Below are 576,716 nucleotides of genomic sequence, written 5' to 3' on the forward strand. Positions count from 1 at the left end.
TGCAATCACAGATTTTGGTAGATTTTAAATTCAAATCTTTCCATTATTTCTTTGCGCACCCTACAACAATTCCACCAACCACTCACCCAAATCTACCACTGCATCCCCCAAAAATAGCGACTTTTGGGTTGAGTTTAGTCTTTTAAATACGAACTAGAAAATCCACAAGAAATTATGGCTTAACTACATGATGATTGAGGTTGACTTCACCAACCTTTAGTTTGGTGTTATCACAAACTAACCAACTCACCTTTTTCCATTGCAACTTTATAACCAATCATCGCTCCTAGATTTATGGTGACCACCTATCTTCCTTCTGCTTCACTGGCCTATCGGTATACTACTGCGCTCTTCACTAACAATTCATCCTTTGCTACCAGTTTGTAGTATTTCCATCAAGCCTCTTTTCCTATTTGCCAATGAGGTTCTGGTTTGCATATAACCTCAAGCCTTTTTTCCTAAGTCACCTTTCGTGACTACATCATGATCAAAATAGCCAACTTGAAGATCTGACCTTAACACCGATCTTCTTGAATGACAGACCGATTGGTTTATTTTGTCTTCTCTTGAACTGATTGAACCTTGATCATATGTCTTAGATGTTGCTTCCATGTTGTTTGTAAGCCATCACCTTTGCTACTGAGATACACCACTCCACTGGTCAGGGTTAGTCATCAATGATAAATTTTAGCTAATATATTGGTCCATTGGATTAACCGGTTATGTCAATATCATTAATGCCAACACATGTCAGTAGGGTATCTCAAAAGCATGTATGGGTGACCTTCAAAACATCCAACTCTCGTATAAGTAAAACTTGGGAACTGAAGGAATATGCGTCCATACTCATTCACTTTCTTCCAGGATACCTTAGATACTCTCTTGTTCCTAAGTTGTTTATCAAACAAACACATGAAATGACCAAAGAAGGCATATTGCACCCTCCTATAGTGAACCTTTCTAGGTCTCAAGGTGACCTGATAATAATATTTCCACACTAGTACCTGCGACCTCTCACCTTTGGTAGAAAGACCTAGAGATTGTCTTAGCGATGATGCTATGTACACCAAGTAGGAATTCATATAGAAAGTGAGAGTGATTGGAACTTGTGAGAGTTGTTCACATAGGTTGTCACTGATCACTTCACTCCAAAATATATGAGACCGAGCTTTTCTCATGAGCATAATGTATGTGTACATCCAGATCTCAAATACATTAGACCATTTCAACCCCATTATCTTTCTCAAAAGCATGATCATATCATTGATTTCTTCACTGAAATCAAAATGATACAATTTGGGCTATTAAAAAAATAGGACCTAGGAGTCTTAAACCACTTAGATTTAATATTCCTTATGCAATCCAATATTTTCTAGTTGTAGTGATTGAAAACACCTTTCATAGAAATGTCTACATACACCAGAGTGGTAGGAACCTTGAAGATTTCATCAATGCTTTCTACATCCAATCTGATAATAATATTGCCATCATCATCCTTGATTATCCTAGATCCTTTGTCAAAATGAGTAGCACAACCAAGGACAAAAGTTGGTTACAAGGAAGACAATGGGAAAGTGGAAACCAAATGAATATGTCTATTCAAGTGCAACTCCATGCTATGAATTGGTGACCCTTCTTCTCTCTCAAGGAATTTGGATATATCAACATGCCCAATCTCTATGTCTTTAATTTCATGAACAGGAGAGCTCACCTAAGAAGGAGAAATATCATTCTAGTATTTGTCATATTTATGCTTCATCTCCTTATTTGAAGAATATTTAGGTTCTTCTCTCATCGAGCAAGAATCTATAACATTGCTATGGGAAATCCAACGAGTCAAGACATCATCACATGATGATAGAGAAGCCATAACTATTGGCAAAAGACATTGCATTGTTGTTCAAATGTTGTAATTGACGGAGACTTGAGTTAGATATCCAATCCGCAGTTCATGATTCATTCATACCAGAAGAGAGATTTAGGTCTGGTGAGGTTCGGTGAGAAGAACAGGATATTCAACATAGTGTACAACAATTTGGTTGGTGGTTCATTTGTGTTGTGAATCTCAAATATGCATTGTGGACATGTAATATGCCTTACTCCAGGTTTATGGCCTCTGGTGTTGAGTGTTGAGTGAGTTGGAAGATCCGATAGACATATTTTCAAGTAGAACAATGCTTATTTGCAGTAACTTGTGAAGATTCATTGTAACAAGTTTATGGCCTCTTGTTTGAGGATGTTAAGCCGACATTTGGGAAGTGTGTGGATAATTTGTTTTGGTTTGCATGGTTGTTCTGGATCGGATTGATTCGACTTGGGTAACACGTTTCATTTCCATGTTATGCATTTTTGGGCCGACATGAAATAGACCTAAATTGATCTTGTGGATATATATGAGCGATTGACATGATCATTTTTTTAATATTGGTAGAGTGGTGTGAAGTGTGTATGAGCGATTGTGCATAGTTTCACATCCATTGTTGAAGGATTTGTGCTCTGGAATACAATAGAAGAGTAGAACAAAGCAGTGTTGTAGAATAGAGTATTTTATGCTTAACTAAAACTTTTTTGGTATTTATAGATGTTGTTTATCAGTTGAGATATTCTAATTATTATATGAAACCATTTGGTAAGGCAACGAGCCTTCTGGGGTTTTAGCCCTTATTGTAATTTGAGCAATGAGCACTAGATAGTGTGCATGAATGCATGTGCATTCCCCTCATGTAATATTACTATACTTCTAACAAGGTATATTAATATTGTGGGTCTCAATCCCACTATGGTTTTTCCCTTAATCGGGTTTCCATGTAAAAATATTGGTGTTATTGTGTTGTGGTTATTTTCTTTGTGTCTCTGCACTCTAATTTTATTCATTTGCATTAAGTGGTTTAAAGGGCAGATTAAGAATGTTAAAAATTGCAAGATATTGATTCACCCCCCCTCTCAGTGTTCCTTGATTCCAACAATTGGTATCAGAGCCTAGTTCCTTGAAAGAAGCCTAACAACTTCAGGAGGATCCGAGAAAGTGAATCAATGGATTCCGGTAGTCTTAGACATTATCTTTTTATAGTACTTGAGGATCTTGATCAAGCCCAAGCTGAGGTCTGGAAAGTAAAAGAAAACCTTAAGGATTCTTAAAACTTCATTGAATCATTGAAGGATCAGTTGAACAGTTCAAGGGAAAAGAGAAAGGAACTTTTTGATAAGCTGAAGGAGAAAGAAAGTCAAAGCATTGATGAAGAAGCCCTGCAGGAAAATATAGAATAATGTGAGAATTTTTAGAGCTAATGTTGTCTAGAAGAATGAGATGGAAGCCATTGTGATGAGATTGACAAAGGAGATTGAATAAATGAAGAAGAATAAGGAGAAGCTTGCTCAATCCCTAAAAGACAAATCTAAAGAATGATGCAGACTTGAGAATGAGAATGATCAACTGAAATAGGAATTGCATGAAACCATGGAAGATCCCGGAAAGAATGTACTTCTTCTTAAATTTGATCTGAATGCTACAAATAAGTACAAGGAGACATTCCAAATCAGCTCAGCCAGGCTTGATGAAATGCTTGCAATCCAAAAGAATCCAAATGATACTCAAGGTCTTGGATTTGAGAAGGGTGAAAGCTCCAAATTAGCACATTAGAAAAACAATTCAAGAAGGCCTCTGGTAAGGAAACATAATGCTCATAAGTTCAATGGTAACTATTTTGTTTGCAATAAATTTGGCCATATGACAAGTCAATACAAAAATAGGATGAATAATAATGGTCCATCTTTTACCAGTCAATGTTTTAAATGTAATAAGTATGGTCATAACACAAATGAATACAAAAGTGTGATGAACAACTTTCAAAATAGGATAAATGACAAATTTTATGTATGTGGTAGGTTTGGACATGTTGCTAATTAGTGCAGATCAAGAGGAAATCAGATGAAATTCATACCTAGTCATGGAAATGTTGTTTGTTATGCTTGCAAAAAATTCGGTCACATTGCTAAGTATTGCAAAAGCAGAAATGTGAATAGGAGAGGTCCGAAAGACAAGAATAAGAATGTGAAGCCAGATGAGAAAGGGAAAGAAAATTTTGATGAGATCAAAGATCAGATGAAGAAGACTTGGGTGAAGAAGAGTGATGATAATGCAGCGAATGGGTCTGCACCAATTTCTGGTGCTAGAACCTCATCTGGTAACTAAGCTAAGGCATTCGGCCTTAGAGGGAGGTTTTCATGAAAATCTTACAAACCCCTTGTTGGAGATATGTGCCTAATTCCAGCAGGTTACAAATATGTATGTGATGGTCACAGATAGATTTCCAAAAGATTTTGATTGAACTTGATGATTTGTTGATGATCTTATGGGAGAACTCTGTGAATACAGGGTATTTGGAAGATTAGGGTTAAGAGAATTTATTATACCTAAAATTTAGGTATGTGGAGGATAAAAAAAAATTAACATTTTATTTCTCACTTTGTATTTGAAGCGAGAGAGCAAAAGAGTGCACTAAAGCAAAATTTCTAGAGATTCAAAGTGAAAAGAAGATTTGTTGTGCAATCTTACATGCGGTTGAAATGTATTTATCGGTTAACACTTTTTCAATTCGAAGCTTAAATTTTTGGATATTGTATCTTTTGGAATTGCGACCCCATTGGTAGTAGATGTGTCATTGAAAGGGCAAGACCTAATTTTAAGAAGCATCCATATAAGTCAATAGTAGATGATCTGAGTGGTCCTTTTTCATTAATCCCATACAGAGTATTACATGTGGAGGATATTAGGGCTTGCATCCACTATATTATTAAGGAACCTGGGAGTGCTCAAATGATGAAATTATACACACAACACATGATTGATGGAATGGGAAGCTTGAAACCTGAATTTAAGTCGATGGAAGAGAAGGGTTTCATGCAGTTCATCAAATTTTTGGTGTTTGATGAACCTGAGTGGGTCTGGTATATCCTAAGAAGAATACATGATAAGTTGATGTGTCTTGACAAACCCCACAATATTACCAAGAGTTCAATTAAGGCAATGATTTGTTTGAGCTTAGTCAGTGAGATGCCTTCTTTGAGGAATGTTAAGAATCAGATGGTAACAAAAGCTACCAGTTCCCAATTTGACAAAAGGTCGATGACAAACACTTATATTATTGAATATGATGTCAAGTTTGCATCAATGGTGATGGGATACAAAATATATCATTGTATCCAAGGCAATTTAGTATTTGGTACGATCATCTATGTTGCCTATTAGATATTGAAGGAAGATAAGAAGTTTGACTTATGTGAAGTGCTCCAGAGTGAGATATTGAGAAACTTGAAGAAAATCAAATAGGATAGGAAGCATGTATTTAAATTTGGAAATTTGATTATATGTTTATACTTCTATTTTATGAATGAGATTTTGGGAGTGGGGAAAGTTTAGTGGGCCTATGACATGTCGGTGGGAAAATCAAAGAAGTGCTTCAAGGTCTTGGAGATTCTAAAGTCTAGAATGGCATACTATGGGGATACTTTAAGACCTTGTAGAGAATGATGCAAAGCAGGGAGAGAATTCCTAAGGAGATACTAGAGAAATATGAGGACACAATTTGTATTGTGGTTGATATTGACTAGTTCCTTATGGAAGCTACGGAGCCAAGAACTTTAGGGATCATGCCCATGGGGTATGAGGTTGAAGGACATTTTCTTGATGTGTATGCTCAACACTTATTGTGCAAACTAGTGGATAAATATAAAGAAACATTTGGAAATTACAAGGAGAAGAGCTTGGACTTACAGTGTAAGTTCTAGAAGCTTGAGATTCGAAAGAAGGTTAGGAAGAAGGTAGATCAACTAGCGAAGAGCATGGGGGTTACCAAGGAAGCAATCCGAAGAACTAGAAAGAAGAAAATTTTGAAAGAAGATATGGTCAAGCCAAAGAAGGCTAAACCAGAAGACCCTACCCCTAAGCCAAAACAATCAAGTATCTCTACACCCTCCTCTGGTGCTCAAAAACCTATTAGTTCACATAAGCCCCAAGACAACCCATATAGTGATAGAAAGAGGAAGAGAGGGAAAGCCAAAGTATTCATTCTTGTTGATGAAGAAGAGACAGAGTCAAATGAAGCAGTCAAGGAGGTTAAAGCCAAAGCTGTTGAGGCCACCAAGGTCACAAAGGAGAAGCCTTCCGGTGGTGTTTAATCTGATAAGAAATCTAAGCCATCTGAACTTGATGAGTTATTAAAGAAAGGAAAACTTAAATTTAAGCCTCTATGTATTTGAATGAGATTATTAATGAGGTTGTGCAAAATGGTTACTTGAAGCCACTATCAGAGTGGTATGATAATTTTGATGAGAATGGGAAAAGGATATTATAAGAAGCTACTGTAGAATACCTGAATGTATTTAGTAAAGCTCTAATCAAACTAATGTCAACCATACCCAAGAGCTTGTATGAAAATTTGGATGCTAGGAGACAAACTGCAAATAAAGAGGATGAGAGATTGAAAGAGTATGTATTAGTTAATCTTTGGTCAGTAATATCTAAGGAAAAAATAGAAAGATTACTCAAGTTAGGAAAAAATGAATTCAGGAGTAAATATAGAGTGAATAAAATCATGTTCGTAAAACTTGATGAGGTTGCAAAAGAAATAGATAATTTTTTACAAAAGTTTTGTTAGATAACTAGTATGAAGTCAATCAGGTAAAAGGACAAGAAGAATCTCATTCAGAAGCTCAGAACATGCCATCATAGGTTAATCCAAAAGATAAGTAGAGAATGGATGAAACTTATGTCCTCAAAGTTCAGACACCTAAGCAAGAAGAAGTTAAAGCTAAATATGTAGTTGATAAGGATGAAGTGGATGCAGGGAAAGCAGATGAGGGTAAGGACAAGAGTGATAACCCTCCAGTTGATGCAAATATCCCTCCAATTCTTGAGAAGAATGCAAAAAAGAAAAAGGTGGAGGTTAAGCTTGAGGTTGAGGTAAGAGACACTGAGGAATCAATGAAGGGGAAGAAGATTCATGTAGAGGATCTAGAATTCATTCAAGGCCCCATCAACCTAGCTTCTTCGTCCCCCATCTAGGTGCTCAAATTGGTTGCATTTGCTCAAGCCAAAGCTAGTGAGGACTTGCTAAAATCTCACACAAAGGATACTGAGATGCCTACCATGGCATCAGATATTCTGGAGAAACTCATGCTTTCATTTCAGAAGGACTCATCAAACACTCCATCCAGGAAACTAAAAATTTTAATCAACTCTGTGGACAGTCATTTTCAATCTTTTGAAAAATCTACCAAAGAGAAGGTCCACAATGAGTTTAGTGCAAGAAGGCTCTAGACACTAAGGATGATTGCAGATGACAAAGTTCAATTGGATACTTATGTGAAGGGCATTCAGGATTTAGTCTTATGAGCATCTGGTTAATACTGAGAGGGGGGGTGAATCAGTATTAAGACCAAATTAAACTTTAAACTCAAAACCAAACTTATCTCAGATCTGAAACCATTTAACAAATATCTCAACTTATTTAATCAAATCTGCATAACACATTATTCAAATCATTTACCACAACTATCAATACTTTCACCACCAAAGCAATCATATAAACTTGATCATTTACCAACTCATTAACCTTATCAATTAGATCAAAAAATTTCTCAAACAACTCCTTATTACTACCGATAACCTCTAATAAACTTATAACAAAACATCATAACCGGTATCTCAGAAATAATGCATGAAATGAAACATAAACAAGAACATCACATGAAAACATTCCACACATGAACACCATAAGTTTTTGATGTGGAAACCCAAATAGGGAAAAACCATGGTGGGAGTTGGCACCTACAAATATTTGTACTATTTTGAAGTATGCCTTGTTAGGAGCTTACAATACACCCGGTTAGGAGCAGACCCTATTAGGAGTCACCTGGTTAAGGGATTTGCCTAACAGCCTTGTTAGGAGCTTGATGATCTGTTAGGATCGACCTTGTAAGAGGATTTAACACTCTTTCAAGAGATTCCCTGTTAGGGGACTTAAATGTTTAAGGCCTATTAGGACCTACCCGATTAAGGGATTTAACCTGCTGCAACTGTTAGGGAACAACAGTAAGAAAATGATCTGTTACTTGCACTTCTCTTCTTGCTTGATTAGATCTAGTTATACACAACACTCTGCAACTCTCAGGAAGATCTCACAGTTCACTTGGATGACTTAACACATTCTCTAAGACCATCGACATAATAAACATCAACTGTGTCATCCTAAATAGCTATCTCAACTAGGTCGGCCACAAAACCCTAATTACATCATGAATTTACAATTCAAATCATAAGAGATCATCACATATTATTATATAGATCATTACAATAAATTATAATGCAATATCAACCATTGGTTGATTGTAACCCATCACAGAAATCCGATCTGTACCAAAGTCAAAGCTCCAAAACACTCTACTAAGAATTTCGTTGACTCCCAAGAAATTCTTCCTTTAATCATGCCAAAACAACAATTAAATCTTTCAGGTGGGTTGTGTCATTTTACCAACTTCATGTAGACTTGTTATCGATCACTGTCATAACAAAAATCATTACCGGTTTGATGATTTCTTCACCAGTCTTAAACCCTACTAAAACCTTAGCAAAACTTCATCATAAATTTGAAACACACCTTCAGGTAATCTCCACAAGTTCTGGTTCCGATCATATACACCTTTCCATGGTAGAAGTTCACCATCCAAACCACAATTCACCAATCATTGTTGATCATCGGATCCAATCAAAACATCTCTTCTTTACCGATTAAAGTCCTATTTCACAAACTTTAGTTCCCTGCCGATAAACCCTATCTTCTAGTAAACCAAATCACTAAGAACATCAGTTGACATCAGATGAAAAAACAAAACATCAGGAACATCAGTTGACATCAGTTGCCATCAATGACAACACAAATAATTGATCATGTCATCTATTCATAGAATCTCAATCTCTTCATTACAAATAGACTTCTATCCTTTACCGGTGCAATCATCAATCTTCAACTGCATCACCTGCATCTGCATCAATTATGCCAAATGCCAACAATCTCCCCCTTTGGCATTAATGGAAACACCAATCAAATATACAATCAAAGTAACATCATCATCTGCAACTTGCTTTATGATATCACAATATTTGTCATCTCTCCTCCTTTTGTCATCTCCCCCTTAACCAATGCTTCTCTCAATCTGATCATCTGATCTTAAACTTCTCCCATATCTGCTATATCTGGTTTCAATTCTTATCTTCTCCTTCTTTGAAAACAATGCCAAAGATGTAAATGCATCACTTGTGTTCAATTTTGTTGTTGCCTCTTCCAACATCTCCGCTACTCAAATCCAAAAAATTATAACAGAGCATTAAATCAGAACTTTACATCAGACTTGCTCCCCCAAAGGAGTAACTTGCACCTTCATCAACAATCCTTAGTAAAAAATATACATCAAATCCACAGGATTGATGGATCTCCATCATTCTAGTTCTTCTGGTGTAGGGGTCTAACCCCTAGTTTACCTCTAAGAAACTCAAAGGTAGCCTTTGATAAGGGCTTAGTAAAGATATCAGCTAACTGATCTTTACTCTTCACATATTTCATCTTCACCTCCTTTTCTTGATCTCTTTACCTAAGGAAGTGATACTTCAATTCAATGTGCTTGGTTCTGGAATGAAGAAATTGATTCTTAGAAATGTTTATTGCACTTGTATTATCACAATAGATAGTCGCTAGTTCTGACATATCTATCTTGAATCCTTCTAGCACATGTCTCATCCATATTGTCTGTGTGCAATTGATGGATGTAGCTACATACTCTGCTTTAGCTATAGATTGAGAAACAAAAGTTTGTTTCTTGCTTGTCCATGCCACTAATCTTCCTCCAAGTAAAAAATCTCCACAGGTTGTGCTTTTCTGATCATCCACATTACCTGTGAATCAGCATCAAACATCCAAAGTAAAATATCCTTTATAGGGATACCATAAACCATAGTCTACTGTACCTTTGAGATACCAAAAAATTCTCTTCACGGCCACTATGTGACTCTCTTTGAGCTCTTTTTGAAATCTAGCCACTAATCTAACAACATGAGCAATATCCAGTCTACTATGAACAACATAGTGTAGCTTGCCAATCATAGATTTGTACTCTTTTTCACTAAAAACAGGGGAATCATCTTCCTTTGAAAACTTGCAACCTACCACCATTGGTGTTCCTATCGATTTGTAGTCTTCCATGCCGAAAGTCTTCAACACCTCTTTGATATACTTGGTCTAAAAATAAAGATACCACCATCCAGTTTTTGAACTTGTAAGATAATAAAGAACTTAATTTCACTGATTAGAGACATTTCAAATTCCTTTTTCATTATATCAACAAAGTCCATACACATATCATCATTTCCACCAAAACTTATGTCATCAACAAATGCTTCTTCTATCAGCATCTTGTCTCCATCAATCTTCAAATAAATGTTGATGTCCTCATTGGTATGTTGGAATCCAATTTTGATCAAATGTGCATGTAATCTCTCCTACCATGCTCTCAGTGTTTGCTTTAGACCATATAGTGCTTTGTGCAATTTACACACTGTGTCTTTATCATCGATCAAGGAAAATCCATGTGGTTGTTCAATGTATACTTCTTCTTCTGGAATCCCATTTAGAAAGGTTGACTTGAGATCCATTTGGTAAAATTTGAATCCCTTATATGCAGCAAATACCAACAACATTTTTACTCCTTCTAATCTAGCAACAAGTGCAAATGTTTCACCATAATCCTCACCTTCCACTTGAGCATACCCTTTGCACACTAACCTTGCCTTGTTTCTTACAATCTTTCCTTCTTCATCCAATTTTTTCCTAAAGACCCATTTTGTTCCAATTACATTCTTATCCTCTAGTCTAGGAACAAGTGATCATGTCTGATTCTTCTCAATTTGAACTAATTCTTCATTCATTGCATTCACCCAATCATCATCCTTTAGTTCTTCCTTAACAGTCTTGGGTTCAATTGTAGATATCAAACATGAGCTCTCTCGAATCTTTCTCCTAGTTTTGACACCTACATTCTTATCACCAATTATCTGCTCTTTTCAATGATTCAATCTGACATATCTAGGTATTGCTTGTGTCAGTTCTACATCTTCTTCATCAGGTTCTTCATCGTCTTCCTCACGGTCATCACTAACCAGTTGAGCATCCAATTCTACATTGATAACTCAATGATGAACGGTGAGTACCAAACCGGTACTAAGGGGGGGGGGGGGGTGAATCAGTACAGGCACAAAACAAAAACTTCTCTTGAACCAGTTTGATTGCAAACTGTAAACTACTGGCAATCTCTAACACCGGTCCAAACCAGACTACTACCGGTTAAACACAGTGCAACTGTGAAAGACATGAACCGGTCAATCTTCTTATCTTTCCACACAACCTACTCCCTCATTTCCACTTTGTCCTTATGCATAAATAGATAATCCATCATCAGAAATATAATAACTTGCTAGATCAACATGATTCACCGCTTGACAGAAAACAACAAAGCATCACATGAAAAAGACATCACATATGACACACATATTTTTCACGTGGAAACCCGACTGGGAAAAACCACAGGTGGGATGAATACCCACAAGTTGTTTTTGAACTCTTTAGAAGTCCGCTCTGTTAGGAGCCTATTCTGGTTAAAGACTATTACAATAGGTTCTGTTAGGAACTGATCCTGTTAGGGATCACCCGGTTAACGGATGGCTAGAATACCTGGTTAAGGGTTAAACCCTGTTAGAGGTTACCTTGTTAGAGGATTTTATGAACTCAATGGCTTTGAGTCACCCTGTTAAAGGATTTATAGCAAGCTGGTTAAAGCTACCCAGTTAAGGGATTTTCCAACTGTTGAAGTAGTTAAAGATCAACAGGTATTACAATGATCTGGTAATAGCACTCAATGTCAATGTAGATCCGCTTTAGTTCCTTCCTTCTGCACACACACTAGGCAGGTATCAATCCTCTTATCTAGTCTAGCAAGAATCACATATCTCTAGACTTAGATACACACACAACATTTGCCAACAAACTCAACATGAAACATAACATCGACTTTATAGAACACAGATAGGTCGGCAACATAAACCCTAAACCCTAAACACTAAGGTTAATCAATTTGATCAGTTCAATCCTGGCCATTAAGTACTTTGCATTTGAATATAATGGTCTTGAACAGATCTCAAGGCATTCTCCATCATTCATTCTTCACTGCTTCATGGAGGCGATAACCCATCACGTGTTCTCCACCATTTGCAAAGACTTCACACATTCTCGAGGTAGATAGGATCAATCTCCTTCATGCAAGATCCTTAATGTGCACGAGACTGACGTGGCAACACGATCTAATCTCTATTACAATGCTAAGTCATCACACAATGTCATCGGGCTCGGAATACTTCAACCAGAAACCCTGAAGCTAAGACTACCAACCGGTAGTCCTACCACATTCCATGTACCGGTTCTTGTTTCGACATACCGATTCCGGTTCACAACATCATACCAGTTCACTTATTGCATATATACTGGTTTACACCACCATACCGGTTCTTTTTGCCAGTTTCTTAACTTCAATATATCGGTTCACTTCTCAGCATATTAACATCAATGATAACATACAATATCATCATGTCATCATACTCTTGCACATATGCCAACAATCTCCCCCTTTGGCATTGATGGCAATATACAAAGATATCACTCAGCATCACATCTTTTCCCTATTGTTGCAGATATCTTCCCTGCTTCACATCTTCTCCCCCTTTGACAACAATTCCAAAGTGGAGGCACAAGCTTCCCTATTCCACTATGTTGCTTCACCTAAGGATTAGCATCCTTCAACACATCAATCCTAAAAAAGATTAGACACTGCAATACCTGACTGATGTGGAGCACATACTTTTAGTTCACCTCTTGAAGGGGCAGCACCTCTAATTCACCTCTCAAATAGGTAAATGAAGCCTTTGGTAGAGGCTTGGTGAATATGTCTGCTAACTGCTCCTTACTAGAAACATGTTCCAATACAACCTCTTTGTTCTGAACATTTTCCCTTAAGAAATGATACTTGAGTTCAAAGTGCTTGGTTCTAGCATGTAAAACTGGATTCTTGGAAATGTTAATTGCACTTGTATTGTCACAGAATATACTTACTAGTTTAGATACAGGAACTTTGAAGCCATTCAATACATGCTTCATCCAAATAGTTTGAGTACAGTTCATCAAAGCTGCAATATACTCCACTTCTACTGTAGACTGAGAGATACAACTTTGCTTTTTACTCATCCATGAGACTAGTCTACCACGGAGAAAGAATGCACCACCAGTTGTGCTCTTCCGGTCATCTACATTACCAGCCCAATCAGCATCTGTGAACACTTTCAGGTTGAACTCATTATTGTATGGATACCATAACCCATAGTCAATAGTTCCCTTTAGATATCTAAGAATCCGCTTGACTACTACCAAGTGGGATTCTCTTGGGCTTTGCTAAAACCGAGCAGTAATACCCACTGCATGTGCAATGTCTGATCTGCTATGCACTACATAATGCAACTTACCAATCATTGATCGATATTCCTTCTCATTTACCAGTGCCGAGTCATCTTCTTTTGATAGTTTACAACCGGTCACCATTGGTGTACTAACCGGTTTATTATCTTCCATGCCAAAGGTCTTCAACACCTCTTTGACATACTTGGACTGAGTAATAAAGATTCCATCTTTCATTTGTTTAATCTGCAATCCAATGAAGAACTTAATCTCCCCTATGAGTGACATCTCAAATTCCTTCTTCATCTCATCAACAAAATCATGACTCATCTTGTCATCTCCTCCAAAGATGATGTCATCAACAAATACTTCACAGATCAAAATCTGATCTCCTTCTGATTTCAAGTAGATATTGCTATCTTCACAAGATGGGAGTGCAAGCATTCATACCATGCTCTAGGTGCCTTCTTTAGTCCATACAAGGCTTTATGTAGCCTACACACCATGTCACTATCTTCTGATAGGGAAAACCCATCTGGTTGCTCTATATACACCTCCTCTTCAAGTATTCCATTTAGGAATGCAGATTTTACATCCATTTGGCATACCTTGAATCCTTTAAAAGTTGCATATGTAAGAAGCATACAAACTCCTTCCAATCTGGCTACTGGAGCAAAGGTTTCTCCATAGTCTTCTCCTTCTTCTTGAGCATACCCCTTACACACTAGTCTGGCTCTATTTCTTATCAGTGTCCCATCTTCATTCAGCTTATTTCTGAAAACCCATTTGGTACCAATGACATTTTTATGCTCCGGTTTGGGTACCAAGGACCATGTACCATTCTTTTCTATCTGGTCAAGTTCCTCTTCCATTGCCTTGATCCAATCTTCATCTTTATATGCCTCTTTGAATGATTTAGGCTCAAATTCAGAGATCATACATGAGTTTTCTCTGACCTTTCTTCTTGTAAGGATTCCTGCATCCTTGTCTCCTATGATTTTCTTTGGATCATGATTGAGTTTGACATACCTAGGTATATTCTTAACAGCTTCCTCTTTCTTTTCTTCATCATCCTCATCTTCATCAGCATCTACCGATGTAGGAGCATAGTTGCTGGTACTGGGCAAATTTGCAACCGGTTCCCAGAAGGTTACTATTGGTTCATCTCCTACATGCTCTCTACCAGTTTCCTCAGATTTCTCAGAGTTTTCATCAACCGTAACATTCATTCTTTCAATAATTCTCTGAGTCCTATTGTTGAAACATTTGAGAGCTTTGCTCTTAGTGGAATACCCTAGGAATATTCCCTCATCACATTTGGCATCAAACTTTCTCTGATGTTCACTCCTCTTGATGTAACATTTACTACCAAACACTCTAAAGTAGCTTACCACTGGTGTCTTACCAGTCCAGTACTCATAAGGAGTCTTATCCTTTCCTTTCTTAATGAGTAGCCAGTTCATTGTGTAGACTTCAGTGCTCACTGCTTCTCTCCAAAAGGTGTGAGCAACTTTTCCTTGGATCAGCATAGTTCTAGCCGCTTCAACCACAGTCTGGTTGTTCCTCTCTGCTAAGCCATTCTATTATGGAGTCCGAGGGGCCGACAATTGCCTCTTGATGCCATTCTCTTCACAATATTTGTTGAATTCATCGGAAGTGAATTCCCCTCCTTGATCAGTTCTAAGGCATTTGATTTTTCTACCGCTTTCCTTTTCTACTAGTGCTCTGAAGGCTTTGAACTTTCCAAAGGCTTCAGACTTGTCCTTCAAGAATGTGACCCACATCATTCTTGAGCAATCATCTGTAAGAATCATAAAATACCTATCTCCCTGCACACTCCTAGTCTTCATAGGACCACACAAATCAGTATGCACAAGATCAAGTAAATTGTCAGCAGTGAAAAATTTACCTTTGAAGGTTGAGGAAGACATTTTCCCTAGTTGACACTCTCTGCACAAAGGATTTTCTGGTTTGCTCAACAAAGGTAATCCTCTAACTGCCTTGGTCTTATTGGCCTTCACAATGTTATCAAAGTTTACATGGAAGAGTCTTCTATGCCATATCCAACTATCATAAAACTTAGCCTTAAGACATGTACTTATATTTACACTCAGTAGAAATAAGTTAACTTTGGTCTACATATCGGTGGCCATCAGTTCACCATTCTTTCCTTTGATTTTGCAGACTCCATTTTTGAATTCCAAAGTGAGTCCACCATCATTCAACTGGGCAACACTCAATAGATTGTGTCTAAGACCTTCCACCAAATACACATTGTCAGCACTGCTCTTTCCATTTAGAGAGATGGACCCTCTGCCTTTGACCATACATGGTGCATCATTACCAAAATGAACCACACCACCATCATACTCTTCCAGGGATATAAACTTGCTTCGGTCACCAGTCATATGGTGAGAGCAACCACTATCAATAATCCATTCATTGGAATTATCAAATCAAGAGACAAGAGCCTTCTTGTCTAGCACATCCTCCTTGACTGCAACAAACACAATATCTTCATTTTCTTCATCTTCTAATTCCTCATCTGTGACACCTTCATCAACTGCTACAAAATAGTTTCTCTGGTTTCCTCCTTTGAATTTCTTGAACCTTTCCAGTTTGTCCTTGCTATCACCATTAGGACAGTTTATAGTGATGTGTCCTATCCGGTTACAAGAGAAGCATTTCAAAGGAAGCTTACCTTTGTATTTGTCGGTTCCCTTAGGAAGTCTCTTGGCAAGAAGAGCTTCAAATTCCATCAGAATCTGCTCATCATCCATTTCTCTGCTTTGTCTTGGTTCACCACTGGTGCTTGATTCTTTTCCTTTTCTAGATGGTGCAACAAATGCTCTAAAAGCTGATTCAATCTTCTGAACACTGCCATCAAAACTATTTAGCTCATAGGCTTTTAATTTTGCAATGATGGAGTCTAGGGATACCTTAGTCTTGTCTATTGATCTCAACTCCTAAATAGAAGCAACCCTTATTACATAGACCGGTAATAGGGATCTCAAAACTTTGCTAACAATAGTGGAATCTTTCATTTTACCACCTGGACTCTTGATATCTCCAACAACGGTTTTGATCCATATTCCATATTGTTGAATGGTCTCACCTTCAACCATCCACATGTCTTCAAAATTCCCTCTAAGGCTTTCTTCTTTAGCTTGTTTTACATGTTCATCACCTCCATAGATATTCTCAAGAGTATCCCATACTTCTTTGGGATTGTCTTTATCCTAGACATAAATAAACTTAATGTCAGATAAGCTACTGATTAGGGCTTCCATGACTTGCCCATTCTCCTGAATCTCTCTCTTTTGGTCATCGGTGAGAGTATTGGTAGGGATAACATAAACATTCTCAACATAGCTCCAATGTTGAGCACCCATGCTTCTGATGTATATCTTCATTTTGTCCTTCCATATTTTAAATTAAAGTTATCTCTCTTGAACTTTGAACCTTCCCTCTTCATCATTACAATAGGATCTTTCCCTCAAGCAGTTAAGCTTACAACACAGAGGACCTAGAGGATGCTCTGATACCAATTGATAACTCAATGATGAACAGTGAGTACCAAACCGGTACTGAGGGGGGGGGTGAATCAACACTAGCACAAAACAAAAACTTCTCCTGAATTGGTTTGATTGCAAACTGTAAACTACTGGCAATCTCTAACACTGGTTCAAACAAGACTACTACCGGTTAAACACAGTGTAACTATGAAAGACATCAACTGGTCAATCTTCTTGTCTTTCCACACAACCTACTCCCTCATTTCCACTTTGTCCTTATGCATATACAGATAATCTATCATCAGAAATATAATAACTTGCTAGATCAACATGATTCACTGCTTGACAGAAAACAACAAAGCATCACATGAAAAAAAAATCACATATGACACACATATTTTTCACGTGGAAACCTGATTGGGAAAAACCACAGGTGGGATGAATATCCACAAGTTGTTTTTGAACTCTTTAGAAGTCTGCTCTGTTAGGAGCCTAGTCCAGTTAAAGACTGTTACAACAAGTTATGTTAGGAACTGATCCTGTTAGGGATCACCTAGTTAAGGGATGGCTAGAATACCCAGTTAAGGGTTAAACCCTGTTAGAGGTTACCTTGTTAGAGGATTTTATGAACTCAATGGCTTTGAGTCACCCTATTAAAGGATTTACAGCAAGCTGGTTAAAGCTACCCGGTTAAGAGTTTTTCCAACTGTTGAAGTAGTTAAATATCAATAGGTATTACAATGATCTGGTAATAGCACTCAATGTCAATGCAGATCCACTTTAGTTCCTTCCTTTTGCACACACACTAGGCAGGTATCAATCCTCTTATCTGGTCTGGCAAGAATCACGTATCTCTGCACTTAGATACACACACAACATTTGCCAACAAACTCAACATGAAACATAACATCAACCTTATAGAACACAGATAGGTCGGTAGCGTCAACCCTAAACCCTAAACACTTAGGTTAAGCAATTTGATCGGTTCAATCCTGACCATTGAGTACTTTGCATTTGAATACAATGGTCTTGAATAGATCTTAAGGCATTCTCCATCGTCCGTTCTTCACCACTTCATGGAGGTGATAACCCATCACGCGTTCTCCACCATTTTCAAAGACTTCGTACATTCTCGAGGTAGATAGGATCAATCTCCTTCATGCAAGATCCTTCACATGCACGAGACTAACATGGCAACATGATCTGTTCTCCATTATAATGCTAACTCATCACACAATATCATTGGGTTTGGAATACTTCAACTGGAAACCCTGAAGCTAAGACTACCAACTGGTAGTCCTACCACATTCCATGTACCAGTTCTCGTTCCGACATACCGGTTCTAGTTCACAACATCATACCAGTTCACTTATTGCCCATATACCGGTTTACACCACCATACCGGTTCTTTTTCCCAGTTGCGTAACTTCAATATACCAGTTCACTTCTCATCATATTGACATCAATGACAACATAAAATATCATCATGTCATCATACTCTTGCACATATGCCAACATACATTTGCCAATTCTTCATATTTTTTTACCTCTGGTTCAATGATCACAAACTTTTCATCATTATCATTCTTTTCAGGTTCTGATCTGCTTGTACTTTCGGACTTGTCAAATAGATCATCAAATTTTACATTAGCACTTTCAACAATTTTCTTAGTTCTCTTATTGTAACATTTATATGCTTTACTCTTAGAAGAGTAACCAAGAAAAATTTCCTCATCAGATTTTGCATCAGATTTCTCAACGTAGTTATCTCTCTTAATAAAACATTGACTTTCAAAAAATTTAAAATAACTTACACAAGGATTTTTTCCATACCATAGCTCATAAGGTGTCTCTTTGTTACCTCTCTTTACCAGTACCCGGTTTAGAGTGTATGCAGTAGTACTGACCACTTCTCTCCAAAACATTTTGGATACATTACCCTGCAATAACATGGTTCTTGCAGCTTCAACTATTGTTTTGTTCATCCTTTTTTATATGCCATTTTGTTGTGGTGTCCTCAGAGCAGACATCTATCTCTTTATACCCTGTTGATCACAATACTTAACAAATTCATCAAATGTGAATTCACTTCCTCGGTCTGATCTTAAACACTTCAAGTTCTTACCGGTTTCCTTCTCAACCAGAGATTTAAATGATTTTAATTAATTAAATGCTTCTGATTTCTCTCTCAAAAATGTCACCCACATCATTTTAGAATAGTCATCAGTGAAGATCATGAAATACCTATCATCGTAATAACTCTTTGTTCTCATAGGGCCACAAAGATCAGTATGTACCAAATCTAAAACATTCTCAAAAATACAATTCTTTCTCTTGAAAGAAATAGAGGCCATCTTACTGATTTGACAATCTTTGCATATCACACTATCCGGTTTGACAAGTTGGGGTAATCCTCTTACAACACTTGACTTGTTTATCTTAACCAAATTATCAAAATTAACATGACAACATATTTTATGCCACAACCAACTGACTTCCATTCTTACAACCAGACAATTATTAATATTACTATTCAAATGGAATAAGTTGCCTCTAGTTTGCTTCCTGGTAGCAATCAGTTCACCATTACCTCCAAGAATTTTGTAGATCTACTTTTAAAATCAAGCAAATAACCTTTATCATTGAGCTGACCAACACTTAAAAGATTATGCTTAAGACCATCAACCCAAAATACATCATCATCATTACTCTTCCCATTTAGAGAGATTGAACATTTACCTTTCATCATGCAAGGAGAGTTATTTCCAAATCTAACAACACCTCCATCAAATTAATTAAGGGTTATGAACTTACTTTTATCTTCGTTCATGTGGTGTGAGCAACCACTTTCTATAATCCATTCATCACTATTCTCCATGTGAGATACTAGTGCCTTCTCATCTGACAGTTCCTCATTCACGGCTACAAACACAATTTTGTTCATTGTCATCTTCTTCTTCTGACTCCCCATCAGTCACACCTTCATCTACTACAACATAACAATGTTTTTTGCCCTTTCCTTTGAATCTTCTAAACTTTTCTTTTTTATCGATGTTAGGATAGTTAGCAACAATATGACCAATTTTACTACAAGAGAAACACTTCAAAGGTAGCTTTCTTTTATACTTACCAGTGCCTCTTGGAAATCTCTTTGGTAAGAATGCCTCAAGTTCCATCACTTGATCTTCATTGTCTTCATTTCCCCAGTTTGTGCAATATTCTATCCTTCAAGCATTCTCATGTCATCGAACTTTCCTCTCAAGCTTTCCTCTTTGGCTCTTTGAACATGCTCATCTCCTCCATAGATTGTCTCTAACTATTCCCAAACCTCACCTACAGTTTCCAATCCTTGAACATCAATATATTCTGAATCAAATAAACTACTTACAATAGCTTCTATGACTTGCATGTTATCTTGTTGCTCCCTGAGTTCATCCAGTGTCAAGGGAGTAGTGGTAGGAGCAACATATGTTGTTTCAACTTGCTTCCAATATTGTGCACCAAGACCTTTGATGTAGATCTTCCTTTTGTCTTTCCAGATCTTGTAATTATCCTTGTTGAACTTGGGACCCTCTTTCTTCATCATCTTGTCTTCCTCAGAATCTTTTCCTCAAGCGGTTAGCCTTTCTGCACACACAAGACCAAGGCTCTGATACCAATTGTTAATCCTATGAGGATACAGTTAATACTGAGAGGGGCGGTGACTCATTATTAAGACCAATTAAAACTTTAAACACAAAAACAAACTTATCTCAAATCTGAAACCATTTAACAAATAGCTCAACTTCTTTAATTAGATCTGCTTAACACATTAATCAAATCATTTACCACAACTATCAATACTTTCACCTCCAAAGAAATCATATAAACTTGATAATTTACCAACCCATCAACCTTGCTAGTCATATCAAAAAATTTCTCAAACAACTCCTTATCAATACCGGTAACCTCTGATAAACTTCTGATACAACATTATAATTGGTGTCTCAAAAATAATGCATGAAATGAAACATAAACAAGAACATCACATGAAAAAAATTCCACACATGAACACCATAATTTTTTGGCGTGGAAACCCAAATAGGTAAAAACCACGGTGGGATTTGGCACCCATAAATATTTGTACTCTTTTGAAGTATGCCCTGTTAGGAGCTTACAATATGCCCAGTTAGGAGCAAACCCTGTTAGGAGTCACCCAGTTAAGGGATTTGCCTAGCAGTCTGGTTAGGAGCTTGATGATCTGTTAGGATCAACCTCATAAGAGGATTTAACACTCTTTTAAGAGATGACCTTTTAGGGGACTTAAATTTTTAAGGCCTGTTAGGATCTACCTGGTTAAGGGATTTAACATGCTGCAACTGTTAGGGAACAATAGTAAGAAAATGATCTGTTACTTGCACTTCTCTACTTGCTTGATCAGATCCAGTTATACACAACACTATACAACTCTCAGGAATATCTCACACTTTGCTTGGATGGCTTAACATATTCTCTAAGACCACCAACACAATAAACATCAACTTTGTCATCCTAAATAGCCATCTCAACTAGGTCAGCCACAAAACCCTAATTACATCATTAATTTACAATTCAAATAATAAGAGATCATCATAGATCGTTACACAGATCATTACAATAAATTACAATGCAATATATTGATTCGTAACCCATCACAAAAATCCGATCTGTACCAAAGTCAAACCCTCAAAACACTCTACTAATTCTCAATAAATTCTTCCTTGAATCGCGCCAAAATGACAATTAAATCTTTCACGCGGGTTGTGTCGTGTTACCAACTTCATGTAGACTCATCATCGATCACTGTCATAATAGAAATCATTACCGGTTTGATGATTTCTTCACCAGTCTTAAACCCTACTAAAACCTTAGCAAAACTTCAACAGAATTTGAAACACGACTTCTGATAATCTCCACAAGTTCTAGTTCCGATCATATACACCTTTCTATGATACAAGTTCACCATCCAAACCACAAATCACCAATCATTGCCAATCATCAGATCTAGTCAAAACATCTATGCTTTACCAGTCAAAGTCCTATTTCACAGACTTTAGTTCCCTATCAGTAAACCTTGTCTTCTAGTAAACTAAATCACTAAGATGACAAAATAAAACATCAGGAACATTAGTTGACATCAGTTGCCATCAATGACAACACAAATAATTGATCATGTCATCTATTCATAGAATCTCAATCTCTTCATCACAAATAGACTTCTATCCTTTACCGATGCAATTATCAGTCTTCAACTGCATCACCTGCATCTACATCAGTTATGCCAAATGTCAACACATTCCGGATGCACTATCCGAAGGAGGAAACATTTATAAATCATGTTTATCACTATCAAAATTCACCCAGGATATTGAGAAGAAGTCCAAAGAGCATGAGGATCAACTTACTCAGATGTCTCAGTCATTTGATCCTTTATCAGTTTCCATGAGTAGTCACAAAGAGTAATTAATATCTTTACTTGAAAAAATCAAGAGTTTGAGTTATCAAAAAGAAAAAATAATTGGCAAGTCTATGAACTTAGGAGCCACATTACTCCCAAGTTGGATGTCATGCTTAGCTCTTTGCAAGATGCCAAAAGTGCCATGAAATCCAAGGAACCGACAGATCTCAAATTAGCAGAGGCACTTGCATACATGTTCAGTGGGCTTCTAACAATTTTGGTATGCCTTAAGAAGGGCAAGGATAGCCACCTAAATTCTTTGAAAAATTCTTAAGCAGACATGTTCAAATTTTTGTATGTAAGGACACTGTGTACATATGTGTATAGCATTCTTGGCTTGAATTTTTGGTTTTTGGGACCCTACCTTTGCCATTGATGTCAAAGGGGGAGTGTATAGATGTGAAAAATGTTGATCTTAGGGGGAGTCTTGATTTTTGGAGTCTGACAATCAGATTTTTGGTTGCAGTGTATATATTTTGGTTTTGGTCCGACACTTTGTCATTTTTCACTGTGTTGCTATCAATGTAAAAGTTGGCAAGAGACACTACATTGTTGTTTAGATGTTGTCATTGATGGCAAATTGAGTCAAATATCCAATCGGCAGTTCATGATTCATTCATACCGGAATAGAGATTTAGGTTCGGTGAGAAGAAGAGGACATCTGATAGAGTGTACAACAATTTGGTTGGCGACTCATTTGTGTTGAGTATTTTGTTGTGGATCTCAGAGATGCATTGTGGACGTGTAATATGCCCTATTCCAAGTTTATGGCCTTCGATGTTGAGTGTTCAATGAGTTGGAAGATCTGATAGATAGGTTTTCAGGTAGATCAGTGCTTATCTGCAGTAACGTCTGAAGATTCATTGTGCAGATCTTGCAAATTGATTTTGGCAATTGTTTGTGTGTTAGAGGATGTTAAGCCGACATGTGGGAAGTGTATGGACAATTTATTTTGGTCTGCATGGTTGTTTTGGATTGGATTGAGTTGACTTGGGTAACACATTTCATTGTGTGTTATGCGTTTTTGGGCCAACATGAAATAGACCCAAATTGATGTTACATATATATATGAGCAATTGATATGATCCTTTTTTTATATTGGCACAGTGGTGTGAAGTGTGTATGAGTGATTGTGCGCAATTTCACATGCACGGTTGAAGGATTTGTGCTCTGGAATTCAACAGAAGATCATAACATAGCAGTGTTGCATTACAGAGTATTTTGTGCTTAATCCGAACTGTTTTGGGCATTTGTATATGTTGTTTATTAGTTTAGACATTCCAATTATTATCTGTAACCATTTTGTAAGGTAGTGAGTCTTCTAGGGTTGTAGCCCTTATTGTAATTTGAGTAGTGAAATCTAGGTAGTGTGCCCGAATACATGTGCATTCTCCTCATGTAATATTATTATACTTTTAATAAAGTATATTAATATTGTGGGTTTCAATCCCACTGTGGTTTTTCCCTTAACCAGGTTTCCACATAATAATCCAGGTGTTATGGTGTTGTGGTTATTTTCTGTCTCTGCACTCTAGTTTTATTTATTCGCATTAAGTGATTTAAAGGACAGATTAAGAATGTTAAAAATTGCAGAACACTGATTCACCTCCCCTCTCTCAAGGTTCCTTGATTCCAATAATAACACCTTCTTGAAATGAAAGAGATTGGAAAACAATGCCCAAACTTTGACCTATCATGATATTTATTATGGAGAAAGTGAAAAATGAAAGGATAAGCTTGCATGATGCATTATGGATAAGACATTGATGGTGATAAGGAAAGAATTTTGGATCTCAAGGGGTGGAATGCAAGTGGATACTAGCGAGATTAGAAAATTGAAAATGATGAATGTGAGATAGGGAAAAAAAAATTACACTTGCACTTACAAGTGGGTCTTGGAGACCCAAATGCAAGTAAACAAGTCTTGCATGAAAGGTGAAAGATTGCAATCAGGTCTCTAGGACCCAATTGTAAGTGAAAGAGATAACATATCAATGGTATTGTGTAAGCTTGCAATTGGGTCCTGAAGACCCAATTGCAAGTGTACATACTTGCAATTTGAAAATGGTGGAGAAAGCAACTTTAATACTTATAGTTGCAATCAAGTCTTGGAGACCCAAATGCAAGTAAGTATATTTTAAATGAAAGATGCAAGCTTGCAATCGGGTCTCCAAGACCCGATTGCAAGTAGGTGCAAACATGAAAGGCTTTTAGGTATGATAAAGTTTCACCAACATAGTCATTGATTGCAAAAGAAAAGAGTAATAAAGAAAACCTTTCTATCGGGTCTTGAAGACCCGATTGCAAGCGAACAATCTTTTATAGAACCAAGACATGAATGGATAAACAATTGCACTCTAGTAATATGAGAAATGCAACACATAGTTAGTTTGAAGAAACCCTTACCCAAAGCACAGAGATGAGAATGCGGAAAAAGAAAACATAGAATGCTAAGGAAAGAAACAAAAACAAAAAGGAAGGACCACAAGAAACTCACCTAGGCAAGAGGTGAAAATGAAATAAATGCCTAACTCTTCAACGTGATCTCGAAGAACAAAAATGAAACATGAGAAATGCTATCAAAGACTCATATAGATATTGGTGGAAGAATCCTCCTTCTAGAATGCAAACACATCCTACTGAGTCTTCCTTGAAAAACGCAAGGGCAAACAAGAAAAAGAAAGGGTGAATGGGGTTTAAGAGAGCTCAATACAATTGCAAGATACACTTTACCTCATTTTGTAAAAGTACTTGTAATAGGGTCTCAGAGACCCAATTGAAAGTATTTTAACTATTTTTTCTTATGTAAGTGGACTAACTTGTAATCGAGTGTCTAAGACCCGATTACAAGTAAAGTGAATATACTTGAAATCACATTCAAAAATTCCTACTTGCAGTCACCTATTTAAAGCCTTAAATGTCTCAAAAGGAAGAAAAAGAAATAAAATCTAAACAAAACTTAGACTAAGACTACAAAAACACCCACTAGCAATTAGACACAAACAAATACAAGTTTTGAACCTCGTAAAACATGCCTTAGAGACAAAAACTATAAATTTTAGGAAAAAATTTGTAGGGGTTGTTAATTTTAAAAATTCAAAAATTAAGACAACACACCAAGCCTTTGGAAACATACTGACGTGAACTCACAATAATGGTTCCCACTTTTTTACCTACTTGGACACTGAGATCAACATTTTCAACATAATCTTAACTTTCTGACACCTATAAATTTTAAACCATTAAGAATTTGAAGATTATGTAAATTAGTGATTTGTAACATCTCGTCTTTAGATTCTAAATATATTTTTTTTCAAATTTTTTTGAAGAAAATTATTTTTATTTTTCCATCTCCCTCAAAAATTAGTTTCTAAAAGAAAACAACATTTTTTAAGAGTGATGTGCCTCCCGAAACGCATGAATTTTTTTTCTATAAATAATAAAAACTCAGTTCTTTCAAATTTTGGTTTGTAGCACTAATATCTAGGGCATTAAATTGGTTTGATAGTGATATGTTGAATATTTTTCATTTTATTAAGTTTTCAAGTCCAACTAATTATAATTTAGACATAGGTGTACGTTTGAACACATAACACTATATATATCGAAATTAATTTTTTTTGTTAGAAAGAAGACATCAATATGTAGGGCATAGAGTCCAAGGGGTTGAGCTTAACTGGTTAAAACATTGGTTTCTCATTGCGGAGACCCAAGTTCAATTCCCAATTGGGACATCTAAAGTGGAATTCTAAGTTGTGACTCTTGGCCTTCCATAGGATGGGGAAGGTCTTGGGGTCAATCTAATCAACATAATAATAATATTAATAATAATTCAAAGATATGTAATGGGGATGGGACCCCCTACTGTGTCCCCACTAGTTCATAGCTCCAGTCAAAAGCTATTCAGGCTTCGGCCAATTACCGATAAAAAAAAAAATGTAGGGCATAGATATTTTTCATAATTTTTTGGAATTAGTTTACTATTTTTCCCAATGCGTTGAACAGAGAAGTTCATGTTCATTGAAAAACAAATATTTCATAAAATTTAAAAAACAAGATCATAATAAACTCACAATGTAATAAAATTATAGTCATTGGAAAGCTTGCTTCAAGGACTACCATAATGCATTTTGGGTTGTAAAGATCATTCCATTTGAGCCTTCAACTAGACATTTGAAGGCCAAAAATTTGCAGAAATTTGTAGAAAGTTTCAGAGAAGTGTAAAAAAGGGGGTTCGAACGAAGAGGCGGTCGAATGAACCCCCCTAAATACCTTTGAATGAAGGGGGGTTCAAATGAACCCCCCCAGTATAATTAAAAATTGACAAAAATAACCGTTAAAGAGGGTTCTTTTGAAAGAGGGGGTTAGAGAGAACCCCAAAGGGTAGTTCGTTCAAACAACCCCAGTTCGAGCGAACACCCTCCAATTTTTTTTTCCCACCATCGCGTTTTTCCTTCGTGGGTGAAAGTGGGAACCATTATTGTGAACTCACCCACTGACACATCATCATTTGATACCTTCTCATCAACATAATGTGAACCTATAAATAATTTTGTATCATAATATCAAGAGAGAAAACTTCTGGACCACCATCTGAACATCAACTAATCCTTTCCAAAAATATGAATCACCAACAACAACCGAGGCAATATGAGATTAACAAAGGTTTGACATCAATGACAACAATGACATCCATATGCATAACAATCTCCCCCTTTTTCATTTATGGTAAAACAAAATTATATTCTCTCTCTCTCTCCCCCTAACACCATTTCTCCATTTCTCCATTTTTCCCCTTTGACAACAATGACAAAGGGTAAACACCTTTAAAAATTAAAAAAACATACAAAACCATAACTACAACCTTCTTCAACGAAATAATTAAGAAAATAAATAAGAAAGAAGAAATACCAATGAGACGTTTCTAGGCTATATGTCCTCGAATTGATTATTTAGACCAATAAATGATGAGTTCCAAGAATGTATAGTAACAAAAAGAATCATGTTTTGAGTTTGACAATCAACACACAAGTTTATTGCTACATCAAAGTTATTATATTTAAACACACTTTGTTCAACTTTTTCTACATCACCCAACATTCTAGAAAATAGGGACAACCGCAATTCCATAATATCTTTAAGTCCACAAAATAATTTCACATAATCTATCCTTTGCTTCTATCTCGTGACCAATCGGGAATGAAGATCCTGATCCTTGGATCTCATGACTATTGGTATTTTGGTATGGTTTTGTCATTGATGTCAACACCTATAACACTTATCAACTTTGGCACTTTGGAAGATTGGCAATGTTCACCAGCAAGCAAGTAATTTTATGCACAGTCACCGGTATCTAGTTCACCGACAGGATATATTGTTCACCGGCACTTAGAATGACATGGAAATCACTTGGTTATGTTGAAGACATCGTTTGGACACTTTTTCTTGGAGATTTGTTCATTGGCATATTCGTATTTGCATATTTGTTGTTACCGGCAAATAGGTCCAGAATAAGCATCGATAGACTTATCTATTCCAGATCAGCACCACACGCTTTGGAGATGATTTTGTTGTTATTGTAAATGCATTATGCCGACATGTTGAATCAGATATTGCATGGGTTATTGATTTACTTATAATTATTTTATTGTAATATCTTTTAGAGCCGACCTACTAAAATTGGTCTTAGGTTATGGTATATATGTAAGATCTGATTTGTAAGATCGATAGGCAATTGGGAAAAAGAATTATAAGAAGGTATATGCAAGAATAAGTAGAGCTATACACACAGACATCATTTAAGGTGAAGCAAGGTTTTGTAGAGGCAATCTGAATGTACATCGGTACTAAATCCAATATATGAAGATGCTATTTTGAGCAGTACATCATCATTAGATTTAACCATCCAATTGTAGTCAGTGTGACTCCTATTTGTGTTTGAGCAGTGAGCTCTAGGTGCTTGGCCTTTCTGCATGTGCAGACCTCATTTGTATACACATACTATCTGCAGTAGTATCATCTGATTGTGGGTAAGGTTTCCCACCATGGTTTTTCCCCTTACAGGGTTTCCACGTACAAATATTGGTGTTATGTGTTGTGGATGTTATTGTCTTTCTGTTTCATGCATTAATCTTTACCGGTACTGTAATTAACTGATAAACTGTCTATCGGCATAAAGTCTGATTTACCGGTATTAAGCATTAAGGTTGGTTAAGTTGTTTTTGGTTTGAATTTATTTGACAACTGATTCACCCCCCCGGCTCCCAGTTGTCTTCGAGACCTAACAATTGGTATCAGAGCCGAGTCCTCTTTTTGCAGAAGTTTAACAGCTTGAGGAGATCCAATGTCTACTAACTATTTCAGGAAGGACAATCCTAAACTTGATGGAACTAACTATGGTATATGGAAGATCAGAATGGAGACACATCTAAATTGCATTGGAAAGGACATCTGGGATGTTACAAAGAATGGCTGCATTGCTCCTACTCAAAGTCAGCCTAATTCACCTACCTTAGGAAAAGATGAAGAAAATGATTGCAAGGCAAGAGAAGCAATTTTGAGCGCATTATCAGATCAGAAAATCATGGGATTATCAGATAGGTCTACTGCTAAAACTATTTGGGATCATTTGGAAAGATTGAATGGAGGAGATTCGACAGTCAAAATTGCAAAACTTGAAAGCTTCCAGGCCAGGTATGAAAATCTGAAAATGGAAGAAGATGAAAGGATTTCTGGTTTTATGGAAAGAGTAAATGAAATTGTTTTGGGTATTAAATGTTGTAGAGGAACCCTAAGTGAAGATGAAATTGTTTCAAAAGTTTTAAGAGGATTGCCACCGGCATATAAAATGAAAGTTACTGCTATAAATGAGTTGAGAACAATGCCTAATACATACATCAATAACTAAGGATACATTGATTGGAAAAATTTCAGCTTTTGAAATTGAGGAATTTGGTCTTGTTGCTACTATAAAGAAAGATTTATCTTTTAAGGCATCAACATCATCTGCACCATCTTTTGACAAATCTGATTGGAAATCCTTTTATGCAAGAGAACTTGAAGAAACCAGGAGAGAAAATGAAGAATTTGAAGAACTTCAAGCACTATTCGCAAGGAAAATGCCTAAAGGTCTAGTTGGAAGTAAGTATGAAGGTAAAGCACCCTTTAAATGTTTTAACTGTAATAAGATTGGTCATATGGCTGCAAGATGCCCTGATAGACATGCTGGACTAAGAGAAGAAGCTAGAAGAACATACAAGCCTAACCCTGAATATCAGAGATACAAATTTAAGAAGAATAAAGATAAATATTGTTATCTTGCTAATGAAGGAGTCACTGATGATTCTCATGAGGATCCGGCAGACAATGGATGGGTTTTTGTTGCTATAACAGAAGATCAACTGACACCTAATGTTCAACCGATAGAGCAGGCCCTGGCAGCTAAAGTTAAAGTTAAGGATGAATGGATCATTGATTCAGGATGTTCACATCATATGACTGGTGATAAAGATAAATTCTTGAACTTTCAGGAATATAATGGAGGTCTGGTAAGATTTGGAGATGATTTGTTTGATCAAAGGAAAAGGTACTATATCTCTTGATGGTAAGCATAATACTGACAATGTTTACTATGTAGAAGGTTTAAGGCATAATCTTTTGAGTGTTGGTCAATTGGTTGAGAAAGGATTTTAGTTACAATTCAAGAATGGAAAGTGCAAAATTATGAACAAAACTGGTTTGGAAATTGCAACTGGTAATCAAACTAGAGGAAATATACTTCATTTAAATAACAGTGAAAAGACATGCTTGATTGCACACATTGATGAAAGTTGGCTATGGCATAAGAGACACTGTCATATAAATTTTGATTGCATGGTAAAAATCAGTACTACTAAGGCAGTTAGAGATTTACCTAAGATTGTTAAGCCTCACAATCCGGTATGTAAGGAATGTCAATTTCAAAAACAAATTAGAGAATCTTTTAAAAATATTCCAGAAAATTCCACTAATGCTCTTGACTTAATTCACATTGATTTATGTGGTCTGGCTAGAACTAAAAGCTTACAAGGTGATAGATATTTCATGCTAATCATTGATGACTATTCTAGAATGTGTTGGGTTACTTTTCTCAGAGAAAAATCAGAAGCTCTTGGGAAGTTCAAACTATTCAAAGCAATGGTAGAAAATGAAACCGGTAAGAAAATCAAATGTCTGAGATCGGATCAAGGAGGTGAATTCACATCTAAGGAATTTAATACATTCTGTGAAGTGAATGGAATCAGAAGATAGTTATCAGCACCCCAGACACCATAGCAGAATGGAGTTGTAGAAAGGAAAAACAGAACTATCTTGGACGCAGCTAGAAGTATGTTATCTAAAGAAAATCTACCACATGTATATTGGAGAGAGGCAGTAAGCACATTGGTCTATACATTCAACAAAGTTCACATCAAAGGAGAAACCGGTAAGACCCCTCATGAACTATGGTTTGGTATTACTCCTACTCTTAAATATTTTAGAATATTTGGAAGTAAATGCTATATCAGAAGAGATGAGTATATTGGCAAATTTGATCCTAGAAGTGATGAAGGAATATTTCTTGGTTATTCATCTAAGAGAAAAGCATATAGATGCTTTAACAAGAGATTGCAGAAAATTGTTGAGAGTACAAATGTGAAGATTGATGAACAGTTTAGAGGAACTTCAAGGTATATAGACTTTGGACCGGCAATAGAGATACTGACAAATGAACCTATATTGAATCCACCAGTAAAAATGAAGATCCAGTTACATTAGTATCATCTGAAAATTCCACTGTAACTGAGGAACAATAGCAAATGAAGATACCTCGGTATGTAAATTGAACCACTCTGAAAATCAGATAATTGGGAGCAAGTATCAAGGAGTTATGACAAGAGGAAGATTGGCAAATGAAGAGGTATGTCTTATTTCTCAAATTGTCCATCATCAATTAATGAGGCATGTGAAGATAAATAGTGGATTAAAGCTATAGAAGAGGAACTAGAACAAATTGAGAAGAATAACACATGGACATTAGTTCCCCGGCCTAAAGACAAAAATGTGATTGGAACAAAATGGGTATTAAGAAACAAACTTAATGAAGATGGGAAGGTAATCAGAAATAAAGCAAGACTAGTGTGTAAGGGATATTCTCATTAAGAAGGAATTGATTATAATGAAACCTTTGCACTGGTAGCTAGAATTGAGGCAGTCAGATTATTCTTGGCTTTTATAGCACACAAGAACTACAAAGTATATCAAATGGATATTAAATGTGCATTTTTGAATGGAGACCTTGAAGAAGAAGTTTACATTAAGCAAGCTGATGGATTTTCTTTAACAGATAACAAATATATGGTTTGCAGGTTAAGGATAGCTTTGTATGGGTTGAAATAAGCTAGCTCCAAGAGCTTGGTATGCTAGATTGGATAAATACCTTTTGAAGATTGGATTTTCTAAAGGTAATGCTGACAACAACTTATACTATAAAGTGACTAATGATGGCATCTTGGTTATAGAAGTTTTTGTTGATGATATAATCTTTGGAGGAGAAGATGGATTATGTACAGACTTTTCTATTGAAATGCAACATGAATTTGAAATGTCTATGATTGGAGAGATAAAATTCTTTTTAGGATTGTAGATTTCACATACTGATAAAGGTATATTCTTAAGTCAATCCAAGTACTTGAAGGAGTTACTAAAGAAATTTGGGATGGAGAAATCTAAACTGGTAAGCACACCTATGACTACAAATGACAAATTATCACTAAGGGATGAATCTACACTTGTTAATCCGACTAGGTACAAGTCTATGATAAGAGGTCTATTGTATTTGACACAAACAAGGTGTGATATTATGAATGCAGTATGTATTGTTTCAAGATTTCAGAGTAATCCTAAAAAAAATCATGAATCAACAGTAAAACGGATTTTTCGGTACTTACAAGGCACTACAAATCTTGGTTTATGGTATCCTAGAGATGAAAACTTTGAATTATGTGCATACACAAATGCAAATTGGGCAGGAGATGTGGATGACAAAAAAAGGACCACTGGCGGAGCATTTTTTCTTGGAAGCAGATTAATTTCTTGGTTGAGTAAGAAACAAAGTTGTACATCTTTATCAACAACAAAATCAGAATATGTTGCAGCAGCAACTAACTGTACACAAGTATTATGGCTTAAGCAAATGTTGAAGGATATAAATGTAAAATGCAAGGAACCTATAACTATCTATTGTGATAACACTGTAGCAATTGATATATCTAAGAATCCGGTACTACATTCTAAAACTAAACATGTTTCTATCAAATTGAACTTTTTGAAAGAGAATGTTGAAGCAAAAGAAGTAAAACTGGTTTATGTGAATACTAAAGAGCAGATTGCAGATATTTTCACTAAGCATTTGCCTAAGGATACTTTTGAATATATCAAAGACCAACTTGGGGTCATACCCCCACTGGTAGAGACTTAGACAGTTGATGTTTGTCATCAACTAGCAAAACTAACAGAGATATCTTTTATTCCTATTTTGATGAGGAGAGCTACTTCTCAGGAGGAGTAGTTGGCATACTGAATTAGTTGGTATTTTGTATTTGAACGTGGCTTTTGTATTAGCTCTGGCATTTGATGTCAAAGGGGGAGAGATTGATATGGAAAAACACAAGGAGAACACATGTTACTCTCAGGGGGAGAGACTGTTACTTTGGGAGATTGATTACTCTCTGTATTTGAATTTTGATTTCTGGTTATGATCTCTTTTGGGAGATTGTTGGTTTTTGGTAATTGGCATTTATATTTTGGCACTTTGATGGTTTTTCCATCTTGTGTTGCCATCAATGCCAAAGGGGGAGATTGTTGGTATTTTGGTATGGTTTTTTCATTGATGTCAACACCTATAACACTTATCAGCTCTGGCACTTTGGAGGATTGGCAATGTTCATCGGCAAGAAAGTAATTTTATGCACAGTCACCAGTATCTGGTTCACCGGCAAGATATATTGTTCACCGGCACTTGGAATGACATGGAAATCACTTGGTTATGTTGAAGACATTGTTTGGACACTCTGTCTTGGAGATTTGTTCATTGGCATATTCGTATTTGCATATTTGTTGTTACCAACAAATAGGTCCAGAATAAGCACCGATAGGCTTATCTATTCCAGATCAGCACGACACGCTTTGGAGATGATTTTGTTGTTATTTTAAATGCATCAAGCCAACATGTTGAATCGAATATTGAATCAGTTATTGATTTACTTATAATAATTTTATTGTAATATCTTTTAGAGCCGACCTACTAAAATTGGTCTTAAGTTATGGTATATATATAAGATTTTATTTGTAAGATCGATAAGCAATTGGGAAAAATAATTATAAGAAGGTATATGCGAGAATAAGCAGAGCTATACACACAGACATCATTTAAGGTGAAGCAAGGTTTTGTAAAGGCAATCAGAACTACATCAATACTGAATCCAGCATATGAAGATGCTATTTTAAGCAGTACATCATCATTGGATTTAACCATCCAATTGTAGTCAGTGTGACTCCTATTTGTGTTTGAACAGTGAGCTCTAGGCGCTTGGCCTTTCTGCATGTGCAGACCCCATTTGTATACACATACTATCTGCAGTAGTATCATCTGATTGTGGGTAAGGTTTCCCACCATGTTTTTTCCCCTTACAGGGTTTCCACGTACAAATATTGGTGTTATGTGTTGTGGATGTTATTGTCTTTCTGTTTCATGCATTAATCTTTACCGGTACTATAATTAACTGATAAATTGTCTACCAGCATAAAGTCTGATTTATCGGTATTAAGCGTTAAGGTTGGTTAAGTTGTTTTTGGTTTGAATTTATTTAACAACTGATTAATCCCCCCCTCTCAGTTGTCTCTGGGACCTAACAATGACAACATTTGCATCTTTGTAAATATTGAAGGACATGGCCAACTTTGTAAGTTGAGACAATCTCATCTTTTAATTGCTTTGTAGCTACAGGCCATATAAAACAATATCTATATAGCTAAGATACAATATCCAACATTTTCCTAAAATTAATCAAATTCAATTTGAGATCATGGTGTGCCTTCAGGTGCCTTTCGGTCATATTCTCCACTACATTGTCTTTAGTAAAAGGTTCACTAGATTCACTTTCTTCTTCAACGACTGTGGCCATCCTCTTAATCAATAATTCAATTAATACCTTAGGGAGAACGTCTACAACATTCAATGGAACAAGATTGTTCTGGAGCAAATAAGTAGCATAAGTTTACTCAATATTGTCTTGATACAACTCACCGAATCTTTTTAAACCATCAGGCTTTGAGAGCATCTCAAGAATTCTATTTTCATAAAATATGACTTTAGGGGAGACAATCACCATTTTTCTGATTGAAGCAGTCTTCTGAACATTATCCTTCTCTAGACCTTTGTGATCACTCTCTAATATAACAACTTCTTCAGATCTCTTTGAAAAAATTTTACCTTTTGATACTTTGGAGGAAGAAGTGTGTTGTCCTCATTTTCAAGTGTGGCAAAAATTTGAGACAACTTCTACAAGTTTTATCCAATTTGTAACTCGTACAGTCTAAGGTACGTTTAGACTGGTATAAGTCATATATCCTCGAGTGAAGTTCATTTTTTAGTCATTCTCTCGTCAAGTGTCAAGGTTTGGCGTTGATGTCTAAATCAATTTGTTTGAGTCAATTTGATTTAGCGTGTGTAGTCGAGTATTGTAAACGTCTTTGCAAGTGAAATGTTTCTTACTTGTAAGTCAAATCTATAGACCCGATTTGCAAGTTGTGTTCTTTCACACTTATCACCGGGTCTTTAAGATCCGATTACAAGTTGAGTTGCATTTATTGTTCTTGAGTGGTTAAAACAAAGTCAAATAATGACTATTCTCTAAACGTTTTAAACCAACGCCTAGTCTATTAAATTATTCTACATTGTGTATTTCTATTTTATTTTTCAATTCCCCCTTCATGCTTGTTCAATTTGGACATGAGGTGTTTTTAGTAGTTTTTTTCTCCTTCCTAATTCATTCAGGTATGTGTTCTCTTTCTTTCATGGTGGTTTTTGTTATCTTATTTATATAAAAGATTTATGCAAATTCTTTGGGATTGGCAAAATAGTGATGTCTTTTTACATTCCATCTTAATAGATTTTGATTCTGTTTTGTTTTTTTTTGCAACTAGGGCTTTTTATTTGATTTAGGTATCGATTGCACAAGTTATTTTCAATTGGTCTTTCCTTATGTTTTAAATGAAAGTTCAAATGTGGTAGGGTTTGTAAGACCTGATCACATAGTGTTTATTTTCCAAATTCTTTCACACAAAAATATGCAGTCAGGTTTGCAAAACCCAACTACACATTCATTGCAAATACTACCTTTGAAATATAACCAATCATACTTGTGATTGGGTTTTTAAGACCTAATTACAAGATGACCTACAATAACAACTTGTAAAACCCGATCACAAGTCACCGCAAATAATAACCAACTTGTAATTGGGTCTTACAGACTCGACTACGTGATTGAGACTCACCCTTTTGTAATTGGGTTTGCAAGACCTAATTACATCCTATGATTGCAAGACAACTTGTAAACGGGTCTTCCAGACTCGACTACAATTTTTTCCCTCACCATCGATAACAATTATATGAGTGAAAATCCAGTCTTTAAGACCTGATTACAACTCTTCTTTTGCTATCAAAACATACCAAATGATTTGCAATCAGGTTTTTAAGACCCGATTGCAAGCCTTTATTGTTATTTCCAAGATTGTTCATTAGCCTTATGTTTTATTTTCATTCATGATGATGACATAAACCCTACACCTAACCCATGACTTCACTTGTAAACCATTTATGTTTGCACACACGACCTATCAAATTCGATAAGTTGATGCATTGATCTTAATGGTGTGATACCTCATTCCAAAGAGGTCATGGAGCTTTCCATGTCACGTGAAGATGTTGTAACTCTATGGTCTTTTCACCTTAGCCTTTCAAATCTACTTTCAATGTTTGAAGAGCCAACTTCCACCCAAATATGAAGATGAATTACAAGTACTAGAAGTACCAAAAAATAGTCTCACCTCCTTTAGTGGCTTATAACATTGAGGAGATCATGATACAGAGATAGGGCATGTTGATATGCTTGAGTTTATTAAGATAGCTGAAGAGTAGTTGTCATCACCAGACATGCAACATCTTCTCAACAACCACATTCACCTGGTGTCATCTTTACTAGTGGTTACCTTGGAACCAAAATTTGTTCTTGCTTGTGCATCTTGTTTTGATAAAGGAACAAGAACCATCAAGGATGATGATGGTAAAGTGATTATCATGTTGGATCCTGAAACTACTAATAAGATCTTTAAGGCTCTAACTCCTCCTGCACATGCCAACATCACTATAATTAAAATGAGGAATCCTATAAAAAGAACATCAATACCAATTGGATTTTGAATCCAAGAGCTATGACCACAACATGGCCTAAGCTTTACTAGAGTGATTTAAAAGAGGAGATTAATGACATGATTACTATCCTCAGTAGGATCAAAGGATTGAAAAAACCCAGTACATTTAAGACATGGATTTACAAATACACATCCATCATGAAGAAGGGTGTACAATAGATATTTTGGACTGAACATATTAGAGATGCCTTGTGTGAGTAACTTTCATAGGTACCCACCACTCTTACTTTCTATATGAATTCATAGTTGGTCTATATCGCAGCTTCTTTTAGACAGTTTCCTATTTTCCACCACTAAGGGTGTCAAAACAAAAATTTCGATATGGACATACTATGATTAGGTGACTATGAAGATTGGTAAACATCATTATAGAAGGGTTCAAGATGCCTTCTATGGTTCGTATATGTGTTCCTTTGACAAGAAACTCGACAAGAGAAGAGTATCATAAATAGATTGGAAGAAGGTTAATGAGTATGGGTGTCTCTTCTTACAGTTTCCCACATTCACATACATGAGAGTATGTTGATTTGATGATCATTAATATACGCTCCCAAGGTACCCCACAAATAAGATTATCCTTATGGAGCTAAGAAGGCATATAATGGTAATTCATGCAAAACAATCAACTTCTCATACATATCTACTTAGAATCCTTGTGTCATTGCGAGATATTCATTGACAACCTTTGCAAGGGCCACAGATATGGAAACAAAGCTTCAAGAGATCAAATTGAAGAAATTCAAAATCAAAAGAAATTTTGATTACAAGGGTATGAAGGAGAAAATAAAGAGAGCTTTCACTCGTGCATCGCATTGAAGATATCTGGATTGATCTTCACTCATAAGAGGATGTTAGGAGGGTGGATTATAGTAGGCTCACTTTAGAGAAAATTATTGATCTTGATTTGACTGATATCCTAAAAGGCATGGAAGACGATGAAGAGGTAGTTGATCTACTCTATGAATAATAGAAGATTGGAGAAACTCCTCTTCCTCCTATTCACTGGTCTCAAAAGGAATGTATATCCATCAAGGAAATATTAAAATCTATCTTGGCCAATACTAATACCTTGTTGAAAAGAAAGGGTATAAAATTGAATAAATTCAAAGCTAGGTCAAAAGATGATATAGCAGGGCCAATTGGTTGAAAATTTGAAATAAGAACAAAGAATAAGGAAGATGCCTCCTCTTCCAAAGGGACCAAGATCAAGATAAACATTGGGAAGGCTAAGAATAGGTCTCAAGAAGGAACACCTATTAAAGGAAAAGAGAAAATTAAAGAACAAGATGATGATGAGGAGGAACAAAATCAAGAAGAAGAAATACAAGAATCTCCTAAAGCCTTTCATTTAGAACCTTCCGTTGGTAATATGTCCCAAGTGTTTGCTCTTGTAAGTGTTCTTGAGTTTATTGTGGACACCAATGTTGATTCTTTTTTTACGGTTATGGTGACTCTTGTAGCTCTTATGGTATATTCTCAATTTTTTTCTACCCCAGCTACTGAGTCTATTCTAGATGTTCCACATGATAATCTAGATAGTGTGGTTGATTCCTACATTTCATATTCGAACTTGTTTGACATTTCCACCATCATTCACTTTGACAAGTTCATGTCAGGTTCCATGCCTCATGTTTCAACAAAGAATACCCTATCAACAATACAAACTTATGCTCCACCCATAGTGTCAACTATAGTGTAGATACAATTTGTCTCTTCACAAACTATAATTGAGGAAGTTCAAGTTGATACCTCTAACCTTCCTTCATCATTAAGGACAATTACTACAAAGAGAAAGAATTTGGAAATCTCTTCGGATGATTTTGACTTCAAGAAGCTTGTTCCTGCTAAGCCTAAGACAACCAAGAGGGCTAAGACCATTTCAAGGGTAATGGTAAATCCAACTTCTAAAAAACCCGATGAGGAGATGCAACTTATAGATTATAAGATTACGAGAATTGAGCTTGCGAAACAAACACGTGAAAGTACCAAGCATGATGCATAAGAACCTATAGCATGATTGATTCAAAGGTATGATGAGCTCAAAGAGAAGAAAGATCAGCTGAAGCAGTAGAATGAGCAACTTATTTAAGTACTTTTGAAGATCACCAAGCCCACAAACAATTGATCCAACGTCATCTTCTATTGCTGAGGAATATATCAAGAAGGTTGAGATGGTCGGGGATAAAGCAAGTGCAATAGATTCTTGGGCAGACAGGTTGTTACAACAAAGCACTCAACTTGTGAAGGTAGTTCTTCGAATGTTGAAGGGTTTGGAAGAAGTCAAATCCAATTTAAAACACACTCTTGAGGTTTTGTCTCAGGACCTGCAATCCTAGCAGGAGGATTTGAAGACTTAGATCAAGTTTAGAAACTATTAGTTGGATGTGCTATGTGATTACAGTGTGTTATCTTCTAGGAGGAAATATATTGAATTCAAGGAGTTCATGATCAACAAAGATGAGGTTACTGAAGATTTGATGAATGATTTAGAATCAGCCCTTAAGTCATGCACTGAAAATGAGCAAGAGTTCCTTGCCAAATTTGAGAAAATTTATTGTGGGTTGGTGCATGAAGATAAGAAGCTGCTATTTGTAGATACAATGCTTTCAAAATTTAGTTCATTGATTCAAGCGGAAATTGAAGTTGATCATTTCTCCTTGACCTCTATTGATAAGTTGATGAGTCTACAAACATTCCTAAGCAAAATGCAAAATGTTCTAAGTACCAAGCTTCTTTCACCAGTTATGCAGATGTTATCACTAGAACAACAACGATGGCAAGTCACACTTCTGGGCCAAATGATAATGAAGTACAAGCCTCATTACACAATTTTAAAGAATACATGGCCCAAGATGAAGATTGAGAAAAACCACCCCAAAATATTTAGATATTTTTCTCTACTTTCTAGAAAGTAGTTTTGAAAATTTATTTAGACATATTACATGTAAAGTTAGAATATGAAATTACATGTTATCACATTACAAATCAAAATAGCTTAGGACTTGTAACGTTGAATAAGGCAAAGTTAGTTAGAACTATCCCACCTTTTTCTTATAGCCCCTCACCTATATATAGGAGGGAGCTCTTTGTAAACATTTATCTTTAATTTTATGCAACAAAACTCTGTCGAAGTGAAGAGCAAGGTGAAACTTTGAGTTCATATTATTATTTTGCAAATTCAATCAAAGAAGAGAACATCTTTGGCATTCAAACTTTGTGTTCAATTTATTGTAGTCCATGGTGAAAGTGTTCTTACGTTATTCTTATTATAGAATCTTTATTTGATTGAGTAAAAGCAATGTGATGAATTATTCTTTATAGAATAAGATCAAATGAGTTTTGTAAACTTTGTGTTGCTTTTCAAAATTTGAGAATTAGGAATCATGTGTGGATAACAATATAAAGAGTTTAAGTTGTATCTTGATACCTTGAAGAAAAATCAATATTGGGTTATAGAAGTTATTTATAAAAGGTTGATATGATTATAGTGTGTTAAAGACTTTGGGATTTCATTATTATTCTCTCATCCCGAGAAGCAATGGAAGAATTTGTGCTTTTATGAAAATGTTGCTTCTTTGTTATCATAAGTTCATTGGTACGCTTCTAAGTTATTTTTAAATAACTTAGTCATTTATCAATTATTATTTCTCAGTTGGAAAATCCTTTCTAAAATAAGAGAATGATAAGCATCTATTCTAATAAAAAAGAGAATGAGATCATGTAATACCCAAAATTAGATTAGAATAATTAGTCATAGTTTGCTTATAAACTGTTTTAGAGAAATAAGCAGACAACCCCCCCTCTGTGAGGAGAGATATAATTTCACACAATGTGGCTGAAATCGCCATTTTGCAAACCTCACAAGTTTACAAAATTTTCAGCCAACAAAATGGATGCTTCATCAGCTGATCTTTTCATTTTCTTGCCTTTCGGCACCAATACAATTTTGCTAAGTCTTCTTCCACCAAACTTACCCATAATCTCTTCAAAAGTTTCAAATCTTCCTACATTCACATCCTTAAGCATCTTAAGGAAAATTTTCATAATGTCCATACACACGTCTTCTGATACCTCAACAGCTTCAATAAAACAATTGTCTTTATCCACTAGTAAAGTAATATCCTCTTTGTACCACTCGACAATCTTCAAAGGAATCCAATTCTTGAAAATCAATTCTTTTCAAATATCAAACAAGAATTTATGACATACAACATCACAATCATTCAAGTTATCCAAATATCCTTTTATTTTAACACAAATCAAAATCTCTCTTCTCCAAGCTATATTGTTCATTCCAGGAAAAACATTAAGAAAGTAAAATACTAAATACACAATGAGCAATCCATACCGGAAGGGATATAGGTCAGTCTTCATCAATTGAAGATTATCAAGCAATTGACGCCTCAACAATTCACACAAATCATAGTCAACATTCTCCTTTATCATCTTATAAGCTACATACATTGTAGTAGAAGAGGTTGAACCTTTATGATTCCTGTAATACACATTGTATGAAATACCCATGTTTGCATATCTAACAGCCAGGTCATCAATAGTGTCAATTCATAGAGCTCTTTTATTAGACACAACACCAGTTAGCTTGTTCACTTCATCATTCTTGACAGATTTTTAAAGTAGGTACGGTTTCAAACGAACATAAACTAGTTAAGTCACTTAGGGCCATTTTTGAAATTTGATATGGTTGATCTAGCCACAAACAATCATCATGAATCTACTCAAAACTATCCTTATAATCTCCTCATCATGAAAAATAGGAAAAGTCACTCCATACATCCAAACCCTTGTGGCCTAGAATAGCATACTTAACCCTAAATCCTTGAGCGCCATCTTGAAATCCTTAAGCTTGCTATGATCATATTCTTCCAAAGGGACATGAATATAATTGAAAAGATCTTCTTTACATACCACATTGTTGGAAATAGCAAAAAATGGTCCAATTTGATCATGCTAAAATAAATGGTCTGAATTCTGAACTAGACCTAGCCTTTTCGTTGTTACTGATATTTTTTAGGATTTGTCATCTGAGAAAGATACAAACAAGAGAAATACCTTGAACAATTCTTCTTCACTTCTCCTTGCACTCTACTGCTCTTCAATCACATTTGCACAAATGACTGTTGAATAAGCAATATATAATCGTCAATTAGAGTTTTCCCAAAAAGTTGATACATTGTACACTAGCAATTGCCAAAAATGTTCTGAAACACAAAGGTTGCTCAAAATCCATCAGAAAAAACTTCAACACATTCATAGTGTTCAGAGCAACCCAACACCAATCAAAGAGGGGATGAAAGATATGCTTTTAAGATCTCCCCCTCAGACACAACTATCTGAGCTAATTACTGAAAGGATTTGCACCCACAGAAGGTGTTGATCCATCCATAGTTTTTTCTTTGGTCTCAACATCTGACTTCTTCATCCATTTCATCTTCATCATCTCCTTTTCCTTATTGATGCCAATTTTCTTTTCCAGACCATTAGATCTTTTTGTTTTGCTTCTCTAATTTATGGCAATATGACCAATCTTTTTACAATTATGACATATAGAACCTTTCTAAGGTTTTCTACCATTCATCTTGATGTTTCCAAATTTTTTGTTTGTCTTGCACTCAACAACTTTGTGTCCATATGTTTTGCAATCATTGCATATTCCATTAAAAGTATGAACATAGCTCAAATTTCGATATCCATTCCTTATTACTCTACTTTTGCATTTGGTAGACTTATGACCAAACTTGTTGCAAGAAAAACATCTCATGCCAATTGATTGATTTTGATTTATGTTCTAACTTCTACATTCATTAGCTCTATGTCCAAATCCATTACAAGTAAAAAAGTTACCAGTAAAAGAAGAATAGTTGATAAGAGCAGGAGGAGTTGTCTAGTCATTTCTTGAATTCCTAAAGCTTCAATTATTTTGAAATTTATTCTTAACCTTGTCTTTGCCTTTGTCTTTTCCTAAGCATTCACCTTACTTAAAGCCAAGTCCACTCTTATCTTTATTTCGTCTTTGAGATTTCATAACAACATCTATTACTTCACTGCCACCATTGAGATTTAACCCATTATCAACTTGGTTTTTTTGTAATTTTCAGTTCCTCCTTGAGTTTGACAATGAAGAACAACAATATACATGGCCTAGTGATATCAGTCATAATTGATTAATAAAATACATGGAAACCTAAAATAATTAAATTGGTCTTGGGCGAACAAAGGAGTTGAAGGAGATCAAAATAACAAAATATGCTATCATGATGTTGATAGGCATCACGTGCACGAATACATAAAATTAAGCCATGGTGAGGAGGACAAAATTACAATAATAAGTCTAGACAACCTACTTGAATTCCACAATTTATCGACGATGATCGATATAAAACACCAAGTTCCATGACAAAAGAAATGCTAGCAAATCATTTTGATTATTCGAACTTCATTGAAGAAAAATATCCATTTTAATGAGATTCCACGTAATCCTGACTGAATAATGGGCTAGCTAATATTTGATTCCAACGGCCCAAGAATATTAACTAACGAAGTGACCATCAGTGAGTGATTCTAGAAACTCTTTACCAAGATAAGGGAGCAATAAATCTTTAGTCATCTTAAATAGCAGAAAACATCATTGCATGAGAAAACAAAAAAAGTAATTTCTATAAGGCTCTCAATGATCTGAATGATTTGCTAAGAAGAAAAGACCAATCAAGAAATTTTAAATTTTAAATTTTAATTGCATAAAGGGAAAAAGAAAAAACAAGTGGCGTCCACCTGAGGATTTTGCATACTGTATGCTCAGTTTACTTGGATACAATTTACTAGATTAGAAATGAAAATAACTGCCAACATACAAAAAAAATTATTTCATTACTTCCAGTACTTCTTGTCCACTAAACAGTAAATCCACATAGGGAGACGATCCAATGACACAAATTCCCTTCATCGTCATGCTGGATTGCTACCAAAATTAATAAGAGAATACACTGAAAGCTTGATTCATTATACAAAGAAAGAGAATATGTTGATGAATAAATTGGTTAGTGGTCCATGTCTGTTAACTTTGAACTGTTTAAATAAGCAATTTTCAGTTTTACAAAATTTTATAGATTACAGAATTATCATCGCTGGTCTTTGTCACCTTCCAAAGCCAAATTTGAAGATTTTGTACTACAATGATCATTTACACAAGGTTGCAAAAAAGAATCCAATTTTTTCTGCCGTTTATTTAAGTTAAAGTGCTGCTCTGAAGAAGCTTCCAAGGCATTCTCTTGACCATCAAGTACCTACAATAAAAGTAAACTTATAACAGTCAACCTTATCATCTTATATAAATAAAATTGTTGGTAGATTGTGCATTCAGAAGTAACATACGGCAATTTAACCCCTAACTAAAATTTGAAAAACATACGTGAGCAAATTTTTAGAATCTTTAAAGTTTAAAGTGCTTGATATTTTTAAGCTATCCATAGCATATAGCAGTTTCATCTCATTGCTAACACAATGTGCACTACCAAAGGTTAACAATTATTAATATACGGCAATGGAATGGGGATGTGGATGATTCAGGAAATATTGAAAATAGCAGGAAACATGCTAAATAGTGAGTTCAGAAAATAAACCTGTCCTAAATTTTCCAGCTTATGCTGCACACAATCCCTGCATGGAATTCCAGTTCAACATCAGATTATAAAGAGTTACATTATTTCAAGTTGATTTTCAACGTCTGGCAACAAAAAGATCAGAAATAACCATAGGGTGAGTTACCAGATAAGATCATCCACTGTCTCATTTGCATGCAGATAATATACATTAACCGAGGACACCTGACAAAAGTTCCCAAGATAGATAAATATGATAACAAGAAGTTAAAAGAGTACAAAATCTCTATTGTTGCTTTCTACCATAGATACATTGTCATCACTAATTGAAACGCAAGTCTAAAGAAAGGAAACAATAGCAACCCTCGCCTACCATTCGGATTTACATATATTAAGAATCAATTCTTTGTAGATTTTCTTTAGATGTTTCACATTAATTGCACGTCCATGTCTTTGTTAGTAACCCCCTTCTCCCATAATTTAAACAAGAAATGAAGAAATAACCTCCCTCCTAAAAGCCAAATAATTGAAACAAGTCAGAGAGTTCAGTTGCCAGATTTAAATTTAGTGGTAATAACTGAAATCCATAAAATTTCTACGGGTTAGAAAACTAAAGCTTAAATTAGTCAACATATTTAGTTAGTTTTCCTAAATAAGTTATGACTCGTAGCGTTAGTTTTTCACAAGGTAGATTATGATATTGTTGGAAAGTTGGACGGGAAATACAGAATACAATACTTTATAAATATTTGTATAATTATAATACTAAGTATTCCAATGCATTAATATTATATTTACATTTTGGTGCTATCTGTATGAACAAAATGGTTTAATTTTTATAGTATTTATGCCTGTAATTTTTCAACATGATATCAGAACTTATAATTTAATCTTTCCATAATTTCTTTTATGGTCAAGGTATTTCCTAAAATTATTGAGGACCCATTTTCATGAACACACAAAAAAACAGTGCTTACCTTTTAATCTGCCTTCTTGCTGCTGCATAACATTGGAGGCTATGAAGAAGCTGCCATTGTTCGAACAGAACACGAGGGACAATAAGATTTCTTGCGGCCATTTGCATACTTCAGTTCAGAAATTTTCGCTGGCATGTTGGAGGTATTTCCTTTTTCATCACATTTTTTTCCAATCAGGAAGTCTTGATTTTTGCTGGTAATCAGGCTTCGATGAAATAATACACTTTAACACTGAAAGGATGAGTATGGTATAACATGCCCAGCAAGAAGGTTTTGTTAACGCACCACACAAGCAAATACTATTCCCATTCCCTCGTCATATGTTGTTTTTCATTTATGAGAATAAGACATATAAGTACACATAGGGTTGTTTTGGGGAAAATGAAGTTTTAGGACATTTATCTTTCCTATGAAAATGGAAGTGCGAGTTCCTAAGAAATAAGAGACATAAATAAGGGAGATATAATGACCCCCTTCTGAAATTTCCAAGAAATAGCAATTTTTATTGTGTATTTTTATGCATATTTATGGAATATTTATGACAGCAAGAAAATTCACAATATTAACTGAATATTTAATACTTAATATAGCATTCCTACATTAAGGCCATCTTGAAACTGTTAATATTGATACAAGGAATCACTAGAAGCACTCTCTCTCTCTCTCTCTCTCTCTCTCTCTCTCTCTCTATATATATATATATATATATATACCTAAGTTAGGTTCCTCATGTGAGGCCTAGAATCAGAGCCCGATGGGTTTGTACCAGGTCTGGCCCGGGTCTCTCTCTCTCTCTCTCTCTCTCTCTCTCTCTCTCTCTCTCTCTCTCTCTCTATATATATATATATATATATATATACTAAGTTAGGGTTCCTCATGTGAGGCCTAGAATCAGAGCCCGATGGGTTCGTACCAGGTCTGGCCTGAGTGCCATGTAGAGGGGAGTGACGAATGGGAAGGGGAAAAACAGCACACAGAAGCGATGTGCGTTTGGAGCATCCGATTCTTGGCAAACTTAACAAAGATCCGCATGTTCAGGCTAAAGACGGACCTTAGAGAGAGCCTTCCATGAACAAGGGAGAAAAGATTTGATCCGATAAAATAATCCATTTCAAAGAAATGATCAATTGGTGGTTTTTGTTTAATAATTTTATTATTTCTAATTAAGTTTTAACATTTATAAATTTAGATTTCATATTTTAAAACATTTAATTTTGATTTTAAATTAAATTTAAAAAGTATTGCATTGTGTTATTTTAAAAATAAAATATTTAAATATTTATTAAGCATTTAATATTTATTTTTAATTTTTGATAGAATAGCTACTGAGGGGCAGCACCCATTATATTAATTTATAAAAGTCTTAAAATTCAACCACTGTGGCTTCCATATGACCCTATTACCCACCCACCTATGATCTTTAACGATTGTGCCCTGCAATTCATCTAAATCAAAACGTCACTCGAGACAAAATGCTGACCATATATTTGTAGTATCTATTTTAACCCATAACTGATAAAAACTACATACAAGTAACTTAATATTGATATTATCTACATATCACAGCAAACCAGGGCAGCTATGCCATCTTCGCTTTCTTCTTCACTAGACTGTCGAGTCCACAATCTGGGCCTTCAACTCATCCTCCAATAGGGCATCCACCTCATCGTCCTCTACAATCGCCTCCTCCTTAATGACTGTGCCCGAGTCTTCCTCCTCCAAGTCACAATTGAGCCCATAGTTCTTCAGATATTCCTTCACCCACTCCCCACCATCATTTAGCATAATACCCATCGATTTCTTAAAAAACACAATGTTTCTTGCAATGGCTGGTTTCCTACTTTCAAACAGCTCCAACTTTGCAATCATGATCACAGGCAGCTTTGGCAACTCCCTCCCACATATCTGGGCCACATAATAGTCATGAGGAAGAGGGATTCACTTCTTTGCATCCACATTTTCCAGGACATCATCTAATTCCTCCAGATAGTGTTCTTTGAACACCTTCTCACACAAAGTCTTTGTCATTCCCTTCAGCTCACCCATATCCATTAGCGCCGCCAGGAATATAGCCGAAATATCAATGTTTACCCTATACCTATGGCATGTTCTAATGAATTCTTCACCTAATGTGACTTCAACCACATGAATTACCAGACAATGAGACAATTTGAGAAGTGTTTTGAGACGCTTCTCCAAGACATCACCTAAGAGAGACATTTAACAATTTTTTGACACCAACCTAACTAATGGGGGTTTCCATATTTTATGCCTGACAACACTACATCTCAAAGCCAAATGAGTGAGTCAGTCTCGGCTGCCATAGGGTATAAATAGAATTCCTCAACCTGTCTCAACCAAATAAGACATTTCCCTTGTTTGCCTTGTCATGATGCCATTTAAATCACATCGCATCCTCTCTGATCTGCCAAATCTGCAGAGTCTGAATATTAATTGCTCGAACACTTCAACATTCCTCGCACTATCCTTCATAACTTCGATTGTCACATGTTGGGGTAACGTGCACCTCTCGACTGCCAAGCTCTCGTTTACACACCACCAACATGCATTCTTTTATGGATTTGTAATCTTCAAAGTCGTTGTCGTATGATTCCATTTGAGGGAGAGTGACATATCCGTGCATTCCTCTATCTAGCTCTTATTATGATGGGTTGGCAGTGTCCTAAGACCTATCGTCATTCACCTTTGCCATGCCATCACTTCTCCCATGTGGCCTGAACATCAATGCTAACCCAATCTTTCCGTAGCCAGCTTAGCCAAGTTGTTGTCCACCTCATTCACTTCATCGTATACGTGTGTCACTTTGAACTCATTAAATCTATTAATTAGGTCTCTAATCGTTTTCAACCATCAGTCCAACTTCCAAATGGGAGTGAAATTCTGTCTAAGGGCATTGACTGTTATCAGTGAGTCACTTTCGAGATGTATTTGCCTAGCAATACATTCAATATTTATTATACATTTAAATATTTTGAAAATAAAACATTGTATATTTAATGTTTGTTTATACGTTATACAATGTTTGTTTATGCGTTATTAATGTAATTATAATATACATAGTATTATTATATATATTCCCATATCCGTACTCAAGAAATTTTTTGCCATACCTGCATATCCAATTCCATACCTATACCTGTACCAGAATCGGTAACTTACATTTTAATATATATATATATATATTTATATATATATATATATATTCAGAATAACCAAATTAAATACTAGTACAACAGCGAAATCATATAATCTGAATATTATATCAGCTGAAATTACATTCACAAAGAAGCTATAATGCAACACTAGGATCCATTGATTTAGGGCTGGTCTTGAGTTTGGCTAGAGGGTTACTCATCAAATGAAGAAACAATTCTTTAGAGATATCACAGCCCCATCAACTAGGTACTAGGTGTAATAACCAACCTTCCTTTTTTAAAAAAAAATTGTAATAGAAAAAATGTATGTGTAATGTCTTCAACATTTTTCTAATCACCCAAATCTCGGAATGGGTAAGGCAAGAACATATGGTGCTTCCAACAATGCAGTTATTCTAATGAGTGCAATTACAAAATGATATGGCGGCAAGCCGACCAAAATACCTATGCAACAGAATTAATACTAATTCAACAGCAAAATCATATAATCTCAAATTGCATTCATAACGAAGTTGTAGTGCAACCCTAGGATCAAATGATTCAGAGCTGATCTTGAATTTGGCTACAGGGATACTCATGAAATGAAGAAACAATTCTTTACAGATATCACAGCCCCACCAACTAGGTACAATTTGTAACAGCCCACCCTACTTTTTTATTTTTATTTTTGCAATTAAAAAAGATGTATATACAATGTCTTCAACATTTTATAATCACCCAGATCTCAAAATGGTCAAGGTGAGAGCATATGGTGCTTCCGACTACACCTATTATGCAATTACAAATTGATAGAGCGGCAAGCCAACCAAAACACGTAAGCAATAGAGCTAGCTTAAATTCTTAATCAACACCTCTTTGGCAGACTGCATAAAATCACCTGCAAGTGGTAGACCTAACTATAAGCCAAAACCAACATGTAAGCAATAGAGATAGCCTTATCAACACCCATTCAACAGACTACGTGAATGCAATACAAGCCACTAGCAAAATGTCTAAAGCTTGACTCAAATGAAAATGGTCAATAATGCCAACTTGTTCAATGCCAAAACAAAATGAATAATATGGCTATAATGATTGGCAGTACACAAAAATATAATCCTCCGACAATGTTACCATCCGAGGCCTACTAGATGTACATGAGATGCATTACAATATAGCAAATTAACAAGTTCACTATTGAAATAGGCTGATATAATATTCTGATAATAAAATCAGACTGTTGAAACAAAACAAATTAACCTGAAATGTGCATAATAGGAATAGAATATTATTTCCACAACAACCAAACACATAACTAATTGAAATATACCTCTTATAAATGAATAAAAATGTTGATGCAAGTCTGATAACACTTTGATACTGCTGCCTCACTGTTAAATCAAATCTGATACAAACTGAAATATGTTGCAAACACCGCTATATGCTGATATAACCACACCAAAATGAAAGAAACATACTCCGAATTGAAATACAACTGATGTAAGTTACATAAATTCATACCAAACTTAAATACAGCACTGTGAACTCTCTGTGTGACTGATAAACACTAAATAACATCTGACTAGAATTGATAACACACTGAAATCTTGCAAAGGGTATGCCTAGCACACTACTCAAAATGAATAACTGAGAACTACCCCACAACACACCAAAACTGAACCCAAACCACCATGAACACAATGAACATCAAACAAAATGAGAAATTAGTCACTTTGCAGGTTTGAAACTGAACTTATTGCCAGTACAATAGTTACAGTAGAACCAAAATACATAGAAATCACTAAAAACATCAAACACCAACTCCCCAACAAGTGTGAGCATCTATATTGCTCAAAAACAATCATAAACTAACCCCTAAACACATAAAAACCAATGCATATCAAATTGGCATAGTACTCAAATTAATTGCAAGTCTGAAATACAGTATTGATGCTATGGGTACAACAAATACAAGAGGTACAAGTTACAACTACCATATAACTCTTAGAAATCACCAAAGTTCACCTTATTTTTGCTTGGTTTCAAGAAGAAACCTCCTCCAATCACTTCACAAGCCCACAAACTTCTTAAATTTGCATCATAATTCCTTGCATGCCAAAGAGACAAGTCAAAACACATTAAAAGAGTCCGTTAATAATAAAGTGAAAAAATAACATAACCTTTTAGCACAAACTGGAATGTCTTCACTCTCAACATCAAAGAAATATCTATATGAAATTGCTCTAATATTTGTTGAGGGTTTTCATTCCCAAAACACAATATTTTCAACACACAAGTGACTTCTAGGTGAAATCAATTCTTCATGACCAACATGACCAATTTATCATCTAGGTATCTAGGCAGTTTGTAGGGTGCTTATGGTACCCCGCTACTTTGATGTAAGTGAAATTTTTGAATGGGTATGCTAGTTGCCTCAATTCCTTAATTCTATTATAGCCTCCATGGATAATCCCTCTGCAAAATCATTTCCCAACTGCCTAATGATTGCATAGGTAAAGGCATCAATCAATAAGTGGTACTTGTTTTGGGTTTCTTTCAAAACCAACTAAGGGAAGTCATAATATATCCTTATAGTCCTTGACTAGAGAGAACCCACTCTCCTCAAACTTGGAAAGGTGGCCCGATAAGCTAGTAGATACACTAGGTATGAGGTCATATAAAACCAAGAGCTCTCCAATGCATCTTGAAACTAGTCATGCAAGTTGTCACTAAAAATGGTAGCCCAATCCAAATTCTTGTCAAAATCGATCTTCAATATGTAGTAACACATCCAAGGATGGAAATCTCTGGCATGCAGGCACTCATACACCTGATTAAGGAGCACAATTTAAACTTTAGCATCCAATGATGTACTTTGACCATTTTAAGTGCTAACTTCCTTGGATGTCGAAGCAACTAATTATTAATGAAGTTCAAGCATGCCTTGTCCTTCTACTCATAATGAGTCAATGCTTGCCTTATGCTAATGCTTTCATATTTGGCAGATGTTGGAATCCCAAAGAATGTGTCAATCATATCTAGAGTTATGTCCAACACTACTTCTTTCGAAAGTCCGAGGATCTTTTTCTGCTTGAGGTTATAATGTTGTGCACAAGCTGAGATAAATTCTGGTGATTGTAGAGGTACAAGGTAGTAGCTTCCACCAACCTTGAACTTGATAGTGATGTTGTCATAATTGATTGGATTTCTTTATCATGAACCCATAATACGAATTCCTCTATATCAACATGTCCAAGGTCTATGTCTCCAATTTCGTTTTGGGAAGAGAACATCTTAGAGTGAGGATGGTTTCTTTTATATTGGTACTTCATTTTCCCTTCTTCCCCTTGGATTGTACCACCACACACAACACGACATCCATTAGAAATTGGCTTGCAATAATTCATAATTTAAACCCTTAATTAAACTTCTCGATTGGGTTATCGATTTCATACTTGATCTAAGCTAATCATTATGCAAGAGCTTTGAATTCTTATACTTAGCCAATTATTCACCTTAGAGGGGATCGAGGTTCAGGATTGTCATCTATCACTTTCCATGAGAATCAATTACTCCTTGTTGCCCTCATATTTGGCATACTTATTATTTGAATTTCAAATTGTTCCCAAGGTTGGAAAAAGGTCCAATGAGTGTTTAAGCGTAGGTAATGAGCGCGTTATCCAAGGTCCTTACTAGTCAGAATACGAAAAATGACCGAATTTTGAAAATTATCACAAATTGAGGGACTTTTTACAGAGGGGAAAACTCTGCTGGAATTCTAGGAGAAACGTGTAATGACATTTTGATTGTCCCTATGTATAGAAAGGATTTTGGACTTGTATATTTCCAAAAGGATAATGAAGAATACATCTTAGTCCGTATGTTCTAAATGTATTCATGTGTTGATTTCTCGTATGTCAAATTGGTAGTCTTTTTATGCATATGTGATTTGTACAATTGATGTGATGATGTACAAGCTACCTTTGGTATCTCAGTTTGAATGTGTTGAAGTATCTTATCTCCGCGTATGTTGAGATTTGTCATTCTTCTTTATCATCATCTCATGGCTAAGCATATTACCTTATAAACTCCCCTTGTAATTTGTTGCTAATGTTGATAAATCTTAGTTGATGGTCGTATGTCTATTGTTGGGGTTTCTATCTTTATTTCTTTTTAGTTTTATGTTTTCTCCTTTATGTACTTTCAAGTTAAAAGTACACAAAAATCTTAAATACCCCTATCATACGAGGGAGCTGCCCCTCTCAAACGCAGAGGAAGATTGTGTTTCATAGAACGATCTCTCCAACTGTTGGAACATTTATCACTGCTCATCGGGCAAACAGGGTCAGTTTCAAGTAAAGGACTGCAGTGACAAATCTGTTTACCAACAGATTTTTGGCGACTCCGTTGGGGAAGCGAACTACCAATGTGCTTTGTTCCTCAGAAATTTCAAGGTACCTTCTTCAGAATGAAGGTTGGCAACTCTGTCTGAAAGATCGAATTTAGAATAATGGTAAGAGGCCAGTTCCCAATGAGCCCATACAAGTCGACTTCTTGAAGAAATTTTATGGTGGCATGCAGTTTACTCCTGATAAGATTCATCCCTCCTTATGTCGAGTGTTGCAAGACATTGAAGAAAAAGATGGAAAGGAGATTGGTTTTCTTGCTTGTGATCATTTACCTAAATCAACAACAATCAAGAAAGATGAAGACAAAAGTGACCTTTCTCCTGTACAAATTGTTCAACTGAATCAAAGTCATGATGAACCTGAACAAGTCAACTTCTTGAAGAGTTTCAACTGTGGAAAGAAACTTGATCCTCATAAAATTAATCCTTCTCTACTCCAGACTCTGCAAAAGATTGAGGAAAAAGATGGGAGACAGAACCAAATTTTTGCTCGTGATTGTATTCTTGAATCAACAATGGATAATGATGTTGATGCTCATTCTCCTCCACCTATTTCTCAAGAAAACCAGATTCTCAATGATTCACATATCAAATTTTTGAAAAGCTTCTATGGAAATAGGAAACTTGATCATGATAAAGTGCATCCTTCTCTGCTTCAAACATTGCAAAGGATTGAACAAAAAGATGCGAATGAGAATCATTTTCTCACTGATATAAATTCCTATGGGAAAGTAATGAAAGGAGCTCGTTAGAGTGTGTATATGCAGAAGAAGATGAAGTCACATTTACTTGTAAGGATACATGTCAAGAGAAAGATCTAAAGGTGAGTAGGATAGAGAAAGAAGATTGTGTTCCTGTATGCCATGAGCATTATGAAGATTGTCATAGCAAAGAAAAAGTCTTCCATGAACCTGAAAACAAAGAGTTTGAAGGAGGAATAAATGATTTCAAGACTTCCATGCAGCCCAAGCCTCAGGAAAATGGTGAAGAGGAAAGGTATAAACATGAATCTCCTATAGTTATCATTCCAATTTGGTGTATCAATTCTTTTGACGATGACTTTCTATGTGGAGAGGATATTCCCATTCATCCATCACTAACAGTTGAAGATGAAAACTTTTCCTTGGAAAATAAAGGTATGAAACCTAATGGACAATCTTGTATGGATTTGACCAATGGAGAAGCAACCATAGGTAAAATTTTGCAGACATATTCTCTATCTTCAAAAATGGAGACTTTTACTGAACTCCTAGATCAGCCTCGAGTGAAAGAAGATGACTATGAAGTTTTCAAATTTCATGAAGAGTGTGATGAAGAGGAATCATTGGGACAGGAGAACACAAAAAGGAATGCAGATGTCTATGAGCAGGTTGAAATTGAAATCTATGAAGGTTTATCAACAAACGTCCCTATCTCGATGGAATTGCAATCTATGCCTTATGAAGTTTCCAAGGTTCAAAGCAATCCTCCTTTTGAATCCTTAAACCAAGAAAACACCCCTATCAAAGAGGATAGTTTTGGGAACTGTACCAAGACCGCAAAGATAAGTGACAATGGATGATCTAATGAAGGAAGCCCATGAAGTCAATTCTCATAACGATTGTATTCCAAATTGGTGTTTGAAGGCTTCAAATGATGACTTCTCCTATGGTGAAAGTGTGTGTCTGAATCCTTTGTTTTCAAATGAGTGTATTTCTCCAGGTGATTTTCAAGTTGATACTCAAGAACATGATTCGATGGATGTGTCAACTCAAGTTTCTTCACATTACAGATTATATGAAGGTTATCCAATTCGTGTATTAATTTATTGCAAACCAGACTATCAGAGGGATCTTCAGATAGAGGATATAGGTATGCTTGAGAATATTCCACAAATTCCCAATAATGTTCAAAATGGTACCCAAATCTTTCAAGAGAGCCTGCAGATTTATGATGAGAGATGGTTGTTTGGTTCATTGTTCAAAGACATTTCTCATCTTATACATGTTGATCTTGCCAACCTGCTGAGCTTACAGGTGCAACATGGATGCACGCCACTTATCCGCAAAGGTGCCTATTTCTCTCAGCTTGTGAATGGCTTTGTATGACAATCCTGGAGAAGTTTGAGGTGGGCTTTGCCTACCATGTACATACTTTAGTTAGAAGTTTTGTTGTGTTCGTCCCATTTTTGGTTTGTGTCTGGTTTCTCTAGCCATTCCCTATGTTGTTTCCTCTCTGACTCTATTGCCCAATGGATAGTGCACTAGCCTGCGAACCAGAGATTTTGAGTTCATCCTGCGTCCTTTGTAGTCCTTGTCCCCAGTCAGAGCCAGTTGTTGCCCTCATATTTGGCATACTTATTATTTGAATTTCAAATTGTTCCCAAGGTTGGAAAAAGGTCCAATGAGTGTTTACGCGTAGGTAATGAGCGCGTTATCCAAGGTCCTTACTAGTCAGAATATGAAAAATGAACGAATTTTGAAAATTATCACAAATTGAGGGACTTTTTACAGAGGGGAAAACTCTGCTGGAATTCTAGGAGAAACATGTAATGACATTTTGATTGGCACTACGTATAGAAAGGATTTTGGACTTGTATATTTCCAAAAGGATAATGAAGAATACGTCTTAGTCCGTATGTTCTAAATGTATTCATGTGTTATCATTGCCGATTTCTCGTATGTCAAATTGGTAGTCTTTTTATGCATATGTGATTTGTACAATTGATGTGATGATGCACAAGCAACCTTTGGTCTCTCAGTTTGAATGTGTTGAAGTATCTTATCTTTGCATATGTTGAGATTTGTCATTCTTCTTTATCGTCATCTCATGGCTAAGCATATTACCTTATAAACTCCCCTTGTAATTTGTTGCGAATGTTGATAAATCTCAATTGATGGTCATATGTCTATTGTTGGGGTTTCTATCTTTATATCTTTTTACTTTTATGTTTTCTCCTTTATGTACTTTCAGGTTAAAAGTACACAAAAATCCTAAATACTCCTATCATACGAGGGAGCTGCCCCTCTCAAACGCAGAGGAAGATCGTGTTTCACAGAACGATCTCTCCAACTGTTGGAACGTTTGTCACCGCTCATCGGGCAAACAGGGTGAGTTTCAGGTAAACGACCGCAGTGACAAATCTGTTTACCAACACTCCTAAAAAGGAAAAATTGAATACTGATGCCCTAACCATGTTAAAGATACAAGAGAATCATCGACAATAGATCTTCAAGGTTTCCTCATATGATTTACGTCTTTGGAAAGTTTATCATAATAACACATACATGAGAGCTAATAACTGAAATTATCAAAAGGCAAACACAACTATATGTATTGGAGATCAAGTTTTGAGAAGAACTCCTATCAGTTTTCAACAAAAGATATTGTAATGATTCAATGGAAAGCCCGATGACCGAAAAGTGAAGATGACCAAACATTCCTCATCGAGAACTAGGATTCAAGGAAGCTATTTACGACTTTGACTTTTGAAACCATTAGGTGTTAAAAGTAAGTCCTTGTTGACAATTGATATGCATTTTAATGAACTCATGATTGGTGGATGGAAACGAGGAGATGGGATTTGGGGATACTCTAAAAGCTTTAATCTAAAGATGATGTGATAAGATGAAAACCCGATGACTGAACGATAGATTTATGCTTTTGGAATGTGAACTTCGAGCATTAGGATTCAACAATAACCCTTGCCTTTTTTACAAAACTAAGTTTAAACTCTAAGAGGAAAGCCCAATACACTTAGCAACATTGGACATAAGTAAAACCTTTCAGAGATCAAGAAACTGATAGGATCTTTAACTAAATAAAACTCTATGAACCAAAGAGGGCAAACAAAGGCCCAACCAAGGTATGACGACATCATCACAAACCTCGATCAATGCATTAAGGACCTGATTTGACTAAGGGTCAAACCAAAAAACGACTAACATGACACGTGAAGGAACAAAAGGAAAAAAGAAAACAAAAGACAGCAAAGGGAAGAGATATGACAAAACAAAGCACTAAAACACCATTAATGGAAAGAACATGATTTCGAGTATACATTGTATCGTAGTGGTAAGAACACATAACAAAAGAAGCAAACAAGTAACAAACATGCAGAACCACGAACCGAGCACCAACATTAGCATACTGTTGATGTGTTTTTTATGCACATGCGAACACAGAATAAAATACCTAAAGGTACCTTATCCTCGAATAAAGCCTCCGAATGCTGAAGATGTCGCAAAAAGGATCAATCAGGATGACTTCAAGGTTCTTCGTTGTAGGATCTCTACGTGTGGATAAGCTCTCTGTGGTATGATGTGATTTGCTGGAATCACAAGGGGACTTACACTTGATGACTGAACTTCTGATTTGCTTTGAATATTGCTGGAACACAGTATTTTACTGCCTTAGATTTGAAAAAAAAAGGAAAAAAGATGAGGGCGAGGAAAGGATCTAATCCTAACACTAAGAATGTAAGAGCAATGAATGATCTTTGATGAAATTCTAACTAAGTCTTGTCTTGACATCCCAGGACCATCTCCACAAGGTTAGTGCGATCTTCGAAGGAAAACTTTATGATGTTCAAATCATCACTGCAGGCATAGAAACCATCAGGTTGATGCATATCAATGAAGAAGCGACAATTGAAGTTAAGCTTAAGCTGAATGATTCCAGTTGACTACACAAGGCAAGTCTGCAATCAACAAACTGCTAGTAGTATGGATGTACGAATTTCACCATCAATCAAACACATTTCTTCCACTCATCTAATAACATGAAATCAAACATGAGAAGTATAGAGACCATGCAAATTGTCGAATCGACCCATAAATTTCACCATTTCTTCAATGAAGTTTTACAAGTCTTTTACAACAACATCTTGGCAATAATCTTTGCCTTCTCCCTCTACTCTACTCTAATTACTAGACTAATTCGCTATTCTAACTACTCACTATTTGTCTTCTATTAACTTTCTAACTCTCTAACTGCCTTTACAAAATGAAGAGTCGGGGTTTATATAGTGCCCTTAATACAATTCAATGGCTGAGATCAGTTTGAGATCAATGGCCAAGATTCAACAATGAAAACCCTAATTAGGGTTTGTTACAACCATTACATAACATTTAATGCTCGACCAATGAAATAATTGTATTAATTGGACACATGTCTTCTCTGGAAAATTCGACCAATGAAATAATTGTATTAATTGGACACATGTCTTCTCTGGAAAATTCGACCAATGGATAGCTGGGGTAGGTACATCGAAGTTTGTGCCACCTTCCATGAGTTAGGTACATTGAATCTGGACATGCTGAGGTGGACCACACTGACTGGGATGCCACCTCACCTGACACTTGGTTGATGCTAATTTGATGTTGCTGAGAAGCTAGCTTAATTAACTCTTCTGAAACTATCTGCTTCTTCAACGAACCCTTGCTCTAACTCCTTTTGTCTTTGATGTGCAGGATGATTGCTATACCTCACCTTGGAATGCTGGATTGGAGAAGTCGCCCTTGATGACGTTAGTCCAAAGAAGGCCATCCTTGTCGATGCTAGGCTTGGAGGAGGTCGCCCTTATCCTTGCTTGATCTTCTTGGAGGAGACCGCCTTTGATCTGGCTTGATTTTCCAACTCCGGGATCTCCATTTGATGCTTACACAAAATATTAAAGTTAGTAATATATCTTGAAGTCTAGAAATTAAACTTAGAAAGAAGATTTAAGATTTTAATTAGGAAACTTCATGATAAATCTTGAGTTATCATTTCCTAATTAACCCTGCAATACTTAGATTTTCCAAAACAAATGTCCAAAAATCAAACCTTGAACAAGAGCGTTAAGATGATTTTGCCATACCTCCTCTTGAGTATTAAACTCTAAGAAATGATGCAAAAAAAATAGATTTTACTAGGCAAAATGTAGATCAAAGCCTTCTCTTGGATAAAATGCGCCTCCTTTAGCTTGGAAAAGAACTCCACCTTCCACTAGCTTTTTCAAGATCTGGAAATTCGCCTTCAAATGTTTTCAAAAAATCTGGAAATTATCCTCCAAACTAGCAAGAAATTTGCCTCTCCAATAGCCTTCAAGATGAATTTCGCCCTCCTTAGTCTCCACACTTAGTAGAAATTCGCTCCACTCCAGCTAGATTTCGCACCTTCAATTAGCTCTCCAAATTCGCACTTGAAAGGATGATTGAATGATTTGAATTGTGAAAAAACACCTCCAATATATAGAGCGCTCACCCCTTTGCTCCCTCTAGGCCGACTTGGCAAAAAGAGGTTAAAAATAAATAAATTTCCAAAAAAAAGGGGGGCCGACTTGGCAAAAAAAGTGAAAATAAGGCCTTGTGCGCTCCACATTTAATTTTAATTTAATAAAAATTAATTTTAAATGCCTTCACAATAAAAGTTTGATTTTTTAAGGCCTAAAATCAATTTATTAAATGCCAAAATGTCTTTATCTAATGCCAATTTAATTTTAATTTTTTCAAATGCCCCAAAGTTAGCAAATTTTGGTGAATTTCAAGGAATGTCAACGTTCAATTAATGCAAAAAATGAAGGATATCATCAATTTCGCCCTGGACCCTTGGTGAAGGCCAGGAGCGATTTTTCAATCTAGACCTTGCATACCTCCTTTTTTTTCGTCCAAAACTTCATCAAGACATTCCAACTAGACCCTCTCACTGACTTGCAAACTTAGCTTCATCAAATTTTGGAGCAAAGGTGTGATTTTGAGGTTTTTCGCCCTAGACCCTCAGCAAGGGTCAGGAGCAATTTTTTTGTTTTGTGACCAAAATCATCAACTTTCAAAGGCGAAATAATATTCATCATGCTTTAGGGGGTCTCTTCGCCTTATCTTCTTCTTGCCTTAGCACAATTTTGAGGAAAAGTTGTAGTTTTTGCAAAAATCGCTCTGGGCCTTCAGTGAGGGTCAGGAGCGATTTTGCAAGTCCAAGCTTGTCTACGCCTTGTTGTTTCTCCAAATTATCTTCAACGGGTAGAACACACCCTCTTTCATTTATTTCAATCACAAAACTTATTTTGTCCTTGCAAGAAAATTGTGTTTTTGAGAATCTAGCTCCGGACCTTCAAGGAGGGTCAGGAGTGCTTTTGCAAATTTAAACAATTTTCTCTCACCTTTCCCTTTGAACTCACCTTGATAGGGAAGAACTTTCCTTGTTTCACGCTATGAAAATATCTTCATGTCCAACAAGTGATAAAATAATGTATCCTTCAAGAAAATCGCTCTGGACCTTCAGTGAGGGTCAGGAGCACCTTTTGTTTTTTGGGTTGATTTCCTCCTTTGTTGACCACTCAAATTATATTCAACAGATAGAATCATAAAACCTTGATCTCTTCCAATCATAAAATCACTTTGATCCTACAAGAACAGTGCAAATTTGAAAATCAAGCTCCGGACCTTCAGTGAGGGTCAGGAGCGCCTTTTGCCATCATGATCAAATTGTTTCACTTTTCATCTCGAAATTCCTTGGCTAAGGAAGATGTTATCTTGTTTCATGCTATGAATAAATTCTCATGTCCAAAAAAGGTCACAAGATGGTGCATATAAAGAAAATCGCTCTGGTCCTTCAGTGAGGGTCCGGAGCGATTTTTGTCTTTGTTGCCCAAAATTCACCATTTTTCAAACTTTCAAACTTTCAAATGCATCCAGTAACGTCCAATCTTCTGTCCAGGAAACCCTGCACAAAACAAGTTAGCCAAAATTAGCGAGAAATAAACTTGAACCACATTTTCGCCCTGGACCTTCAGCAAGGGTCAGGAGCGAAATTTACAATCTAGGCTAAATTGCTCAATCTTTAAGTTTCAAATCACTTCACAGGGCAAGGTAAGATCATTTTCAAGGCCAGGAACAAGGTTTCAAATTCAAGCGTGTTGGCATATGATGTCTACAATGAATTTCGCTCTGGACCCTCAGAGAGGGTCAGGAGCGAAATTTCTAATCTTGGCCAAAATTCATCATTTTCTTCAAGGTGTTCAATCAATTCCAAAGTCCAAACAAAATGCCTTGCAAATCAAAATTTGGTCGAATAAGACCAAGAATGAGTCCTAGGTTGATTTTCGCCTTGGTCCCTCTGGAAGGGTCAGGGGCGAGATTCGCTTTGGACCTCCTGAGAGGGTCAAGAGCGAAATCCGCTTTGGACCTCCTGAGAGGGTCAGGAGCGAAATTTGACTTTTTGAACTCTCCGTCAGGATAATTTTATGGAATATAACATTTAAGTATAAGTGAATATTCCATATATACTTTCAGGATGTTTGAGAGTGGTTTCAGACCTCCAGGAGTTATATTGCAAAATATAGTTTTTTTGAGGTTTTTCAGTTTCCAGACTTAGTCAAATTTCAGGATTAGAACATTCCAGACTTAGCCAATTTTCAGGATCAGGACTTTCAGACTTAGCCAAATTTCAAGATCAGGACATCACTCAAGCCGGACTTGCTATCCATGTGAACCCCTTGGCGACACTCAAAATGCAAAGGCCAACTAACAAAACCCTAAAGGACCTAGAAAACAAAGCCTAAAAAGCAAAAAGCAGGGGTCCCGATTTGCAATGGGGCGATGTGTGAAATGGTCACAACATCTAGCGCCACATTGAATAAATGTTCCTGAAACATTTCAGAGATAAAGACTCAATCGACACCTAGAACCTCCGGAAAATTCAACCTAGCTCATCAAGAGATTAGAAAATGTACTCAAAGTAGAAGGAGAATCTTTAACCAGATCTAGACACTTAGTCTTTGATTACCCAGGTGTGTGCAAGTGTATTCATTCCTCTCGACAAGACAATTATAACCTTCAGGTTCCCCTGTGATCGGCTACGTAGTTTATCTGAACCTCAAAAGCATCCTGGATAGAGCCCCGCTGCCAGTCAGACGTCTATAGTCCCAACGAGGTTATCGCCGCAAGCTCACAAACATTGCTCCATTGCCAGCCGAGCGTCTATAGCCCCGATGGAGTTACTCGTATGTTCCCTTTAGCCAATTTTGATATTTTATTTCATTTCATTTTTCTTTTTTTTCTTTTTTCTCTTTCATTTTCCCATTTTTTCCTTTTGATATTGCTTTTTCGCTCCGTCAATTCCTTTGGCTCGTAAGCAGTGAAGCTTACTAGGGTTTGAGGATTGCAGTGGCGCTAAAGTCAGATTTTAGATTTTTCACCAATCATAGCTTTGCCTGAAAACCATAATGACTCGGAGTCTATTAATGTGTGAAGATATAGTAATCAACAGATGTCAGCATCAAGACACAGAAAATGATTCCCTTCCAAGTCAAATACAGGTCCTGATCAGATGATAAAGCTGGAGAGGAACAACCTCGGATTCTAAGCACTTCATGAATAGATATCTAAGAAATGAGTCTAACATAAGATCCAGGATATTGCCAATGTGTGAGTAACAACACAAATGCCTTTCTCACAAGATGGAGGCTCCCACTCAAGACACCTAAACTAAAGCAAACGACCAACAGACCGACCCAAAGCAAACTAAGCTAAAACGCACACCAAAAGCAAACTACCTAAAGAAAGCAAACAACTAAACTACCTGAGCCACACTAGATCATGAGTCAAATGACTCAAGGCAAATTAAGAACAAGGCTCAAAAGACCCCTAACTAAAGACACGAAAAGAAAACCTACTCTAAACCTATATACAAGACTCCCAGACTCGACACGACTCAAAGAAGCAAAATATGTACATGACTTCACATGATTTCTTAGGTTGTGCAACAAGAGCATGGCAAACGTGATGGTTCTCAGTTGAGCAAATTCATCCTTAAATACAGAAAAGCAAACTCTCACCATGCAAATCTCATACTCAAGTAGATTTTCACTCAAAATGATCAACTGAGGTAATTCGTTAGGACCATGATCAATCCAGATGCAAGTTGTTTTCCCAAAATCCCCATAATCAAAATCATAATAATTTTCAAGGCTAGGATTAAGGAAAGAAGCAACCTGGCGTATTTCAGGCTCAGACGGAACTGTATTATCGGAAGCGAGGTCACCAGCTGCTTCAGGAGGTCGCCATTGATGATGAATCATTCCACGAGCATTTGTAGTATGTTGATCTTGCTTTGGAAAGTCCTCTTGAAACAAGCTCAGCGCCCCTTTGAATAGCTCAAGATTCTCTATTTTCACTGAGGTATCTTGCATAAACCAGGCATCTTCATGAAATTTTGTTAGCATATCTTCAAAAATGAGAGTCTCCTTGATGGATCGAGCTTCAAACATAATCTCTGGTGGCATTTCTTCCTCAAGCATAGTCTCAGGAGGTCGGAGTTGATGATGGATCATATCACTCACAGTAACTTGCTTATCTTGAAAAAAATTTGGCAGTGATTCCATTTGTACTTCTACAAGATCTTTCAATGCTTCCTCAAATAGCATAATGGTGACGAAATCTTCAAGCGCTCCTTTGAATTGTTCTTCATATCTAGGCTCACTTAACATGTCAACTTGTATCTCTTTGTTCAACATCGCAACTTAATTGTCTTCTTCAATGAGGCCATTTGAAAACTCCTGCAATTCCATCTCAAGGATCTCCCTTTGTAACATAAACGAGAATTCTTCAAGGAATGAGTAATCTTCTCCTTTAATCGCTTGTTCAACTCCTGGATCTTCCTTTATCATTGCTTGAGTATTCTCAACTGATTCTCCAACTTTTGTTTCATGGTATTCCTTTTCAGGTGTAAGGCATGGCAAGCTATCTATACATCGATCATCAGGTGTATCTGTATCGTCAACCTGCAACTGGTCCTTCTCACAACCAGATGTTGGAGCAATGTCCTTTTCATAGGTTCTTCTGAATTCAGCTGCGAGATGTGCACCCCAAGATCTGTTCATGATGCATTCTTCCTCGGACAAAGTTGGCATTCCAAACTGGTTTCTGACTTGATTGATAGCCATTTCACATACTGAGCAAGTAAATTCAGAGTGAGGTGAGTTGTGAATTCTACACCATAATGGTAACAATATGTTCTCTAAACGCATTTCACCATTCAAAATGAGCTGACTCTCGATCATCCACATGAAGCTTAGAAGAGGATCCTTGCTTTCCGGGACACTGAAGCTACCTTCTTCTGTTTCTGGCCTGGGGACATCCCAAAAGAAGATTTTTCCTTGTGCTGCCGATTCCATCCTTGATAAGTACTTCAAGCAATGCATTTCATCATGCTCCTCTGTCTCGTGGACTCGACACTGCCCTGGCCTTGCAAACTCGAACAATCTGCGTGGATAAAGCTGTGTATCTAATCTCCACCAAAGTTCAGGAAAATCAACTTGTTGCTCCTCGTGAAACTGTTGTTGCTCCATTGAGAAATCTTACTTTTTTGATTTTTTTGATTTTTCACTTTTTTTGGATTTTTTGGTTTTTTCTCTTTTTTTGGATTTTCTGGAATAAGAGAGATCTTGAATATCTCAGACTCAACTTGAACGTTCAACTGGTTCCAACTTGCTTCCTTCTTTCATAAGTCCAACTGACGACCCAACGATCACCTTCCTTCTTTGTATCACTTCCGTCGAGTGTTTCACAAGGTCGGAGGTTCAAGCCCCCCTCCTAGCACCAATTCTATTGATGTGTTTTTTACGCACATGCGAACACAGAATAAAATACCTAAAGGTACCTTATCCTCTCTTGAATAAAGCCTCCGAATGCTGAAGATGTCGCAAAAAGGATCAATCGGGATGACTTCAAGGTTCTTCGTTGTAGGATCTCTACGTGTGGATAAGCTCTTTGTGGTATGATGTGATTTGTTGTTCAAACACATGTCGCGGTCATGCCCTCCTTCTAGCGCCAATTCTGTTGATGTGTTTTAGAAAAGGCATTCCACTGATCTTCCTTGGATTCAAGAGTTCGCATTCGCCCACCTTTCTTCTGCTTTAATTCTGTCAAGCGTGGAGGAGGGTAAAAAGCTCTTGAGATTACTCCTTGCAAATATAAATTGATAAAAATTAGAAGTCCAACTGTTCAAGCCCTCCTCCAGTCTAGCATCAACAGAATTGGCGCTAGAAGGAGGGCTTGAACAGTTGGACTTCAAAATTTTATCAATTTATTTTTGCAAGGAGTAATCTCAAGAGCTTTTTACCCTCCTCCACGCTCAACAGAATTAAAGCAAAAGAAAGGTGAGCGAATGCGAACTCTTGAATCCAAGGAAGATCAGTGGAAGGCCTTTTCTAAAACACATCAACAGAATTAGCGCTAGAAGGAGGGCATGACCGCGACATGTGTTTGAACAACAAATCACATCATACCACAAAGAGCTTATCCACACGTAGAGATCCTACAACGAATAACCTTGAAGTCATCCCGATTGATCCTTTTTGCGACATCTTCAGCATTCGGAGGCTTTATTCAAGAGAGGATAAGGTACCTTTAGGTATTTTATTCTATGTTCGCATGTGCGTAAAAAACACATCAACACATACCAAAGACCAAAAACCAACGGATGAGCACGAACAATCAATGAAAGCTAGGGAAGCTAGGGTTTGATAGTAGAGGTTGTAGGTAGCTCAAGTGCATGACATTCACAATCAAATGACACATAGAACAAGGCATTCAACCATTAAAACCCATCATTCCAAGCACATTACAACGTCACCAATGCATTCTAAGTGAAGTAAATGAGTGGTGTTGGGTTCAAGGCCCGAGGTGATAGGATGTCACCGCCATCAAGAGTCAGCGATAGGGATTTCTTCCTTCATCATGACACAACTCGAAATGATGAGACCAACAACATGAAGAGGAAGACACCGAGGATTGGGTTTGATGCATACAACATAACAACATGAAGAGGAAGATGCCGAGGATTCGTGTTACATCCCTCTTTCTTGACTTTAGAATAATGCTTATTATGTTTTTGTGATTAGTTAATCTATGATATTGTTTTTGCTTTCACTATGATTGAAAGATTCTTATTGATTGGAAATTGAATGATGACGTTATTTTGCTATCGATATTTTATGAGATTCGTGAATATGATTAAAATATGACTAACTGGTTTTTCATGCAACCAAGTGCATGCAGGATACGCGACACCTCGGGAGGGAGGGAGAGTATCATCAAGGAGAGGATTGCAGTCGTTGGAAAAGATCAATCCCCATTGAACCCTGAGTCAAGAGATAAGTTGTGTTTCCTAGTTGGTCGCCACCTTGGTTGAGGAATGTTCGTCATGTCCCTTTTGTCAATTGTTGGTCAGTGTTTACCTTGATATCTTGAGTGATTGCTTGAATGGTTATTGTATCTTGTTATGAAAAATTGTTCCCGCTCTATTAAGTTATTCATGAATTATTTATACACACACACACACACACATATATATATATAAGTTCCTTTCCGTTGAATGCTTTATTATTAATAAATACATCTCAATCTATATACATATCTACATATATGCATAGAATGATGCACATATATAAACATGCATATGTGAGACGTAATTATTTTGCCTCGCTTTCTTGCGTATAATTCTAACTTAATGAAACACTGACTAGTAAGTTGGGGGGGTAATAATGTAATTGTTGTTACAAAAGTTTGGACCCTTGTTGACCTATCAACTCAGCAACCTTGTGAAACATGGAAACAACCCTGAAGTGTGGGACCTTGCGCAATGGGGTTGAATCTTCGGAGAAGGCCGACTTCCTTCTCAATCCAAGTGTAGGTGTTAAACCAACTCAACACTCCAAATTCTACTTCTAAACATATCGTAACAACTTGCAAAGGAAAAGGGAAGAAGGAAATGCTAAACGAAAGGAGATGATGCACCAAGATAAGAGGTGTTTCTCTCCACACCCAATAATGACACAAAGAACCAATTGAAACGTCCAGGAGATGCACAAACATTAGTTGCATGGATGACCCCGAATGCATGTATGGAGGTTAGAATTTGCTAAATGTGAAAGGGGAGAATATTTCCCACAAATCACACTTAGAAACAACTTAACACAACATATATGTGACAGAAGAGCCACAAAACATACACCTATGATGAAGGTAAGGAAACATACACAACATGCATAAGTTGAAGGAAGGCAAGAATGATAATTTCAATTCATTCAAAGGCCAATGGCCAAACTTATGGTTGCAGAAATGCAAGAAAATATACAAGTCTTCAAGAGAAGTGAAAGAGCAAAGACTAACTCAAGCAGGCAAGGAAATGTTGATGTGTATTTTGTACACGACCAAACACAGAATAAAATATCTAAAGGTACCTTATCCTCTCTTGAGTAAAGTTTCCCGACTGCTGAAGATCTCGCCGAAGGATCAGTCGAAGCAACTCCAAGGTTCTTGTATGTAGGTTCTCTACTCGTGGATAAGCTCTTTGTGGTATGATCTGATTTTGCTGGAATCACAAGGGGACTTACACTCGATGACCTGAATGTCTGATTTGCTGGAATCACAAGATTTCATTGGCCTAGATTTTGAAAAAAAAGGAAAAAGGATGAGGGCAAGGGAAGGATCTAATTCTGATACTAAGAATGTAGGAGCAATGAATGACCTTTGATGAAATTCTAACTAAGTCTTGTCTTGACATCCCAGGACCATCTCCACAAGGTTAGTGCGATCTTCGGAGGAAAGCTTTATGATGTTCAGATCATCGCTACAGGCATAGACACCATCAGGCGGATGCATATCAATGAAGAAGCGACAATTGAAGTTAAGCTTAAGCTAAATGATTCCAATTGACTACACAAGGCAAGTCTGCAATCAACAAACTGCCAGTAGTATGGATATACAAATTTCACCATCAATCAAAACACATCTCTTCCACTCATCTAATAACATGAAATCAAATATGAGAAGTATAGAGACCATGCAAATTGTTGAATCGACTCATAGATTTCACCATTTTTTCAATAAAGTTTACAAGTCTTTTACAACAACATCTTGGCAACAATCTTTGCCTTCTCTTTCTATTCTACTCTAACTGCTATTCTATTTGCTATTAATCATTAGCTATTCTAACCTCTATGAACTAACTATTAACCTTCTAGCTATTAATGACTAACTATTAGCCTTTACAAATGAGGAGCCAGGGCTTATATAGCACCCTCAATACAATTCAATGGCTCCGATCAATTGAGATCAATGGCCGAGATTTTACAATGAAAACCCTAATTAGGGTTTGTTACAACAACTCGATCCTGGCCAATGAAATAATTGCATTATTTCATTACGTCTTCTTTGGAATATTCGACCAATGGAGAACCGGGGTAGGTACATTGAAGTTTGTGCCATCTCCCATGAGTCAGGTACATTAAATCTAGACACACTGAGGTGGACCAATCCAACTGGAGGAGTGATGACTGGGATGCCACCTTGTCTGACACTTGTAACTTGGTAGATATTCAATTTGATGTTGCTGAGAAGCTAGCTTTAATTAACTCTTCTAAAACTGTCTGCTTCTTCAACGAACCCTTGCTTTAACTTCCTTCGTCTTCGATGTGCAGGATGGATGGTGTACCTTTCCTTCGAATGCTGGACTGGAAGAGGTCGTCCCTGATGATGCTGGACCGAAGAAGGCCGTCCTTGATGATGCTGGGCTGGAGAAGTTCGTCCTTGTTGATGCTGAATTGGAGGAGGTCGTCCTTGATGATGTTGGACTGCAGGAGGTCATCCTTGATGATGTCTGCTCTTCTTTCATCTACAAAACAAATCAAGAGATGATTAAGGACACATAATAAATTCATTTCAACATAGCATTTCCTACCTTAAATCATCAACAAGAAGATATCAAAATGAAGTTTGCTTAAGATTCTTTCCAAGGACAGGCTCCATAAGAATTTTGCCCTGGACCCTTTGGAAGGGTCAGGAGCGGATTTTGCATTCCTGGCTCAAATTCTTCTCACCTTGTGATCATACTTGCTTAGATACATGCCCAAGGACGTCCTCATTCTCAACCAACACCAAGCTTGATGTAGATTTGGGGCAAAAATGGAGGTTTTAAGAATTTCGCTCTAGACCCTTTGGAAAGGTCAGGAGCGAAATTCAAGCTTTAGGTCTTAATTCCTCATCTCCTTCACTTCAATTCATCCTACAGGGCAAAGAAACATCATTTCAACCTCAACTACGCCTTAGGACTCAAAGTCTTGACTTGACACAAGGAGAAAATAGGGATTTTGATGAATTTCGCTCTGGACCTTTTGGAAGGGTCAGGAGCGAAATTCCAATTTTAGCTCAAAATTCACATTTTAACTTCAATCCACCTCACAAGGCAAGGAAACACTTCACTTCTTTCATCCAACCTAAGTTTAACTTGATTTTGCAAGGTAAAATAGGTGATTGAAGGATTTTCGCCCTGGACCCTTTGGAAGGGTCAAGAGCGAAAATCTAATTTTAGGGCTATTTCTCCATCCTTTCAAATTCAAATTACCTCCAAGACTTAGAACACCTTGCCTCACTCCTATCTAGGCCATAAAAACCAAAAGCTTGACTTGATTTGCAAGGAAAAAAGGGTGATCCTAGGAATTTCGCTCTGGACCCTTTGGAAGGGTCACGAGCGAAATCTTTGGTTTGAGCCAATTTCCATCATTTTTTAAAACCAATTAACTTCAAAAGGGCAAGAACATGTCTCCTCGCACCCATCCAAGCCATGAAAACCTAACATTTGACTAGACTTGCAAGGAAAATAAGTGGTTTTAAGATTTTCGCTCTGGACCCTTTGGAAGGGTCAGGAGCGAAATTCTCATTTTGGCTCAATTCTTTCAAACTTGATAATTATTGACCATTCAAGGACATGCCTAAGGACTTCTTTAATCATGATCCACACTACATTTGGCATGAAACTAAGGGAAAAGATAGGTTTTACACAATTTCGCCTTGGACCCTTTGGAAGGGTCAGGAGCGATTTTCCTTTTCTAGCCCAAAATCATCATTTTTTCAATCCCAATCTTCTTTGCAAGGTGAAATTTCATCTCTTTTTGCCTTAGGAACAAGGTTTTAAGCTCAAGCAAAGTTAAAAATATATGCTTGTAAGGAATTTCGCTCTGGACCCTTTGGAAGGGTTAAGAGCGAAACTTCCTTCCTTGGCCAAAACACTCATTCCTTAACTCCTTCAAACGTCCTTAAGGGTTTCAATATGCCCATTCTCTCTTTCAACATGCCTTGGACATCAAAACTTGGCCAAATAAGGAAAGAAATGAGGTCTAGGAGGATTTTCGCTCTGGACCCTTTGGAAGGGTCAGGAGCGAAAATCTCATTCTTGACTTGATCCTTCATCTTTTCAACTCCAATCTTCTCTGGAAGGTAACAAAACATCATTCTTCACCCAGAAGACAAGGTTTGTGGTCTAAGCAAGGTCAAAAAAATAGGCTTGCAAGGAATTTCGCTCTGGACCCTTTGGAAGGGTCAGGAGCGAAATTCATCTTCTTGGCTAGAATCCTTCATTTTTTCAAAGCTTTCAAACATTTCCAACATCCAAACATGTCTACTCTTCCCTTCAAAATGCCTTGCAAATCAAAATTTGGTCAAATAAGGCAAGAAATGAGTCTTAGGTTGATTTTTGCTCTAGACCCTTTGGAAGGGTCAGGAGCGAAAATCTTGATTTAGGCTTTAATTGCTCATTTTTCAAACTTCAATCTTCTCCTGGAGGCAAATATAGATTGTTTTCCACTTGAGGAACCAGGTTTTAAGCCCATTCGAGGTAGCAAATGAGGATTATAATGAATTTCGCTCTGGACCCTTTGGAAGTGTCAAGAGCGAAATTCCTATTCTTGGCTAAAATCTTCATCTCATCCACCTTTACTCACCTCCTAAGGTCAGAACATGTCAAAAATCCCCCAAACATGCCTAAGTAACTATGAAATTGCTCTTGACAAGTGATAAATTGAGGTGCATAAGGATTTTCGCTCTGAACCCTTTGGAAGGGTCAGGAGCGAAATTCCTAATCTTGGCCAAAATCCTTCACATTTCTACGTTCCATCACCTAAGGCAGAGACATGTTATTTCCTTCCCAAATTCGCCCATGGAACAAGGTTGGTATCCAAAACAAGGGAGCAAATGAGGCTTATGAAGAATTTCGCTCTGAAACCTTTGGAAGGGTCAGGAGCGAAATTCCTATTTTTGGACAAGATCCTCACTTTTCAAAACACTTCTCAAGGCAAGAACACATCAAGACTCACACACAATGCCTAATAAACCAACGCCCATCCAAAACAAGGAAGGAAAATGAGGGTTATAAGGATTTTCACTCTGGACCCTTTGGAAGGGTCAGGAGCGAAATTCCTCTCCCAGGCTAGAATCCATCATCCCAAGGTCTAAAATCTCCTCTCCAAGGCTAAGTTGCATCAAACCTTCTCAATTATGCCTCAAAAGTCTACAAACTTGGTAAAGCTAAGGAGAAAAAAAGAGGAAATATGAATTTCACTCTGGACCCTTTGGAAGGGTCAAGAGCGAAATTCCCCTTAGGCCATGATCCTGACTTCATTTTTTCGCATTTCTTCATTCAAACAAGTGCTTTTGCCTTCATTCAAGCCTAGGAATGTGTTAGTTCTAGGTTTTGGTCAAAGTAGAATGTCTTATGGAGAATTTCGCTCTGGACCCTTTGGAAGGGTCAGGAGCGAAATTTGACATTTTGGACTCTCTGTTGGGATCATTTTATGGAATATAACATTTAAGTATAAGTGACATTTATACTTTGTTATATTCCATATATACTTTCAGGATGTTTGAGAGTGGTTTCGGACCTCCAGGAATTATATTGCAAAATCTAGTTTTTGGAGCATCCTTCAGTTTTCCAGACTTAGTCAAATTTCAGGATCAGGACATTCCAGACTCAGCCAAATTTCAAGATCAGGACATTCCAGACAGCCAAATTTCAGGGCATTTGAAGATCAGGATGACATTCGAAACTTCATCACTCACCAACTTGACCTAGCTCAGAGCTTCAAGAATGATACTCACTCACCAAGCAAGACACAATTAGCAACAAGATCAAAACCAGACCCTAAAGAAGACTCTCAAAGAAACCCTAATTCTGGGGCCCCAAAGACTCACCTCGCTCAAGCAAAGCCTACCATCCTATTGATCCCCTGGCGACACTCAAAATGCAAAGGCTAATAGACAAACCCTAAACAACTAGAAAGCGAACCCCAGAAAGCAAAAAAAAGTAGGGGTCCCCATTTGCAATGGGGCGATGTGTGAATACGTCACAACAAGAAATAACCCTTTTCAATGAGGCTTAACAGCCTTTATATAGAAAAATGGTCACAGAGGAGAGACCATTGTGTTGTCCTCATTTTTGTTTCCAAAAATGAAGGATCACTGCATTAAAAAAAATTGTGAAAAAATGAAAAAATTTACTCTATGGCACGCTTCCCGAGGCAAAATTTCGACTAATCCTTGGACTGGCTTAATCCTCAATTCATCCTAGAACTACGTTTCGAATTTCATCGAATTTTGGGTTTGTTTGCTATGTCTTTCCTTCAATTTCGGGTTTTAAAATCCCGCCTGCAGGTGGAGAATTTTCTTCAAACTACAAGTTTTAATGATGTTCATTGTTTTGGTCTTTGTAGGGGAATTTTCAGCTTATTACATATGCACTTTTATTAAAAAATGTTACTTGTAATTTGTTTTAAATTTCCCTTTTATTGTTTTTGTCATTTTTACTGTTTTTGGTCTTTTTTAGTTAAAATAGGGATTTTTTGGCTAAATTACAACTAAACTTGTAGTTCTCTCCAAAAACCCCTACTTTAATGGTTTTTACATGTAATAGGGATTTTAAACCCCCATTACATGTGTGCAAGCAATTCTAACTTGTTGTAGGGATTTTATTTCCCTTTTACAAGTAAGTAAAACTTGCATTTCTCTCCAAAAAACCCGATTTTACACATAAAGTGCATTTTTGACAATTTTAAACATGCAGTTTGTTCCAAAAAACCTGATTTTGACTTTGTAAGTGAAAAAGTTAAAAATAAAACTTGCTATTTGGCTCAAAAAACCCGATTTTGGCTTTGTAAGTGAAAAAGTGAAAATTAGAACTTGTCATATGTTCTAAAAAACCCAATTTTCACATACTTATGCATTTCGAACTTGTTCTTGTCTCCCAAAAACCCGAATTCCAAGGAAAAACGGTTTTTGAAGATTTCAAAGCAGATTTTTGTGGAGATCTTCTAGGAAGGAGAGGCGTTTTGGTTTCTACCCTATTCTTATGCATTTGAAACCACTTGTCACGCCATTTTGGGTTTGCATTTACTGGTTTTTTGCTCCAAATCAGCAACCACGTGTTTCCAAAATGCCACATTTTGGTGGACCAAATCTCCACAAAGTTGCAATCTCCTAGTTCGTTTTTGCCTTTCATGCCAAGGCGTTGAGGGTTAAAGAGGTTCCAAGCATTTTCCAAGCCACACTACACTCATTTGCTGCCACGTTTTTTTGTATAGGGCGTTTTTTGCAAAACGTGGCAAGGGTTTAATATTGCGGTTGGTCTCTATTTATTGTTTTAGCTTCTTCATTCCAAAGATTGTTGCATTTTTGGAGAAGCATTTTCAGTTTGAAGAAAGGTATGTTCTCTTTCCTTTCTTTCCTTCATTTTATTATTTTCTTGTTTTCTTAGTTTTCTTTCTTAGTTGCATTTTTGTAAATGTGTTGTTCTTTCCCAAAAAATCGGTTTTTTGTGAGAGAGATCTTCCCCTTGGAATGCAATTTTTTGGATTGCATTGTTCTTCCCATATTTCCCTCTTTACTTGTATTTGGGATTTTTAATCCCTATTACAAGTTCGCTGGAAATTCTTGTTCTTCCCTTACGGTTAAGGAATTTAACCATTTTCGGTTAAAATTCCAAGTTGAAAAGTGTGAAATACCCCTCCCTTTCAAATTCGGGTTTTAAAAACCGGATTACATGTTGAAGAGTTCTTCCCATTTTCATGAAAATGACATTCCCGGATTTTCCCATTTCTATCCATTCATTTTTCCCATATCCGTACTTTTCATTTCCGTCATTTTCCGCAAGTCAAATTCTCATTTTCCATCCATTTCTCCATTTGCAAATTTACAAGTGTACTTGCATTCGGGTTTTAAAACCCTGATTACATGTATGTTCTTTCCAACTTGTATACTTGCGAAAATTTCCCCAAGATCCAAAATTGGTCAAAGTCAAGATTTTCCCATTTCCATATATTTCCCCTCTTCCTCTCACCAAATCGTGAAATTCAAGAATCGAAGTTTTTCCCATTTGGAGAAGGAAGAATGATATTTGCAGCTGACTATGATGTTGCCTTAACTCTTTTAAGTCTTCATCACAGTATTCCAGGTTCACAATCAATGTCAGATTTGCCGGCATCTCCAGCTTCAAAGAAGATGAAATACAAATATGACAAATATCAGAACGAGGTTGCACCTTCCCAAGTTTCTTCCCCTTTGGATCATATCAGAGATACGAAAACAGGGCACGTGGATATGACAGAATTTGTTAATAGGGTGGAAGATCCACAAGATAATAACATGCAGCGGTTGTTGGACAGCCATATCCACCATGCATCATCTTTCCCGATGGCTGCCCTAGAACCTGAGTTTGTTCTCGCTTGCGCCCATCATTTTGACAAAGAGTCAAGAGTCATCAAAAATGATGATGGCGAAGCTATAATCCATCTTGATGCAGATACGATCGAGAAGGTCTTCAGAATATCTCCTGCACCTATTTACATGGAAATCTCCAAAGAAAGTGCAGCAGAGTATTACATGAAGAGGGAAAAAGATTGCAAGCGACATATCAACAAGTGGATCCAAGAGCCATGAGCCTCCTTCTCCAGGTGGGCGAAGTTGTACCGCTGCGATTTCAAATGGGAAATGGGAGACACCATAACCCTTCTCAGCAGGATGATAGGCCTCGAGTATTCTAATGTCTTTGAGCCATGGATGTATCAGTTCATCATGTTCATAAGGCAGTCTCATCACATTTCATGGGGAGAAGTCATCAGCAATGCCTTGTGTGAACAACTTGCAGCAGTCCCTACCACCATGACTTTCTTCATGAATTCATATTTGGTATACTTGGCAGCATCACTTAGACACTTTCCAGGTCTTTCTACCAAGGGTGATCGCTCACTTGTACCAGTTTAGAAGTATTACGACCAGTTGCCGTTGAGACCCAATAGACTGCATTTCAGAAGAGTCCAAGATGCATTCTTCGGATATTTCATGTGTCAGTTTGACAGAAGTCTTAGAAACAAAAGAGTATCAGATGAGGCATGGGAAAGGGTATGCGAATATGGATGTTTGTTTCTACAGTTTCCCACCTTCACCTATATGAGGATCGGATGCTATGGTGGTCAGCCATATATGCTTCCCAGATACCCAACTGATAAGATCATTCTTATGGAGTTGGGAAGACAGATCATGGCTGTCCACACTTTTCAGTCTGCTAGGCACAAGGTTGGAATGGGGATCTCTACCACAAATCCACTAAAAATTGGCCGGTATTCCCTTGTCACATCTGTGAAAGCTAAGGCCATGGAGACTGAACTGCAGGAAATCAAGCTCAAAAGGTTTAAACCTAGAGCTGATTTTGATTACAGGGGTATGAAGGAGAAGATCAAGAAGTCTTTTGTGCATGTGCATCGCATTGAGGACATCTGGGTAGATCTCCGCACTGAAACTGAAGTTCTGAAGATGGATTACTGCAGTCTCACTGTTGAGCAAATTGTTGATTTGAACATGGTGGATATCCCACAAGGGATGATTGATGATGAGCACATACTTGATCCTGAATACGTTTCTCGGAGGGTTGAGGAAGCTCCACTTCCTTTGATCCAATGGTCGCACAAAGAGTGCATATCCATCCTTGAGAGATTTCAGCCTATCTTGGCTAACACTAACGCATGGTTGAAAAATAATGCTGTTAGACTTATAAAAATCAAGGTTGGTAAAGAAGATGATTCTACGAAGCCTCTTGGACAGAAGTCTGAGATTCAGGTTGACAACAAGGAGGGTGTATCATCTTCGGGCACAAAGATCCAGTTGCGAGTCAGTCGTGCAATAATGCTTCCTCCTGAGGAGACGACAGTTCGTGGGAAAGAAAAATCACTATTTCATGTTCAGGTGATTGATCTAGATAATCCAGAAGAGGGGCAGCAATCTGATGATGCTCCCAAGTCTCCAGTTTCAAACTCACCTCATAAGATCATTCCTCCAGTTTTAGACTCGCCTCATAATATCATTCCTCCAGTTTCCATTGAGATGCCTCTTTCTCCTCCTGATTTGCTTGTGGATGAGTCTCCTCAGAATGCTATTCCCATTTTAGCATACAAGCCATCTCCTGATCCTCAACAAGAGAGTGTGTTGGAAGTTCTTGAGGATACTCCTACTTGCATCCAGTTATCAGAAATTGATACTTCCACTTCTGGTTTTGAAGAATTCATGAGGCAATCTTCATGCCCATTGGTAACTAAGCAAACCGTGGTCGCTATCCAAACAGATATTCCTCCCAGGATGACCACTGTGATTCAAATAGAAACTACTTCTCCTTTGCCTACAGCTGCTACTGGAGGGGAGTTGATGACTTTGCCTCCATGGCTCAGTTCTTTTACTCCGAAAAGGAAAAAGCAAGAAATCTCACCTGATGCCTTCGACTATCAGCAACTGAAACAGTCCAGATCCAAAGTTGCTAAGAAGGCCAAGACTATCTCCAGAGTAACTGTTGACAGCAACAAGATGAAGGTAGCTGAAATTGTGGAACCTATTGCAAATAAGCCACTTGAAGAAATGTCAGCCCCTGATTATAAGGTTACAAGGATAGAGTTGGGCAAACAAATGCATGAGGTCATTAAACATGATGCTCAGTTTTCTGTTGCTTCGCTGGTGCAAAGGTGTGATGAGCTTCTAGCAAAGAAAGACAAGCTAGAAGATGAAAACTAACAACTTATGGCAGCCGGTCATAAAATCACAAAACCTGCTGCTGAAGGGAGTAACTCCATAGGTCCTTCTAGTTCCCAAAAATCACTTCGTGGTGTGGAAAGGGCTGCTCAGAATGTACAAGCATTGGATTCCTGGGTTGATCAACTTCATGATCTATGTGCACAGGTAATGAAAGACATTTTTCAGATGATGTCTAAGTTAGAGACCATTGAGGAGAAACTGGGTCAGACATTTGATACTTTCAAAAAGAATCTGGAAAGTGTTGAAGAAAGTTTGACAATCTGGCGTACCATGCCCCATCAACAGCTGAGTGTTTTGCAGGAGCATGCCATCATCTCTTCCAGGATCATGTACTTGGAATTTGAAGAACTCCTGGAAAACAAGACCCTTGTTCTTAAATCCCTCATTGAGGAGATCGGTGATGCAAAGAGATTCTGGGGTGAAGTTTTCCGAAATATTGTCTCACATTGTGAAAGGGCCTCTTGCAACATAGTAAGTCAGGATGGAGAGCTGATTCCAGAAGAAGAAGTTCTTGCTGATTTACAAATGAGGATTCATAATGAATGGAGGAGCGAACAATTCTCGGCCGCTTCAATTCAGATATTAATGAAACACCAAGCCTTTTTGCATGAAATCCAGTCTATCCTGGATAAAAACAATTCTGCGCTCCTTCGGTGTCATGACACTATTGTGAAGACCATGGTTGTTACCAAGAACACCCATGAACCGAATCTCGAGGAACTACAAACGAGTATCCAGAAATTTCAAGGATTTGTGTCTTCACAAAATGTAACTTAAGTGTTTTTCAACACTTAGTTGTATTTTTCCACTTTTGTAATCTTTAGTTGTATTTTTGTTTTGACAAGTTGCATGTAAAAGTATTTTTTGTAAAAAGCAAGTTACACATTACTTGCACTTTTGTAATTACATGTAAGGCAACTACAAGTTGTGTCCAATTAAGACTATAGTTGGAATAAGTCTTAGTTAGTTATTAAAGTCTTAGTTAGTTATTGACTAAGTTTTGGTGGTTGAGGGAATCTCTCAAGTTAGTTAGGATCCTCCCACCTTTTTCTCAAGGCTCCTCTTCTATAAATGCTTGAGGGGTCTATTGTAATTTTTATCTTTTGGAAAGCAAGCAAAAACTCTGCCAAATTTACAGCAAAGAAATCTTTGAGCTTTCATGTGTAAATTCAAGAATTGAAAGGAATAGAAGGAAATTGCTCGAGCTTTGAGTCTTTGTGCTACATTCTTGACTTAGTGTTCTATATTAACTTACTTGCAAGTGTTCCTAAAGAGCTTAATCACATCTGATTTGTAGTCTTTGTGCTGCAAGTAGTTGAGTTTAATATAGATTAAAATAAATATTTTGTTGAGAGAAGCTACAAGTCTTTGTGCCTTCACTTGTTCTTAAGAGAATTTAGGAATAGATTATGTGAGAAATAGCTATAAGTCTTTGTGCTTATACTACTTCCCATTATTTAAAGTAGAAAATAATAGTGTTTTTCAGTCTTTGAGCTGTCATAACTCGTTCTTTATTGCATTAGAGTAGAAAAAGGGTAGATAGGACTTCACATAATCAAGTCTTTGAGCTTGATATTATCGTCCCGTCTTGAAGGAAGTGACGGAAGTCTTTGCGCTTTCAAGAAACTTTATTTCCTTTCACTAATTTCATTTGAAAGTGGTTACTGTTGTTTATATCCAATCACTATCCTTTTCTGTGAAGAGAAAAGGATATTGTCTTTCTTGAAAGAAGAAGAAAGATTGTTGTCCCATCCTATTTTATTTCCAAAGTTGTAGTTAGAAAGGGGGAGCCTTCCCTTAATTAGGAGAGTTTTTACTCATGTGTTGTGGTTGAAACCACAATTTTGTATATTTCCCCAAGTGTACAAAATTTTCAACCAACACATTGGTCAAGGAAGAGAAGCCTTGACCCTTGTGTGTGCAAAGGAATGTCAGTCAGAGAATGTAGGGAAGTGCATGGACCTAACATGGTGTCCATTCAAGCAACCCGACCATACCTTGACAAGGCAATCCCAAGAAGAAAAGTACTTCTAGAAGGTGGATTGCCTAACATTCCAAAGTCAGAGCATGCAGGCTTGACATGAAGGCCATCAAGTAACCATAAAGAAGCATGGCCCTGAACTCCACTTGATGGCAATCCTGAAAAAACATTAAATGCGCGCCTGTAGCTACATGAATCATAGTGTACAAGTCGCAAGAGTTGGTGGACCGTTGAGAGCTTTGAGTGTTGATCACGCCACTTGTAAGTGTTGCAAGTCGGAAACTTGGGATTCTGGGGTTTGAAAGAATTGGGAAACTTGCGTTTCCAAAGTTGGGAAGACTTGGGAAACTTGGGTTTTTGAGATTTGGGGTTCCGGGGATCATGAAGGAAAGGCTTACGAACTTGGGAATTTCGAGATTCTAGGGTTCTGGGGTCAGTGAAGGCAAAAGCTTAGGAGCTTGGGAATTTCAGGATTCCGAGATTCTGAGGTTAAAGAAGGCAAAAGCTTAGGAACTTAGGAATTTCGGGATTTCGGGGTCAATGAAGGCAAAAGCTTAGGAACTTGGGAATTTCGGGATTTGGGGGTTCTGAGATCAATGGAGACAAAAGCATAGGAATTTGGGAAATTCGGGATTCAAATCAACAGATTGGAAAGTTCTAAAAGGATGCCAAGCTTTATGTTCGAACCTTCCAGCTGACTTGGCCAACTCACAGAGTGAACCCTTTGGATTACTCACTCCCTAGACTTTAGCCTCTCCAGGACCTAGCCGGGTACACCTATTCACCAATTGACTTCCTCAGGCTAATGCTTTTTATAGCAGATTATACTTTACACTGTATTCTAATTCTGATATTTATCTTCAAATGGCAATTGCTTCTGAGATAAAATTATCTATTCTTTAGCTTCTTCTAACTTCTATTTATTCCTACTTCCTACACTTATATCCTACTTAAATCTTCAAACTAAAACTGAAAATGTTGTACTGAGTAATAGTAAGTATGATTTGATAACTGATCAGTGCCTTCCTATCTCTTGGGCTACAGAGTCACTCTTTTCTAGAATCTCACGTATAACCCCTATGAGACAATTTTTAAACCCACCCCTTGGATGGATCTGTCAACATATCCAATTCTCAATACTAACTGAACTACTGTTTCCCACAACAAATAAGTCTGATTGAGTTTAACTTCTCCTTGAAAAGACCAATCAGCAAAATCACAAGGATATGGTCATCACAAATGATTTTGTTTAATCAGGTTATTATGACAATCAACAACTCTTTCATAAGAGAATTTAAGACAACATTCATTTACTGGAAATGAATATCACAGGAGAACTGATATCTAAAACATAAGTACTACACAAATGTACTGGATTACACTCTCGGTGTACTACACCTTCGGCGGGTTTCACTCGCGGCAGATCTACACCTTCGACAGGATAAGTATTTCTTGAGCCTTGTGTAATTTGCCAACCATTGAATGTTACTACTCAAATTATGCAACAGAGTTACACGCAATATACTCTTTGGATATATATATATATATATATATTAGTTTAGTGCACAAAAAAAACTTTGGGGACATGTATTTCATCTAGAACTCGATTACAAATGTATCTTCAAATGAAGGCATTACAGATTCGAACCACCAACAAAATAGGGTGAGGAGGTACTCCCACCAAAACTGCAAATACAGAATAGGGAAGATCTTACCCTTCCAAAACTGCAACAGAACGAAACTCCAATTGGAATTCACAAATACAAATAAAACATCAAATTCACCATACCAACAACTATGCCAAACTCGGCCTTATAAAGAGCTCCAAGAAGTTTCCCGAAGGGTTACAAGCAGGCCGACAATAATTTATTATTTTATTAATTTGGGCCCCTTTATTTAATAATTAAATTAATCAACTAAACAAGTCCTTATGATATTATTTAAAATTTAGGACGACTTAATTATTTAACTTAATTATATCACTTTATTAAAATTGGGGACATTACAAGATCCCCCTCTTTCAAGACCCTATTAGTAGCCTTTTTGTCAAAAATCCTTTTGACCTGTTCTTGATGAGTCTCAAGCATATGCACAGCCTGACCTTTAACCTCTTCCAGCTCCATTAGCTCAGTTAGCCTTACTGTCATGGCATCATTTTCTGTCAATTCTAGCTAATGTGCTAGTTCAAGATAGGGTAACTCCCGAGAAGGTGGAGTCTTGCTCCCTTCCCATACACCAACATGAAAGGGGAGTTACCAATTGCCCTCTTGGGCGTGATCCTGTCAGCCCATAAGGCTGTCCTCAACTTAGTATGCCAAGATCTATGGTTGTCTTCAATTGTCCTTTTGATTATCCTAATGAGGGTTTTGTTAGAAGATTCAACTAGGCCATTACCCTGAGGGTGATAATTTGATGATACTTTAAGTATATACCATACTTAACTACCCAAGAGCTGATTTGGGTTCCAACGAATGCCTTGGCATTATCTAATATGATGGTAGAGGGGTTACCGAAACTTGTCAAAATTCCATCAAGGAATTCCAACATTGAGGCCTTACTGGCATCCCTCAAAGCAACTGCCTCTGTCCACATAGTGAAGTAGTCTGTTGCGGCCAAGATCCACTTGTGGCCAGCACTAGAAGGTGGATTTATCATGCCAATGAAGTCTAAACCCCATTGTGTGAATGGTTGATTTGCTTGAATAGGGTGGAGAGGTAAGGAAGCTAACCTTTTCTTTCTAGAGAAGGAAGCACATTTCTTGCAATTCTTCACCCATCTATGTGAGTCACTGAATAAGGTTGACTAGGTAATAACCAGACCTCATGATTTTGATAGCTATAGTCCTTGCAGAGAAGTGGCCCTCTGAAGAAACATCATCAAATTCTTTTAATAATCTTCTGACTTGATTTTGCCCAATACATCTTAACAAGACTCCATTAGAGTCTCTTCGAAAAAGAGTGCCATCCACTAAGACATAGGAGATGGACTGCAACCTGAAGTGTCTTCTTTTGGTCTTGTCTAGACCTTGAGGATATCTACCTTCTATTAAGAAGGTGGTCAGTGTCGTTGCTAGTTGGTTGATCCACTTGTAACACAAGGGTGACCTCTGAAGTAGTCTCAGAAGATGAGACAAGCTGTTCACATAGGCCCCTGCCTCTTAGAAGCTTGGTGATCTTGATGTTTATGTCATATTCCATGACCTTGGTTATCCACCCTGCCCTCTTCTCATTGATGTCCTTGTTTAGAAGGAAATCATTGACACTTGCATGTGGAACTAAGAGCTAGATCCGGTTGTTAGACAACATGTGTCTAAACATTTCCAATGCTCTTACAATAGTGAGGACTTGCTTCTCTACATACCTATACCTAAGTTCATAGTCCTTTAATCCCTCACTGAAGAAGGCAATAACTTGTTCCAAATTATCATTGTTTAGTTGTGTTAGGACAACTGAGATGTTGGATTCTCCTCCGATGGTATAGAGGACAAAATCCCTTTCATAGTTAGGATTGACAAGAGTAGGGGCTTGAGTAATTGCTTGTTTAATCTCTTCAAAACTGGCCCTTCCTTCCTTAGTCCAACAAAAAGCCAAATTTTTCTTCAGCATGGAGGTGACGGGTTTTACCATAGTGGCAAGGTTGGGAATGAACTGCCTCACAAAGTTGATCCTACCAAGGAAACTTTGTAATCCTTTTTTGTGACTAGGGAGTGGAAGAGAAAGAATAGCCTCCACTTGCTCTGGATCAATGGCTAAGCCATCCTTAAATACAATGTGTCCTAGCAATCTTCCTTGATCAGTAGTAAATACACATTTGCTTGGGTTCAAGGACACCATATTCCCTGCATTTCATGAACACCTGCTCAAGATGACCAAAATCATCAACTGCATGCTTCAAATAAACAGTTATATCATCGAAGTATATAAGCACAAACTTTGCTAATATGCCCCTGAAAGCCATGTCCATTGCTCTTTGAAACGTGGCACCTGCATAGGTTAGCCCAAAAGGTATGTTACAATAAGCATAAGTACCCCACTTAGTAGTAAATGCAGTCTTGTATTGGTCTGATTCTTAGGCTAAAATCTTATTGTTTTCTGAATACCCATCCAAGAATGAAAATCTTTCTGAGCCACTGACCCTTTGTAGAATTTGCTCCATGAAGGAAAGGGGATAATGATCCTTAAGGGAGGCTCTATTGAGGTCCCTAGAGTCTACACACAATCTGATTTCCCTATTCTTCTTGCTTACAAGGAAAAGGTTAGCCACGAAAGAGGAGTGTTTTATAGGGAAGATGATATTGGCTTCTATGAATTTGGTTAACTCCTTCCTCATAAGTGGTTCGATTTTGGGGTTTATTGGCCTTTGCTTTTGTCTAACTGTTTTTGCATCTCGGTTTAGTTCTGTAGTATGCTGGGCTAAGCTAGGGTCAAAACTATTCAAAATCATCATAGGTCCAAGCAACTATGTCATCATATCTTTGACAAAGCTAAACAAAGGCCTCTTGTTTGGTTGAAGAACATACCTTTCCCAAATTTTTTGACCTACCCTCAGCAACAGCAACTCGCTTATAATCACCCAACTTTGCAGCCAAGTTCATCTTCCCCTTCAACTGATCATCCAGGTTGAAAATGTCTTCCAAGGTAACTAGACCTTTAGTAAACTTGTGGGAGTTGAGTTGCATGATCTGATCTCCATATTGGTCTTGCACCATAAACTTATTTTTAGCAGAAAATTCTGCTTCATTTTGCAAGAAATCGACAATCTACTGATCACTTTCAAATACTTGCCAATTTGCATGATTGTCTGGGACAGCAGGCCTCACAACCAGCCCGATGTGTTGTTCCTTCTTGCTTGCAGCATGTGCTTGTATGTCAAACTGAGCACCAACTGTTGCAAGCCTATCAGCATGTTTATTCTGACTCCTAGGAACACTCTGGATATTGAAGGCCTCAAATCCTTCAATCAAGTCCCAAACCTTTTCTTTGTACGATTTGAAAAACTTGTTCTTTGTTATGCTTTGAGCTCTGATATGATTAACAACTAACTCGTTGTCCCCAAATACTTGCAAAGATTTGATCTTTCTTTTTTGCGCAAGTTGGAGGCCTTGGATCTAGGCTTCATAGTCAACAACATTGTTGGTGCAACCAAACTGAAATCTAAAAGAGAAGAAATATTTCTCCTCCTCAGGAGAAACAAGCATCACACCAGCATCTGCACCATTTTTGTTTCTTGAACCATAAAAAAAAATGCTCCATAACCCCTCTGAATCTTCTTATGTCTATCCACCTCATGAATACAATGGGTATCAAGCCCACTCTCTTCAGTCTTAGATGGATCAAACTGAAAAGCATTGGCCCATTCATCTAGCAGACAATCAGGGACCTCCTCTAGAAGAGTAGCAGGCTCACGGAAAATACACTCCTCCCCTTCATCATGCAATGTGCAATTCATGTTGATAGGGTTGGGGGTGTAGGGCTCAATGTGGCTTTGTGCAATGGGCTCTATCTTTATGGTAACCTTAGTACCATACCTTGTTGGAAATAGCATGTGGGACCAATCAGAAGACAAGTATCCACCCATCTTGGCAGTGAAATCTCTAGACAGACAAATTAAAAAGGCAGGGAGGTCAATGACTGATATGTGTTGCAAGACAGTGCAACCAGGGCATGCGTGCAAGGTTAGAATTCAAATTTGTAATAACCCCTACTGTCTTAATATAAGTGCCATCCAATTGGACAACTTTAGTCACAAGTTCATTTCTATACCAAGAAGGTCAACTACCTTCTTAGGCATGACTGATCTGCTAACTCTTGAATCTATCATGCAATTATGAACTAAGTTATCTCCTATGATTAAAGAGAGATAGAATACGGGAGGTTTACTGATTTTGCATTAAACATCTTCTTCCTCCTTGGGTTGTACCAAATTGGTGGAGACTTCTTTCTTGTTGACTACTACCTCATCACTTGACTGGTTGATGTCCTTTAATGCCTCCTTAAGCAAATCCCTTTGAGATGGGATGGAAAGGGCCTCCCACATCATGACATTGAGATTAGCATTCTTCATTTGTTCAACAATATTGAAAGGAACACCAGTTGATTTTGATGGTCCCTTCAAGCTACAAGGTCTACCTTCGTTCTTGGGGTGGCCTAGGCTTCCTCTTGCTTCTTGTTCCCTTGAATGATATTTAGACTTGTATCCTAGATAGCTACTTTGGGCGTTGGAGCTTGGGTTGATGCTAAAGGTGAGATAGCTTCCACCGCTCTCCTCTTTGACCTTGTGTATTGTAGCATAGTCTCACCATTTGTTTGGTCTATACCACAGAATTCTGCCTCTTGCCAATTGACAAAAGTAGAATCTCCTTGCACGTGAGAGTGATTCCCAACACTTGGCTGATTTGGGTGATATTGCTGGTTGGAGGTGGTTGGCTCATTTTGCACTACTAGAGCTTGGGCAAACTCTCCATTTTGGCATGCACCTTGGTTGTGTGGCTAATTGCATGGTTGACACCAATCTTGCTCTTGGGCGAGATTGTTTTGCATTGGAACTATTGCCTTTTAGTTACTTGCAGCTGTGGGGTTCACACTATTCAAGGGCCTAGCATTGGTCCATTGGTTTTGCCCTTGAAAAGGTGGCCTATTCTGATTTTGTGTTTGATAAGGCCTACTATGCTGAGTCTGTTGCCTCTTTAGCGTCACCAACTCATTGCCAAAGTTTTGCAATAGAGTCTTGACCTCATGGAACTCATTTGAGGATGAAGAGGATGTGGATGGCTGACTTGTGGGTGCCATGGGGATAGAAGCCAAGCTAGGCGTTTGGGCAGGAGCTTCTGGGAATAGAGGCATTGGCGGTCTTGGGGCTATCTTCCCAGCCTATATCAAACAATTTTCTGCCCTTATGGCTATGTCATATGCATCTGGTAGAGAGATTCCACCCATTGATTGTATCATGACAGCTATATCACTATTCAAAGCTCTCAAATAATACAAGAAGGCATGATTGGGAGATGGTTTCACTAGAGAAGGGATTCTATTCCATGACTTTTGGAATCTGAAATTGAAGTCTCAATGAATTCATGAGGTGCCCTCTTAATTGTAGTTAATTGTTCAACAAGTGATAGGTGATCACTTTTGTCTTCCAAATGGTTACACAACTTCTCCTCTAATTCATCCCAATTGTGAATGGTGTTAGGCAACAACTCTCTATACCACTACAAAGCTTTTCCTTTAAGCGATGTGGCGAAGAGCCTAACAACAACATCATCCTTGGTGACATTATGGATAGAGAAAATGTTTGCAATCTCCCGAATGTGCTCTATAGGAGTAGTCGTTGTTTCACCAATGAAATATGGTATACTCTTTAACACAGCCACTGGTATATCATTCCATTGGGTCAAAATAAGAGGACTCCCCCCATTGAAGGTAACAAAAACCTGATTTCTGGCCATGTGAAACAATGTTCTATTGATATGAATGGTGGGAGTCCTAGACAGTAATGGTCTTGTAAATGGAGGGGTAGAACAAGACCTGGGTGATGGAGTGTTTACAACCTTCACACCCCTGATTGGTCACAATGAAGGTCTAACTTTTTGCCTTCTAGCACTTGAAAATGAGAGTTCTACACATTGGAAACTACCTCTAGAAGACGCCCTTGTATGAGTTTTGGGCATGAAATCAGCAACAGGTCATGAACAAGAGACTGGACCTGTGAGAAGAGTCGCCAAGTGCTTGAATGATGACTGCCTCCAAAGGCTGAGATACTAAGAACAACACTGAATCCTTAGCGTGTAAGTTGAAAGTCAGTCATGTTGTGAGGTGTTCACACATCGCCCCATTGCAAATGGGGACCCCCCACTTTTTTCTTTCTAGGGTTAGCTCTTTTAGTTTTGTTGTTGGTCATTTTAGTGTCTTGGCCTTTGCATTGAAGGGATTGAGTTTCTCAAAGGTCATCAAGCTAGGTGGATCTCCTCAAGGTGGAGTGAAGGAGGTCAGATCAGTTGAGTGATTAGGGGTTATTTAGATCATTCCTAGGGTTTTTGTGTACTATTCGGTCAAGCTTCAAGGTGCTAAATCAAACCTTGGTTGAATGCATAGTGTCCTCCTAAGTCCCGTCCCTTACATCAAGGATAGAGCGAAATCGCATCAAAAGTCTGAAATGTCATCTTGATCCTGAAATGTCCTGAAATTTGACTAAGTCTAGAAATTTGAAGGATCCTCCAAAAACTAGATTTTGCATTATAACTCCTAGAGGTCCGAAACCACTCTCAACCATCCTGAAAATATATATGGAACATAACTTAAAGTATAAGAAAGAGAAAAGATATAAGGAAATGTCACTAATACTTAAATGTTATATTCCATATATGAATCTTGACAGAGAGACGAACTTGTCAAACAACTTCATGTTGGACCACTTTGGACAGAACTTCATGTTGAAGGAGAGAGGAGCGAACTTCATGTTGAAGGAGAGATGAGCGAACTTAATGTTGAAGGAGAGATGAGCAAACTTCATCTTGGAAGAGATAGGAGCGAACTTCACCTTTGAGCACTTTGGAGCGAACTTCATGTTGGAGATGATAGGAGCGAACTTCATGTTTCACCACCATGGAGTGAAGTTGCTTTCTTCACAAGTTTACATTTTGAAGCGAAATTGACAACTTCATGTTCAAGCACTTTGTAACGAAATTCATGGTCTAGCAAAATGAAGCGATCTTGAGAGTGAAATTGGATCAACTTTGTGCATTGAAGAAGAAGAGCAGAGTGCTTGCTTCGTGAGTTGAAGGGAGTGAGCGAGGTTTTAACTTCGGTAGTTGAGAAAGAAGAGCGAACTTCATGTTTTCACCAAGAGGAGCGAAATAGAGGATTTTACAACTTCAACTTCAAGGAGATAGGAGCGAACTTCAGGTTCAAGCAACTAGGAGCAAAATTCATACTTCATGTATCAAAAGAGATGAGCGAAGTTTCTTACTTCATGAATTGGTGTTTTGAAGCGAGGTTGATAGCTTCATGAGTTTGAGTTTATGAGCAAAGTTGATAACTTCACCTGCTGCAAGCTTCAAGCGGAATTCTTTACTTCATGTTTGACCGAAGAGGAGCGAAATCCTCCACTTCACGAATTGCTGAGGAGCGAAATTGTTACTTCATCCTAGAAGGTTTTAAAGCGAAATCATTCCTTCATGAGTTGCACTTCTCAAGAGAACTTCACAAGTTGATGGATAAGAGTGAGATTCAACATCTTCATGACTTGAGCCTTTGGAGCGACGTTATACTTCATACATTGGGAAATAGGAGCGAAGTCAATAGCTTCATGAGTTGAGAGATAGGAACGAAGTTTGAACCTCATGAATTACCTCCTTGAAACGAAGAGTGCAACTTCATGTTTAAAGGATTAAGAGCGAACTTCATGTCTAGAGGGAATGGAGCGGATTTCACACAAGAAAAATGAACTTCATGAGTTTGAGATCATGAGCGAATTTCATAATTTGGAGAGGAAGAACAAATTTGATGAGAAAGATAAGAGAAACAAACTTCAAGTGCACCCCCTTTTGAGCAGATTTTGCAACTTCGTGTGCTGCTGGTTTGAAGAGATTTTACTACTTCATCAATTATAGGATGAGAGCGAACTTCATAAGTTCAAGGTTTGGGGCGAATTTTCTACAATGGTAAACTTCATGACTTAGAAGATTGGCACGAATTCCATGAATAAGCAAGGTGATTGAAACAAGTTGCAAGTACTCCATCTAGAGCAATCTTCATCTTCAAGACTGCACAAGCAAATCTTGAGTTCATGAACTTCACAAGTTCAACATGCAAGAGTAAAATTCATGATTTGACCTACATGAGCAAACTTCACAATTTAAAGGGTATGAGCGAAGTTCAAGAAAATGAAGAAGATTAAGGCAAGGGAAACTTAATGAACATTAAGGATGGAATATAGTTCAAGAACTCTTCGCGAGCTAAAAAAAAAGGCAAGTTCAAGTGTCCCTTCATGAGGGCGAATTTTCTTTATATGATCTTATTAAGCTTATATATTAAGTGTATTTGATACTTGCTTGTTTGTTTTGCAGGAAATGAAGAACGAAATAAGGGGATCAAACAAGAAGCATTCACTTGCGTGAAGACATGATCTACAACATCAACAACATGAAAGAAGTCACAAGAGAAGGAATTTTGAAGGAGAGATGCAAAGATGACATCAAAAGTTCATTCTAAGACATTCAAGAGCAGATAGTTTCAAAAGAGTTAATCAAAGTTAAAAGATCATCGTCATTATTGCTGAAGCTAGATAATGTTCATTATCAAGAGATATTTCTTCATAATGAATCAAATCAAGTCTACAGAGGGCTAGTTGGAGGTCGCGTCCCAATCATCATCCCAGTCACTATCTCTACCAATCAAGGAACGTCTATCTCAACATGTCTTGATTCAGTGAACCAAGCTCACCCAGTGATGGCGCAAACTCTGAGGCACCTACCCCTAATATCTATTGGACAACACTTTCTGAATGTAATTTTCTCATTGGCTAAAGAGAGTTTGTTGTAACAAACCCTAATTAGGGTTTTCATTTTAAAATCATGGCCATTGATGGAGAATTAATCCTAGCCATTCGTTGTAAATGAGCTTTTTATAAAAGCTCAGGCTCTTCATTTGTAAAGGCTAATAGTTGATAGCTAATAGTGAGAGAATAAATAGAGAATAGCTAATAATTAGAATAGCAATTAGAATAGAAGTAGATTAGGAGAGGGAAGAATTGTTGGTATGACTTGTAAATGAGATACTCTTTTCATTCAAGTTACGGTGAAATTCGTTATTTCAACAAGCCTCATGGTTCTACTTCTCAATTTATTTTCATGTTGATTAGATTGAATGGAAGAAGTTGTTGACTGTATTCATGTGGAATCCACCTAATCCATACCACTAGCCTCTTGTTGCTTGTAAGTGCGCCTTGTGTGGTCAACTAGAATGATATGAGCTTAACTCTGAATCGTCCTACACTCATTGCTTATGCATTAACTTGAATGGTGATCAAGTTTGATGGTATTGATTCGAACATCCTTGAAATGTCCTTAGAAGATTGCACTGAGCTTGTGTCAAATTGTTCAGTTTGATGGTGAGACCTTGCTTAGTAGGATTCCACCTACTCATTCATCTATGTTCTTACGTTCTAGGGCCTAGCGTAGATTTCTCAAACCCTATCTCTTTTGCTCATTTTTTAATCTTCCAATTGAGTATATAGGACCTTAGTTCCAGCAAATCAAGCATTTAGGCATTCGAATGTAAGTCCCGTTGTGATTCCAACATAACCACATCAAACCAATGAGCTTATCCACACGTATTGACCCTACATTCACGAACCTTGGAATCGTCTCGAATGATCCTTAAGCTAATCTTCCGCATCCGAGAGATTTTGTTCAAGAGAGGATAAGATACTTATGGTATTTAATTCTGTGTTCACATGTGCATAAGAAAACACATCAACAAGTCCCACCGGGCATGCCAAAAATTGTTGTCACAAAAGTTTGCACCCTTGTTGAGCTATCAACTCAACAACCTTGTGAAACATGGAAACAACCCCGAAGTGTGGGACCTTGCGCAATGGGGTTGAATCTCCAGAGACGGTCGACTTCCTTCTCAATCCAAGTGCAGGTGTTGAACCAACACAACACTCCAAATTGTACTTCTAAACCTATCCTAACAGCTTGCAGAGGAAAAGGGAAGAAGGAAATGCTAAAACCAAAGGAGGTGATGCACCAACATAAGAGGTGTTTCTCTCTGCACCCAGTAATGACACAAAGAATCAATCGAAACACCTAGGAGATGCACAAACTTTAGTTGCATGAATGACCCCGAACGCATGTATGTAGGTTAGAATTTGTTGAAAGTCAAAGGGGAGAAGATTTCCCACAAATGACACTCAGAAACAAGGTAACACAACATATATGTGAGAGAAGAGCCACAAAACATACACCTATGATGAAGGTAAGGAAACATACACAACATGCATAAGTTAAAGGAAGGCAAGAACAATAATTTCAATTCATTCAAAGGCCAATGGCCAAACTTACAGTTGCAAAAATGCAAGAAACTATACAAGTCTTCAAGCGAAGTGAAAGAGCAAAGAATAACTCAAGCTGGTAGGGAGATAAACCTTTACAATGAGGCTTTTTAGCCTTTATATAGAAAACTAGTAGCAGAGGAGAGACCATTGGTCAAGGAAGAGAAGCCTTGACCCTTGTGTGTGCAAAGGAATGTTAGTTAGGGAATGTAGGGAAGTGCATGGACCTGACATGGTGTACATGCAAGCAACCCAACCATTATAGAAGGTGGATTGCCTGATATTTCAACGTTAGAGCATGTAGGCCCGACATGAAGGCCATCAAGTAACCATAAAGAAGCATGGCCTTGAACTCCACTTAATGGCAATCCAGCAAAAACATTAAATGTGCCCCTGTAGCTCGATGAATGAAAGTGTACAAGTCGCAAGAGTTGGAGTGTTGAGAGCTTTGAGTGTTGATCACGCCATTTGGAAGTGTCGCAAGTCAAAAACTTGGGATTCCGAGGTTCGAAAAACTTGGGAAACTTGGGTTTCCGGAATTGGGAAGACTTGGGAACTTGGGTTTCCGAAGTTGGGAAGACTTGTGAAACTTGGGTTTCCGAGCTTGGAGGTTTTGAGGATCATGAAGGTAAAGGCTTAGGAACTTGGGAATTTCGAGATTCTAGGGTTTCGGGGTCAATGAAGGTAAAAGCTTAGGAACTTGGGAATTTCGGGATTCTGGGATTCCGAGGTCAAAGAAGGCAAAGGCTTAGGAACTTGGGAATTTCGGGATTCCAGGGTTGTGGGGTTAATGAAGGAAAAAGCTTAGGAACTTGGGAATTTCGGGATTTCGGGGTTTCGAGGTCAATGAAGGCAAAAACTTAGGAACTTGGGAATTTTGAGATTCTGGGGTTCCAGCGTCAAAGAAAGCAAAGGCTTAGGAACTTGTGAATTTCGGGATTCCCGGGTTTCAGGGATCATGAAGGCAAAGGCTTAGGAACTTGGGAATTTTGAGATTCCGGGGTTCCAGGGTCAATGAAGGCAAAGGCTTAGGAACTTTCCTTCTGACAAGACAACACTTAAACACTTCATGCCTCTATTGGTTTTGTCCTTGATCAACTGGGGCAGCGTTGGTCCACAAAACATATCTCTGACCGGTTCTCACTAATGGACCAAGGGTGTCATAAAATGACAACAATAATAGTTAACATTGTATTGTGGCATAGATCATCACTTTTGCCTAATGTAAGCATCACCTCCTCAACGCGAGTTGTCATGTTCAGTTTTCTTGCTTCAAGCCTCTCATCTTAGAACGACGATCTTCATGAAGCATTCATTTTCACATAGGGGGTTAGATTTTGCATGAAAGAAACATTTATTAAGAGAAACTTGGAGGAAGAAAGGGGAGAGGGAAGCTTTTTGCACTGTGGGAAATAAAAATCCGTAGTACTCAGTTTCTGGTTTGGGGAAAGGGAAGAAAGGAGAAGAGATTGATCTCAATCTGAGGTGATATCGTGCCATGAGCATTCTCACACTTGGAATGCATCACCAAATTGCTTCTAAAGCACTGCTTCAAGGGTCGTTCTTGTCTGTTATTGTGCAGAGATCTGCGCACAGAGGCTTCTATTTTCAGGCATGATCCAATGCTTATTTTATTTCCACATGGTGTTAGAATACATCAATGCATATCACTGTTGTGTTGCTAATATGCGAAGCTTGAATGAATTTATTGTCTTGTTTATGTATTGGAAATGATGGACTTGCTTTATAAGATATCGCTGGTGTTGCAGAGTACAGAAGATCTGCTCCACGCACCCATACCATGGTACTACGGGTCAGAACATCAGAATCTAGATAGTTAATTTAATGGTTAGAAAATCATGGATTACGTCTGTTTGGTAACTGTGATTGTATTTATGATATGGAATTAATTTGTAGGAAATTAAAAGTGATTAAATTGCCTTATTTGAATTGTTTAGTAGATGTTATGAATCTCTAGTTCAGTAGTCATCCCTTGTTCTTTTTAAAAGGTAGTAAAACTGTGGTGCTATGTTTTGTATATGTTCCTAACTGAAACCTCAACATCATGTTATTTGAATTGATAGTCCTTGTCCATATACATATTTTATTCTATGACAAAGGTCAAGTTATGGATTATATCCAACAGTAAGCTGGTTGAATAAACAAAGTACCTTGTCGGTTACTTATAATGTTTTGTCAATTGCTTTGTGTATAATGAACCAATGGGTTTCCTTGATCAGTTGAACCATGTTACTTAATCTATTAGAGATAAACCATTGTCAATGATAAGAAAGGTGGCAATCAATTATAACCATAATATTGAATAAAACGATGACTGAGTATAGGGACTAAAGGACAGTCCTAAAGACAAAGAACAAAGCAATGATAAGGAGACTTCATTATATGCAGGATCCTTTGAGGGTCGATCATGTTGATGCAACGATCATACAACTCAACAATTGAGATGCAGCGATATATTAAAGAAAACATGGTGGTCGACTTCATAAAAGTGATCAAGGTAATGGACGACCTCCTTAAGAATACCAAACAAATTTTATGGGCAAGTTACTTTTGAAGATGGAGATTATATGCAATCATATGTATAATGCAATGATCAAATCAGAAGATGTGACTTCGATATCCAGCATTAGTGAAGGGGTTGGCGATCATAATACTGGTCAACTCAAGTCTTTCATGATAGCAGTGGCATAAGGCATTGACGTCTGCTAAGAAGAACAGTGACTATGAGCAGCGGCATACCTTGATTGTCACAAGAATTCATATTGTCAACTCTTCCTAAAACAGTGAAAAAGATGGTTGATTTGTTATACACTAATCATGGTCAATTTTAATTGCATTGGTCAATTGTTTATTAAAGAAGGTTACACCAATTACATTATGTGTTAAATAAATTCCTTCTGAAAAGGTGCGACTGTGTTGATAAGTCAAACAAACATAAAATCACTCAAAAACAGCAACTAAGGGGATGCGATTGATAGAAATATAATTATTCCAAAACTGAGGTGTGCTAAGTTGAAAAAGATAATTAGTTTTGAGGGAACATAACTGATTGGGATACATCCATTCATCGTGAAAAGGCATGACATTTCAGTATATATAAATGGTTTGAAAAATGGAAATTGTTGTGTTTTTAGAGTGTAATAAGTACGTTGAGTGGTTTGTATCAGATTTGAGAAGCAAAGTGTATGTGATTTGTGAAGGAAGTTTATTGTTCAAGCTGTAATCAGATTTGTGATGAAGGGAGAACAATATAATCCATTGAAGAGTTTGTAGGTTGGTGCCTATCAAATAAGAGATTGGTGTCTCTCGCTGAGTTGGTGCTTAGTTGTGGGAGATGGTGCTTACAAATTCAGAAGTGGGAGTTGGTGCTTCTGGTGGGTTGGTGCTTACAAACAATCTTAGCGGTTGGTGCCTACAAAACATTGTAAAAGAAGAAATATATAAAAGCAATAATTTGTCGTGGTTTTCTCCTATTTGGGTTTCCACGTAAAACCTTGTGTTATTGTGTTCTTATGTGCATGGTTGTTGGTATTTAGTGAATAATATTATTGTGGATGATAAAAGTTTGAATTGGTAAAATTTGTTGTTATACTGATTCACCCCCCCCCTCTCAGTATAACCTTGTGCTCTTCATCCTTGGCATTATTTTTGGTGGAAGAAAAAACAACCTCCTACTTCGCTATCTCACGTGGGCAGGTTAGAGGAGGGGGGGGATCCCCGTTAGAGAAGATGGGGGACGATGTGCAACGCACAACAAAACCTATAGTGTGTGACCAAATAGTTTGTCTAGGTTTTAAACACTAGGCTAAGATGGCAAAATGGTGATTGATCTTTCTGTAGTTTGCTACCCTCGTGAAGGATCAGGCCCTTCCAGAAGGAAGAGGCACGGGTGACTTTTAAGTCTATGGTTGGGCGGAAAGGCACTTGATGATGCTCTCCCTCTCCCATGTTATGCCGAGATTTCATCTATTATCAGCAAGAAGTTCATTACTATGTAATCTCTAAACTCTTCTCTTCCTTTTCAGTAGAAATAGGATAAATATTTCTTTTGGCAATTAGTTTCTCTTTTTGATGAAGTTAGTTAGTTAGTTAGTTAACTGTTTCCTTTCAGCTAAAATTGAATGTTAGTTGCAATTTCTTTCATTAAAATGTTATAATAGTTTATTTTTTCTTTCTTAAGTAAAGTGTTTGTTACAATTGGGTTCAATGCATACAACATGCCAAAATGAAGAACCCCAATGACTAAAATCAAAAACACAAGACAAGGAAGAAAACAAAGGACCAACAAGACGAACACAAGAACAAGGAAAAGAGAAGACAAGAGGGGCATTTTGTCCTTCTAACAAAATGAGGTGTGAGTGCAAGACATAACATGACCCATGTCACATCTTGAATTGAAAAAAAAATCAATCCACCAACTATTCTATTGTGGTCATGTTCCTCAAAAAAAATTCTCTTTGTCCAAACACAACTTTTGGAACTGATATCAACTTTCCCATATCATCTAAAGGAGGCAACTACTTGAAGATGTGATGATTTGTCCACAATCCCCTTATACAGAACTAAACATGAAACACATTGTTAGTCTTGTTATTTTTTGGCAACTCATGTTCATAAGGAACTTCTCCAAATCTCCTCAATATCCTATAGGGTCCATAAATCTTGGGTTTCAATTTCTCAATTCCATTTTTCTTAATAGAAGATTACCCACATGGTTGCAACTTAAGAAAAATCAAGTCTCTAACCTCAAATGTCCTCTTTGCATGGTTCCAGTTTGCATAAAATTTATGTTGATTTTGAGCTTGTTGGAAGTGATATTTCAATGTTCTCAACACATCTTGGCCATGTTTAGCTAAATCACTAGCTGCTATCACTTTGCTATCATTCAACACTAAGTCAACAAAGTAAAGCATCCCAACCATATAGTGCCATGAATGAGGACATAACAATAGACTTGTGATAAAAAGTGTTACAACAATATAATACAACCATTTCCCCCAGGTTGATTGCCAATTTGAAGCATACTTCCTCAAATACCCCTCAACCCAATTAGTCACTATTTTTATTTAACCATGAGATAGTGGTGATAGCTAGTGCTTGGAGTGAGTTTTGGACTTATAAAATTAAACAATGGTTGCTAAAAAGCACCATGGAATATGTTATCCCTATCACTTACAATATTTTTAGGCAATCCATGTAGCCTAAATACCTAATAAAAAAAACTTTTCCAATTGGTGGGCCTTGAATTTTGACAATATAACAAAGAAATGCACACATATTTTGTTTTCCTATCGGCAACGACATACATGCAATCTTTCCTTTATACCCTCTATAGATGGATATTGAAGTCCATAGATATGCTTTCCCACTTCTGATTAGGAATAGACAAAGGCTATGTGGTTGTTGTTTCTACAAGAATAAGAATGCCATTCGGATTTGCATTTGAATTTGTTTCCCAGACCTCTTCATCCTTGACACTAATCTGATGGTTACTTAATCTCAAATCCATATTTGAGAAATACATAGCTCCATGCAACTCATCAATTAATGCATCAATCCCAAGAATTGGATGCCTATTTTTTAGTCTTATTGTTCAAAGCCTTGTTCAATACACATTTGCATTTTACCATGTTTTTTCTTAACCAAAACCATTGCTGAAGCAATGGGTTTCAAATTAGACCTGGTGTAGCTCATATTTAAAAGTTATATTTTAGCCTTTTCGATTTTGTCTTTCTAACTCCTTGGATGGTGGCAGGGTGTAATCAACATAGGCTTGAAACTCAGTTTCAACTCTATTATATGTTGAAATCCTCTATTAGGAGGTAGTCTTGGAGGTAAACCATTAGATACCTTGATACATTTATCCAGGATAAACTAGATATCAATATGAAAAGAATTCATATCTAAGAATGAGATTATGGTTGTCACTAAACAATGTGTGTGTGTGTGTGTGTGTGTGTGAGAGAGAGAGAGAGAGTCCATATTAAATACTCATGCAACAACAAGATCATATCATCTGAGTACATTACCAATTGAAATTACATTCATAAAAGGACTGCAATACCAACCTAGGATCTAATGATCAAGGGTTAGTCTTAATTTGGCTATATGGCCACTCATCAAACGAAGAAAGAGATATCACGGCCACACCAACTAGGTATGGTGGCCAAAGTAATGAATGCAATCATAATTAGCAACTCCCAGAGTATTCCGCATAAGGATTATAGTGAAATATCCCTCCCTCTTTTGGGCTTTATATTTCTGAATTCTGGGATATTTTCTCTGCTTTTTGCTTTCTGTTTTTTCTGTTTTTTTTTCCAGGATTTTATGATTTTTGGGGGTTTTGATACAAATGAATTGAAAGGGAAAAGATAGGAAATGAAAATAATGAAGTCTACACAATTTAATAATTTAATTACATTCAAGCCCTTAACTCCAAATTGCATTTAATAATTTAACAGAATATACTCCTATCAGCTACAGACAACCATAGAAAATCTGAAAATGCAAATAGATGCACAATTTCCAACCCCTTGTGTCTGCCTGGCAGTCACAGCTCCAAACGCCTCCCTGAATGATGACCAATATTGACTGGGAAGGGGCAGCTAGCAATTAATACCAACTATGGCCTGAATAGAAGCTGTAATTATGTTCAAACAGCAACCTGGAACCTCATGCCCAGACTTGGAAACTATACGCCTTCCTCTAGAAATGATATGAACTGTTTTGAAATCTACGGCCAGCAATAATGGACACAAAAATTCTTCCAATCTGCAAACAACCTGTCTAATCTATCTTCAATCACCCAATCTCTGTAAATTCTGATTAACTCTGGCAAATCTAAAAACGATTATGCACTAGTTAAATCTTTGAATGAGATTATCAATCTGAGTACCCTTGGATGATGTCTCACACGGTACACCTGTAGGCACTATTCTTCTTGAGAGTTTTTGTTCTCAAAAAGCATGGAACTCAGCTGCAAACCCTTGCATTCTTCAATCTTCATCAAAAACAAATGATCAAAAGTGGATTGAAAAAGCAGAAGTATTGAATATATATCCCTCCCAAAAGGTCAAGATTTCATGTGCCCTTTAGTATCAATTAATAATTAAATATAGATAGATAGAAAACAGGTAGATATTCTATGTTGGCTAGAAGTACTCATGATACTTTATTAACAAGAAAGAATAGCAATTTGCTTTTGATGCTATTCACATCCCAAGGTTGGCATTACTTTTGGCTTTAATAAATGATTTTTATATCATTAAATGAATATATGCATTTAATGCCCTTATAACACCATCAATTATAAAGCCGCTTTTAATATTTCATATTATTAAAATCATTACTTTAATAATAAATAAATCATAAACTCCATTTAAAGCAGATATAAGAACAATTAATTGATTTAACAAACACCCTGGGGGTAACAACAGTGTCTTCTGACCATCCAGATGGTTTACTATAAATAGAAAGGTCCAGCCCAACGTCCATGTGACTTAGTAAATATTTGAGTGTAAATAGAGCTTGAATGACCCCTAGAAGGTAAATCTCAAATATGTCAATGCACTAGAAAGGAGAGCACAAGAAAATGACACCCAAATTGTTAGCTAAAGAACCCTGAGTGGCCTTCAAATCAACTCATTAGCCTACAAAGACAAATTAGATAGGCTAATCCCTGAAAAACAAGGCACAAAAATGGGGACATGTTGTGACCTTTTTCACACATCGCCCCATTGCAAATGGCGACCCTCCCTTTTTCCTGCTTTCTAGGGTTTTTGTTAGAGCCTTGCAACCTCCAAGCATCGGTATTGTCAAGTTTGTTAGTTTTGAATGGTTTGAGTCTTATGGATTCAAAGTTAGTTTTTTTGCAAGCCAAGTGATAACACAATGTAGACACCGTCAAAGTGCCTGGGAAGGCCAAAGGATGAAGAACGCAATTGATTTGAACAAATTTGGACAACTTTCTATTTTTGGAAAGTTTTCATTTTTTGCTTTTTCCTATTTTTTAGGAAGTTTCATTTTTGGCATTTTTAGCTTGATCCTCGGGATGGCTATTTTAGAAAGTTTTCCCTATTTTTTTAGGGATGTCTGCTTTTTGCCTTTTCAGAATAGGGACCTAGGGTTTGCACTGGTACCATTGGCCTGCATCGATCGCAATCGAAAATTTTCAAGTTTTGACCCAAAAAGCTAAGTTCCTACATTTTAGGGGTCATGGCGCTTCGGATGGGTTACCTGAGTATGGGTTTCAAATATCATGTTAACATAGCTAAAATTGATGAAGTTATCAAATTTTGAAGTTTTCCGAGTATTTCTCTAAGTCTGGCTAATCACATTTGGTGTCTAATGTTATGTCAAGAACTCCAAAACTTTGCCCCATGATGGAGACTCACAAAGTCCACCCTACTCTTGATAACATTGGAACATGACTCACAAAGTCCGCCCTCCATGGTTCCTAAGTTTGATAAAGTCTGCCCCATGATGGAGACACACAAAGTCCGCCCTCCAAAGTCCGCCCAAGCAATGTGGCATGAAGCTGATGAAGTCCAAAACCTTCTCAAAGTCCGCCCATGAAGAAGGTCCCAAGAGGCAAGGAAGTCCGCCCAAGGTGATGAGTGAGGGTGGCCTAACTCCAAAAAAGTCCGCCTTCCTAAGATCGTGGATCAAAGGTCCGCTTTGCAATGAAAGTTTAAGGTTTCTCAAGTTTCTCAAAGTCTGCCCTAGGGGTGAGTCCAAAGCAAAAGCATAATCATGTTCCTCTTGAAGTCCGCCTTGAGGCAAAGTGTCATCAACCCCTCCAAAGTCCGCCCTAAGGTGAGATAAGGAGCAGGTAAAAAGTGCATAAGCCTCACAAAGTCCGCCTAAGGAGATGGTAAGTGGTGTGTGAACATGAGAAAGTCCGCCCTCCTACAAAGACCAAGTGCATAAGTCAAGGAAAGTCCGCCTAGGACTAGTTTGCAGTGGGGAGTGAAAGGTATGAAGTCCGCCTTCCTACTTGGGAAGATAACAAGTAACACTCAAGCAATGAGCCATAAAGATGATGATGTCCGCCCTTGACAAATGTGAAACGTGCACAACTTTTGGCGCAATCCACCCAACAATGTAAGAAGCAACTTGTGAGAGGTGCAAGGAAATGATGAAATCTGCCTAAGATATGAGCATGAACTTCACCAAATCCGCCCTCCTCGGTGCCTAAGATGGACAAAGTCCGCCCTTGGTTGAATGTAAGGTGCATAAGATCACTGAAGTCTGCCCTGAGTAAGGTACATGCAGTTAGTAAAGTCCGCCTTGGAGGTATTGAGAAAAGAATCAAGTGAAGTTTACCTTGAGGATGAGGAAATATGGCTAAGTGTATGAAGTGGTGCCAAGAATCAGATCAAGTCTGCTCAAGAAGTAAAACATATGGTGCATGAAATAGATAAAGTCTGCCCAACTCATAAGGAATGGTGCACACATCCCTCCAAGTCCGCCCTACCTCAAGTGCAAGAAGAAACACTTCAAGTAAAGTCCGCCCAGCAACATTTTGCAAAACAAAGTCAATCAAGTCCACCCTCATGAGAAACATGCTAAATTTAGAGAGAAGGAATATTCCTATGTGATATCAGCACAATCTCTTGATCAAGTGCGAACTAAGTGCAGATTTGGAAACTTTTTGAAAGAATAATATGGAAGATCAAATTCAATTTGCAGACTAAAAGCCAAAATAGAAACTTCCATTCAGACTGAGATTTATAATTCAGTTCAACTGAGATTTAATTTTGAAACTTGCTCTTGCACTTTAAGGGACTAAACACTAAAGTAGAAACAAAATTCAAGAGGATCTTCTTTGTTTCCAAATAAAGAATTCAAACTCTATACAAATACTTCATTCATCTCTTTCATTTCAACAGTTCGAGTTTGGAGAGCAAGATACTTGAAGAGAAGATTATTTCAGAGCTTCAAGAACAGTTCAAGGATTTTTTTTTTAAAGGCATTTATAAGAGGGAGAAGTGAAGATTTTCACACCAAGCATCCTTTCTACTCATTTTTTGTCTAGATTTTGAAGGTGACAGGGGTATTCGAGGCAGATTGGTTAAGTTTTTCAATCTAATTTTCAAATTTTGATGGAGTTTTCATGGAAAATGGAGTTGCTTTTCACAACTTAGTTTACATTTCAGACATTTCCCTATATCCAAATCTGATTTTGACATTCATTTCACGAATTCTGGGACTGAGTTGTTCGTTTTCAAAGCAATCAAAGACAAATTTCAAGTCAAATTGAGTTTTCAAGGGTTTCTAAAATTTCTAAGTGTTCACAGCTTGTTGAAAGCTAAAAGTGTTGAGGAAGTGGCAAATCAGAGCACACTTTGCCATCAAACCTTCAAAGTTTACGCTCAAAATGAGGATTCTAATTTATTTTCTTATGGTTTTGCAGGTTTTGGATGATGGTTGAACACAATGAATGCCTGAAAAGCTGAATTTTAGATCACATCAATTCATATTTGTGAGGAGTTATCCAAAGGTTTTTACCCTTCTTCCACGCAACATAAATTGGCAGTTGAAGGCAGGATCATCGCAGAAAACACGAACAGAGTTTCGAGCCAAATTCAAAATTGAAGACAAGTCCACGAGCAAGGTTCATCCGAGCATAAAGATGGCCAAAATTTCGCTAAGTATGAGAAATACTTTGCAAAGGGATTTTTCCCCAAATTCAAGGCACTTGAAAGAATCTCAAGGCATCAAGAAAGAAAAGTTCTTAGACTTGGAGAAAATATTGAAAAGAATTTCCAACTTCTTGAAGGATTTCATCTTCTGAAGAATTAAAGACAAGCTCCAAATCAAAATCAGATGGTGACAAGAAGAATCGAATTTCCATACTGGACAATTTCTTCACACAAATTGGAGAATTCAAGGAAGACATCCAACACGCTGAGGTGGTGCCTCGTCATCTTCCAACCAATCAGATTGTTCCAAGCCAGCATGTCTAGGTTCAATGAACCTGACTTATCCAGAAGCTTCTAGAAGGGCACACTTCACAATGCAACGACCTTCTATTTTCATTGTTGGTTCATATTTAGCAAGAAGGACAAGTGTCCCCAAATGTAATTTTCTCATTGATCGAGGGGTAGTTAGTTTTGGGAAACCCTAATTAGGGTTTGTAGCTTTCAATCTGGGCCCTTGATCACTGTTTGATCTCGGTCGTTCATTGTTTTCTGGAAAGCTATGTAAGGCTACCTCCTCTCATTTAGAGTGTGTGAGGTTTTTGTCATATTGTTGCGTGAAGGTCATTTTTCAAATAATAATACATTGCATGTGCGCTTTCTCTTAAGGCTTTGTAATCTTTGTTATTTGAGTAATTAGCATTGTTTGAATTTCCTCAACACATTAGTTAGAAGTTAATTTAGATTTGCTTTCAAGTTGTTAGAGTTGAATAAAGGATTTGATAAGTATTAATTAACGATGTATCTTTGCTCATACTTTTTGTGAATGGATGATTTCCATTTCACTGTGCAAAGTTAGTCTAAGCCTATCCCCTGTGTATGCCAAAACTTCAATCATAAGCACAACCCATTGAAGATTGCACTCGCTTTGTGTAGTTGTCTTTAGTGTGGCAAAGCAAAGTGTGGTTTCCCAAGAACACCAAGTTAATATCATCTCCAGAATTCGTAGGTTTGGAACAGCTTTCTTAACCCTATCCCCTTTTCCTTTTTTTGAAGGTCTAAATCTCAGAAAATCCAAAAAGAAAGAGAGAGCCTGAAATTGACAAATTTATCTATGTCCAAAGCTTGAAAGACATTTGTAAACATAAGTGCCCCTTGAGATTTTCAGCATACACTACCCAAGTAGCTATCCCACTAAAGTCGCTTGTTCGCACATATAGACCTTGGAATTGCCATAAGATAAGCGGTGATTTTTCAGGAGAGGATAGAATACCTTTGGGTATCTTATTCTAATGTTTAGTATATGATAAAACGTACACCAACAGGACATTACATATATTGGCCAATAACCAGTTTCCTACAATATTTTAAGTTCTATCCCCCTTTGTGTCGTACGATGCCAAATTAAATAATGTATATGCTCCAACTTGTACTATAGCCCCCTAAACAAATAGAATGAACAACAGATGATGTTATGGATGATACCAGTAATGGAAAAACTGCAGAAATGGACTGATATAACAAGCAAGGGTACACACAATAACAATATCAATAAAGATTTGACCACTCAATACCAAATAGAAGGATATTATAAAATCAGCCAAATCAAATCTTCAAAATCACTAGAATATTTGATCACCAAATTGAAATTGTGAATGGGAAGCTGAAAGGTTTTTCATCCTCCATATTTCTGCACCAAACAGTTTTCGTCCTTGGGCATGTATATGAACAAAATTCTAAAGCTCTGGAATAGGGTTTAATAACAATACTAATGAATGCATTTTTTGATGCCAAACTCTTCTTTTATATGCACCTTTTTAATTTTTAATTTTCTTTTCCTGCCTAATATTTTCTTTGTTCAAAAACACCTTTTTATAGTATTTTATTATGCTCACTTAAATAAAAAGATTATAATACATAAGTCATCAATTTTACAATATTATTTAATAAAAGTATTGGGACAACTTAAAATATTATTAATAAATCATTTACCTAAATTTATCCCTTAGCCTACCAGAAATAAGAAATAGGCTACGATCTCCCAAATAATTTAATTAATAAAAGATGACATGACGGTAAACATAAGTAGTTAGGTTCTCATGAGGTCAAGAGCATTTAAAATATTTAGAGAACTTACATTTGCTTATATATTGAATTAGGAGAAATAAGGACTTTTGGGATTTTTATATGCATTGGTAAAAGAGTTATAAAACATTTTGTATATGGGTGAATTATCAGTTAAGTCCAACACCTAGAAGTGAATTTTTTTATCATCTCATTCTATGCTTGCACTTTTCAGGGCACCCATGCTACACTTAATGAGGCTTCTAGAAACACATGCGACATCAAGTGAATAAAGTGTAACAAAGATGGAGGCTAGAGACACTAGAGGTTAGAGGTAATCTTATAATCTCAAGCTAGCTTAACACTTAGAGATGCTATTTACATTCAGCTATTCCTAATTCTGATTCTCTTCCTCTATTTCTATAAACTGTTACTGGAAATGATATCCAACTCAGCAACAACTCGCCAATGGGTACTGAATCATTACAAACACCATTGATTCATGTAAACCAAACTTGTCTATCCCATGTTCTTCTTCCAAATTTTGTAGGAAAAAGATTACAAAAATCATCCTTCATAGTAACTTATATTAGAAAGTATTCGATCTCTATCTTTCCCACATGTTTCATGTACTCTTCTTCTATTCCAAGGTTCACATAAAACTCCTGCCTCATTTCCCCCCTCAAACAGAGGACTATGCTCTCCTTTTGCATGCTTTAACACCCCAACATATTTTTGCAATTGATGTCAGCTCAATGCTCCCATTAGCACACATTGAGGTAATTGGCGCAATTACTAATAACCATCAACCTCTAACCCGAGTGCCTTCTTCCAAAGCAAGTACAAAACCATCCAAAACAAAGACTTAATTGACCATTACTAACTCCCTTTACTGGTTCTCAGCTACCATAGAGATCAGGATACAAGAATCAGCATCTCTTCATGCAAATCAACTCTTCTCAACAATAGTTCATCAAACAAATAAATTTCTAGATTTTTTTGAACCATATTTTCATTGACCTCGGAAACCAAGCTCTAATTTCTACTCCACAACTTTCTAATTTTAACAATTGAGAGTTTTTGTAATGCTTTCCTACATTGACATAATAATCCTTTGTCAAAACAATATGGAATTTTATCTCAGAATTATATCTAATTCATACCATAAGATACAAAATCTGCTCACAATATATCATGGCTCCACAATAAATTCATCAAGGCACAACCATTTGGCGTGGAATTACAGATGCCAAGCACTACCAAGATATAAATAAATGAGATTCACATGCCGCTTGGATCATGTGGGTTATAAAACTGGTACAAAGTTAAATAGATTATCAATTTCCATTTTCAAAAAAAATCATTCTAAGAAATTCAACCACGGAGTGAAGACTGTAAAACATACATTGTTAAAATAAAATATGCTCACATTCTCTAAACATCAAATAACTACAGAGAATTCATAGCAAAAATAGGAAATTGACATTTGGAGGAAGCAATGAATAAAGACATCGCATAGGTCAAATTTTGAGGGGGTGACAAAGGAGCGGACATGGAAAGGTATGAAGCGGTGCACATGAGTATGGGGCACATCTACAAGATGTTTCATCTGTGTCCAGAAGACTGACATTATGTAAAAATGTTCTTGTTGAACCACATTTAGTAACCCTTGCATATGGTGCACCTTTGAGTTATGTCATCTTGTAATAATACTGCATACCTTGTATATGGATCCCAAATGTGTTAGTGAGACTCCTATAAAGTGGTCTAACTGCAAAAGGTGAAGTGTAATATTTTATTTGAATATATGCCACTACTAGGTTGCCCAATCCTCATGCAGTGCATAAGAATGGTGTATAAATAAAGACAATCGCTCGTCCAAATTCTATTTTTTATTACAAAGTTGATTATTCTATTTGATGTATTCCCAAACCTCCTCATATGATGTTCTCTCTTTCTTTTACTTGTGCATTTAACATTTATGTTTGACAGGAATCTAGTTGTATATTCTATCATAGTCATCACTGATGATAATTCTAGGTACAAGTCCCCATGAAATCTTGATTCACGCTTCCCTGAAATATTAAAATGATCAATATATTGTACCATACAATTAAACTAGCATACCTATCTTTAGAGAAATATAGATAAAGTACACCAAAAGATATCATATTTGTTCATTATTCCACTTAAAAATCTACTATATTATCATATTGTAATTAATATTAAAATATTTTATTTTTTTTATTGGTGATTGGCCGAAGCCTGAATAGCTTTTGACTGGAGCTATGAACCAATGGGGACACAGTAGGGGGCCCCATCCACATTACATATCTTTGACTTATTATTATTATTATGTTTGATTAGATTGACCCCAAGACCTTCCCATCCTATGGAAGGCCAAGAGTCACGGCTTAGAGTTCCACTAGATTGACCCAAGAGCTTCCCCATCCTATGGAAGGCCAAGAGTCACAGCTTAGAATTCCACTTCAGATGTCCCTATTGGGAATTGAACTTGGGTCTCCACAGTAAGAACCCAGTGTTTTAGCCAGTTAAGTTCAACCCCTTGGACAATATTAAAATATTATTATTATAATATGATATTGTAATTAATATTAAATTATTATTAAAATATGATTATATTATTATCTTTTAATATATTATTTATTTTTATATTACCAAATTATTATTATTATATTTTTGTTTTATATTACTTCTTATCATTATTCTTGAGAAAAAGGTGAACTTTATAAAGGGACACTTTCAATCCCCCATAATTAATAATATTAGGTTGAAATAATTACGAACTTAACAGATTGATGATGGAGATAGACAAATTGATTGATCAATTAAACTTAGAGGGAGTGGCAGTTGACAGGTGGAAGTGAAGATATAATTAGTATTAAATAATTAAAAATTAGTTAATTAACTGCATGGGAGGAGAAAATAAATTAAATTAAATTAAAAAAGTACTAATAAAATGTTTTTGCTTTTCATACATTTAGTGTCACAAAAATGTCAAATTGAATGCTTCTAGTTTTTATTAACAGACATTTTTGCATCCATATGTGAGTATAAGACGCCTTTGGCGTAATTATGGGAGGATAGATCAAAGAACCATTGCCACATCTTCATTAAAATGTGAACTTATTGCATGATAGTTTCAGAAGGTACCATTAATTAAACAAAAAGCAATAAGAAAATGTAATTTCTAATCACAGTAATATTAAGAACCCTTGAATCAATACTCAACACAGTCGTACCAATGAGATTGTGTAAGTAGGCATGCATGAAAGACTAAATGTAGTAAAATGGATGAGAAAGAAAAATATAAAGGTGAAAAGGCAATAAAGTTAATGTGTACTTTGAAATAACAGTCAGTGTTAAGAAACAACTATATCACTAAGGAGACCCATCATGTTAAGTTTTTTTCTCGTTTTAAATCTATTGTACCAATATTTACATATTTGCTAAGCTCTGGGTCCAAAATGTGTAACTTTTAGATTAAACCATTTTCTCTGCAAAACCTTCAAAAGCTCTTGGATTTAGTCATCTTACATTTTCATCAGCTAAAATGGCTTACCTGACCAATTCGATGGGTACGATCTTCTGCCTGAACAATTTCACCAGGCGTCCATGACAACTCTGCAAATATCACTGTGGTTGCTGCAGTCAGTGTCAGACCCACTCCCGCAGCACGTATAGAAAGCTGAACAGGCAAGAAGTTATAACATTTGAAATCAAGTCATACTTCCACATTTCATTGAAAATATAAGAGAAATAATTGCATACTCCCATGAATACAGTTTTGGAGTAGAAACACCAAAGATAGCAATATTACATTGTAAAGCATTAAAAGATTGCAGTGTAGACTGAAAATGTCATACCACGGCCACTTTTACATCATCTCTCTCCTGGAACCGTGTTACTAACATCTGTCTTGATGATGGTGATGTACTTCCATCAATTCGTATACAACTAACTTTCTTTTTCTGAACATAAGTAATGACATTGAATTAATCAGACATTCCACATTAAACACTTAAAATATTTATATATACTGGTAGGAATCAAGAAATAAATAAGCTTACAATCAAATATTGTTCAATAGCATCTAGCATTGACAGATGATGTGCAAACACCAGAAATTTGCAGCCTCCCTGCAATTACATTAGTCAAAGAAAAAACCTTCAATATAACAATATAAAGAAGCATTCATTAATTATCAAAGCTTCATGAGTAATGCCTCTATCTTTCAGAAAGCTAAACAAAATATTTTAGTTCTTGCTTCATTTACTAAATCTGTTAGACAAAACAGAAAATGGATTGAGCCATCGACTTATTGTTAAAAACAACATTCATTATCCCTTGCATGGAAAAATGCAAAGAATAAATAGATGTGGATTAAACCACCTGATTTGAAATTACAACAAAATAATTACAAATTCATTCAACTCCAATGAATACAAATAGCCAATTCTTATTAGAGATTCACAATTCTCAGTAAAATAAAATCCCAAAAGATCACAGATTGATCATTTCATTGGCAATTGAAAGATCAATCACTTGAGACATCATATATGATATCATTCATTGTCATAAATTTAAGTTCATGAAATTCAAACACTAACTTAAAATGGCAAACACAATTCTATCCATCGTCATCCGAAGCCACATCATATTAACCTCTACTCTCAAGCAGTTTTTGGAACAAAAACAAACTGAAAATAGTAATCTGAAAAGGAAACAAATAACTGGAAACTCTGTCAAACCCTCAATGGCTGGTATACAATTTCAAATGCATTGATATTATCAAATCTGAATTATGTAAGCTTGGAATAGTTATGACAACAACAATCCACCCCAAAACATCAACTGGAAAGACTCTAAAACTAGATATTATTGAAATCGCAACTTTTGGGAACAATTACAATGCTGATTTGCAAATTGGCAACATAATTTCGGGATTACAAACAACTATATTGACTTGATAGGTCGTGCAGACATATGGCTAGTAGCTATAAGCAATGAGGGATGCATTTTAAACTTGTATGGCGGCAGCTGTAGATGGCATGGCTGCCGCAGGGTTTGGGACATTTTCGTAGCCGGAAAATCCCAAAAGATGCTGTACAGCAGAAAATACACCCCCAAAACACAATCACTCCACCAAATCCATGATACCAATGATCAACAATAAATCAAATCGGCAACAAGCAATTAATGTTGCATGGATGAGGTGCAATCACCCAAAATTTGTGTGGAACCCTCCCTATGAAGCTGGCGTTTCAATTTGTCAATATGACAACAATGGATCATGATGTAACCTCTGAAAATTCTAAAAATCAGCAATGTCAATGATTTACTTACAAACACCAATCACTAGGAATCTAAAAATAACCAAAAGCAACTCACATACAATCCCGAAATGGAGTTGCCAATGTTGTTGAAGATGAGAGTTTTCATCATCAACTCAAAAAATGAAAATCCAAGAGGTTTTTGTCCTCCAAGATGTCCAATCAACCAAGGGTTTTTTTTTCCTTAGTTGAGAAACTAAACACAACCCTCAAAATTCTTGAAACAATGTTGACTTGCAAAATGATGACAAGATGATGATCAAATTAATTCAAGCAGCCTCCTTATGTAGTGCTCTAAAATGGACACATGAGGAGAGCAAGAAAGTTGGTGATTGATCGAAAGACCAATTCTGGGATGGAAAGATTGGAAACATGATAACTTTTACTTCCATGGCATTGATGCTAAAATATTAGTTAAAAATGTGGTAAGTCATTGGATCTTGTTCTCCACTTAAAATAGTGTAACTCAATACAAGATGAGGATAGACTTTCATCAACAAAAATACATTTTTACATGCACTAGGTAGTGCCTATTCATACTTAAATTAAACAGAGGTTTCTAATAAAAGAAGAGTGGCGGATGACAAAGGACACCAGCTTTTATTTTTTCTATATTTATTGCAATTGAAATAAATGCTTGGAGCTGACCAGAAATTTTCCTATATATTTTTTTGGATTAGATATCATAAAAAAAAACCATTACATAGCATCAGCAAAACCTGAATTCAGTAGTATCAAGGGCACCAAGGGAAGGTGCATGCACAAAAAAATATATAGTTATCGGGCACCTCCACTATAACAGTGATGATTACATTAGATATACATATTTGTAAACGAAAATATCAGCAACAGTTTATGTAAGAAACATATGCATCAGTCTAGGAAATTGAGATTTCAGCATCCAGTGAAGTGTTGTTTCCCAGTGGGGGGATCCAAGCCACCCACCCCAAGTTTCCATCCTGCCACACTTCCACCGACCATCAAGTATGTCCTATTTATGGGGATGGGAGGTGCGCTCACGAATCAGGTCAGCTTCCTCCTGAGTAATCTCCATGTGTATCTGCCTACGCTCCAGGTGCTTCATAAAAGCCATCAGTGCTTGCTCAAATGCAGCCTTGCCCGGTTCATCCCTCTCCCAAGTGAATCCGTGTGATAATTCAAGGATGTAAACAGTAGTAGCCCCCTCCTTGATCCACCTATCAAACTTGTCCGAGTCCAGCTTAAGTATAACAGTGACCTACATAGAAATAGAGTAAACAATGAGTCTCCTAAGAGACTCAGTGAGGTGCCTGGTATTGCTATCAAAGATATCACCATTACGATACTTCCATATAAGCCAAAGAACTTCCAAAGAAAAACAAGACCAAAAGATATTTGCAATTCTCCTACAGCCCTTGATATAGCCTAGAATAACATCTATGTATTCAAAAGAAACAGATTCCAAGTTAAAACCAAACAATCTCCATATTTCTTTTGCAAAATGGCATTCAAAACTATATGTTTCATAGTTTCAGGCACTCTGCATATGTTACAACTTAAGAAAGCACCCTCCTTATCTTTTATGGGGAGTTTATTTAACAGCAGGCTAAGCACCCTCCTTATCTTTTATGGGGAGTTTATTTAACAGCAGGCGCCAGCCAAAGAATTGCTTTTTTGGTTCATTATGAGCCATCCAAAATTTACAAAGGCTATCTTTCCAGGTGTTTGGTTCCCAGTTTAAACCCCAGCATTTGTTAAGGTGCAAAAAAAGGGTATCAGCCTCAGTGAGTGAAGAGTAAATGCATTTGGCTTTAAGGGAAGGGAGAGGTGTGCCATCAATCCAACAAAGTGCAGAAGCGGGGGGGCGGAGGAGAGGGGGGTGAGAAGGGGGGAGAGCAGAGGATAAGGCCATTTTAAGTATGTTATAGTTCTTGCTTTGGGATGTCGGGATAGAGAAGGTAAGTGTCTGTTCCTCCCACAATCTCAATTGGTCATTTTCAAACAAATGCTCAAAGTATTTAATACCCATATTATGCCATTTTAGTGCAGAACAGCCTTGGAGAGTGGCTAAGGGTTTTCCATTATGGAATAGATTCCACCATATTGATCTGTTATCAGCAATATGCCCCTATACAGTGCCATTTACTTTGATATGTACCAAGTGTTTCACATGTTCCCAAGCCTTCCATAGGGACTTAAAGATATCAGATCCAACCAGAGATTCCTCAAACTGTCCAATAAGAAGGTCAAGAATGGGGAGATCTTTCCATTTCTTGGCTTTCTTAGGGACCGAGCATATAATATTATTTCTTATAAGAACTTTTCATGGCTCATTACCTTCCATGGCCTTAAGAATCCACTTGGAGGCGAGGGCAATGCCCTGTAGTTTCAAGTCCTTCAACCCCATCCCACCAAATAGTTTATGCATAGTGCACCATTCCCATCTCACTGCATGTTGCTTCCTAGTACCCTTGCCATCTGACCATAGGAATTCCCTAATCTGCTTTTGAACATGATTAAATTGGTAATTCCTAAAGAGCCAAGCTGATGAAAAATAAATATTATATGAGGCCAATATTTTCTGACACACCTGGAATCTTCCAGCCAAGGAGAGGAAGTTCTTGTTCCACTTGGAAAGTTACTTACCAATCTTATTCCTTACCCATTCCCACATTTCTTTTAGATTTGGAAGAACAGAAAAGGGAATACCTAGATATCTTACAACCTGTGTTGGGCCCAACCATTTGAGAGAGAATTTTGAGAGCCAGCCCGAGGCGCTGTCATCCCAACCAAGGAGATTGGACTTGTGCATAGCAATCTTACTGCCAGAAGCTAGGCAGAAGAGTTCGATATTTTTCAGCAAAGCAGCAAGGTTATCTTTCTCAAGCTTAATTAAAAGTGCAGTGTCATCAACAAATTGAACATTACAGATTTCCTCCTTGTTAGGTAGGGAGATACCCCTGATAGGAGGAGTAATAGAGGAGTCCTTAAGTAGGTAGAACATTGCATCAGCAGCTAGGACAAATAAGGCAGGGGACAGAGGACATCCCTGTCTGATGGATCAAGTTAGTGCAAAATTGGAGGACCTTATCCCATTTACTTCAACAGAAGCATTGGCATCACATAATAGAGTTCTGACCATATTACAAAATCCAGGGGGGAAGCCTAATGACTGAAGCATCTGAATGATATAACCCCATTCTATCCTGTCATAGGCTTTCTCAAAATCTATGAGCAACATGGCTCCATTTTGTCCTAATTCCTTAGCCCAGTGGAGCGACTCCCAATAGGTAATTATGTTTTCCAATATATAACGTCCTTTAACAAACCCTGTTTGAGTAGTACTAACAATCTTAAGCAAGATTTTCTCCAATCTGCATGCAATCAACTTAGCTAAGATTTTGAAAGACACATTCAACAGTGTGTTAGGCCTCCAGTTTTTAAGTAGCGTTTTGTCACCTTCTTTAGGAATAAGCTTGATCAGACCTTAGTTAATATTTTTGCCCAAGGTACCATTGTGTATCGCCTCAGTGTATAGGGAGTGAAGATCATCAATAATACATCCAATATTTTCCTTATAAAATTCTACTAGAAACCCATCAGAGCCAGGGGATTTATCATTACTAAGAGCCAAGATAGCTTTCCTGATTTCTTCTTTTGAGATAGTCATTTCAAGTAGCCTACTATCCTCCTTATCAATAAGTTTGGGGACCAAGGACAGGACAATCTTTCTGGCATTTTCCTGTTCCTCCCTAACTGGTTCAGCAGAGAACAAATCCTTGTAGAACTGAGCAAACCACTCAAGAATCTCAGTTGGTTCAGAGAGGTTCTTATTCTGCTCCCAGATGGTGTCAATTTTCTCTCTGGCTTGTTTCATCTTAAGAAGCTGGAATAAGAATTTAGATCCTCGATCTCCAGTATCCAACCAATTTAATTTAGCCCTAGTTCTCCACCCTTTGATTTTTTGATTCTGGAATCTTCTAAGATCAATCTTGGCCCTAATAAGCTGGTTGGTGAGTGATCCATTCTCAGGATCCCCTTGAAGTTCCAGCTCAGCCACTTGGAGGGCATTATGCAGTTGTAACTTAGAGGCTCTGGCATCCTTAGCCTTCTTTTTACCCACAGCCTAGTAGAGTGAGGTCCAAGTTTTAACAGTCTGGTTCCATCTGTCATTGTTGGACATTTGGCAATTACCATATTTATTAAACATTCTGACAAGACACAGGGCACACTTCACGTCCTCATCCATTAGTAGACTAATGTTCATTCTGAAGTTCGAGCTAGGGTTTGGTGGGGCCAACCTACTATCAATTATCTTTAGCCCAATCATAATAGGATGATGATTTGATAATGTATATGGTATGACAGCATATTGAACACCGTCATCATTTTTAGCAGTTCCGAAGAAATCTTTGTTGAAATAAAATCTATCTAGCCTGCAATAGACTCTTTTATTATACTGTTGATGATTACACAAGGTGTACCATATTGATTTATACTCTCCCTTCTTTCCTGCTAAAGGATCAATCAATTTCATCTTGTTAACCATCCTTTCCCACTACACTCTCTCAGCACCCTTCCATTCAACCTTGTTTACTCCCTGTTTATCTTGAGCACTAACTACCATGTTGAAATCTCCTCCCAAGAACCAGGGGATATCCTCCAAGTTAGCAAGCCATTCCCACATACTCCCTCTTTCTCAATAGTCATTGGAGGCATACATTGAACAAATGCCAAAGGTGGAATTGTCATTCTGAATGATAGCCCATACTGCCCTTGCACATGGGGATTGCCCCCATTTTGTCACCTTATTCCCCCAATTAGGGTTTAATAAAATTGCAGCTCCACCTCTTCCTTTAGGGTGATTGGTATAAAAGGGAGTGGCCTCCCTCCAAATGCATTTTAGACCAACTTCTAAGGTAAATCCCACTGATTTTAGCACCTGGAGCATAAGGCAATCAATATCCTTGTGCATATTTAGAAATCTTTTGACCACATATTTTCTATCAGGGGCCTCAAGGCCCCTGATGTTCCATGAGATGGCTTTCAACATTAGGAAGATTGTTCAGGAGTGTCCATCGGGGACTTAAATCCCTCGAAACACTTAGGCCATTCCTCAGGATTAGAGAGGTAACTAGCATCAAAAGCCACTGTTGAAAGTGGTCTACCTCTTTTCTTCCTAAGTTCAGAGAGCTGCTCTGGTCCCAATGACTCCTTCCTACCTGAAGTCTCCCTAGAAGCCTTAGGAGATCTTTTCCTCCTTTTTTTCTTAGATTTGTTTCCAGATAGGTCTTTTCCCCCATTATTAGATCCAAAATCAAAAACTCTCAAATCTAGGGAAAGTGGATTATCCCCACCATTGTTCATAACCTCAAAGTCGTCAAATTTCAAACAAAGTCCAGAACCATGAACATCCCCTATGGTATGGTCGGAAGGGAGGATGGTAAGCCCCATATCCCCATCAATGTCACCAGATGTCAACTCAAGGGGTTTGGTAGGGCTTTGTGCTCCCTCACCCTCAACCTTGATCTCCAAGGGAGTATTTGAAACAGAAACAATGGAAGGAATGCTCATCTCCCCAGGAATATCACAATTGCCCATACATTCAGACCCCAGAGGGGATTGACTTACAATACAGATGGCATTGGTGGTATCTTGAATTTTCCTATATATTCAAAAATAATATGATTTTTAAAATTCATGTCACATTTTATTTTCTCAGTTCTGTTAGCTCAATAAAACCAACTAAAACTAGGCATCTCAGCCAACAACTTTTCCAGGCCTCGGATCCCCTCACCCTAATTAAGTTTACCAAAAAAATACCGTTCAAAATCAGACTGAAACATTAATGGTGTGAGTTTGACTTGTTCACCCCAATATTTTTCCAGGCATAAGGTTACTCCAGCAAAAAACTACTGTTTAAAATCAGATTAAGTCATACAACTGGTCCCAAGTTAGAAAGTCTAAGTCCCAAACCATTAAGAATCATACACCATCAACTACAACTTAAAACCAAAGGGTGCAAATAGTTACTATAATCTAATAAATAAATCTAAAAAATTAGAAATATTGGTCCAACAAACTTGGATGGGACCGCCTTTCATCTACAATAGAAAAGTTAAAAGGATTTTTGAGCATCACTTTAGATAGTTTATAGATAAATGATATAGATATTAATTTTGCATCAAAAGGTTACATTTGAAAACAATACACAATGAAACCCAGTCTCATGTCTGCTGCCCAAATTTCCAAAAATGAACATTTACGTATAAGCAAATTATATTTTTAGATAGTTAATCTATTCATACCTCAATCATAGTTTGCATATAGTCCAGCACAGCTGGAATCTTTACTTCAGCTGACTCTGTATAAATCTGGACAGAACACATAAACAATACTTTTATTGGCCTCTAAATTGTAAAAAGGCATACTCCCAGAAAATATAGAAAATAAACCATATGCACTCAAATAAACACAAATACGCACCGATAAGATTGAAAATAGATTACATAATCAGATGTAAGATTGGAAAAAAAACATTATTTTGGTATTAATTCAAGAATTTAATAAGCATTATCATGAAAAATAAATATTTTGTAGATATAAATTTCTATCCTAACATTCATAAGCAACATAGGAGATTACCATGTATAACAAAAAGGCAGTATAACAACAGAAATAGATTCTATTTTACCAGTGTTCAATGGGTATGCATACACCCCAAAATCCCACAATCCAATGATGTGAACATCACTGGGGCAGCAGGAAAGCACAAACCCCCACTGCCCCAATGACAACACCTGCAAATAAAACATGCACTCCTCCCTACAACAATACTTTGCAAAGCACCATATAAGAGCCTGTGCTTCAAGATGACCCAATGCTAGAGAGCTATTTGCTTCTCATAGTAGCCACACTCATTCCGTGCTGCCATTTTATAGTGTTAGGGCAATCTAGGAAGCCACATACCTATAAATCTCAACAATCTGTAGAATTCCATCCGCTTTAGCTTTTTTCTCAATGGTAATTCTTTGGGTAATAGGATTCCTTCTGCCGGAAAGGAGCTAGGGGAGTTGATCATATTGCATCTCAATCACAATCAGTAAGAGGGGTCTAGACTGACATACATTTGCAGGCTTATTAGTGCGGCCAAGCTAAACAGAAGCCACGACCATTAGGATGGCTCCATTCCTAATAGAGTAGTGCAATGATAGCTTATACAATTCCTAGACATGAAGCATAACAAGTTGTCTAGTGAGGTTCCCTCATTTTTTTCTCAGTATTAACTAAATTTAAAAATAAATTAGCATTTCTATAATATCGTGATATTATATATACATATTTACTATGTATACTTAACTATTAAAAATATTTATTTCACTATTGATGTATTAATATTTTAATAGTATCAAATATTCATAGTTCCAAAGAGTTTCCTGACAAGGGCACGTAGGGATGCAAGACTGAGTTTTTGAAACAAGCGGACCAAGGGCCTAAATTTGCAGGCGGCGACTAGACAGTGGGGGGCGACAACGGAGTAATGGTCGAGGGGTGGCAATGATGTACAAATTGAAATCTTCAAGGCAAAATATACAATATAACATCTCTACAAGTGTCCCAACAAAAGCAAAATAGTTTTCATTAAATTAACGGTTGCAATCAGTATGTAATGGTGTGTTCAATATAGCAAGCAACCCCACAACATCCCCATCAAAGGTGGCAGAGGTGGCAGTGTTGTGGGGCACATTTCCTCCAAGTCCCCGCATCCCAGAAACATCCCCGTCCCTGAGACGCAAGCTCTTTTGGGGAGGATCCACCACCATAGAACACTACAAAAGTTATATTTACTATTTTATAATGTGAGATGTTAAATTCACTGTTATTGACATTTTTTAACAAAGAGGGATTTGAGTCCCTATTTTTTATTACAGAAAGAAAAGAAGAATTCAAAGTTTCTCGAATACAAAATGCTTTTAGAAATCATTACGAAGGATCTCACACAACTAGTTATTGTCTTTCCCCATAGGACAAGAGAAAGATCGACCTATCTAACTATTACATCTATTACCTACATAGAATTTTAAATGGTAGAAACTGTTTCTTTCTGTGTAAAAACTACATGTTTCAAAAACCAGTTAGACACAAATAAAAGATGTTTATGATTTTAAATTAAACACAAAGATTAAAAATAAAAAAATTTAACAAGATAAGATTTTATCAACGAACACATAAACATAACACATCATGAATTAAAAACTAGGGAGCATGTACAAAACCACAATACTCCTTCCATTGACTTCAACAATACAAAGCTTGTAAAATTATTGTAAACATCTAAATCACAATAGGAACAACTCAAAAGGTACTAATTCTATGAACAACTTCAGCAATACATAGGCTTGAAAATAACAATTTGGAATTAAGCACTTTCTACTATTATGGTTTTGAGCCTTACCAGGGAAGTCGATGGATAATTCGATTCCCGTCTTGGAAGTAGCATCTTACATCCAAGCCTACCAAGGAAGATCGGCATATGATCAATTCTTGCCTTGGATGATACATCTTACCATCCAAGTCTACCAGAGAGGACCAGCAAGATCCGTCTCGTCTTGGTGACGCTTCCTACACCCAAGCCTTTAATATATATGCATATGAGTACTCAGTATATATTGTCTACCAGGGATTATCATAATCCTAAATTAGGCTAAGGGGATTATTCCCATTAGTCTCCATCACATAGCCAAATTATTGTCATCTATTAACACCCAGCATAAGGCATTTCATAACAATTTACATTTCCATTATTATTTAAATTATAATCTATGTCTGCCTTTACATACTTCTTTATTCCTATTATTGATTCTACATGAACAAGTATATTGCAGATATATACATATATATATGTGCGTGTATACACACATGTACACACACACATATATATATAAGACAATATTATAATAACAATATAATTCTATCAGAGAGATTGGTTACATACAACATATGACAGATCTATCCTAAATATATATATATATATGTGTGTGTGTGTGTGTGTGGCACACACGTCCACACACATATACATACCTATGGCATAAGTGCTAACGTCTTACCTTTTCCGTAGTCTGTGTTGGCGCAGCCTCCATTCCTCCTTTTCTCCTGTTTCTTTACCCCCCCCCCCCCCCCCTAAGTGCCGACAGGTAGTCTATTTGTACACATGGCAGGGAGGGGTTGCGTCCCACCACGGGATCCCTTCGGTAGGAAGGGGTGTGACTGTGGCCGCAGCCCCAAGGCTGCAATTCCCGTCCCACCACTTCCCGAGGGGTGGAACATAAACTTGGTTAATACATTAATATTATTTTAATAATTTATTTCTTTATTTAATATATGAACTTACTAATATATAATTATTATTATTAATATATTACTTCTCATTTAATATATTAACATTATTTGATAATTTATTTCTTTATTTAATATATGAACTTACTAATATATCATTACTATTATTAATATATTACTTCTCATTTAAGATATTAACATTATTTAATAATTTACTTCTTTATTCAATATATTACTAATGAACTTATTAATATATACAATTATCATTATTGACGTATTATTTTAACCTTTGCATAGATTTATTTAATTATTATTAATACATTCATACATTTATTGCTGGTAATAATCTTTGTAAGGTTTAACGAATGCAAAAATAAAGAGTAAATTTCTATGCTACCAAGGTAAGATTTACATCATGTGATACAGTAGAGGGTTATCACAAAAGCACAAACCCCCACTGCCCCAATGACATCACCAGCAAATAAAACATGCACTCCTCCCTACAACAATACTTTGCAAAGCACCATATAAGAGCCTGTGCTTCAATATAACCCAATGCTAGAGAGCTATTTGCTTCTCATAGTAGCCACACTCATTCCGTGCTGCCATTTTATAGTGTTAGGGCAATCTAGGAAGCCACATACCTATAAATCTCAACAATCTGTAGAATTCCATCCGCTTTAGCCTTTTTCTCAATGGTAATTCTTTGGGTAATAGGATCCCTTCTGCCGGAAAGAAGCTAGGGGAGTTGATCATATTGCATCTCAATCACAATCAGTAAGAGAGGTCTAGACCGACATACATTTGCAGGCTTATTAGTGCATCCAAGCTAAACAGAAGCCACGACCATTAGGATGGCTCCATTCCTAAGAGAGTAGTGCAATGATAGCTTATACAATTCCTAGACATGAAGCATAACAAGTTGTCTAGTGAGGTTCCCTCATTTTTTTGTCAGTATTAACTAAATTTAAAAATAAATTAGCATTTCTATAATATAGTGATATTATATATACATATTTATTATGTATACTTAACTCTTAAAAATATTTATTTCACTATTGATGTATTAATATTTTAATAGTATCAAATATTCATAGTTCCAAAGAGTTTCCTGACAAGGGCACGTAGGGATGCAAGAATGAGTTTTTGAAACAAGGGGACCAAGGGCCTCAATTTGCAGGTGGCGACTGGACAGTGTGGGGCGACAATGGAGTAATGGTCGAGGGGTGGCGATGATGTACAAATTGAAATCTTCAAGGCGAAATATCCAATATAACATCTCTACAAGTGTCCCAACAAAAGCAAAATAGTTTTCATTAAGTTAAAGGTTGCAATCAGTATGTAATGGCGTGTTCAATATAGCAAGCAACCCCACAACATCCCCATCAAAGGTGGCACAGGTGGCAGTGTTGTGGGGGCATTTCATCCAAGTCCCCGCATCCCAGAAACATCCCCGTCCCCAAGATGCAAGCTCTTATGGGGAGGCTCCACCACCATAGAACACTACAAAAGTTATATTTACTATTTTATAATGTGAGATGTTAAATTCACTATTATTGACATTTTTTAACAAAGAGGGATGTGAGTCCCTATTTTTTATTACAAGAAGAAAAGTAGAATTCAAAGTTTCAGGAAAACAAAATGCTTTTAGAAATCATTACGAAGGATCTCACACAACTAGTTATTGTCTTTCCCCATAGGACAAGAGAAAGATCGACCTATCTAACTGTTACATCTATTGCCTACATAGAATTTGAAATGGTAGAAACTGTTTCTTTCTATGAAAAAACTACATGTTTCAAAAACCAGTTAGACACAAGTAAAAGATGTTTATGATATTAGATTAAACACAAAGATTAAAAATAAACAATTTAACAACATAAGATTTTATCAACGAACACATAAACATAACACATATCATGAATTAAAAACTAAGGAACATGTACAAAACCACAATACTCCTTCCAATGACTTCAACAATACAAAGCTTGTAAAATTATTGTAAACATCTAAATCACAATAGGAACAACTCAAAAGGTACTAATTCTATGAACAACTTCAGCAATACATAGGCTTGAAAATAACAATTTGGAATTAAGCACTTTCTACTATTGTTTCATGGCATTTGCAACATGCGACAATTAGTTCAACTAACAATTAAATTATTACAATTTATGTTTTAATGCTCACATCTTTCATATGATGAGATAGATGATCTAAGCTCTAAATAGATAGTAATGAGAACAGTGAATGTAATGTGCCCTTTTTAGCCTGTTGTTGTTTTTGGATGGTTTAGCGTATTCTTGGCCCTAGTAGGCTAAGGCAGTTGGTTAGAGGGACTCAGTTATTAGAGCAGGAGGCTTATTCCCATCCAACGTTCAGGTTTGGCCTTCGTTGGACTCAATTCTACACACTTACTATTTATAGTAAGTCAGTGGATGATTGAGAGGGACCCTTACTATTTTTAGTAAGGCAGATGGATACACAATGGATGCAGTGGTTGACTCCCTAGTTCAGGCGAGATCATGAAATAATGAGTATTTATGGAGTTATATTATTTTAATTATTAATAAAGTATTAATAATTAATCATTAAAAGCATATTATAGTTATTAAAGTCACTTTATGTGCAATGGGACCCTGACCCTCAATTAAGTGACTTAAAGTGCAATTAATTTTTTTTTAAATTTAAGGCCTATTTATTGATGCATTTGATAAAGTCAAAAGATAAATATAAAATATCATTTTAAATGATATTAATGTGCATCCAATAATTCAAGTTTTGGGCACCCACTTATGAGGATATTAAATAAAGTTATTATGCAAACCCTAAAGTGGATTTGAAAGTGGATTTAAATGCTATTAAGGAGATTGAGGTTATAAAAGGACTCAAAAAGCAAATGCTTTTCATTCTCGGAGATTATAAACTTGTTCTTTTTTATATGAGAGTTGTGTGTAGAAATACACAAGGGTTTCAGTCATTTTCAAGATTGGAGAACGAAAACTCTTCAATGTTTGTGCAATTTTGAGGCTTTGAGATACCAGATTGGATTATTGCCTGATTGTGGGCTTCATCCAGGAGTCCAATTTGTGCTAACAGGTGGGAGATTTCATCTAGGGTTTGAAGGATTGGGAGGTATATCTACAACAGACCTGGAGATTCATATTGGTTGCCATTATACATTAGGAAATCAAGCATTTAATTGGCAAATTATATACAGCTACAGCAAGGACGTGTTTCTTCAGATTCTTCATTGTGGAGGCATCTTCATTGCTGCTAGGTCTCCCTTGGCATCATCGATTTATAACAACATATTACTCCAGGTTCATTAGTAGCATTTTTATTGTCTAAAGGAATAAATCTGATCGCTGCCATCAATAGTGTTATAGGTGCACATTATATATCAAACTTTGTAATGGCATTTGGATTGTGAGGCATAACAACTTGTACTTGGTTTAGCATATAAATGAAGATACAGGGTTGCATGCCATTTGTTTGTCAAAATGCTTAATTGCTTAAGTGACTAATTTGCATAAAAGATTTGCATTTGGGAATTGAAAGATGCATGCTAAGTGTTTGCATTAATACCTAGTTGTAGGTGCATAATGGTTATCCTAAGATGCATGCCAAGTGTTTGATGATATGTCAAGCAGCTGTAGTGATTATTTTTAGTCACTCATTTGCATGTAAAAAGTCAAATTCAGTTTTCATACCATTTCTATGACATTGTTAGTCAATCATTCATGGTTAGAGGCATTCAAAAACATCAATTGTAGCATACAAGACAGAAATAATACAAACAGAAACTCATAACAGCAAATAAAGAGGTTGTATGCAAAGTGTTCGACAATATTCCCTGAGGGTTTAATCAGCAACTTGAGGTCAGATTAGTCAAGGGATACTACAGTGAAAAGCTTAAAAAAGCAAACCCTTCATTTAAAAGTGCCTCTTTTCAAAAATGACGACAACTAAAAATAGCAAGACACTATTTTTAACACAAATTAAAAATGAAACTTTTTCAAAGGCTCTAGATGATTTCAATGAAACTTTCCTGGTAAACCTTCTAAAATCCTAACAATCACTGACATTTTGAAATCAAACATCATATTTATTGGTTTGCTCATTATGTATCCTCTATAACCTCAAGATTTGATTTCATAACCAAGGCACAAAACGTAATAACAACTAGAACAACAATTGACAAGAAATTAATCATAAACACCTCTCTTTCAGCACACCATTTATTGTCTTTTGATGTCATGCTGACTTTAACAAAACCTTTCTTCCTTCTAACGTAATCAACCAGCCTCAAATAGTGTCACAATCCTTCTTTTATAGTTCCAGGCACTAGAAAAATCTCAAACACTTTACACGAAAGGCTGAGGGGAAAACTTTATTGAATGGTTGACTTATACAAAAGACAGAGAACAAAAAAATATATTCTCTCTTCTTATTTCCTTAGCTGCAAATTCACACCTTTCATCACAAATAAGAAAGATCACAAAATCTGTTTTAAGTCTGATTCCTTTTTCTATTTACTTTTAGATTTTCTTTTGGCCTCTAAATTGACTAAGCATACCGAATTCCGTTTGTCGTACTTTGATCACCTTTTCTTGATTAAATGCCATATCACTTTAACTAACATGTGCCTCTTTCAAAGTGTCAAAACATGTCAGTACAATTTATCATTGCTTCTAACTAGACCTGGTTTCCCATTGATAATACAATTCTTTTAAAGTTGATAAATACTTCAAAAAGTGCACCTTTATTCCAAATTTTACAAAGCATGATTTCTCCTTCCTAATGTCACTTTTTTTCAAAAAGACAAGACTTAAAAAAATACATTAACTCCAATCTTTCTTGAGTGCAACTTTCCACTATTTTATTTTTATTTTTTTAAATTATATTGATTTCTTAAAATAAATTATTTATTTATTTTAAATTGTACTATCAATTAATATTATTATAATTTATAATTACTAATTTAAAAGAATTATAACAAGTTGGACAATCACATAGTTGACCAATATGCTAAGGATAGAGAAAAGTTAACTTATGACTTAAGTTACCAAGTATACCCCTCTACAATCTTGGTCTCGTACTAAGAAGGTGCGGGTATAGGTTATGTGATGGGAGTCTTGGGTTCACTCCTAAGAAACCCCAAGGGCCACCCAAACAAAAATAAAATTAAAAAAAAAAATCATTTTTTAAAACTCTTTTATTAAAAAAAAAATGGCAAATACCTAATATTCAAAGGCTCCCTCGCCTCATCAAGCCAAATTCTTCCAAACTCCCACAAGGGGTGTTTCCCTATGTGCCCTCCAACCCAAATAGGGTCTCCACTCCCAGCCCCCACTAGATATTGGGATGTCTTGTCACATCAGAAACTTAATTACAAACAGGGTCTCTAGGAGTGGAGACCATAGCTAACAATTTATACAATTGTCTTTATGACTATCATAATATCATTGATCAATGAAGTATCCTACAATAAAAAATTTAAATGTCATCATTATTATCAAACATAATATTATATGATATATCAAATGTATTCGCAATTCCCCATAATATGCCATATTGGCATACCAAAACCTCACATAGGTACCAGGCCACATACCAAAATTGACAACTTAGCATATGACATAAATGAGTTTTGGACAAGGCACAACAATTGGATCTGCTTGGGAAACCCATTATATACTTGTGGCAAACAAGGACTACAAAATCTATGGTTTGACAATTAGACCAACATTTTATCTCTTGTTAAACATAGTAAGACTATTCTGAAATCTCCTATAGATACAATTTTAGGTCACCTATCAAAACACAACTTTTGATAATAAATGTAGTGATGGGGAAAAGCAATACAAAATGCAAATAAGGGGAAAACCATCCTTCCCTAAGGAATAAAGCACTTTAGATATTGCACACAATAGTGCAATGGCAATGTACCAACCCACCCTACTTTGTTATTTTTTGAAATCTAAATGATGTATATGTAATGTCTTCAATAGATTTTGATCACCCAAATCCTAGAGTGGTCAAGGTGAGAGCGTACGATGATTCAAACCACACAACTATTCTAAATGAATGCAATTACAAAATGATAATCCACTGGTGGTAAAGCTAGCCTAATCAACACCTCTTCGGTGGACAGCAAAAAATGACACAAAAGTGACAGAGCCAACCTCATCAACACATATTCAGTGGACTACATGAATGCAATGCAAACCACTGCCAGAATGTCTAAGCTAAACTGAGACCAAAATGGTTGATAATGCTAGTTTGTTCAATGCCAAAATGGGACGAATCATATATTATACTGATATGTGATAGACAATTCACTCCTACAATATGAAATGTATACAAAAATATGATTCTTTGACAACATTATCATCTAGAGTCTACAGGATATATGTAATGTCCCCATTTTAAGGAAAATTGATTTATGAGCAATTAACCTAGTTTTTTGAGTTTTTCTGTAAGCTACTTGGTGGGTTGGGGAGAACTCCAAAGTTCTTCAAGTGCTCAAGATTCGACTTGCAAATATATTATTGGCAATGAGCTTAATTGGCCTTGGCGAGCTTAGTGATGCTTTCCAAATTAGATTTTGACCTTTTGGGAGCTCTCCAAACTTCTTAGAGTAGCAGGCTATGTATAGCAAGTCACTCAATTGCTTCAGTTCATTATCCTATGACACTAGTATCCCTATGGTATAATCAAAATTGCATTATTATGCAATTTGGATACTTCCTGCAATTTGGGTAAGCTATTGAGTTCTTGTTTAATTAGTTCAATTAACTTGTCAAATGTTGGAAACATTAAAAGGACAACTTGGTATAATAACTCATTTGAAAAATACTAAGATGTGTGTTGTGCCTAGCACACACTCCTTGTCGCCGACATGGGCCCCCCTTTTTAGTTTGTTTGTTGTGTCCTCCCTGAGGTCCCTAGTAGAAAAATTTTGGTAGATCCTGAGAGAGAAGATACAACTTTGAAGAGGTTGGACTGTTAGGGAGATGACCCTACCCAAGATTGAGCTAGGTCTGAGTCCTAAGTCTTAGAGATTCCATAACCTGAGAGTCGATCACGATTATGTTCGCAAAGGGAAGATGAATAAGGAGCCTTAAGGTAAAATCACAAATATTGGCAAGGCAACAAGACTGGTGAGCACATTATTTAAAATTTAGTCTCAAAATTCGGCCTCTAAAGATAAATTCGGCCTAAAAGGCCAAAGTGGGAGACAAAAGGGGAAAATTGGCCTCAAAGGCCAAATTGTGAGATATAAGGACGTTTTTCCTAGGCCGAAAATCCAAGTCAAGTCCCTTCCCAAGCCAAAATCGGCCTAAATGGCCCGAATTGCAAGGTTGTTTCTCTAAAATCGGCCTAAAGGGTCAAAATGATAGAAAGTTCACCAAAATCAGCTTCTTAACCCAAAGTGAGAGACAATAAGGGGCAAATCGGCCTTCCAGCTAGAAATTCGAAATAATGACATTTTTAAAATCGCGCAAAGTGAGTCTTTGAGCCGGAATGTGAAAGAGAAAATCGCGAAAAGTAAGTCTTTTAGCCGAAATGTCAAAGAGAAAATCGCGACAACTGAGCTTATAAACCGACAATAGAGACCACGTAAAATCGCGAAAGGTAAGCTTATTTGCCGAAAATGAGGACATGTTTAAAATCGCGCATTTTCCGTTAGTGAGCCGAAACTCGCAAAAGTTTCTTATCAACCGAAAATTAGACTAAAGCTCAAGGTCACGCAATATCGGCTTTTTAGCCGAAAATAATGACATGTTTAAAATTGCCCAGGTCTCCCCCTGTGAGCCTAAAATCATGAAAAGAACCGACGTTGCGCATTTTAGTTTTCTCAACCGAAATTGAAAGGAGGGAAAATGTCTAAAGAGAGTCGCAGTTTTTTTCCTCCAAGGCACCCGACATGCTAGGAGCATCGCAGACCTCCAGAGTCGACATCCCCCGCAACCTCGAGAAAATGAAATATCAGTACCAGGGAAGAGTAATCAAAGAGTTCAAGGTCCAAAGTGTGTGGGACAATATAGGAGATACAGACCTCGGGCATATCGACATTCAGGATTTCAAGAAGAGGGTGTACTCTACTAACGCCTATGGCAAGCCCAAACGGATGTTGGAGACTGGTATTGCTCAGGCTGCTGGTTTCCCTCCGGCTGTGTAGAATTATGAGCTGGTGGTTGAAGTCGCTAAGCATTATTAGCCGGAAACTAGATTAGTGTACTCTACTAACGCCTATGGCCGCCTCTGCAGTAACCATTGATGAAGCCCAAATTACTTATGACATGAATCCTAGTCAATGCAAAACACTAATAAATGAAGAGTGGTTTAAAGAAAGAAAAGCCCCGAGCACTAGGCTTGGCAAAAAAGACCTGCAGAAGCGAGTTTAACAACGAATATGGGGACATGGTTACCTTGCTTAGCCAAGTCATGGGACTTCCGCATTCCAGCCTATTTGAGGAATGGATGTTTTACTTCACCAAGCAAGTCTTTGGTGGGAAAGCTAAGTTTGACTGGGCTCAAATCATTAGCAATAACATTCATACACAGCTGGTTGAACTCGAGGAGAAAAAGTACTTCACCATGACCTCCTACCTGGTCTATATGTTTTCTCGGCATCAGCCGCTACCAAGATTAATCAACAGACATAAGATTGCGAACGGGCCAAATCAAGTGAAAGTATATGACTGCCACCTCCAACTGCATTACTATGACATAACTCAGAGAGAGAAGAACAACATTACATATGCGATTGGTCAATATGAGCGTGTAAATGAAACTTTTACAATGTGCATGGTCAGGTTAATGCAAGGAGAGTTACATATAAGATAATCAAAGCAGGCTACCACCTTGATTCGGAAATACGGTGCATGGTTCATTCAATTACCTAATTTCTCCTACATCAGAATATCAAGCTTTGAGGGAACGCCGCATCAGCTTCCCCGTTAGCCATCAAACAGATTAGTCCTCATGCAGGTTGCAAGGCAAGCACACCCAACATGCAGTATAATCAGGGACAAAAAACAGTCAGGATTCACCTTCCCTATGATCATAGGCAACCTTGATGTGCACTTCAAAAATTCAGTGCAAGCCGAGGAATCATTCGACGAACTGGCATCCTGCTGCTTACAGGAGCACTTCCCTAGGAAATGCTTTGATCTTGCTGGATAGGGAAAGAAGGCTTGCAGTGGGCATTACAGGGCCAAGGCATCAATTGAGGGCTACAGGAGCAAGTGTTCAGATGACTTTGAAGTCCGCCGGTGGAAATACTCAAGATTGAGTGTTCAACAAATACGACTTTATGAGTACCGCCAAGTCCCAGATCAGGGGACAGACTATGGGAATTACTTGCAAGTCCAAGAGTTTGGGGCAATCAAGGACCTCCCACTAGCCATCGATTGGGCTCAAGACCCAATCACGAACTTTCGAGTCGTGATGAAGGGCCCAAGAAGATATACAGACTACTAGCTATCCCAACAGATACAGAGGCTAACCCATGAGGGAGCTTAATTTACATATAATATGATGGGTAGTCTGGATTCCCAGTCTTCAGAAGACGAAGACACATCAAGCACGCCAAAAGAGGAGGTTGGGAAACCTGAAAAAAAAGAGAAAGAAGGCAAGAGCCAATAGGGGAACTGGGACATCAAAAAGGACAAGAAGAGAAAAGATGTCAATCAGAAGGCCAGAGGTTACTACCTCATCCAAGGACCCCAGTTCAGACGATGATGTGGTTGAACTTGATCACCTACCAACTCCACCTTCACAGGATGATCCTATTGCATCAGAAGCAAATGATCCGCAAATACAAAGTCAACAAGAAATGGAGGCAAAGATCATTGGTTTGGATGGACCTGAAAATCAGATCGAGGATGGAGAGATTGCACCAGATCAAGGAGTTGACAAACAAGAACCCACACAAGCGAGCAGACATGAGTTGCAACAGGAGGAAGGTGGCAACAAGGATGACACCACGTTTGAGGGAGAAAGGGAAGAAGATAGAACCCAAGAACCCAACAGAACTGAAGAGCAGCCACTACTAGAGGATACCCAGCAGTTGCTCAATGAGGTTGGAGAAAACTCAGTCGTGAGTAAAGGATTGGATGCTGCACCCATTCCTCCTTCTGTGTCTGATCAGTTGCAGATAGGAAGTGAATCGGCTGGGGCATCCAAAGAGAAGAGTGGGGATTTGGTAGTCACATCTCGACAGACCATCCCTCAGGACTAGTTAATAGCTCGAGCACAGTGGAAAGTGACTGTCAAGTCACCAATTAACCTGGAGGATATCTTCTCTCGGATAGGAGAAATAAAAGCTGAAGGAAAGAAAAAACCAAAGACTTACTCCAGGATTACCAAGGATGAGCAAAGGAATCGTACGATTCATATTGCTACCCCACCTGCAAATAAACCGGCAAATCAGGTTGCATTGGCTGACTATAGCGTCACATCCATCCCAATAGGCCAAGCAACCAAAGACCACGAGAGGGAAGAATTCAAGGATTTCGTACAAGATATATGCTCAAATAGCTAGATGAAATAACTACTGAAAGGGATATGTACCGAGATCGTACTGAGCAAGCCGAGGGATACATAGATCACCTGTTAAGACCAATGCAACATACCGTTGAGTCCCACATTCCTCCATTGGTGTTGGCACAAAAGACTACTACTTAATTCGAAGGAGTGCGTGACACCGCCAAGGCCGTCAGAAAATGGATCCAACACATTAAAAGAAAAGGAGAGAAAATCGTTAAGGATATGTGGGAAATGGCCAACAACCGAGAGTCCATTCACGTCAAAGTGGTTGAGGTAAAGAAAGAATATTTCAATGTCCAAGAGATGGTTGGCATCAACACTTTCAAGGAGTGGTTCTGGATTGTCAGCATGAAAAATGATATGAGGGACAACATAAGCAAAGTGCAGGAGTGTGAGGATACTTTGGCTGGCATTGAGAGTATTGATGAAAAGATCCTCAACGCGTTGGTTCCTGGTTGGAATAGTGGCATGAAAGATAACGATGTCAGATCACGGTTGGAGGATAAACTGAGAATTAATAAAACCACATACTCTATAGAGGACCTGGAATTTGCTAGTGAGCTGCATGCAGACATACTAGGTTTTGAGGCTCGTCGGTCGGTTTGGAGCGAATAGCTGAAGAATGTGGATCGCCACCGAGAGGGTATGCAATATAAAATAAGTAATCCTCCTCTGCCTCCCAGGAAGGAATTGTTCCAATTGTGCATAAGATTCTAGGATTATGTTCGAGTAGAACGTGCAGCATGTCGAGACATCTGGAACGACTACTTGCAAGGGAAAGTTGAATTTGTGGAGAAAGAGTCTGCCTCCGGGAAAGAAAAAGTGCTTTCTTAAAAAGTAGTTGTTTCTTTTAAACCTTAAATGTGCTTTTTCAAGATAAAGTTTCTTTCCAACTACCCAAAGTCATTGCCGATTTTGAGCTCCGTGCAGGTGCACTTTTTGGGGAGCAACTTTATGTTGGGTAGTTGGTAGTTATTAGTTAGTTGGTAGTTGGTGGGGGATATTTTGTTCCTCATTAATAGGTGTGGGCAGCCATATTTTGTAGGATGAATCTGGGCCACTTGTAAGAATAGATCTTGGCCATTCATCCATTTTTAAAAGTCTATATAAGGGATGGTTTCTCCCTTATTTTGTAAGAAGTTCAAGATTGTTGCTGAGACTGGTGAAATTTATGCAGAATTAATGGATATTAAAGCTGTCTTATTTCCTTGTGAGTGCATGGTCTCCTTCGCCTTTTATTTTTCTTGTTATGTATTTTGATTTCAGATGGTATTTTTAGGATCATATTTGATAGAAACCTTAGTGTTCATACTATTAAGGATTGACTGATTGTCATCTCCTCTTGCATGGTTAGTTTGAACCAGTTTAATGCTCTTCTTCGGTTATTAAACATTAAATGAATGAATATCTGATTTTGTGTTTATGTTTAATAGCATGAAAATCCAACATTGAAGATTGCACTAGATTTTACAGAATTGTGCTTCATTAGCTAATAATGTTTAATCTAGTTTTTTTAAGGTTTCTGTCTATTTTTTTGAACATGTTTTCTTAGGTAGATTAATTAGATATTCTCTCTCTTTCCCTTTCCTTTTTTCCTTTTTTTTATCAAATTGAAGTCTAAACAACATCGTGTTAAAGTAATGTCTGATGGAATCAAAACCGTAGAATCCTAGCGAACCCGTAGGAACAGAACCGATTCTGCCTAACAGTAAGTCCCCTTTGTGTATCCAACAAAGCACATCATACAGTTGAGTTATCCTGCAGTCATGATCTGACAACCGAAACATTGAGGTCACGCCCAAATGATCAATCTAAACAGCATTAGGGATCTCCTTATTTCAAGAGAGGATAGGATACTTAGCTAGTAAATTTTATTCTATGTTGGTCGATAGAGAGTTGTAGTGACATGACTTTAGACATGTCAACAGAATTGGCACTAGGAGGGCCAAGCTGGATAGAATCGGATCCTTCTCTCCGGAAAGGTTCAAAAGGGTTCTAAGATCCACCCCTGACCGAGAAAGGTTTGCAGGATTCCAGTTCTACAAGCGTAAAAACTACCGCAGGGTTGCAGACCCAAACGAATCTGGTTCATCAAACCAGCAATTTCTTGTCTCAGTGATCGCTGTTCACACAGTCCCAGTTGTTACCACTTCGACAACCCCTCTAATTCCACCGATTCAGCCACAAATGGCCGAAAATCAACCTGCTCCAAATGGTGCGACTTGGTTGGTCGACAATCGATCCCCGTTGGTCTTCACGAATTACCATGATATGCCTAAAAGCCCTGATAAGTTTTGCTCTATATTTCATCCAAATGACTTGAACAAAACTGCGGAGGAATATATAAAGATATCTGACAACGCTCTCTGCAACAGGCGGATTGAATATGCAAATGTTGCATGTAGGCTTTTCCCTTACTCCTTGTTGGTGTTGGAAATAAGCCACACCCAAACCGACGATGGACTGCTCCAAGAGGGGCTAGTAGCTCAGTGGTAGAGCACTCCAGCAACGTTGGAAGGTCCTAGGTTCAAGTCCTAGCTGGTCCATGTCTCAACATGTTATCAAAGCCAGGTCCAGGCCAGGAGCCCCAAGCACACGAGAGGTGTGGCTTAAGGGGGGGTGTTGGTGTTGGAAATAAGCCACACTCGAACCAACGATGGACTGGTCTAAGAGGGGCCAGTAGCTCAGTGGTAGAGCACTCCAGCAACGTTGGAAGGTCCTAGGTTCAAGTCCTAGCTAGTTCATGTCTCAAAACTCCTTAGGAGAAGACACTTTCTACTGGTTTATTCATTTACCAATATCTTCTATTGACTACTGGGAAGGGCTGAAAACAGCCTTCAACGACAAATATGGGATCCCCATCACGCCTATGGAGCTATACCGACAGTTCGTAGAAGTAAAAGGCGGGAACATCAACCGATCAGCTCCTTTAACAACAGGTTCCACAAGGCCTTTACCTTTACCCAGTTGCAAGATCCTTATGTAGTAAGTGACACTTCAGCAAGGGAAATTTATTATTTTGCCCTGGATTACCTAACCGCAATGTTTGTCCGACAATCGCAGCCTACCCCAACCACATTGACAGAATCTTATGCGAAGGCCATGGAGATCAGTAAGAATTTGGGCCAGAGTGTTGTGGGACCCTTACTTCAACTAGGACCACCTGCTATGCCCAACCAAATTCAGGGAATCAGTCAAGCTTTAGCTTGCCAAGTTCGTATCATGAATCAAATCCCGCAACCAGCATATTTGCCCCCACAACCCGCAAACCAATTGGTGCTCCACCCTGGACCACCCATATCTCAAACACATCCTTGCAAACCTGTTTATCTGCAAAATACCACAATATCTACCAGAACGCAGGAGGAGAAGGATCAAATGCATGAGTTAACTAACCAGATGAGGAAGCTCTCTTCTGAGGTCACTTATTTGCTCAACTAGAATAATCAGTTGCAGAATAACCAGAGAACCCAGCATCAAAGACAACACCAAAATCAGTACCAAAATCAGAATTATCAGAAGCCAAATAGGACATGGAATACCCGTCCTAACAATGGTGGAGTTCCTACACCCTTAGACAACCCGCCTACATCTAAAAACAGGCCAACAAACAAGGTATTTCTGGCAGAGGCTTCTCTATCCAATTGGTGCAGGCAGCACAACACCAACCAGCACTCGGAATTATAGTGCGATGAATTCCAGGTGGCAGCCAACATATTTCAGCGAGAAGTTGAAAATACTGCATCTCAATCTACGCCTCCCCCTACGGGATATGAGATTGAATCCTACAGCTGCAAACAACTCAAAGGCAATAGTTCCAATGCAAAACAATCTCACCCAAAAGCAAGATTGGCGTCAACCATGCAATTCGCCACACAACCAAGGTGCATGCCAAAATGGATAGTTTGTCCAAGCTCTAGTAGTGCAGAATGAGCCAACCTCCTCTGGCCAGCAAGATGATCAAAATCAGCCAAGTGTTGGCAATCAAGCTCACATAAAAGGAGATTCTACTTTTGTCAATTGGCAAGAGGTAGAATTTTGTGGTATAAACCAAACAAATGGTGACACTATGCTACAACACAAGGTTAGAAAGGAAAGCAGTAGAAGGTGCCTCACCTTCAACATTAGCCCAAGCTCCAACGCCCCAAGTAGCTCTCCAGGATGCAAGTAAAAATACCATTTAAGGGAGCAGGAAGCAAGATGAGCCCCAGGTTGCCCCAAGAACAAGGACGAACCTTATTGCTTCGAAGGGGCCTTCAAAATAAGCTCGTGTTCCTTTCAATATAGTTGCCCAAATGAAGAATGTCAATCTCAATGTTACTATGTGGGAAGCCCTTTCCGTCCTATCTCAAAGGAATTTGCTTAAGGAGGCACTAAAGGACATCAATCAATCAAATGATGTGGCAACAGTCAGCAAGAAGATAGTTTCAACCAGCTTGGTATAGCCTAGGGAGAAAAGAGATTCAAGTAAAATCAATAAGCCTCCCCCCTTCTATCTCTCTTTAATCATGGGAGATAACTTAGTTCACAATTGCATGATAGATTTAGGAGCTAGTAGCTCAATCATGCCTACGAAGTAGTTGACCTTCTTGGTATAGAATATGAACCTATGATTGAGCGAGTTGTCCAGTTCGATGGCACTTCTATTAAGACAGTAGGGGTGGCTAAAAATTTGAAGTTAACCTTGCACACATGCCCTGGTTGCACTAACAAGACATATCAGTCATTGACCTCCTTGCCTTCTTTGGCATCTGTTTGTCTAGACATTTCGCCGCCAAGATAGGTGGATACTTGTCTTTTGATTGGTCCCACATGCTATTTCAAACAAGGTATGGCACCAAGGTTACCATAAAGGTAGAGCCCATTGCACAAAACCACATTGAGCCCTACACACCTAGCCCTATAAACATATATTGCACTTTGTGCGAAGAGGGGGAGGAGTGTATTGTTTGTGAACCTGCTACTCTTTTGGAGGAGGTCCCTGATTGTTTGCTAGATGAGTGAGGCAATGCTTTTCAATTTCATCCATTAGCTAACATTGAGGAGACTGGGCTTGGCACCTATTCTATTCATGAGGAGGATACTCCTATTCCTAACCTCATCAGGACACAAGAAGAACCAGGGGGGTTATGGATAATGTTTTTTTATGGTTCAAGAAACAAGAATGTTGTGGGTTCTGGTGTAATGCTTGTTTCTCCTAAGAAGGAGAAATATTTTTGTTCTTTTAGCCTTCATTTTGGCTGCACCAATAATGTGGTTGAGTATGAAGCCCTGGTTCAAGGTCTCCAACTTGCAGAAAAGAGAAAGATCAAATCTTTACAAGTATGTGGAGATAGTGAGTTGCTTGTTAATCATATCAAATCTCAGAACGTAACAAAGAACAAACTACTCAAATCATACAAACACAGGTTTGGAATTTGATTGAAGGAATTCAGGACTTCAACATCCAGAGCATTCCTAGGAGTCAGACTAGGAATGTTCATAGGCTTACAACAGTTTGTGCTCAGTTTGACATACCAGCACAGGTTGCAAGCAGGAAGGAACACAACATCATGCTCGTCGTGAGGATTACCATCCCAGACAATCAAGCAAATTGACACGTATTCAAAAGTGATCAATAGATTGTCAATTTCTTGCAAAATGAAGCAGAATTTTCTGCTAAATATCAGTCTATGTTGCAAGACCAATATGGAGATCACATCATGCAGCTCAATTCCAACAAGTTGCCTAAAGGTCTAGTTACCTTGAAAGAAATTTTGAACTCGGATGATCAGCTGAAGAAGGATGAACTTGGCTGCAAAGAGGGGTGATTATAAGCCAGTTGTTGTTGCTGAGGGTACGTCACTAAATTTGCGAAAGGTGTGCTCCTCAACCGAAAAAGAAGCCTTTGTTAAGATTTGTAAAGGATACGAGGACATAGCTGTTTGGACTTGTGCATATTTGAAGGGTTCTGACCCTAGCCTAGCCCAGCATACCATAGAACTAAACTTGGGTGCAAAACTAGTTAGACAAAAGAAAAGGCCAATAAACCCCAAAATTGAGCGCTAATGAGAACGGAGTTAACCAAACTCATAGAAGCCAATATCATCTTCCCTATCAAACACTCCTCTTGGGTGGCTAACCTTGTCCCTATAAGGAAGAAGAATGGGGCAATCAGACTATGTGTAGACTTTAGGGACCTCAACAGAGCCTCCCTTAACGATCATTGGCTCAAAAGGATTTTCATTTTTTGGACGTGTATTCAGGCTACAATCAGATTTTGGTCCAAGAGTCAAACCAATACAAGAGTTCATTTACTACTAAGTGGGGTACCTATGCTTATTGTGAGATACCCTTTGGGCTAACCAATGCAAGTGCCACATTTCAAATAGCAATGGACATGTCTTTTAGCAGTCTATTACCAAAGTTTGTGCTTATATACCTTGATGATGATATAACTAATTATTCGAAGCATGCAGCTAATCATTTTGGTCATCTTGAGTATGTGTTCATGAAATGCAGGGAATATAGTGTGTCCTTGCACCCAAGCAAATGTATATTTGCTACTCATCAAGGAAGATTGTTAGGACACATTGTATCTAAAGAAGGCTTAGCCATTGATCAAAAGCAAGTAGAGGCTATTCTTTCCCTTCCACTCCATAGTCACAAGAAAGGATTATAGAGTTTCCTTGGTAGGATCAACTTTGTGAGGAGATTCTTTCCAAACCTTGCCACCATGGTAAAACCCCTCACCTCCATGCTAAAGAAATATTTGGCTTTCAGTTGGACCAAGCAAGGGAGCGTCAGGTTTGAAGAAAACAAGCAAGCAATTGCTCAAGCCCCTACTCTTGTCAATCCTAGCTATGAAAAGGATTTTATCCTCTATACCTTCGGAGGAGAATCGAGCATCTCAACTCTCCTGACACAACTAAACAATGATAAATTGGAGCAACTCATTGCCTTTTTCAGTGAGAGATTAAAGGATTATGAGTTAGGTATAGCTATGTAGAGAAGCAAATCCTCATTGTTGTAAGAGCATAGAAGAAATTTAGGCACATGTTATCTAACAAGAGGATCCAACTCTTAGTTCCACATGCAAGTGTCAAGGATTTCCTTCTAAACAAGGACATCAGTGAGAAGAGGGTTGGGTGGATAACCAAGGTCGTGGAATACGACATCAACATCAAGATCACCAATCATGTCCTAGGCAAGGGCCTATGTGAACAGATTGTCTCATATCTTGAGACTCCTTCAGAGGTCGCCCTCGTGTTACAAGAGGATCAACCACCTAGCAATGACACTCAGGTTAGTTGGGTGAGCGACATGACCACCTTCTTAATGGAAGGTAGATACCCCCAAGGTCTATAGACGACCAAAAGAAGACACTTCAAGTTGCAGTACATCCTCTATGTCTTAGTGGATGGCAACCTTTTCCGAAGAGACTCTAATGGAGTCTTGTTAAGATGTATTGAGCAAAATCAGGTCAGCAAACTATTAGAAGAATTTCATGATGGCTCTTCAAGGGGCCACTTTTCTACAAGGACTGCAGCTATCAAAATAATGAGGCCTGGTTATTACTGGCCAACCTTATTCAGTGACTCACATAGATGGGTGAAGAATTGCAAGAAATATGCTTTCTTCTCTGGTAAGCAAAGGCAAAGGCTAGCTGCCCTTCCTCTCCACCCTATTCAAGCAGATCAACCATTCGCACAATGGGGTTTAGACTTCATTGGCATGATAAATCCACCTTCTAGTGCTGGCCACAAGTGGATCTTGGCCGCAACAGACTCCTTAACCAAGTGGACAGAGGCAGTTGCATTGAAGGGCGCCACTGAGTCCTCATTGTTGGAATTACTTGATGGAATTGTGACAAGATTCGGTGTCCCCTCCACTTGTTGGATCTCAAAATCACTGGTGAGTTGAACCCTAAGAATATGCCAAGTTCTATGTTCAAGCTCAATGCATGACTTTGGCCAACGAATGGTATCTAATGAAATGGTTGTAATTCATTGCACTTTTGCCTCTGCTAGACCAAGGTGGGTATACCTTACCACCAACTTCTCCTTAATTGTGTTATAATTGGCGAGTGGTATTTAGGCAGATTATGTTACAATATTCCTATCTTAGATCACTCTTTAACCAGCATGAAAGTAAGAATGACCTTATTTTTCTATTTGTACTCCTACTTTAATGAAAGAAAACAAATATCTTGATTAAATTTTGAATATATAATTGTGATCAGTGCCTTATCAATTACTCGGTACAAAGTCAAGTGAATTCACTCCCTAACTTCCCCTTATTGGACAATTTTTGTTTTCACACCTGATGTGAAGCTCTCAATTGCTCTTTTCCTTTATACTTTATAATTCAATTACTCACGATGATTATCACGCATGCATTTAATCTTTCCTTGAAAGAAGCAAATACAATAATCATTCAAGAATGTGAAACCTCCTTGATCAATCTACACAATCCTGGATATAGCAGACTGAAATAATGAAATAACCACCAAGCATAAGGAATATCTGAACAATCTTTGATTACTTTAATCAAAACAACAAGTTGAACAGAACAGGAATCCACAGTATTCGATACACCATAAAAGATAACAGCCAACTGATATATTGATTGCATAAGCATAAAAAAGTTTTTTCATGTCTTTCATGAAACAAATGATCTTCCTTTTATAGGGAAAGATCAAACTAACTTGAAACATATATTTGGTCGGTATAACCTTTTACAAGCTTCTTCGATATTGCTTTTTTGGGTATAACATTGATTATCGTTATAGTCCTTTTCACTTCTTGTAGACTCTTACACCAATACCGAAACCTGTAGTTCGTCAAGACAATCGAGCAGATTTGTCGATGACCACCTTTCGGTATATCAAACTGTGACTTTTCTGATGTCCTCTTGGATTATGTAATTGTGGGACCCATCAAGTGTGTCACATTTTTGGCATAATATTTTGTTTCGTCGAGACTCCATCTAATCTTGGTAGACCTTTATTGTTATATTGAAATTGATTCTTTTAGCAGAATAGGTGAGATGTTTCACCGATACCTTTCTTGTCGTCATTAGTCATCCATGACCAAACCGAACTTGAGTTTCGGTAAGACTCCAAGCATGTTTCTCTAAAAAGTTCCCTTTCAGTGTAACCCTTGCCTTCGGCAAGACTCTGTCTTAGCTCTGCAGATTTGTGGTGCTACACCAATCCATGTGTTTCGGTAAGATTTAGAGAGTCACACCGATGAAAAAGATTATCAGTGTAACATGGCCTTTTTGGGGAGAGATAAGTTTTACTTCATCGGCCTTGTCATCCTTGTGACAGACTTGGAATCAAGCTCCTTATGTGTTCACTGGAAACTCAGACATTGGCATTAAATCTGGCTTGATATTTATGTATTTCATTAATGAACTTGTAACAATAATAACCTCATCTGATGATCAAATTAACCATTCTTCTCAAACCAGTATCCACAAATTGGAAAAGTTTGGTGCTAACAAAGAAAACTTTGGTAAAGAGCTTTTTCTCCCTGGCTAATTAAATACAAAAACATGGTGGTGAGACATGCACAAAGTCTCGAGAAGTGACTATTTGAAGGATTTTACATTTTAGGAAACACTAAATTTTGCCAAAAATTAGGGTTCCAACAGTGGCTTTGTCTGGGGATGTATGCCCCTTGTGGGTATAGCAAGAATCCAATTCTCCTTGGGATAGGGACTAGACAATTTAAAAGGAATGGTATAATACATGGGAATGAAACCTAAACTACTACACATGGAAAATGATTAAGAGAAAAATCTCTTCAAGAATTGTCCATGTGCTAGCAATTCCATATTTTCTCCATCCATATTTTGTAAAAAATATGAATCTACTCCATTTCTTCCAGTGATGACAAATGGACCAATCCATAACGACTGAAATTTTCCATGTTTCCATTTGTCTTGAGCCTTGGCATTTCACATCAGAACTAGCTCGCCTTCCTGGAATTTTCTATTCTTAGCACTTTTGTCATACAAGTATTTCACTTTTTAGTGCTCTTTGATATACCCTTTTTGTGCTTCTAGTCTAACTTCATCTAGTTCTGCAAGCTTCTCTATTCTTTCCTCCATTGATTCAGGACTATCTAAATCTTCCTCGATCATGAATTTATCTATGGGCAAGAGGTTATTTATGGGCATCCTTGCTTGTGTACCATAAAGCAACTCAAATGGGGACTTACCAATAACTTTTTTGATTGTGATCCTATCTGTCCAAACTGCAAGACTTAATTTTGAATCCCAAGCTCTTTTGTTCTGACCCAATATCTTCTTAATTATCTTCAAAATGTTTTTGTTGCTAGATTCAGCTTGTCCATTCGCTTGGGGGTGGTATGGTGAAGAATACAAAATTGTGATCGCATAACTACCACAAAATGAAGTAAACTCATCAGAACAGAAACACATACCATTATCAACAGTGATCCTGATGGGTACTCCAAATCTCGTTATGATGTTATCTTCCATGAATTTTATTACCACCTTACTAGTAGCTTGCTTAATGGGGATCACTTCAACCCATTTAGTGAAATAATCGGTGGCAATCAAGATCCATCTGTGTCCTCCACTTGACATTACTGAGATTTCTCCTATAAAGTCTATACCCCATTGGCTCACATCTCCTTACCTAGTCATGGGAATCATTGAAAATGCTAGGCCAATAGTATCCTGATCTGAGTATTTTATGAGCAGTGGTCTTGGTTGAGAAATGTCCCCCACATACACCTGAATGCAACTCCTCCAGGACTTTATTAGATTGACATTCATCCAAGCAAAGCAATAACACTCCATCCCTATTTTTCCAATACAAATCCCCCTGTAGTATGACATATTTATATGCTCGTAATTTCAAGGTCCTTTTTTGGTTTTCATTCATCTCCTTGGAGCACTTCATGTGTTTCAGGTAGTATATTATGTTAGTATACCATGAGGTGTTTCCAAGCCTAAGAGAAGCATCCTCCCACTCCACATTATTCACTTGTACTGCTTCCAAATTCGGTTCTTCCATTAGCTTAGCTAGACCCTGTCCCTTGACTAACTTAGTGACTTGAATGTCTATGTTGAACTCTTGGATCTGGTTTATCCATCTACACCTCCTTCCAGTTACCTATGTTTGTCTGAAAATATCTTTCACTACTGCATTGGGAACATATGCCACCACTTCTGCACCAACTTAATATGGTCTGAAATTCTTCATAGCTTTGATTAGAGAATACGCCTGCTTCTCATTGATGTTGTACTTTAACTCGGCTTCCTGAAGTGACTTACCAAAGAAGGGCTATTCATTGCTCATGTCCCTCATCATTCTTTTGTAACATAACAACAGCAATATTATGAAAAGATGCAAGGGAATGGCTTACTAAAATCCTATGATTTAAAGACCGGTGTCTCATTGATCGCCCTTTTAATGGCTACAAATGCATCTATTGCTTCTGAAGTCCAATCGAGTTTTCCCCCTTCAAAACATTTTAGATATCGGTATAACAATCTCTGCAAAATTTGAAATGAACCTCTATGTTGGTTTAACATTATAGGTCTTGCCATACTAAGTTGAGGATAGCCTTATGGGTTGATAGGACCACACCCAAGAGAGCGATTAACAACTCCCCTTTCATGCTGGTATATGGGAAGGAAACAAGCCTCCCATCTTCCCTAGAGTTACCCTCTTTTGAACTAACACATCAACTAGAATTGACAGAGAATGATGCCATGACAGTAAAGCTAGCTGAGCTAATGGAGCTGAAAGAGTTTAGAAGTCAGGCTATGCATACGCTTGAGGCTCATCAAGAGCAGGTCAAAAGAAGTTTTAACAAAAAGGCTACTAATAGGGTCTTCAAAGAGGGAAATCTAGTTCTCAAGTGGGATGCAAACAGAGCCAAAACCAGATGACACTCCAAATTTGATGCTATCAGGGGTGGTCCATATGTCATCACTAGTTGCAAGGAGGCCAATGCATTTCATCTCTCAAGGCTTGATGGTGAAGTTCTCCCAATCCCAGTGAATGGGATTCATCTCAAGCCTTGCTTCTAAGGAGAGTCTTGATGACAATGTAAATATGAGATCAGAGATTGTTTTTCCTTTATAAGTGCTTTTGCACCTGCTGCATTCTCCTTAACAGAATGTATGCTCTAGTTTCCAGCTTCCCTCAAAGTGTTGGCACACACATGTTTTGGGTCCTTCAAGTGACTCAGTGCACAATGGATGCTTAAGGCTTCTGGATTTCATGGTTAGCAAGCAAGCATCCTGTAGAGGTAGCCGAAATGTTGTCTTTTTATGACATCCTTGGTCCATCAGTGAGAATCGATCAGAGATACGTTCCATTGACCAGTGCTGCTCAAGTTGATCAAGGACAAAACCAATGGAATCATGAAATATTAAGTGTGGTCTTGTCAGGAGGCAGAGTTCCTATTCTGACGTATTCCACACATCGCCCCATCGCAGATGGGGACCCCTTTTTTTGCTTTTTAGGGTTTTGTCCTAGCCCTGCAGTTTCAAAAGTCCATTTTCTTTGAGAGTTTTGAGTTAGAGTTTTGAAGTCATCCTGAGCCAAATAGAGGAACCATGCTAAGAATCACGTTTGAACGTTGTCAAAGTGCTTAGAAGGTCTGGAGGACGAAGATCGCAATTGCTTTAGGTCATTTCTGACAACTTTCTATTTTTAGGAATTTTCGCTTTTTTGAAAGTAGAACCTGGGTTTTGTCCCTCAGGTCATTTGGTCAGGTGCCCATATTGTCAAAATTAGAAAATCTTGTCTCTAACTATAAAAAGCGGGGCTTTATTTTTCTCGCTTTTTCCTTTAATTAGGGTTTTGATCTTCAGGCCAAATCATTACTGCCCATGTCTTCAGATTCGACAAATTTTGCCTCCAAGTACAAAAAGCAAATTTTACTTTTTCTGCTTTTTCCGGAATTAGGGTATTGATCCTCCAGCCATATTATTGCTACCCATGTTCTTAAAATTGAAAAATTTGGTCTTTAAGTATAAAAAGCATAGTGGAAACCCTAATTAGAGGTTTATTCCAAAAGATTAGCCATATGATCAATGCCCATGTCCTCATATTTGAAAAATTATGTCTTTAAGGATAAAAAGCAAAGTAAAACCCTAATTAGGGTTTTTGTTCCAAATGAACGTGGAAGGTCAAAAATGAACGTGGCAGGTCAAAAATGGACATGGCAAATCAGAGACGGATATGATAGTTTAAACAAGTGGGAAAAATGGTTGTCCAGATAAAATTTGCCCAAGGGAAGAATGACAGACATAGCCTGAAGTCTGCCTAAGCATACATGGCAGGAGACCTCTCAAGTCTGCCCAAGGAAAGAAGCAAAGTTGTCTGACACGTGCTAAACTCCTACCTTCAGTTAGCTAACTCATGGCGAGGGTCAAGCAAACTCCTACTTGTGGTTAAGGTCCAGCAAACGAAAATGGAATGACTTCTTCTAAGTCCGCCAAGGGAAGTAAAATTGGCACATGAATGATAAACTCCTACCTTTGGTCAACTAACACATGGCAAGAGTTAGTCAAACTCCTACTCGAGGTTAAGCTAGCAAGACTGAGTTGAAAAGGAAGAAATAAACTAAAGCAAACATGTCCAAGAAGATGTAAATTCCGCCTAGCAAAGGTTGACATGAACATGTCAAAGCATTGTCCAAGTCTGCTAAAGTTGAAGGAAGAAGGATTAAAGCAAATAAGGCAAAATGAATCCAAACTCCTCAAAGAAAGTATAAAAGTAAATTCGCTCAAATTATTAAAGCACAAGCAAGGTTGTCTAGACTTCATCAAGAAATAAAACAAAGTTGTCCAAGCTTCTTCCAAGTCTGCCTAGCTTCGAAGAGATTAAAGCTAAGATAAAGATGGCAAGATGCCTTCCAAGTCCGCCGTATCCAAGACAATTCCAAGTTAGCAATCAAACTTCAAATTCGCCAAGACATGTTGGAATTAAAGCAATATCCAAGGACACATTAAGTTCACCAAACACAAGGAAAGATGTCCAAGGATTGATAAACTCCGATCTGCAGTTAAAGAACATGGCAAGAATTAATTGAACTCTAATCTGCAATTAGGATTAAGGAGGAAGGAAAAACAAACAACGAATAAGACATAGCAAACGGGAAGATGGCAGATTAAAGGTGAATCCAGCCAGCAATAAAGCAAAGGATGTTTAGACTTGTATAAAATCCGCCCTCTCTAGCAAGACATGGCTAAGCAAGCCTAAAGTTTGCGAATAACACAAGGATAAATCAATACAAGAAAAAATGTCCAAGAGAACACGTGGAGTTCGCCTAGATGGAATAAAGCAAACATGTCTAATGCCACCCCAAGTTCGCCCATGGATGAAGAAAGCAAATCCTTGGAAAAGCACAAGATACAAGCAAACATGTCCAACAAGATGTAAACTTCGCCCTGTCCAAAGCTCTTCCAAGTCCACCATGGTGAAGATGAGATAAAGTGTGCCAAGGAATGAAAGAAAAGACAGCATAAACATGGAAGGATAAAGCCAAAGTCAACCATGACCAAGCAAGCCAAACATGCACATGATACTCGTCTAACATGCTTCTAAGTTCGACCAGCTTGAAAAGAACAATACAAGGATAAAAGCAATACAAAGCAAACATGTCTAATGTCATCTCAAAATCGCCCATGATTAATAAAGCAAAGCCCTAGGCAATAAAGACATAAGACGGAGTTGGAAGAAAATTATCCAAACCCTTGAAAGATTGACCAAACACAGACACAAATTGATTTATCCAAACATAAATGGAATATGTGAAGATGCCTGACAAGAGATGAAAATTAACCCATGGATCAAACATGAAGATAATCAATCTGCGATACCAAGAAAAGATAATTTTGACAAAATTTACACATGAAATCAAACAAGTTGGAAAATAAAGTTGACAAAAAGATATTTTTTAATTTTTTTCCAAGAATTAGAATTATTTTCGAAAGGAAAATGATTTCAACAAAAAAAATATTTTCAAAAATTCAAGAATTTTGGAAATTAAAAGTAAGTTCTAGAAGATTCCTTAGCTAAGGATGAAATTTTAACAGAGAAATAAAACTTTCCATTTTCGAAAGATTTATCCCATTGGAACACAAAAAAATTAGAAAAAATTAGAAAAAAAAAACAAAGAGGAAGCTTCCAAGTTTAAAAATCTTAAACTCTATATATTTTCAACCAAACACTTTCAAATTCATTATTCAAGTTGAGAATTTGGAGGGCAATTGAGAAGAATTTTCCTCTCAAATTTTATGAAAATTGATTTCTTGAAGAGAAATTTTGAATAAGTAAAATTCTTCCAAGTGTTGGAAGTCAAGAAATTAAGTGTTTTTTTCTGATTTTAAGACAAATTTTCAGAATTGAAGGTAAATTTCAGTCACAAATATCAATTTCTAAGACAATATCTCAAATTGACTGAATTTTTCTATTATCCTATCTTATTTCTCTCAAATTTTATCAATTTGTTCACTAAATTCTTCACTTTCAGTCTGCTTTTTCACATAAATTTAACCTTTTAATAGGCTGAAAGTGAAAATTCCAAGAAAAAGGATCAAAAATCAGAATTAAAACCTTAGAAATAATATTTTCATGTGTTTTGCAGGTTGATGACCACCAAAGGAGCACCTTCCAGGAAAGCACCAATGAAGTTTACCAGTAAAGGAGTACAGCCAGAATCCAAGATCAAATCTAAATGGAAGAATGTCACAGACACTGATCTTGGGCATGTGGACTTAGAAGAATTCAAAAAGAGAATGTACGGGCATGATGGATACCTACAGACACCCATTGCTTGCCGGATGACAAGAAATGGCATCGTCCAAGCAGTTGGATTTCCTCCGGCTAAGCAATGTGTTGAGCTAATAGTTGATTGTGTTATTCACTACAATGCACAATCAAGAGAGATCATTGCACCTGATGGAGGAGTTTTAGCTAATCTTTCAGAGTTAGCCATTCAAGAGACGTTTGGAATTCCAAACTACAATAAAAACTCCTACAAGACCAAAGAAGATACCCAAAGGATATACGATAACCAATCTGAACTCTATGCAACAAATATTAACGAGTCCTGGTTGGAAAAAAAAAGACCCCAGGGAAAAGTGCCAAAGTATCTATTGCATCCATACTTTAAAGAAGAATATGGTGATATCATGCTACTGCTGAATAGGGTAATGGGCAGTCCTCAGGGTGCACTATTTGAGAAATGGATGTACTACTTCATAGATGAAACTACCTCGAGAGTCAAAATGTTCAATTGGTCCTACATAATCAGCAACAATCTTCATGAACAGTTGATGAATTTGGAGAAGAGAAAGTCATTCTACATGAGCTCCTACATTATCTACTCATTGGCTAGAAATTTTATATATATCGGACTGATCTGCAGAGGCGTAGTTGGCAATGGCGAAAATAAATTAAGTTCTTATGACTGTTATCCTCAGCTACAACTCAAAGAGAAAACCCACTTCAAGCGAGTGAATGATGCATTCCTGATGTACATCACAATGACATTACAAGGAGGAACTCACAAAAGGTTATCTCCTGAAGCCAAAAGTTTAATCTGCAAGTATGGATCCTGGTTTATCCAGTTTCCAAAATTAACATACATAAGAGCTCAAGGGTTTGACAGTCGTCCTTATCGACTTCCGATCTATCCAACCAACAAGATGGTCCTACTTGAAGTTCTCAAACAACTTGAAACATATCCAAGGTTCAAAATAATAAGGCAGAAGGCAGCAATTACCTTTCCATCCTTTATTGGAAATATGGAGGAGCCTTGTCTGACATCACAAGCAACTGAAAGTGTTAGGTTGGAGATGCAATCGTATCCCTTTACATTCTACCGGTCCAGAGTTAACTATGATCCTCACAGCAATATTCGATTAGTGAATGCAGAAAGATTCAGACATAGAGTGGACATAGAGGATTTTTGGGCAAATGTTGCAGATGAATTTGATATCAAGAAAAAACTTTGTTCCAGACTACCAGTAAGCTTGATCAGAACAACTAAACCTTTCCTTCTACCGGATCAGTTGGAAGATAATGCAAAATATACTCAGCCTGGCTTTGATGAGCATGCACCTCTTTCTCCTATCAAATGGTTAGAACGAGAGCATGCAGACTTGACCACCTTGATGCGGCCAGTTATGAAATATTCTAGGTGGTGGGTTGATCAGCAATGTCATAGATTAAGATGGAGAAATATAATCTTGACTTATGACATGATGGGTGAAGCAAAAGGATATTCTTCAAATGTGGAAGCAACTCAAAGTGCCAGACCAATTGAGAGTGCTAAAAAGAAACAAAGGCTAGAACCATTTCGTTATGTCCCATCAGCAAACAAAAATGATATATTGGCCATTGACAAGTCATTGGCAGAGATGGAAATTCCTTCTCTAGTTCATGAAGAAAACGTAGAGTCAATCCATCTAGAAGATGAACAGTCTCCATCTCCCACTAGCACAAAAGTATTAGACTCGGACAATGAAATGGATGTTGAGGAGGATGAATTTCAAGAAGGAATGATTTCTGCCCTTCGGATATCATGTGTGAAAAAGGCAATCAAAAAGTGGAAGGCATTGAGCAACCCACTGTTCCTAATTGGTTGAAGGAAATATTGAAAGTGAAAACACAAGAAATAGAAATTCAAGAAGAGGATGATATGACAAATTTCTTGGCCAGATTAGAACAGGTTGCCACAAACAAGCCAGCCAGAAGGTTTTCCACCATCCATAGAGATGAAGCCGACTGTAGGATAGTGCAAATTGTTGTACCAAAAGTGGACAAGGCAAAGGGAGATATTGGTCCCCATGAATATTAAGTCATTGCAATCCCTTTAGGACCAACTACCAAGAACCAAGAAGCCGAAGACTTGGATAATTCAGTTGTGTTGGTGTCTGTTTTATCATCTACGAAACATTAGGATAGGATACCCGAAGGTATTCTATCCTCTCCTGAAAAATCACTACTAATTCCAAGGTCTATATGTGCGAACAAGCGACTTTAGAGGAATAGCTTCTTGGGTAGTGTATGCTGAAATTTTCAAGGGGGACTTACGTTTGACAAGTATTTTTGAACTGTTGGACTTAGATGGATTTAGCAATTTAGGCTCTTCTTTTTTGGGGGGGGATTTTCTGGGATTTAGACTTTCAAAAGAAAGGGAAAAAGAGATAGGGTTTAGGAAGGCTAATCTAATCCTACGAATTTCGGAGACGGTATCAACTGGGTGCTTTCGAGAAACCAAACCTTGCTTCGCCACACTAGGGACAACTACATAAGGCCGATGCAATCTTCAATGGGTTGTGCTTATGATCGAGATGTTGGATGCACAGGGGATCGGCTCAGACTAACTTTGCACGGTAGAATTGAAATCATCCATTTACCAAAAGTATGAGCGGAAATACACCATCAATTGACACTTATCAAATCCTTCATTCAAATTAACAACAATGAAAGCAAATCTAAATTAATTCTAAATTTCTAACTAAGTGTTGAGGCAATTGAAACGATGCAAATCATTCAAATAATAGAGATTACAAAGCAGCGCACATGCAATATATTATCTAGAAATGACCTTAAGCAACAATACATCAAAAACCTCACCCTTTTCAAATGAGAGGAGGCAACCTTATATAGTTTTTCAAAAATAAATGAATGGCCGAGATCAAACGGTGATCAAGGGCCAAGATTGAAAGTCCTAAACCCTAATTAGGGTTTCCCGAAATACTATCAGTTCAAGCAAATGAAAGAGTGACAATTGGCGTAGCCGCTAATTTTACTGAGGTGAGTGGCCACTTTCCTCTTTCAGAGATTCAACGTATCTAGACACAATGAGCTTGACCTCCTCCATGGTTACACTTGGCAAACTGCCAATCTGGAAGTCGATGAGGTCCACATCGTCGGCGCATGTGGCAAGGATGCCTTCCCACTCCACTGCTTGGGTGAGGAAGTTGTCATCGATGGAGAGGAAGTTTGCAATCTTCGAAAGATTGCCTTTGTTAATCATCCCTGAATCTCGAAAGAAGCTTGCCTGAATCCTGCCTCTCAAGTTTTCTAATTGTAAATGCTTCTCCCTTAGGCTTTCCTTCTTCCAGATCTCTGACGCCACACGGAATACCTTGCCCAGGATCTCTCTAACACTTGCCTCTGTCTCAAAACACTTGGTCTCGGATTTCTTCAGAACCTCAATCCGAGTGACCAGAGCATAGTACCACGTGCCAAAGTCGTACTTGTCTCCTGTTTGTATGATGCCTGCATCCACTAAGCTCCTCTTTGACATGCCTCGGATAACCTTCAGGTGAGGAAGTATTTCATTCTGAATTTCATCCACTTCTTCCAAATTGGATGCTAGATCCTGTATACGATCAATCAACAAAGAAGTTGCCTCATGTGTCGATACTAAGTTTTCTACCAGGGTGTCAACATGTACCAAAGCGTCTGAAATCCACTCCTTCTCTTGAGTGTACGATCCCTTCATATCATCATAGTCCTTCATTGATCCCTGTTGAAGAGGCTGTGGTGGAGTAGCCGAGACTTCATGGTTGAGCGGGCTGGTAAGATGGAGAACATACTTCTTCCACTGTTGGTTCTCTTCTTCCACTTTCTTCCTCTTTTCCTTTTCATGAGCCAGCCTCGTCTTTAGAACGTTGCAGGAGTCATCAAAATATTGGATCTCTTGGTCCTGGGAGGGCTTACCCATCTCTATGATGGCATTGTCCCTAGTCTTCCCTTCTTTGGGCACTGCTATCTGGACTGTCTTGAATCCGGCACTGTCTCTCTGAATCAGGGAAAACTTCCTGGCTGGTTTGGGCGGTTTAGCTATAGCGGGTTCATTCACCTTCTCTAGGAATGCTGTGGTGACCTCCTCGGTTGAGTGGGCCTCCTTGCGAACCTTGGCCTTTATCCTTGCTCTCAACCAATCCGGAATGGTTGATTGTTCTACAGTATTCCAATCAAACTCATCATCTGCCTCTCCTGGGTTCGCTGGTACGCCATCCAAGAAGATTGTAGGGGCCTCAATCTGCCCCCTGTCTGGAGTTCGGAAGACCTTCTCTCCCACTTCCTCAACTGGCTGGGAAAGCACTCTTACTTCATCATCAGTCACACAGATGTTCATCTCTTGCTCCCCAGTTGTACTCTGATCAAGCGCAATGGAAGCAGCACTTAGGATGGAGTGACTTTCGCTGGATTCTCTTCTCTCACCTACAACCCTTTTCCCTATGACCTTTGTGGAGCTTCCACCCAACTCCTTCCTCTTTCTAGACCCAACACTTTCTGGATTCCGAGCATCACCAACGGAGGTACAAGGATTGACGGACAGAGTATCATCTACTCCCATTAATTCATAAGTTAAAGCCACACCTTTGGCCTTCAACTGTTTTGTCTTTTCAGATGCCCACCACCTTGAGTACTCAACCACCGACCTCATGAGGTCTGCTAGATCTGATTTTTCTCCCTATGTCCAATCTATCAAGACTAAGGGTTCATTCTTCATCTTCTCAAAACCTGGCTGCTGAAGTTCTAGGCTTTCTTCTACCTGATCGGCAACTTTGAATACTTCCATTGCTCTCACCATACTCAACGGAATTCTTGACCAGAACCTCTTCCGGATCTCGAAACTATCGGCTGCATTAGCCCAGTAGTCTTCTAGATCCAGTCTGTGCTCAAACGTTGTCCCTTCAATCTTCTTTATCCTATGGAATGGATCGAAATCTTTTCTTGCCTTGTATTGATAGAAGGGATACCAGGCCAATTCTTTCTCAGCGGTGGCTGCAGCCTGTGATGATGGACTTGTTTCCAGCCCATTACCAATTGTAAGTGAGGAAGTCCCTGCCTTCTTCTGCTTATCCCTTTGAATCACTATATACTCCTCTAATTGTCTCACAACCTCGAGCAACACCACTCGGTTAGTAGGGTAAGCTGGAAGCTTGTATGGAGGCCCAGAGAATCCCTAAATTCGGAGGTAAGTGAACTTTGGATATTGGATGTACCAACACCCGAACAGACCGATGAAGTCCATAGACTCTTGAGAGAGCCTCTGGTGCAGGCCACCTTGAAGGGTCCGGGTAATGTGCATCAAGAAGGTATCATTCACCCTTTTGAAATGGAACTTCTCCTCCATGTGGAGCTGGGGATAGCAATCATATACTGGAAATTGGTTCTCCTTGTTCCCAACTTCTCCTCTACAAGTGAGACCTTTGTACCTGTAGGTCCTGACTAAAGAATAGAACAAGTAAGAACTCATGAAGAAAGTCCTATTCGCCTCCAGATTCCTTAGCTGGTTGTCTAGGTTGTGGCTGATTATACGGGCCCAGTCTATCATTTTTACTCCATTGATTATTTCATTAATGAAATAATACATCCAGGGTTCGAATGGAGCTCCCTGAGGATTTCCTATTATTCTATTGAGCAGGACAATCATGTCCCCAATGTCCTCCTTGAAGTATGCTCGCACTAGGCTCTTCCTCCGGAGTTTGGAGGCGCCCTTCCTCGGCTTGTCTAACCAGGAATGGTTAACTATGGCATCATATTCCTCCAGGTGGTCGTGGTACAGACTATCAGCTTCGTCCTTTGTCATATATACTGCGTTGTGGTACTCAGGGATCCTGAAGGCCTCTCTGATGGCCTCATCGCTGACATTCGCCAACACTCTTCCATCAAGTGCAACAATATCCTTATTGATGGGGTTGTAGTGTTTGGCACATTAAACTACTAGTTCATTGCACTGCATGGTGGGGAGGAAGCCGGCAGCATGCACGATACCACTCTTCATCATTTTTCGCGCAATGGTGGTAGGCACAAGGTTGTCCAGACCAAACATTCGCTTCTTAAACTCCCTCAGATTGATGTATCCGAGGTTGGTGTCGCTGATGTTCTTCCACTTTGAAGTCATCCTCGATTCTGGAGGAGCATCTTTGTCTACCTGGAATTTCATAATGTATAAGGCCTGCAAACAAACAATGGAAATTTTAAAGTTAGAAAAAGATTTGCAAAGTTTTGAAAATAATGGGGCTGCAAAATGGCTAAGTGTTGGAAAATTTTCCGCTTTTTATTCTCATACTTAGCCATAAAAATCAAATTTTCACCTTAAAACCCTCAGTCTTAAGGTTGGTTGTGGTTACCACCAAGTGTGAAAACATTCAAAAAAAATCATACTTAGCCAAAAAAAATGATTTTCTTCTTCCAAAATTTTTTGAAAAAAATCATTTATTAAATTCTGGAAAATATTCAGAAAATTCACAATTTTAATTGCACCTCTGACTTGGATAGGAGTAAGGCTAGACTTTTCTCCAAAATATTCAGAAAATTCAGAAAAGTTGCCTTTCTCCATAAATCTGTAAACCTTCTGCCAAAAAATATTATCCCACTTCCAGCAATATCTAGAATTTTCTCCAGATGATCTTCAAACTGACATACTTTACTAAGCTCTCCTTAGTAATTTTGAACTTCTTGGTGTAATAATGAAGTTGATAATGAAGTATTTGTAGACAAGGTTAAGCAAAACCCCTAAAATCATCCAACTCATACTTCTAATTCTAAAAAAAAACTTTCCATTTTAATTTAAGTTTGAAGAAATTCATCAATCCTCCAAAATATTTCCTTTCAAAAAAAAAACTTTCCATTTTGAATTAAGTTTGAAGATATTCATCAATTCTCCAATATTCCCTTTCGAAAAAACTTTCCATTTTGAATTAATATCTCAATAATTTTCCAATATTCCTTCAATATTCTTTTCCTCAAAATAAAAACTTTCTACTTTGGATTTATTTTGAAGATATTCAATAATCCCTAGATATTTTCTTCATTTTGGATTTAATTTTAAAATCTCCGTGGATTTTGTGACATCATGTTGACTTTGTTTGACCTTCCATGTGTAGGTTGATTTTTCGAATTTTATCTCCATCTTCTTCAAATTTTGGCAGACTTTGGATACCTCTCCAAGGTATGGCGGACTTTGGTGACCTCTCTCCCACCTTGGGCGGACTTTAGTGACCTCTCCTCAAGACCCTCCTAGCCTATGGCGGACTTTAGGCATCTCTCCTAGTCTATGGCGGACTTTGGAGGTTGCTCCCAACACTTGGCAAGCTTGGGCGGACTTTGTTGTTAGCTCCCACATGACCTCTCTAGGGTGTGGCGGACTTTAGGCAAGGCTCCTCTTGCTTGACTTAGCATCTTGGGCAGACTTCTAGCAAGGTTTCCACATGACTATGGCGGACTTTGGTGTCTTCTCCATCTTGGGCGGACTTCTAGTGCTTCTCCTGACTGGGCGGACTTTGATCACTCCTCCTCCTTAGCCTCCCAACCTTGGGCGGACTTTGAAGAGTGCTCCCACATGGCCTCCAAATGCATGGCATACTTTAGCTAAGGCACCTTAATGGCCTCCATCATTGATGTTATTTGGCTAAGGCATTGGGGCGGACTTTAGCCTTTGCTCCAACATGGCCTCCTTCAAACTCATGGCGGACTTTGGTGAGAGCTCCTTCATGGCCCCCCTGAGGTGTGGCGGACTTTAAGGATAGCTTCTCCATCACTTGGGCGGACTTTAGCCTTCCCTCCTCTTGCTTGGGCGGACTTTGGAAGGCTCTCCACATTGACCTCTTAGACCTTGGCGGACTTTAGAGTGAGGACCTTCATGGCCCTTTTACCCTTGGCAGACTTCAGAGTGTGCTCCCATGTGACCTCCCCAAACATGGTGGACTTCAGGGTGAGCACCCACACAGCCCCCTAAGGCATGGCGGACATCAGGCAAGGCTCCTTCATGGCCTCTCTTCCATCGTGGTGGGGTTTGAACCTGCAAAAATACTTCAAAAACCCTTGTTAGCCAGACTTAGAATAATTTTCAGAGAAATTTCAAAATTTCACAGTTTAGTCTAATTTAATCAGATTAACTTGAAATTTGAAATCCATGCCTAGGTGGATCATCCAAAGTAGCAAAAAGCCTAAAATCTAGGGATTTAGCTTTTTAAGTCGAAACTTGGAATTTTCGAGTTCCGGTCGAAGCTGGTCAGTGGTGCAAGTGTAAACCCTAGGTTTGCACCCCGAAAAAGCAAAAAGCCTAAAATCTAGGGATTTAGCTTTTTTAGGTCAAAACTTGGAATTTTCGAGTTCCGGTCAAAGCTGGTCAGTGGTGCAAGTGTAAACCCTAGGTTTGCACCTCGAAAAAGCAAAAAGCCTAAAATCTAGGGATTTAGCTTTTTTAGGTCAAAACTTGGAATTTTCGAGTTCTGGTCGAAGCTGGTCAGTGGTACAAGTGTAAACCTTAGGTTTGCATCCCGAAAAAGAAAAAATCCTAAAATCTAGGGATTCAACTTTTTTAGGTCAAAACTTGGAATTTTCGAGTTTCGGTCGAAGCTGGTCAATGGTACAAGTGTAAACCCTAGGTTTGCACCCCGAAAAAGCAAAAAGCAAACGTCCCTAAAAAATAGGAAAAACTTTCTAAAAATAGCCATACCGGGGATCGGGCTGAAAATGCCAAAAACAAAACTTCCTAAAAAATAGGAAAAAGCAAAAAAAGCAAACTTTCTAAAAATAGAAAGTTGTCCAAATTCGTCCAAATCGATTGCGATCTTCGTCCTTTGGCCTTTCTAAGCACTCTGGTGGTGTTCACACTTCGGAATCACATAACTTGCAAAAACTAAATTTCAACCGTCAGGGCCTAAAATGCTCTGAACTGGACAAGGCTTGGTGAAACTGCAGCAAAAGGTCACAGGACGCTAACAAAACCCTAGAAAGCAGGAAAATCAGAGGGTCCCCACTAGCAATGGGGCGATGTGTGGAAAAAGGTCACAACAAGTTGCTTCCATGAAGGCAAGAGTAGACAAAGAAGTAGAAAAGAAGAAGGAATATAAAAAAGAAGCTGAACGCCTGAGAGAATACATTCAGCACTTGACCAAGCCACTTAACCAAGCCAATCCAGAGGCTCCTCCGCAAGAAACAGTCAAAAGTTCTAACAACGAAGTAGTAACAGCCAGAGAGACCAAGTCATGGATGGAAAGCACAAGTAAAGAGGCAGCCACAATTTTGGAAAGGTTAGCATTAACATATGGACAAACCTCCTAGTTACTCTCCAGGATTGCATCCATGGCAAAAGCATCAGCTAATCTCCAGGATATTCAAGACACAATCATTCTATGCCTTAGAGAATTGAAAGGAGTTTTGAAGCAAGAACTAATTGATGGAAATGTAATAGAAACAAGAGATGCATATGACTTCAGCAGTTGGCACTGGACATCGGTTGCACGCAGTGAAGTCTTGGAGAAAGTGAAGGCAGATACTAACACAGCAGAAGAGCAGATAAAAGAAATTCAAGACAACGTTTAACTTGTAGCTACTTGAAAAAGAAACTATCCAAGAAAAGGATATGAAGTCAGAAAATCTAAAAGCCAAGACACAGAAAATCTTCTCCACCGAACCAGTCTTGAGGTAGAATTTGTTTAACGCATCGAACCTCTTGTCAATCAGAGATGCTTTCCAAAAACAGGAATTAGATTGGGAAATCACGTTTGTTGTATGTGCAGATGACTTGGAAGGATTAGAATTCAAAGTCAGTATGTGCCACATGTCACAATGGAGGAGGTTGATCAGATTGTGTCCAAGTTCATTGAAAATTCTGCCTCTCAACGGGAGAAGGGGGTGCAATCCTAAAAGATAGCACCTTGGGCCACTTGTCTTACATGCACTGGATATTTTTATTTTGAGAAACTCTAATTAGGGTTAGGTTGTCTTGATCTTGACTGTTGATCTTAGATTTATCTCGGCCATTCATTTGTTTTCAAAAACTCTATATAAACTCATTCTCTCATTTCATTTCAATGTAAAGAGATTTATGAAATTGTTGCGTAGAGCAACTTGGATAATAAAAACTTCATTATCAATACTGTTTTGAAGTCTTATTTGTTATCAATTGGTTGCATGGTTGCATATTTTCTTCAACACTTAGAATAAATTTGCTTAAGTAATTTGCTTTGTAGTTGTTAGATTAATAAAGGATTGATAGTTTAAATTGGTGAAATTTTGTTCATGCTTTGGTTGGATGGATGATTTTCATTCAATGTGTAAAGTTAGTTTGAGCTTTTGATGTGGATACTTAACTTCTACTTCGAGTAATATCGTTCAATTGTTGGTATTATTCATAAGTGTGAAAATCTTAAGCGCAATCCTAGAATATTGCACCCGCTTTGCGTATTTGTCCAAGTGTGGCGAAACAAAGTGTCGTTACCAGTTTCACATAGTCTTTTCTATCTCTTGAGTTCATACGAATAGCTTAAAAGTAGTTGGAATCCCTAAACTCTTACCCTTTTTATCCTTTTTTGAAATCCCAAATCAGAAAATCCAAAAACAAAGAGCAGTTATTGATAAATTTGCCTAAGTCTAGCTTGTGGATGATACCAATTGTCAAGCGTAAGTCCCCCTTGTCTTTCAACACACACTACCCAAGAAGCTATCCACATAAAGTCACTCGTTCGAACATATAGACCTTGGAGTCACCTTGTGGTCTTTCTCGCAATCTTGGCACAAGTACTAATTTTATTCATGAGAGGATAGAGTATCCTTTGATATTTTACTCTAATCTTCGGTATATGATAAAACGTACACCAACAGTTCCCAAGCCTTTTCCTCCTCAAACCCAAAACCTCGAAATTCCCAATTCCCAAGCCTTTTCCTCCTTGAACTCGGAATCACAAAATTCCCAATTTCCAAGCCTTTTCCTCCTTGAACCCTAAATCCTAAAATTCCTAATTCCAAAGCCTTTTCCTCCTTAAATCTAGAATCCCAAAATTCCCAATTCCAAGCCTTTTCCTTCTTGAACCCGAAATTCCCTGTTTCCAACCCTTTTGCTTCTTGAACCTGGAATCTCAAAATTCCCAATTTCCAAACCTTTTCCTTCTTGAACCCAAAATCCCAGAAATCTCAATTTCCAAGCCCTTTCCTTGTTGAACCCGGAATTCCTGGTTTCTAAGCCTTCTACTTCTTGAACCCAAAATCTCGAAATTCCCGATTTTCAAGCCGTTTCCTTCTTGAACCCAGATTCTCGGAACTCCCAGTTTCCAAGCCTTTTCCTTCTTGAATTTGAAATCCCGAAATCCCGAAATTCCAGATTTCCAAGAATTTTCCTTCTTGAACTCGGAATTCTCAGTTTCCAAGCCTTTTCCATCTTCAACCTGGAATCCCAAAATTCCCAATTTCCAAGCCTTTTCCTTCTTGAACCCAGAATCCCAGAACTTTGGGGTTCCCGACTCCTCTCCCCTTGCAGCAAGGTGCGACGTCTGATTTCCAATGACTTGCGACACTTCCAGATGACGTGATCAACTCTCAAGGCTCTTACTGCTCCACCAACCCCTGTGACTTATCTACTTTCACTCACAGAGCTACAGGGGCACATTTAACGCGTTTTGAAGGATTGTCATCAAGTGGAGTCCAAGGCCATGCTTATTCATGGTTACTTGATGGTCTTCATGTCAAGTCTGCACGCTCTGACTTTGGAATGTCAGGCAATCCACCTTCTAGAAGCACTTTTCTTCTTGGGATTGCCTTGTCAGGGTATCATCAGGTTGCTTGCACGCACACCTTGTCAAGTCTATGCACTTCCTTGCCTTCCTTGACCATTCGTCTCTCCTCTGTGACCAGTTTGCTATATATAGGTTGTTAAGCCTCATTGTAAACATTTCTCTCCCCGCTAGCTTGAGCTACTCTCTGCTCTTTCACTTCTTTTGAAGATTTGTATATTTTCTTGCATTTCTACAACTGTAAGTTTGGCCACTAGCTTGAGAATGAATTGAAATTATCGTTCTTGCCTCTCTTCAACTTATGCGTGTTGTGTATGTTTCCTTACCTTCATTACAAGTGTATGTTTTGTGGCTTTATCTTATGTATATGCTATGTTGTTTCTGAATGTGACTTATGGGAAACCTTCTCCCCTTTAACATTCAGCAAATTCTAACCTCCATAGATGCGTTTGGGGTCATTCATGCAACTAAAGTTTGTGCATCTCCAGGGTATTTCAATTGATTCTTTTTGTCATTTTGGGGTGAAGAGAGGAATATTTCTTGTTTTGGTGCATCACCTCCTTTCATTTTAGCATTTCCTTCTTCCCTTTTTTCTCTGCAAGTTGTTAGAATAAGTTTAGAATTGGAATTTGGAGTATTGAGTTGGTTCAACACCTATACCTGGATTAAGAAGGAAGTCGGCCTTCTTCGGAGATTCAACCCCTTTGCATCAAGGTACCACACTTCGGGGTTGTTTCCATGTTTCACAAGGTTGTTGAGTTGATGACTCAACAAGGGTGCAAACTTTTGTGACAACAATATCTCATATTGGCAAAGCACTATCCACTTTGAGTATCTGAATCAGACCTTTAGGTAAACGAAGTATCACTATTCCATGTAAGTGTTGTAATTTTTATTCGGTGAAAATTGAAAAACAAAAATCTAGGGTGGTTATTACATTTAAATTTGTAATATATATGCATTAAATTGAATAAGTGGTATCGGTTGGCTTACTACCTAGTGTTTTTCTTTTACTTGCTACATTTCAGTTAATTGTAATCCTAAGCACCGTATGCTCTCACCTTGCCCATTCCAAGATCTAGGTGATTATATAGTAGAAAGAATCACCTGTAAGTAATGTCCCTATTTTTCCTGTGATCACTCAGTTGCATAGTTTTGCCTGTTAGCCATCTCCGCAGGCAATTACAGAGGCTAGGGGATGATTGGCTTTACTAAGAGGAGTCTATAGTTGGTCAATTTTTGGGCTTGGCGAGCTTAAGTTACATAGACTTTATAATAATTCAATATAAAGTTACTTTTTCTATAATTAGAAAAATTATAAAGTAACTTTATTAAAAAGGAGATTAATAAAAGTTAATGATGAATTATAAAATCGCCCCTTCACACATTTCCCTAGAAGTTATAACTTAAAGGTTATAACTTAATAATATGGCCACTTTTAATGAGGAATTAGACCCTCAATGGGTCAAACCACTTAGGGGAAGTTATTTTTTAGTAAAAAGAAACATTTTAACATGTTTTTTGATGCAAAAAGTACAACCCTGACCCCAAATTCGAAATAGGGTTTGAGGAATTTTAAAAGACATTGGGGGCAGCATTTTATTTATTATTCATTGGATATTTGACAATTTCTTCCCTGGAGAGCTCTGTAGCAGCAAACTTGATTGGAGTTTCAGGTTGAGAATGAAAACTCTCACCCTTATTCAGTGTGTGGACGAAAACCCATTCACCTTTGCATTGAAGGAATCCTCTTTCACGGTATTTGGGACCAATATTTGGAGGAAAATCCATACTTCCAGCAAGAATAAATCATCTACAGAACATTTGAGCAAATTGGAACAGATTGGGAACATTTTCCAGCAGTTATATCATTCCCAGGCTGGCCATATCATTCCCAGGCTGGCCATACCCTCTTTGCTTCTCCTGTGAAGCCAATAAAATAAATTAGGGGGTTTTGATTCAGAAATTTGTGTGTATATTCATTGTTGGCAGCAAATAAAGACAGATCAGTGGTTCTTTCAGGGAAATTTTAACACATTTGGGCTACATCAACATTTTAGTGGGGAAAAAGGGTCAATTCTTGAGGTTTCTCCTGGCAAGAATTTGGAATAAGCACCTGATCTGCTATTTCTTCCTTAAATTGTATTTGATAATTATATATAAGGAGAATAAAACACATTAGAACAATTTGCAGCACCTGGAGGCTCCTGTATTGCTTTGTGCACCACATCCAGCATCAAAATAAGCTCATCCAGGCAGGGCGTTGGACACCTGGTAGGCCAGTTTTGGCTCTAGTTGTCTTAAATAGCCATTCTCTTGAATTTAAAATTTGCTGCAATAAAATCTGAGTTCTGAAATTTTAGTTCAGTCAATTGTTTCTTTTATGTATTGCATTTTTTTGGCAAATTTTCATTGGCATAAGCAAGCAAAACCCCAAAAACGAAAAAAAAACATTAAAATTCACTTCAAATCAATAAAACAAATCACTGGTCAAAGATTTGAAAGCAAACAAAAAAACTTCGAACTGGATCAGATTCTCAGTTGGCATCTTTCACTGTATCTCATTTCCTATTGCAGTATTTAAAAAAAAATCTAGCGTGGTTATTACAATTTACATGAGATGCATTACAACATAGCAAACTAACAAGTACACTATTGAAACAAGCTGATATAATATTTTGATAAGGTTAGACAGTTGTAAGAACACAAATTAGCCTGAAAAATGCATAATAGGAATAGAATATCATTCCTTAACAACTAAACACATAACTAACTGAAATATACCTCTTGTAAATGATAAAAGGTGTTGATGCAAGGCTGATAACACTCTAATATTTTTGCCAAATTGTCAAATCGGGTTTGATACAAACTGAAACACACTGCAAACACCACTATATGCTAGGAAAAGCTAGGTTGATGTGCTAGTAGCCCAAAGGAGAAGGTGACCTCTCGGCTGAGTGTAGGAGGTAGTTAAGGGAAATGGAGCCACTACTAGTGATAGGCCAAGGAAAACTAAGCCTCCATGACAAGTTTTTGCAGGAGACCGACATCCCAACAACACTACTCTTCTATAAATAGCACTCAAAGCTTTTTGTAAAACTCTTTTAATTTAATCTTTGACTATGATGAATATTTCAAAAAAACTTTACAAATCAAAAGAATAATTTTAAAAACTTTACACAATTTGTATCTACACCTAGATTACAACCTTGTCAGCAAAGATAAATAGATTTTGCCTTTTCTTACGATTTGCAAAAACCAAACCAATGTATAGTTGATCCATAGATTTTTACACCTTCTGAATGCAATGGTGCTATCTGTTTAGCAAAAAACTATCTCGAAAAACAAGTCATTCACAAAGGCAAAAAAGATGGATGCAACCAAAAATTCAAAAAAATCACTTTCCATTTCCAAATTGAACAAAATAAAAAGTCAAATCTTAGATCCTCAATTTTCTAGATAGGATAGTTGACTAGAATTTATCCTAGCAATCACCAACATGAATCTTTCAACTCAAAGATCTCAATGAAACCCTTACTCTTCAATGGAAATGAACAAGGAACAAATCTAAATAGTGCTCTCGTACCATGTAAGAGTTAGTGGGAATTCAATCACATGAGCCAAGATCTACTGTGAGAGGATACAGCTAACAAAAGCTATATGTAGCTAAATAAATGATGTGGAATGCAAATAACACTTATTAATATAGGGAATATGGAAAAAATACAGTAAAATGTATTGCTTGCAAATAGATTGCTTGTGTATACTTATTACCAACATAGCAGAGAAAAAGTTGTCATAAGTGTAATGACTAATCATGGCAGTCACAGTGGGATATGACTAAGTAACACATGGGTCAAATCCTGAAAAATTAAAGATTTTATGATAAACTTGTGAATGAATTGTAGACCCTTGACAAATGTTGATTGATAACAGCAGATGACCTTATTAATAATTTATTCAAGTGTGCACAATGGTTTTGGATTTTTTAATGTTCTATTACATAACACGATTGGCCAGTTGATCAGCTTTAGGTGCATTGCGTATCGGTTCAACAATTGAGCTATTATCTTCAGCAAAAATCTAAGATTTTGTATTTATTTTTCCATCTCCTTTCATAGATTAACTTTGATCAATTCCAAAACTATATTCATCAAATGGAGCTGCAAAGCCATCCATACAAGAATTGTTATCCCTAGAAAATGAAAACAATTTACCTCTTCTAACTCACTCTCTTTGATTGGCTTTTATATACTCTTATTTTAAGATTAAAAAATGAGACCAGGGATATTACCAAGGAATAATGGAACTTGCCTATAATTCTTGAAAAATTATTTTCAGATACACAAATACAAAGATCATGTAACTACGCTCCACACACTAGAATCTATTGATATTTAGGAGAGAAGAAATATATTTCCAATTACCATTCAATTTTCACACCACTACAAACCTAGAACCTTAGTCAACAAACAAAAAGCATAAAAAAAACAAAGTCAATTAAAAGTTGAGGTAGCTAAACAGAAGATGCGCATTAATTTATAACAGTTTACTGCACCTTAAAATGAATACACTTTTACAATTCTATACAACAGATGTTCTATGCTTATTTCAAGCAGTTATGATGGAAACAGAACCCTAACCTTACTGATAAGTTGCTGCTGAGACAACCTTAACATTTGGACTTCTTCATCAAGATTGCAGAGTTCCATTTTCTTTTTTATGCTTCCCAGCTGCAAAGCTCAACCAGTATTACAATGAAATAAAATTATCCAAATAGTCCAATAGATATAAATGGTTGCAAGTAAATGACTCAAATAAAGTGATTAACCTGTAGGTGCTGATGAATGCAAACATCACCACACATTCAAAGCAAAAACCTTGAAAACAAAGAATCAACTGCAATATGTGCTTTTTATAATAATCAGATTGAGAAACATCAATACGTGGGCTTAAGATCCTTCAGTTATTGAAATACCTAATTTTATATTACAAAGAAATCAAAGCAATCCCTCCTCTCTGTGTACTACTATCGAGCAGCTGGGGGATGCTTACAAAAGTTCTGCTCCAGCACATTCATAAAACAAAATTGTATTAGAAACATTTCTCAGCTATTTTTTGTGTGAGTTTCAACTTGGGAAAGATATTGACATAAATTATTGATGTTCCCTTAGGTCCACCAAAATAACTTTCCTAAAATGGGCAAAATATTTCAAATGTGTTTAGGCTAACCTATAGGTATATCTTAACAGTTTCTCATGGGCTCACCATAACTGCTTGTAGGTTGAAAATAGTTCAGACCCTAAAAGCATATATATATCACCAATGTGCCCAAGAACTGACCAATAGAAATGCAATCAAACATGACATAAAGGCTGACTCAAAGACCCTTTTCAAAAGCATGGTAGGGAGTGCTAAAAACCTGACCCAATAAACATTCCCCAAATGAGTACAAATTGTATACAGAAGAAAACACTCAATATAGTGTATATTTTATATTATTCACATTGTAACAAAAACTGTAAAAAGACAATTTAGAAAGATACTTCTGACCTTAAAACAAAGTTCAATTGACACTCAAATCATTTATCTGCTTGCAGAATGAAATGATAGCTGAAAGACACTACTACATAGCATAAGAAATCCATTTGCGAACATCAAACATGAATAGAATATACCTGGAACACATAAATAATTAATTCATGATTCATATTTGTAACCACCACAGACAAACAATATACACAGACTCCATGCATTGACAATGAAAGACAGACAGCTATACACAAAAGGACCCTTCTGTTGTTGCTTTCCCATTGACAACGCAAGGCAGACATCTATGCACAAAAAAGCCCTCTATTGTTTCTTTTCCATCGATAATGTAAGGCACGCACCAATGTGCAAAATTGCACTTCTATGATTGTTCTCCATTACTGAGTCAGTCATGTTGCCTGATGATAATAAATGGGCTTCTTGGTCATTTGTGAATGAATATTATTGATGTTTTTATCAAGCAAATGTTACTCATTCCTACCTAATGTGAATATTCTTAATTTGAACGTGGAAGATGAATTGTCATCTTCTTCAAGAACTTCTCCAAGTTTTAACTCAACCTGACCAATTCATTGCATTTGTTATTTTCATTCAAATTTCATCAAAAAAAATAAGCCTCTGTTGCAAGGTTGAATCATAACACTATTATTATTTTTACTCTTATGTGTTTTTGATTTCTACATTAGTGTACCTGTGCTTTTACTTGTCACTAAAAATTGTGCCATAGAAGGCTCTTAGGGAGAGAGGAAATGATATTAGACTTTGCTTATAAATTTTATTGCTTGATTTTATTTTGACAGATAGACAATCCCAATTGGAGATTAAAAAAAGAATGTCTAACTTATTAGTAATGGCTTGAAATAAAGTTAAGATTGTTCATACAAACAATTGTGGAAATTCTATCGGAAAGGTTGAATATTTAGAAAACCCTAAGCCCTCATTAAAGCAAGCCTTGCTAGCAAAGGAGATATGCTTATCTTTCAAGGGCTGTGTTTTGTTGTAATTGATGATCATGGAAGCAAACAGAATTACACAAAGGAAGAGCAAGGGCACCAAGCCATGGATAAAAAAAAATTAAGTACCTCCCATTTCCAACAAACATGGTTATTTTTCCTACTAAGGAGATGAAATTTGTTGTTCAAAGCTGTTAATGCATAATAGCTTCTGCAAGATAAGACATCTCTAACCATTGCAATTGACCTCCTTAATTCTGTTATTGTTTATTCTTCTTTGCTATGCTTTCCGATTTGAATATGATAATCGGGTTTTAACAGATGATTGTCAAATTATAAATATTGTCACTGTTATTAGCAATTGTTAACACTGCACATATATGATAAGCATTGATCTATATGCTATCGGGCTAATAAACCCGATAGCATATTAATGGTGATTCATTTTATGAATCGACATTAATATGTTATCAGGGTATTAACCCGATAACATATAATGTTATGTTATAAAACCCGCAATGTAATGGTATCAGGTAAACATAAAATTAAACCTCGCTTTGTTATCAAACACCGATTCATTATCGGGCTGCATAATTAATGATAATTGCTAAATGCCAAATAATAACCGATATCGGGCATGAAGAGGCACCAATCAATAAGTGCCTTGATCGGTCATGCCTCGACATCTATTGATCGATTGCCTAAACATATAAAGGCCGATAAGAATCATTTGGAGAAGACATAGAAAACGATAAATGATCTCTCTCCTTCAGCCTGCATTATAAATCAGAATTATTAGACATTGAATTTAGAAATAATAATCACATAGCATTATTAGTAATATAACTTGTTCTTCAATTGAAATTGAATAAACTTTACAAAGGCTAAAAGGATAGGTTACAAAGTGTTAGCATCTTTCCTGTTTTCCTTGATCAAGATGCGTAGAAAAGGAGTCAAAGGAGTGAAGGAACGAAGGACCAAAACTGTTAAAAATGGCAGTAGATTTGCAAACTCATGTTTCCACAAAACTGATTGAACTAATTTAAAAGGATCCACTCATCAGGAGCAGCAATGACAAATGAGTTTCAAATGATAGTAGTGGTTTCAACCTAAGTCACCAAGTTCGAACTCGTATTCGTGTTCGGTAACAATAAAATTCGGAAGAAGTTCAGCAAGGGAAAAAATTCGGAAAACCAATTCGACATTAAATTCAATTAATATATAATATAAATTTAATATTTTATATAATAATAATTAGAAATCTAAAAAATATACTTTAAAATATTAAATTTCAATGTATAACATTAATATATTAAAGAAGATAAAAACAAAATAAAACAATATTAATACTTTTTAATATATTAAATTTTATAAAAAAAATTACATTCCAATATGCAAAATTAAAAAAATATTAAGTTTTATAAAAACTAGAAAATAGGGGCCCTCTCTTAAGTACGTTTTAATATATTAAATTTTATAAACAGTATTAGTACATTTTAATATATTAAAATTTATAAAAAATATTAATTCCTACTTACATGTTTTATTTAGTGAACGGGAATAATAAAATCAACGACTTCACGTTTTATTCAGAATGGCTTTTATTGTATGAATGGGAATACAAAATCGACGCTTAATGGAAAGCCCTACTTGGAATTGTGGCTGATCAGGAATCGCTCCCCTAGGTTTCAAGTATTTGCATCATTAAACAAATTGCAGGCCCTTTTCCGTGCAAACTTAGGGCAAATTTAAACGAATTTTTAAGATTTTCATGAAGTTCGCCAAAGTTTGAATTTCATCCTTGAAATTCGGCGAATGCGGTGACATAGGTTTCAACCATAAAGTTCAAGATGAGATCAAGGGAGATAAACTCATCTGAGTCATCCAAAGGTTCCATGCTTCTTTGAAATCAGATTTATTGTTTCTAATGGAATGTGAAGGAACTGAAACTATATCCCCAATGTCATTGTCTAGATCTAATTCACAAAAGAAAGGTACTATACTAATTATGCAAATGACATCGACAAGTAACTCAACTGTTTGGGCCTTATTTGAAACTGAAAAAAAGTGCACTAGAAACTATATGTGGATTGTGTAAACATGATTTGTAATTAATTTGACAAACAAAAGTCATTTGATAATAAGTATATGTAGGTAATAATAATATATTATACGTTGCTTGATGATCAATTACAAGATTGGGATCAACCAAAGGTTGGGCCATCCAACAAGTGATAATACAAACTGTTTGATTAAAAGGTGAAAAATACTTTATACTATATACCAATGAAGCATTAATCGTTTGGGGAATTAATCGGCAAACCAGAAGTATAAGATTTTTTGAAAAAATCGGATTTACAAAAAAACGTTAAAAATTGAAGAAAAACAATCAAAAACTATTTTTTTAAATAACATTGTTAAAGAACTAAGTTTAAACGTTTTTTATTATATATATTATATATAATTTATTTATTTTATACAATCTAAATATATAATTTATATAATGATATTGATATTTATTATTTTTAAATATATTTATATCAATAAAATAATATACATATAAATAAAAAATAATATTAAAAATATATAAACATATAGTATAATGAAATAATATTTAATATATAAAGAAAAATAAAAAAATATGACATATTATATAAATTAAAAAATGTAAAATATATTTATTACGACACAAATGTAAAATTTTATTTATATATTTACATTAATAAAATGAAATAATAATTATTATTTTTAATTATATTTATATATTTATTCTAACTGTTTTGAAAATCAGTTTATTCTCTATAATCAATACAAAAAAAAAAGATACATATAGATAAAAAATAATACTGTATAAAATAATATTAAAAATATATATGGCATAACCTCAGATCCTGGATTGACTCTCACCCCATAATAGAAAGCGCTATAATTATTCTTATTATTTAAGGCGAGATAGCTGGCACTAAACCTCCTTGTCAACTAAGCATAAATAATACTCGAGTCCATAAATAGGACTTTTTTAATATTAACATATAGTACAATGAAATAATATTAAATATATAAATAAAAAATAACAAATATTATATAAATTTAAAAATGTAAATATAATATTTTTTTACAACACATGTAAAATTTTATTTAAATATTTGCATTAATAAAATGAAATAATAAATAATAAATATATTTATATATTATATCAATAAAATAAAAGATAAATATAAATAAAAAATAATATTGTATAAAATAATATTTAAAATATATATACAAAGGTATCAAAGGAGCTAGCAGGGAGATGTCGAGCTAGATAGCTAGGTGTTTGTCTCAGGTTTAACCTATCGCCACCTTTTGACTCTTAAGGATTTATAGTCAAACTTTCAGACTTATCTTTTAAAGACTTGTGGATGTTTAGCTAATATATGCTCTAGCTTTAGTTATGATTTTCTCTCTTTAGTTCGCCGGTTCCCCTTTTTTCATTCCACACTATAAGGTCTCGTCTTTGTATAATTTTATGGATCCTGCTTATGGGTTTAGCTGACTATGTTTGTCATCTTGGCTTCCTGAAGTTCTTTTAGTTCTTGGTTAGATATGATGAATAATTGCTCTCTTCTTTTATACTCTTAATTTTATGCTTATATATATATATATATATATATATATATATATATATAGAGAGAGAGAGAGAGACAGTCATCTTCTTGTATGCGTATATCTATTGTCAGGCTTTTTATTTCATAAGCATAGATGTTATTTTCTTCTGAAAAGGTAGGTTGACAGAATTAGGGAGGACGATCACTTCTGGTATCATTTTTCTGAAAGAGATCTATGGTATGGGAAGGATTCTCTCTGTTAATTCTCTTTTGGAATGGGATTTCTTCCCTTTATCTTCTTTCCTGCTTTCAGTGCTTGTCTCTGTTTTTGAAGGGGTCGTCATTTTGAAATCTCTCTTTAGTGTTTCAAATTAGCGGAATGTCTGGAAGGAATTGTCTGATTTAGTCTTCTTGAAAGGTTTTGTCTTTGATTTTCAAATTCATCGGATTCTCTGTAAGGAGTGAGGTGACTTTTAGATCCTTTTGGCGAAAGATTCCCTATCTCCCAGAGTAGTGCTAAGGTATTTCTATATTATGATATAGATGCAAGCAGTGTTTTGGATTTGAATTTTTCCTTCAATTCTTTTTCAATTCTAAAGCTCTGTGACTGTAGATGTTGTATTGGTATAGGCTTGGCATCATGGACGGATGTTTATTTATTGGCTAAGATTTCTTGAAGCGATCTGTTGTAGGGCAGGTCTGAAGGTTTCGGGCAGGTATTGTCACGACAAGATTAAGGGTTCAATACTCTACGAGGGAAGTTGACATTAATAATCAAAAAGGAAGTTTTGCTTCAAGTTGTTGTCAATGTTATTTATGATATGTAATGCTTTTAAACATTCTAACATCAAACTTGGCTGTAAGGAGTGATAAGGTTCTTTGCAGAACTGTAGAATGGTTTGTTTCAAATCTTGCAAGATAAGAGTATAAGAATACAGGATAGAGCTGTTTTTGGGCATCATTAACAAGGAAGGGTCGAATTTTAGTGCATAGGAAACCTTGGACGATTTTTAAGTAATCATTCAAATAGATTAACCTGGATGTGAATTATCCAAGCATTCATGTATCTTGTACTTTATTATTAGCTATCTGTAGCATAAGTTTTCTGATCCATTAATGTATTTGAGCTACACCAGAGGTTTTCTTCCCTCCATTCTTTCCTACCGGTGCCCACACTGAATGGAGTTGTAATTATCATTTTTTATTTAATAAAATTTCTCTAGCTTCGGCCTTTTACCCATCAAAATAAAAAATAAAAAATTGTATAAAATAATATTAAAAATATATATACAAATGGTATAGTGAAATAATATTAAATATAAAAAAAAAATATAACAAATATTATATAAATTTAAAAATGGAAACATATTATATTTTTTACAACACAAATGTAAAATTTTATACAGTACTATATACATGTAAAATGATATGCAAACTCGATCAAAGAAAAACCCAAACCCTAAAATCACGAAAAAACCTTAAATGTGACCATTAAAATTTATTTTATAGAAAAAAATGTGCTCATTATACATACGAACGACAGGCGGACTGTAGGGTTTTTTTTTCCATCAATTTCGCAGGAAATGGAAAATGGGTTTTTTTGTAGGTTTCCATCGTGATTTACAACGCGATTAATAGTGATTAATCCGCCAAAACGTCGTTGACCTAAGTAAATGATTTTTACCCGATTATTGGGGAATTGATCGGCAACACCTGCGATTTTTCCGAATCGCGATTTTTTCCGAAGTATTGCTTCTTTGCTATATACCATATCCCTAAGGACTAAGTTATTGGTTTATAATAATCTATTTGTATGCATCAGCAATAGTAGTTAGGACCTAATAGGAGACTACATAGGAAATGTACCGTGTTCTCACCAACCACCCCCCTTAAGGGCAACATAGGGAGTATGAAAGATGGATATCGCAAATTGCCATATCAAATATCCTTGTAGAAAAAAATCTCTTGCAAGAATTAAGGAGAAAAAACCCATAGGAATAAACCACTCTCTAAAGAATAAAGATGCAAACAAAAGTGCACAAGTGAAAGAAGGAAGGGGGACTCAATGCGACACACCAAAAACTATTTTTGTCACCTATATACAATAGATGTTCCCCATATAGTAGACAACGAAAGAGAGACAATATAGCCTCCCACAATGTGTAATCTCCCACAATGATTGAGTATGTTACACAAAAGAATGAATATCCATGAATGCTGAAAGCTTTCCTCCCCTTGGGAAGAAACAAAACCAAGTAGAGATACTAGATGTCATTCCATGAAAGAAAAAAGATCATAAAGGACAATATATTAAGATCTTTGAACTCTTCTCACATGTTGCCATGCCTATATGGAATGATTGCACAATCAAGTCAAGTACAAGCCCAATTTTTAAAGAATATGACAAACTAGGGCCATACAAATGAACGAATAACAAGATCCAAAGACAAAGATGGTAAAATCACAATTATGGACTATCATCAAAGAGGAGATGGATGTACTCAAGTGTGTCCTCCAAGTCTACAAAATGGAAATCACGAAACAACAATACAATATTTGTCAAGTACTTACGAATCTACCAAATCTAAAAAACTATGATGTACTCGCTACAAAGAATCACTTTAAGCAAAAAGTGATGGACATGATGTGATTTTAATGTACGTCATCCAACTATACTAACCATTTCACAATGATCTGTCCACAAGATGTTTGAATATGAACACCTAGAGATGAATTTGTCAATGTTGGAAAGAAAGAATACTTAGCCTTTGAATATTAATTCATAGATAAAGAAGACAAAGCCTTTGAATTTGGATTAGAAGTCATAGAAACCAAACACTCGACTTACGTCTCTATAAGAAGACAAGAAGCACCAAGACAATTATCCATGTCATCACAACTACCAAGACCTACTAAATAATAATATTCCTCTTCTATATTATCATCATATGCTACGTCATCACAATAATGAAGGGGTGGTACTATCCATGACAGGATCATTTGGGAGTGGAGAGTGTTGTGGGTCTCCAAAGATCTAAAAAAAATTGGTCCAAAGATTTCATGGGGACTCAATATATGCGATGGAACATAGTGTCAAAATCAACAACGTTACCAATCAATCCAATAACATGATGATTTTTATTTCCCCATGCTATCTTCCAATTAGTGTACGAAATTAAAAGACGAGTCCACAGAGATGGGGCATGAGATGAAGCCACCTAAAATGTTTTAGAATGTTGTCTAGCCAAGAATTATACTTCCAATTATTCAAGATAACTACGGAAGGATGAACTAAAAGATACATGATTTTATAATGATCTTCCAAATATATCGATTAGAGATCAAAACATGTAAAACTGAAACAATTATAGCATAAAAAATGGCCCCATAATTTGCAAAATCTTTAAAGTAAAAGCCAAATATATTCCTCCAAAGTACACGAAACCAACTTTCCAACTCCAATTTGTTTCAAAACTGATATTGTATGCCCAAGTCATGGCTATTGAAAAAAAATGGCAACTTTGTGGCTAAAAAAAAATCCCTAGCACTATTCCAGCAACCACACTGCAACAACACCAAGATCAACTGCGTGGAGATGGTGCATAGGCAACTCTTAGGTGGCGCTCAACAACAAATGTTCTAGAACGAATGCAAACTATCATATATAATTTCATAGCACTAATAGAGGTGGCATCACTATGGTAGCAAACCCCATGTTGCCATAGTCTTGCCAAATTCAATTACAATTCCATAGAGATGGGGCAAGAGATCAAGCCACCTAAAATGTTTTAGAATGTCGCCTAGCCAAAATTTATAATTCGCTTTATTCAAGATGATTATAGAAGGATGAATTCAAAAACCTGTGATTTTACAATGATATATTCATCATATAGATTAGAGATCAAAACATGTTAAATCAAAACAATTCCACATAAACAATAGTCCCATATTTTGCAAAATACCTAATGTAAAAACCAAATATATTACTCCAAAGTATACAAAACCAACTTTTCACCTCTGAAATTTGATATCAAATGCCCAATTCATGACTCTTGAAATTTTTTAAAAAGCACCTTTATCGCTCAAAAAACAATCCTAGCACTATTCTAGAAACCACAAGTGGGGCTTAGCAACAAAGATTCTAGAACGAGTGCAAGCGATCATTTAAATCAATCGATAAAAGCGGCAACATTATACCAGTAGACATGGCATCACCCACTAGGTTTAAGCAACCCCCATGCTAGCACCTTTAGACATGACCCCTAGTTGTCTATATGATCTAGGGTTTAAATCATTCAAAAAATTGTACTCTATACTAATTGATGATATCAAACCTATGCTTGTATCAGCGATCTCAACACTTTTAACACTCAAAGACTATCACAAGTATGATACAAGTCAAAGTACAATGACTAGAATATTTCAAATTGTGTAATAATGGCAATCAAATGTATAGTGATAGTATGACAGCTATATAGCCATACAAAATCATATGGATCCATACAATGGTAAGAAAAAATTTTGGAAGACTTTTCAAACCCCAAAAAGATGTCCAAATTTTTTTATTTCAAACCCTATCTTATATTATATGAATTTATAAGTTTTGAGGCCTTCTGAGCTACACTGTGAGGTCCTTTTCACACCAAGATTCGTTGTATCAAAGATCTTGACTGAAACTCTTTAAGAAAAGCCAAAGCTTTGATACCATGTAAGAGTTGTTGATCAACGCCACAACAACCAAGGATCACTTGCAAACGAAACAACCTTCCACCCAAGAAGCAATGGAAATGCTACAAAGCCAGACAATTGAGTACATCCAAAAATAAAATTGATACAATATACAATCAGGAAACCCTTGTTATGAAGACAAGGATGGAATTGTAGAACATACAAAGATCTTGATAAGTGTCTCATTTTTATAAAACCAAACACAAAAAGTAAATAACTTAAATAAGCTCAACATGTAACTATGAACTAGGAAATAAGTTAGGTAGCATAGCATGTTCACACCAATATTCCATGGATATAGCTGTTATCTCTCAAAGTTGCACCCTCACCAAGTTGCAGAAACTTGGTACTTTAGAGGAACATGGAAAAACTCCTAGGCTGTGGATCACCTAAAACTTGGAGTGAATCTCCAGATAAGGCTGGTTCCTAGCTGGTTATCACCTAATCTTAACTATTCTAGTGATTTTGCTGAGTAAAAGGTAGGCAAAACTGCATTAACTGAAACTATAATCTAAAGGGTGATACACCAAAATGTTCTGCCCAAATATGTAAAATCAGAAATAACAATTACTTAATTTCAACTAAGCAATAACCAAACTTGCACAAACTCCAATTGTAAACCTTCCATAGACAGTCTACAAGAAGGTTATTTCTGCACCTTAATTTAGAAGGAAGAAATAAGCTTCACAGCCCTAATAGCTACAACACAACACAACTTGTAAAAATCTGCAACACGGCATAATCTTTGAGCAAAAGATACTTAAATAATAAAACGGGAACTACAAGGAAGTGATAAACTTCACAAAATATTAGTGTTAGATCACCAAAGTGCATACAATATGACAGAAATAAGAGAAGGCAAACACTTATGTATTAATCTCAAAAGGTAGTCTGATATACAAATCTGGAAAAATGAGTTACAAATCTCTCTAAGGAGTAAAGAACTCTGAAAAAATGAGTTACAATAATCCAGTGGATGAAAAGAACTCCTTTACAAATGAAGACTGGAAGTATATATGTTTTTTCTAACAGTTGTACCCTATCAAGAAAACCCTAACCATCCTAGTCGAATTCACCCTAAAATCCTACTTTTTAGGGTCAAAACAAGTGTAGAAGGCAATGGGCTTCAGAAAAAGGTCAAGCCATCCCCTTCCCTACCATAAAAGCTCTTAAATGCCCAGTAAATGACCCTAAAATATCTTTGAACAGAAGGCAACTCCTCATTAATGCAAAAACAAATCATTCACTTCCTAATAAATGCAAATAAAATAAATATCTAATAAAGTGATATTTTTATTTATTAACACTTTATCAAATATCCATTTTATTCCATTTGTACATTTAAGTCAATATTAATAAATCTAAATAATAAAGCTACTTAATAAAGTGGTAATAATTAAAACACTTTAAAGAATGATTTATTATTTCAATTATTAAAGCCAATGTTATAAAATCATAAAATAATATTTATTAAATGATTTATAAATTATCACAATAAATTTTAAATACATGAAAATATTTATTAAGTGATAATTGGAAAATCACTTAATAAATATTATTTAGATTACAAAGGGATGCAAAAGAAAAAAATCATTTTTGATAACCCCATAGAGCTCACAAGAGATATTAAAAATGAAGGCAAAAAAAAAATGCCTAAGACTATCGATGATAAAGGGAATGAAACCCTAAATCATTTCATTTTCCTCCTCATTTGGCATTCGATAGTTTTCATTTTGCACAAAACCTCTGCCTAGGCACCACCATGGGGTTTGGAAGGAATTAAACTACAGATTTGTTGTGATGGGTAGTCTCCTTTGTCGATTTTGCTCCCTAATTATGTATAACTTGTTTAATGCTCTATCGTGATGGATTATACATTTATTGATGTATAAGATGAGTATAGTGATCCCGAGCTCTAACATATCTCTTATATTTACTTGCAGGTATCCAAGGACAGCGGACCAACACACAAGAGAATCCGACCAGATTCAACAAGCGACCTTCGGAGTTCGTCATTCCAGGCAATGATGGATCCCTATCCACTTTTTATACATTTTTCTTTCTCTTTCAACAAATGTATAGTCTATTTTGATGTAGCATAGAATAAGTTAATCCCACGACTTGTGTGGGAAGCTATACACTTGTAATATTTTGGTCAATTTTCAATATAAATATAAAGCTTTATGAAACTTGCTCTATTTTACAAACTTGCACAACAATCTTTAATCAATCTGATAAATGTATGTATGAGAATGAACCAATGCCAAAAATAAAATGTGTACCTCCTCTTTTCCTCGTAATAACTACTCAGCTCTTCCTGATTCAGCTGGAAGTAAAATCGGGTAACAATAGAATATGCAATTTCCCTAAAACGAATCTCACATTGATTACTTTGTTGATTGCTAATTCTATGCTACAATTTATAAAATATCAACAAAAAGGCTGAAAACAATAGCGATATCCACATAAAAAAATTCCAAGCCACTTGTGTCTTGGTTGTTGAGACTTGCACAAACATGGAAGAAACGAGTAATTCAAAAACATTAAACAAAACCAAAATAATATCTCAATATTTGCTACAAAAGAAAGAAATTATCAATGTCCACAAGTGACCAAAAACTAGATCAAAGTGACTAGAATGTTTAGCATCTACAATAGTAAAGAAAATAGGCAATGTGAGCCCTAAGCACCAAAATAATATAAAAAACAAGAAAGGACTAAAAATATGCACACACAGGTTAACCTAGAAAGAGGATTTCCAAACAAGTATAATTATAAATAGAAAACAAGGGGAAAACACTACAGATAAAGACAACCTAAGTAGAGATCCAAGATCCCGATTGCTTCTTATGCCCTGTGTTATTTTGTAGAGTTAGTAATATTGGGGAAAAGATAAAAGGGCATATTCATCGAAATAATGACAGTTATATTGCTCTTTCTATGAAGTTGAAATAGAACAATTTTGATAATATGATGAATAGGCTTTAGACATGTTGAGAAAGGGAGTCTCAAACTTACTGGTTGAAATCTCGATCAGATGGTTTTGGTTTCTGAAGTGACCAGTTCGGTGCGAAAAAATTTTGTGTTGTTGACCAGCTCCAAAGGCAATTGAATACCATTTGTGTTTTACACACAATGGGAGAAGTCTTTTCAATGTAACATTCGAATTTTGTAAGACAGTCTAAGTCATTAGTCAAAGTCTTATTGCTTCCCCGATAAAAAGACAACTTTGATATAAGTGTTGGCAGGTCTTGGCAAAAAGCAAAGTGTAATCGGTATAACTCTAGATTTCAGTACAAGGATTAAGAATATCGAAGCGATACCCTTTGCCGATAAAGATTGTTTCGCTGTAGCAAGTGTTCGGTCTTGCGAAAATGGTTTTTTCGGTGTGACTTAAGGGTTCGATAAGATATTTCCAGCAACTAGCCGAAGCTATATGACTTTGCCGATAAGACCATGTCATTGACACATTGTCGAGTCTTGGTCATAAGCTGTTGTTTTCGGAGTGACTTAAGTGTTCGATAAGACTCTTCAAGATGGATGCGGAGGCCATAGTTTTGATCAATAAAGATCACATCGATAAGACATTGAATTTGTTGGATATTGCTAATAAGTTTGGTGGAACGATGTGTTGTCATTGATGTCAGCATATTCTTCTGTGTCTTCCAGCGTTGCAATCAGATTGGATGAGTTGGTTTGGCCAGTGTGTTGTCGATGAGTTGTTGCGGTTTAATGGGTTTTGAGATAAGTATCTCTAGTTGATTCACCAGAAGTTTCAGTGATTCGCGTGATTATTTGATAAGTTGTGAGATCCGGTATTGAAGTTGGTTATTCAGTTGTTCGTGTTATTCAGTATTCTCGATTCTGCTCAGCATTGCTCCGGAATTCATATGTGTCCTCAATTCTGATGGTTTGTGATTTGGACATCTGCAAGTGAATCTTTCAGTTTGACAGTCATTTCAGTGTGTGTTCATGAGGTTCGGTATAATGATGATGAAGATTCTAGTAAGTGGTGTTGTTGCAGTTGATGATGTGGTGACTCACGTTGTTTGTGGATGTTTCTAAATCGTGTTCTCTCCATGCTGATGGTCCGCAATGATCATTGTGCGCATTATTGATCATTTTCTTGATCCAGTGGTGTTCCTCGTGTTATGCAACATTCATGATGATTTGTATAAATATATGTACTATTTATATGAGAGATGTATCTGCGTGTGCGAACATTAATTTGATCTTTCAATAGCAGAGGAGAAGTAAGGATAAGTGTTTAGAAGTGTGAAAGAGTAGAGTTTCAATTTGTGCTTAACCGGAACTGTAACCAGGCATGAGAAGATGCTATTTTTTAAGTTCATGATCCTCCGGATGTAATCCGAATATTTCTGTAAAGCAGTGAGCCTTCCTCTAGGTTGTAGCCCTTCTTGTTTTGTGATTTGAGCAGTGAGCTCTAGGCAATGTGCCTGAATGCATGTGCATTCCCCATTGTAATATTTTCACTTACTCCTAACAAGGTATTATCTCATTGTGGGTAGGTTCCTGCCATGGTTTTTCTCTTAACCGGGTTTGCCACGTCAAAAATCTTGGTGTTATGAGTGTTATTGATGTGGTGTCGATTTATGCTTTCATTGTTTATTATCAGATCTAAATTTAAGGTTGAGTTGTGTAGAGTTTGAGAGCAAACTGATTCACCCCCACCTCTCAATTTTCTGCATTGTTGCGAACAATTGGCATCAGACCTAGATCCTCCGGAAGAAGGATAGTCTAAGATTTGATGTAACGAATTACACTCTTTGGAAGAACCGGATGGAATATCATTTGAGATGCATAGGTGAAGACTATTGGAAGATTACTAAGAATGTGTATAATGCTCCTCCGAATGGTCCTACTACTCTGGATGAGATTAAGGAAGTTGAATTCAATATTTAGAGCCAAGGAAGCCTTGTTGAGTGCCTTGTCTGATTATGAGATTACTAATGTGATGGATTTGAAGACTGCTCATGAGATCTGGAAGAAGCTAGAGACTTTGTGCGAAGGTGACAGCCACCTAAAAGTTGCTAAGTTGCAGAGCTTGAAAGGAAAGTATGAGATGCTGAAGATGAGCGAAGATGAGAACATTACCTCCTTTATGCACAAAGTGAATGAGCTTGTGTTGAACATCAGACGTGTCGGTAGAGTGTTGGAAGAATCTGAGATTGTTGCTAAAGTGCTGAAATTGTTGCCTCCTGCTTACAAGCACAAGGTTGTTGCTATTGAGGAAATCCGGACTGTGACAGATGTGACTAGAGACATGCTTATTGGAAAGCTTCTTGCTTTTGAGTTGAGCAAATTTGGTGAAGCTCTTCCTAAATCTGAATCTGCATTCAAAGCTACTATATCCGGGAAGAAGAAATATGATCCAGAAGAAAGTTCTACAAGGGTATCCAGATATGAGAAGGAGATGAGAGAGCTTGAAGAAGGATAGATTGAAGAGCTTGAAGCCCTAATTGCCAGAAAATCACCTAAGGATGTCGGTAAATATGAAGGAAAGTTGCCTCTTAAATATTTTTCATGCAATAAGATAGGACATTTTGCCTCAAGGTGTCCGAAAAGAGTTTCTAAGAAGCCATTGAAGCCATATAAGCCTAAATATCAGAAGAAGTGTAATTTTTCTGCTCATGAGGGTGTGACGGATGATGAGTCGGAGAAGGTAAATTCAACAGATGAATGGGTGTTCATAGCTATCAAAGAAGATGATCTAGTGACTGCTGATTCTACTAGCTGCATTATTCAAGAGAAAGCTTTGCCTGCTAAGATTGAAGAAAAATATGAATGGGTTATTGACAGTGATTGCTCTCATCATATGACAAGTGATACAAGTAAGTTTGTGAATATGGAAAAGTATGATGGTAGTGTAGTATGATTCGGACATGATAAAGCTGGTATAATCCATGGTAGAGATTCTATTTCTCTCGATGGTAAGCATAACACTCATGATGTCTTGTATGTTGAAGGTCTAAAGCATAATCTTTTGAGTGTTGGACAGATGGTTGATAAGCGATATGATTTGCAATTCCAGAATGGCAAATGTAAGATCTTGAGTAGCTACGGAATTGAGATTGCATTAGACACAAAGACTAAAGGTAATATCTTTCACTTGAATGCTGGTGGTAAAAGTTGTTTGATTGCTCAGGTTGATGAAAGTTGATTATGGCATAGAAGGAAAGATAAGTTCTACTCAAGCAGTGAGAGATCTTCCTAAGATTGTAAAGCCTTCTAATCCGGTATGTAAGGAATGTCAATTAGAGAAGCAGACAAGAGTTTCTTTCAAAAGCAAAAAGTATACATCTAATGGGATATTGGATCTTGTGCATACTGATTTGTGTGGTCCTTCTAGAGTGAGAAGCTTGCAGGGTGACAAGTATTTCATGTTGCTGATTGATGACTATTCAAGAATGATGTAAGTTACTTTGTTAAGGGAGAAGTCTGAAGCAATGAAAAAGTTCAAGATTTTCAAAGCTATGGTTGAGACGGAGATTGGCCTGAAGCTGAAATGTCTAAGATCTAACAGAGGTGGTGAATTTACTTCCGGTGAGTTCAATTTCTTTTGTGAAGTGCATGGGGTGAAGAGACAGTAATCTGCTCCGCAGACCCCTCAGCAGAATGGTTAGATCTCAGACATTAAAGTTTAAAGTTTAGGTTTGTTTTATTTCCATTATAGCTAACACTGAATAGTCCTTGCAAGAAACCATTTGTGTTTACCAAGAAATTGTGCAATGAGGACAATATTACTATTGGTGATAAAAACACATCTATTTTTGGCTCTCTTTTATAAGGTAGAGACTTACTACATTCATTAGAAAACAATGTATATGATTCTAAATTTTTTTCTTCACTTAGATTTTATATGTTTTTTCATCAACAGTGATGTCAACAACTTTGAGAGGAATTGTATGTAGCATATACAAGTAAATAACAAATATTATGGTCAACAAATCAGTATAAATCTCTGCTAATTATTAATTATGCTACATGCTGCAATTGCAGATGATGGAGGGAATCAATTCAATGATATTTACTGATGTATCAAAAGTGGTTTAGTAAAACTCACTCCAAAAAGGCAATGGCTTCATCAAAAATTAAATTTCTTAACAAAAAATATTTATTTTATAAATCAAAACTGAGCATCGCTCACCTCAAAGAAAAGTGCTCGCATTTGCTGCAATCCTTTGTCATCCAAAGATAATAATACCTAGAAAATGTTTCAACTTGAAAATATAAGAACTCGCAAAAATAGCACAAATAAAAAACGAAATGAAACCCCATTCAAAATTTGACATCATTATTTATTATAGCAAACCAATCGTCAACTAACCTTTAATTATTAGATTGGTTAATGAGCTCTACATTATTACAAAACTTGTAAAGCACAATGTTTGTTTCAATTTTGCATATTTTTAAAGGAAATCTAGATAACATATAAAGAAAATCTATGCTAACTGGATATAGAGTCCAAACTCTTACAGAAAAATGTAAACCAACACAACATACAAATAAATCGAAAATATATCATGGGAAACCCATTCAAGAAAAAACAAATTAACAACACAGCACCACTCAATATGATATTAAGGAGAATGATTACAATAAAGAGAAACTTCAATTGTAATAATTTGATTCCCTACATCATCAATCTTGTGATAATCCCAATGCCATGTAGCTGAAAGCCTATCACACAACCATGTCCAAATACAATGCCAAGCACTTGATTTACGAGCAACCAAGAAATCATCAAAGTAAGATAACCAACCCCTAGCTTTCCAAACTTGCCCAAAATTCCACAACCGAATCAATGCACCCCACCTCGTGAATGCAATTTCAATGCTCCAAATGAATTCCTATGAATCCTACAAACAAGGAGACCACCTAGTAAAACGAAACACTCAAATTTGGTAAACTCAATTCACCTTAAAAGTTGCCCTTGCACATGGCTAAATTTAGCTGATCAAAGATGCATTTCTTCAAAGTCCGTGTGACCCAAATCACTAGTGCTCTTACAATCTAACTCCCATATCATAGATGCTCTCACACACACTATGTGTCATAGGTGCTCTTACAAAATGTTACTCCCACCCCATAAATGACATTTCAAGTGGCAAGATCAATCTCACAGTGTGAATCTCAAGATTCCTCTCCAATGTAGCAACCCAATCCATGAGAGCCCAATATAACAACAAATGTAAAATGTTACTCTCCAAGGTGTCCAACATTCCTGTAATATCCCCACAATTTTTTTTTGAAAATTTGCAGTTTACAACACAACAAGGACCTGTTAGGGTTAGCAATGAAAATATAATAATTCTGAAAAATGCAACCCTTCCAATTTTTGATCACCAAGTGCCCAATCTAGGAAGGTGAGAGCATATAGTGTTAAGGGGATCATTAGTTGCAAAATACTGAAAATTATTACAATGCTTGGCAGCAAGCCAGCCCCTTCCACTTATACAGTAGGATATTGAAAACACTGAAAATCACTTGGCGATAAACCAACCAAGGACAAGCCAAGAAATTGAAAATAGCAATCACTCAACCACTTATCCAGCGGAAGGACTAGGAATGAAATGAACAATCACTCTACCGCTTGTGCAGCGGGAGGACAGTATTACAAAAATCCAAATGTAGGCGGCAAGCCAACCTTTTCCACTTTTCAACGGGATTTGCTTCACAATCTAGAAATGGATGATAGTACTACTATCCAGCCTAACAATGATGAGATATGAATCTTCGAATAGAGAGATGATACTGTCCACTACAGATGAATACTTCCAAGCTTAACACACTTAACAAACTCAAACACACCCATAGAAAAATACCACACTACTGAATCCTATTCTGAAAAAGTAATTTCCACTACGCATAACACGCAAAAAACAGCCACCACATAAATCACTGAGATGCTCATAACTCAACCAAAACACCACTCAATGACACAAGAACAGAAGCAAATGAAAGATACGATAGACGCAACAAGACTAGAACCTCAAACCTGCAACATAGACACCAAAACTTTCATCATGCATCCCAAGGCAGCAATGAAGTGGTACAACACAGCAAGAAGGTTCGATTTGCATTATTAAATTCAAGGGTGCAAATTAAGATCTGCAAATTGGTAGACTCCATCACCTACGGGGTAGAAATAATCAGAGCCAATACCCAAAATGATTTCGCAAACACATCGAGACCAACGAACAGATTTCTACTTCAGCACACACACAAACCAGCAACATGAATGCTCAGAAAACAATCCAAACATCTGAAATTGATACATAAATCCGCAACATTGTTCTTCAATCCACTCCTCTAAATGAAGAGAGGTCACAAGCTCAACTAGTTGCTGTATTGCGAGCAAGAAATCAAGCGGTAGCTAGGAGGTATGCATTCCCCGAAGCTTCACTCCAAATTTTGGCAACACTTCGTTATAATTTTTTCATGGATGACAAATGAGAAGCCCAGCACTCATATTTATAGGCTCAAGAGGCTCATTCAAATTCACATGGCGCCCAAATCCTCTTTTTTTCATTTGAATTTCATTTCATGGCACTCCAAGACTTGGCGTCCCCTCCCTAAGTCCTCTAGTCGAACTTTTCCTTGGTCAACATGTTACAACATAAAAACATTATAAACATAAAATACTTTTCATCCTTGGCGCCACCTGACTTAGGAGAAATAATAAGAATTTTAAATAAAAATATGCTTTTCCCCCTAAGTCGTCCACCATAACAATTAGATATTAAAACCCTAGGATGCGATATTAATATATTATAAATCACTTTCAATTCAAAAACTGATTAATGCCAAATTGGGTCGGAAGTTTAAGTGTTGAAAATCATCAAGACTGAACTAGGTTGGAGCTCTGCACTAAACTGCTAAAAATACTACTACATGAAATAGCACTTACTAAAAATAGTAAGTCCTTAAAACAACTCCAAAAAGTTTGCTCTTCGAACCTCGTGGATGAGCTCAGAAAACCAAAAAAAACCTAGAAACCCTGACGGTTGCCATCAACTTACTAACAATAGTAAGTTCTGAAAACTTCCCAGAACTGAATGCATGTCACACCTTTACGAAGCTCTTAGAAAACCCAGAAGGAATCCATAGTCTAAATCGTAGAATTCCAACTAGTCAATCATCAAACGGCTCACACAGACCTCCACAAAAGTTGGAAATCCTAATTTCCGCTTACAGAAGTTGGAAATCCTAATTTCTGCTTCCAGTTAGCCTACGGGTCTCCGGAATAGGCTAATGGCCAACTGAACTTCTCACCACTGAGAAGGAGTCATTACAACTCCTTCCTTATAATTGCCTACTTCTTCACATTGCATAATGAGGTCAATAAAACAAACATGTATTAGTAGTTAGTGTTAGCAATCCCCATATCTTCTTTGCACCAAGCAAATTTCCAGCAATCATTACCTCCTTCATGTATGTTATCACAACTCCCACTTCATGGGCATTATCTAGCCCGATATACACCATGGCAACATGGCTCACATCTTCAACATCTTGAAGATGGCAGCATTTGAACTTCATCAGAGACGTTCAGTTGAAATCAACAAATTTTATTTCAACAAGAAGCTAACAATTGACCTTAAGTAACATGGAACATCCACCATTTATACCAATAGCACCAACTTGTACAAAATCCTAGTGCAAACTACTAATGCCAACACCAATGCTCCTCTGATCATCTTCTAGGTATTCATACACAAGACTACTTGCAAATTTGTATCATTCATCTTAATTACATTCACTTATATTAATGTTTTTATAATAATTTACAATTTTTAGTTGGTTCACATATCAGTTTAGAATAGGGAGAAGCCCACAATGGGTTACATAAATGAGGGTATGGATAGGGTGAAGGAGCCCATTAGATCCATTTATGTTAAATTAAGCAAAAGTATTTCCCCATATAGGATATTATCTATCAATGGCACCTTCAACTTTGAAAGCCCTTACATGCAACTACCTATTTCTTCAAAGTGGCATTTCAATTCTGTCCAAATCTCAAGGCTAATGAGGAGGTCCTGAGTGGGCTCTACATAATCATTAAATACATGGCACCTGATCCTTGAGTTGGAGTACAGATAACCACCAAGATTGAGATATTTAGACTTGTGCAAGGAGATCTCTTTGCACGAGACATATGCAAGACAACTCAAACACATTTCAATCAAGTAGAAATTTATCAAGGGCATACTTTAAGTTATAAAATTTAAACATTTCCCTTTTATATGTTAAATTTAATATTGAAAATCAAAATTAGATGAGGAAATTAACTTTTTCTTCTCGTTTTAAATACATGGTGGAAAAAGTTTAGTACTAAGGTGTAAAATCTTAAATGGTATGCAATCTTTGTTTTGAGCCAACAATGCAGCATTTCAAAATTTGACTTCAATTCAATGTTTGAACACATGAAATCTATGAAGAACAAATTGTCAATGCAAAGGGTTGAATGATCTCGCTTATGTTCATTACAACCTTCGCCATCATCACAAACAAATCATGGGCATTAACTTCTCTCCCCTCACTCCAAAGGAGGTTGATCCACACTCAAATTGGATTATGGAGGTTGTGGATCCCATCTCCAACAATGACAACCTTGGATGGCTTAATCAAGTGGATTAAGAGTCAAAAGTGGCAGCCATGTCAGAGGAGGCAAAAACAGCACAAGCAAACCCCGTGGATGTTATTTTTGCTAAAGACTCAAGCAGATATCATGGTTGCATCATCATCAAGGACCTATCTTAGATATCAACACAAAGCTTACTATGATGTTGGGATGACTGATGTAGGCTCCTTTGAGCCATAGACTTATAGTTTTAGTTTTGATATTACTTTCATGCCACAAATTTCATAACCCATGTGCTTTGTATACATTTGATATAATTCGTATATCTAACAATTGTGTATCCTCTAGCTATATTACACTTTTATATTCATGTGAAAAAAGTATACGTGTGTATGTGATCAAAGTAGCTTCTATTTGAATAGTTTTATTGTGTCTTTTAAAGTCTATTTATTAACGTGTGTATGAAACAGGGGCCTAAATACTAAAAAAATTCTATATTTCATTGTGTTTTCAATTTGCAAAGTCTTCACCAAGTCGAAGTCGAAAATCAACTTGCACAGCTCGAGGTGAGTATGAGTATTGTAACACTAGTTTAGTCAAATATATTAGAGGGGAAGTCAATTTAGGGTATGGTACGACTATAGATTAATTGAATGAGTAATGATCTTGTATTCCACATCTACTAGATATTGTTAGGTCAATTGTGTCCAAGGGTGAGTAGTTTGCTGAATTCCTAGCCATTAAAGTTCGCATTGTTTTGATTTGATTTTGCATGGTGCAAAGAAGTGCTTCTTTGGATTGTTCCTCCTGATTGAAAATTATGTTATGTTCCTTCAAGAGACACCAAAATTATAAAGCCCGGAACTAATTGCTGTACAAATGCTTGGAGTCGCACCTGACCTCCATATTTAAACCCCTTTCTAATTGTCCGATATATTATCATTATTTAGTTTTATCTGGAATAAACTTTTGCAATAGATCCAAGCTTCTTCGGAAAAAGGCCATATAGAAAAAGGTGTTTTACTGTTTCTTCTCCTTTTTCTCAATCGAAGCATATTCCTGGCCTAGTAAAATCTCACCACTTTATTGATAATGTTATAGAATTTTGATGTCCAAGCACATCCAAAGGGAAAATTTAATCATTGATCAGCCTGGTGTTGTCATTAGATTACCCGGTATCTTTTTAATCATTGCTCTTGTTTGATTTTGTTTCTATTTTATTATTGTTTTTCTATTTTGTTAATTTACTTCTGTACATAACTGTTAAGAACAGAATAGATATTATTATTGGTAAATTCAATATAGCAGCATAAGTGAATTTTCTCATCTGCAAATTTTTCAATTTGAGCCAGGTTCAAAGTGTTTGTTTTTCTGTTATAGAAGGAACTGTCATTTTACACTTAAAAGATAAAAACTATCTAGAAATGTTACAGCCTCAAGTTTCATTAAAAATAGAATATTATAAACACTAGGTTTAGCATGACCATTCTTCTATCCCTCAAACAATATAATCAATCACCACGTATCTTCAAATGATAATGCATACCTGTTGTCGACGCTTGACTGGAAGTTCTGAAAGGACATCTTTCTTCAATCTTCGAATCATAACTGTTTTCTTCATTAAAGCATGGAGCTCATCAAGATTACTAGCTCCTTGATATGTGCCAAAATATCCCTAATATCAAGCGATCCAAACAAATTGTTTGCTCAGACATACACTCCAACATAAGAATAAAATTACTCCAAAATTTCTCTGAATCTAGTCATTGTAAAATAGCTTACACCCTTGCAATATCGCTGTCCATAATGGTGAACATTCTTATATGCACTAGGATGCAACGCTTGCAGCTGTAGATGTTAATCCCCACAATTTACAAATCAGCAATATCCATCAGCATTATAGAATTAGAGACACTTGCAATAGGCAAGCATTCCTTCAATATTAAGTATGCACCGTTTATCTATATTTTTAAACAGGCTTCACCTGTGTGAAAAGCTCAATGGGCCGTGATAATGCAGGAGTCCCAGTGAGTAAGATACAGTGCTGTGCTTTCTGTAGGACAGAAACAGATTTTAGTAACTTGTGTCCCCAAAGAGAAAAATCGTGCACATTCTCTAAAGAGCACAAAAATGTGTCTACAAATCTCTAAAAGGAATACTTTTGAAATAAAAATAACTACATGCAAAAGAGGAATGCAAGCATCTGTCCTTTTTGCTTGACCATTCTTCAAGTAGTGTGATTCGTCTGCAATAACAATCTGCCGAAATAGAAACCCTCCATAAGTACAAATAAGAATCATAAGGAAATGTCTATTGTAATATCAAATACAGAAGGACAAAAGAAGTTCAATTCTACACATTATCTAGGCAACATAACATACGAAGGACACAGTATATAACCAGAAGTATGTAATCAAAACAATTCTACAACAAATGCTAAATAAATACACAAATATCTAGCCTCATAAAGTCTCATCAATGGCAAACCCATTAAAATCTACACAAATAAAATATCAGGACCATAGACAAAAAGATAAAACACAACAAATACAAAACTGTTTTACCTATAACAACAAAAGAGAAAAGGGAAACCTAATAGATTGGAACAAAACGGAATTTTTTCCGCACTGAGAGAACACGAAATTTGTGTATGCAGCCTGGAAACAAGAATAAAATCCTGGAAAGAATTCGAAGCAAACCAAGATGCACACTGAGCTGCTGAGGGTAGAATAGGACACATACTCCAAGAAAAGAATGCTAATGAATATTTGTGAATTCTGAAATAACTATTTACAACTCTAAACATTCTCCTCTAGCACACTTGCCTTAAAATCACTGTCCATGAGAGTTTCTTGCAGCTTTGGTACAAGATCATAAGATACTATGTTGAATAGACCATCAAGTTGAATACCCTTTTTTCCAGATGAGTACACGACTTTGAAACAATCTCTGATTGATCCAGTCCACTGTGACATTACAATCTACACTCCAGTGCACCCCATGCAATCAAGATATTAAAACATTGACTTTAGATGATAGGCCACATTAAATATTAAATAATACTGCATTTATAACATAAATATTTTCATTCAACACTATTAACATGCACAGATAAAATCAATAGCAAATCTAATTAGAATGTACTACAATTACATTCCTCATCATAACAATTTTGGAAGCTTGTTGTAGCATTAAGAAGCTGCAAAATGGGAAAGAATCATGTCGCTCTGCCTAAATGATCAAATTACAATGGCAATGTTTAGAAACCAGCACACTCTCCAACCAATGGTTTCAGGAAGGGCTGAATCAAAAGGTAATTTTGACTGAAATTAACCATTTCCAAGAGCATCCTGTCTAAAACTGTGGCCTTCAAAAAAAAAATGAAGGGAAAAAAGACGATTAAATGTTTTCCACAAATGCATATAATGTCAAACAAATTTGAGAGATGCCTATTAGCTTAAAGGAAAGGGACCTTAGCAATAGCAAAGATTAATAGTACAGGCAGAGAACAAAATGTGTATTCTTTTATGTGGGACAGCACTTCCTGAAATTTATAGCCTCCTCACTGCCAAGAAATATAAACTCTTCCATCAAACGATCTTTGAGATTTACAGATGCTTAAAACCATAGTTCGCAGACTCGGACTCAGAGAGTATTCGGCAAGCCTAATTTTTTTGACTTGGCAAAAACTCCGCAACTTAAAATAATGTAAAATAATATTAAATTTCATATTTTAATGTAAAATAATATTAAATTATATATTTTAATGTGAAATCATATTAAATTTTTAAGTTCTAATGTAAAATAACATTTTAAATTTTAATCTAAAATAACATTTTAAATTTTAATTTAAAATAATGAAAAAACGAGGAGATGACGAGAAGATGATAAGTTCATCTCCACGTTTTTCCATTATTTTAAACATTGATAAAAAAGCAAAAAAATACAAAAATAAATAAATAAAAGTTTCTACATCCACGATTTTTCACTATTTTGAACATTGATAAAAAAATAAAAAATAAAAAACAAAAATAAATAATTAAATTTTTTTAAATCGAAATCCTTACCTGGGTGTTCTTCTGCAAAACACGTCACTGAAACCATCATGTCCTCTACAAATTGCAGTGCAAAACCCCTCATGTCCTTTGCAAATCGCATCTAGGGCTCACGATTTTCGTTTTCAGTGTTTTTTTTGTGGCAAATGGAATTGTTTTTCTGACCCGCGTTTTATTGTTTGATCGCTTTTCCGTGACACGACATTCTTATTTTTTAAACCCACATGTTTGGTCCCCTATGAGCACTCGGCACAACCTATGTGAGTCAAATGAGCCGAGCCGGATAGTACTTGTAGTTTTTTCGGCAACTGCAAGTTGCGAGTAAACATGCCAATCACTCGCAGTGCCAAAAAAACTGCGAGTACTATCTGTCTCGGCGAGTACTCGCAGAGTAGTTGATCTATGCTTAAAGAAAATACTTCCCATAAGAACAAGTCAAACATTCTAATCACTGAAATTTATTAATAGATGCCACACATTATAAGACGGGTAAGCATACAATCCCAAAAACACATCCCCCATAAAAATCGTTGGCAAACGAATTTCATTACCAAAGTCCTATTCTGAAAGAAAACCTAACAAACAAGGAAGTGTTCAAGGACAATAATTATCATGAATCTGCCCGAACCTCCTAGTTATATGGAAAGAAATTAAGAAGAATATGTGAGATTATAAGAGTACTAGTAGTAGTTACCATTTCTAAAGATGAGAAGAAAAAAATACACTTGAAAGAGAAAACTCGTTTACCAAGATAATTCTATGTCAAGGCTAGCAAAAAGTTATTTTTGACAGGCAAATGACTATAAGACTTGATTCAAGATAAAAGATGGATCAGATAGACGCAACATTGTAATGTCCCCTTTTCTAGCATGTGTTGTATGATGTTGTCGTTAGCCTATTTCTCCATGGTCCGGTAGGCTAACCAAGACTTTTAAGGGATCTTGATGATATTTAGCCTAGGTAATTTCAGTTACAAGTGATTCTGAGATCTTTTGATGTGTTTTTGGGACACTTTCTATTTATAGTAAGTCAGCTAGGCCAGGTCGCGATCATCAGTGGTTCATGAATAATATCATATTAATGGTTATTGATGATATTGAGTTAAGATTTTAATAATCATTTGCAATTATTAATTAATTTATCAATAAAGTTAAGTTATCAAGTTAAATTTAAATATTTAACTTTATTGATGTGGGAACTTAAGTTAAAAGGGAAAGTAATTTAAATATTAAAAGTTGCCTTTATTAAAGTATGCGGAGACATGAATGTTAAGGGGAAAAATTATATCTTTTATCCCACATTGGCTGGAAAAGTGTGTGAGCTCTCCTAGGAAAGTTATAAAAGGTTCTTAAGGGCTCATTTGTGCATATGATTGGTTGATTATTTTCTCTTGCAGATTTTGGGAGCTTTGGCTTTTAGCAAGTTTGAGGATGGAAACCCTTGAGCTTGGAGGCAGTGGATGAAACCCAATGTCAGTTGGAGATATCATTTAGGTATCTCACTTGCGTTTCACATTTCTGGAAATGAAGGTACCGCTGTTGTAAGGTACCTTTTATGTTTCTACTGTTCATTTTTCTAGGGTTTCAATATTGTGGAGTTTGGATGCCAAACTCGTTGAGCTACATGTTAGACATTGCTGGGTGCTACAGTGCATGAATAGTGCCATGAACAGTATCATGAACAGTGATGTGAACAGCATGTGAACAGTGATGTGAACAGCATGTGAACAGTGTTGATACAGTTACAAATCAGTTTGATGTCCACAAGATTTTGATAATCTACTTGGCACTTCATTGACACATTTTCCATATAAGATTTCAGCACCCTATTCCTGGCTTGGACACATATCTTTGGAGGAGTTTGGAATCATTTTTAGCTGTCATAATCTTCAGACAAAGGGCAGAAAATATCAGACCTACATAAGAAGTTTCAGACATTATCCTCAGCCATTCATGTCATTAAATTGTGCCTAAAGGACACATTGAACTTCGGACCATATCCCTATTGCCATCCATTGGAGCTGAAACCCATGACTAAAGGGAACTGCAGGGACGTAGGATAGGTTAACACAGCAGCAGTTCAAAGTATTAGTGACTGGTTTTTTACCAGCTGGGCTGAGCATTGTTAGCTGCAATCCTTCATTTGGAGTCTACTTCTGGCATGTAAACTTGTGCATTAGTTGGGCACACCATTGTAGAAGAAACTTGAGATTTACAGATTGTAATAGGACTGAAATTTGAGGAGATATTTCTGTTTCCAGTTTGAATCAGATTTGAAATCAGAATAAGCTTATGATTATTATCTTTATTATCTTGTCATTGTTATCTATTAGTCATTGTTTTCAACTCTTTTTCAAAGCAAACATTGCACAAACTAAAACCTCTGAAACAAAGGAAAACTCAGAAATCAGTCCTGTTATGCGTGTCGCACACACACCCCATTTTCTCAAAATAGAGACCCCCGTTGCTCTGTGTGAGAGAGGAGTGTCCCGTTGCTGTTTCCAAAACCCCTGAGTTTGGTGTTTAAGAGCAGAGCCATTAGAAATTGGAAAACACCCAAACTCGCAATTCACCTTCATAGGCCGAAGTTGGATTTCAAAGTTCTTATCTAAACCGAAAATCCAAAAAAACCAAAATGCCGAAAATCATTCAAAGTCGCACATTTGCAAACCTAGTTTCTAGGCCGAAAAAGTATATGGTCGTGCATTTTAATCTTTTAGGCCTGAAACTTGAAGACTAAGGGCGAAAACTTAAGTCACGTAAGAAACTCTCAAAATCACCCTTTAGCCCAAAAAGAGGAAAGAAAGTTCAAGTTCGCGATGACAACCAGTTCGCGCAGAAGAGTCTTTCGGCCCGAAAATAACAAAGTTCACGTAAATGATCTAAGGGCCGAAAAATCGCGTGAGAAAGCAAAAATGCAAACCAAAAATCGTGCCACATAGCCAACAATACCAAAAATGATAGAAGCTCCATAATCTCACAAAGGAGGTTTGTAGGCCGCAAATGGCTAGTATGGGTAAGATCGTGCTTAAGGACCTCCTGGGCCGATAAACCAAGGACTCTACTATCATGCCAAATTGTTCTGACAAGACGAAAAAGTAAAACTCGCAAAACCCTCCAAATGCCCGAAAAACAACTTAACGTTTGAAAATCGGCTTATAGCCCAAAAATGGAAGTAAATGGAAGATCGCAAAAAGGGAGCTTTTAGGGCCGAAAGTGTTTTAAGTCAAAATCACGCCATTTTAACCCTTTAGAGCCGAGAAGATGAGAGAAGAACAAAATCGCATTATTCCCCAAGTAGGCCGAAAACTCACAAATCAGCCCATAAGCCGAAAATGTGAAGGAACTTCAAATCGCCCCAAATAAATTCATAAGCCGAAAAAGAGTTACAAGTTCGCCAAACACTTATAGGCCGAAATTCAGAAATGCAAGCAAAGTTCACAAAATCGGCCAGTATGCCGAAATAACAAAAGTCTTAAAATCTTGCAAATCCCCTCCAGAGGCCGAAAAAGTTAATGAGGGAGGTGTTTGAGACTAAATCGCGCATTCTAGTTTTCCAACCCGAAATTGAGAAAGGAGAAAATAAGGCGCATAAATCAAACTCTCAAAATCTCTAACAAGGTCGAAAATGGAGAATAAGTGAAATTCGTCCAAGGAAATAATCGCCTAAAACACGAAGACCTCTCAAATCACCCAATAGACCCGAAAATCATTAAAGAACAGGGGGAAACAAGGGCAGATTATTGTGTTGAATGGTATGTCAGGTGTAAAGGTTTAGGTTATGATCAATGTACGTGGGAACTAGAAAGTACAGACATCCTAACTTAAAATTCAACTAAGGATCTAATGAAGGCATTTGAAATTCGCTCAGCGGAAACACAACATCTCTCAGCTTGCCTAAAGGTCCCGAAATCCGAAAGAGAAGGCAAAATACATTTAAAAGATACATCTCACAAAGAGCTTCTCAAACCCGAGCTTCACCGAGACGAAGCCAGATGTTATAAGATTTAATATTTGTCAAATTAATTTAAATTAGTTTTTGAAATGATTGATTCATAATTGAATTGATTGTTTGCAAGGCATCGTCCAGAAGAACCAGGAGAAAGCCTGAAATGTCAAGGAGCCTTGATCGCGAGCGAAGCTAGAAAAGAAGATGCAGGAGCGCGAGATCAAAACCATGCATTGGGAAACATATCGTTGCACCACCAGACCACAGAGTTGAAATCCACTAGCGAGATCAAGGACCAAAGAATATTCAGAATGCATCAAGTATGTGCATTCCCAGAAGGATACACTGTTGGAATATATTCCAGAAATTCAATTTGAGAGACTGAAATTGTTTTATTGTAAAGAGTTGCCTGAAGGTCCTGCTCAAGATATTTTCAAACAAAGGGACACAAGTCAGTTATGTTCAACTATCGGATATACCCAAATTGAAGCCAAACAATTGTAGGTAGTTGGAATTGTGGTTGAAGGGATAAGTATGAATTAAGTGGGTATGGGCAGCCTTATTTTGTGGAATAAATCAGGGCCCTTGGATGCAGTCAATCCTACCCATCGATTCATATTGTAAATTCTATAAAAGGCAGAGGCCTTTCTTTTGTAAAGGGTTAGATTTTTGAGTTAGATAGTTAGACTCTAGTTAGGCTGTTAGATTTCGGTTTTCAGATTAGGAGTAGAGTAGAACTGCTGCAGAAATTGTTGTAATAGGTAGCTGAAATCAATATATGGACATTGATTTGGTGTTTATCATTTTGGTTTTAGTTTGTTTGCATGGTTTCCTTCAGCTGGTTAATATTAGAGTGTAGCGATTTTAATGGTAAAGTGTGGAGGGCTATTTGATGCATTTCAAGTTCATACCATTGGTGCCCTACTGATTGTAGGTCACCGTGCATGGTTAGTCTAAACCCAAACTGTGCTTAGTTCAACTGCAAGTGTTCGTCTTAGGCTACGTCAGAATTGGGTGCCTAAATGAATGTCTCCGATCTGAAAATCCTTCATCCCTTGGAGATTGCACAGTTCTTGTGTAGTTGTGAGTGTATCTCTAGCAAAAACAAAATCTGTTTATCGAAATCTGTCTACCCACTGCATCAACTGCTATCATCACTATCCTTAGGTTTCCTAAACCCTTCCCTTTTGATTTTATTTCGTCGTCCGAGAATCGCAGCAGACCATCTTGTTGCAAAATCGTAACACCCCTTGTGCTCCCAGCAAATCACATCAATCACTGAGTTATACTACAGTCAAGAACTGACATTTGGAACCTTGAGGTTGTCCCCTTTGATCGATTAGAAGCAGCATTAGGGCTTCCTTATACAAGAGAGGATAGGATACCCAGCGAGATCATTATATTATGCGTTGGCCGGATAGAGTTGCAGCGATGCGACTTTAGACACTTCATTAGAATTGGCGCTAAAAGGAGGACTTGAACCTCCGTGTCGAGATCCTTGCAGCAAGTTGAGTCTAATAGACCTTTTGAATGTTATATTCAAGATACGCTAGATGCCTATTAAACCAGAAAAAAAAAATCTCAAAATCTGAAAAATATCAAATATTTCTAAGTCAATATGTCGAGTCAGCCATTTCATGAGGACAGTCGACACTCCGACATTTTCCAAATCCAGCAAACGTTGAGTCTGCACTTGTATCCGAACCAGTTATCCGAGTTCACATCTGCTGGTCACTACAGGATTCACAACACAGCAGAGCATGATGAGATGAATTGCTTGACATTTCTTTCAAGAGTCGAGCTAGCATTACACGGACAGATATTCTTTTGCGATATCCCCAAACCGAAGGAGTTCATAGAGTCGGATATCCTCAGTCCTCTATCCAGCATCGAGGAGTTTACACGATTTAAAGACCGGATTGAGAACCAATTTGGTCTCGAAGAAGAACTATGCTTGGAGAGCGTGTTGTCACCTTGGTGGTGCAGAATTCACCGCACCCCATATTTGGAATTTACTTGCTCATTATGCATGGAGGCAGTTAGTCAAGTTAAAGCCCAGTTTGGACTACCAGAAGAGCCAGAGGAGAGCATCACCAACAAGGTATGGAGTGCCTACCTTGCTGCAAACAAGTATAGACGGAACCAAAATCAATACAACGTTGCACTCCCCGATGATGAAAGGACGGAGTTGCCAATTGTTGAGCAAGATGAACCAGTCAATTAGACCGTGGCAGCAGATCAGTTTGTTGTCCTTGCTCCTAAGGCAGATGTAACTGAGGGTGACTGTGTTGTCCCTGCATATGATGAGGACAATGTTCAGCAGGATAACCAAGGGAGCTCCGTGGAGCAGCCTCAAGCTGAAGAGCAGTTTGCAGCAGCCCCGCCAATGGAGGATACGGTCCAAGAGCTAGTTGAAGACACTTTTGAGGACCAATCAATGAAAGAGTCCTTGCTGTTTGAAGACGTGCTGACAGAAGTGCATAAGGCCGCATTGTTCATGCAATCCGAGGATGCACCGACAGATGATGCACCCCTCTTTCCTGAGTTCGAGTTCGGTTTTGAGACTATTTTTTAACCTGCGCAACCCGATGAAGAATTTGATGCTGATTTGCGTGAACCGGATGTGAGCAAGATGTTGCACCACCAGTGGCGACCTCCTGATACAACTGCTAAAGATCTCCCGCCACATGACTCAAGAACACACCAGGTTGTTTCTTTCCCTCCTACTGTTAATTCTGAAAATTTTCAATTTAATTTTGAATATTCTGGGAAAACAACCTATGAATGGATTAACCACAGACCTAATGAACTCCCTCAACTGATAATTTTGCCCAATGTCTTGGTTAAACCTAAGAGTGGCCACCTGAAAATTTTCTTTTTTCAGAATACAAAGACAAACAAGCCAAACTGAGAATTGTTCCCACTGCCCTATTACTGTTGCACATACTGAGAAATCGCCCTGGGTCAGGAACACATGCATATAGTCCACATTTTGTACAGTCGGTCTCTTCTTGTACATAGCTAGTTTAGGTTTTTATTTCCTGTTTTAGAGTAGTTTTTTTTTATGTTCTAGCTTAGATTTCTTGTTTTTATGCTTTAGCTTCATTTCCTTTCCGTAGTGTAGGTGTCCTTTCGGAAGGGGTTGTCTCCTTGACAATTTTTGCAAGGGGTATGTTTGCTTTTCCCAGCATTGGTGTGTGAAGTCAAGAAGTTTTTCCGGCTCATTTCTTAGATGTCGACTTTGGTAGGGCACCTAATTGGCGGTTGCCCCCGTAGTTATCTCATTTGGTTTAACGCTTAGTCATCCTAAAAATTTAGTTGCTTACTGCATCTTGTCACCAACATTGTGATCGTTGTATGTTAAACGCTTAGTATCACTTAAGTCTGTTGTTTTATCAAAGGGAAGTCATATCGCTTAATATCGCTTATAAATTAATATTATGAAATGTCACTTTATTTTATAAAGTCGTCCAGCTTATTCTAGAAGCTACATCATGAGGTAGAAATTGGAAAGTTCTAGAAGGCTTGTCAATTGTTATAAATAGAGAGAAAAAAAATAAGCCTAAGTCAATTCCCATTTACTTGGCCAATTAATTATTATGCGTCCAAGCTAGACATTAATAATAAAATTAAATTGATAAAGAGGGGCGATTTATTAATAAAGAAATATTATCAATTTTGGGTGAATGTCGACTAAGGAAGGAAAAGGCAGAAATTTATAAGGAATCGGGGGGCTCCATTCACAGCAATAATTTGGGGTTTCATTCACGGTAAGGATTGTGGATTGCACAATGGAGGGAAAAAGGCAGAGATTAAGAAAGGATCAGGCCTTTTGGAAAAATTCATTCACGCATATGTTATTTTTTGGTAATCCGAATAAGGAATTTCCTACTTACCTGCAATTCGATTCAGCTATTGGATTCAAGGACGGAAACCCTTGCTATCCCTTGTGGCTTGGACGATAATCTAGCTCACTGTGAGAGGAGTCTACTTCAGGGCTTCATTTGTGCTGCATTGTTCCTTTTGCTACATTCTGGGTGTCAAGAATACATCTTTTTGCAGGTTAAATTTCAGACTTGGATCAAGTAGTGTTTGAAGACCAAATTGATAGCGATTTGATCAAATATCAATTCGGGATTTTGGAGATATTGAGGATTTGATCAAGTGGGTGTTGCTGATTTTAATTTGTATCTCTGGGCACTAGGGTTTCAGACCCTTATTTGGAGGAATTTGAAGAAAGTGATCAAATGAATTCATAAATTAATTCATGGATGGAGCGATCAGCATTGGGGAATCCCAGTTTAATTTATTGTAGATGATTTTTCGTTCATTTTCTCTAGATCAAGGCATAGACTTTGATGAGGAAAATAATTCACATCTGGTTGTCTTGTTTGGATGCTACCTAGAGATTGATTTGGGTACACGTAAAATGTTACCTTGCTTGAGTATGAATGTATGAAAGAATGCAAATTAATTTGTCAATGATACAATTCAGATTTGATAAGTTCGACCCTATTGGAAATTACCAATTTGATTCCAAATAATAGCTCCAGGTAGGGGAATAGTTGCATTGGGGAATCCCAGTTTAATTTATTGTAGATGATTTTTCGTTCATTTTCTCTAGATCAAGGCATAGAGTTTGATGAGGAAAATAATTCACATCTGGTTGTCTTGTTTGGATGCTACCTAGAGATTGATTTGGGTACAAGTAAAATGTTACCTTGCTTGAGTATGAATGTATGAAAGAATGCAAATTAATTTGTCAATGATACAATTCAGATTTGATAAGTTCGACCATATTGGAAACTACCAATTTGATTCCAAATAATAGCTCCAGGTAGGGGAATAGTTGTGGACAGGTGTCGGCACCATTAAGCAAGGGCTGATTAACAAGAATCAAAGTTCAGACTGACAGTAGCATTGCAGGTCCAGGAATTGGGGATTTGTCAATTGGGCGACCAGCTGTTCACAGCAAATAAGGCGATCACCTTGGAGCAGCAAATCGCACCTATACAGCAAAGGTTGAATGGTAATTGCAATAAGCAATCTGGAAACGCTTTTAATAAGAATCTGTTAAGTAGTCTGGAATCAATATTTCTTTGTAATTTCATTGGACATCTTCAATATAATAATCCAATGAGCTGGGCACTGTCTTCCGGGTATGTTCTTCCTGTGTAGGGTGTTTCCAAATCATGATTTGAGATTTATTATTGTTGTCTTCAGAATCAGAATTCATATTTTATATCACACATCTGTATTCTTGTCTGTGGGCTCAAGGTGTTCTTTATTTGTATATGTTTCATGATTAAACCTTGAACTATTTTGGCATTGGAAACCTAAACCAAAACAAATTGTAAACAAGCATAATAACCCAAATCAGCAGTCATCATTAAATCAGAAAAAAGAAAAAAATTCGACCAGAATTGGCAGGGATCTTACAGAATACGGTGTCAGGACACATTGCAATCCAAATGCAAGTCAAAGATTGATCCTTCCTTTTCAAAAGGAAGTCATGTCATCGCACTTGTCAAAGCCTTGAACACCAAAATGGTCCTATCATTAAACGTTTTAAATGGAAAAATAATGAAGTTCGGACGTTTTTAAAAGAAAGAGTGAAAATGTTTTATTTTCCCTTGTCAGAACCAATAAAATACCGAAAGTAAGTTTTGAAGCACTGGCATTTATAAGAGCACAAAGCAAACTTCATGTAAGTTGTTTTCGCCAATGTTAGAACCGAGAAAAATACCAAACTAAGTGTCATCGCTTTTTTAAAAAAAGATCAAAACATAAAGCAAAGCAAAGTTCGGTCTTCTTTTATTGCAAAGGGAAGGATCGTAAAAAGTTTTTTTGCCTAACTTCGCAAATAATAACCCTGAACTTGGGGTTGAAACTTTAAATCAACTCATTAAAACACCGAAAAATCCAAGAACTTCACACTAAAGTTGAGAAAGGGTGCATTTTTTTAAAGAAACCAAGGATCAATGATATTTCATGCTTCTTTGACTTGGCATTAGTATTCCCCGATAAAAATACGAAAAGAATAAGCACATAACATTTTAAACGGTGTTTACAAACCTCAGCAGTTTTGAGGATTCGATATACAATTGTTTTGCCTTTGCATTCACTCTTAGTATTGCCAGAGTAAATCCCAAAAATCCTTGTAGCATCTGAAACACTTTAAATGATCCCGTGTGCTTCCTTCTTCTCTTCCCCGACTATTACACCGAAGTTCAATTGTCATTCACAAAGTACGATTAAGAAAAGAATTGTATTCTCTACGCAAGGCGTGAAAGGTGAAGGACAAATCATTTTTTCCTAGCAAGCAACAAGAAGCGCTCTGAAGGGAGAAAATCGCTGAAGAAAAGAAGGAAGAGGGAAGCCATCCAAAACAAAGAAGGGAAGCAACATTTCTAATGGTCTTTATGGCCTCCTCCAAAGGCCAAAGTTTGGGCCAATCAAACCTTCCAATCAATCCAAGTTGTCAATGGAGCAGTGAATTAGTTTCTTGAGCTTCGAGGGGGGCAATAACTAAATAGGGTGTTGTTGATCTGATGATAATGCACTAAGGCATGGTTCTATGGATACTAGAACTACCAACAAGCTTTCAAACAATAGAGGTGAACAAGACCACACTTGGAAGCCATTCTAATGCTAACAGCGCCTTTGTCATGCTCCTTGTAAAAGGGGATGCGACTGCCCAAAAAAGGACAATTGCTGCACTATATAGGCTTTGTTTCTGTAATAGGAGAACTGCATCTGGAAGGGGACTGTGGGTCTTGGTTTCTTATTACCCTCCATGCGCCTAGGTAGAATCCTAGCCTCCTCATTGAACATTAGGATTCAACAATGACTTTTGCGGTCCTTCAAGTTCAACTGATGAGTCTTCACTCCTAAAGAATTCATTTCAAACCAATGCAGCTCATCACTTCATCAAATCCTAAGACCTACTCAGACATAGTAGTGTTCACATCCTTCGGTGAACAAATGAAATATGAGATCATGATTAATCCCTAACCTATGTGATCATGCAAGATGGAGGATACGACGAAAGAGACTATTTGGGGAGATGCTTGGGATTGAGCATTACCATCCAAAACACCAACTAAGCCGGAGAATCCCCGGGACAAAGCCAGAGAAAGAATTCCATAGTTAGCATCCTGAGGACGCCCACGAATGGAGCCCATGAGGAAAGTGACAAAATGGGACAGGCAAGGACCCTCAACACCACCACCGGCAACAAGTTGAACACAAGGACATGAAATTGAAGGCAAGTGCTTGCATAGAATGCTACAGAAGTATGCAAAATCAAAAAATACACAGCTGGAAATGACACAAGATGAATTTGTTTGTAAAGGTAATTGCTCCATTATAAGATGACTACTTGTGGGCCTCGCTTAATGTAATTCAAAAAGGGGACAAATGTTAGTTATTTCCCAACTACCAGGATTCACCTTTTTGTGCCTCGAGCTTAGTGATATCTTCTCTTCTAGTGAGATTAATGAAAACAATTACAGGTAGTCGGAGGTCGCTGAAATCATTAGCCAAAAAGTTGTCAAAGCTTCTAGAAGGCAGATCAGAGCCATTGGATGGGTTAAATCATGGCCATTGATCCAGAATGTAAAATCTATAAAAGACCAGTGCCTCTCTCATAGTGAAGGGGTTAGATATTTTAGAGGTTAGAAGGTTAGAAGTAGCTGTAGTTAGGATAGAGTAGGATTGTTGGACAGAAAACGTTGTAATGGCAGTTGAAGCAAGTGAGTAAACATTGAAGCATGGTGTTTTTCCATTTGTTTTCTTATGTTAACAAGGTTTCTTTTCATCAGATTAGCGAATGTTTAGTAATTTTAATGATGAAATGTGAGGGTATTTAATTTGATCTCAAGTTCATACCATCGGAGGCATGCTCATTGTAGGTCGCCGTGCATGGTTAGTTTGAACTCGTTATTGTTCTTAATTCAAGTATGAGTGTTTGTCTCAGGTTGCGCCAGAATTGGGTGTCCAAATGAATATCCATAGTCTGAAAATCCTTTATTCCCTTGGAGCTTACACTATTCCTGTGGAGTTGTGAGTATATATCTGCCTAAACAGCAACTAGTTTATTTGAAGTCTATCTACCCACAGCACCAACTGATACCATCATTGTCCTTAGGATCTCTAAACCCTAATCCTTTTGCATTTATTTCCCCCAGTTTGAGAATCAAAGCATCGCCAAATGCAGGCCAGATTGCCAAATGCATAAATCCCCTTGTGTTTACCAGCAATGCACATCAACCGTTACGTTATCCTAAGCATTCAAGACCTAACAATTAGAATCTTAAGGTTATCCCTTTTGATTATTCCAAACACCTCTAGAGATTTCCTTATCCAAGAGAGAATAGGATACACTCAGCATTCTATTTTGTGTTGACCGAAAGAGCGTACTTATTAAGGATGGAATCAGCAGTACAAGGAAAGATCTTCTTTTGGGATGTCCCCAAGCTAGAGGCAGAAGAAGGAAATTTTAGTGCCCTGGTGAGCAATGATCCTCTTTCACGATTCATATGAATGATCAAAAGTCATCTTTTTTGTGAAAGGTAAAGTAGGCTTGGAGAAGATATTGCTTCCGTCATGGTGTAGAATTCACAATGCTTCCCACTCCGAATTCACTTGCCTCCTATAACAAGAGGTTATCAATGGAATTAGATGCCAGTTCAGATTGTCGATCCTATCTTGGGACGCGTATATCAGGGATAGAGCTTGGTATGCGTACCTTGCAACTGTTGATTGTATAAGACTACAAGAACAAGGCATTGCAACATCATTCGATACTGAATGAAGCCAGTTGCAAGTCAATGACACAAGTCCACATGTGATCAATGTATTGCAGTGGATAGCCTTTCACACCTTGCACCTAAAGAGGAATATGCTACAGCTCCATCCCAAGAGGAAGAATCACAAGAAGATAGTGGAAGTGAGCCGGTTGAAACAAAAGTAGTGACGGATAATGATCAAAGTGTCAGTCCAGCAATCAAGGAAGACAATGATTCATATCCATTGCAAAAGGAAGAATTCCTGGAAGAATCGTCGCTCATGCTACAAAAGGAGATTTTTCAAAAAGAATCACAAGAGGTTTCAAGTAGAAGCCTTGAAAGAAAAGACAATCATATGGCGATGTTGAATTTAAACTGCAGAGTGAGCCCAAATATGAACAACAGTTTCAAGGGGTGCTCAAGGATATTATCACCACAATGCCATTAGAGGTTGTGCTGAAAGACCTCATGGAAGAAGCACAAGAGAAGTCACTACTGACATTGTTCCAAGACAAGCGAGTTGCTACGAGCAGCATGATTCATCATCAACTCCAACCTCCAGAACGATTATTGGAAGAGTGGCCAGCCGATAGCATGGTTCAACTTAATGATCAATGTGTTACAGTGAGTGCTAACTTTGCCTACCTTGTATTCAAGGAAGTCAAAGAAGTAGTGGAAGATGTTCAACCAGCAAGTTAATGTTAAGTGAAGGTCAATGTGTGGAGGCACTAAGGCATAAAGTTCTGCAAAATAGGGATACTTGTGAAGATCGTCCAGAGATTGAGAAGGAAATTGTAGCAAAGAGCATAGATGACTTAGAGAAGCATAAGGACTCACTAACGCTTGACACTTCACCATTTCAAGAACAAGGAAGTGAGCAATCATCCATGCTACAAGAAGAAGAATCAAATGATGAATTTCAAGCCAGCCCGAAGGAAGACAATTCAAGCATTATTGAAGTAAATGATGAACAGTTCGAAGGGGCACTATCACTTAACATTGTATATCAAAAGCCACTAGAAGAAAATTTTGAAGATTAATCACTTAAGGAGACTCTCATTTTTGAAGATATGCTTATGGAATGTCATAAGGATGTGTGCTTTATGCAACATATTGAACTTGTTGTCACCATGGAAGCAAATAACAAAGAGCAATTTGAGGTTGCACTACTTTCATTCCTAAGAATCCAGGAAGAACCAGCAAGTGAAAATTTGCATATCAAGGAAAATAGTGGAATGATCCATCACTAGTGGCGACCTCTTGAAGCAACTAACGGTCTCTCTTCCTGTGATGCATTAGTGAATGTCGACGAAACACTTACATTCGAGCACGAACTGTGTCATGTTGTCTGTTTCCTTAATCCTAGTCTTGAAAGTTATTCTGATTTTGATTATGAGGATTTTGGGGAAGCAACTTGCATTTGGATTGACCATGGACCCGATGAGCTGCCCCAATTGATCATTGTGTGTGAATGTTTTATTGAATATGAGAAATGCATTGAGAGAGCCTACCTTTTTGAGTTTACGGATGAGTTTGCTCATTTTCGAACCATCACCGTTGCCATGCTCTTGCTGCATAGCTTAAGAAGTCATGCAAAGTCATGTACATAAGTCACCTCTTTCAGTCATGTCCACTCTAGGAGTCTTGTATATAGCTTGGAGTAGGTTTTCATTCTGTGTGCTTTAGTTTAGACGTTTTGTTGAGCCAGGTTGTTAAATTGCCTTGACTTATTTGACTCATGATCCTTCAGTGGTTCAAGAAGTTAAAACTTAGTTTGCTTTCTTTAGCTTAAGTTTGTTTGATTTAGTTTTAGTTTGCTTTAGGGTTAATCGTTTTGCTTAGTTTAGGTGTCCTAAGTGGGAGTCTTTGTTTGTGAGACAAGCGTTGGTGTTGTTTTCTCACACACTAGCAAAATTTTGGATCTTATGTTCAATTCATTTTCTTGGATATATTCATGAAGTGCTTTACGGTCCGAGGTTGTTCCTCCCCAACTTCATTATTTGGGTAGGGATTTGTACTTGACTTGGAAGAGAATCGCTTATTGTGTCTTGATACCGATGTCTTTCTATCTCTATAGTTTAAATGCTTAATCAATTGCTCTGAGTCATTGTGGTTTCTTAGGTGAGGTCGTGGCTAGTGAAAAATCTTAAATCCAGCTTCAACATGACTGTAATTCTCAAACCCAAGTGAGCTTCATTGCTTACGAGCCAAAGTGTGAAAAATACTTGAAAGGAAAGCAATATATGAGAAAGAAGAAAAGAGAAAATAGAGAAAAGAGAAAAAATGAAATGAAAACGAAAAATCAAAGTGTTTGGCTTTGGGAATATGCAAGTAACTCCATCAAGGCTATAGACGCCTGGCTAGCAATGGAGCAATATGAAATTACAGCGATATCTTCGTCAGGGCTATAAACGCTCACTGGCAACAACGCTCTAGCCAAGATGCTTATGAAGTATGGACAAACTATGTAGCTATTCACAACAAATCCTAGTCGTCACATTGTTCTTGTGAGCCAGAATGAATACATTTGCACACACATGTAATCAAAGAATAAGTGCCTTGACCCGGTTCGGGATTCTTCTTCCACTTTGAGTATGCTTTCTAAGTGTGGATCGATTCTTGTCTTCAAAATGTTCAAGAACATTTATTCGAGGTGGCGCTAGATGTTGTGGCGTTTTCACACATCGCCCCATTGCAAATACGGACCCCCACTTCTTTCTACTTTCTAGGTTAGTTGTAGTCCTTAATTTGGCTGAGGCAAGTTGCTTTTGGAGGATCGGCATTCTAGGTTTGCACTTTGGAGCTCAGTCATTGACCCCCTAAATGTGGATCTTAAGCATCCACGTTCGGTCATTCACCCCCCAAATGTGCACCTTACGCATCCAAGCTCAATCATTGACCCCCCAAATGTGCACCTTAAGCATCCAAGCTCGGTGATTGCCACCTTGAAAGTGCGCCTTAAGCACTTTAGTCACTTCCTTGCCCTAGTCTTGCACAACATTACTTTTTATTGAAAATCATCATTGTTTGACAAGGATGTTGCTAGGATCAAGTGATATCAAGTGAAGGAGGAGATCGGCTACTTCAAGTATATAATCAAATCCACGAACTTAAGGTCTTTTTGCCACTTCCTTTGTCCTCCCCAATCAGCGACTTAAGGATTTTATTTGCTGAACAAGATCAGCTAGCTGGGCGATTGCATTTCAAATCAATGAAGAGGCACTTCCGTTGACACCTTCAAAGTGCGCCTTAAGGATTGCTATTTCCTTTGCTATACTGAAAGTGCACCTTATGAAATAGAGTAATTTCTTTTGCTACCCTGGATGTGTGCCTTACGATTTTAACTACTTCCTTTGACCCCTTGAAAGTGCAACATAAGAACGAAGGTGATTTCCTTTGCCACCCTAAAAGTGCACCTAAAGGATTGAGTGATTTCCTTTGACCCCCTAGAAGTGCGCCTTAAGGATTATGTGATTTCCATTGACCCCCAGAAAGTGCGACTTAAGAGATTGATCACTTCCTTTGCTATGCTAAAAGTGTGAATTAAGGGTTGAGTGATTGCCATTGACACCTCCAGTCATTGAACTAAGGTTTTTGCAATGTATTGTTTGAAATGAGATCACGATCATACTAGGTGCACTGCTCAGAAGGTGATTGCAAGATCGATGACAAGTTAGGAAAGAAATCAATCACTTCCAATGAAGGATCAAATCCACAAGACAAGGAATTGACAGCATTTCCTTTGCTCAGCCAAAGCATTGACAGCTCTTGCTTTGCCCTATGAGATCCACACACTTCCTTTGCCACCTAAAACCAATGCAAATCAGATATAAATCAGGCCTGAGACAAAATCAGACTCAAGATGCTGAAGAATTAAGTCAAAACGAGAGAAATCAGAACTAAAATCAGATTTTTCCATGATCAGAAAATTCATTTCCAGAATTAGAGAAGGTAGTAGGAAGCTTGATTAAGTACTTTTGCAATGTCTTGATTCAAGTTATGTTTGTTTCCAGGTTTGATGCAAGTAGGATGAACATGCAAAGGAAGGTGATGAGGATCAGCTCCAAGATGAGGACTTATCAGCTCACATACAACATCAAGATTTCATCACATAAGCAAAGACAAGAGCCCAAGGATGACATTGTAGCACTTCAAGCCTCAAGCTCGTGCAAGGTAGCTGATGGGATCATCATCACAGATTATAAGGCAAGAGTGGGAGTCATCTACATCAAGGGGAGAAAACAGAATAGGAAGGCTCTAAGCTTGGAAACAAGGATTTCCACCGCATGAAGAACATAACATTGTACAGGAAAGACTTCAAGATCAACATGAGGATGGCAGCGAATGCAAAGAACATGATCAGCATAATGATACGTTAGAGCACTTCAATTGCGATATGTGACAGGACATACATAGAAGGCTTTACCAGCGGGTAGAAGGATACAAGGAAGCTGCTCGAAGGAAAGGATTTCACAGGATCACACAACAAGATAGGAAGGATCAAACATAAGCATCACAAGCAGCACTAAGGCGGAATTCCCAAACCAGAAGATGAAGGGTAAAATGATCAAGAAGAGATATGCCTCATTCATTTACAACTTGTGATGAATTACAAAGGTTAATCAAGGTAAGGTGGCGCCTAGTCATCATTTATCCAATCACATCATTTCAAGCTAAGGCATCCAAATTCAATGCACCTAGCTTATCCAACAAAGATGATAACTACCACTTGGGGACACAAAGTTCAATGCACCTACCATCATCATCTATTGGTCGAATTTCAAGTAGGGACATGTGTCCCATCAAATGTAATATTGTCATTGGTCAAACATTAGCTGTTTTGCAATGGGTGTAACTAAGCCTAATTACAGTTTCTATCTTTCAATCTTGGCCACTGATTGTGAATCAATCTGAGCCACTCAATTGTAATAACAGCACTATATAAGGCTCCACTCTTTCATTTGTAAAGGTTAATATAGTAATAGAAAGTCAAATAGCAAGCAGATAGTTAGAGTAGAGTAGGAAGAGAAGGCAAGGATTGTTGCCAAGACATTGTTTTTAAGAAGCATGTAAACTTCATTGAAGATATAGTGAGATTCATATGTTGATTCAGCAATTTGTATGGTCTCTGCTTCTTCTTTAATTTTCAAGTTGTTTAAATGAATCGAAGAACTTTGTGTATGATCAATGGTGAAATTCATACATCCATACTACTAACACCTTGCTGATGGTAAAGTGCGTTGTGTAGTCAACTGGATCCATCTTAGCCAAGATTAACTTCCATTTCTACTTCTTCATTGATATGCTTCACCTTGAAGGGATCTATGCTTGTAGTGGTGATTTGAAAATCACAAGTTGTCCCTAGAAGATCATCGTAGCCTTGTGGAGATGTCCGCTGCATGTCAAAGCAAAGCTAAGTTGAGTTTCATCAAAGATTGTCCATTGCTCTTACATTCCTAGGATTAGATTAGATCTTTCTCAACCCTCATCCTTTTTCCATTTTTTTTTCCAAATCAAGTTAATTCCCACGTTCGAGCAACATTCAAGCATTCAACGTAAGTCCACTTTGTGATTCCAGCAATATCACATCACAAATGAGTCTATCCAAGAGCACGTTAAGACCTGACGCCTGGAACCTTGGAGTCGCCCCATTTGATCACACAGCTTAGCATTTGCGGAGTCATTGTTCAAAAGAGGATAGAATACTTAGTATTTTATTCTGTGTTGCATAGAGCGTAAAAACACCATCAACAGGGTTGATGTTTCCCAGCTTCATGGGAGACTTGGTGCACAGTTGTATCCCAAGCCGTTATCTGATTTTGCCTCCACGAGGCACTACAAAATCCACAACGCAGCTAAGCATGAGGAGCTGAACTGCCTGACCTTTCTGTCAAGAGTTGAGTTAGCGCTGCAAGGAAAGATATTTTTCTGAGATATCCCCAAACCAGAGCTGTCCATCAACAAGATAGTCCCAACTCTCCATCAAGCACTGATGAATTTACCCAATTTAGGGGTCTAATTGAGAACCAGTTTGGTCCCAAAGAAGAGATATGCTTGGAAAGTGTGCTATTACCTTGGTGGTGTAGAATTCATAATGCTCCTCATTCTGAGTTCACCTGTTCATTATACTTAGAGGCAGTCAACCAGGTCAGATATCAGTATGGACTATCAGAATTACTAGAGGAATGCATCATAGATAAAGTGTGGAGTGCATACCTCGTTGCATACGAGTACAGAAGGATGTAAAACCACTATAGCGCCACACTCTCTGAGTATGAAAAGGAGTTGTCAAGCGCTAGCTAGGACGAACCTACCACTCAAACTACAGCAGGGAATGACTTTGTATGCCTTGTACCTGAGGGGGAAAGTGCTGAAGAGGACGATTAAGTGAGCCTCGTGGATCAGCCAGACGTCGAAGAACAGTTTGTAGAAGCCCCACAAATGGAGGATGCATTCCATGAACCCGTTGGGGACATTTTTAGAGGTGAAGCTATTGGAAGGTCCTTGCTATTTAAGAACATGCTGACAAAAATGCATAAGGTTGCATGGTTTATGCAACCTGAAAATATATCAATAAATGAAGCACCCCACTATCCTAAGTTTGAGTTCAGGAATGATTTCCAACCTGTGCAGCCCGCTGCTGAATTCGATGCTGATTTGGACACACCGAACACGAGCGGGATCATACACCACCAGTTGTGACCTCCTGAATTTGTTGAAGCTCTTCCCCTATACAACACACTATACGACTCAAAAACACACCAAGTTGTTTCTTTCCTTTTTGTTGTTAGTTTTGAATGTTATCAGTTTGATGATGAATGCTTTGGGAAAACAACCTGTATATGGATCAACCTGTATATTGCTCGATGTCCTAGTTGAACCCGAGAGTAGCCTACTGAAAAATTTTCTTTCAGAATACAAAGACAAATTGGCCAAACTAAAGACTATACCCTTCACCCCGGTGTTGTTGCATGCACTGAGAAGTCATCCTGGCAAAGGGATTCATGCAAATAGTCCACATTTTGTACAATCGATCTTTCCTTGTAAATAGTTGGTTTAGTTTTCTTTTTTGTTTCTAACTTAGATTTCCAGTTTTCCGATTTAGGTAGGTTTGCTTTGTTTGCTCTAGTGTAGGTTTGCTTTCGAAGGGGTTATCTCCCTGTCATTTTTGTAGGGGTATGTATGTTTTCCTTAGCTTTGGTGTATGAAGTCAGGGTATTTTCCAGTCTATTTCTTGGTTGTCAACTTTGGTAGAGCACTTAATTGACAGTTGCCCCCATAGTCAGATCATTTGGTTCAAAGTTTATTAATTTTAAAACTTTAGTTGCCTCTTGTGTCTTGTCACCAACATTGCGATCATCGCACATCTAACACTTAAAATTGCTTAACCCTGTTGTTTTGTCAAAGGGAAGTCATTGCAAGTGAAAAATTTGAAGCTCTGCTTCAACGACAAGTGTAATGCTCAATTCCACGTAGGCTTCATTGCATACAAGCCAAAAAACAATGTGAAAAATAAGAAGAAAAAGAGAAAATCAGAAGGTAAGAAATTGAACAAGAAAGAAATATCAAAAATGCTTGGCTTTGGGAGTGCAGACATCGCTACCAATATTCAAAAGAAAATTTACGGGAAATTGAGCAATCTTTGTGAGCTTACGGGCGATTAACCTTGCAGGGGCTATAAATTCTTGCTGGCAGCGAGCCAATATCCAAGTTGCTTTTCAAGTTACAGTCACCCTACGTAGCTTGACATGACTGAACAATGATGTTTCAACTTTCTTTAAAGCTGGAATGAACTTCACTGCACACACTTGATTCCAAAGATCGATCACTTGACTTAGTTTGCAACCTCATTTTTACCTTGAATTTGTCTTTTGTCATTTGGTCTGGTCTGTGGGGTCTTAACCACAGATTCTGAGTTCGATCCAGATGGTTTTCCTTGAAATGTTCAAGAACATTTCCCAGCCAAGTCGCCATTTGTTGTGCTCTTCTAACATACTCGTCTCTGATAGGGATCCCTATTGCCTCCAAATTGATCTGGGTATCCAAATTGCAAAATTAAATTGTTTTGCCTTCCAATCACCTTCAAACATGCCGAAAGTAATACCGAGTTTGTGTTTCAAGGCAAAGAAATGAAAAATCAAATTTTTATATGAGGCATAAAACAAAGCCTAAAGTCACATCCAAAGCCAAGAATAACCCCAAAGTTGCACTTAGAGCAAACAAGGGACAATTCGTTTTTTTTTGTTTGGTGTTGTTTGCTCAGGCCTCTTAACATCGCCGAAGATAGTCCCAATACAAACACCGAATATGACGTCAGGACATATTGCAATCCAAATGCAAGTCAAAGATCAATCCTTCCTTTTCAACATGAAGTCATATGTCATCACACTTGTCAAAGCCTTGAAAAACACCGAAATGGTGTTCTCATTAAACGTTTTAAATGGAAAAATAATGAAGTTCGGGCGTTTTTAAAAGAAAAAGTGAAAATGTTTTATTTTCCCTTGTCAAAGCCGATAAAATACCGAAAGTGAGTTTTGAAGCCTTAGCCTTTATAAGACCACAAAGCAAACTTCATGCCAGTTATTTTCACCGATGTTAGCACCGAGAAAAATACCGAACTAAGTGTCATCACTTTTTAAGAAAAGATCAAAACATAAAGCGAAGCGAAGTTCGGTCTTCTTTTATTGCAAAGGGGTGAATCATTTTGCCGATAATAACCCTGAACTTGGGGTTGAAAGTTTAAATCAACTCGTTAAAAAGCCGAAAAATCCCAAAACTTCATGCTAAAGTTAGAAAAGGTTGTATTTTTTAAAGAAACCAAGGATCGATAGTATTTCATGCTTGTTTGACTTGGCCTTAGTATTCCTCAATAAAAATACTAAAAGGAATAAGCACTTAACATTTTAAATGGTGTTACAAAGCGCGGTTGTTTTGAGGACTCAATATACAATTGTTTCGCCTTTGCTTTCACTCTTAGTATTGCCAAAGTAAATCCCAGAAATCCTTCTAGCATCTGAACCACATTAAATGATCATGTGTGCTTCCTTCTTGTCTTGCCCAACTATTATACCAAAGTTGCATGTCATTCACAAACTATGATTAAGAAGAGAATCGTATTCTCAACGCAAGGCGTGAAAGGTGAAGGGAAAATCGTTTTTTCTAGCAAGCCAAAAGAAGTGCTTCGTTGAAGTAGAGAAGGAAGAGCGAAGCCATCCAAAACGAAGAACGGAAACAACGTTTAAATTGGTCTTTATGGCCACCTCCAAAGGCCGAAGTTTGGGCCAATCAACCCTTCCAATCAGTCCAATTTTTGAATGGAGCAGTGAATTAGTTTCTTTAGCATGGGGAGGGCAATAACTAAATAGGGTGTTGGAGATCTGATGATGATGCACTAAGGCATGGTTCTATGGATACTAGAACTACCAACAAGCTTGGCTACAATAGAGGTGAACAAGACCACACTTGGAAGCCACTCTAACGCTAACGGTGCCTTTGTAATGCTCCTTCTAAAAGGGGATGCTCATGCCCAAAAAAGGGCAACTTCTGAACGATATACGCTTTGTCTCTGTAATAGGAGAACTCCATCTGGAAGGGGGTTGTGGATCTTGGTTTCTTGATACCCTCCATGCACCTAGGTAAGAGCCTAGCCTCCTCATTGAACATTAGTATTCAACGATGACTTTTGCAATCCTTAAAGTTCAAATGATAAGTCTTCACTACTAATGTATTCATCCCAAACCAATGCAGCTCATCACTTCCTCAAAGCCCCAAGACCTTCTCTAACATAGCAATGTTCACAACCTTTGGTGAACAAATGAAATATGAGACAATGATTAATCCCTGACCTATGTGATCATGCAGGATGGAGGATACGATGAAAGAGACTATTTGGAGAGATGCTTGGGATTGAGCGCTACCATCCAAAACACCGACTAAGCCAAAGGATCCCCAGGACAAAGCTAGAGAAGGAATTCCACAACTAACATCTTGACGATGCCCGCGAATGGAGCCCATGAACAAAGTGACATTTTTGGACAGCCAAGGAACCTCACCACCACCATGGGAAACAAGTTGAAGACCAGGGCATGAAATTGAAGGCAAGTGCTTGCACAGAATGATACAGGAGTATGCAAAATCAGAAAATAGACAATTGGAAATAACAGAAGATGAATTGGTTTCTAAAGGTAATTGCTCCATTGTAATATGATTACTTGTGGGCCCTGATTAATGTAATTAACAAAGGGGACACAAGTTATTTATTTCCCAACTACTAGGATTCACCTTTTTGTGCCTCGAGCTTAGTGAAATCTTCTCTTCTAGTGATAATAATGAAAACAATTACAGGTAACTGAAAAGGTAGTTGAGGGTGGTTGAAATTATTAACCAGAAAGTTGTCAAAGCTTCTAGAAGGCAAATCAGAGCAATTGGATGGGTTAAATCCTAGGCATTGATCCGTAATGTAAAAACTATAAAAGCCCAGCGCCCCTCTCGATGTAAAGGGGTTAGATTTTTTAGAGGTTAGAAGGTTACAAATAGTTGTAATTAGGATAGACTAGGATTGTTGGAGAGAAATTGTTGTAATGACAGTTGAAGCAAGTGAATAAACATTTAAGCATAATGTTTTGCCATTTGTTTTCTTATGTTAACATGTTCTTTTCATCAAATTAGCTAATGTTTAGTGATTTTAATGGTGAACTCTGAGGGTATTTGATTTCATTTCATGTTCATACCATTGCAAGCATGTTGACTGTAGGTCTTCGTGCATGGTTAGTCCGAACACGTTATTGTTCTTAGTTCAACTATGAGTGTTTGTCGCAAGCTGAGCTGGAATTTGGTGTCTGAATGAATATCCATAGTCTGAAAAATCCTTTATTCCCTTGGAGCTACCACAATTCCTGTGGATTTGTGAGTATATCCCTCGCTAAGCAGGAACTAATTTATTTGAAGTCTCTCTACCCACAACACCAACTATTACCATCATTGTACTTAGGATCTCTAAAACCTAATACTTTTGCTTTTATTTCCCCAATTTGAGAATCAAAGCGTCGCCAGATGCAGGCCAGCTTCCCAAGTGCATAAGTCCCCTCGTGTTTACCAGCAATAAACATCAATCACTGAGTTATGTTGAGCAGTCAAGACCTAACAGTCGGAACCTTGAGGTTATACCCTTTGATCATTCTGAAGAGCACTAGGGATTTCCTTATCCAACAGAGAATAGGATACACTCGGCATTCTATTCTGTGTTGACTAAAAGAGCGTACTTTTCACATGTCAACAAGACCCTTGTAAAGGTGTACCTCCTTATTTGAATTTCTAAGTTCCCGGATTACCACCTCCCTAAACTTTTGAATCAGAGATTGTCCAGCCATTGGACAACAATCCACGCTAAACCACACTCACTAAGCTCCAACATGTTGTCTCATTACCCTCATAAGAGTATGATTCCCAAGATCAGACTCCCAAGCTAGCTAGGCAACCATTCATTTTGAGTTTTATCTACAATGCCTTCCTACTTGTCTTCAAAGCATGGAATTCTTAGAATATGTGCAATTCATCATTCATCTTTCCAAGCTCTCGTAGCAATACATCTGGAGGATCTTCAACATGGCAACAAAGTGTGTCAGTATTAGCTTGAAGTACCTTACCATATTTTACTTCAAGATACCCATAGACAATGTGCATGGTTGTCGAACCTTTTGAGTCTATTTCATCTTCATCGTGTTGACCATTTAGAGAAACTCCAATGAAAAGAACATTGCATGCAATTATTAGAGTCAATCCTACTACTACCTTCATTGCAAAAGTAAGACTGACATTGGAAACTCGACACCCATAACTTGAAAAATATTTGGATCATTCCAGTACATCATCATTGTAGTGGACCTCCAATCTCATCCATCGCAGCGACCATGGATCAGAACCCAACTCATTCACTTCCATGTGAGGCACTAAATGGCTCACAAAAACCCTTGCTAAACAATTCTCACTATAGCCTAGGAAAACAAATGGTCAAACTGTTGAGACATGGACCAGCTAGGACTCGAACCTAGGACCTTCCATACCCTGCTGGAGTGCTCTACCACTGAGCTCTTGGCCACTCTTGGACCAGTCCATCATCGGTCTGGGTGTGGCTTATTTCCAACACCAACACCCCCCCTTAAGCCACACCTCTCGTGCGCTTGGGGCTCCTAGCCTGGACCTGGCTCTGATACCATGTTGAGACATGGACCAGCTAGGACTCGAACCCAGGACCTTCCATACGCTGCTGAAGTGCTCTACCACTGAGCTACTGGCCCCTCTTGGACCAGTCCATCACCGGTCCGAGTGTGGCTTATTTCCAACACCAACACAAACCTTATGCCCTAGCCATTGTAAAGTAGAAACCAAGGACACGGATTTAACCTCGCATAAAATCTCCCCACAATTTTCAGCCACTAAAAAATCAATCTAAAATATTGGCATAAAAAAAAAACTTGACTAATGGACACCAAAATAACCAAAATTACACACCACTTTAACTTGAAAAGAGTCATAACCCAAGGTGCAGCACAATTTCTCTCAAGGTAACACAACAATGAAAAAAATGACCTCACATTTTTTGGTAAATCTGCAAGACCATTGCATAGACGCAATTTTTATAAATAAATCTACTTGGGAATCCTAGTCGTTAGAGAGAAAAAATGACATGATTTTTGACATGAAAACTACATGATTTTCATAAAAAACCCCTATGATTTTCCTTTAAAAATAGGCATGATTTTTTTATTAAAAAATGGTGTGATTCTCGTAGAAGAAAAGATCCAATTTCAAGCAAATAGTCTTGCTATTTTAGAAAAATCGTCCAAAACAGCTTTGTACAGAACTATACAATTCCTTACAGAAATCCTGGGACTTGTGAATTGAGAAATAAAAATGTAAAAATGCCTCACATAATTCCCTAGTCACAAATCTAGAGCAAAAATCCAAAAAATTAATCATAAAAAACACTAAAAATAGCGAACTAAAAAAAAATTCAAAAAAAACTTGTCAATAAGATGACTTTATTAACCTTATCTTCTAATAATTATTTAAAATTATTCGAACACTGCAAAATATGAATCAAGAAAACAAAAAAAATGATAAAAGACCTAACAAACAAGATAAAAATGACTTAAGGTATGGTAAATACACATTATTGTCATATGAAATTGTTCACATGATTTATATATTCACTTAGAAGCACCTTGATTTCACATGTACATTGAAAAAGGTTACCCAAATAAAAAGTGAGATCCTTTAATGCAGCATGGATAGACTTCTTATATGAGGATAAATCATTGTTTGAGTTGTTTCCAAGGACTCAAGGATTATACTATCAAATAGCTTTTTCATTACCTCATGGATCTATTCACATATTTTATAATTTAACTAAGGTGTTCTTGAAATAATTTAATGTCAACATGGGCCTAAGAGTTACTATTTTGAACTTATTTGAGTGTGCCCAAGCACCAAATAAATGCATTAATGATTATGTCATAAAATTCAAGTAAGTTGTGTTCTAGAATATAAATTGCTTAGCCCCCTGCATGATTTTGAATTGCAAAATAACTGTATTAAGGAAATACTTAAGCCAATTCTGGATAATGTGTATCTCAATAGCTTTGCATCTTCCATAGATCTATGTCCAAATGTCAAAACAATTGAATCCAATTTATTTGCAAGAAATGTCTTTAAATTTGGTTCATCAACTCTAAATGCTTATGCATATCCTTCCAAATATCAAAATTCAAACGACTTTTCAAAGGGAAATGATCAAGAGAAAAATGTTAATCAAATGGTTATTGCTTCTACTTTTTGATCATCTAATTTAATGCTCCTGCAGGTTTAGAAAGTTATAAGAATCTTTGGATGATGTACTACAAAGTTTATCAAGTGCTAAGTAATTACTCTTCTTTCTACCTGTCCATTGGGTCCAAATAACCCACTTCCTCGATGTTATAAGGAGCAAACCTGATAATGCGTAGGTCTAAAGCATATAATACTCTCAAAGATAACAATATGATCCATGTAGATGGTGTTAATGATAATAGAAATCCTTCAACTCTGCCTGCAAATAGAGTCTAGACATTTGGGCATTTATACTAATCCACTTCCCCATCATAACAAAAATATTAAGGCACATGATATCATCATTATAGATGATATAACTGAAGCTAATGTTATAACAAGTCATTGTTATGATGAATCTCAAGAGGCATCTTAGAAACTATGGCTACATCTTATCCTCTGACTCCATTGATTACATTTTCTAATGAGATTCCACGAAATGATAATTATGGTCCATAGTACATTGTAGGGAAGATAAAGAATACATTCATTAATGATACCGATCCCAAATCAATAAAACATATTTACATCAGAATTTTTTGGTAACTAATCATACGGAACCAACATTCAAGAGTATCATTGATAATGACAAAGTAGGATAGCATTTATCACGCATTTATCATTAACAGCTGATACTTAATAATCTAGGTTAACTTGAAGTAGATTTGCGTGCATTTACTTAATTTGCCTAGACTAATATTACAAAAGAGAATTTTCTCATACACTTGCAAACGACGTTTTAAAATAACAATTTAGAGTAGATAAGGAATAAAATAAATAGTACCGATATTTCCGACGAGCATATATGGAGCCACTGATTAATCATCTGCCAATACACATTCCAAAATTACAAAAGATTGAGAGTAATCCCTGACAAATATATTTAATGATAAAAGGATTTCACATCTTTGGGTGGTGCACAAAAATGAATCATGAAAAAGTTAATTTCAAACAATACATAAGCCCATTGTAGACGCAATGCAGAGGGTGTGACAACAAGTACTGGCCAGGAATCTTTGAGACATGAGGCAACAGCAATTGCCTGCAATATGAAAAACAGACAGATACTAAATAAGAAAAAGAAACAGAAGTCCCACAATGTAAAACAGTAGCAAGAAAAGAATAAATTAGAGATATTAGTATTCCTTTAGCTCAATATTGATCTTTACACCTAATATGCTAATCTACCTAGTGCAAGCACTATAGAGTGAATTTAACTATAACTCCTGCTTGTTTTTACAGTTCCCATAGTTTTCATTGATCGAAAGACATCAATGTGCAATGCATTCTTAACCAAATACAGAAACCACAAGGTGTAAGGACATTATGCAGGACATAAAATTGGCATCACTACCTTTAGATATTCTGACAATAATACTAGTCATGATAAGAACATTTCTGTGCATTGCATAAATTATAAAATAATTCTTTTGATAAATAATAATAGCATAAAATTATGAATGACTCAAAAAAAAATACAAATTTGAACGACCAATTCAAAGGAAAAAATGCCATATATTGCTGCTGTTTTATCTAGCTTTCAAAATAAGTTATTTTCCACTAATTATTCTACATTTACAACATCTCATCAGATGCAGAGAATTTAGCTTTCAATTTTGAAGTTTATGTTGCAATCTAAGAAAGTGTTATGCATCTAAATATCTTATTTTGTAAAAAATCAGTTCTACTAAGTTCATTTCATCTCTCAGTTATCAATCAGTAATGCTTATTTTTTTTTCGTATAGGACCAATGATATGGTGCTAGAACATAACGTGTTATATCTATTGGTCTGAACTTCTGAACAGAGGTATTAAACATAAATATATACACTTTATATTCAAAGCATCATTATTAAATACAAACGATCATAAAATCTTTTACTAGTTATTATATACACACATATGTATGTATTTATATATGCATATAAGTATATATACAATAATTTATGTATATGTGTGTGTTTGTACCAAAAATTCTTGTCCCTCTTGCAAACAAAATATTCTTGACATAGTAATGAAAATTATGTTCACTTTCAGTAATTTCATTTTTCTCCTAGAAAAGCATCGATATGACATTAATAGAAGAACAATGCCCATAATGTAAGAAATCATGAAAACATGTCAAAAGCTATTAGGTTGTGTTCTTACCAGTGGTAATGGAGGTAGTATTTTCTTTGGTAACATAAGTAGCTATTCTTAGTTTTATATGTGACATCTTATTATTATTGTAGATGTTTTCTTGCTATTTCTTAAAGACTCATATATATGTGGCTTTTCTAAGTTTTAAAACAGCCAACTTGAGGTAGTTTTATAAAAAAAATGTGATTTTATCTTCATTTAACTCTCTCAATCACTAAAAGACAGCCTCTTGGCTCTTGAAACCTTTCCAATTCATTGGCTTTTCTTGTATGATCCCCGTGAACAACTTAGAGCTTCCATTGCTTTTTGGCAATCAACATATGACCTCTTTCTTCATGACCTTCCTATAACTCATTACTACCATCATGATTACTCTTAAAGAGATTCCATTATTTACTTTTGCATTCTATCGACAATACCTGCAACCTTGCATTGTTTCATTACCCTCTCACATCCCTAGTGATTCACTTCCTTGAACCCTCGGTAGACAAAGCACAAGACACAACTGAAGAGAACTCTAGCAATTTTGAATCCTTGAACCCTCGGCAGACAAAAGCAAAAGACACAACTGAAGAGAACTCTATCAATTTTGAATCCTAAAGCATTTACATCATTTCACATTCTATTACACGAGGAATACACACTCTAAAACATTCAATCTACATAATTGAGATTGAAATATGCCACCTACGAGACTAACTAAGGCAATCTCCTAGCCAAAAGAAACCATTTTTTCTTTCCATTAAATACCTCATCTAGATAGTTCACTTTAATGAGGGATGAAATGGGATGGAGTCTCAACATCAAATTTGCAAGCAATCGAACATGCACTTGAAAAAAATAAAATCAGATTACTTACAATTGCTTGCAGGTAGAAACCGTGCCTTCATGTTTGCAAAGCAAGCTAGAAAGAGCATTTGCAAGGAACAAGGTGCAAGAAGCTACTTCAAGGGCTATAAAGATTGTACAAATCAATGATGGACTTAATGATGTCTGCAGTAATGAAATATCCAATGGCAGTAGTGGTTCCATTATCACTGGGGGTATGCATGATGATAACACAATGGTAGAGCAGGATGAGTGTGATTCAGCTGGGCTTAGTAGGTAGATTGTGCATGATGATCAATCTTTTCGCTCCATGGTCAGATTCCTAACTTACACAATGAGGTCTAGAGTCTTAGTATTGATTCAAGACTTCCATCAAAGCCTATCAGTGCATTTCACTATGATTACACCATGAGACATACATATTTTTTTTCATTCAGCCCACCTACCGATGATTTTACGTTCCGAATGACACATAAGAGTGGTGTGGATGACTGGTATGAGGTGCTTCCCTCTGCAAAGGAAGGAACCAAATCCTATAGGCCTTCTCGTTTGCTTCTCAGGGATGGTCTCTAATGTTGGGTGAAAATTTTGTACACCTGGAAAATGTACAAAATTATGGTTTCAGCTACAGTGTGCAAGTATAAAACTCTCCTAATTTAGGGAAGGCTCCCCCTATCTAAAAACTAAACTAATCTAATATGGGTGATACAACAGTCTTTCTTCTTCTTTCAAGAAAAAACATATTCGTTTCTCTTTACAGAAAAGTAACAGCAATTGTAAATGAATAATCAACAACACTTTATAAAGTAAAATGAGAGAGGAAATAAAGTTTCCTGAAAGCACAAAGACTTCCATTACTTCCTCCAAGACGAGAAAACGATATCAAACGCAAAGTTTTGAGCATCTGAAATCCTATCTACCTTTTTATGACAATAAGAACAAGTGCAAGGTACAGCAGCACAAAGTCTGAAGTATATTGCCACTTTTAGCACAAAACAACAAGAATTAGTGTGAACTCAAAGTCTCGCAGTTGTTTCTTAACACAAATCAATTTCTACTCTAATTTCTTTCAAGAACAAGTGTAGACACAAAGTCCTACAACCTTCCTTGATAAGAACTCTACTTTAATCTATATTAACCTCCAATATTTGCAGCACAAAGTCTGCAAAACAAATTTGATTAAGCTCTCAAGAATCAGATGCAAGAAGTGCAATAATGAACACAACACTTAAGGGATTCAGCACAAAGTCTAAATCCTTGAATGATTCTCTTCTATTCCTTTCAACTTCAACTTACACAAAAAAACCACAAAGTCTTTCTTGCTGTAAATTTTGGCAGAGTTTACTTGCTTGCTTTCTAAAAAATATATCGATTAAAATAGACCCCCTCAAGTATTTATAGGAGAGGGGCCTTGAGAAAAAGGTGGGAGGATCCCAACTAACTTGAGAAATTCTCGCAACCACCATGACTTATTCCAACTACAGTCCTAATCTAACTCAACTTGTAGTTGCTTTACATGTAATTACATTTTACAAAAGTGCAAGTGAAAGTGACACTTGCAATTACAAAACTTGTTTTTAAATGTAACTTGTCAAAACAAAATTACAAATACACAATTGAAACTATTTTGTGTCCGAAGACACGACTCTAACTTCATCATCCTCTGTTTTGAAAATCTTCATGCTGCTACAAGACACTCTGTGATTGAGGTAAATGACATCTTGAACTGGAACAAGAACTTGCACCCTTGATAGTCTTTGTGTCTTTAACCGGTGAACTCCAACCTTTCACATGCTTGGGGTAGTACCATTTCTTCGTGAGGGAAAGGGTTGCCTTCCTCTCTTCATGTTATGACCATCTCTGCCTTGAAAGCATTCTATAATTTGCATCCCTGAATTGCTGTTGTATCTCTTCTTTTGTTCACCGATGAAGAACCCATAACACCTTATTCAAGATGATATTCTAATAAAACAATACCCATGCCTTGATTTGTTGGTTTGATAGATCGTGTGTGCAAACAAGATTGACAAGGGAAGGGATAATTTGATGCAAAAATAAATGGGCTCACAAGTGAATTTCGGGTTTTCAGGACTGCATTACATGTGTGGAAAAATAAGAGCACTAACTTGCAATTGTGGAGAACAAACATGCAACTTCATCTGTGTAATGCGTAACTACAAGTTTGCACTTGCAATTGGACCTTTAAGACTCATTTTTCAAGTGTTTTTTAGTGCATTTTGGACCAATTTCGGGTTCTGGAAGGCTGACTGCAAGTGCAGTGAAGGGAAAAACTTTTTTGAAGACGTAACTACGTTCGGGTTTTAAAATTCCGATTGCAAGTAGACTGAGTTGAACACTCAACATAAAAAGAATATTAACTCCTTTTACCAAGGGGAAAATCAATGTTATCACTGTTACTTGTAATTGGGTTTCAAAATCCCGAATACAAGTAAATAGGAAAAATTTGCAAGAGGGGAAAATCATACAAATTTACAAATTGCATTCAAAGAACCAATCAATTTGGGAAGATCTTTTAGAAACCCAAAATTAGAACAAGAGCAAGATTATTTACAAAACTTGGTCAAACAAGAAAACTTAAAACAACAAAAAGAAAGCAAAATAAAACTGAAAATTACATACCTTGCTTGATCAAATGCCCTAGACAAAAACAAATGAACTTGGGAAGAACCGAAATGCTCTATAAATAGATGAAGGAGCCACCATGTCACATTTCTTGCAATAAGTAAAACGGTTTTGCATTCAACCCAAAGCACAAAAAACAGCCTGGAAGAAGAAACCCATTTGGCACCAAACACTTCACATTGAAGGTTGGATGCAAAACGCATCACACAAAGGTGTAATACGCGGTCAAACGCCAAGAAACGCGGAGCTTAAAACAGCAAAAATGGAAGCAAAAGGCCCCCATGTCGGCATACATTCATGGCGCCACTCCCATGAGAATCGGATTCAAGTTGCAAAGCACCACAAGTTCACTGCTTCTTGGGGAAAAAACGTGGTCGGGTTTTTTGAATCCGACAGCAAGCAATGAGAATAACTTTAAAACTTGGAGCAAAAAAAGATGCAATCGAGTTATAAAAACCCTATTACAAGTTTTATTAAAAACTCTCCTTCCTTCAATCTTTCAAAATCGGGTTTTAAAGAAGCAAAACCATAAAACATAAAAAGCACTTAAATACTTGCAATCAGGATATAAAATCTCTATTACAAGTTTAAAATAAGGAAAGTAGGAACTTTTAAGAGAGCTTACAAGTTCTCATAAAATTGTATTTTTAAATTTACTTGAAATTTGGCTAAAAAGTTCCTACAAAACAACTTAAAAGACAAAAGCGGAAAATGGAAAGGAAAAAGCGAACTACAAGTTACACATCTTTTATAAACTTTCACTTGTAATTGCTTGAAAAAAACCCTACAACTTAAAAACACAAAGGTCTCTTAACTTGCAAACGAAGGAAAATTTCTCACTTGCAGTCTAGAGGAAAAAACCCGATTTTGAAGAAAAGACCAAGCAAACGAACTCAGAATGCGATGAAATTAAAAACGTGGATCAAGGATGAACCGAAGATTAGTCCAGTTCAGGAAGAAGCCAAAATTTTGTCTCGAAAAGCGTCCCTTAAGAGGAAAATCCCCAACTTGCAGTAACTGCTTTGAAACCCGACATTCCACAGAAAGCTAGGAAAATGAAGGCCAAAACTCACCAAAACTTGGACAACGATGCCAAAGACAACCCCTAATGATTTGACATTAACAAATGTGAATTTTGCACCTCATAAAACGTGCCTTAGAGACAAAATGACACATTTTAAGCAAAAATTTGTAGGGGTTGTCACATTTTTGAAAATTCAAATATGAGGACAACATCTAATACTCTATTTTGGGATACAAGATAGGGACACAATGGTAGTTTGGCATTCCACCTATAGCTAGTGTAGAGTAGCAGGAAATTTTCAGATTTCGAGGAAGGTGGATGGCCATTTTGCCTGTGGGATCCAAGTGGAGCACTCCCATGGGTAATTAAGTTATAGGGAGTTGTCAACAACTTGAGGATACTCTCTTTAATGGATTTATGCGAGCATACTAATCCGGCCACTCTCCAAATATATTATGATTCTTAGACCTAGGATCCAAGAATTTACATGATAGATGGACTGCTTCTCAGGTTGCTACAAATTTATGACAGTTATGTTAGAGTGGCGCAACAGATTGATGGAGCCATATCTCTATGATTTATATGGGATCCTAATATTCAGACTGGCATACATGTGCAAATAGCAATTTGTTTGGTATGCAGATGCAAATTGCTTGAGGGCAAGCAATCTTTGGGAAGGGCAGAATATAATGTCCCCTATTTAGGCATCAGCTATTTCTAGAAATTAGCCTATGACTCTGGTCCCCATAGGCTAACATGGTGATTAGGGGACCCTTCTAAGGGTGTTCCATGGCTCTTCAACTGACCTTTTGGTGCTTATTCCAGCATTCTTTAGATCAGTGTCCTAGTTATTTGTGGTGTGCCTTCTGGAGTTCTTTTAGGACACTTTGATTCAAACTTACTATTTTTAGTAAGTCACTTGGATGTTTTTCTCATACTATTTATATTAAGTCACTAGGGTGGCCAATTGACATCATATCTATATCTAGAAAGTCGATGGATTATTCCCATGAGTTAAGATTAGCAATTATCAGGTGTTATAATGATTTAACTTAAATTATTGTAGTTAAAACAAGTTTAACTTTAATAATATTAAATATATTAAATGACTTTATGATATGAGGACATGAAGGGGGTTAGAGTTATTTTTAAGTCGTTTTCATAAAGTGACTTTATTTTGGCACCTAGGGAGTTATAAGGTCTTTTTAAATAATTTAATATAAAGTGTTTTATGGAGATAGGTGCCAATATTAGGAGATATAAGGTGAATAAAATTAATTCATAAAGTGACTTTATGTTAACTAAAACTATATAAGGGTTCACTTTATTATTATTCTGAATTGCAAGTAAATATGAATATTTTAAAGAGAAAGAAAATTACATGGGTTTTCCGAAAGCTTTCTTGGAGAATTATAAAACGGCTCATTTGGAGCTCATTTGCATATACTTAGTTATATTATTTCTCTATGAGAAGCTTCAGAGCTTTGGCTTTCAATTATAGGAAATCTGACGAAAAAAACCCTTGGAGTTTCTCGGTGGTTTGGACGGAACACAAATCCATCTTTGCTGTGGATTCATTCAAAATTCACCATTGCACTTCATTATTAGATTGTTAAAGGTTTCAACTGGAAACCTCTCTGGAGGGTGTGACAACAGCAAATTTGCAGGTTATTTGGGTATTTCGCAAGATTTGGCTTGGAAGGTAAATGCTATAATTCTCTTATTAGCTGGACATAAGGGATTTGTGCTCTAGACATTGGGCTTTCCAGCTTATTAATTTATATGCAGTTTTATGTTTTCATGAATCATGGACGTGGGTTTTATTTGAAGCTGTGCACTTAGTCAAGCACTGGCATGTGACTAAAAACTCTAATTTATGGGATTTTATGACAGTATTAAAAGAATTCTTGAGCAGCTGTTCACTTCCAGCTGGAGCGTATGATAATCTACAATCTGATTTGTGCATCTAATCTGGACGTGGGAAAGAGCATGAGCAAGTATTGGAGTTTTTTACATTCACTATCGTGGCAAAAAGAAGTCTGCTCTTTGTTGGGTATATTCTAAGTGCTGGAATATCAATCTTATTATGAGAAATATATGAAAGGTCAGAAAATAAATTATGCTCACTGTATTTCTGATTTGAGTACTATTCTGAATTTACTGCAGTAATCTGTTAAGTTAAATGCATGGAAAAGAATGTATCTTTAACTTGGAAATCTTGGCAACTCTTGCAACACCAATCTGCAATAATAATGGTCATACCTTGCAAAAAAACATTTAAAACATCCATAAATGCAAGCAAACTGTTTGTTTAAATGTCTGAGTACTGAATTCAGGGAGCATAAAAAATATCCAGAACGGAGTGGAATATTTCAGGTCACCACCACAAGAAAAAGGATGATACCACCTATTTTCCATCCATAATCTAGAATATGCTTCAAAACACTTGGACCTTACTTTTCTAGCCTCCGAGCACTTTTATAAACTTTTTTTTCAAATACAACCATTGAACCAAGGATGCATCTTCTGTCCTCTTTTCATTTCAATATTGTGGCTCATAGCACTTTCAATCCCCAATTCTTCATTGATTGGTTAGAATAATTTTTCATTTAAAATATTGCTTTACTTAAACTTACTTCTACTTGCATGTGGCAAATGAAACTTCCTACTAAATGGCATACTAGCTAGCAAAAAAGTACACTATAAATCTAGATAGTTTATAAATCATCCTACACTTAGCACAAAAGATGAATGCAAGACAAACAAAAATGCAAATACTAAGCAATTTTCTTTATTCTATTATTTCCTCCATCTTTGGGTGTTGTTCTAAATGAAAGGACAACTAGAATAGTGAGATCTTTAGGCACTTCTTGGTTCATCTACCTCATCTTGGGTGAATATGTAGCTGATTGAAGCCAAAATTGGCTAAAGCACAAGTTGATACTATCTGAATCTACATCTACACTGATTAGATTACTAATAAGACTAGATGATGTATAATATGCATGAATTCTTTAGAGACTTTGCTATTCTTTGACTTTGTCAATAATGAAATAAAAAAAGAAGCAATAATCTACAAAAAGTCGCAATGATACCCGATTAATCAAGAATCGTGGAGCCAGCCAATTTATTCCCTAAAAAAATCCCAATTCACAAAAAAATCGATGACCAATCACTAACCAAATTTTCAACAATTTTACAGTTTAAATAGCGTTAAAACCATGTTAAAACCCCCAAAAAAGGCCAGACAATGTGAAAAAAAATCGTTGCAAAAACCTAGGAAACCCTAGAAAATCTCGTGAAATTACCGAATTGCCCAAAAATAGGGCCAATCTCAAGACAGAATGAAACTCAATGCAGAATCAACGTCAAAATAGTTTGTTATTTTATCCATTTGTTTTCTTTCAAAAACCCTAAATAGAGGAGCAGGAGGACCAATGGCAATCATCAACTGAATTTGAAAGGGCCTCAATCATCTTAAATTGTGTGGCCATATGAGATAATGTCAAAGTAGCTGGCAAATCTGCTCTAAAACGCAACTTCAATATGACTCGTGCTCTCTACACACCCCGCCCCATGGATTCTGATGCGAACAACTATATAATCAATACTATACACTAACTTTAAAATTACAACCATTATGCACTATTATAGATGGCACTTTGACGGGGAAGGAGCAAACCCCTATAGTTTATAATTAATACTATAAAATATAAATTAAAAATAATGTATTATTAATATATATTAATATTAATAAACAATAAATTAAAAATAATGTAAATTTATAATGTAAATATTTAACTTTTAAAAATATATAATATATTTTTTTATTGAAGAAACTCGGGTTTTTAGTCTGGTCTAAGCCCAAAGAGACTACTTATGGAGGATCTCTTCTCACGAGGTCATTTCTAGGGGGCCATCATTCCACACACTTCACTTGTTCAAACCCATGAGCTCAACGACCAAGCGAAAGCACAAGTCTTGTGAGCTCAGGGGCCTAGCAGGGGTTTGAAACTTTGTGGCCACCTCACCAATGAAGTGTTTCTACCACAACATTAAACATCCAAAGACATATATATAATATATATACATAGATATAGATATAGATAGAGATATACGATTTTTAATTTATAATTGATATATTTAATTTTTGCTTAAATAAAGACGTACAATTCATTATATGAGCAATATAGCTATTATCACTTGAACCTGCACCCCTATTTGCTAAGCTATCAACTCAGCAGGCTTGTGACACATGGGAACTCTCCTAGGCCTGTGGGTTGCCTAAAAATGGAGTGAACCTCCAGCGAAAGCTGGTTCTTAACTGGTTATCACCTAATTCTGACTACCTTGATGATTTTTTGTTGAGAAAAGAGAAGGAAAACATGAAAATGAACCTACTGCCTAACAGGTGATGCACCAAACTGAATATCTTGAGAAAGAACAGCAAATAATAAACAATACGACAGTAACAATACTCACCTACACAACCCAGTAGATCATAACTGTAGGATTTTGCCAAGATCAAGGGCACAATGAAAAGCATAAAAGAGAGACAATAAAATGATAAGAACAAACTGTATTCTCATCAATATGCAAAATGATCAACTGGATTAACCGATACAATGAATATAGGCTTGCTTATATAGGCAAGGCCATATGGATGTACGAGCACACAATTATGACATGTGGCTCAATGAGAAACAAGGGTAGGTAAGAAATACTAGGGGTAGGTAGGAGAAATAATATAATATTCCACAAGAGGTGGATGACCCACCGAATGTGAAGTGTAACAGCAAAATAAGACCACAAAAGGTGGCACACTTCCCTAAGTGTCTCAAATCCAAACTACGAAGAGATGCATTATCCTAAGTTAACTTAAGTAAAGTGTAATAATATCCAAAATGAATATTTATTTACACCAACACCCCCCCTTAAGTGCAACTCAGGGGAATGAAGACTCAAGTCAACAATGCAAGATAGGTCCCGGCTACTAGGCAATGATAGGTACCCATGTACAATATGCAAATGCAAGCAAAACCATGCAATGCAATCTCTCACAAACGGAGAAAGGGAGAAAACCCAGTGGGAAAAAACTCCCCCCCAAAAGAGAGATGAATGTACAAAAGACTCTCAAAGAAGAAGGACAAAACCTCAAAGAGGAAAAAGTCCCCCCCATAAGAGAGGAAGGAGAAGTCAGCTGACCCCCCCTAATGACACATCCCGCACCCCCAAGAGAGTTCGCAACTGCTGGAACTTACTCTCGGTGAAAAGTTTGGTGAATATGTCAGCAACCTGCTCTGCTGTAGGACAATACTGCAAATCAATGACCTGCTCCTGAATGAGCTCTCGGATATAGTGCATATGAATCTCTATGTGTTTGGTCCACTGGTGCTGGACCGAGTTCTTCGAGATTGCAATGGCACTCTGATTGTCACAATGTAGAACTCTCGGCCGTGGAGTGGTGAAACCAAACTCTGTGAGAATCTGCTGGAGCCAAATGGTCGCAGTCGCTGCGTTAACAGCGCCTCGATACTCAGCCTCAGTCAAAGAGAGAGCAATAGCATGTTGTTTCTTGCTCTGCCAACAAATGGGACCCGAACCAAGGTGAAAACTGTAACCAGAAGTAGACTTACGATCATCAAGCTCGCCAGCCGAATCGGAGTCTGTGTAACCAACCAAGCAAAGTCCTGTGCCAGCTGCATAGTGAATCCCATAGTGATGTGTACCCTGGATGTAATGAAGGATGCATTTGGCGGCTTTCCAATGAAGCTCATGTGGTTCCTGAATGAAGCGGGAAACCATGCCAACTGCAAATGAAATATCAGGGCGTGTACGAGTCAAGTAGATGAGACTACCCACAAGCTGACGATACAAGGTGGCATCAACTGGTGGAGAAGAACACTGAGCCTCAAGCTCGACTCTGGAAAGAAAGGGAGTCGGAGCAGGCTTACAATCAGCCATATGAAAGCGTGCAAGTAGATCAAGAGCATACTTGGGCTGCGATAGTGTAATCCCGGAAGGTGACTGTGAAATCTCTATCCCGAGAAAGTAGTGCAGAAGACCCAAGTCAGTCATAGCAAATTTGTCATGCAAAGCAGATTTGACCCTGCTAATGATGGATGTAGTACTCCTTGTAATGATCAAGTCATCAACATAGAGCACAAGTATCAAGTGAGAGTCATCCTGTCACAAAATGTAGACATTCGGATCGGAATGACACCTGGTGAACCCTGCGGAGAGAAGAAAGGAATCGATCTTGGCGTACCAAGCCCTGGGGGCCTGCTTAAGGCCATAGAGAGATTTCCTTAGTCTGCAAACCAAGGAAGTATCCTGGATGAAACCCTGTGGTTGCTCCATATAAATCTCCTCATCAAGATCACCATGAAGAAAAGCACTCTTCACATCCATTTGATGTACAGCCCAACCATGGGCTGCAGCAATAGCAAGTGTCAAACGAATGGAGTTCATCTTGGCTACGGGTGCAAAGGTCTCAGTATAGTCAACACCTGCAACCTGAGAGAAACCTTTCGCAACAAGCCGAGCCTTATACTTATCCACACTACCATCCGCTGCAAACTTGGTTCGATAGATCCACTTACATCGAACCATCTTTCTCCCCTCAGGGAGATGGACTAAATCCCATGTGTTGTTCATCATCAAGGAACTATACTCTTCCTCCATAGCTTGGTCCCACTCAGGAACCCCTGATGCTTCCCTAAATGTCTGTGGATCGGAAGCGGTAGCAATGAATGTATGTGGTAGATCCTGATGTTGTGATCGAGTTCTCCGTGTATCTGAAGGATCCCCAACAAGAGAACCTACAGACTCAAGTGTCTGTCGAGCCCAACGAGGTCTAGGCGGAGGTGGAGAACGAAGCTCCTCAACTGCAAGTGGACCCTGCGGAGGTGTAACCCTGCGAGTCAGAGTTGAAGGAGTCTCATCATCTGAATCACTAACATCACTATCCACAATGGAGGAAGGTGGAGGAGGTAGAGAGGCTAAGCTAGGAGAGCTTTCCTCAAAGTGAACACTCCTCTCAATGAACACCTCATGTGTCTCAGGATCCATCAATATATATGCCTTAACACCCTGAGGATATCCAACAAATATGCAAGGCCGACTCTGAGGTTCCAATGCCTTGCGTTTCTGTGGAGGTATGCGAGCCCATGCTGGACACCCAAAGACTCTGAAATGTCTCACAATCAGTTTCCTACCAGCCCAAGCTTCAAAAGGAGTAATACCTTGCAAAGCTTTGTGAGGAACCCAAATCTGGATGTGTGTGGCACAACTGATAGCCTCTGCCCAAAAGGCGGGATCAAGAGAACGTGCATGTATCATACAGCTAGCCATTTCTTTGAGAGTTCTATTCTTGCGTTCTGCAACCCCGTTCTGCAACCCCGTTCTGCTGTGGAGTGTATGCGACAGAATGCTGAAGATCAATCCCCTCAAATGTACAAAAATCCTCAAGGCTTTTGGTCACATATTCCCTTCCATTATCTGTGCGAAGAATCTTGACCACTTTCCCTAATTGCTTCTCCACACGAGTCTTGAAGTCCTGAAATCTGTCAAATACTTCACTCTTATGAATGACAAAAGTAGACCCAAGTGAAGCGGGAGTAGTCATCAATGAAGGTGAGGACATAGTGGGCCTTACTAAATGAAGGTGCTGGAAATGGACCTGCTACATCGCTGTGAACAAGTTGAAGAACTTCCAAAGCTCTCCAAGCTCTCCCCTTTTCAAACTTCTCCTCGGGATGCTTGCCCATGGAACAACCTGAACATACACCCTCTGAAAAACTGATTCGAGGTAGACCTGTGACCATGTCTTTAGTGCTGAGCTGCTGAAGATAGCGATAGTTGAGGTGACCAAACCGCTCATGCCATAGCTTACTTTCTGAATTTGAATGAGTAAGCAAGGCCCTAGAAGGTGAACTTGGCACAAAGTGGGAGAATGAATACAGCCTTGAGTTGTCATTGACTTGTCCCACTGCCACCAAGGCATCATCATCAAGTTCCTTTACCACAACTGAATCTGGTGTAAACTCAACCTTTTTCCCATTCCCATAGTGAGTGATTTGGTAGATAGAGAGAAGGTTGGTAGACAAGTTAGGAACATAGAGAACATTCTCAAAGGTTCCATCATCCATGTCAACTGAACCTTTCCCTTCAACCTCTACTTGAGTATCATCACCTATGTAAATGTGAGGTACCTTAGATGGCTCCAATGAAGAAAACTGCTCCTTTGTAGAACCCATGTGATATGAGGCACCCGAGTCAAGTATCCATTGCTGTGAAGAACCTGTTGTAGCCACAAATGCTTGCCCTTTTCCCTTAGACTGTGAGGAAGAGGAAGGAGATGAATCCTTCTTTGTGTAGGTGGATGGCAAGTTGATGTTGTTTTTCTTAAGAAGATTAGTTAACTCATCAACTTGCTTTGCGTGGCATCGATGCTCATCATGACCATACTTCTTGCAATATGCACAAGTTGGTTTATCCTTCTTAGGTGGTATCCCCTTCTTGGAAGAGGATGAAAAATTGCCTTGTGATGGAGAGGATGATTGTCCTTTTTCTTGTTGTGGCTTAGACTTAGAGTGCTTCTTCTTCTTGTTGGAATCTTTGCCTTGACTTCCTTGATTCCCTTGATTTGCCACCAAAGCCTTGGACTTTGAAGACTTGAGAAGTCCCATGTTCAACAACTTAGATTGTTCCAATATTAACATTTCTATGAAAGCATCAAATGAAGGCATAACATAGGAACTCCCCACTGTCAAACAATGAGTTTGGAAGCTAGACACAAATGCTGCATATTCTAGTGCAAGCTTGTCCAACAAGTTGAATATCAACTGAGCATCCTTTTTGTCAATTCCACAATCCTTAAGCTTTGCTCTTAGCTCATTTGCTTTGGTGACATAATCTTGGATTGTATCAAAACTCTTGGGATCCAAGTTGGTGAGCTCGTTGTCAATTTTGTAGCCTCTGATTTCATCAACTTCCCAAGCCTCGTTGATTGTTGTACACTTCTCAATGTGAAAAATGAGGTCATCTGATACATACTTGCGCAAAGTTCCAAAAGCCATGCAATTCTTGTGAGCCATTCTAACTGAGCATTAGGATCAGCCTTAAGATCAGGTGGTGCTGTTATTGTTCCATCTATGTAATGCGTGAGACCGTTTTCCATTAATTTACTCCATACTTTAATTTTCCATGATGCATAATTATGTGGAGTTAAAGGTGGAAATTTATGAGGACTCATTGCAACAAAAATGGAAAGAGCACGAACAGAGGCACAATCACACAAGACACCCCCCCAAATTCACTCAATCAAAGAACCCCCCCAAAAGTGATGATTTGGCACTTTATAATTAGTACGTATACAATGGGCCACTTGCAAAAAATGGCAAAGTGGACTTCTGATTACAATTTTACAACTGCCTCAATAAGGCCAAAAGAGACTCAAACTGATAATGCAAAAGATCTAAACTAAGATCCAAGCACATTACGAGTACCTAATAGGCCAAATAAGACCAATATCTGAAAGTACAATTTCCACTCAAAATCTCTAAAATCTGATCATAGATTATGAAAGTAGAAAAAACATGCACTTTCAAAAAAAAAGGGCAGCTAAAAAGGAGGTCGTATGAGCTCAAACGAGGCCTTTGAAGTTGCAGAATTGAGGATTGGACAGGTACAGCTGAGAGAATCCGAAAATTCCGAAAAACCTGTGCACCAAAATCAGAAAATAACCACACCACTGCGAAGATCACGAAATTTTAGCCCATTTCAAAAAAAATGGCACCAAAAAAAGAGCAAAAATGAGCAAGATATGGCCTTTCAAAGTTGGACTGCAAAACTGAAAAGCTCAATGAAGAGGGGGTCAAAAAATTTCAAAAGTCTGCTGATGTACTGCTGACGTCAGCAATTTACGAGCTTAAATTTGACGGCCGTATGACTGTCGCGAAAACTTCACCTCCCTGCTGACTGGGCGTCCGTACCGTACGGTTTGCTGACGTGGCGCAGTGACTGTGCAACTGACTGGACTGTCGTACCGTACGGACTGCTGACGTGCGTGGTCTACGTCAGCTCTGCGTGGCGGGTGACGTGGCAGCTGACTGAGCTGCGTGTATGCCGCGTGGCGGGGTCCCGGCAGCTGACCGGGCTCCGCGTGGCGAGTTGGAGGCACAGCGGCCGGCGGTGACTGGGCGACCGGCAGGTGGTCTAAGTGGCCAGCAGGAGGAGGTCTGGGTGGGAGCTGGTAGTCCTGGTCAGCAAGAGGCGTCAATGCCGGAGGGCCGGCGGCGTGCGGAGCGAGGCGACGGCGGGAGCTCCGATAGTGCAGGTACAGCCTGCAACACGCGCAGGGTACTGCGAAGTACGGGGGGGTCTGCGGACCCCCAAAAAACAAACAAAAATTTTTATTTTTATTTTTTTTATCGCTTTTTTTTTCAAAACTTCTCTTTTTTTTTTGGAAAATAATAAAAAAAATTTCGAAATCCGTACGATAATAGCCAAAATGGAGAAAAAAAAATTCTCACCAAAATAGGTAGACTTTATAGTCGAAATTCATGGAAACGGCCTCCCGGATTCAACGGTGATGTCCAAATCGCTGTATGACGCCCCCAAAAAATGAAGATCCCCAAATCCGAAAATAGAAGCCTCCAAAATGTCTCCAAAAAACTAATCAATGAAGCCCCAATGGCTCTCATACCATGTAGGATTTTGCCAAGATCAAGGGCACAATGAAAAGAATAAAAGAGAGACAATAAAATGATAAGAACAAACTATATTCTCATCAATATGCAAAATGATCAACTGGATTAACCAATACAATGAATATAGACCTGCTTATATAGGCAAGGCCATATGGATGTACGAGCACACAATTATGACATGTGGCTCAATGAGAAACAAGGGTAGGTAAGAAATACTAGGGGTAGGTAGGAGAAATAATATAATATTCTACAAGAGGTGGATGACACACCGAATGTGGAGTGTAATAGCAAAATAAGACTACAAAAGGTGGCACACTTCTCTAAGTGTCTCAAATCCAAACTACGAAGAGATGCATAAACACCAAGTACACATCATCGCAAAAGAATATGGGAAGGCCTGGACTTCTTGTTACTGCTCAAAGTTATTACAATGGTCTGTTATTCCTAAAAAAGTGTTACAAAAACATTACCCCTTGCAGAAAGAAACTCAAAAATTACAGTCTGCCAAAAAGATGAATGAAGAAGAACCCCTACAATGAATAAGGAAGGTAGTCTATATGCTTTCCAAAAAGCAGATAATGAATAATAAATTCCACCTCTTGGGCGAGCAGAAACAAAAACCCACCCTTAAAAGACCTGAAACAGGTCTGAAAAGGGAAAAGCTAGGCCAAAAGTCAAGCCAACCCATGCTGCAACCATAAAAGCCACAAAATGTATCATAAATGGTCCTAAAATATCTCCTGACAGGCCTGCAAGCCTTCATAAATGCAAAAAATATCTTCTTTGACCTCCTAATAAAGGTAAATAAATACCAAATAAAGTGATCTTTTATTATTATTATCACTTCATTAAATATTTATTCATTCCATTTTTACAACAAGGTCAAGATATTGATTTAATATAGTCATGATTTGTCTCACTTTAATAAACATTTTCGCACATTTAAATATTAGAATCCAAGTAATTCAAAGGTAATTCAATAAAGTGACAAAATTAATTCCACTTTGATGAATATTTACCTATTACATTTTTTATTTTATTTATCAATTTGTAATTTTCACATATAACATTTACTAAGTAATTTATAAACTTTCACTTAATACATATTTATTTTAATTACATTAATAAATATTTATTCAATGATAGTTTAATAAATTACTTAATAGATAGTGTATGTGAAATTATAAAATGATAAAATAAAATAAGAAACTTGTCCCTCCCCTGGGCATTTTACGGGGGTATTAGAGAGGAGAAAAAATAAACATCAAAGGCAAAAAGATGCCTTAGCAAATTCGATGGATAAAGGTAATGAAACCCTAAAGCGTTTCATTTCTTCTCCTTGACATTCGATATTTTCATTTTTCTGCTGCTGGGAACTCCACACCATGCTAGGGTTTGAATTGGGCACGAAAAGGAGGAATTTTGGGCAATTTGTTGTGTGCTGGGCATGATTCTGAGTGTTGGGCATGAAACATACGAACCTCTTCGTATTCTCTTTGGCATTTGATGTCTTCATTTCTTGCTGTAGCGTGATTTTTGCGAGCTGGGTGTATTGTGGCCGCCATGAGCTCTCACAGGGTTTGCGTTGAGGCTGCCTTCGTGTTTTGAAACTGCCGCTACAAGTAAGATTTTCCTGCTTCCATGCCTGGCAATCTGACTTTAAACAGTTTTAAGGACAGAAAAAAGTGGAAAAAGCTGTAAATTCCTCCCTTTTTTTTTCTTTTTTTTTTTTCAGACTGCACGAAATGCTCCTAGATATGAACGTGCTCTTGAGTTTGTAACTGTTTACATGGACGTATATTGCTATTGTACACCTCCTGCAGGTCGTGGGCTTTATTTTATTTTATTTCCATGTCTGATAGTATAAACTAGGCATTTTACTTGGAAAATGACTGCTGTTGGTTTCTCTTCTCTGGTTCGAAATCTGGAAATGGTAATGGTCCTTTACCACATGTAGGCTGCTTCATATGTGTATTTTCGAGGCATTTCATTTTGATTTTCCTGGCATATAGCAATAAACATGGGTAAAACTGTTGATTTCTTTTCTTTGGCATTTTCACCTTCCACATTCGCAAATAAAACCCATCCTCTAGTTTATCAAACTCCTTTACACTGCTTCTTGCACAATAAAATTGATGGCTGACCTTGAATTTGACAAATGATCTGTTGGAAGTTGACAAAATGTATTCTCGAATCTTGTAAAATCTGTGCCATACACATGCCCCTAACCCTGTAAATCCTAGCTATTTTGAATAGCAAATATTGCTGCGGCATTATTGTTGTTGATAACCTCAAGACTGCTCATAACATGGGCTCTGTCAGATCCTCTTATAGCTGCTATATGACTTTTTGACAGTGATACTTGTGAATGAAATCATGTATTTGCTGATGGTTCACACATTAATAACTGTCCTGCTACTCTCTTGGACTGTAACCTTGCCCTTTTCACTATACTATCGCCTTCTATAGGCTGCAATTCCTAACAGGGACTGCACTATCAGGCTGTTATATTCATACGGAGTATGAATCATTTTCTTGAAGTGATGACTGCGTACTCCCTTGACACTGCTTGTCATTACACAGTGAACCTGTAAGCACACTTGGTCTTTGCTACTATACTCCTTGTCTAGGCATAGGTCACTATGTTTTAACTATGATAATCATTGTCACTTGTACCTACTATCAATATCAGTTCGTTGTCCAAGTTTTGATGCTTGATTTGTTAAAGTTTTGTGACCATCTTGCCTTTTCTGTAACAGACATTAGGACTGCTCTTTATATCTTTTGTATAGCATTTGTCTGAACATTATTTGATGTTTGAAAGTGCCTTTTGACAAGATCTTTCTATGCCCTTTTGCTACTGTCTTTTAAAAACTTCCAAAAGACCTATGCATCCCTACCTTATGTGTTGTATTATCTTTTGTAGTGCAATCTTCTATAATTCTCCTGTACGATGGTCTCCGTGAATGAGTGCCCCTCGCTTATGACAGCATGTTGGTGATGACATTTAGGATTCTCATGTTCCTATCAGCCTAATGCCATGAGCGACATGTACTCCTTTATTGTGACCACCGTAGGAGACGGGTAAGGATTGTTTCACTGATGTCATAATAATCTGTCCCTAATGTCGTACATGCTGAGCTCAACCCCCGTGGGAGCCCATTTTTCCCACATGCACATATTTAATTGAAGTAATCAGCGATAAAATTTTACCTGTATCTGCACATTGGACAAATTGTTAGACAAAAACTATGTATTATCAGATATGTTTCTTGCTGCTTCTGATACGTACAATGATTGGGCTGGTATAATGCATTATAGGAGTAGATTGTGCATGCATTGATGATGTATATGCAAGGATATGGTATCCCGAGCTCTAATGCAATTCTCTTATCTTCTTGTAGACACTTGGAGCGGCACGGGACCTCTGCAAAGGAGCAGGATATGAAGCTACTCAACTGTGGGGGGTTCGTCATTATGAGGCAATGACGGATCCCTTATCTTTGTTTATATTTTATTTTTACATGCATCATTTTCTTGTATAATGCATCATAGGTAGTCACTCCCACGGCTTGTGTGGGAACATCTCATTTAACATTTATGAATAAAGAAAAATGCTTTTTTCAAATATGCAATGTTGTCTGGTTCTTGATTGGTTGTGAACACTTGCATCTACTTGGAACTCTTTTTAGCATTCTATAGTATCTCTTGGCAAAACACAAACAACAAACATGTTCCCTTAAAACTATGAAACTTGACCAGCTCCACTTGATTGAGCTGGAGAATGAAAATGGGTAAAAATAACCAAAGTGCTCCATGAAATAAATCTAAAGGACAACAGACAACCTCCAACACAACATTTGTCTCCACGTAAAATAGTAGTTGCAAGCTAGGTATTGCCAAAGCCAATGGCTTGCTAATCTTTTACTTGAATTAAACAAATGACTTTTGTTCAATTCTACCCCATATAAAAGACTTACCAATTGTGATTAGGGAATATAAAGCATTGCAATTGAGGAATATGATTTGAGAAGCTTTCTCAAATATTGAACTACCCCTAGCAAACTCCTTGCCTCAATCACAATGAAAGTCTTGGATCACTTCATAGATTTGCCGATTTTTGCCCAAATGATTTTTGCTGCTACGGAATTAAGCACTAGCCTTTAAGAGCAAATACATCAAATTGATATAAAAATGCAAACATTGAGTCGCAGTTTAGCATTAGATTTAGGCATTCTTCTATTGAAGTGCAAGTGTTCCTTAGCTCGAGTACTTTTGATATATCCATAGACAACAATTCCAAGAGAATGTAATGAAAGTTAGGAATTACATCTTTTATGCATTTATTTGCCATTTGGAGATCCTAGTTCTACAAGATTAGTAAGCTAACATGAGAGAAAGTTAGAGAGCTAGTCCTTATGAAAGGATGTAGCTTTCACTTCTCTTTAATTGTTTTATAGGATCTCTAGGAAGCCCCCCTTGATTTTGTAGAGAAAAAAGTGAAGATTGTTACCCAATTTCAACAAGGGCCCAAAACCACTAGTAGATTGACCATCAACCCTGCTTAATGAGTATTTCAACATTGCCCAAGAATTACTCAAAGGTGATCATCTAGGGTCACAAGCAAACCAATTTGCATCACCAACAATACTTTCATGTTAAGAAGACTCTTCTTTTATGCCATCACCATTGTTAAACCCATATAAGAAAATATCCACAAAAAAATTGTGATTAATTCATGCACGGGATGGACAGCAATCCAATCTAAACATCATGCCAGAGTTAATACTTGCGTTGGTACAATCCTACATCACCCAAAAAGTATATATTTCTTAGGCATTTTTGTTCTTGGCATGCAAGCCTAAATTGTGCACACTTGTGTTGTAGTAATTTTTCCATGCACCAGCTTATCACATCCATGTTATTGTGTTGCTTACACCAACTTTGACCTAGGTCTCATGTCTGCATCCAACACAGACCAATCCTCACCACACAAACTTTAATGTGTGTGCACTTTGGAAAAGTCAACAGATGTCAAAATGTCAAAGTAGTTGATCATTCATCAACACATTTATATCAAACAACAATAACCGATGAATAAAACAACAATAACCGGGAACGAGGGTACCTCATTCATCGGTTATATCATTGTCATTCATCTTTGATATCAAACAACAATAACCGGGAACGAGGGTACCTCGCCAGGGGATGCGTCCTCTTGGAGCAGAATTGCTCACTTCATATGGTTTGCACCTAGAAATACAATTGTGAATACGAGTAGTAACACAATGGGGAATCTCCGTATTCTATTAATAACATAAGATTGAAAGAGACATATTTAGGAGTTTCCTTCGCTATTAAAGATCTTAGATCTTTAATAACATAAGATTGAAAGAGACATAGTTTTTATTCATCAACACATGTGAAATTCCCCATTGTGTTAGTACTCATATTCACAATTGTATTTCTAGGTGCAAACAATGTGAAGTGAGCAATTCTGCTCCAAGAGGACGCATCCCCTAGCGAAGTACCCTCGTTCCCGTACTGTGGACAGTCCACGGACAGCCAGGAAACCTGCCATCCCCATCCCCTTTTGCCTACAAGAATCGGAAATGTTCGTGGCACTTGGAAAAATTTGATAGGGGACATAGGGGACGGCTAGTCGTCCCCAAGATGGCTAGGGGACGTCCAAATGTCCCCCATCTGTCGTGGGGACTATTGGTCATCCCCTAACATACATAGGCACAATTTTATGTAATTTTTTAAAAAAATTACAAGCTTTCAATGCTTGTTTGTTTTATGACATGCCCATTGGGATTTACAAAAAAATATGAAAATGGTGTTCATCATGAAGGTCTGTGTGGTCTTGAAGGTGTTAATTCGGGCTTGATGGCAGGGGGCTCCACCCCTCAATCCCACACTATATTGTGACAAGGCGCATGCCAAGGGCGCTACCCCCGCAACCTGTAAGGTGTGCTGTCCCTCGACACCATTCCGACACTACCCCTTGACCCCACTGGGGCCATTGCTTCCAAACATCCATCAAAATATAAGTCTAACCAAGTATTAGACCAATGATAATTAAAATCACAAACTTTGCAAAATACATAATCCCTATTACGAATCTCTGCATCTTAATAGTCAAAGCCACAATCAAGGAATATGAATTATCTAGTTTCATACAATGTCCAGCTTGTTTAGTATACAAGGACTGCCATAGACAAAGTTGGCATGCTATATTCAATGTACATTATAGTGTTGAATGCAAGTTAAGTCATAGTTGGCAAGAAATGGCATTTTCATAATACAAAAATGGTAAAATAGTAAAACCCATGATTCCTATTCAATTACCGATGGTCACAAAGGTTCTATAATGTCTATGATGAATGCTTTATCAATGTTATGATATTAACACTTGAAATTTCTCTATATTTTTTGAAAATTTCACTATTTTTAACAGTCGTCCCCTACCATCCTTGTCCCTGAAGCCCCACGGAACATAGGTGAGCAGGTGTCCCCATGATCATACATGTGTTTTTGCAATTCAATATTTACTACATTTGTTTTCATGAATAGATTGGGAATGCAGAATGTTCCTCTATCATTTAGTATCATATCCTAATATCCATAAAATTTCATTTTGGCATCTCATTGTTTCAGACCATCACTATAGATAACATGTCTGAACAAGTTTGGTTAGATGTAACAAACAATGTATTCAATGAAATCATAAAATCTACAGACCTGCAAAGTCTTTCCCAATCCCATTTCATCTGCAATCAGAGCACGTCCACCATGCTCCAAAACAAATCTGTTACACACAATCTTCTTAGATACACAAAGCACCAAAATCAAAATGTGAGATCAAAATTCAATAAGGGCATGGCAGTCAATGGGTTAAAAAGTATATTATCTCCTTACAGAAAATTTACTTCTAACACATGAAGTTCAAATTCGTAAAAAAATGGCTACTAATGAATTGGAAAATACAAAATTCAACCAATTAACATAAAATATGAGGTAGAAAGTCAACCAAAAAGTAGACTAATGCAGATTAAAAATCTGCCTAAACCTCCATTGAATCAATTTCTCCTTTTCTTTGAGAAACGATAAAAACAAAAAACAAAAAACTTTATTAATGTAGAATACGATAATTACCTATTTATGGTATTCAAAATAAGAACCCATCCAAATTCAATAGTCTAGAAAATATGGAGAATCGGATCACCTTACACCATCTCTTTGAAACGGCAATAGTACATTCTCCAAGAAAGCAGGTATATTGCTGTATGTTCCTGCATATCAAAAAATTTACTTTCAGTTAAAATTATATATAGCTTTTCTTCAGGAATAGGCACCACGTATGTCTAGTCAACTTTAATGACCCACACTACACTTATCTGTGTAATTAAAACAATCATTAACCCAAGCTTGGAGCATGAACCACCAAGATTCACAACCATAAATGGAAATAAAACTATTAGTTACTAAACATACTTTTCAACCATATAACAAACAGCAATTATTTAAACTAAAAAACGTTACAATGTGCTTCTATACCTATACTGCTGCACAAAACTCACTCTAAAATCACGTTAACAACTAGTTGGAGACAAATAATCTCTCTTGATATCATTTCCATGTACAGGAAACAATTATTTGGAATAAAAATTTGTTGTGAAATTGTAAACATATACATTATTAAAACATAATTCCCACTTCTGGCTGTTAAATGCAGGTAAAGAAACGTTACCTTCTAGCAAGCATAAAATTAAAAAGAAAAAAGAACGTATGACTTCGTAACTTTAGGTAATTGAAGGAAACCCTCATTAGTTTTTGGATATAAAACATACTTTTTATTCTCTCTGGTATATCTTAAAATGGTAATGAGAACTTGTTGCGACGTTTTCACACATCACCCCATTGCAAATGGGGACCCCCACTTTTTGCTTAGATTAGGTGTCTTAGTTTGCTTAGCTTGGTAACAGTTTCTTTAGTAGTTAACCTTTGCTAGTGAGTAAGAGATGTCAGGTTGAGGTCATGTTGCAAAATTGCTAGAGGTTGTAGGAAGTTGTCAATAATGTCAAAATGTTGTAGAATTGTCAAGGTTGGCAGGAAGGAGTTGATGATGTGTGTTTTAGGCACATAACATTACAGAATAAATTACCAAGATAATTTACCCTCTCTTGAACAAAATCACCTCAGATGCTAAGAATGAGATCAACTAAAATGATTCCAAGGTTTCTACATGTCAGGTCTTGACGAGTGGGTAACTCAATGGTCGATGTGAATTGTTGTGTTCACTTGGGGACTTACACAAATGTTTGGATTATCATGAATGATGCGGAGTAGGTGTGCTAACAAGTTAAGATTTATCAATATGGCTCTAGATTTACTTCTTACTAAAAAATGGGCAAAAGGAATAAGGTTCATGACGTCTATTCTAAGCCTAGGAATGTAGGAAATGATGAATGGATCTAGTGGAATCAAACCAGGAAAGGTCTCACAATCAGGTATTGACACAAGCTTAGTGCAATCGTCTAAGGTATACTTAAAGATTTTCAGGCTATCACCATCAAACATTGACACCATCCAAGTTGATGCTTGTTAAGGGACCCGTAATAGTTGAAGTTAAACTTACTTAAAATTCCAGTTGACAACATAAGGCGCACTTACCAGCGGCAAGAGGCTAGTGGTATGGATTAAGGATTCCACACAAATGAATTCAACAAATCTTTCACTCAATCTAACATACATGAAAATAAATTATAATCTAACTTGGAGGAATTGAGAACCATGAATGCAAATACAACACTTGAACAGCAAAATCACCAACAATTGAACGATGATTATGATTCAAATAGCTGCAGCATATACCAACAATTCTACAAAAACTCTCTCTTACAAATGAGCAAATGAGAGACAAGGAGGCATATATAGAGTCTCCTACAAAATGGATGGCCAAAATTGATCCAAAATCAACGACCGAGATCATGCCAACAAAACCCTAGAATTGCCCTAATTAGGGTTTACATCAAAAATGGTGCCACCAACATATGACCCAATGAAAAGATACCTAGTCATCAAATAGGGAATCTTCTAGAAGATTCCTCCCTGCATCTCTCTCTCTCCTAGCATACTCCAAGAATCTAGCCAATACTGAATCTAACTCCTCCATGGAAATGCTAGGTAAGGTATCCTGATGTAAATCAATCACGTCCAGTGAATTGGAGCAAGCATACAAAGTGTTCTCCCATTCTGGCATGAGCTTCTGTGAACTATGAACATGAATCAACAAAGAGACCAAGTCGTCTATCTGACTCTTCTTCAAAGAGTCCAACTGGCAAAAATACATAAATTTCATCTTGTCGCTTAATTTAGCTAAGTGTAAACCACTAGCATCACTAACATCGACACCCAATAATTCCTTAATCGAGGCAAAGATCTTCATCTGAATGTCCTGGATTAATCCTTCTATCTCCATACAACTCGACTGGGCGTTCTCATAAGTTGATTTCTTCACGGCTAATGAACAATACCAGCCATAGAAATCATATCTCTCTCCATTGTGCACAATGTTCTTGCTGACCAACGTGGAATTAGGAATCTTCTTCAAAGCCTGGAGGCATGGAATAGTCTTGTCTTGAATAGGCCGGAATTCTTCCCAAACTCCCTCCAAATACTGGATTCTGAATGTGAGCCCTGTTGTCCTATCATATGCATGGATAGACTGAGTAAGGAAATCATTTGCCTGCTTTCTTGTATTCTCAATCCACTTTTCCACCTCTGAGAGTGTACATCTCGCTGCCTCATAGTGTGAATGCATTTCATGGTCAACTGCAATAGGGGAAATAAGGGTGGGATCTTCACGCCCTATCCCTACAATATACTCTCTAAGTCTAATATTCTCTTCTTTGTACCTTTCTTTCTCTGCAATCTCTCTGTCTAACCTTGCATCGATTGCCTTGAGGTTTTCACCAACCTCCTGAAATTCTTGCTTTCTAGATGTATGACCAAGGGCGACTGAAGTGATCTGGAAATCCATAGGAGTAGCAGTGTTCGTTGTCACGCCTACAATAGGAACAGCAATCTGCGCAATCCACATTCCTGTCTCATCTCTAGCTATGTGCAACAAAATCTCCGCTCTCTTGGGCTCTTTCTCCTTAGCACTCCTAGCTAGGTAGTCATCAATGTCGTCAATAGACTGTACATCTATCATTTTCTTACTTTTCTCCATACTTCTCATCAGCCATTCAGGAATAGCGACCATCACCATACCATCATCGAGACATATTTCTCGATCAAGTCCTCTCAATGTCGAGATAACATCATCATTATCATAAAGATTATTCCTGGTCCAATCATATACCTCATTTCCCAAACTAACTTCCAAAAGGATAGTAGGGGATCCCGACTGATCATCATTCTCATTCGGAGGTGCAGATGTTGCTATGGCATGAAATTCTTGAGTATTCCCTGGTAGTATCACTATGTTGGAACACTGTTGAGTCTCCTTGTTATGTTCTGTTACTTCAATCACTTCGATTGATGAGACGCTGAGAGGGAGTGAAGGAATGATAAGTGGAGGAATGATAGTCTTTTGTTTCTTCTTCACCTCCTCAATCTTCTTCCCTCTGGCCTTGACTTCTCTTGGCGTGTTCTTCCTTCTCTTGGGAGCTTGACTCTCTTCGTCTGCATGAATCTTGACATCACTGATGGTCCTCTGACCATCCTCGAAAGTAGACTCTTCCAGCTTCATCCTTTCATAAGTGAAGGGAACACCCATATCAACTAACTTATTCATCTGTATATCTACCCATGCACAGGAGAAACTCAAGACCTCTCTCATCAATACATTCAGGTCAATCTCTTCTGACTCTGACCAATTAGGCAATAGGATTGCCTTCTTCATTTCACTCTCATACTATGGATATGTATGATCTCTGTCATCTAACACTTGATCAGGAATGAGGAAAAGTCCACACTTCCTCATAAAATCCACTGACATTCTGGACCACACTATTCTCTTCACGGCTTGCTTGTCCATCAAGTTAGCCCAATAATCTTCTATGTCAACTTTGTGAATGAACTTCTCTCCCCTAATCCTTCCTACTTTCTTGTCTAGATCGAATCTTTCTCTTTTCTTGTATGTAGCAAATCGATAGAATGCAAGCTCCTCACTCGCAGTGCTGGCGGCTGTAACAGACTGGCAAACCTTTGATGTCTTCCCAACTGAAATAGGGAATGTCATGCATGTCCTCTGCTTCTCTCTTTGAATAACATCGAACTCTAGAAGTTGTCTCACCACTTCCAACAAGATCATTCTGTCAGTCGGATTCCTAGGAAGTCTGTAGGGTTCAGATTGAAACCCATGAATCCTAAGGTACGTGAAAGTGGGAAACTGTATATACCACGATCCATATTTTTCTATTAACTCTGTTGCCTCCTTGGACAATCTTCTGTGGATTCTGCCTTGCAGCATCCATGTGATGTACATAGTGAATGCATCATTCACTCTCTTATAGTCTTCAATTCAATACATGCTCAATTGGGGGTAGCATTCATGACTCCTGAATTGTCCTTGCCCATTCTCGACTTCACCTTTGCATATTAATCCTCTGTATGAAACAAACCGTGCAAGCAGGTATACCAGGTAAGAAGTCATGGCGAATGACTTGGACCGCTCCACATTCCTCAGCTGAAAATCCGGATTGTCACTTATAATCTTAGACCAATTTACTAACGTTCTTCTAAGACAATCCTGGATGAAGTAGAACATCCATCCATTGAATAATGCTCCCTACGGCATCCCATCACTCTGTTGAGTAGGAATATCAGATCACTAGACTCCTCCTTGAAGTCTACGCACATGAGTGTCTTGGGAGCCTTGGAATGATGAGACCTAGGCTCAATCATCCACTCTTTGTTTATCAAATTCTTGCATACACGCATCTTCTTCGTGTATCTTTCTTCATATTCATCCTTGGTCACATCCTTCATGTCTGTTCCACGTGGAATTCCGAACACCTCTGCAATAGCATCCTCAACAAGGTAGGCAATGACAACGCCCTTAGGAGTCTTGATCATTCTCGTGAGCGGATCGTAACATCGTGCACACTCCAGGATAAGCTCACTACACTGTATGGACTGTGGGAATCCAACGGCATGAAAAAAACCACTGTTCATAATGTTCACATATGCTGGGTAAGGAACTTGATCTCCGACTCCGAACATCCGCTGCTGCATCTGGTCGAAGTCTAGGAAATGCATATTTGTATCTATGATCTCCTTCCATCTAGATGAAATCTTAAGCTCTGGATAAAATCCAGTCTCCAACATCTTCAATAGTTCTTTCCTTTCCTTATATCCAGACTTCGACATCGCACTTGTACAAAGCTTGAAGTTAGACTTAGGAAAATAAATAATGCTTTTAATCAAATTCCTGACTTTCTAAAGATTTTAGCTAAAAGAGCATGGAGTCAAAAAAATAATCCATACACTTAGTAAATTTTAACAATTAGATTCAAAGTGTGACAACGCTAGGGTATGGAAACCCTATATAAAATTCATTTGGTATGGAAACCCTATATAAAATTCTTTAATACCTCCTTATGCTTAAAAAATATGCAAGCTAAAATGCAAAGGAGTATACTGGATCAATGATAACTAAGGAAAGGTGTGAAAGGTTGTGTTTTCACACAAAGTATGTCTGAAAACACCTTCTGCGGTCAACAATGGAGGTCAACAATTCTGAAGACAACCTGAATATCAGACTTTTAAAACATGTTGTAATCCTTCAAAAATGTGCATAAACTCGATAAAAATCAGTTTTAATGATGAAAACAATCATATTCAGGAATGTAAGTGGGGCTGGTAAAAAATAAATTTCTGAGGACAAGTCTGAAAATTGATTACTTCAGACTTACCAGCACCTTGCAAAGTACTTAAAAATCCCTGAAAATGATGGAAAATAGCTAAGAAATCAGCTCCAAGCAAAATCGCCAAAGTGGTCAGGTGGCTGGAAATGAAAATTTCTGAGGACAATCGCCTAACAATGGAGTTTTCAGACCTGCAACAGCGATAATGGTCTGAAAATGCACAGAAAACTCCATAAAACGCCTCCAAATGCAAATCGCCTGAGTTGGAATTGGCTGGGCAATAAAAATTAAAGTCTGAAAATTAATGGGCAGCCATTAATGCAGGTCAAATCTGAAGAAAAACCTCAGATCTGAAGCGAATCAGCAAGCTGGGAATGATGGCAGCCACCAAATATGCATGAAAACCACCAAAATGTGGCACCAAACCCCTCCAAAACCAAAATCGAAATTTCTCCAACTATAGCGCCATTTTTTAAATTCTGAAAATGTCATTAATGGCAGCTTGGATCTGCAACAATGGAGGTCGAACAGCAAGGAAAAAATGGAGAAGAAAATCGCCAACTTTCCAAATACAAAAATCACCACCTTTCAACAAAAATCGCCAAGTTTGAAAAAATCGCCATACTTGGAAAAATCGAAAATCTGGAAATGGTCTTCAACGGCAGCAAAGGAATGGATCAGCAAGCTGGAAAAAATGGAGGAAAGAATCCTCTACCCAACACTTCACTTCAGCACTTTGCCAAAATTCGCCAATAAGGGAGAAAAATCGCCTTTCATGGAGACACCTAGCAGATTTAATAATAAAATAATGTTGGAAAACTCCTCTCTTATACTTGCTTTTACCTCTCACTTTCACCACACAAGCAATGTGGGATAAAACACTTGCTTAAATACTTGTTTGGTAAAAAACTAACTTGCTTCTAGAAGGTTAAAATATTAAATGTTTATTGCAAGTTATTTTTTTTTGCTTTTAAAATTTTAAATAATCATTAATCATCATTTAAAAACAATTAAAAAATGGGGCTCACTTATTAAATATTTCGATTTAAGTCCAAATTGAGCCTCCAGGAGAAAATCGACTTAAGTTGGGATTAAAAAATCCCTTTAAAAATCATTAAAGTGTCAAAAATTTCCCCACAAGGGAAAATATACCTTAGCTTGGATAAAAATCCATGCTCTAATTTCATCAAAATGCACATAAAACACTCCAGGGAAAAATCGATGGCAGTCTAGACTGAAAATCCACACTCCAAACTCATTTTACTTGCAAAAAATACTCCCTGGTGGAAAATCGACCTCTGTCTGGATGAAAATCCGGACTTAAAACTCATCAAAATGCTCTCAGTGGAAAATCGACTTGGGTTTGGACCTTAGTTACCGGTTCTTTGGGTTTTGGCTTGGGTCTGGGTCCAAGTCCCTGTTCGTGCCCGGTCCTGGTCCGGCCCGGGTTCCACCTGGGTCCACCTGGGTCCTTCCCAGGTGGCCAAGTTCCCTATGGGACAAGGAACTCGCCCACCTGGGAAGGACTCGGGTGGAACCCAAGTCGAACCCAGGAGGACCCGGGTGAACCCAGGCCCGTGGGTTCCCAAAAACAGGGCCCACATGTCAAAAAACAATAAAAACCAATTAAAAAGTACTTTAAAAAATAGTTAATTAATAATTAAACCCTAATTCGCCCCTTTATGATGCATTTTATGCATCAAAACATTCATTCAACTCATTCTATTTGCATTTTTGAAGATTTTTTCTCTAAAGCCGGGTTTCTTGGTTTTTGAATTTTTCTTCGAAGGTAGAGACTATGAAGATGTGAGACACGCATAAAAGGCATAGGAATCACTGGAGAAGGAAGATTTAGCCATCAAAGGTGAGTGAATCTGAACTTTTTACAAGTTTTCAAGAATTTTTTTAAGAATTTTTTAATTTTTTTTAAAGTTTTTCTAAAAAATTTTAAATAAGTTTTGTATATTTTTTTACACTTTGTATGCAGAGTATGGGGTTATAATGCCGAAATTTTATCAATTTTTTTCAATAATGTTGTGTTTTCTCTTTTTATTTTAGGTGCATTATTCATATAATCATACATAATGGCTGAAATTGGAAGTGCAAGTGCAAGCTCTAGTTCAATTGCCCATGCCCGAACTGAGAATAACGCCATTAAAATTGATCAAGATTCACCACTTTGGTATTATACAACAATGATCAAGCAAGTGTCTGGACGTGGGGGTTTTGTTTGGAAGTGTGGCACTGAGTATACCAGCTCATACTATCAAGTGAAAGGCCACCTTTGTTTCATCCCCGGGTGTGGAATAAAATTTTGTAAGGGATTAGATGGCAAGGGACTGCCAAAAGCTCTAGTTTTGGAATATATTAGAGAATAAGACAAAGTTGATAGGAGAAGTGGCAAAGCAAAGACGGATCATCCTCTTGTCCAGTCAAGCTCGAAGACTACGAGGCCTTCTAGTAGTATTGGCTCCACAAGACCAGCCGGATCGCATCCTTTCATGCCAAAACCAACAATTGCTCCACTAGAGAATCAAAATGTTGTGGCTTCACGGAAAAGAGGCCCATTGGATACTGCCTTCAAAAATGAAATGAGAGAGATTGCAAATCAGAGCATTGGGCGTTGCATTTATGGCAATGGGCTTCCTTTCAACCTTGTTAGATCACCTTACTTTCGGGACATGGTAGATACCCTTTGCAACACACCTTCTGATTATGTTTGTCCAGGGTATGAAAAGGTGAGAACCACCTTATTGGCAAAGGAGAAAGCATCCGTAGAGTCACAGTTGAAAGTCATCGAAGATACATGGCCGGAAACAGGTTTGACCATCGTTTCTAATGGATGGAAAGATTGTAAAAATAGGCCATTGATCAATGTTATAGCAGTGTGCCCTAAAGGGGCAATGTTTTTGAAAGCGGTGGATTGTGAGGGACAAGTGAAAGATGCAAGTTTCATTGCCAATATCGTCATAGAATGCATTGACATGGTGGGGCCTCAAAATGTTGTCCAAGTCATAACGGACAATGCTAAAAATTGTAGGGCAGCGGGGACTATAGTGGAGGCTACATACGGTCACATCTTTTCGACACCATGTGCAATCCACTCACTCAATTTAATCATGCAAAAGATTGGCACACAAATTGATTGGGTGAAAAAACTATACGAGGGTGAGGAGATTCAAATGTTTGTGACTAATCATCATATGTCACAAGCCATTTTTTATAATTGATATATGTTTTGTATTTTTTTATGTCATGTTAGGTAGCTGAAACACGATTTGCATCTCACACACTCGTCTTAAGACGACTTGTGAAGGTGCGAGAGGCCTTGAGTTCTATGGTCATCAACGGATTGTGGAGTGTATGGAAGCAGTCCCAGACAGAAAGAGCTCTAAAAGTAAGAGCATTGATCCTCGATAAGAAATGGTGGGATACTGTGGAATATGTTTTGAATTTCACTGAGCTCATCATGAGCATGATTAGGTATGTTGATATTGATTGCCCATGTTTGGGTGAGATTTATGATGGCATGGATTGCATGGTGGAGAAAATAAGAGAAGTAATAAAAAGAAAAGTAAATAACCCAACGGAAACATTTTTCAAGGTTGTGCAGAATATTATTGTTGACCGTTGGAACAAGATGACCAATCCCTTACATCTCTTAGCATTTGCTTTGACACCAAAATTTTATAGTGCAGAGATGCTTGCAACACCAAGGAGGGTCCCACCAAATAGAGATGCAGAGGTTGCTTCTGGCTATAGAGCTGCCTTTACAAAGATATATCAAGATGAGGAGACAAGAAATGTTGTCATGAAAGAGTTTGGCCAATTTGTATCCACAAAAAATCATGATGTTGTAGCTCTCAATGCTAGATATGTGATGGATGCTGATGAGTGGTGGTATGTACATGGTCAAGGCTCCATTTACTTGCAGCCTCTTGCAATTAAACTTCTCTCCCAAGTATGTATCTTTTTATTTTTTATAGTTTTCCAATTCCATTTGATGCTATCATATTTTTATTTTATAATTTATAAATTTCTAATAATGTTTTAACTTTTAACAGGTTGCAAGTTCTTCTTCAACTGAGCGGAATTGGAGTACATACTCCTTCATCCACTCAGTCAAACGTAATCGTTTGGGTGCAAAAAGAGTTGAGGATTTGGTCTACGAACACTCCAACCTTCGTTTGTTGTCACATAAGGACCTTGAATATAATGTGGGTGCAACAAGGAATTGGAATATGCCCCTAAGTGTGCTGATTTAGATGCTACAGTTGCACAACTTGCCCAAGTCTAGATAGACGAGGCAGCTATGGAACTTGAGAGAGACTTGGCTAGTGGGTGTGACATTCCGTTCGATAGTGGTTCAATTGATGCTGGATTTGAACCACTTGATGACCTTGGGCTTGGGTTGGATGGTTTAGATGAAGATGAATATGGAATTTAAATCCCATAGATGGCTTGTAATTTGAATTTTTATTGTGTCATGACATATTCACATTTTGAAACTTGAAACTTAAATATTATCTTTTTTGCAAATTATGAATATGATATTAGACTTTAGTTATTAGTTTACTGATAACATTTGCGATATATGGATATTTATTGGCATTGACCGCTTGGGTTGGATGGTTTAGATGAAGATGAATATGGAATTTAAATCCCATAGATGGCTTGTAGTTTGAATTTTTATTGTGTCATGACATATTCACATTTTGAAACTTGAATATTATCTTTTTTGCAAATTATGAATATGATATTAGACTTTAGTTATTAGTTTACTGATAACATTTGCGAAATATGGATATTTATTGGCATTGGCAATTATGGATTTATCATTTATCATTTATCATTTATGTATGGAAAGTCACATTGTATATTTTATTTTTGTATGGATATATATAATATATATGTATATATATAAATTTATAATTCATATATGTATATATGTACGGACGAACCCGTACCCGTACCCAAGAAAAAAAAAATTGCCGAACCCGCAAATCCGTACCCGAACCTGAACCCGAACCCGAATCCGAACCTAAACCCGAATCCGAACCCGAACCCGAACCAGTAACTTAGGTTTGGACTGAGAGTCTACACAAAAATCCGCACTAACTTGTCACAAAACATCCTAGTGGAAAATCGACCCAGGCATGGAATCATCCTCAACATTGTCCGCACTATAGTCTGCACTCCAATCCGCACTCCTAGTGGAAAATCGCTCGCAGTCTGGAAAAATCCTGACACTTAGCCAAATTTTAGCACGTCCAAGGGAAAATCAATCCAGGTATGGATAAACAATAGTGGAAAATAATAGCCAGTATGGATTTCAGCGGAAACCCATGTGTAGTGCGGATTTTGAGTGGGGGAAAAGGGTGGGTAGTCTGGAATATGAAGGGAAAAGCACCTTTAGCATGGAATTTGACCTTCTAACCCTTGGAGTATGAATTTCCCTTAGGAATTTGACATTTTAACCACTCAAAATCACTTAGAAACTTCAAATTTAGGCAAATTTTCCAAAATATTGAGCGAAACGCTAAGAAAATATTGGGATAAAGTGCGAAGTCAACTTAAATAATACCTTAGGAACGAGAAAACAACTCCAAAAGGTCGAGGAACATCATGGCACTTTAAAATCACTAATGCGCGTGTTTAAAAACACGTTAACGCTCAAAAGGTCAACACTTAGACAAAATTTAGGATCATTAAAATATCAACGTTTGCAACTTGATCCTAACACCTCAAAAACCCTAGACGGCACTAGGCATGATCAAAACTCTGAGACTTGGGCACAGGAAACACAAAATTGTCCACTAAGCAGCCAAAACCCTAACCTAACAACGCAGAAAGCAGGAAAAGAGGGGGTCCCCGTTAGCAATGGGGCAATGTGTGAAAAGGTCACAACAAGAGTCAAGGTGAATGAACTAGGAAATTCCCTTCTAGGCTTTGATTTTGGAAAAAATAATGATTTTGAAGGACATAAAACCTTCCTTGTATAATGCAGTCCCTCTCTTGTGCATTTCAATTTTCATCTTTAGGAGAGAAGAAAAAAAATTCTAAGGCAATAGAAGGTGAAAATTTAGCTCCATAAACAAGGGAGGGTGGGTGCACACTAGCCTCCTCAAACAAAGAAGTCGATCAACTTTAGACGGCGATAAAAAATATTAGGTTTGAAGGATCAATCAACCATCAAGGTAATAAAAATAAAATAAAATAATAAAATAATAAATAATAAAAAAAAAAATTTAAAAATCAACCTCCAACATCAAGCAAGAGCCTGCACATCAACATAAATAAATAAGGGCCTGTGCGTCAATTTAAGTTGATAGGAAGTAAAATTTTCCAAGTGAAGGCCTACGGATCAACTTAGGTTGGTGAGAAGGTAAAAATTGCTTAAGTAAAATATCAACCCTCAAAGATAAGAAGGGGCCTGCGGATCAACCTAGGTTGATGGCAAAGCAAAATTGCTTAAGTAAACTGTTCAACCTCGAACTCATGAAGGAGATGCGAATCAACCTAGGTTAATAAGAAGAAGAAATCGCCTAATTCAAATTTTAACCTCCTAAAACAAGGAAAAGCCTGCGCATCAACTTAAGTCGATAGGAAGTAAAATTTTCTAACTAGTAAGCCTAGGGATCGACTTAGGTTGATGGGAAAGTGAGAAGGGTAAGTAAAGGGAAATAAAATGTAACTTCCAATCATCAAGGGTAAGATCCAACCATGTTTCAAAAGGAAGAGAACTAGACGTTAGAAGAGAGAAAGTTGATTTGCATCTAACTTAAACACTAGCGAATTTCAAGAGGCAAAAGTAAATCGGTCCTTTAGGAAGATGGAGGATGAAACGTTTTAAGTTGCAAAGATGAGGATAGAGAATCATTAAATATCAAATTCAAACCTCTAAGGATGCAAGTTGGTAAAATTATCAAGTGAAGGAAAGTGCGAATTTATACCAACACAAGAAATTTCTACAAGGCAGATCGCTGGAAGGTGGAAGTTCGAAGTGTAGAGGTTGATGAGCGCTCCAAGGTAAGATGGCATTTCATCTATATCAAGTCGGCTGAATGTGAAGAGGTGCAATTCCTTATGGGAATTAAAAAATAAATAACACACAAAATAATAAAGGTTTTAAGTTGCAAGTCAGCTAGCATAAGAAGGTGAGGTGCGACTTCTAACTCCCAGTCATATAAGTAAAGGGAGAAAGACATCTTAGATGATACAAATGCAATTCGAATAACCTCTGCCATTGTAAATTTGCCCAGCAACAAATTCGCCCATTACAAGTTTGCACTGCAAGTAAAATGAGGAAATTCGTCCCAAGTTGATAAACATTGCACGAGGAAGGAGGCTCACTGGCTTTGGGTAAACAAACTCGCCTTGTATTAACATCACAAACTCATCTAAGGAACTAAAGAAATCAGAAAGTCAAGTGCCACGAAACTGCCTTGAAGAAGTAACAGTTGGAAAGAATATTTTTGGGAAGAATCAAAGGGGCTGGTCAAAGACCAAAGCCCAAAGAGTTTTAACTCTGATTTCTGACTGCCAATTAAAAATCATTCATCCCTTACTCAGAAATTAAATTGCAGAATTTGATCATTAGTAAAGAAGGAAAGATATGACTCAGATTTTCTGAGTAATAATCAGATCTCAAGGTTACAACATTCAAATTTTGAAATAAAAAATTACATGCACTATCATGACATTTTCAGAATTTAACATAGATGACTCTAAGTTCTGATTTTGTACATTTGAAAGCATATATATTACTTAATAAAATATCAGAACTTAGGAACAGTTTTTAAATTAAGTTTTAAATCGTCCTTCAAATGTTCTAACTTCTAGCTTTGTACAGTTTCTTGTCAAGGAAGATACCACGGCAAATCAAGGCAACTTGGAGAAGGCGAATTGGCATCATAGAGGAAGGCTAAAAGCTTGAAAGTGTAGAGATAAAGAGTATCACAACATCAACACGTTTGAGCTAAGTCAACAAGGAGATCCACACATTGAGGTGTATCTCAAGCACATGCTTCACATTTCAACATCAAGGTCATCAACATGATAGAAGATACCTCAAGGATGCATGAAGTATATATGTGACACATATTCCAAAGGATCAGACTCTACTTTTCAAGACAACATGTTCCAAATCCAAGACAAGGAATTCCAAGATCAAGGAAGGTTAAGGAAGAAACTACTTCATAATTCAAAGGTTGAGATTGTGAATGCATCACAAGGAGGAAACTTTTCAAGTTAGAGTAAAGAAGAGTGAGCGTGATCGAGGAATGGAGATAGTTTCAGAAGATATTGATGTGGCATCCTATTCGCATTCAAGCCAATCAAGTTACTTCCACATCAGCAAGTCCAAGTTCAACGAACCTGATTCATCTCATGGTGGAGCACGTGACACAAGGCGCCTCTTCAAATACTATTTTATGTACCTAGCCTATTCTCTCATTGGTTAGAAATCAAGATGGACATGTGTCCAATTCATTGTAATGATCTTATTGGTCAAGAGGAAGTTTGTTGTAACAAACCCTAATTAGGGTTTCAATCTCGACCATTGATCTCAAATCGATCTAAGCCTTTGAATTGTAATGAACTCTCTATATAAGGCTCGGTCTTCTCATTGTAAAGGTTGATAGTTAGTATTTGATCAATAGACATTAGATAGCAAGTAGCTAGAATAAAGTAGGAGAAAAGGAGATTGTTGCCAGGAATTTGTTGTAAAGAGCATATGATTTCATTGAAGCTATGGTGAATTTGATGTTTTATTTCAACAAGTTGCATGGTCTCTACTTCTCAATTCATTTTCATGTTGTTTAGATGAATGGAAGATCTTTGTGCATGATCAATGGTGAAGTTCATATATCCATACCACTAGCAAATTGCTGATTGTAAGTTTGCCTTGTGTGGTCAACTGGAATCCTTAAATAAGCTTAATTTCAATTGCTGTTCATACTTTGATATGCATTGCCTTGATGGTATCCTTGTTGTAAATAGTCATTTGACCATCATTATGCTTTCCTTAGAAGATTGCATTAAGCTTTGTGGAGTTGTTGCTTTGCATGTCAAAGCAAGGCTTAGTCAAGTTTCACCAAAGATTGTCCATCGTTCCTACATGCTCAGGATTAGAATAGACTCTTCGAACTTTATGTCTTTTGCGCTTTTTATTTCCAAGCAAGTAGCTAGAATCTAAGTTCCAGCAACATCTAAACGTTCAACATTCAAGTATTCAACGTAAGTCTGCTTGGACTACCAGCAATCACATTAACCAATTGAGTTATCCACATGTCATGACCTGACTATAGAAACCTTGGAGTTGTCTTGGTTGATCACATCATTTAGCATCCAAGAAGATTTTGATCAAGAGAGGATAGAATACATTTGATATTTTATTCTATGTTTGAGGTGCATAAAAAACACATCAACAGAACTATGCTTTGTTTCGACTCCTTATGTACAAACTGTTTAACTTTCTTTTTTTGGTCATTTGGTCATGAAAACTACATATTAAGCAGTTCTGATTTAGTCATTCTAGATTCACTATGTTGAGTTCTCATTACTGATTACTTAAAATAATAATGTACCCTATATCTAGATCTTTTCAATATCTTGAAAGCCATGTCCCCTAAAAGGACCAATTCCTCCTGAAATCTCATAGAATTTGGAAGATATACTCATTCCTCAATCCCCATATCCCACCACCCCTGAAATTGTTGATTTTAGGCAATCAAATGTTAATCTAGTTACTTCAATTATAAACAGACTGAGAATAAGCAGAAATAATAATAAAAGCACACAACACAAGACACAAGTACCCTCGGAAAACCTCCCTGTTGGAGGAAAAACCCAGCATCAAAGATTCAAATCAGTTCCTTTATTCATAAGCAGATTACATGAATCAGATTACTTATCTGATTGAGTGCCAATCTAGGGCAGACTGAACCTAGTATATGCAGCTGTAGTATGTCTTCAGAGAGAGCAGAATATCGACACCACTTGAAGAAGGAGATCATTGAAGTATAGAGCACCCTGTTAAATTTAGTCTCAGTCATAACTCTAAAATCGTAATCTGTTTTAGCGCCCAGAAAATTCGATTTTATACTTGCTATTTAATTTAGTATTAAACTAACATACTAGTTTGTTATTGTTATGTTTGGTTTAAGTAATCCCACCGGTGTAGAAGGATCGTGGCTCCACACAAGGGTCACGACCCTATGTGGAACCACGTGGTTCCACATAGGATCGCGACCCCCTGTGGAGGCACGATCCAAGGAAGACAAATGATATATATCTGCCACCCTTGTTGAATAAAATTACATACGATACATGTGGTGAACGTAGAAGATATAATTGCTTGGTCTTCACATCTGCAAAGGCAAACTGATAAGAGCTTGTGGATAGAATCGCCGACTGAGGCAATCCACATGAGAGCTCATGGATAGAATCGCCGACTGAGGCAATCCACATAAGAGCTTGCGGATAGAACTGCCGACTGAGGCAATCCACATGAGAGCTCATGGATAGAATCGCCGACTGAGGCAATCCACGTAAGAGCTTGTGGATAGAATCGCCGACTGAGGCAATTCACGTGAGAGCTCATGGATAGAATCACCAACTGAGGCAAACCACACAAGAGCTTATGGATAGAATTGCCGACAGAGGCAATCCACGCAAGATCTTGTGAATAGAATCGCCGACGGAGGCAAATTCACACCTTGAGACTATGGTCCCCTGTGATGAGCATCATATGGTTGATGGAAATACTCCCAATATCATGAGATGATATTTTTGAGTTATGGTGAATATCATGTGCCTTGATATTCTTGTTTATACCATACTTCCTGATATCATAGTGAGATAATATTTTCTCTATTCCATAATTAATCTAGACTTAATGCATTTGCATTGATTTTATCTTCCCTAGCTAAGAGGGAGTGTTAATTATGTTTTGTGTAGCTATGGTGAGGGCCATAAGTGTTGACATGGGAGATCACTACACATTATGTCTGATCATCCTCCCTAGCTAAGAGGGAGTGTTAATGTTTGTAGCTTCAGTCGAATGATCATTTAGAATACATATAATATATGTTGATTAATAATAATATATTATTATGTTATATTATTATATTATTATTAATCATACAAAATTTAATATTCAATATTAATCTATTATATCATTCTAAATTAATAATTGATTGATGAAACATTATAATATTGATTAAATTATTATAATTAAAGGAGAGACATGTCCGTTCAAGGACATGCCTCTCCAAAGGAATATATATAGTATAATGTTATTCAATTTGAGAAAAAATAGAATTCCAAGAATGCAAGTATCAGATTGAATCAGATATATACATTAAAATACATCCAATAAAACCTGGGAAAATCAACACACCACCTTGCCCAGCAAGTTGTCCAATGGATTCGCTCAAGGATCAGATAGACTTGCAGCAGCATGAAGATATGGATAGCTCTCTACCCCCTAGTTCGCTGACTGAATTTGCATAAGGCTAATGGCACTTGATAAAGATGTTTGTTGTGTAGAATGAATCTTGTTTATATATAAGATTCATGTTCAAGTTTTCCAAGTTGGCTTTAACCAAATTTCCTTTATTTTGCATATTTTAATTTGCACTTTTGGCGCCCAATTTGGGGCCTACATAACTTGCAAGTTGTGACACGTTTCCTTTTGGGCCCAGCCCTATTAGACATGAATTGCTTAACCACACGTTACATTTGGGCCCAGTCCTATTAGACATAAATCGCTTAACCTTATTACAATAAGATAATATTTTAATTGCCACAAGGCAACATTAAAATATGATCCGAACTAGCTAACCATTTCAACACTCCCTCTTAGCTAGAGAGGATTCTATGAATAATCAAGTCTCAAAGTGGCTACTCCCATGGATGAAACAAATGATACGTTCACCATAGCTACTCCCAGAGGGTGAATGAACTCATCATGGAATTTCTTCCATGATACCCACCATACCTACTCACAGAGGGTGGGACCACCATGCCTACTCACAGAGGGTGGAATTTCTTCCATGATACCCACCATACCTACTCGCAGCAAAGGGTGGGACCACCATGCCTACTCGCAGATGGTGGAATTTTGTCAATGATGCCCACCATACCTACTTGCAAAGTGTGGAACGAGGGCTTTCACCTCAAACTTCTCCCAGAGAAGAATGCATCACCACCATGCCTACTCGCAGAGGGTGGAACCACCATACCTACTCGCAGAGGGTGGAACGAAAACTATTACACAAAAGATGAGGCTTCCTCTGAAGCTGAAAGAAACTGGCTCCCTTTGAGCTTGACAAGCTCCCTCTAAAGCTAAAGATGTCAAGCTACCTCTAACATTTCCTCTTTTTAGAAAAGCAGGTCTTCATTTGACCTTTGCTCCTTCTGAGATGTCCCTATGCCAACTTTTGCAGAGGAAGCAAGAGGAGTGGACCTGAATTTGCAATCCCGAGCAAAATGACCATACTTGTCACACTTAAAGCATTGGATGTGAGATAAGTCCTTCTTCCTTTTTGATTTAGGGGCAGGATCTGAATCTCTGTCTCTATCCCACTTCCTTCCTTTGCCTTTAACCATATGCGAAGCAAGGACTTCATTGTCTACATCATAATGATCACGCTCAATTCCTCTTGCTATCAATCATGACTCTTCTTGTATGCAATCTGCTCTGAAACGATCGAACTTGGGAAGATCTAGTCTTGCACTAATTCCTTGAATGTAAGTCTCCCAAGATGTCGGAAGACCATTGAGAGCAAGCATGGTCAAGTCACTGTCATCAACAACCTTCCCAATGGATGAGAGTTGATCTCTCAAATCAGAAATCCTCATGAAGTATGCTATGACGGATTCACCTTTCATCATCTTGATGTGATGAAGTTGCTGCTTCAAAGCTAGGGCACGGCTGGTGTTGTTGATTTCGTACATCTCTTCCAATGTCTTGAACATTTCGCTAGCAGTCTTCAGCTTAGAGATGATAGGTACAATATGATCCTTCACGGAGTCAACTAGCATTCTCTGAGCTTGAAAATCTTTATTCCTCCATGACGTCTTCCTCTTCTACCTCAAGTTCAATGGAAGATCTCTCCACAAAGTCTGCAAGATCACTTCCATTTAATGCAAGCATGATTCGGAATCTCCATGACGTGAAGTTGGATGCACCATCCAATCTATCTTCAACCCTGAGACAGTTCAACATTTCGAATGAAGTAATAAGAGCAAATTGAGAAGAGGAGGAACAACTACAATCAATCTGATTACCCCTAATTCGAACTTGGCTTTGATACCATGTTGATTTTAGGCAATCAGATGTTAATCTAGTTACTTAAATTATAAACAGACTGAGAATAAGCAGAAATAATAATAAAAGCACACAACACAAGACACAAAACACAAGACACAAGTACCTTGGGAAAACCTCCCTCTTGGAGGAAAAACCTAGCATCAAAGATTCAGATCAGTTCCTTTATTCATAAGCAGATTACATGAATCAGATTACTTATCTGATTGAGTGTCCATCTAGGGCAGACTGAACCTAGTATATGCAGCTGTAGTATGTCTTCAGAGAGAGCAGAATATCGACACCACTTGAAGAAGGAGATCAATGAAGTAAAGAGCACCACCTTGCCCAGCAAGTTGTCCAATGGATTCGCTCAAGGATCAGATAGACTTGCAGCAGCATGAAGATATGGATCGCTCTCTACCCCCAAGTTCGCTGACTGAATTTGCATAAGGCTAACGGCACTTGATAAAGATGTTTGTTGTGTAGAATGAATCTTGTTTATATACAAGATTCATGTTCAAGTTTTCCAAGTCGGCTTTAACCAAATTTCCTTTATTTTACATATTTTAATTTGCACTTTTGGCGCCCAATTTGGGGCCTACATAACTTGCAAGTTGTGACACGTTTCCTTTTGGGCCCAGCCCTATTAGACATGAATTGCTTAACCACACATTACATTTAGGCCCAGCCCTATTAGACATAAATCGCTTAAACTTATTACAATAAGATAATATTTTAATTGCCACAAGACAACATTAAAATATGATCTGAACTAGCTAAACATTTCAACAGAAATTTGATGAGGTAACATTGACAAATCAAAAATCACAGTCAAACTCTGCACAGAATATCAATATAGCACACCTCTAAGGTCAGGAAATTTAGAAGAAGCATCAAGAGCATGTCGCACAAAAGGATCCAATGATTCCACCTGATAAAACCAAAAGTAGATATTAAACAACATATGGATGAGGTTGCATCTGGCACATCACTTCATTAGCATTTTAGCAGTATATAAATTTTGATTGTAACAGTAACTATGGTTGCATCCACTCTTATACTTACAACAACTTCCAAGCCGTCTATTTGAGCAAGAGCTCTTTCTGCATCTGGTAGGGATGATATAGGGAGAATCCATAGCCTATGGAAATGATTGCAAAATGAAAAAAATTGGAAAGTGATTCAAAATTCAATACAATTATATTATTTACATAGAAATTTGAAACACTAAATTGTTTGTTACATGCATATTAAATGTTGTATCTAAAGAGATATACAACAATATGATAGCATAAATAATAACCTTTCTTTGGCACTCCATTCAGCTTTTGGAACTGCACGAAAAGCTGCTATCACTTGCTTCATAATACAAACAACACCATCACAATTAGATTGAGAAATGCTACGAGGAAAAATGCCAGCCAAAGTTCAATGATATGCTACAAATACAAAAATATTTACCTCCTGGAATGGGAATCTTGCTGCAATATTCCCACTGCTATGTATAGAAAGGTTAACATAACACTTTCCATATTTTCCTTTTATTTGATCAGCATTCTGGAATAATTTTGTTCTTGTGGATGGAGTTATCCCTGACTTACCCTCAGGCTCCATAACTTTACCAAGCTCTGGAACACAATATGAAGAAAGTATTTTATATTTTAGAAATCAGCACAAAATTTAAAAAACAAAAACTTGTCTTTTCAAACATAAAAACAAGATAATATAACTCGGTATCATAAGAAAAATTGCTGCATTGAAACCAAGAGTCAACAGTCGATAAAAATAAGCACGCACAGTAGAGTTTGCTCCTATTAATGGCCTTAAAAATGAGGAAGCTATATATAAACAGTTCAACAAGTACAGAAATTTAAAGAAGCAGAGACTATGAAGACTATAAAAATTAGATGGAACATTCCATCATACAATAACTCAATGTGAAGCCTATAAAATTAGATCCAATGTTGCAATGTTAAATGAAAACACCTGAGGCCAGCACAATTTGAATGTACACATAGACAATCAGGTTTGCACTCACCAAGAGGCACAGAAGATTATGGTTATCAAAAAATAAAAGTGGCCCTTGATTCAGTACTGGTGTACATTTACTACTAGCATTTGAAAAAAGTTGCTTAAAATTAAAAAAAAATCCTCCAATTCAGCAGGTGTGTACATGTGCCATTTAAACAAGGTCACAAGAAGCTGTGTCTTCTATTGGTTTTAGTTTAGCTATCCAACAATTTTAAATTCAAACCAAGCAGCAAGCTGTCTGAGCACAGTAGAGATCTATTTAAGAACTCAAAGTATATAACCTCCATATTTGGTACACAGCACGCCATTGAGCTGTTTGAGAGGAACTTGAACATTTCTATGGCTAAAATTATGCACTAGTTGTCTGATTTAAAGGAGTTAACCAAGGTTGTAAGCCATGATTCCAGAAATTTGATTTTCATATTAAGGATTCTGTTATGGAAAAGAATCAGACCCCAAGATAATCCAGTTATAACATTTTGCTATTAAAAATTCAGGATATGAGAATAATAGTTTAATGGATAAAATTCTGGGCTGAAGACTTGAGGAAAAGACATTAAGGGGAAAGCAGAAGTTAGAGCCAATGAGCCATCCAACTACCCAAAGAATCATACTCCTATATAGAAAATTATCAAGTACATGACACAAGGAATTGTAGTGGGCATTAGTAAAGAATAACAAAATTATAGCACTAGCAAGATGACTTGACCAAGCTTTTCTTTGCCATGCCTTGAAGATTAATGAGACATCAGTTTTGATTATTTTGAAGGGAAAGACTAGCATTTTGTACATGCTAGAAGATTTCCACACGGTAAGGGGATTACCTCATGACAAGACAAAAAGTGGAGATCTGAAAGGATATCAGAATGGACAAAAATAACTTCACTGATGAACTATATCCCTCATCACAACCAGATGCAGTTATTGCTCCAACATGGGAAACATGGATTTGAGATCCAATATAGGTGTACCCCAGAGTTGCAGTATATTCATGACATGGTTTTAAGCAAGTCTATAAGTGAATACAATGTATAATCAATGATGTATCAAATTTACCAACGCACATGGTGCTATAACTGAACTAGATAATCAAAGGCACTATATTGAATTGGACAGAGTTTCTCTTTGTGAAGATCAGGACTCTTCTTGCCAGACCATGCAAGAGAATTTACATCTCCATATTTTAGCTTTGTGTTATGAAGCCATTCCGACAACATGAAGGCACAAACAAAGATACTGAGAGGCCCCCAGGGGGTGAATCAGTATCTTAAATACTTTTGAACCAAATTAAAGACATAAGAAGCCTGAAAACAAATCTGAAGATAGACACCAGTTTTATCTCGTGGAAAACCCGTCTGGGTAAAAAACCAAAGGTACAAAAGATATTTTTATTAATAACAACTGGGCTCCAACCCATTACAAAATGAGCACCAACTCAGTACAAGGACAACAATCTTACTAAGCACCAACTCAGGAGAGCAGATCAGAATTTTAAAAGAAAATGAAGCTCTTTGTTTTATTCTGAAATGAGTAAAACTCTTGTCTTACCATACATTAACATACACACTGATATAGTGATTCAGTACAATTCACTTTGCAAAAAGAAATTTCTGTGTGTGCAATCTGATAACAACCTGTCACTGTACTCGCAATATTCAGCACATAACATAATATTTCTTCAAATGCACTAGGCTGTAACCACAGACTCAAAACACACACTATTGAACAAGGTTCTTCCAGCAGTAGAAGAACACTCAGAAGATCTATCGTACTCCCAGAAAAAACTCAAAGTCACACCATTTTTTTTTCAAAAACGGCATGTTGTGACCTAATCACACATCACCCCATTCAAAATGGGGACGCCCTTCTTTTTAGGCCTTCTCTGTCTTTTGGTTTGGGTTTTGGGGTCTTTTCGCGACAGTCTCTGCAGTCTCTCTCTGTTTTGCAAGTGAGTGGGCTCAGTTTGATCAAGCCTGCTTTTTGTTTGAGCAATTTTGGCTGAGTCTAGGGCTTGTATTGTCAATTTTAGAGTTTTTTTACTTCAATCCTTGAGTTTAGGGGTTTCCTTTTAGAGTTTTGGAAAACTGACAGTTGCAATGGAGTCAGGACCTTCTAAAGAACCTCCCAGTGAAATTTGAGTGAATTCTGAGCAACTTTCTATTTTTTGAAAGTTCCTATTTTTTAGGGATTTTACTGTCTCCCGAAATGTCTTCATTTCACCAAAAATCAAACTTACTATTTTTAGTAATTTCTATTTTTAGTAAGTTTATATTTATAGTAAGTGTCTCTGCATCCCGTTTTGATCTAACTGAGACAATTTGAAGCACTTTCTATTTTTGGAAAGTTTATTTGTGGCAGGCTCCTCGCAGGCAAACACTAGAGACTGAGCATTCACGATCATTTCTAAATCCGGAAGTCAAGAAGCAAGCTAAATTGATCAAAAAATGGCAGAGTATAGGCATCTATTCCAAAAGTGGAAACTAGTGTTGAAATCTTCTAAAGTCTGGAAAAGTTCTTCAATTCCTCAAAATGGCACTTCAATTTGGAAATATTTGAAATTGGCTGAGTCAAGGAAGATGGATAAGTGTCAAATTCCTTGACAAGGTGATTTTGGCGCCCAAGATTAGGTATGGGCACCAAATTCAAGGCGTGATAAGATGGAAAATCATGAGATTCCTTGGCATGTGTGTTTTGGCGCCCAAGGATGGAGTAGGGCGCTAAAACAAGGTCCTCATGGAAAACTTAAAATTCAAGATTTCCTTCCTCAAAACATTTTAGTGCCCAAGTGGAGTAGTGGGGCGCAAAAATGGGTTGCTCATGGAAAAACGACAAAATGAAGATTTCCTTGCCCAGGTGAAACCAGTGCCCAAGTGGAGGGGTAAAGCGTCAAATTGAAGTGGTCATGGAAAATGTCCAAAACACCAAATTCCTTCCCTAAGAAGAAATGGCGCTCATGTCAAGGAGAGGGCGCCAAATTGGTCAAGGCGTGGAAAGTGTGAAAATGCCAAATTGCATGGCACAAAAGAAATAGCGCCCAAGTATCAAGAAGGGTGCTGAAGTGATAGGATCAAGGAAAACTCCCAAATTGACAAATTCCTTGTCCAGGTGGAAATGGCACCCAAGACATCACCAGGGCACCAAAACTAGGTGGTCATGAAAAACTTCAAAATCACAAAATTTGTCCCCAGTGCGGAATCAATGCCCAAGTGTTGAGGAGGGCTCCAAAATGACTAAGGCATGGAAATGATGAATTCCATCACAAAGTGGAATTAGCGCCTAAGTCAAGGAATTCAAGATTTTCCAAGGCAAAGGGGAAATTGAAGATCAGGTATGGGTTGAAAAAGCAGAGAATTCTCCTTGGGAAAAAATTTTTAAAATCCTTTTTCAGGTTGCCAAATCTCATCAAAATTTGAAAATTTTTGCAGATTTGGATTCGTGAATGAATTGTCTCTCCCCTAGACTCAGGACCTAAGTTTTAGGAAAGTTCCTAAAAATAGGAGATGGTGAAAAAACGTTGAAAATCTCCTCCAAAGCAAGGAAAGTTGAAAAAATTTCAAGAAGGGTCTTCCCGAGTCAAAGATTCTCTCTCCTAAAGTTATCCACCAAGTGGATGGATAAGGTGAAGAATCTTGAGTGAATCTTCCAAAATCCAAAAAATGGAAGGTTGGAGAGTTGGCAAAGAATATTCCAAATCATGGTGCATGACTTAATTTCATTTTCAAACTCAACTACAAGGATGGGGCCCATTCGCATGGCGTCATGGAGAGGAAAGTATGACGCATAATTAAAACAACTGCCTAAAATGATCTTTGCTAACTTAGCAGCATGTTGAAAAGAATTCTATATAAACGCACAAGCACAATTCATTCTTCACGTGCAAATTTGGAGAAAGAAAAGTTGGAGAGCAAGTGAAAAGAAGTCAGACTTCAAGAATATTTTATTCTTTTCAGGAAGCGTTGTTCGCAAAAAATGCTAATTTATTCCTGAAATGGCAGATTCAAGCAAGGTGGCAACCATCACCAGGAAGACGCAGATAAAGGCTGAGATGAAGGGATTCCTTCTAGAATCCAAGATGGTGTCCAGGTGGAAGGAGATCAGTGATACAAATTTAGTAAATTTCAACATGGCTGCCTTCAAAATCAGGATGTTTGGGACAGCAAGGCATAGTCCATCTCCTACCACTCCCAGAATTGTCAGAAGTGGAATTGTTGCGGTAGCTAGTTTTCCCCCTTCTATTCAATGTCCAGACTTGATCCTGGGATGTGTGAAACATTACAATCCGGAGAGAAGGACAATTTCAACATCAGATGGCAAGCTTTTGGCCACCTTGACTCCGGAAACAATCGGGGAAGCCTTTGGAATTCCCTCTCATTATTCCATGACCTACAGGACCATGAATGGAGCTAAGGCAGTGTACGAAGCGGGTCCTGACAGATGTGCAGATATGGTCAACAAGCATTGGTTGCAAAAGCCTAGACCGCACATCTCTAAAATGCCTAAGACACTCACCATTTTCGAATTCAAGCAGGAGTATGTGGACCTGATAATGATGTTGAGCAAGATAATGGGGTGTCCACATGCCATAAATTTTGAGCCATGGATGTTTTTCTACATTGGTGAAATCATGAATGCCAATGGGTTGGTGGACTGTGCAAGATTAATCAGCCACTACGTGCATGAACAGCTAAAAGAATTAAAAGAAACAAGGTCCCAATCCTTCTACATGAGCTCCTATGTAATTTATAAGCTTGCAAGGATGGGTGGTTTCAATGGTTTGCCGAGAAAAGGAGTCATGGGTCGCGGACTAGCACAGCTGAAAGTTCATGACTGTTATCCTCAACTGCACCTCTATAATACTAATTCTTTCAAGTCGGCAAATGATACTTTTACCATGTACCTGACCAGACTTATGCAAAATCAACTTCATACAAGAGTGTCACCTGAAGCCAAGGAAGTTTGGGGCCACATTCCTGCAATTTCAAAAGTTCACCTATAATAGGACGCAAGGATTTTCATACCAGTCATAAATTGCCAAGGTATCCCTCCAACAAACTGGTGCTGCTGGAACTCATGAGACAATTGACGGCCTATGATCAAATGCAAAAAAGGAAAAGAAAGCTATCCATCGAGTTCCTCGTCGTCCTCGACGATTATGTGGAAGTGTGCCCGAACCTGGCAACAGCTAAGAAGGCAACAGAAGAATTGGCATTCTGCCGCTTGTCGTTTTACACATCCAGATCACACTATGACCCATATCGTAAGATTAGAAAGGTTGTTGGAGTCAAATTTTTGCACAAATTTCACCTAGAAGACAATTGGACAGGTGACAAGGATGACCTTGAAGTCAGGAAGAAAATGTTTTCCCAACTGCCCCTTGATACAATCAAGATAGGTGAAACAATGCAGGTGTCGAATCAAGTAAAAGAGGAGTCGGACTTAGTGCAACCAAAATTCGAAAAGGTGAAAGATCAGTCCATTCAGCTTCCAGAGTGGTCAGAGCCTAAAATTGATGATCTGGACATCTTAGCCAAACCTGTTTTAAATTCACCAAACATTGGGTTGATCGGCATGTCAAGAAATTGAAGGAAGGAAATGTTCGCCTGAGTTACCAGTTAATGGGAAGTCTAGATTCCCATAGTGAAGCCACTGAAGGATCTTCACAAGCCCAGGTTGAAGAGGGAGAAGTTCAACAGAAAGGAGTTGATCTCGATAAAGGAAAGAGTATTCCAAAGAGGCCGAGAACCATCAAAGAAGAAGGAAGATCTGCAAGAAGTCCAACCAGAAATCTAGCAGGAAGTTCAACAAGAAGAACCACTGCAGAAAAGAGCAAGGGTGGAAAGCATGCAATCCTCAGATAACTCTTCTAGCGTGCGGGAGCTAGAAGTGTTTACGCAAGAAGATCCATTAAATCTACCTCAAGGCAATGTTCGTTACAGCGCTCCGGCACAGGATGTTCTTAGCATCAGCGCTTCACACAGGCCAAATCCGCCAAGGACGCAAAGACGAGAACTTTCCTCTCATCCCGAAGAGCCACGCCAAGATAATTTCATAGAAGCCATCCTTGGCGAAATGGAAGAAGTTTCACAAGAGCATGAGCAGATGGAGATTCAAAATAAACCAATTTCCGCTCCTGATTGGCTGAAGGATAGATTGAGGAAGGAACCAGAAAAAGAAATAGATCCACCACGAGAGTTAGAAGAACTCCTGAAGAGGATGGATAAACCAGCAAAGAAGAAGGCACCTCGGAAGTTCTCCAAGGTTGTGAGAGATGAGTCTGGATTCCGAACTTTGCATATAGTTGAGCCTGCAGCAGATAAGGACAGGAATGAAATCACGCCAGATGACTATGTAATCAGACAAGTTGATCTAGGGCATGCTTCCACAGGGCAAGTGATAGAAGACTTTGAAGGATCTTCTCTGGCTATGAGAGAAAATATGCAGAAAACAAAGGCAAAATGTAAAAGGTTGAAAGAAGAAAACAGGGCCTTGTGTGAATATATTAGAGGTCTCAAGTGGTCGCTTAGGGAGGTAGATCCACCCTTTATTCCTCCTTCCTCTCTCCCTAAGGAAGTCGATGTCACGGAGACAATCAAAGAAATGGCTCGATGTTCCAAGGAATGAGTGGAAGACGTCTTTACTACAGCTGGAAAGTTCGTTAAAGACTTGGATCATCTTCATTCCAGATTTGGTGCCTTTCTGAACAGATTGGAAGTAGCGGAAGGTCTATGGGAGGATGTTCACATCTATCACGCCTTAGCCATTCCACGACTCAAAGCTCTAATGAAAGTTCCAAAGCAAGCATTAATTGATGGGAAAGTGATTCAGGAGAATGAGATATGATTTCCCCCAATGGTTCTACGTCATTTTCTCCGGAAAGAATATCTTTGAAAGGTTTAACATGGAGTCTTTGACTTTAAAAGACTCGGTTAGAAGGGAAATCATGAGCATGATTGAAGCATTGTTCGGGAAGAAGCTGAATGAAGGAGTAACAGTGAACTTCCTGAGAGCCCAATTGCATGAATTCTTCTTTGTGGGGTCATTTTCTAAGCAACATTTTGAGAATGTTTCTTCATTTTCCAGCACGATGAAGAAGGCGCAGGAAATGATGGCAGAATGGGAGAACTTCTTCTCCAAGAACGAAGAGGAAATCACATTGATGGAATTCAATATTGAGAGTGTGCCAAGTGTCTCCATAGGAGAACTGGAAGCCATCATCGCCAAATTCATCACTTATGCAATTAATGAGCAGGACAACGGTCGTCCATTCCTAGACAAGAATCTTTTGACTAAGTAGTGGTGGCACACTTATTGCTGGAATATTTTGACCAAGCGGCGGCCTAGTCAATGCATGTTGAATGCATGAAGAATCTTTTGCATGCAACCGCCATGTTTATGATTTTATGACAAATTCCCTCCGCATGTCGTCATCGCATGGAGGAATGATGGGCATTTATTTCTGCATGGGGAACATTCATTGTATGTTGGGTGAACTTGACGTAAGTGGTGCATTTAATGCACAAATGAATGCCATTTTGGGCATGTTTGAATTAATTGTATATGGGTTTCATGGGTATTAATTGCTGATTCCCACCTTGTTGCATCATGTTTGGGGAATCTTTTGGGTCAAACCCTAATTAGGGTTTGCATGTCCTCATGGTCTGAGGCCTATATAAAGGAATGACCCCCCTCATTTGAAAAGAGAAGAGAGATTGTATTCTGAGATTGTTGCTTTAAGTTTTAAAGCAGTCCACTTAATACATTATTCGAATTGTTGGTGTGTTCTTGTGTTGTTTTAAGACTTGCATGGTCTCACTCTCTTCATTTAGATTAAATTTGCTTTCAAGTATTTAGATGAACGGGATTTGATAAGGGTGCTTGTTGTGAACTCCGTGCTCATACCTTTGGTTTGCAACTGATTGTTGCCAACTGTGCAAGGTTAATCTAAGCCTCTTATATGTGTGAACTTAACTTCAATCATCTAGTTAATGATGTTCAAATTGATGGCTTTCATTGGTGATGTGAAAAACTATAACACAATCGTTGAAGATTGCACTGCCTTCGTGTAGTTGTGCTATGTTGGCAAAGAAAAGTGTGGTTTGATTTCACGCAAGTGGTCCTTGTCTCTTTGTTCATGGGGTTAGATTAGATTTAGCATAGTTCTCTCAACCCTTTCCTCTTTACTTTCCGCATGTTTAATCCAAAATTCAAAAAACAAAAGAGAACTTTTACTACAAATCATTCGCAAAGTTGTCCTTGAATCCGCAAATTCGTCAGAATCTTCTTTGAGAATACGTAAGGCCACTTGGGTTACCAGTAAAACACATCAGTCGACTAAGTCACGTCTGTGCATGAAGGAACCTTGGAGTTAGGCATTTGATCTTATCGCAATCTTAGCATACGGTTTAACTTTGTTCAAGAGAGAGTAAGATGGCCGTTGGTAACTGTATTCTGTGTTAGACGTTGTCATAAAAAACACATCAACACGGCACTCTCCTAAAATTCGACCAACAACTGCAGATGTACATGAATCCTTCTTTTCAAATAATACGCTGTCTCTATCTAACTCTCAGACTGATCACCTCCATTTTTTCCACTCTTCTCTTAAAAAAACTTCTAAAACTCAACTCTACGACTTCATTCCCCACACACAAGAACATCAATGATGTAATGAATACTTCTGTTACAACTGATAATAATTGACCATTCTTACTTAGCAAGGATGCCAGACTGGAAATATTTAGAAACCGCTGACTCAACAGAGACCAACCTTCCCGTCTAGTAATATTCGGCCGAAAAGAAAAGAAGTTATGGCAAAAAAAAAAAAGTTTGTATCATCTTTGATAACCAAAAAAAATGCCCAACTTCTACGGCAAAAAAAATGTGTCGATACTCATTTCATTTCCACGTGACAAGTTGAGTGGAAAAATGTCCAGTTAGTGAGTCGGAACCAACATACATGATCGGAGAATATAAATTAATGCCCAGAGCTAGAATAAATCTAACAATTTAAAAAAAACGCCCAGACTGCAACTTGCGATAAGAGAATATATTTTTTGAACTGCATACTATACTGAAACCATATAAAACGAAGTCGCTCACAGATGAGACACGTAAGTCTTCAGTTAAAACAAAAACTGAAACATCCTCTGTAAATAACATCATATTAAGTAAAAGCATTATTCAGAAGGAGAAACGCATCCTCTTCTCAAATACTCTGATGAACAAAGGAAGCTGCAGCCCAAACATGTCTAAAAAAAAACCACGTAATTTCTGGAGTTGGCACAAAAAGTAAAGAAAGGTTCGGAGAGAACAAGACAGCTACTGCAGACATGACTCATACAGCTGTCAAGATGAACTTCGATTACCAGACAAAGATGATCACACAAAAAAAAATCCCAAAAAGTACAGCAGCATATACAACAAGTGTACCATTTGACCATCAGCAAAATGAAGTAAATTGAACCACGTATAACACAAAGAGCACCTTTGACATCAACGATAAAACACTACTACGCAAAGGGTGTCTAAGCTTGCAAGTCACAATGTACATTACCTAATTTGACTGAATGAACAGCTATATATTCAAAATGAATTCAATCATAAAAAAAAGTGACCAAAATTGCCAATAAAGTCAAAAAATATAAATATTCATTTGTCTATACCAATAAATCCTATAAAACAAATTGATAACAAATTTTGATTCAAGAATAATGGAAACACCTATAGAATGAACAGGTTAGAAAATAAATATACATTAAAAAAACCTTTTTGCCCATGTCCATGTTGATCCAAGGGATATTTTTCACTTAAAATTTAAGTATCTTCAATGCTCCAAAAATCAGCTCAACCAATCAGTGGTTGACACGTGGCGTGTTGAAATTAGAGCATTTCAAACTATTTGACAAAATTGTTATCCATGGGTTTTGATCCCGTAACCTCCTCCTTACAAATCGGCACTTCCACCGCTAGCCACATGTCCTCTTTACTGTTTTAAGCGGTAAAGTTTGTTTTATGCAATGCGGATAGGGACAAAACTAGTGTGTGCCCCGTGTGGGGGTTGAGCCTGTGACCCCACGTGGCCCAAAATAGGTTGTGACCGATGCGCCATTGAGGCCCTTGGAGTTAATTGCGGAGGTCACTTTATTTAAACAATCTTCATCAGCCAATCCTTATGTAAATAGGGGTCTTGGTATAAACAAACCCCTAAAATATGAAGATTGATTGAACCCCTAAAATGGTAACGGGGTTAATTCGTACTTTATTGTTAGGGGAGAAGATTATTTTTGTAGTTATTTGTTTTAGTCTATTTTAGACTTATTTTATGTATAAAAGGGGGGTAGTAGACCTTTTTGAGGTATCCAGGTGATGGGAAGGAGATGCTATGTTGAAGAGTTTGTTGTTATTTCTGCATGTTGGAGGTTAAATACTGATGTGCTTGAAGGGAATAATTTTTGTAAACATTTGTAATTGATTTCTTGGAGTGATCAGATCGGTCCCCCTATTGGAGCAAGACCCGGAGACGTAGTTCATCTGGATGAACTCCGTTATCAATTGTGTTTGCTCTTCTATCTATTTTGCTCTCTTTTCTTTCTATCATCATCTTTAATATGCTTTGTTGATTTAAACATTTTAATCATGTTAATTCGCTTATGTATGCTTTAAATTAACTTATGTAATTGCTATAAGCATTCTTATGCAATAGTCATAGATCCTAATCAGATCACATGTGGAGATGGATCTTTCAAATGAGTTTTTGGAAGAGATCGTTCAGAGGGTTGGTTACAAGATTTCCAAACAACCAATTGATTATGCAAAATTCAAATTTCTATGCAAAAGTTGTTTTCCTCAAGGGCATTTAAACTCTCAATGTGACAGGAAAGTGCTCAAATCTTTTCCAAAAATAGTTCTTGTTTAAACCTATCTAAACCATTAATTAAAGATGATGTAAATGTGTGACATAAATTATCCTTAAACAAATTTACCACCATTTCACATCCTAGTGGATCTTTTCCCTCAATTTTAGCTGGCAGACAATCAAGGGAATCCTCAAATTCAATATGCGTAGTAAAGTCCTTTGATCCTAAAGATGACATGGATTTTGATATTTTTTTGTATTTTGAGATACAAGCTTTTTTTTAGCAAAGTATCTAGTACGAGTTGTAATCATAAATTTTTAAAATGTAAGCTATAACTAGATTTGATGTTCGCCTTTTAACCAAACTTTGACCACTAAATTAGGTAAACTAATATTTTCTCTCTAATAATAATTTATAAAGAACTAACTCTATGTAATTATTCAAGAACTTTCCAAAAATGAAAAAAAAAAAAATTAAAGAATCCAGAATGTGGCCTATAGAATATAATATTAAAATATTTCGACCGAAGGCCAGTTACGGAATTGTATTTTGCCTCCACAATTACAATGAATTGACTATGCCAAATTTTTTACAAGCTTTCAAAAAATGTAAAATATTCAAAATTTAAAATTTGCAGCATAGAGGGCTAATTAAGCAAAAAACATAAAATTGTAATAACTTTTGTTAAAGTGATCTTAAAAAGCTAATTTTTTACCTAAACCTTCCTTGATTATTTACCTCAAAACCCCCCCAAATAAATAGGTCCAAATTTTCAAACGATTTATAAGTTATGGTGAAAAATAAGATCTTGGCCCAAATCATAGCTCTAATACATTGTTATGGTATTTCTTAAAAACAAGTACAGAAAATCAATAAAATAGAAAACCACTTTGAGGGGATAACCTCCAATAACCAAAAAATAATATATGGATTCAATATTGAAATTTATGATGATTTCATAGAGTCTCTCTTCCTTATTTATATGCATAGCTAGATAGAGACATACCCCTTCCTTATAACTATATCATCTTAATGAATAAATAAAATTAATAAATGAAAATATAAGGTTAAAGCATGCCACAAGTGTTTATCTTTATTATAGATAAGCATATATAATACTAGAGTCTAGGATATTAATGCTTACTATAATCAATTAAATGCACTAGCAATGTGAAAAATGCATAAAATAAAAGGGTAATTTCTGTATTCAAGTCAGAGTGATAAGATTAATATGCGTTATAAATGAAGAAATAAAAAACTTTAGGATTTCAATGGATTCTTTGTATTCAGATTATTTGGACACATTGTAAATAGATGCATTATCAATGGAAACCAACATCGAAGGAGATTTTCCACTAAGAGGGAGAGGACCAAGGGGAGGTGGCAATGGCAAATATGAAACAAGTGAACCATAACAACAGCCCACAAGATAGGGGCAATGAACGACCAAGGCATCAATGCAGCTCCACAATAAGGTTCGCCACTCCATGAGCACTAATGGGGGGAAAATTAGGAATTAGTCCTCACATGAATGTGTGTACAATAGGTTTCTAGAGATTAGTGGGTTGTAAATTATTGGGTAGTTATAGTATAAGCGCCATATATTTTTGCATAGAATGTTGAAGATGATTGATTGATTAATGTGTTTAAGTCTTTGTATCTCCTTAAAGTCTTAAGCACATCGTAATAGAAATTCAACCCTGGTTTGAAAATTTGCAAAATGCAGATTATCAATGCATGGTGAAATTGGGAAGTTTTCTTTCTTGGGAAGTTTGTAAGAAGAAACGGTGGGCATTTTGTCTTAGAAAACTGTTCTCATACTTCCCATTATAAACTATTTTAAACTAAAAATGGGAAGTTTTCTTTCTTCTGGAAGTTTGTAAGAAGAAACGGTGAGCATTTTATCTTAGAAAACTGTTCTCAAACTTATTAGTTTCAAAACAAACAGAAAAAGATAAAATGCTCAGGCAGTGGGGTGTCATATCCTGCAAAAATAGTTTCAACATTTGCAAAAAGTAGATTATAATTTCCAAGTTGTTTTAATGAACTATTTTAAATTGAAAATAGGAAGTTTTCTTCCATGTTAAAGATTGAAAAAAGAAAGGGTGAGCATTTTGTCTTAGAAATTGTCCTTGTACTTAAATCCATAAAAAGGAGAAAAGCGCAAAATGCTGAAGCAAACACAATTTGTTCCAGCATGATTGGAGGATCTTCTCCCTTGATAATCAAAAAAGAAAAAGCCCCTATAATGACAATTATGCAAATGCACGTCTTTGCCTTTTCCCTCTCAGAAAACTTATTCTCAAGTCTTTCTACAAGTACATAAAAACTAAAATATGATAACCTGACAATGAAGAATTTTTTACTCTAGACAACTCTCAAGTGCTACTGTTCATTTAATTCTTAATCATTGATCACAAAAGTGTGATAGAATTTCTTAACTGCTGACCAAACATTAGGATATCACTCAAAACTTTATCCAAATTTGTTGATAGCTTAGAATTTCTTTAATCAAAAGTCCCAAAATTGCTAGATAATTGACGATGATTGGTTTCAACTCACTATTCAGTTTCAAACTCAAAATGTAAACATGTACATAATAGAGAAATATTTAAAATGTAAAATATTCCTAATAAGAACTTTACATGAAGTCTAACAATAGATATTAAGGAAATAGTAAACATACTCAAATTTCTCGAACACCAAGTGTCTGGCAAAACCAATGGTGGAAGAGCTTCAACCTGCATAAAACAATTCATCCTGTAAAAGCATTGAAGATCCCTTACATTGACTTTCCTTATAATAACAATAAGCATAAAAACAAACACAATAACTGATCATAACATCTGTTTATAGAAATTTTGAGTGTCTTTTGTGTAAACCCTGTAGCTATTGTGTCTATATCTCCCTGATTTCCTTTTCGAAGAGTTATTTCAACACATCCCCTTGCTGGTTCTATCTTCATTTTACCTACTGTCCTATTGACTGACATTACACTCCTCAGCATCAATATAATTCCATTCCTTCTTTTCTATTTTCTCCAAAACTCATATACTCTTTCAGTCCATGGTCCACAAACATCGTAAAGAATAATTACCACCTATAAATAAAGGTCAGAGAGCCTATTCACTAGTAAATATGAATATTTAATATAGGTCCATCTGGGTCCACAGGCAATCTTGTAGCTCCCAAAAATATACACTAATAAATTTATTTTATTTTATTTAGTTTGTTTGGCAGGTAAGTGGTTCTGGTCAAAAACAAAAAAATCAATACATTTTTTTTACAATTACCAATTTATTATTGGAGTCAGACAATGAAATGGATGTTGAGGAAGGTGAATTTCAAGAAGGAATGATTTCCGCCCTTCAGGATATCATTTGTGAAAAAGGCAATCAAGAAGTGGAAGGCATTGAGCAGCCCACAGTTCCTGATTGGCTGAAAGAGAGGTTGAAAATAAAGACACTAGTAGTAGAAGAACAAGAAGAAGATGACATGGCTGATTTCTTAGCTAGGTTAGAGCAAACTGCAATAAAAAAGCCAGCCAAAAGATTTTCCACCATCCAGAGAGATGAAACAGGATGCAGGACAGTACAGATTGTCGTACCAAAAGTAGATAAGGCAAAAGGAGATATTGCTTCTCATGAATATGAAATCACTACATTCAATTTGGGACCAACTACCAAGAAGCAGGAAGTCGAAGATTTGGACAATTCAGTTGCTTCCATGAAGGCAAGACTGGATAAGAAAGTAGGAAAGAAGAAAGAATATAAGAGAGAAGTTGAACGCCTGAGGGAGTACATTCAGCACTTGACTAAACCACTTAACCAAGCCAATACAGAAGCTCCTCCACTCTTGAATCCACAAGAAACAGTCAGAAGTTCTGAAGAAGCAGTAACAGCCAGAGAGACCAAGGCATGGATGAAAAGCACAAATAGAGAGGTAGCCACATTTGTGGAAAGGTTAGCATTAACATATGAACAAACCTCTTCTTTACTCTCCAGGATTGCAAATATGGCAGAAGCATGGGCCGACCTTCAGTACATCCAAGAAAGAATCCGTCCCTGCCTTAGAGAATTGAAAGGAGTTTCAAAGCAAGAACTAATTGATGGAAATATAATTGAAGCAAGAGCTGCATATGACTTCAGCAGTTGGCACTGGACATTGGTTACACGCAGTGAAGTCTTGGAGAAAGTGAAGGCAGATGCTGACAAAGCAAAAGAGCGGATAAAAGAAATTCAAGACAAGGTTAACTTGTAGCTACAGAGGTACTTGAAAAAGAAACTATCCGAGAAAAGGATTAAAGTCAAATAATCTAAAAGCTAAGACACAGAAAATCCTCTCCACTAAACCAGTCCTGACGTAGAATTTGTCTAAGGCATCGAACCTCCTATCCATCAAAGATGCTTTCCAAAAACAGGAATTAGATGGGGAAATCACTTTTGTTGTATGTGCAGATGATTTGGAAGGATTAGCATTCAGAGTCAACGTGCTGCCACATGTCACGATGGAAAAGGTTGATCAGATTGTGTCCAAGTTCATTGAATTTTCTGCCTCTCAACAGGAGAAGGGGTGCAATCCTAAAAAAATAGCACGTTGTGCTATTTGTCTTGCGTGCATTGGATATTGACTTTATTTTGGGAGACTCTAATTAGGGTTAGGTTGTCCTAATCTCGACCGTTGATCTTAGATTGATCTCTGTCATTCATTTTTTTTTCAAAGACTCTATATAAACTCATTCTCTCATTTCATTTCAGTGTGGAGAGATTTATGAAATTGTTGCATAGAGCTACTTGGATAATAAAAAGTTCATTATCAGTATTGTTTTGAAGTCTTTTTTGTTATCAAGTGGTTGCATGGTTGCATATTTTCTTCAACACTTCGAATAGATTTGCTTTAAGTAATTTGCTTTGAAGTTGTTAGATCAATGAAGGATTGATAGTTTAGATTGGTGAAATTTTGCTCATACTTGTGTTGGATGGATGATTTTCATTCGATGTGTAAAGTTAGCTTGAGCTTTGATGTGGATGCTTAACTTCTACTTAGACTAATATTGTTCATTTGTTGGTATTATTCATAAGTGTGAAAATCTTAAGCACAACCCTAGAAGATTACACCCGCTTTGCGTAGTTGTCCAAGTGTGGCGCAAAGTGTCGTTACCAGTTTCACCCAGTCTTTACCATCTCTTGAGATCATAGGAATAGCTTAGAAGTAGCATAGAATTCCTAAACCCTCATCCTTTTTTTTTTTGAAATCCCGAATCAGAAAATCCAAAAACAAAGAGCATTTATTGATAAATTCGCCTAAGGCCAGCTTGTGAATGATACCAGTTGTTAAGTGTAAGTCCCCCTTGTATTTCAGCACACACTACCCAAGAAGCTATCCATATAAAGCCACTCGTTCACACATATAGACCTTGGAGTCGCCTTATGGTCTTTCTCGCAAACTTGGCACAAGTAGTGATTTTGTTCAAGAGAGGATAGAGTATCCTTGGATATTTTATTCTAATGTTTGGTATATGATAAAAAGTACACCAACAGATACCACTGACAGCTGATGTCAAGGCAGGTCGGAGATTAGGAGGCCAACTGGAAGTCCCTCATAACTGATCGGCCATTTTATCATGAAGTACAAGTAACAACTTTTGTCTTTTCATTATCTTTGAAATTGCTCTTACCTTTGCACTCTAGGTCGGACTTTTCAAGGCCAAGTGGAAATCATCTAAGCATGGCTAGGGTTTTGATAAGGCATTGGAAGTGACTTGGAAGAATCTTTGACAATCTGATCACCTTCTTGCCTTCTTATTGAAATCATTCCTCGCCTTTAGCAGTATAAACATCATTATCATGTCTTGGAGCAAGGTTCTAAGGGCTGATTAGGACTCTCCAAGATAGGTCGGACTTTTTGGTACCCACTGACAGTTCGGACTTTTCACGGGTCACTGACAGTGGTCGGACCTTTGATGCTTCACTAAGCGATTCAAACTTTTGGTTTCAAACTTGAAGTTCGGGTTTTGAAGGGGCAGAGGAAGTGATCGGGGTTTTGTCCCCTCACTGACAGTGACATCAACAAGTTCGTCAATCTAAGGGTCTACTAGCAGTCAATCAAAGATGTCAACTTCACTTGCCCAATCACCTTGTTTAAAACCTTTCAAGTCACTGCTAGAAGATTTCATCCATGTCAATCATTACTACCTCTTAAAACATCAAGCATTCTCCTAGATCAATGTTCATTATGCCAAGTAAAAAGACTTCCTCACCCTGGACAGATTTTTGGACACCAACTAGAAGTCAACTAGAGCTGGTCGGTCTTTTTTGAGGTCCATTGATAGTGGTTATGGATTTTGCTCCCAAGTGGAACCATGCGTGGATTTAGGGGTCCACTAGAATTTCACTCCAAAGCATCAATGTTACATGCTCAATTAGCATTTCAAGGCATTTCCACCCGCTCCTAGCTGATTCTACCAATCCCATACATCATTATCACTCAAAACCCTTAAGTATGGACATCATCAACATCCAACTCACCAAACATGCAAGCTTTTCAAGCTGATCGAACTTTGGGTAGACAACTGGAAATGATCTGAAGCAAGGTTGGAGATCTTACCACCTCTTGGCAGTGCTAGAAGAGGCAGGTCGGACCTTTAGGGGTAAAATGGAAGTGATGTCAGCATGTCAAAGATTAAAGCACTCACTAACAATGAAAGCAAAGGCAGGTCGGGGTTTCTGCCTTGAAGTGACAATGATATCAAGAAGGTCGGACTTTTTAAGGGTCACTGGCAGTGAGTGAAGGCAAGTTGAGGTTTAGAGCGGTCACAAGAAGTGACCTCTCTTGTTCAATTTTGTGAGTTGTGGCATTTAGCTTACCCATTTCAAGGGTCCTTCATCATCACCCAAGCCTCCTCATAATTGGCATCCATCAAACATCTCAATCCTTGTTGTCCTCATTTTTGTTTCCAAAAATGAAGGACCATTACATAATTTTTTTGTGAAAAAATGAAAAAAAATTACTCTGTGGCACACTTCCCAAGGCAGAATTTCGACTAATCCATGGACTGGCTTGATCCTCAATCCATCCTCGAACTATGTATCAAATTTCATCGCATACTGAATTTGTTTACTATGTCTTTCCTTCAATTTCGGGTTTTTTCTCTCTGACTGCAGGTGGAGAATTTTCCTTGAACTGCAAGTTTTAATAATTTCCATTGTTTTGGTCTTTGTAGGGAAATTTTTAGCTTATTACATGTGCATTTTATTAAAAAATGAAAACTTGTAATTTGTTTTAAATTTCCCCTTTATTGCTTTTATTGTTTTTTGGCTTTTTCAGTTAAAATAGGGATTTTTTGGTTAAGTTACAAGTAAACTTGTAGTTCTTTCCAAAAAACCCTACTTTAATGGTTTTTACATGTTATACAGATTTTAAACCCCTATTACATGTGTGCAAGTAAATTATAACTTGTTATAGGGATTTTATTTCCCCTTTACAAGTGATTTTAAACTTGCATCTATCTCAAAAGATCCCGATTTTGCCTTGTAAATGAAAAAGTGACAATTTAAAACTTGCACTTTGTCTCCAAAAACCCGATTTTGCTCATAAAGTTCATTTTTGACAATTTTAAACTTGCAATTTGGTCCAAAAAACCCGATTTTGCTTTGTTGTCGTAAAAGTGACAATTAAAACTTGTTATATGGAAAATAAAACCCGATTTCCTTTATGACATGTGAATACATGAATAAAACTTGTATTTTCTTCCAAAAAACCCGATTTTCTTCCCCTTGGTCAATTTTTCCACAAATTCTTCCTAACTTTTTGTGGAGAAATCCAAGGAGTAAGAAGGCGATTTTATAGCAAGGCGATTTGTGTAGATTGAAGAACACGTTGCTGCTGTTTTGTGATGATTTACCCTCATTCTTTGCTAAAAACGGTTTACCACGTGGTCCTTTGAATCCGCATTTTGGAGGATATTTTCTTTGCAAAACAGCAAACTCCTAAATCGTTTTTACTTGTCTTGCCTAGGCGTGGAGGTTGGGGGCTTTTAATGGACATTTTGATACATATGGTGTTTTTTCAAAAATGTGGCTAGGGTTTTGGAATGTGGTTGATTTATTTTTAAGAGTTCTCCTTCCTTCTTTCAAAGATCGATCATCTTTTTGAAGAGGCATTTTCAGTTTGAAGCAAGGTTTGATTTCTTTTCTTTCTTTATTTCATTTTCTTGTTTTTCCTTTCTAGTTGTAAATGGTTGTTTCTTCCCCAAAAATCGGTTTTGTGAGAGAGATTTTCCCCTTTGTAAAGCAATTTTAGAATTGCATTGTTCTTCCCCATTTTCCCTCTTTACTTGTAATCGGGATTTTAAATCCCGATTACAAGTTGGATGAAATCATTATTCTTCCCTTACGGATAAAAGATTTAACCATCTTTTGTTTAAATTCCAAGTTTCAAAGATGAAAAATATCCATTCTTTCAATTTCGGGTTTTTAGAACCGGATTACATGTTGAAAGTTCTTCCCATTTTCTTGAAGATGATCTTCCCAAAATCTTTGCATTTTCACTCATATTCATTTCCATCATTCGTACATACCATCTTATCCACTCATTTCACACCTTCATCCATTTTCTCCATTTAAAGTCTACTTGCGGTCAGCCATCCAGAACCCGAAATTGGTCCAAAATGCACTCAAAAAACACTTGAAAATGAGTTCTAAAGGTCCAATTACAAGTGCAAACTTGTAGTTACCCATTACACATATGAAGTTGCATGTTTGTTCCCCACAATTGTAAGTTAATGCTCTTATTTTGCAAGAAGATTTCAAGAATGAAGGATGATACAAAGAAGAGATACAACAACAATTCATGGTTGAGAGCATAGAATGCTTTCAAGACAAAGATGGTCATTACATGAAAAGAGGAAGGCGACCCTTTCCCTCCTAAAAAGATAGTACTACCCCGGTTCAAGATGTCTTTACCAATCCAAAATACTTCAAGTTCTAGCATCCTGAAGCAACATGAAGATCATCACTGACAAAGGATGATGCAGTTAGAGTCGTGTCTTTAGACACATGGAATAGTTTTAGTTATGCATTTGTAATTTTGTTTTGACAAGTTACATGTAAAAAAGATAACTTCGTAATTGCAAGTTAACTCATTACTTGCACTTTTGTAATTACATGTAAAGCAACTACAAGTTGTGTTCAATTAGGACTGTAGTTGGAATAAGTCAAAGTTAGTTATTGAATAAGTCTTGGTGGTTGAGAAAATTTCTCAAGTTAGTTGGGATCCTCCCACCTTTTTCTCATGACTCCTCTCCTATAAATTCTTGAGGGGGTCTATTGTAATTTTATCTTTTTGAAAGAGAGCAAAAACTCTGTCAAATTTGTAGCAAAGAAGTCTTTGAGCTTTCATGTGTGAATTCAAGAATTGAAAGGAATAGAAGAAAATTGTTCAAGCTTTGAGTCTTTGTGCTACATACTTGAGTTTATGTTCTATATTATCTTTCTTGCAAGTGTTTCTTAAAAAGCTTAATCACATCTGATTTGCAATCTTTGTGCTACAAGTAGTTGAGGTTAATATAGATTTAAATAAATATTTTGTTGAGAGAAGCTCCAAGTCTTTGTGCTTTCACTTGTTCTTAGGAGAATTTAGGAGTAGATTTTGTGACAAATAGTTGTAAGTCTTTGAGCTTATACTAATTCCCATTCTTTTAAGTAGAGAAGAATAAGATATTTCAGTCTTTGAGCTGTTATAATTTGTTCTTTATAGCATTAGTATAGAAAAGGGTAGATAGGACTTCACATAATCAAGTCTTTGAGCTTGATATTGCTGTCTCGTCCCGAAAGAAGTGACGGAAGTCTTTGCGCTTTCAGAAAACTTCATATCCTTTCTCATTTCATTTTGAAAGTGGTTACTGCTGTTTATATCAAATCACTATCCTTTTATGTGAAGAGAAAAGAATATTGTCTTTTTTGAAGGAAGAAGAAAGATTGCTGTCCCATCCTAATTTATTTTCAAAGTTGTAGTTAGATAGAGGGAGCCTTCCCTTAATTAGGAGAGTTTTACTCACACGCTGTGGTTGAAACCACAATTTTGTATATTTCCCCAAGTGTACAAAATTTTCAACCAACAATCCTTATGACTGACCTCCACACTCACACTTATCATTTCTTCCATCTCTAATGATGATGATCAAATGAAATGACCATCACAAATCGTTCATTTCTAAGATGTTGAGGACTAACTAACTCATTTCTTCCAAAAGAGAAAGACAAGTCCTGCTCATTTCCTAGCAACCTGGGGCACTGCATCCCCTCAAGCAAAAGCTTACTAGCTAACGACACTACTAGACGACTAAACTAAGACAACTATCCTAGAAAGCGTGAAAAAGTAGGGGTCCCCATTTACAGTGGGGCGATGTGTGAAAACGTCACAAGAAGTTTCTTTCCCAAGTTCTCAATTTAAGATTTTAACTTGAGTTTTTAATTAATTTCTAGTGTCTCATTAATACCTTTTCCTCTCTCCTCAAAGGGTGTTCACTCTCTCTGTAGACTTAAGTGAACTTTTGAGGATTATAACTTGGGTCTTAATAAAGTTTTAACTTGGCAACATCGAGATTTGGTAAATGATAATTGATGCCTCTCGCTCCACTCGAGAAAACCATTTGAACCCAAATTAAATTAACCCAATCATGTGTCCTTTATTCAATACGTTAGCCTACAAGGAACTGGTTATAGACAAACCCTAATACCAATGTAATGTCCCACCCCAATCTAGAACACTGAACAACTGTAGAACTAATAAGAACCTGCTTGTTCCCTGTATTATTATTTGTTTGATTGATTTTATCTTTCAGAACTAGACAAAAGTTGCACAAGGGTTTAATGTATTATGTTTGGAATGTTTTTTGGATTAATAATAGTAAACAACACAATTCCTGCAATAAATGAAAATTCTGAAAATAGCATAAAAATCTATGAAACCTGGGAACTTAATTTCTAGATTTCTTTATAGTTTCAACATTACAAGATTTGTTGCAAAAGAGAATGACCTCATACAGAAAATAGGTCTTACAAATCAAATTGAAGCATGTACAATATTTGCCTCCGAAACTTGATGAAGGTAGGCTCCAAACAATTGTCTTGTACGTCTGATTCACCAAGCTTGCAGCCACATAGGATACTCAGAAAACGCCAAGTTGGTAGCCACTTAGGTCACTCAGAAAATTACTTGTAACTCTTTCAAAACTGCCCTTTTCAACTCAAAAAACCTCTTATCAAGGTAGTCTGATCTAGGCACTCAAGAAGTGCAAAAAGAGTTATCAAAACCTAGGCAACTTAGCCTAGAAATCACCACTTTTCTATGGAGCTGGTATGGCTTGGCAGAAACTGATTTTTGCTTGAAATTACCGTTTGAACCTTTGCAAACTGTTGTAAAGCTGCTCCAAACTGCTGCCCATTACGTAACTGATGTAGCCCAATACCAAACAGCAATTGGGAAGCTGATTTCAACTCCAAAATGGCTAGGAAAGGGTGAGGCTAGACAGGCAGGCTGCTCACTCGGATAATCCGCATCAAATGCTCTTGGGTCTTCTCCTTTCTCAAAACAAGCCAAAGAAGGGATTGGCCTCACAAGAAAGCACCTCGCTCAGACACAACCAGCAAAATGTCTTCAAAACTGATTTTCTTTTGATGCACCAATGAGATCCCCGAAGTGGAATCTCCCTAGACACCTTGAGATGATCTTCTTCAGCTGCAGGTGTGATGACTTGTGAAAGGTTTCGTCGTCACAAGCTGCTCCAAACCCTAAGGTTCAACCAAGCTCCTCTCAAGAGGCCACAGAGAAAAAATATTAGCGAAGACATCCCCAAAATGAACTCCAAGTTGCTTTTTATAAGACTCCAAATCCAAACACCCTAATTAGGGTTTATTTTCCAAGTTCTCACTTTAAGATTTTAACTTGAGTTTTTAATTAGTTTCTAAAGTCTCATTAATACCTTTTATCTCTCCATCCTAGCACCCACCTTTTCTTTAACTTAAGTTTTATTTAATCTTCACTAATACTTTGGAGTGTAGCTTGGGCTTTAATAAAGTTTTAACCTGGCAACTTTAAGATTTGGTAAATAATAACTGATACCTCTCATTCCACTTGAGCAAACCATCTAAACCTAGAGAAAACTAACCCAATCATGTGTCCTCTATCCAATACGTTAGTCTACAAGGACTTGGTGATAGACTAGATTGGTTAACACTGGTTAGAAGAGGACATTACATAAAACTTTTAAATGTTGTACAAGGCTGCCCCAAAAGCTGAAAACAAACAATTTAAGGAGTTTATGCTTGTTTTTCACAGCTCAAGCCTATTTCCACAAGCTCTATACCCCATATTTTGCACTCCACAAATCAACAAAGAATACTAGATCAGCTAGTTACACATTGGCAAAGTATTGAAAGATGGAGAGACAAGAATATGAGTAGAGATCAAAAGTACTTGACAAATTCTATACTTTGTTGACTTGTGGTAAGAGAAATTTTAGAGCTTAAGTAAACTATGATGAGTAGTGTTTTTAACTATGACAGTTTCATTGAAAAACTTCAACTCATTATTGCTTTCGGACCCTTGAGGTTGGTTGAGATGGGTATGGTCCTTAAGTTGAGAGCAAATAAAAATTTACTTGGTTCTATCAATACAAGTTCTTGGCTTCATTCCTTGATGAAGTGGTTGCCATATTAGCAAATCGGAGCAATTAACTAGATGAGCTTTACACGGAAGGCAACCTCATTAGTATCATCTTTCCCATGTACTTTTGTTGATGATAGCTTCATTCAAATCAATCAAGATGAGATACAACCTATGTTCCAAACATTGATAAAAAATACCTTGGATAGAGCGCAATAGGATGAAAATGTACGTTGATTATCTTCTATTGCCATAAATATTGATGATACTAACGAGGAGGTAATCGAGACTCATATACTAGTCACTCAAAGTAGTATTTCACTCAATGTATAGATGATTTGTATGGATTCTAGACCATAACCTATCCTTGATTCGCCCCAACTGAAGACCATTAAACATTTGGAGGATTCCTTGGATTATGCAATTACGAACAGAGATTTCTAAAGGGGTTTTCATAGCTAACCGCACCCATTACAAATCTAACTAAGATGTAATCATTCTCTCGGTCAAATACAACTCAGCAAGTATTTGATTGCCTTGACGAGGTAATGAGCGCTTGTCATGTACTAGTACTTCCTAATTTCTCTCAACCCTTTCATACTCATCTATTAAAGAAAGAAGTGTGGAGTGCTCCCATAATGTCAGATTTGCATATGGACAGTAACATTATACTCATCTAGGGTCCAAGAACTCTATGCCACTACCAAAATACCTACCCCCTTAATGCTGGTGTTCTCCAAGAAAGTTTGAGGTTTCCAAGGACCTTGGAATGGACCAAAAGAAACATTATAAAATTCTATGCAATCAAATTTATAAAACCTCGTCTTTAGAACTATGTTTATCTTATAACGATTATTGTGACCATGACTCTCAAAACAGAAATTGATATGATGCTAATCCATGTATAAACCAAAAGCATTAAGGAATGTCAACATAATTTATTGTGTTATGTTAATGTCATCTAGACCATAAAATGAATCTTTCAAATAGAGATATAGATGAGGTTAACTTTATCGTAATCTATTAGAGATAGAGTAAATTTTATACTATTTGAAAGACTCGTGTTCCATTGGATGATCTCATCATCCCTAAAAAGATTGTAATATCCACTTCAATAAGATACTTCTAGGAATCTTGATCAATAGCATACTACAAGCAACCAAGAATAGATTAGGGTCAATCTTACATCATAATTATATCTAACATGTGCCAACTAGGATTAATCAATTCAATTGCAATATGCATAATTATCATTCATATTAACTACAATAGGAACCATTGGACCCTATTCAAAATCTAGAACCTCATATTGGACTGATATCCAACCATACAATATTGTATAAGGTTGCAGAGATAAGGCATGTCATTAGATTCCAAAGTTGTTTAGTTCTAGTAAATACCAATGAGTTCCCTTGCACACTACAAAGCACATCTTAAACACTAATTCAACATAAGAAATCTTTGTTGTAGTTCATAGTGCTAAGTTAATTGATTGTACAACAATACCCAAGGAAATCTTAACCTTGACTAATATATAAATAACAGAAGCGAGTTTTTTCTTTATCAACATGGAATTTGCCTGATTTTTATCATAATTTTCATATAAGCAACCTTCGACAAACATTTGCTATCCAATTACTTAGCTTTAAGAAGAGAAAGTTAGCTTTATTATCTTACACAAGTCAACTCCTATGAATTGAATATCTTGAAGATATAATTGAAATTCTAACTACTGGAATATAATGTGGAAATTGAGATAGAACAAGAAAAATATGTAAGAGGTTACTGCCATTAAAATCATATTATCACGTACAAATTTCTCAATATGCAAAGAGTTCACATAATTTAAAAGCATGCCATCTGAACGTTAAAATAATAATTTTTCCTTGATTAGCAGGATACAACTCTAAATATAATAGTTGCATATTTATATTACCCACGAAAATCATTAAAGAATAACTCACAGTTATTGAAGGTGAAGATATTTTATCTAAAGAATCCAGAAGTTCACCCAATGTAGTATTTGGAAATGTCCAAACTCTGGAAAAGAAAAACAATGTTTGCACAGTGGTTAATGACAGAGACAGATACACTATCCTAGTACGGCAAAAATAAATTAAGAATAATTCATAACGCATTCAAGAATAACCACAAAGACATGAAATAAGACTCAAATATGAGTACAAGTTAATGTCAATTACCTTTGACCCAAAAGAAGCAAAAACACATGTAACATTGAGTATATAGATTAATATCATCGCATATTTAGTGGAAAATTTTGTGGAAACAATGAAACTATGCCTATTAACCAAATTTGGGTTAAAACTTACCCCAAGTCTTTCACCAAGCGTGTAGCTCTGAGAGGTTGCATCAGAAATTTAAAAAACAAATGAACATTCAACATGAGCGATTGAATTAGGAAAGTAAATTTTATGAATAGTCTATGAAAAAACAAGTGGACAAACATTAATCATGATTACACGTGACCAAATGGAAAAATGCTCCTTCACTTGTCTAATTGGTTGTCAAAAAAAAAATCTAAGAGAACTCAATAAGTCTAACCACAATGTCCATGGCCTTCTAAAGTACGTTGATTCCCTACAAAGCAGCAATGCCCTTTGCATGATCTTTGGACATAAAATACATCCCTTGTTCTCAAATCATGATACATTGAGGAAAAATTGTGTGATATTAAAGCTAAAAAAAAATATTCCCTTGCCAACAAAATTTATCCAGATGTGAACGTCAAATGACGCTAAGTGGAAGAGTTTTGAAAAGCTCGCATTGAGGTCCTAGCTGCAAGGAAAATTAACAAATGGGCTGTCATCCATGTTAATGCATTAGTAGCTTCTGCAAGATAAGACTCTCCTAACTCATTAATCTCCTCTATTCTGTTATTAGTTTAGTCATTCATGCTTTATGTTTATCAGACTATAACATTGATCATAATTATGATATTGATATTGGATAATGATGGATTAGATTGACGACCTGCTTAACTATGTTAAGCGTCAATCTAAATGCTATCGGGCTATTAACCCGATAGCATATTAATGTCGATTCATATCGGCATTAATATGCTATCGGGGTATTAACCCAATAGTATATAATGCTAACAGCTATTGTTATTGTTTACTTTATATTGATCCATTATCATATGCTTTGATACCGATTCATTATCGGGTATGTTTATAAGCACTGTTACAATTAACAATGATACCGATTCATTATCGGGTATGTTTATAAGCACTGTTACCATTAACAATGATACCGATTCATTATCGGGTATGTTTATAAGCAATGTTACCATTAACAATGATACCAATTCATTATCAGGTATGTTTATAGCATCAATTCGTTATGGATCGGTTGATGGTTGTAAGAGTCACGACCAAGTGACATCTTGGTCAGACATGTCTAAAAGACATGTCCGATCAAGGTGCCACTTGATCGTGGCCATCTTACTATTTATACTTCATTCAAATTAAAGGAGATGACATTGAAATCGATACATGTTCATCCTCCTTACCTGCAGTAAAAGACAGATAACAATATTAGTGTCATAGTCATAATATAAAATAAAAAAGATACCATCCTGCATATAACTTGTCCATTAAATTGGAAATTACAATACTTTTACAGTCCAGGACTGTAAAGCTGCAATCTATGACTACCTCCAGGTTGGTTACTTCATTTGGCATCTATATGATTGAACTCCTAAGTATTAATTGGTGATGGTGGCATGTCTATTGCCAACTAGACTTGTAATGGTGCAGCATGATCTTTTCTTAATTCCTTGCTCTTACTCAAATCCATGAGACCATGAACAGGCTCTCCCACACTTCAAACTATTGTTGGGTCTCAGGCTTCCATTGTGAGACTCGTGAACCAATTAATTTGTGAATTGAGGTATGTGGCTTATTTAATTTATACATGTAGCTTCATCATGTCCCCTTCGTAATTGAGTCAGCGACAATCTAATTTAAGGCCCAATTACTGTTCTATTTGGGTGCTCCAATAAAGTACTTTTTTAATTATAAAGTTAACTTTAATTTTGGGAGGGAACACTAATTTAATTATGGGCGCAAAACTGTAATGCCTATAAACGCAAATCTAATGCCCTCATTTTGTATTCAAATTATTATTTTCAAACTGTGTTTTCTATCGAAGCTTTCAAGGACAGAAACCCTCAGGAGTGTGTTCTAGAGGCTGAAACCCCTCTGGAATTTGTTGTGCAATTGAGAACAGAAACCCTCAATCTTATAGACTGTTGGATGAAATCTTTATATAACATTGTGATGCAAATTATTGTCATTTGAAGTGCCTTCATCTGCTACACCAAATTGGATTGAATTCATATTTTTTATCTACTGAATTCCTGGTGAGAATCTCTGTGTTAATGTCAGTTATCAAATGTTTATGTGGGTGAATTAGTTCTGATCTGAGCAATGCACAAAATCAATATTAACTGTCAATGTCATCAAATGTGCCTAATTTCATTTTGTGCCTGGTTTAAATCATTATGATGCTGCACTGGTTGTCTTTGTCCATTGTCTCATCCTTGCGGCAGGAACTAATATCGTTGGTTTCAATTTAATTCTGTTTGAGGCATCGTCGTTTACCATTGGTCATAATTTTGTATGAGTCACAAACTGCCGCTACTCATTACATTGTTTAAAGTTTGCATATTGGCAATTTAGGGTTGTTTGAAGTCATTTTGATATTTTCATGCTTTCTTTACAGCCACCATGTTCGGATGCTGTTTCCTTAAAGGGAAAATTTAATATAAGGCTAAATAAAAAATAATACAATTGATCACTGCTGATCGCTACATTCATTAGTTCTGTAATGAGATGCTATTGATTCACATTTTGTGTGGTATTGCTAGAAATCCCTGAGTAAAATAAATAGTTTACATGGAGTTTGAAATCTACCTTTATTCTGCTTTAGATAATTAGTATTCAATTCATAAATCTGATTTTAACTTTCTGCTGTAATTTATATTCAAAAACCAAAAAAAAATACAAAAATATAAAATTCAAGAGTACACAAAATTTATATTCTGTCCTCCAGTTAAATTAGTTTACTTTCTTCTCATTTTATGTTAGCTGCTCAATAAAGTGCTGATTTTTCTATTTCATAGTTTAGCATAGGTATCAAATCAATCATCAAGCCCACAAAAAATTATAAAAACTAAAACTACCCAACAAGGATCATTACAGAATTCCCGGTACATGTTTCTTCAAATTTAGAGCATGTGCTTACTCTTTGAGCTTTCTTCCTTACATTGTGTTATTTTTCCCCTCTTTCCTCATCATTTTTGAAAGGCTTGATGCATCTCCTATTTTGACCTCTACCTAGAGATATCCATTATTTCTCATTCAATTATATCATATTTATAGAAAACTTAAATGGCTGCACTAAGACCTGTCAGAAACCAATACAAGATCATAAGAAAGGATAAGCTCTATTATCAAATGTTGGCTAACAAACAAATGGGGATGACCAGATGACCTTATCACAACCTATGGGAGTCATTAGTTCGATTTTCTGAGTCCTATGCCCTTCTCATTTTAATGTGTTATCTTGATCTGAAATTGTAGCATATTCACTTCCTTCCCTTGTAGTAGGGGTGAGAGCATGGTGGACTGTAGTCCCCAATGTCCCTAATTCCTCACTCTTAAGATGTTCTTGTCTACAATTCGCTATCCCATTTGACCATGTGATTTTACTTAATCTCTCCATATCCTGTCAGCCTTTTTCCACTTCCAACCATAAATCCTATAATATCCACTACATCACAATTTCCTATGATGCTTGATATAACATTCAATCTTTCATCATCCTTTCCCACCTTATGTATGTTGACGTGGCTAAAATCATATTGCTACAACTCTATCCAGCCAACGCAGAATAGAATGTTCTCGCTGAGTATCCTATCCTCTCTTGTGTAAAGAATCCCTAATGTTGTTTTAGTTGATCAAAGGGGACAACCTCAAAGTTCCAAATGTCAAGTCATGGCTGCGGGATAACTCAACGGTTGATGTGTTTTGCTAGGAGCACAAGGGGCCTTACGTTTGCAACAAGTTGGTCTGCATCTAAGATGCTGCATTTCTCAAACTGGGAAATAAAAGCAAAGGAAAAGGGTTTAGGAGACCTAAAATCAACAAGACTAGTGTGCGAGTAGACGGGTTCGACATAACCAATCCCTGCTTGGCCAGAATAACTCACCACCTCGCAATAACGGTGCAATCTTCAAGGGAGACTTAGAAAATTTTCAGACTGCAAGTGCATGCCTAAACACCCAATTTTGGCGTAGCTCAAACGAACACCAGCAATTGAACTAAGCATGATTTTAAAGGCTCAAGCTAACCATACAAAAGGATACACAATTAGCATATCCCCAATGGTATGAACCCAAATCCATCAAATACCTGCATACCAGAAAGATCTATCTAAACCTGCTAAAGGAAACCATGCAAACAAAAGAAAACCAAGATAACAAACACCATACTTCAATGTTCATATATTGATTTTGACTGTCATTACAACAATTTCTGCAACAATTCTACTCTATTCCTAATTACTAAATTCTAACCTTCTAACAATCTAACTAGAATCTAACTTTCTACAAAAACTCTAACCCTTTACAATGAGAAGCATCCTCCCTTTTATAGGTTTTACAGATTGAACCAGAGGCCCAAGATCGACTACATCCAGCAGTCCTGATTAGCCTTCTAGAAACTTAACAGCTTTAACCCATGCCCAATTAATCCTCAGTTATCCCCCCAACCACTTTCTCAACTGCCGACCACTATTTGACATCAATTTGGGTCAATATGGTAGTTGGAAATAACTATCTTGTGTTCCTTTGTTTTAAAATATCTTGAAAAGGTCCCACAGGCAGTCATGTACAATAAAGCATTTCAAATTTTAAACTGATTTTTTGGAATTACTTCCAGCCTGTGTATTTCTGAGCTTGTACATTTTGAATGTTCTTTCATCTTTGGTCTTCAGGATAGACTTCAACTTTGTGGTCCGTGGTGGCGCTCCCCATGCTTGGTTTTGATCCTTTGCAACACGCTCTTCATTGGCAGCACTTTTCGCTTTAATCGCGATCTGGTCCTCAATTTGCGTTTCAAGCTTTCTCCTGGCTCTTTCAGCGATGTCGTCGACCTGCAAACAATTAATTTCAAACTGGATTAATTATTTTGAAAAATTAAATAAATTAATTTAACAAATATTAAATTTTTTAAACATCCCCTATGAAATTAGGGTTTTAACGCCAAGACTTAAAAGGCGCGAGCTTTGACGTCTCCTTTCAACATGTGCTAACAAGTTTGGACCCTTTTTGACGTTTTGAGAGTTTTAAATTTAAAATACCCCCCTTTTAACCATTTTCAACTGTTAGACCCCTTTTGCGCGAACTTAGGTTCTTTTTGAAGCTTTTCCTTTTTGGCTCGTTGGTTCAATTTGAGTGAACCTTGGTCTTCTACTTCATTTTCGGCCTATGAAGTGACTTTGTGATTTTTAGTCTTGCTTTGGGCTCAAGAAACCTAATCGCGCAAATCTTACTCTTGAATGATTTTTCGGCCTACGAGTTTATTTGGGCGAATTAGACTCTATCATTCTCGGTCATATGAAGCCTTTGGCAAACTTAATGTCTTTTGGTTTTTCAATGAGGTAACTTTGCGAACTTGGTTTCATTTTCGACTAATAGGGGCTTTTGCACGAATTTAGACTCTTACTCCATTTTCGGCCTAAATGATGGTTTTGCGCGAATTGAGCTTTTGAGCCAAAAAGGGAAAGTGCCTTTGAATGAAATTAGGGCATTTTCTCTCTTTTGAGCGAATTTATTGCTTTAAAATTTAAACACATTCTTAGAAAATTCAAACCTTTTGATACAGATGAGCAATTTTGTGTTTTTGCAAACTTTGGCATTTCTCTTGCAAATTGCGCAACTTCTGCATTTTGAGTTGAAAGGTGAGCTTTTTAACCTACAAACTTGCAAAAAGAACCAAAATCCGGGCTTTAAGGCAAGAACACATGATTTTGGTTTTTCGGCCTATATGGTCATTTTGCGCGAATTTTAGATGGTCTCTAATTTCGGCTCGATGAGGCCTTATGAAAATTTTGGCTCATATGATGATATCACGCGATTTGAATCTATTGATCATTTTCGGCTCTTTAAGCCGATTTGTAAGCTTTTGAACTTCGTTCTTTTTCGGCCATTTTGAGGCATAATAGCACGATTTGGACCTTTTGTGCCTACGCGATTCCTATTTCCTCATTTCATCTTAGTGATTTTCAGGCCTACTGGTTGCCTTGCGCGAAGTTTTGGGTTTAGTTTATTTTGCAACTTCGGGTATTTTGGACAAAATGCAAACTTCGCCTTCCTTCACCCTTCATCGCAACCTGATTAAGGGACGCAATTTAGCTCCTAAAGCCGAATTTCATCCCTATTCGCAAGAGTTTTCAAATGCCTTACCCTCTCTTTAGTAATTTCAGGATTTTGAGAGACATTGTGCGAATATGGACTTTTCAATCTCGGCATTTGAAGCTTGATTGTGCGAATTTGCTTGATTTTGACTCAGGCTCTTTAAGCTGATTCTCTCACTCTTCACGGACAAGCAGATTGCAACAAAAAACCTTGGGGTTCCCTGTGAAGCAGGGCGATGTGTGCTTAACGCACAAAGATGTCCACATTACATTCCCTCACTAGTATGACAATCAATAACAATTTAGTGTCCTATATCATTTGGGAAGCATCCTTGACTCATTTTAAACCCCACCCCCATGGATTTTGTATTATGAATCATTGGTACAATAATGATTGTAACACTAAATTCTCCATCTTCCCTTCCCACCGGATGTCCAGTTATTATTCCCTCCCTACTAGGACAATAGATAACATTTTCTTATCCCAAATTTATTGGGAGAGAAACCTTGCCTCATTCCACTACAAGAGCTATCATTTTAAACCTAATCCACATGGCTTTTGTGTTACGGATCATTAGTAGAATAAAGATTGTAAACCCCTGCATGAGAGGCTATCTTTTTCTTCAACCCATGGCCCTACTTCAATACCCACCAGGCCTAGACAGTATCCTTGTAATGTCCCTTTTCTAAAGTAGGATATAAAATTAAAATATAAATAAATAATTATAATATAATATAATTACTAGTTAAGTTAACTAAGTTTAATGAAAAGTCAAGAGGCATGCTATGAAGGGTCAGAGGAGCTAGTAGATTGGTTAAATAGTATGGTGAAATTCTTTGAGTGGAAGTATAAGACAAAGGAAACGAAGGTTAAATTTGCATGCACCAAGTTGAAGGGTCATGCAATGATCTGGTGGGATCATTTATAAAAGGAACGAACTAGGAAAGGAAAAGATAAGATCAAGACCTAGAACAAGATGGAGAAGAAGTTGAAAGAAAAATTCTTGCCCATAGATTATGCACAAACCCTTTTTTGTAGGTTTCAAAATTTAAAACAGAATTTATCTACTATACAAGATTATACAGATGAGTTTTACAAGTTGTCCATTTGTGTGGAGCATAAAGAAAATGATAAGCAAATGGCTGCTAGGTATGTAAACGGCCTTAAATTTTCTATTCAAGATGAACTGTGCATGCATCAAGTTAGCAGTATGGAAGAGGCTTACTAGTTGACTCTGAAGGTAGAGAAAAAACAAAGCAAGCAGTATTTTCAAAGGAATAGAGGAGGAAAAAGAGGTATTGAATATCCATTGCAGGGTGATTTAAATTACAATCAAGGAGAACCATCTAAGGGAGGAGAAAAATTAGATGATACCCAACATGAAATGCACACTCAACAACGAGGGAGAGGGTTTCAAAGGGGTAGAGGTTATAATGGTGGTACAGGATAGGAAAATCCACATAAGTCTTTTGTTTGCTTTAATTGTGGAGAAAGCCACAAAGCATTTGAATGTTCAAATTATAGCATGCAAGAAAGAACTCAAGGAGGATCACCCAGGTTGAACCTAGCTCAAGCTAAGAATGTAGAAGAAGGAATTAGATCTCAAGTTTCACTAGATGTAGGAGAAAACCTCATGATGAGAAGAACCATGGTAGTTCCAAAGAGGGAGAAAGTACAAACTAAAAGTTTTGATGACTCATGTCTTCGAACCAATATCTTTCAAACTAGATGCACTTTGGGAGGAAAATTATGTTAAGTAATTGTTGATGGAGGTAGTTGTGAGAATATGGTTTCTAGGGAAATGGTACATAAATTAAACTTGCAGTGTAATATCCCCTATTTATAGGTTGTCAATTCCCAAAGCAAAAGATACATTACTACCTAGTATATTACATTAATTAGGAGTAGATAATTAAAGTTGTCCATAATTCAACTTAATATTGTCATTACTCCAATCCTAATTCCCAATCCCTTCTCTTTCTTAATCCCAGAAGACGTCATTGGCTTGTCTAGGGCGCTATGACACCACCTCCCTAATTCAGCCATACGTGAAGAACATTAGTCCTTTCATCCTTAGGATTCTTTCATCTTGGAGTGGATTTACTCTGCGTCTCCCTAAGAGTACTTGTCTCCCTTGGGAAATAGAATTAGAATTGATTAAGTACTTAGACTGCGAATATACTTGTCTTTCAATTATTATGAATATATATGAAATTAAATATGACTGTCATACATATTGCAGTCTATAATAATATTATTAATATTACTTCTAGATTCTGCATAGGAACATCATTAGGCTTCATATATTAAGCATACATATTAAGCACATCCCATGCATACCACCAAGAACAAAGATGTTACTGCCTGTAACTTAGTAACAGTTCTGATCTGATCGATGGTGTTCTCTTGGATGCTTTTGAATCCTTTCCTTTATATCTCTCCATGTGAGGGAGGCCACACCTCTTCATCACGTATGGCCTTTGGCAAGAGACACACCCTTTCACCATTAGCACCCTTTGAAAGAGTGCAACTTTTTAATATTTTGGATTCAAACCAACATCTTTCGAACTAGATGCACTTGACAATGTCAAGTAATTGTTGATGGAGGTAGTTGTGAGAATATGGTTTCTTGAGAAATGGTAGATAAATTAAACTTGCAATGTGAAAACATCGTCATCCCTATCATATTGCATGGTTCAAAAAAGGAAATGAAGTCACTGTTTATAAGAGATGCCTAATTAAATTTTCCATAGGAAAGATCTATAAGGATGAAGTATGGTGTGTTAATGCATGATAGCCTCGGTAAGATAAATGATTGAATGAGAGATAAATGAAGTCTCTCATTCAATCATCTATCCTATCGATAGACTATGATGAAGACTTCAAGCTATCGTTCCTTCATTTGATGATTATTCTTAGATTTATATACATTCAATCCTACTTGCAAATTCTGATCAATATTGGTTTCTTAATCAATACTTAAACTACCGATAATTATCGGTTATAAATATCATAGCACAGAATACCGATTGGTATCGGTTCATATTGAATCGTATGAATACCGATTGTTATCGGGTTTAGTTTATAACTATATACACCGATTGTGAACACCGATTGTTATCAGTTGACTTGCTTATAGTATACACACCGATTAGTATCGGGTGACTTACTTATGGTATACACGCCGATTAGTATCGGGTGACTTGTTAAATACACCGATCAATAAATACAATGATAATTGAAAGGTGCGATCAAGTAATATCTTGATCGGTCATGTCTAATAGACATGACTGGTCAAGGTATTGCTTGATCTCCCTTGCATACATATATATATCAATCGGCATTTGTGAGAAGGATATTGAAATCGATATATGCTCTTCCTCTATCTGCATCATACCAGATAATAATCAGATCCATTATTTAAGAAATAACATATACATCAAAGAAGATAACTAATCTTGAATATAACTTGCATTTTGGAAATTGAAAATCGAATAACATTTACATGGTGTGATGTCATTCCCATGGATGCATGTCATATATTGTTGGGAGGCCATGGCAATATGATAGGAAAATTATTCATGATTGTGAGAAAAGCACATACACCTTTTGGAAGAATGTATCTAAAGTAGTTTTGTTGCCTCTTAAGGATGACGGAAAAGGTGACACTATGTTGTCTAAAACACAACTTGTCCAAGAAATGAAGGTAACAGGTTTTTGTTATGCCTTGATGATGCAAAGAGAAGAAGGTGAAGGAATACTAGAAGCAGTTCCTTTCAAGGATGTTCGAGATTTGAAATATCACAGTGCAGCTAGAAATGAAGATGAGGATGTTGCAATAGCAATGAAAGAGAATGAGGTAAAATTTAAGTTTTCCAATTTCCTTTAAGATGAAATGCATGTGGAAGAAGAGCCAAAAGTAAAAATAGTGGACAAGAAGGCAGTTTACATTCTGCAAGGTCGATATAATAGATATTTGGTACAATGGGAAGGATTATCACTAGCAGATAGCACCTACATTACAGAGTGGGAGTTGAAGAAGTTGGATCTAGGCGAGTGGCAATAGTTTCAAGACAACTTGTAGGAGAAGCATTCTTTTCAACTAGAGGAGAATGATGCAGGGGCTTCAAAAAGAGGATTTTCTGTTTTTTCCTAGATTTTAGAAAGTTGATATTTCAGTTATTTTAGATTTTAGAATATTGATTTTTTAGTTATTTTTGAACTCATGTTTGTTATTAGTTTAGAAAGTTGGCAATTTGTGTCGAAGTTATAATTTTTACATATTTAGAAGTTTCTCATTATTTTCTGGATAAGTTTGGAAATTACCAAAAAAATGGCAAGTTCTGAAAGTTGTCAAAAACTGCCAAAAAGGGTAATTTTGGATTACAATAGATTGTTATTTCTTTGGGTTGTGGAAACAGTTTTAGAGAAGAATAGTGAAGGAAAAAATTGATCCATTCTAGTGTATCTTTGTGTTTTCATTAATGGTTTCATTTATGTTCTAAATTGGCTACATCGCCCTTCCAAGCGCTTCCAAATGAATCATCGCTCACTGCTACCCAGCCCCAAATAATCTTTGCAGCATGGCTCTCTGCCTTCCAATAGACATTGGTGTGTGCTTGCTCTTTCCTCCACATAAGGTCCAAAATTAAACTATAACAAAATCCTAAAACTCCAAGGACTTCGTGCTCCACATATCTTCAAACTAATGATTTCCACAACATGTGCCCACAAAGCATATTGAATTTGTCACAAATATTGCTCCCAAGAGCACCACATAAACCCTCGTGAAGAAAAGACTAACTCAATATCAGACCCAACCATAGAATTACATCAGAAACACATTCCTTTTTCCCTCCTTCCTCCTAAGCCCCTTCACGCCCCTGCCCCTGCCCCCCTCTCTATTTTGTGATGTGTGTGTATGTGTCTATCTATGTGTCTGTGTTTGTCTATGTCTGTGTGCCTATTGATGTGTCATGTGTCTATGTGTAATGTCCCCACTTTGAAATAGAATTTAATAATAAATAATAATAATAAAATTAAAATATAAAAGAATTAAATTTAAAAATTAAATTAAAATATAATTAAAAATATTAAAATTTAATTAAGTTAATGAATGGACAAAAGATACGAAATGAAAAGTTGTGAGTCCCTCAAACATGAGATATAAAGAGGAGAGTAGCCTTCCAGCAGTTGGAACTTCTGAAAGAGATTCAATATCCCTAGCAGATTACAGCATAAAAAGGAAGTATCTTTCTATAGGACAGGTACAGCGACCCCAAGAAGGATCGGTCCCATTTGTCACAGCAGAACTATACTTATTCCAGAATTACTACTAACAGTTATTGAGACTGGTAAATTAGATATCACTGTCATTTATTGCATTACATGTCTACATGTTATTTCTGCATATGTGAGAATGCATGAATTTATGATAAAATATGAAACATGATAAGTGACTGAAAACCACCTTGTAGGAAGGGGCCTGGGGTGTAAGCAAAAAAGGATGTACTAGGCTGGTAAGAAGCTGTTCTAAAGTGGATCAAGAGGGTCCCTAGAACCAGAGGGCACTTACCTAGAGGGCCAAGTATTCCACTTATGACCCCTGCCCAATCCCACAAGGTGGCAAGCGTATTTAGGAAGATGAGATGTCTATGAGGAATGCTGATACAAACCACCAAGGGAGAGGGCTGTGGTAGACAATCCTCTTAGGCTTGGTATAGAAAAGTGCTTCAGGCGGACCCTTCATGTACCTTCTCTTAACTTCAATATGCTTACATGTTTATGAATATGAGAAATTATCTAAATATTAAATATATCTAAGCGTATATCTGCATATGTTGTTTCAATTATGATTGCAGGTTTCAGACCTTGGACTGCACCATTTAAAGATATTTATTTGGTAAGATGTCATCCTGACATTAATTGGTTGCAAATGTGATCTTAGGGTGAATTCGATGGCAATATAGTAAGGGGACATTACACAGTGTCTGTGTCTGTATGTGTCTATATGTAAGTTTATAGGACAACCTTGCATTTCAAACAACATTTGTCAAGAATGATGTCTTGTCCTTAAATGTGAGGCTTATGTGTCTGTGTCTGTATGCATATTTATGTGTCTTGTGTCTGTGTGTCTGTGTGCCTATTTATGTGTCTTGTGTCTGTGTCTCCGAGTCTATGCGTCTGTGTCTGTGTGTGTCTATTACATAAGTTTATAGGACAACCTTGCATTTCAAACATATGTCAAGCATTATGTCTGCTCCCTAAATGTACTGCCTTCCAGATCAGAATACGAACTTTCTTTCCAAGATCTGTATGTCTGCTTACATGTGTTTAGTGTGTGTGTGTCTGTCTGTGTCTGTGTCTTTGTGTGTGTTTGTCTATGTCTATGTTTCTGTGCCTTTCTGTATATTATGTTTCTGTGCCAGATCTTTCTCAACATGTGCCACCTTCCCCAACCTAAGTCATGTAGGTGATAGTGTCAAGGAATGTATGCTTCCTATCCTAGGTTAGAAAGAAGTTGAAACCAAGAGTAGGAAATTCAAGTAAATCCCCTGAATCCTGGTTAAACAAAAAAATTGTGGAGCAGGGTTTGGACGCTATTGCACACTGATTATGATTCTGCATTGTAATGACTTACAGGTGTAACTTACTCTACGGATTGATACATTCTTTGGAAAAGATTATCTTTAAAAAATTATCAACACGTGCTATATGGCTGCTGGATTTTCTGGATATCTTAAAGGTTTGTATAGCAGGTACATCTAGAGAAAGGAAGGGGATTTTTGAATCTAGCTTAGTGGATAATTTGGCTTGTATGTCTGTCATTGAAAGCCATGACTATGGATAGTCAGAAAACAATAGGAAGGACAGAAAAAAAAAAATCTAAAACTAGTGAAGAGTGCTGGTAAAGGAATCAAGAAATCCTTTTGTATGAAAAGCTGCCCTCAATTGGATATTAGGAGTTGCATGGAACAGCTTCAATGAAGTGAATATGTATTGACACCAATAGGGTTGGTTACAAGCAGAGAAATACCTGTTTGAAAACCTAAATTGGAGAAGCAAAAAGATGGTACCATGCATGCTGCTTTAGTTTCAAATAAATCAACATGCAAACATGGCCCTACCAGAATGCACAAGAGAAGAGTACATATCTTTCGTGTATAAGGTTTAATAGAGAATGAATAAAGTTCCAAAGAGACATATTGAGAATCACAAAGATCCAAACAAAAATGAGAAACTACCATGGTCCCATATCATGCTGATAAAGAATAATTTATAACAGTGAACAGTAATACCTAAGTAAACCAGAAAGAAATTTCTGGAAAGGCAGAAAGTGTGAGGTGTCAATAAAAAATCTGCCAGGATAAGAAAATTAACTCATTTAGAGAGGGCTTCCTTTATTTTATAATAACCAAATGTGCATAGAAATGGGTTGACTTAGCTGTTTTTTGGTGAATCAAAAAACTTTGGCTATAATCTTCTATTTCCGAAGCATGCAAAGGTTACACGAAAAGCATTCAATACAAAGAGCCACAAAATTGACAATATTAAGGATAATGACTTACCGTTTGATGGTATGAACTAATCACGATTTAAAGGCTCAGGCTAACCATACACAAGGATACACAATCAACATATCCTCAATGGTATGAGTCTGAATCCATCAAATACTTGCAAACCAAAAAGATCTATCTAAATTGTTGAAGAAAACCATGCAAACAGACTAAAACCAAGATGATAAACACCAAATCAATGTCCATTATATTGATTCTAGCTTCCTATTACAATAATTTCTGCAGCATTTCTATGCTACTACTATAATTTAACCTTCTACAAAACTCTAACCTATTCTAACTGAAATCTAACAATCTAACTGCCTAAAAATATAACCCTTTACAAAAGAAAGGCCTTTGCCTTTTCTAGATTTTACAATTCAAACCGGTGGCCAGGATTGACTGCATCCAAGGGACCTGATCTGTGTCCCCTTACTTTGAATTCATTAGACGGGGCCCACAGGCAGCTCTCTTTTTACAATAAACAATTTCAGTTCTTTAAACTGAATTTCAGGAATTAAACCCAGTTGTGCATCCTTCTGAGAATGCACATTTTGAGTGTTCCTGCTTGTTCTTTGTCTTCGGTCTTGAGGGTGGATTTCGTCTTGAGGTTTGGTGATGGCACGCTTCCCCATGCTTTGTCGCTTCGACCTTGCGCCTTGCAGCACGTTCCTCATTCTTGCTTCCTAGCGTCGCTCGCGATCGCGTCTCCAATTTGCACTTCAGGTTGCCATCAATCTGCGAACAATGAATTCCACTTTTAATAATCATTTTGAAAGATTAAATAAATTAATTTAACAATAATATTATTTTTAAACGATGTAGGGACCGGGTTTGTGAGCCTTTGTCTAATGTTTCGGGCTTAGAGGCCGATTTTAGCCTTTTTAATTTCGGCCTAAAAGAAACTTTTGAGAATTTTGACTCACTATTCGCGATTTTTACATGGTCTCCATTTCGGCTTACAAGCAACTTTTGTGAGCTTATATGCTTTCGACACAAAAGGCAATTTTGTGAGTTCGAATTGATGACTTTGAAAATCGGCCTCTAAGCGCTTTTTGCACGATTTTCACCTTCATTGTTTTGAATTTCGATCTTGCCGACTGATTTGCCCCTTATTGTCTCTCATTTTGGGTTAAGAAGCCGATTTTGGTGAACTTTCTATCATTTTGACCCTTTAGGCCAATTTTAGAGAAACAACCTTGCAATTTGGGTCATTAGGCCGATTTTCGAGATTTATGACTTTGCATTATGGCCATTTAAGCCGATTTTGGTAAATGGAGCTCTCATTTTGGCCATTTAGGCCGATTTTGGCTTGGAAAGGGACTTGACTTGGATTTTCGGCCTAGGAGAAACGTCCTTATATCTCGCAATTTGGCCTTTTAGGTCAAATTTATAGACTTAATTTTAAATAATTTACTCCCAAGTTTTCTTGCTCTGCCAATATTCGCGATTTTACCTTAAGGCTCCTTATTCATCTTCCCTTTGCGAATAGAATCGCGATCGACTCTCAGGTTATGGAATCTCCAGGACTTAGGTCTCAAACCTAGCTCAATCACAAGTAGGATCATCCCCCTAACGCTCCAACCTCATCAATGTTGCATCTTCTCTCTGCGAATCTACCAAAATTTTGCTACTAGGGACTGTTAGGGTTTCAAGCAGATCCGAAGCAAATATGAACTAACAATTATATGCAGATTTAAATACAAAAGATAAAGGAATAAAATAGAACACAGATAACACAGAGATTTAACGTGGTTCACCCAGAATGGGTTACGTCCACCATACACAGCCGTCCAATCTTTCTTATTATCCAACAAAAATAGTACATCAACATTACAATGCCTTAAGCATCCCAGCCGCTTATAACATGCATTTTTAGGGCAACAAACAAAGTCGGCCTTTTTAGGGTTTTATTACAATGTCGGTTTTCATCAACAAAAAAACGGCAAGGATACGTGCTGAGTGTACAGTACTTTGCGGATCAGTCGCCACATATCAACAATCTCCCACTTGGAGACTGATCAGGCTCCACACCGAACAATCTCCCACTTGGAGACTGAAACTACACGACACCACTATACATGCAACATCCGCTGGAAAAAAAAACACTAAGACTCGACTGGTATACATTCCACAATTATCAATCAAGAAGACCAACAGAAACTGATGAAGAAATCAGCTTCTCCTGTGGAACTGCCTTCGTGAACATATCGGCAGGACTCTCGCTTGTGTGAATCTTCTCAAGCCGTAACTGACCCTCCTCCAAAACAGTCCGGATTAAGTGGTACCTGAGCTGAATGTGCTTTGTCCTTGAATGAAAAGCAGAGTTCTTCGCAAGATGAATGGCACTCTGGCTATCAGTATACAATAGGCGATCCTCCTGTGTCCGACCCAATTCCTCCAGAAAACATTGTAACCAAATCATCTCCTTGCTGGCTTCTATAGTAGCAACATACTCAGCTTCAGTGGTTGAAAGTGCAAAAACCTTTTGCAGCCTAGAAATCCAACTGACTGCAGTTCCCCCTATAGTAAAAACATACCCTGTAGTGCTCCTTAGTGAATCAATATCACCTGCCAGATCAAAGTCAACAAATCCACTCAGAGCAGCATTAGATCCTTTGAAACATAATGCCTTCGTAGTGGTTCCTTTCAAATACCGAAAGATCCATTTCACAGCATTCCAATGTTCCATACCCGAATTACTCATAAACCTGCTCACAACTCCCACTGCATGTGCAATATCTGGCCTTGTGCATACCATTGCATACATCAGACTGCCAACAGCTGATGAATACGGGATGTTAGACATTTTATTTACCTCTTCCTGTGCCTTTGGGCACATCTCCTTAGTCAATTTGAAATGACTAGCCAAAAGTGTACTAACTGCTTTTGCATCCTGCATGTTAAATCTTTTCAACACCTTCTTTATATACTCACTTTGGGACAAATTCAAGGTTCTATTTTTTCTGTCTCATGTAATCCTCATACCCAGAATTTGCTTAGATGCACCCAAATCCTTCATAGCAAATGACTTGGCTAATTTATGTTTAAGATCATTTATGTGTTCCATGTTAGACCCAGCAACAAGCATGTCATCAACATAAAGCAACAGGATAATATAACTGCCATTATCCAATCTCTTAAAATATACACAATGATCAGAATGACATCTATGATAACCGTGTTCAGCCATGAAGCTATCAAATTTTAAATACCATTGTCGGGGTGCTTGCTTTAGGCCATACAAACTTTTCTTCAACCTGCACACCAAGTTCTCCTTACCTTTGACCTCATATCCCTGTGGTTGCAACATGTAAATTTCCTCCTCCAAATTTCCACGGAAAAAAGTTGTTTTCACATCTAATTGTTCAAGATGTAAATCATCTGCAGCCACAAGACTAAGTACAGTTCTAATTGAAGTCATTTTTACAACTGGAGAAAATATTTCATCATAATCTATACCCTTTTTCTGTGCAAAACCTTTTACCACAAGTCTAGCCTTATATCTTTTCTGACCTCCTTCCTCCTCCTTTAGCCGATAAACCCATTTGTTAGGCAAGGCTTTTTTTTCTGCAGGTAAAGGGACTAAGTCCCAAGTCTTATTTTTCATCAAGGAGTCCATCTCCTCTTTCATGCCTAGCTCCCACTGTTGTTTGGCATCCACTTGCATTGCTTCTTCATATTCTTCTGGTTCACCAGAATCAGTTAATAATATAGAATACAAAGACGAAGAAAATCTTTCAGGGGGTCTACTTGACCTCGTAGAACGTCTAACACTTGCAGGAGTTTGTGGGACATTCTATTGTTGCTGAGCATCCAGTACCTATGGCATTTCATTTTCAAGAATCTCATCCAACACCACATATTCTTGTTTTTCCTGTTCATGCTTCTTTTCTTGCATTTGTTTTTTATACATAACCTTCTCATTGAATATAACATCTCTATTTCTAGTTATTTTCTTATTTTCAAAATCCCATAACCGATAGCCATATTCATCTATCCCATATCCAATGAAGGTACATTTATAAGATTTAGCATCAAGCTTGGTTCTATTTTCTTTATCAACATGGACAAAAGCTTCACAACCAAAGGTTTTCAAAAAAGAATAATTTACCTTTTTACCAATCCATGCCTCCTCTGGAATACCACCATCCAAAGGGGTTGAAGGTCCTCTATTTATCAAATAGACAGCAGCATATACAGCATCTACCCAAAAATGTAAGGGCAATCCAGCATGCAATCTCATGCTCCTCACGCGTTCCATGATAGTCCTATTCATTCTCTCTGACACACCATTTTCCTGTGGAGTTCCTGGAACTGTCTTCTACTTTCGAATCCCATTTAAGGAGCAGTAATCTTCAAATGCTTTGCTGCAATACTCACCTCCATTATCCGATCTGAGACACTTCAACTTATTTCCTGTCTCATTCTCAACCAAAGCTTTCCATTTCTTAAAAGTTTCAAAAACATCTGATTTTTGTTTCAGGATATATACCCATGTTTTTCTGGTTGAGTCATCAATAAAAATAACATAATAACAAGAGCCACCAAGAGATGATACCTGAGCCGATCCCCATACATCTAAATGCACAAGCTCTGACTTCTCACTCTTGTTCTCTTTCCCAAACTTGAGAAATCTGACTCTTTTCTGTTTGCCATAAACACAGCTTTCACAGAACTCTAAATCAATCTTCTTTAGTCCTGGCAATAGATTTTTGGAGTGAAGGATTTTCATCCCTTTTTCACTCATGTGCCCAAGCCTATGGTGCCACATTATCGAATCTGTTCTTGCAACATCTATTGTTGTTGTCCCTGCAATAACTTTATCTGTAGCAGCTAAGGTAGAGTAAGTGTTACCAGTACACAGATATAATGTGCCTACCTTCGCACCTTTAGCTACTACTAATGATCCTTTAGTGACCTTCCAGATACTGTCTGAGAAGGTAACTATGCAACCTTCACTACCTAGTTGCCCTGCAGAAATTAAATTTCTTCTTAAGTTAGGAACATGTCTTACCTCCTACAAAAACCAGTCATTACCATTCTGCAACTTGATCTTTATCTTTCCTTTTCCAACAATTTGACAGGGCTCGTCATCACCCAAATATACCTGTCCAAAATCACTTTGAACATAATCTAGAAAATATTTTCTATGGGGTGTAGCATGAAATGAAGCCCCAGAATCTATTACCCAGGAATCATTAACATTATCCAAACATAAGATTAAAGCATCTTGTAAAGTATTACTTGCAATATTAGCTTCCTTACTGTCGTTTTCATTTTTATCTCCTTCTTTGTTTTTCCGAGACCAACAGTCTTTCTTTAGATGACCAGGCTTTCCGCAGTACCAGCAATCTTTTTTTCCTCTAGATTGAGAGCGTCATTTCTTTGACTTCCCTCGTGACTTCTCATTCCAAGGGCCTTTTCCTCTTTCCTTTGATCTTCCTCTATTCTCCACATTCAAAACACTACTTGATGATGTTGGAGTCTCACCTGTGCTTTTCCTCCGCATTTCCTCGCTTAGGATAACACCAACAATATCATCAAATACCAAAGTATTTTTTCCGGAGACAGAGTTACTTACAGCCATAACCAAGCTATTCCAGCTTTCTGGCAAAGAACATAAAATCAAGAGAGCCCTAACCTCTTCTGCAAAAGTAATTTTTATCGAAGACAATTGACTGGTAATTGTATTAAATTCATTTAAGTGCTCTGCTACAGATCCTCCCTCACTCATTTTCAAATTAAACAAACGCTTCATAAGAAATACCTTATTCGAAGCCAAGGGTTTCTCATACAACTTAGCCAATGTCGCCATCAAATCTACAGCCATTTTTGCTTCTGTTATATTGAAAGCTACAAACGGTGCAAGGCACAATAGAATGGATCCCAGTGCCTTTCTATCTAAAATGTCCCATTCTTCATCTGACATTGTGGTCGCTTTCTTTGCTTTTCCTTCTAATGGCCGCCACAAATCCTTTTGATACAGGTAATCCTCCATCTGCATTTTCCATAACTGATAATTCTAACCGTTAAACTTTTTGACCTTGAATTTGGAATCCTCCATTGCTCCCACTCAAATCTAAAAGTCCTGCCAATTTACAGAAAACCTCGCTCTGATACCAATTGTTAGGGTTTCAAGCAGATCTGAAGCAAATATGAATTAACAATTATATGCAGATTTAAATACAAAAGATAAAGGAATAAAATAGGACATAGATAACACAGAGATTTAACGTGGTTCACCCAGAATGGGTTACGTCCACCATACACAGCCGTCCAATCTTTCTTATTATCCAGCAAAAATAGTACATCAACATTACAATGCCTTAAGCATCCCAGCCGCTTATAACATGCATTTTTAGGGCAACAAACAAAGTTGGCCTTTTTAGGGTTTTATTACAATGTCGGTTTTCATCAACAAAAAAAGGCAAAGAATATGTGCTGAGTGTACAGTACTTTGCTGATCAATTGCCACATATCAACAATCTCCCACTTGGAGACTAATCAGGCTCCACACCGAACCTCATCAATGTTGCATCTTCTCTCTGCGAATCTACCAAAATTTTGCTACTAGGGACCTCAGCGAGGACACGACCAACAAAATCAAAATGGTGGTCCCTGTCAAAAGGACGGGGATGTGGTGTGTATAACGCACAACAGAAAGGAAAGCTCAAGTCAATCTTTAACCGAACTTTATACTATTCTGGCTTATGATATCAGGCAAGAAAAAGTGACTGGCAACTAAATGACTAGATTTATTATAGCTAGTTTAATAGAGAGTTTCAATGGTCAGTATAAATAATAAGATAAATAAAAGAAAATCTCAGATGTACTCCCATCCAGGCTAATAGTGAATTAAGCTTCTATTGATCTAACAAAGACTAAATGTACAAATGTGATAACTGAAAGGCATCTATGTAAAGCGTATTGCAAATTTATCTTATACAATTCATCTCTATTCTAGTGATCTGTTTTTTATGACTGCTACTTCTTGTCCCTCAAGAACCATGTCTTGCATATTCACTGCAGTTATTTATATTCTAAGGAAAATGCAACTGATCATCACGATATTATAATGCAGATTATTAAACTTAGAGGGGCAAATCATTTACTTCTCTTCTGCATTCCAGAGTCTCCCCTGAACAGATTGGCAAGCTTCCTTAATTCTCTGCAAAAGGATCATCAGAAATCAAATACTTTTACCCTTCATAAATGTAAGAAGTAAATTTCATCCTATGTAGTGATTTAAAAACATTATCAAACAAAAATCCAATAAATTGGATTAAATAAATGAAAACATTTTTACAACTAGTTATGTTTAGCCACAATGGAGAGCAAATTTCAGAACAAACCTCATTATAAATACTTCGAGCAGCAATCCGATCCTGATCTATAAAATACAGTTGCACAGCAACAGTATTCTTCTGTGCCTGTGGACTTCCACCAATATGACCACCTGAATTTGCAAACAATTTGCAAGGGCTTGATTTGCTTGAACCATAGTGTTGTGACAACTGAAAGTTTACAGGATTTCTTTGCTCGGAAATGTTTTTTCCTGTTTACGACAACAATATAATAACTTTTTTCCAGGAGCATCTCCACAAACAAAACCACTCCTCTAAGATGCCTAATGTGATAAATAGTAGATGCATAAGAACATTACAAAAATACAGCAAAAGAATACAAAGTTGCTTATCAATTCACATGACCTTGTGCCTGCCTATTTTTAAAATATGAATATTATGATTTATCGATAATTTAAATTTAAACATGAATTTCAGTTTACTCTAAACACAAAACTTGAAACATCTTCTCTGACATGTAACTCCTAGGCTTGATTCAAGTACATTCTATAATCCGAAACTCAATTCCATTCCATCTGATTTCTTGCAGTTGGACATTACATGTACAATGCAAAATCACAACACAAAATTGTAACAGTTAACACTATAGTTACCAGGGAACTATTGAAATTTTGCCTAGTAATGGATCATAATTGTGCAAATCAATACTGAGACCTCCACTTCGTTAAAAATCTAGTGAGTTGAAATCAAGATGCTTGTAGACATTATGCATCAATAGAGGATTTAGTTTGCTAAATATTTGTTATTATTGGGGTTTTATTTAAAGCTTGCAAAAGGATTTGCTTAAGTTTGTGAAAGGGAAGAAATACTATATGGATATACTCTAAATCTAAGTTACCGGGTTCGCCCCTGGGTCCGGGTTCGACCGGGTCCGTGGTACGGGTCCGGGTTCGACCGGGTCCGTGGTATGGGTCCGGTTCGACCTGGGTTCGACCAGGGTTTGAAAAACCCAGGGTGGGTTCGACCCTGGTCGAACCAAGTCGAACCCGGGGTCGAACCCAGTCAAACCCGAGCGGCTGGGCGGCCCATAAAGTTAAAAAACAAAGCAAATTTTAAATTTTTTTCAGTTCCGCCTTTTAAAAAGTGAAAATTATAACCTAAAAAACACTTCTAAAACACTTTATTGACACATTTCACCTCATTTGTGTTGCAAACAAATTTTTTATGAGAGCAGGTTGAAGAAAGGTTGAACAAAATTTGGCTTCCAAGATCAAAGAGGAGGAGTTGAAGACTGATTTTAGAAGCTTCAACAAGTGTTGCAGCATCATTTCCATACATTTTCAAGCTTCCATTGGCTGCAAGAGGTAGGTTTTTAAACATTTTTTTCCAACTATTTTTGTTTCACAAATTGTCAAACATGAAACTTGAATTTTTTTTCATTATTTAGTTTTTGTTTTTGAATATGTTTATTTTATTTCTTGCCATAGGAACTAGAATGGCATCTACATCTTCCTCCATTGGCAATGAACAAATAATTGCAAAACAAAGAAATGATCCAAATTCTCCCTTATGGAAATATGTGGACATTATAAAACAACTTCCGGGAGGTGGGGGATTCCGTTGGAAATGCCATGGATGTGATATTGAACGTAATAGTTCATATTATCGAGTGGTAGGCCATTTGTGTGGAATAAAAGGAAGAGGCATCAAAAAATGCCCTGGAAAAAATGGTAAACCTATACCAGATGAGATAGTGATGAAATATATTAGGGAGCATGAGGCGGCAGAAGAGAGGGAAGCCCGTAGATTGAACCAAACCGCATCAAAGAAAACAAGGGGAATGCAAGGCCCTTCTAATCCCAGTATTGTAGTAGAAGACCACCCCTTCTTTGCCACAAATGAACCTCAAAGTGAACCACCCTTGACACGTAAAAGAACAAAGGGGCCTTTAGAAACCGCATTCCAAAATGAGAGTAGAGACAATGCTGATCAAGATATAGTAAGGTGCATTTATGCAAATGGGTTGTCATTCAATGTTGTTCGCTCCCCATATTGGAAGCAAATGATAAAAAGTGTTAATGAGGCACCAAGAGGGTATAAGGGCCCCAGTTATGAGAAGGTACGTGGAACATTATTGGAAAAAGAGGTGAAGAGGGTTGAAGATGCATTGAAACCCATAAGGGATTCATGGGTTGAGACAGGTGTAACAATTGTTTCAGATGGGTGGAAAGATGCTAAAAACCGTCCCTTGATCAATGTCATAGCGGTGTCCCCTAAAGGGGCAATGTTTTTGAGAGCTGTGGATTGTGAGGGCCAAATAAAAGATGGCCAATTTATTGCAGAAATTCTCATCTCTGCCATTGAGTCTGTGGGACCTCGCAATGTTGTCCAAGTCATAACGGACAATGCAAAAAATTGTAGAGCTGCTGGTTTGTTGGTTGAGCAACGCTATGATCACATCTTTTGGACACTTTGTGCGGTACATTCACTCAATCTTATGCTACAAAGGATTGGGCAAAAAATAAAATGGATCAAAGATGTGTATGCAAAGGCTGAGGACATCCAGATGTTCATCACAAACCACCACATGTCTCAAGGGATTTTTAGAACCTATTCGAATTTGGAGCTATTGAAGGTAAGTGAAATAGTAATTTAATTTTACATTTTCTGATTTTTTTGAATTTTCAATGTTAATAATATCATTGTGTAAGCTATATTGTGTATTTTTCTTTAAAGTTTGGCTTTATTTTTTAATCATTTGGCATTAATTTGTGTTATAGGTTGCTGAGACCTGTTTTGCATCAAACACAATCGTCTTAAGACGACTTGTGAAAGTTAGAGTGGCACTATGCAATATGGTGATCAGCACCAATTGGACTGTATGGAAGCAAAGTAGCACTGAGAGGGCAGAAAAAATTAGGGATAGAATATTGAATGAGAAATGGTGGGATCTTGTTACATATCTCCTAAGTATCACTGAGCCCATCATGAGCATGATTCGCTATACAGACATGGATAGGCCTTGCATAGGTGAGATTTATGATGACATTGATTCAATGCTTGAAAAAATAAAGGTCACTATAAATGAAAAAGAGAATGATCCTCAGGAGAAATTCTTCAAAGAACTGGAAGTAATTATTGTAGAGAGGTGGAATAAGATGACCACTCCTTTGCACCTTCTTGCCTATGCCTTGACACCTAAGTACTATAGCAATCAGTTTCTTGATAAACCGGGAAGGATTCCACCATGGAGAGATCTAGAAGTATCTGATGGGTATAAGGCAGCATTTCTTAGACTATATCCCAATGATGATTTGCGAGATGTTGTTACAAATGAGTTCATAGAATTCGCAAATGGGAATGGTCTAAGTGTTGATGCACTTCGTCATAGATCCAAGAAAGATGCTCATAGCTGGTGGTACTTCCATGGCACATGCTTCCAACACCTACAACCCCTCGCTATAAAAGTTTTATCACAAGTAAGTTTAATTAATTAAAATTTTAAATTTACAAGTTTTAGTTTATTTATAGTTTACTTTGTCTTCATAGGTTGCTAGTAATTTTATTTATATTAATGTATAACTTTAATTGTTTACTTTGTCTTCATAGGTTGCTAGTTCATCTGCTTCAGAAAGAAATTGGAGCACATACTCTTTCATCCACTCAGTAAAGCGCAATAGGCTGCTATCAAAAAGAGCGGAGAATTTAGTATATGTGCATTCCAACCTACGTCTTCTTTCACACAAACAACATGACTACACACAAGGGGAAACAAAGATGTGGGATATAGAGCCAGAGCATACTGATTTGGATGCTCCTGCTTCTCAGCTTCTTGCATTGACACTTGATGACTCGGAAATTGAGCCAACTTATAGTGCAAGTGCAAGTGGCATTGGCTCATGTAATGTCAATGTCAATGAGGAGGAGGAGGATGAAGAATTAGACGATCCATTTGATGATTAAACTTTAAGTTTATATTGTTGAAAGTTGAAACAATGATACTTGAATATTTTGTCATTTTGATATTAAACTTGATGTATATGATGCTATTATCAATTATGGTATGATCATGATGCTATGATTACAAGTTTATGTTTGTTTTGTTGTTCATATGATGCTATGTGACATGCATATTTTAATTCATGCTTATAGGCTTCACAAATATCAAAATATATATATATATATAAAAAAAATTTATATGTTTTTGTACTAACAAACCCAAACGAACCCAAACCCCTTTTCAAAATTTTGCCGTACCGGCGTACTGGGTTCTTCGAACCCGAACCCGAACCGGCAACTTAGCTCTAAATGAATGGAGAGCTCGTTTGGTCAAGAATCAATCTAGCATGCTCTTAATTATGCTAGCAATGGAAATTTGAAACCTAAAGCCTGATTGGAGAAATAATTTTTTATCCCTTGTAAAAAACAATTCTTTACAGAGTTGCCAAGCTTAATTCTTGATTAGTTATTTATTGCCAAGATCATGTAAGAAATCTTGGGAAAAATTATTCTTGGTTGATAGAAAGATTGCCAATATTGCACAACAATTATGTATCTAATTATATATCTTACTTTGCCCAACAATCGATTTTACAAAAATTGTCAACGTTTACTCAACCCTATCCACTTTTACAAACATTTTATTCTTTGTATTATGACTCATGTATGGAGCTGATCATTTATGGTGTTTAGATCTACTAGCAATGTACATAATTAATGAATTTTCAAAAAAAATATAAAAATCATGTGTACTTTGCATATGAAAGTCTTTTTCTTACACCTCAACCTCCCCAACCATGTTTCTCATTGTCTTTGTAGTCACATTTCTCATTCCTAGCAACATAGATGAAGAGCATCCAACCATGAACAATACGAAAGATTGCCAATTAATAGAGTATAAACATTAAAGAATAACAATATGCCATTAATGGCAAAATATCAAAGACAGATGTCCAAATATGTTGTCCACTCAATGTGATCAATGTTGTGTTATTGTGTAAAATGACCTAGAGATGGTTCCTTAAGTTGCATGCCCTAGACACATAACTCAAGGCCTTTTAGATGCCAGTCCCACTTAAAAGCATAAACACGTGAGTAAATAGGGTAATCATATAAGGGACCCTTAAGAAAATAAACATGTGTTGGCATGGTGTAAAATGAAAGGGGAAAAGTGCAAGGTATGTATTTGTCTCCTCTACTACTAGGAACTTGTGGTTGTGCTTGGCAATTCATGAATTGTTGTATTCGAAATATTAAACGATTGGAAAAAAACTTTTCATAAAATGTATAGTCTTCATATTGAATTAATTTTGTCTTTAACATTGATCACATGATTCTCCAACAAGAAATTGGACCAAAACTAGCTATGTTCCAAACCATCAAAGCTATCTTGGCATGCTGCCATGAATTTATGTTCAACATGGCACTGCTTATGCAAAAATCATTTACTTGATGAAACAAAGAAGAGCAATTCACTTTCTTTGAGTAATAGATAAGAAAGAAAACAAGAGACATCATAAGATATTCTTAAGTGGAACTATGATATTGATATTGAATCCTATGTGCCAACTAATATGGGCAATATAAGAGAACACCAAAGAGAAAGTGTTCAATTACGAAAAACAGTACAAAGATTGAAATCATGAAATTTCCACAGTCCATATTAATGGTTGCTAGTGTTTTCTGGATTTGACTGTGAATATTTTTATTACCAACGTTTCGGACCAAACTCCATGATCCATCATCAAGTTAAGATAGCAAGAGAAGAGAGAAAAATTGTTGCAATATACACATTTGTACACTATTCATTTAAAATCAATAAATAGTTTATAAACATACAAGACTAGCAATATGGCTCAAATGCATGCATGCAAAACAATATAGAAATGAGGCACATAATACAAAATGAAAAAACAAAGAGGATCATTCCAAGATTCTAAACTAGAATATATTCACATATGGAGTTGGAAAGATATTTACAAAGCAATAATGGGCATATGTACATTCAAAACTTCACTTATATTTGAGTTGACTTCCAATTCACATCATCTTTCAAAATCATGACTTATGTAGAACCTTACAGAATAAACCATTTTATATTCATCTAGATACATTTGACTCCCAATGAAAGAATATTCTCAATATTTTTCTTCAGAGAGAGCCATAAAGGTAACAAGTGGTCCTAGTGTAGAATAATCCATACAAATTGTCTTTTCGAGTCATTTGAGATCAATGTAAATAAGGGATAATTTTTTGTTACTAATCAAATTTTCCTTGGGTGTGACATTCACCTTAGCAGCATAGCTTACATAAATTTCAACCCAGAATAGCTTATAAGGTGCATATGGTATTTTAACAAGGTTGAACATTTATCATGTCATGGGGATTTCAACTTGGGAATTTGATTTGGAATCCCTGACACTTTTATTCCTTGAGCTTGTCTATTTTGACAGGACTTGAGACTATTAGATAATCTATTTAATTTTTTAAAATCTAAAAATCAATCTGGTTTTCCAACAATTTATGTTCTCCACGGCATAGAGACTGTTTTCCTCCTCAGAGGCAATCCAAAATAAGTTTACTGTGATGGCACTCATCTACTCGAATGTACATTACTGCTTTACTATGATGGCAACTTCTTACATGTGCAACTGCAGATCCAACCAAGAAGTGGCTGAAGCAGAAGAGAAACAGGCATTCATGTTTAGTCTCTTTCTTTTCCTCATTATTTAAGAAACTAAACCCTTTTAATTCCGATCTTAAAGTGAAAGTGTTAGTAAAAGAGAACTTGTGCTTTAACAGCATCATTATATTACATAACAGCATTATTATATTACATAACTTGTGCTAGTTTATCTGCCAAGTCTTAGGAATTTTAATATTTACTGCAGTTGTTTAGAAAGACATCAGATGGAAGAAATGTAGCCTGAACTAGGGTATTATTTTTGAAATGTCCCCATACAATTTTGTATTATTTTTTGTGTCCAGCCTCAGTACTATTCTGTCATTCTAATGTTTTTTTGTTTCTTTTCATACTTACATACTATGCAATGATAACACCATTTGCCTAGCCTAAACTCAAAACGTAAGCTACAACTTTGAAGATTTTTAGAATTAACCTATTCCTTGAATACCAGCAGAAACCACCTATTAAGCCTCTTTATCCTCATTGGTGCTCTCAATAACTGTTGATTACAAATTCCTAATCTGCTCCCATGCATTTATGATACACCTCTCTAGTATATTAGTTATAATACAAGCTTTGTTAAAGTAAGGCTATGAGCACCTGCATTATAATCAGCTTCTCTGGACTTCAAAGGCAAGTTAAGTGGAGGAACTGCATAAATCTGTAAAACAAGGAATAAATTGGAGTCAAGAATTCTCTGCATTATTTAACTTGACGCTTAAAGCAAGAACCGACTAGGGATCTAAAAGAAGTCAATAAGATCAATTAGCTGAGAGAATATACACTTGCTACAATATGGGGAAGTGAACTAAGAGCCTTTTCAACATTCTCAAGTTCACCCTCAGGATATGTCCAAACCCTGTCATAAAACAACCAAAGAACACATAATCCTTTCAACAATTAAATGAAAAAAAAAAAAAAATTGATGAAACTTAATTTTTGTTACATAATCACTGATGAAACTTATTTTTTGTCCCAAGTAATTAGTTTATTCAATATATCAAGAAAAGCTTCGGACCATCATTATTTACTTGAAGTGACATTATTCACACAGATTGGAAACAGCAAGTTCTAGATAAGTTTTGTTACCTAGATTCTTATCGTTACTAGAATCTTATAGAAAAATAAAAACATTTTTTCTTCAGTCAACTGAATGTGGACACTACATCAGAGACATTCTTAAGAAGTCATCAAATCCATGAAAAACATGTGCTTTGGATATGTTATGGATAAAGAACAACATTTCTGTTACAGAGTTTGATGCAGTAGCTTCAAGGGCTCATGCAGTGTAGTCGACATAAAATGCCTATGGTTATATTTGATAATATTTGTTATCCGACAATGTCTTAATTAATTGTATTAAGTGGGTTGTCACTCTTGGGTAGTTAGGTGTCGGTTGGTTGACGGTTGTGTACCTCTTGGCAACTGTCGGGTCCTTTAAATATGTTGTGTACAGCCAACGAAGGTGGTATGGTATAGTCGGGTCTATTAATCCTTGGCCGACCATCTCTAGTCTTCTTCTCTATAATAATTGCATGTGCGAATAAAGATATATTTTACTGTCGTGTCTAGTATGCATTGTCATGTACATTATTATTTCATGCACTTAATTTATCAGTTGTAGCAGTAAACATTTTGGCAATGTTGCCTTAAAAGAAATCGGGTCAGCCTTGAGTGATTCATGCCCATAGACCCCATTAAAAGTGAGAAGAGGCCACAAGGTGGTCAAGACCAAGCGATTAGGTGAGCCGCCAACCCTCGGCTGAAGGGAGCACAAGGATGGGTCAGAGCTTGAAGGTACTCGGAGTGTTGGGACGTTGGAGGTGGACGTGTAGAGGATACACGTGGCCGAGAGTGCAAGGAAAGCACCAAAATGTAGCGGTCAGAACAATCCACCCAAGTTCGGCACACCTTCAAGTACTCGGAGTGTTGGGGATGCTGAAGGTGGACGTGTAGAGGACGTCTGCGTGGTTGAGAATGCAGGGAAAATACCAAAATGTAGCAGTCGAAACAATCCACCCAAGTCTGACACACAAGGCAAATACACACGATACCTTCCGAGTGAAAGAAATGATGAAAACCCAAGAGAAGTAGAAACTCTCGAAGTTTACAGGGGATGGATCGAAGGATCCCGTATACCATTGCAAGACATGTATAACGATATGGGAGGCAAATGACCAAGATGACAAGGACTACTAGCTGAAGGCATTTCCCGCCACCCTTTGGGGGATTGCCATTGACTGGTACACAGACCTTGACACTAAGCACAAGGCAGGATGGACTATTCTAAAGAAGGAGTTCAAGGAGGAGTTCAAACTCTTTAGGGATGACAACGAGATTGTAGCAGAAATCTATAATACCAAGCAAAGTAAAAATGAGAGTGTATGCGCTTACAATTGTAGGCTCAAAGAACTACTGAACAAGATGGAGAACCAGCCAGTCAACGGGTTGAAGAAGAGGTGGTTCGTTGAGGGATTGATTGCTTCGTTGCGCAAGAAGATGAAAGTAGTGCCTCCATCCTCATACACTGATGCTTACAATCGGGCGATGGACATCGAGAGTGAAAACAAAACCTCCTCCCGAAGGAAGGGGAAGACCGACAATGACAAGAGCACCAAAGGTAGCAGTGATGAAGAATCCAAAATCGTAACCCTTCGACAGAATATGTTGAGAATGATGAAAGAATTGAAGGCTGAGAAAGGAACCAATAAAGAAAGCAATAGGCTATGGTGTATTGAATGCAAAAGCGAGGGGCACACGAAAGATAATCGTCCTAGAAAAATTTGCCAAGTGTTGGGGCATTCCATCAAGGAGTGCCCGTACAATTTGAAGATGAGAAGTACACAAGTACTCCACACAGGGAGAGCCTAGCCCATCGAAACCACAAAATGTATCGGCTGGCAGCAATGGAAATCAACGAGGGTGAAACCAAATACAGTAAGACTTCAGAGGACGTCCTATCATATAGTGCTGACTATGTAGTGAATAGGAACACTTTGCGACAGACTGCCAGAATAAGAAAGACAACATACAACTATTGTGCAAATGGTGTGGACCCGAGAATCATGAAGACACCGACTACCCAAAGCAAAAGGGTATTAACATGCTAGATATAGGGGAACAAGATGAGGCAGTTTTGGCAATCACAAGAGCACAGATGAGGAAGGCGATGTACCCGGACATTGGCACGGGGAAGGAACGACTTCAAGAAGCTAGAGCCGAAGTAGAACAAGTGTTGGCAAAGGAACGAGTAACCTCCAATGGAACTGCAAGTACGTCATTGCCAAAGTCAAAGAATAACATAGTTCGACAAGTGCTACAGACAACCATACCCATCAAGGTGGCAGACCTTCTTCAAACTATGTCGCAGCTAAGAATGGCAATTGCCAACACAGACGACACAATCATCCAGAAACAATGTAAGCCACAAGAGGAGGAACTAACGGGAAAACCACCACCTAAAGGGAATGAGGCCAGTGATCCAATGTTGCTAACGGTGAGCATCGAGAGGAAGCCAATTGTTGTCGAGATGGAAATAATGGGGCAAAAGTTGGCAAACACCATCATCGACGGGGGTTCAGGAGTTAATGTGTGTCAAAAGTTGACACTATGGTCATCGACCTTCCACTTGGTAGGTGTCGACTAGCACAACATCAACCCCTTGGGAATATTGAGGGCACAAAAAGTAATGATTGGGACACAACAATTTTTCTTGGACTTTGTAGTCATCCCACTCCAAAAGAAGGCGTACGACGTACTCCTTGGGAGAGGATGGTTGATTACGGCCAAGGCGAATTATAATTGGAAGAGGAACACACTCTCGATCGAGAGTGATGGGAGGAAGTACGTCATCGACTTGAGGAAACAGACAATGAGTGCAGAATTGGCAGCCCTCAACTCAAAGTCTGAGGGTGGAGATTTTGCGATGAAGGGAGGGCGGGAAACGATGGAACCTAATGACGAAGGGGTGCTCGAATATGAAGATTGCTCGAAGGATGAGACGAGTTCGCTGAATGGATTATTTCACTGGCAGATGGAGGGTTACGAAGTCTTCCACCCCGACTGTAACATGCTACTGATTGGCGAAATTGAGGAAGTGCAAAGTCCGTACACAGGCCAAGTCCGAACATTACGTATAGGAATAGGCTTGAGGAAATTGTATGGGGTTAGGCCGTATGAGAAGGAGAAGAGAAGTTGCAGGAACAATGAAGGAAACTGGGAAGCACGTCATCCATACACCATATAGGGGTTGTATGAGAAAGGGTCGTACAAGTAAAAAGCACATCATCCGTACAACAAATTGGTACGGAATTTGGAAGCACACCATCTACCTGAGAAGGGTTTGTACATTGTACGGAATACTAGCCGAACAAGGAGTGAAGATTTGGGGTCCAAAGGGTTTTGTACCACGAATCCGTATAGAGGCGGAATTCAGAAAAGCCACGCAGACAAACCTTACGTTGGCAGAGTCAAGGGCTGGACAAAGGGAATAAGGCTCAATCCGTACGGAAGGAGACACGAAGGCAAGCAAAGACCAAGACGTCATCGTACGGGCAGGGAACATTCCGTACATCAGTGACCAAGACGACACCACATCAAACTGCCAAGAAGAAATTGCCACCATATGGACAAGAAATTGCCAAAAGGAAATTGCCACTGTACGGATATCAAACTACCAGGTGGAAATTCAGTACAAAAAAATTTATTGCCAAGAAGTTGTCGTATAGACACTAAGCTACCAAGAATTTTCGTACAACTGACTAGTTGAAGGAAAAAATTTGTACAGATAGGATCAAAGGAATTCGCTGGGTGAAGGAAAAATTCCATATGGAAAGGACCAAAGGAATTTGTTGGGTAAAGGAAAATTTATGTACGGGCAGGATCGAAGGGATTGGCTATCTGAAGGAAAAAATCCATACAGGCAAGATCGAAGGGAATTGCTGACTGAAGGAAAAAAATTGTACAGACGAGGACGAGTTAAGACTAGACCATACCCTGAAGGGATTGAGCAACTTGCCAAACCTGCCAACCCGTACAAAGGGATACAAAAGTTGAGCACCATCAACCCGTACATGAACATAGTTGTATGGACACGAGCACGGGTGGAAGGTGATCCATACGTCAAAGGGATCAAGTCGTGCAGAACCGTACATGAGGAGCATCAAACCCTGCGAAGGGTGCATCTAAATTTGGTCGTACGTAAGGACAAGCCTAGGTCGTACGGGTCAGCTATTGAACCGTACATGCACATAGGTGTGCAGGTCGTACATGGCGAAGGGCAGACCGTATGTGTTATGTTCCAGATCGTACATAATTTGTATCAGACCGTACTTGATGCATATGAGGTCGTACTTGAGGTGAAGGGAATCGTACGTGGTCAAAAGCATGTGGAAGGAGTGAAATCTCTATTTTTTGGCTTCATCAACAATGTTTTTGGTGTCTTAATAAATCATGTACGCCATGGACCCCGCGAGGGGCGCTACCCCTTGACCCCGCAAGGGGCACTGCCCCTTAACGTTGTTGGGGGCATTGCCCCCAAACCCCCATTTGATTTGGCAGGTACACTACAAGTTGGGGTTGTCCAGTACAAGTCATTGCCTACACTCTTGTCATTAGTCTTTCCAGATATTACTTGACGTTTACTTGTCGTATGGAAAATGACCTTTTTCTTTTGGGGGGGATGATGCAGTCGACATAAAATGCCTATGGTTATATTTGGTATTATTTGTTATCCAACAATGTATTAATTAATTGTATTAAGTGGGTTGTCACTCTCGGGTAGTTAGGTGTCAGTTGGTAGACGATTGCGTACCTCTAGGCAACCGTCAGTTCCTTTAAATATGTTGTGTATAGCCAAGGAAGGTGATATGGTATAGTCGGGTCTATTGTAATCCTTGGCCATGTTAATTTAGAGAACAGATTTATGATTACTAACAGATATAGTTGCAGAAATCAGAGAACAACACATAACACAGGATACCCTGGGAAAACCTCCGTCTTGGAGGAAAAAAACCCAGCAATGATAGATCCTCAGATCTGATTAGATTAGGTTAAAGTAGCAGAGTTACAAAGTTCCCAGCTGGGGTAGAATAATCAACAACAAGTGATGATAGATAAGAACAGACTTATCTTAGTTTAATACAGCAACTGTGAACATCAGTCTGCAACCTTTTCTTTGCACTCCAACACACTGAACTTGAACAACTTTGTGGTTCAGATCTGACTTTTGTTTCTGCACATTCTGTAGCACAAGTTGCACTAATCAGCACTGTAAGAGCACACCAAGTTCACTCCAGATCTACACCTTGCTTTGGATGAGTTCACACACAGCTGGAGTGTTAACTTCGCTTGACTTGAAGAAGGGCTTCGCATTAATGGTTGAATAGATGACTGAAAGGTACTTCACTTCACAACTGAAGATTTCACACTTATACTGATTTTCGCACAGCAGAGGTAATTCGTATGTGTTTATTGTGTGTAATAAAATCTTTGTGGCTTGTAATATATATGGATAGGTGCCTTATTGGGTCGGCCCAATAAGGCACTTTTGGCGCTAAAGACTTTTGTCTTTTCCACGTTACATGAGCAAGATAGGAATAGGGTCGGCCCTATATCTCAACACCACGTTTCATTTAGTGCAGCCCTATTCTAGGGCGCTAATATAATACACCATACCTTTGGAAAGGAAGAGGGCCCAGCCCTATTTGTTGGTTACACTCCACGCAACCTAAAAGGTGCGATTACAAAGGGAAAGGGCCCGGCCCTTTTTGGGATGGGTTCTAATGTTGCCTTGCGGCAATTAGAACCCATCTCCTATTTATTTTACAACCTAGTTACATAAAACTAACAGGCCAGCCATCTCTGGTCTTCTTCTCTGTAATAATTGCATGTGCGAATAAAGATATATTTTACTGTCATGTCTGGTATGCATTGTCATGTAAATGATTATTTCCTACATTTAATTTAGCAGTTGTAGTGGTAAACATGCAGTCGTGCACAACAAAGAAAAAGAGAATACTCTCATAGTTTTGTATTTTCTTCCAGATTTTTGGTGTTACTTACATCTTTGCTCAGGATGTTTTTGCTGTTCCATCACCTGAATCTTCCCAAAAAATTGAGCATACCTGTACCTAGCTATTTTTTTTTCAATTCCTCCACTACCTGTTCATTGGAAGAGGCTCCTCAATGCTGTAATTATTACGAAAAATATAACACGACATGATTACCAAGATATTTGATATTCAACAAAGGAGTGAAACTCTCCTTAAATAAGACTTACAAAAGCTTTATCCATAAAGGATAAGAGCAACGACTAATTAAGCAAAGGATAAGAACTAAACTAGGAGAATAAAATGCTATTCCTAAAGTCTATTAAAGACTTAATCAACCATTATATACTAAATATTACAATATTACTTCAATAAATGCCCTTAATGGTCAATCTACTAACTACACCAAATCTATCCCAAAATTTTACAAATTCGTCAATACCCAAAGACTTGGTAAGATCATAAGAATGGCTGCAGTTTGATCCTCAAAAGGACAATAGTGTAACATCACCAATCCATCTTCTAAAAGTTGCCTAATGAAATGAGAATAAAGCTCCACATGTTTGGTACGCTTGTGGAACACTTGATTCTTGGCAAGATTTAGCAACCCTTGTTTGTCACAAAACAAGGGTTAAAACCCTACCTAAGACATTTTCATATCTGAAAGCATCCTTCTAAGCCATACTGCCTCACATGTTGCTTTTATTGTTCCTCAATACTCTACTTCTCTCGAGGAAAGAGCTACTACCTACTACTTGTTGGTCCATGTGACTGTACTTGTGCCAAGATTGAAAACATATCCAAAAATGGATTTCCTATCTGTTGTGACGTAATGACACATCGCCCCATTGCAAATGGGGACCCCCTCTTTTTGTTATGCTTTTAGTTTAGGGTTTTGGTCTCCAGTCTTTGAGACTCAAAAATGAGTCAAGTTTTGTGAAATTTGGGGGAGTCATCAGACTCAAAAAATGAAGCGATCGTCAAAAGGACATTTTGATGTTATGGATGGCCTCGGATGGATCGAAGGAGTGAAATCGAAATTCCTCGGGGTCAATTCTAACAACTTGCTTTTTTAGGAATTTTGTTTTTTTCAAATTTAGAAAGTTTTTTTTTGGCATTTTGGGACCAATCCGGGAACCTGCTTTTTCCGCCTGCTTTTTTTCTAAAAATAGAAAGCTACTTTTTTTTTTGCTTTTTTGGGTTTTTGTGGTTCCAGGTCCAGAAGGGGTGTCCAGAAGAGGTGGTTTCCAATGGCAAGAAAGCCCCTTTTTGATTCCTTTTGCTGACATAATTCATGATACAATATCTTCCAATTAAATGGCTATAGGAGGGGAAGGAAGATGCAGCACCAGTCTAGTATCATGTATGTGCCCTATATAGTGTCCAGTAGTTGAGAAAAAAACTATGAATGAGCTTTCTCACGAGTAAAGAAATTTCCAAACCTCCGATGTTGATCCCATTCATGTCCAGCAACAGATTTTAGCATGGCCACCAGGTGCTGTTCTGTATGAAATTAATGATTAGAAATGTATATATCTAAAAGAAACAAATCAAAGAAAAAGTCCACTTCAATGATTCACCAAGCTCAAAATTAAACATACCAAAAACCAAAAAGTAAATTAATAGCTGCATAGTAAGAATAGAATTATTAACTGCACTTCAAGATGAGTGAAAATTTTCTCTAAATTCAAAAGCTAATAGAAAAATTCTCATGTAGAAATTTCACATTAACAGTAGAATTAAAATGTATATTAACTCATTAACTGCACTTCAAGTTGAGTGAAAATTTTCTCTAAATTCAAAAGCTAATAGATAATTCTCACGTAGAAATTTCACATTAACTGTAGAAGTAGAATGTATATTAACTCATTTTCTATTGCATGTAATGTTTAGTAACCAAAAAGCTACAAAATTGAAACCTTCTTATGCATCCAATTAAGTCCAAAGAATGATGTTTTCGTTAGAATAAAATAATCTAACCACAACTCACATAGATGAGTTGACTCTCCCAGGCAGTTTTGGGAGTTATATGTTACTTATGTATACCTTTTGACATTGATTGTGTGAATTAATCAAGCATGAATGCCATTGTTTTTAATGTATATGTTCAGTACCTACGCAATGGCTCTAATAAGTGGTATAAGAGCCATTCCATTGCTTTTTCTATGTCCTCCTAGTTGTAGTAGTCAACACTGACATATTCATGTTGGCAGCCATTAGTAGGATTTTTTGCTAATCGATTCATTGTTAGGAATCACTTGTGGAACCATCTCCTCAGCTTTACAGTTCTGCCTTCTCAAAATGACACAGGTTTTGCACTTCTGTTATCAACATTTTCGGCCTCCCACCATCACTTAAATAGCCAAGGACTAATATATGCTGCAATAAGAAAGCACCTTCTAACAAACTTGAATTCTACTAAAGAGAGAAATAAATTAGCTTTGCCAGTTGATATTTTTATTTTCAATTTTCTTAAAAATCCACTTCCACATTTCTTTCAAAGAGAGACCAATAAGGAATGGCAAGTGTTTAACAATCTTATTAGTCAACTCCATTGCCAATTTCAAATGTTTAACCACTCAAGAGGAGAATCTATCCAACTAACCCAATTGAATTTTTTTTTAAATCTTAGCCCAAAAAGCATTAGAATATATGTTAAGTCTATCAACCACATTATCAACATTTACCTTGAGATGATTCAAAAATAATAGTGTCATCAAAAAACTATATATTAATCAAATTATCTTTCTTTGGAAAACAATTCCTTTCACTAGAGGACCAATTGAATTAGATCACAAAATATACTAAAGGCATTAGAGGCAAATTGTAATGTCCCCTTCCTAACCAGTTTAGTATGGTGGACCATTAACCTATTCAATTTGGTTCTTGTTGGCTAATGATTCAAGATTAGGAAACTTTGGAGGCAGATTATCTAGCAGGTTGGTAGTATCAGATATTTATTTGAGCTCCAACGGTTATGATGAGCATAACGCTTTTTTTTAGAATGGTTTCGGATGAGTTCTGTCATACTATTTTCAGTAAGTCAGGTGTCGACACCGACTAAGCTAGTTGTCAATGTTTCTATATTTAGATATGTCAATGGGAGCGTGGACATCATTGTCTCAATATTTGGTATAGTCTAGTGATTTAAATTTAAATAACGATAAATTAACATTTTATAAAGTTAAAATTAAATATTTAACTCTATTGTTATTTAAGTCAACGGGATTGTGTTGTAAAGGCAAGGCCATATGGTTCTCAAGATGGAGATCCATGTTCGAATCCCCAAAGCGACATCTAGTGTTGGAATTCCAAGTGGTGGCTCTTGGACTGCAATTGTGGCTTCTAAGTTGATAAGAGTTGAATAAGTGGCTTCTTAGTTGAATATGTTGATTGGGGAAGAGGTCCCCCTTGTGACCTCCCCTAGATTCGAGCCCTGCAAAAAAACTCGAAGCTCACCGATCAAAAAAAATACCTTATCATTATTTAATATATTTTAAATAAAAGACTATTTGGACAACAAGATTAAAGTAAAGTGCAAATTAATAAGGGGGCCTTTTTGGAGACATGGGCACACTTTATGAAGATATAGATCTTCTTTTAATGTTTTAAAAGGCAAACTAGAAGAGACCAAACCCTCCTTGTAGGCTATAAAAGAGAGACTAGGAGCTCATTTGTGTTATGCTGAGTTTGATATTTTGATATTGCTACTTGTCCTTGAAGGAGATTGTTCTTCTCAAGGTTTGTGAGGACGAAATCTCTTGCAGGCGACATTCTTCACGTTGTCAAAAGACACAATTTAGAGGATTCTTGATGTTTTCATTTAGGAAACACAATTGAACTGTTTGGTGATACAAACATTCAATCTTGTTGGAGTTTACACTAAATATTTGTTTTTGGTGGGCTGATTGAGAAATTTTTTGAGGAGTTTGTTATGGTTTATACTTCCATTGGCTGGCTGTTCCAATTCCTTTGCTGGCCATACTTCTTGCAGCAGGCCGTACACTTCTTCTTGGGATGTGAGCCTTCTTGGAGAGACGTTTGAGAGTTTTGTTGTGTGTATTTGCACATTTGGTGCAATTTTGGGTTATCATACTCAAAGCTACATCTTTCTTGGTCAATAGAGAAGGTTCTTGGGAGTGGCATCCATTTCCAAATAAGCCAGAATCCATATTTATTATTTTATGAACAACTCAAGCCATTTCACTGCTGCATTTTTTGGGTATGTTCGAAATAGATATATAATGCTATTTAATGATCCGGGTTGCTCTTACATTTGGGAAAAAGTGTACTTTCAGATCAGAAATAAAATCTGCAATTTTCAGCCTTATGTATTTCTAAATTTTGTCAATTTTTTTAGTTATTAGTTTGCTGCAAATATTTCTATTATTCTGCACTTCATTTATCATGGGAAAACCTTTGCAAACACAAATAAAACTAAGGCAAACAGGGCAGCATATTAGAGCAATAAATAACAATGCAAGTGCTAAAGAACACCCTTGTCTAATAAATCTTTGCAGAGAGAATGGCTCAATTAATGAACCATTGGTATCCATCTATGCTTGAACATTATTAAAGGGCATCTTGACCATAATACAAAATTTGGAACACTAAAAGATTCCACCACTAAAAGGATGAACGACCATTCCACTCTATCACATGCTTTTTCAAAATCAAGGATTGTCATACATATATCCTAATTATAATTTTTTGCTCATTCAATCAATTCCTAATTAGTGATCAAAATTTCAAGGATGAAGAAATCAATTTGAGTATCAAAGATTCTTTTTGGGAGGATATCAATCAATGCAAGGTCCAATAATGTGGTAATAAGTTTAAATGATGCATTAAGAAGAGTTATTGATCTCCAATGTTTTATAGGACAACGCAAGGTCCAATAATGTGGTAATAAGTTTAAATGACACATTAAGAAGAGTTATTGATCTCCAATGTTTTATAGGACATTTGTCCCCCCTTTTGGAAGCAAATTAATGATACCCATGTTTATCTCTTTTCCACAGAAGCATGCTCAATAAATCATCTCTGATCCAATTAAAATTAGTTTTGTAGATTCAATTGGAAACAATATGCACCTAGAGATTTTACATTTTCAAAAGACCTTATTGTTCTTTCCAATTCATCCCATAGCATCTTCTTTACTAAGTTTATTGGGGCTAATCTTTGCACAAAGGTCTCTAGCTTCTTTGCTTTTGTAGTTACCACCCTCCACAAAGAAAAGCTTTTCATAAAATTCCCTAAACATATCTTTCAATTCATTATTATTCTCATTTAATGTCTCATCAATCAAGATGGACCCAATAGCCTCCCTATTCTATTTAGGTTTCAGACTGTTGAAAAAATGTTTTGTTCCCTTATTCCCACCTTTAAGCCAATTCATATTTGGCCTAATTTTTACACCATGAGCTTTGTAACTTTGCAAACATCTTAAATTATGTTTTACATCCATAAGATTTCTTTGGAAGGTCTAATTTCCGTGATCTTTTTGTAATTGGAATTACAAACCAAAAGGGCTTTCTTCTAAATATTTTCTTGCCTTCTTCTAGTCCTATCTAATGTACCTTTTTCTAGTGGTTCTCACGAAATTTCTCCAACCCATCATAATATTGTTTTAAATTTTAAAATTTATAGCAGAACTATCATGAAAAATAGATTTATTCATGTTTCTAAGAGTGTGAGTGCCATTAATCACTCCTTGTCCCCCACATGCTAACATTTAATTCGGAATATTTTTCATTTCTACTCTTATAAGAAAATTTTATTTCCTTGATGTCATGTCCCCTTTCCAAGCATAGCTCATAAGGAGATCCTTAGCCTATTATTTAATTTCTCGTAGGCTATTAAAGTGGTGCAAGAGAAAAATTTAATTAGAGTTAAGTTGTCCAAAAAGTAACTTTATGATGTATTCATAACAAGGCAAATTTTGTTTTAATAAAGAGGAACAAAAAGTGTTGTTGAGAAAGGTATCCAAAAGTAATATTAATTAAAATACTTTCTAGACACTTTTCAAATATAAAGTTTTGGAGAAAAAAGAGAAAAAAAAAAGAAAATAATATTATTTTTCTTCAAAACGCCTGTATAAGGAGTTGAGCATTTTAGTGTAAATAGTGAAATTGTCTATCTATCTAGCTTTTAGCCTACTTGGGAGAAGTCTATTCACACTAGTTAAGTCTCCACTCTCTTGAGAACACGGTTATACTGAGAACACGGTTGAATCAGTATAACAAACTTTTACTTTGTCTACTTAATTCACAAGCATATAAATTAATCTCAAAACATATTCATTGCATACTAACTTTCACATGAGATCTAACTATCGTGAACACAAATAGAACACAAGGTATATACGTGGAAACCCTTATGGGAGAAAACCACAGCAAAATAGCTTCCTTATATACCAGAAACTCTTTTAAAAATTTATAGGTATCAGCCCACTAGAGGCACCAACCCCTCATTCTGTTTGTGAGACACTTTCCCACTAGAGACGCCAACCCTTCATTCTATTTGTGAGTCTTTACCCACTAGAGGCACCAACCCCTCATTCTATTTTCTACCTTCTCAAAGTTGCTTCTACAACAGATGATGGACAACCTTTTTCTCCACAAACTCTTCTTCAAACTGCTTCTATGGTAACAATAAATCTGCCACAAAACTGATCACAATTTCCTCTTCAAAATCTGCACCTAATCTCCTCAATCTGTTACAAATCTGACTACAATCACTTTCACAACCTATGTTGTACTCCTGCTCTATATTTCCCTTAAATTTGCCACAGATCAGACTACAATCTCCTCATAAATCTGTCATCAATTCTTCACTATACATCTAAGATAAAATTCTTTATTTAGTCTGCAGTCTATCTCCTTATCACGGATTCCTGGTGCAATGGTTTTATGTTCTTGAACCATGCATCACCACTTTTTACACACACCACACTCGCCAAACTCCCACTCTCAATATATTCTTATATCTGCCCCAAGAGAGGCGATTCTCTTAATGGTCATTACCCTTCAACCGAACAGACACATCCTTTGTTATTTTGGTTTACACATTTTACTAATTGCACCTCTTGATACAGATGTACCAATAGTCATGTTTTCTCTTAATTCTCTGGCACAACACTTTGTTTCATCGTGCCTTCTCTTACATTCATTTCTCTTTGTCTTAACAAATCAGCTAGCATCAATTCAAATTGCACTATTTCATTAAGTCTTCATTTGATTCGTTCTGAACGCTGTCTTAATTACTTATTCACATTCTTTAATTAGATCATGGCTCTTTTAGTAATATCGCACTCATTTGCTAGTGAAAGTTCTTCCTTAACAAATCACATTGTATTATTTCTGCCTTTACATTGGCCAACATATTAATCGCATCCTTTGCAAATCTTTGATTGGTCTTTAGTCCATCTATGTCATGTCTGCACATAGCATATTGCTGCATCTATTGTCTTCAAGCACAGCCTTTATAAAATACAATTGTTGCATATCTTCATTGTTGTATTAATATTATAATCGTTGCTTCTTATGATCACTGTAGCTGGAAGCAAAATAATTGTTATTTCCAACATCAAATAAAGAATCACCAAATACGAAAGGATGCTCTTACTCTCCTCTCCACTTACACAGATAATCACCACTGTTAAAGCTACCAAACAAACTCTAGAATCCATTGCTATGGAACTTTCTAAATTGTGTATTCAATGCCTTTTTCATGACTGCTGTAATCTGTCCAACTGTCTTTGACAAAGCCAACATACATATACTCCAGAGAGTTTAGATCATCTTCAAGCACACAATACCCATTGTAAGGAGTATTTCCTTCAGCTGTTAATATACTTTCTTTTAGCACTATCATTGGAGACTTATCAATTGCTGCCTTAGAGACTTGTTAATCGCTGCCTTAGAGACATGTTAATCACTTATTCATTTTCTTGTTCTAGACGCCATTTATATATAAACATCTTTACAATAAAGTTGGCCCATAACAAAATACTCATTAATTCTGGTCTTGCATATAGTGAAGTCGGTTGTCTGCTGCTATCATAATGTGGTCGATAAATACACTGGTTTCATCTTGCAAAGTCGGCCAACAATCTTATGCTTATGTCCTTCAATCACAGCTTTTGAATTTCTTTCAAAAGCAATTTCTGTCGGGCTTGATTCTTAACATTAAGCGCTTCCTTATTGATTTGCTGCATTATATAACCTCATTAACATCTGAGATAAATCACCACAATATGTTATCGTTGCATCCTCTAATTTGCTGCATCAACTTCTCTTTAAAAAGTTGCTTTGCCTTTAACATATATTGTGTTTTGCATCCTTTATTTGATTGCTTGGTTAGAATGATGAGCCACAAGTTGGATACAACTAAATCTATTTTGCAGTTATCCTTTATCATAGATATCCTTCACTGTCAAACCATTTGGTTCCAATTGTATCAACTTCATTATAAATATAATACAAGGAGCTTTCTCAAAGTATCAACAGAACTATTTTGTCTTATAAATTTATCACTGCATATCGACACCAATAACAATATTTCCACTCTTGACATCAATGACAACATTTCCAACACACTCAAGGACTTTTACCTTTTTGTCTCACTTCATGTGGTTGAGACGAATGTACTCACCTATTGGGACATCTATTGCATGCACACTTTACACATGCTCACACACTCGCCATATGAGGATACAAGTGATGCATCTTTGAAAGGATAGTCAATCGTTCAGTCATACCTTTCTACCCCCTCTACCTTGCATGTATATGCAAGGCTCTCATTGTACATTTTCACACTCTCATTCTGTATATGATAGATATCCTATTGTTGTCACATCTCATCTTTTTGGCTTGTTTAATTATTGAAATGAACTGGATTTTAATATTAGTTAATTATCTCTTGATTATTTGATTATGAATATATATGATCGAATTAGGGTTATAACTATAAATGCAAATGAAAAGATGATGTTTTAATTGTGATATTATTAAGATTCCTTACCATATACAGGCTTCGGCTATGGTTTTGAGAGCTAACCTATTGACATGTAACTGAGTGCAGGTATGAGTCGAAGGTGAGAACATGGTTGAGGAGAAGTGATCTATCCACTTGATAAAGAATGATCATGATGGAAACCTATTTCACACACCACGTAGTCTCATTTAGATCTGCCTTTTGAATGACTTGATGATTTCATTTTGAATGACTTAATGGTGTCTATCAATACTATTTTCATCATGATGCTTCAAATGGTTGATAGGAAAATAAAACTGCATACCTTGTTTATATATATATATATATATGCAAAGTTGAACTACTCGCCAAAAGCAAAAACTCACCAAGGCCCAAATAAAAAATTCGACGACAACTCAGCAACTTAAAAATTTGCTTAAATTTGATTAGAAATGCATTTGATGAGGAGGTGCATCCAATGAGTAATTAAATGAGTACATAAAAGAAACAAGCTGAATCTAGATATATTTGATTGATTTAAATGAAAAATAGGTACAAAATGCCATCCTCATGTGGAATGTTGATAGCTGATAGTGTGAAACAAAATGAAATAGCAAATACTCGTCGAGCAGAAAAACTTGTGAGTTTTTCAAGACTCGGCAAGTACTCTGCAAGTCTTCCATGTATATGTATATGTATATGTATATGTATATGTATATGTATATGTATATGTATATGTATATGTATATGTATATGTACATATATGTATATGTATATGTATATGTATTTATGTAGATATGTAGATATGATATACCTATACATACATATACGTAAACATGAAGAACTTCGAGGAAGCATAGCTTCAAGTTTAGGCAAAAAAGCACCTGAGCCATGTTCCTATCCTTCGGCTTGCAAATGAACATGTGGGTTGGTGGCGACCAAGGACATTGTTTACGAACTTGTATTTATCATTATTTGTAATTAGATTGATCGTTGATGTTTACATGGCATGATAGCCAATATTGGAACAATGTATTTCAAATGTAAATATGCTATTACCTGGAATAAGCACTTAAACTTGAAATTGTAATTTTGGCATTTTAAAAACATTGAAGTTAATTCTTTTATTTTCAATGATTATATGGAAAATCGATAATTATTTAATTAGTGAGATAATTAGGGTTTGGAAATATACAATTGTGCTCATTTTGTTTCACTAGTGGAAGGTTATCTTGTTCGATTCAAATCCTAGGTTTGAGTGTGTGCTTGTTCGTCTTGCATGGCTCAATCTGATATTGAAAATCATATAAAGATACTAGCAAACCCAACATGGTATCAAAGCAAGATTTGGTCGAAGGTGTTGGTTAAAATTTTGAGTGAGATTGCTTGTCTTTCTTGGCCTACCAAATACCAGTGTTCTATACATGTTTACACATTCCTTATAGCATCAAGGTGACTCCAACATTTAGCACTATCACCAAAGTGTCATGGAGCCAAAGAGACATCACCATTGAGTTAAGAATACCCAAGAACGAAAAACAGCTTTTCGTTAGGAAAAATCAGTAACTTTCAATTTTTTGCAATTTTCTATTCTTTGTACCTTGTTATATTGTACAAACCCGTACAATAGGAAAATTTGCAACAAAATGAAAAAAATTGGTAGAGAACCAAAATTGCCCTCTACCCATTTCCATTCTAGTCAAATTTTTGCAAGATTTTGACCTATTTTGGCATGTTTGGGAGTTAAAATCAATTTTTGGAGGCTCTCATGATATATTAGGGTTTATTGGTTTGTGGTCAACGGTTTGCCTAGTGTTTGGCCTACACAATCATTTGTCAAAGTTTTGAAAGGTGTTTTGAAGCACTCGCCCTTCTCTATCAGTGTTTGGCCTTTTGCAAACCCCATCCACATCTCCACGGATTCACAATTGTTGAGGAGGCATGTTGTTTTATTTCCTAATTTTCAGCTTCAAACCATGTCTTAGGGCTTTAGTCGCCCTTTGTGGACATGTAGTTCGAAGGAGATCGAAGACAAAACATCAACCTGTTCATAAGTTCACAACCTATGAAACACCACACCTCAAACCTACACTTGTCGCGACACATTTCACATGTGCTACAATTAGTATTTCACCAAAACGAATTCATTTGTTTGGCCACTTGTGAGTAGTGGATTGTTGATCCGCTATTTGTAATGTCCCCTTCCTAGGCACTTTCTATTTTTAGCAGAGTTAGCCTATCAGCAACGGTTCCAGTAGGGTAATACAGTGGATAGGGAACCCATCCGAAGACTAGTAGACCTTGCAGGAGCTCATTTGTGGCGTTTCAGGGGCTCAGAGCCAACTTCCTATATTTTAGGAGGTACTACTATTTTTAGGCATCACCAGTGGGCCACAGGTGCAATGTCCGTTGATAGTCTTTAGTGGCCAAGAGTTGATTTTCAATAAATATTTAAATATTAAAGTTAATATAATCTTAACTTTAATGTTTTATTTAAATAAATTAAAGTTACTATAATATAAAGTGACTTTTTAAATAAATTATAAAGTTACTTTATTAAATATTAATAAAGTGACTTTATAAAGTCACATGAAATCATTAATAAAGTGGACGCACATGTGATAATAATTTCATTAAATAATAATAAAGGCAATGGAAACAAAGTAAAATAAATTGCAAATTACAAGTTTGCGTGTGGGTTTTAGAGAGAAGTAAAAAAGGCATTTGGGCTCCCATTTTGAGGCATTCAGGAGATTATTCATTGGAGAATTTTGGCTGAGGCTGAAAGGGTTTTTTTGATCAGATTGTGAAGACGAAATCCTTCACAGTTGTTGATGCCTGCAGGAGTGAAACACCTTCCAAACGCTGATTATTTGGCAACAATTCACAGTTGCAGGAGAGCTGGATATCTACAGTTTGAAGGAGAATCTGAATTCTTCAGAGATCAGCAAACAATTTGAGGGCAGATTGGGAAGATCAGATTGCAAACTGAAGCATTTGATGGCCCCAAGAAACAGGTCATACATCTCCAAAAAGCCAAGCCCTACAAGGATAGAGGGCTGCATGGTGGTTTGTGAGGATCGTTTCAGATCCTTGTGACTCAAATTCAGGCTGTTCCAGACTGTCATAGCTAGCCGCCTTCATCACATTCATTTCAGCTTTCATAGGTGGGCATTGGAGTTATAGTGCAAGCAGACTTGAGGCGTGAGGTTATGCATTGGATCTGCAATTTTAGAATCATTATTCTTGCCTGTCGCAGATCTAGTATGTACATTGAATTCGTTGAAATAAATTTGAAGTTTAGGGTTTAAAGCTTTCATGAATTATCTGGAATCATTATTCAATTTGTAGCATTATTTCCAAGCATCTATTTTTCAGCATATATTTTTTTTTAAATAGAAAAACAGAAAAAAAATAGAAAATAAAATAGTAAAGGAAAGATTTAGAAGTCATACCCTCAGAACAAGGTGGACCATTTCAGTGGTATCAAAGCCCAGTTTTTTTTAAGTGTGACAAAGAGTTTCAGACTTACACTACGGAAGAACATCACGTCCAGTGGCAATCACCTCAGGTTCCAAAGGGAGAAACAATTTCTGGAATTCTTGGTATTAACAGGACTCTATCTAGTGATGGTGAGAGCATCACAGGTGCCATGGCAGAGAAGAGCAAAGGGTGTACTGGGTCCCTTAGTCCAATCTCCCGAGTAGAGCGTAAGTTTGACACCGTGATGGACATGATGTCACAATTGCTGGGGTAAATGAGACAGCAGATTGCTATGCAGCATACCTCTCAACACACCACACATAATAGTAAGTTCAGTGGGACTCAAAGTGGTGATTAGAATACTACTCCAATATGGAGTACCCAATCTACAAGTTCAATTTACTTGTAGGGAGACACCACCAGTAACATCAGTGCAGACACCAGAGCCACAAGGATCATTGCTAGATGAGATCAAGCTTCACTATGCGAAATACATGACCCTTCCGCCTGAGATCAGGGACATGCTATCATTGGAGCAATTCCTAAATCAGAAGAGACCAAGTACAGCAGCTAGAACAGAGCACAATGCACCACAGGGTCAGAGGGACTTACAGCAAGTTCTGAGTAAGCTTAGCTTGCCACATTTTGATGGCAGTGACAGGTGTACTACGAGATCATGGATCTAAAAGTTGGACAATTATTCATCACTGAGACCTATGCTCGAAGAAGATGAAATTAAGTTCACCACACTTTACCTTGATGGCATGGCACATGAGTGGTGGTATCATGGTCTGGTGACATTGGGTCATCATCTCATTACAACCTATGATGAGTTCACAGACTCATCGACCGTTTTGACAAGGACCCAGAGGAATATTTCAAAGAACTCGCATGGCTTAAGTCGTATGGGTCCTTGGAGATTTACATAGCAGATTTTCAGAGGTTGTCTGTGATGGTTCCCAGCACTTCTGAGAGGAGATTGGTAGTACTCTTAATAGAGGGGCTCACAGAGCCTTTACGTGTGTGGCTTAAGGCCTTTGATCCACTGACCTTACAGGAAGCCATGAAGAAGGCCAGGAGTATGGAACTTGCTGCTCCAAAGAGCAAGTTCTCGTCTAAACCTTTTTCTAGCAATAAGGACAAGAAACATTTCGACAAAGGGTCGGACCAGCAGAGGAAATCTTTCTAAAAAACTGATGATGAGCCACTAAATGACTTGAGACAAAAAATTATGTTTCGAGTGCAAGGGGCCATGGGATTCTAGTCATAAGTGTCGTCTAAAAGGGAAAGCAAACAAGATGGAATACTATTCTGCCGATGAAACTAATTCTGAAAATTCAGATCAGCGAACTAAAACATGTGATAGCGAAGCAGAAAGTGCATCCGAGGAGTCAGGAAAGGAACGGGAGGATGATAAACCTATTGCATGACTCTCTAGCATCTAGTGAAAGGGTTCTTTCAGGATACGGGGAATTCTTGGTGGCCAGTGTGTCATCACTTTGTTAGATACAGGTGCTACATATAATTTCATCAATGAGGGGTTAGTGGCCAAGAGAGGACTAAGGCTGACGAGTTTGAGGGTTTTAGAGTGAGAGTTACAAATGGTTTCACTCTCACATGCAACAGGATGATTCCCAACTTGACCCTATAGTTAAGTGATTGTGTTTCAAGCTAACAATTATGTGGTGAGTATGGGAGAGATGGGTATTGTGTTGGGCATGAAGTGGCTTCACATGATTGAGGAGTTTTACCTCAACGTACGCACTATGGAGATGAGGTTTGAGGTAAACGGCAGGAAACTTGTGTTGAGAGGGATGTCAAATGGGAATCTTCGCATGGTTTCCTTGAGGAGGATGGACTATGGAGAGATTGATCAGACATAATCAGGTAGAGTGGGTTGTAGAGTGTGTTGTGATACCTACAGCAATAGAGCAGCAAAAGTGGGATTATCCTCCAGACATCCAGGGACTCTTGACTAAACACAATAAGGTGTTTAGTGATATACCACATGGGAGACCTCTAGACAGGAACATAAAGCACATTATTGAGTTGGAGGAGGGTACAAAACCCGTTATTATCACCCCATATAGGCACCCTAAGCGTCTTAAGGATGAGATAGAGAAAACTATTAAGGAGCTACTCGAGATGGGACACATCTGGCCTAGCAAGAGCCCTTTTGCATCAGTTGTTGTTTTGGTCAAGAAAAAAGATGGGACACTACATATGTGCATTGATTATCGTGCTTTGAACAAGAAGACTATCAAAAATTGGTATCCCATTCCTTGCATTGATGAGTTGATAGACGAGCTAAATGGGGCATGTTTCTTCTACAAAATTGATTTGAGATCTGAATATCATCAAATTCAGATGAGGGAGGAGGATGTGGAGAAGACGGCGTTTCAATGTCATTGTGGACACTATGAGTTCTTGGTTATGCCTTTTGGCTTAACCAATGCACCTGCTACTTTCCAGTCCAATATGAACAGGGTTTTTTAGCATCAATTGAGGAAGTTTGTCCTCATTTTCTTTGATGATATAATGATTTTTAGTTGTACTCGGGATGAGCACTTGAGGGACCTTGGGGAGGTGTTGAGCATAGTAGAGAGGGAGTCCTTGTATGCCAAGGAATCCAAATGTGAGTTTAGTATGACAGAGTTGCTATATTTGGGGCATATCATTAGTTCAAAGGGTGTCAGAGTTGATCCAGATAAATTTTGAGCTATTGTGGATTGGCCTCAACCCAAGAATCTTACTCAACTTAAGGGATTCTTTGGGCTTTGTGGTTTCTACCAATGCTTCATCAAGGGGTTCTCACATCAGGCAGCACCACTTACCAACTTGACAAAGGAGGCAATCCTTTGGACAAATCAGGCACAACAGTGTTTCAAGAAGTTTAAGCAATTGATGAGTTTGTGTCCCATTCTTGCCATACTGAATTTCATCAAACCTTTTGAGTTGGAGTGTGATGCTTTAGGAGAGGGCATTGGTGCAGTGTTAATGTTGGATAAGCATCCAATAGCATTTGAGAGTAAGAAATTGAGGGGTGCAGAGCGGAGCTACAATATATATGATAAAGAAATGTTAGCCATAATGCACGCTTTGGCCAAATTCAAGCAGTATTTGGTGGTCAGCAAATTTGTGGTTAAGACAGACCATAATAGCTTGAAACATTTCCTGAATCAACAAGACCTCAATGACCGATAGCAGAAGTGGGTAAGTAAGCTATAGGCTTACGACTTTGACATTGTCTATATGTCAAAGGTAAGAAGAATGTAGTTGCAGATGCATTATCGAGAAGACCTCATTTGTGCTCCATTGGAGAGATTACAGCTGATTGGAGAGAGTGGATTTCAGCTTAGTATGCCAAGGACCAATGGGCCTCAAGCATTATTGATGGTATAGTGCATGACGACAGGTACACCATTGTAAATGAGTTCATCATTTACAAGGGGAGAATTTTTCTAGTAGAAGGATCAGAGATAAAGAAGATATTAAGAGCCTTTCACAATGTTCCCATGGCAGGACATCCAAGATACTTTAAAACTTACAGGCAAATTTGAGAACCATTCACATGGAATGGGCTCAAATCCACAATAGCTAATTTATCCATGGACTAGTGGACCTTGCAGGATGTCATTTGTGGTTTTTCAAGGGCTCAAAACCAACTTCCTATTTTTCAAGAGGTACTACTATTTTTAGGCGTCACCAATGGGCCACAGGTGTGGCGTCCGTTAACAGTCAAATTGATGAAATATGCAACTCCTCAATCGTGGTGTTACCTTACCTAATCATCCATTTCCAACACATACCAAAATATCATATGGTCTCACTCAAACATCTTGTGAAACATCGCCATCATTTGTGGATAAACAATGTAGCCCCATGACTTGCATTGAGATCTCATTACCTAATGCTACTTCAGGTTTCGTGTTGCTTCCTTGAGGGGCTTTTAGAGATTCCTTGCAAAAGGATATTGATATCAATTTTCTATATCATTGGGACACATTTCTACCTAACATCTCTTGCTTGCTTGTAGAGTTCCACATTTTGGATCTTGATGATAGTATTGAGGATGTCTTCTCTTTGAGGACAATTCTTGCACTACTACAATGTTCAAAGACGCTTCACTAAGGGCTTCAAGAGATTCTTTCCAACAGGACTTCACATGCGATTTGGATTACAGCCGTATGGCACGTATTGACATTCCACATATCACATTTTTGGATAATGTGCTGAATTAAAAGACATTCATCTTACTTAGTACATATTCCTATCTGGAATGAGAAGGCATCTTGCACATATTTGTGGTGTTGTTTCTTCCCAAAGAGAGAAAATGTTGTTCAATGTTAGTGGATCATCTTCAGTATCCAATGCCAAGCATCTACTAGCACTTGAAGAGGCATTTGGAGGGGAGTATTAGAATAATATCTTTATCATTTCTTATTAATGGTTAACAATGTAATTTATTGTACATATTAGATAGTTTCTATTTTTCTTCAGTTTACGATTGTTTCTTAATAGAAATATCGTCTTCATGAATGCTATATGCACATCTCTATTCTTTTAATAAAATCATTGCATTCCATGAACATGGTATCAGAGCCGAAATAAAAAATTTGAAATTTTTCGAAGTTCTTTTGAGATTTTCGGCCCTATTAATTTATTTTTTTTAAAAAGAGGGGGTTTCGTGTCTATAGATCGAATCTTTCCTTCTGTAATTTTTGTGGCTACATTTATGTTATTCCCTGCCCACATGATCTGATTTCCGCGCCATCCTATCTAATTCCCGGGTTTCATCGACCGGTTTCTGCATTCTTTGTCGCCCGCGTTCATTCTTCTGCAGCCTTGCAACGGATTTTATTGTGTGTTTTTTACGATCTCCTGTGTTCTACTCTACCCGTGTTTGGTCTCTTTTTTTTTGGCGCACGTGTTCGTGTTTTACTACAATTTAAAATCGCAACGGCTTTTTTTGCGATCATGTTTTCGGCTTCCCTCTACTCACGAAGTGCGTTCTTCCCATGCGATAGCTTGTTTTTGGAGATCTTCAGAGTTTCACAACGAGTTTTTCTGTTGTGTTTTCCGACCTATTTTTTTTCTTGTCTCAGAAAATCGTGGTTTGTTCCTGCGGGCCAACTCTTCTCTATTCCATGGCTAGGGCATGATTTTTTTTGTGCCTTTACAAATCCAACTAGGGTTTTCTCTAACGGGATTTCTACAAAAAGAAATTTAGAAAAACATGATCTGCTTTTTGTCGGCTAGGGTTTCGCAAAAAATCCTCTGATTTTTTTGTCAGAATTAATTTTCAATAGTAGATTCCTTGTGGGTTTTTCTCATACTTTTTTGGGTCTTCATTGAAATTTTCTGGGCCTATCAAAATCTGTCCCTTGGGATTTGTGTCAATTGTACTTCTTTTAGTCTCGAAATCTGTACTTGAATCTTCCTCATTTTTTGCATTGGGATCCGTGCCTTGGGTTCGGTACTCTTCAGGAATCAGTTTTTCGCCTCTTCAATGAATCTCGTTTTCCATGCCTCAGAAAGCATGTAAGATGGCGTCTTTGACCAACATAATGTTGGAAGGCAGTCAATAATTTAACGACAAAAATTACAACACATGGAACCAGCGGATGATGATGATCTTTGAATGTCGTCGCCTAGACGATCTCATTCTGGGTAAAGAGACTTTCAAAATCATTTGGCTTCCGAACAACGGAAGCAGGGAGGGTCTCAACCTAAGGCCAATGTTGCAGAGCACTCAAAGCAAAAGGAATCTGCCTTTTATGCTTTCATGGCGAAAAGACCTATAAATCAAGTGAAGTCTTTTGCTTGGTACATAGACTTTGGTGCATCTTGACACTTCACTCATCGGCGTGATTGGTTCACAAACTTCTTACCTTTCACTGATTCAGTCATTTTTGGAGGAGGTGAAGAGTATACTGTTGTCAGCAAGGGCAACATTCAAATTCAGTCTGGTGGGAGGAATCTCATATTCCTCAATGAATACTATGTTCCAGGCATGGAACTAAATCTTCTCTCCGTGAGCCAGATTATGCAACACTCTCCTCAACTTGATGTGGTATTCAGTTCACACAAGTGTTCTATTGTTGATCATGCGACTCACACTACTGTGGCTCACATACATACAAACATACGTATATATATATATATATACTCAAATTGTCAAACTTTGTATATATTTCAACTTCTTTTTACAAATATTGTTTACATAAAGCACCTTCCATTATGTCCCTTGTAATTAGTTTCTTGGATGTTAATTTTATAAATATTATTAATAGCCGTCCCATCATGGCCTATTAATGGGCCTAGGCGGGGGCTAATCCTCTTCGAGGACAAGGTGGAATGAAAAGCTCCCAAAAGTGATTGGATCAAGATCAACTTCGACAGGGCTTCAAAAGGGAATCCCAGTCCCTCTGGGGCTGGTTGTGTCGCTAGAGATATGCAGGGCTGTACTTTAGCATGGTGTAAGCAACAACTTGGCTCAGTTACTAACAATGTTGCAGAGGCTAGGGCAGCCCTTCTTGCGGTCAACTTGGCTAAAAAACTCACGGCCCTATTGGTTCATTTGGAAGGTGATTCATAGATTATCACTAATGCGATAATTAATGGTAGGTTAGATAATTGGAAGATTGAGAAGGTGGTGAAGGCAATTAAGGAACTTTTATTTTCTTTAAGGGAGTTTGAAGTCACACACATCCATCGACTGGGCAATATGGAGGCAGACGTACTCTCAAAGAAGGTGGAGGATTTAAATGCGGAGCATTCCCGAGACGATAGAGTGGATGTTGGGTTGGCTCCGTTGGGTGGTACGTAGGGCGTACAGACAGTCATTAATGATTTGTGGTTGATTGCGGCCGTTATTTGCTTCGCGCAGAGTGTGTAGTTAAGTTCAATGGTTAGGTTTATGTTGTGCTTGTTTGGCTTGTTGGAGAAGCTTGTTCTGTCTTCTTTGTTGCTGCTTGATCGTTGGGTGTTGTGCGAAAGGTGGTGAGGCACAATGCAAGCCAATTTCTCTTTGCAAACACTTAAGCCCATGGTGGCTTTCTGGGGCAAGATTACTGTGGACTAGCTTAAGAGGGTGTTTAAGTTTAAAGATGAAAGATTCATTCATTGGGTGACTATGGTGCTTGGGGAGTCGTTTTTGGAGGCGGTTCATAGATACCGTACTAATGTTGGCATTGCCTCCATGTTCATGGCATGATGCTTGGAGTTGTATTCTAAGGATGAGGTATTTTGGATTGTCTCGCTCTTTGTCTGGGAGGAATGGTGTTTGGGATTAGCGTCGCTCTTGACGCTTGCTCAGCCTAGCAAAAGTTTCGTGGCTCCTAGTGGCAATTGGCTGCATGTTGGGGAGGCTATTCCCCTTTTGCGGCCCTTCTTATGGGGAGCAGATCAGGATAAGGAGGTTTGCAAAGCTAAGGCCCAAATTGGTTTGGGGGAGATTAAAATTATTTGCACATGGTGGAGAATCATGCTCGTCGGGAAGAGATGGAAGCAGCATCACGGAGTGAAGAGGACTCGCAGGAGGTGCCAAGAAGGAAGCATGGTCAACCACCAGGTTCGAAGAGTGTAAAGCAGTGCGTCTTCTAGCGGTGGTGACAAGGTGGTAGCTTCCTCTTCGACGATTTGGGATGCTTGAGTCTGTTTTGGGCTCTCTCTGTTTTGGTATGGCCGTTTCGAGCAGGTGTTGTCAATTTTTTGTCAATGTTTCCCAGGGGGTTTCTCTTTTGCAGCATAGTGTTTGGGGTTCAGGGGGCTTTCCTGTGTTTTGTATTCTGGTTCATCGTATGGGTCAGGGATGGTGCTGCGATCTGTTCTTTCCTCCCCTGTGGGTGGCTGGCCTGTTTTGTGTTATTGTTGTTGGATCGAGACTGTTTTGGTGGTTTAGATGTACTCTTTTTGTTATTATGCTAAATTATTAATAAAATAGCTTTTGCCTATCAAAAAAAAAATTGCCGGCCCATCACCGTCCCCAAAATTCGGAAAAAAAAAATTGCCCTAAAACTATAACTATTCATAGGATTTCCAAAGTAAAGTCTATTTACCAAATGAAAACTTTCTGAAATACAACTCCTTACATTTGCAAGTTAGGGATAATTTTAAAAATCCATACTGTTCTACAAGTTCAGAATTTTTGGTGAGTCCGTTTAGTACTAGATTATTATAGATAAATCATTAGATGAATTTCTATTTCCTTAAGATTTAATATGTTTTCTACTAAGAATTGAATGTTTATCAAACTTAATATTGCTTCGTGGAACTTAAGGGCTGAGCTAAAGCGGTAAACGCAATAAGGCTCTTTGAAGACAGAAACCTGAATTCAACTCCCAAAGATATATGATAAAGTGTTGAAATTGGCTACAATACCCTAAGAAAAGAGACCACTAGACACGCAAAGGGGAGTTACAAAAGTCACAAAAGAAAAAATAAATCGGTTCACAGTAATTAAGGTAATTAACAAAATTGGTAGAAAAACGAACCGGGTTATACTGCGTTTCCAAGGCAATTTTTCCGTGGCAATCCTTGAAAATCTTGACGCTCAGTTGACTTCTGCCGGACATTCCAGGAGGAGATGAGATAAGTGGAGAAGAGGTGGCTGTGGATGATTGTTGGCGCTGGGCAAGGCGTCGAATAGCATCTTGCTCTAGGCAATCGAGCTCCTCCGCGCTCAAATCCCATTCTTCATCCATGTACTTTGTTGCTGATATGTTTCTCCTTGCTTTCCACCACCTCTCGTTAATCACTCCCTTCACGCAGTGTGCAGCGAAATTTGCATTTGCTCGCATCCCCGTTTTGAACATCCCCTGCGCGGGCTATCAAATTTTATGTCCGCCGTCGTCTCTTTAATCAACAATTTTCAGTAACGTCCACTAGACCATGGGACCAGGAGTTCCTCAAAAGACCACCGCGTTAGCTTATATAACTAGCGTACTCAAACATAAATTATTTTTCATCAATCTTCTTTTTCTTTGTCTTGAGCTAATTTTTTATTGCTATTTCTCTTATGTTTTTTCATTAGTATTAGTATTAGTACTTACTATTACATTCACTTAAAGCTTAATCGATCGATTATTTTGATGGATCAAAAAAGATTATTAGTACTTGTCATAATCATAAAACTTTGGCAAGGGTTGTTCTTTAACTAGTTATTAATAAACATCAAATTAACAAATTAAAATTGAAAAAAAAATTCTACCAAAAAAACTTTTAATCTTTATGAAAGTATAGATGCAAAAATTTTAATTAAGAATATTAATAAAATTAATTATCTTCAATTTAATTGGTTCTTAAATTTTAGGCGATATGGGAGAACTTTTTGAATCTTTTTTAAAAATTGAAGAATCGTTTTATGCTTTCTTCTCTTAAAATATTGGCTCTAATGACTAAATTGAATAATTTCTAATTTTAATCAAGAAAGTTGATTTTTTCAAAAGAATACTAAAATAATGAGTTTTAAGTGTTTGAAAAATAATAATAAATTGTTTCCACTTATTTTTAATGTTTGAATACTTTTTTTATATATTTAATAATAAATTATTTTCTAATGGCTTTTTAGATATCATTTTTTATTAGGTATATAGTATCATAAAATTGCGACCCTAGCAATTTTCGACTGCATTAGGGTCCTCACGCACGCAAGTTTGAATCCTCTAGCCTGATCGAAGAACGGAGAATGCTCAGCGCTCAAAAACAGCTTCTTACTTGGCCTCTGCACCACCCCATCCGCACCCTGCCCTAGAGAAAGGGGTAGGACAAGGGCGTGGCGCCATTGTCCCCCCTTGAACAAGGGTGTGGCGCCACTGTCCCCCCTTGGACAAGGGTGTGGCGCCCCTGTCCCTGCCCTATTTTGGGGCAGGACCCTTCCTAGGGTTGCATTGTTGGTTGTGCATCGGGCAGGAAACTCCCCCAATGTTCGCCCGTGACGAAAATCAAATCCGCTAACATGTATTTAAGGGGCATTCGCCCTCCCATTTGCATGAGTTGGATAGGTTGAAGTTGGAAAAATTCAAGTTACATAAGCGATCAACCATTCAAGAGCATTCAAGCATTCTTTTCCAACATTGAGCATTCTCAAGTCTCCCTTCAAGACTAGGTGTTGCATTCAAGTCAAGGATTCAACCATTGAAGAGGAGATTGATTTCAACATACAATTCCACACAAACATTTCTATCAACATTGCTACTACAACCTCCCTTGAGGTGATTTACAATTCAGTCTTTCATTTACATCTACTTGCAAGTACTTTCTTTCATTACTTGGTTAATTCTAAAACTGGGGTTTGACCTAAAGGCAAACCCCCAATCCCAACCCATTTTCCTCTTTTCTATGTGTAGGTTGCAAGTGCGCAACTGTACTTTCAGACTCAGGCTCCATTTGCAGAGGCAGAAAAACCCTTTTCGTTTCGCAGATTTTTTGGAGGACTGTGTACATTCTCACCACAGTCCGAGCAACTTTTCCTCAAATTCGCAGGGCACCTTCGTCTTGACATATTGTTGTCAGATCCAGGTGCACAACTCCATCCCATATTCCAATCTCAAGTTATAATCAGTTCTTTGTCACTTTTGCACTACATAAATCAATCAATTCCTTTCTATCTCAAACAAGGAAGAGGTGATCAACTTATCATTCCCATTTCATTCAGAATTCAATCTACCATCTTCTTGTGGAGAGATTGAATCAAGTGAATTATCCTCTCCTCTTCCAAATGTAACATGGTGAAAAGTGTTTGAAGGGTAATCAATAGTGAGACTCTCATCTCTCTTTGAGAGAAAGGGTAGTTTTCCTCTTGATCTATCATTCACCATTTTTCCACCATTACATTTTGGTGAACCCGACATCTTGCATGCTTTCCTTTGAACAAAACTGCATATTTTTAATTTACAAGTTTCAAATTTCTGCAAACTTAGTGGTTAAATAATTAAAACCCCTAGTTTTTTATTAAAATTGAACTTGTAATTTGTAAAAATTGCTTGTGGTTATCTTAGATCTGAAAATTGTTTTGTTTGTCAAATTCAATTTCCTTCTTGTCTTGTTCAATTTGCAAATAAAATTTACAAAATTAAAAGGTTACTTGTTAAAACCCTAATTTTCAAAAATCATATTGAACTTGTACAAAAATTGGATTTTAATTTAATTTTCAGATTATTGTTCTCAGATTTGTCTTCAATCCTACACTCCAAATTTTCAATTTCCCCCCTTTTTCCCAAAATTCAAATTTTAAAATTAAGTGGTTAGGTCATAAAACCCTAATTTTCAAAATTAATTGTTTGTGCGAATTTCAAATCAATTTCATTTCAATTCGGATTTCTAAACATTTTCCAAGGTGTCCCTATCCATTAGGTTTGACCTTTTTCAAATTTGCAATTGAATTCCTCTTTTTCTTCAAAACCCTAATATGGTCCTATCTTTACATTTGCGCCTTCATTTCGCCCATCTAGAGATCGTAAAATTTGCCAATTTTGGGGGGTTAGCTTTAAAATCATAGTAATATCCATCCCTGAAAAAAATTTTAAAAGTTGGTCAAACCATGTGCGTTCCTACCATGGTCCTAGGTTTTTTTTCTGAAATTTCGAGAAACCGTTATGACTGTATTTACTAGCCTGAATCCATAGGATTGGCTGATTTTATCGATTTTTTATCCCTCTAGAATCGGAAATACCTTCAAAATTCAACATTTCAATTTTCAAGAAATTTTTAAAATTAAGAGGATAATCATAGTCTGCCCTGATTTTAAAATTAAGTGGTCTTCTCTTTGCCCTAATTTTAAAATTCCAATTTCCTTTCATTTTTGGTAATTGTGTCATTCCCTTCCTCCAACAAAGTTCAAGTTGTGTAATCATTATTTTCTTAAATTTTTCATTACTCAATTTTATAAGCTTTCTTCCACAATTCAAAATTCAAATTTTCCCTCTGGTGCATGAGTTTTTCCACTATTAGTCCTACCTATCCTATCCCTGTTAGACAAAGCATTAGAATTAAGGCTTCCCAAGGTTTAATTACCGAGGAGATGGAGCCTAACTTGGGTGATTTGTTTAATGAGGATCATGCTTCCCATCCTAATCATGTGCCTATTCACACCATTGATGGATCCCATGATGAAGAAGAAGCTTTAACTAGGGTTTTTTTAGATCACATTTCTACATTGGACAATCAATTTGATAGCTTTGATCAATGGATGTCCCAAGAGTACCCTAATAGTGAACCTCTTCCATTAATTGAAGGCCTTAAGCGCATGATTCAAAGTGATAAGAATGGAATTGATATATTGTGTGGCATTGCACATATTGTTGATTCTAATGTCATGCCTATCAAGAGTTGTGCCAAAACCCTAGGTTATTCACAACCTTCAATACAAGTCAATCCTTCAATTCCTTTGACTACTCCTATGACTAGTATTCCTACTTTCACATCCAACATCATGGCTACTTCAACTCAAAATGTCATTCCTACAACCATGGGTCATGGGGGCAATCCCTCTTCTTCATTTAATCCTCCATCTTTACCTATGTCTTCCATAAGTATTTCTACTATTCCTCAACCAATCAATGCGACACAAGGGGGAAATTTCTTAACAACTTTATTCCTCCTTTAAGTGTCCCTTTTCCTACCCAATCATCACCCATGCCTACTTACCATAATGTCCCACCACCTTATTCTCAGTCCATGCCTTCTTTCAATAACATCACACCACCTTCCCAATCACCTATGTCTAACATCAATTCTTCTACCAAAGCGACAATTAACATTTATTCTCGAACCGTGTCTTCCTTACAACAACAAATAGCTTCCATGAGTCAATCCAAGTTTAGTGTGCCCACCTTTGATATTGCAAGACCACTTTCTCTTGATATTGTTAAAGTCAGGCCACCTAAACATGTTGAGATCCCTTCATTGGAACTCTATAATGAAAAAGGTGATCCTCTTACGCATGTCAAAACATTTCAAACCTTGTGCACTGATTTTGCTTATGATCAAAGATTGCTTGCAAAATTGTTTACAAGAACACTAAGAGATAAGGCTTTTCAGTGGTATTGCTCTTTGCCTTCTTATTATATCGCTTCCTTTCAAAAATTGGCAAATGCTTTCATTCAACAATTTCAAAACAACATTGGCCCTAAGACCACTTTGACTAATTTAATGCATTGTAAACAAGGTATTAAAGAAAAAGTGACTGATTTCATTGGTAGATATAAGCATTTTTGTGCTCAAATTTTTTTTAATGTACCTAATAATGATATTCAAAGAATTTTCATTTCTAATTTAAAAAAAGATATTAGGGAAAAACTTCTTTTGTCTGAGTTTACTTCCTTTGTGCAATTGTGCGCAAAACTCCACAATTATCAACTAGTTGTGAGTCAAATGGAGCAATCCACTCCTATGGCTCCAAGTGATAAGGGGGAGAGTGTTCAACAACCATTTGCAAAGTTCAAACCAAGAAAAAGTTTCATCAAGTTCAATGGTCCAATCAACAACAACCATGTGAATGCTACAACAAGAGTGCCTTCTATTTCTAAATTTTTCCAAAGAGAAAGACAGTTTACTTCCTTGAATGAATCTCTACATAGTATTATGTCTTAGTTGTTGCACAAAAATGTTATCAAACTTCTTCCTATAAAAAAAATGATCTTTCTAAACTTGCATCCCCCTGTTTTGATAACATTTTTTTTTTGGCCAATTCCATCGTCAACCTGGTCATGATACTGAGAAATGTTTTGTATTGAAGAATAAGATTCAAGACTTGATTGATAATAATACTATATTTGTGGCAGGCGTGAATGATAAAGGGAATAAATCAATAGCTCCTCCTAATCAAAATCTTAAGATTTTCACTAATCCCTTGCCTTCTCATACCTCTGACGTTATTGAGATTTTGCCTAATTCTCTCTCTTCTAAAGAATTCACTTCTATGGCTCCAAACTTGGTTAATATGGTAGAAACACAAGATACGCTTAAGGATCCTTGTATTACATTTGACCCTAGTGAGACCATTAGAGCACCCGATGGCCCTTTATACATAGTTGTGAAGGTTAAGGATATCCCTTGTCGTGGTGCCCTGATTGATCCCTCTTGCATGGTTAATGTCATAACTAAAAAGTATCTTTTCACTTTACGATTGCATAAACCAATATATGATGCTTCTAATGTGGTTGTATAATTATTTGATGGCTTCTCTTGTTCTACCATTGGCTCTATCACTCTTCCTATTGAAGTTCATACTAAAGCCATGGATGTTGACTTTGTTATCATACCTTCTTCTGAGCAATTCCGTGTGAAGTTGGGCTATGCTTGGCTATCTTCCATGAAGGCTATTGCTTCTCCAATCCACAAGTGTCTTAAATTTACTCACAATGGAGAAATCATAACCATGAACCATATCTTATTTCATCCATATGAAAGAAGCCCTGGTGTTCTTATTGATCTCTTTTGGCCTAAACAATTTCAATCTCTTCCATCAAGGAGCAATGCTCTTTTTCAATATTATCAACAATGGAATAACGATATGATCTTATCCTTAATTCAACCTAGATCCCCAACACTTGACATTCCTATTATTCTTCAAGATGAGGTTTTTCCCCTCATAGATAGAGCTAATCTCCCTCCTAAGGAAGATTGTCAACCTATACCTATGGATGTGACTTTACCTTCTCTTCAAGAAAACAATAATATTCCTCCTAAGGTTAGACCTATACCTCCTCCTCATGATGGACTTGGTCTCCTTCCTACACCTAATATTCCTCCTTTCTATGGCACAATTCCACCTCTTTCCTCTTATCAAGAGAAGAGGCCTACTTCTCCTCTTGTTCAACCTAAAAGACCTCAATCTAAAACTTCAAATATCAAGAAGCGAAACGTTCCTACTTTTTCAAGTGTTCTTCCTCCTTCTCAGGCTTCCACTAAAACTCAATGGAATAGTTATGCACAGGAACGCTGATGAAGACATCGTGTTCGACCTCGTGAAGCTATCCCTCAAAATATTCAATCTCCTCAGACTCTAATAGTTGACATGATTCCTTTTTCTCCTAAGCAATATGTTCAACCTACATCTCCAAATCATAAGTTGCATGAAACATGTGATGGTTTTACTCCTATTCATGTTCTTTCTCCTCTTTCTCTAAACTTTGATGAAGAAATGGGTGAAAATGTTATTCATAATGGCAATGCAACTCCTAATGCTTCTGATAGTGAGTATGAATATGTTGACGTGGACAAGCATTTATCGGATGAGTTTTCACAAACCCTAATCCTAGCTCCTAGAATCGAACAAAGTGACTTACAAAATGAGCATTGTCCTTATTTGGATCTTGTGATAGCTCCATCTGTTGTACTTGATGTCGCTCCTCTAGCGTGTTGCTCGCCTTCCCTAAATAGTGATCAACAAGATCGGGAGGCAGATGTCATGCTAGATTAGTAGTATTAGCACTGCAAATCTTTCTCCCTCTCCTTTCTTTCTCTTTTGTGACCATTCTTCTATCTCTATCCTTGTTCTTCTATTTGTTCCCTTAATGTCTACTTGGGGATGATGCAAAGCATTGAGATCTTTTTGTGGTCTCTTTCATGTTGACTCAAAAGACATCCTTTGTTCCCTTTCTTCTAAGGTAGTTTCCTTCTTTGGGGAATGACGATTATTATATGCATATACATACATGATATACATGAGTTATCATACAACATACTAACCTTGAGGAAAGTGACACTACCTTGTATTTTGTGTCCATTATCCTTGGGTTTATTCCTCAATTGGGGGTTAAATCCTTGCTATCCCCTTTCTTCTCTCTCTCTTGGGTGTATCCTACCTTAAAGCAATCGCTCTTGATAAGGTGCGCACGATCGCTTTAATGTGGGGGCATACCCTCCACTCATATTTTTCTTCTTGTGATACTTAGAATTACTTAGTGAACTTTGTTTTGCTTTGTAATCTTTGGTATCCTAGCTTTCATGACTCACAGTGAAGGAACCTTTGCTACTTGCAGTCATGGTTCTCTCCTTATCGATCTTCCCTTTTACTTTGTCAATCGAAGTCGTAAGATCCTAAGTCCACTGGGGGCTTGGCGCATCTTGCCTCCTTGACGTGGTAAAAGTCTTTCAATCTTGTTTCCTTGTACTTTACCAATAGTATTGGTGTACGCTTATACTCCTGCTAAAGTGGGGGCTAAATGTAGTATCAAAAAATTGCAACCCTAGCAATTTTTTGACTGCATTAGGGTCCTCACGCACGCGAGTTCAAATCCTCTAGCCTGATCAGAGACTAGAGATTGCTCAGCCCTCAAAAACAGTTTCTTCCTTGGCCTCTGCATCACCCCCTCCCCACTTTGCCTTGGAGAAAGGGGTAGGATAGGGGCGTGGTGCCACTGTCCCCCCTTGGACAGGGACGTGTCACCCTTGTCCTCCCAAGACAAGGATGTGGCACCACTGTCCCTACCCTATTTTGGGGCAGGACCCTTCCTAGGGTTGCATTGTTGGTTGTGCATCGGGCGGGAAACTCCCTTGATATCGGCCCGTGACAAAAATCAAATCCACTAGTTCATGTATTTAAGGGGAATCCATCCTCTCATTTGCATAAGTTGGATAGGTCTAAGTTGGAAAAATTCAAGTTGCATGAGCGATCAAGCATTCAAGAGCATTCAAGCATTCTTTTCCAGCATTGAGCATTCTCAAGTCTCCCTCAAGGCTAGGTGTTGCATTCAAGTCAAGGATTCAACCATTGAAGAGGAGATTGATTCCAACTTACAATTCCACACAAGCATTTCTATCAACATTTCTACTACAACCTCCTTGAGGTTATTTGCAATTCAGTCTTTCATTTACATCTACTTGCAAGTACTTTCTTTCATTACTTGGTTAATTCTAAAACTGGGGTTTGACCTAAAGGCAAACCCCCAATCCCAACCCATTTTCCTCTCTTTTCTATGTGTAGGTTGCAGGTGCGCAACAACTTTGAAGATAGGATAGACACTCTATCTCCCACCTCTAAGTAGTTTCCAATTTCTAGCACTCCTAAAGAAAATACTTCCACACCCAAACAGAACTACAAAAATGTAGATGGAAATATAATTAAAACTCCTTTCTTCACACATTCTTACTTCGTACAAACTAACTAACAAGCTGAACACCTAACTTGCTCCTACCATTGTATCACATTACTTCTATCTCCCAACCGTATCTCTCATGCCTTAAACTGCAAATTTTGGAAATCTGGCCACCACAATTCATCATTAGCTTCATTTAATGAAATTTCCCATTTTGATAAGGTGTTCGCCACCTTATTTTCTGTAGATGCTTAAATTAATTAATTAATTATATTTTATAATTATAATTTTGTATAATTTTTTTGAAATCATTCTATCTTTTAATAATTTTTAAAAATCATAATTTCCTTTTTCAATCATTTTAATCTATACAATATAATTTTATAACAGTTAATCATAAATTTAAATACTTTTCATTTAGTCATTAAAAAAATATCTATTTTCACTCTATTGTTTATATTATATAGTTTTATGACTATTAACAGTTACATAAATATAATGACAGTTCCTGGCTTCGTGAAGTTGGTTTGAGGTTTATGAATCCAATTTTACTAGGGGGTGTTGTGTTTATGTGTGTTCAATGTCATTCAACAATCCGTGTTTACAGATGCCTCTTTATCGAAAGACTATTTACTTATGTTTTTTAGCTCTACACATTGTTTCTTCTTCTAGATAATCTCTATGTATCATGGGTGCCTCTTATGTATGATTTATTTAGATTATTATATTGTCTGACTAATATTTGGTCTCAAGATCTTGGTAGGTGATGGTCATGTTGCAGGATCTATTATGTTGAGGCTGGCACAGTTGCTCAGGTTGGATCTCTGGGGTCTCATTTTATCCATTTTCGGCCTCTATCTTTAGGATCGACTACAGTTGTTTCCCCTTCTTTCAATTGAATGTATTTACGTGGTTTTATCATGCTATTGTGATAGAGCATTGTTCAAAAGCATCCTTATTGGGCTTGTATATTGATATGGCTTGGCATATAGCCAAGTAATCTTACTTGTATAGATTTGATTTTTCACGAGATACGATCGAAGGTTTTCCTCCTGGTTCTTTCATGTCAGTATGTTCACATGAACTAGGCTTTTGTAAACTTTTTTGAGTAATAAATTATTCGATTACGACCCATTATCTATCCAAAAAAAAAATAGTAACATAAATATAATTAAAAATATCTAATTTTAAACTAATAATTAATAATCAAGTTTAAAATTAATTTTATTATTATAAATTCTTTTATCAATAGAGATATATTTATATTATATTATTTATCAAAAATCAATATATATCTTCAAATCCAGTTCCAACTACACTATCAAAACCTTCCATTTTACCCATTTACCATACTAAACTACTATCTATTAGACAAACACCACCTTGCTAATATCACCCACTAACCTAGAATTAAGAGAGTCTTATAGTATAATGTGAACATTACAATTCGTTATGAAGTCCAACAAATTTCAAACTAAAAACCTAATAAATTGAAAATTCAAACCTTATCTAGTTGTGAAACCCAAGAATCTTCCTTCGTAAATTTGGTCTTCTTGCCCTTCTTCTTTGGGCCTCCTTCTTCCTTATCTCATATCACCTTATCCCTCTCCTGAATATATTCAAGTTGATAAACCTAACACCGATTTTCACCTCATATTTTTTGTCATCTTTATTATCTTCAAAGATCCATATCATAAATGGCCAAAGAGGAGAGGAAAACCTACAGCCTGCACCCATGTGCATGCTCAAGCTATAAAGCCTTTGTATAGTTTTGCCGTAGCTACGAATGCTCTGAAACCCAAACACCAATCCATTTTTACATGAGAGTCCATCACTCACTAAGTTTCCTCTTTCGTTCCTAGCTCCAGACACCAAGCGAGCATCGTGGACATGCTATCCACATTAGAGTGATATTTCTGCTTTGCCTTCATAAAATCATCTCCCAAAAGAATTCTTATGTATTGAACAAACATAGGGTCCTCATATTTGAAATAATTCTTTAAGTGCAAATCAGTGATCACCCCCATGAAGGAGATTTGTCTTATCCTTGATCTGAGATTGAAAGTGGCCTCCATTTTTCCTACTATAAAAGCAACCCAAGCTACAACAAAGCAACTTTGAAGAGAGGATAGACACTCTATCTCCCACCTCTATGTAGTTTCCAATTTCTAGCACTCCTGAAGAAAATACTTCCACAACCAAACAAAACTACAAAAATGTAGATGGAAATATAATTAAAACTCCTTTCTTCACACATTCTTACTTCGCACAAATTAACTAACATAATGCTCAAGGATGACAAATCCTTAAGTGATCCTCAATCTAATTAAAGCATGAGATGGGTAGAACACACAATAACAAACATGAATTGAAAGGTATTATGATATTCAACAAATTATAACAAGTTGTTGGTGAGTTTGAACACAAAACTAACATTAAAGATAGTTACAAGTGTGATCAATGCCTTACTGCATTGGGTACCTGAATTTAGAAGATGTAAAATAAAAATATGACATAATTTTATCTAATAGCATAGGACCTAAGATAATATTGTCTTACAATATATCTCATCTACAATCCCACCCAAATTACTTATCAAAATCCCTGCATAAACCCTACCAATCTGCAATTCCACTCAAGCATTTAATCGACCCCTTAGATCGAAGCATGAACAGAAAATACATACACCACAACAATGCAATGAATGAAAAAACCCTTGATTCTACTCATTCAAAATATGATAGAATTATAGACTGGAGAAATGGATTTAAAATATATTTTATAGACTTGAACAACTATCGTCTGTCACAAAACAATTTACATATAACTCCTTCAAGAACCTGCACAAATCTTGACACTAAATGCTTTTCATTGCTTTGTAAATGACTTTACAGATTGCTCATTTCATCTAGACTCACTACTGGAACCAGAAAAGGAACCCTAAATGAACCAAAATCCGAACCCTGTCTCATGGCCTTGAAATCCCTTTTATGGAAAGAAGGGAGAAAACAAGCTACGTGCTAGAGGACACACTTGTCATCAAGATGTTGGCATTGAGTTGTCATTAATGTCAACCAGTATAGAAGGGCTACTAGTATAAGAGATGTATGGGCAACAGTGTCATGGATGCATAAAGGATGTGATATCTTTGATATCACCTTGTGTTGCAGATCACTGGTAAGGAAAGAATGTCAACTGGTAAGAGTTGTGTTGACAATGAGTAGTTGCCAACCGACAAGATTATGACCAGTGTACAAGCATGATGAGCGAGGTGCTTGAGCTGTTGTTTTTTATGAAGAGGTGGAATGTTACCATAATCACATAAACACAAGAGGAGAAGAATGTACAGGTCACCGGTATACTGTGTGGATGCAGAACAACGGGACTCCCACTAGATAGAGATGTAGTCACCATGTGTAGAGATGACTAACAATGAATGTGCCCACACCATATCACATGTTCTTGTTTGAAGATATGTTGCACAAACAAGGAAGCCACATGAGTGCATTGAAGGATGTAGATGTCAAGGATCCACTACCACCGGTAAGGGGACCTTATCTCCTATTATGCATGGAATGCATCACTGTCCTTCGAGATAAGACAAGAGGTAAAGGCAGGTGTTTCAAGGCTCACACCTGATCTACTGGTGAATCAAAGGAATGCTCGAAGTTCATGAAATCAGGGATATGCACTGGATCGACAGAGAAGGCATGTTGAGCTGCCGGGATAGATGAACTGTGATGGGTTTGTCACTTTCAGAAATCGGTTGAGATGTGGTATGTGCTGATGAAGAAGAAGGCAAGGCTGAGTAGCTAGAGACAAAGGACAATGGCCAGAGTGAAGATGGTGTCAATTGAAGGTTGATGACATGGTGTTTACCGATAAGTATGTCCACCGGTAATGCTGACAAAATGCAGATGCAGAAGGCTCCCATTTGATGAAGGTGATCATGAGGTAGGTTGGCATATGTGCTAACCAATTTTGGTGCTTCACTGGAAGAGAAGTAGAGTGCAAGTTTGAAGGTAGACCAGTTGGGGTATAACCGATAGGGTCTGTGAACCGGTAGATGAACTCGGTTGTGTGGTTGGCCAATGATCTTCTCTGGACTGACATAGAAGACTTAGCAAAGGTGAATTTAGACAAAGGGGCCACATGGAGGTGATGCGACATGCATGCATAGGTCGGTGTGATGTGTCGATGAGGTCGTTGACGACTCATCCAACATTTATGACGACTGCGAGGCTCGAGGAAGAAAAGCAGAGGATTGCGGCTTGAGATGAAGGAAACAACAAAGATTTAGAAAAGACTGATCTTGCATATTGAAGATGGTGAAGGAAACCACATCACACGTGATTGATCAGACAAAAGGCCGAAAAACATGCTACAAATGGCTAAAGAGAGAAGACGTGTTTCGCAGCGTAGATAGATGGGCAATTCTCATTAATTGAGTGTTGAACATCGATCAAGGACATGATACCAGATTGGATTTGATATGTCACGGTGATCAGAGGTTAGATCAGATTTAGATTCAGTGTATGGTGGAAACCCTAACCGTACCAATGTTCAAACTCATGTCTTGACGGGAAAATCTAGATATATGTATGCGAGCCAAAGATATTGATTGTACTGCTGATTGAGAGAGTGTTGTTGCATGTGAGAAGAAATCGGTCAAGTACTCAATGGGTATCAGAAGAGAGACAATGTGAGAGAGATTAGGGTTGAAGAGTTCAACCAACAACAGTGAGGTAACCGCTGGTGACCAAACTGGCAGTGAAGGGTTGCATAAGAGTGCAAAGTAGGCAAGCGGAGAACCAACAAAAGATAGTACCGACAGAGAGCAATAGAGCAGTTGAGAGAAGAGAGAACTGACAAGGAGTAGAATCGGTAAACAAAGAACCCACAGTGAACTATTTAGAAGATCTAGTAGAGAGATTTGAAGAAGAGTTACAAAATCCATTTGTAACAAGAAGATAACTTTGGTATCAAAATATGTCTTTGTAATCACTGAGTTGTAGCTCGGTGCAGGGGATGTAGCTCCTTGGGTTGGTGCCCTAAACATTGTAATAAGAGATTCATTGTGAGACTGGATTAGAGTAGTAGTCTCCAACAACATTTCTCACTGAGGTTTTTTCCATCTTGGGTTTTCCTTATATATGCTGGTGTTATGTGATGTCCCTTTATTTGTGAATGCATTTGAGATTAGTCTCCCCTCTAACCAGTAAGTCTGGATTGAGTTAGATCTGATAACCAGTATACACACATAGGATAGTTAAAGGGAAAAAGATTGAAAACCACTGATTTAGCCCCCTCTCAATGGTGCATTGTGTCTAACAATTGGTATCAGAGCCTTAGGTTCCCGGTTAATAAGCTTTCTCTAGCTTGGGTAGAATCTGGATTAAGGACACAAATATTTGTTTAGTGTCAATCCCTCCTCCAATTTTTGATAGTTCAAACTATTCTATTTGGAGTTGTAGAATGGAATTCTACCTATCCTATCTAGGGTTTGATGTGTGGATGTTTGTTGTAAATGGTTGTCTTAGTAAAGTCAGTTCTCCCACTGATTCTGATACAGAAAGAAGAAACCATTGCAATGAAGCTGCAATGAAGGCTATACTTTGTGGGTTATCAGATGATGTCTCCTCGCAGGTGGACAGATGTAGATCGACAAAAATCTTATGGGACAGATTGAAGAAGCTCTATGGAAATGATCCCACTACCACAAAATCGACTTGTGATGATAGGATGAGAAATGTAACTCATGCATCTGCAGATGATGAAGGCAGATCTGTGAGCAGCCACAACAATGATGAAGAAGGAACCCATCTCTTCATGGCTCAAGAATTTGAAGATAAGAGGCACACATCTGAGAATGATCATGCAGATCACTCCTACAGGAAATATGTGTTTGGCAGTGATAGTGAAGGTGAAGAAGAAGAGGAAGTAGAAGTTGATCTTGAAGGTGAGCTTGTAAATGCACTTGAAGAACTCAGAAGAGTCGGAAATGAATACAATCTATTCAAGAATGCTACTATTATGGAGCAGAACTGGTTGATTGGATGCCTTAAAGAGTCTAAGAAGTGTGTCTTAGAGTTAAAGACTCAACAGGTAAGCACTAAGGAGTGTCGGTGTAATGATCTAGCATCTGAGCTAGAAGTAAAAGATAAAGAATATCATAAGCTATTTGGAGAAATGGAGATTCTTCGAAAAGACCTTGAGAAATGTCAAGATGATCTTAAGGTAAGAATCTGGTTTGATGGCAACAATGATGCGTTGGATAAGATGCTAAAGAAACATAAGTATGTCAAGGAGATCGAAGGTTTAGGTAGTGGTGCAGGTGAATGCTCCATCAACAAAAATGTCCCCCATAATGACATTATGTTTGTCTCATCAAATAGAGAGAACAAGGGACAAACCTTCAAAGTTAGAGATACTCCCTGAAAGAAGGTCGATCTAACCACAACCGGTGAAGACATGTAGACAAGAATGAAGATCAGTGCTGCAAGAAGGATGAACAAAGCAAATCCTAAAGGGAAAGGGAAGATGGGAGAAGACAGCTTCACCGGATGTAGGAACATGAGAAGACAACAAAGAGGACCTCCTACCAGTAGAGGACAAAGAAATGCTATCGCCCACATGTCAAGACAAGAGTGGAAGATGAAAGGACCAGATGGAGGAAATGCAAAGAATGGACAACCCAGGATCCATCCTAAGAGAAGGAGAAATGGAGATGCCAGACCGGTAAGATCTCCTCATGCATGGTAGAATAAATTTGTAAGTCATATACCATCCTTTACTGGTTATTGCTTTGCATGTAATGGCAATGGCCACAGGGCAGAAGAATGTAGAAAGGGATCTAGAAGGAACAATCTAGCATCTCATAAATATCATGCAAATGAGAAAAATGTATCAAGGAGTAGATACATGCATACCCCCTATCCCGATTATGCAAATAATGTTTGTTACAACTGCAATGGAATTGGCCATAGAAGCTATGAATGTAGGAAGAAGGACTTGTAGTCATATGGAAGCCGATATGGCAGCTATGCTCAACATAGAAATGAATACAGAGCATATTGAAGTTAGAGACCATCATGGAACCAAAGGAGAAATGTCCTTGCGGGATCAAGGGGTCCACCGGTTTCAGTTGCCAGTAATAACAACATGACCAAAAAAAGATAGTCAAATTGATATGTTAAGAGATTCCCCAATCATGAAGCTGGGATGGATACTGTGTGCTACTATAGCACTACTTTTGGTTATGTAGCAGAGTCTGGAAATGAAAGGATCCATCAACAGAAGAAGGTAAGACCTACTCCCATGACTGAAAATGGGAAGAAGAATGAGACCAAGCAGGTTTGGAGGAAGAAGCAAGAAGATGCAACCATGGACCGACACTATGCATTCAATGCACAAGCGATATCTCCTAAGGCTTAAAGGAGACGCAGGACCTTAGGGGGAGTAGTATATTGAACTTATCATTCACCCCCTCAGTGAAGAAGGACACATGTAAGAACAAGATGTTGTTGGTATGAAGGATGGAAATGGGAAGATAAGTGCGTGTAGAGGCTGCATTGGCTACACACCTACATATCAGAGTTAGATCACTATTGCATGTGTCTACAGGTGAATATTAACAATTGGAATCAAATGCAAAGTGACACATAATGTTAGGAGCTGCAGGGAGGTGCTCCGGTAGTGACAATGGACTGGTACAAGAAACCGGTATGTGCAGGATGTTATTGGTATGGATGCTAGTAGGTACTTGCAGGTTATGTAAGATAATAAGGTTAAAGATCATTGCATTAGCCATGGTAGCATCGAGTGTGGTGGTTATTGTGTGTGTGAAAGTTGAAATGTATCTGTATCTGAATACAAAACACTTCAATTAAGTCATTAGATGCATGGTTAGTAAATCAATAATCAATGAATAATAAACCATTACAAAGTGACCCATTGCCTTCTAGTAGATGTGAGTTTAGATTGCTCTCAGATTGCTAAGCTATCTAGTGACTAGACAACACCTAAACGAAGGATTTTTAAATCTATATGAGCATGAATATGAGCTAAATGGATGCAAGATTTAAGCTAGATATGCAAGATTAATCTAACATGATTTAAGCAATATATGAGTATTTAAGCTAAATGATTTAAGCAATATGAAATAACTAATATGCAATATCTCAATGCAAATTCTCAATGAACCTAGAGCAAAAACAACATAATAACAATATATTCTCCAGGATTTTTGAATGAGAGATGAGAGCCTGAATTTATAGAAAATTCAGAAAGAAACCAAAGGCTGAGATCAAATGATGATGAGCGGTCAAGATTTTCCAAGAGGAAGCACAATCCAGGTGAATTGATGTGATTGGATGCTTTTCTCAGTTTTAAAAGAAATTGAACTAAAATTAAGATAAAATCAGGAAAAAACTGATTTATTCTCTATTTTATTCAATTTTAATATTTAATTGTTTTAATTGCTTTCTTTGAGATTATCTATCAATTTTTAATTTGTTTTTTTCAAGATTATCTCCAATTGATTTCTTTTCTCAAATTTTAATTTTTTTTTTGTCAATTAATTCTTTTTTTGATTTATTTCCTTTTTTGAAGATTTGTGCTCATAATTTCCAATTCCTCTTTCTTGATTTGTTTCTTTTTTTTAAGATTTATGATAATTTTTATTTATTTTTCAAATTAATTCTTCTTTTTGATGATTTAATGGCAAATTGATTTATTTAATTAAATATGCTAGGATATTTAATAAAATAAATAAGATAATTGTTTAAAATGATTTACTTGGAATGTTTAATTAATTAAATAAATATTTAATTAATATTGAGTGATTAATTTTGCCATGTGACATTTGATGATTAAAAAATTGATTGTGTGCTCAAGATTTATTTAATTGCATTTGGTTAGGACCTTGGTGACGTTGTCGAGATTAGGGGCTCATGGTTTAGATGACTATTTTTAGGGTATTACAGTTATGTCTCAGGTGGTATTGGAAAAGAGCTGAATGGCATATGTTGGCCCGACTGATTGATCATGCATGCATGCATGTCTCTGTGCTAATCGGTTTTATTTATGGCATGATGATGACATTGCATGGCATTGTGTACATCTGGATCATGTCATATGTTGTGGTGAATATAATGGAGCTGAAAGATCATCAGATGATCACATTTGCAGAGCACAACTGGTATGAGGAGAATATTGAAGCCCCAGTATTGAACCTGATAGGCATTGTGGACCTGAGATGTATGACTCAGGGGGAGTTCAAGTGCTCATGAAGTTGAGTCAACATGCTTGAACTTGTGGGTGTACTAATTGCCTAACTACAAATGATGAAAATTGTTTTAGGAATACCCAAGAGAATTTCATGATTAAGGGTATCTACTCTTCATCTGGTTGGTTGTATTCATAGTACAATCACACTTGATGCTAAAGAAATTTGGGATCAAATGGGTGGTGATGCAGTCTGATCGACAAGTAAGTAGTATTCATTGACACACCCTTCAGCAAATTGAGAGCTTTAACAACTAGTATCAGTTTTGCATGCTCAATTGGTGTCAATTGATGGTTGAGTCCTCCATCTCAAGAGTTGTAACTTGAGAAATTGTACCAATCGGTATCAAAAGAGGAGATACATCCAGTAAAGAGAAAAAGGTGAGAAAAATATCTGACAGTGACCAAAAAATACAAGGAGGTGAGAGATCCTGACAGTGCCCTTTGCCATTATTGTCAAAGGGGGAGAAGTATTATGTAGTATACCACATACTACATTTGTAAGAATCCATGGATTATACGAAGGAGAAGATTTGGATCACACAAAGGGGGAGAGAGACTATGTAGTATGTCGGATACTACATGTATTGACATCAATGCCAAAGGGGGATATTGTTGGCATTGAGTTGTCATTTATGTCAACCAGTATGGAAGGGCTATCGGTATAAGAGACATATGGGAAACACTGTCATGGATGCATAAAGGTTCTGATATCTTTTATATCACCTTGTGTTGCAGATCACTAGTAAGGAAAGAATGTCATCTGGTAAGAGTTGTGTTGAAAGTGAGTAGCTGCCAACCGATAAGCTTAAGACCAGTGTACAAGTAGGATGAGCGAGGTACTTGAGTTGTTGTTTGCGATGAATAGGCAAAATGTTACCTTAATCACATCAACACAGGAGGAGAAGAATGTGTAGGTCACCGATATACTATGTGGATGCAGAACAACATGACTCCCACTAGATAGAGATGTAGTCACCATGTGAAGAGATGACTAACAGTGAATGTACCCACACTACATCACATGTGCCTATTTGAAGATATTTTGCACAAACAAGGAAGCCACATGAGTGCATTGAAGGATGTAGATGGCAAGGATCCACTACCACCGGTAAGGTGATCTTATCTCCTATTATGCATGGAATGCATCATAGTCCTTCGAGATAAGACAAGAGGTAAAGGCAAGTGTTTGAAGGCTCACACATTGTGAATCAAAGGAATGCCTTAAGTGCATAAAATCAGGGATATGCAATGGACCAACAAAGAAGACATGTTGAGCTGCCGAGACAGATGAAGTGTGATGGATTTGGCACTTTGACAAACTAGTTGAGATGTGGTATGTGCTGATGAAGAAGAAGGCAAGGATGAGCAACTGCAGATAGAGGACAATGGCCAGAGTGAAGATGGTGTCAGTTGAAGGTTGATGACATGGTGTCATCAAGGTGTTTACCGATAAGTATGTCCACCGGTAATGCTAACAAATTGCAAATGCAAAAGGCTCCCATTTGATGAAGGTGATCATGAGGTAGGTTGGCATATGTGCTAACCGGTTTTGGTGCTTCACTGGAAGAGAAGTAGAGTGAAAGTTTGAAGGCAAACCGATTGGGGTATAACTGATAGGGTCTATGAAGAAGTAGATGAACTTGGTTGTGTGGTTGGTCGGTGATCTTGCCAGGAGTGACATGGAAGACTTAGCAAAGGTGAATGCCGACAAAGGGGCCATGTGGAGGTGATGTGGCATGCATGCACAGGTCAATGTGATGTGTCAGTGAGATCCTTGGCGACTGGTCCAACATTTATGATGACTACGAGGCTCAATGAAGAAAATCAAGGATTGCTGCTCGAGATGAAGGAAACAACAAAGATCCGAAAAAGAATGATCTTGTAAATCGAACAGGGTGAAGGAAACTGCATCACGCATGTGATTGATTAGACAAAAGGCCAAAAACATGCTACAAATGGCTAAAGAGAGAGGACGTGTTTTGTAGGGTAGACAAATGGGTGATGCTCATTGATTGAGTGCTGAACATCGATCAAGGACATGATATCATATTGGATTTGATATGTCATGATGATCAGAGATCAGATCGGATGTAGATTTAGTGTATGGCGTAAATCCTAACCGTGCCAATGTTCAAACTCACGTCTTGGCGGGAAAATATGAATATATGTAGGCGAGCCAAATATATTGATTGTGTTGTTGAATGAGAGGGTGTTGTTGCATGTGAGAATAAATCAGTCAAGTACTCAATGAGTATTAGAAGAGAGATTGAGTGTGAGAGAGACTAGGGTTGAAGAGTTCAACCAACAATAGTGAGGTAACCGGTGGTGACCAAACCTACAATGAAGGGTTGCATAAGAGTATAGAGTAGGCAAGCAGAGAATCGACAAAAGATAGTACCATTGGAGAGAAACATAGTAGTTGAGAGAAGAGAGAACTGACACAGAGTAGAATCGATAGACAAAGAACCAATAGTGAACTAGATAGAAGATCCAGTAGAGAGATTTGAAGAAGAGTTAAAAAATTCATTTGTAACAAGAAGATAACTTTGGTATCAAAATACGTCTTTGTAATCACTCAGTTGTATCTTGGTGCAGGGGTTTTAACTCCTTGGGTTGGTACCCTAAATTAGGGGTTGGTGCCCTAAACATTGTAATAAGAGATTCATTGTGAGACTGGATTGGAGCAGTAGTCTCCAACAACATTTCTCATCGAGGTTTTTCCCATCTTGGGTTTTCCTCGTATATGTTGGTGTTATGTGATGTCCCTTTATGTGTGAATGCATTTGTGATTAGTTTCCCCTCTAACCGGTATGTTTGCATTGAATTAGATTTGATAATCGATATACACACATAGGATAGTTAGAGGGAAAAAGATTAAAAACCACCGATTCACCCCCCTCTCAGTGGTGCATTGTGTCTAATACAAGATGACGAAACACATCTGACTATGTTACAAAATATTCATCTGCTGCAAAATATCCTAACTCCATCCAAATATCGGCAACTGTTTCTCTGATACTTCATGCATTTTACCATCCTTGGTGTTGTCGTCGATGAAAATCTCATATGAGCCCACCTTATTGTTGCTCATGACACACTAGTGTTGCTCCCCGAGGAAACAACTACTGCAAGAATATAAAACTGCTTGCCAAATGGTTCAATTGCACCAAAAAAACCTAAATCTGTTGCGAGAGCCCGAACAATCTCTGTTGGTTCTTAAAATTTCTCTACTCATGCTTGAAATGCCTCTAGAACTATAGTTCTTACTTGTCTAATCAACCTCAACTCAGTAGGAACCTTAAAAAAAAAGGTCCCTCAGGAATGAGTTGACATCCAAGTGTCCTGACTTGTCGCTATCTGTTCCATGTCAATAAGCCTGCACTATGTTTGTTCTAATTTTCTCGCATGGGTGACAAACAATACCTTCAATTACCCTTTTTAAAATTTGGTTTGAAACTCCGCCATAGATCTTTCCCAACCTGGCGAATCATACGATCACCAATGGTCAATCTGACATTGACTTTCCATCGTGGTGTGCGAACCCATTAAAATATGTGACGTAGCAATGCCATCTCATCTTCTAACCTAACGTTGTCAACAACCCCACCATTGGTCTGCTTGGTCAGCTCAGGACACTTGGCATCATCTTATGATGTCGCGGTCCAAAACCTTGTTTCATCTTCCTTCACAGGGCTGCGAGGACCGTTGGATCTGTTCGTTCTTTACCTTGCGGCCATGGTGCCTGCCAACCTTTGTAAATTAAACATCAAGCACCTTTTCGCTTAGATAAGCATGCATAGTGTGAGGCCCTACCCCGACCCATCCTATCTCTTCAGTTATTTTTATTTTGGAACTATTTTGGATGCTAGTTTTGACACACTATGGATATAGAACTTTTCATGGTCCCGCGATTTTGGTAACATTGATATATGTGGATGCTTCATTTCTATGCCTTGTGGATTATAAAGTATTATATGATGCTAGATTAGGGTAATATTGTGATGATGCAGATTATTATCTGAATTTCAGGAATTGTTATAATGTTAGAAAAATATTTGCATATCTTGTAGATGGATCAAATTTTGAGGATTATGATAATTGCTTTGATTTGTGATAAATCATATTTTATAATGACAAGCCTTTGTGGAATGAATGTATTGCATTCTGATTTTGTGTTGTATATTATATGAGGTTATTTGGAAAGTACTAATGTTTAAATTGAGATGTGCAGGAAATTATCCATGTGACCATGGAAATATTATGGAGAATCAAGCCTAGGCCAATGTGCGTTAGTAAAACCAGGGGTTGTCTATTTGGAGAGACAACACCCCGTATGTACTGTATTTTATTCGTAAATGTAAAATGTTGCATGAGTGTAATTTGTATTTATTGGATTATTTAAATTGTTTAAGGGACAATTGCCATGTGTTTATTGTGATGTGGAATTATGTTGTAGTGTCACTTGACACCTATGTAGTATGTTGTGTTGGCAATTTGTCATGTCACCTTTTTGAAAGTTTTATTTTTGTTAATAGTTATATCCCCTAATTATCCTTGAAGGAACCAAGAAATCTAGGTTAGAGAGCCACAAGGAAGGTCAACTCAGAGTTGACCCGTAGGTTAACTTCAGGTGGACTTTCTGAAGGTCAAATCAACTCCTAGAGTCAATTTTAGAGCTTTTCTATTAGGCCTCATGGGGTACCTATGGGTGAAGGCCAAAATTGGCCATGTGTCTTTCCCTTAGGACTTGTTTAACCACCCAAAAAAGTGGTTTTCCCAAGATGGACGAATTCCATCTATAGGAGTGCCATCCTTGGAAGGAGAACCTTCTTGGAGATAGTAATCCCTCTTCCCCATTCCATTTCCCTTCTCTAGGCACCTAGGTTAGGGAGTGTGTAAGACCTAGGGAAGACCAACCCAATGGGAGATCACTCACTCTATCCAAGAGGTTGGAAGGAGTGAGAGAGGCCTTCTTAGGCTAAGAATGGAAGCTTAGTGAGCTAATCACCCACTCTCCATTCTTGGAGATTTTTGGAAAAACTTGGAAAAAAAAAACAAAAAAAAACCAGTTTTAGGAATTAGAGGAATTTGGGGGCCAAGGATTGCAGAAAGTTGTGTGGATTGGGCAGCTCATCTCCAACTAAGTTTAGCATACCTATTGGCAGAATAAGGTTGGTTGTTATCTCCTCTTGGTTTTGTTGTTTATGTTAGTTATGTTGTTTTGTTGAAGGAAAGAAATGCTTGTAAAGAAAGTGTGTATGTAAATTGTTGTTGAAGAAAATAATGTGTAGTTTCATTTCTATGTTTTTCTCTTTTGTGTTCTTGTTTTGGGAGTGTCCAAGATCTTCTACTCTTGGGAGAGTAGGATGATCTTGGGGTGGAAGAAGCATGACAGCCTTGGGTGAGGCTCTCCTTAAGGAGAGTGATCTCAAGGGTGTCCTTGTGACCCTTGCTGCATAGCCTTGTGTATGCATTTGGGGGTCATAAGGGGAGAGAAATGGCTTTGAGCCTTTGGGGGGCATAAGGTGGTTGGGATGAATTCTGTTGAGTATTTTGTGTTGCCATGAGGTGGCTTGTGTTATATTTTTGGCTGCAGTCTCCCCAACGGTACTTGGTCCACTTCCACCCATAGATTGATCTCCACAAATGTGGTGATAGTGTAGCTTGGGATGGGAAAGTGTATGTGTTGTGTGTTTGCCCTATTGTTGTGTTGTATTGCCTGACTGTAACCCGTCTAGGTCTTGATTCTCCTAGCTCGGGGGTGGCTTCTAGTAAGCCTAGGCTGGGAGGTGAGCATCCCATGGTCACAGTCCTAAAACTTTACTTGCAGGTGGCTTGGGGAAAAAGACTAGGAGTTGCAGATTTTGTGTTGCAGACTTCTATTCAGATTTCTTATTTTTATTTAAATGCTGAAAGGAAGAAAGAAATGTAAACTTATGCTTTGTAGCAAAAGAAAAAGAAGAGAAAGTGCATATGTAGATATAGGGCTTAAAATGATTCTGTTTCTGTTTAAATAAATGTAATTATTATTTTCTGTGTAAAGATTAGAAAAAAAAAAAAGGGGACTGTTAGATTATCTACCCATTTTCTTATTTGGGCTATTGTAACTAGCATTCTGGAAAAACAATGTAAATGTAATTCTTTTTATTATATTTTTATGTCTATTGTGTTTGCTGTAGTCTACATTTAAATCTGGTCTGTAACATGTTTATTTACTGCATTAGTAAGGAAAAGAAAAAGAAATGCAGTAGGGTTATTATTTACTTGCATAGCTTAAATTCTGTTAATTTTATGTCTGTTTTAAAAAAAGAGTGAACTAGTATTGTTTTTTTTATTTCTCACTATTTACTTGCATAGTCTAGATTTTGTTATTTTATGACTGTAAAAAGAAAACCAGAACTATTTTATTTCTGTAGCAAGTTTTAATGAAAGGAAGAAGAAGAAAATAGATCTATTCTAAATGCTGTTAGAAAACAAAAAAACAAACAAACAGAATGTAGATGTTTGAAATCTCAAAACGATATAAGGGTTTTTAACCCTATTACTTCAACATTTAGTCATATATACATTTCTATATGTATATAAGTATATATATTGAAAATATATACCTATATATATAGAGAATATATATATGTATAAGCTCCCTGTATGTGCATACCCCTGTAACAACAAAATAAAGGATGCATTTTGGACTTGTGCATCTCTGTTTCAAACATACAAAAGAATTGCAGAATAAACTTCGTATATATATATATATATATATATATATATATATATATATATATATATATATATCTGCATCTGAAAAAACATACCCTGTAGATGTCTGTAGAACAAAACCAACAAACACATTTATGTTATGATCTGATCATAACAATGGATATATGTGTATTTAAACATCTGAAAAAACATACCCTGTAGATGTCTGTAGAACAAAACCAACAAACACATTTATGTTATGATCTGATCATAACAATGGATATATGTGTATTTAAACATATATATACAAATATATATATATATATATATATATATATATATATATATATTCGATATATTCAAAAAAATCACATCTTATAACATGTTTTTATCAACCCACGAATATATTTAAATGAATAACAAAAAAAATCTTGTAATAACATTGTTGGCCGAACCACTGTGTGTAAACACAGTGGACGGCTCTCGGGCCGCGCCACTGTGTTTACCCTCAGTGGACGGCACGGCAAGGCCGAGCCACTGTGTGTAAACACAGTGGGCGGCGCTCGGGCCGCGCCACTGTGCTTACCCACAGTGGACGGCACAGAGGGTGCCGCCACTGCGTGTAAGCACAGTGGACGGTCTGCGGCCGCCACTGTGCTTATACACAGTGGACGACACTGCCGTCACTGTGTATAAACACAGTGGCGACCGGGAGAGCCCCGCGCCGCCTCCTCTCTGCGAAACCCTCCGCCGTGCCCTAGCTTGCCGTACCTGCAACCTCCAAAACCACAAAAAAAAAAGGGACACTCAATAAAATATAGACGTTTAATAAACCCTAACCCATTTCGGGTTAGGGTATAAAAGGATGAAAAAATAAAATAGGTCAAGTGTAAATTATAAAAATGCAACCCTAACCCAATTTCGGGTTAGGGTTAGCATTATAAGAATTATATATATATATATATATATATATATATATATACAAATAAATGTATTTATATATATATGTATATATATATATAAGTAAGAGAATTAAAGTAGAGCATCATAATTAATTTTGAAATTATAATGAGGGTTAGTATTTAAAAATATATATATATGATTTTATATATATATATATATATAAGGAATTTAAATGGGGATTTTTAAACATTGATTTTAATATATATATATATATATTTTGGGGGCAATTCAATAATGGGATTTTCTTTTATATGACCATTTAGATTGGAGTTTTAAACTTGGTTTTAATATATGAAATGGGGTTAATTAATGATAGGATTATTATACGTCCATTTACTCCTTAGGAGATTTGAAATTTTAAAAAGGGATTTAAGAATGAAGGGGTTATCAAAATCGGAAACACCATACATTAACTCGATTAATTTAATTAATTAATCAATAGACTTCCCTCATTATATTTGGGGTATTAGGAAAATTTAAAAAGGGGAATTTGTAGAACCAATTTTATGGACCATAAACCCTTGGGGGTAAGCTTGGGCCAAATTTAATTTAATCGACAAATTAAGAAGTTAGGGAAAATTAGAATTGGCCTTAGCTTATTGTCGGTTTTAGTGGACAAACGACATTGTAGTAATTCGAACCCTCATCAGTTGGATGTATATAATAATTTCGCAGGTGTATCAATTAATCAATAGCATTATCCTTATATGGATTGGGAATGATTTAATACCTTAAGGTAACCAATTATTCCTTGATTTAATTAGCGACAACTTGTCTTAGGTAATTGAGCTAGCTAACTAATCGGCCATGCAAATTAATCTTCACCAATCAAGTCACTCGCTCGAGTTGGTTATTTAACTTAACCTTAGTAAGTAAGTTAATTACATCCTAGATAAGACAAAACTTTAAATACAGTCGTTATGTATTAGGATTTATAGCGAGTTCATAACGTCAAAAAAATTTTGTTGTTCCGTTTTTGTGCCCTAAAGTTTGGGCACGACATTTTGGTATCAGAGCAAGGTTTCCAACACTAGGAACCTTTCTCCATTACGTTTCGCTTTAATTATCTAAATTAATCAAATATTTTCTTAAACGGAAAAATAAAAATAAAAATATATGAAAATTAAATTATTTAATTAATTGTTTATTTATTTTATTTCTTGTTTCCTCATAGGATGCCTCCGACTACGCGACAAGCTCGCAAGCGCGGAAGGGGTCCTAGGCGTACACGTATGGCACGCGAGGATGTTGCTAGGGAGGAACCGGTTCCAGAAGGGAACCCGGAAGCACCTCCCGAACCACCGGTTGACCCTAACCAAGACATCTTGCTAGCTCTTCGGAACTTGATTGGGATAGTACAGGACAGGCTTCCAGCAGTGGACCGTCATGCAGACAATCAGAACTCAGGGAGTCATAGATCAGTTGATAGGGAACGGAGTAGGAGTCCACCTCCTAACTCCGTAGAGGGTGAGGCAGAGCATGAGCCAGAGTCCGTTCACCTGCCTGAACCCCCTCCAGTAGCAGCACCTGTGTACTTTGAGAGAGCACGTCAGGAACCAGGAGACCTGATTAGAGAGGTTTTACGCCTCCAGCCGCCATCTTTTGGAGGAACTACTGACGGAGTAGAGGCTGAGGCATGGCTTTTAAGCCTAGATCGGTGCTTCGCATTGCGATCTTATGAAAGCAATCTGAAGGCACGCGTTGCAGTCCACCTTCTGAGATCGACAGCCTCCACATGGTGGAAGCAAGAGGAATTCAAGTGCGGACTCACTGCAGATACCATCACATGGGAAATCTTCACAGAGAGGTTCAGAGAGAGGTACTTGTCAGAGCACTTCCGGCAGCGTAGGATCGATGAGTTCCATGACCTCCAGCAGAAGGGTCTCACAGTGACCCAGTACGAGAGTAAGTTTATAGAGCTCCTACCCTATGTAGATTACCTGAAGGACGAGAAGCTACTCGTCAACCGTTTTGTTAGGGGGCTTAATGCTGGGATAGCAGGACCAGTGAGGATGGCCGCTCCAGGGAGCCTTCGGGTTGCCGTAGAGAAGGCCCTTATAGCCGAGGAGATTCAGATCAGGCCACAGGACACGAGGGATCGGTTCCAGAACCGAAACCCAGCTCCCCAGCCTTTCGGGTTTCAGAAACCCCATTGGAAAGGCAACCACAGAAATGTTTCGGGGTCCCATAAACCCCCTCCTCCACAGCAGTCACAGCAGAATCAGAGACAGAGGCCACCTCAGGGACAGCAGGGCTCCAGGCCCAAACAGTGGCAGTCACAGGGTCCTAGGCGTGACCAGAGAGTACAGGGTACATACACACCCCCGGCACGGGCTCAGCAGTCCTCCAGGGGTGGGTACAGTGGTTCTAGCCGGACAGGTGGGCATCCTTTTACTAGGCCTCAGGGTGCACAGTTTCAGGCACGCGGTGCTTGCTTCACGTGTGGAGCCATGGGGCACATGGCGAGAGAGTGTCCACAGGGACAGATGGCAGGGAATCAGAGGATGGCAACATCAGAGCCTACAGTTGGGGACATGGGCAAGTCCCATAGAGTCTTCGCAGCGGTTGATAACCGCCAGGCAGAGCACTAGGCCACAGTCATCGAGGCTGCAGGTAAGGTCAGAGGTAATAGTATTTCTATATTATTTGACTCAGGAGCGACTGACTCCTTTATATCTCCATTGGTTGTGGAGCGTTGCGGGCTAGTGGCAGTAAGGCAAAGTGTCAGCTGGGAAGTGGAGTTAGCTTCAGGGGCTAGAGTGTCAGTGGATTCAGAGGTTAGGGGATGTCCGCTCCAGATTGGTAATACCACCACCTTAGTAGACCTTAGAGTTACACCACTCGGATCTTATGGCGTCGTACTTGGCATGGATTGGCTTTACGCCCACAGAGCCAAGATGGATTGTCGCTTGAAAAAGGTTGAGTGTGAGGATGATCATGGTGCTCCCATAGTAATCACTGGGATTCAAAGACCCGTGTCTCTTCGTATGATATCCGCTATGCAGCTTAAGCGGAGCATGCGAAAGGGATGCCAGTTGTTTGCTATCACAATCAGTGACCGAGAGGAAGAAAATGAGAAGGAGCCGTCCATAGATGATCACCCCATCCTTGAGGCATTTGCAGATGTGTTTCCTGATGAGCTACCTGGTATGCCGCCCAGCAGGGAGATTGACTTCCACATAGATTTGGTACCAGGAGCCGAGCCAGTTTCGAGAGCACCTTATAGGATGACCACTCATGAGCTTAATGAGCTCAAGATGCAGCTAGAGGAACTCTTAGAGAAGGGTCACATCCATCCTAGCGTCTCTCCTTGGGGTGCACCAGTCATCTTCGTGAAGAAGAAAGATGGATCCCTTCGGTTATGCATGGATTACAGGCAACTGAATAAAGTAACCATCAAGAACCGCTACCCCTTACCGAGGATCGATGATTTGTTTGATCAGCTTCAGGGTGCCAAAGTGTTTTCCAAAATAGACCTGAAGTCAGGATACCATCAGTTGAGAATTGTGGAAAGTGATATCCACAAGACCGCGTTTCGCACCAGATATGGCCACTATGAGTTCACTGTGGTCCCATTCGGTCTTACGAATGCTCCAGCTGTATTCATGAGTCTCATGAATGGGGTATTCCGCACCTTCCTTGATCGATTTGTGATAGTGTTCCTCGATGACATATTGATCTATTCCGGAAATGAGCAGGAGCATGAGGAGCATTTGAGACAGGTTTTACAGTGTTTGAGGGACAACCAGTTGTTCGGCAGTTTGTCGAAGTGTGCTTTCTTTAGATCAGAGGTCAAGTACCTAGGGCATGTTATATCCGGTGATGGGATCTCAGTTGACCCATCAAAGATTAGAGCCATCATGGATTGGCCGGCACCTACCAGCGTGACAGAAGTCAGGAGCTTCATGGGTTTAGCAGGATACTATAGACGTTTTGTGGAGGGATTTTCCAGAGTTGCACACCCCATCACATCCCTCCAGCGAAAAGGGAAGAAATTCGAGTGGACAGAGAAGTGTGAGAGGGCTTTTCAGGATCTAAAAAGGGCACTTACTAGTGCACCTATTCTTATTGTGCCAGACCCCACGGCCAACTTCATGGTATGCACAGATGCTTCCTTTTATGGATTGGGAGCAGTTCTTATGCAGGAGGGTAGGGTTATAGCATACGAGTCTAGGAAACTTAAGACTCACGAGCTTAACTACCCTACGCATGACCTAGAGCTTGCGGCAGTTGTACATGCACTTGTGAGGTGGAGACACTTCCTTTTAGGTCATCACTTCGCGCTTCATTCGGACCATCAGAGTTTGCAGTATATCTTCACCCAGCCTAACCTTAATGCACGTCAGAGGAGATGGATGGAGTTCCTTTGTGAGTATGATTTTGATGTTCATTACATCAAAGGAAAGGAGAATGTGGTCGCAGATGCCCTAAGTAGGAGACGACATGAGGTTTACACCATATCCATGAGCACTGATTTGAGAGACCGTATTTTGCAGCGATTGCCAGAGGATGATTGGTATCTAGAGGTTTGTCAGAGGATCCGTAATCAGGAGACCCTGGAAGGGAAGTTTGTGGACTACTCTTTGGAGTTCGATGGTTTATTACGCCATAGAGGGCGCATTTATGTACCCTCTCCTGGGGGTTTGCGAGATTTCATTATCATGGAGGCTCATAGAGCTCCTTATGCAGCGCATCCCGGGGTTAAGAGGATGCATGCTGACTTGAGGCAGTTATATCATTGGCCAAGAATGCGGCAGCTTATCGCCGAGTTAGTAGCCCGATGCCTTGAGTGTTAGAGAGTCAAGGCAGAGCACCGCCATCCAGGTGGGTTACTCCAGTCCCATGCTATACCAGAGTGGAAGTGGGATACTATATCCATGGACTTCATTATTGGTCTTCCTATGTCATCGCGTCGCCATGATGCTATCTTGGTGACAGTTGAAAAATTGACCAAAGTAGCCCACTTCTCACCAGTTCGGACTACCTTCACAGCTCCAGCAGTGGCACAGGTGTTCTTACGAGACATTGTTAGGCTTCATGGTGTCCCATGCAAGATTATCTCTGATAGGGATTCTCTCTTTACATCTTCCTTTTGGAAGGCATTATAGGCAGCGTTGGGCACCAAGCTCAACTTTAGCACAGCCTATCATCCAGAGACAGATGGCCAGACAGAGCGGGTTAACCAGGTGTTAGAGGATATGCTCCGCATGTACGTCATGGATCATCAGACCCGATGGGAGGAGTACCTGCATTTAGTAGAATTTGCCTATAATAATGGGCATCACACTTCTTTGGGGATGCCACCCTTTCAGGATTTGTACGACAGACCATGCAGGACACCTTTGAGTTGGGATCGTATTGAGGACAGAGTGGCCATAGGCCCTGAGTTGGTCCGTGATATGGAGCAACAGGTAACTTTGATTAGACAGCGCCTTAGAGAGGCACAAGATAGGCAGAAGAAATATGCAGATGCAAAGAGGATAGACCGGAGTTACATGGTTGGGGACAGAGTTTTCCTGAGAGTGCGACCGCATAAGAGTCCAATCCGCTATGGAAAGGGTTCTAAGCTCGCACCTCGCTTTGTTGGACCCTTCGAGATCCTTGAGAGGATAGGACCAGTTGCTTATCGCCTAGCTTTGCCACCTAGCCTGTCACGCATCCACGATGTGTTTCATGTGTCAGTTTTGAGAAAATATATCTATTATGAGTCTCATATTTTAGATTGGGATGCCTTGCAGGTGGAGTCGGACGGGCAGTTAGCCTTGGAGCCCATTCGCATTTTGGCTCGCCAGACGTTGGCCCTTCGAGGTCGAGAGCTGGACCAGGTTAGGGTCCAGTGGGATTGCTATGATGAGGTTACAGCTTCATGGGAGGATGCAACACGTATGAGATCACAGTACCCTCATCTTTTTGATGAACTCCAGGAGGACGTTCATGCCTAGAGGGGGAGGGTGTGAGGCCCTACCCCGACCCATCCTATCTCTTCAGTTATTTTTATTTTGGAACTATTTTGGATGCTAGTTTTGACACACTATGGATATAGAACTTTTCATGGTCCCGCGATTTTGGTAACATTGATATATGTGGATGCTTCATTTCTATGCCTTGTGGATTATAAAGTATTATATGATGCTAGATTAGAGTAATATTGTGATGATGCAGATTATTATCTGAATTTCAGGAATTGTTATAATGTTAGAAAAATATTTGCATATCTTGTAGATGGATCAAATTTTGAGGATTATGATAATTGCTTTGATTTGTGATAAATCATATTTTATAATGACAAGCCTTTGTGGAATGAATGTATTGCATTCTGATTTTGTGTTGTATATTATATGAGGTTATTTGGAAAGTACTAATGTTTAAATTGAGATGTGCAGGAAATTATCCATGTGACCATGGAAATATTATGGAGAATCAAGCCTAGGCCAATGTGCGTTAGTAAAACCAGGGGTTGTCTATTTGGAGAGACAACACCCCGTATGTACTGTATTTTATTCGTAAATGTAAAATGTTGCATGAGTGTAATTTGTATTTATTGGATTATTTAAATTGTTTAAGGGACAATTGCCATGTGTTTATTGTGATGTGGAATTATGTTGTAGTGTCACTTGACACCTATGTAGTATGTTGTGTTGGCAATTTGTCATGTCACCTTTTTGAAAGTTTTATTTTTGTTAATAGTTATATCCCCTAATTATCCTTGAAGGAACCAAGAAATCTAGGTTAGAGAGCCACAAGGAAGGTCAACTCAGAGTTGACCCGTAGGTTAACTTCAGGTGGACTTTCTGAAGGTCAAATCAACTCCTAGAGTCAATTTTAGAGCTTTTCTATTAGGCCTCATGGGGTACCTATGGGTGAAGGCCAAAATTGGCCATGTGTCTTTCCCTTAGGACTTGTTTAACCACCCAAAAAAGTGGTTTTCCCAAGATGGACGAATTCCATCTATAGGAGTGCCATCCTTGGAAGGAGAACCTTCTTGGAGATAGTAATCCCTCTTCCCCATTCCATTTCCCTTCTCTAGGCACCTAGGTTAGGGAGTGTGTAAGACCTAGGGAAGACCAACCCAATGGGAGATCACTCACTCTATCCAAGAGGTTGGAAGGAGTGAGAGAGGCCTTCTTAGGCTAAGAATGGAAGCTTAGTGAGCTAATCACCCACTCTCCATTCTTGGAGATTTTTGGAAAAACTTGGAAAAAAAAAACAAAAAAAAACCAGTTTTAGGAATTAGAGGAATTTGGGGGCCAAGGATTGCAGAAAGTTGTGTGGATTGGGCAGCTCATCTCCAACTAAGTTTAGCATACCTATTGGCAGAATAAGGTTGGTTGTTATCTCCTCTTGGTTTTGTTGTTTATGTTAGTTATGTTGTTTTGTTGAAGGAAAGAAATGCTTGTAAAGAAAGTGTGTATGTAAATTGTTGTTGAAGAAAATAATGTGTAGTTTCATTTCTATGTTTTTCTCTTTTGTGTTCTTGTTTTGGGAGTGTCCAAGATCTTCTACTCTTGGGAGAGTAGGATGATCTTGGGGTGGAAGAAGCATGACAGCCTTGGGTGAGAGGCTCTCCTTAAGGAGAGTGATCTCAAGGGTGTCCTTGTGACCCTTACTGCATAGCCTTGTGTATGCATTTGGGGGTCATAAGGGGAGAGAAATGGCTTTGAGCCTTTGGGGGGCATAAGGTGGTTGGGATGAATTCTGTTGAGTATTTTGTGTTGCCATGAGGTGGCTTGTGTTATATTTTTGGCTGCAGTCTCCCCAACGGTACTTGGTCCACTTCCACCCATAGATTGATCTCCACAAATGTGGTGATAGTGTAGCTTGGGATGGGAAAGTGTATGTGTTGTGTGTTTGCCCTATTGTTGTGTTGTATTGCCTGATTGTAACCCGTCTAGGTCTTGATTCTCCTAGCTCGGGGGTGGCTTCTGGTAAGCCTAGGCTGGGAGGTGAGCATCCCATGGTCACAGTCCTAAAACTTTACTTACAGGTGGCTTGGGGAAAAAGACTAGGAGTTGCAGATTTTGTGTTGCAGACTTCTATTCAGATTTCTTATTTTTATTTAAATGCTGAAAGGAAGAAAGAAATGTAAACTTATGCTTTGTAGCAAAAGAAAAAGAAGAGAAAGTGCATATGTAGATATAGGGCTTAAAATGATTCTGTTTCTGTTTAAATAAATGTAATTATTATTTTCTGTGTAAAGATTAGAAAAAAAAAAAAGGGGACTGTTAGATTATCTACCCATTTTCTTATTTGGGCTATTGTAACTAGCATTCTGGAAAAACAATGTAAATGTAATTCTTTTTATTATATTTTTATGTCTATTGTGTTTGCTGTAGTCTACATTTAAATCTGGTCTGTAACATGTTTATTTACTGCATTAGTAAGGAAAAGAAAAAGAAATGCAGTAGGGTTATTATTTACTTGCATAGCTTAAATTCTGTTAATTTTATGTCTGTTTTAAAAAAAGAGTGAACTAGTATTGTTTTTTTTATTTCTCACTATTTACTTGCATAGTCTAGATTCTGTTATTTTATGACTGTAAAAAGAAAACCAGAACTATTTTATTTCTGTAGCAAGTTTTAATGAAAGGAAGAAGAAGAAAATAGATCTATTCTAAATGCTGTTAGAAAACAAAAAAAAAAAAAAACAGAATGTAGATGTTTGAAATCTCAAAACGATATAAGGGTTTTTAACCCTATTACTTCAACATTTAGTCATATATACATTTCTATATGTATATAAGTATATATATTGAAAATATATTCCTATATATATAGAGAATATATATATGTATAAGCTCCCTGTATGTGCATACCCCTGTAACAACAAAATAAAGGATGCATTTTGGACTTGTGCATCTCTGTTTCAAACATACAAAAGAATTGCAGAATAAACTTCGTATATATATATATATATATATATATATATATATATATATATATATATATATATATATATATATATATATATATATATATATATATATATATATCTGCATCTGAAAAAACATACCCTGTAGATGTCTGTAGAACAAAACCAACAAACACATTTATGTTATGATCTGATCATAACAATGGATATATGTGTATTTAAACATATATATACAAATATATATATATATATATATATATATATATATATATATATATATATTCGATATATTCAAAAAAATCACATCTTATAACATGTTTTTATCAACCCACGAATATATTTAAATGAATAACAAAAAAAATCTTGTAATAACATTGTTGGCCGAACCACTGTGTGTAAACACAGTGGACGGCTCTCGGGCCGCGCCACTGTGTTTACCCACAGTGGACGGCACGGCAAGGCCGAGCCACTGTGTGTAAACACAGTGGGCGGCGCTCGGGCCGCGCCACTGTGCTTACCCACAGTGGACGACACAGAGGGTGCCGCCACTGTGTGTAAGCACAGTGGACGGTCTGCGGCCGCCACTGTGCTTATACACAGTGGACGGCACTGCCGTCACTGTGTATAAACACAGTGGCGACCGGGAGAGCCCCGCGCCGCCTCCTCTCTGCGAAACCCTCCGCCGTGCCCTAGCTTGCCGTACCTGCAACCTCCAAAACCACAAAAAAAAAAAGGGACACTCAATAAAATATAGACGTTTAATAAACCCTAACCCATTTCGGGTTAGGGTATAAAAGGATGAAAAAATAAAATAGGTCAAGTGTAAATTATAAAAATGCAACCCTAACCCAATTTCGGGTTAGGGTTAGCATTATAAGAATTATATATATATATATATATATATATATATATATATATATATATATATATATATATATATATATATATATATATATATACAAATAAATGTATTTATATATATATGTATATATATATAAGTAAGAGAATTAAAGTAGAGCATCATAATTAATTTTGAAATTATAATGAGGGTTAGTATTTAAAAATATATATATATGATTTTATATATATATATATATATATAAGGAATTTAAATGGGGATTTTTAAACATTGATTTTAATATATATATATTTTGGGGGCAATTCAATAATGGGATTTTCTTTTATATGACCATTTAAATTGGAGTTTTAAACTTGGTTTTAATATATGAAATGGGGTTAATTAATGATAGGATTATTATACGTCCATTTACTCCTTAGGAGATTTGAAATTTTAAAAAGGGATTTAAGAATGAAGGGGTTATCAAAATCGGAAACACCATACATTAACTCGATTAATTTAATTAATTAATCAATAGACTTCCCTCATTATATTTGGGGTATTAGGAAAATTTAAAAAGGGGAATTTGTAGAACCAATTTTATGGACCATAAACCCTTGGGGGTAAGCTTGGGCCAAATTTAATTTAATCGACAAATTAAGAAGTTAGGGAAAATTAGAATTGGCCTTAGCTTATTGTCGGTTTTAGTGGACAAACGACATTGTAGTAATTCGAACCCTCATCAGTTGGATGTATATAATAATTTCACAGGTGTATCAATTAATCAATAGCATTATCCTTATATGGATTGGGAATGATTTAATACCTTAAGGTAACCAATTATTCCTTGACTTAATTAGCGACAACTTGTCTTAGGTAATTGAGCTAGCTAACTAATCGGCAATGCAAATTAATCTTCACCAATCAAGTCACTCGCTCGAGTTGGTTATTTAACTTAACCTTAGTAAGTAAGTTAATTACATCCTAGATAAGACAAAACTTTAAATACAGTCGTTATGTATTAGGATTTATAGCGAGTTCATGACGTCAAAAAAATTTTGTTGTTCCGTTTTTGTGCCCTAAAGTTTGGGCACGACACATAGATTGATGAACCATTAGTAACTCAGACCTTATCTGCAGGAAATGATAACATATCCGACGGTTCGAAAGGACCGTGGGGTAGTGCGGGCCGTCAGATATTCCCTACCTTTATTCGTTGGTCGAAATATTAAACTTTAGACTTTGGAAAAATTAAATAGGCGCTGGCATAAATAATAAAAGGGGGACCCGACCACAAGGCCAAAATAAAATATTTCACGCTAGACTTAGGAAAATATAAGGGACCGATAAAAGAAATAATTGCTAGGAAAACAACATGGCCCCCTTGACGATAAGCTAACCCTCAGTCTTAAGTGAAAAAAGGTAATGAGGAATTATAACAAGCTCAAGGTTTTTAATAAAAGACAATTAAAACACATAAACCCTAACCCCTGAACCCTAAACCCTGTGACATAGAATAGAGGGCAAAAATAGTCCAAAATGACCAATATTTTGACTAAGGCATGAAGATTTTTGCAGTCATTTTTAGGACTATCACATATTATGGAGTGTGGAGACAAGAAATGCCTTTATGGAAAATCTCTTGGTCTCCACACCATGTCCTTTCAATCCACCTCATCCATCTCTTTCAATCTTGGCCCTCCATTTCAAATCAATCTCAACTATACATTCCTCCTCTCTCAAATATATAAATTGGGGTCTCCTCCCCTTCATTCCATATCACATATCCATGCAACATTATGTCGCTATTATATCTTTTGAAATCATCCTTTGTGCATCCATTATAGTCAATCATAGGCATCCATATCCTCCATCCCTTTGCAATCATCTATTATCCCTTCATCCATTTGATCATTGTTGTTGTGTGTGGAGAGCAATCCACAACTTATCTTGGAGCTAATCCAAACAAGTTGGAGAAGGAGGTGCATCTTCAACTTAATCAAGAGCTCAATCTGAGGGAGACAACAAGATTTAAAGGTATAATGGTTTATATTTCGAGTGTTTGAATGTTTTATACTTTTGTTTATTAACTATTGTATCTCCTTGTAGTTTTTGTCCATCTCCATTTTGGCACGCCCGATGGGACCCACGTCCCTTATTACTAATTTCAACTTTGAGTTTTACGTGAGTTTCTAAGTTGTAGGTTCTAGAATAATGCCTGTGCTTGCAAATCAACATTTGTGATTTGTTGTTTCAACTTTGTGATTAGGATTGACGTTTGTGTGTAGAATTTGAATTTTGTAACCCACCATTATTCAAGTTCAAGGTGTTGCACCCCCAAATGCTCAAAAGGACTACAATGTGACCTCTCACAAGGAAAGAGTAACCATCCAGGGAGCTCCTTCCCCTCCCCCGCAACCTCCCATATCATCCACCCACCAATATGATATCCTTGATCATCTCAAGAAAAATCCTGGACAAATCTCCATACTTGAGCTCCTCAAGACATCCCCCATCCACAAAGAGGTCCTTGAGCAAGCTCTCCTAGAGTCCCGCATTCCCGACAATATCAATGCAGCCCAGTTCCAAGCCCTCATTGGCAACCTTGTTGTGCAACACCACCTTGTTTTCACATCTAAGGATGCACCTGCTAATGACCCATCTCACAATAAGCCCCTTCACATTGAGGCTATCATAGAAAAACACACAGTTAAGTGAGTCCTTATAGACGGTGGATTTGGTTTAAACTTGTGTACATATAAGTTAATCAAACAACTAGGAATCTCTGAAGACTTGGTTGACCCATTTAGAAAGATCACAATCAAGGCCTATGATGATGCATAAAGGGTTTCAAAAGGTACAATCACACTACCTCTTCAAGTGGGCCCTACTATTGTGGAAACAACATGTCAGGTCTTGGACCTTGACCTCCCATATAACATCCTTGTTGGACGACCGTGGATCCATTCTATTCAAGATATCCATTCCACATATTACCAATGCCTTAAATTTCCATTCAATGGTAGAGAGATCACCATTCACACTGACCCACAACCCTTCCAATATTGCAAGCTTTTTGAAGGGAAGCACCCCTATCACTCTCCGCTCAATTCACCTGCTCCACCACCCCTATCCGATCCTTGAAATGTCACCTCCACTTCATCTCAACCCAACGTCAAGGTTAAAATTATTGGTAATGGTTGTGGAGAGTATACCCTTCAAAATTCTTTCTACGTGGGTCAATTTTTGCCTTCTTTTAAGACATATGGTAAGCCAAACAAAAACAAGAAGCAAAAAAAACCCACTATAAAATGAAAGAAAACTACCTTTCAGCAGTGAGACCCACTTGATGAATAAAGCTTGGAAACTAATGTCACCTAGATTGGTTGTATCGGGAAGAAGATGAAGCACCAACTGACATCCCCAAGTAGATGTATCTAAAGGCATCTTCCATGGTAGACAAGATGGGTTATAAAGGACATGGTCTTGGACCAAAAGAAAAAGGTAGAAACGTACCCATCTCTCTAATCTCCTACAAGTACAATAGGGGCTTGGGCTACTCTCTCGTACCTAAGATCACTATCACTGGTGCTCAACTAGATCCTCCTACTGAAGTCAAAGATTCTTATGAAGAGGAATCTCACGAAATGCCTTTTAAATACCTTGACGATATATTTCATGATGCCCATGTGAATGCTATTACCCTTGTTACCCCTCCCAATCTATTTGAGCTTAAACTTGTACACCCCAAACTTATTGACCGGGGCTAACAAGGATAACCCGCCTTGGATATTTGTGTTGATGATGATGCCCTCTTGGCATTGCTAAGCATATAAGACCTTGAGAACCACACATTTGTCAATGCGATTCAACTTCATCCAGAAGCTTACTTTGGCAGCTTGATCTACTCCCTTAGTTGCAAAAATGAAAATAAAAATCAAAAGTCCCTTGGTAAAAACCTCTCCGAGGCACCTTTGGACACATAAAAAGTAAAAATAAAGGACACATCTTCTAGTGAAAACTTGGATTAGGTGCTACAAGATGAGGGACTTGACCTCCCTCCATGGTTCCCCTAAACCAGGAAAAATTACCTTTACTCATTGAGGAGACATAAATAATAAATTTGGGTACAAAAGACACTCCGAAGAATGTTCTCATAGCCAATTTGTTAATGGAGCAAGAAAGACAGAACTTTATGAGTTTTTTAGACGAGACAAAAAACAATTTCACTGTCATATGCTGATATGTCGGGCCTTGATCCCGACTTGGTAGTACATAATCTTGTTGTCCATCCGGATGCCAAACCAGTCAAACGGAAGCTACTCAAGATGCATCCTCAAATTGCTCTCCTAGTCAAAGATGAATTACAAAAGATGTTGGATGTCGGCTTCATCAAACCTATTGATTATCTTGAGTGGGTTTCAAATATTGTACTTGTTAGTAAGCTTGTTGGGGGCATTAGAATTTGTATTGACTTCAGAGATCTCAACAAAGCATGACCAAAAGATTACTGCCTAATATAGACATGATTGTAGATCTCATGACTAGACATGAGATGCTTTCCCTGATGGATGGTTTTTCTGGATACAATCAAATATAGATCGTTGAAGAAGATCAACACAAGACAACATTCACAACACCTTGGGGAACATTTTGCTATAAGTCATTCCCTTTGGTCTCAATAATGTAGGAGCAACCTACCAACGCACAATGACAACTATCTTCCATGACCTCTTGCACAAAATAATGGAAGACTATGTAGATGGTCTCTTAGGAAAGTAAAAAAAAAAGAGATGAGCATATTTCAATCCTAAGACGGATCTTCAAGATACTTGAGAAATATAAGTTGCATCTAAAACCAAATAAATTTGTCTTTGGAGTTACATCAGGAAAAATACTAGGGTTTATAGTTTCTTGAAGAGGCGTTGAGGTAGATCCCACAAAAGTGAAAGCTATAATGGAAATACCTCCTCCTAAGACACTCAGACAATTGTGCAGCCTATAAGGGAAACTCCAGTCTATCTGTAAGTTCATTGCACAGTTGGCAAATAAGTGTTACCCATTTACACATCTCCTAAGGAAAGATACTAAATTCAAGTGGGATTTTCTCTGTCAAAAGACCTTTGATATGCTAAAAGAGTATCTAGCTTCTCCTCCAGTTTCAATGCCTCCTATTCTAGGACAACCATTTTTTTTGTACATATCAGCAACTACAGTGGTACTGGGGGCACTACTTGCACATACATACAACCAAGGCAAAGAGCACGCAATATACTACATTAGTTGTACACTTGTAGGGTATGAGCTCAATTATACCCCCATAGAAAGAGCTCAATTATATGCTCAATAACAAAACAAAGATAAAAGCAAAGATTTATCCTCTTAAATATTTGCTATCCAAAGAAGGTTTCATAGGTCGCATAATTAAATGGGTCATGCTTCTCAATGAATTCAATATTGAGTACATAGACCAAAAAGCAATCAAAAGACAAGTAATTGCAGATAAAGTGGTTGATGCTGCACTGCAAGGTGACCATCCACTTATTACAGAGTTCCCTGATGACTCCATAATGACTGTCACAACATCATCCAACTGGTAGTTGTATTTCAATGGCCCGTGCACATAGAATGGACTAGGGGTAGGAATTTTTCTAGTCACTTCTCAAGGGGATTGTATCCCTAAGTCATACAAAATATCCTTCTCTTGCACTAACAACATAGCAAAGTATGAAGCCCTAATTATTGGACTTCGATTGGCTATTCAATGGAAGATAACAAAATTACATGTCTACGACGACTCCCAACTTGTCATAAACACAAGTAAAATATGAATATCAAACAAAAGATGACAAGTTACTCCCTTATCGCAACATGGTAGAAGACCTCAAGCAACATTTCACTCTTATTCAGTTTGATCAGATTCCTAGAACAAACAATTGTGTTGTCGATGCTATGGGTACAATTGGTTCCCTCCTCCAGATGCCAACAAATAGTCAAAAGTGTGAGTTCTTGGTTGAGAAACTCATAATTCTAGCATATGATATCCTCAAATCTGAAATGGTGTGTGTCCTCGTTGGTTCTAACTCCCCTTGGTATCAAGAAATCTTTGCCTACCTTTGAGACAACAACATCCCCCCGCACCTCACTAAAACCCAACAACAAAACTTCATCCGTCATTCCACCTGCTACACTATCCTTGGAGACACCCTCTTTCCAAGGCATTTTGACAAATCCCTCCTATGTGTTTAGACAAAGAGGAGGCTGAATGGGCACTACACAAAGTGCACAAAGATATTTGTGGAGCACACTCAAGTGGCCTTACATTGGCTAAGAATCTCTTGCACACGGGATACTATTGGCCTACAATGGATGAAGATGCATGCCATTATGTGAAGAAATGTGTCCCTTGTAAGAAACATGATGACAAAATTCATTCACCTTTGTAGAATTTGCAGTTGTTCATCACACCATGGCCCTTCTCACAATGGGCTCTTGATCTCATAAGGAAAAATCTCATAGGGAATATCCATCCCGCCTCATCCAATGGCCACAAATTCATAACAACAACCACTAAGTACTTCACTAAGTAGATGGAGGTAATACCCCTCACTTTCACCACTGGAAAACAAATTTCCAAGTTTATCCTGAACTACCTTATCACCCGCTATGGAATTCCTAAAGTAATCGTCACAAATAATGGAAGACCTTTCAAAAATCAGGATGTTAAGGAATCATGCCAAAAATCCTCCATCCAACACTGATTTTCCACTCCATATTACCTACAAGGTAACAGTCAAGCTGAGGCTTCAAATAAAACCCTCATCAAAATCCTTAAAAATATAGTCAATGAAGCTGGCCATGATTGGCACTTACAACTCCATCCCGCCCCCTAGGCCTACTGCACAAGCATTTGCACACCCATAGATGCCACCCCATATTCCTTAGTCTTCGGTTTCAAATTTGTCCCCCCCCTTGAGATCGAAATCCCTTCCCTTTGGGTCTCCCTAGAAAACATTCTCCTTGAGGAAGAATACAAAGTTGCTAGATTGCAAGAGCTTTAACTGCTAGATGAAAGGTGCCTCAAGGCCTTAAATCACTCCAGACATATTGAAATCGTCTATGGTTGAGCTATAACAAGAAGGTTCGAACTTGGGAATTTGATGTTGGTGATCTTGTGCTTATGGAAAATCAGAGAAACCTACATGAATATGAAAAGAAAGGCAAGTTTGAGCCTAATTGTCTTAGACCATATGTGATCACAACAAAATGTGGATCAAGTGCCTATCAATTGGCCACTCCTGAAGGAGATCATTTGGATGAGCATGTCGGTTCCCCAAAATGCACTTGGCAGGGTTATTACACTACCCCAAGGACAAAAACCAAGTTGGGCTCTCAAATCATGTGTGGAAAGGCCAACCTCTAGACTGTTCAGAATACTCAGGGACTTGGACCAACAATATAACAAGGATTTTGTTTTTGATTATCCTTCTACACTTCGGGCTCTGCAAAACCTACAAGGGTGTTCCCTTAATGTTTCTGCAATCTCTTCACCACACTTGCAGGTGACATTAAAACAAAGTAGATGGTCTCACTCCTAAAAGGGGGCTCAAACAAAGAGGGAGAATTCTACAGAGTGGCTAGCTCTCAGTGATCCTCAACCTGCTTTGGAGTGTGAGATGACTTTTTGACAAACAACATCATACATAGAAAATGAAAAGATATTATGATATCATCAAAGCTATAGCAAGGTGTCGGTGAGTTATGAGTAAAGAAATGTCATAAAAAAATGATTGTAAGCAACGATCAACGTCTTATCCATTGGGCAACTAAAATTGCACAATGCAAGATAAAAATGCAACAAAACCTTAATCTAATAGCTAAAGATCTCAAGATAATATTGCCTTACAATGTATCTCATCTGTCTATCCCAACCCAAAATACTTACCAGAATCCCTATATAAGCCCCATTAGTATGCAAATCCTATCTAAACAGTTTAACTGACCCCTTAGGTCAGAGCATATGATAGAAGAAATATGCATCACAACAATGCAACAAACGAGAAAAACCCTTGATCTTACTCATTCAAAAACATAACAGAGTCATACATTGGATAAAATGAATTCCGACAATACTTTCATTCATTTCATAAGCTATTTTCTATTACAAATTATATTACATATAACTCTTTCAAGAACCTACAAGAAACTAAGATGCAAAAACCATGTTATTTGCTTTGCAAATTCCTATTATAGCCTACTCATTTCACCTAAACCTACTATACATGACCAAGGATTTGGATCCAAACTTCTGGACCAAATTTCTTGACCCTTGTCTCATTGCCCTAATTTTCCTTTTATAGAAACAAGGGAGCAACAAGCTTTAGGCCAGAGGAGACACTTGTCACAAGCTTATAAGATCACTCGTTACTTTATTACAAAATATTCCTCACAATCTCCCAAAAGACTATTCATGCTGGTGGTCGTGATGAATTAGAACCAAAATTCCTAACTGTATTTTGGTAGAAACAAAAACCTTTGAGTTGTGCCACTATCACCCCTGATGCTTCTAGATTGAACTGTTAGATGCACCTTGATGTTTAATAGAGTATTTCCCCCTACTCAAAGAGGGTTTAGATCCTGACAAGAAGTAAAATCGACCCTCCACTAAAAGAGGAGTTCAAGCCTTTATGCCCAAGATCAGAGAAAGTGGAAAGAGAAGCTTGTAGAGGAACATAGAAGGAGAAGAAGGGGTTGCAACTTGCATGTTGTTGCAGAAATGACTGGCTGCCAACTCCTTCCCAACCATATTCTTCTCCCATTCCTTCATGAGGCTTTTTATTTAATTCTTTGCCAACGAGTCACATAGAAGAAACAGAGGATGTGCTATGCAGGGCTTGTTCTGGAAAGAAATAGATTACAAGCCTCCATCGACTATCCTCCCCACTTTGAAGACTCCATCAACTATAAGCATACTCATTTCCAAAGGAAATCCATCTGGTATCACAGAGCTCAATGTAACTCCTGGCATGATATTGCTTGAAGATCATTTTCATCTTGTTCAAAACCTTCTGAGAAGATAATGAATTCTCTGTTCTTTCTACCAATTGAAGACACCACACAACCATATTTATAATGAAAATACCTCTCTTGGAGGTGTTCATGCATGGGAAAAATCATCATTCCAATTCTTTTCTACTCAACCTTCCAACAAATGGATTCAAAAAATCATATTCAATGAATCAAGAACATCGTCAAACTCAAACTGCCAATTCACTGTCTTCTAACCAAGTTCACCTTACGTGAATGATTTTGTTCCCGATTTCTTGATTTTCTGCCTCACTGTGAGAATCTCTAACAATACACATACTATGGTTTTGTTGACAGGTCCTTGATCATCTCGCTTCCAGCTCATAAATCATCCTTATCCCTTTCATCTCTCTGAGGATCTTGATTTCTTTCCATGGTGACAATGAAAACTTGCAGATGTTGCCACCTCAAGTACTGCTAACTATGTCATGCTAATACAACTCAACCTAAGAAAACACCTCTCAAATTGGCATTTTGAGAGTTGGTCGACATCCATTTGTCTCGAATTGTCTTTGTTTATTCCATGTCGATAGACCTATTTCCTCCTGCCTTTACTTTCCCGCGTGAACGACAATGAAACAGTTTGAATCACTCCTTTTGAATTTTTTTGTTTTTTCCACCATTGACTTGACCAACATGACATATCACATGATCACCATAAGTCAATACTGATATTGACCTTCCATCGTAGCAAGTGGGCCCATTAAACGTTGGCAAAGCACTGCCAAATCATCCTTGAGTATCCGTTCTATCAGCTGCCCTGTTATTGGACTTGTTCAACCCTTCTAGGAAAGGTAGCATGATCTCATAATGCCATGGTACTTAATCTCCCTGTATCTTTCATTGTAGGACTGTGAGGGTTGTCCGATCTACTTGTTTATTAGGTGCATCTTACAAAGTCCGCCCAATACTTGTCGTTATCCTTCGAGCATCTTTTTTCGCTTGGGTCATAACATCTTCGTCTATTCAAAATACGTGAGAATTCATGGGACCTTTAGTTGCTCGGTATTTAATCATAGAAATATAAGCCAAAATATCAAAGTCGGACTTAGGGAAAATGAAAACCCGCTAAAACATAAAATGGGGCCCGACCATAATACAAAAGGCATAGAAAGGCCGGTAGAAGATAACACCTAGGAAAAGAATGCGCCCCCCTCTTGACGATGGAATAGACCCTCATGCTTAAAATAAAAAAAGGTAACACAATTTTATTACAGGTTTGGGTTTTTTTTTAAAACAAATCTCTCACCTAGGAACATAAAAACCTGAAAACCCTAAACCTTGAGGGCAAAAACAAAGAGCAACAATGATTTAGAATGACCAAAATCATGTCAAGAACACCACATTTTTGCATAGTCATTTTTAGGATTATCAGATCCTATGAACATCATGCATCTGAAATGATTCTATGCCTAGTCTTCAAAGGTTACCAGTTTTTCAAAAATCAGAAAAAATAACAAAAATAAAAAAACAAGAAAAAAACAAAAAAAAATGAAAAAAGCAAAAAAGTAAAGAAAATCAATTCGTCCATTAGTGAAAACCACTTTGTGGCGCTATGGGCAAGTACCTTGGTGAAAAGCTAGTTCCAAGAACCAAGGTAAATAAGCTAGATCCATCGGGTAAAAGCACAAAATTGTGTCACAGTTCAGGCCAACTTATCAGCACAAGTGAATTTAAGTAATTCTAACTAAAAAATAATTTTAGTCAAACATATGGTCTGTATAGATTCATAATAACTAATTTATATACGGGCCACAATGCTTCCAATTGGAAGTGTCTACTAAATGTATATTTTATACCACTTTGGGTCTAATTACCAAAAAAAAAAAAAAATTTTAAAAAACTCTATGTTTCAACAACTCCTACTCTTATAAATAATATTTTTTTGAAATGTAAAAATACCCTTTTATAGATCTATGAGTGAATTTTTTAAAATATATATCTCTTCATATTTTAATTAGTTTTTTATATTTTATATTTTATTTTTATTGAAAGTAGGTCATCGACACTAAAATATAAGGTTGATTATCTTGTCAAGGAAAAATAGTACAATTTTGAAATATTTTTGAAAAAAATATGATGCAATAGAGAAAAGAATCTATGTTAAGATGATATAATTCTTTTCTAATTTGGATAAATAATTAAGAAAAAAGGTGGTGGGAATTGGAAAGAGTTATATTTCAGCACACACAACTTTTCAAATTTATTGAAAATATACATGTTTATAAAAAATAGTAAAAAATATATCCATGCACTAAAGTTTCAAGTTATCAATATATATAAAAACATTGAAGAAAAAAGGTAAAATTTACTAAATAAAGTGGGGTGGCTTGTGTAACTTCAATTTCAACATTTTATCAGCAACTAATTTATAGTGTTTACAAACATAAAATAGACAAAGAATATAATTTTTATTAGTTTACATCATTTCAAAATTCAAGACATATATTTCACTTCCTATTGATTTAATTTAAAAAGTTGAATCAACATTGACCATTTCCTTTATAAAAGTGTGACACAACTTTGTATTTTTACCCCATCATCTATCCAGACAAATCTGGCGTTTTAGGGTTGAGACAAACAAATTTCCATCTTCCCTCCAGCAGCCTTGCAATTTTCCATAGTGTTCGCGAGAAATTTCTTCTTCATACCATCACATACCCCGTTCCTTCCACCCCCCCACCATTCATATTCCATCATAAAAATCGAATATTCTGACATCTTCTACACTTCCCTAGCGTTGCAATGAGGAGGATTGTATAACTTTGCTTACCAGATAAGGGCATCTGTGGAAGATGATTCCCCATCTTGATAACCCACTCCATTTACCTAGTGCCTTCTTGTACACTATGAAAGACATTAGCTTACTCCAAGGTGCAAACCCCCCCTCCCCCCTACTTGCTTGAAACTATTTGTCTCCTTCATTCTTCAATCCACACCACTGTATAAGCCTTCCAACACCTCACTGACAGATATCAAGGTTAATTGCATCTTCATTAAGAAAATTAATTCGTTGACCCTGCAAATCCCCCACCTTCATGAGATGATGAGTCTTTTTTCGAACTGTGAATAAGGATCATCCCATCACATTGAGCTTTTATCCCATCAAACTGAGTTTCACTCCCGATTTCTAAGCTTATCCTAGTAAACTGAGCTTCTTCTTGACTTGTGTGTTGTCCAAACACCCATCTACATGAGTCTAAATAAATTTTTGTATTTAGTACCACATCCGCATATTTGTGTCCATACCATCTGGTCTATTTCCTACTCTGTCCTATTAGTTACTCCTACCCAGTAGGATGCATCTTTCCTGTGTCTGACAATTTATCCATAGTCCCAAGTCCTACTCTTGGTGTAGCATCATAAAATTGCAACCCTACAATTTTCGATCGCATTTGGGTCTTCGCATTGGCAAACAAATGCCTAAGCCTAACTGGAGAGTGGAGACATGCTCATACCATTAGAAACTTGCATTTTCTTTCACCCTGCACTGCCTATCCTAGCTTAGGGCAAGATAAGGGCGTGGCACCCCTATCCTCCTAGGACATGGGTGTGGCGCCCTTGTTCCTGCCCTATTTTGGGCCCCACTTGGTCCTATCTTGCATTGGGCTTGTCAATTACGACTGGGAAAAGGTTTTCCTATGTCGACCTAAGACAAAAAAATAGTTAAAAACCCTAATTGGCAAGTATATAAGGAGCATTTTCGCCTCCTATTTGCATGGGTTCAATAAGTTTGATAAGTGAAATCAAGTGCAATCGTTCAAGCATTCAAGCATCCATTGAGCATTTCAAGTCTCCTTTCAAGGCTATGTGTTTCATTCAAGTCAAGGATTCAACCATTGAAGAAGAGATCCCTATGAACATTCAAGTAATTCAATTCCATATATCCTTTCAAACAACTCTATCTACATTTCAATTACATCCTCTCTTGAGGTTAATTCTACTTCAGAAATTTCCTTTCACTTAATTGCAAGCATTTTTCATCATTTGGTAAATTCCAAAATGGGGTTTGACCTGAAGGCAAACCCCCAATCCCAACAACATTTCTTCTCTAATCTATGTGTAGGTTGTAGGTGCACAACTATAATTGCAGGTTTGGACTTCATTTTCAGAGATGAAAAAACCCTTTTCGGTGCATGGATTTTTCGGAGGACCAAGTACACTTTCAACCCGACCCAACAACTTTTGCTCAAATTTACAAGGGAGCTTTGTCTCGACATTTTACTGCTAATTCCAGGTGCATGCCTTCATCCCACATCTCTATCTCACGTTATAATAATTGTTTTGTCATCTTCATGCTTAGCTTCAATTCATTTTATTCAACTTGTCTATTTTAAAAGAGGGTTATTTTAGTTTCCAAATCATTGTCAATTCATTTAGCATTCAAACTCTTCCCATTTGAGATTGGATCTAGTGAATTCAACCCCACTCTTTTAAATGTAATGTGCGTGAGAATTTAAAGGGAATCCTTTGTGAAAATTTTCATCTCTCACTTGAGGGGAGTAAAGCTTTCCACTTGATCTCCCCTCATCACCTTTTTTTCCACATTACACTTGGAAAGAGATGTCAGTTGGCCTTGTGCATTTTGTTTGCATGATTTGGTCTGTTGCTTTGATTTGCATCATTATATCATACAACTACTCCTATCTACAACTACCAGGATCATTCTATATCTTGGTATGTTTTGGGTGGGTGTATACTAGGGCATGTTTTTGTGTTATGGTGTGTTTGATGGTTTCCCTTGTATGAATCCACAACCCTGTACCTACATCTTTATGGTGTTTACATGGTTGTGTGCAAGGGATACCTATTGTCTAAGAGTCTAGTCCATGCCTTGGATTCTCACAATATTTCTATTTCTATAATTGGCGATGTAGATCATCCTTGGCAATATCAAAACTATGTTTGGTCTCCACATATACACAACAACAAAATCCCCCCATTTCATCTATATCACTTGCATTTTATCCTATCTCCCTCATCATTTTTCATTTTGGAAATCTCAATTTATTCACCTTTTCTATTTCTTCTATCTATTCATGTATCATGGTTGGCACATTCTAAAAAAAATAAAAAATGTCTCAGTTGCATATAGCTGCATCATCATTTTCATTATCATATAGTGGCATTTTCATATGGTTGCATTTTCACTTAAAATTGCATGTTCATTTTAGGTTCATATCTCACATGAAGGGTAAGGTGAGCCATTAATTGGCCTCCTTTATTTTTGCAATCATTAATAATCACACTATTCGATATAAAACATTTGAAAATAATCACATTTTGGTAAGTTGGTTGCGAACAAGTTTAACACACTTTTAGTCTGTTGTGTCTATGATACTAGTGGCTGAATAAGGGTTCTTATTACAGGGCATTGTATTTACATTCATTCATATAGGTGCATTATATTATTAATTATATCTTATTTGCATTATAGTAATCACATTTATTTTGAATTCATTGGATTGTCATCCATCATTTTAGTTGCATTTATTATCATGTTTTAGGTGTGTTTTATTATTAGGTACATTAATTCCATTTTTGCATGTTCATATGTAGCATCATTTCATTACATTACATTTGCATAATACATCCATCACATCACATGCATAGTACATGCATTACATACATATAGGACATCCATTTTCATTACATACATCATCAAGAACCATATTGCACAATCATCGGATCATAATCATACATCATAAGATAAGTAGTCCCCTGTAGTGATCCATATATGAATATCTCTGTCACCGATCCTGGACTCCCACTGGCCTAGTGACCGTGATGTGCTCCCATGCCCATATATGGAGAAGAGTCACACCTATGCCAAGGTTCCTGTAACCCTGGTATACACACATATGCATGTCATGATATAGTTATCCCAACATCACTGCTCCCCATGCGTAAACCATGTAGTCCTCAAGCATGTAATAGACACAACGACCCCATCTGATAGAGAATCCATGACTGATCAAATCAGGCATCATGCGCTCACTGATAAATCTATAGATGAACAAAACTAATCAAGGAATATGTTTAATCCACATGGCCTACCCGAGGTGCATCCTTGTCTTGTCCATCAACAGGTCATCATACTCACAAACCATCCAAAGGTAGTGGTCACCTCCATCCAACTTGTACTCAGGAATGACTCCTCTGATGTGGATCTTCAATATCTTCTAGACATCTAGTAGGGTGATGCTAGCCTCCCCCATCGACAAGTGGAATGTACATGTTTCACTATCTCAGCACTCTACGAGCGTTGTCATCATCATGGTATGTGCCTTGATATGCGACCACCTCCCCATGAATCCTAGTCCAACCACACTCCATATTTCCTGCTCGTCTCTTCTGAGTTGTCTGTAGAGAGCCATGGTTGGAGGCCAGTGTTCCCAAAATGTAAGAGGACCCTCGTATGCCTGCATCCAACAAATTCACCTTATTGACCCTCTTATTCAAGTTTGTTCTAGCCTATTTATACCCTACGCTATCCTTGGGGCATCCATGTGATCCCCCGACCCCTTCTCTCTCTTTCCTTTATCCCTTCATTTCCCTTTTCCTGCCTACCTGGTAGAGATGTCATTCCCCCTTGGCAGAGACATCAAGGCCATGGTAGAGACATTGTGCCATAGGCACAGATGTTAATCGATAGTCTCCACCCCCCTCTAACCCCCCTTCCCCACAGAACATCATTTGCATAGATGTTATTCATCTGCGTGGGTGGGGATCTGCTATCGAATCCATTTCAATGTCTATGTAGGTGTCGATCCCCCATGTAGATGCCAAAATGGTGATCGACGTCTGCACCCCAACCCCTTTTTGCCCTCATTAATTACCCTACTAATTACCCTAACCTACTAAATGACAAAGTGGGTTTGCGGTACATACCGGTGGGCCATACTTGTTTGGTCACTAGAATCATCTGACCCTCTTCGCATAGTACTCATGGTGTGGGATGCATGCCATCTCACTCCTAGGGCTTTGTGCTCTCCAATGGTGTATGTGACAATGACCCTTCCTTGGGCCTCGTGTGGCTTATATAGGGCCCTCCTTGGCCCCGTTTCTTTGCCCTTCTTCCATCCTGCTCCTTTTTTGTTCTCCTCATTATTTCTTTTTCTTCTTTTCTTCCTCTGTTCCATTCCCATTTATTTCTTCTTTTTTTCGAGAATTTTCCCATAAAATTTTAAAAAAAATCGGTTTAATTCTCGAGGGGGCATATACCACCCACGCCTTCACACTGGGGCATCGTTCTTTTTTCTTTTAACCACCACCAATTTTACCACTGCGTAAAAAAGGGGCAAAATGTAGACAGTTTAATTAATTAATTAATTTAACATTGCTACATAATTAATTAATTTAATTATGTTATCCTTATTCTTCTTAGTATTAATTAAAGTTAATTTAATTGATCTTGTCACTATAGTCCAAATAATTAATTTATCAAATAAATTAATTATTCTCTTTCTTTTAAAATCAGTCAATTAATTAATTCCTCTAAATTCCCTTTAGTTAATTAATCCAAATTAACTAACTAAATCATGTGATTCCTACAAATCACTTTCTTCTTATCCTCACTTAAGCTAATTAATTCTTCTAGAAGTCTGCTTATCATTATTTCCTAATTTTTTAATTCCTCGACTCATTCTCTCTCCTCTTGTCAAATCCTCCTAACCTATCTACTTGTCTTCTAATCTCTCACTATCCCACTTAATCACCCTCTCTAATCATTTGCTAGCACCTAATCCTTATGATTAGCCACAAGTCAACTAATTACCATAAATGGCTTGTCGCCCTCTCAACCCCCAACCTTAAATGTACCAACTTTGGTCATTTCAAGGATTTAAAATTTCCTCTCTTTTCTATGCACTCTCATCTTCCCAAGGAATTTTTAATTCATTTTCCCTTTTCATTTTCGCATGCACATCATTATTTGGGAATTTTAATTCCCTTGTCCTCCCCCAAGAAATTTTTAATTTCTTTTTGTCTTCCCAATGTACTTGACGATATCTTCCCCATTTACATTGTGGAGTGTGGAGACAAGAAATGCCTTTATGGCAAATCTCTTGGTCTCCACACCATGTTCTCTCACTCCACTTCATCCATCTCTTTCAATCTTGGCCCTCCATTTCAAATCAATCTCAACTGTCCATTCGTCCTCTCTCAAATCTATAAATTGGGGTCTCCTCCCCTTCATTCCATATCTCATATACATGCAATCTTATGCTGCTAGTATAGCTTTTCAAATCATCCTTTGTGCATCCATTATAGTCAATCTTAGAAATCCATATCCTCCATCCCTTTGCAATCATCTATTATCCCTCCATCCATTTTATCATTGTTTATGTGTGTGGAGAGCAATCTACAACCTATCTTGGAGCTAATCCAAACAAGTTGGAGAAGGAGGCACATCTGCAACTTCATCAAGAGCTCAATCCAAGGGAGAAGACAAGGTTTCAAGGTATAATAGTTTATATCTGAGTGTTTGAATGTTTTATACTTTTATTTATTAACCATTGCATCTCCTTGTAGTTTTTGTCCTTCTCCATTTTCATCCTTCCTAATATGAGTTATTTTAAAATTTTAAAATTGATCTAATTTGGCTATTAAAATTTTGATACTTTTTATTAATTTTTGAATGCGGTGTCTCTCTCCCTTAGCTATACCATTGACTATAATTTCAGAGTCACCCTCCAAATATAGATTAGATATTGACAACTTGCTTGCCAAAGTGACAACCATTAATGTCACATTAACTTTAGCTTCATTATTGGTCCCATCCTTGGGTTTTTTCGTCCCTATTGCCAGTGGATAACCCTACTCGTCCTTGACCACACAACCTGCTCTAGATGGCCCTGATTTTCCCTTGGAAGCCCCATCAAAATTAACTTGAATCCATCCTACATTTGGTCTAGTCCATTCAACCTCTTTTACCTTAAACGAAGATGGATTAGCCCATAAAGACCCATTGACAGGCCAAATTTATTAATATAATTATATAAAAATGTATTTTTTTATTATAAAGTTTATATTATTTTATTGAAGTGAGAGTTATAGTTAATATTACAAAATATAACTAAAATCATATAATTTTAAAATAACACTAATACAAAATCATAATTAAGAATTACAACAAATATTTTTATTACAATACTATGAATGCAAGTACTTGCCACTACGTGGCACTTGTTTTTCTTGCTTTCTTTCTGTTGGTTCTGTTAGTCTCAAATTCTGATTTCGCTCTTATCCCCTGTAAGAAAATGAATAACTTTGTCTACATATGAAGAGATCAGGGAAAAAAGAACCTTAAGAGTAACATATAACAAGGTTTTGAGACCTTCTACACTTTGAACTTATCTAAAGTTCAGGTGGGTATACCTTCCGTGAATATCTTCACACTTTAAAACTGAGATCCACAGTAAACCAGTGCTAAAAAACCTATGGACTTCATCACCTCAATGAAATTGAAACACTAAAGGAAAAACTTGCGTTCATTTTCAATATTGATCTTCAAGAAAAGATAGAAAGAGATCCTACAATCTGATACCAATGCCTTATCTGGGCTACAGGGTCACCTAAATCAATCATTAATTCTCAAAACAGAACACTCATATACATCTCATCATTTTGGCTTTTATGAATCCCATGCATGCCTAACATATATATAGATCCTCTCCCATTCAACTAAAACAATTCATCAGATTCATAGCAACAAACAATAGACTTGCCGACAGAAGTATTTCATGCACATTTAATCCCTCTCCCAAAGAGAAAAGCCAGAAATAACATCTACAAGATTGCCTTACAATCCATGTTCATTCAAACAACCTTAGATTATCCAAATGAAACCAACAAACTAAAGAATGCACACAAGAAGACAAAGGAATTTTAGGCCTAAAATTTTGATCTATATATTCATATTCATTCCTGAAAATATTACATAACTTAGAGAAATCTCCTTAAAACTAGAAAAATCTAAGTATATTTTGCAAGAGTTTCTTTACAAAATTCTTGTGATCCTCTTTTATACGAGTCCTGGTATCCATTTATAACATTATGGATGCATACAAGCTTTGGACATTCCTAAAAAAGTTTGTTACAAACTGCAATACTCTCCAAGAAACAGTTACAAGTCTTTTTCAATATCAACGACCTCTTTCGTTTGTTGTTCTGCTGCAACCTTTTCTATCTGCTTTGGAGTATCTTCTTGTTGTCCGATATATTTATCCTTCCACTCCTGGAACACGACATCACTTGGCCAAGAAAAGTTGATAATCTTTTGTTTCATTCCTTCTAGCCTTTTCCAAGTGACCCTTAACTGCCCAATTTCTGTTTCTATGAAACCATAATGTGATTTCACCTTTCAATCTCTTCAATTGTTTGGACAAATAAGGATGTGCCATCAGTGTTAATGAATTCATTAACCCTTTGGGACAATTTGTGGTCCAGCTCTTCTAGCCATACCTTCTCCTCTTTTAACTAAATTGGACTGACAAAACCACCTGGAAACAATTCATATTTGTGATCTGAATATTCTTTTCTATATAGTTGGGCTTTTCTTTTTACACCTGCCCTTTCCTCTAAGAGTATATTCATTTCTTTTATAAAATCACTAGTGGACCTAAGATTGTCATTTTCCTCTGCATCTGCATGGGATGAACACATGAGCTCTAATTCCTTACCTCTAGGCATCCACTTATTAAGGATTGGTTCCAAGGTGGTTTCATCCTCTCTTAATTTAATCGGGATATTCAGGATCCTTTTCATAGAAATGTGTACAACAGAGGCCTTGACAGAATCAACAAACTTCAAAATTGTGGCTTTTACCTTTTCTTCATACTTGTTTGCAAACAAGACTTGAGCTTGTTTCAACTTTTCCAACTCATGTTGGACAATTTCAGTCGATTGGAAACCAGAAGGCATAGGAGAAGGGGGATATTCTATAATAGGACTGGTAGGAGGAGGTCTTGCTGGAGAGGAGGCTATCATGAGAGTAGAGTGTTCACTTGGATGGTGCTGACCTGCCAACTGACTCTGAAGTTTAACAATAATACTGTCCCTATTGGCTATTCCTTCTTTGGCCTCATTGCAAGCCTTTACGATGCTTTCCAATTTTAATGGGAGATTGGCCTTCTCTTTTGCCTCCTTTTCTGCTACTGCCACACTGAACTTTGCAGTTTCCAAGACCGTGCTTGCAGCTTCCACCACCCCTGTATCTTGGACTCTTCTTACAATCATGCCTCCTAGGAGACTAGAATATGATACACCTTTCCTCCTTTTATTCTCATTCTTCTTCAGTTACCACATGACTAGAGCAACATTATCCTTGCTGAAGGTCACTCCTTCCATGGGTTTTGTTTCCTTCCTTACTATTTCAATGACCAGAGCATCAACTATATCCCATTCAGGGAGGATTAAAACACCAGCCTTAGAAACCATCTCTCTTCCCTTCTCGGGAGTAATAGTTTTAAACTCTTCAATCATTTCTTGCTTTACCTCTTCTTCCACCTGAGTGACATCATCGTGAGGCTGTTCACTCTTCCTTTGCTCACATCTGGCTTTGAATTGTTCCATATTTTGCTTCCACACAAATTGCATGAAAGCCCCTGTTGTAACAAAATTACTGTCAGCCAGGAATTCCTCATTGGCTTGCTTAACAGTAAGGTCTAACTCTTGGCCCTTTAGCTCACCATCAGTCAAGTTCATTTCAGCACTAGGTGGCTCTTCTGGCATCCCCTCTTGGGTCTCCTCATATGTGTAGGCAATCTCCCCAAGACTCCCTAACTGTAACAACTATTCAACCACCGCTTGCTCATCTCCTATGTGGATAGGAGATTGAGATGGAGAATATAAAGGCTCATTGGTTTGCACTTCCTTCCCCACTCTTTGCCTTTTAGGGGAATCTTGGATGTCAATGACATCTTCAATTGCTCTTTTCCCTCTTGAAGTGGAAGGCTTACTTGTCACTCGCATCATCACACTATACTTTGATTTCTTATGCATCACATAATGACCAAGTGGGATAGCCTTAGCAAAGGCAGGCTTAACTAGGACCAATTTAACCTTGTCAGGATCATTTTGCATTATAGCCTCCCTTTTTTCTTTCAAGGTTTGCATGAGGTCTTCAAAATAAAGAACCAAGAATTTGATTTTTTCCTCAAAGGGATTGAAACTAGAGAGAGGGTCATAACTGCTATCAAATTGATGAATGAAATCAAAAGCCCTCTTATATGCAACCCACTTCTCTATCCTCGGTTCTTGCTCATCCAAACTAAATTTATTTCTAATTAAATCTTCAGGGAATTGAAATTGGTGAGGCGTACCTTTACACACTGCCCTCTTTCTAAACATGCTGTTGAAAAAGTCCTCAGGATCTGTACATCTTGAAACTGCAGTTGACAACCTATATGGCTTAAAGAATTCTTCAAAATATTTCTAGCCACCTTTAGTGATGACAAAATGATGGGGCACGGTAATGGTTGGGAAAATGGTCCCTTTACCCCTATTTGTCAGCTCTGCCTCTTGTACACCTCCAATTTGCCTCAAGACTTCTGCAATCCCTATCTTCAATGGGACCTATTAAAGCAATAGATAGGGAGTACCTCTGAAACCATACACTCTGAAAAATGGTAGAAACAGGGTACAAATACATATCTCCCCAATTGTGAACAATCTTAATACCCTCAACAAACTCTTTAGGCCTGAGGAATTCCAAGAGAGCCTTAGGAATCCTAGGGTTTTCTGTGCACAAAAGAAATCTAATCTTAGATGCAAAGCATGTATCAAACTTTAAATAGCTCTCATCCTCTCTATCTCAGGATAAAATAGTGCTCTAAAGTTGAATAGGCATCTCTTCCTTATCTTTTACCTTAACCAAATCCTTTTCGTTTGCAAAATAATCAACACCTTTGAACAAAAACATGTGCATTAGAAGGGAATACCATCCAAATGGTTTGTCCACCTTACCATTTTTTATCCTTGCTAGTCCTGCATGAATTGCATTAGTAAGGTATGGTGCATAATCAAATGTTATTGCAAGAGAGGGGTTTAGAATTTGTGCAATCATCAGCATGTAATGGGTTGGCATGTTTTCTCAGCATCTTCTTCAAAAATCTGACACAGTGCCCAATACATACCCTTAGCTCTTAGAGTAAACAGATTAAGGGAGAAAGGTTCCATTGTACTGGGGCCTACAACTATTAACCCTCCTATCTTAACAAAGAACTATTTCAATGGGCCACTCCTAAGATGATCCCTTTGAGCATTATAGACCTGGGCTAATGACTCAAAATCAATAGGCTCTAACAAATTTGAAGCTTCATTGAGCTTAAATACATTTCTGAATTCATCATCATTTATTTCAATCAAGGCTGATCCCTTCACATGCCTGATACATATAGCTGTAGGGTCATAATTTTGTGCAATCAGAGTCAACAAATCTACATCCATGAATACACCAAGAACAATAAGCTTCCCCACATCCAATTCCCATATGCTATTTAAAGGGGCAAGGGAATGTCTCTAACCAAAACCAACTTTGAACAATCCTAAACCTGATAGCCCTATTTGTGGATCCTTTAACCAATTACCTTTATCATATAAGCCATCACCAATTATAAGACGATGGTTCTTTGGTACTAATTCTTTAGCTTTAGCCCTGACATTGGTTGACATAGTTAACTGTTCCAAAAAATCATCACAAATGTTTCTATCCTGGTAATTCACTTTTCCTATCAACTCCCTTCTTGGTGTCATCTTGATAATGCTACTATTTCAATTAAGACTCGCACAGACCTCTAATGAAACAATTCACACAACAATCACCAAATTCAGACTAGAATTAGCAAGAGAAAGCACAAAAACCTGTTATTCGCCTGAAGAAAAACCGCTCCGCACCAATTGCTCTGCAATAGACTTCGTTGAAATGATGCCAACATTCAAGTTGATGTGAACTCTAATACGACAAGTTGCCATTGAATTATAGAAATTAATCCCGCATGCTTCAGCCATCATTTCAGACTTGAATTCACAAATCAAATTCTTAAACGGGTTCCAACGGATCATAGATTCTTTGAGTATTTCCTCTATTTCGTTGTTTCACAAATCTTAAAACCTCCGCACCTTTCTTTCACGAAACAACGACAACCGTTGGATCACGGGAACTTGCACTACTTTTATTCCATCCGATCTTTCTGTGTTAGTGACGGGCCCTACCTTCTTTTTGCTATTTCGTGGGCCTTAAACCTTGTGCAATTTTCTTTCACGAAGAAACGCCAGCCATTAGATCATAATCTACCTGGCTGATCTTTATCTCCAACAACGACCATCAGTCTTATTAACTAACTGCGCATCACCTTGACGACTAACGGTTTTCGCCATTTTGCAGAGACTAAGCTGTAGGCATCTTCGGGCCACGAGACAACGACAACCGTTGGATTGACCACGAGATGAACACCTTTTAACATGCTTTAGACCCTTCAAGTGGGCCCTTTATCTTGGAGATCACTTGCTTTATCCCATCACCGGTTAACAAATGCCATGTGTCAGTCTACCATTTTCTCAGGAAGTTCCATCGAGTTCCATTCTAAAACGGCCACGTGTTTTACTTCACTATTCTCCACATAACTACCGGTTGACCCAAGGCGGGCCCTCATTCTACCCTTCAGAGCCACGCGCACTTGACATGTCACCCTTACACTCCACAGAACAAACCATCTGTCCTGCCATGTCATGCCTTCGTGTCCGCCACCTTAGCAGTTTGGTCTTAGTCTTTCGTTGGAATTTCTTCTTCGGCGAGCAGTCTATAGGTCTCATCGAACATGCATTTTCATCGAAACCGTTGGGCCCACCACCTTTTCGCTACTTTGTGAAAGGTAGAACACATGCATCTTCTGGCCGTAAATCAACGCGAGCCGTTGATCTTTTCTAAACCGATCATCCTTTAACCAGAGAAGACGCTCGCCTCTGGGACTCGCCAAGTCTTTCGTTGTTTCGCAGAACTTATATCACGTGCATCTCGGGCTAGCGAATCAACGTGAGACGTTAGATTTAAAACAAGATGCAGTCCTTTTATCTGACGGTCGGGCCTGCCTAGCCTTTTTGCTACTTCGTGAAACTTAACTTGCCGACATCTCTGCTTAACAAAACAACAACAACCGTAGGATTAACAATGAGTTGCATACTAATTTAGGAGCTCGACAAAATATTAGAACAGGACATAGGCGAAGGCGTAGATTTTGAAAATATTAAGGGACCGCCTAGGGAAAGAACTAAAGGGGGGGACACTTTTCACGATAGACTGACCCTTCTTTAAGTGGTAAAAGCAACACATAAATAGAACATGAGGGTTTTTTGCAAACATAGGAAGGGTTAAAACTCAAAAACCTTAAACCCTCTTCTGACCCAAGAAAATCAGAGGCAACAAGGACATACTAGACACATTTTTTGTAGACTTCTAGCCAATTGTGGAACAAGAATATCCAATTTTAAATAGTGATAACAACGACTCTGACTGGGGATGGTTGATTGCAAGATCAACACAAGAATTCAAAAACTCTCTGGAGAATAGACCAAACACAAGCCCAAAAAACAACAACAAAAGCATACCTAAATATGTACAGACTAAGACCTACTGTGCATGGACATTAAGAGAAGTAATGTTTCAGGAATTGTCCATGCACTGGAAATTCTTGTACCTCATCATTCATATTCTGCAAAAAATATGAATCCTTTCCATTAAGATCAGAGGGGCCTATCCATAGTGAGTCAATTTTTTTGTGTTTTCCCTTATCTTGTCCTTTCGCATTCCATTGAAGAACCACATCACCAATTTGAAACTTTCTCAACGAGGTCCTTTTGTCAAATAGATATTCTGACTGCAATTGGATCTTCAAATTCCTCTTGTGAGCCAAAGTTCTAATTTCTTCTATCTCCACCATCTGAATCATCTGGTCTTCCATAGGTTTAGATAACTCCATGTCTTCAGCTTGCAGGAACTTATACACTAGAAGAAGATTATTGATTGGCACCCTAGACTGCATACCATAGACCAACTCAAAAGGTGAGACACCAATTGCTCTCTTAACAGTAACCCTATCTGCCCAAAGGGCTAATTTCAACTTCTGGTCCCAAGACCTTTTATTTTCCTCCAGGATTTTCTTAATAATGTTCAAGAGGCTCTTATTACTTGATTTAACTTGCCCATTACCCCGAGGATTATAAGGTGAAGAGTAGGACATAACTATTCCATGGCTGGTGCAAAATTCAACAAACTCTTCTGACCTGAAGCTCATGGCATTGTCCATCACTAGTTTTACAGGGACTCTGAATCTAGTTATGACATTATCCATCTGGAAGTCAATAAAAACCTTACTTGTGGCTCTCCTAGTGGGTATAGCTTCAATCCATTTGGTAAAATAATCAGTAGCTACTATAATCCACCTATGACCTCTTCTTGATTTCTCAACGATTTCTCCAATAAAATCAATGCCCCGTTGGACAGAAGGGGCTTCCACTGTGACTGGGTTGAGGGGTAAAGCTCCCTCATACTTCAATTTTGATGAAAAATTCTAGCTTGGGTCACATCTCTGGACATGCTTATGGTCATCTTTAAACAAAGTAGGCCAATAATATCCAGCCCAAACTATCTTACCAGCAGTTGTCTTGGCAGAGTAATGACCTCCACACACTCCATCATGCATTTCAGTTAACAATCTCTTAGCCAGGGATTTATCCAAACACATTAGCAATGCCCCATCTCTATTTCGCCAAAATAGATCACACCGAATGAGGACATATTTCTGTGACTTCAACTTCAGAGTACTTCTCTGGTTATGGGTCATTCCTTCTGAAAATGTTGCATCTCTTAAAAAATGTACTATTTCTGAGTACCAGGGTTGTGCCTCAATACTGGTGATCAGGATGTTCTCAACTTCAACATCAAGAAGGTTTGATTCAACCATAAGCTTAGCAAGGCCTAAACCTCTCACCAATTTAGTGATCTTAATTTCTAAATCAAATTCCTGGATTCTGGTTATCCATCTGCATCTTTTACCTGTGACCTCAGATTGGGATAGAATATCTTTGACAGCCGCATGTGGGACATAATCAATTACTCGTGCATTTACAAGATATGGCCTAAAAGCTTTAACAACCTTGACCAAAGCATATGCTTGCTTCTCCATAATTTCATACTTTAACTCTGTAGCCTATAAAGATTTTCTATAAAAAGCTATAGGATGTTCATATCCTTCATTATCCTTTTGTAAAAGAACTGCAACCACTGTGTGATATGAAGCAAAAGAAAACAAAGAGAAAGGCTTACTGTAGTCACGGGACTTCAACACTGGTGCCTCCTGAATAGCCCTTTTGATTTCATCAAAAGCCTTTGAAGCTTCTTGATCCCAGTAGAACTTTGTATCCCTTTTAAGCAGTTTAACAATGGGCTTGACTATCTCTGCAAAATTTGCAATAAATCTTCTAACAAAATTTACTTTGCCCAAGAAAGATTGGATACCTCTAACATTCTTCGGCTCAGGCACATTTTTTATAGCCTCAATTCTTTCAAGGTCTATTTTTACCCCTTCTTAGGAGACAATATGCCCTAGCAGCTTCCCTTCAGTAACAACAAAATGACACTTTTTAGGATTTAAGGATACTCCAAATTCCAGAGCTTTATTGAAAACCTATTCTAAGTGTCCATAGTGGTCATCCACCTTTTTGGAGAAGCATGTCAAATCATCTTGATATACTACCATGATAATATTGATGAATTCCTTGAAAGCTACATCCATTGCCCTCTGAAAAGTAGCTCCAACATTCTTCAAACCAAAAGGCATTTTGACATACACGTATGTTCCCCAAGGGGTGGTGAAAGTAGTTTTGAATTGTTTAGATTCTTTTTCTAACACCTGGTTATACCCTAAGAACCCATCCATCATAGACAATAGGTCACAACCAGTTACTCTTTGCAACATCGCCTCCATATTAGGAGAAGAGTAATTATCTTTCAAGGAAGCAACATTTAGGTTCCTAAATTCCACACAGAGTCTAATGTCCCCATTCTTCTTTCTGACCGGAACCAAATTTGAGACCCATGATGAATGCCTTATAGGCTTAATAATTCCCCCTTCCCTTAACTTGGTTAATTCTTGCTGCATTTTAGATTCCAACAGGGGGTTGATAGGTCTTTGTTTTTGTCTAAAAGGCTTAGCATCTGGAAGCAAAGGGAGTTCATGCTGAAACAGATCCTGTCTATACGCCTTTAGATCTTCATAAGACCAAGCAAAGACATGCTTATACTTCTTTAATAAATTAATAAGATTTATTCTGACATGAGGAGGCAAATTTTTTCCAATATACACCAACTTAGGGGATGATTTTGTCCCCAAGTTTACTTCCTCTAGTTCATCTAACTTAGTGGTTGATTGCTGGTGCAGATGACTGTCACTGTAACTAAACATACCTTCCAGTTCCACCAACCCTTTAGGTATTTCATTAATTTCTAACTGAACTAGGTCATTTCCAAGCACAATTTCTCTATTTTCAACCACTTCCACCAAGGCATTGCAATCAATTTTTTGTCCATCATAGTCATCAATGCATTGTATAAACTTGAGAATATCTTCGTCATTAGCAAACACTTGCCAATTATATACATTGTCAGGAATGGCAAGCCTAGCTTTTACCTCGACTGTGGATATACCAGTTAGTGTTGCATCATCATTCTTTAATGCAACATTTGCTAAAAAATCTGCCATGATATTCTTAGATCTTTCTATCCAATTTATAGAGAATGCACTAAAATGCTCAATCACATCCCATACTACATGCTTGTATCTTTTCAATCTATCATTCTTAGATGCATACTTAGCTCTAACTTGAGAAACAACCAATTATGAGTCTCCTAACACTTTTAACAACTGAATACCATGCCTTTTTGCAACTTCAAGTCCCAATAACAAGGCTTCATATTTAGCAGTGTTATTTGTACACTGAAAGGCTAACATAAAGGAATATTTGAAGGTTATACCTGAAGGGGACACAAAAAGAACTCCTGCTCCAGATCCTTGTTTAGAGCAAGCTCCATCAAAATACATGTGCCACAAACTATGTTGTTGAGATTCCAATTCAGTCACAATAGAGTCAGTATTCTTCAATTGAGGTAAAATTGGCTGTAATCTAAAATTGTCAAGATCCACATCAATCATACAGTTGAGCATACTAGGATCTACTTTCTCAATTACCCTAGGAGCCATGGTTCTCTATACAATTTGACTTGGTTTCCATTAATTGGGATAGTAGCATATGACAGATGCAACTGAACATTTCCACCTACTGCTATAGCCCACTGTCTAGACAACAACATGCCATAGTGAGGTTTGGTGTCAGTTACAATGACATCCATCTTGTATGTTGCTTCAGGGAATGCTGCCATTTTTACTTCAACATCTTTCATTGTACCTATCACTGGCACTTCTATGTTATCCATAGCATAACATTTCCCATACACTATACTCATTGACAATCCTAATTCTTTCATGACACCATAAGGCATTACATTTGCAGCTGCACCAGAATCTATCATACAGGTTTTAATTAACCACTTATTTACTAACAAAGTAACATAGAAAGGATCAACCTATGAGGGTTCTTGTGTAATAGTTGTTCCAACATATACCTCTGGGGTTTGCAGCTCCTGATCCTTTTCATCCTTAGTTGAACTGGAAGGTGAAGCTGTATTACTGTCAGATATCTTAGAAAACAAAGATAGAGTAGCTTCTCTATGTTCCTTTATTTTCAATAATTCTATCAATGGGACAATGACCTTCATTTGGGTAAGAGCCTGAGTCATATCAAATGTGGAATTATTAATCAACTCAGTATTAGCCTTAATTTTCTCTGTCTTAGGCTGACTTGTCTTCTTCATTGTGGCAGTTCCTTGTATATCACTAGTAGCTTTATCATCCATACCCTTGGCTACCTCTTTAACTTGGTTCTTCTTTTCTTGACCATCTTGAGGTAGGGTGGTATTACTTGCTGCTTTCTTCTGGGATACTTCTTTTATAAACATCGAGCCAGGTTCACCTTGATACCCATCCTTCTTAGTACTTCTCAAATTGTAGTTGTGCTTGGCTTTGGCTATGACAGCCTTAGTGAGATTTCTTACTTCTTCATCACTGGGTCTTCTGAGATGAAATTCTTCATCTTCAATTATTACCACATTCAAAGTGGGATGCCAATCAAGTGACAACTATCCTTGGTAAGACCTTTTACTATTCAGCACATCACATTCACTAAGTTCACTTTGTAATGACTCATCATCACTTTCTATGATAGTTTCAAACATATTTATGTCAGGCTTAGCCTCTTGTCTCATGGATTCTTCAAGGGCTTGAGCTACAACACATTGATGAGGAGAATGTGGTCCATCACAAGCCATGCACGAAGGAGTATTCTCCATATTATGAACATTTCCTCCTTTTAAAGGATCTGGGGTATCCTAGTTCTGAGTATTCTTTGGCTTCTCATTTTGAGGCTTGCCATCCTTCCAAGTAGTGATGTAAGGCATGTCATGCAACCTAGGAGGCCTGTCTTGCCAATTGTAATGAGGCTTATCATTTTTACTCACCTTGGCAGTAAGATCTTTCGTAACAGTAACTAATTTCTCTATTTTGTCTTCTTCTTTAGCAACTTTATTAGGTTGCTGTTTTGATTCTTGCCATAGCCTACCATCAGTTCTTCTCCCTATTTTCCCAGATGCTTTTGTATTGCTCTCTACATTGATGGCAATTCTAAATGCATCTCTCAGACTATGCAGATTTTTATCCCTAGAATATAAGCCATTTTGGAATCAAAGGCATTGTAATAAGTATTAGGCACATATTGTCATCTAACCTCATTACCTGGTATAGCCTATGCATTGCTTTCTGAAATCTGGTATTAAAATTTGTGACAATTTCATTATCAGACTTTTTGATATTGTTGAACTCATTGAGCATGAAGCTCACATTAGTCTTGTCACCATATTGTTCCTGAAAGCAATTCTTAAAATATTCCCAAGACCCAATTTTATTCACAAGGAGACCTCTGTACCAGTCCCTTGCATCATCTACAAAAGATTGTACAAGCAATTTCATGATGACATCTTCATCTATAATTTCATAATCATTGATCAAGTCACCAAAAGATTTTAAGTGCTCTTCTGCACTGATTGCATTATTCCCAACAAATTTGTGAAGTATATCCCTCAATTTCGTAGGAACATGGTTAGGGTACCCTGGGATTCCATCAAAAAAGAGCTGCCTATAAAGTTCTAGATTAATAGGTCTTCTCTGGAATTGGTTAGTAGCAAGGTTATTTCCCATGTTCATTCTTACATTGGGGCTTTGAGTCAGAGAGATATGGTTACCTTGGTTAGTAACATGGGCTTGATTTGCTGTGGCAATGCTAATAGGCAAGGTTGGCTGAATTTTAACTGGGGGGAGTGAAGCTTGCTGAGGAACATGTTTATTTAGGTCTACTGAGGGAAACATGATAGGAGGAGCCTTCAGATAGCTAATATTTCTCTTAACTTCTTGGTTGGCTGCTTCCAATTCAACTTTCTCTAACTCCATTTGCAAATCCTCTTTCTCTTTCGTCATCCTTTCCATCTCTCCTTCATGTGCAGATAACATGTGAGAGATCTCCTCTATAGTCTTAGATCTAGACCCACCTTCAATGCATTTCTGCTTTCCTTTGTCAACATTATCTCTAACAGGTTGTGGGTCACTAAGGACTTCCCTATTTGGTTGCACTACTAACTTGTATGCAGGTTTGGTCTTAGGAACTAGGATTTCCCTAATCACTCGACCTTTGTCCTCACTCTTGGCTTTTTCTTGGGTAAATAGCTCAAGGTCAGCAATTTGTCTTAGAAGCCTGTCTCTCTCCATCAATTTTGCTTTCACCTCTCTCTCTTTACCTGCTTACTTTTGTGTTCTTAAGGAAATTAAATGATGGACTCTTCTATTCAAGACTTCAATTTCTTGGGATACCTTATCATCCTCAGGGAAGATTTCTTCAGAGTCTGACATATTGACTTGGTCAATATCAATTAAAGTGATGTTTCCATCAATTGTCCTAGGTACAAAATCTCTCTTAATGTTTGAAATACTTCTCTTTCCCAGAAAAACTAGCATGGGAGATCCCCTGATTTGAAACTTGGACATCTTCAATATTCCCAAACAAACCAGAATAGTTTGCATAGACGGGTCTCTCAGATGACTTACCCATATTGATGCTCTTCTATACCCAAGCAACATTAGATGGCTCATGTACAACTGATCTTTTCTAGCCTCTGTGACTATTTAGGTAATCCCTCTTGCAATGTCTAATGAGGATGCTTCTTCATGAAAGACCTGATGTTCCTTCCTCTCTGCATTATGCTTGTTTTCTTATAAGAATTTCACTTATTTAAAAGGATTGGTTATACTTGTCAGAGTCGCCACCCACAAAGACAGTGGGAAATAACAAAACAAGCTTAATACAAATTACTTGCCAATTTTTTTAAAAAAAAATCATGAAGATTTTCAAAGAGACAGATAAAACAAATAAGAGATCAGGGAATTTCCACAACACAGATATCCGAACAACTTCTGAACTAATTCAGGCGCCAATCTGCAACATAGATACATACTATGACTCTCCCCAGCAGAGTTGCCACTTTTGTTAGTCTCAAATTCTGATTTCCCTCTTATCCCATGTAAGAAAATGAATAACTCTGCCTGCATATGAAGAGATCAGGGAAAAAAGAACCTTAAGAGTAACATATAACAAGGTTTTGAGACCTTCTACACTTTGAACTTATCTAAAGTTCAGGTGGGTATACCTTCTGTGAATATCTTCACACTTTAAAACTAAGATCCATAGTAAACCAGTGCTAAAAAACCTATGGATTTCATCACCTCAATGAAACTAAAACACGAAAGGAAAAACTTGCATTCATTTTTTGTATTGATCTTCAAGAAAAGATAGAAAGAGATCCTACAATCTGATACCAGTGTCTTATCTGGGCTACAAAGTCACCTAAATCAATCAATAATTCTCAAAACAGAACACTCATATACATCTCATCATTTTGGCTTTTATGAATCCCATACATGGCTAACATATATATAGATCCTCTCCCATTCAACTAAAACAATTCATCAGATTCATAGCAACAAACAATAGACTTGCTGACAGAAGTGTTTCATGCACATTTAATCCCTCTCTTGAAGAGAAAAGCCAGAAATAACATCTACAAGATTGCCTTACAATCCATGTTCATTCAAACAACCCTAGATTATCCAAATGAAACCAGCAAACTAAATAATGCACACCAGAAGACCAAGGAATTTTAGGCCTAAAACTTTGATCTGTATATTCATATTCATTTCTGAAAATATTACATAACTCAGAGCAATCTCCTTAAAACCAGAAAAAGCTAAGTATATTTTGCCAGAGTTTCTTTACAAAATTCTTGTGATCCTCTTTTACACTAGTCTTGGTATCCATTTATAACATTATGGATGCATACAAGCTTCAGACATTCCTAAAAAAGTTTGTTACAAATTGCAATACTCTCCAAGAAACAGTTACAAGTCTTTTTTAATATCAACGGCCTCTTCCGTTTGTTGTTCTGTTGCAACCTTTTCTATTTTCTCTAGAGTATCTGTTTGTTGTCTGATATATTTATCCTTCCACTCCTAGAACACGTCATCACTTGGCCAAGCAAAGCTGATAATCTTCTGTTTCATTCCTTCTAGCCTTTTCCAAGTGACTCTTAACTGCCCAATTTTTGTTTCTATGAAACCATAATGTGATTTCACCTTTTCAATCTCTTCAATTGTTTGGACAAATAAGGATGTGTCATCAGTGTTAATGATTTCATTAACCCTTTGGGACAATTTGTGGTCCAGCTCTTCTAGCCATACCTTCTCCTCTTTTAACTGAATTGGACCAACAAAACCACCTGGAAACAATTCATATTTGTGATTTGAATATTCTTTTCTATATATTTGGGCTTTTCTTTTTACACCTGCCCTTTCCTCTGAGAGTATATTCATTTCTTTTATAAACTCACTAGTGGACCTAAGATTATCATTTTCCTCTGCATCTCCATGGGATGAACACATGAGCTCTAACTCCTTACCTCTAGGCATCCACTTATTAAGGATTGGTTCCAAGGTGGTTTCATCCTCTCTTAATTTAATCAGGATATTCAGGATCCTTTTCATAGAAATGTATACAACAGAGGCCTTGACAAAATCAACAAACTTCAAAATTGTGGCTTTTACCTTTTCTTCATACTTGTTTGCAAACAAGACTTGAGCTTGTTTCAACTTTTCCAACTCATGTTGGACAGTTTCAGCTGTCTGGAAACCAGAAGGCATAAGAGAATGGGGATATTCTATAATAGGACTGGTAGGAGGAGGTCTTGCTGGAGAGGAGGCTATCATGAGAGTAGAGGATTCACCTGGATGGTGCTGACCTGCCAACTAACTCTGAAGTTTAGCAATAATACTATCTCTATTGGCTATTCCTTCTTTGGCCTCATTGTAAGCCTTTAAGATGGTTTCCAATTTTAACTCGAGATTAGCCTTCTCTTTTGCCTCCTTTTCTACTACTGCCACACTGAACTTTGCAATTTCCAAGACCGTGCTTGTAGCTTCCACCACCCCTGTATCTTGGACTCTTCTTACAATCATGCCTCCCATGAGACTAGAATATGATACACCTTTCCTCCTTTTATTCCCATCCTTCTTCAGTGACCACATGACTAGAGCAACATTGTCCTTGTTGAAGGTCACTCCTTCCATGGGTTTTGTTTCCTTCCTTACTACTTCAAGGACCAGAGCATCAACTATATCCCATTCAGGGAGGATTAAAACACCAGCCTTAGACACCATCTCTCTTCCCTTCTCAGGAGTAATAGTTTTAAACTCTTCAATCATTTCTTGCTTTACCTCTTCTTCCACCTGAGTTACATCCCTGTTAGGCAGTTCACTCTTGCTTCGCTCACATTTGGCTTTGAATTGTTCCATATTTTGCTTCCACACAAATTGCATGAAAGCCCCTGTTGTAAAAAAATTACTGTCAGCTAGGAATTCCTCACTGGCTTGCTTAACAGTAAGGTCTAACTCTTGGCCCTTTAGCTCACCATCAGTCAAGTTCATTTCAGCACTAGGTGGCTCTTCTGGCATCCCCTCTTGTGTCTCCTCATATGTGTAGGCAATCCCCCCGAGACTCCCTAACTGTAACAACTGTTCAGCCACCGCTTGCTCATCTGCTATTTGGATAGGGGACTGAGATGGAGAATACAAAGGCTCATTGGTTTGCACTTCCTTCCCCACTCTTTGCCTTTTAGGGGAATCTTGGATGTCAATGACATCTTCAACTGCTCTTTTCCCTCTTGAAGTGGAAGGCTCACCTGTCACTGGTATCATCACACTGTACTTCTATTTCTTATGCATCACATAATCACCAGGTGGGATAGCCTTAGCAAAGGTGGGCTTAGCTAGGACCAATTTAACCTTGTCAGGATCATTTTTCATTATAGCCTCCCTTTTTTCTTTCAAGGTTTGCATGAGGTCTTCAAAATAAAGAACCAAGAATTTGATTTTCTCCTCAAAGGGATTGAAACTAAAGAGAGGGTCATAACTGCTGTCAAATTGATGAATGAAATCAAAAGCCCTCTTATATGCAACCCACTTCTCTTTCCTCAGTTCTTTCTCATCCAAACTGAATTCATTTCTAATTAAATCTTCAAGGAATTGAAATTGGCGAGGCCTACCTTTACACATTGCCCTCTTTGTAAACATGTTGTTGAAAAAGTCCTCAGGGTCTAGACATCTTGAAACTGCAATTGACAACCTATATGGCTTAAATAATTCTTCAAATTATTTCTAGCCACCTTTAGTGATCACAAAATGATGGGCCACGGTAATGGTTGGGAAAATGGTCCCTTTACCCCTATTTGTCAGCTCTACCTCTTGTACACCTCCAATCTGCCTCAAGACTTCTGCAATCCATATCTTCAATGGGACCTGATAGGGCAATAGATAGGAAGTACCTCTGAAACCATACACTCTGAAAATGTTAGAAACACAATACAAATACATATCTCCCCAATTGTGAACAATCTTAATACCCTCAGCAAACGCTTTAGGCCTGAGGAATTCCAAGAGAGCCTTAGGAATCCTAGGGTTTTCTGTGCACAAAAGAAATCTAATCTTAGATGCAAAGCATGTATCAAACTTTAAATAGCTATCATCCTCTCTATCCTAGGATAAAACAGTGCTCCAAAGTTGAACAGGCATCTCTTCCTTATCTTTTACCTTAACCAAATCCATTTCCTTTGCAAAATAATCAACACCTTTGAACAAAAACATGTGCATCAGAAGGAAATACCATCCAAACGGTTTTTCCACCTTACCATTTTTTATCCCTACTAGTCCTGCATGAATTGCATCAATAAGGTATGGCGCATAATCAAATGTTATTGCAAGAGGGGGGTTTAGAATTTGTGCAATAATCAGCATGTAATGGGTTGGCATGTTTTTCTCAGCATCTTCTCCAAAATCTAACATAGTGCCCAATACATACCCTTAGCTCTTAGAGTAAACAAATTCAGGGAGAAAGGTTCCATTGTACTGTGGCCTACAACTATTAACCCTCCTATCTTAACAAAGAACTCTTTCAATTGGCCACTCCTAAGATGATCCCTTTGAGCATTATAGACCTAGGCTAATGACTCAAAATCAATAGGCTCTAACAAATTTGAAGCTTGACTGAGCTTAAATACATTTATGAATTATTCATCATTTATTTCAATCAGGGCTGATCCCTTCACATTCCTGATACATCTAGCTATAGGGTCATAATTTTGTGCAATCAGAGTCAACAAATCTACACCCATGAATACACGAGGAACAATAAGCTTCCCCACATCAAATTCCCATATACTATTTAAAGGGGCAAGGTAATGTCTCTAATCAAAACCAACTTTGAACAATCCTAAACCTGAGAGCCCTATTTGTGGATCCCTTAACCAATTACCTTTATCATATAAGCCATCCCCATTTCTAAGACGAGGGTTCTTTGGTACTAATTCTTTAGCTTTAGCCCCGACATTGGTTGAAATAGTTAACTATTCCAAAAAATCATCACAAATGTTTCTATCCTGGTGATTCACTTTTGCTGTTAACTCCCTTCTTGGTGCCATCTTGATAATGCTACTATATCAATTGAGACTCGCACAAACCTCTAATGAAACAGTTCACACAACAATCACCAAATTTAGACCAAAATTAGCAAGAGAAAGCACAAAAACCTGTTATTCGCCTGAAGAAAAATCGCTAAGCACCAATTGCTCTGCAATAGACTTTGTTGAAATGATGCCAACATTCAAGTTGATGTGAACTCTAATACAAAAAGTTGGCATTAAATTATAGAAATTAATCCCGCATGCTTCGGCCATCACCTCAGACTTGAATTCACAAATCAAATTCAAAAACGAGCTCCAACGGATCATAAATTCTTTGAGTATTTCCTCTGTTTCGTTGTTTCACAAAGCTTAAAACCTCCGCACCTTTCTTTCATGAAACAACGACAACCGTTGGATCATGGGAACTTGCACTGCTTTTATTCTGTCCGGTCTTTCTGTATTAGTGACGAGCCCTATCGTCTTTTCGCTATTTCGCGCGCCTTAAACCTTGTGCAATTTTCTTTCACGAAGCAACGCTGACCATTAGATCATAATCTACCTGCTTGGTCTTTATCTCCAACAACAACCGTCAATCTTATTAACTAACCACGCATCACCTTGACGACTAATGGTTTTTGTCATTTCGTAGAGACTAAGCTGCAGGTATCTTTGGGCCACGAAACAATGACAACCATTGCATTGACCACGAGATGAACACCTTTTAACATGCTTTAGACCCTTCAAGTGGGCCCTTTATCTCGGAGATCACTTGCTTTATCCCGTCACCGGTTAACAAATGCCACATGGCAGTCTGCCATTTGCTTAGGAAGTTCCATTGGGTTCCATTCTGAAATCACCACGTGTTTTACTTCACTATTCTCCACATAACTGTCGGTTGACCCAAGGCGGGCCCTCATTGTACCCTTCAGAGGCACGCACACTTGACAGGTCACCCTTACACTCCACGGAAGAAACCATCTATCCTGTCATGTCATGCCTTCGTGTCTGCCACCTCAGCAGTCTGGTCTCAGTCTTTTGTTGGAATTTCTTCTTTGGCGGGTGGTCTATAGGTCTCATCGAATAGGCATTTTCATCGAAACCGTTAGGCCCACTGCCTTTTCGCTACTTCGCGAAAGGTAGAACACATGCATCTTCTGGTTGCGAATCAATGCGAGCTATTGATCTTTTCTAAACTGATCATCCTTTAACCAAAGAAGCCACTCACCTCTAGGACCCGCCAAGTCTTTCGTTGTTTCGTAGAACTTATATCATGTGCATCTTGGGCTAGCGAATCAGCGTGAGCCGTTAGATTTAAAATAAGATGCAGTCCTTTTATCTGACGGTCAATCCATCTGGTCAGGCCCACCTAGCCTTTTTCTACTTTGTGAAACTTAACTTGCCGACATCTTTGCTTAACGAAACAAGGACAATCGTATGAGTAACAATGAGTTTCATACTAATTAAGGAGCATGACAAAACATTAGAACAGGACATAGGCGAAGGCATAAATTTTGAAAATATTAAGGGACCGCCTAGGGAAAGAACTAAGGGGGGGGGACACTTTCCACGATAGATCGACCCTTCTTTAAGTGGTAAAAGCAACGCAAAAATAGAACATGAGGGTTTTTTGCAAACATAGGAAGGGTTAAAACTCAAAAACCTTAAACCCTCTCCTGACCCAAGAAAATCAGAGGCAATGAACATGGACAGTCAAGGACTAGATCCCTCTGCACTTTAGGCTCCATTGAACCTAGGTGGGTGTGCCTCTTCCTCTCAAGCACAAAAGAGGTTATTTATAGTGGATTTAAACCTTTTAGCAAGTTTACACAACTGGCAAATTATTGTTTTGCAACTATGCTTTATTACGTGCTTTAACTGAATGCTTTGAAAATAAATGATTGTAAATGTATATTGAAAATGAGCTCGCTTTCAGGACTTTTAAATAAAATCTGCATAGATCAGTTCTTATAGGATTTGGGAAGAATGTTTCTCTATCAAGGATCTTGAATGCATACAGATCAAAACCTTAAAATATCAATAACAGAGCAGTGCCTCTATCTAGGAATATATATGACACTTTGTGGACAAATATCTTATCAACTCGAGAGACGATTTCTCATCAACTATGAAGGTTCATTATGCGTTACACAAACAATAAGAACTCAATCTTTCACTTAATGCAATGACATATGACTCACATCATAGCGAGTCTATAAACATATTTATCAAGAGGACAAAGATAACTCATCAACACAAAAGTGTACACAATATTTGGAAAAGAGACAATGAACCTTGGATATTATTCTTTAGGAACTAATTGCATACATAAGCTGCACTTGTAAATATTTCATTACAGATTGCTTGCACAAAATGATACTTCTTCTTCCTATAGACTTCTTTGATATAGAATGATATTCAATCCCTATAGCATGTCGTCCTTATGACTTCCCCCTCTTTTACATAAAAAATGACTACCTCTAAGTATGTGAATCAAAAGGCTTATATGAAAGGACACACCCTTTCATACACAAAAGGGAGTTACAGATAGTTTCCCTCCAAAGGACACACCCTTTGGTTTAATAAAAAAATATAAATGAGAACCCTTAAAAAATACTAAATGATGCTTTAATAATGTGCCTTCTAATCTTCGTCTCGATAAAATTCTTCAGCAAATATTCTTCATCCTCTCATTATTTTATGCACACAAAGATAAGCCAATCAAATTCCTTGGTTTGAAAATTAAAATATCTCACCTTCAATTAGGTCTTAATTGGAAGGATCAACAATCTTTATTCCCTTATACAAATACTTTTTAAAATAATTCATTTAAATCAAAGTATTAAACACTTGTAATTATTTATTTAAATAAAATAATTAACCCAAATGATAGTTTTTTCATAATCTAAGGTAAAAGATTTTATATGATAAGTAAAATAAAATACTTCCCTTTTAAAGATGACATATGTGAATCAATATTCCAGCCACATTTTCACCCTACAGTCTGAACTATACATTTAACTTTAATTTTTTCCTTTGCTGCACATCTATTCGTGCCACGTATATGCTTTTGATTGGCTCCGGGGTCTTTATCCTGCCACCTTAGTACGACCTGGACTCGCCCTCGAAATGAGGCTTTTTGAATTGCTTCCTTAGCAGGCCCCACCACTCAGTTGCCATGTCACGACGAATATACATCAAGCACCTTCTGATCATGGTATAGCAACCACCATTGGATCAATTTGTCAGACCATCCGATCGTCCTCATCTGCTCGGCCTTTAACCCTATTTGAGTAGCTCTCTCTTTTCTTTGTCTATCTGTGTCGCATGTCACTTTTTGGTTCGCCTACGGATCCACCTTGACTGCCATTGGACCCGATCTATCTTGCCATTTCATCCTCCTCTGGACTTGGGTTCTTCTTCTGTGCTCCACCACATGGCACATCTTGATTCGCTTGTAGATCTACCAGGATGACACCTCATCTGCCACCTTGGTAGTTGCTATATCACAGGTGATATAGGTCATGCATCTCTATCTTGTGACATAGCAACGATCGTCAGATCCTCTATGATCATCGTCCGATCAATCAAACTTGCTCGATCTTTAGCCTCCACTTTTTCGCACGTGCTTAGTCGGCAAGTCATGGGTTTAAACCAATGTGCATCTTTATCCTACGACATAGAGATGACCGTTAGATCCTCCGCGATTGCCGTCCGATTGATCAAACTTGCTCGAGCTTTAGCCTCCATCCTCGCTAGTCTGTTGTAAAACTTTGGTTTCCTTGGGATATGCGCATGCGTGGGGTCCACCAGCTTCAACCTTCTTCACACCAAAAAGCCTTTTGTCTTTCGACAGTTATCATACGAGCCATTTTGAACTTAAACGTTAAACAAGCTTATTTCACAAACAATGGGCGATAAAGGCTTTCCCTTTGCTAGTGCAACACACTTGAAAGTTTCCAAAGCCTTTTCCACCATTCTGTATGTGCAGGTTTGGGGGTCTTGGCGATGTTAGTTAATCTTTGGACAACTCCATTCTATTCAGTATGCTCTTGCATATAAAACACCCACAGTAAATGTTCGAATGATAAGAAAAAGGGCATCTAATATAGCACAAAGTATTTTGTAAAATATGTGCTAAGAGTGGCTCTTTCTTGGGATGCATGTTCTCTTTAAGGACATAGAAAGATCCTAGTTATCTCTAGAAAGTAGACCAAAATGAAAATTGAAAACATATAACAGAAAACAAGAGAAAAAACTGTATTACTATAATATAAGAAATACTCCTTGATCATCAAGAGAAGAAGTGTTTGAGATATTGAGCATGAACTGGAAACTCCAGCACTTCTCCACCAGTATCTTGCAAGTAATATGATCTTTCTCCACCTTTTGCAAAGACAATATAAGGTCCTAGCTAGAGTGCATCAAATTTTCCATGTTTTCCTTTGTCTTGGTCTTTGGCATTTCATTTTAGTACCCATTCTCCCTCCTCAAAAGTTATGTCACAAGCCCTTTTATCATGTAAAGAGTTAACCATCTGTTGTTTTTGAATATTTCTTTCTTGAGCCTCTTTTCTACATTCATCCAACTCAGCCAAAGCCATGAATCTACCCCCCATAAAGTTTACTTCTTCTGAAAATGCCTCTGTAACAAATTTATAAAGTAGGAGCAAATTACTAAAAGGTAATCTTTTATCTTTGCCATACACAAGCTCATAAGGAGCAAATCCTGTGGACTTCTTAATTGTCACTCTATCAGCCCATATTGCTAATATCAATTTCAAATCCCAAGCTCTTTTATTGTCACCCAACATCCTTTTTATAATCTTCGACAAGTTTTTATTGCTGGATTCTGCTTGCCCATTTCCTTGGGGATGGTAAGGTGATGAATAGGACAAAGTGATGCCATAGTTTTCATAGAAATCATAGAACTCATTGGATTTGAAACACATCCCATTATCCACCACAATTTTCTGAGGTACCCCAAATCTAGTAAGAATGTTTTCCAAAAGAAACTTTATCACAACTTTGCTGCTAGCTCGTCTTGTAGGAATGACTTCAACCCACTTAGTAAAATAGTCAGTAGCCACCAAAATCCATTTATGCCCACCACTAGATTTGTTTGCTATTTCCCCTATGAAGTCAATACCCCACATCTCGAATGGTTCCTCTGTATGCATGGGTATGAGAGGAATGGCTCCATTATATTTAAGTTTTCCTGAAAACTTTTCACATGCTTCACATTTTCTGATATAAGCATGACTATCTCTGAAAATTTGGGGCCAATAATAACTAGCATTTAGAATTTTATGGGTAGTGGTTTTAGCTAAGAAATGACCTCCACATACGCCTTCATGCAAGTCTCTCAAAACAATAAATGCTTGACACTCATCTAGACACAATAAAAAAATACCATCTCTATTTTTCCAATATAGATCTCCATTAAGTAACACATACTTAGATGTTTGAAGCTTTAAAGTCCTCTTCTGACTATCATTTAAACTATCCAGACATTTCATGTATCTTAAGTAATATACATATTTGTATACCAAGGACATCTCTCAAGGCTAATTTGTACATTTTCCAACTCTACCTGATTTACCTGTGCTGCTTCAAAATTTGATTCTGCCATTAACTTTGCCAAACCCTAACCCCTTACCAATTTTGTGATTTGTAGATCAATATTGAATTCTTGGATTTGATTTATCCATCTGCATCTCCTCCCAGTAGTTTCTGACTGTCTGAAGATGTCTTTAACAACAGTATTTGGTATATAGGTGTGAGGCCCTACCCCGACCCATCCTAGTATTTCAGTGATTTTCATGTTGGAACTATTATGGATGCTCTATTTTATTGTATTATGGATGTAGGACTTTATATGATCACAGGAATTTGATAACATTGATATATTGATGATTCATTTCTATGCTTTGTGGATATAGAATTTTATATGATTCTAGAATAGGATAACATTGAGACGTTGTATGTCATTATTTGATTTGTAGGACTTTATTATGACGCTAGAAATATGGTTGCATATCTTATGAATGGATTAAATTATGAGGATTATGATGAATTTCTTATGTGAATTGCCTTGATATGTGGTAAATTGTATTGTATAATGTCAATTCTATGCAGAGTGATTGAATTGTATTCTTAATTATGTGTTTAATATTATATGAGGCTATTGGAAAGTACTAATGTTTAAATTGAGATGCGTAGGAAATTATCCATGTGACCATGGAAATATTATGGAGAATCAAGCCTAGTCCTATGTACATTCGTAAAACCAGGGGTTGTCTATTTGGAGAGACAACACTCCATATGTATCACATTTTATTCGTAAACGTAATTGTTTGCATGTGTATAAATTGTATTCATTAAATTTGTTTAAATCATTCAAGGGATAATTGCCATGTGTATAATTGTGATGTGGAATTATTTTTGTAGTGTCACTTGACACATATGTTGTATGTTGTGTTGGAAATTGTCATGACATTTTTGGAGAGATTTATTTTTGTTTAATTGTTATAGCTCCTAATTATCCTTGAAGGTTCCAATAAATCTAGGATAGTGAGCCATAAGGAGTGTCAACTCAGAGTTGACCCATAGGTTAACTTTAGGTGGACTTTCAAAGGGTTAATTCAACTCCTAGAGTAAGTTTTGGAGCATTTTTATTGGGCCTCATGGGGTACCTATGGGTGAAGGCCAAATTTGGCCATGTGTCTTTCCCCTAGGGCTTGTTTAACCACCCAAAAAAGTGGGTTTTCCTAGATGGTCGAATTTCATCTTTAGGAGTGCCATCCTTGATTAGATAACCTTCTTGGTAGGTGTTATTCCTCTTCCCCATTTCATTCCTCTTCTTGAGGTGCCTTGGTTAGGGAGTGTGTAAGACCTAGGGAAGACCAACCAATGGGAGTCCCTCACTCTATCCAAGAGGTTGGAAGGAGTGAGAGAAGCCTTCTTAGGCTAGAGATTGAGGCTTCATGAGCTAATCATCCACTCTCCATCTTTGGAGATTTTGGACAATTTTTGGAGGAAAAACCAGTTTGAGAATATGAAATTTGGCTAAGTGTTGCAGAAAAGTTTTGTGGATTGGGCTGCTCTTCTCCAAGCTATCCCTAGAAAACCCCTTGGTAGATTCAAGGTAGGTGCATTATCTTACTTGTATGTTAAAATCTGTTTGTAGATATGTTGAATGTAAATATTGTATCTTTCTTTGTAATGTATTTGTGAAGGTTTTTATGTGGTTCTTTCCTTTTCTTTTGTTATGCATTTTACTGTGTTTTGGGAGTATCCAAGGCCATCTTACCCTTGGGAGGGAAAAATGGTCTTGGAGGTGGAAGGAGTTTGACAGCCTTAGAGTGAGAGGCTCTCATCATGAGAGTGATCTCAAGGGTTTGTCCACGTGACCCTTGCTGCATAGTTTTGTTTATGCATTCGGGGGTCATAAGGGGAGAAAAATGACATGTTTGCCTTTGGGGGCCATAAGGGTATGGGGGTTAAGAATATTTTTGTTGTGTTATTGGATGCCATGAGTTGGCTGTGAGTTACTATCTAGCAGATCTCCTCAAAGGTACTCGGTCCACTTCCACCCTAGTAAAACATCACATTTTGTGATGAAGTTTCAGCTTGGGATGGGAATGTGTTTGTGGTGTTTTTCTCCTTGTTTGTTTGTGTTTGCTTGAGTGTAACCGTCTAGGACTTAGTTCTCCAAGCTCGGGGTGGCTTCTAGTAAGCCTAGGCTGGGAGGTGAGCACCCCATGGTCGCAACCTTATGTTTTGTACGCAGGTTGCTTGGAAAGAGGAAAGAAAAAAGAAAGAAAGCTAGGATGTTGCTAATTTGTTTTTAGTTGCTGAAAGAAATACAAATGTAATTATTGTAAGTATTTTGAAAGATAAAAATGTGTTATTTAGTTAAGTCCTCATCTATTAAGGATGAGAGACTAATTGGGTATTTTACCCATTTGTAAAAGTTGACAACTTGAGTTCATACATTTTTATCAGAAAAGCATTTTTATTTAAATTCTATAATGTATTATGCTGCTGTTAATTTTATTTAAATCTGCCTTAAACTGAAATCTGTTATTTATTTATCTTTGCAAATTATATAGAAAAAAAAAGAAGGGAAATGCAGAAAATGTTATGTTAATGTTATAAGTATTTTCTGTGCTATTTATATGTTGCTGCAAATGTATTTACTATTGTCATTTTCTTAAATAAAAAAGAAAGAAAGGAGAAAATAGAAAGCTAAAGTAGATAGTTTTATTTTCTTCCTACAGATGACCTTATGACATAGAAAGTAAATTTGAAATGCATTTATCCCACTATGCAATTAGACATATGCATTCCTTACATCTATAAATAAAATAAAAATAATAAAACCTATTTATAGTTTTTTTAGCTTGCTGCTATCATTACTATCATAAAATGTATTGCTGTTTAAAAAAGAAAATATTTGCAGATTTAGTCTTAGACAATGAGGGTATAAGTTAATCTATTCATGTTAAATAAATCATTTCAAAAAAAACAAAAAAACTATATCTATCTAAGGGCTGCCTGTACATTTCTAACATTCCTGCATGTTAATGTCTAAATTTATTCTTTGGAAAAGAGAAAAAAAAAGAATCCTAACCCTAAGAGATTAATATGCATATATATATATATATATATATATATCTAAAAATGCACATAAATATAAACAAAGATATATGTTTGAATCTATATATATATATTTACATCTTAAATATTGCAAATAGAAAAAAAAAAAAAAAGGGGCTCACGGGCCGAACCACTGTGTGTTAACACAGTGGACGGCTCACGGGCCAAACCACTGTGTTTACACACAGTGGATGGTGCGGGAGGTGCCGCCACTATGTGTAGATACAGTGGATGGCCCGGGCTGCCACTGTGCTTACACACAGTGGACGACACCGACCGCCACTGTGGGAACGCACCGTGCCTCCGCCCCTCCACTCGGCCTTTTCCCTTTCACTCAGTCGCTGCCATGCCCCATTTCGATCGTAGCCTCATGGCCTTCGAACCTACATAACACACACAACATACACACGCACACACTCAAAATAATAAAACATATTATAAACCCTAACCCCATTTCGGGTTAGAGTAAAAACAATAAAAAAAGACAGTAGAATACTTGATGCAAAGAAATGCAACCCTAACCCAATTTTGGGTTAGGGTTAGCATTTAAATAACAAAGTAAAATAAAAATGCAACCCTAGCCCATATTCGGGTTAGGGTTTGCATGTAAAAATATATGAGAGGGAATTTGAATTAAGTTTTTAAATTATAACTTAAAATTTAAGGTTATTTATGAGTTGCATTTTAATATTTAATGGGCATAGTTGGTTCATTTTATTAAAGACATATACATGTATAAATAAGTTTAAATATAGATTTGTTCATCCAAATTGTTTATATATATATATGAGGGTAAGTGAAAACCTATTTAATTTAATTTTATTAATTTTTATATAGTTCTCATATCACATAATGACGTAATTTTATCAAGTGTTTTTAATAAGGATATTTCATAGGTAATTTTTGTATTTAATTAAATAGGGACGTCAAGATAAAATTAATTTGGGGAAAATTTGTAAATGAGAAATGTTAATTATTCTAAATGAATTTTTAACCTATGAGGCCAATGTTGGCCAGATTATTTAATCGTCAAAATTTGAAGGATTTAGGGGGAAGTTAAACTTGGCTATAGTATAAATTAGATTTATTTGGAAAATAACATTATTGGTTAAATTTAAATAACAAATTTGCATGCGCCCAATTAATTAAATTTTAAATTTAAGATAGCATATCCTTGTTTTGGCCTGGGATGTCTTAAATGCAATTGAGATATTTAAATACCCCTCGACTTTAATTAGTGGCAATTTATTTAAGATAATTAAATTAACTAATTAAATTTGTGACAACCCTCTTGGGAATAATTAATCTTCATTAATTAATGTCGCTTAATTGAGTTAGTTAATTAATCCAACTTTAGAAAACAATTCTATTACATCTTAGTTAAGACAAAACTTATTTGATTCCACTTTAAATGTAGATTATTTTGTGAGTTTATGTTGTTAAAAAAAAAAATGTTGTTCCGTTTTTTGCCCAAAAGTTTGGGCACGACAATAGGCAATGATAGTGGCACCAAGTAGGTAGGGTCTAAAAGATTTCATAGCTTTCACAAGAGCATAAACTTGTTTTTCATTTAAATCATAATTCAATTTGGATGCTTGCAATGTTTTGCTAAAAAATGCCACTGGTTGTTCATGACCTTCATCATTCTTTTGTAATATGACAGCAACAATAGCATGGAATGAAGCAAATGAAAACACTTGGAAGGGTTTAGAGAAATCAGGTGATTTTAATACGGGGGCTTCTTTGATGGCTCTTTTGATATTTACAAAAGATTCAAGAGCCTCATTAGTCCATTTTATTTCAGCACCCTTTTTCAACATTTTAGCAATAGGATTTATGATTTCAAAGAAGTTTGAAACAAATCTTCTTACAAAGTTAATCTGACCAAAAAAAGATTGAATTGCTTTAATTGTTTTTGGGATTTGAATTTTATCAATAGCAACAATCCTTTATGGATCAATTCTTACACCATCTTTTGAAACAATATGGCCTAACAACTTTCCTTCAGTAACCCCAAAGTGACATTTTTTAGGATTCAAAGATATGCCATATTCTAATGCTCCAATAATTTTTTTTTCTAAGTCGTTACAATGGTTTTCTGCATTTTTAGAATAAGCAGTCATATCATCTTGGTACACTACTAAAATATGATCAGTTAACCCTTCAAAGGCTACATCCATGGCCCTCTGGAATGTAGCTCCTGCATTTCTCAACCCGAAAGGCATTCTTGCATATACATAGGTCCCCCATGGTGTAGTAAAGGTTGTCTTATATTTCTCTAACTCCTTGATCTTAACTTGTTTATAGCCTGAAAACCCATCCATCATAGACAACAATTAATTTCGTGTAACCTTCTGCAACAGAGCTTCCATGTTAGGAAAAGCATAGTTATCCTTCAAAGATGAAACATTTAGATTTCTAAAATCTACACATAACCTAATATCACCATTTTTCTTTCGTACTGGTACTAAGTTTGACACCCATGTTGAGTGTCTTATAGGCTCAATAATCCCTGCATTTCTCATTTTCATTAACTCCTCCTTCATCTTAGGAGCCAAGGTAGGGTTTATAGGCCTTTGTTTTTGCCTGAAAGGTTTAGCATCTAGTTTTAATGGTACCTCATGCTGAAAAAGGTCTTCTCTATATGCTTTAAGGTCATCATATGACCAGGCAAAGACATGACTATACTTCCTCAATAAATTTATAAATGCTGTTCTAATCTTTGGTGTGAGTTTTTTTCCAATATACACTTCTCTTGGATTGCTCTCACTTTCCAAGTTTAATTTTTCAACACCTTCACACCCTCCTGAACTAGGTCTAAAACTACTCATGTCTTTATCATCAAACATTCTTTCCAACTCTACCAATCCCTTTGGGATTTTATTTGTCTTCAGCTGCAACACCTCCTGCCCAAGTACCATTTCTATCCCATCCTTATCTTCTACAAGTCTATTCCAATCAATTTGTTGGTCTACATACTGATCTTCACAAAAGAGAAATCTTAGCAGATCCCTGTCATCATCAAACACTTTCCAACTCTTAACATTATCAGGAACAAATGGTCTTGTTTTAATTTCAACTTGTGTAATATCATCAAAAGGGATATCATTATGTTTAACTGCTAGGTTAGCCACAAAGTCCGCCAAAATATTATTGGACCTTTCAGTCCAATTAATAGAAAAAGCATCAAAAAGTTCAATATAATCCCAAACCTCATTCCTATAACTTTTTAATTTTGTATTTTTTGCAGCAAATTTGCCTCTAGCTTAAGAAACAACTAATTCTGAATCACCATAAACTGTTAGTAACTTAATGCCATGCCTATTTGCTAATTTAAGTCCTAATAAGAGAGCTTCATATTCGGCAATATTATTAGTACATTCAAAAGCCAATGAGAAAGAGTATTTAAAAGATTTTCCATTAGGTGAAATAAACACAACTCCTACTCCATTTCCATCCGTACTGCAGGCACCATCAAAATACAATTTCCAAATTAAACTTTCATTGTGTTTAATAGCCTCTGCAATTTTTTTAACTTCTAAAGGTTTATAAATACTTACCTGAAAGTTGTCCATGTCAGAATGGCAAAAGCAAGTTACTTGATTTGGATCAACTTCTTCTATGAGGTAGGGAGATCTTGGTTCTCTGTTGATTCTTACCTTTGCTCCTTTGACCAATATGGTAGCATATGATAGATATAATTGCACATATCCACCTACTAAGTTTGACCATTGTCTGGATAGCAGCATTCCATAGTTTGCAGACACTTGTACAACTGTTACATCTATTTTATAAGTAGTGTCTGGACAAGTTGGAAACCTGAACTCAACATCCTTCATGATCCTGACCACTGGGACTGACCTATTATCCATTGCATAATATTTTCCATAAGGGGTATCTACCTTCATTCCTAGCTCTTTCATGACATCCTCTGACATAATATTCACTGCTGCTCCTGAGTCTATCATGCAATTTTTTACCATCTTATTGTTTATAAGCAGTGTTAAATAAAAAGGATCCACTTGTGTGAAGTTTTTGGTAATGGATGTGCCTAAATATACCACATGAGGATCTTCTTTTGATTTTGGATTTTCTTTATTGGCATCACCCACATTTGATATGATTTTCAAAGTCTCATTCTTGTAATCTAGAAATTTCATCACTTCAAGAAGAGGCATATAAATTTTTACCTGAGACAATGCTTGAGACATAAAAGTTCCACAGTTTGAAAAAGGCTTATTGATTTGTTTTTTCTCCATAGGCTTGAGCAACTTCAGAGCATTAATCTTCTTTGCTAGTTCATTTGGATCCTGTTTTCCTTTCTTGTCATTTGCCTCCTTGTTCATACTTTGTTTTGAGACTTTTGTGAATATTCCTGCAGGCCTCCCCTGTTCAGGATTCACTGTTTTGTTTCTCAGCTGGTAATTACTCTTGGCTTGGGCAACAACAACCACTATGAATTATCTCTTCTCCTCCTCAGTCAAGTTCCTCAAAGAGGGCATTGCTTCCTCTTGAAACAATTTTCTCAAGGCAGGGGTATCTTGATCATCATAAAAAAAAACCTGCTGTATGCTATACTGCTAATGGTTTCTCATCCTTTGCATATCTGAATGTGTCTCTTCCTCAAATGAATCCTCATCTCTACCCCACATAGGATCTGATGACAAAACATTAATTGTAGGCTCACATTCCTCTTCTTGATGCCAATCCTCTGTCAGACCCCATGCAATCATGCATTGATTTTCATCATGGGGAAGATTGCAGACCTCACACCATGGAAAATCTCCCACAAAGTTATTTGCTCTCTTCAGTGGATCTGGAGTTTCTTTACTCGGACTTTGTTTTATTGGCTTCCCATCTTTCCAGTTGGTGTTATAAGGCATATCATGGAGTCTGGGCCTATTGAAATTCATTTGCTTATTATTCCTATGCATCTTCATTCTAAGGTTATGTAATCCAAACAATCAACATCTTCACCTTCTTGTTAATGTCTACTTCTATCTAATTTTTTCACAGTGATCAAGGTGGGGTTAAATGCTTTGATGGTGCAGGAGCACTCTAAGGGATTGGTGATCAACACCAACCAAAATATTCCTAATTTTGGCTTGATTTGCTTTGTCTTGGTTTGATTAGCATCTCTCTTTTCAACTTTTGCATATTGAAGAGGCATCCACATCCCTGAAGTTAGAAATTAATCTCCATAATGAAAAGTTCCTTTTGAAGAGTGAAGAATGCATTTTTTTCCCCTAGAAGGGTTATTGTTCCTTGGTTGGATGACATCTTCATATGTCACTAATTGCAAGAAAAAGAAACTTTTCATGATTACGTGAGCATTGTGATGTCCATGAAAAGTCCATGGGATCATTCAAAAACTCTCAAGCCTTAGGAGTTTGGGTCTACATAAATTGGGATGTTATTCTCGGGGTATGGCAGGTGGAAATTTATATTCAACCTACACCAAGGGAAATGGTGATCTTGGAAAAACTGAAAAAGAATATGTCACCAACTTGTCTAAATCAAGGGTAGTAACATTTGAAAGTCTTCATGGTTCAATTGCTCTAGTACTGTTGGCAACTAGTTGGAGAAAAAGAAGCAAATGAGAAGTATTAATATTTTTACATTATTGAAAATTTTCATTTTTCATTCATTTGCAGTGGTTTGCATTGGTGGTTACAACTAATCTCATTCAAATAAAACTCCACAAGAATGTGAATCAATGTAAAAAGAGGCAGATTAGGAATGTGAATTGATGCAGGTTATTAAATGTGATAAGAATAGAGAGGTGGCAAGTGTGGGCTGCGTAGTAGAAGAGTAGGACTATAATGAAGAAGAGGGAATCATGTGTGTGGCCAGGTGAGGAGAGATAAGAAAGACAATGAGGAAGGTAGGAAGGGACACATGGGTTAAATTAAACCTGATTAAAATATAGATGAAGCGGTGGAATGAATGAACGATTTTACTGACGTCCATAAGACCGATTAGTCTAGGGGACCAAGAAATCTAGCCTAAACTATCTTCACATTTCTTTTGATGTCATATCTCCTACTATGTATCTTGACTAGAAAGCTACCAGTCTAGTTGATCTTATCCTCGTCAAATAAATGGTGCATGTTATCGGTCTTCAAGATGATCTCATATTGAGCACGAATATCATCATAGGTTGTGTTCAAACTATTAATTTATGTGAAATTTGGCATTTCCTATGAATGAAAAAACATCAAAAATCTTACAAATGACTACTTTCCAAGATATTGTGCACAAATAATCACCAAGCTTTTGTATTTGATCTCCACAAAGGTTGAAGCTACAAAAGTTTTCTAAAAAAGATCTCTAGAAGTAGTCCCATAAACTATTCTTGTGTCATCTGAGAACCATAAATTTAGTAGACACACTTTCCATTTTAATCCTTTATATAAATAGCTCTCCATCGGCAAGACATTACATAAGTCCCCTCGATATTGAACATGACATGTGATAGTTAACAACTCGACATTTTGAAATATTTGACAAACCGAATCATAGAGACATTACTCTGCGGGTTGTGATGATATTAGTGGAAGTTTTTAGAGTCTTGAAGATGAAACAGGCTATGGTGATCCTTTAGTTTTAGATGATTTATAATATGGAAGTGTTATGTGCAGATCCTATTCCTAGAAACAGTTATTTCAAACACAAAATGTTAACATTTAAATCTTTATTGAAAAATCCTTGTTCTGTATCAATTAGTTTCTAAGGGGGTTTAATTAGTTAGTTATGGGTGACTAATTGGTTGAATGGTCACATTGTTCTGTAAAGAGTTGTAACCAATCTAACGGAGATTTTCTTGTGTTTATAAAAGGGGAGAGATGGAAGATCTCAGAAAGGGAAAAATCTGTAATATACGAGTAACATTTAATTTACCTTTTTATCAAAATTTATAATACAATATAATCAATTCTTTTGTTCAAATGTGTCCTTGAAAACTTATGTTTTAGATATCAGTTCTCCTACGATATTCATTTCCAGTAAATGAATGTTGTCTTAAATTTTCTTATGAAAAAATTGCTGATTATCATAATAATTTGTTAAAACAAAATCATTTGTGATGACCATATCCTTGTGATTTTGCTAATTGGTCTTTTCAAGGAGAAGTTAAACTCAAACATACTTATTTGTTGTGGGAAATAGTAGTTCAATTAGTATTAAGAATTTGATATGTTGACAGATCCATCCAAGGGGTTGGTTTAAAAATTATCTCACAGGGGTTATACATGAGATTCTAGAAAAGAGTGACTATGTAGCCCAAGAGATAGGAAGACACTGATCAATTATCAAATCTTACTTACTATTACTCAAAACATTTACATTTTATGTTTCAGTTTGAAGATAAAAGTAAGATATAAGTGTAGGAAGTAGGAATAAAGAGAAGTTAGAAGAAGGTATAGAATAGATAATTTTATTTCAAAAGCAATTGCCATTCAAAGATAAATATCAGAATCAAAATACAATATAAAGTATAATCTACTATAAAAAGCATCAGCCTAAGGAAGTCAATTAGTGAATAGGTATACCCACCTAGGTCCTCCATAGCCTAAAGTGTAGGGAGTGAGTAATCCAAAGGGTTCACTCTGATAGTTTTCCAAGTCAGTTGGAAGGTTTGAACATAAAGCTTGGCATCCTTTTAGAAATTTCCAATTTTTTGATTTGGGAACCAATAGCTTGGCGACTCTGTTAGGGAGACAGTTGATAATTCCATTTGGAAGAAGAGTCAAAATATTAGAAGAATTTGAGATCACCTTAGAGGAATGATTACAAATTGAAGAGAGGACTTTGCTATGGGAAGGAATTCAAAATAAAATGATTTTTTTTTTCCTCTTTGAGAGAGGTGGCGACTCTATAAAAGGAACTTGATGAACAAAAGAAGAAGTAGTTGCAATAATCCCAATGTATCAGTACACATATCCTCATGAGATTTCAAGTTCAGGAATGCAATACCCACAACAACAATGGTAGTCATGTACACAGAGAAAAGTATGTCTTCTTGAAGTATATAAGCCATTGGATTTTGATAATATCCCTGGTGGTCAGAATGATTTTCCTCTTGAGCTTAAAAAGCATGTGTTAAATTCTAGGGAAGGGAAGGTGAGTCCGCAGTCACACATTTGCAAACATTTTATGAATTTATTATAAATCATCAAATTTATGCCGAAGATGTGATTATGAAATTGTTTGTAATATCTTTGATGGGTGATGCATATCAGTATTTCATTGTGTTACCTTCATAGAGTATTTCATCATGGAAAGAACTGGAAAAATGGTTTCTAATTTTTTTCCATAATCCAAAAGAGATTTCATGTGATATATTTCATACAGATGAAAGATTGCAAGATGAGATCATGGTGTTAGAAGAGACAAGGAACATGTTGCTACAGAAAAGGGATATGCTAACCCAATTATTTTCTAACCTAAAATCATAATACATGCAATACTATTCCCATCACCAAATGTCTCTTGAAATACAACAAAACATGCCCATGGTATATACTCACTCATCCCAAATTCCTTTGATTAATATAAGTCATGGTGAAACAAGTACACCTATTTTTTAAAATACAAATTCACAACCCCTCAAAACTAATACATCCTCCACCCCAATGGAACACCAATATCTTAGATATCATCCTTACAATAAAGCTAAGAAATATTGCAATCAAAAGAGGCATAACTAAAATCTACAAAGATTTCAAAATGCTCAGCCTCAGGGACCTGATACATTTATGAGGGGATCAATGAATGCAGATAAATATCAACAAATGAAATTCATAGGAACACAAGGATATCCAAATACCATGTCCAATCCTAACATTGAAGAAGTGCCAGATAGTGAGTATGATAGTTAGATTTCATTACCAGTTGAAAACCCTATAATGATGGAAGAATCTATTGAGGATCCGTCTAATGAAGAATTTACTGATCATGATGATAGTGAGGAAACATGCCCGCTTGAGAATGAAAAAATAATCGATTCATTCATACAGGAATATTATGATGACATAACAGGTAAAGTGGAAGCATGTGAGACAAATGAGGAAGCATTTTCACTAAGTAGTGAACAAATTTCAAATCTACTAGACATAGAATATTAGAAATATGCTCATAGGAGTAATTCATGTTTTACATAACCTAGACAGATAAATTTTGATGGTGAAGAGCCTACAAAGAAGAAAGAATTTTCAAATAAAATTTTGGAGGGCCTGTCTAATGTAGAAATGAATGATCATGATCATTTTTGTCCAATGGATAGTAATGATGTTCCTAATAGGGAGCCAGATCCTGAAGAAAGTACAACTAATTTAAATAATGAAGAATGGTTTCAATTATCTGACGCTCACAGTGAAAATAAAGAATATATTGAAAGAGAAGATATAAGTTCACTTGATAGTGAACAAATGATTAATTCTTTCATAAACCAGGATGACAATACTGATGAAATAGAGACATATACCAATGAAAAAGAAGATGAGAAGGTATGTATGTTTGAAACAAAAATAGAGGAAAATCAAACCACATCTCGATAGGGTGTCTTTAAGGATGATTTTTGTATATTCCTGAATCCATTGTATAAAAATGAAGAAATATGTTTAGATGATCAGGAAATCACATTGAGAAATGACATAAATGACAATGAGGATGGAATTGAGACATCAGATAACCTAGAGTGTTATTGTGAATCAAAAAAGTTACTTTCTCTAGAGCAAACTTTGAATGCTAAAATTGATAATATATATGTTTCAAAAATAGAAGAAAGGAGGCATGAGAAAAATTTAGGGTTAGAAAATGAATTTTCTCTCTAGTATAAAGTACAATTTCAAAATAAGCCTGGATATAAGTTTTTAACTTTTGGCTTACATAAAATACATGAGGGAATAGAAAAAGAAGAGGACAATTATTTTTTGGTTCCTGATGTGGATATTACAAAGATAATTTCACTTAGGGATGGAATAAAATGCAGAGGTAAATGTATCTCAGATGATGTGGAGCATGATTGTAAAACAAGGAAAGGTGATATGAGACCCTCTCAAAAGGTAAGACTTTATAAATTAAAAAATATAATGATTCATAAAAGTTTGATGTCCTGTGTAGTGAAAACAAAAGGATAAATTTATTACCCCAGTAGTTACCTTAAAAGTCATTACCTAAATTATAGGACCAAATATGGAGTAGGTAATGAGGGACACTATAATACATATGGAAAGTATGATAAATATTTTCAGTGGGTATTTGATCTTGGAAATAATCATGATGGAACAAACACAATCAATGGCATCTGCAAATCTGAGATATTGTTAAATGATGCGAATCAAGTATTTGATAGAGGAAAGAATTAGTGCTCTTTTTGGGGGGCCTGGGGCCAACAAATGAATTTTTAACCCAATGTGTAGAGGAAAATAATTAGCACATGGTCTACTCATACCATAAATTTTCTGGATTCTTGCCATGCCCGTAGGGGGCATAAGTCCCCAAAAAGAGCCACTGTTGGAACTATAAATTTATGCGAAATTTGGCATTTCCTACTGTAAAGCGGAAAATCGCGATCGAACCCTAGTTGCTCTCCCCTCTTCCAACTCCAAGGAGAGAGAAGGGAGATTCACTAGGGTTGATGGTTTTCACTTAGGGGAGAGACTTTACATTCAAAAGAGGGGTTGAAACCCACAAGATCCAATCCCACACAATGCAAGATTGGATGCTAAATGTGTTTCAAGGGGTTAAGAAAGCAAGGCTACCCTCTTTTGTAAAGAATGTGCATAGAAGAATTAAGCTAGGAATGCATAGAAAGTGAGAAAGATTCGCTTATAAACTGAGATAGGAATACAGTATGAAGCTGCGGACCTAGAATTAGCAGTAAAATGTCGATACGGCGTTGTCCTGCAAATTTGAGCAAAAGTTGTCGAGACGATGGCGCCCGGCGCCACGGTCCTCCGAAAAATCCGCGAAACGAAGGGGGATCTGTTCGTCTCTGCACAAGGATTCCAGATCTTCAATTTCAGCCGCATACCTGCAACCTACACACAGAAAAGCGAAGACGATTGGGGGGTTAGGGATTAGGGGTTTGCCTTTAGGTCAAACCCCGGTTTGGAATTAACCAAGAAATGAGCAAGTGCTGTAAATGTAAATGTCTGTAATGTAAAACAAGTACTAATACCTTGTTGTAAGGATGTTTGTATCCTTATGTGCGAAGGTATAGATGTTGTATGTTGTATGTTGTAGTAGTATGTAGTAAGTGATCTCCTCTTCAATGGTTGAATCCTTGTCTTGAATGCAACACTTAGCCTTGAATGGAGACTTAGAAGGAATGCTTGAATGCTTGAATGCTTGAGTATAGTTTCCACGCTTGTACACATATGTCCTTCTTACCCAAATGGGAGAGGCAAATTTAGTTTATATACTTGTCATTTAGGGTTGATAGACTGATTTTCCCGACCTTAGGCCAACCAGGAAAGATAATTTTCCAATTTGCAAACATAAAGACCCGAAGTCCAAAAGAGACCGGGCCCAAAATAGGACCCAGGGACCAGGGCGCTGGGCGCCATGGTCCTGGGGCACCCTGGTCTTGAAGGACCAGGGCGCTGGGCGCTCTGGTCCCACCTCCCGGGACAGCAGGGTGCAAAGGAGGTTCAGGCCAGGGTGCAAGAAAATGCAGTTTTCAGTGTCATAATCAGGTTTCGGGGTCTCCATTCAGGTTGCGTGTTGCGTCGCCATCGTGAAGACCCAAATGCAGTCAAAATTGCAAGTGTCGCAATTTTAGGACGCTACACCTACGAATGAAAAAATATTGAAAATACTACAAAGGTTGAAGCTACAAAAGTTTTCTAAAAAGATCTCTAGAAGTAGTCCCGTAAACTGTTCTTGTGTCATCCAAGAACCATAAATTGACTAGAGACACTTTCCATTTTAATCCTTTATATAAATATCTCTCCATCGGCAGGACATTGCATAAGTCCCCTGTGATGAAACCTTGCTGGTTCAATTCTTCAATCTGCTATAATTTAATATTTTTTTGTTTTTTAATTATTAGAGATGGTCTTTTAGAAATAGACATAAGTTGCAGAAGGGGGTTTCTTTAATTTTCAATACATATGGAAAGAATACATGAAATTAATCAACTGCAACAATAAATTGGAGAATTTAGAAGCATACCCATAGGTCCTTAGCCAATTTATTGAAATTAAAAGATTCAAACCATCAACTTACAAAGTTCTGATTTTTATTCTAAAAACAATTCAGATCTACTCTTATTTCATAATAAGACACTGAAACCAGTAAGAAGATGGTACCAATAAATGAGCAAGCTGTGTGTTTGGGAAAGAGACTTCTAAACCACATATAATTATCAACAATAACAACAAATAGAAATCCTACAACAAATTTGCCTTGTAAGAAGCCAAATCTGCCCCAATTTGATTCAATTTGACTTCTGAATGAAGCCAACCTAGCTGCAAAAATTCGATTAATCTTTCACAATCTCAAAGCTACTGAAATAGGAAAAATGCACACTCTCCAAAATAGGTCCAAACCCTAGCCGCCATAGCCAAGTGCTCAGAAGAAATGTCAAATGCTCAATATCTAATTAATAAGGTCTAATTTCATCTTGGCTGCCTAAATACCCAAAATGTGCGATTTTTTAGCATTTAGGGTTTTAAAAATCATAACTTACTTTTAGGGTTCCCAACTTAACCCTAAAAGGGTCACCCAACTTAGGAGATATAAAAATTTCACTTAAATAAATTTAAGTGATGCACTTTAGGATTTTATTTTAATATTTCATTAAAACATTAATAGCCTCTGAGAACCACTTAAAAATTCATATCTCCCTTGTTATTGCTCATAAACTGAATCCATTAGAAGCTGGGGCCACAATTCGCCATGCCAGCGAAAATAGGACCATGTCTATTTTTAGCAGTTTTTCCCTAAAAAATAGGAAATCCTCAGATGATGTTACAAACTGATGAAATGAAGACCAAAACTGAACTCAACACTGAACTATAACAAATAGACTAATCACTCCTCAAGATAATGCATCACTGAGCCCCTTATCCATACCCTATTAGCCTAAAAGGGTCCAAAAATAGGCTAACTCCTCAAACCACTGCCTGTGACTAGGATGGGGACATTACATCCCCTTGATCCCATTTTACCATTTACCAAAGGTTCATACATATCGGGGTAGGAACAACCTATTTTCTTGATCATAAAATCTCAAAATAAGTAGTCATATAGCTCGTGGTAATAATCGAAAGAAGACAACATATGTTATCCCGATGAGAAGATCTACACATGGTGCAATGTAAATCGCATATCAACATAGGCCCTAGAAGGTTTCACTAATGTAATATTCATCAACAAGCTATAACCATCGAAACATAAGAAAGAGCCAAACCCGATGGCACATCTTACCCCGATGTGCATAAGAAGATTGTATCGATGTCATATCTCAAAGGTTATTCCAATGAGACAAGTGTCAAGGACTTCATGCTTACTTGATGAGAGAGTTGCTCATCGGGTGGACAATGGATAAGTCTCATTGAAGTAAAAAGCATCATGAAGACAAATACCCTTGGTGAGATATTAGAAACTCACCCCTAACCACCATGTCTCCCTGATGGATTAAGGTGAAGTATGTGAAATATCATGAGTAGGACATTATGCTTGTTTCATCGGTGACAGTCATCGACATGATTTAAACCAATGGAAGCCCAGATTATGTGCCTCCCGATAGAGCATCTTTCCTCGATGAGGGCAGGAATAGCTTCATTAGTAGGAAAATTAAGAATCTTCTCAATGAATAGTGAAAAGGCTCATCGACAAAACTTAGATAGTCGGGAGGGACTTAAAAAAACTTTTCGAAATGGCATACTGTGCCGATGAGATCTAAATGATTGCAGAGGAAAACCATTTTTCAGGAGAATATGATTATGCTAGCGATGTTAAAAATAATGAAATGCTGAGGAGGATGGACAAGATAAGGGAGTCCCCAAGCGATGTGAACCCATATACGGAGAAAACCTCGTCTGTGAACTGTTTGACACAATGTTGTGGGTGTGGAAATGGCATAGACATGACCCGATGTCTACAAAAAATGAATATGCCGGTGGCACATGAAATATGCTTGTAGTAATAGTACCTACTGGGAGAGCAAGGAATTTTTAAGGAAACGTTTGCAAGCATCTGATGAGAATGAAATATCTATTGCTAAACCCCATACATGTGATAGTGAACAACTCAACATTTTGAAATGTTTGACAAACTAATTCATAGAGACATTACTTTGTGGGTTGCGAAGATATTGGCAGAAGTTTTCAAAGTCTTGAAGATGAAACAGGCTATGGTGATCTTTCAATTTTATATGATTTATAATATGGAAGGCTTCTATCAGATCCTATTACTAAAAGTAGTTATTTCAAACACAAAATGTTTATATTTAAATCTTTATTGAAAAATGCTTGTTCTGTATGAATTAGTTTCTAAGGGGGTTTAATTAGTTAGTTACAAGTGACTAATTGGTTGAATGGTCACACCATTTTGTAAAGAGTTGTTTGTAACCAATCTGAGGGGGCTTTTCTTTTGTTTATAAAAGGAAAGAGATGGAAGATCTTAGAAAGGGAAAAATCTGTAATATACCAGTAACATTTAGTGTACCTTTTATCAAAAATTTTAATACAATATAATCAATGCTTTTTGTTCAAATGTGTCGTTGAAAAAATATGTTTTAGATATTAGTTCTCTTGTGATATTTATTTCCAATAAATGAATGTTGTCTTAAATTCTCTTCTAAAAGAATTGTTGATTGTCATAATAATCTGATAAAACAAAATCATTTGTGATGACCATATCCTTGTGATTTTGCTGATTGGTCTTTTCAAGGACAAGTTAAACTTAATCAGACTTATTTGTTGTGGGAAACAATAGTTAAATTAGTATTGATAATTGGATATGTTGACAGATCCATCCAAGGGGTGGGTTAAAGAATTGTCTCACAGGGGTTATATGTGAGATTCTAGAAAAGAGTGACTGTGTGTAGCACAAGAGATAGGAAGACACTGATCAAATATCGAATCATACTTACTATTACTCAAAACATTTACATTTTCAGTTTCAGTTTGAAGATATAAGTAGGATATAAGTGTAGGAAGTAGGAATAAATAGAAGTTAGAAGAAGCTAAAGAATAAATAATTTTATCTCATAAGCAATTGCTATTTGAAGATAACTATCAGAATCATAATATAGTGTAAAGTATAATCTACTATAAAAAGCATCAGCCTGAGGAAGTCAGTTGGTGAATAGGTATACCCGCCTAGATCCTGTAGAGCCTAAAGTGTAGGGAGTGAGTAATCCAAAGGGTTCACTCTGTCAGTTGGCCAAGTCAGTTGGAAGGTTTGAACATAAAGCTTGGCATCCTTTTAGAACTTTCCAATTTGTTGATTTGGGAACCAACACGCCATGCACTCAATGAGAAAGTGTCATTCTATCTCAATTTCACCCATCCTGCAGAACAAGCAAGTTCTCTCCTCATACTTCTTTGGGCCTTTTCCGCCTACCCATTTCACACTTGAGATGATGTGAACCTATCCTCAATTGTGTCACTAACAACCTAGACTTCCCTTTATTAACCCTAAATATGCTTTCTCTTAGTATTCCCAAGTTGGGTTAAACTCTTTGATGCAATATGCCTTTTTACGTCCAATGTTGTTAGTCCACATAGCAGTTCAAAAAATTTCTATGACAAACTTTTTTATTTCCTCATTGGTATTAGGACATTCATGTAGCTTGACGCTCCACTTGTTCAACCACTTTTTGTTTTGTTTCATCCAAGTTTTCTTCCTACAGTAAAGACCTTCTTCCATCTCAATTTTGGGCCACTGGAGGTTATCCATGTTTTCAACCTTCTTTAGATAACTTCTTGATTAGGTTATCGCTAACGCTTCCAATGGAAAATTACCTACTTCTGCTAAAAGGATTTCATATGTTAGTTAAGCTTTTAACTTTGGTATTGATTGTGATTATGTGTTTTTGAATTCTCTCTAACTATCTCCATCCACAATTTAACATGTTGCCTCGCCAAACTTCACAACCATAGAGAACAACTAGAGTGACCAGGAAACCAAAAAAAGTTTTCTTGGTTTTCCAATTGCACAATTCAGCTTTTCTGCACCTATTTTGAAGTAGATATGATGCTTTCCATCCCCTCTATATCCTTTTTTATCTACAAGTCTCCCAGCTAAGCTTATAGTGGAAGTCAATCCCAAGATATTTGTATTCGTTCATAATTTTCAACGAGTTGTCATTAAAAAGGAATGTGATATGTTTTTATTTCCTCTTTAAAGAGAAGATCATGATCTTGGTTTTGGCGATGTTCACCTGCATCCCAACCTCCTGACAAAAGTTCTCTAGGGCCCTTAAGTGATCTCTTAGTCCATGAGCTGTTTTAGGAATCAGGATAAGATCATTGGTGTATAAAAGTAAATTTACCCTATAGCCTCCTAGTTGGACACCTTCTCCATCCGTTTTGTTTAGCCATGTTTCTAATTTATCAACATATAAACCAAAGAAAGTGGTGGATAGAAGGCATCTCTACTTAATGCCAATGTCACTACCAAAACATCCATACATTCCTTCACTAGTTCTAATTTTAGCTCTAACTCTCTCATAAAGTCTATGCATTACAACTCTACACATGTCAGAAATACCCAATTATTTCATTTTGTTCCATATCTTGTTTCTAGGCATTGTGTCAAAGGCTTTCTTAAAGTCCATAAAACAACAATATACTTTTTCCCCTTGATTATCCCGTTGGTTGAAAATTTTGTCAACTTAAGAAGAGTTTACAAAATTATGGTTTCAACCACAACAACACAAGATTAAATCTCTCCTAATTATTAAGGGAAGGCTCCCCCTATGATTCACTACTCTATTCTAGTAAAATAAGATATAAATTTATACTTCCTATTCTAACATGGGCAGTACATCATCCTATCCTCTTTTTTCAAGATAGATGTTATTCTCTTCCTCTATTTTCAGGAAAAAATTTACAATATAGAGCAACCTTATTTCTTACAATTTATTTGTTACAAATTAACTTGGAAAGAAAGAACAATATAATATAGATAAGAAAAGAAGCAAAGTGTCCATAAAGGCACAAATTTCTCCATTGCTTCTCCGGGATTGGAAAGAGTGCTTAAGCTCAAAGTCTTAATTTCACTGTTGTCCTATCAAAATTTTTAAAAATTATTTTGTAACCTAGAGAGTTAACCAAGAAAATAAAAAAAAGCTCAAATTCTTTAAAATGATTCTTAGCTTCACCTTTGATAATGCTTTTGTGAAATAATAATATGAAGCTCAAACTCTTCATGTTATTGTTTCCTTTTCCAAGATTACACAGTCAAGCACAAAGTCTTGTAAGTGAAAAAATATATAACTCAAGTCTTTTTAACTTGAAAATACCAAAATGAAGCACAAAATATTCAAAATGATATTACGATCATCAATTCCTTATTCTAAAAACAATAGTCAAGATATGACACAAAGTTCACAAGTTAACAATTGCCTCTACACTTTAATGATATTCTCTCAACACACCTTTACTTGAGTACATAATAATTTACAATAAAAAATGACATAAGAACACTCTCACTATATACACAAATGAATCCAACACAAAGTCTGGATGCCAAAGCTTTCTTCTTATTTCATCAAATTTGCAAAATCAGAAGAAGAACACAAAGTTTCACTTTTGCTCTTCACTTTGGCAGAGTTTCAAGATATAGATTAAAGATAATAGATTAAATTACAATGATAAACCTTATATATATAGGAGAGAGGTGCAACATAAAACTAGGAAAACAACAACTAATTTGTGACCAAGTCAAAGGTAGAGTTTGATTTGACTTAGGACACGTGCATTGCCTAAGTGCAAAAACTAAATACAGAATTGACACTTAAGGTGTCAATATCTTATTAAAAACTGTATCTACTATGAAAATTACTAAGTGTCACCAGACGCTCCCTTTTGAGCCTGTTTCATGAATTCCTTGAACTTTTGGAAAGTTACTTTCATCTATTCCTGATCAGGTCCTTTAGTGTGACTTGTGATGACCTTGACCCGGGTGATAGAATCTCTGAGGCTCATGTATCATTTATTGTGTTTCTTAAAAAGCGAGGCTACATCATCCAGATTCACTTGGATATCCACCAACTTATCAATAGAGGATAATTATAAAGCATGCTTATCAACCTCTTCACCAATTAGCAAACTAAAATCTTTGATGATGACATCTTTGTGAAGAGGCTTCTTGTTCTCATTAAGGAAAATGCAAGGAAGATATGACATCTTTTTGATGATGTATTTGCCTTTATCATTACATTCTTTCTATGTTTTCCTCAAATCTTTGATAAGCACCTCAAGTGTGTTCATTTGATGTTCTAGTATTTCCCGTTGTTCAATGTATATATCCCTTGATGTGATCACTCTATTGTCAACTAGAACATCCAATTGGAAATCCTCTAACTTCAACCAAGAATTGAAGTCCTTTTCATGCATTTCTAATTTATTTGAAAATAAATTCTCAGTCATCAATTTCAACCTTTATCTCCTCCAAGTTGTTGAGAAGAGTAACTGTTGAACATAGAAGGTGAGTTCCTTGACTCAACAATCTATGCATCCATTTTCCCATTGTTCTCCCTCAATAATTTACCTATTCAACTTGTTTAACAACTTGTTCATCCATGAAAGAAGTGACTAACTCAATTACCTCTGATGATTTGGTAATTTTGATCAAAAAATTTGCGAGTTGATCAACTTGTTTCTTTAACTTGTCTTTCTTTACCTTTTATTCATTGAACATGGCCACAAGATTCTAGAAAGAAGCTTGAGAATCTTCAAATGTTCCATCATGTGTTTGTTATCTCAAATCAATTCTTCTGATGACATAATCAGTAGACTATACTTTATCAAGATTTGTATCTAGAGGAGGAATAAGCATCTCCACGTACTTGTTCTTTGATTCATCCATCTTCAATCTAGATAAGTTTTAGGCTTTTTCTTACCTTTGGGCTTAAAATCCACCAATTGATTAAAATTAAAATCAACTGGAGATACAACTTGCTTCTTCCTCTTGGGAGTTTTATACACTAGCCAAGGTGACAATGATGAATCTTCATCTACTCTAGCAGTCAAAACTTGTGTAGCTAACTCATGTGACTGAACACTAGTAGTAGCAATGGGTGAAGAGAAAGTAACAATGGTAAGTGTATTTGAGATGGTCGAAACCTTTGGAGGAACTTCAGTTTCTGACATAAAACTTTCAAAATATTCCAACATTGAAAAAGTAACCTTAGACAAATTAAGAAGGAACACGGTATCAAGATTGTGTTGTCACCAAGATTGCACCCATGATGCTTAAGCTGAAAGATTAGAAATCTTGTGAAACATTGGAAGATTTCCAAGCCTATGGGTTGCCTATGGTGGAAATCAACCTCCAGAGTGAGCTGGTTCTCTTTGATGAAATACCCTGCAAAGTTGGCTTGATGGGAAAAGGGATAGGAAAAGTTGCTTGAATGGAAACCTATCCTAAGAGGTGATGCACCAAAAATTTGGGAAGGCTAATCAACTATATTGACTCACAATAAATCTCAATAAAAGAAATATTTTTCATCACAACTCAACTAAGCTTGCAATACATCAATATTTTATAGAAAAGTGCTAATATCAGAGCTTGCTTGAAGGAAAATAAAGTATTCTCGCAACTTCAAACTACCAATACTAGTTGAACACAATCTATAACTTGTATTACTATGCATCTTCTTGCATATGTTGTTTAAAAGAGACAACATGAAAGGATTCTAAGAAAGAATCACAAAAAAAAACATCATCAAATCAATTAATCAACACAAAAACACAAAGTATTGAGAAGGAAAACTGCTTGCTATTATTGAAATATAAAAGAATTTTATAGCTGAGAATGCTTCTATGAGCTTCAATCTTCATGACCAGCTGAAAAGCAAAAGCGGAGAAAAAAGGAACTGTCGAATAATGAAGAAGAAAAGAAGTTTTATACAAAAGGAACTCCATTTCTAATTGAAAGATATGACCGAGGTTGAACTCTAGCTCCAACCGATGGTCTTCTTCTTGGAATCTTATTCATCTTGCATGAAATATCACTTTGGGGTCAAATTTGAGATAATACCATGCAAAAAGGACTTTGTAACTGCTAGAAAGTGAAGTCTAATTGCTTGAAAATCCAAATGAAGTGATAACCAATAATTGAGGAGTTTAAACTGATCATGAACTATTGTAAACTCACCAAAAAACTCCTCTTTCTTAGCCTTTAACTTAGATGTCTTTGACATCCCTACTAACTGATTGTGAATTGGTGGTTTTGCTTTTCAAACTCCTTCAAATCTCTTGAACTAATCATAGATTACTACTACAATTTCTACTTTTGACATTGACAAGAGTTTCTTAAGAGCTTGTTGTGCTCACTGCCCTATCAAATCTTTCAAATCTTTATAGGACTGTTCATACATAGTAATCTGGAGAGTATGCCTTCACAACAAAACCTCTATTTAGAGAGCCTTCACAACAAGACCTCTGGATGTTGATTTATCAATTATTGTTGATGGTTAATATCAAAAGACCACTGTGTTTTGTGTTCACTATGATAGTTATAATCACTGCTCTTATTGATGCCCCTTTCACTATCATCAGTCTACTAAAATTGTCTTTTGTCATGATTACTGAGTATGCATTTAAATGAAAGCTCTCCTTGATTCTTTTTTTTACTGCAACATTGATGACTCTTGGTTGCAATACCTATAATCCAATGAATTTCATTGACTATTATGACAGATTTAAGAGCCATTTTATCACTGCACCGTGGCATTCTTCTCACTATTTTTAAAGGAATATTTCTGAAAAGGACTTCATAGGGTTGTCAACAATATGTTTAAAGTATGAAACAAGGTTTTGATCTTTTAATGTCACAAATAACTTCCCATGAATGTCATCCTTTCATCTTGTATGCTTCATGAACCTGTTGCTATGTCCTAGACCTGTCATTTATGTGATACTCTTAATGTCTATACTATGGGTATACCCTTGCTCATAGTGTGCATGTAAAGATTATTAGGTCTAATTTATTATCAAAAAATCTTATCAAAATCCTGATACTCATTTGTAAATGTTGTAATTAGTGTCACCAAGATTGCACCTGAATGCTAAAGCTAAAAAAGCTCAGCAATCTTGTGAAACATTGGAAGATTTCTAGGCCTCTGGGTACAATAAGCTCTTAAGCAACCTCTTGTCAATGTGAAAATTAGAAATCACAGTAGTAATCTATGATCAATTCAAGAGATTTGAAGGAGTTTGAAAAGTAAAACCACCAGTTCACAATCAGTTAGCAGGGATACCAAAGACACCTCAGTTAAAGCCTAAGAAAGAGGAGTTTTTTGGTGAGTTTACAATAGTTCATGATCAGTTTAGACTCCTCAAGTATTGGTTATCACTTGAGTTGTCTTTTCAAGCAGTTAGACTTCACTTTCTAGCAGTTACAAAGCCTTTTTTGCATGGTATTATCTCAAATTCGACCCCAAAGTGACATTTCATGCAAGATGAAGAATAGTCCAAGAAGAAGACCATAAGTTGGAGCTAGAGTTCAACCTCAGTCATATCTTTTAGTCAGGAATGCAACTCCTTTTGTATAAAACTTCTTTTCTTCTTTATTATTCGACAGTTCCTTTCTTTTTGCCCTTAACTTTCAATAGGGCATAAAGTATATCTGCTCAATAGAAGTATTTTTAGCTTGCAACAACAATTCCTTTTAGTTTTAATAAAGAGCAGCAGTTCCTTTTCAATATTTTCTTGATTTTGTGTTGTAATTGAATGATTGGATGTATTTACTGTGATTTATTATTAAATCCTTTGTTTATGTCTCATTCAAACAATGGTGAAACAAGGAAATTCATGTTCAATTCAGGTCATAGATTGTGATAGGGAATCCTAAGGCATTGAGGTTGTGAAAATTGACATTTTCCTTCATACAAGCATAGATCTAATCTTTTCTGTGAAATATTTATGGATTGCATGTCCTTATTTGAGTTGTGAATTTAAAACACTCTTTGATCAAAGTTGGTTGTGAGTTATTACAACTTATTAGTTTTCTTAGATATTTGGTGCATCACCTCTTAGGATAGGTTTCAATTCAAGTTTTCTTCCTATCCCTTTTCCCATCAAGTCAAGATTGCAGGAGATTCATCATACAGCAAGCTGACCTATAATCCAGAGGTCTACTTTCAATCAACTTAAGCATCACAGGTGCAATCTTGGTGACACCAATAATCTTTATGCACTATCTCCAAGCTTTAAGATTCCGTCATTTGTTTGTCTTTTCCATTGAGGATAAGCTTTTCCTCTATCTCATTGTGTTCTCTCATGACTGGTTTAGTTGCTTGGCATATGTATCCTTTTAATCACAACATGAGTGATAATCCTTGTGATGGTGACTGTCTCCTTAGGCATGGAGTAACTGTTCTTCTCTATTTTGATGGAGGATGATATCTTTTGCTGCATTTTCAAATTTTATTGTTACTCATCAACACACCTTGATTCATCAATGCACCTTAATGACTACTCTGGGACTGCATTGTCTAGGGCTATTATTACCGTGATTTTCTTTTGTTGTTGTGTGATAGTCACAAATGATTGTCTTTAAGATGTTCACTACAAATTATAACTCCAAACTTTAATGCTCACTATCAAAGGTTCTTTACCTTGGATGGGAGATTGCTATTATTTTCCTTGATTGCTATATTGCTCCACTATTACCAATAATTCCCTTTTGGAGTTGCACCTTGTGCCGGTTGCATTCTTATTGGGAGTTGTGACTTGGGAGTCTTTATGACCTTATTTCAACCCAATGTTGGATACTAATACTACTTGTTATGGTATTTGAAACCTTTTGACAATTACTCGTGGTCACTGTTGTAAGGATATCCATTTTGCTTTATCACTATGGTATGTCTGTTATGACTGTAGTTGCTCCTAAAAACTATCTTTTGGAGACATTCCCCTTTGCTTTGAAAGCCATATTTGAATTTGAAGATATTCATTGGTTTATGTTGACTGTGATCTCCTATTATGACATTAATCTTGTCATTTAATTGGCATAGTCTTTTGAGATTTCAAATGTGATTTTCTTGCCTTCTATGTTGATCTTTGTCTCAGACCTTTTGTGCAATTCTCTTCATTCATGGCTGTGTAAACGCTTTTGCATTGGATTTATCTTGGTAATATTATCCTTTGTCTACATGGTGTGGTTAAGCAAAGAATCTTTGTGACTACATGGTATCTTTTGAACACTGTCTACTCCTCATTTACTCTCTCCTCATTATTGACCACAGTCTTAAATCCCTCTATACTCATATAACTGTATTTTCCAGTGATATCATTTTTTGGCTACTTAAAAGATGTGTTGTCTTTTTGATTTGGATGTCCTCCATTCATGACTGCTAAAAGATTGCTCTTAGATCAAATTGACCACTAAGACTTTAAATACAATGATTTCCTTGTTGCCTTGAATATTAATGCTTTCTCTTCTTTTTGGTCATGATTAGGTGCTTGTGTACACATTATTGATAGTGCATACATTTTAATTAGGTATGGATTGTCATACACTCTTTATTTGTTATTAACAGTCAATATTATATCATATTTTCTTGGTCATATATCTATGTTAATAGCTCTTATCTTGAATTTGACATTATACTGGTGGAACTCTATCCCTTATTCTTTCCTTTGACTGAGACAAACCCATATTAATCATATTTCTATCATCACATTTGATGGGATTGTCTTTCTTACTAATTTGATAGCTTGTACAGTCTTTTCTTCACATATTCAACCTTGATACTCTCACTTGACTATGTAATTACTTTGGTTGATCTTAATATCTATATGACATTGCTCTTTTTGAGTGTATATTCCTGACTGCACCAATGGGTTCGAAGTCCTCTTTTTCATGATACTGCTATGAGATCTTCGATTTAGACAATGATCTCATTGCTAATTGTATTAGCCCATTTCTTGTGTATTGCTTCCTAAGTGCACTTGGGTTGCTTCTTTGACTGTTTTAATAACCATTTCTTCATATGTAAAGGTTTAGCAATCATGCCTCACTGTCTTTTTAGCTGATATCTTGGTGTGTGCCACCATATTGATTACTGTCTTAAACCTTTGGCCACTTGAATCTTGGGCTGCTATACTTCCTTTATCCTCTTGGCTCTATGCTTTCATTCTTTAAGGGTTGTTTTATGATATAGGGCACTTGGATAGCAACAATGATTGCTTCTCTTTATTGCCCATATACTACTCTAGCATTAAAGTCTTGTGCTCTTTGTATGAGGCTATTGTGCTTAATGATTGTGTATCTTCCCTAATGGGCTGCTTTAATAGCTTCTTGAACTTCCAAATCTGCAAACCTGTATTCTCCCTTTGCTTCATGGTCTTCATAGAGTGTTATGTCATGAGGTGCTTCCAAAAGATAAAAACCTCCATGGATCTAAATGAAAAATACAATAATTGCATCACATAATAAGTCTCCTTTTCTATTTTGCACTATACAAAAGTCTATTTTTATCTTTAGAATGGAGAGAGAGGGTTTGTGTACCACTATTACTATATCTTCAAAAATGTTGACTGTATAAGATTTTCAAAGAAAAGTCTACCAAAATATAATAATATCAAAAACCCATTAGCCTTTATCAGGGCTGTCACAACTTATAAAAATAAATCATAGATCTTCTGTGTACAACATAGAAATATCCATCAAGCTTCTTCAAGTAACATGCAAATGACCTTGGTTTTTTATGACAAACAATCAGAAGAAGATTGGGAACAAGGCTGACCTAAACTATCAGTATGCATCGGTTTTGCATGTTCCTCTCACTGTCATAATGCTAATTTCATGCCCAAGACTCTAAATGCTGTAAATGCATTAAAATAACTCTTCCTTCCTCTCAAAACTAAAGATATAAATAGATGCATGTCTGAAAACCATTCTCTCCCTGCGTATTACTCCTCTTACACAGAGAACTTCATTTCTTATGGTGAAAAGGGGAAGATAGAAGGGGAACTTTAATAAGAACACATAGAAAACCTAAGAGCCACACATTATTCTTTTGAGTTTTTTCCCTTTTGACTTCCATAAAATCTTGGGTTGGACTTGGGTACGTGGAAAAAATTTAAAAGTATTCCCTCCAAGCATTTCTTTAAAGATTAAGCCTTATTTTTCCTCATGACTTAGTTTGGAAAGGCTTCATTTGTACACCATGTAGGCTCAACCAAGCAGTGGTATTATCAAGGACCTTTTGAAACCTGGCCCTTGTAGAAGTGTTCTCCTTTTGAGACCATTGTATGAGAGAAAGAGGTAATCCAACAACTTTGTTTCTTTCATATGTAGGATCAAGGATATCACCATCTTCTTCAAGATCTTCAAGAACATCAACAAGATCAAATTTTTTAATTTGTTCTACTATCAAACGACAAAAATCCATTATTCAAACATCTTCTTCTATCCTGCAATCTACCCACACATCTTCAATTCAATGGATATGAGTATGGTTCTTCTTAATCTTATTCTTGATGCCCCTATACTCAAAGAACTTTCTGGCTTTGAAGAATGTCATAGTCATTCTCATCATCTCCTTCTCCATAGCATAGGACTTGTAGATGGAATTGATGGAATATCTCCCTATAGTGATGGAGAACTTGAGACCTATCTTATGAGCTTCAGATTGACGCTAATGGCTTGAAATCATTTGGTGAGCCATATCCATAAGTATGATCTTATCAGATGGATATCTTGAGATCATGAAGGGTTCTCTATCAAAACATCCAATTCTAATATATGTTAAGGTAGGAAATTGAAGGAAAATGCAACCATATTCACTCACCACCTTCCATGCTTCATTTGACACTCTTTTGTTATGAAGTTCCTTGTCAAATAAACACATGTAATGAGAAAATAAAACATCATTTACCCTCATGAAATGATATAAACTCTCTGAGAGACTTAGCTAAGAGAAATACTTGTAAATAGGAACCCGACTTCTGTCACCTATAGTTGATAGACCTGGAAAATGCCTCATCGAGGCAACTGCATAGACAAGATAAGAAGTCATATATAATTTCAAGGTGGTAGGCACCTTGGTCAATTGTTCACATAGAGCATTTGCAATTTGCTTGCTGTATAAGATCTTCTTCTTATTCTGCATGATGATATGAATGTATTGATACATCCATTTGTGATAAGTATTTGAAGTTGGAAGGCCTTTTACTCCACTGAGAAGAGTAATGAGATCATTGAATTCTTCAATGAATTCACTACGGGGAAGAGTTTCTGACCATCTAGAAATTGTAGGCCTAGGCGTTTTTAGCCAATTATCATTCATATTTCTCTTGCATTTCTCTGAATTCTTATCAAAATATACCACTACTGATTGCATATCAATATCTGTATATTGATCTATAGGAGAACACTTGAAAATTGTATCAAATAAATCCTCATCAAGCTTAATGAGTGTTTTCTATCCATCAACATCATTTATTGATTTAGTTATAGGATCATATCTATTGGTGAGAGCCAACACAAATTCTGGATTTTGAGCTGACATGGGAAAGGCGGCCACCAATTTCACTGTTTATGGTGGGCTTCATCTTGTAAGACACTTGTGGTGACTTTACCCTCTTCAAGAACTAATTGAGATTCACATGACCAATCTCGATGTCTCTAATATTGTCAATATTTGATGTCACAGAAGAAGAAGGAAACACTAGATGTATTTCTTGCTTCTTGAACTTCATTATTTTTTTGCTTGGCATCAACTCTGACATTTGCAATGGATGCACTACGACATGAAAAGATCATTTTTTGAAATTATTAGCCTTCATAAAAATCTTCATTTGATAGGAAAAGTCTATCGATCGATCACAAATTGATCAAAAATCATCAATTTGTATGTGTGTGCATTGGGTGCAACTTGGACTTAAAAGTCCGATTTGCTTTTAATCATAAGTGTAAAATCAAGACCAAGTGCATATCAGACTTAGAAGTCTGATTTGCACTTCATATAAATCAATATAAAAAAGTAAAGTATATGAGAATTATAACTCTGATTTAAATCATGGAAAAACTCACAAAGAAGTGCAAATCGAAGTTGTAAGTCTGATATACACTAGTTTAATGTAACTGAGTTAAGTGTATATCAGACTTAAAAGTCCAATCTACACTTGATATATAGGGAAAGTCATGGATGAGTGTCGGGTAGGGTTATAACTTGGATCAACACTTCAAAAAGGAAAGGCAAACTAAATCATATCGGGCGGGGTTATAACCCCGACCAACACTTATACAAAGAAAATAAAAAACAATGTCAAATGGGGTTGTAAACCTGTCTGAGACTTAGAAAATAGCTTAGACAAAAATATCGTGGTGGTCAGGTTTGTAACCCAACCACCATCACTGCAAAGATAGTGGTGGGTGTTGGGGATATGGACCCGACCACCATCATTGCAATGAAAGGTAGAACAAAGGGGTGGGACAAGGATATGGCCTCGACCGCCAATGCCCCCACCCAAGCATTATCACTGCAAACAATAATGAAAGGTAAAGATGGCAAGGGTGTGTGCCCGCCACACACCATGAAGCATGCCATGGTGTGTGACGGACATACAGTCCCATCTCCACCGTGAAATAAAACTTGGAATATAAGAATCGAATCAGATTTGTAACCCGATACATGTTAAGATAATTCTTGATATGTATCGGGTTTCAAATCTGATCTCTACTAATGCAAAAAACTAGGGTGCGACAAGATAAAAATCAGAAGCTTAAAGCCTTAAGAAATGGATACATACCACAATTTCTATGCATGAATCTTGAGAAAAATTGAGCTCTTCAATCCTCCAAGAAAATGATAATGAAAAATTAAGGCTATAATCAAAGAATAAATGGGTAAAGAAACTTGATTTGAAATCGATACCTCAAACATTAATTGCAAAATCGTGCATAATAAACGTGTAAATTGGACCTATGGGTCTGATTTGCACTTGATAGAGAAAAAATGTGTATGTCAGACCTATAGGTCTGATTTCCATCTAAGATTGATTACCAAGTGAATAATTGGGGTTAAAACTCAATTTTACACTTAATGACCAAAAAATGATGTGGAATCGGAGATAAAACTCGATTCTGCAACAAAACAGGAAAGTTCAGTTTTTAAGTTAATATTTTAATATTTTAACTGAATGAAGGAATTTCAACATCAAATAACACATATCTGGGGATGAATGAGATGACAAAAATGTCTCATTTTCTTGACTTTAAAAGAAAAGAGGACGAATTATGAAAAATTCTTAGGGGTTCTTTTGTTTTCACACAAAACGAAAACGAGGACAACATGTCCCATATTTTATCTATCAAATGTTGAAAAGTGATGTAATGATCAATGGTGGATTTTTTAGGTTTGAAACTAGCTTAAACCTTGGCTCTTTTTCCTTCACCTTCTACCCAACTATTGATTCTACGTTCTACCATGCTCCCAAAAAGTTTGCCAAGAAGGGGGTTGACCATAATAGTGTGATAGATGGATTATTGATATCATCACTTTTAAAGAGGGGAATAACCATACTAGTTGTCCAATCTACTTGAAAACCATCTCGAATGACACTATTGAAGATTTCCTTTATGTGAGGAGCAAGAAGTTCAACTCCCCACTTTAAAAAGTCATCTTGAAGCCCATCAATATTACTTGCCTTACCATTTGCTAACTTCTTTATTCCTTGTTTGATATTGTCCACCGTGAATAGCTCTACCGATGTGTTCACTATGGGAGGGAAGTTCTTCTTGTGTAACTTCTCATAAAGAAGCTTTGCATATTCTAGCCATTGAGCATCTATAATACTATTCTTAGTTTGTTTTCTCCTTTGTTGTAGTTCCTTTCAAAAATACTTGGGGTTGTGTTTACCAAGATAGATTAACTCCTTCCTTCTTGCATTTACATATTCTTCTAGTTTTGTTTGAATCAATTTTGTATACGTCTTCTTGTTTTCCCTGATTAGATCTTTCCCCTTTAAAGATCTCTTGGCTTCCTTACACTCTTCATCATACCAAGGGTTTCCTGGAAAAGTATTTGCGATCCTCTTCCTACTGCAAGTCCTTTTACATGCACTCAAAGCCTTGTGGATTATAGGGATCAAAAAACTACTATGAGCATTGTCACTCTCCTTATTGACCCTTTCATCAGCTAAAGAATGATTTATTTCATGAAATTGTTGCTTAATAACAATAGTGAAGATGTCCTTGTTTTCTTGATTTATGAGGATTTTGCCTTTAGTAGTTGTTTTCTTTTGCATGTGAAGAACTTGTTTATTTTGTGGATTGCTTGGGGCAACGTCCAACTTAACAAAAAGAGCATATGATTAGATTTAATTTCTATAGGGAATTCTCCAATGTCAAACTCCAACACTCTAGATGTAAGGTTTTGAGAGTAAATAACGTAATCTACCATACTTTGACCATTATAGGTTTTACAATTAATACCCCCTGAATTTTTCCGGCCACTCATTCCATTGTATATAACCATACCAAAAAAAGTACACATCCCCAATAATTATACCTCAAAGTGCAACACCTCCCCATTATTATCTTGTGAAGCTCTTTCCAAAAATTGACCCCCACCTTCTTCCAACCATAGAGGATTATTTTCTCCATTTTCACCACTACTCAAATGTAAATATTTATTATTAGTTGTCCTTACATTAAAGTCACCTATTAGCATTATTTCTCCTAATATGGTAAATATGAAGATATCTTTTTTTGAAAGATGCATACGAGTCTTCATTGTCTAAATTCCATCTCTTGTTGAACTTAGAGTTTTTAGGAGCGAAGTAACAAGCAACCATATTGAAAACTATCTCATTCATTGTTGTTTTTAGCCAAATGTATTGTTTATTTGGGTCCTCTTTTTCAACTTTTACAATTCCATACCACTTCTCATTTATAAGCATTGTGACTCCACCATGTCCTTTACTTTGTCTTATTCCCTTTATTCCAAACTGAAAATTTCTTGTAACCTTCAAAATCTAGGACCTTGTAATTGTCATGCTCATGTGTTTCAACAAAAATGATAATATCTTTCCCCTCTGCTATGGGCCCCACCTTAGGGCCTCTTCTCCATGGATAGCCTCTACAGTTCCAACTCACTACACTTAAGCAGTCCCATGGGACCCCTATTTCCTATTTATTATTCGAGAGATGCTCCCTAATTTGAGCTTTCCCATTCTACAACCATGCTCACTTTCCCTCATTTCTTATTGTCTTTAGTTTATCCCACTCCTTCCTTTGTTCATCTTGCTGAGAAAAATTCACATCTTCATCTAGATAGAATTGTGAACCTCTAAGTAGTCTTCTATTTCGAAGGATCATATACTTATCCTTTGTATTTCCCATGATAACTATTATATGCCTATCTCTTCCTCTGTCTATCTTCTTTCCTATCTATTTTCTTGTTGAATTTCCCCTGTCCAGTCCATCTTATCTCTAAGAAATTCCCTCATTTGAATGTCGGTTCTCTTTTTTATCCTAATTGTTTCAACCCTTCAATAATGATATTTGCAGCCTTGACACATTTTTCTTGTTCTTCCCTTATTTGTATTTTGATTTACTACTCAATGATTCCCTTTTGTTTGTTTGTTGACCCGTTTACAACTTGTGACCAAGATTTAGCCTCTTCTATTTGCTCCCTTAATTTAGACTCTTTATTTTCCAAGTCAGCAAAGGCTAATTGAATTTCCTTTACTTGTGTAGTGTCATCTCCTTCTATCAATACCGATCCCTTATCCTTATTTGATTTCCATTGTTCTAGTTCATGTTTGATGGCATCCAACTCTTGTTGTCCTATTTCCATTTTGATTTGCATGTTTGAGATTTTCTCTTTAAGATTTTTGCTCTCTCTCTCTCTCTCTCTCTCTCTATTTTGCTTGTATACTCTATTGCTCTGTATACTTTGTTCTCCTCTTCCCAATTCCTTGCTTCTAGGGTCTCTAGCCCCTTTCTTACATCCATGAGCTCCTCCAGTATAACTCAGAGGACCACAATAGTGGTGTTGTTGTTGGACTATAATTTTTTTTGCCTTATTTATCGTCCATGTCATCATCTTTTCATGATGTGCATACTTCTACTTGGAACAAATTTGACTTGGGGTTCTCATTAATTTTTGCATGTTCTTGTTACCCCTCATTTTTGTTTCCTTTATGCACTGCTTGCTCCACATCGGTTTGGTAAGTTTTGCTAGAGCTATTGCTCACTCTCATCAAAATCATTGAAAATTGTTTCTTATGTGTTTGCTTTAGTTTTTGAATTTGTCTATATCTTAAAATATCTTTGTATTGTTTCACATTTACCAGTATCAGTCTTTCATCAACATAAATACATAATATATATATATATATATATATATATACACACACACACACACACACACATAGATATATACATATATATACATATATACATACATACATATATATACATATATACATATATACATATATATATATATATACACATATATATGTATATCTATGTATATATATGTATGTATGTATATATGTACATACATATACATACATACATATATATATATATATACATATATACATGCACAGATACACACATATATACACATATATACATATATGTAGATATACATATAGACATATATATATATATACATATATACATATATACATATATGTATATATGTATATATGTATATATGTATATATATGTCTATATGTATATCTACATATATGTATATATATATGTATATATATATGTATATATATATATGTATATATATATGTATATATATACATCTATATATTCATATATGTATATATGTATATATGTATATATACATATATACAGATATATATGTATATGTATAGATATATTATGTATATATATATATCTGTGTTGCCTGCCTATCTTTGGAGAAAATCTACCATGACAGATTCCTAGGACCCTGTTAAACCCTCAAAATTTGCCATAGGATGAGGTGCTTCAGGTTGAGTTGCAGAATGTTTCCAATCCTCTTGGAATAAAAGGTTTAAAATTGAGCCCATCAACTGAGCTTGGAGATTACTATTGAAACTTTTCCCCACCATTACCCTCGGGTGACAAAAAAATATTTCCTATTGAAAAATGGGGCCCCTTCATACTGAATTCCTGACATACCACTGCTAAGTTTCCCTCTGACTCACCATGGTCAAACCCCATGTTGTTTTGTGTTTGTTATTGTATCATTTTGTGCCAGTTTTTATTTATCCCATTTTGAAAGAAAATGCAAAATAGATGATTGGAGATAGAAGAAAAGAAAGCAGGGAGATAATTATTGGCACACCTTGTCTACGTCTAGGCCCAACCAAGACATTGAAAGTTGAAAAACCTTTAACTTACGAGGTGGATTTGGGTCCCCTTCCTCTAACCTTTGGTCTGCATTTCCCTTGAAATATTTACCTAAAAGTTAATAATGTAAGGGTTGCACAGGATAGTGAGTAGCAAGGTGTGTAGGAAGTGGTTAACGTATGTAGAAAGTGGCTAGGTGTTGCACAAAGAATGAGCCAAGTTTAAAGAATGAGGAATGATAAAATAAGGTGTGTGGATAGAAAGATATGTTACGCAACTCAGATAACTAGCAGACAACTGAGAGGGGGGGTGAACCAGTTGTAAACAAATTATATAACTTTAAGCATTAAAACATTATTATCGGAATAACAGATATAACAATTAAGCACAAATATAAACCACATAACATTTACCAACCATCCACAAAAGATAACACCAAGATTTGTACATGGAAAACTCGGTAAAGGGAAAAACCACGGTGGGAAGCCTACCCACAGTTAGATAATACTTTTGCAGTAAGTATGTGATTATAAAAAGAGGGACATGCACATGTAGGAAGGCCAATGACCTAGAGCACACTTCTCATCACAAAAGGAGCCTCATTGACTACAAAATAAATCCAGACTACAATCTGGAAAGAAGAGTGAACTACAAGAATAACATCTCCTATACTTGAATATAGTTCTAGTTAAGCTCAATACCAGAGGTCTTAAACCTCTTTTACCAACCCAATTCGATCACCTATGATCAACCAAAACCTCTTCATATGATTACAACCTTATTCACACATAGATAATCCTATAACCCAAAAACCCACGAATATGCCCATGATCTACAAAGAGATCTTACATCATATTTATACCAACCTGAGACCTAAACAATTAGGTCGGCCACCTAAAAGATAATATAATAAATTCATAACATAAACCCACAATCCAATGATCAAACAACTTGGCCAAAGAACAAAACAACATAATCCAATCAATAGATCCAACCGGAAACACATCGGGATCATCCACCAAAATGTTACATAAACTAGTCCATAACATAGCCGAATAAGATAGCATTAGGTCCAGACCCAAATCCAAAACCATTGATCAACAGAAACATGAACAAGATAACCAACAACATCTTGAAAGCCATCTAGAAGCCATGCCAACACCACTTATGAAGTGCATCAAAAGATCTTCAACAAAGCTCTGCTAGTAAAACCCTTACCAGTGACCAAAAGGCTTACTAGAACAAATGATAGTTCCTAAGTCATTAAATCCTATACAAACTAATTGTGGTACACATTTGAATAGCATGAATAAAAAATCCAAACCAATTCCACAAACCGAAGCATACCAGAGCATACCGGATCAATATCATAATCCAACCGCTCTACCAGAAACCGGTAAACAACCAAAACAGCTGGTGTTTCCATCAATGACAAAACATCAATGCAACACATAATCAATTCCTCCAATTTTCCAACAATCTCCCCCTTTTGCATTGATGGCATTACTAGATGTGAAAAACATCCAAGTGCCAAGAAATGCCAAACAATTGTTGGCAAATTGAAGGAATTGATTATGTGTTGCATTGACATTTTGTCATTGATGGCAACACCGACTATTTTGGTTTGTGGAATTGGTTTGGATCTGTCATTCATGATATTCAGATGTGTATCATGATCAGTTGGTTCAATATTTGATGACTCAAGAGGTATCATTTGTTCTAGTAAGCCTTTTGGTCACCAATAAAGGTTTTACTGACAAAGCTTTGTTGAAGATATTTTGATGCACTTGATATGTGGTGTTGGCATGACTTCTAGATGGCTTAGAGGATGTTGTTGGTTATCTTGTTCATGTTCTTGTTGATCAGTGGTGTTGGATTTGGGCCCGAACCTAATGTTATCTTATTCGGCTAGGTTATGGACCGGTTTATGTAACGTGTTGGTGGGTGATCCCGATGCGTTTCCTGTTGGATCTATTGATTGGATTATGTTGTTTCGATCTTAGGCCAACTTGGTTTATCATTGGATTGCGAGTTTATGTTATGAATTTATTATATTATCTTTTAGGTGTCTGACCTAATTGTTTAGGTCCCGGGTTGGTATAAATATGATGTAAGATATCTTTGTAGATCATGGGCATATTCATGGGTTTTTGGGATATAGGATTATCTATGTGTGAATAAGGTTGTAATCATATGTAGAGGTTTTGGTCGATCATAGGTGATCGAATTGTGTTGGTGAAAGAGGTTTAAGACCTCCAATACTGAGCTTAACCAGAATAGTATTCAAGCATACAAGATGCTATTCTTGCAATTCACTCTTCTTTCTGAATTGTAGTCTGGATTTATTTTGTAGTCAGTGAGGTTCCTTTTGTGATGAGCAGTGCGCTCTAGGCTGTTGGCCTTCCTGCATGTCCAAGCCCCTCTTTTTGTAATCACATACTTACTACATAAGTATTATCTAGCTGTGGGTAGGCTTCCCACTGTGGTTTTTTCCTTTACCAGGTTTTCCACGTACAAATCTTGGTATTATCTTTTGTGGATGGTTGGTAAATGTTCTGTGGTTTATATCTGTGCTTAATTGTTATATTTGCTATTTCGGTAATAAGGTTTTAATGCTTAAAGTTCTATAATTTGCTGACAACAAATTCACACCCCCTCTCAGTTGTCCTCTGGTTATCTGAGCTGTCTAACAATTGGTATCAGAGCCTAGTCCTCTCTATAGAAGCTTAACTAGTTGACGAAGATCCTATGGCATCTAATAGTTCAAGTTCATCAAGTTCATCTGCAGTTGTTTTTCATAGAGAAATTCCTAGACTTGATGGAACAAATTACAAAGAGTGGAAGATTCAGATGGAGACTCATATGAGATGTCTTGGTAAGGAGATTTGGGAGATCAATGAGAAAGGATATATACCTCATAGTCCGACATCTAGGAATCCTCCTCTGGCAGGTCTGGATAAGGACATTGAAAATGATTGTAGAGCTAGAGAAGCCCTTTTGTGTGCACTTTCTGATTAGCAAGTTATGAGACTAACTGATAAATCAACTCCAAAGGATATATGGGATAAATTGGAGATTCTGAATGAAGGTGACCCTACTGTTAAAATTGATAAACTTGATGGTTACCGAGTGATGTATGAGAACTTGAAGATGGAAGAAGATGAAAGGATTACTACTTTTATGGAGAGAGTTAATGAAATTGTTCTAGGAATTCAGTGTTATGGTGGATCTCTGAGCGAAGATGAAATTGTTTCTAAAGTATTGAGAGCTTTGCCATCGACTTATAAGATGAAGGCTACTACAATTAATGAGTTGAGAACAATGGAAAACACCTCTGTTAATAAAGATACCTTGGTTGGGAAGTTATGTTCTTTTGAGCTTGAGGAATTTGGTCCTTCTGGTGTTGCAAAATCTGAACCTGCTTTTCATGCATCTACATCATCTACAGGCAAGAGTGATTGGAAAGCCTTATATGCTAAGGAACTGGAGGAAATGAAGAAAGAAGATGAAGAATTTGAGAAACTTGAAGCCCTATTTTCTAGAAGAGTACCTAAAGGTTCGATAGGAAGTAAGTATGAAGGAAAATCACCTTTTAAATGTTTCACATGTATTAAGATAGGTCATTTTGCATCTAGATGTCCTGAAAGGAATTCAAGATTTGAGGAAAGAGCTAGAAGATCTTTTAAGCCTAGCCTTGATTATCAGAAAAAGCACAAGTACAAGAGGAACAAAGACAAATCAAGCTACTATGTAGACGAGGAAGGTGTGAGTGATTTTGATGATGAACCGACACAAGATTCGGCTAGTGGATCCGACAATGGAAAGGAATGGATATTCTTGGCTATCAAGGAAAATGATATGGTACCTGAAGAAAAGGCCCTTGCTGATAAAGTTGAAGACAAGGATGAATGGGTGATAGACAGTGGATGTTCACATCATATGACCGGAGATAAAAGGAAGTTTCTATCTTTGTAAGAATTTGATGGCGGTTTGGTTAGATTTGGAGACGACAAAGCATGAATGATCAAGGGAAGAGGAACTATATCATTGGATGGTAAGCATGATACTGATAATGTTTATTATGTTAAATATTTAAGGCATAATATTTTGAGTGTAAGATAGTTGGTGGATAAGGGATTTCAGTTACAATTCAAGGATGAAAAATGCAAGATTATCAACAAATCTAGATTGGAGATTACAATCGGTACTTAGACTAAAGGTAACATCTTTCATTTGAAATCCGGTGAAAAGACATGTTTGATTGCACAAATTGATGAGAGTTGGCTATGGCATAAGAGGTTGTGTCATGTGAATTTTGATTGCATTGTAAAGATCAATTCTACTAAGGCAGTTAGAGATATACCTAAGATTGTGAAGCCCTATAATCCTGTCTGAAAGGAATGTCAAATGGTAAAGCAAGTCAGAACTTCTTTTAAGAGTATACAAGACAAATGTAATGACGTCCTTGATCTTATTCATACTGATTTGTGTGGTCCTGCTAGAATCAATTTTTTTTAGGGTGATAGATATTTTATGCTAATCATTGATGACTTTTCTAGAACGACGTGGGTTACTTTTCTAAGGGAGAAATCTGAAGCATTCAAAAAGTTTAAAATATTTAAAGCTAAAGTTGAGACATAGATAGGATTAAAGATTAAATACTTAAGGTTTGATCAGGGTGGAGAATTCACATCCGGTGAATTTAACAGTTATTGTGAAAAGAATGGGATAAGGAGACAATTATCTGCACCCCAGACACCTTAGCAGAATGGAGTTGTGGAAAGGAAGAACAAAACTATCTTGGATAAGGCTAGAACTATGATGATGGAAACTAATCTGCCTCATATCTACTGGAGAGAAGCTGTGAGCACGATGATATACACATTCAACAAAGTTCATATAAAAGGAGACATCGGTTAGACACCTTATGAGTTATGGTTTGGTCATACACCTACAGTTAAGTATTTTAGAATCTTTGGTAGTAAATGCTATATCAAAAGAGATGATTCCATTGGAAAGCTTGATCCTAGATGTGATGAAGGGATATTTATTGGTTATTCTAATTAAATAAAAACATATAGATGTTATAACAAAAGATTGCAGAGAATTGTGGAGAGCACTAATGTCAATGTGAATGAACTGAACATAAGTCAAATCAGAACTTATGAGAGAGAACCGATAGTGGAAATGATCATAACTGAACCGGTAGCACCTACACGGGAATAGAATGTTGAACCAGTTACTCCGATAGTATCAAAAAATTCAACAGTAACTGCTAATCAGAGCAAAGGAACATAAAATTAGAAGACTCCTAAGAATGTTAGGTTAAATCATTCAGAAGATTAGATCATTGGAGACAAGAATAAAGGAGTGATGACAAGAAGAAGGTTGGCAGCTGATGAGGTATGCTTAATTTCTGAAATTGAATTGGCATCAGTAATTGAAGCATGTAAAGATGAATGTTGGATAAAAGCTATAGAAGAGGAATTAGATCAGATAAAAAATAATAATACATGGACTTTAGTTCCTTGGCCTAAAAATAAGAATGCTATTGGGACTAAATGGGTTTTTAGGAATAAATTTAATGAAGATGGACAAGTTTTTAGGAATAAGGCTAGATTGGTTTGTAAAGGATATTCTCAGAAGCAAGGAATTGATTATGATGAGACTTTTGCTCCGGTAGCTAGGATTGAAGCTGTGAGATTATTTCTTGCTTATGCTGGCCATAAGAACTACAAGGTTTATCGGATGGATGTTAGTGTGCATTTCTGAATGGATATCTTGAAGAGGAAGTTTATATTGAGCAACCTGATGGATTTTCACTTTCAGATGACAAAAACATGGTTTGCAGGTTAAGGAAAGCTTTATATGGATTGAAACAAGTCCCTAGAGCTTGGTATGCAAGATTGGATAAATATCTTTTGAAGCTTGGTTTCACTAAAGGTAATGCTGATAGTAATTTATATTATAAGATCACTGATGATGATATATTGATTGTTGAAGTCTTTGTTGATGATATCATTTTTGGAGGTGAGGATAAGTTATGTATGGAATTCTCTAGTAATATGAAGAATGAATTTGAGATGTCTATGATTGGAGAGATGAAATTTTTCTTAGGTTGCAGATTACTCAGATTGATAAAGGTATTTTCATCTGTCAAACTAAGTATGCTAGGGAGTTGTTGAAGAAATTTGGTATGGAAAATTCTAAACTGGTTGGTACTCCTATGTTTACAAGTGATAAATTGACTAAGATAGATGCATCAGCACCGGTAAATCCTATAAGGTACAAGTCTATGATTAGAGGTTTGTTATATCTAACTCAGACTAGACCGGAAATAATGAATGCAGTTTGTATTGCATCAAGATATCAGAGTGATCCTAGAGAGAATCATGAGAGTGCGGTGAAAAGGATTTTTGGGTATTTGCAAGGAATAACTGAATATGGTTTGTGGTATCCTAAAAATGATGATTTTACACTATGTGCATATACAGATGTAGATTGGGTTGGAGATGATAATTGGAAGAACACATCTGGTGGAGCTTTCTTTCTTGGAAAGAAACTTGTTTCATGGATCAACAAGAAATAGTCATGTACCTCTTTATCTACTGCTGAATGATAAGTATGTTGTTGGTGCTACTAATTGTACACAAGTTCTATGGATGAAACAATTGTTGAAGGATGTAAGGGTGGATTGTATTTAACCAGTAGTTATTCACTATGATAACTCTACTGCTATTGACATATCAAAGGATTCGGTATTTCATTCTAAGACAAAACACATATCTATCATGTATAACTTTTTAAAGGAGAAGGTGGAAGAAAATGAAGTCAGACCGGTTTATGTGAACACTAAAGAGAAGATTGCAGATATCTTCACTAAACCTTTGCCTAAGGAATCATTTGAGTACTTCAGAAATAGATTGGGGGTTTGTGCCCCTTTAGTAGAGACCTGAGTAATGTTGATTGGCATTAGTCCGGTATGCATTTAAAGAACTACTATGCATTCCAGATTGATGTGGTTGTGCTACTACTCAGGTGGAGTAGTTAGCTATTGTTACTATTTACTAAGTTGTCATTAGTTTTATGTCCAAAGTCATTCTATATACTCTAGTCGGTTATTACTACCAAAATATTTAGTCGGTAAGCACAGAGCAGTCGGTTACAGAAGTTACAAGTCATAGAGTTTAGTATACATCGAGCTGTCTACCGAGTAACATTTTATGACTACCGAGCAGCAAAGATGGTATACTGAGTTGATACACACCGAGTGAAACGTGTTACCAGATTCATTGAACCTAGACACATATGGGAAATGTGTTACAAAGATCGAGGAACAAGAAACCGTTAACACATTGGAAATTGCACATTAAGATTTTGTATGATTTTGAGGACATCTATCCAATGAAATAATTTGTATGGTTATTCATTTAATGAATCATGTTTGTAAGATCAAAGCATGAACAAGACCACCGCTACAAGAGATCTATTTATACAACATGAATTGAGGATCAAATATGTGTGCGAAGCAAGACATATGTGAAAAGCAAAATCATGGGAAAGCACTGAGTGTTATGACTGTTACAGATACACGGAGGTCATCGAGAAGGATTTCAGAGAACAGTCAAGGAACAAAGTAAACAGAAAGGTTTACCGAGTTAATTTATGATTTACCGAGGTATGCTATAAGCAAGGTAATTTCATTTTGAGCATATAGAATCTGCTATAACTGAGCAACCTTTATTATTGCAGTAGTAAAGTTGTGGGTGCCATCCCCACCACAATTTTTCTCTCTAACAAGGAGTTTTTGTGTAACCAAAATATATGTGTTATGGAGTGAATCATGTATGATTGTTATCTATTTGTTTTAGCATTATTTTATGTTTCATCAATATTCAGTTTATGCTTAACAGTAAAGTTATTGTTGAAGAAAAGATTTGAAGTACTGATTCACCCCTCCCCTCTTAGTACATTAGCTTTCCATATTGGACCTAACAATTGGTATCAGAGCCTGAATCTTGGAAAAGGGTTTAATTGCCTAAAGAGAAAGATCTTATCAATGGAAGGCTACAAACAATCTCAGAGAATTGTGAATCTTCAAAATGAATTGGATCATGCTAATCAAGTGATTGATGACATGCATAAACAAATGAAAAGATCACTAAAAGTTAGAAGAAGATTGTCTGATGATTTGCAGGACTCTCAAGAGCTGGTGGAACAAATTGAGACATCATCTGAGAACAATATATCTGAAGAGACTGAAGAAATGATTGGAGTATCGAAAGAAAAGAATAAAGCACTGACTGATCAACTAAAAGAAATGAAAAGAGAACATGAACATTTCAGCACACAGATGACTGAAAATCTTGATGCATTGAGGATAGCCGAGGATAACATAAGAGATATGGAAAGGGAAAAACAATAGCTAGAATCATTAGTGTTTGAAAAGAATGATGAAATCACAAGGATGACTGGAATTCAAAGTAATCTGTCAGATCAACTGGGTTATGCACATCATGAAGAAAATCTAAAGGAAAATGAGAATCAAGCATTGAAACTTGAAGTATCAAAGTTGACCGATGAAGTTGAAATAGAGAAGAAATCCAAAGAAACACTAAAGAAGAGTTATGATGCATCAAATATGTTGGATGAGCAACTGAATACAAGAAGACCCAACAAAGATGCAGGACTCGGTTACAAAGGAAAAGACTCTACCGAGAAAGGAATCCACACTACCAATAGAGGAGAATCATCAAAACAAGCTGGAAATAAGAAGAACATCAAAGGAAAGAAGCCTATTTGCAACTATTGTGGAAAACAAGGACATACAGCCAACTTGTGCCAAATTAGAAAAGGTAAGCAACCGAATGTCACTAGGTCTAATGGTTATTGCTACAATTGCAATAAGTATGGTTACACATCTTATCAATGTAGGACAAAGTCTGTTAGCAATTATCAGAAGGAAAAATTCAAAGGGTTTTGTAAAAACTGCAATAGATATGGACACAGTACCGAGAAGTGTTGGTTTAAGTAGAAGAACTATATGTGGTCTGCACACCGAGCAAATACTAGAGGTTATCGAACTCACGCAGATCTTAACCGACAGTATACTATAGTACCATGGGATTACAATACAAGGATATGGTGTGAATGTTGTGGAAGATATGGACATATAAGTGCCAACTACTTTATAAGGTTTGGAATGAACAACAGATCATGGAGAAATCCTGGTACGACATGTTTTCATTGTCACAAAGTTGGACACTTGGCTAGAGATTGCAGAGATCAACTTAGAGGAGATATTGAAGAAATAAAAAGCAAATACCCAATGATTTGGAAAAAGAAGGAAATTGTGTCAAATGAAGAAAGCACCTTACCTACTGAGTTAGGTGCATCTATTCCAAATTAATCGGTAAAGGTATGAAGGGACTGCATTCTCTCAAGGTTAAATCTTAACAATTCCTATTTTATGATGTACTTAATTTAAAATCTGCATAACTAAGATGCATTAGCAAGTTTGAAATTTTATCAAGTCTTTTGGAGCAATAGTCAAGTCAGTAAAGGAAGCCTGTCAAGTCGGTAAATACAAGAAGTCTGGGTACTCAGTAAAAGCACAAAAATAAAGGTAAATTGGTTTAGTGGAACCGAGTGCATTTAATGTTTTCTGATCTAACTGCATGGATCCCGATAAGGTAAAATGTGTACTTAAAGCTTATGCGTGGTCATTTTTACACTTACCAAGTTTTTCAGAAAGCAGAGCGATTCGATTCAAAGGCGATCAAATATCTTCCGAAGCGAAATTCAAGGTATTTATATCAATCACAATGCATTGTCAAGCAAGTTAACCGATCATATCAGTTGTGTTATATTTACTAAGTGGAAAGCGTCTATTGGTTAAAAGATTTCAAACCCTAAGGCTCATTCGTTAGTGATTATCCAAAGTTTGAAATGGCTCCTAAGATTTAGAAACCCGTTGTTGTTGAGAACATTGAGAAGCCCGTACTAAAATACTCACTACCTCCCAAAGTAGCATCTTAACTAGATGATAAAACCGCATTCACTCATTCCAAATAGGGTTTTATTAGTTGAGGATGTCAGATTCTTCACTAAGTGTCATGTTGAGGAACTAGATCACATAGAGATCAAGGACACATATGATGAATTGTGTACCGATGGAAAACTGGATAGCAAGTTTGAACATATTAAAATCAAGGGATTGACCGAAGCCCTAGCCTACCCACGAGTCTTCAAACCCCAATGGGTCAAATTTGTTTTGAGCAGAGTTCATGATGACTTTATGTGGTTAGAGGAGAAACCATTCAAGATCACCAAGGAAATCATCCACTTGATCACCAGTTACCCTATTTTCGACCATGCCCAAGCTTAGAAAATGATTTCACAGAAAGAATTGATCACTTTAACCGGAGTTGAATTTGATTGCAGAGGTCTGAAATTGAACAATGTCACAGATTCAGAGTTGAAGTTTGCAATTAGAGTCATATGTTATTGTTTCTTTCAATCGGCAGGGGAAAACAATGTACCCTGTGCTGCTATTGATTTAGCCTATAAAATTGTGAAGAAAGGTATGAAGATTGATCTATGTGAAGTGTTGAAAAATCTATTTGAAAATCTCAACACCATAAGGAAGCCGAAGAAGAACAACTCGACAAACACACTGAAGTTTGGATCACTTTTGGTATGCATTTTTTTCTATTTTGAGAAATTCTTTCGATTAGTCGGTAATGTAGTTTGGGAGCTACATCGACCAATCACCCATCAAATCAATGACTTCATCAAACAGCTAGGTGATAACTTCAATGAGATTATGGATGATTATTTTAGCAAGTTTCAGGAAAAGATGCATAACAGGCACATAATACCACCCCAGTTAGTTGAGAAATACAAGGATAGTATATGTTTGAAGTGGATATTGACTACTGCTATGTCAATGCCGTAGAATCGAGAACTCAATCTTTGCCACCTATGGGTTATGAGATTGATTTTGACATTACACAGTAGCAGATAGATGCTTTTCTTGCACTGTCAAGGCATGCTACCGAGATCATATACGGTACATATGAAGAAGTTAAAGAAAATTTCAAAATGAGCATTGTAGTACCAAAGGCTACAAGGAAAGCAACAAAAATGATTAAAGCATTAACAGAGAAATTTGGAGAAGGTTCTTCCTCCACTCCTGTCAAGAGCGTTCAAGTCATCACCGAGGAGGAATCTGAAGCCCAAGAAGCAACTATTACATTGAGCACCGAGTTTCTAGAAGGGAAAATTTTGAAAATGAAGAAACATGATACATCACAGGTATCACCGACTCCTCCAGTGAAGCGCCCAAACACTAGATCATCTGCAGTGTCACCGAGCAAGAAACAGAAAAATGTTGCAGTTCCGAAGGTAACAAAAACTTATAAGAAATCTACTCGGAGACTCATTTTGAATAAAGAGTCCAGTGACACCGAATCTAAAGACGTAAGTAAATTTCAGATTGTTAAGAGCAAAAAGGAAGATGTACATAGTGTTGATAATTTTTGTGCAAATCTGAAGCAATATGGTGGATTTGGAGCATTTAGATATGCAAAATATGACTCCAGGTCTGATGTAGAAAAGAGACAAATTGAAGAAGCTGCCATCTGCACTCTTCTGAAATTCTGATTGGTCCCATTGGAGTTAACTAATTCTCTTCCAAAAGCATTGTATTTACATATTGATAACATGTGGAAATATGTCATGGACTCGGAAAAGAAGATGAGAGAAAGAAGTCTGGTACATCTCTTTCCAGACATGTTGGTAGATGAGATAATTGAACATCTGAAAAACTACCACACAAACTTCCTAGTCAAGCAAAGAGCCTTGAAACTGATGAATGACCTTTATTTTGATATAGAGAACGAGACAAAAGAAAAATGGCAAGAAATATTTTGAATCAAGAGTACTGATGAGCAAGGTGAAGTTGAAATAGTGGATATCATCGAGCAAGATCCCACTAAAACTATACAACATGATGAGGATATCATGGATATTGAGGTACACGAACAAGAAATGATAGAAGGGAATGCTTATGCCAAACTGGTATCAAGTGAATTAGTTTTGGAACAAGTCAAGTCCTATCCTCCGATAAGTCAACATGTTTCAACTGAGACACCTCAGGATATTGAACAAGGCAAAGAGGGTCAAAAGTCTACCAAAGGAGAAGCTACTTCTCATACCATCGAGGAACACACTTCTCAAGCCCCTTCAAGTATTGAAAATGTTACAACTGAGACCCCGAGCAAGGATTCACCAAGGCTACATCTGAGGCTAAAGAAATTGACAACAGTGTTTCCTCTACCGAGCAAGCTACTAAGGGTAAACAAGCCTCCCAAGCCATTGTATTAGTTCAACTGGTGAAAGCCTCCTCCTCTAAAGAAAAGAAAATGAAAAAGCATAGTTTCAAGTTAGATTTGTCAAAACCAATCGTGTTGCCGAATGTAGACATATCCAAATTAAAAGGGAAAGCACTTATTGAATTCAGTGAACTATGCAAAGCCAAAGCTGAACAAGAGAGACAAATGGCTATACAAAAGAAAAATAGAGTACTTCAGAAGGTCAAAGCACTATTAATAGATATGCTACCTGAAGCTACAGTAACAAAAGATGCAGCCATCCATATTCAACTGGATGAACTCCTCAATCAGATCGAGACAATTTTGGAGTAGACGCATCTGAATACTTGAGAAAATTGAAGGACAAAGAGCTCACTACAAAAATGATTGAAGAGGTACATAAAGCCATCGCTATCGGTAAAGTAAAACTTGTCAAATTTATTACTGAGTTGTCCCCTCAAATCAAGCACATTCTTTATTTATTTCAGAAACTCTGTACATTTTCTTTATTCCTTAAAGATATCAAGGATAAAACATAAGTAATTGAGAACGAGATCACTGATCTCTCCAATAAATTAACCACCAAGCCAAATTCTATTCAGAATTTCTATACCGAGTTACAAATGCTCATGGCTCAACAATTAGAACTTAGGAATGAAGAGCACAAAATAAGGATGGACATTATGACTCTTCAAACCTTATTCATTCCACACTTGTCCTCCGTCCAAGAACAGATCAACAAAGCTACCTCCTTATCCACTCAGCCAGAGGGAAGCACTTTAGATGGACTGATTTCACTATTAGTTGATATTACAGCTCAGAATTCACTCATGGATAGTGTCAAGGATGCACTCTCTGCCGCTCTCACTGATGCAAGAACAAAGTATAAATCCATTTTTGACCACTTGCCTCCACCGAATGGTAACTAGTTTTGATGTTTTTCAAAAAGGGGGAGTATAGTGTATACAAGAGAAGTATATCGAGCAGATCAACATATTCAAGTATACAGATAATTTTGACAGGGGGAGCAGTGATCACCGAGCAGTGAACTGAGCAGTGAATACTGAATATTGATCACAATGCATGCATAATCAGAGTTATGTACAGTATATTGATAAGGGGAGTATATCCGAGTATACTATTTTATTGACAATTGTATATACTATCAGTTTAGTCAAAATTTTGTAAGTATATAGATTTTTTGAGTTATGAATTTGAAAGAAGTTTTGTCAAACATTTCAAAACTAATGTCAAAAGGGGAGATTGTTACTATTTACTAAGTTGTCATTAGTTTTATGTCCAAAGTCATTCTATATACTCTAGTCGGTTATTACTATTGAAATATTTAGTCGGTAAGCACAAAGCAGTCGGTTACAGAAGTTACAAGTCACATACTTTAGTATACACCGAGCTGTCTACCGAGTAACGTTCTATGACTACCGAGCAGCAAAGATGGTATACCGAGCTGATACACACCAAGTGAAACGTGTTACCAGATTCATTGAACCTAGACACATATGGGAAACATGTTACAAAGATCGAGGAACAAGAAACCGTTAACACATTGAAAATTGCACCTTAAGATTTTGTATGATTTTGAGGACATCTATCCAATGAAATAATTTTTATGGTTATTCATTTAATGAATCATGTTTGTAAGATCGAAGCATGAACAAGATCACCGCTACAAGAGATCTATTTATACAACATGAATTGAGGATCAAATATGTGTGTGAAGCAAGACATATGTGAAAAGCAAAATCATGGGAAAGCACTGAGTGTTATGACTGTTACAGATACAGAGAGGTCACCAAGAAGGATTTCAGAGAACAGTCAAGGAACAGAGTAAATAGAAAGGTTTACCGAGTTAATTTATGATTTACCGAGGTATGTTATAAGCAAGGTAATTTCATTTTGAGCACATAGAATCTGCTATAACATTTCAGATGTGAAGTTGCAGATATTTTGTAAGATTTTGAATGTAATATTTTGAGTTGTAAGAGAAACCTTTAATAGGGTAAAAGACTCTAACAAAGTCTATAAATTGTAAAGCCTTTAACTAGGTGCAACATTTTAGGATAAGTGTTGTAAAATCCTTTAGCAAGGTAGATCTAAAGATCTTGATACTCCTAACAGGGTGAGTTATCAGAAATAGCTAAACATGTAGCTCTAACCGAGCAACCTTTATTATTGTAGTAGTGAAGTTGTGGGTGCCATCCCCACCACAGTTTTTCTCTCTAACAAGGAGTTTCTGCGTAACCAAAATATATGTGTTATGGAGTGAATCATGTATGATTGTTATCTATTTGTTTTAGCATTATATTATGTTTCAGCAATATTCAGTTTATGCTTAATAGTAAAGTTATTGTTGAAGAAAAGATTTGAAGTATTGATTCACCCCTCCCCTCTCAGTACATTAGCTTTCCATATTGGGCCTAACAACTGTGTGGTTCAGTGGATTTATGATTTTTCTTTGATGTTTATGTCAGATTTTTGGCATTGATGTCAAAGGGGGAGAGATATATGTGAAAAACAGAGCTTAACAGTGAAATCATTCACAGGGGGAGTTTGTTAACTACATTGTAATATCATCTTATGGGAGATTGTTGGCTGTCTTCCTTTGGGGGAGACTTGTTTGGTATTTCTTGGTACTTGGATGTTTTTCACAACTAGTGTTGCCATCAATGCCAAAGGGGGAGATTGTTGGCAAATTGGAGGAATTTCAATTATGTGTTGTATTGATGTTTTGTCATTGATGGCAACACCGACTGTTTTGGTCGTTTATCGGTTTCCAGTAGGTTCTGGTAGAGCAGTTGGATCATGATATTAATCTGTTATGCTTCGGTATGCTTCGGTTTGTGGAATTGGTTTGGATCTGTCATTCATGCTATTCAAATGTGTATTATGATCATTTGGTTCAGGATTTGATGACTCAGGAGCTATCATTTGGTAAGCCTTTTGGTCAATGATAAGGGTTTTATCGACATAGCTTTGTTGAAGATATTTTGATGCACTTGATAAGTGGTGTTGGTGCGGCTTCTAGATGGCTTTCTGGATGTTGTTGGTTATCTTGTTTGTGTTCTTGTTGATCAGTGGTGTTGGTGCGGCTTCTAGATGGCTTTCGGGATGTTGTTGGTTATCTTGTTTGTGTTCCTATTGACCAGTGGTGTTGGATTTGGATATAGACCTAATGCTATCTTATTTGGCTAGGTTATGGACCAGTTTATGTAACGTGTTGGTGGACAATCCCGATGCATTTCCGTTTGTATCTATTGATTGGATTATGTTGTTTCAGTCTTAGGATGACTTGGTTGATCATTGGATTGCAGGTTTATGTTATGAATTTTTGTCTTATGTTTTAGGTGGCCAACCTAATTGTTTAGGTCCCGGGTTGGTATAAATATGATGTAAGATCTCTTTGTAGATCATGGGCATATTCGTGGGTTTTTGGGTTATAGGATTATCTATGTGCGAATAAGGTTGTAATCATATGCAGAGGTTTTGGTTGATAATAGGTGATCGAATTGGGTTGGTGAAAGAGGTTTAAGACCTCTGGTACTGAGCTTAATCGAAACTGTATTCAAGCATAGGAGATGCTATTCTTGCAGTTCACTCTTCTTTTCAAATTGTAGTTTGGATTTATTTTGTAGTCAGTGAGGCTCCTTTTGTGATGAGTAGTGCGCTCTAGGCTATTGGCCTTCCTGCATGTGCATGCCCCTCTTTTTGTAATCACATACTTATTGCAGAAGTATTATCTGACTGTGGGTAGGCTTCCCACCGTGGTTTTTCCCTTTATCAGTTTTCCACGTACAAATCTCGGTGTTATCTTTTGTGGATGGTTGGTAAATGTTCTATGGTTTATATTTGTGCTTAACTGTTATATCTGCTATTCCAATAATAAGGTTTTAATGCTTAAAGTTCTATAATATGTTGACAACTAATTCACCCCCCTCTCAGTTGTCCTCTAGTTATCTGAGCTGTCTAACAAGATATACAATAGCATGAGTGAGAACAAAGTGATGGAAATATTAGTAAATATGGGAAACATTAGAATATATGAGTTTTTCAATGTGGTAGATGTTGGGATTAAGGTGTTTCAACCTTTGAAAACTATAACATTAATTTTGTTATATTTATTTATTATTTTAATTTATTTATTTCCTACAAATGTCTAGTCATCTAGTGAGATCCACACTTGGTGGCATCCTATTTGGTGATGACTATATGACACATATGTTGCATATGTTGAGGTAGGCATCCCACTTTGAGGATGTTGACAAGTATTAGCTTATGATAGAATGGACAAGTGGCAAGAGATACCTTTTGCATGGAGAAGGTGGGAGTCCAAGTTGGGTTATGACAAGTTGTAAGAGAATAAGCTGGTAGTAGCCATTTATGACAAATTCTCTTATAGTTATAAGTGTTGTAAGTTATGATAGTTGTAAGATGCATAAGAGCATCTGTCATACCTCCAAATAGTAAATTTTGGGTGGCCAACTTAGGAGGTTTGAATGGGGAGTCATTTGGAGGTGTACATGTGTCATTTGCATATTTTTCAATGGCCAAAACATAGGGTTAAATGCTTTTCATAACCCCATCTTCTTGATTCATCTAGAAACTTCCTTTGTTGTTGTATTTCTCTATAAAAGGTAACCTTGGAGAGTATTAGTCATGTTGTGTATTGTAGGTGAAAGTGGTATGTTGCTAGAATTAATCCAAATTGTGGGTTGTTGTAGACTCTTATTGAAGAAGCTAAGAGTTAATATTATATTGTAAGAATTTGTTTACTAGAATACAAAGTACTGTTCTTTTGGAGTGTGGGGGTTTTCACCCAAAAGGGTTTTCCATGATATATCTTGTGTTCATTATGTTTATCTTTATGCATGTTCATTATCTCCTTGTAAATGTGTTTATTATTCTATAATAGTTAAGACTTGTAAAGAAAGTTTGCATTATAATAGTCAAGACTTGTAAAGAAAATTTGCATTATCTCCCCCATTAGATTAGTGTTAGGAAGCATTTTTCGCACTTTAGCTTCCTTTTAGTAGTAAGAATAGATGAGCGAGGAATAAAAAGGAGTGTATAGAGCTTAGAATTTGTAAAGAAAGTTATCATGTAGAAATGAAGGACAATGAAGACAAATATTGTAATAGTGTAATCACTTATTTTTATTGGAATAAAGTTATTTTCTTTTAATTTTACAAGCAATGAGTTGAGGTGAGAAACAAAGAGACTTTGTTTCTAAATTGCAAATAAGAGAGTATGTCCTACATCATTTGACACAATACACTTTATTTTGACCAATTTATTTTGTCCCGATGGTGTAGTGTCATAAAATTGCGACCCTAGCAATTTTTGATTCCATTAGGGTCCTCACATACATGAGTTTGAATCCTCTAGCTTGATCGGAGACCAGAGATTGCTCAACCTTCAGAAACAACTTCTTCCTTGGCCTCTGCATCACCCCATCCGCACTCTGCCCTAGAGAAAGGGGTAGGATAGGGGTGTGGCACCACTATCCCCCCTTGGACAAGGGCGTGGAGCAAAGAGAAAACACAAAATGAAGCTGGAGGTGGACATTATTAGCTTGAGGATGAAAGACAAAAAATTCACCCATGACTTAGCTAGAACAAACAATCAAATCAGGAAATGTTTGTTTGCAATTTAACATTTAGAGAGCGGTCATGTGCGAAGTGATTAAAGGAATAAAAAAACACACTGCCAATCCAAAACTGAACAACGCATGGAGAAGAAGAGGTGGCCAAAAATATTGGAAGCAGTACAAGACCATGACTACTTCATCAACCAACTTAATATGTGTCCAAAAGAAAACAATTCATTTGCACAAGCCAATATACGAACCCATGCACCGACTTCCATAAGATGTAAAAGGAGGCATCTAACTTGACAAAAAAATTGATGAAAAATGGAATAACTTCCCTTTCAAGGCTCTTTCAAAAGAATCAACACACAAATACATGTACCGAAGAAAGATTAGAATAAAAAATGGATATGATGTGATTTTACCACCTGTCGCCACATCACGTTAGCTGGAAGATGATATAACCAAGCTCAAATAAAACTCAAATCCAGCCTAATAATCTGGAGTGAAAGAGAAATCTTTCAACTGACAATGAACACTTAATACTCTCATTTTACTAACTCCACATGCATAAGTTTTTTAAGATCTGCCTTCTGCAACACATCCGAGGGAGATATAATATGTACCCCATCTTTCATCCTTTTATATTACCACTTCATCTACAACTAGTTTGTTAAGGTCTGCAATCTCCTTGACTTCAATGGGAGATAAGATCTATTCACCTTCCTAAAGGCTGCAACCTTGATATATCCAGACAATTTGCAACATGGTTAGCTTCTCTAAAACAATGCATAATAGAATAATGCTTAATTTTTTTGAAGATTGAGACGGCTTCTTGAATAATGTAGTTTATTTTCCAGCTTGGCAACTCAAATTCCTTAAGAGCCAAAAAACATTCATGGAGTTCCCCTCAATCACCAGGTTCTGAATATGGTACCCTAGGGCAGTTTGACACCCAACAATAATGCTTTAGCCTTTGGTAAATCATTAGTTCCATTTTGAATTCTTGCTTTCCCTATTGTGATGACATATCTTTTGTGGTCTCTAATAACACACCCAATTCTTGAGACAGTTGGGTTGCCTTTAGAAGCACCGTCAAGTTTAGTTTGCAGAACTCAATTGGAGGGGGAGTCCATCTAATCTCCTTCCTATTTATCCTCATTTTTGAGTTGTTCATGAAACTTCCTTTGAAAGGGAGTTTTACCAACTTCCATTTTGAAAGAATCTCACTATCTCAAGAAGTAAATTGTGAGTCTAGATTCTTATTATTCATTGTATGAGCATTTACAACCTCTGAGATGTTATTCTCAATTCTGGAAGTTACCTCCTCAAAGCTACCTTTTCCCTTCCGAATGATCTGCTTGTTTCTTTCCCACCAAACATTTCAAATGATGAGAGTAGGAGAAGCTTCCCAAATTACTGAGAAGAAAGACTCTCTAAACAACTATGGCCAAGACTTGAATACATCTTTCAGATTCAATTGCAATGGGGATTCCCAGTGAAGCTTTCTCATAACCCATTTCCAACAACCTTGAACATAGTCATAATTAAGAAGAGGGTGGTTCATTGTCTCAATAATTTAATCACACAAAATAAATTTAAAGGGATGGGTGGGGCCAAGCAATGAAAGTCTATCACTAGTTAAAATTTTGCCTTTTAGATCCAACCATGCAAAGGCCCTCGCTTTTTGAAGGTTGGCCCCATTCCAACAAAAGGAAAAACTTCTAGATACAACGTCAATGTCAGAGGTCATTAGAGACTTATAACCCTATTTAACTAAATATGCACCCATGTTGGAGGTTAACCAAATAGGTTCATCTTTATAATTATTGAAGTGAATCACTCTCTTTTTGAGTTCCTACCATAAGAGCTTCTTTTTAATACTAGGAGCCGTAGCAAGGTCCAAAATTTTCCAATGTACTAACCAATACCCATCCATCCAATAACTAAGAAAATAATCCTTAACTAGACAACATCAAGAAGACTTCAACTGAGCTTTGAGATCCCCAATATCTTGTAATTGTTCCAAAGTGGGGAGACCATTCCAAGAGTCCTCCAAAAATATTTTTTACTTACAATCATCTACAATCCAAGATAGGTTTGGTAAAAAAATTGTTCTACATTTCACCAAAAAATTCCACATCTGGCTTCTAGAAGGAGGATCAAATATAGAGAAAATAATTTTTGGGTCCTATAAGTCTATATACTTTTCTCTTATAATTGATGACCAGAACGAATCACCTTCCTTATACAATTTCTAAACAAGCTTACCGGCCAAGGATAGATTTCTCTCATCAAAATTGTGGATCCCTGCTCCCCCCAAGTCCTTTGAGAAACAAACAAAATCACAAGCCAACAAGTGGATTTTATTTTTACTTTCCCTATTCCAATTCTATAGATTTTTTTTCAGAATAGATTCTAAATCTGACTTAACCTTCTTAGGCATAGGAAGGACAGACATGACATATTTTGGTATAGCTAGCACTTTTTTGATTAGAATAATTAAACCTGCTAAAGAAACCCAGGTATTCTTCCAGGATACAATTCTACTCTTAATTGAGTCTACAATGGGAGACCAGGATCTTGATTTATTGGTCCCTAAAAATAAAGGGATACCAAGATACTTACAAGGCAAAGTTCCCTGTTTGAAGCCAAGGATATCAGTTAATCTATTCATCAATGTGGAGGAGCAATTGAAGAAAAAAACATTTAACTTAGAAGCATTCACATTATGACTAGAACGATCCAAAATTAGAAGTTTACAAAACAATTGCACTCAACTCCTAATTGTAGATTTTTCCTGATCCAACATAATTGCGTGATTATGTATTTTAACCGTTGAAATTACAGAAAATTAGAGTTCACTTATTCTTTATCCAGATTAAAAAGACATAAAAAAAAACTTAAATATTGTAATTAGAAAACTCAAAGAATCAAAATACTGAAAAGAATTATGAGACATAAAAGAAGAAGAGAGATCATGCTTGATAATGGAGTTTTATCATTTAGAGCTATGTCTCTGAGTCCGCTTCTCAATGAGGAACCACTTTATTAATGATGCCAAGCAATTACGACTTCTGTACATCACTCAAGCTTTAGTCCTGCACCAGAATCTCTCACAGTCTCTATTTTGCACCTAAAGTCACCTTCTTACTCTTCTGCTTAGGTTAGGCTTCAATTTTGCCTCATAACCCAGTTACAAAGGAAAATATTACAAAATGACAATGTCTTTTTGCTTGGAAAAATCCTCCCAATTGACTAATTCTCTTCAAGAGAATTTCTTGTCAAAAATCACTTCAATGAAAAATCAAACACATACACCCCCCTTTTATACATAAACAATATGCCATATGGGGTTAAACCACCATAAGTAATAAAAATAACCCCCTTACAACAAAATAACCTTCATATCCCATTTACAACCCTTATTGTTTTTATGGTTTTTGGCCTTATTCAAATTAGGGGTTGGTTTAAACCATGGGAGGTTTATTTGTTTAGAAATTAGTTTAATATGGGAATGAATGTTTAAATATAAAAAAATCTTTGTCCTTTTTAAATCCAAAAACCACAAGTAGCTCAACGGTTAGGCACACGATCTGGGATATTGGTGATTGACTGTTCAAACCGTCAGGCCCCACTTTTTACCTTAAATAGGCTTTTACTTAACTTCAAATAATTAAATGTGCCTCCACATAGCTGAAGCAGTCACCGGTAAGGAGGGACCTCAAAGAGATCAATCCGGACCGGTCAGCAAGAGTAAACACAACGAAAACACACATATATGATGGAGACAATGCAGAACAGGTTATTTTATTGCATGAAATTTGATTACATCCAACTGGTAACAATTGGGTTACAACATACCGACACACAAGCCTGGTAGAATAGGTCTCACTGGGACCTTGAATCAAAAGATCTATCTTCTATGTACAGTCTAGCTATTTGATTCTTTGATTGATTCTAATTTCCCATTGATTGCATTCTAATTTCCCATTGATTGCATTCTAGAGCATAATTATAAATATATATATCGATCCAAAGGATTCAGTCGGCCCAAAATGGATCAAAACCCGAAGAATAAGACCTAACATGAAAATAACAAAGGTCGGCCTCCGCCAAGAGATTCATCTGGAAAATCTAAAGGATGAAACATAGAAGGTCGGCCATATGCCAAGGAACAACGAGATCAATGTCCAAGACTCCACAAGCTACGAAATGGGTTCCGGTAGATCACCACAATAGGTTTCAGGAAACTAGTAACAAAGGAACAACCAGTAACAAGAAACTGTCATGGTAACCGGTAGTGGTATCTTGCTGGAAAGTGTTCCAAATGTGATGCGGTCTGAAAGCAAGAAAGATGATCAAGTCTTCAAGTAGAATCCAACTCCATAGGATCCAGTGAGCCAAAAATGAAACACACAGAAAGGAAAAATGAAACTACAAATAGAAAACAAAACATAAAGGAAAATGTTTTTGGTTGATGCAAGATTGCTGTGAATCGGGGATGCTATTGCATTAGACATCTGGGATTATTGAAAAAGTGAGCCTCTCACTTTGCTGGGTCAGAGGAAAACCAAGGCGGCTTGCCTCTGCTTGATAAATCCAAGATAAATCTTCAACTGGTCTATCCTTCCACTTCACAAGATATTCCTTATACTCACTGCTTCGGGTATTACACCCAATTATACTGTCCAAAATCTCTTCAATCTGATCTGGTTCATTCCGGGGCAATTGTTTCTCTAAGTCTGCAACACTGTCCTTACTGAATTATGGTTCATGGTACTTATGAAAATTTGCAATATTGAATATAGGTGACATACTTAGACTATCCAGTAGCTCCACTTCATATGCATTTCTAGAATTGAACTTCCTCAAAATCTTACAAGGTCCAAACTTCTTCATTTGCAACTTATTATAAGTTCCAACTGAGAATCTCTCTTTTCTCAGATATACCATTACTTCGTTGCCAACTTCAAATTGCTTATGTCTCCTCTTCTCATCTACCTTCTCCTTATATTTGTTGTTCATGTCTGCCAAATGCTGTTTAACCTGAATGTGCAATGCTGCCATGTGATCTACAAAATCTTCTGCTTCTGAACTCTTCTTGTCTTCACTGCTAATGTCTCTTAATTATGCTATACCTCTAGGGTTCTCTCTGGTAACAATCTCAAAAAGTGTTTTTCTAGTACTTCTATTCACTGAATTCTTGTAGGAAAACTTTGCTTGTGCAATGGTCAAATCCCAACTTACAGTTTTATCTCCCACTAAACATCTCAACAAGTTTCCCAAACTCCGGTTAACAAATTCTATCTATCCATCAGTCTATGGATGAAAAGTAGAACCGAACTTCAAATCTATCTTCATCTTCTTCCAAAGTGTTCTAAAAAAATAGCCAATAAACTTAGTGTCTCGGTTTGAAACTATTCTCTTAGGTAATCCATGCAATCTCACCACTTCCTTGAAAAATATGCCTGGTACATTTAATGCATCTGATGTCTTCTTACAAGGTATGAAATGAGCCATCTTCGAAAATCTATCGATTACCATAAATATAAAATCATTCCATCTTGCTGTCTTAGGCAATCCAAGTACAAAATCCATGCTTATATCCTCCCAAGGTCTTACTGGTACTATCAAAGGTTTATACAATCCCATATTCTGACTACTACCTTTTGCAACTTGTCAAACTCTACAACTCTACACATATCTCTTAACATCCTTATGAATCTAGGGCCAAAAGTATTGCTCACTCACCAATGCAACTATTTTGTCAATGCCAAAATGTCTGGATAAACCTCCACTATGTTTCTTTTTTATTAGATTCTCTCTCATGGAACTCTTAGGTATGCACAACTAAACTCCCTTGAATAGCATCCCATCCTGAATGAAATAATCCAACCATTTGCTTCTATCTACCACAATCGGTTCTCTACATGGTTTCCAAGGTTCTACAAAATTTGTGTCTTCATCATACAAGGTCTTCAAATCTTCAAAACCTAATACTGTCACTCTCTTCTCAGTCAGCAAATTTCTTTTCCTACTCAATGCATCAACAATTTTATTAGATTTCTCACTTCTATGCTTCAACACAAAGATGTAACTCTGCAAGAATTCTACCCATCTCATATGTCTCTGATTCAACTTACTTTGACTTTTCAAATATTGCAAATCTTGATGAACTATATAGAACACAAACTCCTCAGGCAACAAGTAATGTCTCCATTTATTCAAGGCTTAAACTCTGGCATAAAATTCCTGATCATACACTAAATATCTCCTCCGGGCATCATTAAATTTCTCACTGAAATAGGCTACTGCTCTCCCTTCTTGACTCAAAACTGCTCCTATTGTTGTTCCACTTGCATCACAATCCACTTGAAATAATTTATTGAAATTCGGTAAAGCTAACACAGGCTGCTCAATCACTTTTTGCTGTAACAGTTCAAAACTTTTGTTTGCTTTGGTGGTCCACTTGAATTCCTTCCGATCTCCTCTCATGGTCTCAGTCATAGGGTTACAAACCGAACTGAAATTCCTGATAAACAACTGGTAAAAACTAGCCAATCCATAAAATGATCTTACCTCTACAATGCTTTCCAGTGTAGGCCACTCAACAATGGATTTCACTTTCTTAGGGTCCATCTTCAAACCATCCTCAGATATCACAAAGCCCAAATAGACTAACTCATCCTTCATGAAAGTACACTTCTTGATATTGATCAACAACTTTTCTTCTCTCAACTTCTGCAAAACTTGTCTTAACTGCAACAAATATTCCTCTTTTGTCTTATTGAAAATCAAAATTTTATCTAAATACACAATAACAAACTTACCCAATAATTTCTTCAATACGTCATTCATCAACCTCATGAAAGTACTCATTAAATTAGTCAATCCAAAAGGCATCACCAACCATTCCTATAGTCCTTCATTTGTCTTAAACGTTGTCTTCCACTCATCACCTTCTTTGATCCCGATATGATGATATTCACTCTTCAAATCTATCTTTGTAAAGTATTTTGCTCCACTCAAATAGTCTATTATGTCATCCATCCTAGGAAAAGGAAACCAATATTTCATTGCGATCTTGTTTATTGCTCTTGAATCGGTACACATCCTCCATTCTCCATTCTTCTTAGGTGCTAATACTGCTGGTACTGCACAAGGGCTCAAACTCTCCCTGATCAAACCTTTCTTCAACAACTCTTTCACTTGTCTATTCAGTTCTTCATTCTCTGCCAGTGTCAACCAGTGTGCAACTTTATTAGGCAAACTAGCTCCGGGAACCAAGTCCATGCAATGACTAATACTTCTAATAGGTGGCAATCCATCAGGTACATTATCTAAAATGATATCCTCATATTCTGTTAGCAAATGTCTTATCTCTTCTGGGTGTTCTCGTTCCGGTTTCGGTCTCTCAGTCTTCTTAGGAATTAAGGCAAAACACACATTCTCATGTCTCAGTCGATCCATGAATTTCCTTCCATCTACTAAATAGATTTTGGCATTTGTACAAACTTCATTCTTCAAAGGCTCCTCCAAAGGTAACAAGGTTTTCTTCATCCCATTGACCATAATAGTGTATGTATTCTTCTTTCCATTACGTATTGTCTATCTATCAAACTACCAAGGTGTACCCAACAAAAGATGACAAATATCCATAGGCATAATATCACACAAAACTTCATCATGATAATTCCCAATTTTCAATTTCACCAAACATTATTCACTTACTAACAACTTATGTTCATCCTGAATCCATGCTATCTGGTAAGGCTTAGGGTGTTTCAATCTCTCCAATTTCAACTTATTCACCATCTCTTCTGAAACAAGATTATCTGAACTATCACTCTCAATAAGAACTTTACAACACTTACTAGATACCTTACATCTGTCCTTGGACAAATTCTTCCTCTGCAAGGGCTCTTCATCTCCTCCAGTATGACACAAAGCAGATCCTCATCATCAATAGTAGATCTTCTGGTTTATTGTCTGATCCAGTGGGATTTTCTTCCACCATTGTTGCTCTTCGGATAGTCTCTGTCTTCTTACACTCAAATGCACGATGTGCTTCTCCTCCACACTTAAAGAAAGTTCCTCTAAATGCCCTATTGTCTTGTCTTCCAAAGTTCTCATTCCAGTAACCATCCGGTACGAATTACCTTATTTTCTCACTTCTTTGTCCTTGTTTTGATCTGTCGTGGTTCCTCTTCCTCCGGTAAACCTTCCACCTCTACCTCTCTGTCTCTTCTCATGTCTTTTGTTCAATTTCTCTTCAACCTTAAGGGCATACTGGTAAGCCTCTTCAACATTTTCCAATCCGATCATAATGAGTTCATCCTGTATAGATATCTGCAATCCATTCAAATATCTTGCAATTTGTTCAACTTCATCATCGACATGTCTGGATCTGATGTTCAGCTTGTAAAATGCTTCGGTGTACTCCTTCACACTAGATTCCTTCTATCTTAGATTCTACAACTTCCAGAACAAATCCATTTGATAATTTGCCAGCACAAATTTTGATTTCAACTTAGCAATCATCCTATCCCATGTTTTAATCTTTTCTTCACCTCTTCTCTATCTATCAACCTACAAATGCTCCCACCAAAGAGACGCATGACCTTTCAACTGGGTACAAGCATATTTCACCTTCCTCTCTTCTATAGTGTTTTCAAAATTGAAATACTTCTCCATCTCCGAGATCCAATCCATCAATTCATCCGAATCTAACTTCCCATCATATTCCAGTGGGGTAAAATGATGGTTAGTGTTCACCCTACTCAAAACCCTTAAAAACCTTTCTTCATCCAGATCAACTGCCGATAGGTTTACTTGTTCTGCTGCGGCTTCTTCTCCTTCATCTTCACTTACATATTCAATATGTTAGCCTCTTCTCTGGGCTATCTCCACGGCTTCTAGCTAGGCTGCTATTCCTCACAACATCTCCATCACAATAGGGTCTGCATTCCCATGCGCTCCACCATTCCTAGTTCCTCTTTGTGCCATCAATTCATGCTAGTCCTCTGCAATTGCAGCGATTGTAGGCCGGATCCGTAATCTGCTACCCTACAACAAAATTCAGGACACACAACCTCTGAAATGAAACTTCGCTCTGATACCACTTGAAGCAGTCACTGTCAAGGAGGGACCTCATAGAGATCAATCTGGACTTGTCAGCAAGAGTCAACACAACATAAACACACATATATGATGGAGGCAATGTAGAAGAGGTTATTTTATTGCATGAAATTTTATTACATCCAACCGGTAACAACCAGGTTACAACATATCGACACACAGGCTTGGTAGAATAGGTCTCATCGGGACCTTGAATCAAAAGATTTATCTTCTATGTACAGTCTAGCTATCTTATTCTCTGATTGATTCTAATTTCCCATTGATTACATAATAAAGCATAATTACAAATATATATATCGGTCCAAAAGGGATCAAAACTCGAAGAACAAGACCTAACATGAAAATAACAAAGGCCGACTTCCGCTAAGAGATTCCTCTAGAAAATACAAAGGATGAAACATAGAAGTTCGTCCACACGCGAAGGAACAACGAGATCAATATCCAAGACTCCGCAAGCTACGAAATGGGTTCCGATAGATTACCAGAATAGGTCTCATGCAACCAGTAACAAAGGAACAACTGGTAACAAGAAACTATCATGGAAACTGGTAGCGATATCTTGCCAGAAAGTGTTCCAAATGCAATATGGTCTGAAAGAAAGAAAAATGATCAAGTCTTCAAGTAGAATCCAACTCCATAGGATCCGGTGAGTCAAAACTGACACACATAGAAAGGAAAACTAAAACTGCAAACAAAAAACAAAACATAAAGGAAACTGTTTTTGGTTGATGCAAGATTGCTATGAACTGGGGATGCTGCTGGATCAATAAGAAAGTAGAGCATGTCGTGCAATAGTGAGGGGAGATTGTAGTTTAAGGGAGGTTAGTGGTTTGACTCCCACTATCATCTATTTTTGTTGAAGGCCGATTCAACCTTGCTACCACACAGGTACCACGTGGTGCCCAACCATTGGGTACGTGGCACAATATAATTTGTTTTCAGATGATACATGTCATTCCTAGATTGGGCCAATTGTGTCTCTTGCCACATTACCCTATCTTCCATGTTAGCGCCACGTCACTTTCCATGTCATGTTGATGTCCTCATTTGACCTGGTCAACTCATTCTTTTTGACAACTTTGACCGGCCATAACTCACTCATACGGACTCCATTTTGTGCAATTCAAGTGGCATCAGAATCGTCTTGATGAGCACTTTCAATTTGATGCTGATTTTGACCAACTTGGAGATGACCAATTTTTCACCTTTTGAACACCTAATTCACCTATTTGACCGAACCTTTGACTGCACATAACTTCTGCATACAAACTCCTTTTGAGCCCGTTCAAGTTGCATCAGGATTGTGTCAATGACCTCTTTCCAATGATGTTGATTTTGATGATTTTTGAGTGTGAATTTTTTAGGTTCTCTGGATCAACCTGGATCATTCCTCCCCATTGAGAATCTTTTGGACCACCAAAAGTCTGTTTTTACAAATAATTGAAGTGAGGGCATTTTTGCCTCACTTTCCCGATATCATTTGTCCTTCCTTATTGGAACATGTGCATCTGACTCATCACAACAACGATAAAAAATGTACTGACATTGTTAAGTACATTGATCATATTTTCATCCACATTCATTGCTACTGCTACCAACCATACACTGCCGAACAATAGAAAGATGAATAACAAAACTGAATATGCAGACGAGAAAAATATTTTACCAACATCATGCTTGTCTTTCACAATTGGAACAACCTTAGAATTATATATGCTTTTATGCAATGACACTTCTTGTGGTACAAACATAAGTGGCAGATTATTGCTTGCATTAACTACCCTTTTCAATTGCCCTGTTGTCACAAAAGATTTATCAGTCTTAATTGGATAAGAATGCACAATGTATTTAATTCTTTCCTTAAACAAGTGATACTAATTATGTTCCCTATAGAAGATTTATTTTATATCATATAAGTATGGGCTACCTAACACAATCCCACATATATCAAGTGGAACTACATCAAATTCAACCTCACTGACTTCATTCAATTTGTTCTTGAATACCTATTTAGTACCAATAACATTCTTATCCTTGGGTCTAGGCACAAGCTCCCATGTGTTATTCTTTTCAATCTGATCTAATTCTTCTTCCATAGATCTTATCCAATTTTTATCTTTACAAGCTTCAATAACATCTTTAGGTTCAATTTTGGAAATCAAACATACCTCTTCAGAAACTAGCCTTCTTCTAGTCTCACACCTTTATTTTTATCACCAATAATCTGATTTTTAGAATGATTCAATCTTACATACCTCGGGGTCTTCTGATTTTCAGGTTTCTGCACCTCTCCACCGACAACAACAATATTTGGATTAATAGTCTCTACCGGATCAGTCTGCTTCAATTCCTAAGTCTGAATAGGAGTTATAACAACATGCTGACCATCATCATATCCACATGCTCTGATATCTTTTCCAAGGTTCTCATCAATCTTCACATTTGCACTCTCTACTATCTTTGTTAGTCTCTTATTGTAGCACCAGTAGGCTTTTCTCTTTGTTGAGTATCCCAAGAAAATTCCTTTATCACTTCTTGCATCAAACTTTCCTATATTGTCATCTCTCTTGATATAACACTTGCTACCAAAAATTCTGAAGTATCTCACAGTAGGAACATGACCAAACCATAGCTCATAAGGAGTCTTACCGATATCACCTTTTATATGAACTTGGTTAAATGTGTAAACAAAAATGCTAATATCTTTTCTTCAGTAGATCTTTGGAACATTACCTTCAATCAACATAGTCCTTAAAGAATCCAAGATAGTTATGTTCTTTCTTTCAACAACTCCACTCTAGTGAGGGGTTCTAGGAGCAGATAATTGTCTTCTAATCCCATGCTTCTCACGGAAAGAATCAAACTCACCAGAACAAAATTCTCCTCCTTTGTCAGATCTCAGACATTTCACCTTCAATCCTATCTCAGTCTCAACCTTTTCTTTGAATATATTGAACTTGTCTAATGCTTCATATTTCTCCTTCAAAAAGACAACCCACATCATCCAAGAATAATCATCAGTTATCAACACAAAATATTTGTCTCCTTGCACACTTCTAACATTTGTAGGTCCACATAGGTTAGTATGCACAAGATCTAGCAGTCCATTAGATGTATATTTCTTTCTCTTGAAAGAAATTCTTGTTTGCTTACCCACTTGACATTCTTTACATACAAGATTAGCAGGCTTAGCAATTTTAGGCAAATCTCTAACAGCTTGAGTAAAACTGATCTTAATCATTGAACCAAAATTAACATTGCACATTCTCCTATGCCACAACCAACTTTCATCAATCTGAGAAATCAAGCAACTTTTCTCACCATCATTCAAATGAAAGATATTACCTTCAGTCTTAGTTGCTAATGCAATCTCTATACCAGAGGCATTTAAGATCTTGCATTTACCATTCTTGAATTGTAAATCATAACCTTTGTCAACCATTTGACCAACACTCAAAATATTATGCTTCAAACCTTCAACATACAAGACATCATCAATATTATGCTTACCATCAAAGGAAATGGAACCTCTACCATGGATCACACAGGCTTTGTCATCTCCAAATCTTACTATTCCACCATCATACCTTTCCATAATCACAAATTTACTTTTATCACCGGTCATATGATGTGAACAACTGCTATCAATCACCCATTCATCTTTCTCTTCAATTTTAGCAGCTAAAGATTTCTCGTCAATAGTACAACTTATGGAATCAACAGTTACTGGTCCATCTTCTTTGATAGCAATAAATACAACTTCATCTCCTTCTGATTCTTCATCTGTAACACCTTCATCAATAATATAATAGCAGTTCTTTTGATGCTTATACTTCTAGTTAGACTTGTAAGGCTTGTCATACTTCTCATGCTTCTCATATCTATTATTTCTATCATGCTTATCAAATTTATGATGCCTATCATACTTAGCCATTCTCTCTGGGCATCTAGAAGAAAAATGTCGTATTTTATTGCAAGAGAAACATTTCAGAGGTAATTTTCCATCATACTTACCAGCTCCCTTAGGCAATCTTTAGACAATCAATGCTTCAAGCTCATCCAATTCTCTTTATTGCTCCTCCATCTCTCTTATCTCTCTTTCATATCTGGATATTTTGCACTCTTCAGGATCATACTTCTGCTTTTTGGATATAGATGCTCAATGTTGTTTCAGACTTTCCATGTGATTCACCAAACTCACTCATCTCAAAAGCAACAATCTTTCCAACCAGCACATCTCTTGTCATAATAGTCACACTTCGGATTTCATCAATAGAAGCTACCTTATGTTTGCAAGCAGGAGGCAAAGATCTCAACACCTTAGCAACAATTTCAACTTCTTCAAGGGTTTCGCTGACACATCTGATACCTAGGACAAGATCATTCACCTTAGCCATGAAAGTGTTTATGTTCTCATCTTCTCCCATTCTCAACATCTCATATTTCCTTTTCAAGATTTGCAACATAACAACTTTGACATTTTTATCTCCTTCATACAAGGTTTCAAGCTTCTCCCAGATCTCATATGCAATTTGAAGTCCCATTAGATTAGTCATCTCTGAATCAGTCATGGCACTCAACAATGCTTCCTTTGCTGTAATGTTATTTCCAACTTCCTTGATCTCATCAGTAGTAATCGGTCTACTCTTAGGAACAAAATAGGAATTCTTTGTAATCTTCCAGTAATCTTCTCCAAGACATCTCATGTGCACATCCATCTAGTTCTTCCATATAGCATAGTTACTACCATGAAATCTCATACTCTCCTTCTTAAAGATAACACTTCCACTTCTAGTTGCTATCCTGGATCACCTCAAGTGATTAAGATTCTTCTAGAGGATCTAGCTCTGATACTAATTATTGGCAACAATAATGAAGAAAAACTGAGAGGGGGGGTGAATCAGTTTTCATTGGATCTACAAACTTAACCACAAAAATAGATTAGATAAACTACAACAATAACAAAGATAAGAAAGTTGATAGCACAACACACAACACCAATATTTTGATGTGGAAAACCCAGTTAAGGGAAAAACTACGATAGGAACCTACCCACAATAAGATGACACTCTTTAGTAGAATGTGAATATATTATAATGGGGAATGTACATGCATTCAGGAACACTACCTAGAGCTTACAACTGAAGAAACAATAACCTGGAAGGCTACAGCCCTCAGGGAAGGTTCACTACCTTACAAGGAAGTCTAACTGACTTACAAAATGATCAGACTACAATCTAGAAGAAATGAACTGAAACAATAACATCTCCAAATGCCTAATGACAGTTTCAATTAAGCTCAATTGTCTTCTCTGCAACACTAATCTCTGCTCAATCACAATGACGAAGGATGAATCACTTGTTCGCATATACACTAGTTTCTAATAATGCAGATACCACCTCTACATCTAAATTACATAACAATATCACCTATTTATACAATTCATCTACCTTGAAAAGAAGGTTGGCTAAACCCTCAACTCACAATTACAAAATTACATCACACAATATAAAGATCGACCACCAGACCAATATAATGATATACATGACTTAACATGGAACTAATTCAAATATCCAAATGCTCATCACCACCGATAATCATGCCAAGATCAACCGCAACATGCTAGACCACCAAGAATACTGCATAACACGAAGAACATCATCGGTTCGACAAAATCACCAAGAACATGCACAACGATCAATGTGGATAATCCAAACAAATAGGACACAATTAGGGAACACCAACAAGCAGGTTAGAATCATTAGTAACAACTGCACCAACACCACTTATCAAATCTTCATCGATCAACATCTAAAACTCAAGAACACTCAAACAACAACAACTATCATGAAAAAAAGATAACTTTTGGAGCACCAAATCACAAACCATATGCAATAAAGATACACAAGACCATACAAAACAATATCTTAAAATATCAGCTCAAGATCCGATCACACCAAAATATACCGAGGGAAATACTGAACTCTGTAAAGCACTGATTAGATAAACAAACTGCAAAACTGGCTCATTTGATATGATCAATTAAGCTTTCCATATCAGCAAAACCAATATAAAATAATATAATGATACTATAAATATTCCATACATCAAACCATGATCCCAATAAAACAATTCACAATCATGGGAGCAGGAATATGTTGATATCAATGACAATAACATATCCTAGTAGCAATAATGCCCAACAAAACCATCTTAGGGATGGTGAATTACAGGCCCTAAAGCATGAGGTTTAGGAGTTGTTGAGTTGCCTAGATAGACACAAGATGAATGTTGAAATTTAGGTCCTAGAGAAAGAGATAAAGGATATGAATAGCAGATGGGATGTTAGAGACAAACAACTAGCCAACATTAATAAATTTTGCAGTAGAGTTATGCACAGTTTGGTTACGACTTTATGTCTACTGCAGGACAAGGTTGCGGATGAGGATGCAGACAAATAGTCTTGCAAGGAACTCTACAAGTTCCTTACTAAATATTGGGATAATGTTCCTGGTTTGGCTAGGCTTCATAAACTAGCTTCTGAGTTTTAGGCTTAGTCTAGTTTTTAATGTTTATTTTCGTTCTCTTTAGCTCTTTGGACTTATGGGGTGCTCCCCTGGTTGCTTTATTTCTAGATTTCTATTAAAATCTCTCTCATTTTGATCTTGCTATTAATTTTATACTAATGACCTTTTGGATATGTTAAGGGTCAATGCCCTCGTTAACGCTTCTTTTATAATAAAGAAACATTATTCATTCTTTCATATATAGATTCCAAATATTACCTTAAGACTAAGTTTTACAATGACACTTCGATTAAAAATTTCTCTTTCTCCCCCTTTTTGAATATTCAAAGAATCCCTTTGTTTATACATGAAAATAATTATAAGAATAATCATTGAGTTCTCTTTGAACTAGGGTTGTGTCTCCCGATTTTGCTCTAGTAAATCTTAATTCATAGAGTTGAAAGTGTTCAAGGATCATGATTGTTTTCTTGTATTTTGAGAATACCTTTTTGAATTGAAAGTTAAAATATCAATAGAATGAAAACTTTACCTATAAAAAAAAAATAGAATGAAAACTTTAACAATGAAATGGCTCTAAAGAAATCTAAGTATGTTGGACCTCAAAAGAATTCGACCAACAAAAAAGGAAGAAAATATTAAATTTGTTAGCTCTCCTTAAGAGCACATTTTCACGAACTATTATTGGGAAGAATGATCATTTATCTTCATGGTGTAACCACCGAGAAAGCTAAACTGGATCCCACATTTAATGGTGAGATGATATAAAGTTTTCAAACTAACAACATTTATATATTACATGTGTCATGGATCTAAGAAGTTGATCAACGAATCCACTTTTTTGGCTCTCATTTAGATGACTTGGAAGATAACAATACACCCTTAACAACTAAACACATCTTAGCCAATTTATAATTCTCAAAACCTACCAAAATGAAAACTTCAAAACTTTGTTCAATGACACCATATAGCATTTATAACCTCACCACCCTTTTTTGTTTAAATTTCATAAAAGATATTGGGACTCACTATAGATACCAACTCATAATGCTCCAATCAATAGAGAAATAACATTAAGTTATCACACTAACACATTTTTATGTGATTCCTTTATAATTAGATTAATGACAACGAGATGATCTTCAAATGTGTTTTATTTTCTTATGGGGCACGACCCACTATTTGATAAGCTAAAAACTTCATCCAATGGCATGAAATTGTAGTCCAATTACTTTAACAATGTATAAAACCTTGTGCAAATCTTTGATGGCCAATATAAAATCATCTTTTCTCAATTAAAAATGGATTCTTATAAAAAATCAAAAGTATATTCTAGTCTAAAATTTTGTTAGAATTAGCCAAGGAAAAACTAGAATTTGTAAAATAAAGGAGTGTACCACAAAGAAATATATATATGAAGCTAAGCCAAAAAAAAATAAAAAATTGAGCTTGCGAAAAGGGTGAACAAAGAGAAAAACTATATAGCTTTGGGAGCCTACGGAGGGATCTTTACCAACATAGGTGAATCTAAAATTCTTACCCATTGGAAACTTAATAGTCTTCTTGAAAATTGTTTAGTTAACAAAATCAAGAGAACCAGCTCCTTATATCTTTTCTAGATCAACTTGAAGGAACACTCAACATCAAAAGTACAAACAAAGATATTTTAGGCTTCTTAAGTATTTTCCAAATCAATGATAGCCTTATTAGGTACTCTTGAGATTTTCATTAGTAACCTTAACCTAAAAGTCTAATTAAGCTAACTCAACCCTACTAAATGTATAGTCTTCTTTCTTTCTCACAAGATTTATTTTAAACTCTTCAACTTTTCTAGAACCTTATTTCCATCTTGAAATTAGAAGATGAGTCATTTTTGCACCAGTGAGACAATGTGTCCCTTCATTATTTGTGTGAAATGACATAATATAGTGATTAACTAGGTATTACAAGTTAGAATGACCTATTTTCTTCTCAAAAAATTCATTCACTTTGATTGCAACTTCCTTTCTATCGTTAAAACCTACAACTTGTATAGCCTTAACGAATAAACTATAAAATTTGCCAGCTAGTGATAAAACATAGGAGAACTTGGGAGATAGTAAGATAAGGGTCCCATTAATCATGTATTTATCTTAAACTCATTCAAATCTTGGGAAAAAGCGATAAACTTGAAATAAATTTTGAGTTCTATGTCACTTGATGTGATCTTTGCCCAATAATAAGTATACAACTATTTCACTATAGGAATCACTTCAAGCATTTTCTTTGGCACTTGCACTGATGCTTATAATTGTTGAAATGATACCCTTTATATTTAAATTCCACCTTCATTGAATCAATTAAATTTATTAGCTCAATCATTTTGGTGTGTAACTATATTGCTTATATTATCATAACATTTTCTTGCTCCTCTACCTTTTGTAAATCCATGTTGTGCCCCTTTTGAGTGATTTTCAACTTGTCTAACTCAAACTACTTTCAATCTATTTAGACTGTTCTACTTGTAATTATCTATTGAGAACCAAGCAAAATATTCCCTATTCAATTAGATGATCTCTTGGTATTAATCATTTATCCATGCTCAAAGATAATTTATAGTAGCTTTTGTGCATTTCAGTAGAGCTTAAGTTTTTCAATCTTCTTATTGAGCTTTAAGTAGTTTGTAGTAACTATTTTTTTGTGTACCTTCCATTAGCTCCACCAGATCTTTTAAATGTGCTTGTATCAAGATCATACATAATACATGCATTAAACATTTTATAAAGTTTGTCTTACCCATGGTTTATCTATATTTGTTGTAACGTGGACGATCATGAGTACCTATACTTATCACTAGAACATGCACGCTGTGAACCTGTTTCAACCATTCAGTGAAACATGAGATCACCTATTAGAGTGTGGGCTCTAATTTTAGAGGTCAACCTCTAGAAAAGGTTGGTCCCTATTGATACTTCACCTAAAGCCTATTCTAAACTATTATTTTCTTGGTGGAAAAGGAGAAGAAAACTTTGGAAATGACTTTGATATTCTTAAAAGATGAACCTACATTTATAATGGTGATGCATTAGATTTGCATCAGACCTGTACTTTATTGTTTTAGAATCATAATAACTCAGAAAAAAAGTCTTTTGATTCCACAACTTCTAGTTTTACATCACATACATCAATATTATGTAAAAAGGATACTAGTATATTGTTGTTTTGAATGAAAATAGTAGATTATACATAAGTGGATAGCCCTACATGAGCATTTCATAGTTTACAAACCATATGTAGATGTATTTGTTTGACTACATGTGTTTGTTTGAGACATATTTCAAAGGTTTTATGCTTAAAACACAAGGAAATAACTCATTGGACACACAATAGTAAGGCTTTGGAAAATATGTTTTCCTTACTTTGAAAGATGAAACTTAAAATGAAAATCAATCATTAGGTGATTGAAACTGAGTTACAAATAATTATTCTACTTTAAATAGCTCTAAATCTATAATATTTTGAAAAAATGGAAAGCAAGAACTAACTCAAAATTTAGTCCTAAGTGTTCTTTTGTAGTCTACATTCCTGTCATAAAAGCTTGCAACATGTGCAATAAAGAGAGGAAGGCATGCGTCTTACCTTATTGGTTATAGTTGTCATTTGATGTTTGAAAAAGTCTTCAACTACTACCCTGGGTCAAATAGAACTGATTTTGGCTATTAAAGTCCTCTTAAAGTGCTCATGTGTCATGTGTTATAAAAGAACGATTTGATTGTGTCTATACCCTTGATAGACTTTTGCACATATCAAGATATCACTTAAGGGTGATAATATTTCTCCTAAATGCTTGCATTATGTTGTCCAACTAGCTCCTAAATCCTTGGAATAAACTTCAAACTAGGTCAACAACCTTCAAGCTACCCCTTATATTTGCTCATTTGTTTGAATGATTCAACAATCATCTCTAGGATCAGGTAGAACTGAAATAGGCCATTAAAGCCCTTTTTAATTGCTCCAAAATGAGTAATAAAGGCTTGAAACTGCCTTTTGAATGCATATCTATCTTATGGGAAATCTTTCATCATGATAAAATGACTCCAAGAGTCATAAAACTTTTCTTTTATGTAGACTTTGTGCACTTGTCTTCAATTGGCTTCAACCTTCAATATTCATTGTATTCTCTTATCTTTTCATCATATCATGCCCCAAAATTATCCATGAGTTTGTTGTAATATGGCGTCCTTCATGCTTACTATCTTCTAGGACTACTAATATCTCTCTATAACTATTTTCCTTCTCATCATGAGGCTATCCCTTTTGTAGCTCTCTTATATTCTCCTTGTTGTAAGTAGTCTTCATGGTCCTTTGTGGATCAATATTCTCCCAATCTTCTATGAAGGCATTGATCAACTTTTCGTTGTCTTTTGCTTTCATGAGGACTAACTTTAGGTACTTGGGATCTTCTTTTATTTTCCTTATTGATGTAAACTTTGATGGTTATCATCAACATATTTTAAAGTTTGAAAGATGAAGTAAAATTTTAAGACCATCTCCTTGACATGCCTCCATAGTTATCTTATGGGTAACAATATGCTTCATATATAATAACTTGAAAGCTACTCTTCTAAATTTTCTCTTGATGGTATGTAATGACTATCCTTTTTGGACTATTTAAATTTCCCGTTTAAAGATTTTGATACTTCTATTCACTTGTTGTAGCAAACCCTAATAGAGTACATTTTCCCTTAATATCTCCTTACCCCATATTTATAATGCCTTAAAATATTTTTCTCCATGCTAGTCATACATATGACCTAGTTTCTTTTCCTCATGACATGTGAATAGATTACAAATTGTAATTTATCATATTAGTTTTAAAAACTTGTCTTCTATCCATTATTATTAATAAATCTATACCTTTGTACCATCGAAGCTACACCTTTAATCATAAAGTATACATATGGTTATGAGTAGTTAGATTGTGGCTACCTGAACTTTTAATTAAGTCATATTATCATTATTAAATTGATATTTATCTATTTAGGTCAGCCTTAGGCATATATATTCATATTTAGGTCGACCAAGGTGGTATACTAGGCATATATAGGGTCTATATAAGAGATAGTGAGTTTTATTTTAGCACCATATTATGAAGTGTGTTCTCATTAGAGATATTTGGAGGTCTACCCCGTCTAAGTGGCTTATTTTTTTCTTTCTATTATATATAATTCTCAACATATTTCATATTGAATTCCTCATTTGTGCAAGTTATTTCATTACAAGTGGTATCCTGGAGCATGATCTTCGCATCGTGAAGGCAAAGAATTCTTCTTCAAAATTAGAGATCATTTTGGAAATCACATATCTTTCAAATATGTGCAAATTTTTTTCTTATTTTTAAAGGTTTTTTTTAAGAAAATATTGAAGCACCTTCAATCCAATTTTTTAGACAAGTTGAAGCTGAATTGGGCGAATTATTTCAGAATTAGGGTTTTTTTTGCTAATTTTTTGTAGACACCCTATCTCATAGATTCAAGACAATTTATTCTTAATTTTTAAAGGATTTTTGGGGATGTCATTGAAGATTCTAAAGTCTAAGTTTCAAATACATTAGAGCAGAAATAAGAGATTTATTGAGAAATTATGGTTTATGATAATTTTACTCTCAAGCCTGCAAGTATAGCTATTTCATGGAGATATATCTAGGTAAGTGTTATTTTTAACCTATAAAGTTACAGTAAAATTTTAAGATCATTTAAATTTTATTTGTGTGATTTATTGCAAGATTATTATATTCTATCATGATGGGGCCTTCTACAAGAGATAAAAAGAATTTTTCCACACTGGGAAAAACTCCTAATAAGGATGATGGAATAAGTGAGGACATAATCCATAACGAACAAACAAGAAAGGTTGATGAAGAAATATTATCAATGATGATCGATATATATTGACTGCAAGGAGATATGCAAAACCTAGGAGCATATTTATCCGATATAAAGAGCACATTTTATATGAATGGGTTAAGAAGGGATGTCTCAAACAACCTAGGTGAACCATACATGTTAGTGAATTTTGATTCAAATTATAATACTCATTTGGTATCTAGGAATTAGATACTAAAAGTTGATATGCATAAGTTTGATGGCAATGATCCACTAACATGGATAAATCAAATGTAATTTTTTTATTATGTGCATCAAATACCAAGTGAACAAAAGGTGACTATGGCATCCTTATATCTAGAGAAAGATAAATTCATTTGGTCTCGATGGCTATGTACTCAATGATAGAAAAAGAGTCTCATAGTCTCATGGTCATTTTTTATAGAGGAGCTACAAGCATAGTATAGAAATAGTGTGACCAACAACCTCTTTAACCAACTAGCTAAAGTTCAACAATCAAGATCTGTAAAGGATTATATTCAAAAATTTTAACATCTATCCATGATAGTTGATACAATTACGAAGGAGAATTTGAATGACTTATTTTTGGGAGGTCTGAAAGACCACATTCAATATGAGGTACACAAGTTTAATCCTACCTCTACAAATGAGCCTTTTCTCTTAGCACCACAAGGTAGAAGAGAAATATTTAATTTCTAAAAAGAAAGGGGTTAGTGGGATAAGAGATAAAGGGTTATCAATGCCTCATTATTAACCCACTAGATTAACACAACAAAAAATTGAGGAAAAGAGAGAAAAAGGTTTATGTTTTAATTGTGATAGAAAATATAGTTGAGGACACAAATGCAATGAGTTGTTTTATATTAAAAGTCCAAGTGAGGGAGACGAGGAATAACCAATATTGTAAAGTGATAAGCAATTAGATGAGGAATAAATTGATTCTCAAATAATCATTTCTTTCCATGCACTTATTGGTTTTACTACCCCACAAACACTCAAAATAATGGGTTTTTAAAGAAGGAGAAAGTAACAATGTTGATACACTTGGGTAGTATTTATAACTTCATCAACAAAAAGTTGGCTATGCACCTATTAATTAACTCTGAAGTTTTAGGTTTTGATTGTGGATGGTTGTATGGTTAGTTATTCTGGAAAATGCCAAAACATTAAGTTATCCATGGGAGATTATAATATTGATACTAAAATGTATGCTATCTCCATGGGTGCAACAAAAAATATTTTTGGAGTACAACGTCTTACTATCTTGGGAAAAATTGAGATGAACTTTCAAGAACTATTCATGAGATTTCAATCAAAAGGAAGGAAAGTGGAGCTAATAGGGTTGTGTGCAAAATCCTGAGAAATGGTGAGTTCCAATCAAATGCAAAATTTTCTTAAGAAGGGAGCTAATGGATTTGTGGCCCAATTATGTTCATTAGAAGCCTATCAACTAAATGCCCCTATCAATCTAGATTTGCAAGAAATTATAGATCATCACTTAGTGGTTTTTCGGGAGATTTCTAAAGGAATTCCACCTAAGAGGGATCATGATCATGCCATACAAATAGTGCCAAGAATCCAATCACCCAACATTAGGCCTTACTAGTTCCCATATATACAAAAAAGTGAAATTGAAAATATTGTTAAAGAAATGTTAGAAGTAGGAGTTATCAGGTATAGCCAAAGTGCTTACTCCTTGTGAGTTATAATAAAGCATAAGAAGGATGACACATGACACATATGCCATGAATATAGAGTGATCAACATGTACACTATTAAGGAAAGGTTTCCTATACTAGTCATTAATGATAATTTATTAGATGAATTGAATGGAGCTACATTTTTTACAAAATTAGATCTTAGATTTGGTTTCACCAAATTCAAATTAATGAAGAAATTCCCAATGCAACATTTAGGACCCATGAGGGTCATTATGAGTTTTTGGTAGTGAATTTTGGGCTTACTAATGCATCATCTACATTTCAAAGTTTGATGAACTCCATATTTAAGAAATTTTTGAGGAAGTTTATATTGGTGTTCTTTGATGATATATTAATTTATAGCAAAACATGGGAGGAACATTTACATCATGTTGATATAATGCTATAAGTTCTTCAAGATCACCAAATACACATAATTTCACATGAAGGAATAAAGGTGGATCTTAACAAAATTAAGGCTATTATGGAATGGCCTTTTCCCAAAACCATTAAGAAGCTAAGGGGTTTTTTGGGGTTGTAGGAGATTTGTGTAGAACTATGGTCATATAGCACATCACTCTTGACTTTATTAAAGAAGGATTCATTTCAATAGGATGAGTTAGCTAATGCAACCTTTGAGATATTGAAGGAGGCTATTGCACTACTCTAGTTCTTGCTATATCATATTTCACCAAATATTTTATTATGGAATGTGATGTTTTAGGTAATGGTATTGGAGCAGTTCTCTTGCAAGATGATTGGCCCATTGCTTTTGAGAGTCATCAATTAAAGGGTAATAATAAACTCAAGCCTATTTATGAGAAGAAGATGTTACATATTCTTCATGCAGTCAAACAATGGAGGCCATATCTAATGGGAAGACACTTCAAAGTTAAGACAAATAATGATAGCCTAAATTATTTTTTGAAACAGATATTATCATTAAAAGAGCAACAAAAATGGGTTAGTAAGATGTTCGATTATAACTTTGAGATCATATGCAAGAAAGGTAAGGAAAATATTGTGGCGAATGCATTATCCAAGTAGGAAAAAAAGATGAGGCTCTAGTGTGTGGCATTTCAATATTACAAGAAAATTGGATAGAAGAAGATAAAGAAAAGTGGAAAAATGATGTTGCTACAAGTAATCTCATTCAAAAATTATAGAGTGATCCAATTAGTTCAGATAAGTTTTATTGGAAGAAGATGCTTTTTGGTATAAAGAGCGATTATACCTATGTAATAACTCCAATATCAAATAAAATATTCCCACATAACTTCATGAGTCTCCAATAGGTGGTAATTCATGATTTTTGAAGACATATTATCGATTCAAGCAAGACTTGTTTTGGGAAGGACTATGTTAGGAATTTCATAATTTAGCTAAAATTTGTTGAAATTGCCTCTGAGTATCCCTAAGGTTGCAAAAAATTGTTTGTGTAAAAACCCCTTAGGCCCTAATTGGCTATTTGTTGCCCTTTTGTTCTATTTCTTCAATGACTGGATCAGTAAATCACCATATTTGTAAGTTACAACTTGAGCCCATTTAAACATTTTGATAATCGACCTCTTCTACTAGATTCATGTTTTTTTACCATATGTCCAAGTTATGTCATGTAAAATCTATATCGCTTCATATTTAGCTAAGTCCTAACTCCATGATCCCTTTCCCCTTTGTTAATTTGTTAATTTATGCACGTGCCCAATCATTCGTTTAAGTAATTACCTACCCCATTTCCCTGTGGGGGTAAAGACTTTAATGTTGATGCAGCTGCGAGTATGTGGGATATGAAAAGTGCTATTTTTTTCTTTCACCCTGTTACAAACCTCAAACCTCAAAAATCCTTGAAAAATCATAAAATTTTGAGTCTATATTATTTCCTTTATACTTTTCAAGCTCTAAATTACCCTTGTGCAATGCTTCATGTTTCAAGTTTCCTACTATTGTGCCCCATAAACTTCATAAGTTTCCTTTCTGGTCATCACCATCTCATTATATTGGCTCAAAATTGCCCCAACATGAGTTACCATATTCCCCCAAATATTATATTTCAAAGTAGCTAGCAAGATGTGGGACTGCGGTAAGAAGAAAGATGCAAATCCTGTAAGGTCCTTTACACTGTTTTATTAGTATTTGGAAGTGTAGCAGTAAAGGAGGTAGGCTATTGGCTTACCGTGATACTGCAGATCCTTACTCATAGTTCTTTAGGTGGATTGTGAGATAACGGTAATGGATAGAAGCAGTGTAAAAGTTATCGCATGTATATCATAAATCTATACACCTCGCGGTAGAGCGATAACAATATAAGTTACCGCAAAACTACATGATATTGGTCACTGGGAAAAAGTGGTTTAGTGGGGGAGCGATAAGTGAAAACATTAATATCGCATTAGTACAATATAAAAGAATATTGTGGTAATGCGGTAACCATGGTTACCAAATTATCATAGAGGTTTAAAGTAATGCTTGGGTAAGGTCTGAGATATAGCGGTAAGAAGAGAAATAGAAAAAGGCTAGGTAGGGATGACATAAGCATATCATAGCTGTATTTTTTGAAAAGGGTGGTGGAGTTATAAGGTGGTAAATCAACATGAAGGAATTAAATGATGAAATGGCACTCATAGACTTTCATAAAATTTATAATTCTCACTTGAGAAATTTATTCTGCATCTGAGGAGTTGATAGTTGGAGCTTTGCGATGGTGAAGCAAAGCACAAAATCAATTGTGAATTCAACAAGTACTAAAATTTACCAAGGCTTTGTGAGTTGCAAATAATTTAGAAAGTAGCTCAATTGAATTTAACCTAGGATAGGATAAGCAACAATGCCTAGGAAGGAAAAGAGCTGTAAGAAAAAGGGAGAGTCTTCAAACCCTAAGGAAGAAAAAAGGCCACTTCAAAAGTCTCTGCTAGACATTTTACCCCAATTAGAAGACACTGGGACTAGGAAGGTTTCCAAGGATAGTTTGTAGGGTTATAGAGATACTCTAATTCCCATTGTCGGGTGGGACTTGTTTTGGTATTTTTATAAAAACCAGGATGGGAAGGTACCAGTGTCGCACCCATGGACATTGGACTTGGCCAACTTAATTGTGCCCAATTTATTTGTTAATGTTGAGTTGATTCAAGTGTTAGCTAAAAATTATCACCCTGTCACTAGAACAGTGAGAATGCCTATTGGGAACCCTTTATTTGTGATAACTAGGTCTGCAATTGTAACTGTTTTATGTTGAACAAGCAAGCCATGGCTAAAATTGAATTGGGGAAGTTTGAGGAGGACTACATGAGGTTGAGAAAAACATATAGGAAAGATGAGCTCCCACTCTACAAAAAAGGGAGCCATAATAACAAAATTGTGGAGGTCATGGGGAATGAACCCTTTGCTGTGGATGAATTTCAACTTTATTTCCAGAGAACATATTTTTCTTTGTGTCAGATCTTAGGTGAGGATGCAAAAGACAAGATGTCAGTTGCCATGATGTATATGGCTATGAGAATTCAAAATTATGAATTGAATCTAGAATTTGATTTTGCTTTGGAGATTGAGAGAAGGATCCATGTGCATCTTGTTGCTTTAAAAGAAAAGAAGGGATCATGTAACTTCCATCATTACTCATTGTTGTTTTATTTGATATTATATCAAAATAGACAACCACTGAAAAAGAAGATGGAATTAGGCATTGTTGATAACATGGGAAATAGGATGCCAGTGCAACTATGGTGTTACATGTGGAACAAGAGACACACAAATAGTGATTACAAAACTTTTCTTGAGCTATGCGCTCTTTAAATCATCTTGTTGATAGATTATCACTCAAAACTCAAGAATTGATAAGACCTATGGCTATGAAGCCAGAAGTAGGAAATACTCATAACTTTGGAGATTGGTTCTACACGGTTGATCACACTTTGATGAGGGTGTATTGATGTCTGTAGACTCCCCATCAATTTCCAATGTTTATTTCAAACATAGTTGCTTTCTTGGAATTTATGTGGTAGATAATGTGGATGAAAAAACAAGTAATGGAGAGATAGAAGGGGACATTTCTACCCCATGTTGCTAGATATGCACGATTCTATTGGAATCAATGAACACTGGAGAGGGGGTTGAATTAGTGTTTTACAATTTACAAACTTATTAAGCTAATTCTTAAACCACTAGATGCATAAGAATAAAAGTGAAGTGCATAAACATAAAGAAAAGAACCACACAACCATAACACCAATATTTTTATGTGGAAACTCGAAAAGGGAAAAACCATGGTGGGATTTGAACCCACAATATTATTATACTATGACTAGAAGTATGATAATATTACATAAGGGGAATGCACTTGCATTTAGGCACACTGCCTAGATATCACTGCTCAAATACAAAAGGGCTACAACCCGGAGGAAGGCTCACTGCCTTACATGATATTACAATTGATTACAATAATGAATGAACTGAAGTGTAGAATCTACATATGCCAAACAGTGGTTCCGGTTAGGCTCAACTTGACTTCTGCAACTGCTCTTCTTATCTGCTCTTTTTTCCTACTTTGTCTTACATCAAAGCACCTAAACCTTCAATAACACTTACCAACCTTCACAAATTCACTCATACAAACTTCTCACACTAATCTCATCGATCAAAATGCTCAAATGAATTGATCTTATATATCCACATCAACAAAATGAATCATTTACCATGTCGGGTTCCAAAAACCGCATAACATGCAACATGAAATGTGTAACCTTAAGTCGACTCAATCCATCCACAAATCCATATGAGGACCTAAACAAAATGATAACAATCTTAATTCAAGTCGGTCCACTCACCTCAAACATGAAACCAATCACCGAAATCAACCCAACAATTCTGAATCACACGTTACACCAAAATATCTCTGCTCTAACTAAATTACCAGATATCGGACCTTCAATCTTGCTCATGAATCAACAACAGATATCGGGATCATAAGATAAGCAACCTTGGACCTTGAATCATCTGCCTTAATCACCACAACCAAAATTACATAATCAAAATCAAGATATGCACACTATTGTTCTACTAGTTACTATGTTCCGCCTTCTAGACTTATGCCTTATAAATAATATGACTTCCGATACATCAAATCTATGTACACCGAATGAGATTTATGAATTGGGTTGACATGAATGACAACTCCTAAGCATCTCTCATGCATCGATCTTCACCAGAATAATGTCTCTTGCCAACAATCCCCCCCTTTGGCATCGATGGCAACACTGTGAAAAATGAATTGTACACTCAAGATTGCAAAACTTCAAAATTTCAAACTCTTCCAAAATTCTCCAAGACTCTACAAGCTCCCCCTGAGGATTTGCATCATTTTTCACTCCGCTCTCTCCCCCTTTGACAACAATGCCAAAGATAGGAATCCACCAAAAATTATATAGGGGGATATGTTTAGCTGCTTACAAAAATTTGAAAATATCTGCAAAAATTATTCTTAAACTCAACAAGTGGTTATCCCATGCCTTCTTCAAACTCTCCAAAATGTTGATCATCCCACTGAATAGATAGGCATGCATCTTTTCTCCTCTTCTATCTACCAAAACACTCTTATTTAGAGCATCCTTAGAATCTTGCATGCTACTCATTAGAGAGTCTATCCAGGGAGTAATAAGACTCCTTGCTTGTCCTACTCTAGCCAAAATTCCATCCTTCTCCTAGTTTAGACTCTTAATCTTATCCAATATGCTCACAAATTATGGTTCAAAACTGCTAGGCTGGAATGACTGAGGTGCATATGACTGAGATATGCTAGCAAGATGGCCTTCACATTCTTTTATTTTCTTGTCAATATCTATAGTAAACTTAAGCAAAATTAGGCATGACATATATTTGGCCGCCTTCATCTAGAGCATCTTGAATACCCTTCATAGTGGTAATTAAACTGACCCTATCATTCTCAATCATCTTCAAAAATGTTATCAATCTCATAGCATTAAATTAATTCAAAAATATAGTATCAGCCGCCTTCTCCAAGGACTCAAAATGAGAATCTACGACATTCAACATACTCTTAAGCTTACCAGAGGGGTTATGAACTATGTCCAGTTTAAATGATGGCAAAATTTTCTCAAATACCTCTGCTGCCAAAGTTATCAACTCTTTATCTACAGTATGGGACTTGAGTAAGTCCTCACTGGCTTTAGATTGTGCAAGAGTTGCTAGCTTTAATGCCTGAATAGGAGATAAAGAACTCAGATCAATAGGTCCTTGAGAAAAATCATCTGAATCAGTAACAACCTATTTTCCCTTGTCAATAGTGTCTCTTTTCACTGTCACTGGAGCTTGATCATCCTTCTCCTCTCCTGCCACCTCTGCACTTTCATCTTTCTCACCCTTCTCACCATCATCTATCTCCTCAGCTGCCTTCTTTGAAACAAATTCTATCACTGGAGGATCCTATACAACTTCACCAGAGTTACCATCTTTAGCATTATTAGGATCATCTGCTACCATGGTTTGTTCATTTGATTGCCCTTTCAGAATGACCTTCTCAAATGTTTTATCTTTCTGCTTATCAAGAATGACTACATGCACTTCTAAAATATATGTATCCTATGGTTTCTCTTCCGGTTGAGTGTCATCATGTGCCGAGTTTACATCATACCTCCGCTCTATCAAAAATTGTCTCAAAAATACTTCAGTCTCTTTAGTTACTTCATTTATTTTGCCGAGCATAAGTTTATTGACTCTCTTCTTGCTTCGAAATCTCTCCTTTGCAAGCTTTAACAATCTAACAACTTCAATTTTAGAAATGACAGAGGATAAATTTACTAATACGTACTCCTTTATTCTTTCATCTTCTAAACTTGCAACATGCCTCCTTGCATCCAAAATGTCATACATGCTTTTGGGTATCATGGATGATAATTCTATTAATGCTTTGCTATAAACATCCATGAACTAAAAAACTGCTTCCTCTATAGCTCTTTGATATTTATCATCAAAATTTTCATAGTATACAAACATATTTTTCAAGTTACCATCCTTAAGCACTTCATCAATTATTTCCTTCAAGGTTATTAGGGGCACAACTTCATATGTACTTTCAACTTTGTCAGATTTCAGAGCTCATCCAATTCAGATTTCTGTTTCTTGCTTACTCTGGCTCTACCAGATGGCTTAGCTTCTGATTTTGATTTCTTGGCAGGTTGGGCCCCACTGGATTGAGACTTCTTCACTACTCTGGCATAAGTAGCTGTATTCTTTACCTCTTTCACCGCTTCATCAGACTCAATATCAATAGCCTCAGCAGTGACTGCAACACATTCTCTTTGAGGCTTCTCCTTCTTCCTTTTCTCTGCTCCACCAGTTGACTTGGCTTAAGGCTTGGGTGGAGGATTAGGCTTCTGAACACTAGAGGTAGGTGCATACTGAGACTGCCTTGGCTTTGATTTCTCAGGATGAGTGGAGACTAGTTTTTTTATTTCTTAGGCTTTTCCATATCTTCCTCCTTTAGTATAATTTTTTCCCTTGCCCTTTGCACAACTTCTTTTGAAATACCCATTTGTTCAACAAGCTCCTCAACTTCCTTTCTGACTTTCCTCTTTCTTGCCGGTTTAGTAAATTTCTTATACAAGTCAAGATCCTTCTTTTTATATGTACTGAACCTTTCTTCTTTCTCATCCACCGACTTACTCAACAAGTGTTGAGCATATACATCAAGTGTATTTCCATCTACCTCATACCCCATGGGCATGATCCAAACTATTCTATGTTCAACTACCTCCATGTGACATTGGTCTTTATCTATCATAAAGCATATTGTATTCTCATATTTCTCAACAATCTATTTAGGAATCCTTTCTCTGCTCTCCATCATTGCTTGGAATGATTTAAAGTAATCCCATAAAACAAATTTATGAGCTACAGTCCCAATCCTTGAAAACCTTCCTTGATTTGGACTACCACCATTGTATCATAAGCCCACCGAACCTTTCCTATACCAATGATTTCATTCAAGAAATAAAGTGCTAAACAGATAATCAAAGAGCCAAATTTAAAAACATGTTTCTTATCTTGCTTTATCTTCTTCAGGTTGCTCATTAGCTCACTGAGAAGAACTCCACAAAGATCATACCTTTTGTCTTCCTTAAGAATTTGATAAGATGCAAAAATAGCAGTACCAGATACTGAATTCTACCTGCTATATTGGTACACCTCGTATCCCATTACCATTGAAGAAAATATCATATCATGCTCTATGATATCACTGATTGTCATCGATCGGTTGTCATATTGGGATCTGGTAATAGATATCACTATTGTGTTCTAAAATTTCCTCAGACTGGGGATCACCGATTGCATTCAAAATGGTTACAACTTCAATGACTTTCTTTGTTATCTTGTGAGGTTGATCCAGCTATAGGAACTCATCTTGGATTCAACTCAAGATATATCTGACCCATTCGGGTTCATCAAGCACTAGAAAATGAACAAACTGGATAAAACCCTTATCTTGCAATGATTTGTATTCAAGATTCAGATTTCCCATTCTATCCATCATATGCTTAGTGTATAGTGATATCATGTCTGCATTACCAAGCTCCTTAATGTTGCAGTGAATATATGCCCTAATATTTCATTATGTAGCATGCCATACAAGACAAAGGAAAAAATGCCTTCCAAATCATCTTCAATGAATTTGAATGGATGTCTCTTGAACACAGGCCTTTCTCTCTCAGTAATCTCAACTACCAATGGAGTTGCAACACTAGATGCAGATGCCATTTTGAATTTAGGGTATAAAAATAGTTCGAGCATGAATAAATACCTTCTTAAATTCAACTGGATGCTAGGAATCACTGATTGATTGCTTCAAGCTCTGTTATCAGTGTTCAATCTCATTCACCTCACTCTTTTTCTCTTTCTCTTTGTTCACAATGTGAAGAATGAATGATTGAATGCCTTATTATCCACTGAAAACCTAACTTTAAGTTTTAATAAATGCACAACCCTAAAGGCTTTCCAAATACCCTTCTTCTTCAAGAATTCATCACCGGATACTCTGATAGGCATGAAATCTTCTGGATATCAATTGCACAACTAATCTCCATCTTCTACAACCATCCTTGACCGATTACAGATCTCTGAAAGAGGGTTTTAAGTATCTGCATGAAAAGATTCCCCTGAAGGCATTTGGCCTTAGTTACTGGATGAGGTTCCAACACTGAAATCAGGTGTGGAGCCATTCTGAACATTTGAATCTTCCTTCTTAACCCATATCTTCTTATGCTTCTCTCTAACTTCTACAACCTTTGCTTTTCCCTTTTCATTTGATCTGTTCTTGTCTACCAGAGCTTTCTTGCTTACATTTTTATTTCTAGAATATTTTGCAATGTGACTGGATTTGTTGCATGCATGGCAAACAATATTTCCTTGCATACACTTGAAGTTCATCTGATTTGGTCTCATCTTGCATTGGTTAGAAATGTGTCTAAACATTCCATATGCATAACATCTCTTATTTTGGAAATTATTCATCATTGTTTTGCACATGTTTGACTTATGACCAAAATTGTTGCATATGAAACATTGACCAGTAAAGTTAGGACCATATTCATCACATTATTCATCATCTCATTATTCATCTTATTTTTGCACTGACTTGCCATATGACCGAATTTACCACAAAAAAAATATTTACCTTTGAATTTATAGGCATTAGGCTATCTTACTAGAGGTTTCTTGTTTCTTCTGATGATTTCTTTGTCCGTAACTGGAGGATTCTCCTTTCTTGTATCCAAGTCCTTGCATGTCTTTCCCATGTCTTTGACTTTCCAGCATCTCATCTAACCAGGTTGATCTAGCTTTGAATTTTTCTTTGTACTCATTAGCAGTAGAAAGCTCATCTCTCAGAATTATGATCTGCCTTTCAAGTTCTTGTACATCATTATTGCATTGTAACAATTCAAGTTTCAAGTGATCATTCTCATAATTCAATCTGCAACATTCATTAGATTTATCCTTCAATGACCTCATCAAATTTTCTTCTTTCTTCTTCTTGTCTTCAATCTCCTTTGTTAGCTATATCACAATGGATTGCATCTCATTCTTCAGGACTGCATTCTCTCTAGCAATATTCTCACACTCATCTGTCTTGCCTTGTAGTGCTTGATTGTCAATGCTTTGTTCTTCTTTCTCCTTTAGTTTATCCATCAGTTCCTTTCTCTTCTCTCTTGATGTGTTGACTTGTTGCTTCAGAGATTCGATAAAATTTTCAGCTTCTTTCAAACTTCTCCTTAGGTTAGTCTTCTCTTTCATAGCTGCATCAAGATCTTCAAGTGCCACAGTAAGCTACTTCTACAAACCGGGGTCCATTGATTCAATCTTCTAGATCTTCCTCAAGATTTTAGGCTTATTCCAAGGAACTAAGCTCTGATACCAATCGTTGGAATCAATGAACACTGAGAGGGGGGGGAGAATCAATGTTTTACAATTATAAACTTATTAAGCTGATTCTTAAACCACCACATGCATAAGAATGAAAGTAATATGCAAAAACATAAATAAAATAACCACACAACCATAACACCAATATTTTTATGTGGAAACATAGAAAGGGAAAAACCACGGTGGGATTTGACCTGACAATCTTATTATATTATGGCCAGAAGTATGATAATATTACATAAGGGGTATGCACTTGCATTCATGCACACTGCTTAGAGGTCACTGCTCAAATATAAAGGGGCTACAACTTGGAGGAAGGATCACTTCCTTATAGGCTATTAAAATTTATTATAATAATGAATGAACTAAAGTATAGCATCCACATATGCCAAAAATTAATTTCGGCTAGGCTCAAATTGACTTCTGCAACTATTCTACTTATCTGCTTTGTCTTACACCGTGCCACCTAAACCTTAAAATAACATTCACCAACCTTCACAAATGCACTCATACAAACTTCTCAACCTCTTCTCATCCATCAAAATGCTCAAATGAATTGGTCTTATATATCCACATCAACAAAATGAATCATTTATCATGTCGGGTTCCAAAAACTGCATAACATGCAACATGCAACATGTAACCTTAAGTCAGCTCAATCCGTCCACAAATCCATATGTAGACCTAAAAAAAATGATAAAAAGCTTCATGCAAGTTGGCCCAATTACCTCGAACATGAAACCAATCACCGAAATCAACCCAACAATTCCGTATCACATGTTACACAAAAAATATCTCTTCTCTAACTGAATTACCGGATACCAGACCTTCAATATTGCTCACGAATAAACACTGGATATTGGGATCACAAGATAAGCTACCTAAAACCTTGAATTATCTTCCTTAATCAACACAACCAAAATTACACAATCAAAATCAAGATATGCACACTGTACACATGTTCTATCGGTTACTGTGTTCCACCTTCCAGACTTATGCCTTATAAACAATATGACTTCCGGTATATGAAATTTGTGTCCAATGAATGTGATTTATGAAATGGGTTGCCATCAACAAAAACACCTAAGAATCTCTCATGCATTGATCTTCACTGGAAAAGTGTCTCTTACCAACAAATTCTTCATTGGGTCAGATGTGCTTGAAGAATTGTAGAGTTATATCAAAACAAATTATTCTTTGGAAATGGGCCAAGAGAGATTCTTTGACCCAGAGGGCCACATTAATAATGTCAAAAGGAAAGTACTTACCAACAGAGGGGTTACTCATGAAGTTCTCTTGGATGAGGATGTAATGGGAAACTATCACTTTTGATGAAATTTTCTAAAGAAAAAGAAAATGGAAATTTTTTGATACAATTGGAAGAAGAGAAAAGAAAGAGGGACCCAAGCTTCGTTGTATTTTTTAATGAGGAACCTAATATCCTCAAAAGAATTATTTTGTAAATAAATAATTTTGAAAGGTTATATGGGAAATCAATTGGGGGTGATACCTCACCCAAGAAGGCAAAATTGCTATGAAGAAACCCAAAGGGGTTATGATTGCTGATGCTCTAGATGTTGTTTCTGTTTAAGAATCTTCACCAAGTCCACCTCCACCAAAAAGACAAAAGAAAGATGATCCTATGCCCTTAGTGCCATATGATGACATTGAAGGTGTAGGTGACATTCATGAAGCTATTAGTGCTTTGAAGTCTTTGAAGGATGATGAGGGAGGTTATCAACCACAAGGCTCACCCCCTAGGTATGAAGAAGAAGCACATGGGAATGAGGCTAGGATTAAGGAGGATGCATTGCCATAAGATCCTGAAGATGAGAGAGTTGTATTTTCTTTGAGATTTATTGAAGCTGATGAATCCATTAAGACACAGGTGAATTTAAAGACATTTGGATAAAAATAAAGATGAAATAATTTGAAGAAAATAATCAAATGAATATTATGAGTGTCAATGAATCACAACATGATGAAACTGCAATGAGGACCTTCAAGGAATTGAGATTTGATGAAATAGATGTCACCCCTAATGAGGCTAGAGATATGGTGCTAAAGAGTAACATGTTGATTATTCTTGGGATGATTGTTGAGCAAATATTTCTATTGGAACAAGTCACACATCAAGAAGACCCATTGCTAGTGGCAAAATTTGACTTTTAACAAGGGGTAATTGGGATAGGTTACAACCCCAGGATTGAGACTTTAACCATATGGGTAAGATTTAAAAGTACTGATAAGCCCAAAATAGTTGATATGGTCAAAGAAACAAAATGGGATGCAATATTGAAAACACTTAAAGATACCTCCCCCTTGGAGGCGGCCACTATGATAATGCATTCTGCAATGTTCACCAGAGATGCTATAAAAAATATGCAACATAAATTAATTGAATATGAAAAAGTTCAAATTGATATGAATGAGGAGATAAACAAATTGTTGTGTCGACTTGAATTTCAGCTTCAGAAAACTACCTACAACATATTAGCTTCACAAAATACAAAGGAAATAATACAAGAAATCCAAACTCAACCAATGAAATTACATGAAATGAATATAAAATAAAAACATTATTACCTTCATGGTTTAAGTCTCATTGTGTCCTAACTCCACTGTTCCTGGTTGTAGATAATTTGCTCTCAGACAAGCACTGGTAGCTTCCAAGATGGCATATGAAAAATTGACTGATAGTTAACTGATACTATGATATGCACATGCAAACGATTTAAGTTAACATGATATTAAGCTATGATAAGAATTATAAAAATGCTAATTGCTTCAAACTCAAACTCACAGATGCAAGATGAAGACTCCTAAAATGACTATATGATTATCTATTAGTCTATTAGTTTCAAAATGGCTTAGGACACCTCTTTTTTATATATTTTTGAGTGCATGAGCTTAGGTGGAAGAGATCAACGACCATGATTGAATCTTGCAAATTGGATGGCTATGAGCAAGAAGTTGAAGGTTGAGAGAAAGGGGGAAGGAGAAGACAAGTGTCACTCATCTCACCTTGACTGAGCTGAAGACTTGAGAGGATATAGGATAGTTGGAGAAGATGTAGGAATGAGAGGACAAGTGGACTCAAGTCCTCCTAAGATATAGGGATGTTGGAGAGAATATAAAAGAAGGTTAGGAAATATGTGTACATACACAATATTTCATTTATTTTGGAAGTTAGAGATAAGTGGCAAATAAATGATTTAATTTAATTTAATTTAATTTTGTTGAATTAATTTAGCCACATGATGGATGAGTTGCAAAGGAAAGATGAAGTGGAGATGAAAATGAATTAAATAATTAAGAAATTATTTATTGTTTGAGACTATATGATAGAAGAATAATTAAATATTAGATATTTAATTAATTGATTAGAAGAAAAGGATATCACGAATTAATTAATAAAATGTTTTAATTAAATTAATTACTAGAAGGACATAAAATGAATTAAATAAATTAATATTTTCAAATTAACTATTTAATAGAAGAATAATTATTAAATAAATATAAAATATTTATTTAATTTCTCATAGCCAATTTTATGTGTATACATTTTGCCCCTCTTTGAAATGATGTTGATACAACATTGTTTCAAAGATTAAATCAAGTCTCGATAATGCACCTGATGGAGATAAAAATCTTGATTGTGTGCCCCCTCAGGAGATTGATCGTGAAATTATTGAAAAACTTGGATAAGGGATTAATCTCACGATAATTAAAAAGGTCCCTCAATTAAATTAATTTGTGAAAAATAAATAAAATCGCCCCACTGAAAAGCATTAATTACCCTTTCAAATGGTAATTATAAAATTAGCCTAGGTTAATTTTATCCTCTTTTGCATCCTTGTCAGCTTGTGGAGTGAAAAGAATTTTCTTGCTGAGCTGGCAAAATGGTTATCCCATTCGCGAACCATCGATTTGAGCGTGTATGACGTTATCAGGGACCTCCTAAGTATGGTTATTCGGTGTGTACCTTATCTTGAGCTTGTTTGCAACTTTCCGTACAAATTTCCTTGTTTTTCGACACGTGTGAGGTTATTTTTATTTTTATTTATTTTCAGTATTTCGTTTTAGCACTTTTGTCTTCAATGTCATCGCATATGCATTTTATGTTAGAAATTTTGATAGTCTAACATTTTTTATTTGTATGTTCACTCTTTCGTTAGAAATGTTCAGGCTTATGCATGCGTATCACTTTTGTTTGGTTTGTTCACTCTTTTGTGTGTTATGTTAGGGCAAATGATTATTTTCACACTTTTTCTTTGTTTGTTAGCGCTTTCATTATGTGGGTTCACACATTTGTGTGTTTCAATGCCTGTGCTTAATAGAATAACGCTTTTGTTTTGACGAATAGCGCATTTGGTGAAAAAATTAAATTTGTTTGATTTTGACTATGTTAAAATTCATTTAGACGACTTGAATTGATATTTTGATGCGTGGATTTGATAGATAGGTATGTTGATTGATGTTTGATTGATAGAGAATTTGATAAATTTGATTGATAGGATAAATTATTAATTGATTTGATTAGGAGATTAATAGATTATCTCTAAGAGATTGATCCAGTCTCTGATAAAGAGCTTGATAGAGTTAATTGAACTTAGTGATTTATAGAAAATCATTGGCGATGATCTAAAAGTTGATTTGATAGCCTGATTTTCTTTGTAGAAAAGATTTAATCAATTATTGATGTGATTGATGGATTAGCGATCTCTTTGGATTTGATAGATAGATAATTGATAGAGATCAAATTCTCTTGTTAAACAGGAGAAGCCTGACGTTCTCTAGTGTCGAGAGAAATTCCTGGCCATGCACCATTTAGTGCCAAAGCTTAACAGGCCGAGATTAGACACATAGATGCCTGTGAATTACGTCATTTGTTGTAGATGTATGATATTACCCATAATATGGGTTTGTTGACTTCCTTAGCAAAGAGATGGCATAGCAAGCATAACACTTTCCACCTATCCACTGGTGAGATTAGTGTGACACTCGAGGATGTCTACAGGATTATACACATCCCCATGACTGGTGAGTTAGTCCAGTATGATTTTCAGGATCTTGGAGGGACAGAGGCTTGCAAAGCCGTATTTGGTGATGAGAGAAATTCTAGAGGAGAGATCTGATGGGAGGATATGATCATGTACTATGAGACTCTCCTAGTTATTCTTGCAGGATTGATTGGCGGATTCATTTGTCTAGATAGGAGATCTTGAGGTTTCGCTGTTAGTTGGGGTGAGATTCTATAGAACATGATGCAACATCAGACTTGATATGCGTGGGGTGTTTGCATGCTTTCTTATTTGTATCATGATCTTCACCAGGTTGTCTTTGATGACAGTGCTAGTATGTCTACAGGATGTACACTTTTACAGATTTGGTGCTGGGAGCACATTGCTGTTACTTGGCCTATCCATCATAGAGTTCGTGGTGATGGGAAGCAATATGTCTATTTATATGCAAGTATCCTTACTCAGCATAAGCTGGGTAAGATGGAGTATTGGCGTTGGGTTCTAGATTCACTAGATAGCATCATTTGGAGACCCTATATCGATTGTGAGCCGTGGATGGATGATGCACAAACATTACCATATATTTTATAGAGTAGATATCTGATTGGTCGTACTCCATACATTGTTGAGTGACAGTTGACTAGTCACATTTTGAGAGAGTTTGGTATCATTCAACACATGCCTATTGGTGTCACCATGTATGCACATCGGTACAAGGATGGGCGAGATTGGGGACCTTATTTGTCTTTTGAGATAGCACTCACAAAATTTTTGGCTACTCCTATGGTAGCTAATGATTTGAGATTACACATTTTGGATCCTAGTGTGATTATGGATTATTCTTAGTACATGCTTGCACACCCTTTTCCTCGTATTACTGATTCAACAGACCCTTCTCCCATCTCAGAAGATGAGGAGGATGATTCAGATGATCCCATCATTAGGAGACATAGACAAAGACGAGAGCTTAGAGCTACTCGAGAGGCCAAAGATGAGGGAGATGAGGGAGGAGATGGAGGCAAAGGCGGTAGGAGACCTAGACGAAGAGGAGGTTGATTGAGAGTCCATGGAGGACCTTTTAGACCAGTTGGGAGGGTTGGGAGACCACTCTCTATGGGAGGGAGAGATGCAAGATGGATTGGGAGGGATACAAGAAGGATGCGTATGCGATTAGTGAGAGGATTACCCTCTACAGGAGGAGACATGAGCACTAGATTGGATAGGGGCCGTGGGAGAGGCATTGATTTTGGTCAGATTCAGCCAGATCTTATGGTTATTGCAGCTCATGGAAGAGAGGAGGAGGATTTAGAGGATCATGTTCCTCTCTTTAGATGATGGGTCTTGAGGGCTACTCGGGTTGAGATTCCAGCAGGTGGAGAGGGAGGCAGAGGTGAGGAGATTCAGGATGCACCTCAACAGGATGTACCAAAGCAGGATACCTTGGACGATCTCAGAGCACATATAGATCAACTTAGGGTATAGGTGCAAACACTTATGACAGAGAGAGACATGGCTATTAGGATACAACATGATACTCAAGCCCTTCTTGATAACATTCAGTAGGTTGGATCTGGCACTCTCTCAGCTGATATTGTCAGAGCACTATTTCGGGTTGGGAAGAAGACAACACACTGGCGATGATTATATGAGGATTTAGTCGCAGAGAGTCAGAGAGCAAGTAGCTATCACACTACTATGAGGATGGATACTAGTAGTGGTGGGGTCATGGGACCTCCTCAGAGGAGTGGTGATCAAGGGGGACAATCATCTGGAGGATCTTCTTGCCCATAGCCACAGAGATGGATAGAGTCAAGTGTTAGTGGCATAAGATAGCCTTGACTTGTAGACGTGATTGATATTGATGAGGCATTTTGTATTTTATTATTGATCTGATATCATTGTATACTTGAACTTTTTATTGTTTTATGGTGATCTATATGCAGACATGGAATCTATATGATGATGATCTATGGTTCATTATGCATGCTACTCTATATGATGATGATCTATATGCTTCATGATTACTTAGATTATTTTTTGATGATGTATATGAAGTGATGAGATGGTTGATGTTATGATAATGTTTTTTTTCCTTTATTTTAAGATGATGATGTTCTATATGATGCAATGATGATGAAATGAAATGCAATTGATCATGGATGCAATTTAATAGTACTAACTCAAATGCCATTCTTTACTTAAATGATGTAAATGCAATGATCTATATGGGAATGCAAATGAATGTTAATTTTTTAGTTTAAAAGTATACATATAATGATTTTAAATGCAAATGATCTACATGAAATGTTTTCAATTTTGATGATTTAAAAATAAAAACGATGATTATGAAATGCAACTTATGGATGTTTATATGTAATGCTTATAATGATAAATGAATCAAAGTGCAAAGATGCAACTAAATGACTTTAATGAAGTAAAATGAACTAAAATGATAATGAACCTAATGCAAATAATAATGATGATATGCTACATGATTAATGAAATACACTTAATGAAATTCAAACTAATGCAATGCAAATGATTATGATCAAAATGCAAACCTAATGAAATGAATGAACCTAAATGCAAATTGTTTTGGTTTTTTCAAGTATACTCAATCTTTATTTATAATAATTGATCTCTAAATGGAAGGAAATGCTTATAATGCAACTGATAATGAATGCTTATAATGCAGATGAATAATGAGATAATCTAAAAATAATCTAACTAAAATGATACTTCTATTCTTCATATGCTGTCTTATAAAAGTGTTTGATTTCATCATTGAGCTTTTGAATGTTGTAAGAAAATACAAGCAACTTGACATAATGATTCAAGATGACCTGAGTATTTCTTACATGGATTTTGATATAGAAAGTTTATACAAGCAACTTGATATAATGAATCAAGTTGACTTGAGTATTTCTTGCAGAACAGACAAGGATTATCTCCTTTCATGCATGATTCAGAATGTCCTCCTTGATCTTTTGCTGATCATATCCTTAGACAAGTACATACCTTAATAAGAGGTAAACCACATACAACAAACATAGAAAATAATCATGCCCCATCATAGCTTCTCTAGTCATGGACATCCTTGAGTCGCATAGATTACATGATTAGCAATAAAATCAAGATATAAACACTAAATCGTGTATGTCATGCACATGTTCTCATGGTCATTAACTGATATAATAATCTTGATGAATGATCATTGATAATCCTTTATTACTTGCTGGTTGATTCTTCATTTTCTGAGTTTCATGATTCAGTTGTTACAAAATGCCTTGATCTTTGTTGCTTTGTTGCTCGTTATTTGTTTCAAAATCCTAGGTGTTTTGGTTTTTTCCTAAGTTTTCTAAATGTTTTGGATTTTCAAAGATTTAAAAGATCACCTTAGCAAAAGGAATTGGGATTTTCCCCCAGTGGAAACAAAACTTTATAATGGATGTATGAATTGATCAAGATCCAAACCATGGGAGGATATAATGCAGATATGACTGACTCTGATAAAATCCAAGACAGTGACTATGATAAGTATGTCAAAGATTGATAACTATTGGTAAGCTGCATATTTCCCACTAAATGGTTCAAAGAAATCGATGTGAAAGATGAAATGGATGAGCTAGGATAGATGGAAGTGATAGATGCAAATAGGATGGAGTGGATAGGTGCGCAAAGCAATCTCATAAATGGAAGAACCCACTTTTAGATAGCACCTGTTTACCAGGTTTTCACTATATAAATTTATTGCACTTTTTTAATGTTTGATTTTTTTCTTCTGTTTTCGCTTTTTTATGCTTTTTAAGGATTTTTTGCTTTTTTGATTTTTACTGATTTCCTTAGGACTTTATATGCTTTTTACTAATTTCTTCAGGACTTTATATTTCAAGCATAAAACTTCTTGATATGGATGGAATTGATGGGCTCATAAAACCAATCACCTTCAAGGGTAGATAACTTGTATGCTCCTGAGCCATATGCTACTACTATGACAAAAGTACCTAACCAATTTGGTTCAAATTTTCCCTTCTTTTCTCGGTCTTGCTGATTTCTCGGATTCTCCCTTAGAACTAGATCTCCAATTAAAAAAATGTGTGGCTTGACTCTGTGATTATAACTTCTTGCCATTCTATATTGATATGCCTTCAAATGATCCATTGCATTTTGGCGACATTCCTAAATCAACTCAAGTTCTTGAAGTCTAGAGAATCATTTTTCTTCTTCTGGTATAAGACCATTCAAGGAAACTCGTAGAGAAGGTATCTCCACTTCTACTAGTAATATGGCTTTTGATCCATAGACTAAGCAATATCAAGTTTCCCCCATTGGTGTGCGAATGTTGGTTCAGTATGCCCAAAGAGAAGAATTTAGATGAATGTGGCAGTCTTTACCAACTTCATTGACTATTTTCTTCAGGATTTTCAAGATTGTTTTATTTGATGCCTCAACTTGACCATTTCCCTGTGGATAATATGGTGTAGAAAACCTATGTTGGATATGGAATCGCTCACATAGTTCCTTCACATCTTGATTCTTAAATGGTCGTCCATTATCAGTGATAATGGTCATAGGGACTCCAGAGTGACATATTACATAATTCAAGATGAATGATGATATTTGTTTTCCTGTCACTTTCGTCAAAGGTACTGCTTCAATCCATTTAGTGAAATACTTAGTAGCAGTCAGAATGAACTTGTGTCTATTAGAGGATGAAGGATTTATCTTACCTACCAAATCAAGACCTGATTGAGAGAATGACCATGATCCTTCCATAGGATGCAATTATTGTGCTGGTGCGTGGATGAGATTCCCATGGATCTAGCATTATTTGTATTTCTTGGCATATATAAATGAATCTCTCTCTATAGTAGGCCAATAGTAACCCAAATGAATAAGTTTATTAGCCAGTGCTAATCCACTTGAGTGTGTGCCACAAATACTTGCGTGAACTTCGTTAAGAGCTTTCTCAGATTCTTCTTGTTCAAGACATCTCAATAAAGTGCTATCTAGAGCTTGCCTATATAAGGTATCAACAATGATAGTATAGTGGGATGAATGAGAGATAAAATTTCTTCTCTGATTACAGGATAGGTCAGGAGGAAGGATAATCTCTTTTAATTATTGATAAGTTTGGCCGTATATAAGGATTGATCAGTTCTAGATATATGGCAAATTATGTGTGTATTTTGGAATTCAATGGTAGAATTCAAGATATCTTCCACCAGAAATTCATAACATTGTTGATTCTCCTAATTTTGCAAAAGAGATGCTATTGTAGTCATTGTATCTGCTGCTTTATTCTTATTTCTTGGGATCTGAGTAAATGACATTTCTTCAAAATGTTCTTTAAACCCTTCTACCAACTATTTGTAAGGCATGATCTTGTCATCCTTAGTTTGATAATCATCATTTATTTGGTTGATTATAAGTTGTGAATCACCATAAACATATAATTCCTTAATGTTCCATTCAATAGCCATTTTGAGCCCAATAGTGAATGCTTCATATTCTGCAGTATTGTTTATGCATGGAAACTGCAGTCTATATGATTTTGGAATTGTGTGTCCCTGAGGTGTAATGAACAAAATTCTAGCGCCTGATCCATATTGTGTATAGGAACCATCAAAGTACAACTCCCAAAACTTTGAGCTTATTGTCAGAATGTCTGCATTAGGAAATTCAATGTGTAATGGTGTGTCATCTTGTAAGGTTGATTCAACTAATTGATCAACAATGACTTGTCCTTTGATAGCTTTTTGATCAACATATTCTATATCAAACTCACTTAGTACCATAACCCATTTTTCTAGTCCGCCTATCAAAGTTGGCTTGTTCAAGAAATACTTTAGTGGATCTATTTTTACTATCAGTTTCATAGAATGAGTCAGCATATAATGTCGCAGTTTCTGAGTTGCAAATACAACTTCTAGGCATGTCTTCTCAACTGATGTATAATTCAATTCATAGCCTACAAGTGTTCTACTGATGTAACATCATGTTGTACTAAAAGAGCTCCTAGTGATACATTTGTTGCTGAGATGCAAAGCAAAAATGGTTTCCCTTTGATTCTTGATACAAGTATTAGAGGATTCATCAAATATTCTTTGATTTGCATAAAAGCTTCTTCGCACTTCTGATCCCATTTGAATGAAACATTCTTATGTAAAAGATGAGTGAATGTATGACATCTATCTGCTAATTGAGAGATAAATCTTCTGATTGATTGCAATTTCCCTTGTAGAGAACACAATTGACTTATGTTCCTAGGCGACTCCATTTCCATGATAGCTTTGACCTTTTCTGGATCTACTTCAATTCCACGAGCTGATATAATGTACCCAAGAATTTCTCCAAAGGTTACTCCAAATGCACATTTCTTTGGATTCAATTTCAATTGATATTGTTCAAGCCTGTCAAAGATCTTGCCCAAGATGTTCAAATATTCTTTCCTTGTATGAGATTTTGCAATTATATCATCCACATAATCTTCCATAAATGTATGCATCATATCATGGAAAATTGTTGTCATGGCTCTTTGATAAGTTGCTCTTGCATTCTTAAGCCCAAATGGCATAACATTCTAGCAGTAAGTACCCCATGCATAGGTGAATATTGTCTTTTCTTGATCTTCAAGGGTGATTCTTATTTGATCATACCCCAAGAATCCATCCATTAATGAAAACATTTCATGGCGTGCTGATAAATGTACACTTATATCAATGTTGGGTAGTGGGAAATCATCTTTGGGACATACCTTGTTCAAATATCTGAAATCAGTGTAGACTCTTATGCTTTTATTTGGCTTTGACACTGGCACAATGCTGGAAACCCATTCTAGATAGGCAATAGGTCTTATGAAACCCACATCCAAATAGTTTCTTTAACTCTTCTTTTACAAGGAGAGGGATGTGTGGATGCATCTTCCTTAACTTTTGTTTAACTAGTTTTGCTTTAAGATCCACTTTGAGATGATGCATGATAAGATCTGGAACAAGTCCTGACATGTCTGCATAGGACCAAGAAAAAAATATCTATCTTTGTTTGAAGAATTCTATGTATTCCTTCCTTTCTTCATCTGATAATGATGCAACAAGATGAAATACCTTGGGATCCTTTGCTGTGCCAATGTTTATTGCTTCTGTTGGCTCTATTAGAATAACAAATCTCTCCTAAAAATATGCAGGGAGGATGTCAAAATTTCCATTTTTTGGCACCTCAAAGAGGTTTTCACCGCCAGATGCGTCCTTTATTTTTCCTCTTGATTGATCTAGTGTTGCCATGAAAAGGTTTTCAGCACTAGGTCTTTTTCCTTGTTTTATTTAAATTTTGGACTGGAAAGTTTGGCATTCCCCTGACTGCAAGAAGCATTACTTGATTCCATGATGGAAGATATCTTAGATGTTATGGGTTCGACAATATTAAGATATACAACTAAGTCATGATCATTGGAAAAAGACATCCAATTCATGATTTTCTAGGTTATCCCAATCAATTAGTTCTGGATGAAGAAGGGGAAAGTCATAGTCATCATCATTGTTAGGTGCTTCAAGGTTCATGACGTAATAATCATAATTTGGTGTAGAGTAGGTAATTTCATAGATAGAACTCTCTTAAGGATAGTCTCTCCCAAGTGCTCTCCAATCAACTCTAACAAAATCAGGATTGGTATTTTGTGATTCACAATCAAGTGACTCTTCATCTGATGTTTGTCCCTCAAATGAATGGATTATATAAACACATAAATATTTAATACTGCAAGTTCCTTCTTGATTAATTTCAATAGATTCATTTATATTTTGAAGTTGACATACTTGTGTACATGACATAGAGGATTCTTTTTCTATCTCATGTCTTCTCTTAAACTTAGCTTCTTCTAGACTAATAGTCAATCTTGCTTGACTATCTATTAGTTCTTCCATACCTTATTATGTCTTGCTCAACATTTGATAGAAATATGATATTTTGTTGATCTTCTGATATTTGATTAAAACTGTTTATGTTTCTTGTGGTGTTACTTCTTGTTCTTTTTCTTCCTCTTTCTTTTATTGTTTTGTATAGGCCTCTTTCCTCTAAATTATGATTTCTTCTTGTCTTCTTTTCAATTCTATTCTTTGTTTTGTGAAAGATGAGTCTTCATTTGTAATAGCTGCTTGCTCTTCATCCTTTTCTTGACTTGATACACCAGATGATAAATCTAGACCCCATTCATATTCATTTGAATCTATCTCTGAACCATTATCTAGAATTACACCACTATATCTAACGAGAATATTATATGGTGAGAAAAGTTCTCTGATTTTGGCCATTTGTTCTTTCACTGCTTTTGGAATATCTTGATCAGATTCAACACTTGTTTGTATTCCTTGAACTTGTTTGCAAGATTCTTCTTTTCTTTTGATTGCAAGTTCTTCCTGTTGTTTATCATATTCTTCTTGTTTTTGTTTGTTGGCTACTATTTCTGCTGCTTGGTGTAGCTTTTCTTGCCATGATTGTTGTTTAGGGACTGCTTTCTTTCTCCGCCTTAGATGTTGATAATTTTGTTGTTTTTGCTTTGATTTTGGATATCCAAGTCTTGATTTATCTTCTTTAGATTGTGTGTGAGGACAAATAGGTTCTGAAATACCTTCTTGTCACTTACCAATTGGTCCTTTTCCTTCATATCCCATTTTTTGCATGATCTTATAACCATTGACATATTGCTCTATGGGAATATTGACTTCTGCAGTTGTTGCTATAGTTTCATTTTCATCTTTGTACAACTAATTAAGAATGTCTTTGTCTTCGGTTTATTTTGCAAGTGTTCTAGCTTTAACAAATGCTTCATCAATATTGATTTTTTATGAGATCCGTGGTTGGACATTTGTAGGATTTTCATATGATTTAGGTGAAAGTGGCAAGCTATGTAAATAATATTTTCCCATTCCTTCATCATTTAATTTGAGCTTCTTCTCAAAGGTTTCCCATAATCTTTCTTGAATTTTTTTTGGTGGGATAAACTAATTCTTTGTTATGTGGAACTCTTGTATCTTGTGTTGGTTTCAGATTATTGCAATATTGGCTAAAGTCTGTGACTATAGTGACTTCTTGTCCCTCACGAAGAAACTTTACACACTGGTGATATGTAGAAGGATATGCTTACATGTTGTGAATCCATGGTCTTCCCAAAAGAATTTTATAGGGTAGATTCAAATCTAAAACCTGGCATAATGTATTCCTTTCCACAGGTCCTATTTTGATTGGTAACACCATAGTTCCTTTATAAGAACACTCTTCTTCATCATAAGCCTTAATAGTTATTTTCTTCTTTGGATCTATTGCATTTTCTAAATATCCCTAAGCCTTTATTAAAATTAATGCACAAATGTTTAATCCATCTCCACCATCTATGAGTATGCATTTGATACGAGTTTTATGAATGGTAACTTCAACATGTAAGGGAGAATTGTGAGGATATTGCAAGGATGCATCATCATTTTCAGAAAATGGTAAGCAATGAGGGGCTATAAGATGTCCTACTATGTTTTGGAACTGATCCACATCTAGGTATTTTGAAACTGTTGTTTCTGTTAGAGATTTTCCCAAAATTTCCTTATACATAGGTGAAATTTGAGGAGCTCTAAAATTGATATTTGAGAGGGTATCCTTTGCAATTGTTCCACTAAGTTGTATTGTCTTGAAGTGGATGTTGATTCATTTTTTATACCTGAAAATGTAACCTTCTCTTTGCTTCTCATAATGACGTTGATTGGTTTTGAAGGTATATAATCTTTAACGATGATGGCATTTACCACATCATCATACGTATAAGTGTAATTCACTTTATCTTTTCCTTTGTCATCTTTTGATTTATATTGTTCACCTTTTTAAGAGTTTGGAAGTGGAGTTTTGAAGGTTAGATGTGATTTGTTTGTCGTATGACTATCCACTATGATAGTTCCATTATCGATAAATCTTGAATAAGGTGCTTCAATCTTTGACAATCATTAGTTTGGTGTCTTTGTTTCGATGGTAATTGCAAAAATGATTGTCATTCCACCAATTAGGTTTGACTGGAGGTTCATAATTTCTTGCGTCTGGTAAAGTAATCAATTTATTTACAAGAAGAGTTTTCAAAGATGATTCCAAGGGTTCTCCAATGTTTGTGAATTTCCTACGAGGATTGGAGAAGAAAGACTTGGATTTACTGTTCTCCTGATTGTTATTGCTTGGGATTTGACTTGATAAGTTTAAGATTGGTTGTTGTTTTGTAGCATTACTATCATCATTTCCTCCATGGGTAACATTCCTATTCTTTACCAGAATTTAGGTTTGTCATTGTTATTGTTGTTGTTGTTGTTATGATTGTTATTGTAGGAATTGTTGTAAAGCTTTAGATCTCCTTTGTTACCATTGCATCTTCTATCTTTAGACCATTTTCAATCTTCTTAGAAAATGAAGGAGGATATTGCATTTTAAGATGGTAACTCATTTCATTGATAAGGTTGTCAATGAATATGTCCATTTTCTCTTGATCAGGTACATCGCTTGGATACCTATTGAACATTCGTTTCCATTGCTGTAAAAAGACCATGAAAGATTCACCATTCTTTTGATTAACATTACATAAATCTAGTATTGTTATCTCATTTCTTACATTGTAGGAGTATTGTGAGATAAATCTGTTTACAAGTTCTTCAAAAGATTTAATTCCAGATGGTAGTCTTGAGAACCATTCCATTGATTGTCCATTTAAACTCCTAGGGAATAGATGCATTGGGTAAGTTTCATCATGTGCAAAATCCCTAATGTGATCTTGACGATCAAATTTTCCATCATATTTATCGTATTTATGGATTTCACAATGCTGTGGGAATGGTATCGTGTTTAAACTTTTGTCAAAAGGATATGGACAAATGTCCTCCAATGAATATTTCTTGGAACTCCTTCCATTCTGCATATCTTGTATTTGTTGTTGTAAGGTTTTCATTTGTTGAGTGAGAGTTAGCAAAGGATTATCAACATGGGTTCTCCTTGCATCCTTATAAGTTCTTCTATCACCACGCTCTCTTCTTGTATCATCATGGTCTTTTCTTGTTTTTATCTCTTCTTGTTTCCTCATGATTTACTTTATTTACATCCTCGTTATTTGGATCATTTGTATTTTGATTGTTACTTGTCTCCGCATCTTGTTTCAAACTTCCTACGATAAAGTCTTGTGGCAATTTAGCTCCCAAGTTTGCCAACATTAGAAGGTATTTTTCCTTTTGTTTCTCCAATAACTTTTTCATTAGTTTGTCAAATTTAAAATTTTGTTCAAGGTCTCTAATGGTGTTATTGACCACTTCTTCATCAACATCTATGTATCTAATGTTTGTAACATTGAATTATCTTCTTCCATTTGTTTTTGTTGTTTTTTGAATTGCTTGTACTGAGTTCTAGTCCAAACTGGCATATGATTGATGCGGAAAAATTCTCAAGTTTTGACCTTCTAAATACAACTCAATAGGTGATTATTGGTTTAGGAAGATAAGCTTTGTTGATTTTACCACTATTATTGGTGCGTTGTGATAAAGCGTCTTGTTGTTGAAAGGCACATCCTTGCAAAATTTCTCTATCAAATTCTATCCCGTAACCATGTAAATAGTGATGAAAACGGTGTAGGAATGTCCTGTGTTTTAACAAGATCTTGTGATTGATATACAAGAATCTTATCCTCTTTTGAGTAGCCTTATAACTGGGTTATCTTTTCTCAAGGTGATATTTAAAAGTCATATAAGCATATGATGGTTTACAAATTTGCTTGATTCCAATGTGAGTGCAATTATGATTTTGATATAACCTAGGTTCAAAATAGGAATGATATATCCAAGATAATGAACAAAAGGTGGGTATGATCAAGTTTTGTGGTAAAGGATTCGATATATCCTGATGAGAAACTGATAACGATGTTGATTTTTGCACTTGAGATGGTTGAATCACTAACTTGTTGAATGTTTTATGCTCATGAAAAACCTTTGGAAATAGCCTGTTGGATTGGTAATCTGATTATCATACTAGTTTGAAGGTCTATGATAGTTTAAAGACAACTCTACTTAAAAAGGGTATCTGACACTAATTTTGAAATCTTGGTCTGATATACAAAAATGCCCTCTGTCTCAGGTGTGAGAAAATGTTTGCGCTAACCTTTTTGTCAAAATCACTAATTTATGGGACAAATGCACTATTCTATTGCTTGAAAGTGCTATTCTTTGACACTAAAAGCGGAAAATTGTATTACAAAAGCGCGGTTTTATGCTTAAAAGCACTAATCTGCTGATCAAATGTGTGAAACTATGACATAAAAGCGTTGCACTATTTTTTAAATTCACTATTTTGCATAATAAATGCGTGGTTATGCGCAACAAAAGCGCTGTTTTGACTATGTTACAAGGATTTTTTAATTTTTCTTGCAAGTTGTTAGATTTTTGTTCATTTCTAGATGATGGTTTTTTTCAAGTTTTTGACCATGTTGAGCACATTATAGACATAAAAGACACAATGTTTAAAAAACAAAATGCACAAGCAAGCACGAATCCTATGGTAGGCCGAGACAATAATTGCTGAATCTCACATGCGGCTTCTCCCGAGGCTACGCTATTCAAAGCAAATATTTAGATGCTTGACCCCACTGGCTCCACCCTTGACACTCACTTCTTTGGGATAGCCAAGCACCAGTTTCCATGAAAACTCCCCATGGAAAAATTCATATCTCTACTAAGAACCATATGTGTGTGAGTCGCTCCAGAGGTCCGACCTGTTGTGCCAACAATTAGAAGGATTTTGGCAACTAGTACAAGTGGTTTTTTAGTAAAGGATTCTGGTCATGTGGCCATACATGCAACACTCTACACTCTATAAATACAGAAGGTTCCCAACCTATAGAGGTTATGCTCCATAGGGTTTATGGGGAAACATAGTGTCAGTATGAACTAATCAACATATGTTGTTTATGAATTTTGTCACAAACACAGTTTATTTAGAGTGGATCAGAAGGACTCAGTATTAGCCCATTTCCACTTGGGTCATTCCCATCTCATTGGCCCCCTCATGGTAGCTCACAAAGGCAGGCCCTCTGAAGATTACACATAAAAGAAAGTACGTCTGGTTTTTTGATCACCATATGAGGGTGAGAGCATACTTGCTTACTACTTCATCAAGCACATAACACACAAGTTTATTTTTAGCCTTCTACAACCTATGTGCAACTAATTTAAAGAAGTCACTCAAATTGCAAGTTGCATGTTGTTGATTGTCCCCCTAGTTAAGATAAATGAGAAAGGTATGATATATTACTCTCCAAAATAAAACTCCTAATTAACTATGTGAGGAAATGCATGAAATTTACTTCAAAATAACCCTACACATAGATATATTAGTAGTTTGAAAATTTTCAGTTCTTGGACATTCTGACCTGCAGAAGAGCTTGTTAGCTAAGAACAAAAGCGCTATCCTAGAAAATGTGCTGTCTTCTACCTCAAAAGCGCTAACCTAGGTGAAAAATGCTTGAACCGGAGAAACAAAAATGCTGCTCTGTGGACTAGATGCATGAATTTGTAGACACAAGTGCTATCCTAAATGCCAAGTGTGTTAACCTGTGAAACAAAAGTGCTAATCTGAGGACTAAATGCATTGATTTGCAGACAAAAGCACTAACCTAAATGTCAAATGCGTTAATGAAAGTGCTAATTTATTAGATGACTGTTCTATTAGAATTCACATAGGCATGAATCTAGATTACAAATGCATTAAATTTATGTTTATGAGAACTAGACATGATGTTAGAAAGATATATGTGAGGCCCGAGCCCCACGGTGGGAGCCAAAATGTGTCGACTTGAATTTCATCTTCAGAATACTACCTGCAACATATTAGCTTCACAAAATACAGAGGAAATACTACAGGAAATCAAAAATCAACCAATGAAACTACATGGAATGAATATAAAATAAAAACATTATTATCTTCATGATTTAAGTCTCATTGTGTCCTAACTCCACTATTCCTGGTTGCAAATAATTTGCTCTCAGACAAGCATTGGTAGCTTCCAAGATGGCATATGAAGAATGGACTGATACTTAACTGATACTATGATATGCATATGCAAATGATTTAAGCTAACATGATATTAAGCTATGATAAAAATTCTAAAAATGCTAATTGCTTCAAACTCAAACTCACGGATGCAAGATGAAGACTCCTAAAATGACTATATGATTAGCTATTAGTCTATTAGTTTAAAAATGGCTTAGGATACCTCTTTTTATAGATTTTTGAGTGCATAAGCTTAGGTGGCAGAGATCAACGGTCATGATTGAATCTTGCAAATTGGATGACTATGAGCAAGAAGTTGAAGGTTGAGAGAAAGGGGGAAGGAGAAGACAAGTGCACTCATCTCACCTTGACTAAGTTGAAGACTTGAGAGGATATAGGATAGTTGGAGAAGATGTAGGAATGAGAGGACAAGCAGACTCAAGTCTTCCTAATATATAGGGATGTTGGAGAGGATATAGAAGAAGGTTAGGAAATATGTGTACATACACAATATTTCATTTACTTTGGAAGTTGGAGATAAGTGGCTAATACATGATTTAATTTAATTTAATTTTGTTGAATTAATTTAGCCACATAATGGATGAGTTGGCAAAGGAAAGACGAAGTGGAGATGGAAAGATGAGTTGGAAATGAATTAAATAATTAAGAAATTATTTATTATTTGAGACTATAGGATAGAAGAATAATTAAATATTAAATATTTAATTAATTGATTAGAAGAAAAGGATATAACGGATTAATTAATAAAATGTTTCAATTAAATTAATTAATAGAAGGACATGAAATGAATTAAATAAATTAATCTTTTCAAATTGACTATTTAATAGAAGAATAATTATTAAATAAATATAAAATATTTATTTAATTGCTCATAGCCAATTTTATGTGTATACAATTATATATTGAAAATGTCTGATTGAAGGAACAAGTGAGGGGTGGAGTGGCTAGTCAGAGTAAGACACTTGTCCTTCATAGGCATGCACCACCTGTTGGGTGAAAATTTTGTAAACTGATGAAGGTTTACAAAATGTGTGTTTGACGACAACACACGTAACGATATCTCTTAGAAGGCAAGATATAATTCCTTCTAATTATTACGGAAGGCTCCCCCTTGCTACTGCAACTATTTTCTATTTTTCCTACCTGCTAACTTTACAGTAATCCAGGGTACAACAACAACTTGGTTCTCTTCTTTCAAAACCAGTTATATCCAATTCTCTTTTAAGAATAGACTTTCCCTTAACTTAAATAACTTTAAAAACTTGTAGTAATATTAGACTAACTAATTTGGAAAGTAAAGTGTCCGTGAAACAACAAAGTCTTCCATTACTTTTCTTTTCTGAAAATTATCTAGGGATGGGAATTTGCACACTTAAGAACTCAAAGATTCTTTCTATGTACGAAGATTCCTATCAACCACTGTAACCCAAATATATTGTCAGCTCAAAGGCTCACAAATATATTAAAAGATATTCTACCCTAGCCAGATAGTTCGTATAGCACAAAGACTCTACTTTCTATCCTTCAAATACAACTTCCAAAGATGGCTTGTATAAGCTCAAAGACATAAAGTAATTTCTTCTCAGCTAATTCCCAATTTTTGAATTTCTAAAGTAACTCAAATATTACTTGTAAACACTCAAAATTTATTCGATATTCAACACTAATAACTATAACCAACTTTAATCATTCAAGAAAATATGATATCAATGATATAAGAACATTCATACCACATAAAATATTGAACTCAAAAAAAAGTTTGAATGCCAAGCTCTTCTGTTTCATGATTAAATTGTAAATTTACAAAATGAACACCAAGTCTCAATTTTCTCTTCACTTTGGGTAGAGTTTTGTTGCATAAACAAAGATGTTAAAATGATCCTGATTACAATAATAAACCTTATATATATGGGAGAGGGGTGTAGCATGAAAATAGGAAATTATAACTAATTCTATGACTAAGTCAAAAGAAGAGTTCAGTTTGACTTTGGAATTGTGCACTCAACAGGTGCACATGCACAGTTAGAAAATGACACTTGAGGTGCCAATAGGCATAATAAAATGCCACTGGGAAAACACAAAAATGACTAATTTTCATTTCCTTTAGTTGAATCTCACTTCTGGAACTCCTCAATCTTCTGCAAAGCATTCTTCACTCAAATTTTATTAGGTCCCAAGGTGTTTCCGGTGATGACTTTGACCCTTGTGATAGAATCTTCTAACTCAGTACAACACTTCTTATGTTTCTTTAGAAGTGAATCAAGAACATCCAGAATAAATTGAAGATCAAGTAATTTATCAATGGAGGACAAATATAGGTCCTCCGTATTAACCTCAAAAGTCAAGAGTAAGATAAACTCTTTGGTGATTTCATCTTCATTGAGCACCTTTTCCTTTTCATCAAGGAAAGCACATGGGATTTCAGAGATTTTGGCAACGATCTTTGTTTTCTTATCAACACATTGTTTTTGTGCCTTCCTCATATCCTTGACCAGATGTTCTAGGACATTCATTTGATGTTCTAAGGTCTCCCTCTGTTCTATGTACATACATCATGAAGGAATCACACCATTTTTGATGAGGTCATCTAAATCATTGTCTTGAAACTTCAACTTGGCTAAAAAGTCCTCTTGTGTTTCAAGTTCCTAGGAGAAAATTCTGATGGCATTATCCACCTCTGTCCTTAGAACATCTAGTTTTTGGACAATGGTGCAAGCTAAACTCAGTTGCTATGTAGCTTGGCTTAAGATGAGATCCATCCATTCTCCTATAGTTCTACTTCATGACGCTGCTTGCTCAGCTCTTTCAACAACCTGTTTGTCAGAGGATGAAGCCACTGGTTCAACAACTTCTGAAGATTTGGTCTTTGATAAGAATTGAGGTGAGTTTCTCAATTCGTGCCTTAAGCTGATATTTCTTGATCTTATCCTTGTCATACTTGGAAAATAAAGCCTCCAAGGTGGACTAAGCGTCCTATGCCAAAAAATCATGAGTCTACTTTTGTAGATCAATCCTTTGAATACTATAGTCTGAGTCTTGGACCTGTCCAATGATAGCAACCTGAGGAGAAATATAAATCTCAACATATTTATTCCTATTCTTATCAAATTTTACCCTCGACAAATTTTTGGCTTACTTGATCATCTTGGGTTTCATAGGAGCAAGCTGACTAAAATCAAAGTCTTCAGGAGAAACAACTTGCTTCTTTCTTTTAGGCGCATTCGACATTAACGGAGGAGGTAAAGCTATATCATCATCCTCACCTAGTATAATCTTCTGAGAGGGATTGATAGAATCCTGAACTGTGGTGGTTACAAGAGGAGAGGTCATGCTAATGACATGAGGAGGATTCTGAAGGGATGATTAATTGGATTTAGGGAATGCTTCATTCATTAAATTTTTCAAAGTCATCCATCATGGTTGCAGACACTTCAAACAATGAGGGAAAAGTTAAGATTACATTCTTGATATTTTCATGAGTTGTGTCTAAAGAGGACACACTAGCACTAGTGGAAGATACATGAATAACACTTGAAGGGGAAACACATGTGACCACTGGAGGCCCAGGCTCAAAAGTAGAAATAGGAACTTGTAACATAGATGAAGGAGAAGATACCAGAAGTAAGGATTCATTTTCTCATGACATTTCTTCTTCATCAAATTCATTTTGTTTTTGATCACCCCCTTGAGAAGAAATTAACTCTTCATTAGGATGCTCACCCTCCTCTTGTTTATTCAGTACTTCTAACTCTGATATCTCCTCAACATTAGAACTTGAGGGTTCTACTTGAGCTTTTACTTTCCTAGACCCAACTATGAACTTTGACTTAGGAACCTTTGCTGGAATAGGAAGGTCCTGCTTGTTCTTAGTTCTAATCTTTCATCTTCTTTTGATTGGGCCAATAGTGTCATCATTAGAACCAAAAGAGAAAGGTTTCATGGGAACACCATACAAACATAACCAAATATTAGTATTCGTAAGAATACTTTGAAATCATTCCCTCATGGAGGTACTTCTATTTTGCGAACATTTAATGAGAGGCAACGAAGTAGAAGAAAATTTATTCTTCTCATAGATAGGATCCAAGATATTTCTATCTTCCTCCATATCATCAGGAGCATCAACAAGGCCAAAGTTTTCAATCCGTTCAATGGTCAACCGATAATAGTCAAGTTTCCTTACATCATGCTCAAACGTACAATCAAACCAAACATCTTCATTTCGATACACATGTACATACACCTTCTTCAACTTATATCTCATTCCTTTGTAATCAAAGTCCTTCCTAGGTTTGAAGAACCACATGGTACCCCTTCTCATTTCCTCCTCCATTGTTCTGTCTTTGAAGATGGAAGTAATGGAGTATCTACCAATGGAGAGAGAAAATTTCAAACCTGTCTTATGAGAACCTAACTGGGCATCATGTACAACATTCATCTGATGAGATAGTTCATTCAATACAATCTTATCAAAAGGATACCTAGGGAGCATGAAAGGCTCACTAGTGAAACAACCAACCCCGAGATATGTGAAAGTAAAAAAATGGAGGAAAATGCATCCATATTGGTTGACCACTTCCCAAGCATGATCAAACACCATTTTATTGTATAAATTCTTGTTCAACATATTTATATAGTAACCAAATAATACATCATTTTCTCTTTCATAAATGACTATGACTATTTTGAAGAACCAACTGGGAATAATATTTATGTACCTCGATCTGTCTCCTATCATCGGTTGTAGATAATCCATGAAAATTTCTCATTGAAGCTGCAACGTACACCAAGTATGAATTCATATAGAACTTGAGCGTGGTAGGTACCTTGGTGGGATGTTCACAGATGGTATCACTGATTTGTTTTACCCAAAATATCTTCTCTTTGTTTCGTTTGATCACTTGAATATATTGATACATTCATTTATATAAGGTATTAGAGGTAGGTAGGCCTTTTACTCCGCTCAAAAGAGATCAAATCATTGAACTCTTCAATGAAGTCACATTGAGGAAGAGTTTCTTTCCATCTTGCAATGGTAGGTCTTAGGGTCTTCAACCAGTTATCATTAATGTTCTTTCTACGTTTGTCAGAATTTATATCAAAATAAGATATGACTAATTGCATTGTAATATCAATATATCTCTCAATACCAGGACACTTGAAAACTGAATCAAAGAATTCATCATCCAACCTGATTTATTTCTTTCCATCTTTATCCTTTACACTTCTACTGATGGGGTCAAAGTGATTTGCAATTGTCACTACGAACTCGGGGTCCTGACCTGACATTGGGAAAGTGGCCACTTGATGAATTCCACTGTTGATAACAACTTCCATGTCATGGCATGAGGGTGGTTTATAAATCCTCTTAAGAAACTTAGCTAGGTCAACATGACCTATCTCTATATCTTGTATGTGATCAATGTTTGAACTGACTGAAAAAGGAGGAAAAATCGGATGAAGGTCTTGCTTCTTGAATTTCATCCCTCTTTTGTTTGGAGAAGCTTCTGTAATTGATACATTAATAACACTGAGAGAAAAAGACATTCATTAGTATTATATTGATACATTTCATTAATCATTTTTTTCATATGACTTGAACAAATTCTGAAAAATAGTTCAATTCAACCATTAGGGTTTTCAAAGCCCTCTTTGAAAACTTTGAAATCACTGAAATAGATGGATCACAAAAACTTAACTTTTGTGTGTGATAAGTAAAATTTCAAGATGATAATATAAGAAATCTACTGATTAAAAAAGTGTGGATGAAGGTGTAATTCAGGTCCATAACCCCGAATTACACTTTGGAAAATAAATATAGGTGTAATTTAGGTTTATAAATCTGAATTACACTTTAAAAAGTGAAATTACAAAATAGGTGTTGGGCGGGGTTAAAAACTTGCCAAGCACCATGTTTGAGAATTTAAATAATGCAATATAGGCGAGGCTCAATTTTAAAAACCCGTCGAACACCTAAAAGACAAAGGAAGAACAAAAGGTGGTTGGTAGGGTTACAAACCCGCCAAACACCATTTTTAATGTATGGCGGGTTTGTAAACCCACCACCCACCAAGCTCGGCTTGTAAGGAAGGTAAGGAATAAATAGTGGTGGTTGGGGTCGTCGACCCACCACACACCACCATGTTGTGTGGGGTTGGCCAATTGCCCCACCCAACACCGAAATGGTTTCGCAAGTAAAAAGAAATGGTGGTGGTGGTAATTGGAGTCTCCGACCTGCCACACATCACAATATGCGTGTGATGGGCTGGGGGCTCCGCCCAACACCACAATATGTAGAAAGAATAATAACATGAAGGGAAGTAAGTTTATGGTGCAGGGAGTAGGTCGCAGACCCATCATGCACAATTTTGTGGTGTGTGGTGGGCCTATGGTCTCTGCCTTGCACCACTGCATGGATAGTGATGGATAAAACACTATAAATTCAAAAATAAAAAGGGTTTTCAAAACCCTAAGAATCAGGAAAAACAACATACCCAGATTCATTGAAAACTCCTCTCCCAACTTCGAACAAGATTAAAATAAGGTGAATGAAGATTAAAACAAAAAAGGAAGTTTTAAAGAATCAATGAGTGAAAGTTGGGTTTGTAAACCCGATTTGCACCTACAACATGTAAATTGTGTTTACAAACCCAATTTGCACCTAGATGGGTAGAACATGAAAAAGAAGTGTAAATCGGGTTCGTAAACCCGATTTACACCTAAGTGAAACTTGGTGTAAATGGAAAAACAAGGGTGAAATACATGCTAATGACAATAATAATGTCTCAAAAAGTGTGTAATGAGCATAGAAAATACAAATAAGCATAAAATTTGTGGGGTACCCTCAATTTTTGCTAGCACTAAAATCGAGGATAACATTGGCTCTGATTGGGGAACATCCTTTGACCATAATTTTAGAATGAGTGAAGGGTGTAGAATCTCAATTCTTTATCTTCCTTCATCCATCCACGAGGTTCGAGTCAGGCGATAGGGAAAAACCAAGGGGAAAGATAAAATAAAAGGATAGATCAAATCGGCTTATCAAAACTTTCACTGAGCAAATAATTTAAGATGCCAACCACTATGTGGTAATGAAAATGGAGTTCCATCATTGTATGCATGAAGATAACTACCTTCACCATAATGTCGATGAATGGTGAAAGGTCCTATCCACAAGGAATCAAACTTGCTATGCATTCCTTTAGGCTCGTGCCTTGCATCCCAAAGAAAGACAAGATCACTAATTTCAAGGTCTCTCTACTTTGATTTTTTTTGTCAAAAAGGGCATTGACTTAATTTTGATGTTTTGAAATATGATCATCCACCTGAACTCTCTTTTCTTAAAGCTGTAAGGGAAACATGATGCACTTATCTAGTGAACTCTCATATGCTTGATCCTCAATAGACTTTACCAACTTCAAAGCCGATAGCTCTAAATTACTTGTAATCTCCACATTAGTACCATAAAGAAGTTGAAAAGGGGATAACCCAATTGCTCTCTTTGGTGTAATTTTATCCACCCACAAAGTATCAATCAACACTTTATACCACAGGTGCTGATTTTCATCAACCAACTTCTTAATTATTGTAATTAGATTCTTGTTGCTTGATTCCGCTTGACTGTTACCATATGGATAATAGTTTGAAGAATTAGCAAGAGTAATATGATACTCAAAGAAAAATTGAGTAATTTCATTTGAAGAGAAATAGGTAGCATTATCTGGTACTATCTTGTTTGGAACACCAAACCTAATGACAATGTTTTCTTTTTTAAAATCGCACACCACCTTAGATGTAGCATGTTTGATAGGAATTGCTTCAACCCATTTAGTAAAATAATCCATGGTAGTCAAAACATAGTGGTGACCTGCACTGGATGGGGGATTGATCAGGCCAATAAAGTCAATACCCCACTATTGAAATGGTTCCTTAATCACCATTAGTTTAAGAGGAAATGCTGCAAGCTTTGATTTACCAACAAACTGTTGACACAAATCACACTTTTTAACCCAATCATAAGAATCTTGAAAAAGGGTAGGCCAATAATACTTGGCTCTTAAAATCTTACAAGCTATCACTGGAGCTGAAAAATTTCCACCGCAAGTCAAGTTATGAAAAGATTCCAACAACTTAACTTATTGAGCTTTATCCATGTTAGGTCCCAGAGACAACTGAGAGGGGGGGGGGGGGGGGTGAATTAGTTGTCCAATAAAGTCAAACCAAAATTAACTTAACCAAAACTTAATGCTTAATATTGATAAACCAAACTTTATGCCGATAGACGGTTTTATTAGTTAATTGCAGTACCTGTAAAGATTAATGCATGAAATAGAAAGACAAAAACATCCACAACACAACATAGATATTTGTATGTGGAAACCCTGTAAGGGGAAAAACCACGGTGGGAAGCCTTACCCACAATCACATGATACTACTGTAGATAGTATGTGTGTACAATATGGGGTCTGCACATGCAGAAAGGCCAGCTGCATAGAGCTCACTGCTCAATCACAAAATGGGAGTCACACTAACTACAATTGGATGGTTAAATCCAATGATAATGTACTACTCAATATAGCATCTTCATGTGCTGGATTTAGTACCGGTTTAGCTTTGATATGCCTTCTTCAAACCTTCCTTCAATCTTGAATGATGTCTGTGTGTATAGTTCTGCTTATATTCACATATACCTTATTACAATCCTTTTTCCAATCCCATATCAATCTCACAAATGATATCTTACATTTATACCATAACCTAAGAACAATTGAGTAGGTCGACTCACTAAAGATATTACAATAAAAACATTTAGAAATGAATCAATATCTGATGCATCATGTCGGCTCAATGCATTTACAATAATAACAAATCATCTTCCTAACATGCCGTGCTGATCCGGAATAGATATGCTTGCCGATGCATAACCTGGACCTATTTACCGGTAACAACAAATATGCAAACCCGAATAGACCAATGAACAAATCACCATAACAAAGTGTCCAAACAATGTCTTTGACATAACCAAGTAGTCTCCAAGTCATTCCAAGTGCCAGTGAACAATATAACCTACCGGTGAACAAATATCGGTGACTGTGCATAAGTCACTGACTTGCCCGTGAACATAATCAAGAGTCTCCAAGTGCTGATAAATGTTGACAAGTGTTGACATCAATGACAAAACCATATCAACATATCCAAAATACCAACAGTCCACACACTTTAAGAAAGTACCATCAAGACTTCTTTTATACAAACTATATTCCCAAAGAACATAGTTTGCAACTTTTAACTTTAAATTACTTTTCTCCTTATATGTGAGATGTGATGGACATTCACCATAAGTGAGAAAATGAGAAATACTAGAATACCATTCATCTATAGTAATCACAAACAACACTGTAGGGATATTTCCTTGTGATTCCTTTTCCAGGGGAACAATTCCTCCTGGTTGGTTATCTACGATTAATTGACACAAACCTTTACCTTAGAACAACTTGGTAGGTCAAATCTCCAAGTCATGTTCCTAAATATTTTCTATCGAATTACCTCTTTTAGTTCCAAAATCCCGTTGTGTCAAAATTGACTTTCTTGTAGTATCTAGAATTAAACATATGACATGTGAATTCAAGATGTAGAATCGAAAATGCTTCACAGATTTGACCAAAGTATAAGCATGATTATCCATTTGAGAGTATTTGAGTTCATGAGTCTTGAGAGGACAACTCATGAATGCTATTGGAGACTCAATACCTTCAGAATTCTTCAGAATTCTTCTGAACTAGAATTGCAGAAAGAGTGTGATCTAAAGCATAGTTGTACATTATGAAATATTTAGTATAATCAGGACATACCAATACTGGAGCATGAGCTATGCCTTCTTTTATTTCCTCAAAATCTTCTTTCCCTTCTAAAGTCAAATGAAAAGCAGTCTTTCCTTTCATCATATTCACAATATGATGTGTTTTCTTTGCAAAGTCTGGTACAAACCTTCTCAAGAAATTAACTTTACCAAAGAAAGAATGAACAACTATTTTACTTGATGGTAGAGACAAACCTTGAATAGATTTGACCCTTTCTAGATCAAGTTTGGTACCTTCCTTACACAATATATGTCTAAGAAGCATACCTTCTATTACTCCAAAAATTGATTTTTTTTGGGATTTAAGGAAATTTCGTGTTCACAACATCTCCTTAAAACATCTTCAAGATGATTTTCATGTTCTTTCAAGAAAATGGTTAAGTTGTCAAGATACACAACAAGGTACCTTCCAATAATACCTCAAAAATCCATATCCATAGCCCACTGGAAGGTCATGTTTGCATTAATCAACCCAAAAGGCATCCTTTGATAAGCAAAGGTACCCCAAGGAGTAGTGAAGGTGGTCTTATGTTGGTCCTCCTTTCTCACTTCAATTTTATTATAGCCTAAAAACCATCAAGCATGGAGAACATCCGTGAACCAGTGATTGTCTGCAAGACTTGATCCATCACTAGTAAAGGATAATTATCCTTTAGAGAAGACTGATTAAGATTACAGAAATCCATGCAAATGCAAATTTCCCCATTCTTTTTTCTTATAGGTATAATATTTGCAATCTAGGATGAATGATGAATGGAGAATATTATTTTTGCATTCAATATCTTTTGAGTTTCTAAAAATATAGTACTTGATATCTTGGGATTGTACTGTCTTTGTTTGTGTTTTAAATGCATTTTCCCTAACTTAAGCAAAATATCATACTGTACTTATTTAGGCTTGAAAGATTTCAAGTCATCATATGAATATGCCAACACATCAATGTATTGGTACAACAATTGTAAAAACTGCTCCTTTTCAGTTGGGGTACAACTATTACCAATATTAACATATTTGGGATCACTTTATGATCTGATATTATATTTCTCATAACCCATGGTGTTATTTAATGATAATTGTTGTTGTTGCTTGACATACCTATTATGTTTATCAAATAACTTTTTCAGTGACACCAGGTCTTTTGGAATCTTGTTTCCCTTCAACTGTAGGAAACCTTCATCATGTGAGGAGTCATTACTTGCGGCAGAATCTGAGCAATTACTCCTATCAAAGTTAAAGTTATTGAAACCATCACTAGTTTCAAGGAAGTTCACAATATGCTTATAATCCTTGAAAATTTGCCAGTGATCTCAATTATCTGGAACACTTGGTCTACAAATTATTTCGATGGAATAAATTTCTTGGGGAAAATCATAATGAGGAATCAAAAGAGTTGTTGACTAAGGAAGTGAATCATCTCTAGAGTTAAAATCCCCTAATACCACCGAGATATTGAAGGAATCAAAATTCTCAATATTTTCCCAAATGAAATTTATGATACTGTTTCAATCGCTCATTTCAAGTTTGGTAAATATTCCTGATTTGGCAATCTATCAATTCATCATCTCACCATGCATGTAGATTCTTAATACCTTTCTTTTGAGCCACTTCCATATCCAGTAACAAAGATTCATACTCTACAGTATTATTATTATTTGAGAACTGAATCTTGAAAGAATATGCTATTGGCAATATTACAAGGATATTGAGAAGGTTGTTGATGATTATGGACATAACTGATTAAAGATGTTTTACTATCTTGATATTATTATTTTGTCATTGATGTCAAGAAATTGATTTTCTAATTCAGTATGATGTTTCCATATCTTAAGAAATATGATATGAAGATTATAAAGAAGTCGGTAAAGACACAGGAAAGAATATGATGAATAAGGGGATAAGTTATTCAATGGGAAACTCTACCGAGTCAGACAATGATGAGATCTTGATGTTTTAGATTGTTTTAACATCATACATATGTTGTAAAATGTAAAGGTTAATACTATACTATGTTATCAAGCAAAGAACCTAGTCGGTAAACCCTAAGGAACCTAGTCGGTAAACCCTAAGGTTATCACAGTCAGTTAATGAAGACAGAATGTTTACCGAGTGAAGTTTAGTATTCACTGAGTTGTAACCGAGCTATAAAAGAATGCATTAAATGTTTACATGTGATATTTAATGAAAGATGCTGATGAGCTGCAACAGATCAATGATTGGCAAGACGTAAAAGAAGTTTGTTAAACAGATCTAAGGCAATGGAAAGTCGGCAAGAAGATCTATAGCTCAGATTGAACCGCATTACCCTAACACAAGTTCCAAGGTGATTGTGCAAGTTCCAAGGTAGGGTAAAACATTTTCAGATCGAAAGATACAATGAACCTGAATAAGATTGAAGATCTGATGGCCATGATTGATCATGGGAAATGTGATCAAGGAGATTAAGCGGTTAGAAGATTGTTTATAAATAAGGAACTATTTATAAACAATGAATGCAGGTAAGTGTATGCACAAGGATGCTACATAGTGATTACCGAGCATAGAAGCTTGAAGACCTGTTAGAATAACAGAGTATTGATGCCCAACAGATAGACAAGATTAGTTCTATGTCTAGATTGTATTGAACAAATAGGAATCTGCTTTAGCATTTCAGATGTGAAGTAGCAGATAGATTGTATTACTATTATTTTGTGAAAGTGATAGGAAATCTCTTAACCGAGTGGACTTAACAGTCTTATATGTAAATCCTCTAACAAGGTGACATTCTGATTGAGTGTTTGAAATCCTTTGACAAGGTCACTTCTAACAAAGTGAAGATCCTAACAGATCTGAGGGAAATCCCTTAACTGGGTCACATCTAGCAATGTGTTTGTAATCTTTAACAAGATTTTCTTTTAAACGAGCATACTCTAGAAGATTATATTTCTTAGTGGGTCCGAAATCCCACAGTGGTTTTTCCCTATTTGGGTTTCCACGTTAAATCTGGTGTTATGAGGTTTATATTATTCATATGCTTTTGAGTTTGCATGTTTGATAGTTTTTGATTATATGACTGATATATGTTACCAAGGTTGAATATGATGTTTTTATGGATGATTAAGTTTGTATGATTCACCCTCCCCTCTCATCTTGTTGGCTATTGGATCTGTACTTATATTAAGTATTAGAACTATCATATGCAGTTATTTCACCTTGTGGAGAAATGAGAACCACACCTATACCAGAACTATCAATAATACAACTACCATCAAATTCCGTGAACCATATCTGATTATTACTATTCACGATAGAAGATCGTGAGCTGAAAAATTCATAATTAGAAGAAATTGACATAAGTTTTGAATTTTCAACAGAGGGAGAAATAGACATAAAATCTTCGGTTAACAAACTATCTTCATTACTAGAAGACTCATATGTCTCACAATTTGAAACTTCTGCCCAATCCTCAACAAACTTAGAAACTTTGTCAATATGGACATAGTAGTTTCCCATTTCGGATGATTCAAATAAAATTTTAGCTTTGTGATCATCTGATTTAATCAATGAAAATTTAACTTCCTTCTAAGGGAGTAATCTCTACATTTCATCAGTCCATGTTAATTTCAGCTCCAACATCCTTACAAAAATTTCTTCCCAAAAGCATACCGTAGGAGGCTAGAACATTAGCTACTAAGACAATCATCTTGATTCTCTTGTCAAGATATGTAGTGAAAGCAAACTGAGCATCTTTGATTTGACCAATCAAAGGTACTTATTTGTTTTCAATTGAAATTTATTTACCAAAATTCTTGGTAAGGGTAAGTCCTAAGGCATTAGCCACCTTAGTGGGCATTACATTATTTGAGGCTCCAAAACCTATCACACAGTTGCTAAGTTTATACCCATTTATAAGAAAAGAAATATAAAAGGTTTTAATTATACTTGACATAATAGATGGGACATCAACTAAGTTATTTTGAGATGCTACAAAAAATTGGGCAATTTCCTTTTCTTTGACAAATTTAGCTAACCTATCAAATTGTTCAGGATTAGCCTTAAGGTAATCAACTTCTAACATTTGGATTTTTGTTTTCTTTGCATGATAAATAATATAAAAAATGTTCGTATTGAAAATTATGTGGGGAAATAAATACATCACTAACAATTTTGGAATTGATTGATACTTTTTTAAACACATTAGATGAAAACAGGCTAGGTGTACCTACTTGATTATTAGTAGTTGAATATTTAGGTAAAGTAAGCAAATGAGTACCTCTCTTTGCAAGAGTTACCATCAATTGAGGTGTACTCTTTACTTTATATTTATTACTAGACTATTGATCGGGCTGGTTTGGAACTTGTGAATGAGTGAAGACTGCAAATGCTTCACTCTCACGTTCTATTTTAGCTTCCTGGTACTGCAAAAATTGGATACTATAGTCGCTAAATAATTCTCCTTCATCCTTATGAAAAGAATTAACTATGTCTTCAAGTGGAATATCTTCAACAATAGAGTCACCTTTCTTAGTCTCATAATACCCCATTGAAGCATTAATAGGAGGTGCCTCAAGAGACAGTCTCTCAGGAGGAGGAGACAAATTGATATAATTTCTAGATGCATAGATAGAAGCATTATTTGGGTAGGTCCTTCATGGAACATCTTTGTATGGGGCATGAAAAGATGATTAAGAAATCTGCTTCTTCAAAGTGAGAACCTCATTTGCAAGTCTCTGCACCATGGAATTAGTAGTACCTGCAGGAGAAAAACTTGAAGCTTATGGAGTAGAGAAACTTACTTTTCTTTTTTTTATTAGGATCTTTCTTAATCTTTCCAGCTAAGATTAAGTGGTCCTCCATCTCCACTGCTTGAGTTTGAGCCACTGACAGATTTGATAGAGGTGTTCTCCTTAATAGTAAGATAACTTTTGGCAATCATGTATTTATAAGAAAACATTTTAATTTTTCCTCAGTAGGCTGAGAATTAGTAGGAATTCGATTCTTCAATCTATTAAACTTAGCCACAAAATCCCTCATGGGTTCATGTGGCTCTTTTCTCATGGAAGTTAGATGAGCCAAAAGAGCATGGGCATCTTCTTTTGGCTTAAAACATGCTTCAAATTTAGTCTTAAGTACGCTCCAAGTTGTAATCATTTGAGGTGCCAAGTGATAGAACCAATCTGCAACAACACCTTGTAAAATCTTGACAAAAAGACGTATAGCTACATCTTCATATTCCACACCAAGAATCCCACATGCAATATTGAATGATGCAATATGTTTATTTGGGTGTTTCTTACCACCCCCAAATAATTTGAGAATATTTTTCCTCAACCATTGTGGAAGAGGATGAAGGGGTGGAGTTAAATTTAGAGGATAAATTTTTTGTCCCCATGGCCCTTGTGCAACCATAACAATTGTTTGTTTTGGTTGAAAAGGAGGAATCATAAACCTTGGTACTTGTGGAATTACCAACAACCTTGCTGCACTTGAAGCTTCACTTGGAATAAGATACCTCTAACTTGTAGGTAGAAAAATCCTTGTTCTCTGAAGGGAAGAACTTTCATGCATGAACAAGTAATCAAAATGATATTTTTATAAGACTTCAAAAACTGGATCAACAACACCTTGATTTCTACACCCCTGAGTATAGCTTTGTCTGACTAGAGTGGAAACTGGTTGGAGCTCGTATCCCCAACAAAGTTTCCAAAAACCTATTGGGTGAAAATTTGGTAAACTAATGAAGGTTCACAAAATGTGTGTTTCACGACAACACATGAAATGATATCTCTTAGAAGGCAATTATAAGGGAAGGCTCCCCCTTGCTACTTCAACTATTTTCTATTTTTTCTACCTGCTAACTTTACACTAATCAAAGATGAGAGACAATGGTAGCGATAGAGGGTAGTGAAAATGGTAGAAGTTTGCAAAAGGATGGAGGTGTTGAAGGTGATGGGTATTGAAGGAATGATCTAGGACAGACAACTGATTTTCCACCCTTTGTTGGAACTATCATGGGCATCAAAACGAAGAGCTATTCTGTGGCTCTCATGATTCAAGGCCTCAGGTGGACCCATGTAAGGAGTTGACTTTTAAAAATGGTATGCCCCCTCCCCAGGGGGATTCATGCTCTCGTGGGGACCCTGGTAACAAAGCTCAAGATGGTCTTTTCTTGGCACCCAACAATAGAGTTTCTGTCTCTGGCAAGAAAACTCAGAATTCAAATTTGAATTTGGGTGGGAAAGAGGCTAGGGGTAAATTACCTTGGGTTTCTCTCTTTGGAGTTAAACCAAATGGTAAATCCTCTTTTCCCCTTGTATGAATTTCTTGTATCCCAATAGCGGTTGTGTTTCAATCTCGGTCCTTGATCCAGTTATTGACCATAACATCTCTCTGATGGCTTTATCTTTGGTTGGGAAGTTTATGGGCCCAAGGCCTAATATCAAAATTGTTAGAGAGTTTGTGAGAAAGAAATGACATTTGAAAGGGCAAGTAGAGGTAGCAGTCTTGTCTAAAGGTTTCTTCTCCTTCTCCTTTTCACATGAAGAGGATATTGATGCTATTCGCTGTGGTGGGCCTTGGCTTATAGGCAAGTCATCATTGGCTTTAAAGAAATGGACTCCAAAAAGAATTAAATTTGGAAACTTCTATGAGCCTATTCCAGTCTGGGTTAGGCTCCCTATGGAGTTTTGGAATGAGGATGTGTTTAGAGGAATTGTGAGCTCTTTTGGGGAGTTATTATCGATAGATCAAATGATGACGACTAGGAAGAGGTTGGGTTTTATCAGGATCTGTGTAAGTGTAGCTCAATCCACCAATATTCCTTCTTTGATTGAGATTCTCTCTAAGCTAGGGAAATGGGTTCATCTGGTTGAGTTTGAGACCCTTCCCTTTGTTTGTTTCATTTGTAAAAAATTGGGTCATTGGGGAAAAAACTATCTGAAAAATACTGTGAAATCACAAGGCAAGGCAAAAAAAGTCTAGAAAGCTAAGAGGGATCATCCAGAAGGAAATAATCCTAAGGAGATTCACGGTACTAAATAAGTGAGGGATGGAAATAGTTCTACCCTGGAGGGTGGAGGGAATCCAAATGAGGCATATAAAATTTCCCAACTTAAAGAAAAAGAACTGGAAGCGACTCCTGGTGAAAAAGGAGAAGAGAATACTAAAGATCAAGCATAAAATGTAGACAATGGCCCTAGCTCTGCTGGAAATTAGAATAGAGAATTATCATGAGGAGATCCTTGACTCTCCCATACCATCCTCAATGGAAACATTGAATAGCCTAGATAAAAAGATGTCTTCTCGCTCAAATGAATCTTTTAGTTGTGTTAAATATACATACCCCCTGATGGCCTAAAGTGTATGGGAGAATTCTTCCCAACACACATTAGAGGAGAATAGCGAGAGTCTAATACTGGAAAAGGTAATAGATGGAAATTACAAAGAGCGAAATTATGATTCAGGCAAGGAGAATTTGAGTGTAGAAGAAACAGATTATGAGGAGGATAATGGGTTTACTATAATCATCAAGAAGAAAAGTTCCAAGAAAAAGCCAACACCTGGAATGACTACTAGAAACAAAACAAGAGCTAATGTGGGATCAAGAGGAAGTGTTGGGAGGAAATATTAAAGATGGCACAAAGAGAAAGATAGCAACAAAGATATTGCAGATGGGATACAATAAATTATCCTTGAGATTTGTAAGAATCTAACCCCTAGTAAGCAATTAAGATAATGTCTTGGAATATGCGAGGGCTAAATAGCTCTCATAAACAAGAAATTTTACGTAATCTTATTAGAGATCATAAACTAGATATTGTCTTAGTTCAAGAGTAAAAAATGGCAAAGGATAGAGTGGAAAAATTGAAGTTATTCACCTCTAATGGTGCTCATGGTAATAGTTCTAAAGGATCTTCTGGAGGAATCACCTCATTTTAGAATCTTAATATTATTAGTGAAACCTTTGTTTGGGAAGGTTATAATCATGTTGCTACTAAATTTCACTATGTTAGAGATAATTTTAACTAGATTCTTTCAAACATTTATGCCCCAAATAGTAAATCAGCTAGAAGAAAATTCTGGAATTCTCTGGCTGAATTTAGAGATAAATTCTCAAATGATGCCTAGATTGTTATAAGTGATTTCAATACCCTGATCAATGATTCAAAAAAATTTGGTGGATCCCAAGTGCAACTGGATAGTAAATTAGATCTTATGGAATTTATAAATAATCATGGTCTGATTGATATGGACCTTAAAGGTGCATCCTTCACCTAGACAAATTGAATATTTGGCAATGATCTTATACAGGTCAAACTTGATCATGCCCCGGTCTCTAATGATTGGCTATGCAATTATTTTTGTCCTCTTTCTACACTTTCAAGAATTGCCTCTGATCATTATCCTATTAGTTTTGTTGCTGACTCTTTTTCAAGGAAAATGAATTTCCCATTTAGATTTGAGAAAATGTCGCTTTCTCATCCTTCTCTTCATGATAAAATCAAACAGTGGTGGAATATAGGTGTTAATAGTATTGCCATGTTTAGAGTTGTGAAAAATCTAGGAGAGGTCAAGAAGGACATAAAAAATTGGAATAAGGAGTCCTTTTGGAATATATTTGTCAACAAGACTGCTATCTAGTTGGATTTGAAAGAAATCCAAGATAAAATCTAGGAGGAAGGTTATAAGGATGGCTACCTAGCAAGAGAAAATGATATATTATCTAAATACCATGACATTATCTCTAAGGAGGAGGAATTTTTGAAGCAAAGGTCAAGATCTACCTGGCTTTCTTTTGGTATCAATAGGAATACCAAATTCTTCCACCTTTCTACAATGAAACACATGGCATCCAATAGAATCAACCACATTTCTAGAAATGGCAGCAAGTTTGAATCTGAGAAAGATAATAATTGTGAAGCGGTCTAGTATTTCAGTGAGCTTTTATTTGTTGACACGAGACTGAGACCTGAGCCTCAACGATGTCTTATTGATTCTATTCCTTGCATTCTTAATGAAGAGCATTACAAAATGCTCTTAGCTATTCCTTCTAGTCAAGAAATTAAAAAAGCTATTTTCTCTTTTGAAGGCAATAAGGCTCGTGGTCCTGATGGCTTCCTAATGTTCCTTTTTCACAACTTTTGGGACATTATTGCTGAAGATGTTTGTAATGCAGTGAAGGATTTTTTTGGAGCTAGAAGAATTTTAAAAGAGATTAATGGTACATTCATTGTTCTTATACCCAAAACTCCTGGTGTTGATTCTTTTGATGCTTTTCATCCTATCAGTCTCTGCAATTCTTTTTATAAGATCATATCCAAAGTACTCATGTCCAAATTGTTGATTGTTCTTCCTCTTCTCATATCCTCCCAAAAGACTATGTTTGTTTTGGGGAGACAAATCTTAGATTCAATTGTTACTATGCATGAAAATGTTCATTCTCTTGTTGAATCTAAGAGATAAGGTTTTTTGTTGAAGCTCAACTTGTTGAAAGCTTATGATAGAATGGAATGGAATTTTCTTCTCAAGGTCTTGGCAGCTTTTGGTTTTGAAAATAAGGTTTTGGAGCTAATATGGCAATTGATTTCTATGACCAACACTTTGATTATTGTTAATAGTTTCCCCTCTCCTTTTTCCAGTCCTTTAGGGGAATAAGACAGGGGGACCCCATATCCCTAATCCTCTTCACTATAATGACGGAAATTATTTGAAGGTACTTGCAAAAGATGGTGAGAGATGGTTGTTTAAAGGGGCTTCACCCCTCATCTGATAGAACAATCTATTCACATCAACAATTCATTGATAATACTATATTGACGGGAACTTCTATAATTGGAGAGGCCAAAAATTTCAAAAAAGTCCTCATCACCTATCAAGAAGCTTCAGGATAGTCCATTAATAGAGGTAAATGTTCCCTCTTTTTCCTAAATACTCCAGTTGAAAGGCAACAAATAATAGCTAATATATTGGGGTGTATAGTTGGAGACTTCCCTTCAATTTACCTGGGTGTTCCTTTAGGGACTGCACCACCAGATTATCTTTGGATATCTCTAGTTGATAGATTTAATAAGAATCTTGCTGGCTAGAAAGGTTCTATTCTCAATCAGGCTGGGAAAATTCAGTTGTTAGAGGCCACCTTGCAAAACCTTCCAGTCTATGCCTTGAGCCTATTCATAATCCTAGATAAATTTGTCGATTTAATCAATAGTATTTAAAAAAGGTTCCCGTGGTCAGGAAATGAGAATAAAAAGAGAATTCTCTTGATTGCCTGGAATGAGGTGTGTAAACTGAAAAAATTAGGAGGTCTTGAGTTGAGGGATATTATATCTTTTAATGAGGTGCTCTTGGCAAAGCAGGTTTGAAGGATTTTTTCAAAGAGAATGGAATAGAATTCAATATTGCATAGCAAATACTTAAGTCAAGTTACTTCTTTCAAGGAATTCATTACCTCTGATTGTTTGCCTCATGGATCCTATCTCTAGAACAACATAATCAAGGTTAGAAGTCTTGCTGCTAAAGGTGCTGGTTGGAAGCTGGGTAATGGTTCTAGCATCAATTTTTGGGAAGGATTGGAAATGAGCCTCTTTATATCAACTCATAATTCAACCCCTTTAGAGAAGAGTGTATTAGAATATTTGGTCACATGGTAGTGGATTATTAGAGGAATGGTTGCTGGCTTAATCTGGTTCAGACCCGTTATGAGTTACACCCTCTTCAAATTCTCTTAAATTTGACATATGTGGACCAGTCAGATGATTTGATGGTGTGAAAATTTGATCCTTCTAGTTTGTATTCGGTTTGTTCTGCCTTTGCTATTTTCTCTCAGAATCATAACTGCTCAAACCCAATTTGGGCCAAGGCCTGGATTAAAAACCTTATCCCAAAGGTGAATATATTTACATGGATTCTTCTCCAAAATAAGATCCTCACCATTGATAATTTATGCAAAAGTGGATTACACCTTCCCAAAATCTACCTCCTTTCTGTGGCCAATCTAGAGTCTTTTTCCCATCTTTTGATTGGGTGCCCCTTTACTTAGGAAATTTGGGGGAGATTGCTTCAATTATGGGATCTATGTTGGGTCTTCCCTTCCTCTATGCTAGATCGGTTCCTTCAATAGAGATCCTAGCAAAAATCAATCTATCAAAAGACTTTGGTGTTATACTATTCCTCATCTTGTTTGGGGCATATGGAAAGAGAGAAACAAAAGAATTTTTAGAGACTCTGCATTATCAGTTGATATCATTTTCCACCAAATCTAGAGAGTTGTGAAGGAAAATTTTAATTGTCTTAATAGTGCCCAGTTTAGAAATGAGGTTCAAAGTTGCACTGATTATGACTATAAGGTTGCAAATGCTTGGCATATTCAAATAGATATTGCCATAGTTTTCAAGCCAATAAGAAAGCAGCGCGATGGTACTTGCTGGCATGAGTCTCCTTTGGGTTGGGTAAAAATAAACTTTGATGGGGCGATGAAGGGTAAGTGAGGTCCTGTTGGGTGTGGGGGAGTGATCAGGGATAGTAGTGGCAATCGTATTTCTACTGTGGTTCTCCCTTTGGGTTGTCAAACAAACCACATTGCTGAAGCCATTGGAGCCTATCAGGTCCTTTTAATTTCTAAACAGATAAATTGCACTAAGCTGTGGATTGAAGGGGATTCAAAAAATATAATTCAGTGCCTCAAAAAAGAAGTGAATCCTTTATGGAATATTGCAAACTAGATTAGCTTATCTCATAAAATTATTGACTCTTTTGATAAGTATCAAATTTCCCATACTTATAGGAAAGGTAATAAATTTGCTAACCATTTTGCCAACCTTGGAGTTAAAGCCCATGTTAAAATTATTTGGCAAAAAGGGGATCATCTAGATGATGAAGTGAGGGGGTTAATAAGGCTAGATAGCCTAACTAGCCGAAAAGTTAATGTGCCATGATTATCTTTAATTTGGACAAGACTCATTTTGCAATGACTATTAGTTGTGAGTTTTTGTGCGAGGGACAAATCATGGGAATTTTGCATTATTACTATTATAGAGCCTTCTCCTTGCATGTTTTTTGGGTGCGGTTGTATTCTTATTGTATTCATTCTCAGTTTGGGGCCATTTCTTGTTTGAAAAATTCCTGTGCTTCAGCCATTTACAGACTTCTTTTTGGGTACAATGGTGGTTATCAACTGGGTGGGGATCTGAAACGAGTGAAGCCTATGGAATGTACCATGCTGAAAAACAATAAAACTATATGGAGAATCCTAGAGAAAGGTGGTTTCACCACCTATATTGAAAATTTGCATTGGGTTAAAGCCAAGGTGATGAGAGGGTTTGTCATAAATTACAATAAGGGGACGGTTAACCTTCTTGGAAGGGAAATTGCTATGAATGAGGACCTCATTACAGTTGTCACTGGTCTCTCAACCGATGGGGCAAAGTTTTACAACGACCAAAAATTCTCTGAAAAAGTGGTTAAGCTTTTCTTGAAAGAGGAGAAGGAGAAGAAAGACCTGGTAAGAGACGGGACAACTAGCTATAATACTGTGTAGATTAATACCATTTGGGGCGATGTCCTAAAGGTGCTTGTGAAGTATGTTACTCTTGATGGATAGTATACCAGAGCTTTTGCTTATCATTTTGCGCTCCTAAACCAATTTCGACATAAGGTGAGAATTTCTTTTCCCTTCTTTCTTGCATCCTCATTGAATGCTACTATCACTGAACATAAGAAGGATTCTATCAAAAACCCTATCTTGCATGACGGTTCGATCCTTCTTATTTTTGAATATGTTAAATCTTTGTCACCTGTGTCTTCCTCCCCCCCTAAGATTAATGTTGACTTAGGTGATTTTCAGTCCTTGAAGGATGATTACCACACCAACATTGATGATGATGAATTTTCTCCCACTGCGTTTCCCCCTAAAACAAAAGGGAAATACATTCCTACAGAAATCCCTAAATCTAAAAAGCATGACACTTCCAGCTCCCCTTCCCCTGTCTGGAATCTTCAATTGGGTGCTAAGAATGTTGGCATTTTGGTTGATAACCCTTAGAGCTGGGATAATATTTCCTCCCCTTTGACTTCTAGTGAATCTTATCTTGACCAAAATAGGGAGATCTGTCAGCCCTTTCTGAGTACCCTTGATCCCTCCTCGTATTTGCTCAATTCTGAGGAGACTGTGACTGATGTCCTAGCCTTAGCTAGAGATGGGGTAGTCAATACCTTTAAGATCTATAAGTGGATTTTCCATGAGATAAAGGATATACAGCTAAAACAAAGAGCCAACAACAACAACTTGGAGATAGTTAAAGATAAAGTTAAGAAAATGGATAATGTGCATGTTTCCACTGAGAATAGCCCTTGGTCTAAAAAGGAGAAGGCCTTTGTCATCAACAACATTAAGATTACAATAGAAACTTTTGATAACTTAAAAAAGACTATGAAATTAGGATGGCTACTCAAGAAGAGAAAATTGCAAAAATTTAAGGAGTCCATCAAAGCTGTTGTTAAGACTAGTCGTGGTGTGATTGGTGCCATAGTGGAAAGGTTCAAGAACATGATTTTTAGCCTTGAAGAGCAGTTCTAGCTGAAAGATGTGGTGGATGTGGAAACCAATAATGAACATGACATATCCACAGGCCCCAATAAAAGGACAAGAGGCAATTTGAAGAGAAAGGCAGCGGGACCTCCTCCTAACTTTTAGATGCTTAAGATGATCATCAACACTATGATTGGTGCCATAGTGGAAAGGTTCAAGAACATCATTTTTATCCTTGAAGAGAAGTTATAGATGAAAGATGTGGTGGATTTGGAAACCAATAATGAATAGGACATATCCATAGACCCCAATAACAGGACAAGAGGCAATTTGACGAGAAAGGCATCGGGACCTCCTCCTGAATTTTATAAGCTTAAGAAGATCACCAACACTATGATTGAGATAAAAAAAGACATGGAACAGTCTATGAAGCAACTGGAGTAGTGCTTGTTGGAAACCAATAACACTAAGAGGGGGGGTGAATCAGTATTATAACAGAATAGTAGATTTTAGCCTTATTAAAACATTCATACACTAATCGGTATACTGGTATAAACATAATTGAAAGAAGTAAAGAAACTAATAAGCCAATCACATAAATGAGAATCATAACACACAGATTTATACATAAAAAACCTCAAAGAGGAAAAACCATGGTGGGATTTGTGACCCATAATATCAATCCACTGGCCATATGAAGATATATTACAAAATATGAGGGGCCTGTACTTGCAGGAAGGCTTATAGCCTAGAGCACACTGCTCAATCACAATAGGAGCCTCACTAACTACATAAATTTCTAGACAATAATCCAGAGAAGTGTGAACTGTTAAGATAGCATCTTCTATGCTCGAATACAATTCCGGTTTAAGCTCTATCTGTTCTGGTTTGAAACCCTAAACCCCTTTACCAGAACAACCCTTACAATAAATTCCTCACATACATAATCTCTCCGAATAATATCGCATCATATTACATTCGCATATCCATAATCTCCTATCTCATGTATATCCCTGTATATCAAAATGATTTAATCAAACTACCTTATATACCCTATACAACTTTTATGCCTTATGTTGACTTACAAATATATACACAATATCAGATTACATGTCGGCCAGATAAAATAAATGTATAAACATTAAAACAAGTTGCCGATGCCGGGTCCAAGATGTGTCAGCCTCCAATACCAATAACCTTTACTATACCATGTCGGCCTGCATTGTGGGTGATCAAATAAATCCTCTGTCCTATCGGTGCTGGTGCTGGTGCCGATGCCGATGCAGAATATGTGAAGTGTCTATCAGTACACCATAGAATCAAAACATGAATCCGAAACACAAAATCATGTTGCCATCAATGACAACATAGTGAAACCAACCAATAGAGTGTCAATTGCCAACAATGTTGGTTTTCTGTTGTCCTTGTGTTGTTTCTGGTTCCACTCGTGTTTCTATTTTTGATTTTATCTGCTAGTATCTGGTTTTGCAATTTTGGTTTGTTTAGCTAATTACCCTTTGATGTAATGTTTATTTTTGTTTTTCTATGGGGCTAGTTGGATCTTGAGGTCTTCTTAGGCTTAACAGCTTATTAAGTCTAGACTACACTCTGCGTTTCTGTTAAAGGGTTTCAGGTCTTATTATGCCTTGCATAGCACACCCCAACTTTTTGCTTCTCAAGATGCCCCCCACTTTTTTCTTCTCTTTGTTTTCTTCCCATTTCCTTTTCATTTTCACTTCAGAACCTTAGGCATTGCTTCTATTTTCTATCATTTTTGTATGTTATGAAATACCTACCTCTGGGGCACTACCACAAAAGTGAGCGGTGAGTGCTAGTTTAGTAACAGTTAAGTGGAACCCCGAAACCCTGAAGTCTCTGTTGTGTGTCTTCTCCTTGGTCGTTAATGTGATCCTATCATTGCTTGTTCGTGTTTCTGTGATCCTTCCTCTTCTAGGTTGGTCTTTCGTTTCCTTGTCCTTGTTTTCTCATTTTTTGTGTTTCTTGTTTTCGTAGTTTAGGGTTTAGAGTTAGATTTCATGCTTTCAATAAAATCAAATTTTATCGATCCATGGGTTGTTGGCCTTGTTTCTTAGGTTCCCAAAATCCCCAATAATGGACCTCAAAACTCTGAAATCTCAAAATCCTCAATAATGGACCCCAGAACCTCAGAATCCCAAAATTACAAAATCCCTGCCTCTGGGGAACTGTCACGGAAGTGAGAGATGAACGCTAGTTTTATAATAGTTAAGTAGAACTTTGGAACCCCAAAATCCTGAGATCCTGAAAAATCCTCAATAATGGACCTTGGAACCCTGAAATCCCGAAATCCTCAATAATGGACCTCGAAACACCGAAATCCTGAAACCATTAATTATGAACCCTAGAATCCTGAAATTAAGAAATACCTTCCTTTGGGGCACTATCATGAAATTGAGCGATGAGCGCTAGTTTCATAATAGTTAAGTATAACTCCAGGGCCCAGAAATCCTGAAATCATCAATAAATAGACCTTGAAACCCTGGAATCCTGAAATTTCAAAGTCCCTTATGATTTTGCTAATATGATGAAGCTAATTATGTATCTTTTTTTGCATGTTACTAAATACCTGCATCTAGAGCACCATTACAGAAGTGAACAATGAGCGCTAGTTTCACAACAATTGAATTAGACTTATGGAACCTTCCACCTCATCCCGAAAGAAGACTAGAGAGTACAGAGGAGGTGGTGCTTAGAGTTTTTAAATTCAGAATGGAGTATATTGCTGACCCACCAATCGCTTCCATAAAATGTTTCATCAGCAACTACTAGAAGTACAAGAGGAATAAAGGACAAACATGCGGTTAGAAAAAGCAAAATGCATGTTGAAGCAGTGCCACCACCACAACCACTATAGATTCAACTGATACTGGATGTAGCAATTGCTTTTTGGGCATTATTTTTGCATGTTATTAAATACTTGCCTTTGGAGCACCATCACGAAAGTGAATAGTGAGCACTAGTTTCGTAACAGTTAAGTGGATTTCACAGGAAATGACTTGCATGTCTACTACAACTCCCATCATTTTGTAATCCTAGTTTATAGACATGATCACTTGCTTCTATTTTGTATCATTTTTGCATGTTATGAAATACCTGCCTCTAGAGCATTGTCATGGAAGTGAGTGGTGAGTGCTAGTTTCATAACAGTTAAGTGGAGTTCACAGGCAGTGACTTGTATGTTGATTGCAGCTCCCATCATTTTGTAATGCTAGTTTTGCATGTTGGATTACCATCACCACCATTACAACTAGGCCTTCAACTGACACTCTAAGACATACTTCTATTTTAGGCGAGATTTATACATGTTACGAAATACCTGCTTCCAGAGCACTATTTTGGAAGTGAACCTTGAGTACTAGTTTAGTAGTACTTAACTGGAGTTCAAAGGTAGAGACTTGCATGTCAACTGCGACTCCTTTCTTTTTGTAATCCATAATTTAGGCATGATTCCTTCCTAAGGTGTAGGGGAAAATTTCTTTAAATTGTAAAATTTGGGCTATTTAGAGGGTCCGCGAATTAATGATTCGAGGTCTAATTAGAGATTCTTTTAGAGATTTTTATGCATATTTTTATAAGTTTAAAAGATTTTGTGACACTTTGAAGTTTAATACAAAAAGAAGCTTGTAGATTTCCTGACCTACTTGGGTGTTCTAGATGGTTATATTCTTCATTATCTAGTAACTTCTATTATTTGGATCAACAACTAGTTCTTTTGGATACTTTTTTATTTTAGGAATTATATTGCACATGTAAATGGTATATGAGGATTAAATTGATAGGGTGATTATTGGTTTGATGATATTCATTTCTGTTGTTATGTGAAGTTGTCTGACTTTATATATTTTCTAGAGTTTGTCATTTGAATGTTGATTTAGTAATATTGATAATACGGGGTTATGAAATTCTAACCATGTGGATCATTTGATTGCTATTGTATTGATTTCATTGTTATTTCCTTGTTCCCCCAATCTATCTTTTGCTATTTATTTTTGAGAGAATCCAAATAAGAAAATACAAAAAAAAAGTAGGTAATTTGAAATTGTTTCAACCTGGAGTCCCCTTGACAAGTACAATCACATCAACCATTGAGCTACCCATCATCGTCGAGACTTGACTATAGAGACCTTGGAGTAGTTAGTTCCCCAAAATTTATTGATTTTTAGGAGAGGTGGTGAGTGTTCACATAAACTACCTGACAATTGGTGAGTGTGTCAAAACACCCGTCAACAAATACTAGTGCTAGAAGGACGACCGGTAGTGATTTATGAATTATCTTCTTAAGTTAGAGTGAGTTAGACCTTGGGAAAGTTTAACTCCAATGGGTAGTCCATTGTGCATACCCAGTATTGTACATACAATTCCTTATCATGCGTATAATGGGCTTCCCATGTTCTTTCCTGAAAATGGACAAAGTGCTTCAGACCATGTAAATGTGTTTAAACATCAAATGTTTTTTCTTCAAAGCACACCGGAGTATGTTGCTTGCAACTTGTTTGTTCAAACTCTTCAAGGTTCGACATCACAATGGTATGCAAGTCTTTCTCCTAGCTTGATTTGTTCATGGCATGAATTTGAATTCCTTTTCTTAAGTCAATTCGACCTTTCAGAAGATTGGAAGATGCACTAATTCAATTTGCAAATGTGAAAAGAGTATCCGATGAATCAATTGCTCAATTCAATAATATATTCTTGCTTATGTATCAAAGAGTTCAATCTACAAGCAGGGTAATAGATGCAAGATTTTTGAAAGGTAATTACTTTTGGGGTATTGGTACTATGTTTGCAGCGAAGATTAAAAGTTTTGGTAAAGTCAATGATGTACATCAGGCACTTGGAATAGCCTTAATCTTAGCACAATCTAGATATGAAGCTGTGAATAATAATTTTTACCATATTAATGAAATTATGTTAGAGGATTGTTTGTATGTACAAACTTGTGCTCCAGCATACACCACACCTATCCAATAACAAGCATTCAAAAGCTACAACTTCCCAAATCTGCCTACTATGACTTCAAATTACATGATAGATCAACCTAGTTGTAATCAACGAATACAACTCTCAAATCTGAATGAAAATGCTACATCTACTAATGAAGTTTGTATGGCTAAAACTTCTTTCTTTGGTCATGATTTGGGAAGAAGAAGAACAAATTATAATGAAGTTGTAGCTACAAAAGTCAATGATCAGTCATGCCACATGAACCACTTGTTTTAAAATAAAGAAGTGGCTGCAAATTATGATTACAAACAAAAAATCAGATTTGGAGGTGATTCAAAAACCACTTTTGATAGAGATTTGAGAGAATTTGAAGTTGCCAAAATGCTTCCCCAACACTGTGAGGCCCTACCCCGACCCATCCTATCTCTTCAGTTATTTTCATATTGGAACTATTTTGGATGCTAGTGTTGACACACTATGGATATAGAACTTTTTATGATCCCACGATTTTTGGTAATATTGATATATATTTGATGCTCCATTTCTATGCGTTGTGGATTATAGAATATTATATGATTCCAGACTAGGGTAATATTGTGATGATGTATGTTATTATCTGAATTTCAGGATTTGTTATAATGTTAGAAATACATTTGCATATCTTGTAGATGGATCAAATTTTGAGGATTATGATGAATTGCTTTGATTTGTGACAAATCGTATTTTATAATGACAAGTATTTGCAGAATGGATGTATTGTATTCTGATTATGTATTTTATATGAGGCTATTGGGAAGTACTAATGTTTAAATTGAGTTGTGCAGGAGATTATCCATGTGACCATGGAAATATTATGGAGAATCGAGCCTAGGCCTATGTGCGTTAGTAAAACCAGGGGTTGTCTATTTGGAGAGACAACACCCCGTATGTATTGTATTTTATTCGTAAATGTAAAATGTTGCATGAGTGTAAATTGTATTTATTGAATTGTTTAAATCGTTTAAGGGACAATTGCCACATATGTAATTGTGATGTGGAATTATTTTGTAGTGTCACTTGACACCTATGTGGTATGTTGTGTTGGCAAATTGTCATGTCACCTTTTTGGAGAGTTTTATTTTTTGTTAATTGTTATATCTCCTATTTATCCTTGAAGGAACCAAGAAATCTAGGTTAGTGAGCCACAAGGAGGGTCAACTTAGAGTTGACCCGTAGGTTAACTTCAGGTGGACTTTCTGAGGGTCAAATCAACTCCTAGAGTCAATTTTAGAGCATTTCTATTAGGCCTCATGGGGTACCTATGGGTGAAGACCAAAATTGGCCATGTGTCTTTCCCTTAGGACTTGTTTAACCACCCAAAAAAGTGGTTTTCCCAAGATGGACGAATTCCATCTATAGGAGTGCCTTCCTTGGAAGGATAACCTTCTTGAAGGGAGTAATCCCTCTTCCCCATTCCATTCCCCTTCTCTAGGTACCTAGGTTAGGGAGTGTGTAAGACCTAGGGAAGACCAACCCAATGGGGGATCCCTCACTCTATCCAAGAGGTTGGAAGGAGTGAGAGAGGCCTTCTTAGGCTAAGAATGGAAGCTTAGTGAGCTAATCACCCACTCTCCATCCTTGGAGATTTTTGGAGAAATTTTAGAGGAAAAAAAACCAGTTTTAGGATAGCAGATTTGGGGGCTAAGGAATTGTAGAAAAAGATTAGAGGATTGGGCAGCTCTTCATCAAGCTTTCCCTTAGATATCCCTTGGCAGGTCAAGGTTGGTGTTATTTTTTTCCCCTCTTATGTAAATGTAGAAATGTTATAAAATGTTTGAATGGAAATTGCTGTAACTCTTTATTTGTGTTGTATTTGTAAAATTTATGTGTTTCTTGTTTATTTCTGTTTTATGTAATGTTGTGTTTGGGGAGTGTTCAAGACCATCCTTTCCTTGGGAGGAAAGATTGGTCTTGGGGGTGGAAGAAGCTTGACAACCCTTAGGGTGAGAGGCTCTCATTTGGAGAGTGATCTCAAGGGTCTGTCCATGAGACCCTTGCTTCTTTCTTTTGTGTTATTTCACTTGGGGGTCATAAGGGGGAGCAAATATGGCATGCTTGCCTTTTTGGGGGTCATAAGGGTGTAGGGATTACTGATGAATTCTAGTTATGCATTCATGGGTGCCATGAGTTGGCTGTAAGTTTGAATTAGCAGATTTCTTCCCTAGGGTACTTGGTCCACTTCCACCCTAATAAGGCATCACAGTTGGTGATGGAGTTTTTAGCTTGGGAAAGGGTGTCTCTGTTGTGTTATTTTGTTCCCCTTTGCTTGTTGTATTGCTTGGTTGTAACCCCGTCTAGGTCTTGATTCTCCTAGCTCGGGGGTGGCTTCTGGTAAGCCTAGGCTGGGAGGTGAGCATCCCATGGTCACAGTCCTAAAGTTTTATATGCAGGTTGCTGGGAAAAGATCTAGGAGTTGCAGATTTGTTTGGTTGCAGATTTTATTTCAGATTCAGATTTCTATTTAAATGCAGAAAAGCAAAAAGAAAATGTAATTTTATGAATTGTAGCAAAATAAATATATGTGAATAAGGAGTTTTAGGTTGTTTTCTTTTATTCTCTGTATCAAGATTAAGAATGAGAAGACTGGTTAGATTATTCACCCATCTTATATATGGGCTATTGTAACTTATTATTCTGTAAGCAATGTAATTTTTTACTTACATTTTGATGCCTATTATGCTGCTGTAGACTACATCTAAATCTAGTCTGTTATCTTGTTTATTTTCTGCAATTTAAAGAAAAAGAAAGGAATGCATTAGGTTTCATTATTTACTTGCATAGTCTAATTACTTCTATTTTATTGCTGTGAACTCTGTTTAGACATAGTAAAAAAAAAAAGAACTAGTATTTTTACATTGCTGTAGAAAGTATGATGTATGACTGTTAAAAAGAAGAAAAATAAGACCTATTCTTAATTCTATTAAAAGACTAAGATCAGAATGTTTAGATGTTAGAATCTCAAAACAAAATAAGGGCTTCCAACCCTATTGTCTTAAAATTTAATTATATATATATCTATAAATATATAAGTATATATATTGAAAAATATATACCTATATATATATAAATATATATAAAATTCTATATGTGTATATCCCTGCAACAACAAAAAAAAGAGACATATTTTGAACTTGTGTATCCCTGTTACAAAAAAATATATAAAGGATTGCATGTTGCTATGTTAAAAATAATTCAAAATAAACTTCCTAATCCTAACCCTATATATATATATATATATATATATATATATATATATATATACATCTATCCCTGCATTTGAAAACATACCCCAGGGATTCACAAAAAAAAAAAGAGATATATGTATAGATCCTGAACATGACAATGGATATATATATATATATATATATATATATACATTTATATACTTATAAATTTTAAAAAAAATATATAAAAAAAAAATGGGCGAGATCGTAGCACCGACCGAGCCACTGTGTGTAAACACAGTGGACGACTCTCGGGCTGCGCCACTGTGTTTACCCACAGTGGACGGCATGGGAAATGCCGAGCCACTGTGTGTAAACACAGTGGATGGCTCTCGGGCCGCGACACTGTGCTTACCCATAGTGGACGGCACAGGAGGTGCCGCCACTGTGCGTAAGCACAGTGGACGGTCCGCGGCCGCCACTGTGTGTATACACAGTGGACGGCACCGCCGTCACTGTGTATAAACATAGTGGCGTCCAAGAGATCCCCACGCCGAAACCCTCCGCCTCTTCCCACTTCGAAACCCTCTGCCGTGCCCTAATCCGCCTCCGTACCTGCAATCACACACTAAACACAAAAAAAATGGTATAATATACCCTAACCCATTTCGGGTTAGGGCATAAATTTAAAAGAAAATAAACTTTGGGAATAAATAGAAATGCAACCCTAACCCAATTTCGGGTTAGGATTAGCATTTTATGAATTAAGGATTTCTTTATTTAAGGGAATTTAAAATTGGAGATGGGAAATTTAAATGGGTGTTTTAAAAAAATTTAATTTTAACTAATAATTAGGGTTTTATAAATAATTGAATTAATATATGCTTATATTCTATAGAGAATTAAAATTAAATTATAGTTAAGCCAGAGGGATTTAAAAATAAAGAATTAATATAGTTGGATAAACTATACGTTAAATCAATTAATATATTTAATTAATCAATAGACTTTCCCCAATATATTTGGACGTTAGGAAAATTTAAAAGGAGAAATTGTAGAATTAATTTCATGAACCTTAAGCCCTTGAGACCGATTTTGGCCGGATCGAAATTAAATCATCAAAATTAAGGGTTCAGGGAAAATTAGAATTGGCTTTAGCTTATTGTCGGTTTTAGTGGGCAAATGACATTATAGTAATTCGAACCCTCATCGGTTGGATTTAAATAATAAATTTGCATGTGCATCAATTAATTAATAGCATTATCATTATATGATTGGGAATGATTTAATACATTAAGATAACCAATTAACCCTTGTTTTAATTAGTGACAACTTGATTTAGGAAATTGAGCTAGCTAACTGACCCGTGATGCTAATTATTCTCCACCAAACAAGTCGCTCGTTTGAGTTGGTTAATTAACTTAACCTTAGTAAGTGAATTTATTTACACCCTAGATAAGACAAAACTCTAATAAAGTTATTATATTGTAGGATATGTTGCGAATTCATGATGTCAAAAAATTTTTTTTGTTGTTCCGTTTTTGTGCCCAAAAGTTGGGCATGACATCAACACTTTTATAATGAAGAATCAACAAGTGGAAGGTTTAATATGCATTGTCAAGGTGAATTCTATGATGATCAACCACATGATGAAGGTGCGCAAAATTCTGGTTTATGGTTGGATACTACACTTGAGCATAAACATTTGGATGAAAGGTTGAGACAGTTGAGTGTCTCTAAGTCTTTGGGGGATTTTTCATGGATAGATAGATGTAGAATACACTGCACAAATAAACATTATGAGATTAATTGTTTTGTTTTCCTTGAGAGATTGGATAGATATTTGGAACACATGATTAAACTTGAGGATGTATTCACTCCCCTGGAAGATCATTGGGACCTCAAGTTGACAAATGAGTTGAGAGAACAATTCCTACTACTTAAGGCACAAGAGGATTCACAACCATTCACTCATGAAGGCAATTTTCTTGATGAAAGCCAGTATGATGGAGAACTTATGACAAGTACGAAGGAAGCTAGTAAGGAGGTGTTTATGCCTTCCTCTATCAATGAACATGAGAGAGATGTTGAATTAAATTTACCATGTAAAAACAATGTTGATTGGTGTTCGGATTTGTTGAATAAAGAAGTTGAGTTGATGACTAATCTTGATGTGATTGGAGTAAGGAATGACAGTCCCATTGGTTTCAAAAGCGACAACACTGATCTATATATTGATTTTGTGAGTAACGAGACTAATCTTGCAAAAGATTGTGAAATTGAAAAGGTGAATGATAACTAAATTTGTGTTGACAAAGGTAATAAGTTTGATATCACCTGCGTAGATGGTGATAACAAAAGTTTATCACTTGAATTCCAAGGCCAAGATAATTCAAGTAAGTGGAATTACAATGATGAGAAGGAAGACACCATATTCCTTGATGAGGTTATAGATGATCTTTTCTTACATTTCAATGATTAGTTGGTGGATCAAGCTTTTAAGACAAACATAGAGATGAATCTAAATCAGAAATTCCTTGATGATTGCCTAAATTAGAAATTCCTTGATGAATGCCTAAATCAAAAATTCCTTGATGAATGCCTAAATCAGATTTACCTTGACCATGAAAACAAACCAGTCAATGTGATGAATGTTGATGAAATTGATTTGTTGTATGAAACTAACCATTTGTTGCAGCAAAATGTTGATGATGAGGTTGAGGATGGTGAAGGTCAAGCTGATCGAGAGCATACTTCCAAAAGAAAGTCAGAAGTTGAGCTACCTGTACAAATCCAATAATGGGAAATCAGGGAGTGTTTCCACCAATTTGATTTTATGCATTCAAATGAACTTTTAGGAGAAGTTTCATATTCTGAATTTGCTAAGGTTTATGAATTTAAAGATAAAATACCTAATGTTGATTTCTCTACTTTTGTTGATCCCATCCAAGAAATTGATGAAGTTGATATTGTGCAAGAAGACGGGAATCCCCAAGCTTTGCAAGTTGAAGGTCAAGGTTATATTCAACTCACTACAGAAGATGAAGTGCAAAGAATGATGAACCTTGTGCCAGAGCTAAGTGCTAAAATGGACAACCCAAGATACTCTGGTAATATAGAAGATTTTACGGTATGTGATTCATGTAGAATCTATCTTACAAATTCGTACCCGGAGGTATGTTGTTCTGATTTTATACTTGCATGGGAGATTGCTGTAAATTTTAAGGTGGATACTAAATAAGGTAATTTGAAGAAGAAAGAACATTACATTTCTTGTTTATTAGAAGAAGGCTTTGAAGTAAATAGTCCAGTGGTAGTCGAATGTCTTAGTTCACTGCTTGGGATCTCTATTCATGATAAAGATGTATTAGAAATTGAAGCTAATCTTGTTGACAATTAGCATAACACGTCACTGACATATGTTTCTTTTCTTGACATGTATGAACTTGAGCGGGACACCAACTTCTACCTTGAGCTAGGACCTCATAGCAACGAAGTAACTATGTAGGAGCATTCTCCTACAATGCAATCAAATTAGGTGGCCTCCTTCCTTTTCCCTCCATATGTTGATTACTTTGTGCTTGAGTATGAGGTGGGGGAGATTAAAACTTGTTTATGGGTAGATCACGGTCAAAATGAAAACCCACAATTAGTGATCTTCAAAGTTTTGTGCTCTCAAAATGAATTAAAATTATTAAAGCTCTACATTTCTGAGTACAAAAATAAATTTGCTAGACTTAGGACTTGGCCAACTAAGTTGTTACTGCTGAACATAATGAAAAATTAGTCAAGAAGTGGTCACAATTTTTGTTATCCCATTCTGTTAACATCGAGTCTTAAGCCATCTTAGTGATAGTTTAGGCTAGCCAGGTAGGTTTAGTTTAGTTTCCTTTTTGTTTTCATTGCTTTTCCTTGCTGTTTGGTCTTTCCTATCTTTTGGTCTTCTTGCGCATCGGTGTTGTGTCTTCTTTTGTTTCTTGTGTTTTTGTTTTGTTTTCTTGTGTTTTTGTTTTGTTTTCTTGTTTCCTCCTCCTTTTTCCTTATTCTTTTTTTTTTCACTTGGTGTTGTTTTTCTCTTGTGTGTGGTTCTTTCCTATTTCCTTGTTCTTTTCTTGTGTCCTTGTTCCTTCCCTTTCTTTTGTTTGGGGCTCCCTATTCTAAGGTGGAAGTTGGATTGTCGCGTAAAGGGGTATAACTGAGAGTGACTTAGTTGGGAGTTTGCTATAGGTATTTTTGGATACTCGATCAGTCACTTGCCTGAGAAACTTTATTTTACTTTCATACTTTTCAATATTGATGGTGCTAACATGTATCTTGACTTAGTACATTTCTAAGTTTCTAGGAAGTAGTTGAAGACCTATCACGAGCTACACATCTTAAGAAATTCATAAGTTAGTTTATATTAGGTTTGATAACTCTATCCAAGGTGAAAAATCTGAAGGTTTATGTTTTCTTCATGATGTCCACTGTGGTTCTCTAACTTCTTTGTTTGAGGATTGAGAAAATTGAGAAAAGAATGTAATCATTAGAAAATAAGAAAAAAAAAGAAAGAATAAATAAGATTACAAAAAGGAAGGAAGAAAGAATTATCAAATCTCAATTCACAAGGGTTGTTCATGTACCTCCACCGGGGCTATAGATGCCTGGTTGGTAGTGGATCAATACTTGAGGGGAACTACAGGTATCTCTGTCAGGGCTATAGATGCGTAGCTGGTAGTAGAGCTATGCCCAAGATATCATTACACATTGGGAACTACATACTTCACCTACATAGCTTGGATAAAGTCTACCTTTCTTGGTTGTAACAAAACTCAATGGATGGTTAACGAATAATTTGCACACACTTATGGTTTCAATTGTAACTTGGGCCTCTTTGGTGTGTTGGGGCTGGGTTATGTTGGTTTTCTTTGAGTTTTCTTGTATGACCATAAACTGGAGATTATAGGTTCTTGAAGGGCTAAGTGATTGAAAATGCGTGGAAATATTTTCCTAGTTGAGTCGCCATTTGTTATGCCCTGCATAACACACCCCAACTTTTCACTTCTCAAGTTGGGGGACCCCTTTTTTGCTTCGCTTTGTTTTCTTCCCATTTCCTTTTTGTTTTCACTTTGGAACTTCAGGTGTTGCTTCTATTTTGTATCATTTTTGCATGTTACAAAATACCTGCCTTTGGGGCACTGTGTAATGCTCGCCAAAATACCCTAAAGAAACTAAACAATAATATACAAATGGAGAAATTTTTTTTTAATTAACATCTAATAACAACTAATGCAACACATAAAATCTCCATCTAATTACATTTGTTCATTAATTAACCAATATGAACATATATCATTACTCATTTTATGAATTAACGCAAGCGGAAATAACACAATATCATTAATCTTTCCCTAGGGTACTTTAGCATCATTACTTAAATTCATTTCCATAATAGCATACTACACACGAAGAGAGGTATATTTCACCTTCATTATTGCATCATAATCTAATTATCTACTCATGAGATATGCAACCTACAACATTACTTACTTCCTATGATATGCATAATTTTCTTTCTACCAATGCATCTATCCATTTAACATCCTATAACATATTCATTTATTACTCCATGAACATTCCTTTTTCAATATTATTTAACATTCTAACTAGCCTCTAATCATTCCATGAGATAATACAACTGATCCATAATGCAATTCCATTCTATTCCATTCTATTTCAACTATAATCCATTTATTTCCATGACTCATAAGATCACCTCTCTACAATAGTACAATACAACTAGGCCTTAATTCCAATTTCCAACTACAATTCATCTAAAAATATAAGTACATTAAATACATCATGAGCATAGCTCTTTCTACTACAAGATTCCATCTATGATATACACAAGTATTACATTTCATACACTTTATCTTATCCATTACATAAATCTGCTACAAGGTACATCCATAGTACATCATGAAGAAGAATCCACATCCACACAAGAAGAATCCAAAAGAACATCCCAATGGCTAAAAAGCACCAACCTCCCGACCATGTGGAACCAAAGGAACCACCCCCCGTGCTAGGAGATAATAAAAGGTCCCAACACATACTCTAAACCTAAGCTAGCACCTATAACCAAGGAGACTAAGCACACAAGGACTCTCAAGAAAGAAATTACACAATATAACAAGAATGAACTCCCAGAGGCATAAGATTTATCAAAATATAAACACATCCAATAAGCATAATCATAAGTCATAAAGGGGAAACACATGTAGGAGTGGAGTGTCATCACATGCCATCCTCATAACATAATAACACAATAAAACAAGGCAATAGCCTGATGGACATGTAGAGCCATCTCAACCTATGAGAGACCAAGGGAGATTAGATTACCATCTTCATGACCTTCTCATGCTTATCCTAAAACATCCTCCCTAGGACTAAGTCATGAGTTACAAATCAATTTATCATCTTATTAATTAATCTAACTACCCAACCCATCAATTATTAGGTTATCACTTATTTACATATCACGGAAAAATCCAATGTGCCCTAGTGGTCTAGACTTCATGCATCCTTACAAGGAACCTCATGCAAGCCTATATCTCGTGACCCCGGTCATCACAAGGAAGCCCACTCCCCCCTAACATGGTCTCAAACATGACAACACAAGAGAGGCTCTAGAATCATAATTAGATCTGAGAACATACATAAATCTGAAATCACAAATAATCCATATGCAAACAACAATCTCATCTCATAATCATGAAACATGTGAAAGTTAACATCATGAGAACCAAAAATAAATGAGTCTCTTGGCCAAATAAACATATCAAGGCAATAAGAAATGCTATCAAATCTGAAACGAAACATCAAATAATCTCAGCAAGGCCTATCCACTTCTGGCGCATAATCACAAGAATATCAATCTCTCTCTTGGCACATCAATAAGAGAGGAAGCAAAAACAACTCAAATGGAGTAAAATTCATACAAAACTCAAAAATAGATCATATGAAGACATTACCAATAAAAAATCAACACTAGACAACATCATAAATGCCCTCAAAAAGCCTCTGGTATGGGCCCAAATCCAACTGACATCAAACAGACTTCAAACTAGGAAAAACCCTAAAAATACACATAATGGCACATACGACTGATACCTTAGCACATCTGGGTGATCTCTTAGTGCATAGGGTGAGTATATTAGCACATACAATCATTCCTTTAGTGCATAGAAAAAAGTGTAAATTTCGATAGAAAACTGCTTAAGTGCGGGATAAAAAATGCTCGAAATATAATCAGCCAAATATGACGTATTTATAATCGTTGGAATCAGCACGAAAAGAACTATAAGAATATGTGAACAAAATAAAATAATAAAATTCACCCAAAGAAATCCAATTGAAAATATAAAGCAGACTTTTGGATGAAGAAAATCTCCAGTACTGACAAAATTGAGGCAATACTCAACAACCTTGAATCTAAAACATAGAAAGAATAATAGTTGACTCAAATACATTTAAAAAGACATTCCACATAACAATAACATCCATACACAAGAGGATGAGTGAAATGAGAAGGGAAAAGTCCTGTGAGTCTCCTCTACGACAGAGCCAGATTGGGAGCTCACAAAGACTCCTCTTTCCCAGATTCACAATCTCCATAAGAACTCATCTACCAGGTTAAAATCTCCTTAATATATGATAAAAATATATTAAAATAATTCATACAAGACATATACAAAATCTGAAAGATATTCCTCATGTCGGACATACACAACAATGCATGTGAAACATTATTTCCAGAACTATAAACCAAGCAAAGAATCCAGAATCTGATGGCTACCCATTCCAAATTTAGGAAGGCTAAAGAGAATACATAAACCAAATCTTTTTTTAAAAAAATAAATCAAACACGAAGCATACAAGTTTCAAAACTTTGAAAGCAAAACAAGAAACCAATGGAGAGGAGGCCTCTAACCTGCAACCTGTGTGATGGTTTGTAGCTGAAGAAGAGCTCCCAGAAGCCAAACCAAAATCCAACCAAGATCCAGCCAAAACCAAGAGTGAAGAAATCCAAAACCAAGGAATAGCCAACCCAACCGAAAAACCTCACGAGAATGAAAATCAAAAGCAACAATAATCCAAAAACCCTAGCCTCAATTTCGGCCAATCAAAATATTCCATTTTGGAGTATATTTTACCAACCCACCATATAATATAATTTATTCACCCATTTTGAATTTAACCAATGAGAGTGAAGGGTAGGTAAAGTAAATAAAATATACTTATTCAACTAAGTGGGATTGTTTTTATTTCGTTATTTAATTTATTATGCTCATACATCCCACTTAGGAATAAAAGTCAAACTATTAAATAAATATAAGCTGAAAATAAATTTATTCCAAAAAAGAATTAAAATCAAATAAACCAAAAGTTAATAAAATAAATTAAAGAACCAAATAAATAAAAGATATCAAATAAATATTAAACCATAGAAAGTCAAATAAATAATTAAATAGTCAAATACCATTAAAGATTAAATCACAAATATTAAACAATAATAAAGCTTATCAAATATTAAAATAATCATAAAATCAATAAATGTTAATTATCAAATAAATGTAAATACCAGATAATTCAAAATTCAAAACTTATAAATTAAATACATAAAAAAATAAACATTACCAAATATAAAACCACACATCAAGAGCCACATAATTACTCTAACATAATCAAGTAAATCGACTGGCATAAATTGGACTCACAATACCAAAGAACCAAGCTTACTAACCGACATGGCGAATTATGCCAAGACGCTGACTACTCATGGTGAACAACTTAGACCTAGAGTATGTGAGGGGAAACTCATGCCATCTCCGAACCACATAAGGCATTGGAACTAAAGACACGCTCATACCTATGAGGCCAGGTGGAGTCGATGTCTGGTACCTGCAAAATCCTGCAACCACAAAATGATAACACAACATATACATATACATATATAGAACAAGCAAGTGATAGAGAATCGCGACGACACATCCCACTCACAATGAGTGATGTGGAATCATCTATATCACGAAGACAGTCAAACAATAGTCAAACACATCTCATAAAGTAGGGTTAGCGTAATCATAATCATCATCAAAACCATGATAAATCTAATCTATATATAATCCATCACATAATGAGCATATAAAATCCATCGACTACATATATCATCAAATCACATGATCAATCATGATAGTACCAACATCCATATAGATAATCAAAATAACATATGTCCAATAGTATCTAACCTCCATAATAAGTCACCGAGGCACATGAGTAATCATCATCCAAATCATCAAAATATAGTCTAGATAAGTCTATCAAGCATAATATAAAAGTCAACTCTAGTCAAAATAAGTCGAATCAAGGGTGGACACTACACACTGCCACGGAAGTGAGTGATGAGCGCTAGTTTTGTAACAATTAAGTGGAACCCTAGAACCCTGAAGTCTTTGTTGTGTCTTCTCCTTGGTAGTTGTTGTCGTCCTGTCGTTGCTTGTTCATGTTTCTGTTATCCTTCCTCTTCTAGGTTAGTCTTTCATTTCTTTGTCCTTGTTTTCTCATTTTTTGTGTTTCCTGTTTTCGTAGTTTAGGGTTTAGAGTTAGATTTCATGCTTTCAATAAAATCGACTTTTATCGATCTATGGGTTGTTGGCCTTGTTTCTCAGGTTCCCAAAATCCCGAAATCCTCAATAATGGACCTCGGAACCCCGGAACCCCGAAACCCAAAAATCCTCAATAATTAACCCCTAGAACCTCATAATCTTGAAATTACGAAATCCCTGCCTTTGGGGAACTATCACAGAAGTGAGCAATGAGCGCTAGTTTCATAGTAGTTAAGTAGAAATTCGAAACCCCAAAATCCCAAAATCTTGAAAAATCCTAAAAAATCCTTAATAATGGACCATAGAACCCCGAAATCCCAAATCCTCAATAATGGACCCCAGAACCCCAAAATCCCGAAATCATCAATAATGAACCCCAAAACCCCAGAATCCTAAAATTACAAAATACCTGCCTCTGGGGCACTGCCACGAAAGTGAGCAGTGAGTGCTAGTTTCGTAACAGTTAAGTATAACTTCGAAACCCCGGAAACCTGAAATCCTGAAATCATCAATAAATAGACCTTGGAACCCTGAAATGCTGAAATTTTGAAGTCCCTTATGATTTTGCTAATATGATGAAGCTAATTATGTTATTTTTTTTGCATGTTATGAAATACCTGCCTTTGGAGCACCGTTACAGAAATGAACAGTGAGTGCTAGTTTTTAACAGTTGAATTAGACTTATGGAGCCTTCCACCTCATCCCGAAAGAAGACTAGAGAGTATAGAGGAGGTGCTCAGAGTTTTTAAATTCAGAATGGAGTATATTGCTAACCCACCAACCACTTCCATATAATGTTTCATCAGCAACTACTAGAAGTATAAGAGGAATAAAGGACAAACATGCAGTTATAAAAAGCAGAATGCATGTTGAAGCAGTGCCACCACCACAACCACTATAGCTTCAACTAATACTAGATGTCACACTTTCTTTTTGGGCATTATTTTTGCATGTTACGAAATACCTGCCTCTGGAGCACCCTCACAAAAGTGAATAGTGAGTGATAGTTTCATAACAGTTAAGTAGAGTTCACAGGTAGCGACTTGCATGTCAATTGCAACTCCCATCATTTTATAATCCTAGTTTATAGACATGATCACTTGCTTCTAGTTTGTATTATTTTTGCATGTTACGAAATACCTGCCTCTGGAGAATTGCCATGGAAGTGAGTGGTGAGCGCTAGTTTCGTAACAATTAAGTGGACTTCATAGGCAGTGACTTGCATGTCGATTGCGGATCCCATCATTTTGTAATGCTAGTTTTGCATGCTAGATTACCATCACCACCACTACAACTAGGCCTTCAACTGACGCTGGTAACACACACTTCCTTTTTGGGCAAGATTTATGCATGTTATGAAATACCTGCTTCCAGAGCACCATTTTGGAAGTGAACCTTGAGTACCAGTTTAGTAGTACTTAACTGGAGTTCAAAGGCAGAGACTTGCATGTCAACTGTGACTCCTTTCTTTTTGTAATCGTTAATTTAGGCATGATTCCTTCCTAAGGTGTAGGGGAAAATTCTATAAATTGTAAAATTTGGGCCATTTAGAGGGTTCATGAATTGATGATTTGAGGTCCAATTAGAGATTCTTTTAGAGATTTTTATGCATATTTTTATAAGTTTAGAAGATTTTGTGATACTCTTTGAAGTTTAATACAAAAAGTAGCTTGTAGATTGCTTGATCTACTTGTGTGTTCTATATGGTTATGTTCTTCATTATCTGGTAACTTCTATTATTTGGATTAACAACTAGATCTTTTGGATACTTTGTTATTTTAGGAATGATATTGTGCATGTAAATGGTATATGAGGATTAAATTGATAGAGTGATTATTGGTTTAATGATATTCATTTTTGTTGGTATGTGAAGTTGTCCGACTTTATATATTTTCTAGAGTTCATCATTTGAATGATGATTTAGTAATATTGATAATACTGGGTTATGAAATTCAAACCATGTGGATCATTCAGTTGTTATTGTGTTGATTTCATTGTTATTTCCTTGTTCCCCTGATCTATCTTTTTCTTTTTATGTTTGAGAGAATCCAAATCAGAAAATACAAAAAAAAGGTAATTTGAAATCGTTTCAACCAACAGGCCCCTTGATAGGTACAATCACATCAGCCATTGAGCTTCCCATCACCGTTGAGACCTGACCATAGAGACCTTGGAGTAGTTAGTTCCCCCAAAATTACTACTTTTCAGGAGAGGTGGTGAGTGTTCACATAAACTACCTGACTATTGGTGAGTGTGTATAAACACCCGTCAATAGGTCCCTTCAAAGCCTGTTTTTGCCTTAATCAAAAAGTTCACACTAATCCAGGGTACAATAACAACTTGGTTCTCTTCTTTCAAAACCAGTTATATCCAATTCTCTTTAAAGAATAGACTTTCCCTTAAATAACTTTGAAAACTTGGAGTAATGTTATACTAACTATTTCAGAAAGTAAAGTGTTCGTGAAAGAACAAACTCTTCTGTTAGTTTCCTTTTCTAAAAATAACCTAGAGATGGGAATTTGCACACTTAAGAAGTCAAAGATTTTTTCTATGTACGCAGATTCCTATCAACCAATGTAACCAAATATATTGTCAGCTCAAAGAATCACAAATATATTAAAAGCTATTCTACTCTAGCCAAATAGTCTGTATAACATTAAGACTCTACTTTCTATCCTTCAAATACAAGTTATGGAGATGACTTGTATAAGCTCAAAGACTTAAAACAATTTCTTCTCAGCTAATTCCCAATTTCTGAATTTCCAAAGTAACTCAAAGATTACTTGTAAACACTCTAAAGTTATTCAATATTCAACATTAATAACTATAACCAACTTTAATTATTCAAGAATATATGATATAAATGACATAAGAAAATTCATACCACATAAAAGATTGAACTCAAAACAAAGTTTTAATGCCAATATCTTCTCTTTCTTGATTAAATTGTAAATTTACAAAATGAACATCAAGTCTCAATTTTCTTTTCACTTTGGTAGAGTTTCTTTGCATAAACAAAGATGGAAAAAATATGCTTATTACAAGAATAACCCTCATATATATAGGGGAGGGGTGTAGCATGAAAATAGGAAAATATAACTAATTCTATGACTAAGTCAAAAGAAGAGTTCAATTTGACTTAGGACTTGTGCACTCAATAGGTGCACATGCATAGTTACAAAATGACACTTGAGGTGTCAATAGACATAATAAAATGCCACTGGAAAAACACAAAAATGACTAAGTATCATTCCCTTGAGTTGAATCTCATTTTTGGAACTCCTTGATTTTCTGCAAAGCATTCTTCATTTGAATATTATCAGGTCCCAAGGTATTTCCAGTGATGAATTTGATCCTTATGATAGAATCTTCTAACTGAGTGCAACATTTCTTATGTTTCTTTAGAAGAGAATCAAGAAAATCTAGAATAAATTGAAGATCAAGAAATTTATCAATGGGAGAAAAGGATAAGTCCTCCCTATCAACCTCAGTAGTCAAGAGTAAGATAAACTCTTTGATTATTTCATCTTCATTGAGCACCTTTTCATTTTTATCAAGGAAAGCACATGGGATTTCAAAGATTTTGGCAACGATCTCTATTTTCTTATCAACACATTATTTTTGTGCCTTCCTCATATCTTTGACCAGATGTTCTAGGACATTCATCTGATGCTTTAACGCCTCCCTTTGTTCTATGTACATGCATCACAAACAAATCACACCATTTTGGATGATGTCTTCTAAATCATAGTTTTCAAGCTTCAACTAGGCTTCAAAGTCCTTTTGTTTTTTAAGTTCCTGGGAGAAAATTCCTATGGTATTATCCAAATCTACCTTTATAGCGTCAAGGTTGTTGACAATGGTGCAAGCTGAATTCAAGAGTCATATACCTTGGTTTAGCATTCAATCCATCCATTCTCCTATAGCTCTACTTCATGATGCTACTCGCTCAACCCTTTTAACAACACGTTTGTCCAATGATGAAGGCACTAGTTCAACAACTTCTGAAGATTAGGTCACTTTGAGAAGAATTGAGGTGAGTTTCTCAATTAGTTCCTTAAGCTGATCTTTCTTGACCTTATCCTCATCATACCTAGAAACTAAAGCCTCCAAGGCGGACTAAGTGTCCCGTGCCATAGAATCACCAGTCTTCTTTCCTAGATAAATCCTTTGAATGATATATTTTGAGTCCTAGACCTATCCAATGATAGTATACTAAGGAGGAATAGCAATATCAATATATTTATTCATATTCTTATCAAATTTTACCCTCAACAAAGTTTTGGCTTTCTTTACCGTCTTGGGTTTCATAGGAACGAGATAACTAAAATCAAAGTCTTCAGGAGAAACAATTTGTTTCTTTCTATTAGGCGCATTTGACATACACCAAGGAGGTAAAGTTGTATCATCATCCTCACTTGCTACCATCTCCTAAGAGGGATTGGTAGAATTATGAACGGTGGTGATTACAAGAGGAGAGGTCATGGTAATGACATGAGGAGGATTCTCAAGGGATGATTCATTGGATTTAGGGACTGCTTCATTCATGAATTTGTTGAAATCATCCATCATGGTTGCAAACACTTCAGACAAAGAGGGAATAGTTGAGAATATAGTCGATATTGTCATGAGGTGTGTCTAAAGTAGACGTACTAGCACTAGTAGAAGAAACATGAATAACACTTGAAGAGGACATACATGCGACCACTAGAGGCTCAAGCTTAGAAGTAGAAACAAGAACTTGTAACATAGATGAAGGAGAAGATACTTGAAGTAAGGATTCATCTTCTCATGGAATTTATTCTTCATCAAATTAATTTTGTTCTTGATCACCCCCTTGACCAGAAATTAACTCTTCATTAGCATGGTCACCCTCCTCTTGTTCATTTGGTACTTCTAACTTTGATATCTCCTAAATATTAGAACTTGAGGGTTCTCCTTGAGCTTTTCCTTTCCTAGACCCAACTCTGAACTCAACTTAGGAGCCTTTTTTGGAGTGGCAAGGTCCTACTTGTTCTTCATTCTAATCTTTGATCTTCTTCCCATTGGGCCAGAAGTATCATCATTAGAACCAAAAGGGGAAGGTTTCATGGGAACACCATGCAAAGATAACCAAATATTAGTATTTGTAAGTGTAGACACTCAAAATTGTCATGTCTAATTAAATAAATATTTTATTTATTTAATTATCTAAGCCTAATTCTTCTATTAATTAAATAAATCTTTATTTATTTAATTAATTCATTTATCCTCTTCTAGCCTTATTTCTCATTTAAATAAATACATTTATTTATTTAAATTATCCCTTTCCATAAATTAAATAAATATCTTATTTATTTAATTATCCTACTTCTTCTATTAATTAAATAAATCTTTATTTATTTAATTAATTCATTATCTTTTTCTACACATGACACATGTCATTCATCTCTTAATTCCTACACTACCTACCTCTTTCATTATTTTGGTATTTCTTATACCTACCCTCTAATCCTAGCCGACCTCTCTTTTTTTACACCTCTTAATCTTAACCCTCCATTTCATATTGTGTCTTCTATTTAAGGAGATGCTTTCTTCATTGTCAAACCCTAATGACTGATTTTGGAGTACTTGGCTACACTACGATCCTACTTGCAACCACATTCCGTTCTTTGTTGAGCTCTTGTGCATATAAAATCTGAGAGCAAATATATCAAGCAAGATCAATGGAGATAGGAAGAATGGAGATCAAAACCCTATTGGACATGTGATGGTATAATCTTTGTGATTTCATTTGATTTGCATTGTCTTAGGTAATCTTCATATGTTATGGTGGATCTTTGTTCATTGTTAGGCTAGGGTTTGGTGGTTGAATTCATTTAGCCTTTCAATATTGTTATTATTGTTATCCATTTTCACCATATACAGTAAGAATACTTTGAAATCATTCCTGAATGGAGGTACATTCCTTTTGTGACCATTGAATGAGAGGAAAAGGAGTAGAAGAAACTTTATTCTTCTCATACATAGGATCCAAGATATTGCCGTCTTCCTCCAGATCATCAGGGACATCGACAAGGCCAAAGTTTTCAATCTGTTCAATGGTCAACCAATAATAGTCAAGTTTACTTACATCATGTTCAAACCTACAATCATCTCAAACATCTTCAATTTAATGCACATGTACATATGCCTTCTTCAACTTATTTATCATTCCTTTGTAATCAAAGTCCTTCCTAGCTTTGAAGATCCTCATGGTAACCCGTCTCCTTTCCTCCTCCATTGCTCTGACTTTGAAAATGGAAGCAATGGAGTATCTACCAGTGGAAAGAGAAAATTTCAAAACTGTCTTATGAGAACCTGATTGGTCCTCATGTACAACATTCATCTGATGAGTTATTTCCATCAATACAATCTTATCAAAAGGATACCTAGAGAGCATGAAAGACTCTCTAGTGAAACAACCAACCCTCAGATATATGAAAGTAAAAAATTGAGGGAAGATGCATCCATATTGGTTAACCACTCCTCAAGCATGATCAAACACCCTTTTATTGTATAAATTATTGTTCAACATAATCATATAATAACCAAAGAATACATCATTTACTCCTCGGAAATGACTATGACTATTATGAAGAACCAATTGGGAATAATATTTATGTACCTCAATCTATCTCCTATCACCAGTTGTAGACAATCGAGGAAAATGTCTCATTGAATCTGCAACTTAAACTTATTATGAAGTCATATAAAATGTAAGCATGGTATGTATCTTGGCGAGTTGTTCACAGACGACGTAATTGATCTGTTTTCCCCAAAATATCTTCTCTTTGGTTTGTCTGATCACATGAATATATTGATACATCCATTTATAGAAGGCAATATAGGTAGGTAGACATTTCACTTTTCTCAAAAGAGTTATAAAATCATTGACCTCTTCAATGAAGTCACATTGAGGAAGAGTTTCTGACCATCTTGCAATGGTAGGTCTTGGGGTCTTCAACCAATTATTATTCATGTTCTTTCTGCATTTGTAAGAATTTATATCAAAATAAGCTATGGTTGATTGCATTGTAATATCAATATCTCTCTCAATACTGGGACACTTAAAAATTGAATCAAAAAATTCCTCATCCAGCCTGATTAGTTTCTTTCCAGCTTCATCCTTTACACTTTTACTAACTAGTTCAAAGTGATTTGCAACTTTCACTATGAACTTGGGGTCCTGAGTTGACATTGGAAAAGAAGACACCAGATGAATTCCAATATTGATAACAACTTCCATGTCATGGTATGAGGGTGGTTTCTCAATCTTCTTAAGAAACTCAGCTAGGTCAACATGACCTATCTTTGTATCTCTTATGTGATCAATGTTTGAACTGACTGAAGAAGGAGGAAAACCCAGATGAGGGTCTTGCTTCTTGAATTTCATCCCTCTCTTGTTTGGAGAAGCTTTTATAATTGATACAATAAGAACACTATGAGAAAAAGACATTCATTATGATGCAGGAGCATCCCCAGTTCACAACAATCTTGCATCAACCAAAAACATTTTCTTTTCTATTTTGTTTTCTGTTTACAGTTTCAGTTTTCCTTTTTGTGTGTCCTAGTTTTAGCTCAGTGGATACCGTGGAGTTGGATTCTACTTGAAGAATTGATCATGTTTCTTTCTTTCAAACCACATCTCATTTGGATAACTTTCCGACAAGATATCGCTACCGGTTTCCATGATAGTTTCTTTTTACCAGTTACCCGAGACCTATTCTGGTGATCTACGAGAACCCATTCTGAAGCTTGCAGAGCCTTAGATGTTGATCTCAATTTTTCTTGGCATGTGGCCGACCTTATACGTTTCATTCTTTGTATTTTTCAGAGGAATCTCTTGGTGGAGGCTTACCTTGTTCATTTTGCACGTTAGGTCTTGTTCTTCGGGTTTTGATCTTTTTTGGGCCAACCGAATCCTTTGGATTGATATATATTTGTAATCATGCTTTAGAATGTTATCAATTAGAATCAATAAGAGAATCAAGGAGTATCAGAGAGATAGACTTTTCCAAGAAGATAGATCTTTTGATCCAAGGTCCTAGTGTGACCTATTCTACCAGGCCCATGTGTCAAATGTTGTAACCCGATTGCTACCGGTTGGATGTAATTAAATTTCATGCAATAAAACTATCTATTCTGCATTGCCTCCATCATGTCTATGTGTTTCCATTGTGTTTACTCTTGCTGACCAATTTGGACTGATCTCCTTGAGGTCCCTCCTCATCGATGACTACTTCATGTGGTATTAGAGAAAAGTTTCATTCCAGAGGTTGCTTGTCCTAAATTTTGTTGTAGGGTGGTGGATTGTGGATCCGACCTGCAATTGCAGAGGACTAGTGTGAATCAATTGCGCGAAGAGGAACTAGGAATGTTAGAGTCTATGGGAATGCAAACCTTGTTGTGATGGAGATTCTATGAGGAATAACAACCCAATTAGAAGCTGTGGAGACAACCCAGAGAAGAGGCTGACATATTGGGGATATGAGCGAAGATGAAGGAGAAGAAGCCCCAATAGAACAAGTGAACCTACCAGTAGTTGATCCAGATGAAAAAATATTTTTAAGGGTTTTGAGTAGGGCAAACACTAAACCTTATTTTACCCCTCCTAAATATGATGGGAATTTAGACTTAGATGAATTGATGGATTGGATCTTGGAGAAGGAGAAATATTTTAATTTTAAAAATATTGTAGAAGTGAGGAAGGTGAAATATGCCTGTACTCAGTTGAAAGGTCACACATCTCTTTGGTGGGAGCATTTACAAGTTGATAGACAAAGAAGAGGTACAGAAAAGAATAAGACATGGGATATGATGATTGCCAAGTTAAAATCAAAGTTTGTCTCGACGAATTATCAAGTGGATTTGTTCCAGAAGTTGCAGAATTTGAGAAAGAAAGAATCTAGTGTGAAGGAGTACATCGAAGCATTTTACAAGTTGAACATCAGATCCAGACATGTTGATGATGAAGTTGAATAGATTGCAAGATATTTGAATAGATTGCGGATGTCTATACAAGATGAACTTAGTATGATCAAATTGGAGAGTGTTGAAGAGGCTTACCAGTATGCAATAAAGGATGAAGAGAAATTGAACAAAAGACATGAGAAGAGACAAAGAGGTAGATGTGGAAGGTTTATTGGAGGAATATTTCAAGGAGGAAGAGGATATACCCAAGGAAGAGGAAACAATATAGATCATAAAAGGGGTAATGAAGTGAGCAGAGAAGGTAATTCATACCAGAAGGATGATAGAAATTTCTACCGAAGGAGAGAACTTTGGAAGACAAGACAAGAGGAAATTTAGAGGAACCTTCTTTAAGTGTGGAGGAGAACAACACCATGCATTTGGATGTAAGAACACATAGGCTACCAAAAGAGTAGCAGTGGTGGAAGAAAACCCCACCAGATTAGACAATAAACTAGAAGATGGAGAACAATTGATGATGAGGAGAGCTTTGTGTCATACCAAAGGAGATGAAGAACCCTTGCAGAGGAAGAACCTGTTCAAGACTAGATGTAAGGTATCTAGTAAGTGTTGTAAAGGTGTTATTGATTGTGGTAGTTCAGATAATCTTATTTTAGAAGAGATGGCGAATAAGTTGAAATTGGAGAGATTGAAATTCCCTAAGCCTTATCAGATAGCATGGATTCAAGATGAAGATAACTTGTTAGTAAGTGAATAGTGTTTGGTAAAATTAAAAATTGGGAATTATCATGATGAAGTTTTATGTGACATTATGCCTATGGATATTTGTCATCTTTTATTGGGAAGACCTTGGCAGTTTGATAGACAGGCAATACATGATGGGAGGAAGAATACATACACTATTGTGGCCAATGGGATGAAGGAAACCTTGTTACCTTTGGAGGAACCTTTGAAGAGTGAAGTCTGTACAAATGCCAAAATATGTTTAGTAGATGGAAGGAAATTCATAGATGGACCGAGGCATGAGAATGTGTGTTTTGCCTTAATTCCTAAGAAGACTGAGAGATGGGAACCGGAAGGAGAACACCCGACAGAGATAAGAGATTTGCTGACAGAATATGAGGACACCATTTCAGATAATGTACCTGATGGATTTCCACCTATTAGAAGTATTAGTCATTGCATGGACTTGGTTCCCAGAGCTAGTTTTTCTAACAAAGCTGCACACTGGTTGACACCTGTAGCGAACGAAGAATTGAATAAACAAGTGCATGAGATATTGAAGAAAGGATTGATCAGCAAAAGTCTGAGCCCTTGTGTAGTACAAGTAGTATTAGCACCTAAGAAGAATGGAGAATGGAAGATGTGTACCGATTCAAGAGCAATAAACAAGATTGCAGTGAGATACCAGTTTCCTTTGCCTAGGATGGATGACATAATGGACTATTTGAGTGGAGCAAAAGACTTTACAAAGATAGATTTGAAGAGTGGGTATCATCAGATTAGGATCATAGAAGGTGATGAGTGGAACACAACATTTAAGACAAATGAAGGACTATATGAATGGTTGGTGATGCCTTTTGGATTGACTAATGCACCAAGTACTTTCATGAGGTTGATGAATGAGGTATTGAAGAAATTCTTGGGTAAGTTTGTTATTGTGTATTTGGATGACATTTTGATTTTCAGTAAGACAACAGAGGAATATTTATTGCAGTTAAGACAAATTAAGACAAGTGTACTTTCATGAAGGATGAGTTAGTGTATTTAGGATTTGTAATATCTGAGGATGGTTTGAAGATGGACCCTAAGAGAGTGAAAGCCATTGTTGAGTGGCCTACATTGGAAAGCATTTGAGAGGTAAGATCATTTTATGGATTGGCTAGTTTTAACCAAAAGTTTATCACAAATTTCAGTTTGGTTTGTAACCCTATGACTGAGACCATGAGGGGTTTTTAGAAGGAATTCAAGTGGACCACCGAAGCAAACAAAATTTTTGACTTGTTGAAGCAAAAAGTGGCTGAGTAGCTTGTGTTGGCTTTATCGGATTTCAATAAGGTACTTCAAGTGGATTGTGATGCAAGTGGAACAACAATAGGAGTAGTTTTGAGTCAAGAAGGGAGAGAAGTAGTGTACTTCAGTGAGAAGTTGAATGATGCCCGGAAGAGATATTCAGTGTATGATCATAAATTTTATGCCATGGTTCATGCCTTGAAGAAATGGAGACACTACTTGTTGCCTAAGGAGTTTGTGTTGTATACAGATCATCAAGTTTTGTAGTATATGAACAGTCAGAGTAAGTTGAATCAAAGACATATGAGATGGGTAGAATTCTTGCAGAATTACACCTTTGTGTTGAAGCATAGAAGTGGGAAATCTAACAAAGTTTCTGATGCATTGAGTAGGAGAAGGA

At 36.7% G+C, this 576,716-nt stretch overlaps 1 protein-coding gene and 1 non-coding gene across 5 annotated transcripts; one reads left to right on the forward strand and one right to left on the reverse strand.

The window, feature by feature from the left end:
• Positions 1 to 43,918: 43,918 nt before the first annotated feature.
• Positions 43,919 to 341,162, reverse strand: LOC131031948 (uncharacterized). 4 transcript variants are annotated; one of them, XM_057962824.2, is made up of 30 exons: positions 340,745 to 341,162; positions 321,233 to 321,288; positions 313,525 to 313,600; positions 313,342 to 313,402; positions 306,105 to 306,208; positions 305,865 to 305,920; positions 284,718 to 284,793; positions 272,774 to 272,828; positions 258,662 to 258,828; positions 258,504 to 258,559; positions 258,266 to 258,341; positions 258,065 to 258,131; positions 238,236 to 238,302; positions 237,752 to 237,818; positions 214,620 to 214,703; positions 214,446 to 214,487; positions 185,829 to 185,984; positions 185,184 to 185,261; positions 184,988 to 185,056; positions 184,786 to 184,851; positions 184,550 to 184,678; positions 178,567 to 178,623; positions 161,224 to 161,313; positions 115,471 to 115,536; positions 107,921 to 107,989; positions 107,717 to 107,821; positions 107,413 to 107,538; positions 44,835 to 44,893; positions 44,690 to 44,726; positions 43,919 to 44,353 (listed from the first exon to the last, which is right to left on the reverse strand). In XM_057962824.2, exons 1-30 carry the CDS (start codon positions 341,063 to 341,065, stop codon positions 44,189 to 44,191), a joined length of 2,703 nt encoding a protein of 900 aa, XP_057818807.2. In that variant the 5' UTR covers positions 341,066 to 341,162; the 3' UTR covers positions 43,919 to 44,188. The 4 variants fall into 4 exon arrangements, 3 of the variants coding, with proteins under 3 accessions (XP_057818807.2, XP_057818800.2, XP_057818822.2); XM_057962817.2 differs by having other exon boundaries at positions 306,105 to 306,307; XM_057962839.2 differs by having other exon boundaries at positions 306,105 to 306,307; positions 321,233 to 321,293; positions 340,745 to 340,884.
• Positions 131,534 to 131,604, forward strand: TRNAV-AAC (transfer RNA valine (anticodon AAC)). Its single transcript has one exon. It is a non-coding gene; the product is annotated as a tRNA-Val (tRNA).
• Positions 341,163 to 576,716: the final 235,554 nt, after the last annotated feature.

The sequence above is a fragment of the Cryptomeria japonica genome, chromosome 6 (genome assembly GCF_030272615.1).
Source record: "Cryptomeria japonica chromosome 6, Sugi_1.0, whole genome shotgun sequence".
NCBI classification, from domain to species: domain Eukaryota; kingdom Viridiplantae; phylum Streptophyta; class Pinopsida; order Cupressales; family Cupressaceae; genus Cryptomeria; species Cryptomeria japonica.

Bases quoted from the DNA above. Each gene is read 5' to 3' on its own strand.
- LOC131031948 (XM_057962817.2), bottom strand. From the start codon at position 341,065: ATGTTCAAAACGGGGATGCGAGCAAATGCAAATTTCGCTGCACACTGC. The intron at 272,829-284,717 runs GTGAGTTATTCT...TGTTTTATGCAG, and splicing joins TATCTTCACCTTCAATAACT to GTTGAAGCTCTTCCACCATT. The intron at 115,537-161,223 runs GTTAGGGTTCTG...TGTTCTGTCCAG, and splicing joins AGCAGCAACTTATCAGTAAG to ATTTATACAGAGTCAGCTGA.